The following is a 479,493-nucleotide window of genomic DNA, read 5'->3' on the forward strand; positions in this document are numbered from 1 at the left end:
TTCGACGACCAATCCACCTGTCATGAAATTTGCTATTCAATACTGATTCAACCTCATGCGAGCTATGTGCCGGACATCCATCATGCTGGAAGTACATCGCCATTCTGTCATGCAGTGAAAATCTTGTAGTAACATCGGTAGAACATTATCTAGGAAATCAGCATACATTGCACCATTTACAGTGCCATTGATAAAATGGGGGCCAATTATCCTTCCTCCTATAATGCTGCACCATGCATTAACCCGCCAAGGTCGCTGATGTTGCACTTGTCGCAGCCATCGTGGATTTTCCGTTGCCCAATAGTCCATATTATGCCGGTTTACGTTATCGCTGTTGGTGAATGACGCTTCGTCACTAAATAGAACGCGTGCAAAAAATCTGTCACCGTCCCGTAATTTCTTTTGTGCCCAGTGGCAGAACTGTACACGAAGTTCAAAGTCGTCGCCCTGCAATTCCTGGTGCACAGAAATATGGTACAGGTGCAATCGATTTTGATGTAGCATTCTCAACACCGACGTTTTTGAGATTCCCGATTCTCGCGCAATTTGTCTGCTACTGACGTGCGGATTAGCTGCGACAGCAGCTAAAACACATACTTGGGCATCATCATTTGTTGCAGGTCGTGGTTGACATTTCACATGTGGCTGAACACTTTCTGTTTCCTTAAATAACGTAACTATCCGGCGAACGGTCTGTAAACTTGGAAGATGTAGTCCAGGATACCGAGCAGCATACATAGCACATGCCCGTTGGGCATTTTGATCACAACAGCCAAACATCAACACGATATTGGTCTTTTCCACAATTGGTAAACGCTCCATTTTATCACTGGTAATGTATCACGAAGCAAATACCGTCCGCACTGGCAGAATATGACGTGATACCTCGGACTTATACATTTGTGGTTATTACAGCGCCATCTATCACATAGCGAAAAACGTGGTCCAACTGAAACATTCATATTTCTTTACATACTACACGAATATGCAATAAAAAATGGGGGTTCCTATTTTGAAAAAAACGCAGTTGATATCCGTTTGACCTATGGCAGTGCCATCTAGCGGGCCAACCATAGCGCCATCTGGTTTCCCCCTTCAATCTAGACAACTTTCGTTCTTTGTAGTTTTTTCGTTTGACGCTTATTTCGTGAGATATTTGGCCCGGTCACGATCAATGGACCACCCAGTATATATTCGCTAGCAAACAAATATCAATCTTTTGAAATGTGGGTTCACTTCTCAGCACTTTACGACATAAAACTGATCAAGAACATATGTTATGAAATTTCCTTTGACCATTAATTAACTTTATTATTGTTAGTTGCTTAATTCTGATACTGTACTCTCACTTTCTTATTACAGCTGGCAACTCATAAACTCATTTTCACCATCTGGTAGTAGCCTACCCAAATTTATGTAATGTGATGTGACATGAGTTGACAGCTGTTTCATGATGGACAGTGTGGCCACACTCTGACATGGCGGTGCCGTGTCAGTGTGAATACACCCTGACATGGTGGTGCCATGATGACCCACATGAATTGGCCTTAATAGAACTTGTATCTTCTGAAAGGGAAACAAAGGAAACAGTTGATCGATGAAAGAAGTGAACACAAAAATACTGAGAAAAAATCAGGAATAGTGAAACAATAGTCATTTAGAAATGAAATAAATAGGAAGTGCAGGGGAGCTAAGACGGAATGGCTACATGAAAAATGTGAAGAAATCGGAAAAAAATGATAGTTAGATGGACTGACTTAGGATACAGAAAAGTCAAAACAACTTTCGCTGAAATTAACAGTAAGGGTGGTAACATTAAGAGTGTAGTGGGAATTTCGCTGTTAATTGCAGAGGAAAGAGCAGATACGTGCAAAGAGGGGGAGGACTTGTCTGATGACATGATGGAAGAAGAAACAAGAGTCAACAGCTAGGAGATAGGAGATCCAGTATTAGAATCAGAATTTACAAGCGCTTTGGACGACTTAAGATCAAATAAAGTAGAAGGGATTGATATCATTCCCCCAATCATTGGGGGAAATGGCAATAAAATGACTATTGACGTTGGTGTGCAGACTGCATGAGACTGGCACTGTATCATCAGATTTTCGGAAAATAATCATCAATACAATTCCAAAAATAGCAAGAACCACAAGTGCAGCAATTATCGCACAGTCAGTGTAAAAGCTCATGCTTCCAAGTTGCTGACAAGAATAATGTACAGAAAATTGGAGAACAAAAGATAGGCTCTGTTACATGAGGATCAGTTTGGTTTTAGGAAAGGTAAAGTCAGCAGGGAGGCAGTTGATAACAGAAGCAAGACTGAAGAAAAATCAGATACTTTTATGAAATTTGTCGACCTGGAAAAAGTGTTCAACATTCTCAAATAATTAAAGATGTTCGGAATGCCAAGGAAAATAGCGGGAAGCTGCAGGGAAATATGGATAATATACAACATGCACAAGAATCAAGAGGGAACAATAAGACTGGACAAACAAGAATGAAATGCTAAGGTTAAAAAGGGTGTAGGACAGGGATGTAGTCTCACGCACTTACTGCTGAATCTATACATCGAAGAAGTAATGAAAGAGATGAAATAAAGTTTCAAGAGTGGGATTAAAATTCAGTGTGAAAGGGTATCAATGATGAGATTCACTGATGACTCTGCTTGCAGTGGTGCCTAATAGTTACTGCTAGTGTAGTTGCTCTTCCAAACAGCATCCCATACAACCTGTCCAGTTGCATCTTTACCTATGGTTACTCATACTTTAGATACTAGGGCCTTGCACAGTTCTCTTCAAAAAGAACAGCTCAGTGTAGTCATAAGGTCGAGTGGCACGTATCTGCTTTTGTGCCCTGCCGCTAATTCCTATAATAACCTGCAGCTGTGATCCTGCAGTCATACTGTCTATGCATTGGCTAGAACTGCGAGTTAATAAAACACATAGAAATGAAAAATAAATGTTAAACGAATAATTTAATAACAAGGGTTCTATTCAAACATCTGCAACTGATGTAGATGACAGAGAATTATGTTGAATAATATTTTCCAAGAAAGGGCATGTCAAATAAATAGGAAGTGGTCCTACAATATTCAGTTAAAAATAGGCTACAAACACCCTTATCAAATGCAAAAAAGTTACATTAAGAGCATTAGGAGACTGGTAGCAATATCCACAAACTAAATAATCTTCAGAGATAAGTGAAGACTAAATCCATTTCTTAATCACAGTAGACGTAATATTCACCAGCTCAAAACAGCTCAGAGTTCATCATGATGACTTACAAATTAACACATATGACATGAGTAGAAACTCATACACTATCTACCCTCAGTTCCGAAATACAAGTGGAAAAAGTTACTCACACTCTGAAGCACATTCAGACTTGACGAAATATAAATTCCTTGAGAAACTGAAATATGGTAGTTGCTGTTCACCACCCAGAGTCAGTTACCTAGATGGTAGAACACCACTCATTACCACAGGTAGATCTGCCTCCTTCAGGTACAAATGTAAAAGTGTCCTGAATCGCTCCCTTGAGCTCTTCACTCTAAAAGTCCCAGTCTCCACTTGACTCCCCTAGTGTTCTTCAACCGTCTGCTTTTCCATTGGCTGAAGGCCATCCCCACCAAAAATATACCAAGTTTTTGTATACCCATCTTTTTGACTGCAGATCTGGGGGACCATGACCATTCATTATTTTAAGAAAATGAAACACTACAGTCATCCTTACAATGTTATTTATTGTGTAGCTACCAGTTTTGGCGGAACAGGACAGAATGGAACAGGATGTCGAGGTCAAGGTTTCTTGGCAGGAAATTTATACATAGCTGTTGTTGGGGTTATCGTTGTTGTTGTCTGCTAACATCAGAAAATGATCTGTTTTTGCCACACTTAAGTACTTCATAGTACTGGATTTTTTGTATTTGCACCTTCTTACTGTTTGTTTTATTATTTTATTTATTTTTCATGAGACACTGCTAATGTTATATGACAACTTGGATATTTTTTACATTGAGTATTCGTCCACAAGAAAGGGCAGATGTCTGAAAACGAAAAATGATTTATACTGTTGATATTTGAACCACATTAAACAATATAAATATAATGATGTTAACTAAGAACCCAGAGTGATTCACCAGGTGCAAAATACAGGGCTATTTAAAAAGAGGAAACAGATTTCAAATAATTATTGCTTCTAAACTACAAAATATAGAAACACAATTCCAATTTTCCTGGAAAGAGAAAAGTTCAACACTGCATTCAATGTGAGCACCACATTTTACATGATAAATATCAAACAGTGGCTCATTTGCTGCCATACGTAAAGTGGCTGGTCTCTCGTTATCGACTTCACAACTTCAACTATGTGATGGCTCAGACTTTCAAGAGTGTCAGGTAAAGCAGAGATAGAAATGCGGTCGTTTAGGTAGCTCCACAGATAAAAGTCACAAGGTGTGAGGTCTGGAGACCTGAGAGACCATCATCAATGAAGTTCATCTTCTGCTCACCCTCTTCCAATCTGACCTCCTGGAATGACGTTATTTGGTTAACATCATATGTGCTTAGAGAAATGAAGTGGGGCACCATCATGCATGAAGATGAAGTTACCTGAATTATCTTCAGATTGAGGAAATAGCCAGTTCTGAAGCATGTCTAGATAGGTTAATCCTGTCACAATTTTTGCTATGATGAAGAAAGCAACAGCAGCTATGATTGAAATGTTTACTCTGACTTTCCAAATTTTAAACTGTTGACTGTCCAGGAACATTGGAATTAGCTGATAATTTCAGCAGGTTCTGCGTAAATTCTTAAAAGAAAACTCGTAAGCAAGTTTCATTTGCTCACTCGTTTTCGTTAAAAAAATTTACCCAAGACCTGTAGAAATTACCTACTATCGTCCAATTTTCAGGGCTAACTCAATTATTTTCATTAGAGAACGCATATTTTATTATAAAGTACATAGAAAATTAACAGAAATGGATATTTTTGTTATTACAATCACTTTTTAAAAAATTATCTTTTTTATAAGAAAGTTGATGTAAGAAAATAAATAAAAACTGTTTTTATATGTTCTATTCCTTACCCAATATTTTTCTAATTCCTTCTTCTTGAGCAACCATAAGATTGGTATGAACTGCTGATTTTTTATGTTTTTTAACGCCTTCTTGACTACACTTCTACGACATTCACATGTTACTTTTACAGAATTCTTTTCCTTTTTCCATTATTTTCAAACACTGCAATATCCATCTGTTCGATATTTATCTTCATAAAATTGATTAACAGTCTTTTTATCCAGTCAGTAACCACACTGCTTTACCTCCTTAATACTGTCCATTTATAGCATATAAAACGTAATGGGAAAAATAATATTTTTAAAAATTTCGCAGAGTAAATTCCAAATCATGAAATTCTTTTTCATTATTTTTAAGTTTCTTCATTCCTTTACATCTCAATTTAATATTCTCTTCTTCAAAAAATTTAAAACCCCAATTACTAATTATTTTTAAGTATCTATTAGGAAAAATGATTTTAAAATGATTATCAGCTTTCGAATATGTGTTTTCTCTGTATCTGATATGAAAATATTCACCAGCAGTACTATTATATAAAATATTTACTTGTACACCACTAATCTTTTTAAACAAATAACTATTGGTAATGCTGTTGATATTTTCCAGAAATGTTTACATTTACATAGAAAAAATGCTATTAGATTTTTTACAATGTGTAAAGCAAGTGGTTAAGCAGTCTCAGACTCTATAATGTCTGTATGGTAAAGTATCTATTTTATTTTCCAAAACACATCCTTTATCACCACGTGGACTTAATGCTTTCTTGTTTACCTCAACTGTGTAGATTTCATTTTTTTTCATTTCGAATCAACTTCATCATTCTGTATTGTTCTGTATTAAGCTTATTCTGTTTTTAACAACACATTTTTCACTCCTTTAGGTTTTTCTCTTCTTTGCAATCAACTTTATAAGCATACATTTTTTATCTCAAACCACATAACCTTCCATTATTTTTCCTAAAACTGTCATGTTTATTTTTGAAATACCATAAATATTATCTGTTGGATAATCACTTGCATGAAAGAAGTCAATCATCGATTTCATGTCTTCATATGAATCTTCAGTTTGCATATTGTATATATAACTGTTTGTATATTGATAACACAACTCATTATTTTCTCAATATTTCGGATTCATTATTTTAGAGCGAAAATTAATTCTTTAGACAAATCAAGTACACTCATGGCAACATAGATGGGTTCTTTAAATGTGATTTTTGTCTCATTCACATGGACAGCAGCCATATTTTCATTAAATAAAGTTCTTTGTTTAACATTTGCTTTAGATATTAATTTATCACATTTATCCCCATCAGAAACTAATTTTATATCCACCTTATTTATTACATTTTGCAACGTTTTTACAAACACAGCATTATTCATCAATTTGTAGAAATGTATTTGAAATTCATTCTTCGATTTCATCCTCATTTCTCTATTTAAGTCTATATACATTTTCAATAAGTCAGACTGTTAAAATTTTAAGACCATGTATCTTTGTTATTTTGATTCCTAATGATAGATATTCTTTAAGATTTCCTTAGTGAACTACATAATTATTTGTGTTACGGAAAGTAGTCATTAACTTACTTTCTTAAGTTCGTGGTATAATTTTATTTTCAGGAGTGAGAGGTAAATCTTAATGTAAATCATTTAATTGTTTTCGATATTCTAGATCCATCCTTGTTCAGATTTATCTGAAATTTCACTTATTTTTGTACAATCAAAATAATCTGGTTCATCCTACACAAATCAAGTATATGGCTACATATTGACTCATAGTGTAACAATAAAAATTGTTTGCAGTTAAAAATGCAAGACGATTTGATTTCTTTTTTATATCATAGTCTTTCATATATCTATAGTTTTCTTTGACATATCTTTTACAACACAGCGATATACCATCTCTTATCACTTTTCCAACCTTAAGGACACGTCATAATCATGTAATAATGCTAGTGGTTGTTTAGCTATTTTTAAGATTGCATCCCAAAACAGTACTGGTGCAGTAAAGTACCAATATGGCTCTAAATCGTAACTATTTATGCAAACTTTTCTCAAATACTCAGATGCATCTGCCAATAACAAAACATCAGTTTATTGTACAGATCATAATATTCACCCATATTTTTTATATTAAATTTTTCGCAAACTATTTTTGCATATTTATAATCTTCATCACTTATTTCACAGACATTTAGTTTACTGCAAAATTCTTCGGTAACTGATAACTGTGGCTCTTCAAATATCTTCCAAGAATCCATTTCATCTTATAGATAAACACCATTTCCGATCATTAAAGTGAATAACTCTTCTGAGAAAAAATTTCTAATGATTTTCTTTTGATCTCTCTTCAGGCTTGATGAAAGTTTGTCCAGTGAAGAAGCCATAAATGTAAACGTGTCGATAAACCTCATCTTGATATTTTATGTCTTCTTACAAAAACTGATGTATCTATCATCTTTATTAGGTATTAAATCTACCTCTTTTTTATCATAACCAAGTTCTTTTACAAACAGATGTGAATTGCACCCTGAGAGATTACATAAATAAATTGGTTCAAAACTTTAATGTGTTAGTTGTAGATTACAGTTATTGCATAAAGGATTTATAAATTTTCCACTGAAATGATCGTGATGAGGAACCCTTTTATTTTTCTGTGAATAATGAAATTAACACAGTGTACAAACGTTTGATCTTGCATATATTGATTGTCCTCCAGGTATTAACAGTTTCATTTCTACTATTTCAGAATAAATTCTTCCAATATCTGGTACTTCGTTTTTCATATATTCAGTAATTATTATGGCAATTTGGTCATCTGTATACAACAGGAGCTTTATAATCTCCATTAATGTACTTGATATAATAACAGAATCCTCTTAGTAGATGCTTCTGATATCTCATTGTTTATTAATATTCTGGATTTGATTGACAGTTATCCCTTTCCATAGTAAATTTTCAAAAGCAGTATTAATAAGAAATGGAACTTTATGTGCATGTCGATAATTTTTGAAATGTGCATATGGACCTTTCTCTGGCATTTCTGCTTTTAATTTTTTGTTAGCTAAACAGTTTGATGCGTCATTATGAAATTTTTCTTTACTATAGAAATGGAGTAAACACAAAATAAACAACTACTGTTTCATGTTTAATAATTTGACTCAAAACAAGAGTAGACAAATTTTTAACATAATAATACTGTGAATTATTTCCACTCTTAAATAAATGAGACTTAAATGTTTCTCTTTCTTACATTTTGTAACTTTTAATGGATACAATTAACATTTTTCATCAAACGAGTAAACATTAATAGATATACAAATTTTACTCTCAGTTTTTGGAATACTATCAAGTACTACTGGAAACTCGAAATTTTCAATTTCCTGATGAAAATCATCACCAATATTTTTATATTTACTAACTCTTTCCGCATTTTATCTACAGGATATAATGCAAATTTTATAGACCACAGAAAGCATTTTTGACATTACTGTTTTATCAATATATGCTTCTTTGTTTTTATTTTATCTGGTAATTCGACATAAGATCAGCCTCTTAGTGGAACATATCTGTTAATTCCTAGTTGTAAAGCAATAATTCTATTTAATGTTCATCCTGATAAATGAAGTTGAAAATTAGCTATTCTTGACAAAATACATATCCTACACATTTAAATTAACTGTCTTTCAGTTGTGATCCTATAGTTTAGTGTCTGGAACTGAAATTCCTAAATATATTTACTTGTCCAAATTTGATACTTAAAAATGTTTGAAAGTTAGTTTAAGTCCATGGTGTGTTCTCAAATTATCTTTTACAATTTCATAATTTTCGATTTTATCAGAGTTAAGAAATGATATGGTTGAACTGAGTTTATTTTATTTTCAAAATTTATAGGTTGTAATCTGTTGGCAAATGCTTTAGCAACTACATAATCATTAATAGTGTTTCTGTTTTTTGGTTTCTTAAATTCATTGGTTGAAAATGGAAATATTTTTTTAATGGTTGTCTTCTTCAGTTTCGAAAATTTCATCATCAAAATGAGGTAACTGTTTCCAAAGAGTTCCACCTTGCATTAGTTGAAATACACTGAAGTCTGCGAGTTGCTGTCTCTTAACAAAAATAATTATATCAGATTTAATTAATTTACTATAAGCCCTTAAATTATTTCTTTTATAATAGTATCAAAGTTGAAGAACGATTAATTTGCCATATTAACCTTTTATTTAATAAAAATACAATTTATTCAATTTAAAAAAAATAAAGATTTCAAAATTCTACTGGAAAGAGTTCTCGTTTAATAGGTATTTAGTAATAGGTACACAATGATTGTCCTTTCAGATTCTTTATACTTTTTATAACTTTTTTGACATTAATAATTATGGTTACATTTATGTGGTGGATTTCTGTAAAAACGATTAAAATCTTTAATTTCTTGACAAAGTTTACATTTCTTTGTAGATGTATCAATTTCTTGATCTTCATATTATTCATCGATAGTATATTTTCGAATTTTCTTTGACAGGAATTCGTTGTGAATGATTTTTATAATAATATTTAAAAATATTTTTGCCACATACACAAGGGAATTGTTTTTCATTGTACACTTTTACATGATGTCCATTTACACATTGTCTACGCATTGCTCTATAACCATCTTTTGTTTATTTAATTGAAATAATTTTAGCAATAACTTCTCAGTGGAACAATATTTACACAATTTGGATTGCATGCAGATGCTGTCGGACAACAGCTTTTGCTGTTGTTTCAGAGCTTCCATTAGTACGAAAAAATTTCATAGATTTATATAAAATTTCTAATTCTTGTAATGTATATTTATTATTTATTACTATATTTATTACCTTAGGGACTAATTCTAACTATTTATTTTTGTGAATCTCTTCTGTTCATAACAAGTTTCATCTTTGAAAAAATACAAAAACCCATTAACTTACCTGAATGGTGGATTTAATCCTGTAGGTTATCCTAGAAATTGTTTAATTATAACACCTCATGAATTATTTTTAAGAGCATATTCTTTTAATACTACATAGAAAAATTTTAAAAATTATGGTTTATCTCATAATAGTTAATGACTTTGGATAGTCAGGGTTGAATTCTAACGTCTGTAAATTTTTCATCTGCATCATATCATCAGCAAATAAAATAGCATTACTATTCGTTCTTTGATGCTTTCATCTATTTCTTGCACATCTTGCAGTAAGAAAGTTAGGCAATTAGATCTTAATTGTGCATTCACATTACTAGCTATCATAACCCATTTCCTACAAAAAATACATAAAATTCCATTCACAATTAAGAAGTAATAGAAGTTATTAATCTCACATATTGCTCCAACTGATTCATTTGTACTACCCAGTGGTACAACTGGTTTATATATAGTCAGTTGCATTGCTATTGCTTTACAAACTTCGAATACAATTGATTTCATCTTGAAATAATTGTATTTGAGGAAACAATAATAATATGGAAACAGTACTGATGCGTACACACCTGAAGGATCTAAACCTAATGAGTGGCCAATTTCATGAAGTAAAACTTCAAATAAATTTAGTTGATTTTTTGATGTATTTTTGTCAACGTCTATGTACCACAACCCTTCATCATTCGTATGCATCTCTACTAGCTCATTTTCGTATTTGGAAAAATGTATATCGATCCTTTGGACATGAACATACATTTCGTTTCCATGTAATTGTAGGTTATTTGAAATTAAAACACCAGGGTGATTGTTATCAAGATGAAATGCAGAATCAGTGTATTTTTGCCAAAAAGTGAAATGCTTTTTCTGTTATTTCTGATACTTTTTGTTGTTCCTTTATTCAGCCCTTTTATATTATTTTTATTCCATTTATACATACTAGTTCTATAAATACTAAATGACTCAATTACACCACATCTAGGCTTAGTTACAAATTTTATAGTTTGTTCAGCTACCTCACCAGTTGTTTAGGGATCTTATGTGTATTGGAAATATTGTTAAAGCTTCTGTGAATACACCATCACGCACTTGAGTAAGTTTTGTCATTGTGCATGTTTGAGTAACTAAAATCACATAAAAATTTTTGAGCTTGATTCTTTTTAGCAGACACTAATGTTGCAAACAACAGTAGTAGAAGAATATTCATTTATATAATTTAAAATACTATAATATTAATCTAAACCCAAGCATCAACGATATTTATTAATGAACCTCCATCTGCATCTAGTTTGTATATAATTTTTACTGATATAAGCAGAAAATCAAATCAAAAAGTTTTTTTTATAAAATGCACTCAGTCATTGCCCTCATCAACAACAAGATTAAATAAAATATTAAGTAAGTGTTATTAATTATCACCAAAATTGCCAGTTAAGATGATCAAACGACATCAGACAACTTTAAAGGCGTCTTGCAGACGTCCTTAAAAGCTTACAAAAAATCTTCAGTATATATTAATGAAGCTGGATTACATTCTTTCATTTTAAATTTAAAAAAGCAAACAAATTTAAGTGAAGGGTTTATCACTGTGTTTTAACTTTTTTAAGAAAAACAGGTGAATATAAAATTAACATCAAATAACACATTTAGAAAATTTAAATAAAATTAAAGATGATCACAGTGATTATTTAACTGGACATCTGATATTTATTTAGAAATAATACAAGAAACCGAGGTGTATTTCTTTATTCCCTCATGTCGTTTGTCAAACAGCTAATGAAAATTTAAAATCAGCACTCATACTTTTAAAATTGTTCGATGACGACTATAAATGTAATTAATATGTGATTAGAACACAACGAAAAAAATTACGAAAACAGTTTCATAGAATCGAATATAACCATCCAAATTTTGAAGAATCATTAAGACTTTATTATAATCCTAAATCAGTAAATTTATACCAAAGAATGAGAGGAGCCTTAAGAATTATTTGTTGGCACAATGATTACACTAAAGATCAGTTGATTAATGATATAATCACTCTTCATCAAAAAATAATTCCTAGTCGACATTGATACATTCCAAGTGATTTTTTAAAAACTTTTCTACACAATGAACAATTCATCAACACATTCTAAATGACAAAGATGATTACAGTTTGTTTTCAGAAAGTGATGACTTTCGTTGTTTAAATATGTAGAGTATTCACAACATTCAGAAAGCATCAGTATTTCATTAGGATTAAAAATTTTTTGTTTGTAGGATTTTGATGATTTTTGATTTTCTAAAATATATGCCCAACGAACTTTAACTACTAATATAAAATCTTCTGACAATAGATGATCACTTGATATTCTGCCCCAATCTAACTTATTTCTAAATTTTCTCATAAAATCTTCAGATAAATTCTGAAAGATTGATATATATAGTCCCAGATAAATTTGTCTCCTAATTCTCTCACAATTTCTGTAAACATCTTTTTCAACCTGCTATTTCTTCCCAATCTAATTTGTCTTGAAATTCTCTCATAAAATCTTCTGATAATTTCTGATGACTTGATGTATTATTCTAATCTAATTGATGTTGAAGTTCTGTTATAAAATCTTCAGCTATTTTATGACTTCTTAGAATATATATTTGCAATCTAATCTATCGTGAAATCCTCTCATAAATATTTGAGATATATGTTAATATTTTGAAATTAAATGTTTCAATCCAGATTCACAAAGTTGATTTTCCTTTTCAATACAATGAACAACTATATCTCCATATGTTTCGTTTGTTAAATAAACTCATATAATTATATAATATTTCAATTTTTACACAGAAGATGAATCATTTGAAAATGTTCGAAATGTTTAGTTTTTTATTCATTCACTACATATATAATATTATGGTTTTTAACAAGATCGATAAGTGGTTTTTTCAATTTCGAATAACCTCTAAGTCCTAATTGTTTTGCTGTGGTTATTTATCTTTTACTTTTAGTTAATTTAGGCTCACCATTTATTAGAAATAATTTTTGTTACATGTGTAAAAATGACAATCCAAAAATCTGTAAAAACCCATTTTGGAGTTGTTTGCTTATCAAAGGTAAACATAGTCTTTGTAAACAAAGACGATTAAGAAAATTTGGAGATGAAGACTCTTTAAAATTTAAACTATTTCAGGTGGGTAAATCGTCAAAAACCTGAAAATCATCCTAGATAAGGAATAAAATTTATTAAATATTTTAAAAAGGGCTATAAGTGACAATCCTGAAAATATTGAAAATATAAAAGAAGATTTAATTACATTACTGAGAAATTACCTTGAATATACTTTATTTATCAAAATTTTCGGGTGGCTAAAAGTTTAACCCCCTGTGAAACTGAGGCTCTTCAGGGGGTCAAAAGTTTGACAATGTTGACCTTGTTACACTTTAGACTTTCATAATCATAAAAGAAATTACAAGCATGAACAGGCTATCTGAGCAAGAGACATTACACTCTCTGGATAAATAAATAATTTAGACCCTATGATGGTAGGACGTGAAAGAACTATAAAAATCAAATATGATAATGGTAGAAAAAACATCATGAAATATATGAAAATGTAAAGGGGAGAATTTTGTTCCCCTTAGTAATTTACATGAACATACTATCATTTTCAGTAACCAGAATTGTATCGGCATTACAAAAATAAAAATCTAGTATCTTTTTTATTTTACAATGGAGGCTATTCCAAATACATCTAATTCACAATCGTCTATGCTGAATATTTTTGTATGTGTTCAAAAGAATGATTTTTTATCAAGTATATTTTTACTATGGTTTAAATGTATTTGGAATCCTTTAGTCGAACAGAAAAATGTATTAATTATGAATAAAATTTTATATTTTATTAGCCACATGATTTCCGATGCTCAGATTTAACACTTGACAATTATTTTAGAATCAAAAGAACGTTATTACGGACTAGTAATTATGTCTATTACTTAATTTTATCATTATAATGAAATTTTAAAATTAATTCATTCTGGCATTACAGGGTCTACAACTATACTCCCTGGAAATTTCAAACAAAAGAACAAGTGTTAATTAATAATGATATTTTAAGTTTTGTTCCATATGATTTAACTAATAATTTAGAGCCTACGACGACATATTTTGGAAAAACAGATAATATGGGTCCTATGACAGCACAGTGGTGGATACAGAAAATCCTCAGGAAGGGTGCGCTAAAGATATTTTAAGCTGCCTTCACTTTTTCTGTAACAAAAATTAATGAATTCACATAAAAGTTTGGAAAGTTTTATTTAAACTGATTATACACATATACAAGGCAATCCCAACTTAGATATAAAAAAGTTACACTAGATATGCTGCGACGTTTCTCATAGGAAATATGTTAACTACCTATGTGTCAGACAGAAACGTATAAAATACGATGACACGGACGCATATGCTACATAGGAAAGTACAACTACATGATAACTCGATTCACTCTAGTCGAGTGACGAAAGAAACGAACAAATGGCGAGTAGGCTGACAGGCGGGGGTGGCATGGCTGGCAATACAGGCGGACCATCATGATGGGGCGCACGCCACCCCTATGTATCCACCACTGTGACAGGAGAAACTGAAAAAATTAATATATATAATCAAATTGTCTTAAATCTTGGAATAATTATAATCTCCACTATATTGAAATACTAGTAAATATATATTTAAATTGAATGGTAATGAAAAATCAACAACATTTATAAATGAACCATATTATAAAATTATAATTTATTATAAATTATTTTCTTTTAATGGCAACTCTGCAAGTGCATCCAATTCAGAATCATCTATGTTCAATATTTTTGAATTTGTCCAGAAGAAAGATTATCAGTTAAATTTTGGTAACAGATTTAAGGATACTTGGTTTCATTTATTTGAAGAGAAAAATGTATTAATTAAAACGACATTTTAATTTTAATTAATTATGGAATTTCAGTGTCTATGACTATAGAACCTGTAAAGTTGAAAAAAATTAAGGCAACTTTATTGTAATATTATAAAAATTACAATCTATAATATACAAAAATAAAATATAACTAATCTTTACCTCTAAAATATTAATATATTCGAAATGATATCATTAACTTATAACCTAATGAACTTTTCCAAAAAACATAGTTTTCACTAATTTTTAAGAATTAAAATGTGCTTAAGCAGACGAATAAAAATTGCCAATGAAATTAAAAACTATTACATGACTTTAGAAAAAATTCTGTTTGACTATCTAAAATATACAGCATCTGCTGAAAAAAGTAAATCTAAACAACTTGCAATCGAATTTGAAAATAAACTAAAAATTGAAGAAGAAGAAAGTGAAGGAATGGAAAATAAAAATAAGCAGCTAGAACAAATCAATATGAATATGACTTCATTGACAAGGTTAAACAAGAAACAAAAATTAGGTAAATTTATAAAGCTTTCTCAAAAAGATATTCTTTAATTCATATCTTTACTGTAGGGAAAACAGCTACTTTGTCTACTAGAAACTCTAATTTTAGTTCTTCACACAACAAACAAGATAAATTTGGTATATGTTATATGATTAAGTATATCATGTAAATAAAACATGAAAATTAAATCCAAGGAGTTCTTGAGAATTTTAGAGATAAGAAGAATAACGAAATTTTTGTTTTATATTGCACACATTTACTTGAGAATGTTAAATTAACGATTAAAAATATAAATGAGCCTTTTGATCATATGAACGATCTGACTAGAAATCAATTAACAGAAATACATGTGATGGATCCAATAACACCAAACTAAATAGAATTATATGATGAAAATGTTATAACTAAGGAATTAGAAGAGAAAGTAAACGAAGTTTTAGATGGTTGTATTTGTAAAAATAATTTAAGTCTAACAAGAAAGCTTTTAATAGATAGAGTTGGTACTGATGATGTTAGTAATACAAAAATATGGTGTTGTTTTAAAGAATAAAAACAATGGAAAGGTACTAAAGAACCAATAACACATAATGAAATTAAAATTAAATATTAATTATTTCTCAGTAAGAGCATATTGCCAATTATCTTTTCATATTTAAACTTTATGTATTTTTATATACACCTAATAAGGAAATCTCACTAAATCTGTCATTTGATTAAATCAAATCTGATTAAATAAAATTTAAAATTCTCAAATACTTCCAACATTAAATAATTTTTGCTAACCTCTGTTTTAATATCTAAGTATACTCTATCTTCTTTAATGAAACATTTGTTGACTGTTGCTGTTGTTGTGGTCATCAGTCCAAAAGCTGGTTTGATGCATCTCTCCATGCTACTCTATCCTGTGCAAGCCTCTACATGTCCTAGTAACTACTCCAACCTACATCTCTAAATTTGCATACTGTATTAATCTCTTGGCCTCCCTCTTCGATTTTGACCCCACGTTCTTCCCTCTAGAACTAAATTTATGATTCCTTGATGCCTCAGAATGTGTCCTACGAAATATTGACCAATTGGAAATTTTATAGCAAATTCAATTCAGGAATCAGTTACTGAAAGATAATTAAAGATAAAATATTTTAACTCTAAATTAATCTGTTAACACTGTACCTGCTTCAGGTGAGTTACTGATGTTTGATGAACGTCTTTCGAATCAAATGATGAGAATGGAACAATAGTTTAAATCTTAGTAAATTTGGAAATAAAATTTGGAAATTAAAAAATTGATCAGTTTGTACAACAAATTTCTCTTCAGCGTTCTATTGTAGCACCACATTTCAGAAGCTTCTGTTCTCTTCTTGTCTAAACTGTTTGTCATTCAGTTTCACTTCCATACATGCCTACACTCCATATGAACACTTCCAGAAGGGTCTTCCTAAGAATTTCTCTGCTTCAGAAGCAGTATTCTTGCCATAGCCAGTCTACATTTTATATTCTCTCTGTTTCGTCCATCATCTGTTATTTTGTTTCCTAAGTTGCAAAATGTATACACTATTTTAAATGTTTCATTTCCTAATCTAATTCACCACTATCGCCTGATTTAATTCAACAACATATAAAAAATTAGCTAAATTAATATTAAATCAATATCAAACAGTTTTAAATTATCATTAACACACTCCATTTATATATAAAAATTTTCATTAATTGATGCATGTGTCTTCCTAGACCTGGTGGATTACCACATCTAACTTTTATAAAATGACATTACTTTTATTTGCCCAGCTATTACCTGAATTATCAATTCCTAACTATTTAACATTACTTTATCACATTCTGTTCTGAATGCTTTTTCAACAATATATAATCTGGAAAATTTGTTTTTTTTGATATTCTTGTTCATAAAATTTCCTTTTACTTTTCCATCATTTAAATCTCTTAATTTCTATGTGGTTGTATTAGAATTAATAACAGTTACAATTTCAAATATTTCTCTTGACCAGTTGGGTGTGTATCCTTTTTCAAACAATCCTTTATGTTGACTGATTCTAACTTAATCTACTTTTTTTGACAGTAGCATTAGCTACAAGAGTAGTCAGTTTATAATTCTTGTCATTAATTTCTAACTGTTTCATTTTTATTGTTGAATGTTTTGTAACATTTTATTCATTACCTATATTTTTAACTAATTCGACTTCAGATGAAGCAGACTTGGGACTGTGTGTACTCCATTTGTAAATTCCTTGTAAGTCAAATTTTTCCACATATTTTCTTGCAATGTTCTATTAAATCTTTTAAAAACAGATATTTTTCATTCAGTAAAAGTTGAATAATGATCAATACTATATTTTTTCATCAGTTTTTCAAAGCCTTTATTATAGAATTTCTTACCATTATCAGTTTGTAATCTTTTTGGTTATCTACTTTCAAAACTTTTTTAAATGCATCAGTTACATTCTTACGTGCTTTACCTTTAACTGGTATAGAGAAAGCAAATTTTGAAAATTGTCGATTACAGTTAACAATGTTTATGTCTTTTATTTATTTTTGAAATTTCTCTCAAATTACCTAAATCCATTTCGACTAGATCAGATTGCCATAAATCATCTATACCAATTGAAACTACATTTCTACATTTAAAATTTTTTCTCATCTGTTTATGTAATTCATTAATAATTTCTGCATGAATATTAGGTTGTAGTCCTTTGTCTACATAATTTTTTTAATGAATGTACCTTTTTTACTCTCACAGATTGTACAAACTCTTTGAATTCTTTGTCTTACATTTTTAGTTGTTTCTGTGTGCGGATTGAGTGTTTCAGTATTTTTTTTTGCATTTCAAACAGTAGGTGTGGTTTTCCATTTATACAGATAAAATTTACTAATATTTAAATTATTGTTCCATTCTCATCATTTGATTCTAAAAGATTTTCACCAAACATAAGTAATTCACCCAAAGCAGGTACGGTGTTAACAGACTAATTTAGTGTTAAAATATTTTATCTTTCATTTTCTTTCAGTAATTGATCCTGAATTGACTTGGCTATAAAACTTCCAATTGGTCAATATTTCGTCTTTTTATCTCTGTGTTAAAATCAGTTTTATATTGTAATCAAATGTGTATTTCAACATTTTATCGCTCCTAACAAAATGAAATTTCATTTTTTCTTTGTGACACATTCTTTTCTGAAGATTACTTAACTGACTTTGATACAGCGTTAAATCTGCCTTTGAGAAGTAATTTGAAAAAGGTTTCTCTACTTCCATTTTTGTTAATTGACAATTTTCATTAATGTATTAGGTTGAGTGATCTTTTCATTAAAATGTGATGTAGTGATTTATTTACCGGGCTGTATTAGAATACTTGTGTATTCAGATTTTTTAACATATTCATTTTCTAAATATTGTTTGGTAACTGCATCATAACCACTTATAGTATCTTTTAAGTCTAATAATCTCCTAACTTTAAAAAAACAATATATCCTTTAGTATTTTTAACAATGTCTCATAATTCATTAGGGAATTGATTAATTACACTTTCTATTTTTGGATCAGTTTTTGCTACTAATTCATTATCTACAATTTTTAAAGGTTATTTTTTCAAAATTCATACTACCTTTAGGCTGATGTAGTTTATTTTCAAAAATGTCAATTTATTGAATTTAAAATGCCATTAAAGTTATGATTATCTGGCAACAGTTCTAAAACAAATAAACATAAAGACTGCAACTAAATTCGTTTAAATTCTGTATTCCTTCAACATTATAATATTAGCATTTTTTCCCAAATAACATACTAACTGTTTTGGAGCATTTCCTCCAAACGCGTTAGAAACAAATTTCATATTTTCCGATTTATAATAATATATTCAGTGACACCAGCAATCAGATGTATCTACATAGCTATTCTACATTCAGTAAGTTTTAAATTATAAAGTAATTCGTCAGTCATGAATACACCTCGAAAGTATGTAATTTTTAATAATTTAACTAATTCTTCTTTATCAAAATTAGATGAAGGATTATTATATTTTGTATTATTTCTCCATTTTGTTACTTTTTCATTCAAACACAAGCTTTCTTTTCCATTGCAAAATTGTCCTTTTTGTTCTTCTCTCCTTCCTCAGCTTTCTTTTTATTTATTACTGCATTTGCAATGGCTGCAAAACCCCCAGCTAGTGAACCAGTAATTGCTAGATATGGTAATGCAGTCAATAGCAATTGTAAAAATCCACCATCATGTTATGTTAGTCCACAACCTTCTTTCTTTGTTGATAGATATATGATAATGCTTTTTACAATGGGAATGCATAATGTAATAAGTAAATTTCTACCAGTTTGTTTGTCTCCCTTTCTTTTTTGAGATTCAGATTAAAAATTACCTATAACATTTAATTATACATAATCTAATTTAATTTTCATTGAGTTGGGTTTATTTTACCATTAGCTATCAAAGTATAATCAATACTAAAGTTATTCATTTGTATGGGTAAAAGATTATTAGTATTTTTTCAAACCCAATCTATTTTCATCGAGTTCAGTACCCATCACTAATTTCCGTTTCCTGTACATTATTTCTCTAACTGCAGTTGTCGTCAATTTTTCAAAAAGTGAAGGTACTTCAAATTACTTTCTTTCTTTTGCAATTAATTGACGTTCTTTACATGATTCGTGTTTTTTCCAAATCTTTATTATCTATAGAGGCAATATCATGTCTTTTACATGCTACATCTATTGAATTCATTCCTTTAACACTTCTAGATAATCTTTCTTCTAATCTTATTCCAGGACAACAGTAATTATAACATACAATTATAAGATACATTTCAAATCTTAATTTGTTAAGCAATCCTTTTCCATATATTCCAGTTTTCCAAAATGTCTGAAGGACATTATTCGCAAACCTAATCAAATACAGAATTCCTTTTGGATAACTAAAGATTAAATCATTAAATTTATTTGTTCACATTTAAGTTATTCCAACTTTTTATTATGATAATTTTTATTTCTAGCTAATTCTTCTCTATGAATTACTGTTAATCTATAGATGAAATATCTGAATCATTCATCCATATATATTTACTACTGGTTTTTCTGAATATTTGTGTCTTAGACCTTGACCTGTTTTTTCATCTGAACTTGAAACTGTATCAACTATGTTTTCTCAACTTTGGGAAATAGTTATAAACAGTTCATTTTATCAAACTATTATATTTTTTACCTCTACTTGATTTGATTTTATTTGCATTATTGTTAAAAAATTATGCTCCTGAATGGTATAATATATCAGCATAATAAGATAAATCAAAACCATCAAATTTCTTACCCATATCATCTATAGCAATATGTTTTTTAGTTAAAAGATTCATATAGTTTATTTTTCATTGGTAATCTACTAACATAATGAAACTAATGAACAGGCCTTAGTCCAAAAGTTGTATCGTCACAATTGTTGATATATTTTAACATTTTTTACTTACATCTATTCTTTTAGAACAAACATTGCTCTTTTTTCAACATCACTCTCCTTTATATTTTTAACTGCATCCTGAGTTCAAGCTGTCTTTTCTCTTCCTTCTTCATATTTATTCAGTGCATCTCATATTTCTGATTCACTTAATGTATACTCACACTTACCAATATAATCTTCAGACCAATTGTGTGGATGTCTAATTGGTGATTAATCTTCAAAACCGTATGTACGATTTCGATAGGGAATCCTTTGCTTTTCAACTTCTCTATTTTCTTCTATAGTTTTTAATACATTATCAGCTAATTCTTCAATTCCTAGTTTTACTTGTTCAATTGTGTCAATAACAGGTTGATCTATTTATATTTTTCATATTCTGTTCTTGGTTGTTTTTTCCATTTTCAAACCCTTCTTTTACTTGTTCTTTTATTCTTCTATTTCGTCTGGCTTTTGTAACGACCTCTGGGTCGTATTTTGTATCCATTTATTAAAGATGAAAAAACATTAATCAATTATTTTTAAACATTTAACATTTATGTTTAATGTTCTTGTTTAATATGTATGTTTAATGCTCTTGTTTAACATTTATGTTATGTTGAATGTTCTTGCACCAACAAGAGCTGGCTTTAGCCATGGCTTGTTTAATGTTCATGTTGTGTTTAAAACCCTTGTTCAACATTTATGAAACGTATTTTATACATATATATATATATATATATATATATATATATATATATATATATATATATATATATACTAAATGGTATCTGTTCTTTCAGATATGTCTAAAAGAACAGATGCCATCGGTGCCCATGCAGCTCGTTAGAATGAAATTACAACGAAATGAACACCCTTAGCTGCTTACAGGCGTTGACATATGTCAACAGGGACAGATGAAAATGAGTGCCCCGACCGGGACTCGAACCTAGAATCTCCTACTTACATGGCAGACGCTGTATCCATCTGAGTCACCAAGGACACAGAGGATAGCGCGACTGCAGGGATTTATCTCTGGCACACCTCCAGTCCTGGTCAGGCACACATTTTCATCTGTCCTTGTTGACGTATGTCAACGCTTGTAAGCAGCTAAAGGTGTTCATTTCATTGTAATTTTATTTTATTTCTGGCTTGCCTTTATTTGGTTTCCTAGTCATGACTATCGTAAAATTCCAAACTGATCATTCCAGCATTTAGTACATATTTCTTTAAAATCGCCAAACTCTTTTAAATGTCCAGTAACAAATACATGATAAATGTGATTTAAATTTGTGTCACCCTCTCTGAAAATATTTAAAAAATTAACGTTCTCTCTGGTTAATTGTTCTGGTAAATATGAAATAGAGGCAAAGTGGCTTCTTAGCCCCGTAGATGATTAATCACATCTGCCGTTGCCTTATTTGTAAGTTTTTACACAAAAGTTTGTCTTATTTAAAAAGCTTTAAGAGTTTTCAGATAAAAAAACTTGGAGGCATTACTTTTCACCACACTTCTTATCTTGTTCATCCAAAGTGGGTTGTTGTTCCCAGTGAATAAATGATATCTATTTGTCAAGAGTGGTTCTACTTGTGGTTATCTTATTTCCTCCCTCAAAACGTATCTTCTCATGAAAAGTGGGATAGAAACGTTTATGAGAGGCAATAACCTACTGCAAGATCATCTTATATTTGGATAATCCCCAACACCCCCATGTGTAGTCATGTTTGATTCAAGAGAGCATTTTCATTGGTCCAAATTCAAGTCAGGGCCCCTTTCTAACTCCAAATCCTGATCGACCAGTAACAACATGCAGGAAAGTGAAGTCTTGCAGTAGTTGTGATCCATGTGCTTCTTTGTCTCTGCTGTTGTTGCGAGGCAGCAGTTTGTGCTGCCTGAATTCACTGTTAAGCCATTATATGTTTTCTGGGTTGAATCTGCAGGTTGTAGTAGACAATGTACATCATGATGCATTTAAGATCTAGGTACCAGGGAACATGGAACAGAATATTCTTGAGTTACAGAGTTTGGAAAGCACAGCACAGCACAGCACAGCGCCCAGTCTAGAAACGACATGGTACCAACAGGGCGAGTACGCCAACAGAATCCCTATCAGCTGCCTAGCGCCTGGGAAGAACATGCAGATGTTTTTCAGAGTTTGAACAACGTGTGATACCTTATCACAGTCACACAAAGCCAAACGCCCAGTCTAGAAACGACACGGCACCAACAGGGCGAGTACGCTGAAAACTGCACAACCGGCGGCCATTGTCCAAGAGAGAGTGGCGGCAAGCCCACTGTGTTTGACTAACTGCTCTTCAAACACAGTTAGAGTATATTGATGCTTATTCATGGTAAAATACAACAGTGCCACCTGCATTTACGTTTAAGCATGCATTTCTCGTGGTGTTCCCATATTTTAATCCAACATGACTATTGCATGGGGGAGATTTTCATCATGATTTAATTTCATTTAATGATGTACGTTGATCAATGCATGAAATGGCTAAGTGACATACTAGCCACTAGAAGACAGCAATGAGAGCAGATAAGGAGTATGCATCCTGTGTTGATAGAGGTTCTGTGTTGTGGTGCATAAGTGAATGTATGTGGTTTTGATGCCACAGAGTTTGAGTCATGTAAGGAGGGGGTTGAGGTAGCTAGTTGCTGGGAATGAACTGTGTCTGAGACAAAAAGGATTCGTTTTTATTAACAGAGGACCATGGTTGCTGAACCTAAAATATTGATGTGAATTAGGAGTTTAATGGTTTTTGAATTCAGTGGTGAAGTTTTATTTCTCGTTGGAGCATTTTGATTAGTTTGTTGGTGGGGTAGAATCAATATGGTGGAAAAACTAAAGTTAGTTATCAATGTCGAAAAGATGAAGTTAGAAGAAATCATTGATCGTAACAAATGAAGACCAACATCAGATGTAAAGGTAAAAGAGGAAATAATAGCCTGAACTACACCAAGGAATTACTCAAACAGGCAATAGTGATAATGAGTAAGCTAGCACCTTGGTTTAGAAGAGAATAAAACGTATGATGGCATGTCCTATGTGCTATTATTGGTAATAAATCTGGTTGTAAACTTATATCGAAAGTTTTTATGCGATCTTTATTATGTAGCAAGGAAAAATTGAGGTATGAGTAGAGATTGTGTATATGAATTCCTAAGGACCAAACTGCTAAGGTGATCGGCCCCTATATAGTCCGCAGAAGGCCCACAACGCGTGCGCGAGAAGGTGCCGTAAGTGCCCTCTAGCGCAAGTAAACGTACCATGCCGTCAGTGGTGGAAACAGCCGAAATCGAGATATCGCTATCAAAAATTAAAAATTATTACGACAATCGAAACACAGACCGTTTTTTTTTTAATGTCTGATAACTCCGGGCCCCAAGTCTTACTTAAAAAGTAACCCTTGTCTCTATTAATAAGATTTCAGATAAATGAATCTCTATGGCATCTTTTAAAACACAGCCCCAATAGCGAGATGCAGGGGCAACCACTTGCGTTTCGTCATACAGCATTCTATATCCTTCGGTGAGACAGTGCTCTGTCACTGAAGATTTCTCAGGATGAAGCAACCGCGTGTTCCGCTGGTGCTCAACACATCGGTCCTGAATGGTCCGGATTGTCTGACCAATATAAGCCTTCTCACAGTGGCAAGGGATCTTGTTCACACCGGGCTTCCTCAAACCCAAGTCATCCTTAACAGAGCCAAGAAGAGTTCTAATCTTAGCTGGCGGACGAAAAATACTTTTTATATTATATCTTTTTAGAATTCTACCTATCTTGGAGGAAATGTGCCCAGCAAAAGGTAGAAAAGCCACCGATTTGCAGGTACCTTCTGGTGGCACGACGGATATATTTATCTATATAGCCATTCTGCTTGAACACAACCTTGAGATGGTCCAATTCTTGTGTCAAGCTTTCTCCATCTGAAATGGCATAAGCTCTTCTCGCCAATGTCTGCAGGACCCCCGTATGCTGGAACGATGGATGAAAGTTAGAAGCTTGCAGGTAACGGTCAGTGTGCATAGGCTTTCGATAAACACTGCGTCCCAGTGTCCCATCATCCTTTCTGTACACCAGAACATCCAGATACGGAAGCTTTCCATCATTTTCCACCTCCATGGTAAACTTGATGATAGAATACAGGGAATTAAAATGATCGAGGAGGCAGTCAAGAGCTTCATGGGAGAGAAGCTCTTGACTGTTTTGGCCGAATGGGTCAACGTTGAATTTGGCACAGCTGTAAGCGTGCCTAAACAGTCATGACACTTGGTTTGCAGCATGTTCCTCGGACCTCACGTAAGAGCGACGCATAATAGTTACTACAAAACAGTGACAACAATGAAAATGTGTATCAAAATAGCACATTTAGGTTGAAAATTATCCTTTCTTGATGTGTAGTGTGCCTTAGGTTGCATTACGCACATTTTGTCTCAACTTCCGATGAAAATGTCAATTATCCAAAAAGATGTGGTATAGTAAAGATCAGTCACAGTAAATTTAGTTTTAGATGACCTCTCTTCAAGGGAAGTTAATAATAGGTGTATTGTTTAAGTTGTGTGATATTTCTTAAACTTGACTTGAAAAGTTCAAAGTTTAACATTTTACGTATATATCTGCGTATTTTTACACAAAAATTGAAGCTTTTAAACTTGAGCAAGAACATGTAGGTGGTGGACAAAAAAAAAGAACAAGCTAGAATTACAAAAAGAATCAAAGTGAAAATAAATATTATTTTTCTCTTCCTAGTGGTTACAGAAGCCTGCAGTGCCACAACTGAGTATGTTTCTGTAGTGAAAGGTGATAACAGCAACCGAGTAAGCAAAAAAGAAAACAGTAACAAAATCTCTATAAATGTTATTAGGCCTATGAATATCGCAGACTATTCAAATGATGTGCAGATTATCAGGCAGATGTTAGTGATGAAACTAAAAAGTCTTAGACAAAATCCATGTCAGACAGTGGGCCAATTCTACATAGATGCTAGCAGGAAAATAAATACTACCCTTGTGAGAAAAGCTCCAGGGCTGGTTTTTAAAAAAATAGAAAACTGCACTTACTGAGTAATAATCCTAGCTCCTATCAAAGTAGTCCCCTTGGCTATCTACATGCCTTGGGTAACTTAGAAGGGAAATTTTCAGCTGTGATGCTCGTAAGCTCATATGTCACAGCCTGGTGGATGTCTGAGATATTTTCATGAGGATTCCCTTTTAGTCGCCTTTTAACTGCCAAAACAAGAAAAAATCGCCAGGCCAGAGGATGGGCAGAAATGGCGGATGTGGGATGGTAATAACAGAATGTCTGGCTATGTACTCATTAACAGTGAAAGCAGTATGGGGTCTTGCATTGTCACATAGTAAGAACCAGTCCTGAGAATTGTTTGGCACAAACATTTCAAGATTTCGATGTAAAGAGTTTTGTTGACTGTTTGGCTTGTAGGAACATACCCATGGTGAACTAATCCTTTACTATCAAAGCATGCAATCAACATTGTCTTTGTTCTCGAAGGCTGTCGTTCGACTTGTTCGAGGCTGGTGATCCAAAGCTCCACCATTCAGTACTCTGATACTTCGTGTGTGGATCATACTGGTAGCACCAACTTTCATCCCAAGCAATAATCTACGACAGGAGTGTGGAATCACGTCTGGCTCCATCCAATAGTTCTGCAGAAATTCATCTTCTTTCCTCTTTCTGTTTGTCCATTAGCGTGTGAGGGACGAGTTTTGCATTAAGTTTGTTTCCCTAAATCTATGCGTAAAATCTTATAATACACATCACGATTCAAATTAAGTTCTTCTGATATCACACACATAATGGTCTTCTTGCTATTGCACGCTCCAACTTTGCGCTGGTATGTGTTGTAACGAGTGACTAGCTCTGGGATCGTCTTGTGCTGAATCTCTGCCTTCACGAAACCTTTTGTGCCACTCGGAAACACAATTTCTTTAAAGTGCCTCACCTACATATGTTCGCTTAATCGCTGTGAGCGTTTCACAAGGGGTTTTACTGAGCTTAACGCGGAACTGAATGTTGTCTCTCCCCACAATCAGCATCCATTGCCTCACTGTAACTAATGTGCCAATAAACCAAACAGGGTGTTGCTAAGCATAGTCCCACCAACTAGTGAGTTTCCACGGAAACGTGGCCATGGTCATTTCAAAGATGCACACATACCAGGTAACATATAAATAACGTTTGTTCCTTTGTAGTATTGCAATCTCAGAAATTAAAAAATGCCCATCCTGAAAATTTTCTGACAAAGGGAGCATTACGAAAAGTTAGCAGTGACAAGACAAACGACTTGTAGTTAAAGTGGCACTGTAAATCGATTCGACAGTCCCTCGAAGCAGTCGATTTCTTTCATCAGTCCACTCGGCGGTCTTGAGCGAAAATATTCTTTTCACAAGCGCATTGTGTGTGACAGTGGAGAACAAATACTTGCATAATCTTAGCAGTTGGCATTTACATACAGGATTTTCCTTTCCTTAAGAAAGTAAATCTATCTTTCTTCCATAGAGTGTTTATACTTCCACTCTTCCAAGTAAGGCTTAGTTTCTAAAACTTCTTCAGATACATATATTCGTGAAAAGAATTGTTACCTAAGATCTTCAGATTATTTTTAGTTAGGTATATAATACGGGTTTCAAATAGCGTCATCCAATGAAATACTTCATATAAATTAAAATAAATAGCCCATTTCTCTAAGCAGTCAAATGCTATGGTATGGAAAACAATTCCCTGTTCATCAAATTACGAAATCAAATTAATTATGTCTTGGTGAGGGTTCTCATAGTTTAATTTGTTCATATTCATCTTGGTTTGCATGACAATAAGTAGTATCCAAATGCCAATTTTTGACCAAAGAGCATATTGATTAAAAATTCCAGGACATGAACTCAGATTTTAGTTTTGCCATATCCCCCAACCAAAACATTTTCTATACCCACAAGATGAAATTCTCATTTAAAATTTAAAAATCCAATAAATTTTATTCTTTATAAATAAGAACTGTCAAACCATGTATGTCTATACTCACAAAACAATATTCTGAATTATTTAACTCATAACACTCTAATAAAACTTTCTCTTCATAAATTAGCTCTGTGTAACCTTGCATTTCTATAACAACAATTGAAATTTAAATTGAAAGTCTCAAAAGGTACATTTCAACCATAAATGCTTTAATTTTTCTTCTATATAAATAAAAGCAAAACAAAATGGAAACCAAAGCTGAGCAATTTCAAAACTTAGAAAACTACAGTAAAGAAAAATATGGATTGAGTCATAGAGATTACGAAAATTATTGTATATAAAATTATTATTCAAATGTAAAACGACAAGATCAGATGGAATTTATGGATTATTTCAGTAAGAAAAATAAAAGAAAGAAACAACAATGAGAGAAATAAAATATAAAATGACTTCAATCAATTTGTAAACCATAAAATTTGAAGAATTATTCCAAACTTAATAAAGAAAAATTAATCAATGGTATTGTAAATCCTGTAGACAATATAAAAAAACGATAACAACAGTGAATTGAATAAAAAAACTTTACAAGATCCTCATAAAATCTTTAAAACAAAAAAATTATTCTAAACTTAATAAAAGACAATTAGTCGCTCTAATCTAAGGATCTGCAGGTAAAAATAATAATAACGATAATGATTGGGCATGGAACTTTACTGTATGGTTAAATGGTGATGGCGTCCACATGGGTAAAATATTCCGGAGGTAAAATAGTCCCCCATTCGGATCTCCGGGCGGGGACTACTCAAGAGGACGTCGTTATCAGGAGAAAGAAAACTGGCTTTCTACGGATTGGAGCGTGGAATTTCAGATCCCTTAATTGGGCAGGTAGGTTAGAAAATTTAAAAAGGGAAATGGATAGGTCAAAGATAGATATAGTGGGAATTAGTGAAGTTTGCTGGCAGGAGGAACAAGACTTTTGCTCAGGTGAATACAGGGTTATAAATACAAAATCAAATAGGTGTAATGCAGGAGTAGGTTTATTATGAATAAAAAAATAGGAGTGCCATTAAGATACTACCAACAGTGTAGTGAACGCATTATTGTGGCCAAGATAGACACAAAGCCCACACCTACTACAGTAGTACAAGATTATATGCCAACTCGCTCTGCAGATGATGAAGAAATTGATAAAATGTATGATGAGATAAAAGAAATTATTCAAGTGGTGAAGGGAGACGAAAATTTAATAGTCATGGGTGACTGGAATTCGAGAGTAGGAAAAGGGAGAGAAGGAAACATAGTGGGTGAATATGGATTGGGGGAGAGAAATGAAAGAGGAAGCCGTCTGGTAGAATTTTGCACAGAGCGTAACTTAATCATAGCTAACACTTGGTTCAAGAATCATAAAAGAAGGTTGTATACATGGAAGAATCCTGGAGATACTAGAAGGTATCAGACAGATTATATAATGGTAAGACAGAGATTTAGGAACCAGGTTTTAAAATATAAGACTTTCCAGGGGCAGATGTGGACTCTGACCACAATCTATTGGTTATGAACTGTAGATTAAAACTGAAGTAACTGCAAAAAGGTGGGAATTTAAAGAGATGGGACCTGGATAAACTGACTAAATCAGAGGTTGTAGAGAGTTTCAGGGAGAGCATAAGGGAACAATTGATAGGAATGGGGAAAAGAAATACAGTAGAAGAAGAATGGGTAGCTCTGAGGGATGAAGTAGTGAAGGCAGCAGAGGATCAAGTAGGTAAAAAGACGAGTGGTAGTAGAAATCCTTGGGTAACAGAAGAAATATTGAATTTAATTGATGAAAGAAGAAAATATAAAAACGCAGTAAATGAAGCAGGCAAAAGGGAATACAAACATCTCAAAAATGAGATCGACAGGAAGTGCAAATGGCTAAACAGGTATGGCTAGAGGACAAATGTAAGGATGTAAAGGCTTATCTCACTAGGGGTAAGATAGATACTGCCTACAGGAAAATTAAAGAGACCTTTGGAGAAAAGAGACCCACTTGTATGAATATCAAGAGCTCAGATGGAAACCCAGTTCTAAGCAAAGAAGGGAAAGCAGAAAGGTGGGAGGAGTATATAGAGGGACTATACAAGGGTGATGTACTTGAGGACAATATTATGGAAATGGAAGGGGTTGTAGATGAAAATGAAATGGGAGATGCGACACTGTGTGAAACGTTTGACAGAGCACTGAAAGACCTGATTAGATTAGATTAGATTAGATTAATGCTTGTTCCATAGATCATGAATACGACACTTCGTAATGATGTGGAAAGTGTCAGTTTAATAAAAGATGTACGTACAAGATATTACATTACACAAAATATTGCATGACACTAATGTTTAAGTTGTTGTTGTATTTTTTCCCTTAATTTATATCTAAAAATTCAGCCAGTGAGTAGAAGGAGTTGTCATCTAGAAATTCTTTTAATTTATTTTTAATTGTTAGTTGGCTATCTGTCAGTCTTTTTATGCTGTTTGGTAGGTGAGCAAAGACTTTTTTGGCAGCATAATTTACCCCTTTCTGTGCCAAACTCAGATTTAACCCTGCATAGTGAAGATCATCCATTCTCCTGGTGTTATAGCTATGCACACTGCTATTACTTTTGAACTGCGTTGGATTATTAACAACAAATTTCATAAGTGAATATATATACTGTGAGGTTACTGTGTGGATCCCTAGATCCTTAAATAGATGTCTGCAGGATGACTGTGGGTGGGCTCCAGCAATTATTCTGATTACACATTTTTGAGCAATGAATACTTTTCTACTCAACGATGAATTACCCCAGAATATGATGCCATACGAAAGCAGTGAATGAAAGTAGGCATTTTAAGCTAATTTACTGAGATTCTTATCACCAAAATTAGCAATAACCCTAATAGCATACGTAGCTGAACTCAGATGTTTCAGCAGACCACCAATGTGTTGCTTCCAGTTTAACCTCTCATCAATGGACACACCTAAAAATTTTGAAAATTCTACCTTAGCTACAGACTTCTGTTCAAAGTCTATATTTATTACTGGAGTTGTGCCATTTACTGTACGGAACTGTATATACTGTGTTTTATCAAAATTTAAAGAGAGTCCATTTGCTGAGAACCACTTATTAATTTTGTGAAAAACATCATTTACAATTACATCACTTAGTTCTTGGTCTTTGGATGTTGTTACCATACTTGATAGACCACCAGTTTGAGGAATCAGCTGTTGTTTTCACATTATATGAACCACTTATTTCAACTTTCTGCAGTCTTCCAGTCAAGTACAAATTAAACCATTTGTCCACTGCCCCCCTCAAACCATAACGATTTAGCTTATCTAAAAGAATTCCATGATTTACAGAATCAAAGGCCTTTGAGAGATCACAAAAAATACCAATGGGTGATGTCCGGTTATTCAGAGCATTTAATATTTGATTAGTGAAAGCGTATATAGCGTTTTCTGTTGAAAAGCCTTTGTGAAAACCAAACTGACATTTTGTTAGTACTTTATTTTTACAAATATTGGAGGCTACTCTTGAATACATTACTTTCTCAAAAATTTTTGATAGAGCTTTCAGAAGAGAGATTGGGCTGTAGTTGTTGGCATCCGACGTATCCCCCTTTTTATGCAATGGTTTTACAATGGCATATTTCAGTCTATCGGGGAAAACACCCTACTCCAAAGAGCTATTACATACGTGGCTGAGAATCCTACTTATCTGTGGGGAACAAGCTTTAAGTACCTTGCTGGAAATGCCATCAATTCGGTAAGAGCTTTTACTTTTCAGTGAGTTTATTATTTTACTGATTTCAGAGGGAGAGGTTGGTGGAATTACAGTTGTTTCAAACTACACAGGTATGGCCTCTTCTATTAGTAGCCTTGCCTCTTCTAGTGAAGATCTAGATCTCATTTTCTCCACAACATTTAAAAAATGATTACTGAAAATATTTTCAATTTCTGATTGTTTGTTAGTACACTTGTCATTCAGTTTTATGGCACTAAAGTCTTCCTGTGCTCTTGGTTACCCTGTTTCCCTTTCAACAATATTCCAAATTGCTTTAACTTTTTTATCAGAGTTACTGATAACACAGGCCTCTGGACTTTTAATACGTTTTCTTAGTACCGCACAATAGTTTTTATAAAATGGAACAATATCAAGGTTAGTACTCCCCCTTGCTGTTAGATACAGTTCTCTTTTGCAGTTGCAAGATATTCTTATTCCTTTAGTTAGCCAAGGTTTTTTACATGTTTTCTTGGAATTATGTTTAACTATTTTCTTGGGAAAACAATTTTCAAATATCCTTAAAAATGTATCATGAAATAAGTTATATTTCAAGTTTGCATTGGGTTCCTTATACACTTCATCCCAGTCTAGCTGCTGTAGGCTTTCCCTAAAGTTTGCAATACTTATATTGTTAATTGAATGCACTGCTTTGAAAGTCTGATTTGATATACTGCATGGAGGTATGTCATGTACTGTAACTAGCTGTGCACCATGATCTGAAAGACCATTCTCAACAGGATAAACATTTATGTCCTTAAACGTATCTTGGTCTATAAAAAAGTTATCTATCAATGTACTGCTGTTCTTTGTTATCCGAGTAGGAAAATCAATGATGGATCTCAAATTGAAAGAACTGAGTAATACTACAAGGTCATTCTTCCTATTACACTCTTTCAGGGAATCAACATTGAAATCCCCACAAATGATAATTTGCTTCCCCCTGTCTGACAGATAGCACAACAAAGCGTCCAAGTTTTCTAGAACTAGCTGGATATTCCCTGAGCGGGACCTATATACTGTTATAATTACGAAAGTGCCATCATTTAGTTTAAGTTCAGTGGCACATGCTTCCATATGTTGCTCTACACAACATTTTTTAGTTTCTAAATTTTTTACACTGTAGAAGCTTTTGACATATGTGGCAACTCCTCCTTTCATCATATTATCTCAGCTTACATGTGCAGCTAATTTGTACCCATTGATGCTAACCTTTTGCATATTAGTGACAATGTGATGCTCAGACAGGCATAGTACATCTATTACATTCTCAGTTTCTATGTCTTCTAAACAAAGCAGAAGCTCATCAATATTATTCTTCAGTCCCCCAATATTTTGATGAAATATTCTAACATTATTTTTCACATTACTTTTGTGAGAATCTTGAACTTGTTAACTTCTTTAGTACTTGCCTGGCTGAATTTCCCACTGGACACTGATCTTACACTAAAAAAGAGTTTTCACCATGAGATGTAGTTCTCCCCCCCCCCCTTTAAATTTCCTGCTATCAGCCCAGCCAGTTTACCCTTCCCTTTCTTGTTGAGTTGTAGGCCATGTCTAGTATAGTCCCACCTACAGAGTGAATCAACAGGAACCACACCAATGTGTGACCCTGAATCAGATCCAAGTAGCCATTCCAACTCCAAATTAACTCTCCTGACAGAAGAGCTCAAATGAGGTCGGTCAGGTGCTCCAGAACTGACACAAACCCAGCACTGGTATGACTCGATGTTGATGCAATCTTTGCCAGCTCACACTGTGTGCTGTACCCCGGATCTCTGTCAGTACTGTTGCCCAGCCCACCCACAATAACCACGGTATCTTCCTTAGTAAAGCCTCTACATAGTGAACCTAAATCCTCTGCAACCTGCTCCAGTCCAGCACTAGGTCTGAAAAAACTTGTGACCTGGTATTCTGACCCTAATTCATCCTGCAGAAGTTGGCCCATACCCCTAGCATGCGAACTACCTAGTAACAAGACTTTCTTTCCCTTTGCAGTCTTCCCTACATTCTTATTCAATTTCCTGAGTCGAAACAAGGCCCCAGGAGTAGACAACATTCCATTGAAACTACTGACGGCCTTGGGGGAGCCAGTCCTGACAAAACTCTACCATCTGGTGACCAAGATGTATGAGAGAGGCGAAATACCCTCAGACTTCAAGAAGAATATAATAATTCCAATCCCAAAGAAAGCAGGTGTTGACAGATGCGAAAATTACCGAACTATCAGTTTAATAAGTCACAGCTGCAAAATACTGACGCGAATTCTTTACAGACGAAAGGAAAAACTGGTAGAAGCAGACCTCGGCGAAGATCAGTTTGGATTACGCAGGAATGTTGGAACACATGAGGCAATACTGACCCTACAACTTATCTTAGAAAATATATTAAGGAAAGGCAAACCTAAATTTCTAGCATTTGTAGACTTAGAGAAAGCTTTTGACAATGTTGACTCGAATACTCTCTTTCAAATTCTAAAGGTGGCAGGGGTAAAATACAGGGAGCAAACGGCTATTTACAATTTGTACAGAAACCAGATGGCAGTTATAAGAGTCGAGGGGCATGAAAGGGAAGCAGCGTTTGGGAAGGGAGTGAGACAGGGTTGTAGCCTGTCCCCGATGTTATTCAATCTGTATATTGAGCAAGCAGTAAAGGAAGCAAAAGAAAAATTCGGAGTAGGAGTTAAAATCCATGGAGAGGAAGTAAAAACTTTGAGGTTCGCTGATGACATTGTAATTCTGTCAGAGACAGCAAAGGACTTCGAAGAGCAGCTGAACGGAAAGGACAGTGTCTTGAAAGAAGGGTATAAGATGAACATCAACAAAAGCAAAATGAGGATAATAGAATGTAGTCGAATTAAGTCGGGTGATGCTGAGGGAATTAGATTAGGAAATGAGACACTCAAAGTAGTAAAGGAGTTTTGCTATTTGGGGAGCAAAATAACTGATGATGGTGGAAGTAGAGAGGATATAAAATGTAGACTGGCAATGGCAAGGAAAGTGCTTCTGAAGAAGAGAAATTTGTTAACATCGAGTATAGTGTCAGGAAGTCGTTTCTGAAAGTATTTGAATGGAGTGTAGCCATGGATGGAAGTGAAACATGGACGATAAATAGTTTGAACAAGAAGAGAAAAGAAGCTTTCGAAATGTGGTGCTACAGAAGAATTCTGAAGATTAGATGGGTAGATCACATAAATAATAAGGAGGTGTTGAATAGAATTGGGGAGAAGAGAAGTTTGTGGCACAACTTGACAAGAAGAAGGCACCGGTTGGTAGGACATGTTCTGAGGCATCAGGGGATCACAAATTTAGCATTGGAGGGCAGCGTGGAGGGTAAAAATCGTAGAGGGAGACCAAGAGATGAATACACTAAGCAGATTCAGAAGGATGTAGGTTGCAATAATTACTGGGAGATGAAAAAGCTTGCACAGGATAGAGTAGCATGGAGAGCTGCATCAAACCTGTCTCAGGACTGAAGACAACAACAACAACAACAACAACAACAACAACATGATGAAGATTTCTTGAATCACCCAAATGAATTTATAGAAAAGCTACTACTATTAAATCAAGAATAATAACTTATGGAATTAATAATTATTATTATACTGTTGTGTGACAAAAATTTATTTAACCAAATAACAGAAGAAACAATATGAAAATTAAAGAATATTTCAATACAAAGAAGAGCAGTTAAAGTTAACATGAAATTTTATCCTAATTTTAAAATACCAAATTAATTCAATAATTTAATTTTAAAAAAACTAATCTTTTTTTAAACAACTGATTTAGAAGGTTATTATTAAAAAGTCAATGAATAAATTGTTAACTGACATGGAAGAAATAAAAGGAAAAATTATGGTTGGTCTTTATTTTTTATAGAGCATTTAGAATTAAGTGTCAATAGATCTACATCTACATTGAAACTCCGCAAGCCACCCAACGGTGTGTGGCGGATGTACAATTTATGGTTCTTCTTATACTTATTTACCCAAAGTAATTAAAGGAAAAAAACTGTAATTAATGTTAAAAATGCAGATCAAAAATTGTTCCATTATTCAATAAAATCAGCTTTATATACAGCAGATGATCATGTAGCATCAGTTAATAATCATAAAAATAGTGGATGTGAATTAGATGAAATTATTGAGAAAGAGAAAATTAGTTTTCCTGTTCAGTTATCAGATATTCGGTATTTGGAAAAGAAATAAAATATTTCATTTAATGTTTATACATATGAGAGCAATGAGAAGGAAACAGAATTATTGAGTATCCTCTTTGCCATACAAAAAAGAAGAAAAACATGTTAATCTTCTTTTAATTTCAAAAGAAAATAATTCTCATTAAAATGGTACTCAAATTTATATCTATGATTAGTGTTTATGTTATTATTATTCAGAGGAAACATTAGGCAATTATGAAAACGATTGCAAAGGCCATAAAGAAGTAAAAATAGATATGCCTGAAAAAAGTCAAATTATTATCATTCATCGCCTGGCAACTAAATCCGAATAAATTTAATGTTAAGAAATACCAAAAACTGTTACTGATTTCATTCAGATATTATGTTAAATATTGTAATGGAGGTTATAAAAACCCTGTTACGAGTAGTGCTAAAGACAAAGCAAAAAATTCATTGAAATATTAAAAGGCGAAACTAGAGAAATCGCTAAAACATATGGGCAAAATATTCCAATGATAATGACAAATGGAGATAAATAAACTTTTCAAATTCAGAAACTTGTTATATTTGTGAAAAGAAATTTACTAAAGAAGAAAAGAAAGTATGAGATCATTGCCATTTAACAGGATAATATCAAGGACCTGTACATGAAGATTGTGATCTCATTTATAAAAATACTACATTTTTTCCAGTGTATATTAATGATGTATCGAATTACGATGTCCATTTGTTTATCAAATAATTAGCAATACATAATAAAGAATTGACACTATTCCAATTAACAAACAAAATTTTGTTTAGAAAGAATGTTGAAGATAGATTAACATTAAGATTTTTAAATACATTTAAATATATGGCCTCAAATATTGATAAATTATTTTCTAATCTTACAAAAGAACAATTTAGAGAAACAGCAAAGTAGTTTGAAGGTGAACATTTAGATTTTTTAATTAAAAAATGAGTTTATCCATATGAATATATGGATTGTTAAGAAAAAGTACTAGAAACTAAATTAACTTAAATAGAATGTTTTTATTCGAGACTGAATAAAGATAATATTTCTGATAAATAATATATAATCAAGGAAAAACAGAAAAAATTAAATATTTAAAAGTTAGATGAGTATCCAAGATTATATAATGAATGTGATGTTTTAATTTTAGCAGACATTTTTGAAAATCTTAGAGATACATGTATTAAAACTAATAAACTCGAATCATTGTGGTACTTTACAGCTCCAGGTTTATCTTGGAATTCTATGTTACAATGACAGATGTTGAATTAGATTTAATAAACGAATCTGATAGGATTTTATTTCTTAAAAGAGCAATTAGAGGTATAATTTCTCAATCTATGAAAAGGTACTCTAAAATAAATAATAAACATACGAAAATTTTTATGCCAGCAAAACAATCAAACTATATTGCATATTTAGACACAAATAATTATATGGTTGGGCAAATTCTGAGCTTTTATCATTTAAAGATTTCAGTTGGATAGAACAAAAATGTTTTAATTTGGAAAAAATACTTAAAATATCAGATGATATTAAATACAGTTATATTTTAAAAGAAGAAGTAAAATACACAAAAAACACATGACTTACATAAAGATTTACCATTAGCACCAGAAGGAGGAAATAAATTATTAACAACACTTAATAATACAGAAAAATGTTTTACATTATAGAAACCTTATATTATGTTTAAGATAGATATGAGAAAAAAGTATCCATCGATTCTGAAAAAGATTTTTAAAAGTTAATGAACAATTCAGTATTTTCGAAAACGATGGAAATTATTAGAATAAGACATAATGTTAAAATAATAACAAATCCAAGAACATATACAAATAATAATTAGAAAACCTGTTACAAACATACTACAGTGCTTTTGTATAATCTAGTAGCAGACATATTAAAAAATTAAAACATTATTCAGTAAACTAATTTATATTGGAGTGAGAATTCTAGATATTTCGAAAATAAGCGTGTATGTTTTTCATCATAACTTTAGGAAACCAAAATACAGTGAATATATTGGTTATATGATATGGCTACTGATTCTTTTATTTATGGTGTAAAACCTAAAGACTTCTATAAAGATACGAAATCTATGATAAACGAATTTGAGACTAGTGATGTTTCAAAAGACAATGGTCATGGAATTCAACAAGTAAAGAAGAAAGCTTTAGGAAAAATTTAATATGAAAATTGTGCAAAAATTATGTTACAACACATTAGTGTTAGATCGAAAATGTATGCATATACAATTGGTGATAAATAAGACAAAATTATAAAAACTGCACAACTGATAAAATGGAACAAAATAGAAAAATCAATCTGATTACTTTATTTAAACAGGAATTGTCATGTAGTTGAATCTAATAAAATTGTTTTAAATTCTGATGATAATAAATGTATTATGTTACATGATGGAATTAACAATTACCATATGGTCATTATTAATTCAATCAAAATAAAACACAATGGGAACAATTTCTTACAGGAATTAAACAATTTCATAAAACATTAATTATACAAAAAGTTACTTTTTTTCAAAATGTTGTAATGCTGGTGCTTTTGAAAATTACTTTTTACAACCAAATTTCCCGCAAAAACATTCAATGATTTGATAAACTATTTCTATATGTTATTGAAAATTTATAGCTATTTTTTTCGTTTTTTGATTGGTCACTGTTCTGAATATATTTAGAAGAAATTCTAATCTCTTATCAGATTTTTCACAAATAAATGCTTCTTAGGCCAGTTATTACAAGTTCTATTAAATGTTCATATTTACTTTCCCTTAATTCAATTTGTTTCTTTGTTATACAATCAATACAACCTGATCTTGAAGGCATAATCCGTTATGTTATTTCTATTTCACTATGTATTTTGTTTCCACACTGTACAAATCATTTTATTTTCACTTTCCATTTAGAAAAGAAATTCATTGAAATTAATGAATAAAGATTTATTAAACTTTATTAGATATAAATGGTTCTGCTTGTTGATTTAAAAATTACAAACTTATGTATAAAGATAAAAATATTTTAATATTTATTGATGAAAATAATAATCTATTGTTTAAAGCAAAATATATGCCAAAGACAAAAAAGTAGACAAAGTGTTCATGTATTTTGATGATAATGATGCATACATGAGAAAAATTGAAATCTCCAATTTGGAGGTGTTTAAAGGATATAAAAAAATAAGCAATTTTCACCAATGGAGGAGGTCTTTATTCTTTAATTTTAAAATCTAAAATAAATGGAAAAACGTTTTAAAATGGGTTACTCATGATGTTTTACCTTCAAGAAGAAAATACAGAGAATGTAAATTAATGATTAATAAAAACAACTCAGTAAAGGTCAAATAAATTACTGAATCAAATTAAGGATAATTATATAATAATTTCAGATGAAATATGTGATGGAACTGTAGAAATTTTACGAGAAGAACAATGAACAAATAAATAATTTATTACTACATATTGTTCCTCAAACAAGTGATCTAAATTTAAGGCAAACTTTTGTATTGTAGTGTTACTTGATTGTAATTATAAATATTATGCTATTTGAGGACAATTTAAAGATATACAAAATCAAATAGATATTCATAGAAATCGTTAAGAATTTTTAGAAATGAATTATGTACCAAATTCAGTATATTTATAGCAATGAACGAAAGAAAGTTTATGAGTTATCTGTCGCTGAAATTATTTCAATACTTTGAATAATTATTCACGAAAACAACTGTATAATATAACTAATATACCGATGGTTTCTTAAAATATAAAACTAAATTTCCAAGTAATATTCATAAATATTTTATGTACATAGAATACATAATATGGATCAAAATCACCTGATACCATTAATTCGTATTTAAAATTTCCTAATATTTCTGACATTAAGTCATTTTTGTTAACCTTTATTTGAATATCAAAATATACACTATCTTAAAACGTCCTGGCAGATTAGAAGTGTGTGCCAGACCGAGAATTGAATTTGGGACCATTGCCTTTTACAGGCAAGTGCTCTACCATCTAAGCCACCCAAGCACGACTCAAACCCTGTTTCTCACAGCTTTACATCTGCCAGTACCTTGTCTCCACTCCTGGAGGAAAGGATATTGCAGAGACATGGCTTAGCCACAACCTGGGGGATATTTCCAGAATGAGATTTTCACACTGCAGCGGAGTGTGCGCTGATATGAAACTTCCTGGCAGATTAAAAGTGTGTGCCAGACCACCATGAGTCATGCATGGGTAGCTCAGATTGTGGAGCACCTGACTGCAAAAAGCAAAGGTCCTGAGTTCAAGTCTCAGTCCCACACACAGCTGTAATCTGCCAGGAAATTTCATATCAGCTCACACTCCACTGCAGACTGAAAATCTCTTTCTATATGCTATCTTCTTTGATGAAACAAAAGTATAATGCAAATTATATTCAGTACCAAACATGATTAAATATTCAATAACTAACTCCATTTATATATAAAAAATTTTATTAACATTTTAAAAAATTACTTTAGTTTTATTTACCCAACTATTGCACAAATTATCAAATCCTAACCACTTAACATATACTTTATTACCTTTCTTATGTAAAACTTTTTCAACAGGATAAAAATGTGGAAAATTTCTTTTCAGTATTTCTTGTTCATAAAAATTTCCTTTTATTTAATCACCATTTAATCTTTCAAATTATATGTCATTGGATTAGAAAGAATAACATCTTCAATTTCAAAAATTTGTGTTGACCAGTTGGCAGTATATCGTTTTTCAAAAATTCCTTTCAATTTGCTTATTGTTACTTTTTTCATCAATATTGTGCTTAATATTAGTACCAAACGAAATTGGTTTGCAGACAATTTAAAATAATTTTTTTCATTTTCTTTGTTCACAACTCTCAGGGTCATTTCTATTGTGGAATGTTTCGTGTTATAATATTCATCAATTATTTTAGAAACTAAGTGAGCCCATTTATATTTTCCTTGAAGAGAAATTTTTTTCCACATCTTTTCTTTTATGTTCTATTAAATCGTTTAACAACAGATGCTTTTAAATCTTTAGAAGTTGAATAATGATTAATATTATATACGTTCATCAATTCTTTAAAATCCTTATTATAAAATGCTTTATCACTATCTGTTTGTAATTTTTTTGGTTACGTAACTCAAATATTTTTCGAAAGAATCAACTATTTTCTCATCCATTTAATCGTTAACTGGACTAGCCCAAGTAATTTGTGAAAAAACATCTATAACAGCTAATAAATATTTATGCCCTTTACTTACTTTTGAATTTCGCTTCAGATTACATGAATCCATTTAGACTTAACCAGCTTGCCATAAACAATCAATTCCGAAAAAATTACATTTTTTCTTTTAAATTTTTTTCTCATTGGTTTATGTAATTCATTTGTAATTTGACGAAGGTTTCTCAGGTCTCCAGCCAGTGGTAGTGTTGATATCTCGCGATGTTTCGGGAAGTGTCATACTACCCATCTTTGGGCAAAGTGTTAAAATTCACGGAGATCAGGCTATTTATATGAGCTCTCATCCTCCTCCACTAGACCTCAGGTGGCTGCGGTGGACCAGAGGCCATGGTGGGGATGGGGGTCGTTCCCAGCTTCCGCATTCGGTTCTCAGTGTAAACATTGTAACTGCATCCACAGTGGAGGACATTGATGGGCGCGCTCCCAACGGATTGCTGCTGTCGCAGGGTTCCATGCTGCACTGAGTTGGTATCCCTTATCTCTGTTGACCAGATTGTCGTGAATCCTTATTTCTATGGATTCTTTGACAACGCTTTCCCAGAAACCAGATGCTCGGCACAGTACCTTCGTGTTTTCAAAGTTGAAGGTGTGTTCTGCTATGGCTGATTCTTCTGCGTGACCTAGTCGCACACATCTGATATGTTCTTTGCAGCGTATAGATATACAGCGCTGTGTTTGCCCAATGTATTGTTTTCCACATTCGCATGGTATGCTGTATAGTCCCGGTGTGTTAAGCTTGAGCACGTCTTTGGCAAAACCTTGGTGGTGGTCGGAGAACGGTTTTGATATTGTATTTGCCCAGAAGTCGTGCAATTTTGGCCGAGGTGGACCCACGTATGGAAGGAACGCGAGTCATTTGTCTTCTTCTTCTTCATCATCATCATCTTCTTCTGGGGTTCTCACTGCTTCCTTCTTCCTTTTAAGTGACCTGTTGATCTGTGTTTCACTGTAGCCATTTTGTTGGAAGACTTCCCTCAGGTGTTGCAGCTCAGATAGTAGGCTGTTTTTGTCGCAGACGGCGCACGCCCTATGTAACAGGGTGGTCAGTACTGTTTGTCTTTGTGCTGGATGGTGGTAGCTTGTTGCATGAAGGTATAGGTCTGTGTGTGTCTACTTCCTATGTACTGCATGGCCTAGTGAACCATCTGCCATTCTCTTAAGTAAAATATCAAGGAAGGGGAGGCATCCATTTTCCTCCATTTCCATTGTAAATTTGATGTTCGGATGGATGCTGTTGAGGTGTTTCAGAAATTCATCAGGCGCCTGTTTGCCATGTCTCCACATTGAAAGGGTACAGTACCGCCTGACATTGAAAATAGGTACAACATTCTTCGTTATTCTTGTTTGAACAACATATTTTTTCTAATAATAAATCAATTTCAATTAATACAGCGAAGCCGGATACCAGTGTGGGAAAGAATGACAATTTATTTATTTAATTGATCACATGTGCACTCCCACAAAATAAATCCCTACATTCAGTTTGGTGAGATCTGTGAAATGAATGAATGTATGGTCATCTGCTAACCGCAGATAGTGAATGTGAATATATGATCATCTTTGAGACGGTACTTGGGTCACCTTTGGTGGAACCAGAGAGATGAAATCTACCTGAGCTTTGAGCGCCTGAAATGTGGCTGACCAATACGGTAGCAAGGTGTTCCCCCACTTCAGTAGAGGTGCGAGAGGACCTGAAGAACGGCCATGTTTCAGCACTCTGCCGCTGGATCTAGTGTTGGTAAGACCTGTCTTAGGCGTGCTCCATAAGGACAAAAGAGTGGAGACATGGTATGCATGTGAAATACTTAAGAGTAGTTTAGAATAATAATTTCTCTATTTTGGGAACTTTTGTGGGGAGAATTAAATGTCAGGCAGGTAATATTAAGGGGATCATAGTAATCTTCGGAAGTGACCAACAGTCACAATGAAACCACGTGTAGCAATAAGTTGTAATACTTCTGAGTGCTTAAGTTAAGCTGAATTACTAGCGTGTGTACTATAAGTTGGAAATATTTAAGAAATGGCGTGTGCAGGACTTGAAATTAGAGACGAGTACTTCCACGCCGTGAGTACTGTGTGAGTCTCAATCTGTGTATGAGACAAAGGATAAAGAGGAGTACTCGTCCGTGGTATCAGTTGAGGACTCGCCTGTGTGATGAATATGTTCTTAATATTACTTTGCGTGTTATGTTTCCGTGTGACGCTTGATTCAAACTATAACACTCTGAGAGAGAAGCAAGGTGAGTCAGCCGTCTATCCAGCAACGCCACTTGGCTTGCATTGGACAGGAAGACGTGCATATATCCTCCACAGTTCGTAGTAGGAAAGAAAAGTTACGAAGTGGGGCAGTGTCGTGTGAAACTGGGATGAATACTAATTGAAGTGGGAAAGCTGAAAGTGATAATGTTGTGACTATTCCTTGTGTTGTATTCCATGTTGCAGTGTGGTGTATGTCATGAAATTTAAATACGTGTGGTTTGCATGGGAGAGAGGCATGTTCCTTTTTGTACCACTCAGTCTGGAGGAAATTTTCGTAACGATGGGTGTGAGAGTCGAAGTGTCAGATATAGCAAAAGATCCACCATCCTATCCAGAAAGTGCACTGTAGCGTTAAATAATTACGAGACCATAAGATAGAGAATCACCTATGTAAAGCCATGCCCACTGGGTGGAATTTCTCATGTTTTATTGTTGTAGGTTATAGAATTTGCGTGTTTAGGTTATAGAATTTATCGGAATAAATAAGATAGTGAAAAGAAAAAGATTGGTGGCCTTTTCCTTCGAATTGTATGTCCAGAATTTATAATGTGTGCGCCATTAATATTCAGTGTGATGGCCACGTGTTCATAAAACCGTTAAATAAAAAAAAAAGAAAATGTGGTATTGCCAGTACGTAGTGAACAGTCAGAGTAGTGTAAATTACTAATAGTCAGAAGTGCGTTTCCGTTGCGTAATATTCATACAGGAGAAGAATTTGTAACTTAATTGTGAGTACTAGAGTTCATGTTACTCGACAAATAAGAATGAATCCACTCGCTTGGCAGACAACTCATCTTGCAGGCCTGACTGCTTGATGCCACAGTATGAGCAAGGCATGTGGGTGCCTCTCAACATGACAAAAGTGTCGTCGACATAGCGGAAGAAGTGCTTTGGTTTCTGTCTGGCAGTTTGAAGGGCCACCTCCTCGAAATGTTCCATATAGAGGTTTGCAATCGCAGGAGCCAATATGGAACCCGTGGCCACACCATTGGTCTGCTCGAAGAATTCCCCATTCCACTGAAAGTATGTGGTTGTTAGTGCGTGTTTGAAGAGGCTGACTGTTTATGGTTCAACGTGCTGGGCTAAAAGTGCCAAGGACTCTTGAAGGGGCACTTTTGTGAAAAGCAATGTCACATCGTAGCTCACGAGTAGGTCCTCTCTTTGTAGTCCCATGTCCCTGAGTATTTTTACGAATTCGGCTGAGTTTCTCACATGATGGCTGCAGTGTCCCACAAGGGGTTTGAGCAGTGTCTCTAGGTATTTAGCAATTTCATAGCTGTGAGAGTTGATGGAGTCCACAATCGGTCTCAGAGGTACCCCTTCCTTATGAATCTTGGGGAGTCCATAGAGGCTTGGTATCGCTGGCGCTCAGGGGTACAGCCGCTTCTTCATTAGCTCAAGTAAGTCAGATTTCTTAAGCAGAGCTATCGTCTTTCTACTCATCGTCGGGGTTGGAGCCTTCTTCAGCCTCTTGTAAGCCTTGTCTTGTAGCAGCAGGTTTATTTTCTGCCGGTACTCGGCAGTTCTTAATAGCACTGTAGCGTTCCCTTTGCCCGCTGGTAGGATCGTTATATCAGGGTCATCTCTAAGGGACTGGTTCTCTGCTCGTTCTTCCACAGATATGTTATTTTCCCGTCTAACTTCCTCTGCTTCCTCCTTTGGAAGCCCTCATACTGCTTCTTCCTCGCCGCTGATAACGTCTCGTTTCGGGATCGTTCTGGGGATGGGGGCGAAATTCAGTCCTTTTCTGAAGACTGCGATTGTGGCAGCGTCCAGTTCTTTTCCAGTCAAATTGTGCCAGTGTGCTGAGAAGTTCCGCTTTCATGGTGCATTCTTTCTTCAACCGTTTGAAATGGCAGACTATTACCTTCCCGTAGAGGTGTCATAAATGTGACTGTAGACTTATCCAGCGTAAACTATTGATGATGGTTTCTCGGCTCTCCAGCCGTGTGGTAGCATTGATATCTTGGAGAGCGTTATCAAAGAATCCATAGAAATAAGAATTCACGACAATCTGGTCAACAGAGATGAGGATACTAACTCAGCGCACCTGTGATAGTGACAATCTGTCGGGAGCGCGCCCGTCAACGTCCTCCGCCGCGGACGCAGACAGAATGCTTACACTGAGAAACGAACGCGGCCGCCAGGGACGAGCGACATCGCCACCACCGCGCGCACGCCGCTGGTCCACCGCAGCCACCCAAGGTCTAGTGGAGGGGCGTGACCGCGCATATAAATAGCCCGATCTCCACGAATCTCGACACTTCACCAGAAGATGGGTAGTATGGCACTTCCCAAAACGTCGCGAGGTATCAATGCTGCCACCCAGCTGGAGACCTGAGACACCTTCATCTATAATTTACTCTGGAAAAGCATATGTAATTTGTTCACGAATACTTAATCCATCACCTACAATATATTTTTAATAAATTTACTCCCTTTACTTTTACATACTGCACAAAGACATACCATTCCTTGTCTTCTATTTTTAGTTCTTAAAGTATGAGGATTATGTGTTTCAATAACCTTTTTTCACTTCAAGCAGTAAATGTGACTATCATTCTACATTTAATATATAAAATAAGAAATAGATAAATTATTACACAGAATATAATTAGCTTTACATCAACTGGGACAGTTTTAACAGAATCTTTTAAGCTTGCAGTTAGAAAATTTGAATTGTGCACTACTTTGATTGACTGGATGCTATGAGCTATGTTGTCAAGTTTATCAAAAACACTCATCAAAAGATAAGAAACATTAATGGTTAAAACTCTGTTTATATTTCAGCAACAACAACAACCTTTTTTAAGAATAAAACTATATTTATTGAAATAGTACATTTTTTGTTCGCCTCCAGTCATAAAGAATGTTCAATGATTTGCTTACTATGTACTTTTTTGTTAAGATTACTTAAATCCATTTTACTGGCGTAATTATTCAACTGCATTAAAATACTTGTATATTCAGGGTTTGTAACAAGATTTGATTACTCATTCTGTAACAAATCTTTGTTCACCACATCTTTTACATCTATTAGACCATTTACATTCGCAATTCTACTGCCTTCAAAACCAATATAACTTCTAGTTATTGCAAAAATGACATGTAATTTTGTATGAAATTGTTCAATACATAAATTATTTTTGAGTCTACTGACGATTCAATTTTTTTATTTTTGATTGAAAATCTTCAACTTAAGAAATTAATCAATTATTAATTTTTTGATCTCAAGACTGTAAATCTTTTATTTTTCTAAATCGTTATTGAATTAAGCATGTAACGTATTTCCAGAAATATGCATTTACTAAATTTAAAATATCATTTAACTTATAATTCGTACATAATAGCTTTAAAATAAATAGACACGAATACCCACAAATTACTCCACCAAAGTTCAGTATTCTCTTGATATTATAGTATAGATTATTTTTTTAAAATAGTTTACTACTTGTTAGGTACATTTCCTCCATATGAATCGAAAACAAATGTCAGATTTGTTTGGTTTAAAACAACAAATACAATGAGTAATAAAACGATTTTTTGGTTCATCAGGTAAATTATCAGTCATGAAAATACCACGAGATTCTTTAATTTTTAATTGTTTAACTAATTCTTCTATGTCAAAATTAAATACAGAAAACTAAATTTTTTTATTATTTGTTTGAATTTTGTCCAAGCCAGTTTCTTTTCCTTTCCATTATTAAATTATGTCTTTTTCCTACCAATTATTTATCAGCTTTATTCTTATTTATAACTGCATTTGCTTTATTCTTATTTTATAACTGCATTTTCAGTTGCTGCAGAACTGCCAGCAAGTGAACCAATAGCAATTAAATATGGTAAAGCTCCCAATAGTAATGGTAAAAATCCACCTTGTTTTTTTCTGTTTCACAAGATGTTCAATAATGTTTTTCACAAAGTGGGAAAGATCATTTAACCAGGAAATTTCCACTAGTTTTTTTCTCTACCTTTCTTTTTTTGGTTAGCAGTTAAAAATGGTTCAAAGTTATGTAATTGTTCATTACTAAGTTTAAGATTTATTGATTTTGGTTTTATTTTGCCACTTGGTAAAAAAGTATAGTTAACTGGAAAGTTATTCATTTATATAAATTAAAAAATTACTGAAGAATATTTTATAATGCCCAATTTCCAGTACCCAATTCTAACTGTCATTTTCCACACAATATACCTCTAATAGTAGCTGAAGCTATTTTTTCTCCTGCTGAAGCATCAGAAGCATGCATTCTTTCTTTTGCAAAAAACTGAAGTTTATCAGCTTCATGTCTCTTTTCTAAGTCTTTATAATCTCTATAAGCAATATAATGTCACTTATACGCTTCATCAAATGGATTAATTCCATGATATGCTCTAGCTAATCTTCCTCCTAATTTGGTCCCTGGAATGCAAAATTGATAGCCTGGAAAATGCATTGCAAATGGCAATTTATTAATTAAATTATATTTTTCACTTTTCCGAAATGTGTGTGATAATTTTGTCAAACCACTAATAATATAAGGAATCTGTTTGCATCATTAATAATAAAATCATTAAATTCATTAGTTAATATTTGAGTTAGTCAAAATTTTCCATTATGATAATTTTTATTTCCAACTAATTCTTCACCATGGCTTACTACCAATCTATCAATTAATTGACGAACGTTAATCTCACAAATATATTCGAGTGGTTTTTATGAATATTTTATTACCAAATCCTCACCAACTTTTTGAAATGAATTATTAAGATTTCTTTATGAAAAAATAGGAAAATAATCTTCAAAAATTGTTCTTATCAAATCATTGTATTTACTTCCCATACTTGACTTAATTTTATTTTCAATATTTTTAAGACAATCGAATTCTGTACCTAAAACAACCATAGTTTTTTGTTTTTTAATTAGACGATTTATTAAACTTTCTGCTCCATCATATTCTTTTTCATCGGATTTTAATTTATCACCATTGAATTCTACTGGTTATTTCCCAACATATTTAAAAGCACCAACAGATCTTAATACAAAAACATGATCTACCCTATGATTGATAAATTCTAACATTTTTCACTTATATTAATTTTTTAACGTCTTTGTCTTTTAATTTTGTAGTTTCTTTTTCATAATTCTGTAACAAATTATTTACTTCTGATTCACGTAATGTATAATCTCTTTTATTGCTATCATATTGTCTAATTAATGGAATATCATTAGAGTGTTCTGTATATCATTGAATATGTCTGAATTAAGTAAAAACAATATTTTTCTTTATGTCTTCATTTAGTAAAATATTCTCTTACTATATCTTGTTTTTCAACAATGAAGTTATCAAAAGCTACAACTTCACATTCATCCAACACAATAATTTCATCATTACTTTCAATAAAAGTAGTAATTTTTCCATTATTTTTATCTTCAATTTTTTCGCATCTTTCTATAAATTCTTAACATTTTAGTTGATCTAAGCTTTTGGAATAAATATACAAATAAATAATTTTTTCAAATTTACTCATACTGGAGCTAGAATATAATTATCAATCATTAATGTTGTTTTTCCACAACCACTTGGTCATATCATTGCACATCAAATAGAATTTGCTAAAAGTTTACCACGATTTTCTTCTAAGGAATTCTTATTTTTGGTCCAGATCTGTAATTTATTTATATAATTTTTATTAATATAAATGAGTAGATTAATTCAGCTGAATGATAATTTCACCTTTTCTGAAAGACGGATTAACTATCCCAATGAGAGAAACCCATAAAATCGTTTCACCAGTTTGTTTTTATTCAACTTTTTATGTCTAAATATTACATCAAAAAATAATAAATAATATACTAACGAAGAAATGATAGAAATTCCAGTTAGTCAATATAGTTTGAAAATTTAATTCAGTGGGGAAACCTAATATAAGCTTTAAAGGAATTAAATTTTAGATAGCGTTCTATTGGAAGTGATATGAACTTATTTATGGATAAAGAAGATAGTACTGGACAAGTTTTAGCATTCATTAATCAAATTATTGAAACAAATGAAATGACTTGGTAAAGATGTTCCTGAAATTATTCCATTCAAGTTAATTAATTTTAATCTAGCTAATAGAATTTTGTTAAACATAACGATCATTTTCTAAAAGAAATTAACATTATTTCTACATTCAAATCATCCGATTAATATTCCAGTTTTTTATACTATTCAGAATTTAGAAATAACAATAACTAATGAAGATGATATTTTGATTGGTTCAATAATGCTTATGCAACACTAATTTTGAAAATGAATTAATTAATTCTTGCCTTAATAAATCGTGAACAATATGGAGTTATCAATTTTACTCATGTCCTGTTGATGAGAAAACAAAAGATTATTTAATCTTCCTAAGAAGGAAACAGAAATTAATATCAATACTGGTAATGGTTGGATTCACCCTAGTTGCTCACAACTTTAAATGACATTTGATGTTATTCATACAGATGGAACAGATTTTTCAGCATATGATGGTAAATCGAATATTTAACTAATTGACAATTATGTATTTAAATTATTCTGATGTTATTAGAATTAAAACAGGAAACAAAATTTTATCTAGAATAGAACATCCATTTATATCTTCAGCAGTGCTTATTTGATTAACTGTATCCCTTTCAAATGAATTTAATGAAGGATATATTCTTAACAATGGTAAAATTAGAACCAAACAAAATTAAGTATTTCATCCATTACAATTATTTGGTGGAGTTTTAAAGATTATAGAGAAATAATGTTGGAGGCATTTATCTGTATTTTTACTTGGAACTCAAGAAAAGATCAGGAAGATTCTATTCTTTGATGGACTACTGATAAAGATTATAGTACACTTCAAAAAGAAGTAAAATTATTGTAAAACTATGGAAATACGTGTTCCTGATGTTAAATTGAACCAGAATAACTATAACAAGAAATACTGAAAAATCCAAAATCTCCAATTTCTTTCTTTGAACTATAAACAACTGAACTTGCTGGATTAAATGGAAAAACAAATTTTGACCAACATATTACTAATTATTATAATTCTACCTAATTTGGATTGCCATACTTTATTATCATTGTTTTCCAAACTAATCAGTTAAATGATTCTTCTTTATTCGATTATGTTAAACTACAAAATATGTAAGTAAAGAATGGAAGAAGTGAAATTTTTCCTCAAGAAATATGGAATCTTCCTACGCTGAATAACTTATGAAAGCTTATGATGCTTTTTGAGATTTGAGATTAAGTAACGATGTAATTGTAAGTCCATTAAATTTTACTCTAAATTATTCTATCTATGTCATAAATATTTTTAGAAGAATGAATGTTGTAACTACTAAGAACAGCACAATGAAATGATGTGCATAGATTGATGAAAATCTACATAATGATAGAACTGCATATTTATTATTTATGGTAAAAAGAATATGACTTACGATTCACAACTTAGAATGCTTACAGAAAATTTTTAATTACTTCAATGAATACAAAAATTAGGAAATAAAAGAAGTTTTAACTTCATGTTTTCATTTCCTTTGAAATATTTTAGGAAAAATAGAGAAGATAATAACTGGAAAATTTAGATTTCCAAAAATTAAAACCTTTAAAGGGAAAATTTCATTCTCCTTAAACAATTTTATTTTTGAAAATTTAAATTTTTTTCTATATGAATGAAACAAAAACAAAACGAATAAAATTAATAGCTTAACAGTTATGGTAATGGTTGTGCAGAAGTGTTCGCCAAATTATCAAAACTGAAAGAACATAGATTTTCAATGTTTCAAATGTTGAAATTTTGTCAACTAAATATGGTGAACAAGTTTTATTACTTTTAGATGATAAATTTAAAATTACTCTTCCAGATCATTCTACTAAAATCTTTTCACATGATAATGAAAAATTAGAAAAAATTATTGGATTGAATTTTATATATTGAGGTAAAAAACAAAAGAAAAATCATTCAATTAATGTTATTGAAATTGAACAAATTTTAGAGTTTTTACTTTTTTAAATTTAGTTTTCAGAATATTAAATTTTAAATAAATAATTTATTTTTTAGTTAAATGAAAATTTTGTTTTCCAGGTATAGATAAATTTTTGATTGGGGATGTGACAAATTTATAACCTTGGTTTATATTCTGGAATTTTTAATAAAAGTGCTCTTTGGTCCAGAATCAGCATTTGGATAGTACTCCAATAAAACTGGCAGACTTCCTTTCATTCAGATGACTTTGAGTGTGTCGATTAAAACATTTCTTATTTCAACATCCAGATTTTATTCTTCTCCACACATTTTATATTTTTTCGAACAGAGGCAAGATTGACAGCAGAAACAGTAAATCTCACTGATTGGACTATTGAAAAAATCTGAAATTGCTTTTGCTGGCCTATGTTCATCATCAAAAAAAAATTTAATAGAATCCAAAGCTTAAGCATTCTCTCAACTGTGTGGATTAGCAACAGCAATCTTGTTTTTGAATGTGATAGAAGAGTTTGATGATTGACATCATGTGTAAGTAGATCTCTTTCAGATTTTCTGTCCTTACTATGTATATGGAGAAATGACTAATATTTTCACGAAAATTATTTCATTGTCGACAGTTAAGACCCCAGTAGCGCTCGACATAGTATTGTGAAGAACATGTACAAGGCATCCAGTTCTTTCTACATTTTTTCCTAGTTCTTCTTTAATCTGGTGAAACACAATCCACTGGCCTTGTCCATGGAGCCCTTTGAAGTTGGTTTTGGTACTGTCGCCACAAAAAGCGATTAATTCATCTAATGGAATTTACCATTGTCTTAAATTGTCTAGAGAAACCCAGACAAACTTTGCAGTTTTGATGTTTCATTACTCAGTGAATCGAACATCAAGAGCTTCTATTGGATTCCATCAGTTTCAGTAAAGTGTTACAAAACTAAAGAAAACATCTTTTCAGCGTTGATTCAACACGTAGGCGCCCATGCCATAAAATGAAACTTCTTGCAACTGTTTTATGCATTCAGAGATGGAGTCAGGTGAGAGAATATGTTTAACAATCGCTGCAGCTTTGGTCCTGGCTGTAGACTGTTTTGCTGCGACTTTGGAGTCAGGATATATTGCAGAATTCAGTTTTACGGTACAGTCACGAGAACTGAAGGACTGATGGTCTTGACAACTTTATAAACAGTTTTTAGTTCTGTAGCAGCAACGAGTTGTTCTATAATCATCAATGTAGGAACCTAGAAATAGCCTTTGATGGTGAGGCTACCGCAAATCTGTTTGTACGATTCTTTGTAGAAATCTGATGCATCACATCTGCCTCACCTCCACGAGTTACTGAAATGAAACAGCTACAAATCTCACATAACCTTCCTGATCCGTTTGTGCGATCTTGACAAAAGACCACTCTTTTGTGTAATCATCCGAAAAGTGACGCTTTCTTTTTCTGTCCTTAGGCATTTTCATAAGCTATGATAAGGTAAGTTTATTTAGACGCTAAATGGTCGACCGTAACACTTTAGTCAACGAATTACACGTTACTTCATGCCCCATATACCTATAGCAAACACTTAAAATATTACTTACACTCGTTGTTCATACTACATTTAGAAAGAATCGTCTTATCATATCACTATTTAAATGGAAACTGCCTTATTCTTTCACATGGCGCTGCTTAAATAGAACCAGCCTCATACTACTGTAAACTCTGGTATTTTCTCGAATGATGGCGCTGGATCTAGAAGGTGCTTGCATCATTGATACAGCGTACACAACATGCAAAGCCATCTGCGAGACGACCTTGTCAACATGAACTTGCTGACATAAATAAAACCGAGGCTGCATTTACACGTTGCGCTAACAGGTGGCGTTATTTCAGTACGAGGTGCATTCAAGTTCTAAGGCCTCCGATTTATTTTCTCCGGACTGGAAAGAGATAGAAACATGCGCATTGTTTTAAAATGAGGCCGCGTTCATTGTCAATACGTCCCAGAGATGGCAGCACTGTACGGCAGATGGAATTTTCCCGCCAGCGGCGAGAATGAGAACTGTTTTAAATACTAAAAATGGCGACGATTTCCTTACTTGAACAGCGTGCAATCATTCGTTTTCTGAATTTGCGTGGTGTGAAACCAATTGAAATGCATCGACAGTTGAAGGAGACATGTGGTGATGGAGTTATGGATGTGTCGAAAGTGCGTTCGTGGGTGCGACAGTTTAATTAAGGCAGAACATCGTGTGACAACAAACCAAAACAACCTCGGGCTTGCACAAGCCGGTCTGATGACATGATCGAGAAAGTGGAGAGAATTGTTTTGGGGGATCGCTGAATGACTGTTGAACAGATCGCCTCCAGAGTTGACATTTCTGTGGGTTCTGTGCACACAATCCTGCATGACGACCTGAAAATGCGAAAAGTGTCATCCAGGTGGGTGCCATGAATGCTGACGCACGACCACATGGCTGCCCGTGTGGCATGTTGCCAAGTAATGTTGACGCGCAACGGCAGCATGAATGGGACTTTCTTTTCGTCGGTTGTGGCAATGGATGAAACGTGGATGCGATTTTTCAATCCAGAAACAAAGCGCCAGTCAGCTCAATGGTAGCACACAGATTCATCGCCACCAAAAACATTTCGGGTAACCGCCAGTGCTGAAAAAATGATGGTGTCCATGTTCGGGGACAGCGAGGGCGTAATCCTTACCCATTGCGTTCCAAAGGGCACTACGGTAACAGGTGCATCCAACGAAAATGTTTTGAAGAACAAATTCCTTCCTGCACTGCAACAAAAACGTCTGGGAAGGGCTGCGCATGTGCTGTTTCACTAAGACAACGCACCCGCACATCGAGCTAACGTTACGCAACAGTTTCTTCGTGATAACAACTTTGAAGTGATTCCTCAAGCTCTCTACTCACCTGACCTGGCTCCTAGTGACTTTTGGCTTTTTCCAACAATGAAAGACACTGTCCGTGGCCGCACACTCACCAGCCGTGCTGCTATTGCCTCAGCGATTTTCCAGTGGTCAAAACAGACTCCTAAATAAGCCTTCGCCGCTGCCATGGAATCATGGCGTCAGCGTTGTGAAAAATGTGTACGTCTGCAGGGCGATTACGTCGAGAAGTAACGCCAGTTTCATCGATTTCGGGTGAGTAGTTAATTAGAAAAAGAATCGGAGGCCTTAGAACGTGAATGCACCTCGTAATTCAGCCAAGCTCATAACAATACTTCGCAAAATCTGGTCAAAATAGGGTCTTGTCAGGAAGTTGGAACAAGTTGGTCCATATCAGTGACAGTCCTGATATATCAGAATGGATAGCTACCGTATGTCTGATACTAATACGATTTTCTGGAAGGAAATGTCATTCTAAGTTTTAGAGGGTGGTTTAAAGAAATTCTCCAGCTGGCCAAATACTTGCATTGTAGAATCGTGTTATAAAAAGAACGTAAGTTACATGTAGACACGTTTAAAGCAGACTGTAGTTTTCATAAGAACACTCAAATGAATAAAATCACTTGTTGTGAACGACAAATAACACGTTCTGCTTATAGGAGCTCTTTCATAACGAGCATGCAATTCGAAGAAAATCCTAAGATCATTAAACTTAGTGAAAAGCACGGCATTAGGCTATGTCTGGTAATACTAGATTATTAACTCCCTTAAAATACACATAAAGTATTTAACTGCTGCAGGTATTTCAGACAAGACAAACTGTAATTTAATTATCTAGGCTTATACACAGTAAAAAAGGAAAAATACATAAAATGTTTCTAGTTATGCTTGCACTGAGGCATGTTCCTTTCTTTGTATCTTCCATTTGCTGTGCGAAAAATTATAGCCCCAGACAAGGCATATATGAGGGGGTACACAAACAAAATGGGATAACATTGCCATGGGAACACCTTGTATAGAACACATTTCTGCCGCTAGGTCTATATACTGCAACTAATTGCCAGCTCAGTGTCACCTGTGTTGTCAACATGAATTGTTCTGTTCATCTGAAGTGATTGCTTTTGCTACCGCTGTTTTGTTCTTGTTTCGTTTTTTTATGATGGCAAGTTTAAGTGAACGACATCCAGCGACGAAATTTCGTTTTCTATTCGGTAAAAAAGCTCCTGAAGCTTTTTCAATGTTGAAAACAGCTTACCACGATGATGCTAAGGGAAAAACTCAAATGAACGAGTGATTTGCTCAATTTAAAAATGGCGCCATATCGATTGATGTCTGACCTCGTTCTGGACGTCCATCAACTGCCTGAATCGACGAAAATATTGAAAACTGTCAATCAAACATTTTATTTGGACGTTTTAAGAAGATTGCACAACAGTATTCGTCAAAAAAGACCTGATTTGTGGCAGATAGATAACTGGTTCTTCCGCCACGCCAACGCACCTGCACACACAGCCATCTCTGTTAGACCGTTTCTGGCTAAATTGGCATGGTTCCACTGCCCCACGCACCTTACTCGCCTGACCTGGCTCCGTGCGACTTTTTCTTACTTCCACACATGAAAAGGGGCATGAAAGGACGTCAACTTGTCAACACTGAAAAAGTCAAGAAAAAAACCAGGGAGGTGCTGTGAGTCATTTCGAAAGATGACTACAAAAAATGTTTTGAACAGTGAAAGCACCAGTGGGACAAATATTTTAGTTTTAATGGGGAGTATTTTGAAGGGAATAAGTTTGTTTTGCAAACAATCTGAAAATTTTTCAAAAAGAATCTCTGATTTGGCATGTCTATATATCTGAAACTAATAAATACACACAATGAATTTTGTTTGTTGATGAACAGAAATTCAGGAAGATTTTTTTCATATATTCTCATAACTGTTCAATATGCCCCCTTGAGATGCGCGGCATATGTCAGTTAGGTATTCAAATTGCTCCCACACTGCAGCAAACATGACTTGAGTTACAGCATCCACTGCTGCCATTTGTGATGTGTGAGTTCATTCATTGTTGTTGGAAACAAAGGCACATAAACAGAATCTTTTATAAACCCCCGCAAGAAATAATCACATACACTCTGGTCCGGTGACCTTGGAGGCCAGTAATATATGGCTGTATCATTTAGTCCAGTGTGATTGGTCCATCATTCAGTAATCCTTTGATTTAAAAATTACCGCACTTCAAGATGCCAGTGTGGTGGTGCCACATTCTGAATGTAAATGAACTTGTTCGAATCACTCTCCAAGTGTGGGAAAAGAAAGTTCTCATGCCTATCATGATATGTGTTTCCTCTAACAGTGTTCTCAGCAAAGAAAAATGGACCACACACCATTTCCTGCGAAATTGCACAAAACACATTAAATTTTGGATAGTTCCTCTCATGTTGTACAAGTTCATGTGGTTTCCCATATTCTCACATTATGATGGTTCACCTTCCCACTTAAATGAAATGTTGCCTCGTCACTTTGGATACCCCCTCACATTCACCATTATGTAAAGACTCAAAAGGTAACGTAGATGTACCTATTTACTTCCGTTTATGACAGCTGTTTTATCAGTAACTAAACAGCTTTTTCTGTGCCTTTTGAGCTCGCCGCCATATTGCCATTCTGAAGTGCTGGCTTCTTTGATAACAATGAAACTGTATATGGTATTGCCAGCAGTATAAAACTTGGCAAACTGCAACACGAAGCAAAGCCTTGACGAGTGATGTCACAGTCGCCATGCTAAAGTGGGAAAGGTGTCAAATTGTTCTGCTACATAGAAAAAATACAATTATCATTTATGTACACTATATGACGCTGTATGTGTTTAGTTTATAGTTTGAGTTAGCTATTGCTTTGTACCATTTAAACCTTCCTGCAAGATCATTTTCGCAGTTATTCTACTGTGTTGACATATGTAATTTCCCTACTGGCGCTAAGGCGACTGACAAATTATACTTTTCAAACATCTTTCCTCTGTGCAACAGATTTTTTCTTTCACTTTTCACATTTATTTCCTGAGTAACGAAAATATAGTGACACATAATGACCAAAATATTGACATGGAAAATTTTTTTATTGTAGTTACCTCATCAGATATGCGGCGAACTTTCACACAATACCACATTTGATGCAAAGTGCATTTCTCTCTAGACCTAATGAAAAAAGTTCTGTACACATAATTAGGCAACGAAACTGCTAAGCCATTGTTTTGTTGTTAATTTCAGCTGCTTTTTAACAGGGGAAAAAATTTAATGTTAATACAAATCACTTTACGGGTTGATATGTTAACAATCTACAGGCAAGAACTTCAGGAGAGGAATGAGGTGGTCAAATTAGTAACAGGTAAACATCAAATTTTAATTTTTGTTTATTCTGTTGCTTCATTCAATATGCGAGGCTTGTTTTTTAAGTAAGGTACGTTTTGTTGTAGACACTAGTAGTTCGCGCGCATACCGCAACGAGTACGTGCGTCGTGTACTGGCATGGCTCGGGAACAACTGTGCTCAGTTTCAGCTCTGTAGCTAACATGTACGGTTTTTTCGCGTGTGAGGTTCGCTCAGTGACACTTTTTTTGTCAGTAAGGAACCTGTCTGCTGCAGAAATTCGTCGACAGATTTGCGAAATGTACGGTGATACCGTTATGAGTGAAAGCAAAGTGCGTAAGTGGGTACGAGAATTCAAAGATGGCCGTGACAACGTACATGATGAGGACCATTCCAGACGCCCTTCTTTGATTACAGGCGAATTGGTGGCTTCAGTTGAAGCGAGGATTCGTGAGAACAGGCCCTTCACAATAACAGGTCTCTCATACGAATTTCCTGACGTGTCGAAATCAGTGCTTTACAACATTGTTTCTGAACACCTAAAGTTTAGGAAACTGTGCTCCCGTTGGGTCCCGAAACTCCTAACACAGGACCACAAAAACCAAAGATTTGAGTGTGCGATGAAGTTCTTGACTCGTTATCATGAAGAAAGTGATGTCCTCTTGATTCAGATTGTAACTGGAGACGAAACATGGGTTTCGCATATCACGCCCGAATCGAAGCAACAGAGCATGGAATGGAGACACACACACTCGCCTGTAAAGTTGAAGGCCAAACAGACACTGTCCCAGCGCTAAATCATGGCATCGGTGTTTTGGGATAGGCATGGTGTTTTCTTGATCGACTTCATGCAACGAGGAACAACTATCAATGCAGAAGCATACTGCCAAACCCTGAGAATAGCTATGCAGAGCGATTCAAAACAAAAGACGTGGCATGCTGTCAGAGGGAATTGTCCTTCTCCATGACGATGCAAGAGCTCACACTGCAGGTCAGACCCGCGATTTATTGGACAGTTTTGGCTGGGAAATTTTAGACCACACACCCTACAGTTCTGATCTTGCGCCGAGCGATTACCATCTGTTCCTCCACCTCAAACAACACCTCAGTGTCAACCATTACAATGATGGCGACGACATGAAAACGGCAGTGAACTCTTGGTTATCAGAGCAGGTGGCAAGTTTTTATGAAGAGGGTATTTTAAAATTGGTTGAGAGGTATGATACATGTTTGAACAAACTTGGCAACTATGTCGAAAAATAGAATGAGGTATGTACTTTCTGAAAATTTACTTTTTTGAAATAACATATGTTGTTTACTTATTTTCAGATGGACCTTACTTAAAAAACACGCCTCGTATATTCACATGTCATAACTGCTCTGGAAATGTCCCTGATGTGAAGGATTCATTTATTATATTTGTTAAGGGGCCTTGTATAATCCCTATGCTTTGTTTCAATACAAACACTGGTACTTCATGTAAGCCTACTGACTTTTTATTTTTTAGTTTTTGAACAGTTTTATTAACGTCATTCTCTGTGGTTGGAAGTAACATCATTGTATTTAGTGTAACATTATTTACAGGTGTAATATTTGTTTTGGGGAGTGTTTGTTGTAACTTCTCTGCAAGACGCTGTTGAGGAACAAGTTCCATTCAGGTACAGTCAGCGCACTAATGCTCACATCCCAGCGGAGTCAAAAATTGTGTACACCTTGAACCAATCAGTGCAATGATTGCACCAATGAATACGTCCAACGTTTATGCTAAGGAAAATGAATCTCATAGGAATGCCCATTTCGCTGATGTTGAGTTCGATAACGATGCTTATTAGGGCGAGTTTAATTATATTATTATTTTTAATTATATTATCTACATCTACATCTACATTTATACTCCGCAAGCCACCCAACGGTGTGTGGCGGAGGGCACTTTACGTGCCACTGTCATTACCTCCCTTTCCTGTTCCAGTCGCGTATGGTTCGTGGGAAGAACGACTGTCTGAAAGCCTCCGTGCGCTCTCTAATCTCTCTAATTTTACATTCGTGATCTCCTCGGGAGGTATAAGTAGGGGGAAGCAATATATTCGATACCTCATCCAGAAACGCACCCTCTCGAAACCTGGCGAGCAAGCTACACCACGATGCAGAGCGCCTCTCTTGCAGAGTCTGCCACTTGAGTTTATTAAACATCTCCGTAACGCTATCACGGTTACCAAATAACCCTGTGACGAAACGCGCCGCTCTTCTTTGGATCTTCTCTATCTCCTCCGTCAAACCGATCTGGTACTACTCTTCGACTGGGGTTAGCGAATTTCCTTGCATAAAATCTGTGTGCATTGAACACGTCCAGGTTTATCTGGTTCTGAACATAGATTAGTGCATAGGCTCGCGATTAGAGATGTTTTGTTTCGTAATTCTCAAATTTTTTGGGTAAAAATTTTAAGAGATGAAGACTTTGATATTCATAATTGAAATAGGGTTGCCAACTTTGACTGGAACCAAAACCGAAAAACTAAAAATGTATGTTTATTATTCACAACACATTACACAATACATTTATTATAGCTGCTACAACATTAAGCATGCATTTGTTTAAAATGATACTCACTATTAATACTGCAAATCTTGCCATTTCTGCAAGCCTCTAGTTTCTTGCTAGTTATATTTTGAAGTTATACTTCCTTTCTGACTTCATAGCTTAAACAATTTCTTTCCTGTTGTCAGATTTGACAAATTTAGCAAATTCAGGACATTTAATAAGGTAGTTAAAATTCGCAAATAGTTTGTGGCTTTCACTATTTCTGCTTTCAACCTGTTTCTTTCATTGCTTCATATATTTAGCATCACACAGAAAATCTGCTCTACAAACACATTGGATGGTGGCACTGCTAGCACATGTTGAATAACTTTCAGCATCTCTCAAAAAATGCCACCCATTTGTTTGAAATGTTTGACTCCTGAGAGTCCTTAATGAATGGCAAGACATCAATCAGTGCGCATATTTCAGAGAATAGTTTGTCACCATTTATATCAATGTTGAAATAATGTATAAGTTTCATTATGTCTTCCATTTTAAGGGACTCTTCAAGATTTAACTGAGAGCTAAGCTTCAAAATTGAATTTTCACTAAAGTCAAACCATTTTTCTAGATATTCCAGAATCCTAGTATAGATTTGTTGAGCTTCTTTGACAAATTTTCCTTGTTCATATTGTGGACTTTTTTCAGCTCTTGTAATACCTTGAATTCGGAAAAAATATTTCTTTGTCTGTTAATAGTTTCTGTACACAACTCCGGCAATACAAAATATGTTTCAGTTATCTGTACATAAGCACTTTTGAAGTGTTTTATGAGTCTATTAAATGAATACATAGCATTGTGGACAAAATAAATGTAAATCTGTGGGATGTTACCTCATTGTCCACTTCAGTGTCGTTTCCACAAGCTACAAATGTCCAAATAAGTTTGGCAGCATAGTCTTCACCCTGGCTTAGAAAATAGGACTTAAACAATGGCCAGTTCTGGAGCACTTTATCTACAGCACAAAAAAAGTCAAAAAGGGTGTAGGAACATGCTGGAGCAGTGTCAAGTACTCTGACTGCAGGAACTCAAAAAAGTTCTTCAGCTCACTCATCTTCTTCGCACATGAAGAAAACTCATTAAATACCTCAACCACTAACGATTCGACATCGTGTGACAGTAGTTTTAGTTCATATTTCCCAGTTTTGTAGAGGACATGCATATGACAATGTCCTGCAATAAGATGTGGTGCTTCGAACATTTTTTCCACCCCATGAAAACAAATGGTTCTTTTCTGTAAATAACAGAACAGTTGCGATCCTGAAACACTGGCCTTAATTTGCTCTCTTTAAGCTCCCTAGCTATAGAAGTTGATGTTTCGTCAGCGTCTTCATAAAAATATATGTCAATTGAAGTCATTCCCATTTCTTGATCGAAATGGTAGATATCAAATGGAAATAATTTCATGTTTCCTTTATTTGAAGAATCACACGCAAACGAAAATCGATTTGTATCAACGTTTTTCACCGTTTGTTGCAGAGAATGTGGAGCCAATACTTTCTCTCGTATAGCTTCACTTTAGTCCGTCCACAGTGAATTCTGGATGATAGTTTCGGATCTTGAACCAAAAAGTGAGATATGTGAGCATTTCCACAATCTTGTCAAAGGTAACTGTGATTACGTTTCACTCCATGATACGTTAATATCACTTCTGTTACTGACACTTCCTCTTCCCATTGGCTAGAAATACCTTTGAACAGTGGAGTTTCTTAACACATCCCACATTTTATCGCTATGAGTCTTGGAACGTCATTATGCGTTACCACTTCCACTGTAAAACTTAAACGGCATGTTTTCAAGTATCTGGTATGTTCATCTTGTTTGGAAAGCCATCCCGAAAAGTCCATTTCTTGTAGCCATTTGTCACTGAAAGGACACTCATGACGCTGTTTTTTTTAGACTTGTGCACGTGAGAAGCTCACTATAAAACGATGTTATATATGTACATTGTGTCACTCAGTCACTACAATACCGCTCTTAAACAGTTCAATTTTAGACTAGACACACGCTGTTTATGGTTCACGTAAAACAGCCACGACAAAATACTTCACTACATCAATCAGCTGCATGCAACAATGGGTACACTTGGCATGTTCATTTGTTCAACAGAGGTATTCCTTTTAAAATTAGTAGATCTTTATTGCAAGTACAGATAATGAAATAAAAATGCGACATTGTCATGTCTTGTTTTGTTTTGTTTGTTGTTTTCTGCTGCTATATAACTGTGCAGAAGAACAAATAGACAAACTGAAATTGTAGCTCTGCTTTATTGCCCATGTGGAAGTGACATGCCGGTGTCATTTGAAAATACTTGCTATTACTGGCATGTCTTTCCTACTTCATATTTACTGAAGCAGTCTTCAAATGCCTTGACGATAATGGACGAGACTGTGTAATAAAACAAAACCTCTTTGACACAGTATGTCGAACAAATGAATACATCAACTTATAATAAAATACATTGAAATTCGTTGCCAAAAATCCACAATGCTCCCAACTTGTGGCTCAATCTAATACAAAATATTGAAACCAAAGAATGATCAAACGGAAAAATTTGATTCCATTTTCATTATTTGGCTTCTGTAAAAAAATTCTTTTTAATGAAATTAGTCAATATGAATTTAATCTAATTTAAGGAAGCCCGGAAACCGGACTTTTGATATCCCGTCAGGATGTTGGACCGGACACCACAGTTTTATTTAAAAACCACTCTTCCAAATCTCAAACCAACCAGTTGGCAACCCTGGATTGAAAACGAGTATTGTGTACATCATATTATCAGCAATATTGTTTTTGATAATTTTAGTACAAAATGCTGACACGTTTGCCAATGATGACTGTGCAGCTCATAATTTAAATGTAGTACTTAACGATGCTGCATGTGGAATGCAAGTAATCAGATCGTTTTATGACACAGTAGAAACGTCGTATCTTTTCTTCAGTCATGGTATTAAAAGATAAGAACTTTTGATATCTTATTGTACCTTAAAAACGGTAAGCTCAACACGTCGGTGTTTAAGGTAGCAACCTGTAAAACCCTTCGTTATGCTTATGTCGTACTTAAGGCTCTGTCAAAATTAATATTCATATAAGGAAAGGTGAAGAAGGAGAACAATTCGCTGTTTTGAAAAACAAATCAGAGGAATTTTAATTTATTTTTCAGATAGTGCTGCAGTCGAAGATTATATATTGTACTAATTTAGCACCTCAAATTATGCAATCGGAAAATACAAAGCTTCAGAAAGCCTGTTTTCTCGTTCAGAATGCAGCTAATAATTTATGTTGCTATCGAAATACACTCCTGGAAATGGAAAAAAGAACACATTGACACCGGTGTGTCAGACCCACCATACTTGCTCCGGACACTGCGAGAGGGCTGTACAAGCAATGATCACTCGCACGGCACAGAGGACACACCAGGAACCGCGGTGTTGGCCGTCGAATGGTGTTAGCTGCGCAGCATTTGTGCACCGCCGCCGTCAGTGTCAGCCAGTTTGCCGTGGCATACGGAGCTCCATCGCAGTCTTTAACACTGGTAGCATGCCGCGACAGCGTGGACGTGAACCGTATGTGCAGTTGACGGACTTTGAGCGAGGGCGTATAGTGGGCATGCGGGAGGCTGGGTGGACGTACCGCTGAATTGCTCAACACGTGGGGCGTGAGGTCTCCACAGTACATCGATGTTGTCGCCAGTGGTCGGCGGAAGGTGCACGTGCCCGTCGACCTGGGACCGGACCGCAGCGACGCACGGATGCACGCCAAGACCGTAGGATCCTACGCAGTGCCGTAGGGGACCGCACCGCCACTTCCCAGCAAATTAGGGACACTGTTGCTCCTGGGGAGGACCATTCGCAACCGTCTCCATGAAGCTGGGCTACGGTCCCGCACACCGTTAGGCCGTCTTCCGCTCACGCCCCAACATCGTGCAGCCCGCCTCCAGTGGTGTCGCGACAGGCGTGAATGGAGGGACGAATGGAGACGTGTCGTCTTCAGCGATGAGAGTCGCTTCTGCCTTGGTGCCAATGTTGGTCGTATGCGTGTTTGGCGCCGTGCAGGTGAGTGCCACAATCAGGACTGCATACGACCGAGGCACACAGGGCCAACACCCGGCATCATGGTGTGGGGAGCGATCTCGTACATTGGCCATACACCACTGGTGATCGTCGAGGGGACACTGAATAGTGCACGGTACATCCAAACCGTCATCGAACCCATCGTTCTACCATTCCTAGACTGGCAAGGGAACTTGCTGTTCCAACAGGACAATGCACGTCCGCATGTATCCCGTGCCACCCAACGTGCTCTAGAAGGTGTAAGTCAACTACCCTGGCCATCAAGATCTCCGGATCTGTCCCCCATTGAGCATGTTTGGGACTGGATGAAGCGTCGTCTCACGCGATCTGCACGTCCAGCACGAACGCTGGTCCAACTGAGGCGCCAGGTGGAAATGGCATGGCAAGCCGTTCCACAGGACTACATCCAGCATCTCTACGATCGTCTCCATGCGAGAATAGCAGCCTGCATTGCTGCGAAAGGTGGATATACACTGTACTAGTGCCGACATTGTGCATGCTCTGTTGCCTGTGTCTATGTGCCTGTGGTTCTGTCAGTGTGATCATGTGATGCATCTGACCCCAGGAATGTGTCAATAAAGTTTCCCCTTCCTGGGACAATGAATTCACGGTGTTCTTATTTCAATTTACAGGAGTGTAACTTTGAATACGCCATGCATTACTGAAGCTATGTCATCAGCTATATCTCTGGCAAGGAAATTGGGGCACTTCGCCACATTTTGAAAATAAAAGAATTCGAAAGTGTTAAACATCTTGATGAATTCTGTCATGACGAACGGCTAATAGACCGAAGTATGTATTTAGGAACCACTGGTTTAACGGCTGTTTGGACATTATTGCAGCCCAGTTAAAAAGCAGATTTGAGAACATGCGTACTATATCCGCAAACTAAGTTGACATTCGGCGCGGTGGCTGCTGGGAGCGATCCTTAAGCAATTACCCATATGCGGTCGCGCCCATCAGACACTGCGCCGAGTGTTAACTGGCGCGTTGTTTGCACGTGTGATAATGGTAACATTTTCTTCAAATCTATCTTCTCAAAATTTCTAAAAGAAATTCACAATGCAGCAGCAATTCTTCAAAATGGGTATGGAGAAGGAATTATTCAGTGTTTTCTTTGACCAGGTAACAGGCTTCAAAAATGCTCTGAAAAATGAAATAGCCTTATTAACCTCTGTAGTTAACAAAACTATCAGTAATAGAAAATTCTATCGTAGCGTCTAGCGTTCCAATTTTGTACATAGCATTTTACCTGTTTTTAACTGTTCCTGTTTCTTCTATTGAACGCTTCATTTTCGAAGCTCAAACTTAAAAAGAACTATATGCGGAATTCTCCAACCCAAGACAGATTTGGTGAACTCAGCCTTCTCGGTCTCGAATGTGAAAGCTATAGATCCATTGATGTCAGTGAAATCACCAATACCTTCGCATAACAGAAGGCACGTCGCATGGCCTAGTTACACTAGAGTTCATTGTAAGTACAGTGCGGTTTTGTAAATACTAGTACATCAAACGACAGAAGTACATGCCATTCGTTATTACCAATCAGTAGAATGTATTTAATTTTTAATAACATTAACCGAGAGTAATAATTTTATTTCGAAATTATAAAGCATATTGTACTACATTTGTACTTCTATCTGCTGTAATTACAGTTATGTTAGTTATTAATAGGTAATACATTATTTTCATTTTAGGGGGGTCTGGATTTAATTTTTGCAGGCGGCTCCGTATCGCGTTCGTTACGCCTCCGGTTGACCCTCGTAATCCATAGACCTAAACGTGTTACTGTATCGTACATAATGTTATTCGATGGTCCACCCCAGGAATTCAATATCTGACAAAACTTTTCATCAGTAACGTACGATTTTAAAACTGTTTTTAGGATATGTTTTGTAAACTGAATTCTATTTCCCAGATTTAGAGCAAATGAAGTAACCATTGTTTGAGTCGGTTAAACAATTGCTCCCTTCTGTGCCCTGGGCTCCAAATTAATCGTAAGTTTCTTATAAGCGCGGGAAAACTTGAGGCAAAAATTCTCCAGACGCTGTGATGGAATTTTGCGCCGTGCACGAATGGGTTGTTTTATGTAAACTATAAACTGGGACATGAATTTATTTCTTTCCCTTATGCAGTAAAGTGCGCCGAATGCTCGTCTTCGCAGCAGTCTTACTCGGAAAAGTTTCCATACAGCGAGGCTTAAAATTTTAATTCTTTGCTAATCCAACACGTTTGAGAAATTTATTTGCTTACTTTTTTATTATTCCGTAATGACTTTCTTACCTTATTCTGCAGAATGAAACTTGGTATCTAACACAGACCGCAGTTTACAAGCCAGATGCCTTGGTCGCTACACCAACGGCGCTCTTGTTGGACAGAGCGTACCTTATAGGTACATAGTTGGAAGTCGAAAAAGTTTCTTTCCTCGATCTCTAAGAAAATATGCTTTTGTGGACCCCATGTATGCTGTTGAAAACTGCTCAGTTTTCAATTTATCAATCGACCCTTGCATGTCATGAGCTTCAGGGGTAATTGTTTGAAAAATGGGAAGCTTGAGGCAACATATCATGGAGTGTGTCATTTTAGGTTGTAGGCAAGTGACTTGCCAAATACGAGCTGATTCGATTAGCTGTGTCCGAGGCCTTCACTAAGTGTTTGTCATCAAAATTTAATGATAAACCATATGCCTTGAACAATTTGTTGATGTTTTCAAATATTTCGTTAGCTGCCTTTTCAGCATGGTACTTCTGTCATCTGCACATAAATTTGAATATTCGGACAAAGCAAGTGGTAGATCATTTATGTAAATAGGAATCAAGAGCTGACCCAAAACAGAACGTCTGTGGTACACCATACCTCCAACACTGAGAAGGCCTACATTGTGTGATACATTATGCAGCTGGTGCAATCTGCTTTCTCTCATGCAGATCTGATGACAACCATGATTCTGTGTGTCTATTATTGCACAATATTTTGAATTTTGCATGAGCATATAATGGTTCACACAGTCAGAAAAACTCAGCAAAATCAGACAGTATTCCCCAACAGTAATAATTTCCAGTTTATTGATTTTAGTGTATCATCTGCAGGGTAAGCATATCCCGTTTAGTCATTTTTCAAATGGAAACTGTTTGCTACTCAGTGCGCTGTTCTGTACTTAGTAGTAGTGAAGTGCATTGTACAGTATCTTCTCGAAAACACTTAGATGGTTTTGTAATTCTTTACTAATGTTTTGTCTCCTTTTTTGTGAGTGCCGTATCAACAGTGTATTTTAATCTGTCTGGGATAATACCACTGTGAAAAGATTCATTACACAACTAACTTAATGGCACTCTTGTTGGAGTGGCCAGTGATAGTGGTTATGTGTGCATGCAGTATGGTTTCTTTTGAGTGTGTTTTCTCTTATGAAGAAGGCTTTGGCCGAAAGCTGATTGTGTAACAGACTTTAGTCATGCCTCTCTGTGACTCATCTTTATGGTGACTAGCAATCTTTTCTGTTCATAATATTGTTGATATTCCTACCTGGACTTCCCACTGTCTGTAAAGGAATGCTTTTCTTAAAAACTGTAGTCAAACTACTTAGTAAGTTTTTACAATTAACTTACTTGTATTACCACGTTTTGTCTTGTTATGTCTACTTTTTATCAGTTCATTGTCTATCACATAAATATTTCTTATCTTTCTCGATTCATTTTCCCAGTCAGTTCCACACACAACCTATGTGCAATTAAGTTTCACAAGTTTGTACCTTAATCCAAAAAGTTCTGTTGTGTGTTAACAATTTAACTAATCTTTCACTAACACAGCTTTCCTTTCAGCACTAAAGGAATGTTAAATTAACTGTTTTTTGAAAAGCCTGACATGTTAAACCACCCATGCAATTCACTTCTGATGACATTACAAATTTTTTGAGGTTGTTAAATAACAGATTAAGTCGTCAGTGTCAGTATTAAGAATATTTACATGCACTGCTGAAAATAATATTAGCAATTAGCTGTAATGAGAGTACAGAAAGTGTGTTTCAAATGTGTAAACTAACCATTATTACAACAATATACCTGTGACTTATGCTTTCCTACCATATCTCTGGAATATATGGCTCTGAAGTATGCCATCAGATCGCACTGTGTAAATTCAACAACATTCCTTTGAGGCAGCTGCCTGACATCATCAAGTGGTTGCTGCTAGCTACTGCCAGTGCGTAGTAACTGACAGTATCCACACCGTGATGGTCTTCTTATGGAGGCCCTATCCAAAAGTCACACATGTGTGAAAGAGTTGCTTGCAGACGGTTGATTGGTAGCATGTCCAGTGCCTCTTAATGAGAAACAAGCTGTAGCCTTCTGCTCATGCAAAGTCTTGCAAGGTTTGCAGGAGAGCTTCTGTGAAGTTTAGAAGGTAGGAGATGAGGCACTGGTGGAAGTAACTGTGAGCATGGGTCATAAGTTGTGTTTGGGTAGCTCAGTTGGTAGAGCATTGCCTGCGAAAGGCAAAAGCCCCGAGTTGAGTCTCAGTCCGGCACAACAGTTTTCATCTGGCAGGAAGTTTCATATCAGCACACACTTTGCTGCAGAGTGAAAATTTCATTCTGGAAAGCTCTGTCTATGGTCCATCGAGATGCAAACTGAAGTTTACTGCCGTAGGGCTGGCCTAGTTGCAGGTGGTGGCACCTATAACTTCGATGCCCTATAGTGTCATTGGATGAAGTTTTCAGGTATGGGTTCCTAACTTGATTTGTTCCTCAAGACATCCTCTACCACACATCAAAGTTCATTGCACCACTTCTAGGATGCCTTGTATCCTAAGTTTTAAACCAGAATTTTATGTGCCCATTCGATAGAGTGGTCCTAAATTAGTCTAGTACAATGTTCAGTTTACCAGTATGTATTAACAGGGACAATAAAATGTGAAAAATAACTAGTATCCCAGCAGTGACAGAGCAGTACTGCTGCATGATAGACATCAAAGGAGGCAAGTGTGGTACTGTCGCTGTTTGAGTACTGACTATTCTTCACTGTATTTAGTTCAAAGTACTCTGTCAAATAATAAGGAACTAACTAGTTGATGAGTGTTTTTTTGCAATAGACTGCATGATAAATGTGTATGTTTTGATTTCTGTGCAATAAACAAAGTTCCATTCCTTTTTTATACTGAGCATCATGTCAATAATTAAGATTACTCCTGAAAAAATTTATTTAAATGTTGAATTATCAAGTGATAAAAATTTAATGAAATTAATGTAAAGGTGCTGAAATATTGAAAGGTTTAATAAACTTTTAGAATGGCAAGACTTTTTGTAAAGTAATATTTATTCATAGTCACAAATTCCTGACTGCATCTGTAAAGTTAGCGCATGTGAAATGCAGTTCCTTTTGGAAACAGGCATTCATTATTTTTTCTGACTTACAATATATATTTGAGCAGTTATGTGCCCCTGTCAGAATTTCAAATCTTTGGCATGTTTACATTTGTGGAAAATTTCACTGTTGGTTCACTAGTTATTAGCACGCATTTGTGTGACAAAATAAGAGAAATAAAGTTAGGCACACTTGAATAAGTATATAATGTCAAATTTCACAAATAGTGTATGCAAGTATTACAGTATCAGTGTAAGTGTGAACTTCAAGACACACAAACTTGGTAGCCAGTTACAAATTCTTGTGTGATGTGGTTGATAGGCAAATGTCACAGGAGGGATATACAAACAAAATTTGCTCAAAAGCAGTAAAAGTGTATTCCTGAGGAGGAAAATGCCCAAAATTGTAAATACAGATAAGCTACAGATGAAGTCTTTCCAGCAAAGCAAACTGGCAACCTACCTGTAATGAGAACTAACTTGGTCATTTGACTATGTTACCTTGTTTCCGGTCAAGGTAGTAAGCTTTGTTACATCGCAGTGTGACCAGAGAAAGTCGTATAGGGAAATATCAACTTTTCAAAAATTTCACACATTTTGTCATTCAGAACGGGACTTCTAGGTTAACAGAGAAACTCTCAGAAGGCTGTTCCTTGTATAGGGTTTGATTTTAAAAGATGCCATATGAACAAATCATCATGTGTAGACATACGAAAAGAAGCATCAGAATTAAAGCAGCCAGTGGTTTATTTGGACGTGCCATGGAGTCATATACACTACACTGTAAATGTCCACCTCTGTAGCTGAGTTGTCAGTGTGGTTGATTGTCATCCAGGTGATCTGGGTTTGATTCCTGGTACTGCCAGGAATTTTTCCTCAGTGGGAGGACTGGTATGGGGTGCACTCAGGCTCATGAGTCCAAATGAGGAGCTACGTGGCCGACTAGTAGTGGTCCCGAGGTCAATAAGCCTAACAACTGGGGGAGCAGTGTGCTGCCCACATGCCCCTCCATACGTCATCTGATGATGCCAATGGCAGAGGATGACATGGTGTTCGATCAGCACTGACTGGCTTGTCTAGGCCCAGAATGCAGAACTTTACCTTTTGCACTGTAAATAATTCTATTTCTACATTTCGTCTGAATTGCTTTTACGTCTTCCTTTAATCCAACCTGGTGGGATCCCAAACACTTGAGCAATAATCATGCCAGTTTCCAGTACAGCAGCACATAGTTTTATATCAGTCACCACAGAGGACGTTGATAACAGAAAAAAAAATGGCTCAAATGGCTCTGAGTACTATGGGACTTAACTTCTAAGGTCATCAGTCCCCTAGAACTTAGAACTACTTAAACCTAACTAACCTAAGGACATCACACACATCCATGCCCGAGGCAGGATTCAAACCTGTGACTGTAGCGGTCATGCGGTTCCAGACTGTAGCGCCTAAAACTGCTCGGCCACCCCGGCCGGCTTGATAACAGAAACTACTTCCTTCATCTGCCAAATAGTTCACAAATGAACATTCATCTGCCAAGTGCAGATTTGTCCATCTTACATACAAGAGTCACCTGCACCATTTCACAGCTGCTTGGGACTATGCGCTGGGCAAGAGATTCACAATAAATGCACGCTAATTAAGGGACCAATACCAAAGAGTACCCTACATAAAACTGAATTGGAATTCCGTCCAGACATGGTGACTTATTTGCTTTCAACTCTCTCATTTGTTTCTCCGAGCCGGGGATGCCTATTCCTGTGTCCTCCAAGTGGAAGTCTGTGCAGTGGTAAAACAATGGTGTATCTGAATGATTCTCCTCAGTGAATGAATTTATTAATGAGAAATTTGAAACTTCAGCTTCCACTCTGCTGTCTTCTAGTGTTACATCAGACTGATTGAGTGACTGAACAAAGCCTTACATAGGACCAGAATTTTCTTGGGTTCTTGGCAAGATCCTCCCATGAGATACGATGGTGGAAGTTGCAGTATGCTTCGTGCATCTATCTTTTTAGATGCACAGATTTCAACAATTGGGCCTTTCCACATTCCTTTTTTAACCAAGAGTCCACGAACATCTGTTAGCTCAGCATTTTCTGAATTTTGTTATTAAACCAAGATGGCACAAACTTCTCCAAAGTGCAGTTTACAATCAATCAGCATAAACATTACCTGTAATTCCTCTGTATCTATCATATTGGAACTAAATTATGTCAATTCATTGTCTAAGTAGTACGTTATCAACAGCTTATCTGCTTTTTCCAGCATAAAAACTCTCCTAGCCTTCTTCATGAATTTATTAACTTTAGTAACCATCATCACTATGACACTGACACTGGTAACTGAGGAAAACTTCACAAGCCAAGATCACTAAGAAAGCATTTTATTGGACAACCAGTTTCAATAGAGTTATGCTGTCATCATGAGATATTATGCTTTTGAATTCAAAAGCATAAGACCCGATTATGACAGTATAGCTCTGTTAAAATGGGTCATCCATAAAATGCTTTTTTAGTGATCCTGGCATATGAAGTTTCTTCAGTTACCATAAATTACAGATCTCCCTCAGACTGACCATTTCAAGAATATATACAGATACTGACACCGACAATAAGGTCAGTCATGTTTGTAGGTAAAATGTCTAAAATGGTTCCATTGCATGTGCATTGTCAAACTAGCTGCTCAAGACAGTTTTCAAAAAATGTATTCAGAACTGCATCATAAGGTTGTCTGTCCATACCTCCTGCAATGAATCCATAGATGTTGCAATCTATGCCCGGTAGGTGAGTCACTTCCAACTAATATTGTATGAGCAGGGTACTTCCGCACTACTGAGTGTAGACTATCTTTAAATCATTCTACAACTGTTAGGTGGAATCAGGTGGCCGGTAAAAACATCTAATGATTAACTTGGGTTCACCTAATCCAGTTAGCTGCATCCAGGTAACTTTGCACTCAGACTCAATTTCAGGCTCAACAGATGCAATATTTTTGTCAATTGCAATGAACACTTCCCCTCTGATGGCGTCTAACCTGTCTTTTTGATATACATTCCATGCCTAATTAAATATTTTGGGGCTTTCTACTTTGAGTTTCATACAGCTCTCAGTTCTGAGTAGAATTTGAGTGTGACAGCTTTCCTGGATGACACTATTTTAGGGACTTCATTACGAATGCTTTGGCAGTTTACTTTTAAAATTTTAACACTCAAAGTGTGTTTACTTTGAATGTGATCTGATTTTGCTCTTTGTATAGAAGTACAATACTGCAAATTGTAAGTTCCACTTGCAGCCCATGAGCAGGGCCAGCAGTGTTCACCACTTCTACTGACTGCACTTGTGAACTGAGGATGACCTCAGAACACAAGTGACAGGCATCAGTGGTGCTGACGTGATCCACAAACTGAAGATGACTGCACCCCATACCCCTGATGGTCACACCCTTCCCCCCTTTTCCATGGTAAACCTAGTGAGCACTGGACTTCTTTACAGCTGTGGATGGCAATTCCCTATGGGGCTCCCATAACATGCCTAATGCTGGAGCTCCTGATCAGCAAATGCCCCTCCCCATGCGCTTGCTCAGATTCTGCTGTAGGAGCAGCAACTACTTATTCACTCGTATGATGAACAGGTGAGGCCAGATGGCCAGTTCCCACATTCACTCTCTGCTTTGAGCGACACAAACACATTACAGCCTACCACTTAATATACGGTAAGTGTGATTCCCTTGTGTTGGGTATGCTGAGAGGTGCCCCATGTGATGCAACTGTTTGCCTGTCACTACTACATCTTGAGGCTACAGCCTGCAGATGGCAGACAGTGATCAACAGTGCCTTCAGCTGTTCATGAACTACAGCCAGCTCTCCCTGTGCCTGTACACACATGTACACTCCCCATCCACCCTACTACTAAAATTCGAAAGAAAATAATAGGTAAAAAATAGATAAAAACAGGCATTGTCATCCTTTAGACAAGGATTTGCTACCAAGCATGTTAAAAGACACGAACACAAGCTATTAGAAAACACTGAGCCTGCTACTGACACTAGTTCACTGCACACTGGCAGAAAAGCAAATGTGAGAGTGGGTGCTTACACTATTATATTTAAAATTATGTGGCAGTGGTGCTGCAGGTGGCACTATAAGCTACACTATAAAAACTACAAGCTACGAAGGATGAAACCAATAAACAAAAAAGACTGGACGAGCGTCAATAGTACTTGCGCTCTGAGGATTCTCTACAAATTTGAGTATGTATATGTACTTACAGGTTTTGATCTGTCACTTTGTGAGTATCAAAAAATGTGACATAAATGGCAGTATTTTTTGATTGCACTGATGTAGAAGCTTATAGTATCCTTCTAGGATCCACCAATAAGCAGCACAAACATGTATTGCAGGCTGCCACCTCTCCAGGGCACTGGCAACACCACTGCAGAGATGCAAGGTAAACAGTATGGCCAAAAACATAGAAGCACATCATGTTTCCTGTCAACCGCATCTCTTGCAGCTGCTGTGGTAAAACATGGTGTCAGCTTTGCTGCTAGAGGCATGGGAGGCACCACAATTAGCACTGCATTTGCAGGCACCAATTCTCTTCTGCAGATCACGTGCTCATTGATTGTCGCAGAAATATTCTTCCATTGGGCAGTTATAAAGCATGCTGCCCGGTCCACCAGATCCACTTTGCACTGGGAGTCTCTCCATACCATAGCACTGACTGCAGTCATCAGGCCCTCAATCAGAGCTTCTGTTGTCCAGTGCTGTTGTAAGCTTCTGTTGTCCAGTGCTGTTGTAGGCTAAGAGTAGTATCCAAGTTTTCATTCCACATCCTGCCCAAGTTCACCGTATCGACTGCCAATGTCTTCGCTCCAAGCTGCGTCCCGAGGCTCGGTCTGTGCCTCACTCGTGTTCTCCACACAGGTCACGGACACCTGCACTCCAAGTCGTGTCCAAGTTGTAGCTTCACCTCTAATCTGAGTTCTCCACACTGGGCCCGATATCGGCCACACTTGTGGCTCATCTGTGCACAACTCACTATCACTCCCTTCTCTGCTGGCTGCATCAAAGGTCCATCTGAGGGACCTGTCTCTCTACAGCAGCCATATTGGACTCCAACTGACCACAAGCTTCCACCTCACTGGGTCTGTCCTCAAGCCCTACTGCTGTCCTGACATTGCTGCGGTAAGAAGTCTCCTAGGCCAACATCAGTGACTACTGGTGGGTTGGAACCAAGTAGTGTGTATTCAACTCAAAGTTATTGTCTTGCTCTATTCATTCTAATTTTGAATAAAGTTTATTTATTTTGTGGTGCCTGAGGTACATTATTTGGCGTGACTCTTGGCCATGACAGAAAAAGCTTAAAATTCTTACACCACCTTAGTATTTGACATCAATTTGTACTTGATATAGCTAGCAGTTCCTAAGAAAAAATGGTCTTAACAAAAAGACAGGTAGACAACAATGTTGTCCTATAAGGGGGACATTTTTATTGTAGAATCCTTAAAATGAGCCCTGCTGTCTGTCAGACAAGGAGCTGCACTAACAAAGTTGTTAGACATACAAACACGAGCTACTAGAAAACACTGAGTCCATTGCTGACACTAGTTTGTAGTGTTGTCGGACAAGCAGATATGAGTACAGGTGCTTTTGTTGTTATGTTCAAAACTATGCAACCATGGTGCTGCAGGTGGCACTAAGCTACACTACAAAAACTGATAAAGAAAGTCTGCAAAGTGACACTGTGTGTAGAGAGTTGTCACACAACAATGCCTGGCAATATTTCATTGCTGTGTCCTATGAGTATAAAAGGAAAATTTTGGACTATTGTCTACAAATGGACTGAAAAATTTTAAAATGTGAAGAGATAAGGAAAGCTGAACTTTGGCATTAATTAAGGAGCATCTTTATTCCATTGACAAAATTTTGCAAGAAAATGGTTCCTTTTCTATTGGTGCCATACCACCTAGACCTAAATCCTACTAAACTGGTCTGTAATCTTGCAACGAATAAGATCTATAGTCCAAATATATGTAGCATCTTTCTTCCTAACCAAAAACAGAAACAGCTGATGCTTAATAGTCGTGTGTCACCAAATGCAAGCCTTTTCACCAAACCAGTGAAGGCCATGAATTCTACACACATGCAGTGCTCTCACTCACACGTGTGGAGTTATGTTGCCTAGATGTGTACTTGACCCCCCCCCCCCTCCTGCCCTCCACTATCATGCCATGCTGTCTAGAGGGAAGAGGGAGAAGGTGTGAACGTTCCATATTTAGATGGCAATGCGACCATGCAAGAACCACTGAAAGTCTTGCATGCGGCTTGGATTCATTACACAAATCATTAAAAAAATCAGTATTATTTAATTATTTTTGGCACACTAATGACATAATAAAATTTATATCTGGTACAAACTGCCAACATACACACAAATGCATACAGTTTCACAGATTTTTGTCACTTAAGTTGCTACGTAATCGTGACTTAGTTTCAAAATTGAAAAAGGTCTTTCACACACATATGTTGATTGAAACATTGTACCATGCTTGCAACCTCATTATAGAGATGTAGAAACTCTTCCCCAGGGAAACTACCTAGAATTTCTGGGTAGTTTTAACAAAAAAGAATTTGTTTTTTTTTTTTTAATGGGAATTGCAGTGCAGATTAAATAGTTCTGTCTCTAGATGTGCAGGAGTGTTTTCAACTGAATCAGCAAATGGTCTTGAAAACAGCTCAAAACAGGTGTAAGATTGGGAGTGTTCTCAAAAAGTTCATAAAATTATTCCAGTAATTCTTGGAACACCACAATAAAGCCTTCAAAATTCACATTTTCTTTAACAGAAGTGAACTTATACAAAATGACTTTTTTTATTATTTTTTAGTAGAAGTTGCCCCATCTATAATGTGATTTCCTTTTTAAATGCATCCCCACCAAATCAGAATTTAGTTGTTCCTTGCCTTGCAATGTCTTGCTGTGGGTAGTGCGCAGTCAAGTCCACTTAAAGTGAGAGGTCTGTAATCCATTCTGTATGTTCTAATTTTTGTTCCTGCTTTCCTTTTTCCTTCAGAAATTTAACAAAAGGAGGTCTTACATCAAAAAATCGTTCCAGCACACCCCTTGGCTTAAACAGCATTATTTGCAGAGGTTCCACAAAAAATTGTTGAATAATAGCACATGCAACTTCAGAAAATTTACTATTCGTACCACCAATTTCATCATGCTTGTTAATTTAGCACAGAGTGCTTCTTGGTGTACAGAACAAAGAATCCTGTACAAATTGTTTGTTGACTGTTGTAATTTTTTGCTCTTTCACCATTAACTAAATGTTTAGATTCTTTCTACATCATGTTGTAATGTTGCTCCATAGAAAATTTGCAGTACCCGTTGACTATGTGATTGCATGAGAGATATTGAGAATTCTCATGTTTCTGTTCTGTGATTCCCATTCATTTTTAAAGACATAAATCACTAGACTGCATCTTTTTGTGCAAAAAACCACTGGAAATATAAAATTCCTTTATACTGTGAATAATTAGTGAAGGATAACCAGCACTGACACTACAATGTTAAGTAACTGAAGAAAGCTGTGCCAACCACAAAATATCACACTAAATGCCAGCAAAAACAGTGCTGCATCACACTGTAACGAGTAGTTCTGAGGAGGATTGAAAAAAGCCAAGACAGGCCATGCCTCTGACCACATACCTGTTGCACTTTGTGCATCTGGGAAATTTTGCATGCCGTGGCCGATCCTGGATTAAACACTACTTCTGCAATTTGAGCATCAATTTCATTGCTTTTATATTCATGAATCTTTTCAGTTAGCTCATAAGACTGAGTGGACCTCCTTCCAGATCTTTCCAGCCGAGAAAAATGTTAAGTAATCACCAGGAATCAAACTTGGGACCTGGGTATTACTAGCCAAATACTCTATGTCTACTTGACCATGCGGAGAGTTTGCTATTGTTGCTGTGACATATAACTTTTACTGTTATGACATTGGATGACTAGAAAGACCAAGTATCATACCCAAGAAAGTGTGTGATGACTGTTGGAGGAGAGAGATGCTTTAACAGTTGAAGAAACAGAAAATATAATAAAATCAGTTGGCATGGATTTGGATGAAGAGTCGGCATTATCATCTGCAACTCAAACAGCAGATGGTGAAAGAACAGACACAGCCATGGAAAATAATATCATCAGCAGGGAAGATAGTTTTACAGATACTGCAAGTGAAGTATCGTTAGCAGCCACAGTGAGATATACTGTATGTAATGCTTTTATTCTTGTTCTAAATAGGCACTTCATATAGTCATGTATTAAGATGTGTATTGTCTGACAGAATTCCCCTTTTAACAGTACTGGAGTGTATGATGTTACCACCTCCCTAGCCAGGTAATCAGTTTGCCTTGCCAAGTAATATAATAAACCCACATTTATTGTATGGCGAAAAATGCAACAGATATACATGCATAGAAAGTGGTGAAACTGCAGGAGGAGGAAGTCAGGTACTTTGCATATTTGCCAACTAGATGACTCTGCTTAAGTTTCTTCAGAGAAATAAGTATGTTAACTGTTCTCTCTCTATACATATTTCAATTCTAAATTGTGCCACAGTATGTAGTGTACAGGTGTCTTTGGCTGCATTTGGCAGTTCAGTGCCTTGAACACCTACATGCCATAATGCCAAAAGTTGTAGGTGAAGGAAGGTGTTCTGGTGGTTCTAAACCTATTTCACTGCTGGGTACTGGACTCGCATTCAGGAGGATGAGGTTCAATCCCGCGTCCGGCCATCCTGATTTAGGTTTTCCATGATTTCCCTAAATTGCTCCAGGCAAATGCCGGGACGCTTCCTTTGAAAGGGCACGGCTGACTTCCTTCTCTAATCCGATGAGACCTATGACCTAGCTGTCTGGTCTCCTCCCCCAAACAAGCCAACCCAACCCTCTACTGTGTGCATGTGCTGGATGGTTTGCACTAAGGGAATCTGAGCAACTGAAGAATTTTTTGGCTTCAATACATCTCACGTGATTCAGTGCCCTCAGGATTGTATATACCTCTGCATCATAGATAGTGAAATAATTTGTTTTGTTTTAGGATGCAAAAACAACGAGGGTCATATGTGCCCATGTCAAAACCGTAGAACACGAAAACAAAAAAAGGAGTTAAAAATGACTACATGTTAAGCCAAATCAACGGAAGCAGGGACTTGGAGAAAGGTCCATAAAATATGCCTTAGGGGAATGGAGGTCCTGAACTAAAGATTAAATGTCCTTCGCCATATTGCTATGGCGCATAAAAAGTAAAACATGGTCGACAGCCCTTGCGTCATTTTCTAAAACGAATGGTAACTCAGACAGCAAACATAAATGAGAATGTAAGTGCTTAAAAAAGGGCATTCCATTAGGAAGTGGTGAACCATCAAAGGTTGAGGGCAATGAGCACAAAGTGGTGTGGGACCACCACTTAACAAACGGTGATGGCTCAGAAGACAGTGCCTAACATGTAACAGCTAAAATGAGCTCCTCGCAGTGAGAGGTCCAAGAGGAGGTCGTCCAAGCCACTGGGAGAGAGTTAATTCCCTGGAGCTTGTTCCCATGAAGGGAAGACCAGTGGTGATGCTGACAGACGGTAACACAGAGATCATTGGAGGGAATGGAAGAACTAGCAGGCCGAGGTACAAGGACTGCAGCCTTGACAGCATCGTCAGCGGCCTCATTTCCTGTCAGACAGATGTGACCAGGAACCCACATAAACATCACAGTAGCTCCATCAAGAGTGAGCAAGTGAAAGCTTTCCTGAACCTGTTGTACTAAGGGAATGGATTGTGTACAGCACACAGAGGTTCTGAAGGGCAGTGAGAGAATCTGGGCATATGACACAACTGAAAAGCCTGCGTCACTAGATGTACTGCGTGGCCTTTAGTACGTGAAACCATGAGAAACCGTAGTGCAGCTGGAAGGGTCTTTGACTCGAGAGCCTCATTCCATTTACGTTTAGTGGACGTTGACTGTGAAGATGATGATTTGCTCAGAGGGGGGTGCACCCGCTTTAGGCGATTGTTCACACCTCAGGTCTCACGCCTCCCAAACACCTGGCAGAGGGAACAATCAGCAATTTGGGAAGATAGCAGCTCAGGCAATCATCCAATCACCCCTCCCTGGGCCTGGCCTGTACTGGGGTGTACATGTAAACCCTACCTGTCAACCTGGGGCTGGGAATTAAGCATTACCCACTGACCTGTTGCATGTCAGACGTGTGGGACAGCCTTCAGGAGCATACAGGCAGGAAGAAGAAAAAGAGGAACATAAAACACCAAAGTGGAGGAAGGATAGGAGAAGGGGAATGAAGAAAGAAAAAAGAAGTGAAAAAAAGTGGAGAGACTGTTCTGATTTCGGCTACCGAAAATACAGAACACATTCCCAAAAATATCCCAGACATGTTCCCCAAGTAAGGGGGGGAAAAGTAGCATGAAAAGGAAAAGATGCTGCAAAGGCTGGGGCCCCGTGGTAGCCAAGCACGAACCCGCCAAAGAGCGGCAGGCCCCCTGGGGGGAATTAATTTGATAAGTGGATCATGAGAACAAGATCAGAGCACAAATCACAGCAGCACAGAAGTGGGGTGTTATCAAGACGTTAGCGGACAGAGCTAGAAATATTTGTGAACCTGAGTTGCTTGACGCTAATGAAGAACAGATGTTCATCCGCCGAAATAAAACGTGCATTGAGACAGCCATGCAGAAACCGTAGTGACATACACGCTACTGAAAAATCTAAGGTTTTCCTGCCGTTTGTTAAAATGTAACAGAAAGAATAGGGAGGATCTTGACGAAGCGGAATGTTACCATAATTTACAAGCCCACAAGGAAGATACAGGAATACCTTAAGCCTGCCAAGGATGCTTGCAAACCATTGGAAAAAGCTGGAGTGTATAGGATCCCATGTAGCTGAGGAGGTGTTTATGTGGGTACCACTAAAAGAACTGTTTCAAAACATTTGGAAGAGCACAAGGGCAATTGTAGAAGAGGAGAAACGGAACGATCAGCTGTTGCGGAGCATGCTTTCCAACCAGGTAACCACCATATTTGTTTTGAGGAGACGCAAGTACTAGCGGCCACAAGTAGATATTACAAAAAGCTCTACAGGGAGGCAATCAAAATTGCCAAACACAATAATAATTTCAGTCAAAATGAGAAGGGTGTGAAATTAAACGGTATATGGATGCCGGTGTTGAAGATGTGTACCACCCGTCCACCACTGGGTGATGGCAACGGCAAACGACAGCAGCGGACACTGGCCAATTGCACTGACGTTCTCAATACACGTGACGTCACGCCTCGCGTGGGAGTGCGCGGACACGGAATTTAGCGGCAGTCAGTAGCGAGCCAGTGGGTGTGTTGGACCTTCCATCGAGCTACAGACCCCCTTGAAAATGTCCCCCGCAGACAGGGACGAAACGTTGGGAATTGACACAGAATTCATCAACCGACCACGGCATAATAGCCCGGATAATTATAATGGACATGACATATCCGGCCGTGAAAGTCTACATTTTAGTATAAATCACAGCAGCCAAAATTGTCTCCCTGTTTAAATGCAGTAGTCATATAGCTGCAATGGTGGTTTAAAATGCTTTAGAATAATGCTTTAAAAACATAATGTTGAATGCTGTTTTTCTTCAGTTTCAGAGCCTTGTTGGCAACCGGTGCAGAAGCTGGCTCTCACCCTAATGATGGATTGACATTTGGTCCACACAAAGTTTCACAAGGACTGCTTCCACATGTATAGCAAATGGAATCACTGCTTGGAGGTGACTTACAAATACTATTTGCATTGGTGGTTGCTCAACTAAGTAGAAAAGAGATGACTGAGAATCAGAAAAGTACCTGTAAACCTGATGCAACCTCGAGGAGATTCCACCAGATGGACAATTAGGGCTTACCAACCACCTTTAGTACGCTTGATGGGACCTAGGGGAGTGTTCATCAGCTCACTCGCAGATAGGCACAAACCACTCAGCCACCCCTGCCTGCAGCATTAGGCCAGAATAGTACGGTATTTTATGGTACAGCCTAGCTGCCTGACTGCCTCACATCAGCTGTTTGCATACCCCTGCCTACTACTGCCAGCAGGCTGGCACTCAAGCAGGAACACAGTGTATCCTATAGGCGTCTGCTATCAGCTCTCATCTCCTCTTGGAGCACAGTGTTTAAGATATTAACATATATAGATAATGCACCAAGCTGTAAATCTGGAATTGTGGATGATACTGGAATGAATTTTTCACTCTGCAACGGAGTGTGTGCTGATATGAAACTTCCAGGCAGATTAAAACTGTGTGCTGGACCGAGACTCAAACTGGAGACCTTTGCCTTTCGTGGGCAAGTGCTCTACTGACTGAGATACTCAAGCAAGACTCAAGACCTGACCCATAGCTTTAATTCTGCCAGTACCTTGTCTCACCTTCCAAGCTTCACAGAAGCTCTCCTGTGGACCTTGCAGAACTAGCACTCCTAGAAGAAAGGACATCGTGGAGACATGCCTTAGCCACAGCCCAGGGAACATTTTCAGAATGACATGATAAACATCTTATGGATCTTCAGTCCATTATATTTGCAAACCATGTGAGTATGCCAAGACTTTGCAGTCTCTTTCTCACCCATAGTGGTATAAATGTGTGTCATGAATGTTAGCAGTTGAAATGCATCTTTTTCTTTGTTCTCAATTTCAAGCCTGTTTATAACAGCTACTCAAACCTCTTTAAGATCAGTTTAACTGAGATGTTATTGCTGCAGAATGGGAGGAGGTTCAAAATACGATCACAAGAGAGTGTAAATACAAGAAGCCTTGCAGTGGTCTCGTTATTATGGATATCATAATCATCATCACATTGATGGTGACAAAGATGCTAAGGCTTCCAAGTCAGACATAGTTCTGCTCAAAATGGTGAAAAAGACCTACTGCAGCTTTGTGTCTGTAATACCACTGAGGCAAGAAAGGTTATATTAAGATGTGTCCCAGAAGCCTCACTATTAGAGTTGTGTGTGATTTTTCTTCAGGTTGTGTCGTAAGCTTCAGAAGATTGAAAGAGACATGTACTTGGTATTGACTGCATAAGGAAAGTTACTGTATAATGGCCTCCTATAAGCTCAGCTTATCAGTAGTGGAATATTATCTCCTTAACTCACAGTGGAAATGAAATGACTAAGGAGGTAAAAGCAGTATATAAAATTCCACCTCAGCTGCACATCTTTTATTGTAACACAACTCCTGCTTCCTCCTCTCTCTCTCTGTATCCACTGAACACTACTAGTTTCAGATACACAGATCCATTTTCAATTAGTGCCTGAAGAAAATACAGCTACCTCATTTGTTTACTTTTTTCTGTATCATCCATTTATTTAAAAACAACACCAGCATACTTGCTTTTAAATCAAATGCAGTAACAACTCATGTACTGCCAAATACAGTGAAAAAGTAAACCATTAAAAGGAGCTGGCATGCAATAATAATTACGAACAGTCCATTGTTAATTTTGGCAAACATAATGACATATTTGTGGATGATTACCCAAGGTATAAGATTATATCTACACTCATTTTACAGTAAACACTCAAAAACTGGTATCAACGATAAAAGTGTAATTAACCATTGGAAAGATTAAAATTAATCAAAAAAGATATGCACACTTGCAATCAATGGTTCTTGGATGTATAGGATAAGCAAAGAAACATGCTATAGTTTTGTGATGTATGTTAACTACCGGGGCAGATGGATTATACACATGGCGATCATAACTGAATGTCAGACAGTATCTTGCATCTAAAAAGTTTGGTAGCATGACTCCAAACTAAACTAATATCACAGAGGTATACATGAACTGTCAGAATAAGTGCAAAGTGCAGTCAAAGCTGCATTACCATGTCCACCAAAGAAGTGCAAAGCAGTGGTGATCATTAGACAGATTAACTTTTTAACGTATTATTGCAGTTATAACAAAATAGTGAAGAGAATTTGGACTAAGGAACATCTGGATTTGGAAACGCACATCAAATGATGGTACATTATGTGTCTGTCCTTGCAGTTCTTGAGGGTAACACATTGACATCCAGCTAGGAAAGCATAATCCACTGGAGATTTTACAAAAAGGAACTAAGATGTTCTCTTACCAGGAGTCAGGGAACTATCCCACGAACCAAATCCAGCTGAATGAAGCAAGAATTTCTTTTAGGCTTCTCCTTAATGCCATGACATGGTTTAATGTCCTTTATCATGAATAGGTGTCATGGCACAATCATCGGACATAGAGAATGGTAAGTTATAAAGTTCTTCAGTGTTTGCACTATAGTGCCATCTGGCTCTCTCTGTGATAACTCTTAGCTGTTGGTGGCAGTCACTTCTGTAAGATATTCTGCCACTGTCTGGTTATGTCTTACTGGGTTGGTCTCGAGACTTCCATTGCACATGAAATCTTGAACCCGATGTCTCCTGCTTCACCCTGAAATCCTGATGATGGGCCCCATAATAACATTGACTTTGTGGAGTGACTGATGGTGTGCATGAAATAAAACTACAATATCTTCTTGCTGTCCTTAATGATTCAGCATAGTTTTCCTTATCTGCCGAAAGTTTGTTATGTCTTCTGCAGGAACTGACAGGTATGTTAACAGTCGTGGTGATACCACAACAGGGAACGTGCTGCCTTTAAAGACATCCTAAAGAGTTTGGAATACATACTTTAGCAACATGGTGGAACATATTTGTAAAACAATCTACCCATTCCATCATGTTGTCACAATGTTGGCTACATAGCATCCAGTTAACCTTGTTTGATATTCATTTTGGCAGCTATGTATTCTGATTGGAGAATGGTGACTGGAGTGCTAATCGTCTACCAATTTCCACTGAGCAGTGTCAGTGAGGACTAGAAAGCATATTCAGATGGCTCAAATGGCTCTGAGCACTATGGGACTTAACATCTGAAGTCATCAGTCCACTAGACTTAGAAGTACTTAAACCTAACTAACCTAAGGACAACACACAATGAAACATGGGGTATTAAGACATCCATACCAATGAATCAGGAGAAAAAAAATAATACATGGTAATTCCAGTTGTTAACCATTGGTATCCTCTTTTACCAGTGTAACTTCAAAGGTTAAGAGATTGATGATAATGAATGACACTACATCATTTCTCAGATGTGTGCAATACCCCATCTTCAGGAGATATATTGTTTCTGATAAGGTAAGACTATCAACAGTGCAAATCCTGAACAAGTGGGTATTCAGAGGGAGAGACAAGTGGTATGTATCACTGATGAACAGTGGCATACCACCCTCAGCCTTTTCCACTCTGAGGTTGCTCTTACCTGCGCTAAGAGTCTGTTTGCCCATATGAATCCTGTATGCACTGAACTATGGAAGCCATCTCACTGGTTGGTTAGTTTCTTCTTTTTCTATCATTCTGTCTTTGACAAAATAACTGCCCAATTATCTGATGGTTTGGATTCATTTTATGGAATTTTTGTTGTTTGTAGTCTTCTCCTTCTGTAAGAAGGTCAGTAGTGTAGCAGCAAGGGGGGAAGGGGTGGGGAGCCGACTGTGGCAACTTATTTTCAGCTGTTTCTTCATTTTGTGTTGTGTGTTGTTTTACACATTTTTCTTTGGCGTTTATGGTAATGAGACCAAAAATCAAGTGCATTTGCAGCCCTGCCCACTTACAAATGAATACACAACTACATGAAACAAACTTATCAGACAGAACACACTGAGATACAGAAAATATGAATGAACACAATAAGAAAGAGCTGTATTATGTCACCAGGTTTTAAAGAAAAAGAAAGAAAGAGAAGAGAAGAGAAGAGAAGAGAAGAGGAGAGGGGGAGAGAGAGAGAGAGAGAGAGAGAGAGAGAGAGAGAGAGAGAGAGAGAGAGAGAATAACAATGCATACATGGTCCATGTGCCTAAAACCTTACTGCCAGGAAAGCGTTTGCACATTACACAATACAGTGAAATGGGCATTATTTTCATCAGCAGAAAAAATTCTTCAAGGGCATGAGAATGGCTTGTCAGTGCATCAGGGTACAGTTGTGGAGGCTACCCAATAAATACTTCTCTAATGATTAAAGTGCAAAAGAAATCTAGGAGTGCACATATGAATATAAGAGAAGGTATTTTATCAAAGTATGACACAATTAAGAACATATTTATAATACTCTGTTTATCTTGCAGTTAAAAATAACTATCACTGGTGTTTTGTAACTAAATTTTATTTTTTGTTGGCAATCAATTGCAAGAGACAACTTATAGTTTTTTTCTTATTTACTAGACAAACAGCACTGAACTAGTAACTGAAAAAGAATGGCTACAAATGTTAACAACATAATTATAATAATCTTCTTCCCTGAATAACAACACATGAAATACTTTTGAATAGTTGAAAATGTAACACAGAAACAATTTAATATTGTACACATTTGTTTCTATCTTGGTTCAGTTCAAGCCCAGTTTTTACTCATTTGCTGCACAGCATACAAAATACATAGGTTCTGTTAAATGAAATCATCAGTGTAATTAATTAAAAACAGTAATGTTTTGTATAAATTTTTATTAGGTGTAAAAAAAATAATTTTGTACTGAACAACACATCACATACATTCATAACACAGAAATTTACCTCTCTGAAGTATCATCAGCTATAACATGATGTACCTTAATGTACTGATGAACAAAATCCTTCAAGAGATCATCATCTGCAAAAGAATAGTAAATTTATTATATCATTGCTGCTAATTTATCATGCACAAATATTTCAAGTCACAAATCTGAATACAGCAGAGAGTAATGTTACAAATAATGAATCTGACTAAAAGTGACACCAAAATATTCATGGTTAAGAATATGGCAGATTCACAAGTGGATGCTTCAGGAGCCCAAAGGGAAAAGTGGATCTAAAATATCTCTGGATGAGATCCACAAGTCATCAACTCTCATACCATATCGTATCTCAACACTAGTTCTCAGTTCCTGGAAATTTTATCTGTCCTGTCTTTCATTATTTGTTCAGAATACTTTATTTTCAGCAAAACATTTTATGTCTGAGGAAAACAGAACTTTTAACAATGCTGTAGGTATTACTGCAGCTCCCACCTGCCTGATTATTGAGGGCTCCAAAGGTGCAATAAATCTTTTTTGAAGTATGTACTTCATTTTATAAAACATCTATATTGCTGTAACTAGTGTGTGCACTGCTGCATAGTTCGTGCATGAAGTTTGTGCTTGATACAGCCAGTAAAGGCCATCTGGCCTGCTAGTATGACAGCAGGTGCGTGTGCTGCCTGCTGACTGCACCCCCTGTTAGAACTAATGACTATACAGGATAGAGTGCAAGACTCCACCAGCCACTTGTGTGTTGTCTGTTGTATGTATTTCCTCTCTTATGTTTTTATGCTTTTCTATATAATAAAGTTAGTGTTCTTGGATTTGAATGGATATTTTTAGATTATGATGTAATTCAATTACACACACATCACTAATAACAAATGATGGATGATCATGTTTTTCACACAATGATGTAGAAAGCAAATAAAAACTGAATGTCCTAATGTGTCAACAGCAACTGAAAGACCAAACTGCACTTGTCTCTATCCCAGGCCCAAATGAGACAGGCAAGTGACAGTAAAAGCACATCAGAGGAAAATCCAATATGGGATATAACCTGTATACAGAATGAACCAGCCAAGACAGGCCATCCCAGATATTTCCAGAACAAGTAAATATATCAAGGTGTTGTTTTAGCTAAGTTATAGCAGACAATATGCCAAATTTTCTTTCAAATGCAAGCAAATTTTCTTGTTTGTTGCTACCAGAACTGTGACATTAACTTTTTTTTTAAATGCAATGATATCCTTGAAAGAAGAATTAAATGACACAATGTGTGTGGAATTTGATCAGATAGTAACAATGTAAATCAATGCCCCACTGTCAGGAGAAGAGGTCCTGCTAACGTCTGTCGTACTGTACCAAATATAAGCAAACACGTAGCTCAGGTACAGTTACACGTCTGTTATTGAAAATATCATATCAAATGCTCAAAATGTTAAACTTGAAACCGACAGATGTGGCAAAGACAGACAGATCAGATGGTACTACACACTGAATTTCATCTGGACTTAGCACAAGCCTGTATTGGATGGTATTCTCTGCTTCAGAAGTTGTTGGTGTTCCCTTGTAGACTGCTTGCTTTGTTTCCCCACAGAGGTGTCAAGTAACATGAGCACACAGGGTATTTTGTTCCCTGAACAACAACGATCAATGGAAAGTCCTATCTTCCAGCACCACTTCCTCACTACATGTGTACCTTATTTACTGCATATCACAGGCACAGAAATTACGAGAGATGCATAGACAGTGCCACTGCTTACTCAAAGAACAAAAAAAGGTTGCCTTGCCTGAATTAACGAGTCACACTACACAAACAGGCAAATCTCGTCATACACGATAGTTACGTTCCACAGAATCGTCACGTATCGAATTCGTGTAAATTGAGTCATTTTATATGTAAGATGTGAGGTTAGGGTTTCATTCGCTCACATATTAAGTACAAAGTAGCAATGTTTTTTAGCATTTTTACCAAAAATAACTGTCATCACTTTTCTGAAACACATTTTAATGCAACATTTCTACACTTAAAAATTTAACTCTGAAACACACAATAATACATTAACATCACTTTGATTACATTCATTTACATCCTAAATAGTCTTTGGGTCATATATATTGGAAGAATCTGATGGTGCTATAGTCAGTTCAGTTTTTGTGATGGATCTGATTACATGCAAATCCTCTGTTGCTGAAAGACTCTTGCTTGATGCTTGACATTCACTTGAAGTGCCACACTGTTTGGCAAAGAAATGTTTAATTTCAGCTCTGTAGTCTTCTTTGCCAGTTGATTATACAACTCTTTGTAACCTTTACAAGAATGTGCAACTTCTCCCTTCACTATTGTACTCGTTACTTCTTCAGGATCGTGTTCATCAAAAGTTTTTATTGCAGCAGCAATCATTCTTGAAAGCCTGTATCATTTCCTTCATTGTTAATTTTCTAACAGGCTGAAACTGCATAACTTTGGTTTCATCTTTATTACTGTTCTCACTGAAAACTGCCAATTCTTTGTTGCTCAGATCCTCAGAGTAAGAGTTTAGGGGGTCACATACATTCTCTTCATCAAGAACAGTGGATCCAATTTGCCATGCCATGTCTGCAGTTTCACTTGTTACAACTGTGATATCACTGATCATTTCATTTGGCTTCAGCTTGAATAACAGCTCCAGAGAGAGACATAAACTGTTGGTTGAGTTGCTCAACTCAATAGCTTAGCATTTCTTCCATTCTTCCGATTGTCTCTGAGTGAGATTTGGTCACTCTACTCACACATAAGTTAGTTGGAACGAGCAGTTTTTTGAATTGATTCCACATTGTCACAAACAGTTCTCGCAGTGGGTTCATTATGTCCCAAAGTGAGCTGAGTGTCAACAATGTGCTCACATTTTTAATGGCAATCCAACACTTCTGTCTTTGTTTCTGATGGATATGACATTTGTACATGCTACTTTCCTTGACAGGCACACTTTCTTTGCTTCTACCCGTCATTTTAAACACAGATGCTGTCAAGTGCAACTGCTCTACTGACCTGAACTAACAATTCATGTCTCAGCAGACACAACAGAGGACGCACAACGAGAGGCGCTAACACCACATTACTGTGCCAGTGTACTGTTAACAGATTGCAGCACTGGATTTGAAACTAAAATGACATATATGTGAAAATGTGGATAATGAATCTGTGTACAACAGGGTCTATCTGTATACACACACGCCAATGGCAGGTTATGAGTATGTCAAAAGCCACATCAAGTGGCATATTATGCTTGCTAATAGGGTGAAATTTAGACAAGTGGTGATCTTTGCATGGGAAGTGTTGGCATATCTGACAGCCCCTCTTTTCAATAAACATTACAGCAATGTACTATCCAAACAAGTGTATTCAATCATTTGCTTATAGTACCTCGCAAGTCACCTGTATTTTCAGCAAGATGTTGGGCCACACAATGATTCTTAAGTTGCACTTACATAGCCTACAAAATGCTTCAGTGATATAAGGGTGTTTTGTGTTGCTTCTCAGGTCAGTTCACCTCATTTTTGTTGAGCACATCCATGCCATATAAAAAGGCGTGTACACCTTTCACCCAGCTCTAGCCAATATCCACAAGTTTTGAGCAGTGGATGAGTGCTCATGGATCAGGGTTGTTCCTCAATGGTAGCTAATGAAGTCAATGGCATGAAGTGTGTCTACTATTTACAGGCATCAGTTTACAACTGTAAAGTGATATACAAAGAACTTCCATGGGAAGTAACCAAAGTTTCTCATACTATTGTTGCTTTCCCCTTATGTGACATTTATTTTAGAATGTTACAAAAATAAACAACTCCACTTTGTGTGAGTGAACAAAGAAATATGAATTTCCTGTGGAGCTGGAATTCATTCCCACCTACAGTCTCATTCGTGCACTCAGTGACTATCATCTCTTCTCACACCCATTGCTGGTTCTGGAGTGTCAATTGCCTGTGTGCCACATATTTTGCTGTTCCTACCAATGATTATACTCCGTTCATCATAAGAATAAACATGATACAAACAAACAGAAATGCGATGATTGGTCAGAAGCCGTAGCACACGTACAATGGTGGTGTTATGCTCTCAGAAGAAGGCCCTACTTATGTATTAGATATATTATTACTTAGTTACATTTGATGAAACTGTAAGATATTCTAATGTATTAACAGCCATCAATGTTTTTCTTAATCATGCCTTAGCTATGTAGTCTTTATATCAAAAATTGTCTACAGTCATAGTCACTGTATTGTCATGTTCTCATTGTCGCGCTGTTAACACACAGTATGAAAATGGCTGAGGCTGTTTCCTGTTTTGTAGTGAAACACGCATGGGGAACACTGTTAAAAAGTGCTGACAAATAGATTGTTCTAATGTTTTTCATAAATTTAAAGAAAAAATCGGTTTTGACTTTTCCAAAGGACTGTACTTGATGCATATTAGATACAGTCTCTTTTTTCGTTCAGTTTGAAATACCTACATCTCATAATTATAAAATTCATCATGATTTTTTATGGATGATGTGCATCATCTTGTTTCTAATTACATACTGCACGTGAAATTCCTGTTTTCATTCCAAATATAAATTCTTAATCATTGATATTTTATGAAAGATTATTAATAATGGTTGCTTAAATTAAGAAAATGTATCAATTTAATTTTTAGGGCAAAAATGAAAAACCAAATACTCTTTATTTGGACTATGTCCATTGTTTTATACCACAGGTGTAGTCTCACATGAACCAGAATAGTAAGTAATTTCAGAAACAATCATTTTCACAGCATCAAGCACACCATACAAATGTTGCATTTTTACATTTGCCACTGTACCATTACAATATGAACCCAACAGAACTGACCTGTAGTCAGGTTAAGGGATTTCTCACAAGAAATAACAAGACTGTTAAGCTGCCAGACATACTGGAAATAATGCACGCAGCTTTTTCACATGTCACTGCTGAATGCTAGCGGGACACAGAGTGGCACGTCATGAAAGAGGAGGAGAAAATGTGGTGCCTGGGTGACTTCGTGGATTCTGTTGTTGATCATCTTGTTATCAATGTAGCAGATGATAGTTCCAGAAATGAAATAAGTTTCTCGGAGTCAGATAAGGAAGGAGCTAAGAGAGTACCAGACGACTGACTATAATTATACCTCCAGTGGCTTCAGTATTCAACAGTGCGGTGAAATTCCTGAAGTTTGCTTTTACATCACATAGTTTGCTCAGAAAATTACCCTGTGTTTAAGTTAGGAATTTCCATCACTCTTTTTTGTAAGTAGAATAATATGTTAGGTGAGGATGAGAGCATTTAATGCTTTTCGTCTGGCCACCTAATAATTGTGCAGTAGTGTTGGGGTTTTGCTGAATATTATTTCATTCTCTTTAAAAATTAAATGACACTCGAAGCTATATTGTTTCTTTGCTCATCTTTTTTTACGTCTGGACTGCAACTGCTCACATTGTTGTAGGTTAGTTGGGCCAGCTGGCTACCCAATGCTGTCCAAGTTCAATGCGCCGGTAAAGCTATTGTCCCGCATTATCACTCAATCTATGTGCATGTAACACAGCATATAACATATCCTTATGATCGTACTCGACTGTACTGGACACAGATTGGCTTCTGCTCCATGTGAAACAAAATCCAATGAGCTTCAAGCAAATGCGGACGAATACATGGTGTAATGTTTACATCAGGTTTATTCTTATGATAAACAGAGTACACAAACTACGAGTTCATATACATTCCATTACATGCCCAATCCCACTGAAATTAGAACAACATCCTTTTCACTACAATATTTATCTATCAGAGGCAACAATATTTTTGATATCTTTGTATGACATGCAATGAATACAAAATCCTTTTTTGTTCAAAACAGAACAGTACAAAATATTTGTACACAACACTGTCAAAAGGTTAAATGTATGCATGTGTTCCACAGATCTAAAAATTTCCCTCTTTGTTTTCTTATTCACCAATTACTCATTTACATTTGTTAATTCCAAGTTTTCATAGTTCCCACTCTATGACCAGCAGTGCTAGATCATTAATACGCTTGAGTCCCCGGCATTCTGAAATGTGTTTCTGTTGTCCGAGTTCAGTGAAACTGCTGTTAACTAATGCATTGCTTACTGGTAGGGTGAGTATAATTGTCAATGCATTAATCAGGTTAGGAAACAATGACATCAAATTATTCTTACTCTCATAATGGATCTGACCCATGTACAATTCCATTACACAAATCTCTGTGTTATTTCATGGTCATCATCACCGTCATTAAAAATGTTACTTCCTTTTTAACTTGAAGGAAAGGATCTAAATTCAAGAATGATTTCAAAATTTCTTCTTCAGCCAAATCTCAATATTTAAAATGAAACTGCAGTATGGTATGATATGTTCAGAGATTTTAAAGACTTTTTTGATCTAAATTTCATGCAATATCAGCAGTTGCTTGATACACATGTATTTTGAACTGTTCTATAGTGTTTATAATAGATATAAATATAACAAGGAAAGTTCTATACACTGATGAGCCGAAACATTATGAAGCTGGTCTGATAACTTGTTTGTCTGTCTTTGGAATGAAATACATCAATGATTCTGTGTATCAGGGATCTGACAGTTTGTTGGTAGGTTTGTGGCATTAGATGTTTATACACAGGTCATGTAATTCGTATAAATAACGAGCTGCTGATTTGCGTACACGGTGGTGATTCCTGATAGCGGCCCAGCACAGTTCTGACTCCTAGACATGGACAATTATACTGCTGAAAGGTGATACTGCCATCGGGGAAGACATCAAGCATGAAGTGATGCCAATGGTTCGCACCTCTCGCTGTGTCTTCATTTATTACCACAGGTCCCATGCAAGTGCAGGAGAATGTCTCCCATACTGCTCCCACCAGCCTGCGTTCATGGTACTTTCTGCACATTTCGAACCATCGTTCACCTTGATGACAGCATTTGTGGAGATGACCTGTGACCTACAGTAGCAAAAATGTGATTCACCCAAAAAGCAGACATGTTTCCATTGATCGATGGTCAAATACTGATAGTCCAATGCCCACTGCTGCTGTAGCTGATGATGTCATTGGGTCAACATGTGATGGTCTGCTGCGGAGTTCTATGTTCGACAATGATGATGAATGGTGTGCTCCAAAACACTTGTGCAAGCACCAGTGTTGTACTCTTTCAGCAGAGATACCACAGGTCACCATCTATCCTACTTTATATAGCAGACAAGCAACAATGTGTTCTATGAAGAGTCCAAACCCCACATTCAGTGAAGAGTTGTGGACATCCAACCATCTAGCACCTAGTGGTAGTTTCACTGTCATCCTACCTCTTTCCACAGGTGCTCATGACAATACCACAGGTGCTCATGACAATAGTATACGAACATTTGACCAGATTCACCATTTTCAAGAAACTTGTTCACAGGCTCTGCATAATAATAATCTGCCCTTTATCAAAGACACATATCTCAATGGATTTCCCCATCTGCAGCCCATATCTTTGCTAGGGTGACCCCCCTCCATGTCTGCTCCAATTAAATACTTTTGTTACCCCATCATGTGCCCACAATGCCATCAGGCAGCATCCAATGTCACAGTGGGCAGTGGTCATAACGTTTCAGCTTATCAGTGTACATTAGGTGTATAGAAGGCCACTCACCAAATAGCAGAAATGCTGAGTTGTGAACAGGTACACACAAGAGAACGAGAACTTTGCTACTTTTTGAAAGACATCCTTTAAAGAGCTAGAGCACAAATATGTATGCGCATTCCCCTCCTCCAGCTTCAGAGGCAGATAGAGGGGGAAGCAGTAAGAGGGATTGATGACAGGCAGTTAGCAATTCAGAGACAGGCAGTAGGTGTGCAGGGTAGGAACACAGGAGGGAGGGGCAGGAGGTGCACAGGCCAGGGGTGCTACATATGGGCATGATAAAAATGTTGTGTGTGACATGGTTTGGGAGGATATGACAGGACCGAGAATGGGGAAACTGTTTGGTGGGGGTGTGGACAGTGGTTTAGCAGAGATTGAGACCAGAAGTATTGTAGAAACAATGAATGTGTTGCAAGACTAACTTCCATCTACATAGTTTAAAAAAACTGGAGCTGGAGGAAGGGCACAGGTTGTACAGCAGCCACTGAACTCTAGCATGTTGTGCTCAGTAGTTTGTTGTGTCACTGGATGGTTCAAATAGCTCTGAGCACTATGGGACTTAACATCTGTGGTCATCAGTCCCCTAGAACTTAGAACTACTTAAACCTAACTAACCTAAGGACATCACACACATCCATGTCCGAGGCAGGATTCGAACCTGCGACCGTAGCAGTCGCGCGGTTCCGGACTGCGCGCCCAGAACCGCTAGACCACCGCAGCTGGCAACACTGGATGGGCAACACTGTTCTTAGCCACTGTTTGGCAGTGGCCATTAATTCTGGTGGACAGGTGGTCGGTGATAATTCACAGAAATTGCAAAAGTGCTGGTATATGACATAGCTGCTTTCTTGTGTGGCCCTCACTCTCATGGGATAAGATAGCTCATGACAGGACTTGTGTAGGATGTACTGGGTGGGTGGATTGATCAAGTCTTGCATCTGGGTCTTCAACAGTAATATGAACCCTATGGTAAGGGAATGCGGGTGGTATAGGGGATGGATCAGAATGTTGTGTAGGTTAGATGGGTGACAGAATATTACTGTAGGAGGGATGGGAAGGATCATGGGTAGGATGTCCCTTACTTCTGGGCATGATGATACATAGTCAAACCTGGGCAAAGGACATGGTTCAGCTGCTGCAGTCCAGGGTCGTATTAGATGACTGGAAGATGGGGGGAGGGGGAGGGGCACTCCTTTGCAGCTCATTCTTGGTGTGGCACATAATTTCTGAATATGGATTAGGTTTGGGGCTAGTGCCTGTCTGTGACAAGGGAACTCATCACTAGAAGATGCACTAATCATGAGTGGCCAGACTTTATGGGAGTGATTTTTTGGTGTGGAAGGGCTGACAACTGTCAGAATCTGAGTACTGGTTTTGATTAGTGGGCTTAACACAGACAGAGGTATGGCTGGAGCCATCAGAGAAGTGGAGGTCATTGTTAAGGAAGGTGACACATTGGGTTGAAGAGTAGGTGGGAGAGAAGGTATTCAAGTTGTGAGGGAATGAGGATAGCATGTCTAGGTCCCGAGTCCAAATAATGAAGGTACCATCAATGAATCTGAACCAGAGATGGGATCTGGGGTTTTAGAAGATTGGAAAGATTTCCTGTAGATGGCCCACAAACAGGTTGGCTTAGGTAGGTGCCCATGGCTTTGCTGTGAATTTTAGTTCTGTGTGATAATGTAATTGATATGGTGCATAAGGAATGAATTCCTCTCAAAGGAGAAGTAGTTGTGTATGTCGATGTGACTGGTATGGTGTATAAGGAATGAGTTAGTGGGCTTGGTGTCAGAATGACACTGGGAGAGGTAATGTTCAATAGCAACAAGGCCACAGACATGAGGGATGCTGGTGTTAAGGGAGGTGACATGAACAGTGATTCAGATGGTACTGGAGTGTGGATGGTTGAGAGTCAGTTGCGTGTATCTTTGATATGAGTGGATAGGCTGTAAGCAACAGTTTGGAGCTGCTGGTCAGTAAGAGTGGAGATTCTTTTGGTGGGAACACAATAACCAGCTACTGTAGGGTGTCCAAGATTGTTGGGTTTGTACCACCCTCCTATGTCAATCTGTTCATGGGACATCTAGAGGATACCTTTCTAGCCTCCCAAACCTCCTTGTCTGGTTCAGGTTCATTAATGGTATCATGTTTATCTGGATCCAGGGCCCAGACAGTATCTTTTTTCTTCCACAGCCTCAACACCTTCTCTCCTATTCTTTTCAACTGGTCCTCCTCAGCCCAATGTACCACATTCCTGGACATTAACTGTAACCTCTCTGATGGCTCCATCCATACCTCTGACCATATTAAGCTCACTAACCACCAACAGAACTTGAATTTTGACAACTTTCATCTCTTCCACATCAAAAACTCACTCCCATATAGGCTGGTCACTCATGGACTGTGTACCTGCCATGATGAGAATTCCCTTGCCCAGTATGCCGAAGGTCTCACATAGGCCTTCACAGACTGACACTAACCCCACCCTCTCCCAAACCTAATCCACAAACAGTTTTCCTGCACCATATCCTCACACAGCCGTAATCCTCCCACCATCCCCAAGCATTAGCTGCAAAGGAGTGTTCCGCTCACCACCCAGCACCACCTCAAACTGCAGCAACTGAACCATGTCTTTTGTCAAGGCTTTGATTATCTATTGTCATGCCCAGAAATGAAGGGCATCCTACCCATGATCCTTCCTATCCCTCCTAAAGCAGTACTCTATCACCCAGCCAACCTGCACATCATCTTGGTCCATTGCTATGCCACTCCCAACTACTTGCCACAGGCATCATATCCCTATCTGCAGGACCTGCCAGGTCCACCCAACTAGTACATTCTACTCCAGTTTTGTCACAGGAGTATCCTACACCATTAGGGCCAAAGCCACCTGTGAAAGCAGCAATGTCATGTACCAGTTTTGTTGCGATTTCTGCCAAGTATTTTATTTTGGCATGACCATCAACCATCAGTCCACATGAATGAATGGCCTCTGCCAAACTGTGGCCAAGACATGCTTCACAAGCACTGCCACCTGGATCCTTCTATCCAGCACCGTTTACATTTCTATTATGCTTATTCTTCTTTGTACAACTGGAAATACAGTCTCCATATTTAGGTTTGTAGCTGAGCCATTTCTTACGTAATTATAAAAATGCCTCTTCAGATCTGGCTCTAGTTAGGAATTTAACAAGCTCACTCAAAATATTAAGCTTTTCATTTATGCAGAAGTGTAAAATTTTAAAAAAAATTACTTACAACACTAATTAAGCAATGTGGCTCTGTATAACGACTGAGCAAACTAACTTACAAGATGATATCTAATATAACAAACACTGAGCTGCAATGCTGCTGGAGTGAGCTTTGCCTACAGTATTTACTTCATAACATTTGAAGAAAATAAAGTACGGACAGCTTCATTTCTGGATTAGGGAAGTACCATGCCACGAAATAACTTTATTTGAATGTTCATATTGTTTCCTCAATAATTTAGCCAGAACTGAGCTAGTGTTTGACATGCTATCAACAACATATTAAATGCAAATGAGAAACAGGTATGGGAAATGGGGCGGCACGGAGGAGGGGACGGAAGATGAGATGACAGGAGAGGAGTAGACATACGAGTTGAACCGGCAATGAGTTACTTATATAATAAAAATATAATAAAAAAAATTTGACCTGGAAATACAGCTGATTTTTCATTTTGGTTTTTCATCATACTACTTATATTTACCTTAAAGTATGTTTTAAACAGTTTTCAGTTCAATTTTAGTTGACAGCATATAAATAAATGAATGAATAAAAACTCTATGTTAGGAAGATTAACACTACTACAAGACAAAATACACCTACCTACAGTCGTGTGTTCCTCCATGTATTTATGAGCCAGATTTCGGGCTATGAGCTTGAAGAGGTTTCTTGAAGTTATCTGATTTTGTTCATAGTAGGGCATTAAATTTTTCACTATCTTTTGTGCAACTTCAGCTTTCTCACGCATTTTTTTGACATCCTTATGAGCAGAATGATGTTCACCTTTTCTGTAAGGACTGCATGATGGCTTTCCTTTAGTTACAGTGCACCCTAATGTGCTACCCTTAGAACTTAGTTTTACTTCAGTTTTCATTTTGTTGTAGGTATCTTTTAAGCATTCCTGGTATGGTGATGGCACAGTTTCTTTGGTCTCAGTTTCACTCTTACCAGTTACATTTGCTGTATCTCTGATCTTGGTGTAAAGATCAGTGTTTCTCCAATTCAAAATTTTCTCATCTTTTACAGAAGCAATAACCTGAGTTTGAGAATGCAAGATAGGAACTACTACATTTTTTTCAGCTTCATTATGTACATTTTGCCTTACAATGGAACTCAGGTTGGCAGGTGAAGTTCTTCCTGTTTGTACAGCACAGACTTTAATTTCATTCCATTTGGTTTCAGGAATCAAATTCTTTTCAGATAAAACGTCTGATATTCTCTGCTTGTTACTCGATGTTAATCCATTCTCTTCGCTTATGTCAGGTGTTATCTTTCTCATGCCAGTATCGAAACTGATCTGCGGAATTTGATTATCTTCTTGAGTATTAATTTTGGTATCACTTTGAGGAGAGGGCACTGATGATTTTGTATCAGTCTCATTGCCTGAACTACATCCATCATCATTAGGCAATGAAACAGTGTTTGCTTCTAAGTTTTGCGAAATGTCACTACCTACTACTGCTTCATCTGTTGAGATTTTAGTCTCATCCTGCAGGGTACAAACAATTTTATTTTCTAAAGGTTTATCACTGTCAGAACTAAGAGAACCACTGTTTGTTGAGTCACATTTGAGTTCAGTATTACAGAGCTCCTTTCCTGTTTCACTGCCCATATCTGACACAGAAGTTTCATCCTTTATTATGGTCTTAATCTGTTCATTTTCTGCATTTCCTCCACTGCAAAGAGGCAGAATTATGTTCTCCTTACTGTCTGCACTAAAAGCTGATCCAATGGAGTCATTTTTTGTAGTGTTTAAAGTGTCCTTACTATCTTGCTCTTTCACAACTGGACTGTTTGAGTGAGATCTATGTTGGTCAGATGAAGGTACATACTTTTTGTCAGCTGCATCTAAAGATTCTTCTGAATCTTTCCCTGGTGATTCAAAGGACAGTGATCCTTCATTAGAAAAGACTGTACGTTCAGAATCAGGGTAGCTTGAGTCTCTGTCCTTGCATTTACTTCCAGATCCAGAGAACGATATACTAATGTCTGAATCTGCAACAGTATTTGAACTGTTACTCCCATGAGAGTATTCTTTTGGCATGTCTTTTTGTATAGTTAACTTTGAAAAATCTTGAAAATATGATTTTATACTTGGCTGTTGGCGAGATTTGTCATCTCTTGCAGTAGAACTTGAAGTTTTATAGTTTGCAGTATGTGCAATACGTTTTGCATTTTTATAAGCAGATAATAATTTTGATGCTTGAACAAATGATGCAAGTGCTGTTGTTGGGCTGGTGTCTGGGTCAAATGTATTCTGTCCATCCTGTCTTTTGGGAGTATGTTTGTTGCCAGCAAAGGCCTTAACAGTTTTATGTAGTGACAGTGCAGCGGTTTCCTTTTTTATCTGAGATATCTGAAATGGAAAAATATTTTATTAACTCACACAAAAAGTAATAACCCCCGTCAAAACTGTTCATCTGTATGCATAAAATATATCAATGATGTCAGCAGATAAAACATAAAAATATTCCAAAGATATACTTAATTTAACAATTATATCACTTGAGTAGTGTGGTTCAAGGAATTAGTCCTAAGTACAGACATTTATCTTGTACCATATACTGCTTGGAAAATATTATTTCCAATAATATAGGAAAAAGTTAAACAGGACATACAGTAACAACAATAGTTTTATGGATACAATTACACCTCGTATTTAGTGTAAGTATTCATGCAGCAATAATTTGCGGTGTTTAACATTATAGCTGAAACAATAATACAGCTGCTGAACTGTCTTGAAGTTGAAAGATGCAGTCAAGTAGGTACCAAGATCTGGAGCTAAAACAATAGTAAATACGAAAGAGGTGTGTCTACAATCAGAGCCATTTAAAAAAATTTTAACTGTAAACATACAAAGGAACCTATTGAATATCTCACAAAAATTAATTTAGTTCAAGGGCTGGTTTTTATAGTAAAATCTATTAATATTCTTCACCCCAAAATACATCGCTCCTGTAGAGACGTTAAAGATAAAACTAGGCTGCATAGAAGTATACAAGCAAATATTCTATCCACACTCCATACAAAATGAAATGGGAAGAATCTCTAATACAGGGTACAATAAAAATCATCCTCAGTCATGCACTTTACAGCAGTTTGCAGAGTATAAAACTTATATATTTAATTTAAAAGTGACTGGTAGGCTGTGGATAATAACACAGAAGCCTGCAGAGAGGGACTAGTTCTTAACTACTATCACTCTGAACTAGCTTTGGCATCAAAATGTGACAGAACATAGATCAAATAAGTATGTTACACAGATCAAAAGAACACACTGGTTTGAATACCAAGGTGAGTCATGTTGGTGCTGTCTAAGTGCTTAAAAGAAATTAATTTGACATTACTATCATGGAGCATTCAATTCTGTGAAATAATAAGTGGCACAGAATTAACATCCTGAAAGATGCTGAATGCAACAGTGAAAAAAAAGTGTCCCAAAATTAAACAGCTCATGTTGACACCCAAAAAGGTGAGTCTATAAAACACCATACAGTTACTAAATACCACAAAACTGAAGGCACTGTAGTATTGGGCAGATGGTACACACTGTTGACCAACAATGTGAGGAAAGGAATGTGAGAGAGTACTGTGTCCACACCATCCAGAGGAATCAGTCTTAGTGGAACATGCAGCTTGCTGCAAACAAGTGCTATGTTCATTTGTGGCCTGGGAAATGAATGCTGGCCATTAAATGGGGTGGACAGACAGTGGTATGCAGCACAGGAGAAGAGCAGAAAGAGTATTACTTCATGAGCAGAATCATGTGCTAGTTTTGTTACCTAGAGTACGAGTTAAACCATTCATTGAGTTGTGACAGTAATGATAATTTTGTATTTTCCTGTTAATGATAAAAGGTGTAATGTCTGGTGTAGAAACTTCACAGTGAAGGAAGACATCAAACCATCACTTTACAATATATTCATGCCAAAATTCATACCTGTCTGTGGTACCTGATGGGGTCTGAGGAGGTTTAGTATGTTTCAAAAAATTAGATATTGTGAAAAAGGTTAACTACCAGTGATATTACTATACTTTCTATGTAAATTATCAGCAACTCTAAAATTAAAGGAAACTTTTTTAATTTATCTGACATGTAAGTCACCGTAAAATGGGGGCAGAGAAACTAAATGTTATCTACATTTTGACAATATTTTCATGTTGTTGTTGTCTTCAGTCCTGAGACTGGTTTGATGCAGCTCTCCATACTACTCTATCCTGTGCAAGCTTCTTCATCTCCCAGTACTTACTGCAACCTACATCCTTCTGAATCTGCTTAGTGTATTGATCTCTTGGTCTCCCTCTACGATTTTTACCTTCCACGCTGCCCTCCAATGCTAAATTTGTGATCCCTTGATGCCTCAGAACATGTCCTACCAACCGGTCCCTTCTTCTTGTCAAGTTGTGCCACAAACTCCTCTTCTCCCCAATCCTATTCAATACCTCCTCATTAGTTATGTGATCTACCCATCTAATCTTCAGTATTCTTCTGTAGCACCACATTTCGAAAGCTTCTATTCTCTTCTTGTCCAAACTATTAATTATCCATGTTTCACTTCCATACATGGCTACACTCCATACAAGTACTTTCAGAGACGACTTCCTGACACTTAAATCTATACTCGATGTTAACAAATTTCTCTTCTTCAGAAACACTTTCCTTGCCATTGCCAGTCTACATTTTATATCCTCTCTACTTCGACCATCATCAGTTATTTTACTCCCTAAATAGCAAAACTCCTTTACTACTTTAAGTGTCTCATTTCTTAATCTAATTCCCTCAGCATCACCAGACTTAATTTGACTACATTCTATTATCCTCGTTTTGCTTTTGTTGATGTTCATCTTATATCCTCCTTTCAAGATGCTGTCCATTCCATTCAGCTGCTCTTCCAAGTCCTTTGCTGTCTCTGACAGAATTACAATGTCATCGGCGAACCTCAACGTTTTTATTTCTTCTCCATGGTCTTTAATACCTACTCTGAATTTTTCTTTTGTTTCCTTTACTGCTTGCTCAATATACAGATTGAATAACATCGGGGAGAGACTACAAACCTGTCTCACTCCCTTCCCAACCACTGCTTCCCTTTCATGCCCCTCGACTCTTATAACTGCCATCTGGTTTCTGTACAAATTGTAAATAGCCTTTCGCTCCCTGTATTTTACCCCTGCCACCTTTAGAATTTGAAAGAGAATATTCCAGTCAACATTGTCAAAAGCTTTCTCTAAGTCTACAAATGCTAGAAATGTAGGTTTGCCTTTTCTTAATCTAGCTTCTAAGATAAGCCGTTGGGTCAGTATTGCCTCACGTGTTCCAACATTTCTACGGAATCCAAACTGATCTTCCCCAAGGTCGGCTTCTACCAGTTTTTCCATTCGTCTGTAAAGAATTCACGTTAGTATTTTGCAGCCGTGACTTATTAAACTGAAAGTTTGGTAATTTTCACATCTGTCAACATCTGCTTTCTTTGGGATTGGAATTATTATGTTCTTCTTGAAGTCTGACGGTATTTCGCCTGTCTCATACATTTTGCTCACCAGATGGTAGAGTTTTGTCAGGACTAGCTCTCCCAAGGCTGTAAGTAGTTCTAATGGAATGTTGTCTACTCCCAGGGCCCTGTTTCGACTTAGGTCTTTCAGTGCTCCGTCAAACTCTTCACACAGCATCATATCTCGCATTTCATCTTCAACTACATCCTCTTCCATTTCCATAATATTGCCATCAAGTACATCGTCGTTGTACAGACCCTCTATATACTCCTTCCACCTTTCTGCTTTCCCTTCTTTGCTTAGAAAGTGGGTTTCCATCTGAGCTCTTTATATTCATACAAGAGGTTCCCTTTTCTCCAAAGCTCTCTTTAATTTTCCTGTAGGCAGTATCTATCTTACCCCTAGTGAGATAAGCCTCTACATCCTTACATTTGTCCTCTAGCCATCCCCACTTAACCATTTTGCACTTCCTGTCGATCTCATTTTTGAGACGTTTGTATTCCTTTTTGCCTGCTTCATTTATTGCATTTTTATATTTTCTCCTTTCATCAATTAAATTCAATATTTCTTCTGTTACCCAAGGATTTCTACTAGACCTTATCTTTTTACCTACTTGATCCTCTGCTGCCTTCACTACTTCATCCCTCAGAGCTACCCATTCTTCTTCTACTGTATTTCTTTCCCCCATTCCTGTCAATTGTTCCCTTATGCTCTCCCTGAAACTCTGTACAACCTCTGGTTCTTTCAGTTTATCCAGGTCCCATCTTAAATTCCCACCTTTTTGCAGTTTCTTCAGCTTTAATCTACAGTTCATAACCAATAGATTGTGGTCAGAGTCCACATCTGCTCCTGGAAATGTCTTACAATTTAAAACCTGGTTAATAAATCTCTGTCTTACCATTATATAATCAATCTGACACCTTCTAGTATCTCCAGGATTCTTCCAGGTATATAACCTTCTTCTATGATTCTTGAACGAAGTGTTAGCTATGATTAAGTTATGCTCTGTGCAAAATTCTACCAGACGGCTTCCTCTTTCATTTCTCTCCCCCAATCCATATTCACCCACTATGTTTCCTTCTCTACCTTTTTCTGCTCTCGAATTCCAGTCACCCATGACTATTAAATTTTCGTCTCCCTTCACTACCTAAATAACTTCTTTTATCTCATCACACATTTCATCAATTTCTTCATCATCTGCAGAACTAGTTGGCATATAAACTTGTACTACTGTATTAGGCATGGGCTTCGTGTCTATCTTGGCCACAATAATGCGTTCACTATGCTGTTTGTAGTAGCTTACCCGCACTCCTATTTTTTTATTCATTATTAAACCTATCCTGCATTACCCCTATTTGATTTTGTATCTATAACCCTATATTCACCTGACCAAAAGTCTTGTTCCTCCTGCCACCGAACTTCACTAATTCCCACTATATCTAACTTCAACCTATCCATTTCCCTTTTTAAATTTTCTAACCTACCTGCCCAATTAAGAGATCTGACATTTCACGCTCCGATCCATAGAACGCCAGTTTGCTTTCTCCTGATAACGACGTCCTCTTGAGTAGTCCCCGCCCGGAGATCCGAATGGGGGACTATTTTACCTCTGGAATATTTTACCCAAGAGGACGCCATCATTTAACCATACAGTAAAGCTGCATGTCCTCGGGAAAAATTACGGCTGTAGTTTCCCCTTGCTTTCAGCCGTTCGCAGTACCAGCACAGCAAGGCCGTTTTGGTTAGTGTTGCAAGGCCAGATCAGTCAATCATCCAGACTGTTGCCCCTGCAATTACTGAAAAGGCTGCTGCCCCTTTTCAGGAACCACACATTTGTCTAGCGTCTCAACAGATACCCCTCCGTTATGGTTGCACCTACGGTATGGCCATCTGTATCGCTGAGGCACGCAAGCCTCCCCACCAACGGCAAGGTCCATGGTTCATGGGGGTAGGAATATTTTCATAATGAAAATATATATGTGTCTTCAGGACACATTAAATGTCTTAGTTTCATCAACTGAGGAATTTCAAATGTGTAGTCTCATCCGCTCAACTGTAGATACAAAATTGTCCTGAGATTTGTTTAGCATTGGATGAATCTACCAATTCTTCTGCCAGTTGGTAGCAGTCTCATAATTGCAGAATAATTCTGTGCTTTATTCAATAAAGTACACTACAAATAATCTGATAATGTTGCATTTTTACTAGAGAGTGATGATAATTATGGTTTGAGCGAAACGATTCTCACCTCTTGGAATACATATAGTGCAGGATGTAAGGTTAGTTATATTGTGACATAACGATATGCAGTGCGGTAGTGGCTGCAAAAAGTTGCGAAGGCAGTAAATTAACTGGCAAATAATAGATTTATTTTGGATAATGAAAACAAATCAAAAGCATTATGGCTGGTCATCAAAATTGAAACAGGTGCCATAGATAGAGGCCATGATCCTCAAGATAGAGGATAAAACTATTATAAATCCTGCTCAAATTTCTGAATTATTAAATGAATTCTTTACAAATGCAAACAAATCAAACATCAATGTAGAAGATTACCCAGATTACGGTAAATTTCTTCAACAGTGAGCAATTTGAAGATGAACTTTTCAGTAAATTTACCAAAACTACTGTAAAAGATATAGAAAATGTGATACTATCACTAAAAAGTAAAACATCCACAGGATGGGATGGGATACGAATGAAAGTGTCAAAAACAGTCCCTAAAATAATTGCACAGCAACTATCTACAATAGTTAACCAGTCCCTTAAAAAAGGTTATTTCCCAGACACACGTAAGTACACACTAGTACGCTCAAAAAATCAGTATCGATTTCAAAAAGATAAAACCACAATATCTGCTATAAACCAGTTTGTAGATAAAATTAGCTGCTCTCTAGGCAACTCACTGCATGCCATAGGAATTTTTTTGTGACCTATCAAAGGCCTTTGATAGTGTGAACCACTCCTTGCTACACTGTAAACTGGAAAATTATGGAATTAGGAGCATGGTATTAGAATGGATTAAGTCCTATGTAACCAACCAAAGACAATAAGTGATTATATCATCAAAGAGAGGACCATATAGATCAAAATGGAAAACTATTTCACATGGAGTACCCCAAGGTTCTGTCTTAGGTACTTTTTTTTTTTTTTTTTTTTTTACGTAAATGATCTACCACTTAATATTGAGTGTCATTCAATTTTATCTGCAGATGGCACATCTGTAATCATTGAAAGTAACAGTACTGACCATTACCCAAATTGTATTAAATACACTAGCAAAATTAGATACCTGGTTTGATTTAAATGGGTTACAATTAAACATGGAAAAACACTCAGTTAAAGCAGTTTAAAACAAAACAAGCAAAATTAAATGATATTCAGGTCAGTCACAGAAACCAGGATTTTCGGAAGCTGTTGTTGTTGTTGTTGTTGTTGTTGTGGTCTTCAGTCCTGAGACTGGTTTGATGCAGCTCTCCATGTTACTCTATCCTGTGCAAGCTTCTTCATCTCCCAGTACCTACTGCAACCTACATCCTTCCGAATCTGCTTAGTGTATTCATCTCTTGGTCTCCCTCTATGATTTTTACCCTCCACGCTGCCCTCCAATGCTAAATTTATGATCCCTTGATGCCTCAAAACATGTCCTACCAACCGATCCCTTCTTCTAGCCAAGTTGTGCCACAAACTTCTCTTCTCCCCAATCCTATTCAATACCTCCTCATTAGTTACGTGATCTACCCACCTTATCTTCAGCATTCTTCTGTAGCACCACATTTCGAAAGCTTCTATTCTCTTCTAGTCCAAACTATTTATCGTCCATGTTTCACTTCCATACATGGCTACACTCCATACAAATACTTTCAAAAACCCTTTCCTGACACTTAAATCTATACTCGATGTTAACAAATTTCTCTTCTTCAGAAACGATTTCTTGCCATTGCCAGTCTACATTTTACATCCTCTCTACTTCGACCATCATCAGTTATTTTACTCCCTAAATAGCAAAACTCCTTTACTACTTTAAGTGTCTCATTTCCTAATCTAATCCCCTCAGCATCACCCGATTTAATTTGACTACATTCCATTATCCTCGTTTTGCTTTTGTTGATGTTCATCTTATATCCTCCTTTCAAGACACTGTCCATTCCGTTCAACTGCTCTTCCAAGTCCTTCGCTGTCTCTGACAGAATTACAATGTCATCGGCAAACCTCAAAGTTTTTACTTCTTCTCCATGAATTTTAATACCTACTCCGAATTTTTCTTTTGTTTCCTTTACTGCTTGCTCAATATACAGATTGAATAACATCGGGGAGAGACTACAACCCTGTCTCACTCCTTTCCCAACCACTGCTTCCCTTTCATGCCCCTCGACTCTTATAACTGCCATCTGGTTTCTGTACAAATTGTAAATAGCCTTTCGCTCCCTGTATTTTACCCCTGCCACCTTTAGAATTTGAAAGAGAGTATTCCAGTCAACATTGTCAAAAGCTTTCTCTAAGTCTACAAATGCTAGAAACTTAGGTTTGCCATTTCTTAATCTTTCTTCTAAGATAAGTCGTAAGGTTAGTATTGCCTCACGTGTTCCAACATTTCTACGGAATCCAAACTGATCTTCCCCGAGGTCCACTTCTACCAGTTTTTCCATTCGTCTGTAAAGAATTCGCGTTAGTATTTTGCAGCTGTGACTTATTAAACTTATAGTTCGGTAATTTTCACATCTGTCAACACCTGCTTTCTTTGGGATTGGAATTATTATATTCTTCTTGAAGTCTGTGGGTATTTCGCCTGTTTCATGCATCTTGCTCACCAGATGGTAGAGTTTTGTCATGACTGGCTCTCCAAAGGCCATCAGTAGTTCTAATGGAATGTTGTCTACTCCCGGAGCCTTGTTTCGACTCTGGTCTTTCAGTCCTCTGTCAAACTCTTCACACAGTATCTTATCTCCCATTTCATCTTCATCTACAGCCTCTTCCATTTCCATAATATTGTCTTCAAGTACATCGCCCTTGTATAAACCCTCTATATACTCCTTCCACCTTTCTACCTTCCCTTCTTTGCTTAGAACTGGGTTGCCATCTGAGCTCTTGATATTCATACAAGTGGTTCTCTTCTCTCCAAAGGTCTCTCTAATTTTCCTGTAGGCAATATCTATCTTACCCCTAGTGAGACAAGCCTCTACATCCTTACATTTGTCCTCTAGCCATCCCTGCTTAGCCATTTTGCACTTCCTGTCGCTCTCATTTTTGAGACGTTTGTATTCCTTTTTGCCTGCTTCATTTACTGCATTTTTATATTTTCTCCTTTCATCAATTAAATTCAATATTTCTTCTGTTACCCAAGGATTTCTATTAGCCCTTGTCTTTTTACCTACTTGATCCTCTGCTGCCTTCACTACTTCATCCCTCAGAGCTACCCACTCTTCTTCTACTGTATTTCTTTCCCCCATTCCCGTCAATTGTTCCCTTATGCTCTCCCTGAAACTCTCTACAACCTCTGGTTCTTTCAGTTTATCCAGGTCCCATATCCTTAAATTCTCACCTTTTTCCAGTTTCTTCAGTTTCAATCTGCAGTTCATAACCAACAGACTGTGGTCAGAATCCACATCTGCCCCTGGAAATGTTTTGCAATTTAAAACCTGGTTAATAAATCTCTGTCTTACCATTATATAATCTATCTGATACCTTTTAGTATCTCCAGGATTCTTCCAGGTATACAACCTTCTTTTATGATTCTTGAACCAAGTATTAGCTATGATTAAGTTATGCTCTGCGCAAAATTCTACCAGGCGGCTTCCTCTTTCATTTCTTAGCCCCAATCCATATTCACCTACTATGTTTCCTTCTCTCCCTTTTCCTACTGACGAATTCCAGTCACCCATGACTATTAAATTTTCGTCTCCCTTCACTACCTGAATAATTTCTTTTATCTCGTCATACATTTCATCAATTTCTTCATCATCTGCAGAGCTAGTTGGCATATAAACTTGTACTACTGTAGTAGGCATGGGCTTTGTGTCTATCTTGGCCACAATAATGCATTCACTATGCTGTTTGTAGTAGCTAACCCGCACTCCTATTTTTTTTTATTCATTATTAAACCTACTCCTGCATTACCCCTATCTGATTTTGTATTTATAACCCTGTAATCACCTGACCAAAAGTCTTGTTCCTCCTGCCACTAAACTTCACTAATTCCCACTATATCTAACTTTAACCTATCCATTTCCCTTTTTAAATTTTCTAACCTACCTGCCCGATTAAGGGATCTGACATTTCACGCTCCGATCCGTAGAACGCCAGTTTGCTTTCTCCTGATAACGACGTCCTCTTGAGTAGTCCCCGCCCGGAGATCTGAATGGGGGACTATTTTACCTCCGGAATATTTTACCCAAGAGGACGCCATCATCATTTAATCATACAGTAAAGCTGCATGTCCTCGGGAGAAATTACGGCTGTAGTTTCCCCTTGCTTTCAGCCGTTCGCAGTACCAGCACAGCAAGGCCGTTTTGGTTAATGTTACAAGGCCAGATCAGTCAATCATCCAGACTTTTGCCCCTGCAACTACTGAAAAGGCTGCTGCCCCTCTTCAGGAACCACACGTTTGTCTGGCCTCTCAACAGATACCCCTCCGTTGTGGTTGCACCTACGGTACGGCCATCTGTATCGCTGAGGCACGCAAGCCTCCCCACTAACGGCAAGGTCCATGGTTCATGGGGGGGGGGGGGGGGGGGGGGGGTTCAGGAAGCTAGTTGTGTGAAATTCCTAGGAATGCAACTGGATAAAAATCTATTATGGGGCTTACAGGAATACAACTTGACAAAAATCTATCATGGGGCTCACATAGACAGAACCTTGCAAATAAATTAAATAGTTCAGCATTTGCAATGAGGATATTGTACAATGCTACCAGTATGGGCATAAGAAAAGTAGTATACCACAGCTACCTTGAGTCAGTAATAAGGTATGGAATTGTATTTTGGGGTAACTCAAACCATGTGTGCCAATTATTGAAACCTCAGAAAAGCATCATTAGAAATATGCACAATTTAGGGCATAGAAAATAGTGTTGCCCACTCCTAAACAATCTGGGTATATTAATTGTTTCCTCACTATACGTATGTGAGTTGATTATCTTTGTACACAGTAACTGTGATTTATTTGTAGCAAATCATTTTCAACATGATTATAACACCAGAAATCAAAATAATTTTATGCTGCCCACCCACCGTTTAAAACTTTATGCTCAAACTCCACATTATATAGGTATGAAAATTTGTAACAAAGTGGAAGGGAGAGAACTGCTCAGCATAAATTTTGATACACTGAAAAAATCTTATATGAGAAACTAGTGCAGAAATGTTGCTATTCAGTAGAAGAATTCACGAATGACAACATGAACATTTGAGCAGGAGAGAGCAAGTACTTAGGACTGTTAATTTATTAAAGTTTGTTATTTTTAAAGAAAAATTATTAATTGCTTAATTAATTATCCAGTGCAGTATATTACGAGGGTCACTCCAAAAGAAATGCACACTATTTGTTTTAAAATCCATCTTTTATTCTACATGTTTGAAAGTTTCTTCAGTGTCGTCACATATGCATCAGAATTTATGGTGGTTCCACTTGGCATGATATCGACAAGCAAGAGTCCTTCGGATTCGAAAAACACCGTAGCCGTAACTTTTCCAGCAGAAGATGTGGTTTTGAAATTTTTTTCCTTGGGTGAATTTGCATGATGCCACTCCACTGACTGCCTCTTCGTCTCTGGTGAAAAATGATGGAGCCATGTTTCATCACCTGTCACAATTCTTCCAAGAAATTCATCTCCACCATTCTCGCACTTCCAAAAGTTTGCTGCATACCGTTTTTCTTTTTTCTTCGTGAACCACTGTCAACATCCTGGGAACCCACCTGGCACAAACCTTTTTTAACGCCAACAATTTCAGTATTCTGCAAACACTTCCTTCCCCTATCCCAACGTAGCGTGACAATTCATTCAGTGTGATGCGTCTGTCAGCAGTCACCAATTCATTATCTCTCTGCACATTGTCTGGAGTATGTGCAGTACGAGGCCTGCCACTGTGTGGACAATCCTCAATATTGCCGTGCCCGCTTTCATCACGTAACCTGCTTGCCCACTGACTAACTGCACTGTGATCGACAGCAGCATCTCCATACACCTTTTCCAACCTCTTGTGGATGTTTCCCACTGTCTCGTTTTCACAGCACAGGAACTCTATGACAGCACGTTGCTTCTGATGAACGTCAAGTGTAGTAGCCATCTTGAAGACATGCTGTGACGGTGCCACTCACGGGAACAGGTTGAACTAAGTTTGAAAACAAGTGGGAAGGATGTATCTACACACTGTAAAACTTTCACACATGCAGAATGAAAACTGTACTTTTACAAAAATAGTGTGCATTTCTTTTGGAGTGACCCTCGTATATTATTCATATTATAAGGAAAATTGTAAACCAGTTTTTGTGTTTTGATGAGTGTCAAGTACATTAAGTCAATGGCTTGAAATTGTATGTTACGAGACAAGAAACTTCTATTCTATTCTATGCTCTTGCCACGTATATCACTTGCATTAAAAATCACATGGCAGATGTCACAGTACGAATAGTTTGCTTTGTTAAATACTGGAATGTGAAAGTTCATGTTATTAAGTGCTTCATGTTATTAAGTCAGCAAATTTATGACTTAACACATTGATCGATATCAGTGATAACCATACCCAATTGTGACTCCTCTAACCTGATGACAAAATTTCTTGCTGACCTGGAATACCTTAACTAAATAAAATCTGTTTGACTACTGCAGCCTTGAGGAAAGAACAATGAGGAAATAAGGTAGGGAGCTAACAATGGGATATGTGACAGAGGACTTTAAACACCACGCTGTCTTTAGATTGAGCTGATCCATTCCAGCATCAAAAGAAAAAACACGGTGAGTCTGCAAACAAATGCTTACAGTGTCTCAAAAACTCACCAAGATTAGTGGTGGTTAGAATTTTGCAAATTATATATGCACTAAACCTATATAATGATTGTTGGCACTTTTCACTGTGCAACAGTATAGCTCAAACTATAAAAACTGGCTAGTAGAGCTAATATCATTGATAAAGTTAAATGTGTAGAAAGTGTGTTATTAGATGATTCAGTGAAAGAGGAGGTCATAGAAACTAAAAATACTGAAGGTAGTGGAGATGCAGATTTTGATTCAAATGTTCCAATGTTAACTACACTTTATGAATGTTCAAGAATCTGAAAAGAATGACTCGCATTGTGGTTTATTGTTAAAGCTTGTCCAGTGAATTAATTCCAATATTCATGGAATAAATTTGAGTATTCAAAATATAGATGCTAGAATGAATTCTAATAGTCAAGACATGGATGCTAGGATCAGCAAAGAAATAACACATATTCAGTGCAGCATAACTGAGTTATTAATGTGCAGATATGATGAACTAAAATTTGAATTAGAATCGCATTGCAAAAATGTTAAAACTGAAATCACGAGTGTAAAAAGGGAATTAGCTGAACACAGCAGTCAGCTAATGAAACAGCTAATCTCACCACTCAACAAAATGCCAAAATTGCTAAAGTGAAACATGACTTTGTAACAAAATATAACAAAAAATTTTAAATTGTTTATGGGTGTTCAGGCACCATATGTAGCATTCAAAACTAAATTTAACAGCATTAATGATACTACCAGATGTCGCGACAACAGTGTGGATGGGTTTGACCATGAAACATTAAAACAGGAAATTAACAGGTTTTTGAAGAAAAGAAATCATGATTTTATAGTACCAGCATTATACCAGGGAGTTAACAGTAACTCCAATTGCAGAAACTTCAAGCATTCCACCAAGAAAATGGAACACATCCAGTCGATTTCATGGAATTATTTTGTAATGCTTTCCCAAATACATATTCTGAGGGAGGAACAGTAGAAATATGTTTAAATTATTTGGGAGATGGTGTATATACAGCAGACCCTTGTGTAACTGAATTTCAAGGGACCAAAAAATAAAAAATCTGGTTTAATGAAGTATGAATTAATGACTTTTTTGTAAAAATATACCACTGTTGAGTTCACTTTTTATTTTGGTGTGGGTATCAATGAATGAGGGTGATCTATATTCAAGACATTTAAGAACAAATGAAAATAACTACACCGTATATGTACAACAGTATTTCTGGCATTTGTTTAATTGATGAATTGCATGTACATATTGTCTAATCCTTGTCATCATTTTTTCCAAACAATACAATTACACACCCATTGTGAAATAATATTGTAGAAATTGAATCAAATAATACTGTACAAATTGAACAGTGCATTGTGTAATATGATAATCAGAAGAAACACGTCAATGTACTATTCTATAAGATACCAAGTGTTAATCAGAACACACATTGTCATCCGTTACACATTTTAGTTCTATACAATACTTTGGAAAAAAAATTAATTGTTGTTTGTCACACTGTTGGTCATAATATTTTGGCATTCTCTGAAGGTACCAAGTCCAGAGCAGCCTCAAATGCCTCAGAGACATCAGAAGTGGCAGCAAATCTCTCAAGAACAGCAACTGCTGCTGCAACTTCAGTGCTAGGTAATGGTGTAATATCTTCATGTGCCTCCTCAGAAGATGAGAGTACAGCATCATCACACTCTTCTGTAGCATCCCATTCTTCCATATTCATGACACAAAAAGGCACCAATCGAGTGTAAGCCTGTAGAAGACCAGCATCACGATTCAAATTTGTATCTGCATTATGAGTAAGTTCAGATGTTGGATCATTGATTTCTTTTTCAGTTTCAGTGGCATTCTCTCTTGCTGTTCAAGCCTTCTTAAACTGGGTAATTATGGTGTCTGTTGTAACTTCATCCCAAGCAGCAGGTATTTTGTGAATAATTTGCAGTTCATTCCAATGTGGAACTGTTTCATGTGTTTTGACTTCACTAATGGCAGACTTAACAAGACGGTGTCTGTAATTACACTTCATTGAGGTGATTATTTCTTGATCCAATGGCTGCAGATGGCTCATAGTGTTAGCTGGTAAGAAGACAACTTCTATGATTGGAAGTTCCAGGTCATCGAACTGATGTGCCAAGCAGTGGTCCAAATTTGACAAAATATTTCTCTTTCTTGGCATCCAGTTGTTGTTGAATTCCCTTTTCCTGGGCATTCCATGAGCCTTTTCTTGAAGCATGGGGCCGGACAATGGAATTTGCCGTGAACACATGTGTTGGAACCACTGAAACAGCAAATCCTATACTAATTCATGTCTGACTGGCCTTATATGATTGCTGCTGCCACTAAATGAACAGCTTGTGAAACTTGTCTCTGTTTTCTTTCTTGAACTTATTGATGAGAGAGTAGACTTTGGATTCTGAAAAAGTTCTGCAACCTGTGTTTTAGTCTTCTCTCCACTGTCAACCATATGTAGAATTTGCTTCTTCTGTCATAGAGCCAGATCAGTAAGAGCTTATTTCTGTTTCGGGGACACATTGTCAGTGATGAGGAGTGAAAGGAAATAAAAATATTCCCTGTTCACAAACAAATAGAGACAGAGAGCTCTCTGGATTGTCATGTGTTGTGCACTGTGTGAGGTCTGCTGACCAACCCCTCTCTTCCCCCGCTGTCGTGTCTTTATGTCGTGGCAGTGACACGTGTGCAGCAAGCAAGGAATCGGCCATTGTTGCGAAATTACAATACAGTAGAGTACGAAGAACAATATGTGAAATGCATAACAGATAATACTTTAGTGCACAGCACTCCGTATGTGCATACTTATTTGACTCAAATGAAGAATGAGATATGGAATATGTAATGTGGGAACCAAATTTTAGTTTGTAGTATGAATTATCCAAAATTCGGTTTAAGCAGCAGTTTTTTTGTTGTAATTCTTCAGAGACTGAAGAGCTGGTAGGAGCTAGCCGAATTTTTGGTTTATCCAATATCAAAATAATGAGAGTCTACTGGGTATGGGGAAATAATGCCTCCGAAACATGTAACACTTTATAGGAAACTGAGAAGGCATTTTTGTGTAAATACTGGTCTCAAAGCATCCACCAGAAAACTAGACTTGAATTAATATCACCACTGATACACAATCAAAATAAAGGCATAATGAGTAGCTATTCTCAATATAACTGGGACAAAAATACACATCTAGATGATCCAGTAAAGATCAAGATTTAATTAAATTGAAGCGACCTATGAAAATTTGTGCCAGACCGGGACTAGAACTCAAATCACAATAAGTGGGAAATCCAGGGTCGAGTCCCAGTCCGGCATGAATTTTCATATGCGACTTTAGGTAGTACATGTAAAACTATTACAGTACAAAGTATTGTTGACACTCAATTCCAAGGATATCATTAATGACGAGCGCCATATGCAGGAAAGAAACCAAAATAATCAATGCCATCAAAATTTGGGCACACAGCAGCAACAACAACACTACAATAATAATAATAATAATAATAATAATAATAATAATAGTCAGCAGAGTAATTAGAACTCATGGGGAGATGTAAATCAAAGGCAGGTAGCTAATCAGTATGTGAATGAACAACAGCGACAATATGAAGAACATTATCGGCTATAGTGTTACAAACAAAGACGTGGCAGACAACATGAAAGCTGAAATCACAATAAATGGATGCAAGTGCATCAATTACCCAGAAAACTTAGTTTCAAATAAGACCCAACTCGAAGCAACACTGCCACAGTATGTGTCAGAACATTTAATTTCAAATAAGACCCAGTTCGAAACAACATTGCCTTGGAATGTGTCAGAACTTGTATCAATGCTATCTCATACAACAATGACGACAACATGAAAGAAGATTTATTGGGGGGAACATGAAGTAATTGTAGATGATGTCTTAATGTCTATTATGCCAGTTCCAATCTGTGTATTAAACTTAGAATGTATTTGAGAGAGAGTGATGATCAACTGATAGAAGTTTCACAGAAGTCGTACAACATGACGAGCATTCCAGTAAATAATGTGTGAATTATTAGTGTGGTTGGAAATAAAGAAAACCCATATGTGAGCAGAGAAGACACTTCGCAGAGGATCTGAACACAGCATATTGATAATTCTTGATTGATTGGCACTGACGGACTTACAGAATATAAATGCAGGTTAGATTTTGGAAGTAGTTGGTTGATTATTCAAGACAGAAGAGATGAGATCATAGTGTATTTTAAAGGGGCGTCGTAAGGATGGTGATGACACACTGAGTGTAAATTTAAAACATATTGATGTGTGAGAAAATTAAGTTGCTGCTCAAGTCAATGGGATAATTATGCTGATTAGCAGGCCAGCGCAGTTGAAGAAACTGAGAATATAACTATGATTCTATGTAAAATCCAGGGGAAAATTCAAGAATTATCTGATTTAGCAGGAGGAAAAGCACAAGGATCACTGAAGTACTGAAATATATTAGGTTGGTGCACAAGTTCGTAGCATTTTTCTGTAAGCTTAATAAATAAAATAGATACACATAACAGAAACTTTATGCTCCACCAGATGCATAAAGTTTTTTAAAAATTGGAACCCCCATATTTTAATTACATATTCGTGTAATACGTAAAGAAATATGAATGTTTCAGTTGGACCACTTTTTCGCTTTGTGATAGATGGCGCTGTAATAGTCACAAACGTGGTATCACGTAACATTCTGCCAGTGCGGACGGTATTTGCTTCGTGATACATTACCCGTGTTAAGATGGACAGTTTACCAATTGCAGAAAAGGTTGATATCGTGTTGATGTATGGCTATTGTGATCAAAATGCCCAACAGGCGTGTGCTATGTATGTTGCTCGGTATCCTGGACGACATCATCTAAGTGTCTGGACCGTTCGCCGGATAGTTATGTTATTTAAGGAAACAGTAAGTGTTCAGCCACATGTGAAACATCAACCACGACCTGCAACAAATGATGATGCCCAAGTAGGTGTTTTAGCTGCTGTTGAGGCAATTCCGCACCTCACTAGCAGACAAATTGCGCAAGAATCGGCAATCTCAAAAACGTCGGTGTTGAGAATGCTACATCAACATCAATTGCACCTGTACCATATTTCTATGCACCAGGAATTGCAAAGCAACGACTTTGAACGTCGTGTACAGTTCTGCCACTGGGCACAAGAGAAATTACGGGACAATGACAGATTTTTTGCACACGTTCTATTTAGTGACGAAGCGTCATTCACCAACAGCGATAACGTAAACCGGCATAATATGCACTATTGGGCAATGGAAAATCCACGATGGCTGCGACAAGTGGAACATCAGCAACCTTGGCGGGTTAATGTATGGGGCGACATTATGGGAGGAAGGATATTTGGCCACCAATTTATTGATGGCAATCTCAATGGTGCAATGTATGCTGATTTCCTACGTAATGTTCTACCGATGTTACTACAAGATGTTTCACTGCATGACAGAATCGAGATGTACTTCCAACATGATGAATGTCCAGCACATAGCTTGTGTGCTGTTGAAGCGGTATTGAATAGCATATTTCATGACAGGTGGATTGGTCATCGAACCACCATACCATGGCCCGCATGTTCACCAGATCTGACGTCCCTGGATTTCTTTCTGTGGGGAAAGCTGAAGGATATTTACTATCGTGATCCACCGACAACACCTGACAACATGCATCAGCCCATTGTCAATGCGCACATATTGCCAAATGCATTGAGGTTGACGGACATCACTTTGAGCATTTATTGTGTTAATGTGGTATTTACAGGTAATCACGCTGTAACAGCATGCATTCTCAGAAATGGTAAGTTCACAAAGGTACATGTATCACATTTGAACAACCGAAATAAAAATGTTCAAATGTACCTACGTTCTGTATTTTAATTTAAAAAACCTACCTGTTACCAACTGTCTGTCTAAAATTGTGAGCCATGTGTTTGTGACTATTACAGCGCCATCTTTCACAAAGCGAAAAAAGTGGTCCAACTAAAACATTCATATTTCTTTACGTACTACACGAATATGTAATAAAAAATGGGGGTTCCTATTTAAAAAAAACGCAGTTGATAACCGTTTGACCTATGGCAGCGCCATCTAGCGGGCCAACCATAGCGCCATCTGGTTTCCCCCTTCAAGCTAGACAAGCTAGTTTTTTCGTTTGACACTTATTTCGTGAGATATTTGGCCCGGTCATGATCAATGGCCCACCCTGTATATGTGTGTGTGTACAATCAATTCGCTTGATAGGTTAGGCCTTCTATAATCTTTGATCGTTCAACTACATGTTTTGCCATTATTTTCAGTTTGCAAATGACATTTTATTAAATCGAACTGTTTTTGTTGAGACTATATTTATTAACAGTCATTAGTACCACGTTTGCATGAACTTCATCCTGTCTGTTGATTTGTTAGTCAATTTTATATCGCTAATCCCAGCTATGTAGCGGGATCGAACTTATTTCATTTATGTGCTTACTTTCCTCTTCCCCCAAAATCTCTTCATCTTCTCACTGTCATTTTTCTTACAGTCTTCTATCCATGTTCTCTTAAATGTAACATGGTTTAGCTTTAAACTGAAGCTCATCAGTAACAAATTTTAATGCAGCTCTGTCCTGTAGAATTTTGTTTGTAATGGCTATTTCCTGAAGTTCTTTTTCAATCTCATATATCCAGTTGTTTTTAACTTTCTATGAGGTGACAAGATGGAGAATCCTCCTGGTCAGCCTGTTATTGTTCAGTCTAAGAATGTGGCCATAAATTTTTAAATGTCAGTTCCAGGAAGTGTCAAAGATTTTCTCCAAATTTTTAAATAACTGATTGGACTTCTGTCTCATTCAGATTCATCCAACACAAACTGGGCCACTCTTAGTACACTCCTTTAATATTTTTCTATGTCTTCAGTTAATGATCTATCTCTAATCATTACAGTCTCTGATACATATACTGATTTGGGTTTGAGTACTGTGATTTAATTCTATAACCTTTTTGTCATTTAATAAGTAATTTTTTTTTTTTTTTTGGCTTCATGATTTAATCCAGAGAACTGGACGGTTTCTTGTAGGTATTTAAATTTGTATACTTGAGACATTTTGCCAAACTGTGTGAACATGGGTTGTTCATCTAGGTATTCAGGTGAATCTTCCATGTATTGGGTTTTTCATACAAAATTCTCAGTCCACTTTTAGCTGCTATTCTTTGAAAAGATTGCTAGATCATCTGCATAAGCTGAATATTAGAAATGAATTTTAGTTTAATGTAGTCTGGCAGCAGTTATTCCTTTTACTTCTCTTTTCCATGTCCTAATTATATTTTCTAGTACAAGACTGGACAGTAAGGAGAATAGCCATTCTCCCTGTTGGATCCTTATTTTTATATTAAAAGGTTCTGACATATCACCATGAAATTTAGCTTTGGAGCTGGTATCAGATAATGTTTGTTTAATCTACTATCTTTTCTTTCCATCTACTTTAAATTCTTTATACATCTGTCAACTGAATCATATGCTTTTATGGAGTCTACAAAGGTGATCACTGTTCATCTGCCCTTTTGGTTTTTTATGACCATCTTGAGATTGAGAATTTGTTTCACACACTATTTATTTATATTAATAATACTACTTCGTTCCTATAGATTAATAAGAATGCTTTGTGGGTTGCAACATCTTTAAATTCATTGCTAGTTGCTTTACTCTACACTAACTTGATCCTCATTAGTACTTAAAATTTTTTGGATTATTCATTGTATATATCACTGCTTATTATGTGTACATTGATTATACAATGGCAATTTCGTTTTCTACCCTGTTCTTTTATTTTTAAGGATCTTTGTCTCTAGTCAAATTGCTCTTTATTTCTGGGGATATGTAAGGTTTGTCACATTGTGACATACCAATAAGCAGTGCAGCAGCAGTTGCAAGTAGTATTGTTAATGTCACACGCAGCTGTGGCTAGCGAGCTCAGTGTCATATAAGAGGTATATGTGCTTGTATGCTCGTCATGTGTATCAGTTCCATTGAAAATCATATAGCAAAGATCACCATATAAATAGTGTATTTTGTTAAATATTGGAATGTGAAAGTTTGTGTTATTAAGTGCTCCATGTTAATAACTCAGTCAATTTATGAATTAACACATTGGCCACTATAAGCCATAATCATACTCGACTGTGATTGGTACCCACCCTCTAACCTAACAACGAGGTTCCTTTCCGACCTGGAATATATTAACTAAAAAATATATTTATCTACCGCAATCATGAGGATAAAACTATGAAATATGAGATGGGCAGCTTGCAAGGAGGTACAGTTCAAAGGTGCAGAAGCCTGGGGAAATTTTTAATGTGTTTCCACTTCTGTTTCCTTATGACGTGGAAGTATATGTCAAAAGTTTAGGTAATCTGTACTGTTTGAATGGCTTGAAGCCCTAGAAGGTTTTATTAAATCACACAGGCACTTGTAAAGGAATTTGTACAGCACTTTGCTTTGTTGCTACAATCTTACACAGGTACCTTATTTCATATTATAATAAGAGGGCTCTCAGTTCATAGGCTAGTAGCCATACTAAATCTTCATGGACACACGCGGACTTCAGCTTCCATTCTCTCAAATATGAATCCAGTTTCTTAGCACTGTGCCCTGTCACTAAGTCATGCAAGTACTTAGGAGTAACAATGCGTAGAGATATGAAATGGAATGACCACATAGGTTCAGTTGTATGATAAAGCAAATTACAGGCCTTGAATTAATTGTAGGATGCTAAGAAACTGCAATTTTTCTGCAAAAGAGACTGCCTATAAAACACTTCTATAGCCCATATTTGAATGCTGCTCAAATATATGGGACCCATACCAGGTCAAACTTAATTGGAACATTCAGTACACATGGTGGTGGTGTGAATGGGCACATGCTTTCCCACCAGTGACAGTTAAAAATTTTCAGTGCCATAAACTCTAAGGACGATGCTGTATACGTCACAAAGATCTGCTTATAGAACTAAAAAAACTGACTTTCAGGACAGAAAACATTAATAATCTTCACACTGAGGGTTTTTTCACATAGTGGTGTAATGCACTGGGTGTGCAGCTGTGATATTCACTGTGTAAAGGAAAGAAAATCCACCATACAGCTACTAAATGAACTGCCCCAAAAGGTTTGTACCCAATGAATGTCTGTAAACATGTGAGGCCTCTGAGTCAAGGGAAGAAGGAAATGAAAGAATAAGCCTAATGAAATTAAAATACAACTTTACTGTGAAGTAAAAGTTGACACTAACCAAACTGAAAGAAGTCTGCTTGAAACAGCACATTTGTGGAATGGAAATCAGTACTGCGTTGTTCCACCCCATGCACTGCAATACACCTGTAACCTCCTTGGCATGCAGCCCACAACGTGAGTGGGACATTTCTGCTCAAGCACGTCACAACTGTTGATGGTGGTCCTCCCGAGGACGTCTAGTGTATGAGGAGGGTTCCTGTGACAATGCACTACAAGTTTCAACTAGTTCCAAGCACGCTGAAATTGGATTCACATCAGGCAGTCCATTCCATTCAGCTGAACCCTTCCTTCTGGAGGAAGGTGTTTATGAGGTGGGCACAGTGTGCTTGTGTATTATTGTCTTGAAAGATGACCACTATGAGGCAGACCTTCTTTGTTTTGTGTGTCACTGCAGCAGTTGAACATTTAGATCACTGTAGTGTACACTAATTTGGCAGGCAACTTCCTGCACTAGTAACCCTTCTTGCCAGGTGAGATGAGATTAGAGTTTAATATCCCGTTGACAGCAAGGTCTTTACAGATGGAGCTGAAGCTCAGATTACGGAAGGATGAGGAAGGAAATCGGCCGTGCCCTTTTCAAAGGAACCTTATCGGCATTTGCCTTAAGTTATTTAGGGAAGTCATGGAAATCCTATATCTGGATGGTGGACAGGGATTTGAATTGTCACCCTCCAGAATGCGAGTCTAGTGTGCTAAGCACTGTGCAACCTTGTTCAGCCTTTTCTTGCCATGAAGTCACAATTTTCAGATGGCGGAAGCTTGAAATGACCCTTCAGTGTATTATGACAGACTGAAAAGTAACAGTTTGCTCTGTCGACAACTGAAAATACAGCAGGCTCTACTGAACTGCACTGAGAATGCAGATTTACTTTTATCTTCATATAGAAAGGTGGCCATACATAGTGATTTCATCTGGCCAAAAGAGTAAGCCTAATGGGAGAGGTATACAGCCAAATGAACACTAACTATGCAAGTCATGAGGATGATGCTACATATGTTATGAGCAGTTTATGTTTACATTTCAGATCATTTTTTAATCATTACAGCTCAGTTTTGAATACACATAATTTATTTGGTATGGTACAGGTAGTATACATCAGGTCAAGAAATGTCCCATTAATCCATCACCAAAAATAGTACTGACGCATTGCCTGTTGTTTGTAGCCTTAAAGAAATTTCAGTGCTTCAGAATTGTCTCTGTCCCACTTATTCATAATGCTTCCTTTACTTTGTCTTCTGAGGTTCGCGCTATTTATTAACTCTGCAACTGCCTTTAGGGAAACTAGTTTCCATGTTCACATCTAGTTTACTGGTTTTAGTTTACATTGCCGGCTGGTAGAGAAATCCAGCATATTATTTCAATTGTTATAGTGCAGGAATCAGTTGTGCAAAATCAATGAAATTTTCAAGAAATATTAAACAATAATCCTTTATTACATTTAAAACATATACTGGTACCTGTCACCTAATTTTTTCCTGCAAAATCTGGCGCACACCTCTTCCATGGCTGCTACCTAGCAACAGAACTTCCCTCTGTCTGCAATTTTAAACTTTTTCTCTGCAATGGGCAATTTTTCCTGGCTCACATCAGCTTGATAAGATTATAGTGACAATTATATGGCAGTAGTTTAATAACTTAGTATCCATATCAGTTTGTGATTCCATCTTTCACAAGACCAGTTTGTAGAGCTCTCAAATGGCTCCGAGCACTATGGTGTCCCAGTTTGTAGACTTGTGGGTATCAACAAGAAACAGCAATGTGACTACGATTTATGAAGGGTTTTTGGGGATTCCATTTGCTCAATAATAAAGTGATTTTTTGCAAGCATAATAGGGGTTTTGTTCGTTTTCCCTGAGTGAATGCTAGCATTTTGATCACATTACCAAATCAGGGGGTGGTATAGCCGTAACAAGGGTTAGATGGATTAAACATAAGCTTAATCTTTGGGATACAGCTCCTGTCTGCTGAACTTCTGTGAAAGAGAATAAGGCAATTTCCTTTGCACACCAGAATTTTCAGACTACGAGCCTCATCACTCATTTTCTGCTACTCTGACCTTGCTTTCATCTTGTTTTATGTATGTTTTATCAAAATAACAAGTGCAGGATGTTTCACAGGCTTTGATCTTTTGTGCACATGTATGCAGCCACAATGTGACTTCTCCCCATAAGTTAATTATGCCCATTGATCATGTTAAGATTTATAACATTGTCAATTGGCTGGCATTAAAATACCACCTTTGATTCATGTCCAAATATAAGTTCTCTGCAGTGAAGTGTTTGATTTTTGAATACAAATGAAATATTGTGCAACAGAATTATTTTTTTTTTCTTCTGGTAAACCTTCCGGGATGTAAGGTCGTGGTCCATGAAACTCTTCAGCTCCTAACGTTTCATCCAGAGCTGCGCTGGACATCTTCAGAGAGGTGTTTCTCCTCCGGTGAGTCTTGCCGACTGACGGGTCGGACGTCTGAGAGCGACTTATGTATCGTAGAAAGTGGGCGTGACCAGAGTTACACGTGATATGCAGAGATAACCTTTGTCAGAGGTAAAACTTAACTATCGATCGTAATCTCGTCACGGATAAAACTGTCTAGCAATTCTGTAGTGCTACTGTCCAAATATCACTAAGTTTCATGGTCTCTTCTTTCCGGTTAAAATTATCCCTATGTTTATATATTTCAATTGCTTCTCTACAAAGCCGTCGTCGTAGATAAAATTTTTGTTTCGGAAAACTTCACTTGATGATTTCCTGGCTGAAAAGCGTGTTCTGCTACAGCAAATTTTTAGCAAATTCATTTAACTTTTTCTTCTTCCTTACAATGGCATCACTTCCCTCGTGATTTGAAAGTAGTACATCTGCTGGGTTTAACAGACTGGTTCACTTTGCTGGATATTCACAGTATAGTTTTCGTGGCAGTCCCACACTACATGTTTCAGCTGCTCTCACCAAGCAATTGACAGTGGTGGGACAGGCACTAGGTAGAGGTTCATTGTCTGCTTCCAACTCACTTTTGAATAAATTACACACACAGAACACTTCAGTTCTAGCCTGTTTGTACAACAGGGTGTATACATGGAGAAGGAAAATACACTTTCTCCCGGGTGAAAACACACTTTTTCCGTTTTAAGTGACAGTATACTTTTCCTCAGCACTGTAAAACTTTCAGTCCTTAGAATGTTTATGGTTTTCTACATAGACGTAGAATTTGCCGGCACTTCGGAAAATAAAACCCAGGGGGGAAAAACTCGTTTTGGAAAGATCTTTGATGTGCAGCAACATGTACGCTGCATATTTTTGTGTTATGGAGGTATAAATTCGAATTCCACCAAACAGTGCATGTTACTTCCCGAAGCAATGAAATCGAGATTGCGATGCGCTTTTGTAAGTCAGTCATGGCTCATGTCACGTGATCTCGCCACCTGATGACAGCATAGTACACGTGATGTAGTCAACCAATAGCAAGATCACTCTTAAGTAGCGCGAACACTCAAAAAAGAAAAGTTAATGGTTTAAATTAACACACATAGTGTTGCTTCAAAAGAAACAAAGCTTTCATAAATAATATTAGTCTTGAAGATTAATAAACTGCAAGAGAAGCTAAGCTTCCATATATAATGCTGATCTTTTTGCGTGTGTTACACTTTAAGATACATCACACAAATGTGCCAGTAAAATTTTTAATAACGACGTAAATGTCTGATCATCTGGGCTCGAAATTCTTCTAGATAGTTGTCCTCAAAGAGTTGATTTTTAATTGAGAGTCAAACGGTCTGTGATTTAAGAAATTCATCGTACATTCTCGCATATAGTTCATCTTGTGTAAAAGGAAATTTACTTTGAAAGTAACAGTTTTCAAGCCACCATTCGCAATATTTTCCCGTGACCTGTTAGAAACAGGTTCGTTTCAGCAGTTGCCAGAGAGCGCCAGATAACAGACGTCACTGCGCCTGCGCAGCTACGACGACGCAGGAAGCCCGCATCTTCGTACGTGTAAAACGTTAAAAGATCTTGCATTATGTCATAAAAGAAACAAGACATCAAAGGATACTTCAAGAGCATCGGAATTTCGTGAACCATACTCTAATGCATAATTCGGCTTAAAGTGCACAATCGTTGTGTCCAGATTCGGATGTAAATTTTCTTGAGTAGCAGTACGGTATTATCTTATGTTTGGTTCTTTATTATGGCATAAGGCCATACGAGCTAGAAGATGGAAAACGTGCACTTGAAATGCAGGGAACAGTTGAAACCAGCCAACAGTGTGAAATTAAACACTTCGTTTCAAATAAATTGACTGCCTCTGCACAAAAGATTAATAAAAGCCAAATCTCTTTAGCAAACCGACAAAAATAACTTCATTGTTCTGCAAGGCGATTAATGCTTGACTGTCAGAAAGGTGCAAATAAAACCTGAAACCAACAACATATTTTAGCCTTCCGTAATTATGCGAACGTATTTTAATTCATTTGGTAGCTCCCGGCCACAGAAATCCGTTTTGTTTTCATTTAATGTGAGAGCAATAAACGAAGAGGAAACAGCAAAATCACTAAACGTAAACACAGGTCACGTGGAGACTACCCACCTCCCCACTACAACTCAGACTGCTCTGTGCATCAGCCCCAGATCTACGATATTTCCGAACCTGGGAGATTTAGATAGTGGCGCCCAGCCACACATCTGTAGCCGGAAGCGGGAGAAGGTACTACTCATACGCGATTCAGCTGCGTATGCGCAAGAGCCCGCCCGCAACTGCTCAAATGAATCTCACGTAAACAGCTGTCATGTCACACTCATCGGAGGCAATTTGTTGTTAGGAAGCACTGCATATTCTTCCAAAGCCTTTGACACACATTGGTTGGCAGACGCTTGTATGAGTGTTTTATTGTTGTATATGGCGTATTTCCTTTGCGACTTAATTTTATTTTTTTATTTTTTTTCCTTCCTCGTTCATGTTTTGTTGCTGCAGTATTATTCTGCAGAAGCGGGATACAGTAGTATCCTTCGTTAGAGTATTGGTTCTTACCAGTCAAAATCACAAAAATTTAACTGGCTACTAAAACAATGAAAAGTTCCCGGAATTCTAAAAAATTCTCGGGTTTTTCCCGGATGTCCCGGGTCGTATACACCCTGTACAACATTCGCAACTCCTCTTTTGTGTCATCCATAAGGAGTACTACGAGTACAATTTAGCCACCTGTATAGATGCCTAATAGTGAGAATAACCACTGAACATTCAAAGCACACTCAATTGAGGGGTCCAGTGGAAAAGGGGCACATGCCACCCGAGTATGTTGTGTCAGGAAATGGGAATTAAGGAAATACGATTTCGTGTAGTAATGCGAACTCCTGCTGTAATACCAAACGTTGTTACAGTAATTAGATGGTGTTTTGCAAATACTATTAAATATTACGCCACATTGTTACAATTTAAAGTACAGAAAATGAAATCCTTGACATGTAGACACATTACATAGCATGTCATTAATAGTCAAACTCTTCATCAATGTTTTCCTGTTCCATTATATCGTCATTACCATCACTTATCAATGACTGATAAAAACTTGAATATATTGGAGGCACAAATTGCAGCAAGCTTTGAAGTCCTTGAACCTTGCAGCCTTAATATGACATCCATTTGGATACTTAGGAGCTAACAGGCAGTCTGCAAGCTTCGTAAATTGTCCACGACACTTCTGTAAACTAACTCGCGCAGGTTTCTCAGTTTGGTTGTGTGAATATTTGATATATACAGAATGTTCACCACTCATTAATCTAAACACCAATGTGTTTCTGATGTCTGTAGGCTCCTTGTCAATAGTAATGTTATGTTTGACGATGCTGTTCATTATAGACGACAAAGACATGAAGTCATCTTTCTTCATTTCAACTACAATAAATGGGTTCTTTTTCTTGCTCTTTCTTATAAGTTCAACCCATTTTGATGGACTGTACACAGCCTGTGTCTTTCTTTTCAGCTTCTCAATAACTTCAAAATCCCTGTCACATGGCAGGAACACATGACAAGGGAGGAGAAATTTGTACTCAACATCAAAACATTTTTTATCTAGGACGTATAACCACAGACCTAGGATAATCTAGTTTTCAGTTTGTTCAACACATGAATCAGAATAAATGACGAGCCTTTGATGACGTTCTTCCTTCACTGTGTCTAAAACCCTTAAAACGCAGCCAACTACTTCATCGGCCCCTCTAGATGCAACATTCTTGGACCAGACACACTTCACTGCCTTCTCATCACAAGAATACTGAATACAGAAATTATATGTCCAAACTTGGCTCTTATAAAAAACAGTTTCTGTTACAATATATGGTGTTGACAATGCTTCTTGTAAGTCCATGCATAAAACGAGTACATCACTACCATCCTGTTTTGACTCATGAGTCACTTTTCAGAGCACTGTATGCAGCTTCAGTTTTCTCAAGGTGTAGTTTGATGTCTGTGGATTCAGTGTTACTACATGCCTTAGCAGAATCACAAATACGACATGTATCACTGAACAGCAATTTAAAACCAATATTATACCCCATATTGAAAATGATTTCATACACATGTTGTTTCACTGAAACTTCACCTGTATTTTTAAGATCCTCACAGTACAAACAATACATTCCAGCAGTCGAGTGAACAGAGTTTTTGTTAGGCTTGTTCAGATTCTGCATTTTACTGTAATGTGATGTGTACCTTAGAAACATTTTGATGTGATTTCTAACCTTATTTTTCTCTCGTTATCAATGGCAGGAGGTCTGTTAGAATGCTTGCATCCTCTATCCTGTCAAGGCATTTGTACAGATACACATGTTGTAGATTCATGACTCTCAGTGTCACATTCTTCATTGCTACGGACAGTCCTCAAACGTTTAACAGAAATGGCATGAACAGCTTAAAATGCAGTCCTACACACTTCAACCTCAGTAACTGGAGTGTCACAAATAAAATACCTGGAAGGAACCTTCCTCTGTCTTACTGTTGGAACCTTTCTCTTCTTTGGACACACATTTTTGCACTTATTAAGTTGCACTAATCCAGTTCTTCATACAGTGTTGAGTATTTGCAGAAACTAGTTTTGCAGCATGGATCACTGGCACTACGAAACACATTCTCAGGCACAATCTCATTTTTTTGGGATTTATATTATTGTTCATTGTTTCTTCGCCTTTTCCTTGCATAATTCTTTTTTTTTTTTTTTTACGTACTGTTGCATTTTCTTCATGGGTAACATTAATAGCAACACCTATTGCCGCCATCTTGGAAACATATGAACAACATTTGAGAAACACTTTCTGATTGGCTTTCAGAAACCAAATCAACCAATGACACAAATCAACTCCTGAGACATAGAGATACAATCAATATGTCAGGAATGTGTCAGTCCTGAATAACAGCAAATGTAATATGCTCTCTTTAAAGGAATGGGCACATGCCACTGTGCTAGAAGTTCCCACCTACAATACTAGATGGCATCGGCTGTCTTCCTGTACCAAAATCACTGCACAGGTGGCATGTATCCCTTTTCCACTGGGCCCCTCAATTATGGTCATAACAGATGTAAGTGGTAGAATGGTGCTATAGGCTGCAGCATCACTTTGCAGCCTGTCTCTTTCTGGATCTCCCCACCAATCTCCTTAATAGATTTCATGGACTTTCAAATAATAAATGATGAATGGTGATGTGGTGATGGCCCTCAACTACGTACCCTCAGACTCAAAGTTGAAATATTAAAGTTTTGGCTGGTTTCGTTGTCTAGGGGCTGGGATACGTAGTCGCCATATTACAAGACAAATACTGCTGAGTCTACAGTATATGGCAGCAATGACCGTAACATTCTACCATGCCAACCCCAATCAGCCTCGCTAGAATCACACTCCTCCTCCATATACCAATTTGTACGAACTTCATTACACAAACTATCCTCATCCACACTATTTACTTCAGCCCTCTCTGAATTTTCTGTTAGTTCTTCCACACATTTTGCAGAGTCACTGCCCACAGGATGCACAACTTTACTGTTTGTCCCTTCCAAAATATCAACACTTGCAGCTTCAACAAAATTACAGATCAATTCACTGTTAAACACTTTATCTTCCTGAAATAATACATCAATGTCTAAGCCATCACCACCATAAATATTCATCACAGCAACCTTATCTGCTGATACAACATTTAAATCACTACAAAATTTCGCATCAGAAACCTTACTTTTCTCCGTTGACAAATTAACTTTACATGACTCATAGACAACTTTATCCTCCGCTGCTGCATTACAGAGATTGCTGCTACCTTGTTGTACAATTTTGGGGCTTCCAGACTTGCTACCTTCCGCTGTGATCGGACAAAAATCAGAACACACTGCCACTTCTACACACTTTTCATACAGTTAAACCCCCCCCCCCCCCTCCCCCCCGATCCTATTTTACATACATTCTCACATTCACACTCTGACAAACATTTTAGATCCAGAAATTCATCAATATGTTTCGTTTCACCTTCATTCATGACTAGAAACGCGGATATTTCTTCCTCTGAAGTATCAATACCAGGAGCTTTTACATCATTACATAAATTACCATTACTCTGTTCCTTTAAACAGAAATCATCTACCTCTGCAGATACATTTTTAACTTCAACTGCTGGCAAGACCAATGCTAAGCCTCCCTTAGTAACATTGACGCTTTCTGCCGAAACACAATCACTCTCACTTGCAGCTGGCAAGACCAAAGCTACTCCGCCTTCACTAACATCGATGATTTTTGCCGACTCACAAATACTTGCTACTACAACACCTTCCTTACTGCAATTGCTACTATTTGCTAATACCTCTTCAGAACTCTCCACACAATTTGCTTTCACAAAATTCATCTCCTTTTTAACTTCTTTTTGAACCACTGAATCTTTCCATTCATCACCATTCACACACTCATTCGTTACACATTCATAGCTCACATCGTTCCCCGCAAATTTATTCCCATTACTTTTACGTAAATCTCTCACAAATCTACGCTTCCACCATTCGTGCTTTTATTGAAAGAGCAACCTATATAGCCTTCCTCTTTAACATACCCCATATTACATATTTGTTGCCTTTCTCCAATCCTATCAACATTTCTACCATTACCATTATCTCCAGTCCTTTTCATTGCCTGTTCAGATCGCCATCCCCAGACCCGAGACATGGCGAACATCAGTGTCCCGACTGGTCGTTACACGATTGCACTTCACGCGAATTTCTCCCGTCAAATCTGCGTTCTTTGCTCAAATCCCGTTCATAGAAGTTATCACTCCTGTTCGTTCTCTGGCCATTCTGCTCATTTAACCTACTATCTCCCTTTGAATTCCTTTGATTTCTCTCATGATTATTATTTTGGTGATGATTATTTGGATTCCCATTTTGATAACTACCACCCGGTTTGCTCTGAGGTTTGAACTTCAAAACCCTCTCTAATTTTTCCACAAACTCTAGAAATTTGTCCACAGAATCACATGGACTATGGACAAGATCCCATTGCAAATTTTCAGGTAGTCGCCTTTTTAACGTGGTGATTTCCGTCAAAACCCCCAACGGATTTTCACATGCATAAGCTCGACAAATTCACGCTTGAAAAAACCCCCCCATCGTCCCATTACCGTACCTGTAAATCGGCCTGTTTAAGAATTCATTTTTGATCTGCGTCTGTTTTGCCTTGCTCCAAAATTTATTCAAAAAACACTTTTAGAACTCTTTGTACGATTCGCACGAACTACATTTAACATTTGCCCAAGACTGTGGGTCTCACTCCACATGCCGTTTAACGTATTTTATTTTTGCTTCATCTGACATGCCGTGAACAAAAGCGTCCCTACACGCACCCAAGAAATTTACTGGGTTATATCTTCTGTCATCTACGTAACATTTCACAGATCTGGTATTTGCCCAAAGGATATTTATAACCGACGTGGCCTGTTGGAAGGCTAACGAATTTAAATCATTTTTTATCTGTTGCATTTGATAAGGGAATCTATTTTACCTTTAACTGTGCTCACTTCTTTCTCCCCCGCATCTACACAATTGGAAATGTCACTAATTGCTAAATTTATATCACTTTTATGAGCATCTTGCACTTTTATACGGTCACTTACCTTGCACCTCAAGTTCCGTCTGTATCTTTTCCACTTTCCCCCCCCAAGATCTATTTCCAATGATTCGATTTTAGATTTTACTGTTACAACTTCATGTGTAATTTTCCCCATATCCACTCGGACACATTTTAATTCATCAATTGCTTTTTCAAGGTTACCCATAATTTTTTCAACGTCCTCTTCCACAGCGGAACCTATTTCAGTTCGCATCGTACCCATATCAGTCCAAATTGTATCCGTAACTGTTTGAATTGTACTGATATTACTTGCCATTGTGTTCATATTATTTCCCAATCCCTGGATCATTTGCATTAGCTGAGACATCATATCTCCCCACATTCATTCCCCTTGCCTGAATTCCTAGTAGTTACACTTTCACGCCTGGATTTTGGACTAACCAGCTCACTTCCGTTTCCAGAATTACACATACTAGGTGACTGTTTTATATCCGCAAGGTCTGTAAGTGGAGCTTGAACTTCAGAAACAAACACTATCTCTCTATTTGCGCAGGCACTTATCTGATCTGAGATGGTTCCCTCTGCCATGGTGATGCTGTCGGTTGTAGTGGAAGTCGACATTGAAGACCGCCCTGGAGTACTCGAAGAAGCTGCCGTCATACTGCCGTTGGTCTGCGTCTGCGACTTGAGAAGTCGCCTGATGTAGCTGCTGTTGGTTACAGCATGTTCCAACCGTATCCAATACAGCTGTCCATTAAACACGCTAACCGCTACTGTTCCCTGCACTCAACTTATTTAGACTGTAAGTGCCCACGCAAATTACCTTTGACATGATAGATTAGGACCTCTAATGGCAGCATGTGTTAATTGTCAAAATTACTGCGTAATTTCACTATCTATTACTGTGTAATTTCACTATCTCCAGAAACCTACTTGCGGAATAAAACTGATCTCTCAGTGTGTTTTGTGAGAGGTACACTCTACAGAATTCTCTACTGGTTTCGCAAAGGTTTTTACACTTCGCATAGTACGGCTGAATAACAGAGAGCAAAGGAATTACCACTTTGCAGGACCTAAATACCAGACAAGCCCTCAATTGGAGGCTTTCTAATAAACTGATGAAATGAGATGTTCCTCATCTACGTACCCTCAGACTCAACGTTGCTATATTAAAGTTTTGGCTGGTTTCATTGTCTAGGGGCTGGGATACATAGTTGCCACATTGAAAGACAAATACTGCTGAGTCTACAGTATACAATATGAATATACACATGAATCGAATGGTCGAAGGTTCCTATCACTCGGCAATTGCGAATGTGATGTAGAAATTTATAAGTAAAAGATTGCAATAAATAAAATCTGTAGGTACTATCATAACGACTTTAAATGATGAGTACGATAGTGGAAGTACTTTTAAGAATGTGGTATATTTCTGCAAAACACTTATGGGGTGGCGAACGTCCAGCAATTAAATAAAATGTAAGTTGAATAACAGGGAAACAATAGATTACTACTGCACGTAATTAGTTATGGACGACAACATAGCTCATGAGATATTCACTTCTAAACACATACTATGTCTTCACTGTAGAAACCTTGGAAATCTAACAAGTTCACAAGTCCGCACTCCGAAGTATTTCTATCTCACGCGACCATGTGCAAACCACTCCACACTCCAAGTCTCTCCGCTGACTCTGCGTCCGTCGTGCCGTCGTGTCCAGCACTTCCCGTGTCCTGTGCCGTACTCTCCAGAACTCCCCCGTGTCCTCTCCAGAAACAATGCTCCTCCCCAACCTCCATACATTTAAGGGGGATAGGCCGTCAAACGGACCGACTTGGAGCAGGAGAGGCACCCCAGGACATTTTAATTTCCACTGTCTATACTTTTACAAGTAAATTCATAAAACTTTGTCAGCATGACCAGGAAGAATTCAGGATTCCCATTCGTACCAGCGGAAATTCAAAAACATAACAAAATAATTTTTTTTACATGAGAAATTTCATCATTTTTTCACTTACTATTGGCTGCATTTGCTATAGGTACACTTTTCTTCGTAAGTAAGAGAGACTGTTCGATGAATTTTGCATAGGATACAAACCATACTCACAGTGTCTGAAACTCTAGAATCTATTTAATTTATGAAAAAATGAATGAGCTGTTACGTTTTAAACTTTATGTTCAGAAAAAAATCAAATTTTGTAATTAATTATCTCAATTTTTACCACAGTTTTTAATAGATTTGGAAAATTCTAGAGTTTCATACACCTGTAAGTATGGTTTGTATGCTGTGCAAAATTCATCAAAGAATCTCTCTTACTTGTGAAAAAAGATGTACCTATGGCAACAAATGCAGCCAACAGTAAGTGAAAAAATGATGAAATTTCATATCTAAAAAAAAATTATTTTATGTTTTTGCACTTCCACTGCTATGAGTGTGAATCCTGAATCCTTCCTGGTCATGCTGACAAAGTTTTATGAATTTATTTGTAAGAGTATAGACAGTAGAAAATAAAATGTCCTGTGGTGCCTCTCCTGCTCCAAGTCGGCCCGTTTGACGTCCTAACCCCCCTTAAAAAACTTGCAATTAAATAAACATTCCTACGGCTGGACCATAAACATGCTCTAACACACATTATTAAATACATAAACAAATTAAATAAATGTATATCGAAGGAATAGCAACAAAAGGTAGGCCAGTAGCCTAATGTCTCTGTGCTTTCTAAAACACAGTAAATATTTAGCCAATTTCTTCATGAATAATATATACTGGATATAAACAAAGACATAGATGAATAAATATCTTTACAAGCATGCTGCTATCGTTTCTTCATTTAACTGTGGAGAACTTATGGCCTGACGCGATCGATAGTAAGGGGCCAGTTTGATCTCTAATAACTCATGTACTATTTAAGTTGCATGCCTGTAATTTATACCAATTTAGGTTTACAGTAATAGCTTTCTAAAGACACATAGATCAACGAAATCAGATGAACCATTTAGATTTTGGGAATTCGTTGCTGGGTGGTACTTGTATAACTTATCGTCAGATATTAAACTTTAAAGTAATGAATATATTGAAAATCTGATTACACCATCAGAATCGTTGTGCAAATAGTGGTAATGTACATGTTTCTTTTTGAGGTATCATGATTCATCTGGCTACTATTAATTTCTATATGAACTGTGAAATGTCTGCCATTAAGGTTTCACAAAGTCCACCATCTGTGGCACTCCCAGTGTGTCTCCTTCATTGACACAGCATCACAATGGAATTCCCAGCCACGCGGCTGGACCACGCACTGGGGCTACCCCACTCATCCGTCTAATGTTCGGCACGACATGTTTGCTGCTGGGCCCCAGCTGGCTGAGCAGCCCATGTGGCTAAGACAACTTCGAATTTAGAATATCTTCAGGGTGCCACAACTCACCCGTTACTTTACAATGTACAGGACTAATTTGCATAAATTCACATTTATAGCGTAACATAATGCCAAAAGACTGGATGACAAATATAACCACAGGATGAGTTACTTGAATGTATAATTCATTACAAGGCTAAAGGCAAAAGATAATCCTTGAAATGACAGCAAACATTCTCAGCCGATGATGAATCATGGTAGCAGAAGGACTTCCTTAAGAAACTGAAACTTGCTTCTGTGAATGGGACAACTTTCAAGCATTGACCATTGTGGTGGAAACTTCGAGTACTGATTAGCCCAAAAGTGTAGTCGAAGAGGAGTTGCAACCAACTACGAGAGGACTTCAAAAATAAATTATACATGCTTTTCCACCCTAAGACCAATGCGCAACAAGAGTGGTGCATTATTAGAAGAGTGTACATGTTCTGCGTTCCCTACAGAGACAGTGCTGTAACAGTAAGGTTAACTAGTGCATCACAGTGTGCGAATAAAATGGTGCAGCAATTAGAAACATCCTTCAAATCTGAAGTATGCAGGACGATATGATTATTCTGAGAAATATGTCAAAATAGCACACAGATTTTGGTGGTACATGGACCAAATGCAATGTTGCATCTAGCCTTAGTGAAATGATTCCAACAATTTGTCAAAGGCCACACAGACTTCGGTGGTGTTGATAAGGAAAGAAGGCCATCAACACTGACCACAGCCAAAAGTGTCCAGGCAATCGGGTAACTGATTTGCAGCAATCACGGATTTTCCAGTGATGAGGACATTTGCAAAGTACTTCTCGAATGGCTCTGTGATCTAGGAGCAGATTTCTTCCAAATGTCCAGTTCCTTGATGATATATATCCACTCCTGCATCACAGAGCCATTCATTGAGCACTCTGTGAATGTCATCATCATTGGAAAACTGGTGATTGCCTGGACTATGCTGAAAAACGGAGTTGTATCTGTGTGACTTTGAAGTGTAGTGCAGCATTAAATAAGAGTTACTTGGTATGCCAAGTAATGTGTAACTTACTTTTTGAAGTCACCTGTCTATTGCAGTCAAAGAACTTTTGTCAATGATCATTTATTATTCACACTATAATATGCCCTAGTTCAGTTGCCAAAATTCAGCAGCTAAAACTCCCTGTGTTAAGGTAACTCTCTCTTGTTAACTGCAAATATACTTCTCCCCATATTGTCAGCAGCTGGAGATGCTCAGAGAGAGTGGGGGTGGATAGAATGAAACTGCAGTTGTGAGCTTATTACCAGCATGAGTATAAACAACTATTCGTAGTTAAAAAAAAATTTCAAATATGGTATCCATGTATAAAAGAACAATCAAACATATAATACTTATTAAAAAGCTACTTAATTCTGTTTTTAGAATCTCTCATAAAATTTTAGCAAAAATAATTTTTGACCTACCATTTTTGATACTGAATGGCGATAAAGACTAGCAACAGTGCAATTGGAAAAAATATCATATTCCATATCTATTGCACAAGTTTCAATATCCGATCTTGTAAGTTCAACCTCAGGAGGATCTACAATTTTGCATGTCGAATGATTTTTGGATAATGCTTCAGTCAAAAGATCCAGATAAGCTTCACGAGCCTGAAACACAATAAAACACGAGCATATGAGAGAAATGAAATACTACCTGCTTTACACTCAGATTCGTTATTCCTGAAATTAAATCATTGTGTGTGTTACTGAAAACAACAAATGATACAAAAAGGTAATATGTGGAACCTGGAAATTCTGTCCAAGCCATGGGGCTCATGTTTTACAGTTGCCTGCCTTGCTAATGCTGTATGGACTTTGCACAGAGGTGTTAAAAAGCATGAATGGGTGTCTTACACAAAGAAGCAAATCACTCTTATTTACATTTCGCTGAATAATTAGACCCATTTTAATATGCAAATTTTTAGTTTGCCTCTCTGTCCCAACTGCTGAAATTCAAGGTTGGCTGCTGAAGAATAACAAAAATTAGCATGCTCAGTACCTCCTTCCATATAAAAGGGGGGGGGGGGTAGTTTATATGGAGTTAGGGGTACCTTAGGATCAGGTAAATTGTGGATTCTTAAGTTTTGCTTTCCCATATGCATTCCTGCTACAGAGCTTGATGTCAGTATGTCCAGTATGCATTATAAAATCCCTCAGGAAAACAGTGTCCAGGTCTGGAAAGAAGTCTAATGGCATTTAGTACATCTGCTGTGGGAGCCTCGTCTGAGGTAGATGAGGCCCTGCCTGGTGCTACTGATAGTACAGGGTGCAGCCATCTTCAGGTTGTGGCTCATGTCGGCACCAATGATGTCTGTTGCTCGGGCTCCACGGCCAACCTCATATCCTACAGGTGGCTGGTGGAAATAGTGATGACTGCTTACAATTTGCAGTATCATACCCAGAACTGATTTGTGTCCTTTGGTTTGAAGCTGAGTGGAGGATCTTAACCACAAACTCCGTCAGTTCAGTGATGGTCCTAGCTGCAGATTTGTGGACCTTTGTTCTGTGGTGGAGAATCTTAGTATTCCCTTTGATATTTCAGGGGTACACTATACAGAGGAAGCAGCTACTCATGTAGCAAAATACATGAGTGCAATTTTTTAAGCTAGGTGACAGTTGGAGGTCCTCTGTTGAACACACGCCAGTCACTATGGGGAGAGCATTGATCGCATACAAAGTAAAGAAACTTTGAGTAATGGCATTTTAACAATACATCACCAAATATTTGTAACGAAGTCTTTGAATTTACGTCCCTCCTGGAAAGTTATCACACTAGAACTATACTCAGAAAAAAAAGAGTTGAAACACACAGTAGAAAGCTCCGAAATATTTAACAAGACATGGAACATCCACACAGATTTGACATCATAGGATGGGTTGTGGTCATTCCAGTTGATGTAATACTACGTCTATCGAGACTGAAACTGTGTCTGACTGCAAAGTCAGGTGAACTTAAATTAATATATGGACTTTTCATCAGTCACACAATTGTACTGCAGTTGTTCAAAGAATGTTTATGTGCAGTATATATATACATATATATATTGTGTGTGTGTGTGTGTGTGTGTGTGTGTGTGTGTGTGTGTGTATGGGAGGCGGGGAGGGGGTGTGCACCACAGCTCTGAAACCACTGAACTGATTTCAACAATACATGCTACTTATTGTTAGGAGAGAAGTACTGTTAGCGTAAGAACAACATCCCTCTGGAGAAGAGTGAGGAGGAAATGTACGGGAAAGGGGGGGGGGGGAGGGGGGAGAAGCAGCAATGGACAGAGGGGGAGAGACGAGATGCACAGAGAGAAGGGTAGGCGGAGATGGACAGAAATTTGGGGCCAGATATGGACAGAAGATGGGGGGAGGGGGGGGGGGGGAGGGGGAGATGTATGAAATATATTTGTCAGATGCTTGGGGAAAAAGCTGGTCTATATATGGGCTGTCCCTCCTACGAATTGCCAGGTACGATTTCTCTAGTGTCTTGGCAGATATTTGTAATTTAATTTGGGCTAAATCCAAACAAATACTGCTCATCACATCTTTCATTGAATGCTCAGTGTCAGTGGAAAGTGCCTGTTTGTTTCCCGTAACAAAAAGTATGTTTTTTAAAGTGGAAATGTGCCCATTTAACAGAGGAGTCCCAAAAATGTCTAGAGCAGTACTGGTTTTATCGATGTATATTAACAGGGACAGTACAACACAGAGAATAGCTAGTACTCCAAGAGCGACAGAGCAGCGCTGCTGCATGGCAGTAGTAGTCAGTGCCAGCCAGGGCCGCGCTGCTCCTCCTAAACCACTGAATGGACTTCATCCAAATACACACATTAATGTAGGGGGTGTCATACACAATGTGATCAAAAGTCTCTGGACACCTGACTGAAAATTACTTACAAGTTCGTGGCGCCCTCCATAAGTAATGCTGGAATTCAATATTAGCCTTGATGACAGCTTCCACTCTTGCAGGCATACGTTCAGTCAGGTGCTGGAAGGTTTCTTGGGGACTGGCAGCTGGTTCTTCATGGAATGCTGCAGTGAAGAGAGGTATCAATGTCGGTCGGTGAAGCCTGACATGAAGTCGGCGTTCCAAAACATCCCAAAGGTGTTTTATAGGATTCAGGTCAGGACTCCAGTCCATTACAGGGATGTTATTGTCGTGTAACCACTCCACCACAGGCTGTGCATTATGAACAGGTGCTCGATCATGTTGAAAGATGCAATCGCCATCCCCGAATTGCTCTTCAACAGTGGGAAGCAAAAAGGTGCTTAAAACATCAATGTAGGCCTGTGCTGTGATAGTGCCATGCAAAACAAAAGTTTGTGCAAGTCCCCTCCATGAAAAACATGACTATACCATAACACCACCGCCTCCGTATTTTGCTGTTGGCACTACACATGCTGGCAGATGACATCACCGGGCATTTGCCATACCCACACCCTGCCATCGGATTGCCATAGTGTGTAACGTGATTCGTCACTCCACACAATATTTTTCCACTGTTTAACTGCCTAATGTTTATACTCCTTACACCAAGTGAGGCGACGTGTGGCATTTACTGGCGTGATGTGTGGCTTATGAGCAGCCACTCGACCATGAAATCCAAGTTTTCTCACCTCCCACCTAACTGTCATAGTACTTGCAGTGGATGATGATGCAGTTTGTAATCTCTGTGTGATAGTCTAGATAGATGTCTGCCTATTACACATTATGGCCCTCTTCAACTGTTGGCAGTCTCTGTCAGTCAACAAACGAGGTCAGCCTGTACACTTTTGTGCTGTACATGTCCCTTCACGTTTCAACTTCACTATCACATCGGAAACAGTGGAACTAGGGATGTTTAGGAGTGTGGAAATCTCGTGTACAGACGTATGACACAAGTAACACCCAAGCACCTGACCACGTTCAAAGTCCTTGAGTTCTGCGGAGCACCCCATTCTGCACTCTCACAATGTCTAATGAGTACTGAGGTCACTGATATGGAGTACCTGGCAGTAGGTGGCAGCACAATGCACTCTGTTGCCTTTGATAAGAACAAATTGTGGAGATAATGGGGTTCCATGCACTGTCCAACTGGTAACCATTATCACAGTTCATCAGCTTCTCTGCCAGGTGTATTTCTGTGCATTCTTTAATAGTGGAGTCCCAAAAACACATTGCTGTGGTCAGAATCATATTTCTGTCGTACTGCATTGAATGTCCAGAGGAAATTCAATGTTAAGTAATAGTGGACTTGCTTGGTTGCAAAAAGCAAATGCAACACTGATGTTCATGGAGCTTTCTTTCACAGCGGGTGTGGTCTGTACTGTGTAAGCCATGTAACATTGACAAGGTGTTTTGTAGATTCCAGCCTTCTGCAATAACAAGCCGACCTTCACTGGTCCCAAAAGGTCTGCCCTGCAATCTTAGATGGTGGATGGAAAATCACTTTCACCTGAAATTTACAGAGGAGTCTAGATATTTTAAATGAAGTGTTACCCACAAAATGAAGAGAAGCTAAAGATTTTGCAAGGGTTTTCTCATCTTTATCCACTTCTCCATTTTTCGTTTTAACTGACAATGGCCTGTTAATCTGCTGGATATAATATCTATTTTTTCTGAACACTGTCTTTAGGTGGGTGAGCTCTTTTGACAAACTATATAGATCTGAGACAGTTTGAGCTCTGTGTACAAGTGTTTTCAGCATGCTTATAGTTTGTGATGGGTAATGACAACTTGATGCCTGCAAATGCAGGTCAGTATGAGTGGCCATACAATATACTTAATGCCCTAGAGAGCCATCACTCTTTTGTTGAACAGAGACATCCAAGAAAGGCACACAACTATCTTTCTTTATTTCGTTAGTGAACTGAATGTTGTAAATTGGTTGAAATGGTGAAGAAATTCCATGAATTTATTTTCTCCACGAGGCCAACCTATGAAAGTATTTTCCACATACTTCCAAAACATGGTTGGTTTAAGGACAGGTGATTCAAGCTTGTTCTCCTCGAAATCCTCCATATGAAGGTTGGCCACCAAGGGAGACAGAGGGCTGCCCATGGTGATGCCATCAGTCTGTTCAAAATATTCTTGGTTGAACATAAAATAGGTTGAGGATACAGCAAGCCGAAAAAAAGCAGTGATGTCCACCTGAAACTTTCTGCCAACTAGTGTGAAAGAACCTGTGGAGGGACCTTTGTAAAAAGTGATACCACATCAAAGCTAACCATACGGTCAGAACTGCTTAGATGTAGAGCCCCTAGTCTATTGGTAAAGTCAAATGGGTTACAGATGTGATGTGAGCATTTGCCCACCAAAGGTCTCAGCAAAGAAGTAAAACATGTAGCTAAATCGTATGTAGGAGCTCCAATGTTGCTCATTACTGGATGTAATGGAACACTTCCCTTATTAATGTTTGGAAGGCCATACAGTCTTCGAGATACACAACCATGCGGTCTTAACATCTTGGTGATCTCTTGAGGTACGGAGGAGGAATTCAGTAGTGCAGGAGTTTTCCACTGCACACATACTGTATGGTCATTATCAATCCTCCTACAGGTAGAGTCACTTAGCAGACCACACATTTTTTTCATGAAACACACTATGAGATAACAAAACAGTTGCATTACATTTGTCAGACTTCGGTACCACTATATCACATCTGTAACTCAGCTGACTTTCGTAATGTGGCCTCATGAAGATAAATTGATGGAGTTTCTTCACCACATCAACTCCATTTGCAACAACATTCAGTTCACTAAGGAAATAGAGAAAGACGGTTATCTGCCTTTCTTGGATGTCTTTGTTTGACAAAAGAATGATGGCTCTCTTGGGCATTCAGTATATTTTAAGGCCACTCATACTAATCCTCCGTAAATTTCAGATGAAAGTCATTTTCCGTATGCCATCTAAGATTGCAGACTTTTGGGATCAGTGAAGGACAACTTGTTATTGCAGAAGGTCGGAATTTACAAAATATCTTGTCAATGTGGCATGGCTTAAGTAGGATAGACCACACCCACTGTGAAAGAATGCTGCACTGAACATTAATGTTGCATTTGTCTTTTGCAACCAGGCAAGTCCACTATTGCCGAACATTGTATTTCCACTGAACATTCCATGGAGTATGACAGAACTACGATTCTGACCACAGTCTCTATTATTAAATAATCCAGGGAAATTAGTCTGGCAAAGAAGCTGATGAATTGTGGTAGTGGCTACCTGTTGGACAGTGCATGGAACCCCACGATTTGTCCTAATTAAAGATGACAGAGTGCACCAATGGCCACAGTGAACAGCAGTGCAGAGGATAGCAGAGTTTCGTATTTCCATCAGTGATGGAACTACTGCCTGGAAGTGTGGTCCATGTGTCAACTTGATTTTGGTGCATTTGTGGAATACTCACAGATTGAGTATGTCTTAGTTAGTCTTCGATGACTCACTTGAAGATGATTGGCAGCTGCCCGGTTGAAATACCAAACGATGAAATAAATGATGACTGGCTGCAATCCCGACATTTGTTTGAACATTCGCCAGGAAAATTTTAAGATTCACAATGCAGATAAATATAAAATCTTATTCTACATCACTCACAGCAAAACAACAGAGACACAGTCATAGATGTGTGGGATATGTGTTACGTATGTGTAGGCAGGTGAAGCGGTTGCTAGAAGGCTACAGCTGTTTCGGCCACAGATTTGCTAATCGGGCCAACAACCACCATGTCAACCACCAGCCGATGTTACAACGTGAATGTGGTATGGAGGGATGGGAGTTAGCACATTGCAGTCCCACACATTGATGGTTCAACAGACCTGCTGTCACTACCATTTGGCCAAGCATCTCCTAAATTGGCATCATGAGGCTGAGTGCACCCCAATCGTGTCCTCCCGCCAAGGAAAAATCCCTGGCAGTACCAGGAGTTGAAGTCAGGTCCTCTGCATGGCAGTCAGCCATGATGACCACTCAGCTATGGAGGCAGACAGTATGGATACAGGGACTGGTGATAATGTCATTTCACAGCAACTATAGTTTCCCAAGCTGATAATCCATCAAGAAGGAGAGGAAAGAACAGATAAGCATTGTTAGGATCCTACATAGACAATGAATGGAAATAATTTAGTTCCAGTACATTGCATATAGATGATGATGATGATGATGATGATGATGAGTTTGTGGGACTCTCAACTGCACGGTCATCAGCGCCCGTACGAAGTCCCAATTCTCACACAGTCCAATCTAGCCCCTGTCATGAATGATGATGATGATGAAATGATGAGGACAACACAAACACCCAGTCCCCGGAGGAACCCCGTGATCCATAGGCAGCAATGTTGCATTTAGAGAAATATGTGCAAAGTTTAAATTGAACGAGAAATGCACTGTAGAGAAGTATGTGCCATGTTAAGTGGTTTATGGGTGGAAAAGACCCACCATGGTATAATTACAAAAAATGGAAAATGCTGAGAAAACAGAGGTTGTTGCACTTTTGGTTAAAAAAGAAACAAAAATACTGACAGGTAAAATTTAGTACAAACTTTTGCATCTATAGAAGATGGATGTGTGAAGCATACGTTAACTGTCAGTGAAAGTTTTTTTTTTTTTTTTTAATTTTTATTTACACATCTAGTTCTGTACGATCTGAGGAGCGTGAGGATGGTGATGAAACAAGTCAGTGCATGCAATTAACATGAATCCTATCCTATGTAGATGACAAACTGCTGATCAGATATTAGCATAATCAACAATATAACACAGAAATTAGATAAATTTTTTTCCACAAACTTCTCGACAGAAACTGCACAGAAACCCTACAGTTTAGACTTGAAATTGTGTAGATTACTGCAAAGATTTTTAATATTTGTGATAGCTCATGGAAAATGAATCCAGCAGAATATTGCACACCTTATTGCAATACAAATAAAGGAGGTGCGATCCAAATGTAGATGGATTTCTGTCTTTTATTAACTGAGTGAAAGCTGCTAATTTGGGGGAATGAGCTCATGCCGTTAACAAAAAATTACATAAAAAGGAGTTAAATATTGAGTGGCCAGTGTCAGAATTCCAAGACTCCTGAACAGGAGTCAAGAAGAGGTTTGCAAATTTACAGCACATATTGCTCAAACTGCCCATTTATGAGCCAAAAATATCCTTTTCAATGGGAAGTCTTACCACAGAATATGACGTCCTATGTCATAAGTGAATGAAACTAGGCAAAATAGACTAATTATCCTGTTCTAATGTTAACTATAGCAGCATTCAATTGTACAACAAGATCCAGAATATGGGCTTTGATGACTGTTTACTATTTATCTGAATACCTTTGAATCTGAATTGTTCTGATTCACTAATAATGGGCCCATTCTGTGCAATAAGAATGGCAGTTTTAGTTGAACTGTGAGTTAGGAACCATAAAAACTGTTCCTCACTGTGATTTAGCATCGATTTACTTTCTACAAGCCATAAACTGTAAATAATACCGCATATATGACAGTGGTTTGACCTATTCTTGAATATTGCTCGAGTGTTTGGGATCCATACCAGGTTGAATTGAAGGAGAGCATCGAAGCAAATCAGGTGGGCTGCTAGATTTGTTACTTGTATTTCGGACAACACGTAAGTGTTACGGAGATGCTTCAGGAACTCAAATGGGAATTTCTGGAGGGAAGGTGAAGTTCTTTTTGAAGAATGCTATTCGGAAAATTTAGATAACCAGCATTTGAAGCCGACTGTCGACTGATTCTACTGCCACCAATATACATTGCACCTAAGGAGTACGAAGATAAGACACAAAAAATTAGGACTCATACAGATGCATATAAACAGTCTTTTTCCCCTCGCTCTAATTGTGACTGGAACGGAAATGGAATCGTATTTGTCATATCAGAAGGCTTTGTGTGTGTTCCAACATTCTTTTCATTGCATAGTCATTTATAAAATAAATACTGAGGTCACTAAACATAACTAAGAATTCTCTCTAGCTTGAAAATAAATGTCCTGAAATCTGAGTTAGGGGAGCTATAGACAACTACAATTAAAAGTGTAGTTTCACCAAACTCAACTGCCACTGCGTAACGTTCAATGACCTGTTCAGTGCATTTCTTTGACACACCAGTAGGTTCAAATGAAATGTCAGATTAAAAGTTCTTGGGTTTTCAGCTATGTAGCGTGATTAAAATTGCATGAGCTAGCCAAGCACGCCTTGGCCATTGTCAAGTAGTATGACTGCCAGTGGGCTGCTGATACTCCCTTTTTATATACGCTAGCTGCTGACTGTGATGTCACTAAAGCTCGTGGTTGGTTGGTTTAAGGAGGGGGGGGAAGGGACCTAGGTTATTGTTCCGAAGCTCGTGGCGTCACCATATATGGACATATGTTGACTCGGCATTCAGTTTGCCCACTTAAATTATGGTATTGCTCACTTAATCTATGCTATTGCTGGATCCCACACCATGCTTACCCTGCAGGTTACTGTCTCTATTTAGAGTGTTATCAGTGATTTTTATTTCAATAGCGACTTTAATTACACAATGCCAGAAGCTGTTAGTGTGAACTACGATGGACGTTTTGTCATATTTTATCTTGTGTCCATTTTCTAAAGCATGCTCAGCTGAAGCAGATTTCTTGGCATAGTACAGACAACTAAACCTCTCGTGCTCTTTCATGTACTGTTCCACAGTGTGTACTACTTGCACGACATGAGACTGGCCACACTTGCAAGGTATCTTATAGACCTGTGGTGTTCTGAGACCTGCTACGTCTATAACTGGTCTCGGTTTGACGGATTTTTGTCAGAGTCCTGAAGATAGATTTGAACTTGTGTTTTTTCAGCGCTCAGCTTAGGACAAGAGGTTCTGACAGAAGTGAAGCTGTGCTTGGATAGCTCAGTCGGTAAAACACTTGCCCAAGAAAGGCTAAGGTCCTGCGTTTGAGTCCCTGTCCAGTACACAGCTTTTCATCTGCCAGGAAGTTTCAAGTCAGTGCACACTCCACTGCATACTGGAAGTTATCTGCAGTTCTTTTAGCCACATAACAACATTCACTGCACAAGACATTCCAGATAGATAGGTCATTAAATGCCATTATACAGATGTCAACAAAATTTCTCAATTAGAGAAAGATAGTTTGAAAAGACAACATCAACAATTAAAATTCACTCACACTATTTTCTGTAACTAAAGTCCAAATCCAATGGTAACTGTCATCCCACAAATCCCTTTACTGTCAGTTGACGCATACCAGCAGTCAGTGTAAGGTTGAAGGAAGAATGGAAATAGCAAAGTCGAGCACAAAAATTAGCATTAGACTGTGAAGTATACATTACTAATAGCTCTAGAAGACATAACAATAATACAGTCACAACTCCAGAAGATAGGTAGGTAGGTAGGTAAGTTGGTTGGTTGATTTGGGGGAGGGGACCAAACAACAAGGTCATCAGTCCTGTTGGACTAGGGAAGTATGGGGAAGGAAGTGGGCCTTGCCCTTTCAAAGGAAATATCTCAGCATGTGCCTAAAGAGATTTAGGGGAATCACGGAAAGCCTAAATCAGGAGGGCCAGGCACAGGTTTGAACTGTTGTCCTCCTGAATGTGAGTCTAGACTACAGAAGAATACCATTCTCTCTGTCTGACAAAGTATCACTACTTCTATACTATAAAAATGCAAGAAAGGAATATATAAATATGGGGAGTTGTCTCCTGAAGCCTTCTTTGTGAAACTGTTGTATTTAGTAACACATGCCTTCTCAAGAGTGAGGAATATGATTTTGGAGCATAGCATTGTATGGCAGTGAAACATGGGCTGTGGTTCAACTGGAACAGAATAGAATCGAAGCATTTGAGATGTGGTGCTACAGACAAATGTTGAAAATTAGTTGGACTGATAAGATAAGGAATGATGAGGTTCTGTGCAGAATCAGTGGGGACAGGAATACATGGAAAACACTGACAAGAACAAGGGACAAGATGAGAGGATCTCTGTTAGGATGTCAGGGAATAACTTCGATGGTACTAGAGGGAGCTGTAGAGGTTAAAAACTGTAGAGGAAGATGGATACTGGAATTGAGGACATACATTGCAGATGTTACTCTGAGATGAAGAAAGTGGCAGGCCACATCAAACCAGTCAGAAGACTGATCACTAAAAAAAGTGTATGATGTTGTCTGTGCAGGAAAGCAGCTTGTATTTTTTTCTCCAGCAGAGAATGGCTACTGAGGACTAAGCAATAACTCCAGAATCTACGCAGGAGATTAGTCAGTAGTCTAATGGACTTTAAGAGGGCAACACATTACGCCATCCAATGTCTTTCCTATGCAGTAAATGAGGGCAATACTACAGTAATATCAAAGGTGGGAGGTCATTATATTACTCATCACCCAGTGCCAATGATGTAATACTGGGCAGTTTTTTCTAGAAATTCTTTTGGAATGCTGTTATAGGAAAAACAGTGATCTTGATAATGTAATAACTCATTTCAATACACACTATCTTCATCACATTTAAAATGTTAATTTTTATTTTCAAGTGACCAGTTTTAATCTTCTAAGACATAATCTTCAGATCCTACATTCCTTTTATCAAGTAATGTAAGATCTAAAGATGACCTCTTAGAAGACTGAAACCAGTCATCTGAAAACAAAAATCAATGACTTAAATGCATTCACAACAGTGTGTATTCAATTAAGTTTTTCTAAAGCTTTGTGTTTTTCACCCCTTTCTAGTTGCTTTTCTTTCCAGGGTGAAGATGGTAGACTTGCCATTTTGGACACATTAGTTAATTTTTCCACAACAGTTTTTAGGAATTACATGAAAGGATTGGTGAAAGAAATTGCTAACTCTGTATATAAGAAGACTTAGTCTCTTATCTGTTGTTTCTCCGAATGTGTGATATACTTTTAACAAGTTGTTATATGTGCATGACTAGAAAACACTTTCTTACTACATAAATTGTTTTGCCCTTTTTTATATATATTCTCGTCCTTGAATTTGCCACACTTATATAACTGGAATATATCAAGATATACTGTTAATAGAAGTTTCATACTGTTAATAGTTTGAGTTTACATACAATGTTCGCTTCTAAATTTTCAGGTGACTGATTCACTGGTGCATATGATAATGTGAAAACTGATGGTTTAACAGCCTTTTAGACATTTATGGTTGCAGTTTAAGTCATCTATTCCGTGATCTTTTTCGTTCCCTTAGTGAAAGCTAGGCTCAGAACTGAATAATTTCAAGAACTGAGTGCAAATAACTATATCATAAATGTGCCATTACTTTCCCACATTTACCACAGACCGTCCAAAGCTTGCAATATATGAGGCATGCCCATTCTGCTGTAATTTTAAGTATCCATATGACTGGACATACAGTGTAATATTTTACAGCCATAGAGGCTAGGCTTGACATGTTCTGGCAATATTACAGTCATAGAGGCCAGGCTTGATATGTTCTGCCTACACAGGTAAATAAAAAGTAGGCATAAGTGAGGTTGTTTTTCAAGCCATTAGCATCTTCAGTGTATTTTTTTGCATAAGTTACATCACTTCCTTCCCATTCGCTGCATGTCTCCAAGAGACACCCCTTCTCAATCTCAGGGAGCTATGAAGCTCTGACACAATGGTGTAATCAGCAGGAATTTTTACTTTTGCATCTGTAAGGCATGCACAGAAGTTGGTGGTACCATTTCACAATTTGAGAAATTCCAGCTACCTGTCTGGAAAACCATGCTCCTAAACTTGACATTCTACCACTGCTTGCCAAGTAGCCTGTGATGTCTATCATTTAATATGAAGCTTCTGAAATGCTATATATGTGGCAGCAAGAAATACCGAGTGGAAAGTTGATTCCAACACTCATCACAGTTCACACTAAGCAAAGTCAAATAATAGCTCAGAGGCAAGTTGAAGCTTTCTGTAAAGAATCAGGCCTTGCTATTGAAATGCCTGTCACATTAGGGTTTACTGTGACACAGCTACATGGTTGAGTGGCAACATCATAAACCATAATGTTTCTATGTCAATTACAGTTGCAACTACAAGTCAAGACTAAGAAATACCTTTAACCTGATCAGCATGAATATTTACTCTGCAGTGGAATGTGCATTATTTTGAACTTCGCTGACAGATAAAAACTATGCCCTAGACTGTGACTTGAACATGGACCCTTGCTTTTTGCAGGCACCCATCATACCAACAGAGAAATATAGGCATGGTTCTTAATCTGCCTTCACAGCTTTCCATCTGTCAGTAACTCACTCATACTTTACAAACTTGACAGAAGCTCCTCTCCAGAGGAAAAAAGTTTCTGTGGGGCTTGGAAAGTGTCAGGGATGTACCTGCAGAAGGGAAGCTGTGAAGGTGAGTCATGCTTGGGTTACTCCATTGGTAAGGGAATTGCCCACAAAAGGCAAGGATCCAGGTTTGAGTCTTGTTGTGGCTCAGACTTTCACCAGTTTTGATATTTACGATCATCTCCCACATAAAATAGTATAAACTCAGTCATGTTACCATAGAACACAATAATGAAATGAAATGCAGATTTATAAATTACAATAAGCAATACATTCATGATCTTCACATACATTAACGTTTAACAAGTTTCTTGTAGCAGTCATTTTCAACAGCAGCTATCCAACGTGTATCAATTAAAACATGTCTTTTTGCATGCTGCAGCTGGAGCTATTTAATAACCCGTGTGTGTTTCATCTTTATTAACAAGCCACTATCAACGGGTGATCTATAATGTTATGTTTTATTGGTTTACAAATTTTGATTTTATATTTAAAACAGTTCACATATGAATTTTAACGTAAAATGTGGTGGTATTTAATGTTAAAAGTTTGTGTCATTTCTTTGATGACTATATTGCTTTCACTCATATGCATTAGGTTGAAAGCCACACCTTTTCCTGTATTTTGCATGTTAATAACATGCTTCAATTGAAATTTCTGGGTTTCACTAAATTCTTTGCACATACTGTGGTTGACAATATAGACTCATAGTAACTGGCATCACTTTAACAGTAAATACACCTTCCTGCATTGCTTTTGGTGTTTGGTGCATCATGTATTTTGTGTAAGTAGTGCCAACATTCTTGTTTCTTGTGTGTGTGTGTGTGTGTGTGTGTGTGTGTGTGTGTGTGTGTGTGTGTTTATATGAAAGATGATGTGTCTCCAAATTTCGCATCAGTTGCACAAGAGTGGTGCTAGTAGCACCTGGCTGCAAATCAGGTTTGCTTTAAATAAACAATGTAATGGTCAGGAGCGTTAGTCACCTTTGAAATTGGACATACTGAATTGATGTTATTGAAGAATGCTTTTAAGATGATGAAGACGCATTATCAACAGAGCACTGAGTTTGAATGAAGTTGTGTAATAGGGCTATGAGAAGCTGGATGTTCATTCGATGATATTGCAGAAAGACTTGGCAGAAATGTAGCAATTGTACACAATTGATGACAGCGGTGGTCACAGGAAGGTACGGCTGCAAGACCACCGGACTCCAGATGGCCACAGGGTACTAGCTGGGGTGGTGCATCATACTGCATCTGCAGCAGCAATTCAAGAAGCACATGGCACCACAGTGACACAATGAACCGTTACAAATCAGTTGACAGCTCCAAGCCAAATGCCCTGTAGCGTGCATTTCACTGACCCCAAACCACCGCTGTTTACCACTTCAGTGGTGTCAGTTGAGAGATCATTGGAGGGTGGAATGGAGGTCTGTTGTGTTTTCTGATGAAAGCCGGATCTGCCTTGGTGCCAATTATCGTTGTGTGTTGGTTAGGAGGATGCCATGTGAGTGCCTCCAAGCAAACTGTCAGCAGCCTAGACAAACTGGACCTACACCTGGAGTTATGGTCTGGGGTGTGATTTTGTATGACAGTAGGAGCACTCTCGTGGTTATACCACTCATCCTGACTACAAATTTGTATGTCAGTCTGGTGATTAAACCTATTGTGCTGCCATTCATGAACAGCATTCCAGGGGGTGTTTTCCAACAGGATAATACTCACTCACATACCGCTATTGTAACCCAACATGCTCTACATACTGTCATCATGTGGCCTTGGCCTGCTCGATCACCAGATTAGTCTCCAAGCGAGCACATAGGGGACATCGCTGGAGAAAAACTCCAGCATTATCCAAACAGTATTATGTAGCCTTGTATTGACTGACCAAGTGCGGCAGGCATGGAACACCATCCCACAAATTGACATCCAGCACACCCGTTTGACACACGCATGCACATATACATGCTTGCATTCAATAGTCTGGCAGATACACTGGTTATTAATGTACCATTATTTCACATTTGCAATTGCTTTTCTCGCAATGACATTAATCTGCGCTCTCACAATGTTAACCATTTAAATATGTTACCTAGACAAATTTAGCCCTGAAATTTGGTTACTGTGCATTAATTATATTTTGGTGTTAAGATTTTTTTTTTTTTTTGTAAAGTTAGCAAGGTGGCTTTCTTATTTATTCCACTGATCTTCACATTTTTCTCTTTTGTAGTTGGGCTGCAATTCATTTACCTTAAAGGCTCTGCAACTGTTGAATAGCTTTTTGTATGTTTCCATGTTACTTGTATCAAATGTTCTACCAATTTGCCCCACATATCTCCCATTACATGTACTGCAATGTAATTGGTATATTACCACTTTTGAGTAGATATTTGTGTACTTTGTTAGTTTTTGGATGTACTTTTGGATGGGATTCACTTCTGGATTGAAGCATCTGCATAGAACATTTATGTTTTATCTTTTGAAAATGTTGATTATTTTACGTGTATTTTGTTTCCATGTCCTTGTGGACCAACTTGAGTCTTCTTTCGTGTTATCATATGTGTTTTGTGTTTTTTATCATTGTGCGTGCTTGCTTGGTGGAGTCTTGTTGTATTGTTGTTTGTGAATGAGTGTTAACTGGTTTTATTTTATTTTTAAATTGATTGTTTAATTGTAATGCTAGATTATTGTAGTATCCACTGTTTATTGTTGTTTGTTTGGCAGTGTCTAGTTATTTTTGTTAGTATTCTGTGTTAAGCAGTATTGTGTTGATTGTAAGTAGTACACTCCTGGAAATTGAAATAAGAACACCGTGAATTCATTGTCCCAGGAAGGGGAAACTTTATTGACACATTCCTGGGGTCACATACATCACATGATCACACTGACAGAACCACAGGCACATAGACATAGGCAACAGAGCATGCACAATGTCGGCACTAGTACAGTGTATATCCACCTTTCGCAGCAATGCAGGCTGCTATTCTCCCATGGAGACGATCGTAGAGATGCTGGATGTAGTCCTGTGGAACGGCTTGCCATGCCATTTCCACCTGGCGCCTCAGTTGGACCAGCGTTCGTGCTGGACGTGCAGACCGCGTGAGACGACACTTCATCCAGTCCCAAACATGCTCAATGGGGGACAGATCCGGAGATCTTGCTGGCCAGGGTAGTTGACTTACACCTTCTAGAGCACGTTGGGTGGCACGGGATACATGCGGACGTGCATTGTCCTGTTGGAACAGCAAGTTCCCTTGCCGATCTAGGAATGGTAGAACGATGGGTTTGATGACGGTTTGGATGTACCGTGCACTATTCAGTGTCCCCTCAACGATCACCAGTGGTGTACGGCCAGTGTAGGAGATCGCTCCCCACACCATGATGGCGGGTGTTGGCCCTGTGTGCCTCGGTCGTATGCAGTCCTGATTGTGGCGCTCACCTGCACGCCGTCAAACACGCATACGACCATCATTGGCACCAAGGCAGAAGCGACTCTCATCGCTGAAGACGACACGTCTCCATTCGTCCCTCCATTCACGCCTGTCGCGACACCACTGGAGGCGGGCTGCACGATGTTGGGGCGTGAGCGGACGACGGCCTAACGGTGTGCGAGACCGTAGCCCAGCTTCATGGAGACGGTTGCGAATGGTCCTCGCCGATACCCCAGGAGCAACAGTGTCCCTAATTTGCTGGGAAGTGGCGGTGCGGTCCCCTACAGCACTGCGTAGGATCCTACGGTCTTGGCGTGCAACCGTGCGTCGCTGCGGTCCGGTCCCAGGTCGACGGGCACGTGCACCTTCCGCCGACCACTGGCGACAACATCGATGTACTGTGGAGACCTCACGCCCCACGTGTTGAGCAATTCGGCGGTACGTCCACCCGGCCTCCCGCATGCCCACTATACGCCCTCGCTCAAAGTCCGTCAACTGCACATACGGTTCACGTCCACGCTGTCGCGGCATGCTACCAGTGTTAAAGACTGCGATGGAGCTCCGTATGCCACGGCAAACTGGCTGACACTGACGGCGACGGTGCACAAATGCTGCACAGCTAGCGCCATTCGACGGCCAACACCGCGGTTCCTGGTGTGTCCGCTGTGCTGTGCGTGTGATCATTGCTTGTACAGCCCTCTCGCAGTGTCCGGAGCAAGTATGGTGGGTCTGACACACCGGTGTCAATGTGTTCTTTTTTCCATTTCCAGGAGTGTATATACTATATTTACCCGAGTATAAGATGACCCTGATAATAAGATTCTTTCCCCAAGAAGCTTCTTGAGAAAAATTTATTTTTAACATATTCTGACTAATCAAAATTGCAAACTGACAAATATTCACCTAAAAAGTTAACAGTGTACCTATTCTAAATTTATGCCATTTATTAATTGTATGCATTTTGATAATATAAGGAGAAATAAAATAGCTGAAAAAGAAATTGTTGACACTACTTTGCACACCATTTTCTTGTCTACATTTTTTTATTACTAAGCCAGTCATCTTTGGTATCATTATTTTTAATCACCACCACCACCAAATCATTATATAGCCAGCTGTGAAATTTATATCTTCATTGTCACAAGTATTTGGCTGTTTCTTTCAAATAAGAAGCAATTTCTGATGATGTGATTACCGTGGGACCTGAGAACACAGCTGTTTTTATTCCAGTACATATCAGATTTTGTTTCTATAGTGATGTGAGAATGTTACAGTATCTCTTGCTTCCAAACATATCGTCTGCTCGCTGCTCTCTCATAGGCTGCATACAACCAGCAACTGACACACCACCTTTCATTCCCATCATATGTCACAGTGAAGGTCAACAACAATGCAACATGAAAACCGTAAGTATGCCACTGGTCCCATCTAGACTTTTACCGTCTCCCGCAGAAATGAATACTCTTGTTCAGTATTTTTCTAATTTTTAAGTCAGTTCAATTCTGACTACAAATGGATTCAGTCAAACTGCAGTTTAAATATAAAAAATGTCCATAAAAAGCTGAAGTACACAGTATAAATTCCCATAGTTGGCAACACAACATAGCTTGCTGCCTCCTCACTAAACCCCCCCTCACACTCATCTAGTTCTCAGCTAAGCTGGTATCACTGTTCCCCCTCCAACCCATCTGTAGTGCTGTGCTTGGGCAACTGTGAAACACAGACTGCAATATCTTCTTCAGTGCAAGTCATATTTATCAACAACAACTAATTCATAAATAAAATATTGCAATCACGATTCAGTCCAATCCTCAAACTTGCACTCATCCCCATATACTGATGTCTGTTGGCACTATCTCCATTATGGATCTTGCTGCTGCAATTTTTATCTTGTGACAGCAGCTACAGTCACTTTAATATGATTTATTTAGTTTTTAGACACTTCATTCTAGTTTAATTTTCCTTCTCATTTTATCTGAATGTCAGCCTCATGTTATAAAACTGATTAACAGCTGGTAACATTTTTACCCAGTATTCTAATATGTGAATAGTGACCGAATTTATCATTTGCAGCCCCCCTAGTAAAACAATATTTCTGCTTTTGAATGTCACCTTTACTTAAAAAGCAGCATAATGCTTGTACGGGGTATCCATACATGTATGAGAACTTTTATTGCAAATACAACAACAGTTTGTAAGATGTTAGAATTATGTGTGTTATTCTTTCTGTGTTGCACAAAATTGCCAAATTTTAAGCAAAGAAATTGATTGTTGTAGTGCCTAGCTCATAGTTTCTAGCATACCCCTCACACTAGCACCACACGAGTCGAATGTCACGTAATTGTTCAAGCAATGTCAGTACTGTATTGAGTGCTTAGGCGTATTGGAAGATGATGTGCTGTTGGAAGGCAAATATCATTTGCCCAGTCCTGCCTTTCAAAATTCTTTAGAAAAAAAAATCTGCATGTGACCTCAACAACCATAGCTAGCTTCATCTGTAAATGTAAAATGAGCTCTACATAATCTATTAAACAATGAAAAATGGTAATCTCAAGCAGCAACAGTTTAATCTGCAGACATACGACGCTCCTGTATTTTTTGAGTGATGCATCGGGAAAAACATCATCTTACACTTGGGTGAATACAGTTTTGGAGTGCTGTTTGTTTTTGAGAATGTAAGTGGTTTGACGTTTGATGTATGATTGTGTCAGTTGTAGGTTTACAGGAAACTGCAAAATTGTGCTGTTTGTTTTAATTTTTATTACACCTAATAAGTTTATTATAATATCCCGTTTTTTCCTATTGTGAATCTGATCTTTTTGTCTGTTGTGTTTATGCCTGCATATAGCCTGTCAGTATTTGTTGATGCTGCATCTATAAGGTGTAATATCATCCATGTATCTGACCCTGGTGTACTGTTTCTATTTGCAATAATGTTTTTAAAAGCAAGCAGTTCCATTTGGTTTGTGAAAATATTTCTTAATACACCTGAAATTGGAGAGCCCATTGGTATATTATCTTCCTTTTAGTAGGTTCTGTACTGAACAAAAGGTAGTTTTGTTCTGTTATTAGTTTTAGTAACATGACTGTTTCATTAATGCATTCATCTGGAAGTTGGCTGTTAGCTTCCAGGTTTTGTTGTATTTTGAAGTTTTCAGATAGAAATTTCTAACATAAATCCTGGAAGTGTAGCTTGTATATAATAGGTAGTACTGGAATGTTTTATTTGTTTGTTTTTGGCTTGCACCGGAGGGTATGTACAATGGGATTGTTTTGTCCTAATTTTTTTCCTTTATCATCTAGTTTGTGGTCTGTATGTTCCAAGGTATTTTTTACCTTCGTCCAGAACCTGTTTGTTGGGTCAAATTTCAGTTTGTTAATATCATTTTGTGAAAAGAGTTCTCGCGTTTTGTCAATGTGTTGTTTTTTGTCCATAAGGACAATTGCATTGTCTTTTCTGCTTTTGGAATAACAATATTTTTGTTTTGGAGTTTGAGTTTTCTGAGGGCTGTAGGTTCTGTGTTCATATTGTTTTTGTCATTCCCAAGTCTGTTATAATTTTGAGGATATCATTATTTTTTTTATTAGTTCTCTAGTTAGCCCAATATTCACATTGTTGTCCTTTTTACCTTATTGTGCTGTAACAGCTTTCGATTCTACAGTAAGCTTTTCTGTATAAGTTTAATCCATTTTTGTGTTAAATTTATACATTAGTCTTTTCATAATATTTCACTTCCTTTACTGTTAAGTTATGGGTCTGTGGGATCTGTCAGTCTGGAGTAAAATTGCTGATCATGCATTGGCTGTTTGTATTTTGTGTTTCTGTATGGTGTTTGTTGTATCATAGACTGTGATATCTCTCGTAATACTCCAAAGGCCAAAAACTTTCAATCTGAGTGAAAGCAGTGCAACCATCAAGAAGTGAGATAAAATTCAACTGTAAGTAACCTTGCATTTTATAATCAGGTTTACATGTGAACTGTTTTAAATAAAATCAGATATAATGTAACATTCCAGAACAGCTTCTGATGATCCCTGTTAACCCTTTCCAATACAGTTTTTCTACTCACTGCATTCTCCCTAACTCTTATTTATTTTAGGTGGATAATGATATGAGGGATTATGGGTTATTGTGCTGCCATTTTTGGTGGTGGTGGTGGTGGTGGTGGTGGTTAGTGTGTAACGTCCCATCGACAACGAGGTCATTAGAGACGGAGCGCAAGCTCGGGTTAGGGAAGGAGTGGGAAGGAAATCGGCCGTGCCCTTTCAAAGGAACCATCCCGGCATTTGCCTGAAACGATTTAGGGAAATCACGGAAAACCTAAATCAGGATGGCCAGAGACGGGATTGAACCGTCGTCCTCCCAAACGCGAGTCCAGTGTGCTAACCACTGCGCCACCTCGCTCGGTGCTGCCATTTAAAAAAAAAAAAAGTAAAATGCAATATGAGGTCACTTGACAACTTTATTTTCTTTTATGCTAGTTTTTGAAAGCACATACGGTATTTTTGTTTTGGTTGTTTATAATTTTTTTTTGCATGGTACTTCTTCAAACATCCCCCCAGGTGAATTCCAGGCTTCCTCTTGTATGTTTGCAGTAGAAAACTGTTTCTCTTCTTCCTCCTTTCTTCTTGCATATGCTGCAAACCATGCAACCCTTTGTTGTTCTTTTCTTTCATTTTGCATTATAAAATGTAACCTTGCATTCAGTCTTTTCTCAGTGTCAGTGATGACAGACTTCTACTCTTCTTTGAGTCTGTATTTCTAACCTGGCTGACTAGCTGTCTGATTAGATTCTTTTATAGCAAAGATTAGCTTGCAGCTGTTCTTCACATTCATTTCTGTCCATTGTGTATAGAATATAACTGTTCACTGCAGTAACTTCAGTCAGCCAGAAGAATAATTTTTTTCCAAATTTTGTATGATCATCTTGTAAAACCACAGCAACCACAGTACTGATAAGCTCTGTTCAACTCAATTCACTCCTCCCATAAACTTAGTGTATTCTTAAATAACAGTGGGTTTCAGGAACTACACAGCTTGTTCCTCCCTATAAACAATGATCAATTGGGTTTGAGGACTAAAGAATGTGCACAGCATTGTCACTAACCTCTTGTCATGGAATGAACAATACGCAATTTTCATCTCATTTTGATAGTCACATAACTCATTTTCAGCAAATTTCATCTTCCAGAATGAGATTTTCACCCTGCAGCGGAGTGTGCGGTGATATGAAACTTCCTGGCAGATTAAAACTGTGTGCCGGACCGAGACTCGAACTCGGGATCTTTGCCTTTCGCGGGCAAGTGCTCTACCAACTGAGCTACCCAAGCACGACTCACGCCCCGTCCTCACAGCTTTACTTCCGCCAGTACTTCGCCTCCTACCTTCCAAACTTTACATTAGCTCTCCTGTGAACCTTACAGAACTAGCACTCCTGAAAGAAAGGATATTGCGGAGACATGGCTTAGCCACAGCCTGGGGGATGTTTCCAGAATGAGATTTTCACTCTGCAGCGGAGTGTGCACTGATATGAAACTTCCTGGCAGATTAAAACTGTGTGCCGGACTGAGACTCGAACTCGGGATCTTTGCCTTTCGCGGGCAAGTGCTCTACCAACTGATCCCAAGTTCGAGTCTCAGTCCAGCACACAGTTTTAATCTGCTAGGAAGTTTCATATCAGTGCACACTCTGCAGCAGAGTGAAAATCTCATTCTGCAAACATCCCCCAGGCTGTGGCTAAACCATGTCTCTGCAATATCCTTTCTTTCAGGAGTGTTAGTTCTGCAAGGTTCACAGGAGAGCTTCTGTAAAGTTTGGAAGGTAGGAGGCGAGGTACTGGCGGAAGTAAAGCAGTGAGGACGGGGCACGGATCGTGCTTGGGTAGCTCAGTTGGTAGAGCACTTGCCCGCGAAAGGCAAAGATCCCGAGTTCGAATCTCGGTCCGGCACACAGTTTTAATCTGCCAGGAAGTTTCAAGTTTCATCTTCTTGAAATTACATGAAAAATCCCGCCGAGAAAGCATAACTGTACCTATTAGATGAAATTTTATTTTGTGCAATTCCCCCCCAAGTTAAGGGCTTGTGTAGAATCTGTCAGTAAAGATGTGATAGCCTGAACAATCTTCCAAAGCTAGCAACTGCTGCGCCAAGTGGACCACTATTTGGGATGCACAAGGTAAACCAGGATGAATTAGTGTAGTTGTCTTTCCATAATATGGAATGTGAGAAAAAACACAACCATTTTCTGAATCACACAGACAGAAAACTCGTAAACCCCATTCTCTAGGTGTCTTTGGATTGTAGCTCTTGAATTCTTCCTGTGAATGCTTCTGTGCTCTCTTCTATAACCACATTCTGCAAGTCACCCAATGTGGCGCTGAATGAAATAAGACTTGCACTTGGCAACTGAACCCGAATGGGACATCCCGGCCAACAATGCCATATGATCATTTCACTTTTTCTTTTTGGTACATAAAGTTCTTTGCATTTACTGTTGATGTACTCACTAATGTTCTTCACCTTGCTCCCTCTCATATGTTGACACCCTTGAATTGTGACAGGTGGAACTATATGCAGCATCCAAAATATTTGAAAAATGGAAATGAGAAAAAAACATCTTTCAAAAACAGAGTTCATTCTAGCCAGTTTTCTGCAAAATAATCAACTTATTCTGTCTTCAAACCCTAGGCCATGTTCAATATTACACCAACAAAAGCCTTCAATTCTTGTAATGAAACATCCCTCCACGAGTGCCACACTGAGTATTTTGTAAGTGGAGTGACTTTCTGTATTTTTTCTTTAGCATACATTTTTCTAGCATTCACAGTTCCACTAATAAAGTTGTCAGTGAAGAATGGACAAAAATTTTCAGGTTCAAATTCTGGCCCAACATCACAAGGAATGGTGAAACTTGGTTGTGTGATAGAAAAAGGAAACTTCGTGGGCTCACTGTCACCATTGCGATAAACTTTCCAGGTATTTGCTACAGGTCCTCTCTCTTGTCCACTTTCCATTCAATCAGTGGATTCCAGTTCCCTACAACCTACGTCACAGCACACGGAAGTTTCCTCCCTGTCACTTTCCTCACTAAATTCTCCTTCATCCGAGAAGTCTTTGAGAAAAGACATGGCCGTATCATCACTTGCACATTTTCTACCAACCATCATCCTACTAGAAACATGTGAATGCGACATGCTTTGAGTTGTTAGATCTTCGTATTAAGCTCTGCCATGAACCTAGCGAATCCCAACAATAGTTTGGCAGTGGAGCAGAAAGGGTTAACAAAGACAAAACACATCTGGGTGATTAAATACATTCAGTTACAGCATGCAAAATGCTTTTTTACTGACCAAAAACAAATTGTGTTTCAGACTTACCGATATTGTGAGGCCAGAAACCTTTGAAGACGTGTAATCCGAGGCTCGAACTCTCACACGTTCTGGTTTTACCTCATCGTCAGTAGAAGATGATTTTGAAGGCTTCCTCAGAGATAATTGCTCTTTAATAAATTTCAGTTCATCATTCTTTCTTTTACTAGTATTATCATCACTGTCATCATCATTTCGATAGTCATCCAGGTATCTAAATGGCAGAACAGATGTACAGCAATAAGTCTCTCCGATGCACTAAGATAGACGAGATCACGTTATTTGCAAAAAGAAAACTGACAATCTTATTAGCGCCAATAAAAAATTCCAGACAGGTTTTTAGAAACAACTTATAGAACCAAGTGCAAGAAGGGAAGGAAAATAAACAAACGAAATAACAACAATATTCTTATATCCATGGAAACAATAGAATCTAAGAAACTGAGTAAATAAGGTCATTGATACAATACACACAATATTATTCATCTATTGTGATGACTAAAAATCTGTGACTGAAACCCTGATATCCTGGGCACTGTGTTATTACCACATTACGCATGGAGTAGCTCCTAATTGTTGAGTTTGGAAGAAATATGGTAAGAGAAACAGCACTGCTATTAAAATTTCAATTCATCCTGGAGGTTTGGTGAAAAGATGTAACTAGTTAAGGTGACTTCATGGGTAAGTAGGAGATCCCAATTCAAATAATCTGTACTGTATACTGAAATAATGTGATTAGAGCATACATGTTGCCTTTATCAACACGACTAGCAAACACAGCAATGCTTCGCTGTTGCTAAATAGGTTGTTGTTGTTGTTGTTGTTGTTGTTGTTGTCATGGTCCTCAGTCCTGAGACTGGTTTGATACAGCTCTCCATGCTACTCTATCCTGTGCAAGTTTCTTCATCTCCCAGTACCTACTGCAACCTACATCCTTCTGAATCTGTTTAGTGTATTCATCTCTTGGTCTCCCTCTACGATTTTTACCCTCCACGCTGCCCTACAACACTAAATTGGTGGTCCCTTGATGCCTCAGAACATGCCCTACCAACCGATCCCTTCTTCTAGTCAAGTTGTGCCACAAACTCCTCTTCTCCCCAATCCTATTCAATACCTCCTCATTAGTTATGTGATCTACCCATCTAATCTTCAGAATTCTTCTGTAGCACCACATTTCGAAAGCTTCTATTCTCTTCTTGTCCAAACTGGTTATCGTCCATGTTTCACTTCCATTCGTGGCTACACTCCATACAAATACTTTCAGAAACGGCTTCCTGACACTTAAATCTATACTCGATGTTAACAAATTTCTCTTCTTCAGAAATGATTTCCTTGCCATTGCCAGTCTACATTTTATATCCTCTCTGCTACGACCATCATCAGTTATTTTGCTCCCCAAATAGCAAAACTCCTTTACTACTTCCCAATCTACTTCCCTCAGCATCATCTCAGTTAACTTGACTACATTCCATTATCCTCGTTTTGCTTTTGTTGATGTTCATCTTATATCCTCCTTTCAAGACACTGTCCACTCCGTTCAACTGCTCTTCCAAGTCTTTGTTGTCTCTGACAGGATTACAATGTCATCGGCGAACCTCAAAGTTTTTATTTCTTCTCCATGGATTTTAATACCTACTCCAAATTTTTATTTGTTTTCTTTACCGCTTGTTCAGTATACAGACTGAATAACATCGGAGAGAGGCTGCAACCGTGTCTCACTCCCTTCCCTACCACTGCTTCTCTTTTATGTCTCTCGACTCTTACAATTGCCATCTGGTTTCTGTACAGAGAGAGTATTACAATAAACAACATTGTCAAAAGCTTTCTCTAAGTCAACAAATGCTAGAAACATAGGTTTGCCTTTTGCCTTTTCTTAATCTAGCTTCTAAGATAAGCCGTAGGGTCAGTATCGCCTCACGTGTTCCAACATTTCTATGGAATCCAAACTGATCTTCCCCAAGGTGGGCTTCTACCAGTTTTTCCATTCGTCTGTAAAGAATTCGCGTTAGTATTTTGCAGCTGTCACTTATTAAACTGAAAGTTTGGTAATTTTCACATCTGTCAACATCTGCTTTCTTTGGGATTGGAATTATTTTGTTCTTCTTGAAGTCTGACGCTATTTCGCCTGTCTCATATATCTTGCTCACCAGATGGTAGAGTTTTGTCAGGACTAGCTCTCCCAATGCTGTCAGTAGTTCTAATGGAATGTTGTCTACTCCCGGGGCCTTGTTTCGACTTAGGTCTTTAAGTGTTCTGTCAAACTCTTCACGCAGTATCATATCTCCCATTTCATCTTCATCCACATCCTCTTCCATTTCCATAATATTGCCATCAAGTACATCGTCGTCGTATAGACCCTCTACATACTCCTTCCACTTTTCTGCTTTCCCTTCTTTGCTTAGAAACTGGGTTTCCATCTGAGCTCTTGATATTCATACAAGTGGTTCCCTTTCCTCCAAAGGTCTCTTTAATTTTCCTGTAGGCAGTATCTATATTACCCCTAGTGAGATAAGCCTCTACATCCTTACATTTGTCCTCTAGCCATCCCTGCTTAACCATTTTGCACTTCCTGTCGAACGCATTTGTGAGACGTTTGTATTCCTTTTTGCCTGCTTTATTTACTGCATTTTTATATTTTCTCCTTTCATCAATTAAATTCAATATTTCTTCTGTCACCCAAGGATTTCTACTAGCCCTTGTCTTTTTACCTACTTGAACCTCTGCTGCCTTCACTACTTCATCCCTCAAAGCTATCCATTCTTCTTCTACTCTATTTCTGTCCCCCATTCTTGTCAATTTTTCCCTTATGCTCTCCCCGAAACACTGTACAACCTCTGGTTTAGTCAGTTTATCCAGGTCCCATCTCCTTAAATTCCCACCTTTTTGCAGTTTATTCAGTTTTAATCTACAGTTCATAACCAATAGATTGTGGTCAGAGTCCACATCCGCCCCTGGAAATGTCTTAGAACTTAAAACCTGGTTCCTAAATCTCTGTCTTACCATTATATAATCTATCTGAAACCTGTCAGTATCTCCAGCTTTCTTCCATGTATACAACCTTCTTTTATGATTCTTGAACCAAGTGTTAGTTATGATTAAGTTATGCTCTGTGCAAAATTCTACCAGGTGGCTTCCTCTCTCATTTCTTAGCCCCAATCCATAGTCACCTACTATGTTTCCTTCTCTTCCTTTTCCTACTATCGAATTCCAGTCACCCATGACTATCAAATTTTCATCTCCCTACACTATCTGAATAATTTCTTTTATCTTGTCATACATTTCTTCAATTTCTTCGTCATCTGCAGAGCTAGTTGGCATATAAACTTGTACTACTGTAGTAGGCATGGGCTTTGTGTCTATCTTGGCCACAATAATGCGTTCACTATGCTGTTTGTAGTAGCTTACCCGCACTCCTATTTTTTTATTCATTATTAAACCTACTACAGCATTACCCCTATTTGATTTTGTATCTATAACCCTGTATTCACCTGACCAAAAGTCTTGTTCCTCCTGGCACCGAACTTCACTAATTCCCACTATATCTAACTCTAACCTATCCATTTCCCTTTTTAAATTTTCTAACCTACCTGCCCGATTAAGGGATCTGACATTCCACGCGTCGATCCGTAGACACGTTTTCTTTCTCCTGATAACGACGTCCTCCTGAGCAGTCCTCGCCCAGAGATCCAAATGGGGGACTATTTTACCTCCGGAATATTTTACCCAAGATGACGCCATCACCATTTAACCATACAGTAAAGCTGCATGCCATCAGGAAAAATTACGGCCGTAGTTTCCCCTTGTTTTCAGCCGTTCGCAATACCAGCACAGCAAGGCCATTTTGGTTAGTGTTACAAGGCTAGATCAGTCAATAATCCAGACTGTTGCCCCTCTTCAGGAACCACACATTTGTCTGGCCTCTCAACAGATACCACTCCATTGTGGTTGCACCTACGGTACGGCTATCTGTATCACTGAGGCTCGCAAGCCTCCCCACCCAGAGCAAGGTCTATGGTTCATTGGGGGGGGGGGGGGGGGGGGGGGGGGGGAGGGGGGCTAAATAGGTATGGTATATTCATCTTCCTCCACACTCTGTCAATCTCTCTCTCTCCCCCCCCCCCCCCCCCCCCCCCCCCCTCTATGTCAATCTCCTCCTCTCCCTTTTTCTGTCCCTCACCTCTTCCCACCTTTCTCTCCTCTCTCCTCTTTTCCACTCCCTATGTCCACCCCCCCCCCCTAACCCCACCCCCCTCTCTCTAACTATGAGCCTTGTTTATTGGTGTTTCAAAGGAAACCTTGATTAAAAATTGAGGTCGCTTAAAATTAATGGGTAAATTGGTTGAGATCATTGGCGCTGCTGGATCTGAGGATGGTAGCTTCAATGACACTATTTTGCATTGTTTAATCTGTGAATGGATAGGATTAGAATGTTTCAGACGACTGATTTCATAATAGTATTCTAATCATAAGCTGATAAGCCATAAATAAAACTTTCTTGTTTTCTGTTAAAATCAACTACAAGGAATAAAACAAAACAGCACATTCTTGTGCACATTTAAAAAAAATTATATATAAGGAGAAAGAATTTATATAGGAGAAATAATATGTCTCATGGTTTAAGTCTCCTGATATCATCACACTGTTAGAGAGAAAACTAAACACATTTTCACAAGACTTTTTTTCCTCACAGTCAGTTTTAATACAAAACCTCTACAGCATTGTTTAACAGAAATATGTAGCTTATACCTAAAGGTTTATTGGAGTGTTGTGCCAAAATTTGAAGTAAATTGATCAAGAACTTTTTTAGATTTTTGGTGATATTGTCAAACTACGACTTTTATAGTAGTATAGAATAGATACATGAGTCACTCCATCACATACATTTGTAGAATACCTGAAACAGACAATAATTGTGCCTCTGCCAACGAAACATAATGTAGAAGACATAAAAATATAGACCACTTCGCTGCTGTCGTCATTCTCAGAAACAATGCAATCAATTATGAAAAATATACTAAGGAATTCTATCACCAAATAAATAGCCCAATAAAACAACAGTTTGGAAATTTATATGGCTGACAAGTGTTTGATTTGACATCCGGTACTGAACAGCCGAGGTCCCACAACCATCTCTGAAAAGATGGACATAGGCATCATATCTAACAGATAGGGTATAGGAGTACATATAACACAGTCGTCAAATAAGGATAAACTTTCAGTGAAACACTTTTCAGAACCGCAATACATTCATATAGGAATTCTTCAGGGTAGTATATTCGAACCAGCACTGTTCCTTATATACGTCAATGACCTGTCCAATAGTCGCAGTCATAGGGAGGGAAAAAAAAAGCTCTCTTTCCTCAGGAAAGCAATATTGTAATCACTCAGAAAGCAAGAAAACTTCCAAAGAAAGCAAAAGAAACCATCAAGGAAGTCCACAATTGGTCAATATACAATAAATTAAAATTGCATGTATAGAAAACAAATGACCTGAATTTCAGTTTGAAGAGGGAAAATGACACTCTTAAATTAAACGTCGATCAGATTGTGCGAAAAACACAAAGTTTTTAGGAAAAAATGTTGATTTTCAATTGAAGTGATGTGAACATACAGAACTAGCAGACACAATGTCATTATACAGGTCATTACAGTCTCCTATCATCAGTGTGTAACAGCTGGTGCCTTTTAGTTACATGCTTTTCGTATGTACACTCAGTTCTTAGTTATGGATTATTTATTTATTTATTTTCTTTTTTTTCTTCTTTCGTTTCACCCTCTTTGGGGTACGCTGGATCAATCATTTCTTTGTGCGTTGTTCTTTTCTTAGGGCCCAGTATTTCTTCATTCCTTCTGATCTTCTTCTCCTCTCTTCTTCCGAGATGAAGGATTTGGACTTTTGTGTGGATTTGTCTTGGAACCTTATGTTTTCATCTTTAGTAATTAACTTAGCAGTTCGATCAATAAGTGAATTTTCTGAAATATTTAATTCCACTAGGTCTTTCTCAGTTTCTTTAAACCAGTTGGGCTTTGTTTTTCAGTTATGGAAGAAGTCAAAGATTTGTTTAGTTAATCTGTTGGAATTCATTCTGCGAAGATGACAATAAAAATTTATTCTCCTTTTTCGCATAGAATCTGAAAGTTTTTCAATTTCCTTGTAGAGAGTTTCATTTTTGATGTATATAATCTTATTGTCTTGAAATGTTTGCCCAATGATTTTTCTTAAAATTTTTCTTTCCTTTACCTCAAGTTTCTCCATTTGGCCTTTGAAATTCATGTTAAGTGTTTCTGCTGCATACAGTGCTTCTGGCTTAATCACTGTCTTGTAATGTGTAATTTTGGACCCCCTTGAATGGGATTTTTTGTTGTATGTATTTTTTGTTAGTTGGAAGGCCAATTCAAGTTTATTTTTTCTGGATTCCATTGCTTTGCTTTCCCCAGCATTCCAACTAATCCATTCTCCAAGATATTTGAATTCTTTTACTATTTCAATCATCTGTTCGTGAACTTTGAGGTATTTACACGAGTGCTTGATGTTTGTCAATATCTTAGTTTTTTCAAAGGAGATGTGAAGACCAATTTTAGCTGCTTGTTTCTTTAGTTCAAGGATTTGCACCCATGCTTCTTCCATTGTTTCAGCAAACAGGGCCATATCATCCGCAAAAGCAATGCAATTTAAGGTTCTTCTTTTTGCAACCCAGCCTTATACCACTCTTAATATTTGTGTTCCATTCTCTGACTACTTTCTCAAGCGCACAATTGAACAGCAATGGTGAGAGCCCATTGCCCTGTCGCACTCCCATTTTTATTTCAAAGGGTTCCGATAGCTCGCCCATAAATTTAACTTTCGAAAATGTATTTGTAAGGGTCGCTTTTATAATATTAGTCGTTTTCTTATCCAAACCCATTTCTTCCAGGACCGATAACAGAGATTCTCTATCAATCGAATCATATGCTTTTTTGAAATCAATGAAGGAGATTACGTATGTCTTTGCCCTTGATTTTTGGTATGCCATAATGTTATTTATTTTATTTATTTATTTATTTTTATGAGGGGGGGGGGGGGGGGGAGGATGGGAGACAGAGGCCAAATTATGAACACAGTTATCAAACTACAGAAAAGCGAAAGAATAATAACCAAAAATAGGAATCTGGCTCATTGTAAAGATCTGTATGAACTATTCGGATCTGAACTACATCACACCACTACATTTACTAATCAGTTATGCACATAAAGAACCTACATAATTACTGCACAAACAGCTCTATCGATGACCATACAACAAGATCCAGTTTGAAGTTATATTTTTAAAGGAAGAATACACAAGAAACTTGAAACAGCATTTTCTACCAGGAAATAAAATTGCACAATAAATTGCCCTAATGAGATTAAAGACATTACTGAAACAAAATTATCTGGAAAGGAAAGTAGAAAATATTCATTTAGTGATACATTCTCAACATTGAAGGATTATTTAGATAAGCAGTGTGTGAGTTTGGTGAAAATTGTGACACAAATAAATACTAATGAAATACCTTTGTCATTTAACAACACACTTTCATTCTATTGAGTGGTAGCTCATTCTGTAAGATATCTCACTTGGGCTGTTTCTTCGTCAAAGTTATGTTGGGGAGACAATTACTTTAGATTAGTGGCTTCTCTAAAGGCTCCTTGAATTCTGTGTGAAGTGCATTTATCTTTAATATGAAATTGATGCTGATGTACTCCAACATAACTGGCAGACACAGAGTTTCAGCAATTTAACAGACATGTTGGGTACTTATTTCCCAGTTAATCAGTGCTGTAACAGGTCCAGCATTTCACTCATAGGTTGTATCACCAGCTCGGGTGCAACCTCAAAACTCATGTACAGCACGTACGTTTCTAGCTGGTTGCAGCATTACCAATGTGGAACAAGTGGCAGCAATCGACAGTCGGGTTCGCGGTAGTGCTAGATTATGCGCACCCATTACTCACCCAGCCATGGCTGCGGAGAGTTCTTTTCCATAGAGACACTGCATATTTTGTGGTCTTTCACTTAACTTGTAGGAAGTGATGCACCAACATCAACTGACAGGTGAATACTCATAATAGCACAAACAGAACCTAGGTACAGCCAAATGAAAATCTACAAAACATTAACTGCCAAGATTTGTTTGCTACTCTGCTTTTACTATACAATAATTCACATTCTTTCAGCCATCAAATCTTACTTTTGAATCTCACGAGTAACATGGTAACAACTGCTTTCATAAACTATATTGATTACATCCTCCCCTCACGAACCATGGACCTTGCCATTGGTGGGGAGGCTTGCGTGCCTCAGCAATACAAATGGCCGTACCGTAGGTGCAACCACAACGAAGGGGTATCTGTTGAGAGGCCAGACAAATGTGTGGTTCCTGAAGAGGGGCAGCAGCCTTTTCAGTAGTAGCAGGGGCAACAGTCTGGATGATTGACTGATCTGGCCTTGTAACACTAACCAAAATGGCCTTGCTGTGCTGGTACTGCGAACGGCTGAAAGCAAGGGGAAACTACAGCTGTAATTTTTCCCGAGGGCATGCAGCTTTACTGTATGATTAAATGGTGATGGCGTCCTCTTGGGTAAAACATTCCAGAGGTAAAATAGTCCCCCATTTGGATCTCTGGGCAAGGACTACTCAGGAGGAGGTCGTTATCAGGAGAAAGAAAACGTGTTCCATGGATCAAAGTGTAGAATGTCTGATCCCTTAATCGGGCAGGTAGGTTAGAAAATTTAAAAAGGGAAATGGATAGGTTAAAGTTAGATATAGTGGGAATTAGTGAAGTTCGGTGCCAGGAGGAACAAGACTTTTGGTCAGGTGAATACAGGGTTATAGATACAAAATCAAATAGGGGTAATGCTGGAGTAGGTTTAATAATGAATAAAAAATAGGAGTGCGGGTAAGCTACTACAAACAGCATAGTGAACGCATTATTGTGGCTAAGATAGACACAAAGCCCATGCCTACTACAACAGTACAAGTTTATATGCCAACTAGCTCTGCAGATGACGAAGAAATTGAAGAAATGTATGACGCGATAAAAGATAGTGAAGGGAGATGAAAATTTAATAGTCATGGGTGACTGGAATTAGATAGTAGGAAAAGGAAGAGAAAGAAACGTAGTAGGTGGATATGGATTGGGGGAAAGAAATGAAAGAGGAAGCCGCCTGGTAGAATTTTGCACAGAGCATAACTTAATCATAGCTAACACTTGGTTCAAGAATCATAAAAGAAGGTTGTATACATGGAAGAAGCCTGGAGATACTAGAAGGTATCAGATAGATTATATAATGGTAAGACAGAGATTTAGGAACCAGGTTTTAAGTTCTAAGACATTTCCAGGGGCAGATGTGGACTCTGACCACAATCTATTGGTTATGAACTGTAGATTAAAACTGAATAAACTGCAGAAAGGTGGGAATTTAAAGAGATGGGACGTGGATAAACCGACTAAACCAGAGGTTGTACAGAGTTTCAGGAAGAGCATAAGGGAAAAATTGACAAGAATGGGGGAAAGAAATACAGTAGAAGAAGAATTGATAGCTTTGAGGGATGAAGTAGTGAAGGCAGCAGAGGATCAAGTAGGTAAAAAGACGAGGGCTAGTAGAAATCCTTGGGTGACAGAAGAAATATTGAATTTAATTGATGAAAGGAGAAAATATAAAAATGCAATAAATAAAGCAGGCAAAAAGGAATACAAACGTCTCAAAAATGAGATTGACAGAAAGTGCAAAATGGCTAAGCAGGGATGGCTAGAGGACAAATGTGAGGATGTAAAGGCTTATCTCACTAGGGGTATGATATATAATGCCTACAGGAAAATTAAAGAGACCTTAGGAGAAAAGGGAACCACTAGTATGAATATAAAGAGCTCAGATGGAAACCCAGTTCTAAGCAAAGAAGGGAAAGCAGAATCGCGGAAGGAGTATAAAGAGGGTCTATACAACGACGATGCACTTGAGGGCAACATTATGGAAATGGAAGAGGATGTGGATGAAGATGAAACGGGAGATACGATACTGCGTGAAGAGTTTGACAGAGCACTGAAAGACCTAAGTCAAAACAAGGCCCCGGGAGTAGACAACACTCCATTAGAACTACTGACAGCCTTGGGAGAGCCAGTCCTGACAAAACTCTACCATCTGGTGAGCAAGATATATGAGACAGGTGAAACACCATCAGGCTTCAAGAAGAATATAATAATTCCAATCCCAAAGAAAGCAGGGGTTGACAGATGTGAAAATCACCAAACTATCAGTTTAATAAGTGACAGCTGCAAAATACTAACATGAATTCTTTACAGATGAATGGAAAAACTGGTAGAAGCAGACCTCGGGGAAGATCAGTTTGGATTCCGTAGTAATATTGCAACACGTGAGGCAATACTGACCTTACGACTCACCTTAGAAGAAAGATTAAGGAAAGGCAAATCTATGTTTCTAGCATTTGTAGACTTAGAGAAAGCTTTTGACAGTGTTGACTGGAATACTCTCTTTCAAATTCTGAAGGTACAAGGGGTAAAATGCAGGGAGCGAAAGGCTATTTACAATTTGTGCAGAAACCAGATGGCAGTTATAAGAGTCGAGGGACATGAAAGGGAAGCAGTGATTGGGAAGGGAGTGAGACAGGGTTGTAGCCATCCCCGTTGTTATTCAATCTGTATATTGAACAAGCGGTAAAGAAAACAAATAAAAATTTGGACTAGGTATTAAAATCCATGGAGAAGAAATAAAAACTTTGATGTTCGCCGATGACATTGTAATTCTGTCAGAGACAGCAAATGGCTTAGCAGAGCAGTTGAACGAAATGAATAGTGTCTTGAAAGGAGGATATAAGATGAACATCAACAAAAGCAAAACGATGATAATGGAATGTAGTCGAATTAAGTCGGGTGATGCTGAGGGAATTAGATTAGGAAATGAGACACTTAAAGTAGTAAAGGAATTTTGCTATTTGGGGAGCAAAATAACTGATGATGGTCGAAGCAGAGAGGCTATAAATGTAGACTGGCAATGGCAAGAAAAGTGTTTCTGAAGAAGAGAAATTTGTTAACATCGAGTATAGATTTAAGTTTCAGGAAGTCGTTTCTGAAAGTATTTGTTTGGAGCGTAGCCATGTATGGAAGTGAAACATGGACGATAAGTAGTTTGGACAAGAAGAGAATAGAAGCTTTCGAAATGTGGTGCTACAGAAGAATTCTGAAGATTAGACGGGTAGATCACATAACTAATGAGGAGGTATTGAATAGGATTGGGGAGAAGAGGAGTTTGTGGCACAACTTGACTAGAAGAAGGGATCGGTTGGTAGGACATGTTTTGAGGCATCAAGGGATCACCAATTTAGTATTGGAGGGCAGCGTGGAGGGTAAAAATCGTAGAGGAAGACCAAGAGATGAATACACTAAGCAGATTCAGAAGGATGTAGGTTGCAGTAGGTACTGGGAGATGAAGAAGTTTGCACGGGATAAGGTAGCATGGAGAGCTGCATCAAACCAGTCTCAGGACTGAAGACCACAACAACAACAACAACATTGATTACATCCAGGTATTGAGATTATGGCCTTTGTAGCTGATCTACTTGAAAAGTCTCAGGATGATTCTGTATGGAACTCATGTATTGTAACATGTCTCACTAAATTTTATGCATCCAAGAGACTTATTCTTAGTTACCCATAAAGAGCAGAGCTCCATCCCAGTGTACCTACCACTTCAGAAAATGCTGTCAGGTATACAGGGTGAGTCACTGACTATTGCCCCCAAGAATAACTCTGAAACTATGACAGGAGTTGAAAAGTTTGTGGGACAAAAGTTGCATGAGACAACGGGGGCCATAATATGTCGTCGTTTTTTTGTTGCTATGTGGGCTTGCATCAGAGATATGATGGTCATCTTTGTTTTTTTATGGGATGCTATAGTTTGGTACTTATTTTCTGATAGCAGCTATCGAGATGAATCCAACAATGTGTAAGGTCTTTGAAGGTTATTCAAGGTCACAAAGGTGGCATGAACATCAATTTACAGAAAGTGTTTGAAGTGATGACCATTGGTATCAATGCAGTGCTGCAATCTTCTTATCATGGATTGAGTGGTATTCCTAATCACTTTGGCACTTTTTGAAGCACGTGCTCTGACAATTCTCTCTCGTGTATCATGCAAATAGTAAATATTCGCCAAATACGGCGTATCCATCTAATGTACCATTGACATGTAAACACCGTTTGATGGTTTCACAATGCAACACTAATAGGAACAGTAAGACTAGTATCGTCGAATCAAGAGAATGTGAATGATGTGTTCCTTCGAAGAACAAGTCGATACACTTCTCATTTGTGGAGAATGGCAATGAAATTCAATAAGAGCTAGAGGCTTATACACTGAAAGATATCCTCAACGTACTTGCCCTACACATTGTACATTTAAATATGTGTATGATAAATTGAGCACAACTGGATCTTTAATGCATCGGAAACATATCCCGCAAAGGAACGTTACTAATGAGGAAACAGAAATTGGTACTCTCCACTGTGGTTCAAGATCCTTATGTCAGTTGATGTCAAATAGCAAGGGAATCTGGCATGAGCCAGAGTAGTGTTTTCGTGTTCGTGTTCTGCTTCACCAAAAATATCATCCTTACCATATCAGTCTGCACCACAAACTAACTTGCATGGATTGTATGCGTCACATTGAATTCTGCCAATGGGCTCAACTTCAGATTCAGAGGGTTGGCACATTTATTAATTTCATTTTATTTACTGATGAGACTACATTCACGAACCGTGGAAATGTTAACTTGCATAACATGCATTATTGGGCAACTGAAAATCTGTGTTCGCTGCGGCAAGTTGCACACCAAAAATGTATGGCATAGGAGTCAGGAGGACAGAATTATACACCCCTATTTCATTGAAGGAAATCTTCATGGTAGGAAGTACACCACATTCCTGGAAGAAACATAAGCTCTGTTATTGGAAGAAATACTTTTAGGAACAAGGAACAGAATGTGGTATCGACATGATGGGTGTCCGGCACATGTTTTGCTGATGGTGAGAAATGAGTTGCAGAGACAATTTCCAAATCAGTGGATTGGATGCAGAGGAGATATGTCGTGACCAGCACATTTGCCAAACTTGATGCCTCTGGATTTTTTCTGATTGGGATTCGTAAAAGACATTGTTTATAAATATGTTGCAACTACATCTGAAGATATGCGAGAGAGAATTGTCGAGCATGTGCTTCAATAAGTGCCGATGTGATAAGGAATACCACTCAATCCATGATAGGAAGATTGCAGCACTTCATTGATAACAATGATCATCACTCTGAACATCATCTGTAAACGGACATTCATGCCACTTTCGTGACCTTAATTGACCTTCAAAGACCTTACTGTTACAAATCACTGGATTCGTCTCGATAGCTGCTATCAGAAAGTAAGTACCAAACTATAGTATCCCATTTAAAAAAAAAGTTGACCTTCATATCTTTGAAGTGAACCCCACGTAGCAACAAAAAACCAATGTCATATTTGGCCCCCGTTGTCCCATGCAACTTTTTTTGTCTCACAAACTTTTCACCTCCTATCATACTTTCGGAGTTATTCTTGGTGGCAATAGTTAGTGACTTACTCCGTATACAAAACATATTATCCAGTGCTGTTAACTTTTGGCATCACTCAGGGAGGATGAGGTCAGAGGTGGAAAGCATAAATAGTATCATGAGTGTTTGTTATTAACTGTAGGGACTGCTACCAGGTGGATAACAAATGATTTTCCAGAATGAATTTTCATTCTGCAGCAGTGTGTGTACCTTTTTGAAACTTCCCAGCAGATTAAAACTGTGTGCCACATGAGGAGTCAAACCTGAGACCATGGGCTTTCATGGGCAAGTGCTGTTGTTGTTGTTGTGGTCTTCAGTCCTGAGACCAGTTTGATGCAGCTCTCCATGCTACTCTACCCTGTGCAAGCTTCTTCATCTCCCAGTACCTGCTGCAACCTGCATCCTTCTGTATCTGTTTAGTGTATTCATCTCTTGGTCTCCCTCTACGATTTTTACCCTCCATGCTGTCCTCCAATTGGTGATCCCCTGATGCCTCAGAATATGTCATACCAACTGATCCCTTCTTCTAGTCAAGTTGTGCCACAACCTTCTCTTCTCCCCAATCCTATTCAGTACCTCCTCATTAGTTATATGATCTACCCATCTAATCTTCAGCATTCTTCTGTAGCACCACATTTCGAAAGCTTCTATTCTCTTCTTGTCCAAACTAGTTATCGTCCATGTTTCACTTCCATACATGGCTACGCTTCAAACAAATACTTCCAGAAATGACTTTCTGACACTTAAATCTATACTCGATGTTAACAAATTTCTCTTCTTCAGAAACGCTTTCCTTGCCATTGCACGTCAACATTTATAGCCTCTCTGCTACGACCATCATCAGTTATTTTGCAACCCAAATAGCAAAACTCATTTACTACTTTAAGTGTCTCATTTCCTAATCTAACTCCCTCAGCATTATCCGACTTAATTCGACTACCTTCCATTATCCTCGTTTTGCTTTTGTTGATGTTCATCTTATATCCTCCTTTCAAGACACTATCCATTCCGTTCAACTGCTCTTCCAAGTCCTTTGCTGTCTCTGACAGAATTACAATGTCATCGGCGAACCTCAAAGTTTTTATTTCTTCTCCATGGACTTTAATACCCACTCCGAATTTTTCTTTTGTTTCCTTCACTGCTTGCTCAATATACAGATTGAAGAACATCGGGAATAGGCTACAACCCTGTCTCACTCCCTTCCCAATCACTGCTTCCCTTTCATGTCCCTCGACTCTTATAACTGCCATCTGGTTTCTGTACAAATTGTAAATTGCGTTTCGCTCCCTGTATTTTACCCCTTGTACCTTCAGAATTTGAAAGAGAGTATTCCTGTCAACATTGTCAAAAGCTTTCTCTAAGTCTACAAATGCTAGAAACGTAGGTTTGCCTTTCCTTAATCTAGCTTCTAAGATAAGTCGTAGGGTCAGTATTGCCTTACGTGTTCCAATATTTCTACGGAATCCAAACTGATCTTCCCCGAGGTCGGCTTCTACCAGTTTTACCATTCGTCTGTAAAGAATTCGCGTTAGTATTTTGCGTCTGTGACTTATTAAACTGATTGTTCAGTAATTTTCACACTTGTCAGCACCTGCTTTCTTTGGGATTTGAATTATTATATTCTTCTTGAAGTCTGAGGGTATTTCACCTGTCTCATACATCTTGCTCACCATATGGTAGAGTTTTGTCAGGACTGGCAAGTGCTATGCTGACTGAACTATCCAAGCATGACTCATTACCACCCTCATAGCTTCACTTCTGCCATCACCTCTCTCCTGCATTCTCAACCTCACAGAACTTCTTCTGTATACCTTGCTAGACAAGCTCCCCTGAAAGGAAGAAAGGAGAGAGCTACTGGTGGAAGTGAAGTCATGTTAACTAATGTAGTCGCGATTTCTTAAGTGTCAAATTTTTGCACCAACTGTGTCAGCCTTTAGTGTGCCTATGTTGGGCAATTTGTTGAATTCATGCATACTTGATGTGTTTTATTGCAACATGTAAAATAACTGTGGTTTTCTCTCTGTTGTTTTAAAGTATCAGAAGTAACTTAGCATAAGGCATGGACACACTGGTGAATTGTAAAAGTAGCTGTCTGAAATGTTTTACCCTAGGCAGCTATGATAGAGCCAGTGTCACTTTCCTATGCAGCTGGATAAAGGCAGTATCAGGTGTAAACTCAGCAAACTATTGCATTTATTGGGCACTTGTATGTTATTTACTTTAATTACTAAGGATTCTGATTTTCTTGTGAAATGACAAGCAGAGCAAATCTTTTGACTTCAAAATATTATGTAATTGGATGTCACTCAAAGTTCAGCTCAAATAACTGAATTTTTTCTTAGTTCTGATTACAATTTTGGACTTAAAGTGTGCAGTTCTTTCATAAAGTAAGTTTTAGTTACTGTTTACATTGTCTGTTTTAAGGGCCAAAGCCCATTGCATTTTCTTAAAATTTTGAAACTTAGTATGTTTCAGTTTATTACTAATGATACTATAGAACTGTTTGTCAAGTACCAATGTATGCAAACTGACTTGGCTGTCTGTTAAATAAATGTTATATAGGAGGGCTCAGTGGCTTACAATCAAGGATCCTTGTATCTAAGTTTAACCTCCTCCAATGTCACATAATCCCATCCCTAATATCAAACCTACCAAATGGTAGAAATAAGCATGGTTATTACTGGGCAAAAGCACACACTGGTACTGAGCAGTTATTGTTTATAGGCTGAGTAGTTACAGTCTTGCACCCTTTCTTCATATTAGTCATTATAGTTTTCCTTGTGCTTGCAGAATCCTGTTGACTATTGACACGAGAACTGTCCTGGAACTGAAGTATTTAGGGGATGACTGTTTACAGTGTGAATTAAGAATTCAAGGCAAATCTGAAGAGTGCAGAGTGGCTGCATTGTGTCGGCGGCTGCAGGGTGCCTTGGACAGGCTGGTGAACATCACATCACATCACATCACATCACAGGCAGTCTGGGAGGTGAGTACTGCATGTGCTGCAGGTTATTCCTTACTTGGTGTTATTCAGGAAGGAGCTGCTTTGTTGGATGGTATCTCCCCCTCTCGCACTCAGGCAATGAGGTTGCACACACTGGTAGATCAGACTGCCAATAGAGTTAAGGATATACATGCAGTTAACAAGAAGCCTAAGTTCATACCTGATATATCAGAGTTAAAGGACAAAATTCTTTTGGTGCAATGACATGTGTCCCTTCTTAAATGGCAGGATAGAGAGAAAGAGGGGAGACTCAAGAACTAGGGTGTATGGAGGAGCCTAGTAAGTGAACAGATGTATGTTATCAGTTTAGTAAGCTTCAAAACCCCATTTTTCCTGTTATCCAAAGCATCCACATTTTGTCAGTTAGTGATATCAACCACATAACAAAGGTGTTACGGTTAACTTTAAGGCTTCAAAACCAGGCCAAGGCCTTGCAGATACTGCACAAAGTGGTATGTCAAGTTATTTACCCTCTTGTCGAGGGGCATTTAAGTAAGTTAATAGTTGAAGTTTTGCAAAGTGGTGGTTCCCTCAGTGCGCTCTATGAGAGGAGTCTGTTTTGTGCTTGGGAATACGTAGACATAAGGATCTAATTAATGAATACCTTTACATGGAGCAAGTTTCTCATGAGACACTAGCTGAAATGAAGTAAAATGTCATGTGGCTAGGGCCTCCCATCGGGTAGACCGGTCGCCTAGTGCAAGAGTCTTTTGAGTTGACACCACTTCAGCAACTTGCGCATTGATGGGGATATGATGATGATGACGATGACACAACACCCAGTCCCTGAGCGGAGAACCTCCGACCAGCCGGGAATCGAACCTGGGCCCCTTAGAATGGCATTTCTAGCTGATTACATTAAACGTGTGTGAGTGGCCAGGGTTGCATTGTGGGTAGATTTGCAGAAAGCGAGGTGAGTGCTGCATCTGACGCAGGCTATTCCTTACTTGGTGTTATTCAGGAAGGAGCTGCTTTTTTGGATGGGGATGCGACCATAAGATCATTCATGTGTAATGTTTACAGGTAATCTGCATTCATTTTCCTATCTAGACAAAATGGCAACCAGTGTTAAAATTGTCGGACACAAGGACGAGAAACAGAGTGGTCGTGCGACACACACTGGTTTGAATTATAAAAGGAACTTGCTGAGTCAAGTGCAAAAGGGGACATGCGGCATGGGTTTTTCTGTGTGGGAGTGGGCAGCTTTTGGCTAGAGATTGCAAAGAACCATTAGAGTGACTTCTGAACAGTTGACTCCAGACCTTGACATAGAAGCAGCATTCCAGTAGATCCCACACAGCTGCTGTGAGGTATAGCCTGATTTATCAAAATGGTGAATTTCTTCAGAACATTTGTGCCTAACTTCGTCCAGTAAGTGGCTTCTCTGAATCAACTCCGAAGGCAAGGGAAAAGGTTTAGGTGAAATGACTCCCAGCAATCTGCATTCAGTTCCCTAAAACATGTGATCAGCAATGGCCTGGTGTTAGAAACTCCCAACTTCAATCTGCCGTTTGTGATATAAGTGTGATATAAGTGACTTATTAGTGGTTTCTTCATTCACCTCTGCCTTTCTTGTGTTGTGACCTTACCCGTGTTTACATTCCGCGCTGACCAGTTGCAGCTGTAGCGGCGCATCGAAAGCTAAGTACTAATTAATTGTTTGTGTATAGTAGTTTATTTAGGAACTTTAGTAGTCTTCAACCGGTGTTCTTGGTGTTTTCCGGTGAAATAACTTCAGAAGAAATTTTTGCGATCTGCTTTCAGTTTCGTTACTGTCATTAGACGTTTGATTTTCTTTCTGTGTTAGTATTTTGTTATATTCTCATTTGTTGTTGATTAATACTGTCAATAATAGTAGTTACTTTCCTTGTAGAGCAAGTTTGTGATTATTGTAGTCAATTTTTAACATCTTCTTATTGTAGTAGCGGAACTTAGATAAAGTTGTTTTCTTGTTTCAATAACTGTAAAATTTTACCATGAGTGAGAAGTGTGGGCTTTGCTGTAGGTTCGTGAGTAGTGGATTGCGGTGTGAGACTTGTTCGAAGTATTTTCACTGGGGGGAATGCAGTGGGGACGCCAGTGGGCATTCTGGTGAGATCCTCTCCTGGAACTGCAGGTTATGTAGCAAGAGTAAGTTGATAGAGGAGCAGGAGCGTAAGATCTGTGCCCTTCAGGTGCAGTTGAAAAACTGCACAGGAGGAGCTAGATAGGATGAGGAGGGAGAAGGGGCTCGAAACAGCATATCCAGACACTCTGGGATGATGATGGCATTGAAACAGAGGATGACACGCGTAAAGCTTTTTCCAAAGCTGTTTCACAGAGGAAGACCGCACTGCAATTCCTTCTCTAAATCCTCGCACAAACGAAAAAATGGCTGACATCGAAATAAGTGTCCAAGGAATAGAAAAGCAACTGGAATCACTCAATAGAGGAAAGTCCACTCGACCTGACGGGATACCAATTAGATTCTACACAGAGTACGCGAAAGAACTTGCCCCCCTTCTAACAGCCGTGTACCGCAAGTCTCTAGAGGAACGGAGGGTTCCAAATGATTGGAAAAGAGCACAGGTAGTCCCAGTCTTCAAGAAGGGTCGTCGAGCAGTTGCGCAAAACTATAGACCTATGTCTCTGACGTGGATCTGTTGTAGAATTTTAGAACATGTCTTTTGCTCGAGTATCATGCCTACGGAATATCAGACCAGCTGTGTGGCTGGATTGAAGAGTTTTTAGCAAACAGAACACAGCATGTTGTTATCAATGGAGAGACGTCTACAGACGTTAAAGTAACCTCTGGCGTACCACAGGGGAGTGTTATGGGACCATTGCTTTTCACAATATATATAAATGACCTAGTAGATAGTGTCAGAAGTTCCATGCAGCTTTTCGCGGATGATGCTGTAGTATACAGAGAAGTTGCAGCATTAGAAAATTGTAGCGAAATGCAGGAAGATCTGCACGGATAGGCACTTGGTGCAGGGAGTGGCAACTGTCCCTTAACATAGACAAATGTAACGTATTGCGAATACATAGAAAGAAGGATCCTTTATTGTATGATTATATGATAGCGGAACAAACACTGGTAGCAGTTACTTCTGTAAAATATCTGGGAGTATGCGTGCGGAACGATTTGAAGTGGAATGATCATATAAAATTAATTGTTGGTAAGGCGGGTACCAGGTTGAGATTCATTGGGAGAGTGCTTAGAAAATGTAGTCCATCAACAAAGGAGGTGGCTTACAAAACTCTCGTTCGACCTATACTTGAGTATTGCTCATCAGTGTGGGATTCGTACCAGATCGGTTTGACGGAGGAGATAGAGAAGATCCAAAGAAGAGCGGCGCGTTTCGTCACAGGGTTATTTGGTAACCGTGATAGTGTTACGGAGATGTTTAATAAACTCAAGTGGCAGACTCTGCAAGAGAGGCGCTCTGCATCGCGGTGTAGCTTGCTTGCCAGGTTTCGAGAGGGTGCGTTTCTGGATGAGGTATCGAATATATTGCTTCCCCCTACTTATACCTCCCGAGGAGATCACGAATGTAAAATTAGAGAGATTAGAGTGCACACGGAGGCTTTCAGACAGTCGTTCTTCCCGCGAAGCATACGCGACTGGAACAGGAAAGGGAGGTAATGACAGTGGCACGTAAAATGCCCTCCGCCACACAACTTTGGGTGGCTTGCGGAGTATAAATGTAGATGTAGATGAAGGGGGTTGGGGAATGGGAGCTGGCTGTTGGCAAGAGATCTGCTAGGAGAAGGAGATTTTCAGATAGTTTTACTATTGCTGTTTGTAATAGATATGACCAACTGTCAGAGTCTAGTGGAGAGGAATCTCTAGTAGCTGTACATGTAGAAAGTGTGCAGCAGACCTCAGCAGTTACGGTGGCTAGGACAGTTGCAAAGTCTAAGAGAAAGAAGACGGTTCTGCTGTTAGGTAGTTCTCATGGTAGAGGTGTAGGCCAGCAGTTGCAGGAAGTTTTGGGGAGTGAGTACCAGGTCACCAGCATTGTGAAGCCTAATGCAGGATTGGCTCAGGTGACTTTTAACATAGGGGGGTTATGTAGGGATTTTAGACTTTTAACATAGGGGGGTTATGTAGGGATTTTACAAAAGAGGATCAGGTAGTGATTGTGGGTGGGGCTGGTAATAGTATTGATAGGGATGGGGAGTATGACATAGATGGTGACCTGGAAAAGATAGCCACTCAGACTGGAAACACGAATGTGCATTTCGTGGAACTGTTTCAGCGTCACGATCGGCCTCATCTTAATACAGCCATCAGGCGTAATAACAAGAGACTTGGGGGTGCGCTAATGACAGAAGGCATGAGTCACATTTCAGTGGTGTCGGTGGAGTCTATCAGCAGGACGGGTTTCACTAGACATGGCCTGCACCTCAACAGGTATGGAAAGGGGAGGTTGGCAAAGCTTATAGGTGACAGCATAGGTGGGGGTGGTGGGATCACTCATGGGAAAATTCCGGTAGTTGTGGGTGTTAGAGCTGTACCTTTTTTTAGATTGAAGTCAGCTGACAGGAAAGTCTCTCTAACAAAGAAACCACTTTCGACAAAGCTTAGGTATCCGATTAATGAGGGAATTAATATATTTCATCAAAACATACAAGGCATTAGAGATAAAGTTAGTGAACTGCTTATAGATGTTGACTCTGAAATTATTGGTATATCTGAACACTTCTTAAATAAGGAGATAATTCAAAGGCTTCCTTTACCAGGATACAGGTTGGCTGGCAGCTTTTCTAGGAGCTCTTTGCGGTGTGGGGGGGTAGCCATGTATGTGAAAAACGGTATCCCATTTGAGTCAATTGATGTTTCAAAGTACTGCACTGAAAAGGTGTTTGAATGTTGTGCAGGTGTGGTTAAATTTAGTGGAGCTAAACTTCTTACTGTTGTTATTTATAGATCCCCAGACTCAAATTTCACAACATTTTTGCTAAAGCTAGAGGAGGTTCTTGGTTCACTTTATAGGAAATACAAAAAGTTAGTTATATGTGGTGACTTCAATATAAATTGTGTAAGTGATTGTGCAAGGAAAAGGATGCTGGTAGACCTCCTTAATTCATATAATCTTATCCAAACCATATTCTTTCCAACGAGAGTGCAAGGGAACAGTAGAACAACCATAGACAATATTTTTGTTCATTCGTCATTACTAGAAGGGCAAACTGTTAGCAAAATGGTGAATGGCCTTTCGGATCATGATGCACAAATTTTAAGTCTAAAAGATTTTTGTGCTGCAACACATGTTAAATATAGTTACCAACTTTTTAGGAAAGCTGATCCAGTTGCTGTAAAGACTTTTGTAAATCTTATCAAGGAACAAGAGTGGCAAGATGTTTATAGTGCTGATACAGTAGACAATAAATATAATGCTTTCCTCAAGACTTTTCTCGTGCTCTTTGAAAGTTGCTTTCCGTTAGAACGTTCAAAACAGGGTACTAGCACAAACAGGCAGCCTGGGTGGCTGACTAAAGGTATAAGAATATCTTGTAGAACAAAGTGGCAATTATATCAAAACGTTAGAAACAGTCACAATCTAAATGCAATAGCCCATTACAAACAGTATTGTAAGGTGCTTAAAAAAGTTATTAGGAAGGCAAAAAGTATGTGGTATGCAGATAGAATAGCTAAGTCTCAGGATAAAATTAAAACCATATGGTCAGTCGAAAAAGAAGTGGCTGGTCTGTAGAGTCAGGTCAAGGACATAGAATCAGTGCGTAGTGGGAACGTCCATGTTACTGATAAGTCGCATATATGTACAGTATTTAATAATCACTTTCTGAATATAGCAGGTGAACTAAATAGAAACCTAGTCCCAACAGGGAATCATATAGCGCTCGTAGAAAAAAGTGTTCCGAGATTGTTACCTGAAATGCTCCTCCATGATACTGAGAAGAGGGAGGTTGAGTTAATAATTAAATCACTAAAGACCAAGAACTCTCATGGATATGTCGGGGAATCTAGCAGAATACTGAAGTATTGTTCCATGTATGTTAGCCCAGTACTTAGCCATATCTGTAACTTTTCCTTTAGGAGTGGTCGGTTTCCTGACTGATTAAAGTACTCGGTAGTGAAGCCACTTTATAAAAAGGGAGACAGGGATAATGTTGATAATTATAGACCTATTTCTAAGCCATCGGTGTTTGCTAAAGTTATCGAGAGGGTTGTATATACAAGGTTACTGCAGCATTTAAATTCACATAATTTGCTGTCAAATGTACAGTTTGGTTTTAGAAATGGCTTAACAACTGAAAATGCTATAGTCTCTTTTCTCTGTGAGGTTTTGGACGGATTAAATAAAAGGTTGTGAATGTTAGGTGTTTTCTTTGATTTAACGAAGGCTTTTGACTGTGTTGACCACAAAATATTACTGCAGAAGTTGGAACATTACGGAGTAAGGGGAGTAGCTTACAATTGGTTCGCCTATTATTTTAAGAACAGAAAGCAGAAGGTAATTCTCCACAATATTGAGAGTGGTAATGATGTTCAGTCCCAATGGGGCACTGTTAAATGGGGCGTTCCCCAAAGATCGGTGCTGGGGCCACTGCTGTTTCTTATTTATATAAATGATATGCCTTCTAGTATTACAGGTGATTCAAAAATATTTCTGTTTGCTGATGACACCAGCTTGGTAGTGAAGGATCTTGTGTGTAATATTGAAACATTATCAAATAATGTAGTTCATGAAATAAGTTTGTGGCTTGTGGGAAATAATTTGATGCTAAATCACAGTAAGACTCAGTTTTTACAGTTTCTAACTCACAATTCAACAAGAACTGATATTTTAATCAGACAGAATGGGCATGTTATAAGCGAGACGGAACAGTTCAAGTTCCTAGGCATACGGGTAAATAGTAAGCTGTTGTGGAAAGCCCATGTTCAGGATCTTGTTCAGAAACTAAATGCCGCTTTATTTACCATTAGAACAGTATCTGAAATAAGTGACATTTCAACACAAAAAGTAGTCTACTTCGCATATTTTCATATGCTTATGTCATATGGTATTATTTCTTGGTGTAATTCTTCTGATTCAAAAATGGTATTTTTGGCTCAAAAACGGGCTGTTCGAGCTATGTGTGGTGTAAGTTCGAAAACCTCTTGTCGACCCCTATTCAATAGTCTGAGAATTTTGACATTGCCCTCACAGTATATATTTTCTTTAATGTCATTTGTTGTTAGCAATATTAGCTTATTCCCAAGAGTTAGCAGCTTTCACTCAGTTAATACTAGGCAGAAATCAAATCTGCATGTGGAATGCACTTCCTTGACTCTTGTGCAGAAAGGAGTGCAGTATTCTGCTGCATCCATTTTCAATAAGCTACCACAAGAACTCAAAAATCTTAGCAGTAGCCCAAAAGCTTTTAAGTCTAAACTGAAGAGTCTCCTCCTGGCTCACTCCTTCTACTTTGTCGAGGAGCTCCTGGAAGAGCTAAAAAATTAAGCAAATTCCAGTGTTACATTCTTGATTTTCTTTATTTAAACTAACGACGTGTCACCTGAATATGTTTCTTATATTTCATTTTATCTGTTTCTACAATCTACAACTGAATATGTTTCTTATATTTCATGTTATCTGTTTCTACAATCGTGTTGTAAATTCATGTATTGGCTCGTTCCATGACCATGGAGACTTCTCCTTAATGTGGTCCCATGGAACAATAAATAAATAAATCAATAAATCCAGACTGATTGTTCTAATTCAGGCATCACGGCAATCTTGCTGCAAGACCAACAACATCACTGCCGGCTATTAGCACACGCATTTAGGGCACGTCGGGATCCAGAGGGTCACTACTCTGTGTGCAAACTCGAGGCCCTGGCAGTGCTACTCATCTTGGAGAAATTTAGATTCTATCTGTAACATAGGAGGTTTAAGTTGGAAACTGACAATTAAGCCTTAAATTTGGTTGTGGCCTGGCCATGCAAGATGGTAAAGGGTGGCAAGGTGGCCCATGCATATATCAGTGTTTCAGTTTGATGTTGGTCACATTAAGGGATCACAGAATCAGGTCACTGACACGGTTAGTCAAATGTTTAAGGACGAAGAGGAGGAGGTAATGGGTGAACAGGGAGTACCAACATCTGCCAGTGGGACAGAGATATCGGGAACTCGAGTGGCCGCTGCTGTCGTAAATGAGATCCTTTCCCTATTTTGTGACTTTGACAAAGAACAGGGAAAGGATAACGAGTTAGGCAGTATCAGGAATGAGTTAGAGGAAGGACGTTTGTTGGACGAGTATTCTTTATAAAAGGGGCCATTTTGTTACCACGTGAGATAAAACGGTAAATTGAAGATCTGCCTCCCTCGAAGTCTGGTTCTGACTGTCTTCACCTATTTCCAGCAATCATTGTGTGTGTGTGGGGAGGGGGGGGGGGAGGGGGGATGGAGAGGGGGCAGCATCTGGACATCCATAAAATGAAAATGAAAAACAAGGAGCATCTGACCTGAAAGGGAATGGGGACCAATATACAATTACGGGTAGGTAAATGCTGAGAATGCAAGCAGAGAACCTGATATACCAAAATGGGTTCTTGCATTCCATTATGGAGTTTAAGCTAATGAAAAAATTATTTATCAATTACCTGGGTCCCCTTCCATGCACCAAAGGCGAAAATAGGTTTGTATTCATAGTGGTGACTGCTTTTACAACATTTGTGTGACTCAGCATTTGTTAACTATCTTCGCCAGTTTGGGCCACCCGGGGTGGTAGTGACCAATAACACTCCCATGATTACTTCACAGGGGTTTTGGACTGTCTGTTTCAACCACAAGATTAGGCATGGAACTACAACACCTTATGACACCCCCTGCCCCTGTTTGCAAAGAACATAAATAGGAATTTGAAATTCATGCTTATTATCTACCAATCCAGGCACCAGAAAAGATGGTTCCTTGCATTGGTTAAGTTTGGCATTCAATATAGTGTGCCATGAAGTCCACAAAGCTACTCTGGCCAACTGATGCTCTTATTTGAGGTTGAGTCCCCTTTCAGCGGTCTTTGCTCATTCAACAATCTTGTTTACTTCAGAAATTTGAGGGGGAAATGGAAGGCTGCAAGGAGGAATATGATTCTCATGCCCCATAGGCAAGCCCAAAGTTACAACAGGGGAAGACTTGCAACATCAGTGGCAGTAGGCGATATGGTCTACATCAAAAATGCCTGGGCTCAGAGTAAGGTCGCATAAGGGTTCACCGGAAAAATGCTTCTGCACTTTGTGGGGCTATGCAAGGTCCTCCAGGTCCTACCCCTGAAGAATTTCCTAACAGAGGATCTGCAAACACATAGGAAGATCGGAGCTCACCTAAGCCAGATTATTAGCAGGGGCTGTGGGTACAGGCAAATGTGAGAAAGGCCTCTTGACCTTCTTCCAATCTTCACTTTGAGGGGGGGGGGGGGGGGGTTATACATCCATATTGTTTCTTTCCTGGGTAGGTATTGCTCACGCAAAGATTTTACACCTGCTGATAGCATGTGCACCCTTTACCTGGTGAAAGGTCTTAAGGCCATGCACAGGCAGAAATATGGCCAGTGGCCAGTGTTTGGCTGTTGAGCATAGGGCAGGTCACTGGTGGCCGAGAGTGATGTCACTGCCTGAAATGGTTACGTGCCAGCCATGACTTCTGAGGAGATTGGTCAGCAGGGAGTCGGTCTTGTAACTGCCTCTACTGGAAGAGGGACTTCACGGTATAGCATGTTGTTGTTGGCCCAACGGGTTGTGGTGTGGGACATTAGCCCATCTGTGTCGAAGGCTGCTCCCTTAACCTCATTTCTGCCTTCTAACAATAAGGACCTGCCGGACATTTTGTTTGCACTAAGTTTCCCCAGATTACCTCCATTCATAATTTGGCAAGGTGATTAGGGTGTTATATGGCATGTCAGTGACAAACTATACACACTTATTTGTGCTTTTAAATTGAAGTATGGGAGTGTACTTCATGTTTACTAAATCCATGGCTGCCAGCTGGCCCTCTCTGAGCACTGATCTACAAATTTGTTCACTCACTCTTTTAGTAGTAAGGTATTAATTAATGTACTCACAATTTACATACGTGTCGAATTTTTGCACTGACTGTTTCAAGCCTTTTGTGTGCCTGTGTTGGGTGATCTATTGAATTTATGCATAATTGATTTGCTTTATTGTAACATTTAAATTAATTGTGGTTTTCTCTCTGTTGTTTTAAAGTGTCTTAAAGTAATTTGGCACTGGTGAATTGTACAAGTAGATGTCTGAATGTTTTATCCCCACCAGGTACGACAGAGCTAATGAGCCAATGTCATTTTCCTGAATCAGTTCCACTGAAACATTATCTGTATGGTTACATTAAGGCAGTGTGAGGTGTAAATCCAGCAAATTAGCAGGTTTAATGTTATTGCTATTTCTTTGGGCACGTATAATTTATCAATTTTTATGACTAACAATTCTGATTTTCTGATGGACTGGCAAGCTGAGTCGAGTTTTTGACTTCAAAATATTGTGTAATTGGATGCCACTCAAAGTTCAGCTTAAATAATTGAATTTTTGCTTAGTTCTGACTACAGTTTTGGAGTTAAGGTGTGCACTTCTTTTATAAACCAAATTTTAGTGACTGTTTACATTGTCTGTTTTAAGGACAAAGACCTATTATATTTTCTTAAAATTTTCAAATGTAGTCTGCACAAAGTTTCAAAGTTTAATACTAATGATCCTATGTAGCTGTTCGTCAGTACGAATGTATGCACACTGACTTGGTTGTTTGTTGAATAAATGTGACATAGAAGGGCTCAGTGGATTCTCAATCAGGGATCTTTGTATCCAAGTTCAACTTGCTCCAAGGTCAAATAATCCTGTTCCTAATATATAGTGTGTTTACTTGCATTTCACATTAAGCATCTCTCAATAGCGTGGTATCATTACTTTATTTCACAAGTATTAATAACCAGCAGAATAATAAACAACTGCCAAATGAAAAGGCAGACGAAGCTCTACGGTGGTCTTATGACTTCTCCTAACTTGGATGGCAGGCGAAGTTGTTCAGCTGTAAGTTCATAGCTAGTACAGCAGCCTTGCAGGATAGACATGTTGTCTGCTGTGTTCAGTGTCAGTTAAGACTTTATTAGCAATTTATGGTTATGTGGACACGTAATTGAGAAAAGTGTGATAGTAATTACAGAAATACGCAGTTTATTACTGTTTTAAAGAATGAAAATTATTTATGACTGTGAAGTGGAATGTAATTGTGCAGTTTTTTGTGTTCTGCTGATAAAAAGCAAGTGGCATCCTGTGTAGACAAAATATTTGAAAATTTAACTATTCACATAAAGTCACTTCTTCACTAAGATAACGGATTCATGACCTGTGTGCTGTTTTCTGTGCAGGGAATAACAACTATAGAAGATTTCAGGTTGGGGAACTTTAATTAGAACTCATGCAGTCCACTCAGGGTGGTGAAAGCAAACAAGTGCCTCGTGTATACTGTATATTCGAAAGTTAAGTTCACTGCACCAAGACACTATTCGAGAAGAGTCTATTATGTCCTGATACTGGGTGTCATCATCTCCTTTCTCTTTCATTTTTCCGAAGAACATCATCATTAAAAGATGACAGGATGCACTCTCCTAGCAGTCACCTTCACAAAAATAGTTACAGTTAGTTACTTATTTGCAACCTTTTGCTTTTATATGGAATAAATTAGTTTTACAATTAGAGAACATCTTCACAACAGAAAATATGGCAAAATCCTGATCATTCATGTGATTTCTTCAAGAGGGGGGAGGGGGGGGGGAGCACACAGTGATTTTTAGTGATCTGAAGGAGTTGTGAAGTAGGTAGTTTGGGTTTGAATTAGTTATATCACCCATTAAGTTCTTTACTTCACTGGAGAGGTGGTCAAAGATATGGCTGAATACCTCAATCCTTTCCATGCTGCACTAACTAAGTATAGTGTAAATCATTTCTCCTTCTGGTGTTATATTTATGCACATTACTTTTGTGTTCAAACTGTGACTGACTGTTGAGAACAACTTCATAAGAGAGTATGTGTATAATGACACTGTGGTCAGTATGCTCAACTGCTTAAAGAGCTGCCTACAAGAGGTTCTAGAATGGACACCACACATTATCCTCATTTCATGCTTCTATGAAACACTTCCCTTCTTTGATATGAGATCCCCAGAATATGATACAATAAGACATTAGTAAATGAAAATTGGAAAAGCCAGTCAACTTTTTGGCATTTTCATCTCAAAATTTTGACATTCTCCATAATGTAAAAGTTGCAGCATTTATGTGTTTAAGAAGATTTGCAATAGTGACTTCCAGTTAGAGTACCATGTTTCACTTATTTACTTACCCTTACGCATTATTTCTAGTGTTGTGGTCAGGCCTTGTGCAGTACTGAATTGCATGTATTGTGTTTCAGCTGAATTCAATGACAGTTCATTTGCAGAAAGAAATTGTCAGGAAAAACACGCTTAACATGATGCTGCTTTACATAAATTAAATGTCAATAAACCAGTTATTAATTTTGTACTTTCAATAGTATAACATTTCTTTCTCGAAAACAATTTTGTGATTTGAATAGCCTAATGCTTTCAGTTGATGGTATTTTTTTATTTTTAATAGCTGTTATACACAATGCATTACAAGTGACGTAGTTGTTTCCCTGTACTAATTCCATCACAGCTTCATCAAAAAGCTGTGATTTTGTAAATTGTTTCCCTCCTTTAATGCACCTTCTAGCAAATTTTCTATCCTCAAAAGTATTACCTTTTCTGTCCACGGCGCCCTCCTTCATATAGGTCATCATCGTAGGAGTTATAGTCATGACTGACTCTTGTTTTATGGAAAATATCATTCAAAAATTGCTGCACTGACATTTCTACAGACTTCTTATTTCTGCACACATCACATCTTTTATTGCATTGTGGTTCACTGTCGCCAAAATATCTCGAAAAATTACTGTGTCGGCACCTGCAACAATGTGTACGACATGAGAATTACAGGAAAAACTAAAAATTTTGACTTAGCTATAATTGATTAAAAAATTACTCTTGGAGCTACACCAAAATTAATAATGAAATTGGTATCAGTAAAGCATTTCAATTTTTTTTTTCGACTTTTATCACAACTCGTATCAGCACTTCAAAAAATTTTCTATCTCATTCTCTTTTTGACGTATTTAACTATTTACTAATAGTAGCAAACATGGTAATACAAATACAAACCACACATGTGGATTAAGCAACTTCTTCTGTATTTGGTACAAAGAAAATTTAAAAATCAGTTGTGACTATTTGGAGCTGACTTAACACTATCAATATTACGCAGTAAATTATCTATTTGCCATGGACATAAAATTCCCATAAATGGATGTGCTTAAGATCATAAACTTGTAACTGCTTGAATATATAGCTGACAGTGTCACTCAGTATTCTTTTAAACTGCTTCACAGGCAATACAGAGTCAGACCATTTTACTAAACTGGGAGACCTGTGGTACCTCATACCACTATGTCAAGCACACATGACCACGGAGTTCACAATGCAAGTAACAACTGCCGAGTAATAGTCTGTTGATGGCAGTGAGGATGAAGTCTGCACACCTGAGTCTGGTCTGTAACAACTGCCAAGAAGGAATACACGAAGTACAACTAAGTGGGAACCAACACATAGTCCAGTTTGTGACAGATTTTTATGAACAAGCAAAACAACAGAATACTTTGTAAATGAATTTAAAGTCCAATAGTTACTATTAGACTAGTGATGACACAATACTACAAGTTTCATGCCAATAGACAAAATGCAGCTGTTTTGCTGAGCTGCCAGCTTTATAAGAATGTAGTGAGCTAGAGGCTCTACCCATAAAAGTTGCTTATGCCCTGCTCCAGTAAGAGTCATAAAAGCAAAGCAACTCAACCATTAATAAAGTATGGAATCCATATTAATGAACTACCTGGCATGATTTCTAATGTTTTCACTTCTACACTGCTGTCTAGAGGACACACAGTGCGATATAATTACAGAAGTGAAGGACGCCATCTTATGAGAAAGTGTTTCATATTATACCCACCTGTTTTCACAACTGGTTCAAGGGATGTTGCTAGGAATGCAGATGAAAACAAACTCTTCAAGTGAAGCCCTACATATGTATCACTGGAGACAGACGTGGTAACTGTACTGCTCAGGGGAGCCAACAAACATCTTGGAGAATGTGTAAAGTTATGCGAAGGTAGGAAGGAAGCAAAATTAGATTTTACATCCTGTTGACATCAAGATAATTATAGATGGACACAAATTTGGATTGTTTCAAGGATGGAGATGGAAATCAGCCACACCCTTTCAAAGGCACCATCCTGGCATTTGCCTGGAGCGATTGAGAGAAACCACAGAAAACCTAAATCTCATGGCCAGATGTGGATTTGAATTATTTTCCTGCCGAATGTGAGTCCAGTGTGCTAAGCACTGTGGTACCTTGCTTGGTAAGTTGCACGAGAAGTATATGCATGAACAATGTTCTGTGAGAGAGAATGGACTGGATGTAGTTCTGGTTACATTCGACACTGTTCAACGGTTCTCTCAACAAACACTGGAAGTGTATTGTCATTGTAGATTATAGTTCACCACACAACGATGCCGTAAATGGTCCTGTATCTTGCTGGCTGATACACACTGGTATTTGCCACTCTCCACACACTAACTACTATCACTGACTATGATTACCAGTTGAAGGAGATGGAATGCCTCATCTACTCTGATAGCTAGTCTTCCTCTTTTGAGAAAATGAAACGCATTCCTGTGTCAATCCACTGTGCTCATTGCTTTATTGGAATTTGTCCACCAAGGATTCTGCACAGTACAGATGTTTACTCTAGTGAGCTAGTGCAGCTGTTTACTCTAGTGACCTCTACTGGCATTATGTTTATGAGCAGAGTGCTTCACCCTTCAAACACAACCTATCGTCTCCAATTTCATAATGGAGCAGCAAGTATTTAATGTATTCTGTTTCCTAAACACTACTTGATGGAAATACAAAAATATGAATTACTTGTTTTGCATGACATGTCCATTGTCATCGCATAGTTCATTTATTTATATGTCTTAATGACTCTTTTTCATATTCTGTAATACTCCTTGCAACAGCATCATCAGCATTAGAACAGTTCTTGGTTGAAAGATACAATTTTCCCTTCATCCTGCAAATTACCTTCATTTTCAGATAAATCCATTTTCTGAAAATATGCATCCACACTTCATAACCCATTTTACTGTATGAGGCAAAGTCTACCACTATCATTTATCCCCCTTTATGGTTCCGTATATGCACAGTGTGTGTGATGAACAACTGTTAATATTGTAAGTGGTAATATGCAATATGTGGCCTGATTCTTTTTCAACTATACCATTTTCAGAATGTCAAGAGCAAACATCTCAGTGGTGCACAACTTCTCCCTAGTAGCCCATGCCATGGATATGGATAAGAATCTCTATGGTGGCCTCATATTTACTACACGAATGTGCGATGAAAAGTGCTGATGACCTATGGGTCCTCTCTGTTGATTCTACCTGGTTAGTGTCCCAGACTGACCAACAATACTTAAGAATTAGTTGAACAAGTATTTTGTAGGTTACTTTAGCTTCTGACAATATCCAATCCATAAATTTTACATATTGTGAACAGTAACAACCCTATAACATTCCTTTGGTGTATTCCAAGAGCTGCTTTCACATCTCTTAAGAACATTTTGCTGAATTCTGTCTGATAGGAAGCCTGAAATCAAAAACAAGTTGGTTTGATATTCCATGTATCACTATGTATTACTTTGTGGATCTCATGATCCCATGGATGAAACGGAGTGTGTGTGTGTGTGTGTGTGTGTGTGTGTGTGTGTGTGTGTGTGTGTGCGCGCGCGCGCACGCATCCGCGAATTAGTGTTGCTTGTTATAGATAATAATTCCCAGATAGTATGAAGAACAGAAAGTTGGTTGAAACCAGAAGTGAATAGCAAAAATCCTAAATACAGATTGGAATATTTACTGTAAGGAGAGGCCAATGATGGCGGAATATTTGTTGCAGTACAGAATTTCATATCTAGTGAGGTTATTTCGGATTCTGAATGTGAAATAATCTAGGTTATGTTAGGCATCTAAAAAGGGTCAAAAATGGTTATCGAATGCTTTTATAGACCACCTGCATCAGAAGCTGTACCGGCAGAGCACTTCAGAGAGAACTTGCAGAATTCTGTGTTAAGTTTCCTGATCACGCTATTGTAATACTGGGATATTTCAACTTGCCCTCTACAGAATGGGTGAGTTATTCAATTAAAACTGGTGCCACAGACAGATGTTAATATGCCGTTATTCTGCATGTCTTGTACAAAAGTTACTTCGAGCTCCAATTGAGAACCAAGTTGTGGAGGTAACTTCTTAGATCACCTAGCAACAGACAGACTGGAACTTTTCAAATTAGTTAACATAGATAATGCTGTGACAGCATCAATCTCTCTGAGAGTTGTAGGGGCTGTAAAGGTAGGAGAGTATTCTTGCTTAGCAAGAGAGACAGGGTACAAATTGCAGAGTAAGTGAGTAGTCAACATCATCAAATAGTCTACATCTAAATCTACATCCACATGGTTACTCCGCAATTCACACTCAAGTGCCTGGCAGACGGTTCATCGAACCATTTTCATACTAGTTCTCTACCATTCCACTCTCGAATGGCACGTGGAAAAAGGAACACCTAAATCTTTCCGTTCGAGCTCTGATTTCTCTTATTTTGTTGTGATGATCATTTCTCCCTACATAGGTGGGTGTCAACAAAATATTTTTCGCATTCAGAAGAGAAAGTTGGTGATTGAAATTTCTTAAATAGATCTTGCCGCAAAGAAAACCGCCTTTGTTTCAGTAACTGCCATCCCAACTCGTGTATATCATATCAGTGACACTCTCACCCCTACTGCACGATAACACGAAATGAGCTGCCCTTCTTTGCACTTTTTCGATGTCCTCCGTCAATCCTACCTGGTAAGGGTCCCATACCGCACAGCAATATTCCAGCAGAGGATGGACAAGGGTGATGTAGGCTCTCTCTTTAGTGGGTTTGTTGCATCTTCTAAGTGTTCAGCCAACAAAGCGCAGTCTTTGGTTCGCCTTCCCCCATAATATTATCTGTGTGACTTTTTTAGCTGTTGAACTTCCATTTTTTTGTCACGATCTTCTTGAATGACTATATGTCACAACCACTCAACACACACTTCACCTGTGTTGTTACTTAGCAGATGATTTTTTTTTTTTTTTTTTGTGCATTCCCTGTGTGCAGTACATATCTTGACATGTTGCCTCTTGAAACACCAAATATATCAGCTACCTTGGTTATGGGAGCACCCATCCACAATTTGCCCATATTCAAGTTCACATAGTTGCAACATAAAGCACTCACAACTGCACAGAACACTGTTCTGATCACAACTGACACTTGCAGCATACTGAGGACATAGCACAGCTGCTGTTCATGGTCAAATACAACAGCACAACCTACAGATTTGGCTAACCCCTGCATTTCTCACAGAATTTCCATATTTTTGTCCAGCCCCTAAATTACATAAAACTAAGAGGTGCTTAACACCAAGGACTATAATTACTACAAGGTCTAATGATATTACAATACATATTGGAAAATCTTAAGCAAAATCTTCACAACACTGAACAAGTGATACATTAGAATCTATGAAACAGAGTTATGTTCACTGGCAATTTTATTTTTGTAACTTGGTTATGGTTTTTGGTTGCCTAAAGCACAATATTTTGAAGCAAAAGTTGAAATAGTATGAAACGGTCAACACCACAAATTCATGTATTTCATCTTAACTATGTGATAAGAAGCAGTGTGTATGAGCTCATGTAAATCATGTGGCAGTTTTTTTTTATCAGTCTACTGACTGGTTTGATGCGGCCCGCCACGAATTCCTTTCCTGTGCTAACCTCTTCATCTCAGAGTAGCACTTGCAACCTATGTCCTCAATTATTTGCTTGACGTATTCCAATCTCTGTCTTCCTCTACAGTTTTTGCCCTCTACAGCTCCCTCTAGTACCATGGAAGTCATTCCCTCATGTCTTAGCAGATGTCCTATCATCCTGTCCCTTCTCCTTATCAGTGTTTTCCACATATTCCTTTCCTCTCTGGTTCTGCGTAGAACCTCCTCATTCCTTACCTTATCAGTCCACCTAATTTTCAACATTTGTCTATAGCACCACATCTCAAATGCTTCGATTCTCTTCTGTTACGGTTTTCCCACAGTGCATGTTTCACTACCATACAATGCTGTACTCCAGACGTACATCCTCAGAAATTTCTTCCTCAAATTAAGGCTGGTATTTGATATTAGTAGACTTCTCTTGGCCAGAAATGCCTTTTTTGCCATAGCGAGTCTGCTTTTGATGTCCTCTTTACTCCGTCCGTCATTGGTTATTTTACTGCCTAGGTAGCAGAATTCCTTAACTTCATTGACTTCGTGACCATCAATCCTGATGTTAAGTTTCTCGCTGTTCTCATTTCTACTACTTCTCATTACATTCGTCTTTCTCCGATTTACTCTCAAACCATACTGTGTACTCATTAGACTGTTCATTCCGTTCAGCAGATCATTTAATTCTTCTTCACTTTCACTCAGGATAGCAATGTCATCAGCGAATCGAATCATTGATATCCTTTCACCTTGTATTTTAATTCCACTCCTGAACCTTTCTTTTATTTCCATCATTGTTTCCTCGATGTACAGATTGAAGAGTAGGGGCGAAAGGCTACAGCCTTGTCTTACACCCTTCTTAATACGAGCACTTTGTTCTTGATCGTCCACTCTTATTATTCCCTCTTGGTTGTTGTACATATTGTATATGACCTGTCTCTCCCTATAGCTTACCCCTACTTTTTTCAGAATCTCGAACAGCTTGCACCATTTTATATTGTCGAACGCTTTTTCCAGGTCAACAAATCCTATGAAAGTGTCTTGATTTTTCTTTAGCCTTGCTTCCATTATTAGCCGTAACGTCAGAATTGCCTCTCTCGTCCCTTTACTTTTCCTGAAGCCAAACTGATCGTCACCTAGCGCATTCTCAATTTTCTTTTCCATTCTTCTGTATATTATTCTTGTAAGCAGCTTCGATGCACGAGCTGTTAAACTGATTTTGCGATAATTCTCACACTTGTCAGCTCTTGCCGTCTTCGGAATTGTGTGGATGACGCTTTTCCGAAAGTCAGATGGTATGTCGCCAGACTCATATATTCTACACACCAACGTGAATAGTCGTTTTGTTGCCACTTCCCCCAAAGATTTTAGAAATTCTGATGGAATGTTATCTATCCCTTCTGCCTTATTTGACCGTAAGTCCTCCAAAGCTCTTTTAAATTCCGATTCTAATATTGGATCCCGTATCTCTTCTAAATCGACTCCTGTTTCTTTTTCTATCACATCAGACAAATCTTCACCCTCATAGAGACTTTCAATGTATTCTTTCCACCTATCTGCTCTCTCCTCTGCATTTAACAGTGGAATTCCCATTGCACTCTTAATGTTACCACCGTTGCTTTTTTTAATGTCACAAAAGGTTGTTTTGACTTTCCTGTATGCTGAGTCTGTCCTTCCAACAATCATATCTTTTTCGATGTCTTCACATTTTTCCTGCAGCCATCTCGTCTTAGCTTCCCTGCACTTCCTATTTATTTCATTCCTCAGCGACTTGTATTTCTGTATTCCTGATTTTCCCGGAACATGTTTGTACTTCCTCCTTTCATCAATCAACTGAAGTATTTCTTCTGTTACCCATGGTTTCTTCGCAGCTACCTTCTTTGTATCTATGTTTTCCTTCCCAACTTCTGTGATGGCACTTTTTAGAGATGTCCATTCCTCTTCAACTGTACTGCCTACTGCGCTATTCCTTATTGCTGTATCTATAGCGTTAGAGAACTTCAAACGTATCTCGCCATTCCTTAGTACTTCCGTATCCCATTTCTTTGCGTGTTGATTCTTCCTGACTAATGTCTTGAACTTCAGCCTACTCTTCATCACTACTATATTGTGATCTGAGTCTATATCTGCTCCTGGGTACGCCTTACAATCTAGTATCTGATTTCGGAATCTCTGTCTGACCATGATGTAATCTAATTGAAATCTTCCCGTATCTCCCGGCCTTTTCCAAGTACGAGGGCAGTTCAATAAGTAATGCAACACATTTTTTTTTCTCGGACAATTTTGGTTGAAAAAACCGGAAATTTCTTGTGGAATATTTTCAAACATTCCTGCTTCGTCTCGTATAGTTTCATTGACTTCCGACTGGTGGCAGCGCTGTACGGAGCTGTTAAAATGGCGTCTGTAACGGATGTGCGTTGCAAACAATGGGCAGTGATCGAGTTTCTTTTGGCGGAAAACCAGGGCATCTCAGAAATTCATAGGCGCTTGCAGAATGTCTACGGTGATCTGGCAGTGGACAAAAGCACGGTGAGTCGTTGGGCAAAGCATGTGTCATCATCGCCGCAGGGTCAAGCAAGACTGTCTGATCTCCCGCGTGCGGGCCGGCCGTGCACAGCTGTGACTCCTGCAATGGCGGAGCGTGCGAACACACTCGTTCGAGATGATCGATGGATCACCATCAAATAACTCAGTGCTCAACTTGACATCTCTGTTGGTAGTGCTGTCACAATTGTTCACCAGTTGGGATATTCAAAGGTTTGTTCCCGCTGGGTCCCTCGTTGTCTAACCGAACACCATAAAGAGCAAAGGAGAACCATCTGTGCGGAATTGCTTGCTCGTCATGTGGCTGAGGGTGACAATTTCTTGTCAAAGATTGTTACAGGCAATGAAACATGGGTTCATTACTTTGAACCTGAAACAAAACGGCAATCAATGGAGAGGCGCCACACCCACTCCCCTACCAAGAAAAAGTTTAAAGCCATACCCTCAAGCCGGCAAAGTCATGGTTACAGTCTTCTGGGACGCTGAAGGGGTTATTCTGTTCGATGTCCTTCCCCATGGTCAAACGATCAACTCTGAAGTGTATTGTGCTACTCTTCAGAAATTGAAGAAACGACTTCAGCGTGTTCGTAGGCACAAAAATCTGAGCGAACTTCTCCTTCTTCATGACAACGCAAGACCTCACACAAGTCTTGGCACCCGAGAGGAGCTCACAAAACTTCAGTGGACTGTTCTTCCTCATGCACCCTACAGCCCCGATCTCGCACCGTTGGATTTCCTTATGTTTGGCCCAATGAAGGACGCAATCCGTGGGAGGCACTACGCAGATGATGAAGAAGTTATTGATGCAGTACGACGTTGGCTCCGACATCGACCAGTGGAATGGTACTGTGCAGGCATACAGGCCCTCATTTCAAGGTGGCATAAGGCCGTAGCATTGAATGGAGATTACGTTGAAAAATAGTGTTGTGCAGCTAAAAGATTGGGGAATAACCTGGTGTATTTCAATGCTGAATAAAACAACCCCTGTTTCAGAAAAAAAAGTGTTGCATTACTTATTGAACTGCCCTCGTATACCTCCTCCTCTTGTGATTCTTGAACAGGGTATTCGCTATTACTAGCTGAAACTTGTTACAGAACTAAATTAGTCTTTCTTCTCTTTCATTCCTCGTCACAAGCCCATATTCTCCTGTAACCTTTTCTTCTACTCCTTCCCCTACAACTGCATTCCAGTCGCCCATGACTATTAGATTTTCGTCCCCCTTTACATACTGCATTACCCTTTCAATATCCTCATACACTTTCTCTATCTGTTCATCTTCAGCTTGCTATGTCGGCATGTATACCTGAACTATCGTTGTCGGTCTGCTGTCGATTCTGATTAGAACAACCCGGTCACTGAACTGTTCACAGTAACACACCCTCTGCCCTACCTTCCTATTCATAACGAATCCTACACCTGTTATACCATTTTCTGCTGCTGTTGATATTACCCGATACTCATCTGACCAGAAATCCTTGTCTTCCTTCCACTTCACTTCACTGACCCCTACTATATCTCGAGTGAGCCTTTGCATTTTCCTTTTCAGATTTTCTAGTTTCCCTACCACGTTCAAGCTTCTGACATTCCATGCCCCGACTCGTAGAACATTATCCTTTCGTTGATTATTCAGTCTTTTTCTCATGGTAACCTCCCCCTTGGCAGTCCCCTCCCAGAGATCCGAATGGGGGACTATTCCGGAATCTTTTGCCAATGGAGAGATCATCATGACACTTCTTCAATTACAGGCCACATGTCCTGTGGATACACATTACGTGTCTTTAATGCAGTGGTTTCCATTGCCTTCTGCATCCTCATGTCGTTGATCATTGCTGATTCTTCCACCTTTAGGGGCAATTTCCCACCCCTAGGACAAGAGAGTGCCCTGAACCTCTATTCGCTCCTCCGCCCTCTTTGACAAGGCCGTTGGCAGAATGAGGCTGACTTCTTATGCCGGAAGTCTTCGGCCGCCAATGCTGATTATTTATCAAAATTTAGGCAGTGGTGGGAATCGAACCCAGGACCGAAGACTTTTTGATTATGAATCAAAGACGCTACCCCTAGACCATGGGTCTAGTGATATGGGTCTGTAATTCAGTGGGTTACTCCTATTTCCTTTCTTGAATATTGGTGTGACCTGTGCTTCTTTCCAGTCTTTAGGAACAGACCTTTGATGAAGTGAGCGGTTGTATATGATTGCTAAGAAAGGTGCTATTGTGTCTGCATACTCTGAAAGGAACCTGACTGTTGTACCATCTGGACCGGAAAACTTGCCTTTCTTATGTGATTTGAGTTGTTTCGCAACACCTAAGATATCTACTTTTATGTCACTCATGCTAACAACTGTTTTGGTTTTGAGTTTGGGAATATTTACTTTGTCTTCTTTCATGAAGGAATTACAGAAAATTGTATTTAGTAACTCCACTTTAGTGACACCATCATCGGTAACATTTCCATCGCTATCGTGCAGTGATGGTATTGACTGTTTTTTTGCCACTGGTGCACTTTACATATGACCAGAATCTCTTTGGATTTTATACCATATTTTGAGACAATGTTTCATTGTGGAAACTATTAAAAGCATCTCGCATTGATGTCCACATTAAATTTTGAGTTTCCGTGAAACTTAGCCAGTCTTGGGGATTTTGCGTTCTTCTGAGTTTGTCATGCTTTTTTCGTTGCTTCTGCAACAGTGTTCTGACATGTTTTGTGTACCATGGCGGATCAATCCCATCTCTTATTAACTTATGCAGTATGAATCTATATGTTGCTGTTGATACTGTATCTTTGAAATTGAGCCAAATCTGGTCTACACTTACATAATTAGCTTGGAAGAATGGAGACTCTCTCTTAGGAAGGCATCAAGCAAATTTTTATCTTCTCATTTAAATAGATATATTTTGCGTTTATTTTTAGTGGTTTTAAGCCTTGCTACAATGACCTTGTGTTCACTAATCCCTGTATCTGTCATAACGTTCTCTATTAGATCAGGATTATTTGTGGCTAAGGGGTCAGGAGTGTTTTCTCAACCATTTACAATTTGTGTGGGCTTGTGAACTAATTGTTCAAAGTAATTCTCTCAGAAAAAGCATTTAGTACAATTTTGGAAGATGTTTTCTGTCTTCCACCAGATTTGAATATGTATTTTTGCCAACAAATCAAGGGTAGATTGAAGTCTCCACCAATTATAACTGTATGAGTGGGGTACTTATTTGTAATGAGATACAAGTTTTCTTTGAACCGGTTTAGCTGTTATACCATCTGAGTTGGGGGTCGGTAGAAGGAGCCAGTTATTATTTTGGAATGGCTGTTGAGTATAACCTCTGCCCATAGTAATTCGCAGGAACTATCTATTTCAACTTCATTACAAGATAAACTACTACCAACAGACACAAACACACCACCACCTACTTTATTTAATCTATCCTTTCTGAACACGGTTTGCGCCTCTGTAAAAATTTTGGCAGAACTTATGGTTTCACCCAGCTTTCTGTTCCTACAACGATTTTAGCTTCAGTGCTTTCTATCAGCACTTGAAGCTCTGGTACTTTTCCAACACAGCTACAACAATTTACAACTACAATACTGACTGTTGCTTGGTCGATTCTTGTCGTTTCTTTGCCCTGTACCCTTTGAGACTGGAGTCCTTTTTGATCTTTCCCAAAACTGTCTAACCAGTTCTTAAGACAAAGATGTGGAGCACAAATGGATAACATTCAAAAGCATCATTCAGTATGAATGTCAGAAAGTCGCTATGTAAACAAAGAGTTTCATCACAGATTTAAGAGAAGTCAAAACCTAGCTGAACGAAGCAACAATGAGCATAAAGAGAGAGCAATGAGAAAAGCATTCAGTGATTTTGAAAGTAAAATTTTGCCAACTGGTCTGACTAATAAGCCGTAGAGGTTTTGATCTTACACGGAATCAGTAAGCAGAACCAAAACCATCTATTCAGTCACTTAACGACCATACTGATATGAAAATGGAAGGTGATAGACAGAAAGCTGAAATATTGAATTCAGTCTTCCAAAACCATTTCACCATCGAAGATCATAATATAGTTCCTCTAATTAATCATCACACAAATGTCAGAATGGCAGATACTGAGATAAGTGATCAAGGAATAGAAAACCAGCTATAATCACTTAGTAATGGAAAGACATCTGGACCAGATGAGATACCTGTAACATTCTACAGAGTGTTTGCAAAAGAACTAATTCCCCTTCTAGTAGCAGTTTATTGTGTGTTGGTGGAGCAAAAAGGGTACCTAGTGACTGGATAAAAGCATAGCTCATTTCCATTTTCAAGAAGGGTCATAGGTCAAAAGCACATAATTATAGAGCTGTTTTTTTTGGAGAATGAAAATCTCCTCCATGAAAATCAACACAGATTCCACAAACAGAGATCCTGCAAAACTCAACTCACTATGTTCTTCCATGAGATCCACAGCACTACAGTCATTGGATACAGTGTTCTTTGACTTCAGGAAAGTATTTGATACTGTCATTCAGCGAAGAAAAAAAATGAGCTTACCAAGTATAGGACCAGATTTACAATTGGATTCAAGAATTCCTTGCAGCTAGAACTTAATACATCACTCTTAACAGAACAAAATCAACACATGTACAGGTAATTTCAGGAGTACCCTAAGGAAGTATGATCAGATTGTTACTGTTTAAAATACATATAAATGATCTAGTGGCTAATGTAGGAAGCTCCACAAGGCTGTTTGCACATGATGCCGTTGTTTATAACAAGGTGCAACATCAGAAGACCTCAAGCACATTGCATGAAGCTCTGACAGAACTGATGAATGGTGCAGGAACTCTCAGTTGACCCTGATCATAAATAAATGTAACACATTGTGCATACATAGGAGAATAAATCCACTACTCTATTGGTGATAAACTGCCAGAAGCAGTAACTACCGTAAAATATCTGGGAGTAACCATCCGAAGCTACCTTAAGTGTAATGACCACATAAAACAAATAGTGGGAAATGCCAATGTCAGATAGAATCTTAAGGAAATGTAATTCACCCATGAAAGAAGTGGCTTACAAAACACTTGTATGGCCAATTCCTAAGTATTACTGATCAAATGCTTTCTTCAGGTAATTTTCAACAATGGATTTGTTTCAGGAAACTCGTGACACTTGGCTCCATTAGAACAAGTTATTCATTTGCTGCTGGTTTTGATCAATGATTTTGATCAATGACCATCATCTGGCACCTGAATCAACATTAAAAAGTAGAAACAGAAATGACAACGAAACCTCAGTGTACAAGATGTCAAAGATACGAAATACAAATGTACCTTATGAAATGTTGACTATTTAAAGTCACATGTCCATCATAATGAACCATAAGATCACATTAACTGTCAAATTCATAAACAGTAACACAGAACAACAGTAATTTTCCCACATCAGCAGCCTCCATCATCCACACACAACAGGAAAGTGGACATGGCATGAGTAACATCACGATGTGCTATCTGTTTAATAGGCATTACATGTCAATAATGCAAATAATGAAAACTGTGACAAAAATCTTTGAAATACGATTAAAACAAAAGTGCGAAATTACAGAACAGTTTAGAGAAAGAATCCACATATGAGCAGTCTGTGATACACAAAACTAAATGCTTCAGTGTGAAAGGATTTTGCATATGTCAGACTGGAAGAAAACTTAAAATGAAATTTAAACGGCATTCCTATCTGAGTAATACATCATCTCTACGGGCACATTTAAAAACTCATGAACATTTTCTGAGTAATATGAATGATCAAATGGAAATGTTACACAAATCTAAACAACGAGTAGGGACGAACAATCTAAGAGAGACTGAAATATTTATTAACATGGTCACACACGAAGTACGATCTTAAATGAGCTGACTGATTTGAAAAATAAGAATTATTTAAATAACTTTGTTGAAGTTGTAGAAATGCTATGACACTTACTGTTCTTGTCAATGGCTTTTAAGTACATCATACTGTGTAGTATATGAATGATGAATGATTAGGCCCTTTTAGGTGATAACTGGGTGTGATACATAACATAAAAAGTTTTTACCCCCACCCCAAATGCTTGGATACATTGACTGGTCTTTCATTGTGACTGTGTTTATAATTGTTTTTTCCATAAGATCTAGTTCCTTTCTATTTAGCATATCCATTATAGAGCTATTTGCTCCTGATCACCAGACCCAACCCCCTCCTCCCCAAAAAATCGATTCTCGCACCTCACTCTTAAACATTTTAACCCTTCACACCCCCTTACAATAAAGTGTGTTCATGTCTCAGCTTTCCCACTTCAATTTGCTTAAACTGTAGATGGTATATGTTTTAAGGTAATTCTACTTGTCATTTCCTTTGTTTTTTATATTAGTCGTAAGGCATATTACGCCCTTTGGGTCCCCTCCTGAAACAGTGAAGAAGGTATACAATAGTGGTACCAGAAGTAGTACCCTCTGCCACACATCCTCGGTGGCTTGTGGAGTATATATGTAGATGTATGATATGTATTCCATATTGATTTACACTTTATTTTGGCCATCAGTCATGGTGTGCTGGTGGATTTTTCATTAAAGTTGCATGTATGTAGTACTTTGGTTTAACTGTATGTGGCAGGACAATTACTACTACACAATGTGGCCCAGTTTCCCAACTGTCGTCATTATGCAAGTGGACAACATGGAGTGTGATCAACAAGGACAACACTGGACAACAAATCTGTAAACATTGCAGACACTCGCAGGCAAATGGAGTTTGTGTGTGGAGAGTGTGCACTGTCACTGAAAGTGCCCTTGCAACTCGACAATGCTTGTCCTCACAACAGTCGGAAAACCAAGGCTGCCATATTTGAAATGGTGTCCCATGCATTACCACCACCGTAGTAGCCTGAACTGAACCCTTTAACTTCTGTAGGCCTCCTCTAACCACGTTTTTGGAGTCTGTTGCGCCCACCGTAGTACAGCTGTTCACAGTTCCTGTAAGTCTGTGAGATGAAGTCCGTGTAGAGTTTTCCTTCATAGCCCTGAAATGGTGGCTTTCAAGAAGGGGCCAGTTGAGGAGCATACAGTAAGTGTGGCAGTACCTGGAACCTGATTTCAGAAATGGCAGCTGTGGTTTTCCTACCTGCAAGTGTTGTCCTTCAGGAGCACTTTTTCACGATGGAGCACACACTCCACACACACCGTCACCAACCGCCTATGAATATCTGCAGTTTTTACACCCTTCTTCTAGAGAAACCAAGTTTTCCAGTGCTGTCCTTGATGATCAGATTCCATGCTGTTCACTCAAGTAATGACAGTAGTTGTGAAAATGGGTTGTACTGTGCAAGGATTAAACTTTTAGTGATTGTCCTGCCACCTACTATTAGACCAAAGTACTATATACTGCAACTGTAATGATGAGTCAAATAGCACACCCTGAATGATGAGAAAAAATAAAGTGTAAATCAATGTGGAATGCCCCTTGTAGATGTACGTGGAAATGGAATGCCCTTGGTGGAAACGTATAATGAAAAGAAAAAATGCAACAGCTTACAATGTAATTGAGTTGTTGATTAGTCAGTAGGCACATAAACAAGACTGCAAATGTTGCTAAATGACACACACACACACACACACACACACACACACACACAAAGAGAGCTACATTCTCTGTTGACTACAGGGCACCTATATTACAGTTCAATCGAGCTGAGGCATGGAGAGGATAAGGGTAGTAAGGCAGTGGAAGGAGGAAGGATTGGAGGGAAGGGTTGATAACTGCTGGGAGAGAGACACTGAGTGCATGGTATGGCACAGGTGGGGAGGGGGTGGGGGGGCAGCACAATGGTGTGAAGGAGTAGATTAGGAGGGGTTGACAGAACACAGGAAAAGGGAGACTGTGGAGTAGAGGGTGTGAGTGTAGAATGAGAGATGTGGAGGGCATGGGGAAGTGAGTAGGGGTGTAGGTGGCTTTAGGAAAGATATCAGCAGAGATTGAGCAAGAAGAGCATGATATATTGATGAATAGCCAACAAGGATTCAGAAAATAATGTTTTTGTGGAACACAACTTGCTCTTTATTCTCATGAAGTAATGGATGCTGTCAGAAGGGGGAGTCAAATTGATTTCATGTCTTTAACTGTCCAGAAGACTTTTGATACCATACCTCACAAGCAACTACTAATCAAATTGTGTGCCTCCGGAGTATCACCTCAGTTATGTGACTAGATAAACGATTTCCTGTCAGGTTACAGTTTATACTAACTGACAAAAAGTCATCGAGTAAAACAGAAGCAATATCTGGCATTCCCCTAGCCCTCTTGGATGTGTGATGTCAGCCATATGAATACTAAAAGGAGTCTGTTAAATTTCTGTTGCACAATAAATCATACAAATTTAAATGCTGTGAATTCAACTACTTAGTAATTACAATTATGAGTAACTTAAATTGGAACAATCACATAGATTATGTCGAGGGGAAAGTGAATCAAAAACTGTGATTTGTTGGCAAAACACTTCCAAAATGCAATAGCTCTACTAAAGAGACTGCATACACTTTGCTTGCATGACCTTTGCTAGAGTACTGCTGTGCAGTATGGGATCCTTAGCATACAGGATTCACGGAGGACATCGAGAAAGTTCAAAGGAGGACAGCTTATTTTGCCATTGATATGATATGTGAGTTGGGGTGGCAATTGTTAAAACAAACGTGTTTTTCATTGCAGTTGAATCTTCTCATGCAGTATCAAGTGCCAACTTTCTCCTCCAAATGCGAAAATATTTTGTTGGAACCCACCTACATAGGGTGAAATGATTGTTATAATAATAAAATAAGAGAAATTGCAACTTGCACAGAAATAGTTAAATGTTAAATTTCCCTGTGTACTGTTCAAGAGTGGACAGGTAAAGAAATAGCTTGAAGGTATTTCAATGAATCCTCTGCCAGGCACTTAACTGTGAATTGTAGAGTGATCATGTAGATGTCGATGTAGAGGGATTGCAAGATCGAAGAATGCATTGTAAGGACAATTCCCATTTACATAGCTCAGAAAAGATAGTGCGAGAAAGCAGACAAGAAATATGTAAGAAAAGTGGACAAACGAGAGAGAGAGAGAGAGAGAGAGAGAGAGAGAGAGAGAGAGAGAGAGAACTGATGTGAACACAAGACAACAATAAAGGATGGATGATAGATGGTACCAACTTCTCGCCTGCATTTTTCCCATGTCACTCACTTTGAAGCTGATGCATTTTTAAAGTGACTCGTATGTCCTCCAGAACCTGAGTACTGAAGCTACGATATCTGCTATCAGTAATATACAACATTTCACTTTTAAACTCTATGAGGCTCGTGGCAACAAAAAACAGATGGCACTGCCAGCATATAAATTCACAACCCAGATTTGGGGAATTGGTTTGGCTGTCTAAGCTGTTTGTGCAACATACACTCCTGGAAATGGAAAAAAGAACACATTGACACCGGTGTGTCAGACCCACCATACTTGCTCCGGACACTGCGAGAGGGCTGTACAAGCAATGATCACACGCACGGCACAGCGGACACACCAGGAACCGCGGTGTTGGCCGTCGAATGGCGCTAGCTGCGCAGCATTTGTGCACCGCCGCCGTCAGTGTCAGCCAGTTTGCCGTGGCATACGGAGCTCCATCGCAGTCTTTAACACTGGTAGCATGCCGCGACAGCGTGGACGTGAACCGTATGAGCAGTTGACGGACTTTGAGTGAGGGCGTATAGTGGGCATGCGGGAGGCCGGGTGGACGTACCGCCGAATTGCTCAACACGTGGGGCGTGAGGTCTCCACAGTACATCAATGTTGTCGCCAGTGGTCGGCGGAAGGTGCACGTGCCCGTCGACCTGGGACCGGACCGCAGCGACACACGATTGCACGCCAAGACCGTAGGATCCTACGCAGTGCCGTAGGGGACCGCACCGCCACTTCCCAGCAAATTAGGGACACTGTTGCTCCTGGGGTATCGGCGAGGACCATTCGCAACCGTCTCCATGAAGCTGGGCTACGGTCCCGCACACCGTTAGGCCGTCTTCCGCTCACGCCCCAACATCGTGCAGCCCGCCTCCAGTGGTGTCGCGACAGGCGTGAATGGAGGGACGAATGGAGACGTGTCGTCTTCAGCGATGAGAGTCGCTTCTGCCTTGGTGCCAATGATGGTCGTATGCGTGTTTGGCGGCGTGCAGGTGAGCGCCACAATCAGGACTGCATACGACCGAGGCACACAGGGCCAACACCCGACATCATGGTGTGGGGAGCGATCTCCTACACTGGCCGTACACCACTGGTGATCGTCGAGGGGACACTGAATAGTGCACGGTACATCCAAACCGTCATCGAACCCATCGTTCTACCATTCCTAGACCGGCAAGGGAACTTGCTGTTCCAACAGGACAATGCACGTCCGCATGTATCCCGTGCCACCCAACGTGCTCTAGAAGGTGTAAGTCAACTACCCTGGCCAGCAAGATCTCCGGATCTGTCCCCCATTGAGCATGTTTGGGACTGGATGAAGCATCGTCTCATGCGGTCTGCACGTCCAGCACGAACGCTGGTCCAACTGAGGCGCCAGGTGGAAATGGCATGGCAAGCCGTTCCACAGGACTACATCCAGCATCTCTACGATCGTCTCCATGGGAGAATAGCAGCCTGCATTGCTGCGAAAGGTGGATATACACTGTACTAGTGCCAACATTGTGCATGCTCTGTTGCCTGTGTCTATGTGCCTGTGGTTCTGTCAGTGTGATCATGTGATGTATCTGACCCCAGGAATGTGTCAATAAAGTTTCCCCTTCCTGGGACAATGAATTCACGGTGTTCTTATTTCAATTTCCAGGAGTGTATTTAGCTACGTAAGTGCTATGGACACTGACAGCATTAATACCCCCCCCCCCCCCCCTTTTCACCACATCCGCAACTGTTGTTCTGTAATTTTAATTACATGTAACTGTACTGAGGACATTCCTTCAGGTTTCTAAGGAAAACAAGAAATTTATTTACAAACATAAAAAGGAATTATATTTATTTTTTGAACTGAAACTTTACCGGAAACCACAATTTTTTGGCAGAATTCTCCGCTGTGGAACCTGTGAACCTAACACATTCATGGTCAATGTTGTTCTATCCTATACCAGGAGCAGTGATGTACGAAAACAAAATGCAACCATTTACATAACATGGAAAACAGAAAATTCAAACACCTATAATGATGGAGTATATCAGCAGATGCCATTTGGCACAATGCTTGGAACAAATTTTTCAGTTTAACATAACTTCACTTGAATGTCATTTTTTCTGTCACTGTACCCAATGAGTTACTCAGTTGGGTTTACAATCCTGGGAAGACCTTGGCCTAAAACAGTTATAAGAATTGAACAATGGATCTGTGCTTCAAAAACCAATATGGCTAACACATTGTAGTAGTGAATAAGTCTGCTGATTGTACATATTAAACAATACCTACATAGAATTTTGCACTCCTGTAAGACTTACCGTACTTTCTCACAGTACTCCACTATTTTTTCAAATTCTTCATAAGCATTTGTAGCACTTTTCATTTTGTTAGTATTTGCAGCAGTCTGAATTTCACGCCTCAAAAGAAAGTCTATGCTTCTTTTATCTTCTGAGCTGTAATAAATTCGACACCATGCTGTTTTCCCATCACGACCAGCTCTGCCTGATTCCTGGTAGTAAGATGCTATATTCTGTGGAACATTCCAATGGGCCACAAACCTGAAACAATTCAGTTTATAGTGGGATAGTGCATGTACAGTTACACATGTTTTAAATTCCTCTAAATGAAGCAATGAAACTGCATATTGAGGATAAAAATAACACTGCCCGAGATACCTATGTGGTCAGCATCACTGTACAACAATATTTTGTATTATCATATATCTCGCGAAAAGATCATGAAGATAAAATCAGAGTGATTTGAGTCAACACAGAGGCTTTACCAACAATTATTCTTCCAATGAACCATTTGTGACCGGAACAGGAACAGGCGGGGGTGACACTGTTGCACAAAATAGCCAGTCGTGGATGAAAATAGCAACAACTTAGGTTGCTGAAATATCACATTGTTTCAGCAATGCCATACAGCTAAATACACTGGAACATTTCAAATCATCATCAAAGTGAAGAAGGTAGACAAGCTTTGAAGTAGGAGAGAGCCTCCTTCTGGCCTGCTTTGCCTTTCTGCCAAGATGCAGAGACAACCCAATCATACCAGTTTTTGTGAAGATCGTTCATCATATCAGATGTCCAGTGGCCAACTACACCACCTTTCCTAGTCAGGGTATGGATCTGCAACTCATGCTTCACTTGCAGATAGCATCAACACTCTTCCCTGAGTCACGAGTGTGGACAGATCCAGTAAGCTGGTCTCAAACCAACAAAGCAGAGCAGTTGGCAATGTGCACAAAAGCCACAAAATATGAACACCTTGTAACCAAACCAATGCAAGAAGAACTGCAGAGAACTATAATCAAGTGTAGAGAGAAAACAGTTGACAGTTAAACCTTATTTTTATTTAGAAAGGGAGTAACTTTTACACTAATGCCGATGATGCTACCAATGACCGATTTTATGAGTGTGGTAGAACATGTTGCTCTTGCTCTTTCACAGCACTCAATGGAAGAAATATGATGTGAATCCAGTCATGCATTCACAATGGCCATTGCAATAAGGCCAAATGTCTCCATGGAGGAGAGAAACATAGTTAAATTACTCCGAAGAGACTCAGAGACAATCATCTTCGCAATAGGCAAAGGAAATCCTATAGTCCTCCCACTGCTTTAAGTACGCAAGCAGAAAATGTACAGTGTACTAGAGGATGATTACTATAGAAGGGCAGATGATGATCCAGTCAACTGCATTAAGAGGACCACCACTGTACTTCCCCTGAACACTTTTCAAGAAAAGACTGAAAAAGACTTTGTACAAAAACGGTTGCACTTCCAAGACTTTATGGAATACCGTAAGTCTATAAAAAAGGGATTCTACTCCATTCCATCATAAGCAACACTGGCACACCCATGTAAAAGCGAGTAAAAAAAACTTAACAGCGATGTTTAGTTCCTTTGTTGGCAAGGCCCAGCACCACATACATAGTTTAGTGCATTTTGTCCAGTAGCTTCATTTCATCTATCTAGGCCATGAAGACCTCACAGTGAGCACTGATGTTGTTTCTCTTTTTACTAGGATACCTCTATGAGACATTATTGAACTCACATGAGAGAAGGTCAGGCAATCACTAACGAAACTCTTCAAATTCATTCACAAATCAACCTACTTCCTGTTTGACGGAAGTTACTATGAACTCACTGACGAAGTGGCAGCAGGCTGCTCCTATCATCAGTGCAGCCAACATGTTTATGGAGGCACTTGAACAAACTGCTCTTGAATTAGCAGTCCACAAACCATTGTGGTTTCTTTCTCAGTATTTAGATGATATGTTTGTGTTCAGGTTACTTGGAAGGCAGTACCTGTAAGACTTTTTGCAATGTCTGAATTTGTTTTAAAACAGGTTAACACATTCAGTGATTCCATTTTAAAGGAATCTGTAGAGATCTGGCCACATGATGAGCTGATAAATAAAGGCTACAGTTCCCAACTAAGTGAGGCCTGCGATACACCCTTCAGTTTGCTCAAAGCACAACAACGGTCTGTGGAAAGGTCGATTCTCCCCACACTAACTGAGATCACACCATGTGTCACCCACATCAGCAACATCCTGATGCACACTGTCTTGGCAGAAAGACTGATGGGTGCAACTTGTGTTCCTGTCAGGTAGTTCCCTCTCCACCAAAGCCATGCCCAGCCTTCACCAGGTGACTACTTTTGGTTTGTGGCTACTGCTTTACATTTATTATTTCAAAATGGCTGGGTATCCTGGCATACTATGTCTCGATCAGGTGACAAGACCAAAACGGAAGGATTTCAGATGTTTATTGCTGAGAATATTTCATTATAATTTTTACTGCTTCTCACCAGCAAATCAAGTGGAAGCTGCCACTGTCACACAGTACTGTGTATGTCGTGTGGATGGCTTTTAAGATTAATCAGTGCTTCCTGTTGCCTGCAGTGTGGTGTTGATGTCACATGGTGGGGCAGCTCCACAAACTCAACCAGCCTACCAGCTTGCTTAAGTGACAAGCAGTATGGTGAGAGTCTGTAGCTCTCTGCACAGTTCATGTTGGACAGCCACTTTGCTTGCTCAGCAGCTTCCATGATTTTTCACTCACAAGTGGCGAATCAGATAGAACATAAACACTACACTTGTCTGCATGTTCTGCCACTGCCAACTGCATATGGTAATCGGTCCATATATATTGCTTGTGCTCCACAATACTGTGATACGTCCCATCCTGCCAATATAGATCTGTCCACCATAATGAGATTTTCACTCTGCAGCGGAGTGTGCGCTGATATGAAACTTCCTGGCAGATTAAAACTGTGTGCCGGACCGAGACTCAAACTCAGGACCTTTGCCTTTCGTGAGCAAGTGCTCAACCATCTGAGCTACCCAAGCATGACTCACACCCCGTCCTCACAGCTTTACTTCTGCCAGTATCTCGTCTCCTACCTTCCAAACTTTACAGAAGCTCTCCTGAGAACTTTGCAGGACTTTAAAAAAAAGTATATATTGGAGACATGGCTTAGGGACAGCCTGGGAGATGTTTCCAGAATGAGATTTTTATGCTGCAGCAGAGTGTGCGCTGATATGAAACTTCCTGGTAGATTAAAACTGTGTGCCAGACTGAGACTCGAACTCGGGACCTTTGCCTTTCGCAGGGAAGTGCTTGGGTAGCTCAGATGGTACAGCACTTGCCTGCGGAAGGCAAAGGTCCCAAGTTCGAGTCTCGGTCCAGCACACAGTTTTAATCTGCCAGGGAGTTTTACATCAGTCCACAATTACTGTTAAGCATGTGCACAGTCCATCCATAAAGTTCTGAGACTGATTTTGTTCCTGGTGTATAAGGGATGCAAGCACAGTAACCAGAGTGTCAGGTTGAACTAAGAGCCTCAACAACACATGTGCATTCAACCAATCAGTTGTAAGCAGGCAGTGTTAAGCTGCAATGCAATGCGTCAATGGCACTGTGTCACAAATCGCAATGGAGCAATGCATTGAATGTCTCTAAATCACATACTCATGACATTCTCCAGAATGGTTGAAGAAGAGAAAAATGTGTGCAAAGTTTGTCCCACACACAATGACTCCCGAACAAAAATGATGCACATATGCCTGTTGGTACCCCATTGAAATAAAAAACACAGTCACTTCTTTTAGGGAAAGAAAGCATCAAGTGATGAGACTTGATGTTATCAATATGAACCTAGCACAAAAGACAAAATGCAGAATTGGTGTTGCACCTAAACTAAAGAAAGTGCGAATGTGATGCGGAAGTTGAACAACATCCCAAAAAGGAACTTTTCTTACAGTTTCACTTGGTTGTAGGAATGTTCTGGGTGTTGCCTCTCGTTAGGGGAGACTATGTAGACCATATGAAACATAAAAACCATCATTGTAAATTTTCTCTATTTCTTACTAGTGAACCCGGCAATGCTTTACAATTACTGAATATGTATTGGAATTGAAACTCCATCCTAATCTCCTTCCCCACCTCTCTCTGTACATCTACATCTACATCTACATCTACATCTACATACATACTACAGAAACCACCATGCTGTATGTGGCAGACAGTACCGTGTACCACTACTAGTCATGTCCTTTCCTGTTCCACTCGTGAATAAAGTGAGGGAAAAAATGACTGTCTATATGTCTCAGTACAAGCCCTAATTTCTTGTATCTTACCTTCCTTGTCCGTAGACGAAATGTATGCTTGTAGCATCATTTTGCAGTCAGCTTCAAATTCCAACACTCTAAATTTTCTCAATAGTGTTCCTTGAAAAGAACTTTGCCTTCCCTCCAGGGATTCCCATTTGAGTTCCCAAAGCATCTACATAGCACTGCATGTTGTTCAGACCTACTGATAACAAATCTAGTAGCCCACCTCTGAATTGCTTCAATGTCTTCATTTAATCTTACCCGTTGCAGATCCCAAACACTTCAGCAGTGCTTGAGAATAGGTCACACTAGCATCGTACATGCGGTCTCCTTTGCAAATGAATGACACTTTTCCAAAATCCTACCAATAAACTGAAGTTGATGATTTGCCTTTACTAACACAATCCTCACATGCTCCTTCCATTTCACATCGCTTTGCAACATTACATCAGATATTTAAACAACATGGCTGTGTCAAGCACGATGCTACTAATGCTGTATCCACACATTATGGGCTTGTTTTACCTATTCATCCACATTAACTTACATTTTTCTGCATTTAGAGCTATCTGTCATTCATTACATGAAATACAAAATTTGACTAAGTCATCTTGTATCTTCCTACAATCATTCAATGACGACACCTTCCCATAAACCACAGCATCATCAGTGAACAGCAGCAGACTGCTGCTTATCCTGTCCACCAGATCATTTACATATGTACATAATGACAGTGATCCTATCACACTTCCCCAGTGCACTCCCGACGATACCCTTGTCTCTGATGAACACTCGCCATTAAGGACAACATACTGGTTTCTGTCACTTAAGAAGTCTCTGAGTGACTCTCATATCTGGGAACCTATTCTGTATTCTTGTGCCTTCATTAACAGTTGGCAGTGTGGTATCGTGTCAAAATCTAGAAATATAGAATCTGCATGTTGTCTTTCACCCAAGGTTTGACGGATCTTGTGAGGAAAAGGCAAATCATGCTGATTTGTGGACAGAAGCTTTTCCTCTCAAAGAAATTTACTGTATTCAAACTGTGAGTTTCTCACAAGGAATGCTTTCTAAAACCTTGCTGATTTGTGGACATAAACTTCTCAGTCTTGAGAAAGTTTAAGATATTCGAGCTGGGAATATGTTCAAGGATTCTGCAGCAAACCAGTGTCAAAGATATTGGTCTGTAATTTTGCAGGTCTGTTCTTTTACCCTTCTTATAAATGGGAGTCATCCACACTGTTTTCCAGTCACTTGGGACTTTGCAATGGGCGAGAGATTCTTGATAAATGTGACCTAAGTAAGGGGCCAATGCCTTAGAGTACCATTTGTTAAACTTTATTGGAGTTCCATCTGTACCTAGTGACTCTTTCAGTTGTTTCTCTACGAATGCTTATTACTGTGTCGTTCATATGGGACTCTGTACGATTGTCAAATGACAGTATGTTTGTATATTTCTTTTCCATGAATGATTTCTTGAATGTGAAATTTGAAACTTTGGCTTTTGTTTTGCCATCTTCTACTGCCACAATACACTGGTCAATGAGCGACTAGGTGGAAGCGTTAGAACTGCTTAGCGATTTTACATAAGATGAAAATTTTCTCAGATTCTCAGGCAGATCTTTTCCTAATGTATGGCAGTGGTAATTGTTGTATGCTTCGTGCATAGACCTTTTCACAGACGCTTGGATCTCTACTAACATTTGGCTGTCTTCATTTTCACATTCTCCTTTGAACCAAGACTGCAATGGCCTTTGCTTTCTCAGCAATTTCCGAATTTTGTTGTTAAACCATGGCGGGTCTTTTCCATCCTTAATCCACTTACGTTGCACATACTTCTCCAGGGCACAATTTACAGTCTGTTTAAACTTTGCCCGTAATTCCTCCATGTCCATCATACTAGAACTAAATTGTGTCAGTTCATTGTCTAAGTGAGATGCTAACAGCTTCTAACCTGCTCTTTCTTGAAGAAACACACTCCTCCACCCTCCTCTCTCTGTACATCCCCTCCCCCTCCCCCCTCTCCCTCTCTCTAACCATTTGCTCCTCCTCCTCATCCTCCTCCTCCTCCTCCTCCTCCTCCTCCTCCTCCTCCCTGTCCATCACCTCTATCTCCTCTCTCTGACCTGAGCCTTATTTATTGTTATTGCAAATGCAGATTCCGCAATAGTATTCTAATAATAACCCAATGAGCCACAAATACAACTTTCCTGGCTTCCGTGAAACCAGTGTGAGGAAGAGAAAAAAAACAGCACATTGTTGATATACATTTTTACTTAAAACTAAATATAATGAGAAAGAATACATATAGAAGAATCAATTTGCCCTGCTATCAATGTTAAACTTGACTGTGAGAAAGGAGACAAACTGCACAGTTTCACAGCAGCACACAGCACAGCATTTTCTTTCTCACACACAGTTTTAACAGAAAACATTACATTCTTGTTTAAAAAATATATATCACCTATGATGTCCAAATGTGCTTTAGAGTATTAGGTAAAAATGTGACAAATTGGACAAGAAATTCAACAATGCTGCCCCTCTATATATTACAAATATACTTATATATTATACGTATATTTTTAAAAAAATATATACAGTATAGTCTGTGTCAGACCAAATGTTCATTAGAATATTGTGTAAAAATTTGAAGTAAATCAGTCAAGTACTTTTCAAGCTATTTGGAAACAACATTTCCTCTTCCTATATTAAATATATATCATATACATTACAAATAAACATAGCCTATGTCTGTCTGAAGGTTCATTAAAATATCATTTAAAAATATGAAGTAAACTGGTCAAGTACTTTTTGAGATTTTTGGTAACAATGTTAAATGATGACTTGTCTTTAAACAGTAGTGTAAAGTAATCCAGTCTCGAAACTTTTTGGACTGATGGGGTATGCTCCTGGCACTTAAAGCTTGTCCACAGCACCTTTATTTATTTATTTATCCATCTTTAAGCATTTACATACAATCGATGTAGTCATGAGTAACATACAATTTATATATTAAGAAATATAACTATTGTGAGGTATCACACAAAGCTAAAGTATACATTTTAAAATAACATACATAATAAAGGAATACATTTGATACATAAAGATATTCCACATAACTAAAGTGTGCATTTTAAAGAATGTGCATAATAAAAGAATACATTTCATACATAAGGATTTCTCCACATGTTTAACAGTTAATTGTGGAACTATAGAGACAAAAAAAAGCTTAGGAAGAGGTACAGAGTTGCAAGTTGTTTCATAAGTCAGGTCTATTTTTGAAGAGTTTTGAAATTCTTTAACACTGTAAAAAGCTTTGTCTTTCAGCTATTTTTTAGTCTTACTTTTAAATATATTAAGAGAGACACAATGTGCCTGCACAGGTAATGTGTTGAAAAGCCTTATTCCCATGTATTCATAACTGTCTTGTGTTTTCTAGAGTCGAGTTGTTGGTATGCCTATCTTAAATGTTTGACGAGTGTTATGATTATGAACGGACTGCCTAAGGTTGTAACTGTTAAAGTTTTCAGTTTTCTTTTATGTACAAAAGGCAGCTGTATATAAAAAGAGAAGGGACTGTCATTATCTGTAATTCTTTGAAGTATAACCTACATGATATGTTATTTTTGGTAATCCCAGAGATGCTCCTGATGGCTTTCTTCTGCCAAATAAAAATTTTCCTGGACCATGGAGAATTACCCGATAGAAGAATACCATAGCTAATATGGCAGTGAAAGAATGCATAATAGGAATTAATCAGCAGGCTTTCAGAAACACAGGTGCGTCATTTTTCAGTAGATATATAACTTGCGAAAGCTTTCGAGATATGTTGTCTATGTGACTCTGCCAGGTTAATTTCGTATCTAAGTATATGCCAAGAAGTTTGGTAGAATTGTACTCAATATCAGCACTGGATAAGCTGAAGGGTATATTTACAGTCTTTTCATAGTTAATAGCTAGCTCATTGGCTTCGAACCACATATTGGATAATCTGAGAAAATCTTTACTTTGCTCCTTCAGTTTATTTATGTCCTTCCCTGAATTGATGAAAGTTGTGTCATCTGCGTAAAGCACAGATTTGCATGGCATATTGCTGGGCGGGTCATTTATAAATATTATAAACAGTAATGGCCCAAGCACTGATCCTTGAGGAACACCTCTAGTGACATTCAGTAACTGTGACTTTTGACCATTGTAGCTTACAGTTTGCTTTCTGTTACTGAGATATGCTTTAATGAGGGAGAGTTCCAGATCCCTAATGCCATAGTTTTTCCAGCAGTATTGTGTGGTTTACAGAATCAAATGCTTTGCTCAAGTCCACTAGTGTGGCTTCAGCAAATAATTTGGATTCAAAAGAAGATTGCATAATAGAAAGAACATTTTCAACAGCATTAATTGTTGATAACTGGGCCCTAAAACCATACTGAGGCTTAGTCAGTATATTGTTTTTTGACAAACGCATGTCAATTTGCTTTTGTATACAATATTCAATTATTTTTGAAAAAATAGGCATCAGAGAAATTCGATGATAATTATTAGTGCAGGATTTATCACCCTTTTTGTGTAATGGAATTGCTACTGTCTTCTTCAGAAATTCTGGAAAAATACCACTGTCAAATATCCAGTTTATGAGCGTGCAGAGAGGGAATGATATCAACTCTATTATTTTTTTAATCACAAAATTTGAGAGGCCATAAATATCTTCTGAACTGGAGTCACTTACCTTTGCCACTGATTTAATTACATCACTTATTTCCACATGTCCCCAATTACAGGTTGGCACGGTATCAGCAAAGTTTTGTAAAAACTGGTTTATATAAGTAGATTGTGAATTTGATTTTGAACTCTTCTTATGAGGAGATGAGGAATTAGGGTTTGCTGCATTGATAAAAAAGAGGTTAAATTCATCTGGGGTGACAACATCAGTTGTAACTTTTACACTATGGCTACCTGTACCTAATTCTGCTTTAATGACACTCCACGCAGCCTTACACTTATTATTGGAGTTTTTGATGAAGTTAACATTTGCTCTACATTTTGCTAATCGGATTTGTGATCTATAGTGTCTCTTGAGGCTAACATACGTTGCATTGTCAACACTACCATTTTTTACCTTATCATAGCATATCAAAACCATTAATCTTAGCTTCTGTAAATATGGTGTGAACCACCTGTGTGGAGCAGTTCAACCATGTTTTTTTGCCATAGTTTTGTTTCATTTGGTAACCACTGGACAGGAGGTATTGAAAATTTCAGATAGAGTACTAACAAACCTGCTACAAGCCTCCTCAACATTGTTGGAAGCATATATTATATTATTCCAGTTTAGTGCCTTCAGCTTATCCCTGAAGCTATTTATGCTTTTATCATTTAAGAACCTAACATACCGGGTTGGTTCACAATCCCCCATTGTTTCATTAATTGTTACTTTTACCCATATACCTTTGTGATCTGTCAGATGGTTGACATTAAGGAGTCCCAATTCAAAATCATCTTTATGTATATTTGTGATAAAATTGTCGAGACAAGAAAGTTGTCTTGTGGGACTATAATTTGCACAGAAGAGATTATGGGATCTTAGCATGTTAAGCAAATTAGTATTTGTGTGTGTGTGTGTGTGTGTGTGTGTGTGTGTGTGTGTGTGTGTGTGGTTTTTTTGGTTTTTTTTCCCCTTACACCAAAATTTAAATCACCTAAAATTACTGTATTGTGTTTGGTATATTTTTCTGTGCGGTGAATAAGTTTATCTAAACACTCTACAAATTGATCGGCATCACTATCAGGAGAATGGTATATTGAAATAACTGTGAGTTTTAATGTTGGTAGTAGCATGAGAGCCGCTTCAAGAATGCCTTTAACACATATGTCCCTAACATCAAGCACAGTATATCTTAACCATAGGTTGGCACTTATATATATTGAGGAACCCCCATAACCTTCATTGGGTCAGCAGTAACTTGTAATTAAATTAAAACATGGTGATACATACAGTTTATCTCTTCTCCTCTTAACCAGTGTTCATTAATACATAATACTGTTCTATTGTTTCCATTCAATACAACACCAAGTTCATCAGCTTTATATTTCAGAGGTCTAATGTTTATGTGCACGAATAATATTGATTTTTCACAGCGCAAGAGGGAAGATGCGTGGTGTCTTGTAAGTCTATTGCTGGTAGCCAGGCCCCAATTTGACAACGTTCGGATACATCTAGTTTTCTGGGCTCAGAGTGAATGGTTTGAAGATTATTTTAATCCTGCTGGAACATATTTGTTAATATTTTGCCAGACAGACTAGCAGGCTTTACAGGTTTCCCTGGTCCAGCAGTATTACTGTAAAGGTGGCCATTTCTTTACTCACAGTTTTGGTAATCAGTTTCGAGATTAATCTTCTTCCTTGGTTGCTGAGGTGGAATCCTTGTCTTTTATAGCACTCCCTGTCAAACTCGCTAGCTTTAATGATTGTGCTATTTTTGAATTTCAAACACAGGTGATATAGCCGTTTGTTTACTTCCAATACCTCGCGATTTACGCAGGATTGTTTTGCAAGATCATATCTAAATGGAACATCGACAACAAACACTTTTTTCGATGTGATACTTGGTAATGTGCTTCTTAAGCCTTTTATTAAGTTCACACTGTTGTTTTTCGCTATGTAATTTGTTCCAGGCATAATTACGATGACATCAGCTTCAGTAGCCTTTTTGTTAGTGTTTTGCAAGACATCCTTGGCTTCTGCTGAAGTATACACATACTCCAGACAATCGTGATTTACGTTTTCATTAAGGCAACTTGAAACATTACAACCTTGGCTATCACTCAATAAGGTAATTTTACAGGTTTTATGTAAAAAACCTTGACCATCACACTGTTTCACTCCTGTTTGAATTTCTTTTTGATATTTATTAGCACTATTATGTTTCACTGCATATGTTACCTGTTCGCTACTTTGTTCATGAAACTTGCTAACATTCACACTGCAGCTACTTATGCTGTTTTTGGCATTATGCTGTTTGGCTGCGAATATTTCTTGTTCATCACTTCATTCACAAAACTTACTTATGTTCCCTATACAGGTTTTTATTTGGACTAAGTCAGTCTCTTATTTTGTTGTTGCTGTAGTTGATGGATTTGATACCCTCTCAACAACTTGCCTAGCTTGTAACTAATGCTTAATACGTGTGGTAGGTGGGCAATTTGTCATGGTGCTTCTTCCTGGGTGCTCTGATACTGTTCCTTATTGCCATTATTCTTTATGGTACTCTCAACATAGTCATTTGCCCTGAAATGGTTCACTGGGTGCAATTTCCTCACTCCAGGCTGTATGTATTGCTGATTTGGTGTACTCTCATTGTTAGTGCATGAATCACTGAGTTGTACTTTTTGGGTGGTGAGGAAACTTGGCATTCAGGGTTATGACTATGCATGTTGGTTTATCAATTGAAGACATAAAGTCTGAAAGTAAGTCTGTAATCATATTTAACATTACAGGTCTGTCTTGATCACACAAACTATTACACTTCAACTATTACTAGTTTCGGCTACTGAAACCTACATATCTGTTTCAAACAAAAACAATGGTGTAATCAACTAAGTTCAATTTGCTGCAGCCACACATACCACAAAATATTCGGATGCTTCTGGTATTTACACAAATAACTAAGGCCAGCAGGGGGCACTATAGCTAGGGTACATGAGTAACCATATCGCAAATTTAATAGTTAAAATGCAGTATGTATAGTCATTAATTAAAATTACTTCACTTGGCAAAATGAGCATTTGAAAATAAAATATGTTCTGACATACAATACGTGGAATTAGATCCATACTTAAAATATGTTATATGTATGCTCTCTAAAATGAATCTTGAAATTCCTTCCCACCTGGCGGATATAAAACTTGTCACTGTCTTGGCAGTTGATCTTATAGACCAGATTCTGCTGTTGTTTCCAGCTTTATAGAATAGCCTAGAACCAATTGTACCTTTTGTTTGAAATCCAATACTGACTTTCGTTCTTCTGAAAGCTTGTGCAATTCTGTTGAAAAATGCACCACTGTATGACATAGAACAAACTTTTGGTTTTATTGTCTCCTTCTTGTCATGAATTTCTGACTTTAGTTTATAATAAAGATTCATTACATCATGGTCTTTATGCTCATTTTGAGTATAAGGAGCATGATGTAATGACTGATGTAGCAACATCACTGTTTAGCAGTGTGACCACACACAAATAGGAAAAGATAATGGTTTAAATTAATGTACATAGTGTAGCTACAAGAAAAGCTAAGCTTTCCAATATAATACTGGTCTTGAAGATTAATAAGTTACAACAAAAGTTAAACTTTCACCTATAACATGCTGCCAGAGAGCACCAGAAAACAGGCGTTACTGCGCTTGGGCAGGTACGATGATGTAGGAAACCCATATGTTCGTACACATATAGCACTGAGAGATCCTACATGACGTCATAACAGAAATGTGATATCAGAGGATACTCCAAGAGCATAGGAATTTTGTAAACCATGCTAAAATGCATAATTTGGCTTGAATGACACATTCATGTGTTCAGATTCACAATGAAGCAGGCCCCAACCTGATATTAAGCTTTTCAGTGTGCTTTTTGGGATGCAAATTTTCTTGGAGTACCAGTACTGTAATGTCTCATGTTTGATTCTTTATTATGGCTTAATGCCAGATGAAAACGTGCACTATAAATTCAGTGAACAGTTGGAACCAGCCAATAGTGTGGAATGAAACACTTCGTTTCATATAAATTGATTGCATCAGCAGAAAACATCAATAAAAGCCAAATCAGCAGAAAAGATTAATAAAGGCCACATTTATTTAGAAAACAGACAAAAGTAACTTCATTGTTGTGCAAGGTGATTAATGCTTGACTGCCCAATACGTGGAAATAGAGTAAAATTAGAAAATTGAAACTAATGACAGCCTTCCATAATTATATGAATGTATTTTAATTCAGTTGGTAGCTGCTGGCCACAGAAATCCGTTTCGTTTTAATCTGACGTGTGAACTGTAAATGAAGAGGAAATAGGACATCGGGAAACATCAAAATCACTAAGTGTAAACACGGGTCACTATCCCCTCCCCACTAAAACCCAGCCTGCTCTGCGCATGCGCGAATCTGGTAGCTTGGGCGTACCAGAAGAATTTTTCTGTGTAGCACGACTGCTTCTTGCTACAGCTGCAACCACACTTCAAGTAGCCAGAAGCGGGAAAAGGCACTGGTCATATGCAGCAACTCAACAGCACATGTGCACGAGCCTGCTGGCAACTGCTCAAAACGAACTTAATGTAAACAGTTGTGATCTCATGCTCATCGGAAACAGTTTGCTATTATGAAGTGCCCCATAGTCATTGTCCTAAAGCCTTTGACACTTTTTGCTGTTTATCAGTTCTTACCAGTCAAAGTTACAAAAATTTAACCAAAGACTAAAACAATGAAAAATTCCCAGAATTCTAGAAAATTCCTGGTTTTTTTCTGGTTTTCTCCTGGATGAAAACATTCCTGGGTTTTTCCCAGATTTCCCCGTTTTCTCAGAGTGTATACACTCTGTATTACCAATGAGACAATGGGCACACACATCTCTAGCCTGTCTGACTCGTGCCACAAAATTGACATGCACAGCTCAAAAGGTGCCATCAGAGGATCGCTTTGAAAATGGAATGGTGTGCTGAGGTTGTCAGCAATGAAAGCGGATTCTACCTGCACACAAGTGAGGGTCGTTTGGGCATATGACTGAGACCTTGTGAGTGCTGTCTTGTAGAATGCATTCGTCCAAGACACACTGGCCCACAAACAGGCCTTATGATCTGGAAGGCAGTAAGCTACAACCTTCATTCATCTTTGGTGTTTCTGGAATGGACATTAACCAGGGGTCCTTCTAAATGTTATACCTGTTCTTTTGCCATTCTTGCAACAGGGAGGTGATGTTTTGTTCCAACAGGATAATGCTCGCTGACACACTGCCTGTGAAACTCAATGCGCTCTGGAAGAAGTGCAGCAACTTCCATGGTCAGCACAATCTAAGGACTTGTCTCTAATTGAGCACGTGTGTGATGCGATGGGATGAAAAGTGATTTGTGTGACTCATGAATCAACAACTCTTACAGAACTATGTGAACAGGTTGAGCAGGGGTGGCATAACATAGTCCAGGACAGTATTCACCCTGTGCGAGTGACTGCATGTCAGATTCAGTACCTGCATTGCTGCCCATGGAGGCTACACCACATACAAATATTGGTGTTTCAGCACGAGTCAATACCTGGTACCTCACAGCTTGTGTTATCGATCTTTAAATTTAATCATTTCATGCACTCCACACGCATTGTTGCCACAATGTATCTTGAGTGAATTGGAAACCTCTAAAAGGGTGTACTAATTTCTTTTTTCTGGCAGTATATATGATTTGTTCAGTACACTTAATCATCAGTAGTGGCAAAACATGTATATCTTTTGCCCAATTTCTCCCTTTTCTCTGCTTCCTCAATGCACAGTTTGAACAACAAGGGGGATAGGCTACAACCTTGCCACACTTCATTCTCATTAGTCTAAAACTATAATCTGATTTTTACTACTACTAAGTTTTTATTTTATTTTATTTTTTACAAGGCTGATCCTTAATGGTTCTCGAAGTAATGCAGACATACTGTTTTCACTATTTCCCTACAGTATCAAATATTCTGATGCCTTATAACACTAAAAGCAATATGAAATAATTTCACATATCTATTTAAGTACTGTGCCACCAGTTGCCCTAGTTCATTTCCTATTCCCAGAAATACTTATTGTGTATGCTACATTGCATTTCTGTAGTGTAATTTTTGTCTAGGCCTGCTTTATATAACCTGATGTATATCTTTATCTTTCACATTCTTTAATATATTAATTGCTTCATATTTGAACACAAATAATCCTACTGAAGATACTGTATATTAAACAACCCAAAGTACATACATACAAAAGGGTTTAAAATTCTAGATACTTAAGAATGACAGAATTAAGAAAACACACTAACCTCACTGTGGCCTTGTCCACGCCCATTCCAAAACTAACTGTGGCACTTATAACAGACACTCTTCCAGCCATCCAGTCTTCTTGAACTTGAACTCTATCTGCTGCCTTCAGACCTGTTACAGTGACATTAAACACTCTGTAATACTTGTTATCAGCACTTGAGAACTAAGCACCACGAAATTCCACACATAAACATTCTGAATGTACAGAAATCTGAAGCTTACAGTAATGCCACGAGTAAATACTAATTTGAAATTTCGCATGGGGAATTTATGATTGTACTATAGTTTCAATACAAAATTTCCATCAATATCACATAAATACAGTAACATTTACAAACAACGACCAAAATTACAACAGACAGATTCCACGAGAAGGCGGGGGGAAGGGGAGGTGGAGGTGGAGGGGGTTGGGGATGACACGGAGAGGTTCGGTGGGGGGGGGGGGGGGAGGGTTGCAGGAGAGACAGGGATGTAAGTGAGGGCAAGCGGCACGGCTGAGGGTGGGGGGGGGGGAGGTGTGGCAAAAGGGGGAGGTTGAGTGTGTAGGGAGGGAAGTGCGATGATGGGGAGATGGCTGTTCCATGAAACCTACTGTGGTGTCGACACATTCCCTGGGTTGGCCCATAGACTCCAGAGCAGAAATATGGTAGGCAGCATGCACTGGCAAAATGGAAGTTGACTGGGTGAGGGCATCATGCGGTGACACCACTGAAGAAGCTCTCCGAGTTGGAAAAGGAGAAGACCATTTCTCTTTGTTCGATTTCTTAGAGCCTTTACGGTAGACAGACAAAGATCCAGATATTTGTTGGCTGGAAAGACCTATAAAGTCTATGTGGAAGTGCTCCTCTTACCCTTTCTGGCCCACTGGTTGTATAGCAGGTGACTTTGCCACTGGGGGAAAGATTTGGTGGCTTGTTGTGCAGCTGCAGGAGAAGGAGAGGTGGATGCTACCATTATACTGGGCAATTTCACTACGGCAAGTCTGTGAGCCAGGTGCTTCATGGAGCAAGACGTACAAGAACGGAGTTTAAGCAGTTGCTGGGCTAGAGAATCACAGTTGGTCTCCAGAAACAAAGTACCATTATGTAAGCAAGAGCAGGACTTTACATAGCCTGCAATTGAATCAACAGATTTCTGAATAATAACTGGATTAACTGTATTAAAAGACTGACCTCCTTCAAGGTGAGACACCACGAGGAACCAAGGTGCATCTCGGAGAGTCACTGAATTGTTAGCCTCATGCCATTTACATTTATTATGCGTAGACTGAGATGAAGACTGGCTCATTGCAAAAAAAAAATCCCCCATGATTGCCAGTCTCTCTGATGGTGTTCACCTTCCCCTCAGGGGGAGGGGGTGGGGGTGGGGTGGGGTTCATGGCCTTGGGTGATTGTTCACACATCAGGTCACAACTCCCCAACTCCAGACAGGGCGACTAATAGGGAATTGGGAAGGTAACAGCTCAGGCAGTCACCCCTACATGGGCCTGGACTGTGCCATGGTGTACGTGCGAACCCTAATGTCAACCCGGGGCTGGGAACTATGCATTACCCAACCCCCGTTATGCATCAAACATGTGGGCTGGTCTTCAGGAGTACACAGGGAGGAACAAGAAATAAAGAGAGACCTCAAACACTGAAGCAGAGAAAGGGGAAAGAGACGGAAAATGAAGACCAAAGGTAAAAACAGGAGGAGCTTTGTTCCTATGCCGGGCTACAGAAACTTCAGAACACATTCCCAAAAATACGTAAGAGATGTTGCAGCGGGAGAGGGGAGTGCGGTGGGAGAGGGGGCGCTACTGTGAGATATGGAAGACAGGAAATAAGATACTGGCCGAAGTAAAGCTGTGCACCCAGTTCCTGGGTCGTGTTTGGATAGCAGTTGCCCACAGAATGCAAAGGTCCAGAGTTCGAGTCTCAGTCTGGCACACAGTTCTTATCTACCCCACAGTTTCATATTGGTGTGCATTCTGGGGTAATGCAGTGTCTTGTACACATAGATTTTTTTAATCATCATTCTCTGTCTGACAACTTTCATCCCATGGAAGTATGATTGATACTACTTATGGCCTGTAACATCAACTGTAAGTCACCTTTACATTATTGCTATATTATTCACTAAATGCTGTACTAAAAATAACACACACACACACACACACACACACACACACACACACACGAGAGAGAGAGAGAGAGAGAGAGAGAGAGACTTTAAAATTAAGAAACAAACCTGCGTGGTAAGCCAGTGTCCGTATACCTCTTTTTGTGAGTACTGAAGCAACAGTTTCAGTTGCATCACGTGTTCTGCAGTAAATAATACCACATCCATTAGCAGCCTGCAAAACAAAAACAGATTAAACTAGCGGAAAAAATTTCTCCCTTTTCCATCTCACTCACTCAATGTTACAATTTTTAAAGTATGTAGTCCTAACAACTTGTGTGTGCATTCCTATGAGTACACATTCCTTTTGTGTGATTAACTATAACGAAATGAAGTCTGGTATGAATATATGTTTCACTGAAATGAATTCTTGTGAAACCTTGAATTTGGATGAAACAAAATTTTTGTAAAAAGAATTACAGTGACACAGCACGTTCATTCATAGATGAGGAAGTTCTGTAGCTGAAACAGAAGAAACTACTTCATGTTTTAACCTACTGGTAACGTTTGTGACCACAAGTAACACAGATTTTATGCTATGCATGAGAAACAATCACATATGTTTCAGATATGTATGTTTCATATTGGTGTCTGCATATTATTGTTTCCTAAAAACAGCACTTTCATAAGCTATAATGAGTTGTGACAACGATTTTCTTTTCAACACTATTGTACAGTTTGGTGTAAGAACAGAGTTATTAAAAATTACGGTGCAACAGTAAGCTAATCTTGTTGCTGAAGTAACACACAACCAATGACGATAAGCAGTGTTAAGACAACTTAAATTATTTGTGTCTGTAAGTCTCATGTCTCTAACATCCAATGTCAGAAGTGGTATTGCAACTACTGAATAAACCACAACCATGAAACAAGAGACAGTTTCTGCTATTCATGTGAAGAATCTACAAAAAATCAACAATGGAAACTAGTTATGAATTAAGTGCAACACAACGCACTGTTGTCATATTCTATGATGCCACCTATCCTGCATGTCATACAGCTGCAGCTCACCTAGAAGTTGAGACCAGCAAAGTAAAAAAGTGTGTGACTTTCTGAACTGACATTTGAAATTTTTTTACACGAGGACTGATTCAAAGATAGGTTTGTCTTCAGTGGCAAGGCAACATTAATTCAGTGGGAATGTCAAGTACCACAATATCAGGACCTGCAACACAGAAAACCTGCATGAAACAGTGGAGCATGAGAGAGATTTATCACAGGAGGATGTGGTTGTGCAGCAAACTCACAGGAAGTGTGAAGGCCCTTCTTTTTTAAACAGCATTGTGACACTGGCTTTACCTACCTGAATGTGTTAGAATGCCTTTATGCCACAACTAGAGGAAAATATTTTTCATTTTGTTTGTATCAACTGGATAGCACTCCTTCCCATTTACACCAGAATGTTCATGAAGACAGGAACTATATTGTAACAGAATGCTGTGAATGGTGACAAGGGATGAGTACCTCAACATCTGTTGAGTCATTTAGGGAACTCAATGCAGAATCTATAATATGTGAATGAACACCAAAAAACTGGACAAGTGTGAGCATGACTCTTGCTCTGAGAGTTCTGTACAAGCTTAATTATCTATATAAATAGTTAATCTATAGGTTTTGATGAGTGAGTTTGTGAGTATCAATATATGCAACATATACAGCTGTTAATTTTGACTCCATTAACTAAGAATCTTAAATTTGTTACTCCCACAAGGGATCACAGACCTTAGTATTTGACATAAATTTCAATTTGATACCTCTCCTTTCCTGAGAAAAGGGGGCCGTAACAGCCGGACTGACAGGAGGACAAGAAAGTGATGCCATAAGGGATTAATTTTTACCAATTGAGATATAGAACCCTCAAAACAAAAATAAATGTTTCTAGTGGTGCCTATGCAAACATCATGGAGAGATTTTAAAATAATAAACAATGCACCTACGAACACAGTCATTTATCTCCACGTGGTGTTGTGAATGGTGTATGTCATTCCATAAATAATAAATTGCTTTACCTTTTTACTATCATTTTAAAATAATCCTGATTACTAATTTTTTTTATCTGAAATGCAAATATGTCTATAAATTACCTTAATAGATGGTGCACTGTCAGTATACAGGCAGCCCATCACAAAATCCTTTAAATTTTCATATGGATCATCTTTTATTTGACTTTTGAAGACGACATCATAGAATAAATTCTCTCTAAAACATGGAGTTTTGAAAGTTGCAACTGGTTCATGGAGTTTGAGTTGCTTGAAAATGTCTTCAACTACCTGTGACAAAGATACATTGAAAGCAGTAGTAAGTTATGCAATAATTTATAGCACAACAGAAAAAAGAAAAGAAAGAAAAATGATTGTCATACTATACACCAAAAACATACAATGACATAGTGTACTTTACTTTGGACATTACTGTACTTAAAGGCAGCTAATTGAAGATAACTCACTAAAGTCAAGAACACAGCACTGATTGTCAATCGATCAGCCCCCATTTGACACGAGTTTCTGTCACAGCAGTGACACAACGTGTAAGGGGAGACACCTCAGTGATCCACTGTTTTACTTCTGTAGGAAAATAGGATCTGATATCAGTCTCTTAAATTTCTTAGGCACCCACATGCCCTGTTTGTGGTATCAACTGATACCACGCAGAGTGGATCATTCCATTATATCAAGTTTGCAGTAGTGGCTCTGTAGGTTACCACGAGAGGCAGTCACGTGCGACCGCTTCCACAGATTGCCAGTTGCCTAAGGGACACACCCCCTTGGATTAGTGCTGTCAGCACCACACATCACACCAATAAGAAGCCGCTGCAAGGAGCCTCCTGTCTTAAGCGTTCAGACTGTGGTGATCAGCTCGAGTGTTTTGGCTACAGCGTTCCAGTCTCCAGAGCCGTCAGTCTTCGGCCTGTGCCCGAACTCAGCTTAGTTGATATAGAGTAGCAAGTACAAGTGTAATAGACTCAGACCTCTGCTTGTTTCAGTCACTGATGAAAGTTCAAGTAGGACTTCTTGTTAGTAACAATACCTATACATACCTCAGGCATCTGTATTTATCTGTATTTATATCAGGACAGTCAATGGAATCATTGTAACAAGATAAGAATGCAAGTGAATGTGGTTTTCAGTCTACATTTTCAGCCATAGAACCCAATACCATCCAAACAAGAAACAACGTTGTTACCCAAACGCTATCCTACAACTGCCTGTTGTGAACTACAGTGCCTGACAAAACTGAAACATCCCAAATGTGGTTTTCAATCTACATTTTCTGCCATAGAACCCAATACCATCCAAACAAGAAACAACATTGTTACCCAAACGCTATCCTACAACTGCCTATTGTGAACTACAGTGCCTGACAAAACTGAAACATCCCAAATGGAAAGAGGAAATGAAATGAAACGAAACTTCATGGGCTGAGAGGATATGTGATGTTAGCTAAGAGATTACAAAACTGATTCAGATTGACAAAGAATGCGGCAGTATGAGCCTACTTATCAGTATGATGTTGACATGGATCCATGCACTGATTTGATTGGGAAGAGTGTCATAAAGCTGGTGTATCCTCTCCTGGAGCAAGGGGGCCTACATCTGGTCATTGATATCCCAGATACTGGCAACAAGGATGGAACTGACTCCCGGGATGATCCCACACATGTTCTATCAAGGCACAGATCTGGGATCTTGCTGGCCACGGGAGTACCTCAACATCGTGCAGACAGTTCACAGAGACGTGTTTCATTTCGACAAGCATTGTTCTTTTGAGAAATGGCACCATGATACTGCCATAAGAGAGGTAACACGTGGACGCAAGATGTCCGTGATGTATTGCTGTGCTGTCAGAGTTCTCTTCGTCACTAACAGTCGTGACCTGAAGTCAGGTCCAATGGTTCCCCACACTATGATGCCAGGTTTTGACTGTTCCAAGATGGCTGCCGAGTAAGTGACGCCAGAAACCATTTCCAGAAAGTTAAGTGATTTAGACAGGAATATAATTTAGTTTAACGCTGACAACAAATTAAATATGTGCATTAGTGTATCGTTTAGTCTTGCCGTTAAAGGTTTGACTTTTATTTGCGTATTTTTTCAGAAAACACGAAAAGATCGTAACTTCGCGAAGTCGTGCTTAGGCTTAAATTTTGTAAACGTGTTTGTTTCTTGTTTCAAGGTAATTTAACTAGTTTCTCGGTAACAAATAAGTAAACTACCGTAAATAGCGTATAACTTCATTGTTTTAATACAGATTTCAGAAAAACAGCGTAACTTTTTATCAGAAACTTGCCTATATACATTTGTTTATAGGCCTAATTCTCGTAACGTTTTTGGAGAATCAAAGTTAAAGTATCTCGTTTAATTGTCCTTTTTTTCATTCCATCGAGTGAAATATATAATAAATAGCGTATACCTTCATTGTTTTAATACAGATCTCAGAAAAACAGCGGAATTTTAAATCAGAAACTTGCTTATATACATTTGTGAATAGGCTTAATTCTTGTAACGTCTTTTTTGATTTTCGGTAATTTAATTGATTTATTCTAGCTAAGGTATTATTTTTGCCATGAGTGAGAAGTGCCTGACTTGCCGTAGAATTGTTAGTTCCGGGGTTTGGTGTGATGGATGCAGTAGCTTTTTTCACTGGGGGGACTGCAGTGGTGTGGGTGTTGGGAAAGTGGATCAGGCTCATCAGTGGTTATGTAGGATTTGCAGCAGAGATAGGAAGATAGTGGAACAGGAGGGGAAAATTGCTGCCCTTCAGGCTGAGCTAGATCAGGCTGAGCTAGATCAGGCTAGGGAAGATCTGGACAGGTTAAGAAGGGAGAAGGGCAAAGAGAGGTGGGAAGTGGCAACAGGTAGCAGAAGGAACAGGCCTAGAACTAAGTCTGACAGTTTTGTGGTGAATGTCAAAAATAAGTTTGACCTGTTGCTTCAGTTAGAAACTGATGAGCCTCAAGCAGAGGTAGGTGTAGACAGGACACAACAAACTTTCAATAGGAAATTGAAAAAGAATGTAGGAAAGTCATCGAAAAGGAAGAAAGTTTTGTTGTTAGGCAGTTCTCATGCCAGAGGTGTAGGCAAACTTCTGCAGGAGGAATTAGGACCAGAATACCAGGTCACAAATTTTTTCAAACCAAGTGCTAGTCTGGATCAGGTGACAGAGGATTTAAGTTCACTCTGTAAAGGATTTACCAGGGAAGACACCGTGGTTATTGTGGGAGGGCCAGGGAACAGCATCGACAGAGATCCTGGGTACAGTATAGAGTGTGACCTGGTAAAGATTGCGTCGGCATCGAGACACACCAATGTTGAATTTGTATCTGTCCTGAGACGCCATGACCGGCCTCATTTGAACTCTTCTGTTGGGAGAGTTAATTTGGAGTTGGAACGGCTGCTTGTGTCGGGTGCGGGGGCTCATATTGGTGTGGTTCCTGTTGATTATCTCAGTAGGTGGGACTATACCAGGCATGGCCTACATCTCAACAGGAAAGGGAAGGGGAAACTGGCTGGGGTAATAGCAGGAAATTTAAGGGGGGGAGGCACTGCCATGAATGGTAAAATACCAGTGGTTACAGGTGTTGGAGCAGCACCTTTTATAGGATAGGTAAGACAGAAAGATGTCAAGTTCTACGAGAGGTCAGGATTGAAACAAATCTTCAGTTTAGGAAAGAAATTCAACAGCACAATTCTAGCACATTGGATCACCAATCACAGCTATCAATTACAAATTTTCACCAATCACCAGAAATTTTATCTCCACCAAGTTGTATCTCAGTCCTAGGTAATTGCATTGATGAACTAAAGTCACCCAACCCAATTGACATAATCTGCCTCTCTGAACACCATGTGACCACTGGTATAGGAACTAGGCCTAAGCACAATGAGAAACTCAGACAGGAGAGTACTGCAAATGTTAGAATAAGGAAAGGTTCTCATAAAAGTATAATTAAAAATAATGTAAGTATATTTCATCAAAATATTGGGAGTTTAAAGAATAAAGTAGATGAGCTTCTTGTTTGTTTGGAAGATTTAGAAGCTGAGAATGAAATAGATATACTATGCCTGTCTGAGCATCACATTGTTACTGATATGGATAAGGTAAATGTAAGTGGTTATAAGCTCTCTGCGCATGTAATGAGAGAAAATATGGAGAAAGGAGGAGTTGCCATATATGTCAAAAGTTATCATTGTGCAAAAAGTATAGAAACAAAAAAGTTTTGTGTAGAGAAACATATAGAAGCATGTGCCTGTGAGCTTAAATTAAATAAAGGCACATTTATAATTGTAACTGTATATAGGTCCCCATCAGGAAATTTTCATCTATTTCTGAAAAATTTGGACTCCTTGTTGTGCTATCTGTCAGACAGGGGGAAGCAAATTATTATTTGTGGGGACTTCAATGTAGATTCTCTGAAAGAGGGTAATAGGAAAAATGACCTTGAAGTATTACTCGGTTCTTTCAATTTGACACCCGTTATTGATTTTCCTACTCGGGTGGTAAAGGATAGCAGCTCACTGATAGATAACTTCTTTATAGACCAAGATAAGTTTAACCAGATAAATGCTCAGCCTGTTGAGAATGGTCTTTCTGATCATGGTGCACAGCTAGTTACAATATATGACATAGCTCCATTCAGCAATACTAAACAGTCCTCCAAAGTAGTACGTTCAGTCAACAATTTAACAATTGCAAATTTCAGGGAAAGCCTACAGCAGTTAGACTGGAATGAGGTGTACCGTGAACCTGATGCCAATTTAAAATATAATTTATTTCATGACATTTTTGTAAATGCATTTGAAAATTGCTTCCCCAAGAAAATAGTTAAATATACTCGTAAGAAACCTTGTAACAAACCATGGCTTACTAAGGGTATAAAAATATCTTGTAACTGGAAAAGGGAAATGTATCTGACAGCAAGAAAGAGTAGTCACCCAGAAACTATCAAAAATTATAAAAACTACTGTGTTATATTAAGAAAAGTTATTAAAAAATCCAGGAGTATGTGTATCATGTCTGAAATCAGCAACTCTGATAATAAAATTAAAACAATTTGGAATATTATTAAAAGAGAAACAGGTCAACCAAGAGCAGAGGAAGACAGTATTACCATCAAATTGAATGAAAACTTTACAAACAAAAAGTCAGAAGTTGAAAATATTTTTAATAATCATTTTCTAAATGTTGTGGATATAGTAGGATCCAGGTGTTCATTAGAAGATGCTAGGCTGTTAATGGAAGAGGCCATACCTATGCAATTTGATACAATTGAAATCTCACCCACTTCTCCCTCTGAAATTAGGAAAATAATAAACTTGCTTAAAAGCAAAAACTCACATGGAATTGATGGCATTTCCAGCAAAATACTAAAAGCTTGTTCTCAACAGATAAGTAAGATTCTCAGCCACCTGTGTAATAGCTCTCTGGAACAGGGCATTTTCCCTGATAGACTGAAATATGCTATTGTTATACCTTTGCATAAAAAGGGGGATAGATCTGATGTCAACAATTACCGTCCGATCTCCCTTCTAACAGCTTTATCCAAAATTTTTGAGAAAGTAATGTATTCAAGAGTAGCTTCACATATCTGTAAAAATGAAGTACTAACAAAATGTCAGTTTGGTTTCCAGAAAGGTTTTTCAACAGAAAATGCCATATATGCTTTCACCAGTCAAATTTTGAATGATCTGAATAACCGAACACCACCCATTGGGATTTTTTGTGATCTCTCAAAGGCTTTTGATTGTGTAAATCATGAAATTCTGCTAGAGAAGCTCAAGTATTGTGGCATGAGTGGGACAGTGCACAAATGGTTTAATTCGTACCTAACTGGAAGAGTGCAGAAAGTTGAAATAAGTAGTTCTCGTAACATGCAAAGATCAGCACATTCCTCAAACTGGGGAACTATCAAGAATGGGGTTCCACAAGGGTCAGTCTTGGGTCATTTGTTGTTCTTATTATATATTAATGACTTGCCATTCTATATTCATGAAGAGGCAAAGTTAGTTCTCTTCGCTGCTGATACAAGTATAGTAATCACACCTGAGAAACAAGAATTAACTGATGAAATTGTCAATACTGTCTTTCAGAAAATTACTAAGTGGTTCCTTGTAAACGGACTCTCACTGAATTTTGATAAGACACAGTACATACAGTTCCGTACAGTGAATGGTATGATGCCATTAATAAATAGAGACCTTAATCAGAAGCATATAGCTAAGGTAGAATATTCCAAATTTTTAGGTGTGTCCATTGATGAGAGATTAAATTGGAAGAAACACATTGATGATCTGCTGAAACGTTTGAGTTCAGCTACTTATGCAATAAGGGTCATTGCAAATTTTGGTGATAAACATCTTAGTAAATTAGCTTACTACGCCTATTTCCACTCATTGCTTTCATATGGCATCATATTTTGGGGTAATTCATCACTGAGGAATAAAGTATTTATTGCACAAAAGCGTGTAATCAGAATAATAGCTGGAGTCCACCCAAGATCATCCTGCAGACATTTATTTAAGGATCTAGGGATATTCACAGTAGCTTCTCAGTATATATACTCTCTTATGAAATTTGTTATTAACAACCAAACCCAATTCAAAAGTAATAGCAGTGTGCATAACTACAATACTAGGAGAAAGGACGATCTTCACTATTCAAGATTAAATCTAACTTTGGCACAGAAAGGGGTGAATTATACTGGCACTAAAGTCTTTGGTCACTTACCAAATAGTATCAAAAGTCTGACAGATAACCAACAAGTATTTAAGAAGAAATTAAAAGAATTTCTGAATGACAACTCCTTCTACTCCATAGAGGAATTTTTAGATATAAATTAAGAAAAAAAATATTAAAAAAAAATAAAATAAAAAATAAATAAAAACAAAAAAACACAAAAAAATAAAGTTGTTATATTAACTTAAGTATGTTGTTAAATTAACCTAATTATGTCATGTTTTGGAAAATTCGACTCGTTCCACATCATTACGAAATATCGTATTCATGATCCATGGAACTAGTATTAATCTAATCTAATCTAATCTACACTGCTGTGCCTCTCTGGACCTCCCTGCGGGTTGCCACCATACTCATCGCCGACATTCATCAGCAGTCAATGCTTTCTGATCACGGCATCACTCCAAGCACAGCCATTTGTGTTGTGGTATATTTGTTACTATGGCTGCTGCTTATCTTCAACCAATAGTGTGGAATGACATAGAGTGTAGCGGGGAGTCTGTTACCTGTTATCAGATGACAGGCAAAGATGTAAGGGGATTACAATGTGCACAGTCCCCAATAGGGCAATCCAACCTTGTGGTGGTCAGACATGGTTGACTGGAACCTTGATGAGTATGTTTCTCCCAGTGTTCATGCTGTTCAACATTGGGGCACTGGCACATCTGGTTGCCCCAGAAATTTGGATTTTGCATATTATGATGAACTGGCCAAACGAAAACCCACTAAAAGGCTTCTTTCACTCAAGATCAGGCACTGATAATGCTGTCTCACAAAAGTATGTGGCATCTCCATGTCCTTCACAGTGATCACTCAACATCTGATGCTGTTCACACCCTTACACAGGGTGTTGCAAAAAGGTATGGCCAAACTTTCAGGAAACATTCTTCACACACAAAGAAAGAAAATGTGTTATGTGGACATGTTTCCGGGAACGCTTACTTTCCATGTTAGAGCTCATTTTATTACTTCTCTTCAAATCACATTAATCATGGAATGGAAACACACAGCAACAGAACGTACCAGCGTGACTTCTAACACTTTGTTACAGGAGATGTTCAAAATGTCCTCCGTTAGCGAGGATACATGCATCCACCCTCCGCCGTATGGAATCCCTGATGTGCTGGTGCAGCCCTGAAGAATGGCGTATTGTAGCACAGCCGTCCACAATACGAGCACGAAGAGTCTCTACATTTGGTACCGGGGTTGCGTAGACAAGAGCTTTCAAATGCCCCCATAAATGAAAGTCAAGAGGGTTGAGGTCAGGAGAGCGTGAAGGCCATGGAATTGGTCCGCCTCTACCAATCCATAGGTCACCGAATCCGTTGTTGAGAAGCATACGAACACTTCGACTGAAATGTGCAGGAGCTTCATCATGTTGTGTCATACTTGTAAAGGCACATGTTCTAGCAGCACAGGTAGAGTATCCCGTATGAAATCATGATAACGTGCTCCATTGAGCGTAGGTGGAAGAACATGGGGCCCAATCAAGACATCACCAACAATGCCTGCCCAAACGTTCACAGAAAATCTGTGTTGATGACGTGATTGCACAATTGCGTGCGGATTCTCGTCAGCCCACACATGTTGATTGTGAAAATTTACAATTTGATCACATTGGAATGAAGCCTCATCCGTAAAGAGAACATTTGCACTGAAATGAGGATTGACACATTGTTGAATGAACCATTCGCAGAAGTGCACCCGTGGAGGCCAATCAGCTGCTGATAGTGCCTGCACACGCTGTACATGGTACGGAAACATCTGGTTCTCCTGTAGCACTCTCCATACAGTGACGTGGTCAACGTTACCTTGTACAACAGCAACTTCTCTGATGCTGACATTAGGGTTATCGTCAACTGCACGAAGAATTGCCTCGTCCATTGCAGGTGTCCTCGTTGTTCTAGGTCTTCCCCAGTCGCGAGTCATAGGCTGGAATGTTCTGTGCTTCCTAAGACGCCGATCAATTACTTCGAACGTCTTCCTGTCGGGACACCTTCGTTCTGGAAATCTGTCTCGATACAAACGTACCGCGCCATGGCTATTGCCCTGTGCTAATCCATACATCAAATGGGCATCTGCCAACTCCGCATTTGTAAACATTGCACTGACTGCAAAACCACGTTCGTGATGAACAATAACCTGTTGATGCTACGTACTGATGTGCTTGATGCTAGTACTGTAGAGCAATGAGTTGCATGTCAACACAAGCACCGAAGTCAACATTGCCTTCCTTCAATTGGGCAAACTGGCAGTGAATCGAGGAAGTACAGTACATACTGACGAAACTAAAATGACCTCTAACATGGAAATTAAGCGTTTCCGGACACATGTCCACACAACATCTTTTCTTTATTTGTGTGTGAGGAATGTTTCCTGAAAGTTTGGCCGTACCTTTTTGTAACACCCTGTATACCCTGCCAGGCCTGATAACTATGTTAAAACATGACCAACGCTAATTTCCTCTGGTGGCTGTTCTGCCACATATAATTGCAACTCTAATCATTTATATATATGCTGATGGTGTGTATCTGTAAAAAGTTGGAGACTACATGGGGTTAATTGTCTGTAGAACACAAAAAGCACTGCAGTTAATGAGAAATTTCACTCTACAGTCACTGCTCATCTGCTGTCACCAACATCTTCTGTAATTTTAGTTTAAATATAGTGAAGAGAGACTCTGCTCACACTTATCAGAGTACAAACTACAAAATTTCAGTGCAAATTAAACACACTATACAATTTATATTAAAAATATAGGTCCTGGAGCATAAAAGAACTGATACTCCATTGCATCTGAAATCAATGTGGGTCCAATTATATATAAGGCTTAAGACTTACTCCCATCAAAAGTCATCACATTTTATTTTCCGCACCAACTGCAATCAAGTAGTTCAACTGACTTCACACAGCTTCATTGATTATGGGAAGGTTAGGGATAAATGGTTTCAGTTAACAAGGCAAAGGCAGGCAAGTGAGTGTGTTAAACTTTACTTTGTAACCCAAGTAGTACCACTAACAGCTTCTAAAAATGGGTACTCATTCCGTCCACTGGCCACTCACAAGTTAATTCCATAACCCCTGAAACAAAGCAGATTACATCCAAAACCCACAAACTAGTACAACAGTTGTGTTCACCCATTAACGGTCTACCTATTATCTCACCCTATTAAACAAAATTTTTGTAAAAATCTAGTTATCTGTATCTGCACAACATTAGGTTACGGCATCAATATATTTCGTGAAATTTAATACCTTAAGCACTTTTATAGTTAAGACACATTAGGTGAAGTAACAACCAAAGTTTTTATCCAGGTATTGTTGCAAGAAGTCCTGCTGGTTCTTCCAAATTGAGCATGATAAAGCTCCCAGGTGTAACCGTGGTACATTATAAGGGTTACCAAGAAAATAAATATACAAAGCATGGAAACATATTTCTGAGTTATACATTTTTGTATTAACTTCATGTGTAGTTGGAATATACCTTTAGTTAACAGTAGATAACAAGTTAGAACTCTGTGTCTGTCCCAGATTTTAACTCAGACCCCCTGCAATGTCCTACAAATTACATCATCCAAGCACACCTCATGGACGGACTGAGAACTTCAATTTGTCACTGGGAAGAGCTCGTGGTGAGCTGAAGTTGTGAGATGGGCTGCAAGTCATGCTTCAATGGCATAATTGGTTGCCAACTTCCCACAAAAGGAAGTAAAGTAGAACCTCGCTAATCTGTTCCCTATGGGAGCAGAGGCATGGTTGGAATGCAATAAAGGTTGGATTGTCAAAGGAACACTTTTATTGACCCGTAACATTAAATACAGTGCTGTGGAACCTTAATTTTAAACTGGAAATACTGTCTGAAATATTGCTCCATGGCAAACCAGTACCAAAGTGAAACGAAAACGTCAACACACTAAAAACTTACATGAAGGTGTAATGCACAGCAATGCCTCTATTGTAAAATACGTCTGTATTTTATGGTAAGATGATGTTTCTTTGAGTGAAAGCATAGCAACTGTGCATGCCTTATTATAGTACAGTACTGACACATAGCTGACTGATTTTGTGCAGAAAAAGTTCTTGTACGAAGCATTTTGTAGTTGAAGTCAGACTCGTGAATGTTGTAAATCAGGGATCAGCTGGAGCTCTTTAATTAAGTTTTAAAATTTCTCAACAAATTCACTGGCAGCTGTTTCACCAGCAGACAGTTTCTCACTGGAATTAATTACATTTTGAATGCCATGTCATTTTTTCACTCCCTGTAAATTTTTCATTTTCATTGTCTCCATTAAGTTTTTTGTACAAAAACAGTGCCTTTTGTTTTATTACTGATCCAGATGATGGAATTCTTTTTCTTCACTTCTGCTCAAACCACATCAATACATCATGTTTAGACTTTCACTTTTAGTGTTCTCCAAAGTCTTGCATATTTCCAGTTCTTTTTCGTCATCAATCATCATTGTGTGACTTACAAGAATTTTCCTAATTTTTCTCCAGTCTGTAACAGTTGTTACGCCAATCGTATCTCGCTTGTAATGGTTAGGAGAGACTTGCCTCTGTCTAACCTTACAAGCACTTTCAGTTGATCTACTACAGACAGCATCACATGTTTATATTTAGTTGGTGCTATAGTTTAGTTTTACACATATTAATATGTAGGAACAGTCACTAATTTATAAAACATGTGCATGCACAATAACACTTATTGATCAAGTTAGAAACATGTTATTTCATACTAAAACTGACTGAATTAAAACACATACCATCCGTCAACTGCCTGCTGATTCATACTGCAGATGAGGAATCAATGACAAGACCAAACAAACACCAGAAATGAGACGGTTGGACTAAGTGGGGAGACAGACCATCTAAGGTTGGATTAGTGAGGTTCCACTGTACATGTATTTGAATCTCAGTTTTGTGTACAATTCCAGTTTGTCACATACAATTATTGTAGCAAATATTCTGACCAGAGTAAAAGAATTAATCCTCATGTCATTTGTTACTTTTGCACACTCTTCAATGATATCTGCACATTTTGTGAGCCTGTGTACCAGATTTTTTCCTTCCATCACTGCAAAATTATCAGTCTCTTCTTTTAGTCACTTGTGGCTCTCAAACAACATGTCACATGCTAAATTCCTTCCATGCAGGTATTCCTTCCCCCCAGGGGAAAAAAAACTGTATTACTTGAGATGCACATGTAGCTTAACAAATGGCACCTCTTTACTTCATTTTGACATGAGGGCTACAAAATATTTTTCTTGAACTAAGATGAACAAATGAGACAGCTTCCTTACTTCTTTGTGGAAACCTTTCTATGCATGTATTATGGTTCAACAATTTATACAATTTTACTAACTTAATAATAGATTTATCTGCCTCTAAAAGTGAGTTAGTCTTCGTGCCTGACTTCCATACATGAAGAACCCAGGTATAATTACTGGTAGTGCAAAACAATTTCAGGAGTACTTGAAATTGCTCCACTAAATATCTCAAGCACAGCTGAAGAGCTATTTAAGCAGCACTTATGGAAAACTAAAATTAATGGCCGGACAAGTGGTGTGTCTAGTACATTTTTTTTTAAATAATGCAGTCATGTGCTGCATTAGGGAAAATGGAAAAATTACAGTCTGCTGGCATCTACTGATTTCCTGAGATTGAGTATGGAGTTATTTTTATTTTATTTATTTTTTATTAGCAAAATTCCTTAATATGTGTTCTATATTGACCAAACTTCCCGACTTTTAGCAAGATGTTATAACCATTTATATAATTTCGAAGTATATATAGCACAATCTTCTTACCTTTTTACTTGCTGTTGCAGTAAGTGCAATCCATGGTATGTCTGGATATCTAGTACGCAACTGTCCAAGTTTAACATAGTCTGGACGAAAATCATGACCCCATTCACTCACACAGTGGGCCTCATCAACAACAATGTAAGACACCTTTTTCTTTTTAGAAAGATCCTCCATCAAATTCTGAAAAATTACACATTCATATACATCAAATAATTATGAAAGGAAGATAAGCAAAACTGTTGCTATGCTCTGAAGAGAATCATCAAACCAAGTCAGTTATATATGTCAGGTTTGAATTCCGTCCAAGTAATAAATCTGAGTGTCATCTTAAAAATTATAGCAGCATCATAGATATTACAAGCAATTATTTGCTTTTCAAATAATTTAAACTGAAAAGCTGTGTTTTTCAATCATGAAAGCTACAGACAGTGCTTAGATCAATAATTTTGCTACTAAATGAAATTCAGTTTACTTCTCAGCTAAAGAGCAATTAAAAATTGTTTTAAATAATTGACTGTGGAAGTGACACAATATGTGGCTGCTAGCTCAAAAGATGCACTTGCAAATTAAATCCGCAACATACAATAGCTAGCAACAAAAATGGCTACAAACATGAAACTGTGAATACAGTGATAAAATATTTAATCAACTGAACAGGGGGGATGATTTTAATTACAAAGAATTTTTAAGAACTGGATGCCTTTATTGGTAATATTCCATAGTAGATAGCGAGAACACTACAGAAACATGGAATCAATGCAAGCTTCTCCACAAAAAATAATTACAGTAAATAAAAAGAGACAAATTTTGGATATATGGAGTGTATACTGTCACAGCCCATCTGCACAAAATAAGAGTCATGCATGAAGTACTGAAACACTACCAACCTACATAAACCAAAAAGTGTAGCCAGATGTAACTATGAATAAAAACATGAACAATGAACACATAAGGGTAATAAAAGACTTTAGAAAGACATCACCCTTCTGTAACACCACCCCCTCACTTGCAGCTGACACAGTTTATTTATTTTTATTTTGGATCCTCTTCTTGTACAAACATACATTATTTTTCTGAGCAGAGAACAATTAAAATATCATGTAATTTATATAATCAAATTCAGAATCCAAACAAAGTAGTAGAAGCTGATTTTAAAATTCTGTTGAGGTTATATTTGTAAAATAAGCTAAGCACATGCTTAATTTATGTAGATGTTAGGCGTGTGAGGAAAAATAATGAGACTGGCAGCACTTTTTGTGATCTGCGATGCTGTGTTGTCCTACTTGCATAGACTGGGTTTGTTAATCCCTTCCGGAAGCTCAGTTTGAGTTTCAGCTCTGTACAGCCACCAGTGAAGATGTTTTTAGTTGTGTGTTACGAAAATGAAATAATGGAATTCAGAACAATATGCAATCAAGCTTTGTCTAAAATTTGGGGAATCCATGAGTGTTGCCTTTGCAAAGTTAGAACAGGTCCATGGGGGACATTCCTTACCAAGAGCACAAGCTTTTTGCTCAGATTCAGTATTATGTTGTTTTCCAGTGTTCAAAAAACTTTTATATTTATGTTAATTACTTCATTTGCAATTTTAACTGCTTGTTTTTAACACTTGAGATTTATCCTGTTGCTTTAAGATTTCTTGTTTCCAGGCCTGCAGCCCTGAAATAATTGCCTTTTTGAAACTCGTAGTTCGGCTATGTGCCGTTTTGGTTTAAAGGTGTTATTAAATTACAATAAATTAAAATTTTGAGTGAACCTGACTGACACCTTATTTGGCCCTTTCCACAATACGAATCACCTGCTCTGCCCAGCAGGTTTAGTGGGCGTTTCAGCAATATTTTTAAGCATTCTTCATTACTAGATGAGCATTCTGATAGTAAAGGGTAAATGGCCTTTCAGACCATCATGCACAAATTTTAACACTACAAGGTTTTTGTACTCAAACAAATGTTATATGTGATTAGAAACTATGTAGTAAAGCTAATCCAATGGCAATAAAGAGTTTTTTAAACCTCGTTAAGGAACAAGAATGGGAGGATGTTTATAGTGCCGATAACATAGATGACAAATATAATGCTTTCCTTAACACATTTCTCATTCTCTTTGAGAGTTGCTTTCCATTAGAACATTCTAAACAGGGTACTAGCAGTAAATGGCAGCCAGGTTGGCTGACTAGTGAGATAAGGATATCATGTAGAACAAAGAGGGAATCACACTGAAATGATAGATGTGGTCACAATCAAGCTACAGTAGCCCATTACAAACAGTACCTATTGTAAGGTGCTTAAAAAGGTTATTAGGAAGGCAAAGAGTATGTGATATGCAAATAGGATAGCTAATTTACAGGATAAAATTAAAAACATATAGTCAACTGTGAAGCAAATGTCTGTTCAGCAGCACAAGGTCGACAATATAAAGTCAGTTCATAATAAAAATATTTCTGTTACTAGTAAGTCAGATATATGTGAAGTATTTAACAATTATTTTCTGAGCATTCCCAGTGAATCAAATAAAAACTTACTTTCTACAGGGAATCATGTAATTGTCTTGGAAAGTGCTTTTCTGAGATTGATGTCTGAAATACTCTTCTGTGATATTGACAAGGGAAAAATTGAGTCAATAATTAAATCACTGAAGACTAAGGACTATCAGGATTTGAAGGAGTGCCTAGCAGAATATTGAAGTACTATGCTACATATGTTAGCCCTGCACTTAGTCATATTAGTAATTTTTAAGAGTGGTGAGTTTCCTGAACAATTGAAGTACTCAGTAGTAAAGCCGCTTTATTAGGATAATAATGTAGACACTTTTAGGCCTATTTCTATGTCATCAGTGTTTGCTACAGTTATTGAAAAGGCTGGGTATGTAAGGATAATTGATCATTTTGTATCACATAATATGCTATCAAATGTGCTGTTCAGCTTTAGAAGTGGTTTAACAACTGAAAATGCAATGTCCTCTTTTCTCTGTGAGGTATTGGATGGATTAAACAAAAAGTTCTGAACACTAGGCATCTTTTTTGATTTAACTAAGGGCTTTGATTGAGCTAACCACAAAAGATTGCTCCAGAAGTTGGACCATTATGGAATACGGGAGTTGCTCACAACTGGTTCACTTCTTACTTTAAGAACAGACAGCAAAAGGTCATTATTCACAGTGTGGAGAATGTCTGTCATGTGGGGTCTGAGTGCGGAACAGTCAAATGAGTGGAGGGGGGGAGGGGGTGCCTGCCCCGGCCACTCATGTTCCTTATTTATATAAATCATATGCCCTCTAATATTACAGTTAATTCTAAAATATTTCTGTTTGCTGGTGACACTAGCTTGGTAGTAAAGGATGTTGTGTGCAACATTGGCTCTGTTTCAGATAGTGCAGTTCATGACGATAAGTTCATGGCTTGTAGAAAATAAACTAATGCTAATCACAGTAAGACTCAGTTTTTACAGTTTATAATAAACAATTCAACAAAACCCATCATTTTGATTTCACAGAATGGGCATATGATTAGTGAAACTGAATAGTTCAAAACTGCTGTGGAAAGCCCACATCCAGGATCTTGTTAAAAGACTTAATGCTGCCATTTTTGCTATTCAAACAGTATCTGGAGTAAGTGGGCCAAACATATCATTTTAGAATGGGAAGGGTTACCCTAAAATATAATACCATACAATGTAGGATATATACGTAGTTTTAATGTGAAACTGACTTACAAGCCATATATGTCATTAAACAAGATTTAGGAGCCGTATGACCCAAGAAAAGGCCTTCACATGAACCTTGAGGTTTCAGCTTTTCACAGCGTATAAGGACAGTAAGAACTAAACAGAGCATTTTTTCTATTGCTTGTTTGTCAATATGTTTCAACATTTTAGAGTTACAGGTCTTCAAATCAAGGAATTTTACTAACAAAATTTCATTTGATGTGTAAATACTGATAATACACAAGGAAATAAAGCCAGTGTCATTCCTGGAATGTCAGTTATGACAATCATGAGGAACTCACCAGTTTCCCTCCCCACATCTCATTACGACGCAGCCTGCTTCCAATGAAAGAAATGATGTAGCTGAAAAGATACAGAGCAAAGATATGTTTTGTGATGAGAAGAAACTCAGTCATGGTGTTGGTGATGGTCACGAAGCATCAACCAGAAGAATGCCAAGTTTATCAAACGTTGACATTTACAACAAATTACAGCCATTTTGGCATAGGGAAGCACTGCTTACAATGAACATGTGACTCTGGTATTCGCCAAGGAACTAGTGAACATTTGATGCTACATCCAGAATATCATTCAGCATATTCTGTTGCTTTTTCTCATCTGTCATGCAAATAATTTTTCCTACAGCCCAATACTTGTGCACAAACTTCTCAGATTACCCAGCATATTGTCCAGTGTGAAGAAAACTTCATTTGAGTGGGACCGTTTCTTCAGGACGTTCATACTTCATTTTTGACCAGTATAATAATAATAATAATAATAATAATAATAATAATAATAATAATAATAAATCCCGTGGAGACCCAGGAAAAGACTAGGCCTTCGGTACGTTCTGCCAGTCGTACAAGGCGACGAAAAGAACAAACCACTAATAGGGCTAACCCCCCTTTTAGTGTGATTAGTTGGTTCAGGACAGAACTAATGAAGCCTCGGACAAGCACTGTCATGGTGGGGGACGACGCTTGAACCTTATGCCCGTCAACAATGGTAACGACACTGCTAGCCACACGGAAAATGATTTAAATCCAAATAGAGGTGTTTTGCAGGATGTGCTTCCTGCCACCACTCTAGAATGAAAACAAACGCAGAGGATGATATGGTCAGATGAAGTTAACTGACACCTCATGTTCTGTTATTACCAAGCAACAAACTTAGGAACCAGCACAACTGGATACAGATCACAAGTATACGCAAAATTTATTACCAGATACCCAGAATTAAAATTTTTAACAGAACAACGACTACCTGATCAGATCCGTGTAATAATAAAAAATAACAGGATACCCCAGTCAGAATTAGAAAACATCAAACAACAATTACAACAAATACTGGAACAAAATAATGTGCAATCAGAAGAAGAAGAAAATACAGTAATGGACTCAAACATCCAAGAGCGAACACACAAGGAACACCACGCATCAATTAAACAATCAGAGGAAAATGAAATCTTAAGACAGCCACCAGAACAAGCACAAATAGAACATGAAGTGACACACATGTTAGATATAGAAGAAAAATTTCAGCTAACATATATAGAATACAAAGACACAAATACAGACATTAGACCATTCTTGCATAGACCACCAAATAGCCGACAAGTCGAAACAACAATAACAACCATCAACACAATCATACACAACAAAATAAATGAAAATACAACTATGGAAGAGTTACAACTACTGGTTTATATAGGAGCACTCACCACACTAAATATACACATTAGGCAGAGATCAGAACAAACCACGACACAGAAGAAACCCACAAAACCAGCATGGCAACACCGGCTACATATCAGAATAGAAAAACTGAGAAAAGACATCGGACAGCTAACACAATTTATAAGAAATGAAATATCAGACAAAAACGAAAAAGGTTAGGTAAAATCTCACAACAAGAAGCGATAGAGCAGTTAGATGAAAAGAAGCAGAAATTACAAGCATTTTCCAAACGACTTAGAAGATACAAAGAAAGTGAAAATAGAAGGAAACAAAACCAAACATTCAACACAAACCAAAAGAAATTATATCAGACAATAGATAACACACACATTAAAATAGACAACCCACCAAACATAACAGACATGGAACACTTCTGGAGCAACATATGGTCAAACCCGGTACAACGTAACAGTGGATACAAGCAGAAACAGAGACATACAAGATGATACCACAAATGCCTGAAGTGATAATTTTGCAACATGAAGTCACCTGAGCAATTAATCCTACGCACAATTGGAAAGCCCCTGGAAAAGATAAAATAGCAAATTTCTGGCTAAAGAAGTTCACCTCAACACATTCACATCTAACTAAATTATTTAACAGTTACATTGCAGACCCATACACATTCCCTGATACACTTACACATGGAATAACTTATCTGAAACCTAAAGATCAAGCAGACACAGCAAACCCAGCAAAATATCGCCCCATAACATGCCTACCAACAATATACAAAATATTAACTTCAGTCATTACACAGAAATTAATGACACATACAACACAGAACAAAATTATAAATGAAGAACAAAAAGGCTGTTGCAAAGGAGCATAAGGATGTAAAGAGCAACTGATAATAGATGCAGAGGTGACATATCAAGCTAAAACTAAACAAAGGTCGCTACACTACGCATACATTGATTACCGAAAAGCTTTTGATAGTGTACCCCACTCATGGTTACTACAAATATTGGAAATATACAAAGTAGACCCTAAATTGATACAGTTCCTAAACATAGTAATGAAAAATTGGAAAACCACACTTAATATCCAAACAAATTCAAATAATATCACATCACAGCCAATACAGATTAAGTGTGGAATATACCAAGGAGACTCATTAAGTCCTTTCTGGTTCTGCCTTGCTCTGAACCCACTATCCAACATGCTAAATAATACAAATTACGGATACAACATTACTGGAACATACCAACACAAAATCACACATTTGCTATACATGGATGATCTAAAACTACTGGCAGCAACAAATCAACAGCTCAACCAATTACTAAAGATAACAGAAGTATTCAGCAATGATATAAATATGGCTTTTGGAACAGACAAATGTAAGAAAAATAGCATAGTCGAAGGAAAACACACTAAACAAGAAGATTACATATTGGATAACCACAGCGACTGCATAGAAGCGATGGAAAAAACAGATGCCTATAAATATCTAGGATACAGACAAAAAATAGGAATAGATAATACAAATATTAAAGAAGAACTGAAAGAAAAATATAGACAAAGACTAACAAAAATACTGAAAACAGAACTGACAGCAAGAAACAAGACAAAAGCTATAAATACCTATGCTATACCAATATTGACCTACTCATTTGGAGTAGTGAAATGGAGTAACACAGACCTAGAAGCATTCAATACACTTACACGATCACAATGCCACAAATATAGAATACATCACATACATTCAGCAACAGAAAGATTCACATTAAGCAGAAAGGAAGGAGGAAGGGGATTTATCGACATAAAAAACCTACATTATGGACAGGTAGACAATTTAAGAAAATTCTTTATAGAACGAGCAGAAACTAGCAAAATACACAAAGCAATCACTCATATAAATACATCAGCTACACCATTGCAGTTTCATAACCACTTCTACAACCCTTTAGATCACATAACATCAACAGATACGAAGAAAGTAAATTGGAAAAAGAAAACACTACATGGCAAGCACCCATATCATCTAACACGGCCACACATCGATCAAGACGCATCCAACACATGGCTAAGAAAAGGCAATATATACAGTGAGACGGAAGGATTCATGACTGCAATACAGGATCAAACAATAAACACCAGATATTACAGCAAGCATATTATTAAAGATCCCAATACCACAACAGATAAATGCAGACTTTGCAAACAACAAATAGAAACAGTAGATCACATCACAAGTGGATGTACAATACTAGCAAATACAGAATACCCCAGAAGACATGACAATGTAGCAAAAATAATACATCAACAGCTTGCCTTACAACATAAACTTATAAAACAACATGTTCCCACATACAAGTATGCACCACAAAATGTACTGGAGAACGATGAATACAAATTATACTGGAACAGAACCATTATAACAGATAAAACAACACCACATAACAAACCTGACATCATACTCACCAATAAAAAGAAGAAATTAACACAACTAATCGAAATATACAAACTCAATACAACAAACATATAGAAGAAAACAGGAGAAAAAATTGAAAAATACATCCAACTGGCTGAGGAAGTCAAGGACATGTGGCATCAGGATAAAGTTGACACCATACCAATTATATTATCAACTACAGGAGTCATACCACACAGTATCCACCAGTACATAAATGCAATACAGCTACACCCAAACGTATATATAACTACAGAAATCTGTAATTATTGATACATGTTCAATTACCCAAAAGTTCCTAAATGCAATGTAACATATACCGTACAGTTAAAAGGAAGTCACGCTTGATCAAAGTCCGCGTCACTTTCCATCTTTAACCAGACATAATGTCTGAGACAGGAAAGAATAATAATAATAATAATAATAATAATAATAATGTGATTATATCAAGTTTTATTCTCAAATTATTAGCAAGAGGAATAGCCTGGGTGACAGCCTATTGTTAGGAACTGTCCAAGAAGTAAGATGGAGTGATTTACGAAATACGTAGAAACAGAAATTACAAGTCAGATGGCTGGGCCAGATATCAACCCTCAGTGTTCATTATAAAAACAATACACCCTAAGTTCCATTAATTTTAGTCACAGTTTCACGTAACTTTGATATTTCTATAGAGTACAGCAGTGGTATGCCGAGAGAAAGTATTTAACTTGAAACTGAAAATATGCAGTTTGTGGCAAACTACACTCAAATATTGTTGAAGCCTGCTAAAAATATGTGTATAGGCAGTTTCTCTGTCTTTTGTTTGCTGAATGAATGCAGCTGTTAAACAAGTCAACGTTGTCTACTGAAAACGCTTCTAAGCAACCAGATACACTGCAGCATTTGTGTAAGAGCATCTGAGTTATTAAAAAAGTGGCCAAGTTAAGTTCATGAAGTAACGCTACATGTGGCCTAGATGAGACACTTTCAGATGAAAATTATCCTTTGAACCCAAAAAGACTTGCTACAAACATCACTAATGACATACAAGAATGAAAGAATGCAAAGTGTATCAAAGGTATTGACTGATGATTCTGTTCTTAAAGGCAGCCACATTCAGCTTCCTTGGGTCCTGGATGTGTATCTTCCATGAGAGTTTCTGATTTATCTCCAATTCCAGGAATTTGTTATCTTCCACTTTCTATAACATCTAACACCTCCCAAAGACTGTCACCCCTTAAAAATTATGTATGTTTTCATGCAACTGAGAGTTAGCCTTTTGGCTACAAATCTTGCTCCTGCAATAAAAATTCCTGTAAATTTAGCAAATAGAACAGCTTTCATCACTTTTAATGATGTATGGGCTCTAACATCGAAATCTAACAGCCTCCCTAAATCCCATGTAAACACTATACTTTAAAAAATCACTAAGTACCGCATCGCTTACTGCAACTTGCCATATAAAACTAGATATTTTTTATTACTTTTTGGAGAAACGTATCAGCTATAACGTCCAATGTTCATTTTTGTTTGGCACATATTTAGGGATTGCTAACAACAATGTAACATTTATTTTCAAACTCTTCTTTTCTGTAGATTGCTGCTTTCAAACCAGTATGTGTGTTAAACAGTCTACACAAGCATCACTTTAAAGATGTCACCAAACAAAAGGAAAGTATTTCATACTGAAGAAAAGTCACACATAATATGGTGAATAGACATGGGGTAACAAAGTCAGCATTGCAAAGGATTTGGGTGTCTCACAGTCAAAGATTTCTGCAATTTGGAAGGACAGAAAGTTTCTTTTTGAAAACAGTTCTTTGAAAATCAAATGGGCAAGATCATCGGAGCACAAAGATACTGAGGAAGCTTTACTTACATAGCTTATGCAGCAAAACTCAAATAACGTGCTGATTAATGGATCTATTCTTCAAGCTGATTAATGGACCTATTCTACAAGGAAAAGCCAATGAATTTGCGCATATGTTGGGAAATTCAAACTTCAATTGTTCTTCATCTTGAATATAATGTTTCTCAGTTTGCCAAAATATTATTTTCCAGAAAAATTTGTGGCAAAGATGCTGGTGTACCTGATGGCATACCAGATGAGTGGCTATCTAAGAAGTGGCCTGTTTTGTGTGAAAGTTAGAAGTCAGATGTTATGTTCAATGCAGATGAAACTGGTTTGTTTTATAACATGATCGCAGATAAGACATTGAGATAAGAACAGTGTTCAGGTGGGAAAATGTCTAAGAAATGAATCACAATTATGGTTGCTGCAAATATGACAGGATCATGTAAAGAAAAGCTCTTGGTGATCCAAAAACCAGAAAAGCCTAGAAGACATTTTAAAAACATTCACCCCCTACATGTATTTCAAGAAAGCAAGGCAAAATCTTGGATGGTGTCTGATATTTCTGAAAAGTGGCTGTGTAACTGGGACTCTCAGCCGCACTCAAAGAAATGAAAAATTATTCTCCTGATCATCTGAACTGCTCATCCAGTAGTGTTTTTACCTCCAAATATCACTTCACTTCTACTGTGGATCAGGGAATTATAAAATCCTTGGAAATTCAGTACATGAAACTTCAAGTGATGAACATGTTACAAAAAAATCAAAGAGGGTAAAGAAATAGTTTTGAACTTTCTTGATGCAATTTTAAGGACATCGGAAGAGTGGGAAAATGTCACTCAAAATGTCACTCAAAGCTAATTGCTTTAAACATGCAGAATTCATAAATATCTCTTCACCAACAGCAGCAACAGCTCATAATGGAAATGAGGAGGACATTCCTCTGACAGAATTAGTTTAAGAACTTTGTCCATCATTGTCAACTTGTGAAACAGAGGACCTCACCCACGTAGACAACAATCTTACCATGTATGTTTCAGTGAATGAAGAAAAAACTGTAGCCAACACCCAAAGCCAACATGTGATTGATGAACATGAAAACCAACAAGAAGAATAGTTTATTGCACCATCATTTAATGAAGCCCTCAGTGCAGCAAAAACATGACAAAAATTTTTTATTTTCAAAGAAGAGTTTAATACAAATGACAATAACAAGGCATTAAAACAAATGCAGTGTCAAATTAAAAATGCCTCTCATCTTACATGCAAAAAGCAAACAAGGAGCATATCCCCTCACGTCATATCATTCTCTTGAAACAATCACCTGGGCTAAGGCCATGTGCCGATTTCAGAGCTACCGTTGAATCCCCAGACTGTTGTTGATTCCTTCCCTTTACCCTGCCAAGAAGATCTGATTGACAAACTTGAACAAGTCTTCTTTTTTTTTCCTTTGAAAAACTGACTTTAGGAAGTATATCTGCAACTGTCTTTGGATGAGGCATCCAAGAAGATTTTTGCAGTCAATGTCCATCTGGGTCTGTTTCAATTTCAGCGGTTACTGTTCGGTAGTGCATCAGCTCCAGCAATTTTTTGGAGATATTTAGAGCAGCATACTTCACTGTTGCCAACCTGTGCTAATTATATATTCCAGCTGAACAATTGCAGAATATGGAAGCATTGTTGAAAGTGTTACAATTCCAAGTGTTCCTTTTTAAAACAGCAATAAAGTATCAGGATCAGTTTATTAATGCACATCATTCAAATTTGTGTGCCACTCAAGACATGCCTGCTTACCTCCCCCCCCCCCCTCCCCCCCCCTTACATACACAAATCTAACAGAACTGCAAGGTGTGATTCACTCACTCACTCACTCACTCACTCGCGCATGCACACATGCACACGGAGCCCCTGCAGAACTGATCAATACACCCAGCATTTCTACAACATATTGTTGTGCAGGATAGCCTGCACATCAGGGGCTGTAATATTTTATTTGGCTGCTGAAGTGTTGGCTGCCCTGCAAATCAGAATGATAACACAGGCTGATATTACTCCAACACAACACACCTGTTGTGCAGGGCAACCAACATGTCTGGGACTGGGAAACTGTTTGTTGTTCTGACATGTAGGCTGCCCTAGAAAGCAGGTCAATTTAGCAGGCCAATATTATCCCCATATAACACATCTGTTGTGCAGGGCAGCTGACATATCATGGGCTGAAAAACTGGTTTTTGCTCATATCTCCACTCTTATGGGAGCTAGGAGGTCTTAACTCATGGCCAATGAATGTTTGGCTAAAAGATCTTGGAAATTTAGTCTCTTAACGTGACTGGAAGCTCATTGAGATTTTATTAATCCATATTGTTGTGAGACGTTGCATTTTTAAATTGTGTAACTTTTCTGCAATTCCAAAATGCTGTGATGTGTTTAGTAGTACACTATTGTCTACATAATCAAATGCCGACATCAAGAAAAGTAATCTATCCAATGGCTGTAAGAGATTTTTTTTAAATGCTTAATGCAAGGAGTAAACTGCCCTGACACCTAATGAGTCCTTCCTGAAACTAAACTGCATCTCCACTGATAGGTTATGAGTGCTGAAGTAAGTGGCAACTCTAGTGTACATTGCCTCTACTAAAAATTTTCAGGACACTGGTGATAGTGATAACCTGTAGTTGTCAATTTTATAATTTCTCCTCTACTGTAGAACTGTTTTACCACTAAATGTTCAAGTTCTTCTGGATTAGAAACTGCCTGAAATGATGGTCAATAATTACAGTGCTAACGTAGCTTCACAGACTTTTACTACTGAACTTACCATTCATGTATTACATCTTATGTATGCCTGTATTTTGCACATATTGATATGTAAAATTTCATTATGTCTTGTATTTTGATAAGTTCTACAACAGGACTTTAATAAAATGGACACTAAATAAATAAATAAGTCATGGACATAAACGTCCTTCACTAGCAAAGAATGGAATAAATGGTTAAATTACTGTAGTTGCCTTCAAAAGACTTGTGTCCAATGAATCTCTTATAAAGCTATGTTTTTCATTCGTTGACAGCTCACATAAGCGCATATTTTTGGTCAGAAGAGGGGGGAATATATCAGATACTTGTAGGTATTTTCATTTGCTATGATTATTTCTTTATATGAAAACATCTAATCACTATTTTCCATACACATATATGAACACTGAAGTCCCTGATGGGCGAGGTGCCCCAAAACAATCCTATCAAAATCAATTTACATATGTAATTGTTTTTCACAATATTTATATCCCACATACAAGTTAATCAAATGTTTATATCTGACCAGTACCCAAATATATATAAAAACTTTTGTTCTCCACAAAAGCCTAAGGAAAGAGTAAGTTACTTAAAATAAATAATGAAATGTAATACCTTAAAATTCTCTGTCCTCGCCTGCTCTGGTGTCACATAAAGAAGTTGAGTTTTGGGATGTTCACTCAACAGGTCTTTCATGACTGCCTTTACTTCCGAAGTACGCATATTTGAATTTATGGCACTTGCTTGAATTCCTTTTTGTCGAAGATGGTCAACTTGATCCTGAATAAGGAAAAATTCAAGTTGAATAGTACTTACAGAAGGTCTTATTTTACAAAATGTATGTTAATTATAATATTAAGCACAAACTGACAATGTACTTTTCTTAAGAGGTAAAGGAAAATAATGTACGTTCTCTGACACATCAAACTAGAAATGCAGCTCCTGAAAGAGACAATAGGTGGGAATATTTTAGAAATCTTTAAAAGAATGATTTCATACAACATTGCTGCATTACTTAATGAATTATATTACTCACTTATTAACAGTAACTGAATTTTTCGTCAATGCTTTTCAGAACACGGCAACAATATTAAGTAGGAAACACTTTGCTAATGTTCTGCAAAATGTTATTTATTTGGTCATGAATTAGCTTTTGGCTTCTTAGGCCACCATAAGGCGATAACTTCAGACACAGATGTGATGTCGTGCAACTTACACAGATATTACTTATACAGAAGACACAAAACTTATGATATATTGGGTGCTTCCAAAGGAAAGTATTACATTTTTGTATGTCACACAGAATAGTTCGATTTAACTACAAGTGAAAAATATTTTTTTACGTGAATACCATTTCATTTAAGAACAGATGAAAAATAATTTAAAATTGAAATCTACTATTCGTGTAACTGAAACTTAATTTAAAAGAGTGGAAAAATGAAACAGTTTGATTCCTAGTTTCTAATTTCTCTCATGTTGCAATACACTAATTGCCACAGCCGCCTGACTTGACTAACATACAGTTTTCCACAGTACTTGCACGTGATTTTACACAACACTGTTCCAACAGTTACAATTTGGCTTACCCACTGAATAAAATTTTCGACATGCTGTTGATATCATAAAACACAAATCTTTAGATGCGGGACTAGCTTTTCGGTAGATTATCTGAAATTACGCCAACATATGGCTGGCGCACTAGTTTTCGTAACTACTGGCTTGTTCCTGTTGGGCAGCATACAAGAGTGCAATAGCAGTTGTCTCGTCAAATGTCTCAGCATTTCAAATCGTTGAGAAACAAGAAAGGACTGAAAGTTCACATTTACCTTCAGCATATTGCATTACACATCAAGTTTTTGTTGTACTCAACCATTAAGTACAGTCATTTGAAAAGATAGCTGACAATACTACTTAGTTTTGGAATTTGAGTACTTATTTTTTAAGATTTAACTTGTACTAGGTATGAGAACCATTGTTGTTACAAATTAAATGAGGAAATTACTATATTTCCACAAATCTAATGTAATGCACATCCAAATTTAAAAGTTAAAATCACAAAAAGAAAGAGTTTGTTGGCATATCGCTAGTATGCTAAATTTATTTTACACAATTTATGCATACATGAACTATCCAAACAAAAACAATTTTTAAGTGACTCATTGTTAAGTGACACAGTCATTCAAAAGAATGCCCAACTCGATTACCTACATTACATGCAAATGAACATACTGTAAATTCCAGGTGTTACTCATCATTATTCAGTAATATCATCAATGTTACTGGTATCCTTGGATGAGTCTACATCAGATTCATTTTCTCTTTTCCCCATCATACCACAGCACATCAGACTCGCTGCCATCCAGAGTATCCGAAATACAGCATTTCTTCCATGCTTTTATGATCATCGGTGCTTCGACACTTTTCCAGGCAGCTGAAACACCGTGTGCAGTAATGTGGGGTGCTGCATGCTTTATTTTCCCTGTCGGTGTCTGTTCATGGTTTCATTAGTGGAAGAATATTTCATAACCGTTGAACCGTTTAGTTATACTAAAACCCAGGAGTTGAAACAAAGAAGGCATTCCTCCAGGAATAATAACAAGGTCACTGGCTAGGGTGTGGATTTTCTTTTTTATCTCATCAGTGAGATGGCCACAAAATGCATCGCGACAAAGCATTGATGGTAGTTTGAGAAGCACATAAGGACAGAGTTCCCATACATTTCAGAGCCAATCAAGCATTATGATTTCAGCCATCCATGCCTTCTCTTGATTTCAAACAATTTCATTTTTTGGATCCTTGGGGCTCGTTTTCCATTTGAAGATTAAGAAACGGGGAAGTTTGTACCCACCTGCTATGATTCCCACCATTACAGTTATGCACTGTTTTTTACACCCTGATGTTTTTATGGTAACTTATTTTGTCTCCTCCTCAGTCAATCATGTAATTATGTGGCATATCAAAATAACTGGTGTCTTATCAGTGATACCTATTCGACCCATCAAAAAATGCTTCTTTCTGATGTGTGATGGCATATTGCTAAAATTCATAAAGTTTTTTCTCAAAAGCCAGTGGAAGCTTTGGCATAGTGTTGTACGGCGTTACAGAGGTAAGCCGCCTGTTCCATAATGTGGTAAACCCATCCACAGCAAGTCTTAAACCCTTGCCACGGTTTATAAAGAACTGCAGCCACCTTTTTGCTTTGTTTCTTATGGCAGCACTAGTCAAAGGTTGCCCATTCTTCCTCCTTTCACGGACAAATTAAAAACATCTTACTTCAACATCACGAGGCCTTCCTTTGCAAGGGTCAGTGAACTTCTTTCTAGTTGTGGCAGGTGCAAATATGCCAATTTCTGATTCTTCAATAAGCAGACATTACTCTCAGCTACACTGAACCCTTGTCCCGGCCTCCTCTCACCACACTTTTCACCATAAAGAATTACTTTACACTTGAAAGTAGTATCATACGATGTTCTTCTCTACTTCCCTTCCATTTTGTGACTATCTGATACAGACATACTATGCAATAATAAGCAACAATATTATAACGAAGTTGAGAATAACAAAAATACACTGTGATATAAGAAACAATACCTAAATTTCAATTATATTGCCAGTGACTGACAGATTCAATTTTTTACTACACTGCAATGCACTATTGAATTTTATGTGCACACCAGTTTTGAATACTGCATATGGTAAGACAAGTGCACATCAGTTTCATGTAAATAGAGTAATTTACAGAAGTTGAGACAAAAACAAAATGTAAAATAACAATCAACTCACCTTTATAAGAGCAAGAAGTGGAGAAAATACCACTGCAACCTTGTGCTTGTAGATAACAGCAGGCAACTGGAAACACAAGGACTTTCCAGATCCTGTTGGCATTGAAACATACACATCTTGTTTCCCTGAAATAAAAAGAGTTGCTGATGAATGAACATGGTTATTTACAAAAAAAAAAGGACAAAAAACCAGTATCACAACTATACATACCCATAAAGTTACAGTACTAACAAAAACAGAAACTGAGTGAACTACACAAGATTGAGATTGAACTATTAGAAACATGAAGAGGTTCCTTTCAGAATACTTGATTTACTAAATTAATATTTTAGGCTGCAATTTTTTTTGTGAAAATCTGAAAGCATTATTCACAAGATCATTAACACTTCAAATTGATGTGGTGGAATCATACCACACAAGTTAGGAGGATGGAACTTATTTCTGTAAACTTTCACAGTAATAACTATTTCCTCCTATACTACTACTTCCCCCTTTTCTTCTTGACTTCATGGATTAAGGCTCCCTCTCTGTTTCATTTTCACAAATTATTTTTCCTTCTATTTTTTTGGTCTTCCTATGTTCCTTCTTCCATTTGGTTTGTAATTTAAAACCAATTTCAGAAGCATTGTGTTGCCTCTCATTTACGTGCATTCATGCCACATGTTGTGGTACATATTTATTCTATTTTCCGTTGCTTCCTCTTTCAGCTTTTGAGAGACAGTTTCAATTCTTGTATCATCTAATGTAGACTAGCTGCTTGCCCTTCACATTTCTTAATTCGGCATTCTACTCGATGTTCCTTCTGTTATATCCAGCACTCTGTAACATGCAGAAATACTGGAAGACCCCTTGTTTTATGAAACTTTGTACTTGTGTCCTGTCGGGTCTTCTTCTTTAGCTTCCAGTGGATGTACATCCAAACTTCACTAGTTTCATGTCCATATCTATTATTATCACAGTCAATCTGACATCCCAGGAAGTTGAACGATGACACATTCCAGAACAGAACTCCTGCATGCACCCTATCAAGAAATTATCAGTCCAGTCACAAATTTCACTTGATACCTCATACAGTCATACTTTTGATAATAAGCCCAGGTATGGGTCCGAGTCCAATGTTTTTTTGGAAACAAGAGAAATATTGCATCTACCTGACTGACTTCAGCCATGGCTTTCAGTATGTAAGACGAAGAATGCACGAGTTTTTGAAATCTGTGCTTGTTGGCATGGGGGAGGCCATTCTGCTCAAGATACCTCATTGTGTTTGAACTCAGAGTACATTCATAGTTTCTACAACAAATGGATGTCAAGGATATTACGCAGCAGGTTTGTGGACCATTTCTGCTACCCTTCTTGTATACAGGTGTGACCTGTGCTTGCCTCCAGCTACTGGGCATGGCTTTTAGTTCGAGGGTTAACAGAGGAGCTAACTCAGGTGCAAATTGGATACAGAATCTGATGGCCCTGGGACTTTCCTGAACTTTAACGATTTCAGCTGCCACTAACACTAATATCTATTTCACTCATCTTTTCAGTGGTATAAGAATTAAATTGGGACAATACTCCTGGGTTTTCCTTTGTAAAGGAACATTTGAAAACAGAGTTAAACATGACTGCTTTTGTTTTGCTATCCACATCATCAGTTCCTCTGTCATTCATGAGTCTGGACACTAACTTTAGTGCCACTAAAGGCCTTTACGCAAGACCAGAATTTCTTTGGGTTTTGTTAAAGGTCATTCGACAGTATGCTGCCATGGTAATCACTGAAGGCTTCATGCATTGCTCTCTTGACAGCCAAATGTGTTCCATTCGCATCTCTCTATACTCCTCTGCTTTGTTTTCTTTATTTTCAGTTATCTGTATGATCATTATTTTAAATTCTTAAATTTATTGCATGTTTGAGTGTTTACTACACACAGTCTTAAGTTTTAATATCTGTGCATGGTAGTGTTTTGGTGTCTTTGGTATGCATAGGGACTGAGACTGCAGCATCCAGATGTAAGCTCAGTTGGTGACCCTTGACTCACAGCACCAGACAGTGCTGGCTTTGGTCAGCTTGAGGCTGTAACCAATGGGCATCACTATGGGGAGGCCAGGCATGGGATACAAGGGTCATCCAGTGTGTCCCTCAATCTGTCCACTACTGTGACCACCCCTGTTACAGCCCGCACTGTTGACCACTCACCAGTGGTTGAGTGGGAGGTCATACCAAGGTGTGGCAGGCAGTGAAAGACTTTCCGGGGGAGGGGCGACAGGGTGGGAGCTAGTCAGAGGGCTTCCCCAGTTAGTCTCATAAACAGGTTTCAGGTGCTGTCTATGGCTGACAAAGATCCTGAGCCAGATGCAGTCACTCACCCTGTTCCAGAAGAAGCCTATTGGCCCACCCATTGTAGGAATTCACAGAGGGTGGGATTACTGGTAGTTGTGAGTTCCAATGCCCCTTTGCAGCCCTTAGGGATATGGTTGTCAAGTAGAGGAAGGAATCGAGTGTGCATACTGGGACGAGTCATTCCAGATGTGGAATGGGTATTTCCAGAAGCCATGAAGAGTACAGACAGTGGCTCATGTTGGTATTAACAATGTGGGTTGCTTTGGATTGGAAAGGAGTCTCTCTCTCTGGTTTTGGGCAGCTAGCTGAATCTTCACCAAGATTGCTAGTCTTACTTATGAGGTGTGGGTGTAGCTCACCACTTGTAGCACAACTGGATATGGTCCTTCAGTATGGAGCCCAGTGAAGGGCCTGAATCACTGGCTCACACAGTTCTGCAACCATGTAGGCTGTAGATTACTCGACTTGCGCTATAGGGTGGTGGGTTCCTGGGTTCCGCTTAATAGGTCAGAGGCCCACTACACACATGAAGTGACTACATGGGTAGTGGAGGTTGTGTAGAGAGGACTGGGTGGTTTTTTAGGTTAGAGGGTCTTGGGAAACAACAGAAAGGGTTACAGTCTCAAAAGGTGCATGTCAAACACATTTTGATGCAAAAATCATAGGGATTTTAGTAGTAAGCTGTCGAAGATGTGTAGGTAAAGAACCAGAGCTCCAGGTGCTAACAGAAGGCACTGAAGGTCAGATCGATATAGGTACTGAAAGCTAGCTAAAATCGATAATACAGAGTGACAATTACTGAACAGTATGAAATAAAATCATCATTACTTCTGAACGGTTTGTATTGGGACGTTCAAACTGCATGGTTGGCCACAGAGCATGATGGGAATTAGTATGTGAATATGGTTTGGTTTAGTAACAAAGACCACTTTCATTTGCATGAGTTCGTCAGTAAGCAAAATGGACGCATTTGGGGGACTGAGAATTCACGTTTTGCGATCTAGAAGTATCTTCACCCTCAACAGGTACTTCTGTGGTTTGCAATGTCCAGTCACAGAATAATCGGTGTGATATTCCTTGATGGCACAGTGACTATCGAAAGGTACGTGAAGGTTTTGGAAGACGATTTCATTCCCCATTATCTAAAGTGACCCTGATTTCGAGAAGATTTGGTTCATGCAAGACGGAGCTCGACCCCATCGAAGCAGGAGTGTGTTTGATGTCCTGGAGGAGCAGTTTGCAGACCGCATTCTGGGTCTGGGGTATCCAGAGGCTACTGGCATGGGCCTCGATTGGCCGCCATATTCTCCGGATCTTAACACATGCGACTCCTTTTTGTAGGGCTATACTAGAAACAATGTGTACAGCAGTAACCCCAAATCCATTGCTGAGCTGGAAACAACCATTCAAGAGGTCATCGACAGCATTGATGTTCCCACAATTCAGCGGGTCTCGTGCAGAATTTCGCCATTCGTCTGGGTCATCGCCAGTGATGGCAGGCACATAGAACATGTCATGACCTAAATCCGACTATCTGTAGTGATGTTTACATGTTGAATAAAGTGTGTACACGCTATAGTTTGTGACTAATTTACGTTTTTTTTATATAGTTTAATAATTGTCACCCTGTAAGTGAAGGCGAAATTCTTCCACAGTACCGCTACCTGACGGTGTTCAGAAAGGATATTTTAAATACAGTTGGTGGTGGCGTGTTTGTTGCTGTTAGAAGTAGCTTATCTTGTATCAAAACTGAAGTAGATAGTTCCTGTGAGTTAGTATGGGTAGAGGTTATACGTAAGAACCGGGAGAAAGTATTAGGTGGTTCCTTTTGCCGACCTTCCGCCTCAGGTGATACAGTTGCTGAACAGTTCAAAGGAAAATTGAGTCTCATTTCAAATTGGTACCCACTCACACAGTTATAAGCCTACATGGTGATGACTGCAAACTACCCTCGATACATAAGCGAAATTGCCAATTAGTTCAGGAGCCCACCCGAAGCGCAAATGGTTGCGAAAATACAATCGACCTCTTGGCAACAAATAACCCAGAGCAAATAAAGTGCATTATGACAGTAGCAAGACATTGTCCATTCGTTTCGAAGTAACTAATAGTGTAGACCAGACGTGGCTTAAATTCAAAGAAATATTATCAACAGCAGTAGACAGATTTGCACTAAATAAATTAACAACTGACAGACTTGATCTCTCATGATGCACAAAGCAGGTCAGAAGCAACGAAAAAAAGCATCCCAAATTTAAAAGAACGCAAAACCAGCAAGATTGGCCAAGTTTTTCAAAAGGTCGAAATTTAGCGCGAAACCAATCGAGGTGTCTGCATCCACATAGATACTCTGCCAATCACACGTAAGTGCATGGCAGAGGGTTCATTGAACCATCTTTACAATAATTCTCTGTTATTCCATTCTCGGCCAGAGCGCAGAAAATAACGAACACCTACATCTTTCTGTGCGAGCTCTGTGACTTCCCTTATTTTGTTAGGCAGCCTCCCTATGTAGGTCGGCGTCAACAAAATATTTTCGCATTCGGAGGAGAAAGTTGATGATTGAAATTTCTCAAAAAGATTTGGCCGCATCGAAAACCACCTTCGTTTTAATGATGTCCACCCCAAATCCTGGCCGGCCGTTGTGACCGAGCGGTTCTAGGCGCTTCAGTCTGGAACGGCGAGACCGCTACGGTCGCAGGTTCGAAACCTGCCTCGGGCATGGATGTGTGTGCTGTCCTTAGGTTAGTTAGGTTGAAGTAGTTCTAAGTTCTAGGGGACTGATGATCTCAGATGTTAAGTCCCACAGTGCTCAGATCCATTTGAACCTAAATCCTGTATCATGTCAGTGGCACTCTCTCACCTAATTCGAGATAATACAAAACTTGCTGTTCTTCTGAGAACTTCCTCGATGTATTCCGTTAATCCTATCTGATAAGGATCCCACATCGCGCAGCAGCACTCAGAGAGGACGGACAATCGTAGTGTAGGCAGCCTCTTTAGTAAATGCTACATTTTCTAAGCGTCCTGCCAATAAAACGCATTCTTTGGTTACATTTTATATGTGTTCTTTCCAATTTGTTTTAACTGTAATTCCTAGGTATTTGGTAGATATTACGGCCTTTAGATTTGAATTATTTAGAGTGTAACCAAAGTTTAACGAGTTCTGTTTAGCATTCACGTGGATGACCTCACACATTTCGTTATTTAGAGTCAATTGCCAATTTCTGCAACATACAGATATCTTTTCTAAATAGTTTTTCAGTTGGTTTTGATCTTCTGGTGACTTTAGTAAACGATAATCGACAGCGTCAACTGCGAACAACCTAAGGCGGCTGCTCTCCTAAAGCGTTTATACAGGCAGGAAACAGCAGAGGTCGTGTAACACTCGGGGAACGCCAGAAACCACTTTTGTTTTACTTGATGTCTTTCCGTCAGTTAAGACGGATCTCTCTGATATGAAATCATGAAACCAGTGACATAACTGAGATCATATTCCATAAGCACGCAATTTCACTACAAGCCGTTTGTGTGGTACAGTGATAAAAAAGCCTTCTGGAAATCTAGAAATACGGAATCAATTTGAGATCCCTTGTCAGTAGCACTCAACACTTCGTGTGAGTAAAGAGCTAGTTTTGTTTCACAAGAACGATGCTCTCTAAACTCCTTGTTGACTGTGTGTCAATAGACCGTTCTCCTCGAGATAATTCATGATGTTCGAACACAGGATATGTTCCAAAAATTCTGCTGCATATCGACGTTAATGATATGGGCCTGTAATTTAGTGGATTACATCTACCTCCTTTCTTGAATACTAGTGTGACCCATACAACTTTCCAGTCTTTGGGTACGATCTTTCGTCGAGCGAGCGGTTGTATATGGTAAGTATGGAGCTACTGCATCAGCGTACTCGGAACGAAGCGTATTGGTATACAGTCTGGACCGGAAGACTTGCTTTTATTAAGTGATTTAAGTTGCTTCACTATTCCGAGGATACTACTTCTGAGTTATTCATGTCGATGCGAATTCTGGAATATTTACTTCATCTTCTTTCAAATGGTTCAAATGGCTCTAAGCACTATGGGACTAAACATCTGAGGTCATCAGTCCCCTAGACTTAGAACTACTTAAACCTAACTACCCTAAGGACATCACACACATCCATGCCCAAGGCAGGAACCGAACCTCCGACCGTTGCAGCAGCGCGTTTCCAGAATGAAGCGCCTAGAATTGCTCGGCCACAGCGGCCGGCTCATCTTATTTAGTGAAGGAATTTCGGAAGGCTGTGTTTAGTAACTCTGCTTTGGCAGCACTGTCGTCGATAGAATTTGCATTGCTATCGCGCAGAGAAGGCATTGATTGTGTCTTGCCACTAGTATACTTTCCATACGACCAGAATCTCTTTGGATTTTCTGCCAGGTTTCGAGATAAAGTTTCGTTGTGGAAACTACTGTAATCATCTCGCATTGAAGACCGCGCTAAATTTTGAGCTTCTGTAAAGCATCGCCAATCTTGAAGGTTTTTGCGTTCGTTTAAATTTGGCATGCTTTTTCCGTTGTTTCTGCAACAGTGGTCTGACCCGTTTTGTGTACCAAGGGGGATCAGCTCCTTCGTTTGTTAATTTATTTTGTATAAATCTCTCAATTGCTGTCGATAATATTTCTTTGAATTCAAGCTACGTCTGATCTACACTCACATTGTTAATATGGAAGAAGCGGAGATTGTCTCTGACGAAGGCGTCAAGTGAATTTTTATCTGGTTTTTGGATTGGTATATTTTTAGGTTATTTTTGGAGGATTTGGGGGTTAAAATATTCAGTCTCGCTACGACAACCCAGTGTTCACTCATCGCTGTATCCGTTTTGATGCTCGTTATTAGCTCAGGATTATTTGTTGCTAAGAGCTCAAGTGTGTTTTACAACCGTTTAATATTCGCGTGAGCTCATGAACTAATTGCTCAAAATAATTTTCAGAGAATACGTCTAGCACAATTTCTGATGATGTTTTATGTGTTCTTCCGGATTTAAACATGTATTTCCGCCAAAATATGGAGGGTAAATTATTGTCACCACCAACTAATTGTTTGAGTCGGGTACGTGTTTGAAATAAAACTCAAGTAATCTTTGCACCTTTCAGCAACTGTATCATCTGAGTTGGAAGGTCGATAAAAGGATCCAATTATTATTTTGTTCCTGTTGCCAAGACTGACCTCTGCCCATACTAACTCGCACGACCTACCTAGTTCCATTTCGCGACAAGATAAACAACTTCCAGCACCAACGAACACGCTACCGCCAACTACGTTTAGCCTATCCTTCCGGAACAGTTAGGTTTTTCGCAAAACTTTCGGTTGAACTTAAATGCAGCTTTAAGTGCCTATAACAATTTGAGCATCGGTGCTTTCTATTACCACTTGGAGCTCTGGTACTTTCCCAACACAGCTACGACAATTTACAACTGTTATATCGATGGTTCCTATATCTACGTTCTTCCTGTATTCGGCTTGCACCCTTTGAGACTGAAGCCCATTTTGTGTTTTCCCCGAGACCCTCGACCCTAAAAAACCGCCCAGTCCGCACCACACAGCCTCTGCTGCCCGTGTAGCCGCCTCCTGCGTGTAGTGTACGTCCTTTTAATGGTTTCCACAAAGACGCCCTGTCTCGAAAGCTGCTCAGTTCCGACTTGGGATCGGGTTTTTTAGCATCTGTTGTAAGACGATCACCGTCTCGGTATTTGTCTGGAAAACCCACGTGATTCGTAGGTAATGCCATACGTGGATTTATAAAGCAAGTATAGGTTTTAATATGGATACTTGTGTGCACCTGTAGAACCAAGATCGCTTGTGACAGTAACATACAGTAGTAGTTGTGATCGGTTTTTTTTTAACATATGAGATGATTACAGCTCTCTTTCTAAGACACAGTGGTATCACTCACAAGAAAAAACTTATGAGACATGTCCACCCATCGCTGATTTTCTCTCAGTATTATTTTGTATCGTAGGTAATCACTTACTGACGAAGTATTATACTTAGTAGTAGGGGGTGTGTGATAGGTTCGTCTTGAGCATCAGGCATATAAAGTATGTGTTTGTGTTCCGACATATGCAAAGTAAATGACTATGTCCAATCATAAAGAAGGTGTGGATTTGGCGTCTAGTACTGTGATAGCAAAGGGAAGAGTATGTCACGTCATATGAATGGTACTGATATTTCTATTTCCAGAGCCATAGCCATCAACAGGGTGTATTTCCGAGACTTTGCTCATTGTCGAATGTCGTTCAACTGAGACCGTGCTCGTAACATTTAGTTGTAAGTACAGGGATGAAATATACATGTGACCGATTTCTTAGGATGATTGATTCTAGCTGTGCGTGCTCGGCCTGCAGTACCAGTGACCTGTGCGGGGGTGATTCATGTTTCCCTTTAACAGTAGAAGCTGTCAGAATGGAGAGGCCTGATGGAGTGTAGGAATGTAGATGAATTAAGGTGTTGTCCTCTAGACTACCGAATAGAGAACTAATACTTAGTATGTGTAGGATAGCTTTTGTGATCGCGTGGAAATTTGAGAATGAACATGGAGGTGCGTTTGCACTGGACCATTATTCCCTCCCATGTAAATTGTTTGGTTGACTGCTTCTGCACATTTTGCGCCTTTATTTAGTTGAGAGAAGATCGATTGTGAGGTGCGTATCTAGCATGTGGAAGCCAAATTTGCCGGTTCTCTAGACATGAGAAACACCTTAGTTGGCCTTGTAAATTATAGGTATGATTTCGAATTCACAGATGGAAGTATCATTTTTTGTCTGTCTGTTTCTAGTTACTCAGTGGTCTAGAGCATTTACCACCTAGCTACAGTTTCGGGGTTGTATAGAAATAATTCCTAGTCTATATCTTCAGAATTATTTTGCATGAGCAATCGGTAGGATACTGCTGTGTGCGAACCATGTGAAATTAGATATGTTCTTTTAATCCCAGATTCTGGAGCTGGGTGTAGAAATGTGAGCAAGCAGGCAGGTCCAGACCACGAACAGGCACAACAGTTCTGAGAGTGTCTTCGATCCACTGACAGCTTTGTGATGTAAAAGGGATGATTTTGTATGGCAGAGGATATGAATTGTATGATTACTACATCGACATGGCACGTGGTGATATAGTGCTGGGTTGGAGATCGGTTTCATGCTCTAATATTCAAGCTCCTGTCCTCAGTAGCAGAGTACTGTAATTGAGTAAGAGTCTTTCCGTGTTTGACGATATGTATGGCACTTTGGGAGGTTTAGTTGTTGGTGCAATACGGCGATCAGTATAAAATAGTTTATTGCCACTGATGTCACGTCTGTAGACAGAAAGAAAAGGCGGACGGTGCTCCCCTAGGACTGAGGAGCATCGTGACATATAGCCGGTGTGAGTGTAGGCATATCATAATTTTTTTGGATGCTGTACACATATAAAAGATAACTGCACTGTTTGTGTAAAATGTGTATATATTGCATTGTAAAGTTACTGTGGCTTATGTTGTATAAAATGTGTATGTACTGGGTTGTAAGGTTACTGTGGTTTATGTTGTGGCATGACTAGAGAGGATGACTGTGTGTCCTATTGTGAGGGACATATAGATTCAGCACATCGACATCAATTGGTGTCAGACTGTAGCAGCAATCATAATATTTAATTGTAGTTACACTGGTAAATATGTTCCTGGCCTCCAACATCCTTGTGAGTCTCGTTTGTATTTAAGAGCGGCTTACAGGTCTGTGGGCTGTATAATTGTTCCAAAATAAAGAAAGTACACTCCTTCCTTACTCTCTCCAGCAGCCCAGCGCAGGTTGAGTCATTTTCGCGCCATTTTCCCCCGCCCCAGACCACCATCTTGGATTATGTCACAGGATGGATGACAGCACCCTCTGGTAGCAGTGTTGTGTACTAGGTCAGCTGGAGTCTAGATCTCATGGTGGAGACATTGCATGCAAAATAAAAACGTATGTCCAGCAGAGGCAGAGTCGTTTTGCCACCATTTCCCCCCACCATCTTGGATTACGTCATGAGACGGACGACAGCACTCTCTGGTGGTGGTACTGTGTACTAGGTCCAGACCCCATGATGAACACACTGCCACCACTTTGGATAACGGTACTTGCATCATCAGCTGACGTCATGGCTGCCATCTCGGATTACGTCATGGAATGGACGACTGCGACCTCTGGTGGTGGTACTGTGTACTAGGTCAGTTGGAGTGCGGACCTCCTGGTGAACACACTGTATGGTGGTGCTGTCTCTAATTGTTTAAATAAAGACTGGTGCATGATTTCAGCAGATGACGATTAGCAAGCATGTCTGCAGAGTCTTTTAGATGGATTATTACTTTGACAGTTTACAAGTTGTTTGGCTCTCTGGACGTAAATGTATTGCATTATTTATGAGTGTTTTGCATGTCTGTAGGCTGCACAATGAGTTATTTTGACAGCTTAGAATTAGTAGGCACGTGTGTAGAGCATTATACATGATTATTTAGGAGTAGTTTGCAGGTCTGTATGCTTTGTGGCATGTCACAGCATGTGTTCTGTGCCATTGTGATAAATATACTCCATTCCTAGATAAAGTGTTCCAAAATAAATAAAGTACACTCCTTCCTCTCCCCACCAGCCAAGTGCAGAAATATACTCCATCCCTAAATAAAGTGTTCCAAAATAAATAAAGTACACTCCTTCCTCTTCCCACCAGCCCAGTGCAGGCTGAGTCCTTTTCCCACCAAGCGCTAAGAAGAGGTGGTACTCAGGTGACTTAGGCTAGTGGAGGTAGCCCAATTGACCTATCTTCCTGCCAAAATTCAAACTTCCCACCAAAATCCACCATCTTGGATGACGCCCTGGCCGCCACGTTGGATGATGTCATGCGCTGTTGCCAAGTCTACACGCCGCCGTCTTGGATACATCTGCAAACAATGCAGAGTGGGGCAGAACCCCCTTGCCCCAATACTTTCGCCATCTCATAAAGTCATCAGGGGATCAAAATCAATTGCAAAATGGTTTACGCAAGATATCTACATGGTGCGAAAAATGGTAATTGACACTAAATAATGAAAAGTGTGTAGCCATTAATATGAATACTAAGAGAAATCCGCTAAATTTCAGTTACAAGATAAATCACGCAAATATAAAGACTGTAGATTTAATTAAGTACTTAGGGATTACAATTACGAATAACTTAAACTGGAACGATCACACACACAACCTTGTAGAGAAAGCAAACCAAAGAGTGCGATTTATGGGTAGAACACTTAGCAGGTGCAAGACGCTACTTACGAGATTTCTTACACCACCTTTGTCAGCCCTCTTCTGCAGTATTGTTGTGTGGTGTGTGATCCGCATCAGAAAGGACTGACGGAGGACATCAAAAAAGTTCAAGGAATGGCAGCTCGTTTAGTATTATCGCGAAATAGGGGGGGGGAGTCACGGATATGATAAGCGAGTTAGGGTGGTAATCGTTAAAACAAAGGTGTTTTTCGTCACGGAGAAATATTTTCATCGAAAATATTTTTGTGTCACCCATCTACATAGGAAGAAATGATCATTGTAATAAAGTAGAGAAATCAGAGCTCCAACACAAGTGTTCGTTTCTCTCGCGCGCTGTTTGAAAGTGGAAGGGCAGAGAAGCAGCGTGAAAGTGGTTCAATGAACCCTCTGCCAGGCATCTAACTGTGAATTTCGTAGTAGTCATGTAGATGTGTAGGTGCCGATAATGCAGTAGTCTCTGTTTCCTTAGGATTTTCGTTACAGTAACTGTATACCGTGGAGAGTCCCTACCATCATGGACTGGATCACGGGGTCCCGGGTTCGAATCCCGGCCGGATTGGGGATTTTTCTCTGCACAGGGACTGGGTGTTTTTGTTGTTCTCATCATTTCATCATCATCGTCATCATTATCATTTGTGGGCGTGACTAAATTGTATTGTGAAAAAAAACTTGGATGTAAAATTGGGACATTGTATGGGCACTGATGACCACGTAGTTGAGCGCCACACAAACCAATCATCATCATCATCGACTGTTATACTGGGTACATATCTTTCAAGTGCACGGTGAACTACTCTTTAAAACTTGAACCATAGTTCCTCTACATGCTCCTGTCCTGAGTTAAAAGTTTCAAATTTCTCAGTGAGATACGACACTGCTGCTTCTTTGTCTAGTTTACTGAACACACAGCTCTTTCTATTTGTTTTAGTTGCCCTTTGTACTTTGGTATTCATTGTTGCTGTAACTGCCACATGGTCAACGATACCAGTTTCGATGTGGGCATCCTCAGAGTGGTCAGGTCTATTTATTGCCATTAGATCAAATATAATTCCACCCTGACTAGTGCTCCGGACTAAGCAGTTCTCAGGGAAGACATTTAGTAATGTATTGTAGGATACCTTGTCACACTCATCACTAATAAAGCTGGAACTATACCAACTGATTGTTGGATGTTACAGTATGATTAGGGAACTTTTGTACAAGCCGAGGTTTTCCCTAAAGTTTTTGGCTACGTCAGGAGGGCAAGTTTGGTAGTCGATAGAAGGATCAGATGTAACTTTATGCCTACCCTTAATACTGAGAATTCCCAAACTATCTCGCATGCACCTTTAATTTCTACATCGGTGGATTTGAATTGCTGGACTACTGCGACAAATGCTCACCTCCATTTCCCATTAGTCTATTCTTTCAGTATATGTTTAAATTTTCCCCAAAAATTTCACTACTGTCACTACCAGCTTTCTGTACCTAGTATTATGTGAGCTACACTTCCTTTTAGGAGTGCTTTAGTCTCTGATACTTCGTTGCGAATGCTTCACCAGTTAACCCAGGCTCGTCCAAACTGTGTCCCTGGGGCGCTAGCGCCCGCGATCGCCCGCGGCCAGCGCCCCGGGCGAATTCGTATGTTGTCGCAGTGGCCGAGCCGTGTCGCCTAACTGGCCGTGCAGACCGCCCGCCGAGCCAGGCTATGCCGCTGTACGCAAATATTGCAATAGATAAAAATTTATTTTGCGACCACACATCGCTGTACTTTTCAGCGGAACTGGGGGAAAACGCATCTAAAACCAATCGTTTTTGTTAGTTTTTTATTTGAGTTTCAATGAATGAAACAATTAATTGTTAAAGTGATAAAAGTGTTTTAAAAACAGGATTGTACAAAATTAATTGTATGTTCTTTTTTGGCGTGGTACGAGCAGGAAACAGGTGGGCAAAGTCTGTGCGCAAGTTACAAATGATCGCTGAGAATTGGGAAAACAGGGAAACTCTTTGGTGCTGGGAATCTTATCAAGGATTGCCTGGTCGACTCGGCGGCTTGTATTTGTCCGCCAGACCTCACGGAAAAATTTGAAAAAATAACTCCTTCGCCTCAAACTGTCGCTCACAGGGTCGAAGATATGGTCTCAGGTATGGAGGAGCTATTAATGGAGAGAGCGGCAAACTTCATTTCACTTTCTGTCGCTCTAGACGAGTCCGCGGACTTTGCGGACATATCTCAGCTCATCATATTCATTCGATGTGGGTCAGAAAACAACTAAGATGTTCTTCGATATTATTGTCTAAAGCTTTGCGAAGTAATTCTGCCACACGAACACTAGTCGTTACCTAAATGGTAAATGGTTTGCTTGTTTTACCACTCATCGGCCTCTTTTACAGAGGTGCGCTTCCTCTGTGCGTTGGATCTGACTGCGGGACAGTCCAGCGCTCGCCTGTGGAGCGCGTTTCTTTAGCTCCTACATTGACAGTTCTGGGTTTCCTACAGGTCTCGTTCTCTGGATAGGATGCAGATTCGTCGACTCTAAAAATCCCTTGTGTGCACCCCACCCACAGTCAGCTGCCTGATTACCTGTGTGTCGCACGCCTGACCCATGTAGGGGGACCATACAGTTCTCAGCCTTGCGGCGCAAGTCTAAAAAGTCACACCTAGCTTGTCTAAGAACTCTCAAAGTCTATGATTCAAGCCTTCGTCTTGACTCAGAATCTGGGGCCATGATCTGTTCTGGGGGCAATGATGCAGATTGTGAGCTTCACTGAAACTCCATGAGCAAGGGTGGTATTCTCAACATTCTCTGTCAGTCGTAGGAACGATACCAAATCTGACCTTTGAGCCCAGACGATATCTACATCTACATCCATACTCCGCAAGCCACCTGATGGTGTGTGGCGGAGGGTACCTTGAGTACCTCTATCGGTTCTCCCTTCTATTCCAGTCTCGTATTGTTCGTGGAAAGAAAGATTGTCGGTATGCATCTGTGTGGGCTCTAATCTCTCTGATTTTATCCGCAAGGTCTCTTCGAGAAATATACATAGGTGGGAGCAATATACTGCTTGACTCCTCGGTGAAGGTATGTTCTCGAAACTTCAACAAAAGCCCGTAACGAGCAACTGAGCGTCTCTCCTGCAGAGTCTTCCACTGGAGTTTATCTATCATCTCCGTAACGCTTTCACGATTACCAAGTGATCCTGTATCACGATTACTAAATGATCCTGTAAGCGCTGCTCTCCGTTGGACCTTCTCTATCTCTTCCATCAACCCTATCTGGTACATATCCCACACTGCTGAGCAGTATTCAAGCAGTGGACGAACAAGTGTACTGTACATCTACATCTACATCATTACTCTGTAATTCACATTTAAATGCTTGGCAGAGGCTTCATCGAACCACAATCATACTATCTCCCTACCATTCCACTCCCGAACAGCGCGCGGGAAAAACGAACACCTAAACCTTTCTGTTCGAACTCTGATTTCTCTTATTTTATTTTGATGATCATTCCTATCTAGGTAGGTTGGGCTCAACAAAATATTTTCGCATTCGGAAGAGAAAGTTGGTGACTGAAATTTCGTAAATAGATCTCGCCGCGACGAAAAACGTCTTTGCTTTAATGGCTTCCATCCCAACTCGCGTATCATATCTGCCACACTCTCTCCCCTATTACGTGAAAATACAAAACGAGCTGCCCTTTTTTGCACCCTTTCGATGTCCTCCGTCAATCCCACCTGGTAAGGATCCCACACCGCGCAGCAATATTCTAACAGAGGACGAACGAGTGTAGTGTAAGCTGTCTCTTTAGTGGACTTGTTGCCTCTTCTAAGTGTCCTGCCAATGAAACGCAACCTTTGGCTCGCCTTCCCAACAAAATTGTCTATGTGGTCTTTCCAACTGAAGTCGTACGTAATTTTAACACCCAGGTACTTAGTTGAATTGACAGTCTTGAGAATTGTACTATTTATCGAGTTATCGAATTACAACGAATTTCTTTTGGAACTCATGTGGATCACCTCACACTTTTCGTTATTTGGCGTCAACTGCCACCTGCCACACCATACAGCAATATTTTCTAAATCGCTTTGCAACTGATACTGGTCTTCGGATGACCTTACTAGACGGTAAATTTCAGCATCATCTGCGAACAACCTACGAGAACTGTTCAGATTGTCACCCAGGTCATTTATATAGATCAGGAACAGCAGAGGTCCCAGGACGCTTCCCTGGGGAACACCTGATATCACTTCAGTTTTACTCGATGATTTGCCGTCTATTACTACGAACTGCGACCTTCCTGACAGGAAATCACGAATCCAGTCGCACAACTGAGACGATACCCCATAGGCCCGCAGCTTGATTAGAAGTCGCTTGTGAGGAACGGTGTCAAAAGCTTTCCGGAAATCTAGAAATACGGAATCAACTTGAGATCCCCTGTCGATAGCGCCCATTACTTCGTGCGAATAAAGAACTAGCTGCGTTTGTTTTCGGATTGCATTTCCTTAGGATTCTTCCAATGAATCTCAGTCTGGCATCTGCCTTACCGACGATCAACTTTATATGATCATTCCATTTTAAATCACTCCTAATGCGTACTCCCAGATAATTTATGGAATTAACTGCTTCCAGTTGCTGACCTGCTATATTGTAGCTAAATGATAAGGGATCCTTCTTTCTATGTATTCGCAGTACATTACACTTGTCTAGATTGAGATTCAATTGCCATTCGTTCGTTCCAACATGGGTCACAGTCTGCAGTTGGTTGCGCTTTTTCCCTCGCTAGTTGCCGGAATGGTCTCTTCAACATGCTGAATGTAGCTCCTATGTTTGCACATTGAAAGTGCACCCCTTGAGTGCGAGGTCGCACGAGGCCAATGGTGTTTACGGCGTTCGACGCCCCACATATTGATTACGATGCAACCACAATATTGGCTGCTAATGAAACTGTAGGCGGGACTGGAGGTATCCAATGGTGAGCACAGCATGAGCGCACAAAGCGTAGTTGAACTGCTTAGTCGACGAGTTCTCAACCCAGTGCTACAGCACTGGTGGTGTTGATACAAAGCAGAGCAATGGCAACAATAAACAAAGCAAACATTGCATTGTATCTACATCAGTTGCAGAAGTTGACGTTTCGTCAGAACGGAACCCAAGGAGTTTCGCAGATTGAGAAAGAAATGGCAGATGAAACATTAAGGTTTCTGCAAGATAAGTCAGTGAAATGTGTGTTGTCGTGTGCGCTCGACTGCACGAACAATGTACATGTCGAGTACAATTATGACAATATGTACTTAAAAAGTGAAAGCGATAATGAAACAGGTGTCGAGGCGTGTAGCAAATCAGGGAGCCACAAATCCTGTCTCCAGTGAAACATAAAGAACAATCGTTGTCCAAGGACCGGGTACTGAACATAATTACGTATGTGGAACATCATTCACAGCATAGTAAAAAAGCAACTAGGAACAGATTTCGAATAAGTCGGCAGCACCATGACCATGCAGTGCATAAGAAAATCAACGGAGAACAACGTGCACTTGTTACAAAAACTAGTGTTTGCGCTTTTCAAGGATGCCCAATACAATTTACAGGATATGCATGATAGTGATTTACTACGTCATGCACATCAAATTGCGCGTGACATGGAGTACAGTGATTGCAATGGAAGCAGTGGATGATGTGGACGGTTGCGTAACTTCAAACAGTGCTACATCATTGGAAGACGTAAGATAACGAAATTTCAAACAAAGCGTCAACTTGACGACGCACGGCAAACTGCGGAATGGACCCGAAAATTTGTAAATGAGATAAACAATTTTCAGTAAGAAATTTGTTTTCAACCCCGACCAATCAGAATTTGAAGAGGAAATGCGTATGAAAGGGACTATGGAAATTAGAAATACTAAGACAGTTCTATCAACTGCGAGAAGTTGTAGGGGCTCTGCCCTCTACGATTCTTTACGTCACAGCAAGCAAGAGTGGGAAAATGGGCGTAAGATTACTACGGTAGGAGCACTGCTTTTGGCCAATAGGTGTCAAAATAATTTGCTTTTGCTTTATTTCGGGTCTGCTTGTAAAAATCATACTCCTTTAAAGCAAACTATCTCTCCTGAAAAGCGTGTGATATTGCAGTTCATACCACCTGGAAGCACTTGACAACTTCAGTCTCTGGATGTTTGTTTTTCGCCCGTGTCTCTACGGTAACGGCCGCTATCCCGTCGGCCGCATGTTCCGCCACCGCGTTTCCTACAGCTGCCACGAACGATTACGGCGCTGCCAATGAGAGGGAGGCATCCCCTCTTCAGAGATCATGCACATACAGTCGCGCGCCATCCGCAGTAGAGTGCAGACGTACTACTGCCGCCGCCCCACCGTGATGAGCTCGTGGATGGGACCTGGCGCGCTTCTGGCAAAGAAAGGGGTGGCGGATCGCCGCTCGGTTCAGCCGGCTTCAACCGCCCTCGGGACTATGGCCACTCCCGCGAAAACAGCGCACCAAGCCGTGGACATAGAAGTGTGCGCTACAGTGCCAACACCTCCCGTTGCTGTCGACACTACTGGGACAGGGGGCGCTCCGAAAATTTGCCTGGCGGAAGAGTCCGTTGAATGTGACCATGGCGCAGTTACAAGGCGCCAAGCAGAGAAAGGAGAGGAACAAACGACAAGATCGAGCAGTCCCGCCGCAGTGCGCCGCCAACATTCCACGCGCCAAGAGGCGCAAACAAAACGTTACCGTCGCCAAGCGAGGCTTGACTACTCTCATAGGCTGGCAAGCAAGTTGTACGCAATCTCCGGAGGCGAAGGGCCGCCTCGAGTCGCAACTTAGTGACTGGAGGAGCCTTCGGTGTTCTCGATTAGGTGGCAGGCGACGCTACCGCGCCACTACTCAAAGAAGTGGGCCCCTTCCCCGACACTACTGCCTACCAACCCCGGGCCGAGGCTTCTCGCCGATCGTCTTCCAAGTGAAAGGCAACTATTCCGAGTTCCTGCACCAGTTATCGCTGTGGACAATGCAAGAGCTCACTGCGAAGTCTGCAGGAAAGGACCTAGCGGACATAAACTTGAGGGACTACGAGGACTACCACAGTGTATGCAAAGGGGCATCAGACAGCGAGCTGCCCTTCTACACATGCGCCACTGTCCTTGACAAGGTGATGAAGGCCGTGTTCCACAGCTACCCATGGACCATTAAGCCGGATCACCTTCAGAAGCAATTGGAACGTCTCGGGTTTGGGAATCGCACAGTGACACGTATGATGCCCCTGAACACCAGAAAAGATGGGCCGCTCCTACTAGCTGTGGCCATGGACAACTCTGTAATCTGGGGTTTGTCCAGCCTCACGCTGGTTATGAAGATGGCAATCACCATCAGAAACCTGAAGTTGTGCGGGGCGCCACAGTGCTTCAGATGTCAGGTCGTTGGGCATGTGGCACACCACTGCTCGATGCCTGACATCTGCTGGCAATCATAACAACCAGTGCAATCTAAACCGAGAAGATACGCCGACTTGCGCAAACTGTTGTGAGCTGCACGTGGCGAGCTAACGTGTCTGCGGATATTTCAAAGCCGTGATGGCTCGCCAACACGGCATACCATACAGGGCGTCACAAGCCCAGCCAGGGGCCAGACGCCAACAGCGGAACGAGGCGCGCCGTCCGCCATCCGCGCCCAGACACGACCCTCGGCGCGAGCAGAGCGAGCGGCGCATTCTGAGCCGAGAAACAAAGGGTGTGGTAGATCGCTGTCCGCTCGACCTCGCACAATCGGTGGCCACATCAGGCTCCCCAACTGCAACGATCCGGCACATGGAAGAGGGTCAACAGCTTGGTTAGATCTGGTTAAAATGGCTCTGAGCACTATGGGACTTAACATCTGACGTCATCAGTCCCCTAGAACTTAGAACTACTTAAGTCTAACTAACGTAAGGACATCACACACACACCCATGCCCGAGGCAGGATTCGAATCTGCGACTGTAGCGGTAGCGCGGCTCCTGACTGAAGCGCCTAGAACCGCTCGGCCACAACGATATGGCAAATAGGCGCACCCACGTACGGCAAATAGGCGCACGAAGAGTGGCGCCAAGAAGGCGCTAGGGCGCGTTTTGAAGACGAACAACGGCCTTCCGTCGATGGCTGTCGCGCAGATTTTGGACGTGGAAGAGCCGCAGACCCCCTTTCCCACCTCCACCAAGAGCGGAGAAGCTGCTGCCGGACTACCTGTGGCCGAAACCAGCAATCGCGCGCCGAGCGACCACAAAAAACGGGAGCGCAACAGCCGCAGCGGAGGCGGACAACAACCTCCAATTCCTGGTGGGACTCATCCCAGGAGCCCAAAAATCGAATAAACAAGCCGGAAACGCGGCTTCGGGGCGCACCTGCCGGAAGCATCCTGCTGATGCTATCCTGGAAATAACCACAAACCGTCCCGCGGCCGGCACCTCCAGCAGCGCGCCAAGGGTGCGCACGCAGCAAGCAACACACGTCGTGGAAGGGGACCAAGACGCCGCCTGCGACGGACGAAGACGAGTTTATAAGGTCCACTAGGAGGCACACTGCCAGTACAGTCATGCTAGCAGCAGCTGCAGCAAGCAGGGAATCACCGCCAACAACTTCAACAGCCTCCCTGATGCAACACAGGAGGCATCTGACGCGCAACACCAGAACAGGGCGCCCCCTGCCCCACAAGTTGCCATCTGATGGGTGCGGGTGGGGGGGGGGGGGAGGGAGGGAGGGGGGCGGGAGGCACCTTTATGGATTTCGAAACGAAAGTCAAGCAGGTGCTGAAGGGCACCTTCACGATGCAAACGACACACGCCGAGGCCCACGAGGTCGTGGCGTGTATGTCACGAAGGTAGGCCTGAACTCGCTCGCTAAGCTTAGCAGACAAAATGCGTTTCTAAACCTGTTAACTCGCAGTTGGATGCGTATGTACTAACAAGAAGGTGGTTTTTCGAAAACTGGCATTCAGTATGGATCCTGCCTACCCCCAGGAGCAGCTAGAAGGAAAGGGCTATGTCATCCGCACCACACTGTGGATAAAGTCACCCAAGGACAACAGCGACACGCCTGCCACCTGGTTGACAACTACACAGGCAACTATTTCAGGAGAAGAGGATGAGCAGCGCAGAAGTCACTGTGAAGAAACTACAGCTCAGATGAGGGCCTCCACAGTGCTTCAAATGGTAAGGAATTGAAAACATCGCAAAATACTGCCAGATGCCTCCACGCTGCGTTAATTGCTAGGGAGATCATCTCAGCAGAGAGTGTCCATTCCCAAAATGGACCCTCTGACCAGCTGCAACTGCAGAGACATGCGTGTAGCCAACTACAGAGGATGCAAGGTTTTTAAGAGAGCAGCAACCGGGGGGGGGGGGGGGGGGGGAGCTATCTGCACCCTCGAGGCTTGTGCAAGTGGGCAGGAGCTTCGCAGTGGCTGCTTCTACACCCGCAGCACTGACTACAATGAGGCCAGCCCAGAGACCATCCGCCGACTCCCGACTCCCCCGCCCCGCCCCCTCGGACGTCTAGGGGCGCAGACGGCGGACAGAGCATCAGCAGCAGATACCAGGCCAGCCAGAGCAGGAAACCATCGTGGAAGACAGGGAGGGTGACCTACCAGCAGCACCGCGACACCTGTTGAGCTAGCCCTGCCCAGCACACCCTGCCTCCACTGATGCACACGCCGGACACGTCAGCTGCACCCAACAAAGCTGCAGAGCTGCGCTAGATGTTGCGAGAGTTTAAGCAGTTCATCCTGCGGCTTCCGCAGATGATTGTATCTGCCCTGATTGCGGCCAACCACGCCACAACCAGACGAGCAGCTCCAGCCCCACATCATAGCTGGTGAGTTTCACAAGTTTCTGCGTTATGAGGCTATGGACTCCTGCCTCGTCACTGAAAAACTTGGCTGAAACCAGGAGGACATTTGCGGGCACTGAACTTCCAGTGCTACCGCAACGACCTAAAGATGGCGGACAGCATAACAGCAGTATATGAGAAGGCATCACTATACCACCATCCCTTCCTGCTTTCGGAGTTGACCACAGTAGAGACTACTGGTGTTATGGTCAACACCTCAGCGGGACAGGTGAAGTTTGTGGCTATATATCGTCAGCCAGGACGCCTCTGCAACCACGCGACTTCCAAACGCTGTTGTCGATGCAAGGCAACTTGTTCATCGGCGGCAACTTCAGTGCCAAGCATCCAGAGCGGAACTCCTTCGTGACAACAACGAGCGGGAGGGGGCTACTGCGATTGGCCCAAAAACATCACACGATGGTGCTGGACCCTTTCGACCTCACACACTATTCCAAGCGTGGCCGCCCCGACGTCCTAGATTTCGCACACATTAAGGGTGCCGCACACACCATCGTGACTACAAATGTGGCATTATCGGTGGATCGCCTCCCAGAAATCTTAAATATTGCTACTGAGAGAGTCGCATCACCGGAGAGTTGCAAGCGGTACCGCAACGTCGACTGGAACCACTTCCAGGACGACCTGGAAGAGAGAGGCGCCGCCACACCTGACCCAGAGGCCGAGGGCGACGACACGACGCTTGCCGCATTTACGCGCCAGACACACGAAGCAACCGCAGCAGCTACGCTGAGAGAGCGAAGATGACAGCAGGAACACTCGAAGTAGCTCCCACCAGACATCCTCCAGGCCATCTGGGAGAAGAACGGCCTGTTTCGAGAGTGGCAGGTCACATGACAGTCGGAAAAAAAAGGCAACGATCAATAGAATCCGTCGCGAAATCAAGTACGCGATCGCAAATCATCAAAACCACTACTATGCCGGTATAATTGCCACTCTGAATAGAAGACGTTTCCCTGCGTCCTGGTGCACAGAGAGGTGGACTATGTGGCCGAGGAACTCACGAAAGTAGAGGTCGTACAGCAAATAGTGCGCCTGCAGACAAGGTAGGTAGGCGGGATGAGCTGCTAAAGATGATGCCGCTGAACGCTGTTCGGCAGCTTTCAAAAGTTGTGAACTCAGTGCTTAGGACCTGCACCTTCCCAACTGCATGGAAACATGCGCAAGCTGTGGCGGTCTCCGAGGCTGGAAAAGGCCTCCGGCTGGCGCAAAACCAGTGGCTGATCAGCCTGTTGCCTGCAGGCTCGAAGATATTTGAGATTTGAGAGGCTATATATCAAGAGGCTGTGGCTACACGTCAGGGAGGAAGTCCTGCTCCCTGGCGAAAAATTGGCTTCAGGAGGGGCCACTCTGCAATGCAGCAGCTTCTTCGACTGCTGGCGCAGACGATGGGGCCCTGGAACGTCGCGAGTATCTTGAAGCGGTACTCCTGGACGTTTCCAAGGCCTTCAACAGCGTGTGGCATGAGCGTCTTGTGTACGAGGGGCGTTCAGAAAGTAAGCTCCGATCGGTCGCGAAATGGAAACGACTATGAAAATCCGATAAAGCTTTGCACAGATGTGTTGGGTAGTGTCTCTAGTATAACCCCAGTTAGCATCACGTCGCTCTTCTCATTTCTGAGCTCGCAGTGAGTGCGTAAATATGTCTAGAAAATAGTGTCTGCCGCCAAGTACGAGGGCCTGGTGAGAAATTTCGCCTGAAGCTATGCAGCTAACATTACATAACTGTCGTGCTGTTTCTTCTTCAAGACAATTCTCAGCCGCATTCTGCAGGGGCAATGAAGATGCCCCTGCATCGTTTTCAAATGGAAATGTGAGATTACCCACAATACAGTCCGCAATTGTCTCCCCCTGAGTTTCATCTCTGGTCACATGAACCGCTGTCTTTGAAGACAACATTTTGACACAGACAACGAGGTGTAGGCCAGTGTGGAGAATTGGCGGAAAGCACTGGCGGCTGCCTTCTATGATGAGGCTATTGAAAAGTTGGTACAACGCTATGACAAAAGTCTAAGTCAGAACGGCGACTACGTAGAGAAGTAGCTGAAAGCTGTAGCTAATCGTTACAAGTAAAACATTTCTGATGTTCACTGTGGTTTCAATCTGGCAAACAATCGGAGCTTACTTTCTGAACAGGCGTCGTATAAGCTGTTTACACAGGGGCCACCGGTGTCATACGCCCGCCTGCTACAATCCTACCTGCGTTGGCACACATCTCATGTGTGCGCTAACGATGGTTATGTCGACAGCACATCTCACCGCAGAGAGTACCACATGGGTACATTTTCGGCAACATGATTTACTCACTTTACACTGCCGACGTCCCAGAGAGGCAGAGGGTGCACATAGCACTCTATGTACGCCGACGACATCTACATCTACATTTATACTCCACAAGCCACCCAACGGTGTGTGGCGGAAGGCACTTTACGTGCCACTGTCATTACCTACCTTTCCGGTTCCAGTCACGTATGGTTCACGTGAAGAACGACTGCCGGAAAGCCTCCGTGCGCGCTCGAATCTCTCTAATTTTACATTCGTGACCTCCTCGGGAGGTATAAGTAGGGGGAAGCAATATATTCGATACCTCACCCAGAAACGCACCCTCTCGAAACCTGGACAGCAAGCTACACCGCGATGCAGAGCGCCTCTCTTGCAGAGTCTGCCACTTGAGTTTGCCAAACATCTCCGTAACGCTGTCACGCTTACCAAATAACCCTATGACGAAACGCGCCGCACTTCTTTGGATCTTCTCTATCTCCTCTGTCAACCCGACCTGGTACGGATCCCACACTGATGAGCAATACTCAAGTATAGGTCGAACGAGTGTTTTGTAAGCCACCTCCTTTGTTGATGGACTACATTTTCTAAGCACTCTCCCAATGAATCTCAACCTGGTACCCGCCTTACCAACAATTAATTTTATATGATCATTCCACTTCAAATCGTTCCGCACGCATACTCCCAGATATTTTACAGAAGTAACTGCTACCAGTGTTTGTTCCGCTATCATATAATCATACAATAAAGGATCCTTCTTTCTATGTATTCGCAATACATTACATTTGTCTATGTTAAGGGTCAGTTGTCACTCCCTGCACCAAGTGCCTATCCGCTGCAGATCTTCCTGCATTTCGCTGCAATTTTCTAATGCTGCAACTTCTCTGTATACTACAGCATCATCCGCGAAAATCCGCATGGAACTTACGACACTATCTACTAGGTCATTTATACATATTGTGAAAAGCAATGGTCCCATAACACTCCTCTGTGGCACGCCAGAGGTTACTTTAACGTCTGTAGACGTCTCTCCATTGAGAACAACATGCTATGTTCCGTTTGCTAAAAACTCTTCAATCCAGCCACACAGCTGGTCTGATATTCCGTAGGCTCTTACTTTGTTTATCAGGCGACAGCGCGGAACTGTATAGAACGCCTTCCGGAAGTCAAGGAAAATGGCATCTACCTGGGAGACTGTATCTAATATTTCCTGGGTCTCATGAACAAATAAAGCGAGTTGGGTCTCATACGATCGCTGTTTCCGGAATCCATGTTGATTCCTACAGAGTAGATTCTGGGTTTCCAGAAATGACATGATACGCGAGCAAAAAAGCATGTTCTAAAATTCTACAACAGATCGATGTCAGAGATATAGGTCTATAGTTTTGCGCATCTGCTCGACGACCCTTCTTGAAGACTGGGACTACCTGCGCTCTTTTCCAATCATTTGGAAGCTTCCGTTCTTGCGGTACACAGCTGTTAGAAGTGTTGTACGGATACAGCAGCAACGAAATGGCGGTTCAAGATTAAAGTGGCCAAAATCCGGGTGGTTATATTCACCCACAAGAAGATTCCTGTCGACCTGTAGCCAGTCAGCATCATGAAAGGCCCTGCTGCATGGACGAACACCAGACGCTACCTAGGCGTCACATTGGACTGGTGCCTAACGTGGAAGGCACATATCAGGGAATTAAGGGGTAAAGCGCTGGGCGCAATGCGCTTATTACACCACTTACTGAACACAGCGACGACTCTGCGACCACACTGCGGCACCACTCTGTACCTAACACTAATCAGGCCAGTGTTGGAGTACACTGCTGTAGCGCGGTGAAACGCGGCCGACTCGTCGATCAAAAGTCTGCGGACGGTCGAGAAGAAGGCGCTTAGGCTAACGCTACACCTCCCACGAGACTTCAGCACCAGATAACTCCACAGGTTGGCAGGAGTCCCGAAACTAAAGCATCCATTCCGGCAAGCAGCGCAAGATTTTACGCGGCCGCGAGGCAATCGGAGAACGCCCTCATCCATGACTTTGGCAACCAGGTTCACTGGCGCCCGACCCCAAGATAGTCTGACCTGTTGTTGGCGTTACCACACGCTGCAGCACGAGAAGAGAAAATCCCACAACTGCTTCGCAACCCAGAAGGCGATCCACAACGAAATGAACAAGTCCATCAACCCAAGGACAAAGTATGAAAGGCGTCGTTCGCTCATCCTACAACTCACCGGGACTTGAAGTTCCACGAAATGGTGATAGGAGCGGCGTATATGTGCTGCAGCAGTGGCCACAGCAGACAGAGCCTTTACAAATCAGAGAAGCCGGCGCACCCTCGCCAGGAAACGCACCATGCACGAGCAGACGGGCAGTCCTCCACACGAGCTGGAAGTGCTGGGCGACACACAACAGCAGAGGAGGAGCAGGCGCGACGCCGAAGCAACGCAAAACCACCGACCGCAATGCGTCGGCGCCACTCAGTTTCACCGATGCCTCGAGTGTAGGAGACATCGGCAGCCTGCTCGTAGCGCTTAGGTCAATGTTCCATCATTATGGAGCGCATGACGCAGCAGATGGCCGCTGCCATGCAGTTGGTTGCGCAAGCAACTAAAGGCCGGTTCCCACTAGAGCGCGGCAGCGCGGCGTGCGGCAACGGCAGCGGCAAGCGTTTTCCGCTTTGACGCGGCGGATCGCGGAATTGGCGTTCCCACCTGGAAGCGGCAGCCGCTAGCGATAGCCAATGACGGACAGCCACTGAGGTACGGGCTGGGACCCACCGAAACGACCGGTGTGTTTGAATAACGATATCTTACACCTACATGAAGGAAAGACGAAGTTGGGTGAAGACATACCAATTTTTCATTTTCTGTACAATGAACTCTTTCACATATTTCATTATTCGTGTTTTCTCATTTCAACATAAACATATTTCATGACTACCGTTCATGATTGTTCACTATCTCCTAACACGTTGAAACAATGTACGACAAAAGAGATTATTCAGATAGTTAAGCGAGACAAAAATTTAAAATGTGATACGGTAGCAGGTACAGGAAAACAGTAAGAACACAAAGGCTTGGGGAGAAGGGATGAAAGTGGAAGCCACCAGATAGAATTTCGCACAGAGCATAATGTAATCATCGCCAGCACCTTGCTTAAGAATCATGAAAGAATAATACGTATTTGGAACAAAGTTTTCGAAACCAGATTTTAAATTATAAGACATTTCCTGGTGCAGACGCAAACCTACAATAATTTATTGGTTACGAGCTGCGGTTTACAACTAAAGAAACAGTAAACGGTGGCAAATTACGGAAATGGAACTTGAATAAGTCAAGACCCACAGTTATTCGATAATCTTAAAGTTACCATAATGCAACGACTGACTGAAACAGAGGGAGGAATCCGCTAGAATACGAATGGATATCTTTGAGAGAAGAAGTGGTCAGTGCAGCAGAGTATGTGAACGGGAAGAAGGTACAGTAGAAATCGTTAGATAAAACGTGATATATTAAATTTGATACGAGGGAAAAATATAAAAATGCAGCAAATAAAGTAGGCCATAGGAAATAGAAATGTCTAAACATGACGCTGACAGAAAGTCCAAAATTGCAACGCGATTTTGCACTTGGAAAACATAAGAGAATGAAAATGAGAAAGAACAAAGTAAACTTTGCTGAAAGGAGAAATAACTGTCAAGAACTCATTTGGCAAGTCAGAACTAAGCAAATAAGAGAAGGCTAGAAAGTGGAAGGAATATGTAGAGAGGAGAGGGGGAGGGGTTGTACAAACTAACATAAGCACGATGTTAGATTCCTGTGAGATGTCTGAACATGCAAGGCAATACTGATCCTACCACTTAGCTAAGTAGACACACTGAAGAACTGCGAAACTGTGTTTATAGCATTTGCATGTTAAGAGAAAGGTTTTGACAATCTTAATTAAAACATTCCTTGAACCTCTGGAGATGTCATCGATAAAACACAGGGCCACAAGATTATCTACAACTTGTACAGAAACCAAATTGCATTCCTGAAACTTGAGTGACTTGAAAGGGAAGCAGTAATTGAGAAGGCAGAAGTAGAGAGGATATAAAATGAAGACTGTGAATAGCAACAAAAGCGTTCCGAAAAAGAAAATTTGTTCACATCGAATATAAATTCTAATGACTGGGTACTATTTTACAAAGGTATTTGTGTAGAGTGCGGTATTTGTGTGGACTGCAGCCTTGAATGTAAGTGAAACGTGGGCGATGAACAGTTCTGTCAAGAAGACAATGGACGCTTTCAAAACGTGGTGATCAATAAGAATGCTGAAGATTAGATAAGAGGATCATGTAACTAAAGAAGAGGTACGGAATTAAATAGAGGAGGAAGAGGGGTAAGTTGACAGGACATATGAGGCATCAAAGATTGAGGACAAAAGGGGTTGGGTGATAGAATTATGATAATAATCATCTGTTGAAATGCTATTCGACTATTTTATCTATTAATGTAAGCAGTGAATTTACTCTTCCATGCACTACTGCACAAAACATTTAAACCAAAACTGAAATCAGCTGAACACCAAATCTTTCAACCACTGTCTGACAACTACTGCATTCACTTTCAACTTTCTATAACTATCACTGGCTAGCCACACACACATACAGATATAAGGAGAACAAAAATAAACAAACATTAGTTTTCAGCATATAATTCTTTAGGTTGGCAACATGTACATAAACAAACCAAACAGGAAGGGACATGAGGTGAACACACTGTAGTTACGACTTCAAATCAGTGTACGCAAATTCCACGCAATGCGTTTTTACCTCTGCACACTCATTCAAATTTCGTGCCGCTTCCGCTGCCGCGTGCCGCGCTCCAGGTGCGCGCCGCCAATCACAGAACGCGCTGAGCGTGACGTCAGGTACGGACTCCCGGGCCACACGAACTTTCGCCGAACCGCTGGCGCGGACGCGGCGGCAGCTATGAGATACTTATCATCCGATTCCAAGGAAACTATTCGGTAGAAAAATTTGATTCTTGGGCATGTTACAGCCTGATATCTTCTCTCGATAAAGGACCGAATTTCTTTTCGTTATTCGTCGTGGTTACTTGCTGAATCGCATTTACGTAAACCTTTACACGAAATTTTAATGAGTGTGCAGAGGTAAAAACGCATTGCGTGGACTTTGCGTACAGTTCATTTTAGGTAATACGTTATTGCGTATGAAATTTAGTCAACATATCGAAATTGTTTTTAAAGCTGAGAGCAGATCGATAGCTATCACCGTTCTCGAGATATTGTCTGATATGTCGGCGGACGGGCTATGCCGTGACCCCGCGCGGGTTGCTCGGCGACGCGACCGGTACTTCGTCCTGCTCGTCGTAAACCATGTGGTTGTATCAACCGCAAATTTCGTAAACGGTTCAAGAAATCGAAATGTTTTTTTTTTTTTTTTTGCAAACGATAACTTGTGGAAAGTCATGTATTTTGTCGCATGATAAATATCCTAAATCTGTTTATCTACCAAGATATGAAAGTAACTACAGTTTTTCAGAAGGGATAGATAAATTTTTTTAAATGGCATTAATAGCATGTCGAATGAGAAGTTAAACCGAAACTAATTTGCTGGTATGTCATAAGATGTAATTTACTAAATATATAGAGCTATTGATTATTTCCTTTCTTTTTTCTTTATCCAGTGTACTTTACTGATTCAAGACGCGTTTCGCCTTTTACTTTAAGGCATCTTCGGTGGAATCTAGAATGACTCAGTTTTGTTTTGATCTGTGATACTTGGAGATTATAAAACAGTTCACATCTTTTTTTACGTGAATGACTGATTACTTACAGTGAATTGAGTTTTTGGCGGACATATACGTTTCCCCTCCACCTGCTCACATGCTGGAGGTTGAACTAAAACTTAGATTATGGAACATAAGCACATTTTCATGTTCGCTCTTTTTTCTTCTGTCACTAGCAGTAGACCTTTTACCGAAAACTCTGATTTAAAGTCGTAACTACAGTGTGTTCACCTCATGTCCCTTCCTGTCTGGTTTGTTTATGTACATGTTGCCAACCTGCAGATTTATATGCTGAAAACTTACGTTTGTTTATTTTTGTTCTCCTTATATCTGTATGTGTGTGTGGCTAGCCAGTGATAGTTATAGAAAGATGAAAGTGAATCCAGTAGTTGTCAGACAGTGGTTGAAAGATTTGGTGTTCAGCTGATTTCAGCTTTGGTTTAAATGTTTTAAGGAGTGCATGGAAGAGTAAATTCACTGCTTACATTAATAGATAAAATAGTAGAATAGTATTTCAACAGATGATTATTATCAGAATACTATCACCCAACCCCTTTGTCCTCACTCTTTGACGCCCCACAATACGCCCTGTCAGCTAACCCCTATTGTCGTCAAAGTTGTACCGTAATTTCCTATTCCTCCTCTATTTAATTCCGTACCTCTTCTTTAGTCACACGATCCTCGTATCTAAAGTTCAGCATTCTTATGAATCACCACGTTTTGAAAGCGTCCATTGTCTTCTTGACAGAAGTGTTCATCGTCCACGTTTCACTTACATACAAGGCTGCACTCCACACAAATACCTTTGTAAAATAGTATCCAACCATTAGCATTTATATTCGGTGTGAACAAATTTTCTTTTTCAGAACGCTTTTCTTGCTATTGACAGTCTTCAGTCAGGTTTGCGTCTGCACCAGGAAATGCCTTACAATTTAAAATTTGGTTTCGAAAACTGTTCCAAATATATATTATTCTTTCGTGATTCTTAAGCAAGGTGCTGGCGATGATTACATTATGCTCTGTGGGAAATTCTATCAGGTGGCTTCCACTTTCATCCCCTCCACCTAGCCTTTGTGTTCTTACTGTTTTCGTGTACCTGCTACCGTATCACATTTAAAATTTTGTCTCGCTTAACTATCTGAATAATCTCTCTTGTTGTACATTGTTTCACTGTGTTAGGGGATAGTGAACAATCGTGAACGGTAGTCATGAAATCTGTTTATGGTGAAATGAGAAAACATGAATAATGAAGTATGTGAAAGAGCACATTGTACAGAAAATGAAAAATTGGTATGTCTTCACCCAACTTCGTCTTTCCTTCATGTAGGTGTAAGATATAGTTTTTCAAACGCACCGCGCGTTTCAGTGGGTCCTGCCCTGTACCTCAGTGGTTGCCCGTCATTGGCTACCGCTAACGTCTGCCGCTTCCAGATGGGAACGCCAATTCCGCGAGCCGCCGCGTTGACGGGCAGCCACTGAGGTACAGGGCAGGACCCACTGAAACGCGCGGTGCGTTTGAAAACTATATCTTTGAAAAACTATATCTTACACCTACATGAAGGAAAGACGAAGTTGGGTGAAGACATACCAAATTTTCATTTTCTGTACAATGTACTCTTTCACATATTCCATTATGCATGTTTTCTCATTTCACCATAAACAGATTTCATGACTACTGTTCATCATTGTTCACTATCTAGCACATTGCTTAAGAATCATGAAAGAATAATACATATTTGGAACAAAGTTTTCGAAACCAGATTTTAAATTATAAGACATTTCCCGGTGCAGACGCAAACCTACAATACTTTATTAGTTACGAGCTGCAGTTTACAACTAAAGAGACAGTAAACGGTAGCAAATTAAGGAAATGGAACTTGAATAAGTCAAGACCCACAGTTTTTCGATAATCTTAAAGTTAGCGTAATGCAACGACTGATTGAAACAGAGGAAGGAATCCGCTAGAATACGAATGGATATCTTTGAGAGAAGAAGTGGTGAATGCAGCAGAGTATGAGAATGGGAAGAAGGTACAGTAGAAATCGTTAGATAAAACGTGATATATTAAATCTGACAAGAGGGAAAAATATAAAAATGCAGCAAATAAAGTAGGCCATTGGAAATAGAAATGTCTAAATTTGACGTTGACAGAAAGTCCAAAATTGCAACGTGATTTTGCACTTGGAAAACATAAGGGAATGAAAATGAGAAAGAACAAAGAAAACTTTGCTCAAAGGAGAAGCAACTGTCAAGAACTCATTTGGCAAGCCAGAACTAAGCAAATACGAGAAGGATAGATAGTGGAAGGAATATGTAGACAGGAGAGGGGGAGGGGTTGTACAAACTAACATAAGTACAATGCTAGATTCCTGTGAGATGTCTGAACACGCAAGGCAATACTGATCCTACCATTTAACTAAATAGACACACTGAAGAACAGCGAAACTGTGTTTATAGCATTTGCATGTTTAGAGAAAGGTTTTGACAATCTTAATTAAAACATTCTTTGAAGCTCTGAAGATGTCATCGATAAAACACTGGGACACAAGATTATCTACAACTTGTACAGAAACAAAACTGCATTTCTAAGACTTCAATGACTTGAAAGGGAAGTAGTAATTGAGAAGGCAGAAGTAGAGAGGATATAAAATGAAGACTGAATAGCAAGAAAAGCGTTCTGAAAAAGAAAATTTGTTCACATGGAATATAAATTGTAATGATTGGGTACTATTTTACGAAGGTATTTGTGTGGAGTGCAGCCTTGCAAGTCAAACGTGGGCGATGAACAGTTCTGTCGAGAAGACAATGGACGCTTTCAAAACGTGGTGATCAATAAGAATGCTGAAGATTAGATATGAGGATCGTGTAACTAAAGAAGAGGTACGGAATTAAATAGAGTAGGAAGAGGAAATTACGGCACAACTTTGACTACAAGAGGGGTAAGTTGACAGGACATATTATGAGGCGTCAAAGAGTGAGGACAAAGGGGTTGGGCGATAGTATTCTGATAATAATCATTTGTTCAAATGCTATTCTACTATTTTATCTGTTAATGTAAGCAGTGAATTTAGTCTTCCATGCACTCCTCCACAAAACATTTAAACCAAAACTGAAATCAGCTGAACACCAAACCTTTCAACCACTGTCTGACAACTACTGCATTCACTTTCAACTTTCTATAACTATCACTGGCTAGCCCCACACATATACAGATATAAGGAGAACAGAAATAAACAAACAATTTCAGCATATAATTCTTTAGGTTGGCAACATGTACATAAACAAACCAAACAGGAAGGGGCATGAGGTGAACACACTGTAGTTACGACTTCAAATCAGTGTTTTCGGTAAAATGTCTACAGCTAGTGACAGAAGAAAAAAGAGCGATCGTGAAAATGTGCTTATGTTCCATAATCTAAGTTTTAGTTCAACCTCCAGCATGTGACCAGGTGAGGGGAAACGTATACGTCCGCCAAAAACTCGATTCACTGTAAGTAATCAGTTATGCATTTAAAACAAAACTGAATCATTCTAGATTCCACCGAAAATGCCTTAAAGTAAAAGGCGAAACGCATCTTGAACCAATAAAGTACACTCGATAAAGAAAAAAAACAACGTTTGTTACTTACCAAAGGAAATAATCAATAGCTGTAGATACTTAGCAAATTACATCTTATGACATACCAGCAAATTAGTTTCTGTTTAACTTCTCATTCCACACGCTATTAAATGCTGTTTAAAAAAAATCATCTATCCCTTCTGAAAAACTGTAGTTTCTTTCATATCTCGGAGGATAAACAGATTTTGGAGATTTATCATGCGACGAAATACATGACTTTTTACAAGTTATCGTTTGCAAAAAAACGCTTTTAGATTTCTTGAACCGTTTACGAAATTTGCAGTTGATACAGCCTCATGGTTTACAACGAGCAGGACGAAGTACCGGTCGCGTCGCCGAGCAACCCGCGCGGGGTCACGGCATAGCCCGTCCGCCGACATATCAGACAATATCTCGAGAACGGTGATAGCTATCGATCTGCTCTCAGCTTTAAAAGCAATTTCGATATGTTGACTAAATTTCATACGCAATAATGTATTACCTAAAATGAACTGTACGCAAAGTCCACGCAATGCGTTTTTACCTCTGCACACTCATTAAAATTTCGTGTAAAGGTTTACGTAAATGCGATACAGCAAGTAACCACGACGAATATCGAAAAGAAATTCGGCCCTTTATCGAGAGAAGATATCCGGCTGTAACATGCCCAAGAATCAAATTTTTCTACCGAATAGTTTCCTTGGAATCGGATGATAAGTGTTTCATAGCTGCCGCCGCGCCCGCGCCAGCGGTTCGGCGAAAGTTCTTGTGGCCCGGGGTTGCGTACCTGACGTCACGCTCAGCGCGTTCTGTGATTGGCGGCGCGCACCTGGGGCGCGTCACGCGGCAGCGGAAGCGGTTCGACATGGTCAAACCGCGACGCAGAGCCCGCCGCGCCGTACCGCTGACGCCGTTTCCATGGCAACCACGCCGCTGACGCGCGGTTTTGACGCGCGGCAGCCCTAGTGGGAACCGGGCAGTAGCACCACCTCTCAGCGCGCACTGGTGCGCGAGCAGCGCGTCCGGTCGGCCCACCAACCTCCAATACGCCACTCGCAAGAAATCAGAGAAAAAGGACATCCGTGTTCCGACCTCCACCCGACCTCTGAAGATGCAGCTACCCCAGTGAAGAAACCCACAGTGCAATGACCCCATTTTGTGTGTTTGCTAGGTGAATAACATTTACAGACTTTCATAGCGACCAGGGTTCGATGTCTTCTGAATAGATATTGTACTTAAGAGTAACAGATTTATAAATCCTTTGTATCTGAATATACACTGAAGAGCCAAAGAAACTGATATAGGCATGCATATTCAAATACACAGGTACGTAAAGAGGCAAAACATGGTTCTGCGTTCGGCAACACCTATATAAGACAACAAGTGCCTGGCGCAATTGTTAGATCGATTACTGCTACTACAATGGCAGGATATTAAGGTTTAAGTGAGTTTGAATGTGGTGTTATAGTCGGTGCACGAGCGATGAGACACATCATCTCCGAGGTAGTGATGAAGTGAGGATTTTCCCGTACGATCATTTCGTGAGTATATCAGGAATCCGATAAAACATCAAATTTACGACATCGCTGCAGACAGAAAAAGCTAGTGCAAGACCGGGATCAACGACGAGTGAAGAGAATCATTCAAAGTGACACAAGTGCAACCCTCACGCAAATTGCGGCAGATTTCAAAGCTGAGCCATCAACAAGTGTCAGCGTGCAAACCATTCAACGATCATCATCGATATAGGCTTTCGGAGCCGGAGGCCCACTCGTGTACTTTTGATGACTGCACGACGGATTTATGGACAGCCCTGCAGGATTCATGGTCTCAATTCCCTCCAGCACTACTTCAGACATTACTTGAATCCATGCCACCTCGTTTTGCGGCACTTCTGAGTGCTCACGGGGCCCTACGCGATATTAGGTAGGTGTACCAGTTTCTCTGGCTCTTCAGTGTTGTATTTCTACGTTCAAATCTACTGTTAGCGACTGACGCTGCTACTTAAGCAGCAAAGTTATTTAGCATTTTTACTAATCTATATGAGATGTAGAATATATTAATATCTGAATTCTCAGTTCATGAACAGCATCTTTTCCTCGTTCTGTATCCACTAAAAAACCGCACAGCATCCGAAAGAAGACTTAACAGCCTATAAAACACATCCCACTATCTGCAGCTACACCTTGAAGGATAGCCAGTTTCACGATAAGCTCTGCAACAGATTGTTTTACATATGGTTGCATCCCACCACAATCCGTCAGTTCTCATCACCCCGTTACACCAATATGATTGATTCTATATGCATTCTCTGCAAGTGGATAGCAAGCTGAACTTCTGCACGGTTGTAACTCCAAGAAGTTCGCCTTCGATGTTGATGGTGCAAACCTTCGTGACCACTGTGGCATACCATTTTTCATTTGGTGTTCACGGTGCAAGTTAATGGTTTGTTTTGACCATTTCTTGAATGTTGACAATGTCCATTATGTGAAGTGTGATACATATATCCCATAAATGGTTGATCACTGCACCTCCCAAACACTCATTTTCTGTAGTGTCACCCTCCTGACGCTAATGATGAGTCATTAACATCTAAAATTTTTCCTGTCATGGTGGTTGTGTGGGAGTATTTGGAGCATACGGGCACTGAAAGCCGAGGTTATAAGCGCTGTTAACATAATAAAAGAAACGAATGTGGATAAAATATCTAAAACTACTCCCATACAGTGAGAAGGAAACCTTTAAAATTACACTCGTTCAGTCACTCCTACCTCTGTAATGTAGACCCTGGCAATCACTATCTCACAGGACTTAATACAATGCAGAAGGGTGCTATACACGGGATTACAACAGAAATAAAACCAAGACGTAAAATAAAATGCAGGGAAATGTGTCTGGGTGACTTACAAAAAACGTGGGTGAGCCAGTCACCCTGACAACACATTAAGACCATCTCCATAAAATCTGCGGATACAAGTTGTACAGATCGCAAAACCTTAAAACTCTGACCACATTCATTTCATTGTCACTTAGGGCAGGTCTGACGGCAAATCTGGCCCTGCCCTCTGGTCCAAAAATAAAGCACAGTCTAGTAAAATGTGGTACACACTGATATGCCCACCAGAAGCACCACACAATGGAGGATTGTCACACCATAGCAAGAAGCCATGCGTCAGAGGAGAACCTCGTCCCATCTGTGTGGCTGGAAGGAGGTATACCACAGCCGTGTGGTGGGCTTTACTAGAGACAGCTTATCAGTCACTTCCAGCCAGCCACTCGTCTTCCCATCGACACACAACCCTGTACCTCAACAGTGATGTGATAGCATACAGGGGGATAGCACTGAGGATCACTACACACCTCCTTGGCTGCTACATCTGCCCTTTCGTTCTGCAATACCCATGTGTCGTGGTACCCAGCAGAAAGACACATTCTTCCCCACCTGTTGTATTTGAAGAATGGTATCCTGAATGTTCTGGACTACTTTATCAGGTACAAGCATTGATCGCATACAGTTCTCGTCGAAGACAGAAAAGTTTTGAGGCAGTCAGACCTAGAGGACACGATCAGCAAAAACAACAGAGTAACCAATGAAGTCCCCTCTTTCCACCCATCCATGAAGACAGTTGTAGAGTTGTGATACTCAGTGAAAATATCATAAAATAATGTATTAAAAACACATGCAGGACTGCAATCTCTCCTGCACTGCATCAAATCTGACTCTAGGCCTCTGCAGTAACCAGGGTGGGTTTAAATGTTCAAATGTGTGTGAATTCGTAAGGGACCAAACTGTTGAGGTAAATGGTCCCTATACTTACACACTACTTAAACTAACTTGTGCTAAGAACAACACACACACATGCCCGAGGAAGGACTCGAACCTCCAGCGGGAGGGGCCGCGCAATCCGTGACATGGCCCTCAAACCGCGTGGCAGTGGGTTTAAAATCCTGGATTTGAGGTTTCACGTGCACCACGCCAAGTGAGTCCAGTACTTGCCAAATCTGGATCCAAAATGGGCTTGTTGCTGGTGGATGATTGGAGAACAGACATTCCAGAGATGGACGAGTAACGGTATGGTGCACAGGTGAAGTATGAGCTGTGAGGAACTTATGTGCCTGAAACACCCCGAGGAACTGCCACCATATGGTGAGTGGCGGTTTCCTAGCCTCAGCAAAGAGATTGGGTATAGGACTGGTCCTGTAAGCACCTGCGGCCAGCCTAATCCCTCATGATGGGTAGTGTCATTAATATTCAGGTAGGAAGGCTTCACTGACTCATAGACTGTGCGCCCACAGTCTAGCTGGGAACACATGAAAGCGTTATAAAACTGGAGAAGATAGCCCTGTCTGTTCGCCAAGACCAGTGTTGGTTAGACCATCAGTGACAGAGTACCTCAAGCTCCTGCAAGCTAATAAGCTGAGTACACCATTCGTTTGTTACATATTGTTAAGAGCTTCAAACAGGAGCGACTTCAGTAATGGATAGGAACCGTGATTGCTGTGTACAGATGTGAGCTGAGTTGGTGACCCTTCGCTCACAGCTCCACGCGGTGTTGGCTTCCATCACACAGCTTGAGGCTGCTGCCAAGGGGCATCACTGTGGTGGTTCGGACGCAGGGGGGATACAAGGGACGTCGAGCATGTCCCACGTGTCCCCCAATCGGTCCACTACTGTGGCCACCCCGGGTACTGCCTGCACTGAGGTTGACCCCCGACCCGTAGTTGAGTGGGAGATCATTCCAAAGCCTGGCAGACATCATAAGACTTTCTGAGGGGCCGATCGTAAGGCCTCTCCAGTTCGTTTGACGGAAAGTTTTCGGGCGTTATCTGTGGCTAACGAAGTCTCTAAGCTGGATGCAATCGTCCACCCTATTCCAGAGGACGCTTCTCGGCCCGCAAGGTCTGGGCATTCACAGAGGGTGGTTTTGCTGGTAGTTGGGAGCTCCAGCGTTAGGCGCTTAATGGGGTCCCTTAGGAACATGGTTGCCAATAAGGGGAAGGAAGCCAGTGTGCACTCCTTGTGCATACCGGAGGGAGTCATTCTGGATGTGAAAAGGGTGCTTCCAGATGACATGAAGAGTACAGGGTGCAGCCAATTGCAGGTGGTGGCTCATGTCAATATCAATGACGTGTATAACTTTGGATTGGAGGAGATTCTCTCTGGTTTCGGGTGGCTAGCAGAAATGGTGGAGACTGCCAGTCTTGCTTGCGAAATTAAGGCGGAGCTCACCATCTGCATCATCGTCGATACAACCGACTGTGGTCCTTTGGTGCAGAACCGAGTGGAAGGTCTGACTCAGAGGTTCAGGCAGTTCTGCGACCGTGTAGGCTGCAGATTCCTTGACTTGCGCCATCGAGTGGTGGGTTTCTGTGTTCCGCTTAATAGGTCAGAAGTCCATTACACACAGGAAGCTGCTACACGGGTAGCGGAGGCAGTATAGAAGGGACTGGGCGGTTTTTTTACATTAGAGGGTCTCGGGAAACCACAGAAAGGCCGTCGCTCTAAAAGGGGGCAGAAAAAAACAGTAAGGTAGTTGCAGAAACGATCAGTAATGCTGTTGTAAAATGTCGTAGCTGTGTTGGGAAAGAACCAGAGCTCCAACTCTAAGAGAAAGCACTAAAGCTCAAATAGTTATAGGTACTGAAAGTTGGCTAAAGCTGAAAGTAAGTTCAGCCGAAATTTTTTCAAACGACCTAACAGTATTCAGAAAGGATAGATTACGTACAGCCGGTGGTGGAGTATTTATTGCTGTCAGATGTAGTTTACCTTGTAATGAAACTGAAGTACATAGTTCCTGCGAAATAGTGTGGGTAGATGTTATACTTGATAATTGGACTAAACTATTAATTGGATCGTTTTACCGACCCCCGACTAAGAAGATATAGTTGCTGAACAGTTCAAATAAAACTTGAGTCTCATTTCAAATAGGTACTTCATTCATACAATTATAGTCGGTGGTGACTTCAGTCGACCCTCGATATGCTGGAAAAATGTATAAGCTTAAACCCGGCGGCAGGCACACAACGTCATCCAAAATTGTATTGAATGCTTTCGCAGAAAATTATTTTGGACAATTACTTTATGAGCCCACTCGAAGCGTAAATGGTTGCGGAAGTATGCTTGACCTCTTCGCAACAAATAATCCTGGACAAATAGGGAGTATCATGACGAATACAGCAATTAGCGACCACAAGGCAGTAACACTCACAACCATCAAAAAGAAACGCAAAGTTTATCTATTCAAATGAGCAGATAAAATGCTCTTAACGCCTTTTTAAAAGACAGTCTCCACTCATTCCGATCTGATCATGTAAGCGTAGAGGTGTGGAATGATTTCAAAGAGATAGTTTCGCTGGAAATTGAGAGATACATATCACATAAATTAATAACTGACGGTACTGTTGCAGAAGCAACGAAAAAAGCACACCAAATTTATAAGAACGCAAAATCCCCAAGATTGGCCAAGTTTTGCAAAAGTTCGAAACATAGCGCGTGCTTCAATACGAGATGCTTTTAATAATTTCCACAACGAAACTCTTGTCTCGGAATCTGGCAGAAAACCCGAAGAGATTCTAGTCATACACAAAGCACACCAGTGGCAAGACGCAATCAAGACCTCCACTGCGCGATACCAACGGTGAAGTTACTGATGACAGTGCCACTAAAGCAGAGTTATTAAACACGGTTTTCCGAAACTCCTTCACCAAAGAAGACGAAGTAAGCATTACTGAATTCCAATAAAGAACAACTGCCAAGAAGAGAAACATAAAAGTTGGTATCCTCGGTGTACAAAAGCAGTTTAAATCACTTAATAAAGGCAAGGTCTGCGGTCCAGATTGTATACCAGTCAGGTTCCTTTCAGAGTACGCTGATACAATGACTCCATATGTACCGATTACATACAACCGCTCGGTCATAGAAAGATCAGTAGCTAACACTGGAAAATTACTCACGTCACATCAATGCCCAAAAAGGGAAATAAGAATAATCCGCTGAATTACAGGCCTGTATCACTAACGTCGATTTGCAGTAGGGTTTTGAAACATATACTGTGTTCGAACATTATGAATTACCTCGAAGGAAACGATTTATTGACACACAGCACGGATTCAGACAATATCGTTCTTGTGAAACACAACTAGTTCTTTGTACTCAAAGTAATGAGTGCTATCGAAAGGGGATGTCAAATTGACATCCCCTCTAGATTTCCAGAAGGCTTTCGACACCGTTCCTCAAAGTGTCTTCTACCCAAACTGTGTGCCTATGAAATATCGCCTCAGTTGTGCCACTGGATTCGTGATTTCCTGTCAGAACGGTCACAATTCGTAGTAATAGACGGAAAGTCATCGAGTAAAATGTTCCCCAAGGAAGTGCTATAGGCCCTCTATTGTTCCCGACGTAGGAGACAATCTGAGTAGCCCTCTTAGATTATTTGCAGATGAAGCTGTCATTTACAGTCTTGTAAAGTCATCAGATGACGAAAACGAATTGCAAAATGATTTAGGTAAGATATCTGTGTGGTGCGAAAAGTGGCAATTGACCCTGAATAAGGAAAAGTGTGAAGTTATTCACATGAGTACTAAAAGAAATCCGCTAAATTTCGATTACCCGATAAGTCACACAAATCTGAAGGCTGCAAATTCAACTAAATACTTAGGGATTATACTTACAAATAATCTAAATTGGAACTATCACATAGATAATGTTGTGGGTGGAGCAAACCAAAGACTGCGATTCATTGGCAGAACACTTCGAAGGTGCAACAGGTCTACTAAAGAGGCTGCTTACACCACGCTTGTCCGCCCTGTTCCGGTATATTTTTGTGCGATGTGGGATCCGCATCAGGTGGGACTGACGGATGACATCGAGAAAGTTTAAAGAAGGGCAGCTCGTTTTGTACTATCGCGAGGTAGGGGAGATATAGCCACATACATGATACGTGAATTGCAGTGGCAATCACTAAAACATGGCGTTTTTCGTTGCTACGGGATCTTCTCATGAAATTTCAATCACCAGTTTTCTCCCCAGTTTTCGAAAACATTCTGTTGGCCCTCCTACATAGGGAGAAATGATCATCATGATAAAATAAGAGAAATCAGGGACCGCACAGAAAAATTTAAGTGCTCGTGGGTTTTCCCGCGCGCCCTTCGAGAGTGGAAAGGTAGAGTGACAGCTTGGAGGTGGTTCATTAAACCATCTGCCAGGCACTTTATGGCGAATAGCAGAATAATCACGTAAACGTAGAAGTAGATAAGGCACTTTATGATATTCAGTGTCTTCTGGGGACAGCGTATCAACAACTCGGGACCTAAAAAACCGCATAGACAGGAAAGACCGTTTGAAGATGGGGAGGTGACTCCATTGATGCAGTTAAAATTTTGGAGCACTTCACGATTTTGCATATCATGCTTCTGCAGGGGCCATGCTGTCATAATTGTTAACACAACACTTCCAACTGAGCCTTACTAAAGACTGAACTTGCGACCTTGCACTCAAGGGATTCCTTATGACATAAAATGGCACTGCAGTGTTCATCTTCGGCAGGCTAGTGTGAAGTTGCCACAGATCCAGCTACAAGAAAAATAATCCTTGCAGTTTGCGCGATTATTTACATGTGTAAGCTTGCTTACGAATTTTCCTTTGTGTGAGGCAGCGTTTGTCAGACAGGTCCGATTCGAAATTTTAGATCCTAATATTCTGCTGTTCCTGTCGTTTTCACACATTCTTACTCTGATTGTGTGAATACTCTTGTGTATCCTGATGTATCGTGTATTTTCAACATTTGTGAGTGCCGCGAAAAACTTGCGTGTTATAGTCGATTGTAAACTTAACTTGTGCATTTTAGATAATTTGGCTACTGTATCCTCGTTCAAAACCAATCATTCCCCTATTTCATTACATACTTACGAAAAAAGGTATATTACTGAGAATTTTCACGATTGCCAATGTATACTTCGAGAAATTTCCCAAGTTGCTAGCATTGTGTATAAGGTATTCGGTAGTAAATCAGCGGTTGCGACACACAGTTGATCTAAATAACTAACATACAGGGTGAAGCGAAATTCGCGCACACGGGCTTCGCAGCGCGACTCCTCACATACCAGAGTTAAAAACAAGGTCTCTCACAAAATTTCGTCTGGCGAGAACATCCGGCAGAAAAAGGACGTTAAAGAGTGGCACTCTGGCAGCACTGTAACCACATGTAGGGTAAATACCTCTGTCAGCACTTATTAGTCGTGCTGTACAGTTGGTGCAGTGGATAGTGTTTTGGGTTTGCATGCAGGAGGTCGATGGTTCGATCCTGGGTTGGGGCATATGTTTTTTATTTGGTAAACGTAGTTCATCTGGCATCTTAATCGTCAACAGCGATTGCAGCGGGTCCTCTAGAACACATTTGCACTCACATACTACCATTGTGGAAATGGGAGATTGGTCAGCTTTGAAAGAAGCTTTTTCCATGTCTTGAGCGTGAATTTATTCGCACCACTTCATTTACTAGATGCGAAACTTGTTTTCTCTCTACCCTACTCCATTGCCCCTATAGATAAGTATGAACTATTGTTCTTGCCTCGTACGCCGCGCGGTCTTGAGCGTCTTGTCACGGTCCGCGCGGCTCCCCCCGTCGGAGGTTAGAGTCCTCCCTCGGGTGTGTGTGTGTGTGTGTGTGTGTGTGTGTGTGTGTGTGTGTGTCGTCGTCGTTAGTTAGATTAAATAGTGTGTAAGCTTAGGGAGCCCGCCCGGTTGGCCGTGCAGTCTAACGCACGGCTTTCCGGTGCGGGAAGGAGCGCCTGGTCCCCGGCACGAATCCGCCCGGCGGATTTGTGTCGAGGTAGGTCCGGTGAACCGGCCAGTCTGTGGATGGTTTTTAGGCGGTTTTCCATCTGCCTCGGCGAATGCGGGCTGGTTCCCCTTATTCCGCCTCCGTTACACTATGTCGGCGACTGCTGCGCAAACAAGTTCTCCACGTACGCGTACACCACCATTACTCTACCACGCAAACATAGGGGTTACACTCGTCTGGTGTGAGACGTTCCCTTGGGGGTCCACCGGGGGCCGAACTGCACGATAACCCTGGGTTCGGTGTGGGGCGGTGGAGGGGTGAAGTAGACTGCGGTAGTCGTCGTGGGGTTGTGGACCACTGCGGCTGCGGCGGGGACGGAGCCTCTCCGTCGTTTCTAGGCCCCCGGTTAACATACAATACAATACAATACAATACAATACAAGCTTAGGGACCGATGACCTCAGCAGTGTTTGGTCCCATAAGACCTTACCACAAATTTCCAAATTTCTTGCCTCGTTCAGGTCCATTACGTTTCTTTAGGGCTTTACGCTACCAGTAAAACTAACAACGTGCTTTGCGAATAATGTCCAAACTCTATTACTATTTGCATGTGTTATCACCATGGTCCTATTAATTATGCCTTTCAACATCGAGTCTGGCAACCGCATGCTGTTTAGTATGTATCTCACTGCATTATTATTATTATTATTATTCTGTCGATGGGATTGTGGAAACTTCACGTCTATTACCGTTAGGGAAACCGTGTAATTCGAAACACAACATTTCACATTTAGCGGTGTCAGGATGAATCATGCAGAAAAATATCTGTCAGAGAGGTTTTGCGCGTTAGGTGGAACAGCGCGCAGGACTGACGGCGTGTTTATACTGTATGTGCTGTCCACTAGACAGGTACTAGCTTCGAGCAGAGTAACGCGCCCGTGGCAGACTCCAATGTACATGCGTACACGTATCGAATTTTCTCATTGTAAACCTCTAAACCAGTGTGGCAGACATGTCATACACAAATGATGAATATGTGGATATGCTTCTGGTCCTTCGTCCATCTGATAACCGGGCTACTGAATATGCTGCTAGATATCCTCGTCGACGCCATCCAGATAAAAATGTGTTTCAGCGTCTGGAGCTGCGCCTTCGGGAGTCAGGTTCTCTCCTTCCACCATCGCGTGCCAGATGTCGTCCAGGGACTCGCCGTACTCAAGCTACTGAGGAAGCTCTTCTGGAGGTCATACATGAAGAACATCAGTGAAGTACAAGGCATCTACGTGTCTCGCAAAGCATGGTCGTTAACGTGCTCCACGAGCATTGGCTGGGCTGCATCCCTATCATTATGCTTTCACTCTACACCTGCATCCTGCAGATCGTCTTTAGCGGATGCATTTCTGTGAATGGTTCCAACAACAGGAAGCCAACGATGACTTCGTGAACACTGTAATATGGTCGGATGAGGCAGCATTCACCGGTGAGGGTGTCTTGAATATGCACAATGCCCACCATTGGTGTGTGGTTAACCCGCACGTCACCAGCGACCATGGATATCAAATTCGCCTTGGTATCAACGTCTGGGCCGGAATATTGTGCGACAGGTGTTTGGTCTCCTACATGTTGCCTGGCCGGTTGACTGCACGAAGGTATCATGCACTCCTCTCAATCTATCTGCCTGATGCTATGGAAGATGTTCCACTATACGTTCGGCAGAGGATATAGTTACAACATCATGATGCACCTCCACACTCTGGAATTAATGTGCGACAGTATTTGGACAGAAAATTTCCGGGGAAATGGTTCGGTCCTGGAAGTCCAGATGTGTGGCCGCCGCGTTCACCTGACCTAAATCCCTTGATTTTCTTCCAGTGGAGAAACCCGAAGAAGCACGTGTACACTACTACGCCGACGAATGTGGAAGAATTGGTAGCGCGTGTTCGTGCTGCTCTTGTTACTGTGGACGCAGCGTTGCTGCAAAGGATCCAGAGCTGTAGGATCCGGCGAGTTGCGCAATGTTTGGACGTGCAGGGAGGAGCATCTGTTGTTTTTAGGACAATTGTTCAAATGGCTCTGAGCACTATGGGACTTAACATCTGAGGTCATCAGACCCCTAGACTTAGAACTACTCAAACCTAACTAACCTAAGGACATCACACACATCCATGCCCGAGGCAGAATTCGAACCTGCGACCGGCGGTCATTTATATGGACATTATCATTATTGTCACTGGTTGCTAATATGCGACATCTGAACGCTCATATTACATGTAGTATAAATGACAAGCAGATGTGTTATTGTACTGTGCTGTAACCTTTAGCATCTCGAAATTGATATTGTTTTTGTAGTTATTCTGTCCTATGACTAGTCATTTGTTTCAACTATTTCTTACTTGTCTAACCACTTATGTTCAGCGTTACAAAATGTTGTAAATTTAGGTTACATGTGACCTAAGAATATACAGTATGAAATGTCAGAGTGAAATTAGTCAATAAAAAAAATAAAAATTCCCTCCAACCCAGGATCGAAGCCTCTATTTCCTGCATGTTAACCTAAAACTCTATGCACTGCACCAACTGTACAGCTTTTAATATGTGCTGATAGAGGTAGTTTTTTAACGTCCTTTTACTGCCGGATGTACTCGCCGGACGAAATTTTGTGAGAGATACTTTTTATCGCTGGCTTTTGAGGAGCCGCGCTGTGAAGCCCGAGTGCCCGAATTTCGCTTCACCCTGTATACTGTCACATTAGTTTCCTTTTTAAACAGGAGTATATATTGCCTATATTTACCGTAAATTAACGCTTGGTGGTGACCATAACCTGAAAACCTGTTTCGGAGAAACCTTTTGTAGGTACCCGGTTTTTACGTTGTAACAGAAATCTTGTTTTTGGGTTCAGTTCTAAAACATTAATGGTAATACAAAACTGTAAATCAAATTAATAGAAAATCAAAAACTTCGTTTGAAGTTATTCGTTTACTGTCCTGTAAAATTTGCACCAGGCGCAATGCAGCGCCAACAGGTATGATGTTCTCGGACGCAGGATGAGCTAGTTATTGTTCGTAGGGCTATAGAGAGCCATTTATCAGTGTTACCAAATGTACCTCAAGTAGCCTACTATCATTTGCTGTCGATACTGCCTGTTCTGTGGGAAATACAAAATCTGTCACTGCTCGTCAACTTCACTACGAGTGTCTTGGCAGTGGGAGGCGTAAACGCCCTATACAGGGGAGACAGGGACCAAGGAAAACCCAGGATAGTATACACATCCCGCTAACCAACAAGTTCATGGTGCTGTCATCCACTAATATCGAAAGTGAGCCAGCGAGACTCACTTCACCTTTTGCAAAACCTGCTGCGTCCAGTGTCAAGGGGACGCAAACACAAGATGTTAGGGGCTATGAATTGTCGGCAGTTGAAGCGGACAGCAAATAATGATAGCCCTTAGGAAAATGTCAGCAAGGGATGGGAAGGAACATCAGCTGCACTCACTAGGTACCTTTTGAGTAGGAGGTAGCAAGTTCAGTCTGTAGTAAAGCTCATTAGAAAGTCTTATGTTAGCAATTATTAGAGGAAGAAATATTAGCTGCTAATTATTCATCACATGCATCATGAGGGCAACAGAAAATCAGTGTCTACGAGGTGCTGAGCTCAACGTTATATGACATGTATGTATTACATTGCACAAAATGGACATCGTCAACAGTCACAAAACAAACAAAAGAGGCTGAATTTGTCCAGTGGTTCCAGGTGGTACGAATTGCAACGTCACACATTTTTTTCAGGATGGATAGTTTGCTCTAAAGAAGCATGATTTTTACAAGTATGCCAAGGAATCAAGCAAAAGCAAGTTATTTTGACAGCTATGCACCTCAAACTTCTCGCAGCACAGTAAATAACTTCGATGTTAGTTGATCTTGCTACAACTCTCTTAGTATCTCTAATTTCCATGGTCCCTTTCATAAGCATATCCTCTTCAAATTCTGACTGGTCGGGGTTGAAAAATGCCTTACTGTACGATAGAGTAAGTTTGTTTATCTCATCTACAAATTTTCTGGTCGATTTTCCGCAGTTTGCCGCGAGTCTTCAGGTTCACGCATTGTTTGAAATTTCTTTATGTTACTTCTTCCAATTCTGTAGCACTGTTTGAAGTTACGCAACCGTCCACATCATCCACTGCTTCCCTTGGAATCACATATCCTGTAAACTGTATTGGGCATCCTTTGGTGGGCCCAAACATAGTGCGAATCCAACAAACGCAATAAAGATGACACTATCGTCTCACTGCTGGAATTTGTAATTTGTAACTCACAGTGCCTACTTGAGCTAGGAACCTTCGCAATTTTACCAAAGTGAGATGAAGAACTATTTTCTTTCCTTAATACTACTATAAATATGTACACACTTGACTACTGTAATGGAAGTTCTTTGCAACTGGACAGTCGATATTCCAGTCAGGGTAATACAATTTTCAGCAGAAAATCGGTTGCATTATGGCCCAATCCAGTACGGCTGGCAATGGTTGAATTGCAAAATTCAAAAAAATGTTGGAGTGCGGGTAGAAACTTGGGGAGCAACCTCTGGTAATGTGTTTGATTATCTTCACCCACTCAGCTTGTCACTCAACAATTCATACTCTATAGTAGACTAACAGACAATTGAAAATGCATTCCGTGTTTGAATATCTCTTCACTGGACAAATGTCACAGGCCGCAACAGGTTGTTAAAAATACCTATGATGTCCACCATTAAATCAACAACATATTTCCCGGTACGTCGCCCTCCATGCTTATAGCCCTATTCTTAAATCATTAACAAATTTTCCTTTCCTGAATCCATGCCCCAAGTAAACTATTTACAATGAATGTCGGTCCACGTATAGCTTTTAGGATCTGAAACATCTTCATTGTCTCCTTTTTTAAATGGCTGTAACTCTCGCAATTTTCCGGTTCCACATTTTGCCCTAGCATAAGCGAGTCATTAAGACTAGGTGGCTATGGAGCAGCATACCACAAGATCTCTGAGTAAAATCTAGCTCGCGTCCGCAGTAAAGTACTCCAGATGCATCCTGTGTAACGCTAAATGAACTAGAGCGTCTCTTCAGCCAGACCTTAGTTGGACTTCCTGACTACAAGCATGCAGACTAACTTACGCAACCAAACATTAGCAAAGCGCACTCCTCAGGACCAAATGACTAAACAACTGGGACCTTCAGTCCTTGTTTGTGAACTAAATATTGAAGGAATTAGCCGAGATGAAAGTCATTACTTGTCAAAATTTCTTTTAAGTAATAATATTGGCGTGGTTCTAATCCAGGAAAACCAAGCATCAAACGAAGAAGATCTATGTAAAAAAGGAAGGATATATGGCTATTAGCTTATCGGCACAACCTATCACAACGTTTATGGTGTTGGCACTTACGTCAGAGTTAACACTGATCATGCACACTTAAACTCCGAAAATACAGCTGATGAAATTCGTAAAGATTCAATAAAGCTTGAAGAGTTCACTATCCAAAACTCCACAAACCACCTAGTGTAGAATTGACACCAGATGTTCTGCCAATTACTGTATATCCATAAATATTTGCTGGTGATTTCATAAGCCACTATGAGCAGTGGAAGTATGCACAGAACGACTGTAGTACTGTACATGTCAACTTGACTGAAAATAACTTTTATCTGGTTTTTTACGATAAAGATTTGGACACATCCAGATTGGCTGCGTGGCAGAAAAGCTATAACCCAGACCTTAGTTTTGTCTCCCTTGATCGTATAGGCCAACCAATTCCTACATCAAGGAAAGTCTTGTCAGACTTGCCACATAGACCTGTTATCCTCAATACGTACTGGCTCACAGAAAGGGAAACTGGCAGGGTTTCTCGAACCAGCTGAATATATATATTTGCTTCATTCCACCAGAATCGCGAAGCTACAGTCGTTTTGTTGGAGCTCTTCTTGCATCTGCTGAGACAAACATACCTCGTGGATATAGGAGAGAATATTTCCCAGTGTGGGACGAGAGATATATGAAGAATTTAGCAGAAGTGGAGAAAGCGACAATGCAGATAAATTTCTTCACAGTCTTGATAATGCAAGGAAAGTGCGCTGGTCTGAGACGGCAGAAAACGTTAATTTCAAACATTCAAGTAGAAAGGCTTGATCCTCGCTCTGTAAATTGGGTAGCTACTTTAATAAATCTGATCAGAAACCTGGTGTTTTGGCCAGTCATATTGGTAACGGTATCGTAAAAGCGTCCAGATTGTCCAGGGATAAACAGCATACCTCCAGGACCAGAAAAGAGCTAACAAATCGAAAAGCTGTCTCCAAGCAATTCAAAATTCTCTTCTCCATTCACCATAGGTGAAACAGAAATAGCTTTAGCAGAGGTGAAAAGTGTTAGGCTCTGGGGTTTGAAATAGACACCCATAACTTTAATCCTATCTTGGGGAAAATGCCAAACACTGGCTCACTCGCTTCTTCTTCATTATTTTGAAGACTCTCCCCAAGGTATTGAAAAATACAAAAACTGCGGCAATCTTAAAACCTAACACATCACTAGATATCCCCCACAAATTTCGGCCAGTTTCCCTGCTTAGTTGCACCAATAAGGTCTTTGAGAGTCTTATTTACAATAGAATTAGTGTGTGTCTATTTTAGAACATATTCCAATAGAACACGCGGCACTTAGGCCTCACCGAAATTGCAACGCCCAGATACTAGCTCTGACAGGTTTTACAGAGGCTGGTTTCCAGAAGAAACTAGAAACATCTGTGGTCTTTAACGACCTTGAAGTAGCTTACAAAGCCGTCTGAAGGGAATGGATGATTTACAAATGACTGAAAATAAATAAATGCCGAACAATAGCATCTCCTATTAATAACATGATAAGTAATCGATATTTTCAGGTTTGCTTGCGTGAAAATAGCTCAATACGGAAACTAAATAACAGCCTGCCACAGGGCTCAGTTCTCACACCTCTTCAGTTCAGTCTTTATATTTCTGACCTTGCAAAAACATCTTCAAGGAAATTCTGCTATGCAAACGATATCAATCAAAAGAGCTTCGTCAGTCAGAGGGAATACTAACAGAGAACTTAGCAGCCCTTAACTCATATTTCAAAAAATAGAGACTGAATCCCAGTACCAGTAAGAGCGTGGTTTTTGCGATTCACCTTAACAACAAACAAGCTAACACTGAGCTCAACGTGCAATTTGATGACAGTAGTCTCCGTCACAACAAGTACCCCAAGATTATCGGCACCACACTTTGACCACACTCTATCCTATAAAAAAGACATCCGGATAACACATCAGCCAAGACAAAAACTCGTAACATCAGCATTCAGAGGCTGTGTGGCACAATCTGGGGGGACTTCAATGGTGGCTTTGCGTACATTGGCTCTTGCAACCTTTTTTTCAGCCACAGAGCACTGTACGTCAGTGTGGTGTAATACTTGTCATACCAGCCTCATCGACGTGCAGTTCAACAACACAATGTGCATGATTACTGGTACAATCAGACCAGCTCTTGTCTACTGGCTTCCCCTGCTGAGCAATATTTACCCATCGTAGATTCGCACAACTGAGATTACCATAATATACAATAAAATCAGGAACTACCAATTCATCATGATATACCTGTCTTACGAATATATAGGCTTCGTTTGAGACACCCGCCACTATTGTACACTGAACAACTAGCATCAAAGTAAGAGATCTCTGGAACAAGAATTGTCAACACGTCATAAATTACGTAGAACGGGAAAGGCTCAAGAACCATAACTGCGATACTGTGAGTATCGAACTGAACGGGAAACTATGGGTCAAATTAAATACAGTGGGCACTGGATGTCATCGGTGCTCTGATTCAGTCTGTAAATGGGGTATTGTGGAGTCTATAAGTTGTGAAGGTGGTGCACTGAAATAATCTATCAGACATACAAAAAAAGGAGTGCATCCTATGATCCTATAAGGGAATGCGGAATGATTTTATGAATACCAACACCACAGCAGTGGAATGAATTAGAAGCCCAGATATTAATCTTCAGTTGATTTATTTTTGTTTTATGCAATGACTTTCATTACATATTATAAATGTACAGCATGTGTGTGCCATAAAAATGATGATGATCTGGATAAATGTTGCCAAGAAATTGAGCTCTCTCTTTCTTCATCTAAAAGGCGACTGGAGTTAACTTTCCCACCATTAGAAGGAAATACAACACCATTGTTATGAAACTTAACAAGTATTTCATTTCAGAGACAACTGTTGTTATTGTCTGTAGCAGCAACATCATTTGGAAGAAGTGTCTGAAGAAGCTGCCATGTTGACTCCTAGTCATGCTCTATTTATCTTTCCTTGAACTGAAGTAACTACATATTATTTGACTGCTTCAGACAGCAGTTTCTATGACTGTCACCATTTGCTGAATTGTAACTGGCAATGTAGGTAATGTTCCCAGCGCACTTTTTAAGATTAATAATGTTTACCTTGTGTACTCTCTTTAACCAGCAGTAATTCTCTGGGATTAGCAAACATTCTAATTTTTCCGCTGATTTTTACAAATCAGTCTTCATAAGCTGGGCAGTTCTTCATTCCACAGTTTTTACTACGTACTTGATGACCTCTTAAAAGGTACTGACGTAGTTTGCATGTATTGGACAGCTTTGTCAGTCTGTGGACTCTGTAATCAACACTGCTAGCTTTTCTGGTCTACAGTCCAAACATGGATTCTCTCTGTGGCTAACCTTTTCTCTAGCATTATGTAAATAATCATCTATGCTACTCCATTCTGATATGTATGTATATTGTTGTTGTTGTTGTTGTTGTTGTTGTTGTTGTTGTGGTCTTCAGTCCTGAGACTGGTTTGATGCAGCTCTCCATGCTACTCTATCCTGTGCAAGCTTCTTCATCTCCCAGTACCTACTGCAACCTACATCCTTCTGAATCTGCTTAGTGTATTGATCTCTTGGTCTCCCTCTACGATTTTTACCCTCCACGCTGCCCTCCAATGCTAGATTTGTGATCCCTTGATGCCTCAAAACATGTCCTACCAACCGATCCCTTCTTCTAGTCAAGTTGTGCCACAAACTTCTCTTCTCCCCAATCCTATTCAATACCTCCTCATTAGTTACGTCATCCACCCACCTTATCTTCAGCATTCTTCTGTAGCACCACATTTCGAAAGCTTCTATTCTCTTCTTGTCCAAACTGGTTATCGTCCATGTTTCACTTCCATACATGGCTACACTCCATACAAATACTTTCAGAAACGACTTCCTGACACTTAAATCTATACTCAATGTTAACAAATTTCTCTTCTTCAGAAACGATTTCCTTGCCATTGCCAGTCTACATTTTATATCCTCTCTACTTCGACCATCATCAGTTATTTTACTCCCTAAATAGCAAAACTCCTTTACTACTTTAAGTGTCATTTCGTAATCTAATCCCCTCAGCATCACCCGATTTAATTTGACTACATTCCATTATCCTCGTTTTGCTTTTGTTCATGTTCATCTTATATCCTCCTTTCAAGACACTGTCCATTCCGTTCAACTGCTCTTCCAAGTCCTTTGCTGTCTCTGACAGAATTACAATGTCATCGGCGAACCTCAAAGTTTTTACTTCTTCTCCATGAATTTTAATACCTACTCCGAAATTTTCTTTTGTTTCCTTTACTGCTTGCTCAATATACAGATTGAATAACATCGGGGAGAGGCTATAACCCTGTCTCACTCCTTTCCCAACCACTGCTTCCCTTCCATGCCCCTCGACTCTTATAACTGCCATCTGGTTTCTGTACAAATTGTAAATGGCCTTTCGCTCCCTGTATTTTACCCCTGCCACCTTCAGAATTTGAAAGAGAGTATTCCAGTTAACGTTGTCAAAAGCTTTCTCTAAGTCTACAAATGCTAGAAACGTAGGTTTGCCTTTTCTTAATCTTTCTTCTAAGATAATTCGTAAGGTTAGTATTGCCTCACGTGTTCCAACATTTCTACGGAATCCAAACTGATCTTCCCCGAGGTCCGCTTCTACCAGTTTTTCCATTCGCCTGTAAAGAATTCGCGTTAGTATTTTGCAGCTGTGACTTATTAAACTGATAGTTCGGTAATTTTCACATCTGTCAACACCTGCTTTCTTTGGGATTGGAATTATTATATTCTTCTTGAAGTCTGTGGGTATTTCGCCTGTCTCATACATCTTGCTCACCAGATGGTAGAGTTTTGTCATGACTGGCTCTCCCAAGGCCATCAGTAGTTCTAATGGAATGTTGTCTACTCCCGGGGCCTTGTTTCGACTCAGGTCTTTCAGTGCTCTGTCAAACTCTTCACGCAGTATCTTATCTCCCATTTCATCTTCATCTACATCCTCTTCCATTTCCATAATATTGTCCTCAAGTACATCGCCCTTGTATAAACCCTCTATATACTCCTTTAACCTTTCTGCCTTCCCTTCTTTGCTTAGAACTGGGTTGCCATCTGAGCTCTTGATATTCATACAAGTGGTTCTCTTCTCTCCAAAGGTCTCTTTAATTTTCCTGTAGGCAGTATCTATCTTACGCCTAGTGAGACAAGCCTCTACATCCTTACATTTGTCCTCTAGCCATCCCTGCTTAGCCATTTTGCACTTCCTGTCGATCTCATTTTTGAGACGTTTGTATTCCTTTTTGCCTGCTTCATTTACTGCATTTTTATATTTTCTCCTTTCATCAATTAAATTCAATATTTCTTCTGTTACCCAAGGATTTCTATTAGCCCTCGTCTTTTTACCTACTTGATCCTCTGCTGCCTTCACTACTTCATCCCTCAGAGCTACCCATTCTTCTTCTACTGTATTTCTTTCCCCCATTCCTGTCAATTGTTCCCTTATGCTCTCCCTGAAACTCTGTACAACCTCTGGTTCTTTCAGTTTATCCAGGTCCCATCTCCTTAAATTCCCGCCTTTTTGCAGTTTCTTCAGTTTCAATCTGCAGTTCATAACCAATAGATTGTGGTCAGAATCCACATCTGCCCCTGGAAATGTCCTACAATTTAAAACTTGGTTCATAAATCTCTGTCTTACCATTATGTAATCTATCTGCTACCTTTTAGTATCTCCAGGATTCTTCCAGGTATACAACCTTCTTTCATGATTCTTGAACCAAGTGTTAGCTATGATTAAGTTATGCTCTGCGCAAAATTCTACCAGGCGGCTTCCTCTTTCATTTCTTCCCCCCAATCCATATTCACCTACTATGTTTCCTTCTCTCCCTTTTCCTACTGACGAATTCCAGTCACCCATGACTATTAAATTTTCGTCTCCCTTCACTACCTGAATAATTTCTTTTATCTCGTCATACATTTCATCAATTTCTTCATCATCTGCAGAGCTAGTTGGAATATAAACTTGTACTACTGTAGTAGGCATGGGCTTTGTGTCTATCTTGGCCACAATAATGCGTTCACTATGCTGTTTGTAGTAGCTAACCCGTACTCCTATTTTTTTTATTCATTCTTAAACCTACTCCTGCATTACCCCTATTTGATTTTGTATTTATAACCCTGTAATCACCTGACCAAAAGTCTTGTTCCTCCTGCCACCGAACTTCACTAATTCCCACTATATCTAACTTTAACCTATCCATTTCCTTTTTTAAATTTTCTAACCTTCCTGCCCGATTAAGGGATCTGACATTCCACGCTCCGGTCCGTAGAATGCCAGTTTTCTTTCTCCTGATAAAGACGCCCTCTTGAGTAGTCCCCGCCCGGAGATCCGAATGGGGGACTATTTTACCTCCGGAATATTTTACCCAAGAGGACGCCATCATTTAACCATACAGTAAAGCTGCATGTCCTCGGGAGAAATTACGGCTGTAGTTTCCCCTTGCTTTCAGCCGTTCGCAGTACCAGCACAGCAAGGCCGTTTTGGTTAATGTTACAAGGCCAGATCAGTCAATCATCCAGACTGTTGCCCCTGCAACTACTGAAAAGGCTGCTGCCCCTCCTCAGGAACCACACGTTTGTCTGGCCTCTCAACAGATACCCCTCCGTTGTGGTTGCACCTACGGTACGGCCATCCGTATCGCTGAGGCACGCAAGCCTCCCCACCAACGGCAAGGTCCATGGTTCATGGGGGCGGGGGGGTTTGTATATTGACTACCTTTATTCACAAATAGGTTTAGTTATGATATTGCATATTGAATTAACAGACCACATTCGATCATCTTAAAGCTATAGCGGACCATAATGTACAATTAGCTTGAATTTATCCAAGTAAGATCTAACCGTATGTGCAAACTAGGCATAAACAGGCACCATCGTGCAACTACAGACTGCCACCTGTTACTTCAAGGTAATGTACATTCATCACAAAATGCACCACTCATGTACTAATTCTCTACTGAGCACTATGATCATTGCCATAGTATCAATCTCCCTGCTATCACTGTAACTTTTATTAGAAAGTTAAGTACCATATTATTTCTCACATGAGGTTGCTGTATGCTTAGAATATCAACTCTCACCCACTCAACCTATCTGCTAAGTTCCACATCACCAGCCATTTTATTGTAGCATTAACTTTCGAAAGTCACGTGCAATTAATATGGATTTAAGAAAGTATTAATTTATTTGCATTTATGGTGTTACAAAAGCAAACATATAATTCACAATTTAAAAACAAATAATTTATAAAGTAGAATAAAGTAAAAGATGCTCCAGTACTATGCTAATTTTCTCAAGCCATTGCAGCACTGCACTTGGGTGATTTTTCAAGTTTGATAGGTCTCTTCCCAGTCCTTTATACACTCCTGGAAATGGAAAAAAGAACACATTGACACCGGTGTGTCAGACCCACCATACTTGGTCCGGACACTGCGAGAGGGCTGTACAAGCAATGATCACACGCACGGCACAGCGGACACACCAGGAACCGCGGTGTTGGCCGTCGAATGGCGCTAGCTGCGCAGCATTTGTGCACCGCCGCCGTCAGTGTCAGCCAGTTTGCCGTGGCATACGGAGCTCCATCGCAGTCTTTAACACTGGTAGCATGCCGCGACAGCGTGGACGTGAACCGTATGTGCAGTTGACGGACTTTGAGCGAGGGCGTATAGTGGGCATGCGGGAGGCCGGGTGGACGTACCGCCGAATTGCTCAACACGTGGGGCGTGAGGTCTCCACAGTACATCGATGTTGTCGCCAGTGGTCGGCGGAAGGTGCACGTGCCCGTCGACCTGGGACCGGACCGCAGCGGCGCACGGATGCACGCCAAGACCGTAGGATCCTACGCAGTGCCGTAGGGGACCGCACCGCCACTTCCCAGCAAATTAGGGACACTGTTGCTCCTGGGGTATCGGCGAGGACCATTCGCAACCGTCTCCATGAAGCTGGGCTACGGTCCCGCACACCGTTAGGCCGTCTTCCGCTCACGCCCCAACATCGTGCAGGCCGCCTCCAGTGGTGTCGCGACAGGCGTGAATGGAGGGACGAATGGAGACGTGTCGTCTTCAGCGATGAGAGTCTCTTCTGCCTTGGTGCCAATGATGGTCGTATGCGTGTTTGGCGCCGCGCAGGTGAGCGCCACAATCAGGACTGCATACGACCGAGGCACACAGGGCCAACACCCGCCATCATGGTGTGGGGAGCGATCTCCTACACTGGCCGTACACCACTGGTGATCGTCGAGGGGACACTGAATAGTGCACGGTACATCCAAACCGTCATCGAACCCATCGTTCTACCATTCCTAGACCGGCAAGGGAACTTGCTGTTCCAACAGGACAATGCACGTCCGCATGTATCCCGTGCCACCCAATGTGCTCTAGAAGGTGTAAGTCAACTACCCTGGCCAGCAAGATCTCCGGATCTGTCCCCCATTGAGCATGTTTGGGACTGGATGAAGCGTCGTCTCACGCGGTCTGCACGTCCAGCACGAACGCTGGTCCAACTGAGGCGCCAGGTGGAAATGGCATGGCAAGCCGTTCCACAGGACTACATCCAGCATCTCTACGATCGTCTCCATAGGAGAATAGCAGCCTGCATTGCTGCGAAAGGTGGATATACACTGTACTAGTGCCGACATTGTGCATGCTCTGTTGCCTGTGTCTATGTGCCTGTGGTTCTGTCAGCGTGATCATGTGATGTATCTGACCCCAGGAATGTGTCAAAGTTTCACCTTCCTGGTACAATGAATTCACGGTGTTCCTATTTCAATTTCCAGGAGTGTATATATTTGCATTCAAAAATTATTCCATGGATTACACCTGCCTACTGCTACATAGAAAGAACAGCCACACTGTCATCAGCTTCCTGCATCCCACTTCCATTCTCACTCGATTACATGTCACCCACAGTCTTCTAGTGATGTTTAAGCCTTCCATCTATCAGGTTTGTCAATCACAAGAGTATGATTCATAGGTTTAAACGTGTTCCAGTTCATCTTCCTTTCCTATCTTGCGTCAAAATTCTTCGAATGTCTGTCCACAAGGTTGTCAGTGCACTCACTAAAATGAATACAACCGACTGTGATTAAATTGTACGAAATATTAGAAAGAGATAATGACAATCTTACTTAAAATTGCGCTCTCACTCTCCAAATCTCTCTCACTTTCACCCAAATAACCAACACTATCGTACATTCTTTAAAATAATGTAAATTTCATCAAATTTTCTAAAATGTTCTATTAAGATACAGCTAATATGAAAAGGCTGACAAAATAAGTTTTTGAAAACAGGCGCAATTCGCACTTTGTATTTTTATTGATCAGTTTCACTCTTCAAATGAACAAGAGAATCATTAGAATATACATTAAAAGGTACAAATTAAGTTAATGTGGAAAACTTACATTGACGTTATGTAAAGTAGACATTCTACTTCCATATGGTGACTTAACCTTTAAAGTTGACTGACAGCATTAAAGATTACAAGAGCTGTATTATAGTACTTAATTTTCGTTTAAAGTACAGTAGTAAATGATGACATTAACAGCATCAAAGATGAAACTTACTATACAACAGTACTTGTAACGTCCATCTTATAGTCTATCCAAAGATAATTTACAACTACTGAAAACGAAATTTATATTCTAATTGCCTCTTTTATGGACGTGTGTCTAGAAATCTCATTTCTGCACATATCATCTTATCTTTTAAAATACACAAAGTGTAACTTGTGGCTGTTTTCAGAAACTTAGTTTTGACAGTCGCTCCCCTTGCTGGCAATGCCTGCTCTTGGATGATAAAATATTTAAAAAGGGATATTCAGCAGGCTAGTCACTTACAGAAGACCTATGGATGACTCAGCAACCCTGAGAACAATAAATTAAAAATTCTTCCCCCTAATATTTTAGGTAGCAAGTTGAATATTTCACATAATCTTAAAAGTTGTTCCACATTCCTCTCATTGTCAGATAAAACAGAGAGCAACTCTGCCAGTATATTAGCTGCTGCCCTCTTGTCTGAATATAAAACACAGTTCACTGAACTGTGGTGCACTGTGATCTGTATGCCCCAAGCACTACATATTGGTGGGTCCTCTTGCTGGAGCAAAACGCCATATGTTATACAGCTGCGTCCTATGCAAGGTCGAGTGAGAACGACCTCATCTCGTCTATGTGGAGGGTTGGAGCTATACACCATGGCCACACTATTGACGGCGCTAGCCGCATCTTATTGTCTGTCAATCAGCCACCCATCTTGCCATCTATGCGTAACTCTGTGCCTCAACAGCGAAGTGATAACAGGTATGGGGATGGCACACTGAACCATCCGAATATCATTAAATGCCTCCTTGGCTGCTACATCTGCTCATTTATTTCCCATGTGCTCTGTTTCCCAGGAAAATGACACCATCTCGCCAAGCCTTTGCTTGCAGAAGGGCATCCTGGATTTTCTGGACTACTTTATCTACTGGGTATAAGCGTTTGAGAGATTGTAGGGGACCCACAGAGTCTCAGCAGATGGGGAATTTAACAGTTTCAACGCATCTCATCTACTCCAATGGCCTCAAGATTTCATATAATTCTGCACTGCATATGATGAATTCTTAGGTAACTGACTCGGTCTTGAGGATACAGTCCGAGAAAACCACAGAGCATGCAAGGGAGTCCCAGTGCTTAGATTACTTTATGAGTACAGCAAACTAATATATATTTATGCTGTTGAAATTAAATTCCGTAAAACATTGTATTAAAAACATATGCAGAAGCGAGGTTTCTCGTGTACCCCACTCAGTCTAAAATTACTCTTGGCCTCTTCAAAAACCACCATGGCAGTCGAATCCAACCTTGGGATTGGGTTGGTATCTCTTCTCCCCACACGAAGTGACTATTTCATACTTCGCGCACAACCCAAATAGCCCCGCTACTCTTGTAACATTATGGTATGCTGGTGAATTTGGAACAGCGAGGATCTTGTATGATTCTTGAAGTTTTCCCTGTGCACTGAATATTCAATGAGGTTTCGGGACTGCAGCCAGATCATGTTGATTTTTCGCCTCAATAATTCGACTGGCAACCGGCCAGCCATCTTCAGCTGAGTGTCCGCCACTGGAGACCGCTAGTTCACGGCGTCGTCTTTATAGCAAAATTTGACGCGGAAACGCATGTGCATTGGCGGCCGTCACCGGAGCATCCTCTATCGAAATCCGCGCCCTCTGCAAATACTGTTCCATCTGTGCGCGCAAGTGCAAGCGTAAAGATGAAACTACATGTCTGCCCTCAGTCGGCATGCGCGCTCGCGTCGCTAAAAACAAATGCCAGATGTCGCTACAAGTGTCTTTATAAGTAATATGCTTCCTCTCAGAAGAAATTAAAGACAGAACCGGGTCCCCAAGCTTTGTACAGTCGAAGCCCGCCGTCACGATTTATAAGATTTTGTGCAAGACGTATTTCCACAGATTTTTTAATTACTGAATCCCAAAAGGATCTCGCCGGGTCCAAGATTTTTGTGGCAGAATAATCCATTGTTTGTCCCGTGCTAATATAATGCTCAGCTACAGTCGACTTACTGGGCAGTGAAAGGAGAATGTGGCGCTCATGTTCAACGCACATTTCGTGTACTGTGCTTACCGTCTGACCTATATACGCCTTGTCAGACTGGCAAGGAATTTTTTAAATCATGGCCTTCCGCAGACCCAGATCGTCTTTTACCGAACCGAGAAGGACAGTAATCTTCGCCAGTGGCCGGAAGATTACTTTAACTTGATATTTCCTTAGGATTCTGCATACTTTAGACGAAAGGTTGCCTACGTATGGAAGGAACGCCCTGGACTTGAACAGCTCCTTATCTCCATCAGGTTGCCCTCCATGAGGTGGGTGCAAGCAACGACTGTGGTTATACTGGGTTAGATAGAGCAGCAATCAGTCGTAGAATTAAGTTGCTTTACTATGACATTTATTGTCACAACGCAGATCAGATTTCGACCTGTGTCAGGTCATTATCAATGCAGTGCGGAATTGAAGCAGTTGTTTGTGTTCAAGTGAATGCTTACACAGTTCTTGATGCTGTGGGTGGTCACGTTTCTTCCTCGTTAGCGTTGTACTAATCTGATGTGAAGAGTAACCATTATCTTTGGACACCGAGTGTAGATGTTGTAGCTCCTTTGTAAAGCTTTCTCCATCAGAACCCAGTGCGCCAGTGTTCTAACGACGCCAGTTGTTTGTGAAGGGTGTTGGCAGCTAGACGCTGGAAGATGGTCAGTATGTGTGAGCTTACGGTAGACAGAATGCCCTAATGACCCATCCATTCTCCTAGTAAAGACGACGTCCAAAAACGGTAAGCAACCACCCTCCTCTGTTTCCATCGTAAATTGGACGTTCTTGTGGATTGAATTCAGGTGTTGCAAGAAGCAGGACAGTTCTTCATCAGGGGAGCACTCTACAAAAAAGTCATCTACATATCGTCAAAAGACTCTCAGTCTAAGTTCTGCCGAATCAAGTGCCCTTTCCTCAAAGTCTCCCATAAGAATGTTTGCAACCCGAAAAGAGAGAGGACTGCCCAAGGCATAACCGTGAATCTGTTCATAATATTCATTGTTAAATAAAAAGTAGGTCGAAGAAGGGACATGATGAAAAAGTGCTGTTATATCGGCTGGTCTTACCAGCGGATAAGTTGAACACCACCGTGCTGTTGCCACGGGTTTATGAACAAAAGATTTACAACTTGCTGAGTGAACCAATATATTGGAAGACTCATAGAGACTCCTCGTGCAAGAAGTGTCCAAAAGATTAAGACCTCATAGTTCTGTGCCACCCAGGTTATATGGTCTACCGAAGATTCAAAAGAAAAAGGTTCCGTTACGGCCGATCGTCAGATTTGGCGCATCCGTTTCCGCGCCAATTTTTTGCTATAAAGCCGACGCCGTGAACTAGCAGTCTCCAGTTGCGGACATTCACCTGAACATGGCTGGATGGTTCGCAGCCGAAATATTGTAGAAAGAAGTCAACATGATCCGGCTCCAATCCTGAAACCTCTTAGAATAGCGAGGATTTATACGCATGATGCACCATGAGAAGCTGCCACTAGATGGTAAGCAGCAACTCCTCAGCTTCAGCACAGACTGGGTGTTGGGCTGATGCTATAAGCGACTGTAGCTAGCCTGCTCCCCCTCATAGAGGATAACGTGAAAAATCTAGAGGTAAGAAGATCTTGCTGATCCATACACTATGCACCCTTAATCTACTCAGAATCTTACTGCAGCCTTATAAAACTGGAGCAACAGATGCGCCCTGTCTGCTTACCAAGACCTGCAGCTGGAGCACTTTTAAGACATTCGGTGCCTTCAATACCCTTACCTTTAGTCTTTTTACGCGTGGCCCACTATAGTGATCGGAATCTAAAAAGGCCATGAGCGACTCCAGAACCTGAGGAGACTGGCCAAGGGAATCAGCAGCGAGCCGCCAGAAAGTAAACAGGTGGACAACAATGAGAGAAAGGGAGACAGTATAATGGAATAACAAATCTTACGAGTAAACCAAGATCGAAAACCTAAGGTGGCGAATACAGAATCAAAACAACGATGTGTAGCGAAGTCAATAAAATAGCGCAGCGAAAGAATGACTGACTGAGCGGCTGCACTGCTTGCTTTAAATGGCAGCCGCAGACGCTGATAGGCCGCCAGGACTCGCGCGTCTCCATAGTCAGTGCTGCAGCGGCGACAGCAGGGCTCACAGATTGCCACCACAAGTGGGCGACAACGCAGTCCATGCCTTCTGGCGGGCTATCAAACTCACCAGGCCAGGATATCAGATCCCGTCCCCCCTGATGTGGGCGCGGATGCTGAAGCGAGGACTCCAGTTCATTGCACACGTCTACGAGTGATGCCAGTTGTACCCTTGCATGTGGCGGAGGCGTTGCTGGTCCGAGTGAGCCCCTGACGGCAGTGTAGTCAGCAGGAGTAGACAGATTCAATTGGTATGATAGCACCCAGACTCCTAGAAGTGTCAACCGCACATAGGTGGCAACCACTGTAGCTGGCATCCATTAGGGTTTTGCCCCATACGAGTGTGCTCAAACGGCTGAAGCCAGCAGTTAGCACTCAGTGTGCTGGGTCTTGACTTCCTTTGGCAGAGAGGCAGGAGATGGAGGAGATTACATGGCTGCTGCACATAGAGGAGCATAGACAGGAGTGATCCTGGGGTTGCTCAGACACTTCAAGGGGCAGCAGTGATGGTGAAAGTGCCCACCTGTTTTAACATTTTTAGCTCACACATCTGCACCACATGCTCTGCTTCACCACTGGAAGACAGATGAAATGGTAGACGAAAGATTTGCTTAATGCTATTGGAGGTGCAGAACTGTTTGAACATAGCCATGAAGCAGGGCCTAGTATCCAATGCAATGGTGCAAGAAAGCCCTTCAATGGCTACAATCTGGATGGAATGTGCCGTCAGCAGTGGTGGACAATATGCTGACCACATATTGGTAGTTAGAATAAGCATCCATGACACTGAGCCACGTAGAGCCCAGAAAAGGGCCAGCGAAGTCCACACGAAAGGGGGCCAGGGGGTAAGAGATTGTGGCGGAGCAGCCTGGTACTGTGCACAAGCAGAACAGCAGTGCACCATGGCCTCCACCTCTTTGATCAGTCCTGGGCAGTAAGTATGTTGCTTTGCAAGGCCTTTCACCCCTGGCATATCCCAGTGTCCATAATGGAGGAGTTGCAGAACGTGCAGGCAAAGGGTGATAGGATGACGACACAGTGATAATCTACTTCTGTGCCAAGCAGGAGAACATCAGAGACAACTGAAAAATGGTGGGACAGGCGAGCTTAGGCCCAGAGCTCTGGATAGGCGGACTTTGAAAAAGAAGTGGGCTACACATGGAGCACTACAGTGCATGACCCAGCATAAGATAGGGTAATGGTGCATCTGTGTGTGGGCCAGCAATGCGAGTAGCTATAATGGCGAAACCTGTGCAAGGGCTGTCGTTGTTCCACATCAGTGTGGAAACAGGAGAATTCTTGTTGGTCAAAAGCTGGGTTGTGTCCTGAGGGGAGACAAGAGTGAGCATACACATGTGCACGTTGTGCCATAGACTTTTATTTAATGATAAAATTGTAGGATCTGAGGAAACGTGCCAAAATCTGGAGTCTTTGTGTTATCTGCTCCAGAAGCCGAGAGTTAGGCCCAAAGAGTGGTACCAGTGGTTTCTGGTCTGTAATGAGGATAAACTTTGCCCTGAGTAGATAAACATGGAACTTCTTAATGTTAAAGATGATCGCTAAAGATTCTTTTTCCATCTGTGTGTGGTTTTTTTGTGTGGGTGTCAGCACCTTTGGCACACAAGCAATCGGTTGCTCAGTACAGTCATTGTTCCTACACGAAAGCACAGCATCATTGCCACAGGGAGAAGCATCATCAGCCAAAATCTATGGACATGATGGCATGATGGAGACGTTGGCATTAGGCACGGTTCTGAGCACAGCAGACGTTTCAGCTTTGTGAACCCGCTCACAGTCAGCTATCCATCTGTACTGAATACCCTTCTTTCACAACGAGTTGAGTGGACCCATAATGTGGACCGCTTGTGAAAGGAGCTTAGAATAATATTTCATCTTTCCCAAATAAGCTTGCAGCTCGTCTAAGTTTTGGGGTGCGGTGTAGAAATTCAACGGCAGAAATGCTGCGACGAATAGGATGGATCCCTTGTTTGTTGACGAAGTCGACGAGGTACTGGTTCTGAAAAAAGTGACATTTGTGTAAGCGGCACTTGAGTGCTGCATCACTCAGTGTAGTAAACAGGATACAGAGGTTGCACACGTGGTCCTGATGCGTATTTCCCGTGACAGTTAAGTCGTCAAGATAGGTAATAAATGTATAAGCCAAAGGCTGGCTCTAAAATATTGCAATTCCCCATCCAGTGGTATCTGCAAATATGCGTTGGCAAGGTCTGTCTCAGAAAAAGTTTCATGAGGACGCCCTCTGGATGCCAAGTGGGGTAGGTTTTCACTAGTCCCTAAGCACTGACTGTCTATTTAAAATCTCCACATAACTGGAGAGAGCCATTGGGTTTCTTTATCACTACCAGCAGTGTGGCCTAAGCACTGATTTCAACACGTTCAATTAATTATCCCAGCTTTGTGGAGGCAATCGAGTTCTTTCTTAATAGCTGCCCGTAGGAAACAGGATTAGGACGTGGCTGAATGAAATGGGGCACTGTGTCCGAATGTACGGAGGTACGAGCCTAAAAATCTGTGGCACATTCCAAGCCATTTTTGAATAGAAGTGCAAAGCCAGTACACAGATCGTCGAGCTCCTGGAAGAGGACCACGTCTGAGACGACATGAACTTCGTCAGTGATGGAGAATCAAAACAGCGGTTATGCATCCAGATCTAAAATATTGCCAGCTTGGTGACTATCGACAAAAACAACAAGGTTATCAGCCATATGATATTTTTGCACGCAGCGTTGATTGTGTACTGACCGCTGAGGGGAATCATACTGTCACGATACACAACCAACATATGGACAAGAATATATTAGCAGGTTAATCAAAGAAAGGGTAGCTGCTATGTCAACCTGGAAACGGACATCTTGGTTTGCAATCATGAGACTGATAAACTACTTAGTGGTGGAATGATTGCCTCGAGAAATAATTGACTTAAGTTCACGTACCGTCCTTCGACGCCTGTGGGCAGTGGCATCCGACTGACCCGACAGCTGAACGACAGACAGTCTGGAAATGGCAGTCTTTCGCACAATGGGCGCAGTGTGCCCAGCAGTCCGGACAGTCCTTACGCGGATGTACCGTTAAGCAGTCAGGACATGATGGGAGTGACCATTGGGAGGCATCATCAGAGACCCGAAAGGTGGAGAAGTACTGTTTCAACAGCTACAAATTCGTGTCACAATCCTCTTTGGCATCGTTAAATGTCGGAAACGCGGGTGAGCTGCTCTCCGCCTGGTAAATGAATTCAGCCTGGATGGGTTGGGAACCCTGAACCCGCAAGTGACAGGAGCCGAATTTCCTAGCAGAGCAATTCAGTATGTTGTTGGAACTGCTGTAGCAATTGCTGCTTCAGGTTCAGTTGTTGCTGTTGCACGAGTTGGACGAGCTGGACGAGCTTTATGTCCATGGGACGCTATTAACCTTTTACCTCGTCGCCAGTTATAGTTACGAGAATCGAAAAAGACCGGGAACGACTCGAGAGCCTGAGGAGGCTGGCCGACTGGCAGAGAGCGTCAACAGCATGCCGCTGGAGATTAAACATTTGGATAACAACGAGAGAAAGGCAAACAATGGAGACGGTACGGCGGAACAGCAAGTCCCACGAGTAAACCAATATCGAAAACCTAAGACGTGGTGAATACAGAACCAAAGCAACGATGTGTAGCGAGATTAATACAACAGCGCAGTGAAATGACGATCGACCGACCGATTGACTGAGCGGCTGCGCTGCTGGCTTTAAAGGTCAGCTACGGGCGCTGATAGGCTGGCGTCCGGGCGTGTCCCCGTAGCCAGGGCTGCAGCGGCGACAGCAGCGCTCGCCGATTATAGTAGTGCAGCCTAGCGGGCGGCATCGAGATGCATGCCTTCCGGTGGGCTTTCAACCTCGTCGAGCCGGGATGCCACAGTAAAATTTAAAACCTGTCTTTGCAGCCCACCCCCGCAAAATCTTAACTGTGAGTTGTAACTGACACACTGCTGTGGCAGGGTTGGAGTAAGATCAAAAGACTGCAAAATCGTCCACAAATAAGGAGCATTTTATAGAACCCCTTGACGCGAATGTTATAATGTTTATGGCTAATACTCCCTTGGCGAATACTATTATTCTGCTGAAGGTTATCAGACAACACTTTACCAACTCAGTACCTGAAAAAGAGTTTTGATGAGAAGGATCAAGTGGAAACAAGTAGGCGGCCACAAAAGCGTAATTGATGGAATTGTTCTCTGGAATATTGTGCCTTCAAGTAGGGTTGAATGCCTTACCGGTGTCAAAAAATATCCCTAGACAATGCTGTCTACGTAGGGAAACCTGCTGTATAGCCACCTCTAGCAGGGAAGGCTGTCGACAGTTTATAGATACTCCCTGCACCCGTACAGAGTGTGGCCAAGTAACTCCCTGGTCTCTAATATACAGACCAGAAGACAGTTAACCATTCGCTCCGTGATCTTTCCTACATTGATCCCAGTGGGACACATCTGGCCCTTCCCCGTTTTGCAGAGACAAACAAATATTGTATACCTCCACGAGTGGGGAAATAGTCATGTCCACCGAAGTGCTTCAAGCTGTGCAGCATGAAAAGTGGAACAACGGTTAGCATCACTAGCTGGCATGCGTTGGGTCCCCAATTCAAATCCTATCACTAGAAAACATTTATTATTTAGTATCTATCATTTCTAAATGGCTCTCGAAATATCTTATGTTCATAATGTTCATATATTGGGCAACATTCGATGTTTGTATATATACCAGCACTCTCTGTAAATGATGCAGTCCTGTCCTGCCTGTATGTTGGTGTCTTTAGTAAACGTTCTTTCTGTGGTAAGTGTTGTACTTCACTGACAACCATGCTTTTGGATTTTCGTATATCACAAGTATGTAGGCTTCCGCTGCCGGTGTCATGGCTCTGAGCACCATGGGACTTAACAGCTGAGGTCATCAGTCCCCTAGAACTAAGACTACTTAAACCTAACTAACCTAATGACATCACACACATCCATGCCCGAGGCAGGATTCGAACCTGCGACCGTGGCAGTCGCGCAGTTCCTGACTGAAACGTCTAGAACCGCTCGGCCACCACGGCCGGTGCCGGTGTCATGATGATTAAAATTCTTCCGGGTGTTTTACAGCGTCACTGTACAAAATACTTTAATTATAAACTTAAAACCAATGTTACGACTGTATTACAACGGACTTCCTCAGGGCAAGACCGGTTTTGGTGGAGATAACGTGGCTCTATTTATTGCAGATTGCCAATACGTCATATTTTTGACAAACATTATTGGCTCTAGAATACAACACGCTAGTCATGACGGAAGAGCGAGGATAAGAAAGACTCTCTTCATAGGTTAGCCCGCTTGTCAGTGATTGGCGACAGTCTGCAAATCAGCGTGTGGTTTCTGGTGTGCGCGGAAATGCACTGGCAGTTCCCCTGTGACTGTTTGTTTAGGCCACGGTTGTTCAACGTACCTCTCTATGGAGTAGTGCAATTCCGATCTTTGCTCCGGCTCCGTCGGAGCTCTGCGAGCCGGAGATCTGAGCACTCTACTGTTCGCTCGACAGTGACAGCCAAGTGGCGCTGCACAAAGCTAGCTTATTCTCCTTTTGTGGAACAGTCTGGTCTTGTAAATAGAAGACAGCATTTGAAATTGTTTAGTCACAAGTAAATCAATACTCTGGTGAGCACCACAATTCTTCTTAATCACGCTGAACATTTAATGAAGATGCTTATTACAGTATTCTTATGTCAAACAGATTTTCGAATTCAATAAAACTTTGCCAGTAAATAAAGAAGCACTAAGTGAGTGTAAATACATGCTAAATACAAAAGTTAATGATAGCAAACTCGAAGGCAAAACTAGGAAACTGAACAACAAAGTATACGAAATTAATCCACCCCAGTTTTCTATTCCTGCTTTCTACATTTAATTACTATTCTTTGCGTAAGGGTTTCAATGTTGGGAATGATTTATTCAGCACAGCTCATTCTCGAAACAAATTTCTAATGTGGAGCTGTGTTTTACACAGTTTCATTAGGGAAAAAAACTGCTCACTACTGTATGTACAATTGTTTGTAAGAGTCATGTGACGTCTTTCTGTTCTGATATCTTTCAATTCTGAATCGCACTGAAGACCTATAATTTCCATTTGGAATGACTGTATCGAGTCCACAGAGTACGGTGTAGCAAAAATTCCTCAAGCTGTTTGCAAGTGCGAAATATCAGTGATTCTTGTTTCAAATTCAGTACGCAATTTCCTTAAAATATATGTATACTCTCCAAAATCTGAAACAATGGCAACACTTGTTAATGCTGACAGTTTCGGAAAGGAAGAGAGGTTTCTAGCCTCCAGCTGTCTTTCTCAGAGCGACAGTTTCACCTCGAATGCCTTATTTTTGTCACTTCCACTGAAGTACACGCACAAGTCTCGAAGGCGTCCTGTCGCATTAGTTGAAAATGTTAAATCACGAATCCATCTATCATCTGACACTTCAGAAACACTTGCTCCCTTTATTTACACGAATAACGGTATTTCTTGGCGCAGTTCCATGAAGTGGCCCAGCACTTTAGCACGACTGAGCCAGCGAACCACAAAATAATAACGTAAATCTCCATATTCACAAAAGAAATTGTACAAAAACCCTTTGAACATGCTATGACTGAATTCTTTTGTTCGAATATAATTAGTGATTTTCACAGCCAAGCTCATTACATTATTCAGTTTTACGCTTTTGGAACACAAATTATGTTGACCAATAAGGCAATGTATAGGGATAACTAGAAGTTCACGATTCTTAATTTTTCTCTGGACGCGCCTTACTAAGCCACTGATTTCGCCATTCATAGCTGGGGCACCGTCTTTTGCTACGGAAGTTAGTAATTCCCAGGCTAGAGACCGGTTTATACGCATCATACAAACCTTAAAATATGCATGAGAAGTGTCGAAATATGCAAGATCAAATAATTAAAAAAAGATGGTAGTTACTACGTGCATTATATCTCTAAGTAGAAACTGTGCATACCAACAACGAGGAAGAGCGCCGGCCGCGTAAAAAATCAGTACATTTAGAACACTAATATTTTCTGAATACTTCCTGCTAGAGGTTAAGAAGGGAGCCTTTCTGGGATTATTTTCTAAAAATTTGCAAAATGGAGACGTATGCCATGTTTCAAGTATTGTTCCTTCTTTGCTATTGTTGTCGGTAACAAAGCGGACGAGATGCGAGTGAGTCGCAGTGAGACAGTCGAAATGTACAGGACCAACTTCGAGATAAATCGCACACAGAGGGGCACGCTCAAAAACTCCGTAGTATTTTATTTTAGAAACGACATAAATCATTAACTTTCGGAACAGCATTAACTTTTAATTAGTACTATTGGACCAAAGCATCATTTGCAATTTATTTTACATTTTTCTACTATTATAAACATAAAAGACCAAGTACTGTTCCATATGTTTGGTAGTAAGATTGTGTCTTCGATCACTCAAAACATTTTTATAAGCAGAAAAGGACTGTTCTCCATCAACTGAAGTAACTGGGCAGTATCTGAATTTGGGTGCTAGGTTGTCATTTATTGTTTCTGGTAAAAGCTCACACGTCCCATTAATAAAACTATCAATTTGCCACAAGGGCCCAAAGCCTGAGTTATTGTTTAAAATGTTTTCAAACTTTTCTTTAAGTTTTCTTGGGAATACCTCCCGCAGTGAGGAGTTCACTAGAATGATTTGATTCATTAACTGAATAGATTCATTCAACGCCAAACACTGAGTTTCAAGCTTTTTAATACTTGTAGGTATATGGGAAAAATGAGTGCTGATCACACCAACGTCTTTTTTAATACCGGAATCATTAAAAGCTTCCTTGCACTGGCATGCCAAAGCGTCTACACTATCGAAGTCGTTTACTTCCCTCTAATGACCTCAAAATTTTCCATAGTAAAACAACACAGCTTCGACCTACGTACCCCAACGAGTTACTACTGGTTCGGGGGGTAAAGGCGCATTTGATAGTTTTCCTTTGTAGGTCTCGATGCGAGCAGGAGCCTTTAGAAATACTTTCTTTGTGGATGAAATCAGTTTGTTTACCTTCACAAACGTCGAGCGTACTCCTTCAGCAAGGCGATGTACTCTATGAGCAACGCACGTCACATAAATCAAATTGGGACAAAATACTCGGAGGGCTTTTCCTACTTTGATCATATAGGGAGCAGCATCTGAAATAAACACAGACACCCTTACGTCTGCAGAAGATACTGGAAATATTTTTCTAGTGCCCTCATTCACAAACCCGACGATCGCAGAATCATTTACTGTTTGAAGTTCTTTGCAGGCCGCTAAATAGGAAGACGAAGGCTCATCTTTTACAGCACAAACAATTAAATGTGCAATGTACCGGCCACAAGTGTCTGTAGTTTCTTCAACTGAAATCCAGATAATGTTGTTCTCAAGTTCATTGCGTATTTATTATAGAAAAATCAAATGATGATGTTCTTGAGTTCATTGCGTATTTCTTATAGAACATTATGTAAATTGTCGGTATGTAATTTTTATGTAATGTTGATTCATCTGGTATAATTTGATTTAAGTAATATTCGCAAGGAAGCCTTTAAGGATAGGGTCTCTATTTTTGTGAAGAGGGAAATTGCTTGCAATGAATGTTTCACATAGATCCATACTAAACAGACTTTTTTGGTTACCTTTGGACAAATCCCTGCTACTGCAGCTTGCTGTTATCAGAAGTTGTGGTCCTTTCTTCTGCATTCCTGCGATATGAAGAGTTGTCTTGACATGCTGGTCTATTTGAAACTTTTTTTTTTTTTTTGCACGAAACGTTTTTCTCGCAAACTCGACAGTATAAAACAATTCCGTCACATGTAAATGTTCCAGGACGGTCAGCTATCCACGAAACGACGTTTATTTTTTCGGGCGGCATGGCGATCGACACGTTACACACTACACTTCGTAAACACGTTCAACTGTGTACAAGTGTACAGTAAATAGAAAGCTAAACTGAAACAATGGACGTGCGGCTAAAAGCTTGCATAGTTTAATTGAATTGTTGCCGACGCGTACGGTGTGACAGCGGTGGGGATTAACCGGGGGCGCGGGCGCAGGAGCACAGACTGTCTGCCTCTTCCTCTTCCGTTATGATTTCGCTAGGCAGTGGCCAGTCGGTTAGCTATTGCACGCAATTCTAGGTCGCGGTCAATCTGTGATACAGCTCTGTACTCACAACGTAGTTCATATGCTACTTCAGTATCTAGTTTGTTGGTTGCATCCTTGGTGGAATCTATCATGTTGTGGATCCTGTAGCTGTTGCGGAAAATAGGTTTGAAACCAAGCCTAACCATTCACTGACGCCCTTCACATATGGTAAGCGCAATAGCGGAAGTTTCTCTTCCTTGACCTCTTTTCATGTTTTATTTCGGTTGGTTGGCGTGAAAAGTGTGGTGTAGCTTCCTCAATTCTTCTTTGTTTTAGTGTCACTTATCTGGTATGCACGGGCAGTCGGCGTGTGCGGAACTGAATACTTCTGAGCTGGGTGATGGCGGCTTTCCGTAAGGACGTACCGATTTGTACGAGTTGTTATCGGTTTCGTGGGTGAATTGCATATTCTTATGCAGGCTGTTTAAATGCTAAGCAAGCTTCCCAACTCCGCCTCCTCGTGTGGCCAAATAACGAATGTGTCGTCTACATACTGTAGCCAGCAATGGGGGCGTAACGGTGCAAAAGCTAGGGCCGGATAGGAGGGGAGCCCATTGCCACTCCATCTATTTGCTCGAAGTCCGCCAACTTAGGTGAGCGGTAACGTGTTTGCCTACCACGCAGCGGGCCCGGATTCGATTCCCGGTCGGATTGGAGATTTTCTCCGCTCTTGGACTAGGTTTTGTGTTGTCCTCATACTCATTTCATCATTGCCGACACGCAACTCGCCTGAAATAAGACTGGCAACTTAGCAGCCGAACTTCCCCGGATGGGGTCCCCCGGTCATCAATGCCACACGATCATTTCATTTTTTACTTGCTCGTGATATTTTCCCCGCCAGGTGAAGTATGTTGATGATAGGCATAAGCGCACCAAACCACATATACCAAGTGGTATCTGCTCCTGTAGGATGCGAATGATGTCGTCTGTAGGTATGTTGGTAAGAGATACTTGATATAGGAACTAACCACGAGCAATGGCTCCTGACCGCCAGTTATGCCTATCCAACAGGCCGCGAACGATCGAGAGGCATAAGCTTAACCGGGCATGGGCGCGACAGCCTAAGCAAACAGCCGCGAGGGAACTGTCAGTGCATTTCCGCGCACATCAGGAAGAAAACGTGCCCACCAGAAGCAAAATGTTGATTTGCAGACTGTCGCCAACCACTGACAAGTCGGCTACCTAATGGATAGCTTCTTTCCTATCCTCCCCCTTCCGTCATTACTAGCCCATTGCATTCTAGAGCCAATAAAGTTTCAAAAATATGACGCATTGGCACCGATCGTTTGCAATAAACAAAGCTATCTCCTTCACCAAAATCAGTCTTGCCCGGATGAAGGCCGTTGTAATACGCTCGAAACATTGGTTTTAAGTTTATAATTAAAGTATTTTGTACAATGACGCGATACGACACTCAGAACAATTTTAATTATCAAGCTATGTATCGTTCCCAAGTTCTGTATATTCAGGAAACCATTGGATTCCAACACAGCAGTAAGTCACGTGTACATCAAGTATCCATTAGTGTTTTCTGGAGATGCTGGTCAGGACACGAGGAAATGGCTGAAAAGATTCAGCTGAGTCATCAAGGACAACAGGGGGAATGACATGTTGTATTTGGAAAATGTGTACATTTACTTGGACGCACAACCCAGCAGCGATCCAAGAACAATGAAGAGAAGTTCGATAGCTAGGACAAATTCTGGATCTAACCGAAGAACACATTTGGTGACAGTCAGCAGCAAGTCTGCTTAGCGGAAGAACAATCAAACAACTGGACCCAGTCATGGGGAAATGACGCAGCCTTACATGTATGTTTTGACCCCATGTCACATTGTGAATCCGAGTATGAAAGAAGCAGACAACACCTCAAACTTGATGAAAGGAGTCGTGCAAGACATGTACCAACCTCCTCTGGTAAAGTGTGTCAAAACAATGGAAGAATTCATCAAATGGCACAAACACATCGAAGAAAGAATAGGACGAAAGAGGTGCGACCGACTCCCGAATGTGTTCCCTACAGCATTTGTGAAAGACCACCACGACTTCCTCTCTCTCAAACGCTAGATAGTAGGGTAACAGATAAAGCAGTTGATGACAGCCGGTAATGTCGGCTCCAGTACACAATAGATAGCAGCTGTGAATGTCGAACCCCGTACATCAAAAGGTAATACAGAATGTTGAAGAGTTGCGTTTACCTTTACCACCAATCACCGCAACCAGTCCAATGCGCCATGAAGAATGGTCTCTGCGAACTCTGACTTACGTAGCATCCATCAAACGACAACCCAACTCCCGACCAACGTATGTACAATCAACTCCTCTGCCAAGTACAATGTCCCATTTGGAGGCTGGAAGACAACACGCCGAGTGCTAGTTTTCGTTACTGCGGCAGCACATCAGAGAACATCGCTTTCGTCTGAGTTTGACACAGTTCCTCATAAGAAATGGCTTATTTTAAATTTCCTGTGTGCTCTTTAGTTTAAACTCGTTAATTTCGTGCGTCCCTCCCGGGGGACACCGCCTTATCGAAGGCACCTCCAGTACCGGGCTGGAGGGTTTGCGTGTTTTGCCGAAGTCGAAAGCGGGGCCGGCAGTAGGGTAGCTACTGGCAGGGTCACCCAAGCTCGAAAGGTCTCGACTGATGAGTCAAACAAAGTGTGTCCCACAACACAGGATAGGGAGGGCTCTAGAGCCGCGGTGAAGCCAGCTTCCCTAAGCGAGACAACCCAGACAGAAAAATCAGGCAGGTCGCGGTACCTAGAGGTGGCAGCATCACCACCCGACTTACCCTGCGCAGCGCTCGAAACGCAGGAAAGGATTCATAAAATTACTGGAAAACTCACAAACAGCATCGGATACAGGACTGGATCAACTGGTGACAACCCGAAAAAAAAGGACAAACGATTTGCCATTACCGATAATATGTTTTTAGCAACACGGAGTGTTCGAGGACTGACCAACAAAGAGAGCGAGTTAAATCAGGTACTCAAAGAGAGGAAACTAAGGACTGCAATAGTAAAAGAAAATGAGAAAAAATTAGAAGAAACAAATGGTTTGTCTGACCACTGGATGGCTTACAGTGAGGTCCCACAAAAAAAAGGGGGCAGTGCTGAAGTAGCAATTTTAGTCTGTGTACGGCTCAGAAGAGGAAAAGAAGGATGAGAATGACACTTTGAATGGTGTTCTTCAGAAAGAAGTGAACAAAATTAATAAGACAGGTCATTTTGTCATGCATGGTCATTTTAATGCTGGAGTTGGAAACCTACCTAGTACCTATATAAGGAATAGTAGGACTATTTGGAGAAAAGATTCTCAATAATAATGGTTAGGAACTATATCAGTTTGGCTCTTTGTAAAAATTTTAACATTACTAACGCTATACAGAAAGAAAGATATTCGGAAGTCTACACAGAGTGAACGAGGATGAAGGTCTGTGATTGATTACATTCTTATTAATGATAAAACGAAGAATCTTATGCAAGATAAACGTGCTGATGCCCGCGCCCGGGTTCGATTCCCGGCGGGGTCAGGGATTTTCTCTGCCTCGTGATGACTGGGTGTTGTGTGATGTCCTTAGGTTAGTAAGGTTTAAGTAGTTCTAAGTTCTAGGGGACTGATGACCATAGATGTTAAGTCCCACAGTGCTCAGAGCCTTTTTTGAAACGTGCTGATGAAGGAAGCGACCACTTCCTTTTAGGCCGTAAGATCAGACTACTATCAAAATGGAATAAAACAAAGAAATTCCAAAACAAGCCACAACATGAGTTGTTCACAGCACATGTCCTGTCGGAATATACACCGACAGAAAAAAGGCAACACTATGAAGGACTTGTGCGACATAAACGAAAATCGGTAGGCGTGTTTTTACATCTGAAAGATGAAGTCTATCCAAATTTCACGCCAAGTTTGCTTTAAACACACGCTGTGGTCGTGAGCATTACTTACCTTTGAGATTGGACGTTGTGAGTTGATGTTACTCAACAATGCGTTTAAGGCGAAAAAGACGCCATTATCAACATCTCACCGAGTTTGAACGAGGTCGTGTAATATGGCTACGAGAAGCTGGATTTTCCTTGTGTGATATTGTAGAAGACTTGGGAGGAATGTAGACATCTACATCTACATACATACTCCGCAAGCCACCTGACGGTGTGTGGCGGAGGGTACCTTGAGTACCTCTATCGGTTCTCCCTTCTATTCCAGTCTCGTATTGTTCGTGGAAAGAAGGATTGTCGGTATGCTTCTGTGTGGGCTCTAATCTCTCTGATGTTATCCTCATGGTCTCTTCGCGAGATATACGTAGGAGGGAGCAATATACTGCTTGACTCTTCGGTGAAGGTATGTTCTCGAAACTTTAACAAAAGCCCGTACCGAGCTACTGAGCGTCTCTCCTGCAAAGTCTTCCACGGGAGTTTATCTATCATCTCCGTAACGCTTTCGCGATTACTAAATGATCCTGTAACGAAACGCGCTGCTCTCCGTTGGATCTTCTCTATCTCTTCTATCAACCCTATCTGGTACGGATCCCACGCTGCTGAGCAGTATTCAAGCAGTGGGCGAACAAGCGTACTGTAACCTACTTCCTTTGTTTTCGGATTGCATTTCCTTAGGATTCTTCCAATGAATCTCAGTCTGGCATCTGCTTTACCGATGATCAACTTTATATGATCATTCCATTTTAAATCACTCCTAATGCGTACTCCCAGATAATTTATGGAATTAACTGCTTCCAGTTGCTGACCTGCTATTTTGTAGCTAAATGATAAGGGATCTATCTTTCTATGTATTCGTAGCACATTACACTTGCCTACATTAAGATTCAATTGCCATTCCCTGCACCATTCGTCAATTCGCAGCAGATCCTCCTACATTTCAGTACAATTTTCCATTGTTACAACTTCTCGATACACCACAGCATCATCTGCAAAAAGCCTCAGTGAACTTCCGATGTCATCCACAAGGTCATTTATGTATATTGTGAATAGCAAAGGTCCTATGACACTCCCCTGCGGCACACCTGAAATCACTCTTACTTCGGAAGACTTCTCTCCATTGAGAATGACCTGCTGCGTTCTGTTATCTAGGAACTCTTCAATCCAATCACACAATTGGTCTGATAGTCCATATGCTCTTACTTTGTTCATTAAACGACTGTGGGGAACTGTATCGAACGCCTTGCGGAAGTCAAGAAACACGGCATCTACCTGTGAACCCGTGTCTATGGCCCTCTGAGCCTCGTGGACGAATAGCGTGAGCTGGGTTTCACACGACCGTCTTTTTCGAAACCCATGCTGATTCCTACAGAGTAGATTTCTAGTCTCCAGAAACGTCATTATACACGAACATAATACGTGTTCCAAAATTCTACAACTGATCGACGTCAGAGATATAGGTCTATAGTTCTGCACATCTGTTCGACGTCCCTTCTTGAAAACGGGGATGACCTGTGCCTTTTCCAATCCTTTGGAACGCTACGTTCTTCTAGAGACCTACGGTACACCGCTGCAAGAAGGGGGGCTAGTTCTTCGCGTACTCTGTGTAAAATCGAACTGGTATCCCATCAGGTCCAGCGGTCTTTCCTCTTTTGAGCGATTTTAATTGTTTCTCTATCCCTCTGTCGTCTATTTCGATATTTTTTGTCATCTGTGCGACAATCTAGAGAAGGAACTACAGTGCAGTCTTCCTCGGTGAAACAGCTTTGGAAAACGACATTTAGTATTTCGGCCATTAGTCTGTCATCCTCTGTTTCAGTACCATTTTGGTCACAGAGTGTCTGGACATTTTGTTTTGATCCACCTACCGCTTTGACATAAGATCAAAATTTCGTAGGATTTTCTGCCAAGTCAGTACATAGAACTTTACTTTCGAATTCATTGAACGCCTCTCGCATAGCCCTCCTCACACTACATTTTACTTCGCGTCATTTTTGTTTGTCTGCAAGGCTTTGGCTATGTTTATGTTTGCTGTGAAGCATGTTGGGTTGCAATAGTGGTATGTGGGCGAGCGTTATTCTGTTGGAAAACACCCCCAGGTATGCTGTGCATGAACGGTAGCACAAGAAGTCGGATCACCCAATTACATGACTGCTGGCAGCGGTGGCCATGATAATGTACGGTCGCAAGAATTGCAGGCTCTGTACGTGCTAGACACAGTGGACCTATATCTGGAGTTATAGTCTGGGGTGCGACTTCGTATGACAGCAGAAGCATTCTATTGGTTATCCCATGCACCGTGACAGCAAATTTGCACGTCCGGGTGATCCGACTTCTTGTGCTACCGTTCATGCACAGCATACTTGGGGGTGTTTTCCAACAGAATAACGCTCGCCCACATACCACTATTGCAACCCAACATGCTCTACAGTGTGACGAAATGTCGCCTTGGCCTGCACGATCACAAGACATGTCGCCAATCGACCGCATAGGGGACGTCATTGGACGATAACTCCAGTGTCATCCACAAACAGCGTTAACCATCCCTGTATTGACTGACCAAGTGCAACAGATACGGAACTCTATCCCACAAACTGATACAAACTGTACAACACAATCCATGATCGTTTGCATGCTTGCATTCAACATTCTGGCAGTTACATCGGTTATTGATGTACTATCATTTCACATTTGCAATGGCTTTTCTCGCGCTTCCACACACCTATGATCTTACAATGTTAGGTACTTAAATATGATACCTAGACAAATGTCCAAAAAAAGCTTCTTTCATTAACAGCCAATAAAGGCATCGATATAAAGTGGTACAATATTAAGACCTGCATCATAGATGCAGCCTCAGAAGCACTTGGTAAAAGGAAGAAAACAGACGGGAGAAAACAACTCACAGTTTGGAACACAGATTATAGAAGCCATCACAGAAAGAAACAAATAGCTTACATGATGTTTCTAGAGACAATAACCATCAGAGCTGGGGAACAAACAAAATAAAAGGAACGCTGCGGAACATAGTAGTAAAGTACGCCAGTAGTAGTGGGTCTCGTTAATAAGAGCCTTAGAACACGACGTGCATGGTAGACAGCAATGTGCATACGAAATCATGAAATCCCTAAACAAGGAAGGTAAAGAGACTGCCTCACTGAACGTAATACCCAATGAACAATGGATAAATCATTATACAAACCTACAATGTTCACAGAAAACTGGAAATGACATAGGAGAAATAGATTCAGTTATTATGGAGGAGCTACACGAGGCTTTGAAAAGTATGAGGAACAGAAAAGTAACTGGACTAGATGGAATAAATGCAGAACTAATTCAATATGGAGGATTATCACTAGACAAGATACTTTAATAATTAAAAATAGGAAGTTGGACGAACTGCAAGATTCCAGACCCTTGGTATACAGCAGAAATAATCTCTCTTTTCGAGAGAGGGAAACGTAGTGACTGTAAAAACTATCGTAGTATCAGTCTTCTAAACACTGGCTACAAACTAAATACAAAGATAATCAATAACCTCATGAAGAATATCACAGAAGCTATTATTACTGAAGAACAGAATGAATTTGGAGCAGGCCGTTCTTACACAGATAATGTGTTTGTAACCAAGAACATTACACAGAAACACAGAATCCGCTAAATTTCGGTTACACGATAAATCACACAAATCTAAAGGCTGTAAATCAATTAATACTTAGGGATTACAATTATTAATAACTTAAATTGGAACGATCACACGGGTAATGTGTGAGGAAGACAAACCAAAGGCTGCGGTTTATTGGCAGAAAACTTAGAAAATGTAACAGATCTACAAAAGAGACTGCTACCACTATGCATGTCCGCCCTCTTCTGGATCTGGTTTTTTTCTCCATTACAGATTTGCAGGAGTCCAAAAGTTGGTGCACAATGGCTAACACTCGCCAATTCCTTGCCAATTATTCCTCAATCATTCTAGAACCTATTGGCAATTTGATAGTGGCTTCTCACTGCATGGTAGCAGAACATAATTCTTCATTGATGGCACTGAGGCGGCCCATCCTGGACTGGTTTGGCTGGTCCTACCCACATACATTTGGATATGAGTAGTGGTTGCTTGTGAGAATTAGTTATTCAAACTTATCCTTGACCACCTGCAATGCTTAAGATCGTAGCTGGTATGTACACTCATGCTTATAAATTAAGGATAATGATGATACATGGTGAAACAACGCTCTGGTGGGAGGTTTGAGGGTTTAAATCACCTCGGAGTATGACCATGCAGTGCATTTGACCTGCGATCGTTGCACGGTGGCGCTGGCAGCAGTCCACATACGCAGAGGTATGTCGGTGCATGTCAGAGTATGGTGCAGTGAGTAAGTTTTCAGACGTTCTAATGGTGACTGTGTGTTGAAAAGGGCTCAAAGAATACACATTGATGACGCTATGAGGGGTAGAATACTAGAGCGACTGGAGGCTGGTCAAACACAGCATGTCTTAGCACGGGCCCTCCGTGTGCCACAAAGTGTGATCTCAAGATTATGGCAACAATTCCAGCAGACAGGAAACATGTCCAGGTGTTACAGTATGGGACGTCCACAGTGTGCAACACCACAAGAAGACATATCTCACCGTCAGCGCCCGCAGACGGCCACGGAGTACTGCAGGTAGCCTTGCTCGGGACCTTGCCGCAGCCACTGGAACAGTTGTCTCCAGACACACAGTCTAAAGACGACTGAACAGACATGATTTATTCGCCCAGAGATCTGCAAGGTGCATTCCACTGACCCCTGGTCACAGGAGAGCCTGTAAAGCCTCGTGCCAAGAACACAGTACATGGTCATTGGAACAGTGGTCCCAGGGCATGTTCACGGATGCGTCCAGGTATAGTCTGAACAGTGATTCTCGCCGGGTTTTCATCTGGTGTGAACCAGGAACCAGATACCAACCCCTTAATGTCCTTGAAAGGGACCTGTATGGTGGCCGTGGTTTTATGGTGTGGGGTGGGATTATGATTGGTGCACGTACACGTCTTTGACAGAGGAACTGTAACAGGTGAGGTGTATCAGGATGTCATTTTGCACCAGTATGTCCGCCTTTTCAGGGGTGTAGTGATTCCCACCTTCCTCCTGATGGATGATATCGAACGGCCCCACCGAGCTGCCATCGTGGAGGTGTACCTTGAAACAGAAAATATCAGGCGAGTGGATTGGCTCGCCTGTTCTCCAGACCTAAACCCCATCGAGCACGTATGGGATGCTCTCGGTCGACGTATCGCTGCAAGTCTTCAAACCCCTATGACAAATGGTTCAAATGGCTCTGAGCACTATGGGACTCAACTGCTGAGGTCATTAGTCCCCTAGAACTTAGAACTAGTTAAACCTAACTAACCTAAGGACATCACAAACATCCATGCCCGAGGCAGGATTCGAACCTGCGACCGTAGCGGTCTTGCGGTTCCAGACTGCAGCGCCTTTAACCGCACGGCCACTTCGGCCGGCAAACCCCTATGACACTTCAGGAATTGCGACAGGCACTGGTGCAAGAATGGGAGGCTATACCCCAGCAGCTGCTCGACCACCTGATCCAGAGTATGCCAACCCGTTGTGCGGCCAGTGTACATGTGCATGGTGATCATATCCCATATTGATGTCGGGGTACATGCGCAGGAAATCCCACGAATAACCTCTTCCAGGGCACTCCCTTATCGTAGTCATCTTTCAGTGCTGGGCGGTAGAGTTTTCGTGTACCAGTGATGCTGAGAGCTATGCCGGAGGAAGCATAACTACTGGCACAGTCACCCCAGACAAGATTCAGGGGGATTGATGATGAATGTCCCACAACTTAAGGAATGAATGACTGCCTTTTTCCCAGGGAAAAACACCAGCGATGGCTGAGTACAGATACAGTAACACTGGATTTCCCCAGCTGCGGAATGGCCAGCGCCACCAGACCTCTTCTACCATAAACTTTTAGCATACTTCAGAGGCCATTGCTAGCCGTGGTGGCGGAATGTTGTGTGTTTCAGGGAATGGGCGCCTTGCCTTCACCACCTGGACTGTGAGGAATCTGCACATCTCTGTAAAAAAGAACCTCAACCTCAATGCTGATGAGATGAATGGTAATTGAAGTAGAACAATCTCCAGCAGGCAAACGCTGGGGTATCTGTCATCACCTCTTTGCTCAAGCGTATGGAGCTATGTCAGGGTCGACGTTTGTTTCTGTAGCGGCTCGTGGGATCCCTATGGACCAGCCTACTTTCAAATCTCCTCCTGACAGGATGGTACCGCCTGGAAGCTTGGGCCAATAGAACTGGATTTAGGTTTTCATCAGAGAAGACTACATGCCAGTTTTAACTGCACTCATCGAAATTTTAACCAACCAGAGCTTACAATGAGGGACAATATTTTACATTTTAAGGACACTGTGCACTTTTTTGGCCTATGACTTGACTCAAAATTAACCTGGCTCCCACACCTGAAAGACTAGCGGACAAAGGACTCCAAATCGTTCAGTATTTTGAAATACTTCAGCGAAAAGGAGTAGGGAGCTGACATCTCCTGCGTTCTGCAGCTGTACAGGGCATTTGTCAGATCATGGTTAAATTATGGCAGACTGGTTTATGAATCAGCCCATATTTCCTACCTAAAGATGTTAGACATGGTCCACCATGGTGGTATTCGGATATCAACTGGAGACTGGAGCCTATTGGACCAGACCAGATTCTCTCTCTCTCTCTCTCTCTCTCTCTCTCTCTCTCTCTCTCTCTGTGTGTGTGTGTGTGTGTGTGTGTGTGTGTGTGTGTGTGTGTGTGTGTGTGTGTGTGTGTGTGTAGAGGCTGGTGAACAACCACTCTGGAGTGGGCGGTACCTCCGTCTGGCTCGACCGGACTTGAAAATATCAACGTTGCCTCAGTCACTGGTATTTAGTGGAGCAGTCCACCCCGACTTTGAGTGGCTGTTCAGGAATCGGCCAAGCCATTCGGGATGCAAGCTACTGACTGTTTCAAGGATGTGTATATATCATACCTCCAAATATACAGCCAGGGATGGAACAAACTGCCACTTTGCGTTTTCACGAGCCCATAGTGATTTTAGGCGTGACACAGTACTAGAAATCCTGTACTCCAGACTGTGTTTTTGCAACTCTGTTTTCTTCAATTTTAACTACATACCACAGTTTTATCGTTGTTTATACAGATGGATGCCGGCAAGAGAATGTCTTCAATTGTTGTTTTCCCTGATACGATTTTCATAGTGCAACTTCCAGAACAATTCACAGATTATAACGTGGAGGTGTATGGCATTATGACGACACTGAAGCGGATTCACTGCTGTCACAGTACAAGATTTCTTTTCTGTTGCCGGCCGGTGTGGCCGAGTGGTTCTAGGCGATTCAGTCTGGAACCGCGCGACCGATACGGTCGCGCGGTTCGAATCCTGCCTCTGGCATGGATATGTGTGATGTCCTTAGGTTAGTTAGGTTTAAGTAGTTCTAAGTTCTAGGGGACTGATAACCTCAGATGTCAAGTCCCATAGTTCAGCCATTTGAACCATCTCTTCTGTTCTTATCTGCTCAGTGTGCTACAAGTGGTCCACTGAATACGACTACATCCTGTAGACCGGTTGATTCACCTCATCCACTGCTTCTTACAGCAGCTCCAACACCTTGGCAAGGTGGTGATCTTTCGCCCGGTACACCTGGACACATCAGGATACAGGGAAACGACAAAGCCCACAAAGCAACCAAAGAAATATTTTGACATGGTGCTGTACGTCGATGTGCCATCCCATAGCACGCCGTCATGTCATTATCTGACAGACGAATCGTGCTTCAGCGGGAAACTGAATGGTTGGCGGCAGTGGAAAACAAACTGCAACCACTCTTGTCAACACACAGGAATGGCGGACCTTATTCCAACCCCACCAATGGAAAAGAAGTGCTGCTCAGCAGACTGTGCAGAGAACATAGCAGTTCAACACACAGTTTCGTCCTCTAGCAGGAGGGTCAACCAATCTGTGAAATTGGTGGTGTACCACTTTCGTTCCTGAAATTTTGTGAACTGTCGGACCTCATCCCTCAAATGTTGAGGAGGGAGGCGGACTTCAATTCATTATAAACTACTCCGCATGTGGGTACAGCATTCACCCCCCCCCCCCCCCCCCCAAGAATGACAAGCTGACGAGTGCCCTGTATCCAAAGTCAAGATGATGACCATCATCATCCTCATCATAATCATCATCCATGAATAACGTTATGACTGCATTCTGTTAAAACGACCAATTTGGAGGTCCGTGTTCTGTTATTGATGATAATTGTTGCAAAACGTGCTTCCATTGGCTGGACGCATTTTCCGTTTGCGAGTTTCAGCACACTCGCTTTTGTATCACAGAACATATTTTTCTTTAGCAGGCAACGATAAGCATCTGAGATTACAAAAAAAGTTCTGAATAGACTAGCCCAGATACTTGTCTTATTAGGCGCTGCCGACCGCAGCGCCGCATTCTGCCTGTTTACCTATATCTGTATTTGAATACGCATGCATATACCGGTCTCTTTGGCGCTTCAGTGTATTTAAGTGATCAACATTGCAAGATCACAGGTTAATCCAAACGCAAGATAAGCAAGCGAAAATGTGACATGATTCTACATTAATAACTGGTGTTACCGCCAGAATGCTGAATACAGGCATGCACACGTGCATGCGTGTTGTGCAGGTTGTGGATGTCAGTTTGTGGATTGGAGTTCCCTTCCTGTTGCACTTACTCCGTCAGTACAGGGGAACTTGACGGCGTTTGTGGGTGACGCTAGACTTGTCCCATGATGCCCCGTATGTGCTCTATTGGAGAGAGATCTGGTGATCGAGGTGGTCAAGCAAACATGCCGACACACTATAGAGCATGTTGGGTTACATCCGCAGCTCGTGATCTAGTGGCTATCGTTGCTACCTCTGGATCACGGAGTCCCGGGTTCGATTCCTGTGCGGGTTGAAGAGTTTCTCTGCACGGGGACAGGATCATTATCCTCATCATTCGTCACAGTGGCTAGATTGGACAGTGAAAAAATGGGAATTTGTACGAGCGCTGATGACCGCGCAGTTGAGCGCCCCACGAACCAAACATCACTTTGGGTTGGAACAGCAGTATGTGGGTGAGCTTTATACTGCTGGAAAACATTTCCTGGAATGCTGCTAATGAATGGCAGCATAACATGTCGAATCAACAGACTGATACACAAATTTGCGGTCAGGGTGCATGGGATAAACATGAGAGTGCTCCTGTTATACGAAATTGCACCCCAGGACCACAACTCCAGGTGTAGGTCCACTGTGCCAAGCACGCAGACAGATTGGGTGCAGGTCGTCAACTGGCCTCCTCCTAACCAACATTCGGCCTTCACTGGCACCGAGAACCATCTTTCATCAGAAAACACAACAGACTTCCACCCTACCCTCCAGTGATCTCTTGCTTGACACCATTTAAGCCACGAATGATCGTTGTTCGGGGTCAGTGATGCTATAGGGCGTCTGGCTCGGAGCTGTTCTTGATGTTATCGATTTGTAACTGTCTGTTGTGACCGTGGTACCAATTCCTGCTCAAATTGCTAATGCAAATGCAGTACGATGGGCTAGAGCCATATAACTGAACACGGTAGTCTACCCTCTCGGTAATGCCACGTGGCTCTCCAGAGCCCGGTCTTTTTGTGACCGTACATTCTGGCGACCACCGCTGCCACCAGTGGCCACATTCCTGCCAAGTCTTTCTGCAGCATCGCAGAAGGATATCCGACTTCTTGTAGCCCTCTTACAAGGTCCTTATCAGACTCAGTGAGCTTGCGATAACTGCATCTTTATTGCTTTAAGGGGAGCCGGAGGTGCCTATGCTGGCCATGTTAAAATCACTAAGTTTGAGGAACATTTATGAATAAACTACCAAATGGAAAAATTTGAATTTTTTTTACATGTAGAGTGGTTTAGTATTGCAGTTATGACAGAGGGATTTTGGAGTATCTTTTCTCGTTTCCTTCCAATTATTTTTTTTATTAATAACCCAAATTTTTTTTACAAATAATTGCTTTATAATTAAACTGAAATGAAACTACTGAACATATTGCCAAATGGCTGTGTTAAAATGTAAGTTTGACCACTAGGGGTGCTGTATAAAAATTTCATCTCTCTAGCTTGACTGTATTTTGAGAAAACGTTCCTTAAATTCGAAAAATTCTAATTTACGGGAAATGGCTATCAAAGTTTCTTAATACATTCCTGCACTATAGGATGGATTATCAGGGTCTTCGTCTTCATCCTCCAAAAGCTTCCTATTCTGTTTTCTTTCCTGGCCTGTTGTTCCATCGTACGTCATATGCCTTTCTCTTCTTTCTGCTCCTCTTATCCTTTCTCTGTCAATATTTCTTAGTGCTCGTACAGTGTTCACCCCGGCTGTAAATCCTAATGCCTTCAGAACTTCACACTTCACACTGTTCCCTTGGTTGTAAGTTGCTATTGCATCATAAATGCCAAAGTGCAGTGTTTTTATGCTTACAAACACCCTTTTAGGAATCCCTTTCCAAATCAAATCGTTTACGCTCTCATTAGCATTCTGCGTTTTTCCGTGTAGACATTTGTGTAACAATTCTGGCTGTGCTAAGTCATGAAAAATTGGTTTTATTGCATATATTTCTTAGCGCTCGTACAGTGTCACTAACATATTCACGAAATCTGTCACTTCCACCAGTCAGCTTCTTGCTAGAAGATGTCACAGGGCTATGGGCGGCCATGTGTTGCTTAGCAGAAGAACGCACTGTTTCAGTAATTGTAGTATCGCAACTTGGTATTAGTGTTAATTTTCCTTTCCCTGCGTTCTTCCTCTTCTTATATACACGGTTACTAAAACGTGGCATCGTATACAGAACAACGCTTTACACAAGAAGTATAATACTACCAACAACAGGCGCAACACTGAACTAATTCGAAACGGTAAACAGCAAAGAGACGACGCTCCGCGCTCTTAGCGCTTCATTTGTCACAGAAAACAATGTAGCCAACCCTTGCACACTCGCTGTATGCGTAACATACGGCGCTGTACGCGTAACAGGCCGAGAAAATCCCAAGCAGTTCGCCAGGAAGTCACGAGACGGTGTTAGATGCATTCAGCGGCCGCCCATTTCCTCGCAGGCGTGGGGGAAAATGGTAATAACTCCACTTCTAGGACGAGTAGAACAATAATTCAAAGTTTACATTAAAGAGGAATGTTCCAATTAATTTTCGGTAGCAAAAAAAAGAAATCGTAATTTTTTGGATATGACCACCTCCGGCTCCCCTTAAAGGTATTCCTGACCAACATCGATGCACCACATTCCAATCTCGAAGGTAACTAACACTCACGAGTGGTAAATTGCATATTTAAAGCAAACCTGATTTGTATCCTCGTACTGGCACTACAAGTGCCAGTCTTATTCTGTGACCTGGTGTTCTCATGAGGTCTTGTCTCCAGTCTTCACAACATTTTTGAATTTTTTCATTCATGTTGTAAATATTTAATTCTGTTATGGTATCTTCATTTCTAACTATGTCTCTTCTTATGCAGCCCTATGTCTTCCTTAGGAACCTCATCTTTGCTGTGTGATTTTTTTTTCTTCTTTTGTGGTAACCCAGTTTTCATTTCTGTAGCATAAGACCGGAACCGCGATCACTTTATACAATTTAGTGATGGTTTCATTTTCTACTTCATGGCCAGTGTTCTGACTAATTGTACGTATCTTGGAATTTGTGTGTTGTGTTTTCAGTATCAGAGTCAAAATGAAAACTTACAGCTCAGCCTGAATAAGGGATTCAAATGACTTATTCTAAAACTGAATTAGCCAAAACAATTTTTATTGTGACTAGATTTTTTTTTTTACTCGGAATGCCATTATTTCCGTTTTCATTACTAGAAATTTTCTATTTGTTGTTCTTGATACCTCGTTCATCTGGTGTACTGATCTTCGGAGGTCATCTTCATTCTTTTGAAAAATGTCATCTGCAAACAGAAGTATATTCAGATACTCTTCACTCGTCATCTTAATGCCTTTGTTTACTTTAAGTTTTCAGTTACGATGTATGAAATCAATATAAATATTAAAAACGGCGGGTGATAGCCCACATCCTTGTCCAACACCCTGATTAATAATTATTTTTCCTGATCGACTCCTACCTGTGTTTATTACAATGCGTGTATTTTTGTAAAGACTGTTTGCTACCTCTATTACATAATAAGAATATCCACATTCAGGTATAATCTCCCATAGATTCAGATTGCCTCTTAAACCGTTCATGTTGATCAGGAACAACAGAGGGCTTATAACACGTCCTTGGGGAACGCCAGATATTACTTCTGTTTTACGCAATGGCTTTCCATCAGCAATTACAAACTGTGACCACTCTGACACAAAATCACGAATCCAGCCATACAACTCAGACAACAGTACATAGGCACGTAATTTAATTAGAAGTTGGTTGTGGGGAACGGCGTCAAAGTAACTTCCGGAAATCTAAAAATATGGAGTCAATTTTACGTCCCCTGTCGATAGCGTTCATTACTTCGTGAGTATAGAGAGCAAGTTGTGTTTCGCAAGAACATTTTCTAAGTCCGTGTTGCCTATATGTCAATGAATCGTTTCCTTGGAGGTGATTCATGATTTTAGAGCACAGTACATGTTTGAAAATCTTACCACAAACCGACGATAACAATACGGATCTGTAATTCAATGGATTATTCATATTTCCTTTCCTGGGTGTTGGTGCGACTCGTGCATCTTTCCAATCTTTGGGTACATATCTTTCTACAGGCGAGCGGTTGTATATAATTTGTAAGTATGGAGCTATTCTATCAGCATTGTCTGAAAGGAACCTGACTAGTATACTATCTGGGTCGGAAGCCTGCCTTTATTTAGTGTTTTAAGCAGTTCTTGATTCGAATTCTAGGCGCTCCAGTCTGGAACCGCGCGACCGCTACGGTCGCAGGTTCGAATCCTGCCTCGGCCATGGATGTGTGTGATGTCCTTAGGTTAGTTAGGTTTAAGTAGTTCTAAGCTCTAGGGGACTGATAACCTCAGATGTTATGTCCCATAATTCTCACAGCCATTTGATTCGAATTGTGGAGTATTTACTTCGTCTTCTTTTGTGAAGGAATTTCGGACAACCATGTTCAGTAACTCTGTTTCAGTGGAGCTGTCATCAATAAAATCACCATTGTTACCGAGCAATGAAGGTATTGATTGAGTCTTGGTACTGGTGTCCTTTACATACGACTAAATCTACTAGGGTTTTCTGCCAGATTACGACACAGAGTTTCGTTTTGGAAACTATGAAAAGCATCTCACATTGAAGTTAGCGCTAAATTTTGAGTTTCTGTAAAACTTTGCGAATCTTGAAGGTTTTGCGTTCTTTTGAATTTGACATTTCTGACCTGTTTTGTGTACCATGCGGGACCAGCACCGTCCCGTATTAAATTATTTGGTATATATTTCTTAACTGCTGTCGAGACTATTTCTCTGAATTTAAACCACGTCTGGTCTACGCTTTCATAGTCAGATTGCCAGAGTGGAGACTGTCTCTTAGGAAAGTGCCAAGTGATTTTTTATCTGCTGTTTTAAACAGATGTATTTTGCTTTTATTTTTGGTGGGTTTTGTCAGTCTAGCTAGAACAACGTAGTGGTCACTAATCCCTGTATCTGTCATGATGCTCCTTGTTTGGTCAGGATTATTTCCTGCTGAGAGGTCAAGGATGTTTTTGTAACCATATACACTTCGGGTGGGCTCCTGAACTAGTTGCGCAAAATAATTTCCCGAGATGGCATTTAGTATGATTTCGGACCATGACGTTTCATGACTACCATCGACTTTAAATATGTATTTTCGCCAACTTTCTTGTTGTTGTTGTTGTTGTTGTTGTTGTTGTTACAGAAGTTAACTCGCATAAAAATACACAATGATTGCTAGTTTCAGAGAAATTAAATCGCAATGTGCAGAAAGTGGAACAACCAGAAAAAATAATGAAACGCTACTTTGGGCTGTATCGTACCTTTTGTCACCTGTCGCGTGTCACAAAAGAAGTCAAGGACTATTACCCTGCATCAAGAAGAGAGAAGCGCAATGATATCGTCCATATCCTCTGAAGCCCTACTACAGCCCTAAGGGGCAGATGGATATTGGGGACTTCTCGTTCATAGAAACTTACGGCTCGTTCAATGATCAGGAAGCATCAATGAGAGAGGCTACCTTGATGATCACGGAGAAGATGACGTGACAATATGACCCAAACGTGAGGATCCTCGCCGGCCGGAATGGCCAAGCTGTTCTAGGCGCTACAGTTTGGAACCGCGCGACCTTAGGTTAGTTAGGTTTAAGTAGTTCTAAGTTCTAGGGGACTGATGACCACAGCAGTTAAGTCCCATAGTGCTCAGAGCCATTTGAACCATTTTTTGAGGATCCTCCAGCAGTGTCATACAGAGGACCATTGACAAGATCTAGATCTAGGATGCTGTGGCAGGGGACCAAACAGTGAGGTCATCAGTCCCATCGGGTTAGAGAAGGATGGGAAACGAAGCTGGCCGGCATTTGCCTGAAGCGATTTAGGGAAATCACGGAAAACCTAAATCAGGATGGCCGGACACAGATCTGAACTGCCGTCCTCCCGAATGAGAGTCCAGTGTGCTAACCACTGCGCCACGTCTCTCAGTGCTTCTTGCTGCAGTAAGTACAGAGATCATACAATGATCATTTGGCTCACATGAATTTCAACTGCAACTGCATGCAGGTCAGTGACCAGAGACAGAGCAGAGTAGTAGTGTGTGTTACTGGTTAACATAGGTACCCCTCCTCTGTCCTTCCCCCATTCAATCCTCCTTGTGGTGAATGGTATAGCACAAGGCATAAGGCAAAGGGCATAAGTAAGTTTAAAATGTGTTTCTACTTTCTTGCAAACACAATCACATGAGACTTCCCTGTGACAGGAGTTTCAATTCCTCCATGTGTGTTCTCAACCCACAGACACTCCACTGTAATATGGGGGCAATTTTATAAGTGAGGCCTTTCTTACACACTGTCTCTCCGCCAGGGTGGGAATTCCACGATGGTTGGAGGTTTAGCTGAGGGGCTACATGTTTGCCTGAAGCATACTTTATATGCCATTGTTTCTGTAGCATAATAATTGAACCATCAGACAGATTATTATCTGTGTGGTATGGTGGTTTATGATCAGTTTCCTTCTATGGTTGCCATTCCCTTTTGATTTGTCAGTCGGAGGAGATTTTTAACGAATGTTCGTAGCAGTGGAAGTGATTGCCTGTTTACTGGAATCTGCCTGTTGAGGTGTTGTAAGCTCTGTTGGAAACCATGGTCTTTTAGTCTTTTTCTGATTTTCTGTTGGGAGCTATAGTTTTTGTGGTAACAGTGCCTTAGCAATTGCACTTACAAATATAGGTATTAATACTGGCACTATTAACCTCCATTTGCGAGACCCACCGTCTTTCTGAATTGTCTTTTTGAGAGCTGAATCAAACGAAGTAGTGAAAGTAGAGATTGCATTGTTTTATAGGTCTTTTTCGTCCCACTACATGGAATCCGCTTCCTTTCTTCGACATAGACAGTGCAGTCTCTACTCCAGACACAGAGATCCCCAGCACAATTGCCACACCCTAAAGGAGATGAACAAATGGCCCCATCGTGGGCAGCCTTACCATATTTGCTCCAAGTGGTCCTAGTTGCTGGCATTTAAAACACAGGTTGGTGTGAAGCTCTGTTTCCATGGGATATTCGCCGAGGCACTTATTTGCCTGGAGGTTAGTTGTTTACTGAGAACTAGACGTTTCAGCCAACAGTGTCTTATTTCTCAACAGCTTTTACTGAACGAGGTGGCGCAGTGGTTAGCACACTGAACGCGGATTCGGAAGGACGACGGTTCAATCCCGTGTCCCGTCATCCCGATTTAGGTTTTCCATGATTTCCTTAGATCATTTCAGGCAAATGCCGGGATGGTTCCTTTGAAAGGGCACGGCCGATTTCCTTCCCCGTCCTTCTCTAATCAGAGCTTGTGCTCCGCCTCTAATGACCTCGTTGTCGATGGGACATTAAACACTACTCTCCTCCTCCTCAACAGCTTTGTAGAATTTGTTGTGTCAACAATGTCCTCTACAAGCTTCTGAAAGTATTCTTTAAGCTGCCTCTTTTCTTTGAACTAGCAAGAATCCATTTTTACTAGCCACATGTGTTCTGCTCTTACAAAATTAAACTTTTTATAATTCTTTTTTAGGAGGATTGGTTACATCTGCTCTCACGTTGAGTTGGGTGTTGATACACACCAGCAGCACATCGATCCTGCTGCAAGTTGATTTATCGAAGTTCGATATTTCGATCTTGGTCCCAAGAGTAGCTAAGGAAATTAGGATCCACCCAGCCAGGAACCCACATGCTTGCATAATCCTTACACAACAGAGGTGTGGCAGGTTCCTCAGAGGTTTCTTTATAGCAACTCAACAACCATTCGCCTCACTCACGCCTTGGTATTTAGGGGTTGTTTACAGAGGTACTAACTAGTGAGAATGAAGAATCTATGAAGGAGATGAAAAATGGAAAGGCAATGGGAATTGATAAGATTCCTGCGGAACTGTTAAAGGCATGCGGCTTTTCGCGGATGATGCTGCAGTATACAGAGAAGTTGCAGCATTAGAAAATTGTAGCGAAATGCAGGAAGATCTGCAGCGGATAGGCACTTGGTGCAGGGAGTGGCAACTGACCCTTAACATAGACAAATGTAATGTACTGCGAATACATAGAAAGAAGGATGCTTTATTCTATGATTATATGATTGCGGAACAAACACTGGTAACAGCTACTTCTGTAAAATATCTGGGTGTATGCGTAAGGAACGGTTTGAAGTGGAATGATCATATAAAATTAATTGCTGGTAAGGCGAGTGCCAAGTTGAGACTCATTGGGAGAGTCCTTAGAAAATGTAGTCCATCAACAAAGGATGTGGCTTACAAAACACTCATTCGACCTATACTTGAGTATTGCTCATCAGTGTGGGATCCGTGCCAGGTCGGGTTGACAGAGGAGATAGAGAAGATCCAAAGAAGTGCGGCGCGTTTCGTCATAGGGTTATTTGGTAAGCGTGACAGCGTTACGGAGATGTTTAGCAAACTCAAGGGGCAGACTCTGCAAGAGAGGCGCTCTGCATCGCGGTGTAGCTTGTTGTCCAGGTTTCGAGAGGGTGCGTTTCTGGGTGAGGTATCGAATATATTGCTTCCCCTATTCATACCTCACGAGGAGATTCAAATGGTTCAAATGGCTCTGAGCACTATGGGACTGAACATCTATGGTCATCAGTCCCCTAGAACTTAGAACTACTTAAACCTAACTAACCTAAGGACATCACACAACACCCAGCCATCACGAGGCAGAGAAAATCTCTGACCCCGCCGGGAATCGAACCCGGGAACCCGGGCGTGGGAAGCGAGAACGCTACCGCACGACCACGAGATGCGGGCTGCCTCCCGAGGAGATCACGAATGTAAAATTAGAGAGATTCGAGCGCGCACGGAGGCTTCCGGCAGTCGTTCTTCCCGCGAACCATACGCGACTGGAACAGGAAAGGGAGGTAACGACAGTGGCACGTAAAGTGCCCTCCGCCACACACCGTTGGGTGGCTTGCGGAGTATAAATGTAGATGTAGATGTAAGAAGGGAAAAGGGAGTTGACTGAATTGTTTAATCAAATATACATGACAGGAAAATGGCCAAAGGACTTTACAGAAAGTATATTAATACCTATAGAAAAGAAAAAGAACAGCCAAAAGTGAGAGGAACATAGAACAGTGAGCCTGATATCGCATGCAGCCAAAGTCTTGCTGAGGACTGAACAGAAGGCTACATGGAAAGCTGAATTGCGTAATAGGAGATGAACAATTTGGTTTCAGGCGAGGAGTGCGAACTAGAGATGCCATTGGGTTACTGAGAGTGATAGGGGAGAGGTATATGGAGAAGAAAAGGGAGGTGTATGTTGCGTTCATTGACCTGGAAAAGGGTTTTGACTGTGTCAGATGGGACAGACTGATAGAAATCCTCAGGAAACATGGAGTTGACTGGAGGGATAGAAGGCTAAGTAGAAATTTGTATTTGAACCAGAGAGCAAGAGTAAGAATAGGAGGTGTGATGAGTGAAGAAATAGGACTGGAAAGAGGTGTAAGACATGGTTGTTGTTTATCACCAACACTGTTCAATATACATCTGGAGGAAATTATTAGTGAAAGTTTTGATGGAAGGAGAGGAGCTTGTATAGGGGGTCTCGGAGAGTGGAGTGTGTAAGATTTGCAGATGACATGGTTGTGATAGCAGAGAGTGCAAGACAGATGGAACAAATGTTAGATGATATAAACACAAAATTAGAAGAATATGGAATGAAGATTAACAAGAAGAAACCGAAAAGCATGGTAAGTACAAAGTCCCAAGCGAATGGAAAAAGGCGCAGGTGACTCATGTTTGCTGCAGATTCCTTGAACATATTCTCAGTTCGAATACAATAAAATTACTTGACAGAGGTAAGCTTTTGTCCAAAAATCAGTACCGATTTAGAAAGCAGAACTCAGCTTGCCCTTTTCTCCCATGACATCCTGTAAACCATGGACGAAGCGCCAACAGGCAGTTTCAATATTCATCGATTTCCGAAAAGCGTTTGACACAGTGCGCCACCGCAGGCTGTTCACGAAGGTACGAACATACGGAGTTGGGTCACAGATATGTGAATGGCTCAAAGACTTCTTAAGTAACAGAAGCCAGTATGTTGCCCTCAATGGTGAGTGTTCATCAGTAATAAGGTCATCATCAGGTGTGCCCCACGGAAGTGTGACAGGACCACTATTATTCTCCACATACAGAGTAACTGTAATTAAACTTTCGCTACTTGAGCCAGTGTACACAGAAAACAATTTACCGTATGGGTACCCAACTTTATGCGCTGTAAGATTTTTGTTGTTAGTAGTGTTAGTATCATGACTTGCCCTTAAGCGCCGCTACCGGTACGGTGTCTTACAAGGGGAGGCCGCCAATTGTGAAATTCAGATTCAATTCATACTGCGCATAATAAAAGCTCATGGCCAGAGGTGTAATGTGGCAAAGGACCAAGATGCACTTCTCAGCCGTTGTCGAGAAAATCGACAGTTACAAGAAACCGTTGCGGTGAAATACTCTCAACGGTTAATAATTATTGACAGCGTCGTGGCGCAGCGGTAAGCGCTCGGGTTCGTAATCCGAAGGTCGCCAGATCGAATCTCGCGCCATGCATTTTTTTTTAGTATTTGTTTTTTGTTATTCAAATGTGTCTACACACACACACACACACACACACACACACACACACACACACACACACACATATATATATATATATATATATATATATATATATATATATATATATATATAAAATTCCCGGCAATCAGTTGCAACAATTATGCATATAATAAGTTGTTGAAAGTCGTTTGTCGTGGAAAAACTGGCGACTTCGAACATCATTATGTTTTCCGCAAACAAAGTTGTATTTCACAAATGTTATTAATTGTCTTCATAATGTTAACCACGTATAGTTAACGGAAGACGTAGAAACGATATTCCGAAACGAATACGTATAGCGTAAGTCAAACGTTCGAATTAGAATAGAAACCCCACGAACACAAATTTGCTGTGGCAGGTATGAAATATAAGCTCCGTTACTCGCTCGTTACACTTGAAGGACAGATGTTGAATTGTCCGAAACGAGCCGCCGCATAAAAGCGTAGTTGACTGCTAACTTCGAAAGAAGGTAGATGCGGTCCCTAGCGCAACTTATAACATCGTCGAAAATCAGTGCGGACGTGAGAGCTTTGGTACACCCTGTTAAACAAACGGAAAAATGGAGGCGGTACAATTGGAGAGCGATCCGCCTTCACCAAAATGCATAAGCAATTCATTAATAGTTTATATATATATATATATATATATATATATATATATATATATATATTTGAATTACAAAAAACTAATAATAAAAAAAATGTTGCACGGCGCGAGATTCGATCCGGCGACCCTCCGATTACAAACCCGAGCGCTTACCGCTGCGCCACGACGCTGTATAAAATTATTAACCGTAGAGGACATTTCACCGCAACTGTTTATTTTAACTGTCGATTTTCTCGACAACGGCTGAGAAGTGCATCTTGGTGCTTTGCCACAGTACACCTCTGGCCATGAGCTTTTATTATGCGCAGTATGAATCGAATCTGAATTTCACAATTGGCGGCCTCCCCTTGTTAGGGTTGAAACACAGTCATCAGTTTGCATTATAGTTGCAGACAATCAACATGGGTCTGGACAAGGCGAGCAGGTTTTTACTCGTCAATACGATGCTGCTCTTCTCGAGTATCGACTCATTAAAGGAATACTGAGAGGTCCTCTTTCCGTTTTGAGGTTGAACATGATTCTGAAGTTCAGATTAACTGGCGATTTGGAAACCGCTCTTGGGAGAGGCCGACGGCCAACTGCACCACAAATTGCTGAAGTTACTGTTGCCATGGCTGAGATTGCTGGACGCAATGCGCGATCTTCAAGCAGTGCACGAGCTGTGTCACGACAGCTGAACATTCCTTGGTCCGCCGTTGTTTCAGGTAACACTAGAGCAATCTCTAGTGTGGATCCCGACTGTCGTGGATGCAAATGGTCGTCACACTGAGCAACGTTTGTAACCTGGAACGTAAACATGGTATGCAATTAACATTTGTAACCCTGTCATGTGGAAATTAAAATGTGTTTCTTTCAATGGTTTATTCGTTATTTCTCTTCTGCAGGTCCTTAAAAATGTTTCCACAAAGTTGTATTGGCTTACGATCACTCGTTTTCCATGGGAGTCTACCCTGTACATTAACGATCTATGACTGTGTGCTGACTGATGATGCTGTCTTGTACAGAAGGATATCGTCATTGAGTGACCATAGGAGAATACAAGATGACTTACAAGGAACCCCTTGTGTGCGAGGTAGCAAGTTCAATCTTTAGCAATGCTCACTTGAAAGTGTTAACAGTTATGACAGGAAAAATATAAGCAGCTAATGACTCGCCATGTGCATCAGGTGGGCGACAGAAAATGGGTGTCCGGGAAGAGCAGAGATCGACCTACTACGAAATGGATGTACTACACTTCACAAAATGGTCATCGTCGACATTCAAGAAATGATCGAAATAATCGATTAACTTTCACCATGAACACCGAATCAAAAATGGCGCGCCACGGCGATCACAAAGGTTGGCACCATCAAGATCTAAGGCGGACTCCTTGGGAGTTACAAACAGTGCAGGACGTTCAGCTAGGTATCCACTCTAAAAGAATGCATATAGAATCATATTCGTGTGGAGGGGTGATAAGAACTGACGGAATGTGATGGCATGCAACCGAATGCGAAACACTGTCGTGGAGCTTATCGTGAAACTGGCTATCCTTTAAGGCGTGGATGCAGATAATGCGATAGTTTTATTGGCACGGAAAAAACGAACATCCAGAGGCTGAATTTTTCCAGTACTTCCGGGTGAACTACAATGTCACATTTCAGGAGGGATAGTTCTCTCTAAAGATATATGCTTTTTATACACAGACCAAGAATCGATCAAAACCAAGTTATTTTGACCAGCCAATGTTCAAAAGCACTGCTCATACCATAGTTGTAATTCTCTTACGTCCATTTTCCTACTCTTGCGTGCTGTGACGTAAATATTCCCTATTTTGCTTGCAAAATCACACACACGAGAGAGAATCGTAGGGGGCAGAGTACCTCCAACTTCTCGCAGCACAATAACTTTCCAGTCAATTTACCATCCAGATTAACATTGGGCATAATTGTAGACGAGTGCGTTAAGATATTGATGTAGTTGATCTTGATACAACTCTCTTCGTACCTCTAATTTCCAGGTTTCTTCTCACATGTATTTCCTCTTTAAATCCCAAACGGTCGGAGTTGAAAATAAATTCCTTACTGAACGATGGGATCAGTTTGTTTATCTCATCTACAGATTTTCGGGTCGATTTGACAGTTGCTGTGCGTCGTCAAGTTGATGTTTTGTCTGAAATTTCGTTATCTCTCAACTTCCAATTCTGTAGCACTGTTTGAAGTTATGCAACCGTCCACATCATCCACTGCTTCCCCTGAAATCACTGTAATCTAGGTCGCGCGAAATTTGATGCACAGCGTATTGTGTAACTATCATGCACATCCTGTAAAGTTTTATCGAGCATCCTTGAAGCGTGCAAACACCACTTTTTGTAACAAGTGCGCCTTGTCCTCCCCCAAATGTCCGTAGTTTTTCTTATCCAATAAACGGTCATATTGCTGCGGAATTATTCGAAATCTGTTAACTTTTTTTTTTTTTTTTGCTACGATGTGAGTGATCTTCCATGTACGTAATTATTGTCCTTTACTACGTTTCACCGGTGACGTGATTTGTGACTTCCTATCCGACAAGAATGATGAATGACATCGCTCAACATCTGTTTTAGTGTCATTTTCTCTTGTTAAGCATGTATCGTTGTCATTGTACTCTCCAAGAACATTATCTGCACAGTCGGGCATATACGACCCACTTATCTTGCAGAAACGCTAATATTTCATCTGCCACTTCTTTCTCACTCTGCGAAATTCCTTGGGTCCCTTTCTAACGTAATGTCAACTTCGGCAACTCTTGTTGCAAATATAACGCAATGTGTGCTTTATTTATTGTTGCCATTGCTCTGCTTTGTATGAACACCACTAGCACTGTAACACTGTAGACTAAGTAGTTCAACTGCGCTCGGTAGCTTCACGCCGTGCTCACCACTGGATATACCTCCAGTCCCGCCCCCTGTTGCCATTAGCAGCCAATGTTGTGGTTGAATGGTAAACAATATTGAGAAGCGTCGAATGCTGTAAACATCACTGTTCTTTTGCGTCCTCGCACTCATAGGTTTTCCTCTCAGACAAAATTTCTTGTTGGTGTGATGAATGGAAGCTAGCTCCAAATGTAGAAAAATTTAAGTTCATGCAGACGAGTAGGAGAAACAGCCGTGTAATATTCGAATACAGCATTAGAAATGTGCTGCTTGACAGTCACGTCTATTTAATATCTAGTGCTAACGTTGCAAAGCGATATGAAATGGAAGAGCATCGAAGGACGGTAGTAGGAAAGGCGAATGACTTTCGCTTATTGGGAGAATTCTAAAAACGTGTGGTTGGTTTATCTACGAGGGAGACTGCGTCCAGAACACTACTGCGACCCATTCTTGAGTGCTGCTATCATGTTTGGGATCCCAACCAGATAGATTAAAGAAAGATATCGAAGCAATGCAGAAGCTAAATCTACCCCTCCTACCCTGTTCCACTCGCAAATAGTGAGTGGGAAGAATGACTGACGGTAAGCCTCTGTATTGGTTCTAATTTCTCGAATTACCACCTCGTGGTCAATACGCGAAATGTATGTAAGGGGAAGTAATACGTTGTCTGACTACTCCTGAAAAGTGCTGACCCGAAATTTCAGTAATAAATCTATCCGTGTCGCGCAACATCTCTCTTGTAAAGTCTGCCAGTGAAGCTTGTTTAGCATCTCCGTAACGCTCTCTCGCCAGCTAAACGATCCGGTGACGAAACGCGCCTTATGTCACTTCTTTCATGGATGAGTTACATTTCCTTAAGATTCTTCCGATGAATCTCAGTCATGTGTCTGCTCTGCCCACTATCTGTTTTGTATGGTCATTCTGCTTAAGGTCGCTCTGGACAGTTACGCCTAGATATTTTACGGCAGACGCTGTCTCCAGCTGTTTGTCATCAACATTGTAGCTGTACAGTAGTGGATTTCTTTTTCTATGTGTGCGCAATATGTTACATTTATTTACGTACAGGGTCAACTGCCAGAGTCTGCACCATTCATCAATTCTCTGCAGGTCGTTCTGCAAATTCTTACCATCTTCTAGTGTTGCTACTTTGGTATAAACAACTGCATCATCTGCGAACAGTCCTAAAGAGCATCCGACGCTTTTTACTAGATTATATATATATATATATATATATATATATATATAATTATATATATTCATTTATTTATTGTGAGCAGCAACAGTCCTATCACACTTTCCTGTGGTACTCCGGATGTTACCTTTACATCTGTCGATTTAGTTCCGTTAAGAGCGACGTGTTGAGTTCTATCTGCAATAAAGTCTTGAATCGAATCGCAAGTCTGCTCCGATACTACGTAAGCTCGTATTTTTTTCATTAAATGGCAATGCGGGACGGTGTAAAATGCGTTACTGAAATCAAGGAACACGGCATCAGCCTGAGCGCCGTTGTCCACTGCGCTGTGGATCTCATGGAAGAACAGAGCGAGCTGAGCTACGCACGGTCTCTGTTTGAGTAATCCATGTTAATATTTATAGAGGAGCTGTTCATTTTCCAAGAACATCATAATTCTTGAGCCTAAAACATGTTCCATTATTCTACAACAGATTGACGCCAACGATATAGGTCTATAATTGTGTGGATCTGTCTTACGGCCTTTCTTAAAAACGGGAATGACCTGCGCTTTTTTCCAGTCGTTAGGTACCTTTCGTTGGTCAAACGATCTACAATAAATTACTGATAGAAGGGGAGCAAGGTCTTTCGCATAATCTTTATAGAATTTACAGGATCTCATCTGGTCCTGAAGCCTTTCCACTACTAAGAGATTGCAGCTGCTTTTCAATTCCGCGATTGGCTGTCTCAATATCTGTCATTTCGACGTCCACACGACGATTGAAAGGATGGGCAGTGTTACGACCTTCGGCGGTGAAAGAAGTTCGGAAGACCGAATTCAGTATTTCGGCCTTCTCTCTGTTATATTCCGTTTCGGTGCCGGTGTGGTCGCTGAGAGAATGAATAGATGATTTTGACCCACTTACTGATTTTACATACGACATAAATCTCTTAGGGTTTTTACTCATGTCAGTTGACAACGTCTTACTTTCGAAAACATTGAACACTTCTCTCATTGCTCTCCTTACGCTAATTTTCGCTTCGTTTAGCTTTTGTTTGTCAGCTAGCTTTTTACTTCTCTTGAATGTGAGGTAAAGTGCTCTTTGTTTACGTAGCGCTTTTCCAACACGGCTATTAAACTATCGTGGATCTCTCCCATCCCTTAAAACCTTACTCAGAACAGACTTGTCTAGGGCATATTGAACGATGCATTTGAATTTTTTCCAGTTGTTCTTCACATCTTCGTCCTCCACATCTTCGTCCTTCTCACCGAATATTTGAAGCTGACTGCTGAGAAATTCTGAAATTGGTATCCTGTCACCCTTGCTGAGCAAATATATCTTCCTACTTTTCTTAACATTCCTTGTAGGACCCGTCGTCATAGATGCTGTCACAGCCTTATGATCATCGATACCTTCCTCTACGTTAACTTAAAGTTCAGGTCTGTTTGTTGCCAGAAGGTCTAAGGCGTTACCCTCACGAGTTGGTTCTCTAACTATCTGTTCAACGTAATTTTCGCACAAGACATGCAGAACAATGCCACAGATTCCCTGTCTCTGGCATCAGTTTTAATGGCATAACACTCCCAACCTATACCTGGCAAGTTGAAGTCACCTCCTATTACAACGGCATGATCAAGAAAATTACTAATCATATTCTGTAAGCTCTGTCTGAAGTGCTGTAGAACTACAGATCCTGACCCAGGTGGTCTATAAAAGCATCCGATCACCATTTTTGACTTATTTGATACTCAATTTCACCCAGATTAATTCACATTCGGAATCCGTGACAACCTCGATAGATTTTATCAAATTTTTTACTGCAATAAACACCCCGCCACCATTGGCGACTAACCTATCCTTATGATAAACATTCCAGTCTGAACTTTGGATTTCATTGTAAGTGATGTCTAGCTTCAATCAGCTTTCTGTCCCTAATACTATCTAGCATTATAACCTTCAATAAGCGATACTAATTATGGGACCTTTCATTTGATGCTCACCACTGACGACAGCATTCATCGTACGTCAGAATGGAAAGACAGTTCAGGCACTGATACCTCACGTGACTAGATGCAAGTGGTTCAGTCAAAGTACAAATATCGTGTAGAACATATGACGTTTGTCACAAACTGGAAAAGTATGCATTGAAGACGTTATAAAACTGACTCATAGTGCGAGATGATGTGCTATATCCAGTCTCATAAAAATGTCTGTTCGAGCTCTTATGAACCACAATTCAGAGTACTGTAGTGGAAATTACTAACATCGTGGGTCAAAAAATTCAAAGTGGCAGCTGGGAAGTATTTGATGAAATTACACTTGAAGTCTACATGGTTTTTTGTTACTTGCTGGTGTGTATGAATCGTATAGTGAATCACGACAAGATGACAGGTCTGATCAAAGAACAAATGACAATTAACTGTCATAAGAGATCTGAGGGGGAAAATTGGTGGAAATACTTTTGAAACCGTACGATCACAGCAAAGGTGTAACGTAGGTAATCATATAGAACCTAAAATTAAAATTATTGTAACTGCTAATAATTTTAGTTTATACCAATCAAATCATTGACACGAAATTGCATGTGTGTAGCTGTTTTGAGGGAAGCAATGGGGTTAATTACGCATAATGGTTTTATATGAATTAGGATATATTGATGCTCGCCACATAGAGGAGGCACTGAGTGGCAGACAGGTACTTTTAAAAGTAGACTCTTTGATATTATTCAGCTTCTGGACAAAATCCGTTATCATCCCCCCCCCCCCCCCCCGCCACGAGCTTGCACCCCCTCCCGCACACGCACGTACGCGCGCGGGGCTCTTTTCGTCTCCGGCTCCGGGCACTGTGGCCACACTGTAGTAACAACACTGGTAAATCATTTATAAAAATCAAGAATAACGTAGACTCTAACAAAGTCTTCAGATAGTCCATGGCGAATTTTCCTGTATCCTAAGAAAGGAAATTAAATGAAATATTTCTACCATCTTTTGCCTGGCAGCATATGAATTAAACCATCTGTAGGTACCTTCTTTATATTTGTATAATTTCTTGAGCAGCAGATCATGATAGAACACAGAAGAGGCTTTAGATGGCTCTGGAAGCGGCCCACAGTTTAATTCTTCTTGATCTCTAGCTTTAATGATTTACCACATAGTGAGCTGAAGTGTCTGCATTGTTGTCAGGAGCTCTTCTCTCAGCTGCAGCATGAAAGTTACTTCCAGTTGGTAACTGATGAATATACACGTTTTCTAGTTCAAAATCCTATACTTTCGCTCAGTCACAGAACACATCTTGGAGTAAGTACAGTGCATTCGACATAGCAAGGGTCATAACCAGATACTGTGAAATTATAAAAACCTTCTTATGGTCCCTGTTTGGTGAGAAAGTTTGGAACCAAGACACCATGAAAATTCTGTAACTTGGAGATTTTTGCTTCGCAACTTCTAAACTTTTAGTGTTAAATTTGTGATTTTAACTTCACAAAATGATTCGTTCGACCTCCTGCAGGAACTGGGCGAGGCTACAAGCCATTAGGATAACAGACAGGGATTACTACGTCTGTAGTGTGCGACGTACACGAATTTGTGTTGGACGGTAAGTATGGTCGGATAGTCGAAGGTGTACGGCGACCTTTCGCGATAAATGGGAATGCGAAATCATGACTGGTGTATTTTTCGGATACATCCGAAGGGACACCGCACACGCACACGCACACACACACACACACACACACACACACACACACACACACACACACACACAAAGTTTGCAGTTCACTTGTTGCAAATCCAATGGTACTCAACACTTGTTTTGCAAAGTTAAGGGGCATCTTATACGAAGTGTAATAATAACAGTAATCTGATTAAAATGTAATCAATATAACAAGAATAGTTTGCTGTGAGAAGAGTTTTAATTTAAAATTTTGCGTCTGCCTGCAGAAATCCGTTGGAAAAGTTCCTAAGTTTGAAATACGTTGCAGCTGATGTTTCATGAAGAGCTACATCTATATACATACTCAGCAAAACGACACTGTGCTGTGTAGCGACGGGTATCTGGTACCACTACGTGTGTTTTCGTTCCTGTTCCACTCGCCTCGCAAATAAAGCTAGGGAAAACCGGCTGTTTGCCTGCCTCTGTACGAGCAATGATTTATCTTCGTCGTCCTAGTGCGAAATGTACGATGACGGTTGTAGAATCGTTCTGAAGCCAGCTTCAAAGGTTGGTTCTCTAAATTTTCTCAATACTGTTTTGCGAGAAGGTCGTCGTGTTCTCTCCAAGGATTCCCATTTGAGTTCACGAAGCATCTCTAGCATATGTGTGTTGATCGAATCTACCATGTGCTGCCACCAAACACAGCTGATACATCACACGTCAACTGCATTTTAAGTCCACTAAAAACACTACGCCCACCAATAAGCTGCTGCTTATTTAATTGTCCAGTAAGGTCAATGTAAATTGCTTTCAATGACCTGTACACAGCAACATACCGCTTAAGGCGACGACAATAATAACGGCGACGAGGCATTGCAGCGGTACGTTAACACAAGTGTTACACACTAGTGTTGGAAACGTGCTTTTTTCCTTCTTTATTGGTCGCGCCTATAAGGCGGTGATTGGACTTAGGCGCAGCTACGCGGGCGACGCTCTAGTTTTACAAGCGTCACCGCGCGCTAAATTAATTTCCGGTCGTTGTAGCGGCAGCCACCGGCCGAGAGGGGACGCAGCAGAGGAGCAGCAGCCGCAGCAGCAGCAGCACTTGTGTGATAAACTGTAAATTAATTTAGTATTTGTTTTTCGTTGACGTAATTCTGCAAAGAAGTGAACAGTACTGCGTATTTTACTGTGTAGACTAGTGGTTAGAAAATTAATCGTAGTTTTTGTTTTTGCGTAAGTCTTGTGAATATCCTTGTGTAGGACGGCTTCCTAGTGTAAATACTTCGTGTAGAGAAATTTATTTCTGTTTAATAGCTTGCGGTCTCAGTGAGAAATCTGCACACCAACATTTAGTGTTACTTTATTCTTTTTTGGTATATTTTCAAACTCAGTAGCGCCATTTGAGACCTCATATCTATTTTATAAACAGTACGACATGGCTAGGAACTGTGCTTGTTGTGAGCGGACACAAGGATAGTTGGCTGCTGTCGTACATAGCTGGAAGCTGCGTTGGCTACCGTCGACAAGCTTCTAGGTAATGCTCGAGGTTGCGGTGACGTCGGGGCGCCAGTGACAAGACCTGCGACACCTTTGGTGTCACTGGAATCCCCTGGTGGCCCTGACGTCACTGCGGCTTCCGATACGCCACATCTGACTGGTCCGTCCTCACTCCAGAGTGGGTGGCAGACAGTAATGGGTTCGCGTGTCACTCGGTGGAAGGCGAAAGAGGGAGCAGGCCATGCGGCTGTCTCCTAACGTCTTAGCAACAGGTACGAGGTGCTTCCCAGTGTTGATGATAACTCTGAGGCAGCATGGGATGCCTCTCCTGCTGGGCCAGCGGTCTATTTTCCTGCACAGTCTGGACAAGTACAGAGGGTGGGTATGCTAGTCATTGGGAGCCACTCAGGGAGATAGCAAGCAAGGAGAGAAAGAATTCCAGTGTGCATTCAGTATGTTTGCCGGGAGGTCTCATCCGTGATGTGGAGGAGGCCATGCTAACGGCTATCTGTGTGCAGCCACCTGCATGTAGTGGTACATGTCAGCACGAATGACGCCTGTCGCTTGGGTTCTGAGGCCATCCTCGGCTCCTTTCGGCGGCTGGCTGATATGGTGAAGGCAACTAGCAACGCACACGGGGTGCAAGCTAAGCTGTCTATTTACAGCATCGTACCCATGGTGGATCGCGGTCCTCTGGTTTGGAGCAGAGTGGAAGGTCTAAACCAGAGGCTCAGACGGCTGTGCGACGGTATCGGATGCAAATTTCTCGACCTATGCTATCGCGTGCAGAATTGTAGGGGTCCCTTAATAGGTCAGGCGTGCACTACACGCAGGAAGCGGCTAATAGGGCAGCGGAGTGCGTGTAGCGTGCACATGGGCTTTTTTAGGTTAGAGGACCCATCTCTTGGGAGCAAACACGATTTGCCGGTTAAATCAGCCACAGCGATCTCAGAGAATCTTGGTCCTCGCAGATCAGAGATAGAAAAGATTAATATGATTTTAGTAAACTGCAGGTGCACAATGTCATTTGCCGTTCTTGCAACAGGAAGGTGATGTCTTTTTCCACCGGGATAACGCTCGCCCACACACTGACCATGAAAATCAACGTGCTCTGCAAGACGTGCAGCAACTTCCCTAGCCAGCACTATCTAAGGACTTGTCTCCAATCGAGCACGTGCGGGATATGATGGATCGAGAAGTGACTCGGGCGGCATGTTACCAACAACTCTTACAGAACTACATGACAAGTCGAGCAGGCATGAAATAATGTATCCTATGACAGTCTTCACCGTCAGTACTGTTAACTGGATGCCAGAGTCAGCGCATGCAGTGCCGCCCATGGAGCCTACACCACGTCCTAATATGGTGTTTCAGCATGGGTCGATACCTGGTATCTCAGAACCGCTTGTGCTATTGATCTGTAAATGTAATGATTTCATGTACTTCATATGAACCCATGAACTGTTACAACAATCAATCTTGAGTGAATTGGAAACCTCTAAAAGGGTGTACTAATTTTAATTCCAGCAGTGTATTCTCCTCAGTTTCAGATGCATTTAGCAACACCTCTAACTGCTCGTCAGGAAAAAATTGTTTCACGATGATAACCTCACGCACATTACTACATTAGATATATGAACTGTGTTCATACCAAACTATGTAGCATCACTAATCACCATAATGCTTTCATAATTTGAACACAGTAATCAACCTACAGTGTTGCCTAACTTCACACATTTCAACAACATGCAAGCAAAGACCTGCATTCTTGTACGTTGCCGGCCGGAGTGGCCGAGCGCTTCTAGGCGCTACAATCTGGAACCGCGCGACTGCTACGGTCGCAGGTTCGAATCCAGCCTCGGGCATGGATGTGTGTGATGTCCTTAGGTTAGTTAGGTTTAAGTAGTTCTAAGTTCTAGTGGGCTGATGACCTCAGAAGTTAAGTCCCATAATGCTCAGAGCCATTTTTCTTGTACGTCAAGAACAATACACATCTATCTCAGACACAGATAAATAAAATTATACTACTGATATTTGTACACACTGTGAATTTTCAAACACCCAGGTCATACAGGCCCAAGGAACAAAAGTATAATATATTAAGCTATAAAAAGAGGAAGCAAACCTATTTGTTCCTTAAGCTATGTAGAATGTAACGAAAAACAAAGTCACCAAGTTTCAAACACTACTGTTTAAAAAATAGAAATAATATTCCCTTACAAACTCCTTCCTGGATCATACAGACCAAAAGGTAACAACAGGCTTAACAAAGAATTGCAGGAAACACTGTTATTTAACTGTTTCTATAGCATTTAGAAATACATGAGTTACTGACTTTGATATAGGTCTGCCACGTTCTACAAGTATTCGTGTAAAGTGTTTCACTATATTTCCATACAAATTATAAGAAATGGATGTACGTATATATGTAGGTACACTGAGGTGACAAAAGTCATGTGATAGCGATATGCACATAGACAGATGGCAGTAGTACCGCGTACACAAGATATAAAACGACAGTCCGCTGGCGAACTGTCATATGTAGTAAGGTCGTTCTTGTGAAAAGGTGATTATGGCCCCACGACGGGAACTAACAGACTTCAAACGCGGAATGGTTGTTGCAGCAAGACGCTTGGGGCACTCCATTTCGGAAATCATTAGGGAATTCAATATTCTGAAGTCCACAGTGTCAAATGAGTGCCAAGAATGCCAAATTTCAGGAAGTAGCTCTCACCACGGACAACGCAGTGGCCGACGGCCTTCACTTAACGACAGAGAGGAGCGGTGTCTACGCAGAGTTGTCAATGCTAACACACAAGCAAAATTGATTGAAATAACTGTAGGAATCATCGTGGGACGTATGACGAACATATCCGTCAGGACAGTGTGGCGAAATTTGACGTTAATGGATTATGACAGTAGACCGACGTGAGTGTATTTGCTAACAGCAGGACATCGCCTGCTGCTTCTCTCCTGGTGACCACATCAGTTGAACTCTAGACGACTGTAAAACCGTCACCTGGTCAGTTGAGTCCCAATTTAAGTTGGTAAGGGCTGATGGTAGGGTGCGAGTGTGGCGCAGATCCCATGAAGGCATGGGCCCAAGTTGCCAACAAGGCACTGAAGGCTGGTAGTGGCTCCATAATCATGTGTGCCGTGTTTACATGTAATGGACTGGGTCCTCTGGACCAGCTGAACGAACCAGAACCAACTTCAGCCATTCATGGACTTAATGTTCCCAAACAACAATGGATTTTTTATAGAAGATAATACGCCATGTTACCGGGCCACAATTGTTCGCAATTGGTTTGAAGAACATTTTAGAGAATTCGAGCGAATGATTCATCTACTACACGAACCCGTGATAAACAACCAGCTCTTCTTTGAATCTTTTCCATTAATTCCATCTGAAGAAGGTGCCAGACTGATCAGAAGTAATCAAGAATCAGTTTACTGAAGGCTTTGTACTATACCTTCAACGTATTTCTGTTGGTATCTTCCTTCGCTAAACCTACTTTTACGTGGCCATTACGGCTTAAATTGCTTATGATGCACATTCGTAGCTACTTTAATGTCGTGACTGTTTACAATGACTGATCACTGAAGCTGTAACATTTATGTGCAATAGATTTTTAAAAATTCTGAGACTTTATTGCCATTAGATCCTCTGTAGGTCTTCCTGAACATTGTTATTATTTTCTGGTTTTTACAGCACTTTGAAACTTCCAACGCTACTCAGTAGGTAATAGCTCTATAAAACTCCTTTTGGGTATGTCCGAAGTTACTTTCACATTCAACAATTCCTCCTTATTGCTTCAGACTCTTCATTCACAAAGCTGCTCCAACATTCTACCAGTTTATGAATATGAAGATGGTATCTTCATACACATAAGGCTTACCGGCCAATGATCTTCTTCAGTGTGGATGCACACTCACTGCCCCAACTCTTACGGGAATCGGTAGATTGACTGCCGCGAGTAATGAGTATAGTGGACAGGGGCAGTACAAATGTAGTGTGTGGACAGGAAGTTTGTTCACAACAGGGCATTGCACAAGTGTATCAGATGTGTTCTGGTAAAACTGTTGCACCAACCTTTGTACTATTGTTACTACTGTATCCTCAGTGTGGATACAGTAAACCAAAAATTCACATGGTCACTACTTCCAGAATCCATGCTGATTTCTACATAGCAGATTTTCAGCTTCACAAAGATCATAATTATACAAAGATCATAATTAGCACACACAAAATGATTTCTAACTTTTACAACAGATTAACATCAATGATATAGTTCTATAGCTAGGATCTAGTTTAACAGTACTTCATGAAACAGGGAATAATCTACACCTGTTTCCAATCGCTTGTAACACTTTGATGCTGCAGTAGTCAACAATATACTGCTGTTACAATGGAAAGAAGCTCCTTCACATAATTTACATAGAATAAAACAGGTATCCCATTAGATTCAAATGGCTAGCAACTTTTGAATTACTTTATATTACATTGAATTCCACGTTTCTCAATCCCTGTATCTCCCTTTTCAGGAAGGGAGGAAGATTTGGGTTTAATGTTGCATTGATGAGCATATCATCAGTGGTAGAGAAGTAGCTAAAATGTCCTTTTCAAAGGTTCCATCCTGCCATTCACTCTGACCAATTTAGGGGAATTATGGGAAGCATATTATCAGTATATCTGGACAGAGATTTCAGACCCACTTCCCTCAAGCGTGAGTCCAGTGAGAAGAATACTGTGCCAGCTTGCTGGGTTTGGCAATTTAATGCTTGCACAACAATTGAGAGGAGGATCTACAGGGTGTTAGATGTGGAACCACCTCTCTAAAACAAAAACTGTTAGATAAGTCGAAATTTGAAGCCAAGTAGCATGACACAGGAAAGGTGAAAAACCTGTGAAACTTATCAACATGGTGGGTATTTTGGAAGCTGGGATCCTGGATGCAACTTTTAATTTTTAAACGGAAGTGGATCATGATATATTAAACAGATACAGTATTACATTAGTATCTTTAATCTTAGCATAACTGTTTTCATTGTGAAGTTATCAGTAACGTTTCTTCTTTACAGATATTGAGAATGCTGATGGTGTTAACACAAGCTGAATGCATTAACATCCTCTTATCAGGAGAGAAGAGCACTTGTGTTATCGCAGATAATTCCAACGGACCTCATGCGGACACACAAGCCATTACCCACAGTACAGCGGTGAAACTTCTCGCAAAATTCTGTGAAACTGGCTCTGTCACAGACAAATTGAAAGCCGGGCGACTGAAAATGGCTACGCATGAAGCAATACCAACTGCTATTCTCCATCATTCAGCATTCAGTAGGAGCCCAGCGTGCAGTACTCACCACTTCTCATAGGGAACTGGTGTCAACAGTACATCACTAATGAGAATTGTGGCCATATACACTGATCAGCCAGAACATTATGACCCTCTACGTAATTGCCTGCATGTCGACCTTTGGCATGGATAACAGCAGCGACGCGTCGTGTCATGGAAGGAATGAGCCCTTGGTAAGTCACTGGAGGGAGTTGGCGCCACATCTATACACACAAGTTACCTAATTCCCGCAAATTCTGGGGAGAGGGGCGATGAGCTCTGACGCCACGTTCAATCACATCCCAGATGTGTTCGATCAGGTTCAGATCTGGTGAGTTGGAGGTTGTGACATGGCACATTATCTTGTTGAGAAATGCCACTGCATATATATTTCATTCTGCAGCGTGTCCTGTAGTATTATTTGGAAATCTGTGGCTTTTATTATAATATCAAAATTGCACTTGTTTCCATTATGTAAATTCCTAACATGTAGAACTCTGTTAATACTTTTACACTCCTAAATTTCTATCGAATTAATATTCTAGATACATAGAAAATATTTACGCTTCAGAATGGGTTTAGCTATGACACAGGAGACCTCACAATCTACACCATCTTCACACCTAATGTCCCTCAGGACAATCAGTTTTTGCAGGAAGGAAAATCAATTTAATCCTATAGTTCCAGTACAAGATTTGATTTCATTTATCCTTGTTCTGCTGAAGTATCGTAACAAATAACTGTACACTTCGTTCTGTACTTTTCACTTTGCAGAAGAGTTTAACGGAAGCACTCAAATTTATTCTGCTTGCAATAGTTTTCTTGTTAAACTACTGGGCGATATTGTGTGTGAGAAAGAGAGTGACTGTGTGTGTGTGTGTGTGTGTGTGTGTGTGTGTGTGTGTGTCCGTCTTACCCACCTCTGTAACTGAACAGTCAGTGAGATTGATCGTCATGTCGAGGACCTATGGAGGAAATACCTGGACGGTTGTACGACAGTAATGTGCAGACCACCAGCCACTCCATCACTCCATAACACGTCCAAATGATGCTGTTGACAGAATATGGTGTGACATCATCCTGCATCATGTGGACTTCAGGCCCTGTTCACGGAGGTAGTTATATATGTCTTACAGAATAAATTAAGTTAAGCCCGTCTCACACGAAGTAAAATTCGCTGCCATCTTGCTTGCTGGCTCATGCGACGACTCCCTTGAGAGCTATGTCGCTTGCTGGCCAGCTGCCCTGCAGGGAGCTGTGTGCGTTTCCCGTGATAGGTCCGGTGCTATTTTTCTTGTGAGGCCTAGTCGGATTCACTGCATGCTACCTGCGCTGGCCAATCAAGAGTCCTATTTGGCGACTGACGTCACAGCCTACGGGACGGCAACTGAGACAACGCCAGTTAATCCTAGAGACCAAACAGAACGTCACGCGTCCGTCGGCCGACCTACGATCTTTCTCAAACGATTACAAAGAAATTGTTCCATAAAACAATTGACTCTCGCACATCTTATAGCTTCATGGTGAACTATCATTTTGTTAATGGTCATGTTTATTGTGATATTGTAGAATTAAGTAAATTACTGCAAGAATTTCGAAAAGTTTACAGTGAAAAATAGCGGTTATTATAATTTGCGTTTGGTGCATGTCAGCTCGTACGTTGTTGCGTATCAAATGTAGCTAACATATTGAATTTTTCTTTATATTTTTGAGGACACTGCTATCTACTGCCAGTCTAGAGAAAATGGATCGTACATATATAAATCGCTTCGTTCCGAACTCGCGCGTCAGCGAAACAACCAGAATAAAATGTTCACAAAATTTCTCGTATCTCGTAAACGGTTTCAGATATCGAAACAAGATTTTGCAAATGTCAGTACGCAAAAAGAGTTTTTCGTCATATGAGTAACATACAAAACTTCCATAGGTTGGCGCCGTCGGTAGCTGTTGAAACGAGAATTACTGTGGATTTGGAACAACGTATATGAGAAAGTTTCACTTTATTTTTATACCGATAATGGGCATTTTCATAAACTGTTGACATGTCTTTCCATTAGTTGCTCTTTTATGATTCTGTCGCAATTTCAAATGCATTATAATGTTAGTGACCTGGATATTTACAAACTCTGCTGCGTTTTGAAGAAAGAAGCAGATTTGAACGAGGTAGCAAGGGAACTTAACGTATTTCAACTTGCCACTCATAACGCCTCCCTGAAGAAAAATAAAGGTGATAAGTCTAGGGAAAATAAATAGCAACTTCTGTCGAAATTTCGGCTAAATCCTACACCCCAGTGTTCAAATGGCTCTGAGCACTATGGGACTTAACGTCTGAGGTCATCAGTCCCCTAGAACTTAGAACTACTTACACCTAACTAACCTAAGGACACCACACACTTCCATGCCCGAGTCAGGATTCGAACCTGCGACCGTAGCGGGCGCGCGGTTCCAGACTGAAGCGCCTAGAAACGCTTGGCCACACCGGCCGGCTATACCCCAGTGTATTTTTAATAACTAATTATATGGATTGAAACTGGGCAACGGATTTTATTTCTATATTTCAGTAATGTAAGAAATATGAAAAAAATTAACAGTACATAGCATGCCATTTTTTCTTTCCTATACCTATACAGAGTGTACTTTTCACCACAATAATCTTGCAGTCCGACAAAGATTTTGGTAATCTGTTTAGACCTTGAGAGGTAGCTGACTAGATTTTGCAGATTTCAGTGTCTTCATATGTCTCAGATCATTGAGATATAGAAATGAAATTCTTTGGCCAGTGTCAATCCACATAATTCGTTATTAAAAACACACTGGGGTACGGAATGCCATTAAAATTTCAACAGAAGTTGCGATTTATTTTCGCAAGATTTCTTGTCACCTTTAATTTTCTTCAGAGGGACGTTATGAGTGGCGAGTTGTGAGTAATACGTTAAGTTCCATTGTTACCACGTTCAAATCTGCTTCTTTCGCCAAAACGCGGCATGTAACATTCATGTCACTAACATTCTGATTCAGTTGACATTGCGGACAGGGTGGAAAGACATTTCAATAGTATATGAAAATGCCCATTATCGGTATAAATTAAAACTTCCTCGCGTATGTTGTTCCAAAACCACAGTAGTTCTTGTTGCAGCAGCTGTTCACGGCGCTTAAATATTACATTTCATTGAAATAATCTCTAGTCGCTTGAATATCGCGGTGAATATGGGAGTTTCGCATATTCGTCACATGACGTAATACCCCCCTCTTTGCGTACTAACATTTGCAAAATTTTTGTCCGATATCTGAAACCGTTTACGAGACATGACGAATTTTTGAACTATTTCATTCCGGATTTTTCGCTGTCGCGCGAGTTCGGAACGAAGCGCTTTATATACGATCCATTTTCTCGAGATTGGTAACAGATAGCAATATCCTTCAAAGTTAAGAAAAAATTCAAAATGTTAGCTACAACTGATACGGAGCAACATATGAGCTAATACGCACCAAACGCAAATTCATAGCAACCTCTAGTTTTCACTGTAAACGTTCCGAAATTCTTGCAGCAGTTTACTTAATCCCACAATATCACAATGAATATGACTAGTAACAAAATGATAATCAGTTCATCATAAAGCTGATGAAGACGTGCGAGAATCAAATTTTTTACCGAATTATTTCTTTACAGTCGTTTGAGAAAGACTGCAGTTCGGCCGGCTCACGCGCCCTGCCGTTCAAGGTTTCAAGCCAATTCCGCGCAATCATACACAGTGTCAGAGATTCAGCGTGCGAGACGCCAGTCACCCCCGCCTGCTTGCCGGGAGCCATGCGCGCCATCTAGCAGACATGCTGAGAACCTTACTCCGTGTGAGCCGGGCTTTAGTCTTCACTTACCCATAGGGTAGATGAAGTCTTTCGTAATTATAAGAATTTTTTTAGTAACAGAGAATTTTTTACTGTTGTGTTTCTAATGTAACGCCACTGAAAATGAGATACTGCTGAGTACTAACCAAATATGATCTGGTACTGTCTTCTGCTACTTAATTAATTGTGCAGATACTTTTCTAAATTACAGCAATGAGGGAGTGTACCACAATGTGATGTTAACATCACAAGTATCAGACATCTGAATGACATAACATATGGTTCACCACTTGATACCCTATTTCCAGACTGAGTACTTCTGAGGTTGGCATTCAATCATCCCAGAACACCATCATACTACACTGCATGGTGCAAAAAGAAATATGTTCTTTCAGGTGTAAGTTAATGTAACAGTGAACCGTATTTTAACAATAAAAGTATTAGTACAGCACTTCTGTGAGAAAGCTATAGTATATAAGATCTCCGGAAATGTCTCTCACCTACTTTAATTATTAAGAATTTAGTTCAAAATAGAAAATGCTGTTCAACTGGACTCTAGCATAACTACATCCAAATCTAGTTAGTAATTTCCTTACTTCATTAAGCATTAATTTTTATCTAGCCCAACCTTATTACAACAAACTTCTATTAATTTATAAAAGGTATCATCAGCAACTGATGCTCTGGGTTCTGTCTGAATGCCACTATGTTAATGTCCTGTATCATAATGGGACACACCTGTTGGGAAACCTTTATTATACATTTTGGATAAATTTCTTTCACACTTTTGTGTGTGCAAAAAATTATTCTGAAAGTTGCCCCCGTCTCACTCAATGTCAAAAACTTTTCCTTTATATCCACATGCACTGTTGACAAAATTCTGTGATGAAATATGAGAGTCAATATGCGAAGTGCCTTGGAGAAGCCCTTTTAAGTTTCCAATGAGATTATTTTTGATACATAATTTTCTTTTGGTGCTTCCATCATCCCCCTCCCCTCACAGTATTATCATCATTGTTATCATTATTGATTGTATTAGAAATAATAATACGTAAGATATTAATCAAGAATACAACCATGAGCAACTTCTTACTCAACACTATCCATTTTAATCTACTGTTGAACTTCAGAATTAAAAAAGAAAATTATCATGGCAGTGATCTCCTACAGGTATAACTTAATATCTTGAGTCCCATAGTGCTCAGAGCCATATAACTTAATATCTAACAATGTTATACCACACTACTCGTTCATCTTAATGTGTTAACAAGGATCTGTGTGTTGAAATAAGAGAATTTTTCAAATCATCTACTCATGGAACTGAAGCTCACAGTTTCTTCAAAATACAATGAAGCGCCGAAGAAACTGGTACACGCATGCGTATTCAAATATTGAGAGATATAAGCAGGCAGAATACAGGGCTGCGGTCGGCAGCACATATATAAGACAATAAGCGGCTGCCGCAGTTGTTAGATCGGTTACTGCTGCTAAAATGGCAGGTTATCAAGATTTAAGTGGATTTGAACGTGGTTTTATATAGTTAGTGCACGAGCGATGGGACACAGCATCTCCGAGGTAGCGATGAAGGGGAGTTTTCACGTACGGCCTTTTCACGAGGGTGCCGCGAATATCAGGAATACGGTAAAACATGGAATCTCCGACATCGCTGTGGCCGGAGAAAGATCCTGCAAGAACGGGACCAACGATGACTGAGGATAATCGTTCAACGTGACAGAAGTGCAATCATTCCGCAAATTGCTGCAGAATTCAATGCTGGGCCATCAACAAGTGTCACCGTGCGAACCATTCAACAAAACATCATCGACATGGGCTTTCGGAGCCGAAGGCCCACTCTGTACCCTTGATAACTGCATGACACAAAGCTTTACACCTCGTCTGGGCCCGTCACCACCGACAGTGGACTGTCGATGACTGCAAACGTGTTGCCTGGCCGGATGAGTCTCGTTTGAAATAGTATCTAGCGCTTGGACGTGTACGGGTATGGAGACAACCTCACGAATCTACTGACCCTGGATATCAGCAGGGGGCTGTTCAAGCTGGCGGAGGCTCTGTAATGGTGCAGGGCGTGTGCAGTTGGAGTGATATGGGATCCCTGATACATCTAGATATGACTCTGGAAGGTGATACGTACGTAAGCATCCTGTCTGACCACCTGCATCCATTCATGTCTATTGTGCATTCCGACGGACTTGTCAAGTTCCAGCAGGACAATGAGACACTCCACACGTCCAGAATTGCTACAGAGTGGGTCCAGGAACACTCCTCTGAGTTTAAACACTTCCGCTGGCCACCAGACTCACCACACATGAACATTATTGAGCGTATCTGGGATGCCTTGCAACGTGCTGTTCGGAAGAGCTCTCCACCCCCTCGTACGCCTAGGGATTTATGGACAGCCCTGCCGTTTTCATGGTGTCAGTTCCCTTCAGCACTACTTCAGACATTAGTCGAGTCCATGCCACGTCGTGTTGCGGCACTTCTGCGTGCTCGCGGGGTCCCTACACGATATTAGGCCGGTGTACCAGTTTCTTTGGCTCTTCAGTGTATTTTACTTACACAAATTTCGGTGGCTAAAAACGTCAAGAAAGATAGAAGGACCATTGTAGTAAGATTCTAAAAATTTTATTTTTGTGAGGGTCCGAAGCCTCAATGTGTTTTCAGAATGAAAACATGGTCCAAGTACGCTGCATTCTTTTTATTATCTGCGCAATCAGCCAATTTCAAACTTGAGTCATTTTCACGTACATATCTTAGGCTTCCAGCTTCATTTTACATTGTAATACATCGCTGGTACATGTGGACAGGAATATGTCTTACTTCCGTGCGTATATGGTTCGAAAAGTTTCTTCAGACACACAATTTCTACATGCATTACGCTAGCATATGCAGAAAGAAGAGTAAATATTTTTTCCTTATTTATTTATTTTCAGTCCACTATGTGTGAATAATTATAAGGATAATCTCTCTGTTACACGACAGTGTCTTCATGGCAGACATATAAAATACACTACTGACCATTAAAATTGCTACACCAAGAAGAAACGCAGATGATACACGTGTATTCATTGAACAAATATATTATACTATAACTGACATTTGATTACATTTTCACGCAGTTTCGGTGCATAGATCCTGAGAAATCAGTACCCAGAAAAACCACCTCTGACCGTAATTACGGCCTTGATACGTCTGGGCATTGAGTCAAACAGAGCATGGATGGCGTGTAAAAGTACAGCTGCCCATGCAGCTTCAACACGATACCACAGTTCAACAAGAGTAGTGACTGGCGTATTGTGACGAGCCAGTTGCTTGGCGACCATTGACCAGACGTTTTCAATTGGTGAGAGATCTGGAGAATGTGCTGGCCAGGGCAGCAGCCGAACATTTTCTGTATCCAGAAAGGTCCGTACAGGACCTGCAACATGCGGTCGTGCATTATCCTGCTAAAATGTAGGGTTTCGCAGGGATCGAATGAAGGATAGAGCCACGGGTCGTAACACGTCTGAAATGTAACGTCCACAGTTCAAAGCGCCGTCAATGCGAACAACAGGTGACCGAGACGTGTATCCAATGGCACTCCATACCATCACGCCGGATGATACGCCAGAATAGCGATGACAAATACACGCTTCCAATGTGCGTTCACCGCGATGGCGCCAAACACGGATGCGACCATCATGATGTTGTAAACAGAACCTGGATTCATTCGAAAAAATAACGTTTTGCCATTCGTGCACCAAGGTTCGTCGATGAGTACACCATCGCAGGCGCTGCTGTCTGTGATGCAGCGTCAAGGGTAACCGCAGCCATGGTCTTCGAGCTGATAGTCCATGCTGCTGCAAACGACGTCGAACTGTTCGTGCAGATGGTTGTTGTCTTGCAAACGTCCCCATCTGTTGACTCGGGAATCGAGACGTGGCTGCACGATCCGTTACAGCCATGCGGTTAAGATGCCTGTCATCTCGACTGCTAGTGATACGAGGCCGTTGGGATCCAGCACAGCGTTCCGTATTACCCTCCTGAACCCACCGATTCCATATTCTGCTAACAGTCATTGGATCTCGAGAAACGCGAGCAGCAATGTCTTGCGATACGATAAACCGCAACCGCGATAGGCTACAAGCCGACCATTATCAAAGTCGGAAATGTGATGGTAAGCATTTCTCCTCCTCACACGAGGCATCACAACAACGTTTCACCAGGCAACGCCGGTCAACAGCTGTTTGAGAAATCGGTTGGAAACTTTCCTCATATCAGCACGTCGTAGGTGTCGCCACCGGCGCCAACCTTGTGTGAATGCTCTGAAAAGCTAATCATTTGCATATCACAGCATCTTCTTCATGTCGGTTAAATTTCGCGTCTGTAGGACGTCATCCTCGTGGTGTAGCGGTTTGAATGGGCAGTAGTGTATAATAGCTGCGTAACATCCATCTTACTGGGATTTCTTCATGCAATACACGTCAGAAATTAACGGCAAATTTCAACACGCTGAACGCGGAGAGCTGATTTCAATGGGCTTTCTGCTGAGGCGGCAAACCGCGCGCCGGTGACCACTTGACAGGTGTTGAGACAGAACAGCGCCTGCGCGCCAGCAACCCATCCGACGGCCGCGCAGTACTTACCACCTAGAGGACAGGCGTTACCGTCAAAAAAATTCGCCCGGCAACAGCCGCCGAGCTGGGTAAGTGAACAAAATGTACGTACAGCACTTGACGGTTGTTGAGTGGGAGTATAAACAGACGTGGTATGGTAAAAGAACAATCTGCACGGGACGACCAGTTACAGAAAGCCAGCCGGCCGCTGTGACCGAGCGGTTCTAGACGGTTCAGTCCGGAACTGCGCAGCTGCTACGGTCTCAGGTTCGAATCCTGCCTCGGGCATGGTTGTGTGTTATGTCCTTAGGTTAGTTCGGTATAAGTAGCTCTAAGTCTGATGACCTCAGATGTTAAGTCCCATAATGCTTAGAGCCATTTGAACAGAAAGCCACAGTTGTGTAGATGGGGACTAGTTTCACAGTGATTATTTTCAAAAAGTTTTGTAATCCAAAGTAGTGAAAGCGATGAGAGGAGAAGTCAGTGATTCAAAGAGTGCGTTATATGTACTACATAAAAGTCGCTGTGAAATGCGACTGCCATGACCCGAAAGTGAGAATTCGTCCGATGATTCAGTAAGCGATCAAAGTACCGTACGTGAGTCGATCCTCGATGCAACCATCCAAGAATTGTGCATTTTACGAGTGTCCATCGCGCCAAAGTAACTAATGAAAATCTGCAAAAGTTAACAGCGTCGAACGAAAGGTAATGAGTATACATAGTTTCGAAAGACTTGCGAGAACCCTGCGTTTCGCAGACAATTGGTGCTTTAAATCGTCTCTCTACCGCTCAATTCACTATCGATGAACTGAACAAAAATTTAAAAAAACAATTATGATCCTGCAGAAATACGATATATCGACGATAATATCATTCAGTGGGCGAATTATATTCAGACACTATTTGAAACAACCTCTCTTACCCAAGTATGGCATCAAAATGTGTAAATTTTGCTCAGGTAATCGATACTGCTACAGTTTTCTTCGAATTCCGACTGAAAGTATTTGATAAAGAAAATACCACACCAACATATGTTGTGATGAATATGTGTCAAGAAGTATTGAATAAAAGCCGTGCGTTATGTGCCGACAGTTGCAGTATCAGTGTAGATCTGGCATGCAAACTCATAACAAAGAATACGCATTTGATGGGTACTCCTCCACTAAATCACATACGAATTCCCAAAGAAATAGTTACGACCAAACTCCGAAATGTAAAGGCAAAAGAGACGCTTTGATTCTTTCCGCCAAATATTCAAGCGAAATGGAAAATGTGACAACAAAAAGGAGGGGTTTATCGAAAACGAAAAATTATGACTGAATATAATATAGGAAAACTGCTGTTGACCTTTCTGATCAGAAGAGTGCGTAAAGCAGTTTATTGAGAAAGACAATAAATACAATGGTCTCTAAAGTTAGCATTAGATGTTTTTGAGCACCGCAGTTGTGAATGCGTTGTGTGTGTTCCAAGATATGAGGGCATAGAAAAAGGAAGTCACAACATTTCGGCAACAGTTGGCAGATACATGGCATTCTCATGAAGGAACTTCAGTCAGTGACAAGAAGAAGCAAACACCAGTTGGAAACAAATGAGCGAAAGGTGCATAAAGTGCTCTGAATGTTAGAAAAAAAAAACACAAAAACATTCTGGAGCAAAGCAGCTAGAAAAGTGGATAAACAGGTAATTACCTTTTCTAATGTGTACAAATCTAAACCCCTTTTTGTAATTACTGTTTTAATAAGCTTCATTAAAATTACATTTGTTTTTTTTTCTAACGTTGATTCTGCCTTTCCCACGTAGTTATGCCGTCCAAACGATAAGTGCACTATCAGTCTCCACGGACTGACTTGTCCAAAACAAAAAGTACACTGCGGACTGACAGCACACAAACGGAGAGCCCACCGTCAGTCCCGCGGGACTGATGTCGTGCTTAACGTGTAAACGCATAGTTTGTCATTTATACCAGCACATCAACTGAACACATACAGTATCCAGTCCGTCCTCAAAGTCTTAATCATGTTGGGCCTTAATGACGAAAGATGAGATTAATAAGAAGTACGAAATATTTAGCTCTGTAGAGGAACATTTAGAGGAGCTGTTATTCAGGTTTAAAAGGATAGTTGACTATGCACTAGAAAAATACGTATCTAGTAGCACAATTCATGATGGGACAAACCCTGTATGGTGTACGGTAATTGTAAAGAAACTTGTACAGAAAGGGAGACTACTGGATAATAAGTGTAAAACGAAGCCTACGACTATAGCTTGAGGGATGCTAAATGAAAAGCGTTTAGTTGTCGAGAGGGCAATGTGTGAAGCCTTCAGTGACTACCACAGCAGAATATTATCGGAAGGTTTCTCACAAAGGCCAAATAAATTCTGGTCATGTGTAAAGGTTGTTGGTGGTAACAAAGTTAGTGGCCAGACACTCATGGGCGAGATAGGAACTGAAATTGTGAGTAGTAAAGCAAAGAGAGAAATGCCGAACACCATCTTCAAATGTTCCTTTACAAAGGAAAATCCATTGTGTGTGTGCGTGTGTGTGTGTGTGTGTGTGTGGGGGGGGGGGGGGGGGGGGAGGGCGTGCCTGTTTTGGAAACAAAGTAAAGCAAAGAGAGAAATGCCGAACACCATCTTCAAATGTTCCTTTACAAAGGAAAATCCATTGTGTGTGTGTGTGTGTGTGTGTGTGTGTGTGTGTGTGTGTGTGTGTGTGTGCGCGGGGGGGGGGGGGGGGGCGGCGTGCCTGTTTTGGAAACAACGGAGTTCCCTAAAATCAAACAACGCTCCAGGGCTCGATAAAATCCTCATCGGATTCTGTACCAAAATTGCAGCTGCATTGTCCCTCTTAACCACAATCTACACTAGATCGCTTGAACTAACAAACGTGCCCAGTAGCTGGAACAAAGCACAAGTCATACGAGAAGGGTAGCAGAAGTTATTTACGGAACTATCGTATAGTATCAAATGGTTCAAATGGCTCTGAGCACTATGGGACTTAACATCTTAGGTCATCAGTCCCCTAGAACTTAGAACTACTTAAACCTAACCAACCTAAGGACATCACACACATCCATGCCCGAGGCAGGGTTCGAACCTGCGACCGTAGCAGTCCCGCGGTTCCGGATTGCAGCGCCTAGAACCGCATGGCCACTGCGGCCGGCCATATAGTATCCTTGACAACCATTTACGTATAACCTTAGAATGTACTATGAGCTCAAAGGTAATGAGATATCTCGAACAGTGACAGTGACCTCCTCCTGCTCGACCCAGGGGTAAACCAGTTTGAATCTCGTTGATGGAAAAAATTTTCACTGTCAGTATTTGGTGGTGTGAAGTTCCTATCAAAAGATTTTGTGCCAATGTTCCGGTTTCAATGCCAAACCTGTCTGCAGTGTTTCATGACGTGAGAGCATGTGACACTGTTGATGGTGATCCGTACACCGGATGGGGGACGTTAAGCTTGGCGGCCCCCTAGGTGCTATTCGCGAGGCATAGGCTATGTGGCTGGCACCACGTTTCACTCTCTCCTCCTCTCCTCTCATCATCATCATCCCATCATCATCATCATCATCATCCAGCACACGAGCGCGTGCGCACACACACACACACACACACACACACACACACACACACACATTTTACAAAGTGACAGGCTATAAAATTCGCAGCATAGCCATGAACAACAATATTGCAGAAATCACAACCAAGTTTTCAGAGATATATTTGATGTTCCCTCTCATGAAGCCAGCTCACTTGGTGGTTCCACATTTTCTACAGCTATACCTATACCTACACCTACACATACATACATACTCCGTAAGCCACCATATGGTGCATGGTGGAGCATATCCTGTACCACTACTAGTCATTTCTTTCCCTGTTCCACTTACAAATAGAGCGAGGGAAAATGACTCATCTATATCCCTCCGTATGAACCATAGTTTCACGTACCTGAGCTTCACGGTCCTTACATGAAATTTATTTTGATGGCAGTAAAATTTTTCTGCAGTCAGCTTCAAATGTCGGTTCTCTAAATTTTGTCAATAGCGCTCCTGGATAAGAAAGTCGCCTTCCTCCAGCGATTCACATTTGTGTTTGTGAAGCATCTCCGTAACACTTGCGTGCTTTTCAAACCTACTAGTAATACATCTGGCAGCCCGCTTCAATTGCATCAATGTCTTCCTTTTATTTTACCTGGTGCGGATCCCTAACATTACAACAGTACTCAGCCACAGGTCTCACTAGTGTCCTTTATGCAGTCTCCTTTACAGATGAACCACTCTATCCTAAAATACTCATAATAATCCAATGTTGACCTTTCAGCTTGCCTACTACAATCATTATGTGCTCACTGCATTTCCTATTGCTTTGTAATGTTACGCCTAGATATTTACTCTATGTGACTGTGTCAAGCAGCACACTACCAAAGCTTCATTCGAACATTCTTGTTTTTCGAATTCATCTGCAGTAACTTACATTTTTCCACATTTAGAGCTAGCTGCCATTCGTCACACCATCTAGAAATTTTGTCAAAGTCATCTTGTATTCTCCTAGAGCCACTCAACAATGACACCTTCCATTACACCACAGCATCATCACAGCCAATTGTCACAGACTACTGCTTACCATGCCTGGCACATCATTTATCTATACGGAAAACAACAGCAGTACTATCACTCTCTCCTGAGGCACTCTAAATAATACCCTGTCTCCGATGAGCACTCACCATTGAGGACAACACACTGGGTTCTGTTACTTAAGCGGTCTTTGACCCACTCGTATATGGAATCTATTCTATCTCCTTGTACCTTTGTTAACAGTCAGCATCGTGGCACTGTGTTGAATGCTTTATGGAAATTTAGGAATATGGTACCTGCCTGTTGCCCTTCATCAATAGTCCGCAGGATATTGTGTTTTGAATGTGCAGTGTTTCTAAAACTGTGCTAATTTGTGGACAGAAGCTGTTTACCCTTCAAGGAAATTTATTACATTCAAACTGAGAATATGTTCACAGCAAACTGATGTTCAGGATACTGGTCTGTAATTTTGTGGGTCTGTTCATTCTGGTAAACTTTCAACACATCTCTACATCTACATACTTTACAAACTACTGAGAAGTACATGGCATTCCAATTACATATGGAATGCAGGAAAAATGATTTTGTAAGTAATTTCCCAAGATAGTTTAGCTCTCTCTTCAAGAGCTCCTCCCCCCAACAGATGAACAACAGACCTTACAGAGGTGGGATGGCTTGGCTTGCATGCCTCAATGATAAAGACAACAGTACTGTACATCCAAGCACAATGGAGCTCTATCAGTGGCAAGAGCAGACTAACCTATGGTCCCTGAAGTTGGGCAGCAGCCTTTTCAGTAGATGTACAGAAAGAAGTCTGGATGACAGACTGATCCAACCTTGCAACATTAGCCAACATGTCCTTGCTGTGCTGGTACTGTGAATGGCTAAAAGCAAGGGCAACTACAGCTATGGTCTTTACCGAGAGCCTGAAGCTCACTATATGACTCAATGATTATGGCATCCTCTTGTGTAAAATATTCGAGAATAATAGTACCCCATTTGGATCTCTGGATGGGGAATTATTCAGGAGGATGCCATAACCAAGAAAAATAAAACCATCATTCTACAGAGTGGAGTGTGGAATGTTAGTTCCTTTAATTGGATAGGGATGTTAGAGAATTTGAAAAGGGAAATGGATTGGTTGAAGTTAGATACAGTGGAAATTACGGAAGCGCATTGGCAAGATGAACAGGACTTCTGGTCAGGTGATTACGAGGTTACAAATAAAAAATAAAAAACGGGTAAGCAGGAGTAGACCTACTAATGAGTAACAAAACAGGAGTGAGGGTAAGCTGCTATGAACAGCATAGTGAATGCAGTATCATAGTTAAGATAAACTGGAAGCCAAAACCCACCACATTATTTGAGTGTGGGCAAATTAAAAGTGGCCCAGAAAATATTTACAGTAAGGCTGCCACAGGACTGACTCTCATTAATGAACATCACAGAAGATGCTTGGAATGGTCATTCCTGACACTGATACAGCAATCTTCTCATTTTAGCAAACTATTACATATGCATAGCACCTTCTTTTCCTGAGGGCTAGCAGCAATAGTGTTTTCAGTGTTCTGCTGCAGCTCTTCCAGTATGTGAGGATTATTTGATCACACCTTACACTGCAGTTTGACCCACAGGTAAAAATCCCAAAACAAAAGATGATCTAGGTGGCCAGGAAATTGCACTGCCTCTGCTGATTATCCTCTCCTCACCGAACACCTCAAGCACTCATGAAAAGGTTGTCGAAACAGTGTGTGCTGTCGCTCCATCTTGCTGAAAATATCCATAGTCATTTCTCTTCTGTGAGTTGATCCACATATGGATTAAACAGTTTCAGGACATACTAGTTGAGGGCAACAGTTTGATGAAATAATTGCATTATGATGAGGACACCAGACATCGCACACCAAACACCAGTCTTGAGATTATGCAACACCTCTTCAAAGCAGTGATGGAGACTTTCTGATGCATGTTCTGCAAGTTCACATACCCTGACAGGCTGAACCAGGCCTAATCTGAAGAAATGAAAAACTGAGGACCCGAAAGCCCCAATTTCCCTTCACCCAGAAACCACCTGCAGAACTCGAACATACTAAAGTTCGTCTGGGTGCTTTAACTCAAACACAACAGTGCGTTTTTAAAAGTACATATGCAGGTCCTTTTTGACAATATTTCAATGTAAAAGTTTCTCAATTCCCATTTGCACAGACAAATGGCATTGGGATTTCATTAAATTTTTTTCCCGACTTTCCTCCGCTTGAGCAATGTTTCCTGATATTCGAACTCTTTTCAGACACACATGGTTTTTATTCATTACAGAGCCCTTTTTGTGCCATTTTGGCACCAAGTTTTGCCAAAACATTTCCCATCAAACTCTCGCACAAAAAGTTCTGCACTAGTTTTCTATAAATTGTGCTTCTAATAATGTTTGACAATGAATACAAGCTGTGTCATCATGACCACCACTTTGTGTTGCATTGAAATGGTCACTAGACACATCTGCTCCTCTCATTTACTCAAATGTAATGACATCGCAAAGCACTCGGGACAGAGCATACAGGACATGCACATGTGCAAGCACATGACAGTAACCAATTTATTGAATCAAGATCATGGTTCCCATGATTTTCTGTGAATGGTAGTTCTCCTGTTCATCAACAAGGACCGGTTCCACATCAGTCTTATAAATATTTTCTGCATCACTTTTATTTTGCGCACCCAGTACAAGTTTTTATGTCAATTAGCTCTGCAGGTGAAGAACAGGGAAGACTGGATGATTAGATAAAAGAAATTATTCAGATACTTAATGGAGACGAATATTTAATTTGACGAGGGACTGGAATCCTATAGCAGGAAAAGGAAAGATGGAAAAAGGTAGGAGAATGTGGACTGTGTGAACAGAATGAATGAGAAACGCACCTCGCAGAATTTTGCAAAGAGCATAATTTAACCATTGCAAACATTTGGTTTATGAATTAAAGTTGCTTACACGGAAGAGAACTGGAGACACAACAGTGTTTTAGAAAGCTTACATAGTGGTACGACAATGGTTTTGAAACCACATTTTAAACTGTAAGACATTTTCAGGAGCAGATGTGGACTCTGACCATAATTTACTGTTTATAAACTGCAGCTTAAAACTGAAGAAATTGTAAAAAGATAGGAAATTAATGTTGTGGAATCTACGCAAACTGAATGAGCCAGAGGTTGTTGAGAGTTTTAGAGAAGCATTTTGCAATGTTTGACTGAAATGGGGGGAAAGGAAGCGAATAGAAGACAAATGGGTGGTTGTGAGAGATGAAATAGTGGAGGCAGCAGACGACAAAGCAGGAAAAATTCAAGGCCTAGGAGAAATACTTGCATAACACAGAAGATATTGAACTTAATTAATCACAGGATACAATATAAAATGGATCAAATGAAGCAGATGAAAGGGAATACAGATAAGTCAAAAAATGAGTTTAACACAGAATGCAGACTGGTTCTGGAGGAAAGGCTAGAGGTAAAATGCAAGGCTCTAGAAGCATACATGACTAGCAGGAAGACAGAAGCCACGTACAGGAAAATTAAGGACACCTTTGGACAAAAGACAAGTAGCTGTATCAATCTCAACAACTCAGATGGCAAGCCAGTGCTAAGCAAAGGAAGGAAAGCTGAGAGGTGGAAGGAATATATAGAAGGTTTATACAAGGGAAATGAGCTTGAAGGCAGTGTTATAGAAATAGAAAAGAAAGTAAATGAATATAAGACAGAAATATAATACTGCAAGAATTTCACACAGCACTGAAAAACCTAATTGGTAACAAGGTTCCTGAAGCGAATGACATTCCCTCAAAACTATTGAGTTCCTTGGGAAAGCCAGCCCTCAAAAAACTATTTCACCTGGCCTGCAGGATATATGAGACAGTCCTCAGACTTAAAAAAGAATGTAATAATTCCAGTTTCAAAGAAGGCACGTGCTTACTTGTGAGAATACTACAGAATCATCAGTTTAATAAGTCATGATTACGAAACACTGACAAATTTTCTACAGGAGAATGGACAAAACTGATAGAAGCTGGCCTTTGGGGAAAATGTAGAAACATGAGGCAATATTGACTTTTTTTACACCCTATGACTTTTCTTATAAGTTAGGTTGAAGAAAGGCCATCCTACATTTATAGCATTTGTAGATTTAGAGAAAGCTGCAATGTGACTGTGCTAAAATCTTTGAAATTTTGAAGGTAGCTGGTATTAAATACAGGAATTGAAAGGTTATTTACAACTTTTACAGAAACCAGACTGCAGTTATAAGAATCAAATGACATGAAAGGGAAGCAGTGGCTGAGAAGAGATGAGATATGATTGACACCTATCACCAATATTATTCAACTGGTACACTGGAATGACAGTAAATGAAACCAAGGAGATAGCTGGAAGGTAATTACAGTTCAGGGAAAAGAAATAGATGTTTTGACAGAATTATATCATTGACAAACATCAGAGATGGCAAAAGGCCTGGAAAAGCAGTTGAATGGAATGCATACTGTCTTGGAAAGAGATTATAAGATGAACATAAATAAAAGTAAAAGAAAAGGGTAATGGAATTTAGTCAAATTAAATCAGCCTATGCAGAGAGAAATAGATTAGGAAATGAAACATTAAAAGTTATAGATGTGTTTTGTTATTTGAGCAACAAAACAACTGATTTTGGACAAAGCAAAGCAGACAGGCAGCAGCAAGAAAATTATTAATTTATTACATCTATTATACATTTACACATTAGGAGGTATTTTCTGAAGGTACTTGCCTCAAGTGTAGCCTTGTATGGAGGTGAAACATGGACAATAAGCAGTTCAGACAAAATGAGGACAGAAGCTTTTGAAATGTGGTGTTACAGAAGAATTCTGAAAATTGGATAGGCAGAATAACTAACAAATGAGGAGGTATTTTACCGAATGAGGGAAAGCAGAAATTTATGGCACAACTTGACTAAAAGAAGGGACTGGTTGATAGGACACACCCAGCAGCATCTAGGACCAGGCAATTTGGAAATGGAGGGAAGTGTGTGTGTGTGGGGGGGGGGGGGGGGGGGGGGGGGGGCAAAAATTCTAGAGGGAGATAGAGGATGAACATATTTAGCAAGTTCAAATTATATATGTCACAGTAGTTATGAAGAGATAAAAAGACTTTATTAGAATAAACCATCATGGAAAACTGCATCAGACAAGTTTTTGAACTGAAGGCCATAACACCAACTTCTAGAGCCCACCAATTCGGGTTTTTCATTGTTTCTGTGATATTATCCAAGAGTCAAACAAACCTATGACCACTGAGGGTCCAATGTCACATATTTGTCTAATGGTTCTCTTTTTTTGTGTGATAAAATGAAATGGGCATGTGGCATTGTTGGTTGGGAGGCCTCATTCGGGGAAGTTCGGCCGCTGAGTGCAAGTATTATTTCAGTCGATGCCACATTCAGCGATTCGCATGCTGGTGATGAGGATGAACTGATGATGAGGACAACGCAACACCCAGTCCACAAGCGGAGAAAATGTCAAACCCGGTCGGGAATCAAATTCAGGCCCATTGCGTGGGAGGCAAGCATGTTAAGCAGGCAGACATTTTTGTGTGATAATCACTCATAACTGGGAAATGTTCTTATTATGCTATACTTCATGGCAACAACAAATGAAATATAAGAGTTCTTGCTGAATGTAAATACTTCTAGATTAAAGGAGATCACTCGTTGAAAAGTAGAACCATTGAGTCATCAAAAGACACATGCAAAAGAAAGAAAACCTGCTAGCTTTCGGAGCTATTCTTTGACGAGACAGAGTAAAAAATATGAAAACAAGGGTAACATGAGTCATGCTTGGGTAGCTCAGTTGGTAGAGCACTTGCCCACGAGAGGCAAAGGTTCCAAGTTCAAGTCTCGGTCTGGCACACAGTTTTAATTTGCCAGGAAGTTTCATATATCAGCACACTCTGCTGCAGAGTGAAAATATCATTCTGGAGAGTAAAAAATACACCACACAAATGCCTCATGCCTCTACATGGTGTTGATACCATGTGTGTGTGTGTGTGTGTGTGTGTGTGTGTGTGTGTGTGTGTGTGTGTGTGTGCGCGCACGGCCGGTGCGGTGGGGGGGGGGGGGGGGGCGGGGGGTTTGCACTAGTGTTCTATACGGGGTGTTCTTTAGAAACCACACTTTCTTAAAATTCTTCCAGTAAACCAAAGTCAACCATTCACCTTCCATACTACTGCCCTTACATGCTTGTTTCACTTCAAATCCCTTTGTAATGTTATGCTTCCATATTTAATTGATGTGACTGTTTGAAAAAGGCATATTTGTGCCATCAGCTGTACGATTGCATGTTTATTCTCTACTGGTTTTGATTATTGCAATCATCTTCACAAGAGAAAAACACAGTCCATCATTTTTGTCATGTATGAGCCAACCAAATGTAGAAAATATATAATTGTCATAATAGCCCACCTTAACACGGTCCACATAAACACACTGTGCCTTGGCACAATTACAGTAGTGCATACTTGGTGATAACTCCACACCTGATAAAAATTATTATTAAATGTGGAGTTACCACCAAGTGTGCAATACTGCAATTGCGCCAAGACACAGCATGTTTATATTAGATGTGTTAAGACACACTATTATGACAATTATAAATGTTCTACATTGAGCTGTCTTTATATATGGTGAAATGTGTGTTTTATCCATTGATGTACACTGTGTTTCTCCTGCGAAGATGATTATTATGATTGAAACCGAGAATAAACATGAAGCTGTACAGCTTAGTCAACAACGACACCTTATTGTATACTACAACATTATCAGCAAACTGCCGCAGATCTCTGCTCACCCTGTCCATCGTATCATTTTGTACACGCAGAATAAGAGTGGTCCCATCACACTTCCTTGGGGTACTCTTGATGTTACCCTTGTCTCTGATGAGCACTCACCATCAAGGACAACATACAGGGTTCTAAGGAAAACATACTGGGTTCTATTACTTAAGAAGTCTTTGAGCCACTTGCATACTTTTGAACCTATTATGTACACTCGTACCTTTGTTAACAGTCTGCAGTGAGACACCATGTCTAATGCATTCTGGTAATCTAGGAATATGGAATACACCTGTTGCCCTTCATCCATAGTTCACACGATATCAAGCAGAGTTTTGTACAAGCCATGCTTTCTAAACCAGAGCTGATTTGTGGACAGAAGCTCTTCTGTCTCAAAGAAATTTATTATATTAAAACTGACAATATGTTCAAAGCAAGTGTATGAAGCATATCTGAATCATAAAGTGCCTATGTTAAAAACATATTTATATAAATGAGTTACATGCAACCTATGTAACAACTGTCAAGCTTGGGAGTAGTTTTATGATGATTACACTTATTCAGTTGAATAATTACTGTTATGACACAACTTTAGTGCCTATAGTATTGGTATAGTCCACATCAATCAAGCGTGCTAAGAAAAATTCTTACCTTTATAGTCTCTGATGTTACTGAGTGTAACACATGTTACACTTCAGGACTAAGTATGAAACCTGCATAATTTTTTTTTTTTTTTTTTTTTTTTGTTCAAAAAAATTCCTGGCCCCAGATTCAGGCGGATAAAGATGATGCCTTGATCATCATTTCATAGATGTGATTATTGGGAAAAATTTTAAACTGCCGTATCCCTGGAACAGTTCTAGATATTTTGTTAGCTTTTTCTTTATTTGAAAAATAATTACTTTATGATTACAATGACATCCTTGATTTGGACATACATATCAAAGTTCTTTTGCCGTAGCCTTTTGCTGTTTTCTTTTCCCCAAGAAATAACATTTTTATTTCAAGAATGCCAATGCTAATATTTTTTTCTGTTGATTAGTAGCATATAGTACTACATTCCCTGAAAAGTAGATTTCCACTTCTAAGTTGAACAGGTTATATAAACAACTGAAAATTTTGCCACACGTTAAAAGAGCTTCCATTACCAAATTATCACATATCGGACTCATGAAACAAAAACCTAGTCTTATCTGCAAAGAATTTTATATCTTCTGATACCTGGGTAAGAGACACATTTTTCGAACATATTAAGTGATTATAAAATACGCATGAAAGTTGCAAAACTTACAGGCTCCAAAGCACGCAACTTCTCTGCACTCTGCTTCAAACTAAAATCAGCTATTCAATGAACTAAAAATGTGTTCCATGGCATCATTATCTTCCCTTGAAATTTAGTGATGCCTTCATGTTGAACCAATGCAAACTGGAGCACACACACTCTTCAAAACACTGTAAACTGGAAATGTGAACTCATGGTGGTGTTTCTGCCTTGCAACTGGAAACTTATATCCAGCAGCTAGTCCATGTGACAGCATGAAGTTAACGACGACTTCATTTAACTCATAATTGATGTCTATAATCTTTGCAATCCACCAATCTCAATCGTACAAACATGGCACAAACATTCTTCTTCTCTGGTTGTGAATCTGAATATTCTCCTGCTGTTTCTGAGGTGTAGGCCAGACGAAGACATTTCTTCTTTCTTGCTCTTTAAAGTGCATGCAATGTGAAGTTTATCAATCACTTTGAGTCCAGAAATAAGTTTCCTGAATTCCTTTTACAGGGGTAGTTTGGCTGGACCATTCTTCTCTTTTCTGCTGGCAGAATTCAATTTCTCATTCTGACAAACAATGAGGGCTATAGATATGTACAATTTCATTGCTCTCATAAAATCATCAGCATTCAGAGTTGCTGGAAAGATAACATTTTGCTGCATGGTGCTTCAACAGCCCTCCATCATTATCAAACAGCCCCTTCCTGTGACCAATAGCACTGCATACCCACTCCACTGGTGCAAGTAACTTAGTCAGTTCAAACAGTTAGTAACGATTTTTGAAGTGACTAGAAGCACCATTGGCGATGATGATGATCTTTTCTGTTTGTGACTGCAAGTGAAGAATTTTGTGCATTGCCAGTAATTCGTGTGCTGTGTCATGCCCTGTGTCATCACTCATAACTGCAACACTTGTGATCTTATTCCAAAAAGATGTCACTCCTGTAAAAATTGAAATTTGGTCATCAATCATACCCTTGTACTTCTTGTAGGAAAATCACAGACCAGTTCTCACCAAAATCACAGTCAAGTACTAAACATGGTTCTTCAGCCTGTACATGTCCTTTCACTTCTGCACTGTGTTGTTGTGTTACTGCTTTCACTGTCCATTTCTGAAGTCCATCAACAAAACTGTCAATGGCAACAGTTTTCTTGATTAGTTTATTTTCCTCCCATGTTGCATATGTAACTTATGACAAGTCATCTGCTACGTCTTCTACACTCCTGGAAATTGAAATAAGAACACCGTGAATTCATTGTCCCAGGAAGGGGAAACTTTATTGACACATTCCTGGGGTCAGATACATCGCATGATCACACTGACAGAACCACAGGCACATAGACACAGGCAACAGAGCATGCACAATGTCGGCACTAGTACAGTGTATATCCACCTTTCACAGCAATGCAGGCTGCTATTCTCCCATGGAGACGATCGTAGAGATGCTGGATGTAGTCCTGTGGAACGGCTTGCCATGCCATTTCCACCTGGCGCCTCAGTTGGACCAGCGTTCGTGCTGGACGTGCAGACCGCGTGAGACGACGCTTCATCCAGTCCCAAACATGCTCAATGGGGGACAGATCCGGAGATCTTGCTGGCCAGGGTAGTTGACTTACACCTTCTAGAGCACGTTGGGTGGCACGGGATACATGCGGACGTGCATTGTCCTGTTGGAACAGCAAGTTCCCTTGCCGGTCTAGGAATGGCAGAACGGTGGGTTCGATGACGGTTTGGATGTACCGTGCACTATTCAGTGTCCCCTCGACGATCACCAGTGGTGTACGGCCAGTGTAGGAGATCGCTACCCACACCATGATGCCGGGTGTTGGCCCTGTGTGCCTCGGTCGTATGCAGTCCTGATTGTGGCGCTCACCGGCACGGCGCCAAACACGCATACGACCATCATTGGCACCAAGGCAGAAGCGACTCTCATCGCTGAAGACGACACGTCTCCATTCGTCTCTCCATTCACGCCTGTCGCGTCACCACTGGAGGCGGGCTGCACGATGTTGGGGCGTGAGCGGAAGACGGCCTAACGGTGTGCGGGACCGTAGCCCAGCTTCATGGAGACGGTTTGCGAATGGTCCTCGCCGATACCCCAGGAGCAACAGTGTCCCTAATTTGCTGGGAAGTGGCGGTGCGGTCCCCTACGGCACTGCGTAGGATCCTACGGTCTTGGCGTGCATCCGTGCGTCGCTGCGGTCCGGTCCCAGGTCGACGGGCACGTGCACCTTCCGCCGACCACTGGCGACAACATCGATGTACTGTGGAGACCTCATGCCCCACGTGTTGAGCAATTCCACCCGGCCTCCCGCATGCCCACTATACGCCCTCGCTCAAAGTCCGTCAACTGCACATACGGTTCACGTCCACGCTGTCGCGGCATGCTACCAGTGTTAAAGATTGCGATGGAGCTCCGTATGCCACGGCAAACTGGCTGACACTGACGGCGGCGGTGCACAAATGCTGCGCAGCTAGCGCCATTCGACGGCCAACACCGCGGTTCCTGGTGTGTCCGCTGTGCCGTGCGTGTGATCATTGCTTGTACAGCCCTCTCGCAGTGTCCGGAGCAAGTATGGTGGGTCTGACACGCCGGTGTCAATGTGTTCTTTTTTCCATTTCCAGGAGTGTAGATCAAGTGACAGTAAAGAGAGTCCTCCCTTTCCAGGGCAGCCACCACATTCACGAAACAAACAAGTCTCCTGCTTTACATAAAAGAGTATTAACGACTTCACATGTCCAACCAGTGAGTCATACATCACGTGTTCACATAAGTTCTTAGAGGTTACCACACAAAGTTAAAAAGTTGCAAAATAAACACATGAGCAGATATCTCTACGTGGGTGTGGAACCATTCACTTAGATTATTGTGCATAAAATTTTGATCTTCCTATGTGTAATGTTGTGTTTTCCTTCCTGTATTTGATAAAAGTTTCTTTCATACTGTGAGTTGTTTACTTTTTCACTTTCACTACTTTTTGTCCTTCAGCTGTTATTGTTATAGCCTTTCTTGTTGGCACTCTGGTGAGAACAAACCCTTTTACCTACGACTGTGCTATTTGAACATGTGCTTCTTGCACAGGATGACCATAAAAGCCATCTTTTCTTCCAGACACTCCTTTTAAAGAACTCACATGTCTTGATTTGCTCACCATGTATTTTGATGGTGATGGAAAACCATTTTCTTTGAAAATGAATCTGGTGTAATAATTAACATGTCCACATTTTCATTGTAGGATGCTCACATTTCAACATCTGAATTGACATTAATGAGAAATTCCTGGCGAGTTGGGCAAGCTTCCTTTCATTCATTTTCTTCTGAAGATGGAATTTATACTTAGAGTGTGGTCAGTTTTGCTTTGGTGTACTGCCTCACAGCTTCAGTAATTTCTCTGCGCTTTCTTGATGCATAGAGCATGACTTCACTGACAATGGCTTCTTAGCAGGACAAACAACTACCTCTGTACTGGACCGATTCACAAAATGTAATTCTTCTTGTATACATGCAAAATTTGCATCATCTGCACCATGAGAGACATCACCTTGTTCAGTTACTGACATCACTGATATTCTGCCAAAACCATTAGAAGATGGAAGGCCATCACTGGAAATATCTTGACATTGAAACAGAGTCTTGAAATGAGCACAACTATTCCCAACCTGAAGACAGCCTGTTTTTCTACTAGTTTTGTGCATTACTCTTTCATGGATATGCAAATAGTTAGCACAATTCACTCTTCTGTGGCCCCAGTCAAACAGTTCTTTCCACCAAACACCCTACAACTCTATCAATCAGCAGAATCCTCATCAAAACTTAGACACAGTATTCCCTGGATGGTCACAGATTTCGTACAAGGCTCTGAAATAAAGAAATTAGCTATGAACAACTTCAGTACAGAAAATGGCACTGAACAACTGCAACAAAGAAATTGCCAAGAAACAACTGCAACAGAGAAACTATAGTAATGAACAAGAAATTAGCCAAAGACTGTTTATGAAAATTATTCATCTTAAAAGCGGAAGTTCAACTTTTCAGGTACTGTAGTACTGTATGTACTAATCAACAGTAAAAATATGACATTAAAAAAAAATCCTTAAAAAAATAAAAAACAACCATGAGATGGCTTCAGCAAAAGAAGTTTGACATATATGTCCAAACTGAGGATATCATTGTACTCATGAAGTAATTATCTTTCCAATAAGAGAAAAGCTAATACAATATTTAGAACTGTTACTGAGATACAGCATTTTAAAATTCTTCCCAAGATCACGAGCAAAATGGTACTCAGTGTCAGCCTCAGTGGCTTTTATCTCGAGGCAGGATTTTTTTTTGGACAAAACAAAATAATAATAATAACAGCTTCTTGCTTAGTCCTGAATTGTAACATATGCTAAATTCAATAACATCTGAGACTTAGAAGGTAACCTCCCTGCCTGCATTGATTAGGCCTATAGTATTTTTGTCAGCATTTTCTTTTTGCCTTCTACTAAGTACTTACACTTATCTTTATGAGAAACAATCCTACCCCATGGCCTCTTAGTCAACAATATCACAGCATCTTTCTTGACATGCATTTTAAATATCTCTTTCATGAGACATAAGTCAGCAGCTTTTATCCCTCTCACAATAAAAAAGACCCTGAGCTCTATAAGAACTTATCACAGTTACCTTCTGTAAAGATTTGTACTTCATACCCAACACCAAAATTTTAAAGGTAAGGTTCCACTGTGCGCAAAGAAAAATCTTTGCATCAGGAAGCTAAACCTACCACTCTGAGTCTCGCAGCCAATGACGACTTACAATTTTGTTTTTACAAACTGATTTGTTAATTATTCAGTTATCTAACTCTTCCTTCCTTGTACTTCATGCCTCACTGGTGTCTGTAAATCTTCTGTGTGAGAGGCTATATGTTTGCTCTATCGAATGACAGTCTACTTTAACATGAGGCAGTTTTAGTGTTACCTGTGTTAACTATTCTGTCAATATACTACAGTTACCTTGTCTAATAACACTTGAAATATCTTGTGATAACATTTGCCTACAAGTAACGTAGTGCAATCTTCACTTTTGATATTTCAAAATCTCTTCCAAAGTAACATATGTTTATAGCAGTATTCATAATGTCTGCAAGTACAATCAATGTCAGTCAGTCATTCCATGAATCATTTTGCACTATAGATTGCAATGATATGGAATGAGTCATTTTACCTTCACACTGCAAATTAATTTGTACATTTGGTTTTATTCTGGACATCAAGTTTTTAATATATATAACAAAAAGAAAAAAGATAGATGTGATTTAGTAATTCCTACCCACCACCTTTCACACATTACAGTAATATAAATTCTTTTACAGAACAGAATTAGTTGTCGAGGGGAAACGTGCTCAGTCTATTTTCAAATATACTCTGCTGTCTGACAGACATTTTATATCAATGGGTAAGCGATCAAAAATCTTTGTTGCAGCATTGTGCAGCCCTTCTTGTGCTAAAGACAACTTTAATGCAGAGTAACAAATGTCTTTGTATATCTGGTATTGTAGTTATGTGTATCACTGTTCATGTAGTGGGCAATTCAAAACAAACTTCATGAGTGAATAAATATAATATGAAGCAATAGTCAGAATGCCTAATTCCTTAAACATGTGTCTACAAGATAACAGTGGGTGTACACCACATATTATTCTTGTGGCAAAGTTTTGCACAATGAAGACTTCCTTTCTTAAACATGAGTTGGTACCCTACAACATTATTTCATATTACATTACTAACTGAAAACATGTAAAATATGTCAACTTACTGACATGACTCTCTCCAAGATTTGCAATGATTCTAAGTGCAAATGTGGCTGAACTAAGTTGTATTAGGAGTTTCAAAATGTGCTTTTTTCAATTTAAATTCTCATGAATACCAATACCTAAGAATTTTGAAGTTTCCACCATAGTTATTATTTCCAGATCATGCGTTACACTTATCATTGGTGTAGTTCTCTAGATGTGCAGAATTGAATATGTTGGGTCTTTTTAAAACTGAGGGTGAGACCATTCACAGAAAACCAGTCAGTGTTACTTTTAAGAACTTTGTTTACCATTTCTTCTGTTTCTGTACACATGCTCGAATTGATTACAATACTAGCGTCATCCTCAAAAAGACCTAATTTGTATATTAGATGGAATATCATTTACATTACTGAGGAACACTAATAGGCCTAAGAATGTCTTTAGCATATACGGTGGATGATCGCTAGTTATTAAAATGGCACAGGAAACATTACTTTAGTCACATAAGCAGTTGACAATATATGCAGCCACCTAGTGCAACTGTTAGATGTCTTACAAATTATCCTGGAAGACACTAATGTCCTTTTTATTTTCTTCTCAGCCTCTCCCCCTCTGTATTACTGGAAACTATCATTATACTCAATTTCTTGCAGTATAAAAAATCTTTCACTTATGTTCAGCTAGTTACGATTGAAGTTCCCTTCCTTTCCACCAACACCCTACCAATAAATCAGTGTACGCTGATATATAGTACACACTATCAATGCTGAATGTTCAGAAGCAACAATTTGAACAATTAAAATCAATATTAGGCTGACTGCATATTATTTAGACTCTTATCAGAAATACATCTACAGGGACACTTGTAAGTACTTCTTGCCCATTAAGGAAGCTACTGAAAAGAAATACAGAAGCACACAAATGGTAAATTAAACTGTTTAGCAACAAAAAACCTAAATACAAAGATTCTAAGAAACTAATTTATTTTCATTTCCAAAATTGATATAATCTGAAAACAATCAGATTATATCAATTTTGAAAATGAAAATAAATAGATAGTTATATGCTTCTGGCATTTTATGAATACTAGAACAGATATCAGTATAAGCAACATCTCACTGCTGTAAATAAAGCACACTCATTGGCGGGAAAAAAAGGCTGCTGTAAATGTTGGAACTGCTGGTTTAAGTGTGTTCCAATTACACTGTGGATGCTCCTTCATATTCCTTGAAGCAATTCTTGTGTTTCTAGAAATGGTAGCCGTAGGAAAATTGGAAATTTTAGGTCGGTTTGTTTCATCACCACCAGCACTGCATTTGGGTGTCAATTTCAGCTCTTAGCACTATAAATAATTAAAACATTGATTATAAAATTTACCACGGACGTCTCCATTACTTATGTTACTGACGTCGTAAACATATCGGGAAACTTTATTGGGTTGGAAATAGTAAAACAAAAGCCATCTTTTTCAGATTCTAACACACGCACATAATTATCTACTGAATTTCGTTCTTACGTTTTATTTTCCACTGCTTTGCTACAGAAATGTATGTAATATGCAACCACGCAATGTGTAAAGAGGCACCTTCGGAGTAGGTGACGATGCTGATACAATAGGATCAAATAAAATGTGAATCAAGCAAGTATGCCTGCACTGCATTACGAAGAACTGTAAGGTAGCGCTGTGCATTCAATGCGTCTCAGTAATGTACAAACTAAGAAAAACGGGGACAAACAATATACAAAAATACCTTATTTTCACTACTAATGCAAGTTTTAAATACTACTTAGTCTGAAGAACGAACTCAAATAGGGTGCCTGCCATTGCTGCGTATTTGAATAACCTAACTTTCTTATTTAATAATCTTTTCCATTCGGGCACCTTAAACTGACAGTTCTTGTTTTTCCTTAGCCTCCAAAATTTATGCGAATACTGTCTACGAGTCAAGGCTTGCCGAATACGAGAACTGAGTTTCTTGTTACGGACAATATGTTTAACGTTGCTAAAGTTGTTTCCGACGCAATTTCAAAACAACATTACAAAATGCAGTCGCTTGAGCGATCAAACACAATTAGCTAAAGATTTTTTTAATATACTTACTTTCGAGGATCTTTAGCGTTGCATCTTGTTGCAGCTTACTCTTAAAAGAATTGAAACCAAACTTTTTCAGTTGCTTCAATAAACCGGCGTTGCTCAGGTCAGCAGCTTCCCCAGCAAACATTTTACGCTGGATTATAGCCTTCCACGAAATTTAATATACGGACCAAATAACGTTCACCGCATCTTCACTTCTTGAAAAGTAATCTGTGTGTATAAATTACTGTGTCATTTGATGACCACAACAAAACAGACGTTTTTCCTACATGTTTTGATTCAACATCCTATCATCACAACACAGACGATATACAACTATTGCAGACTCTGTCTCTGTTTCCCGGAAATCGCAGGTGGGACAGAGATGATAGGCAACTAAGTATTGATGACAGGCAGGAGTGCCATAAGTGCTGGTAAGGCATTACGATGTTTGCAATTAAAAGACATTTGTGCTGCTTGCTGAAATTTTGTTTCACTGGTTGCAGTTAATGTGCCTTCGTCTATCCAAATAAACTGGTCTACCACATATTAATTTATACAACAGTTTTTCCGAAATTTGCCTGATTTTCCGTACGAGACCACGTGTGAAGTTTGGCAAGCAACCGTGCAAACGAAAGACAGTAAGACTAGAGTGATGATGGAAGAAACACAAATTTTCCACACTTATTATAACAAACCTATCCGTACGCATATCATGTAGGTCTATCTCAGTATATTGTGCGTGCTTGAAAGTTACTACAGTTTCAACAGTATGTCTATGTTTGTCATGAGTACAACCTGATCTAAAAACAGTTTAGTTCCGAAAAAAAACATAAGTGAAATTTTATACGAGGAAACTTCAAATGCCCCACTGCAACTATGTACCTACTTCTAGAAAGACATTCGTTATGTAACTAATTTAGTATGATACTAGCTTCAAAGGCCAGAGGAAGGCAAGGACATACTGGAACTCAAAATGGTTCAAATTGCTCTAAGCACTATGGGACTTACCATCTGAGGTCATCAGTCCCCATACTGGCACTATCCGAGCTCCGTTTACACTTAGTCTGAAAACATGTTTTTGTTGGCAACATTATTTCCGACAAAGTCCGCAACTATGTTTGCTTTCATGTCCCCGCCTACACTTACGACTCACATTTCTATTTGTGTATTCGATTCATCTCCAACACTGTCCGGCACCGGTAGCTGAGTGGTCAGCGTGACGGAATGTCAATCCTAAGGTCCCAAGTTCGATTCCCGGCTGGGTCGGAGATTTTCTCCGCTTAGGGACTGGGTGTTGTGTTGTCCTAATCATCATTTCATCCCGATCAACGCGCAGGTCGCCGAAGTGGCGTGAAATCGAAAGACCTGCACCAGGCGAACGTTCTACCCGACGGGGTGCCTTAGCCAGACGACGTTTCATTTTATATTTGCAACACTGGAGCTGGCAGCAAACATCTCACGTTGTGCATTCGCATTGTGTATTACGATGTGTTCAGAGAAGAAAATGAATTACTAATATGTGATCCTGCGTTATTAATACTCGACAACTAAAGCAGACAAAGACTGGTTGTCGTGTTAGATACACTACAGCAGACGTAGCGGGAAACATGCAGTATGCGAACTGGATTTGGAATAAGGCACTACTTTTCGTAATTTCACAAGGATGTTACCACCCAATTTTAAAATTCTAACGAGTTTGATAGAGGCATTTGTTTCAAAGAAAGTCTCAAATTTCAGAAAAGCAGTTCCTGTGAAGCAGGAACTTGCTGTTAGTCTTGGGTTTTTTTGGCAAGAAGAGATTCCTGCAAAGCTTTGCATATTTGTTGTATATTTCAAAGCCATCTATATCTCAAATAATTCTTGCAGTTTGTGAAGCACTGGTTAAAGTATCACGCAAAAGCAACCCATTTGCTGAAATAACACTAATGTATGTTTTATTGTGTATTGAATACCTGTAATAAATTAATACATCCAACTAAATCCTCTATATCGTAATCGATACTAACAAATGGACTTTAGTAAGTATATGATGGAACAGCAGAATATGCAACTGTAGTCCGTTTCGTGCCTTATCGAAGGTCACTAGGCAACCTTTCTATATAAATTTAGTTCCACCGCACTCATTAACTGATACAGTTCGTCTGTAGTGGGTTAGCAGGAATCTGCGTCTTTTCTGCTCCGCTGCAGCTGGTATTAAACAGTCCAGTAATTTTCTGGATGCAGCTCTGTTTTAACTTGGAATCTTTATAGTTTGAACTTCATAAATTCCTAATGCACTCCATCTGCCTCATAGAGTGTGATAACATCAATGTCTGTTAGCTTTACAGGACAACAGATATTTGAACTGTGAGACAACAGAGTTATTACACTCTGCTACAAGAACTCATTATGTTATATCTTAGTCATAACTTAAATAAACACTAGGACCATACAGTGGCATTTAGAGGTTGCAGGACAGAAACGAGGTTTCCTTTGATCCGTACACTGCCATGGATCACCGTTTTTGTATCTGCAATATGCTGCAAACATCGATAGACCAGAAATAGGCACAAAAAATTTTGCAAAAATTCCTGCAAAACATGTTTAAAGCTCAGTATAAACACGACTTAGATACAGAGCACACGTTAAGAGTGATTTAAGGTAAAACTAAATATACACTGCTGGACAGAGATTTGATCACCTTTCCTCATGTAGGCGAGTTTTAAAATACAGATTTTTTCTACCTTTCTTAAAGAATTCCGTTCTTGTAAATTATAGGCATCCTCTAACAAACCTGTTTCAACACAATATGCAAGTTACGACCAGAAAAATGTTTTAGATATTTCTGCAGTTTGAAGCTACCTGTGACACACTGATTACTTACCTTCAAAAGAATTTCCACACTTACTTTCTATGTATTACTTTTAGGAGTCCTTATCTTGTTGACAAGAAGCTTAATTTGTCTTGAAAGCTTATACATTTTGATGTACTGATGAGTTTATAAGACTTCCACAATACATGGGTTGGGTTGATTTGGGGGAGGAAACCAAACAGTGAGGTCATCAATCCCATCGTATTAGGGAAGAATGGGGAAGGAAGTCGGCCACGCCCTTTCAAAGGAACCGTCCCAGCATTTGCCTGAAGCAATTTAGGAAAATCACAGAAAACCTAAATCAGGATGGCCAGACACGGGGCTGAATCTTCATCGTCCCGAATGCGAGTCAAGTGTGCTAACCACTGCGCCATCTCTCTCAGTCACAATACATTTTATAATTTGCGCTAACCTGTACTCATCCAAGCCTGTACACCAAAAGGAGACAGAAACTCACCCAAAAACTGTAGGCTTATTGTGCTACTGCTAGTAATATTAAAGGTATTAAACCCACAGTGAGAAACCAATTAAATGAATTTTTAAATTAATGAATCTCCTACAAAGGTCAGTATACATTTCCATTGGACTAACTACAATTAAGGTCATTCTAGATGTATTATTTGCTTAACATGGTTTTAAAAACGTACAACACACCCTTGCCACTGTCGTGAACCATAGCACCACATCACATAATATCCTAAAGTGGAGTAATGTAACTAATGAGGCAACTAAAAGGTTGTGTTAGTCGAGACCTCTTTCTCATAGCTTCTGATGTTTCTTTCTTTTCCACTGACGTTAGAGTCGACATACTAATGCAGTAAGATATCTACCGATCATGGTGCAGACCTTAAGGAACTGGTGCAGAATTAATCTGCATCTTATCAGTATGTCCAAACAGCATCTAACCTATCATTACAGAACAGGTACACAGACTAATATCGATGTGAACAATCCTAATCAGCGTGCTCCACTGAAGATAGCCTTGTAGAGGAAATACGTCGAAATTAAAGTAAGTAATCAATTTTCTAAAACTTATACTAAGACATTTAGTTTTATTTTCACAGGTGATGTTATCCTCCATGTTGAGCAGCATCCAGAAGAAGGTGATTTGCCCCCATTGGGTGAGAGTCTTGGCTTCGTTGGGTTGTTGATGATTGAAAACATAGCTGCAATTTTGATGGACTGAGACACACCTGAGTTTAGAGAAATATACATTTTTTAAAGTTCTTGATAAATATGCTATAGTTCCAGAGCTCTCTGTACAAAATTTGAAGATTTTTGTAAAATTTCGAGAAAAAAACATTATGACCACAATTCTGAATAACTGTGAAGTTGGCATCCAAATTTCGAGAAACACACTTTTTTCTGAGTTCTTAATAGATATGCTTTTGTTCTAAAATTCTCTGTACAAAATTTGATTTGGTCTTCAGAATTTCACGAAAAAAATGTGATCACAAAACTGAATTGCTGAGTAACTGTTACTAGACATGGGAAAACTCGTTCATCTTTGGGAAACAGCTCACTGGTGGTCGTTAGTTTTTGGGAACCATTCATTCTTTGAGTTAGCTCCCCCCTCCATGAACTCAAATATTTTCAAAATGTCACCAGAATGAAAACTGTGATCGTAGGTTGGAGTTGGGAGTTGTGCAAAATAGGCTGTGGACGAATTGAGTTTTAGGAAAAGTAATGTGCATATTGCAATTTGGTAGTCGCTCTGTGCTATATGATTGATTTGAGAAAACTCAGACTTATTGTCTGAATGACTGCAAGTTCCACAAATACAATAAGTGAAAATGGGCTGTGCAGATTAGTATTGAAATTACGCCAATGGCGGATCAGTGCCACATCGGAGTGAAGAAAAATAAAACTCGTAATGCAATGAAAAATGGAATTCTCACATGACCTGGTTAACTGATAGCAAAACAGCGCTTAAGCGACTCAAAATACGTTGGTATAATGCATGATGGCGCCGACTGGTTTGATTTCCTGGGAATGCTCACAGTGCTTGTACACAGTGTTGATCTGCTGGTTCTCATCCCAGTGTCCGCTTGCATACCGGTAGCAGTGCCAAGGCTCTGTAATTCACGAATCATTAATTTTGTATAGTGGCTTAATCTCTTGAAGTGATGCACATCTTAGGTGCTTACAAAATTAAAATGCATAGAGAAGTACATTTACAACAGGTAAATGTTAGATTTAGTTCCTTACAATAGGTAACAACATAAGGTTAGAGCATACAACTATCCATCATTTATCGTACTCTGTCAAAGGGAAAGACTTGGACATCGTTTATAGCATAGTAATAATTCGACTTTGTGCAAATTCAGACAAAGCTGAAAATTCGCTCTCTGTTTGAATACCAAGTTCCTTATCTACAAAGGTTAAAAGTTGTTGAGTTCACACAAATACTGCATGTCCATAAATTTTGTTTTCTCATACATTTTAAATCGGTGGTCAATAATGGGAAGTGCACAGACATACAGTACCAATTACATTTTGTTGTTGGTGTGCGGTGGCTTAGTTCAGATATGACTATTGGACATGGCACACAATGTTCACGTGATATAGTGTTCACAGGGAAGTTGGTGATGGAAATAAATTTTGAGTTTCTGTGCATAGGAATCCAGCGACACTCTCTTGGCAGCACACCCTCTTGAAGGAAGTGTCATCAGTTCATTTCTGAGGTAACTGTACACCTTACATTCAGTAGGAATGCTGCTTACTTGTCCTGATGTTCATTTAACAGCCCACCAGGAATTGCGATTACACACAATGCACTCATTCTCTATTCCAACACATGACTGGTCACTGTTTATCAGACATACACCACTAGTCTGTTTTTCATTATAACAGAACTCCAGTTATCTCCATACATAAGTTCTTATTAACTATGGGCTTTTATCTTTACACTTTTTTTCTGTCCATGTCATTTTATCTGTTAATATTATTCTGATTACTAGTACATCTTTTTACAAAGTTCTTCTAACAAATTTTCAGCCTTTTGAAATATGGTTTAAAATCTGGTTTACTATTCACATAGCATGAAGTTAGTATTTCATCTACACTCCTGGAAATTGAAATAAGAACACCGTGAATTCATTGTCCCAGGAAGGGGAAACTTTATTGACACATTCCTGGGGTCAGATACATCACATGATCACACTGACAGAACCACAGGCACATAGACACAGGCAACAGAGCATGCACAATGTCGGCACTAGTACAGTGTATATCCACCTTTCGCAGCAATGCAGGCTGCTATTCTCCCATGGAGACGATCGTAGAGATGCTGGATGTAGTCCTGTGGAACGGCTTGCCATGCCATTTCCACCTGGCGCCTCAGTTGGACCAGCATTCGTGCTGGACGTGCAGACCGCGTGAGACGACGCTTCATCCAGTCCCAAACATGCTCAATGGGGGACAGATCCGGAGATCTTGCTGGCCAGGGTAGTTGACTTATACCTTCTAGAGCACGTTGGGTGGCACGGGATACATGCGGACGTGCATTGTCCTGTTGGAACAGCAAGTTCCCTTGCCGGTCTAGGAATGGTAGAACGATGGGTTCGATGACGGTTTGGATGTACCGTGCACTATTCAGTGTCCCCTCGACGATCACCAGTGGTGTACGGCCAGTGTAGGAGATCGCTCCCCACACCATGATGCCGGGTGTTGGCCCTGTGTGCCTCGGTCGTATGCAGTCCTGATTGTGGCGCTCACCTGCACGGCGCCAAACACGCATACGACCATCATTGGCACCAAGGCAGAAGCGACGCTCATCGCTGAAGACGACACGTCTCCATTCGTCCCTCCATTCACGCCTGTCGCGACACCACTGGAGGCGGGCTGCACGATGTTGGGGCGTGAGAGGAAGACGGCCTAACGGTGTGCGGGACCGTAGCCCAGCTTCATGGAGACGGTTGCGAATGGTCCTCGCCGATACCCCAGGAGCAACAGTGTCCCTAATTTGCTGGGAAGTGGCGGTGCGGTCCCCTACGGCACTGCGTAGGATCCTACGGTCTTGGCGTGCATCCGTGCGTCGCTGCGGTCCGGTCTCAGGTCGACGGGCACGTGCACCTTCCGCCGACCACTGGCGACAACATCGATGTACTGTGGAGACCTCACGCCCCACGTGTTGAGCAATTCGGCGGTACGTCCACCCGGCCTCCCGCATGCCCACTATACGCCCTCGCTCAAAGTCCGTCAACTGCTCATACGGTTCACGTCCACGCTGTCGCGGCATGCTACCAGTGTTAAAGACTGCGATGGAGCTCCGTATGCCACGGCAAACTGGCTGACACTGACGGCGGCGGTGCACAAATGCTGCGCAGCTAGCGCCATTCGACGGCCAACACCGCGGTTGCTGGTGTGTCCGCTGTGCCGTGCGTGTGATCATTGCTTGTACAGCCCTCTCGCAGTGTCCGGAGCAAGTATGGTGGGTCTGACACACCGGTGTCAATGTGTTCTTTTTTCCATTTCCAGGAGTGTAATTACATACACATAAAAGTCAGGATAGAGAAACGTCACTACAACACATCATTAAATAAAGTACGAGTGCAAAATAACTTAGTAGCTACTACTAGGAATGATACAATTACAAAACAAACAAATGCTCATCAAAAAGGAGCAGAAGAAAGAAACCTCTAATTACAAGTTTTGCATCAGCTGTACACTACCATTCATACTGCACAGCTGTCTTTTGGGTAAATGCACTATTTGTGTTTACATTGTATGTAGACTAATACATAATGTACATGTGTGTAATCATGTTGTGTTTAGATGATACATGGCACACAGTGCAGTGTATTTGCATAAATGTTACATTTCTTGTCAGATCGTCATTCTCTGACACTTTTCTATTTGCACAGTTTTTTATTATCATCTTTTACTTTCTTCATAATTACCTGGCACAAATTCAACGTGTTAAGTGTATAAAGCATTCAGCTATGTATAAGTGTGATGCCGTATGGTCCCTCATAAATACGTGCCCACTTGCTGTTATATCGTTTGAGCTGTTAAGATTTGCGGAGAGTTCTGGGCAAAACATAATTTCCTGCTTCATAAATATGCGTGTTTCTGAGATTCTTGTGATATTGTGATTTTCTAAGAAGCCCTTGACAAGTGAGTGTGATAAACACGGGTCTTACCTTTGCATCATAGGGTTCTGCTTGCCTTAGAAATTTCAGAAGAGGATCTACACACTTGTAGCTTTCTCTGACATTCAACACGAAGTCCGCAGGTGTGCATTGTGTGTCATAAATAAGAAGATGGTTCACTATCTGCACAAACAGATCAAGATAACACACCCAATGTGCGTGCTGGTTATAGGTATAAGTGTGTATGAACCTGTTCAATTCACTAAACTCATGTTTTCAAGGATTTGCTTGAGAATTAAACTATGATATTAAAATTATTTGTACGCCATTATTTTGCAAAAATTGGCTGCATTTCTAACCATCGAAGGAAGATACATTGTCTGTGAACAAGTTGGGTTTTTCTACTGAGGGAATATAATCATTTGAGACTCTTTTGACTATTGTGCACCCATTGGAGATTTTGCAGAATATAGCTTTACATACTTGAAAAAAATATTATGTATTGCAGTAATATATTTCATACTTCCACAGGTGGTCGAGTGTAAAACAGCAATGTCAAGAGCTGCAGTTTCAAGTGATTTACTTGGAAAAATAGAGTGCAGTTCAGTCTTAATAGTTTTGTTGATGGATTTTGCTTTTTGGGAGATGACACAAGTGGTTAGTGCTTGATGTACTTTCCGTCGCCTATTGGGAAAGTAGCTAAATAGATCATGTTTCCCTCCATGCTTTGAGGTGCCGTAGTGTCCCCAGGCATGATGTACATAATAAATACGTTTATCTACACATTCAGACAGAATGCGTATACACCAAGTGTTTTTATTAGGATGTCTCCTGTAGAAAAATACGTCATTGTGTATGGCGTAATATCGTTTCAAACTGCCTATCTTACTCTGTTTTAACTGGTCCTCACCTTGTGCCAACACAGTTCTGCTTCTTGTAGTCCTTTCATGTTTCTGCACAAGTCGGTGTAGTATTGTCTGTAGTGTTTGTCTTTCATGAGTAAAATACAATAACCTGTTACTTGTTGTAGTGTTTCTGTATTTTCTGTAAGACCTTGTGGCAGTCTAGATAATGCCTTAGCTACGAAGTTTTGTTTCATGCTATATGAATAACTTCAAATGAATATTCATGTAAAGACAATGGCCAATGCAGTAGGCATGGTGTAATAATTTGCATGACATGAAAAAAAACGAAGCTTTATAGTAAGTGAAGTTTTTGAATGCCCACAAAGTAGCTAGTGTTTCTAATTCTGTCGCTGAATAGGAACACTCCCATTCCTTGAGTGTCGTACTTGCAAAGCTGATCACTTTTACTTCGTACTTATCCTGTTATTGACAAATTTGAAACAGACATGTGCCCAAAGCTGTTCAAAAAAATGTTCAAATGTGGGTGAATTCCTAAGGGATCAAACTGCTGAGGTCATCGGCCCATAGACTTACACACCACTTAAATTAACTTATGCTAAGAACAACAAACACAGTCATGCCACCGCGCGGGATTAGCCGAGCGGTCTAAGGCGCTGCAGTCATGGACTGTGCGGCTGGTCCCGGCGCAGGTTCAAGTCCTCCCTCGGGCATGGGTGTGTGTGTTTGTCCTTAGGGTAATTTAAGTTAAGTAGTGTGTAAGTTTAGGGACTGATGACCTTAGCAGTTAAGTCCCATAAGATTCCACACACATTTGAACATTTTTTTGAACACCCATGGTCAAGGAAGGACTCGAACCCCTGGCAGGAGGGCTCAAACCTGTGTTTGAGGCATCTGTGGCGACATAAAAATCTTTGATCATATCAGGGTGACACAAGATATCGAACTAACTGATGTTTCTTTTATCGTGGTAAAATCAGTGGTGCAGTTCTGCGTCCAAAGCTATAAAGCGTTCTCCTTAAGTAAACTTAGTAATGCTGTACTATTTAATAATTTATGTGGAATGAAATATCGGAAAAATTAGTGTAATCCAAGCTTTTAACTGCTTCTTGGTGTTTGGATATGAAAAATTTATAATTACACTGATTTTTATTGGGATCTGGTGGGATTCCATATGAAGATATTATGTGTCCTAACCATTTGATCTCCTCTTTCGCAAACTTAGATTTTTGCAAATTTGTCATTCCACCTGCTTGTGAAAACTTTTCTAATGTTCTTTCTAGAAAGTGTAGGTGTTCTTCCGAATTATCTGTTGATATGAGAATGTAAGCAACATACAGTGTTACACTTTCTAACACTTTTGGATCCAGTATTGTGTCTAAGGTCGTGATGATTACTCCAAAACTAACATTAAGTCTGAAACGTAGCACACAAAACTGGAAACTACTACTGCCAAAAAGAAAGGCGATATACTTTCTAGATTCTGGTGTTAATTTAAACTGCCAGTATGAACTCCTTAAAACAATACTTGTAATGTATTTGTTAATGTATTTGACACCATGGAATTTTTGTAACTACTCATCAAAATTTTCACGTCTTGTACGTAGAAGTACAGTTATTTTATTTACGGCTAATGCATCTAACATGAGACTAATAGTTCCATTAGATTTGGTTACCACTAACAGGGGACTATGGTAAAGTGATACAGATGGCTCAATTATGTTACATTCTAGCATCTGCTTGGTTTCATCTCTCACTGCTGCTCACTTTGACCAGAGGATCATATATGTGTTGTGCCAAAATACATCATGGGGATTAACTTCCATGCGGTAAAAATCTGTTTTCATAACACCTGGTTATCATGTAAATACCTGTAGATAGTGCAGTAACAGATTATATAATTTATCTTGTTGATCCTTTGTAATTGCTGTACATTCAATCACTTTGTCACCTAGGAGTTTCTTTGAATCTGATATTTCACCCTTTGTTATGGGGAGGCTCATGTTATGACTGTCATCATTGCCTAAGAATTGTATATGATAGCTCTGGCAGTATTTGCTACGATTTAACTTTTGTTTGTCCATAATTACTTCAATCTCTCCGCCATTGTACGGTAAGAAACATTTTCCTGATGAGAAATCAGTTATTGCGTCTTTCTCTTTGAGAAAATTTACGCCTATCAGGCAGTCAGTAACTAAATGATCAATTACTAGAAACTGGCATTGTATTGCTCCATTACCCCACTCAGTTGTCACAAAGACACAAAAATCTGGATTCTAACTCATGTGACTTAACGCCAATTGCGCTCATGATTTGGCATTACTGGACAGGAAAAGTGGCATAGGGCCTAGTTCGCTCATCCCCTTATACAAATTATATGATACAGCATATTTTGCTGCCGCCTTATCTATAACAATTGTGGTTGGAACAACAACCATGATAGGTTGTGTTGTGGCCTTTATCACTTTGCTCCTTGGGCCACGTTATTTCGTGTTTTCTTCCAAAACTTGTCGCGGGGACCCATGTCTTCATTGTACCTTACCAAGCATATAGGAGCTGTCTGGTTACTACCTTATCTGTTATAGTTCTTGGAACTAACAACTAACGTGTGACAAAGAATAGCCACTGATATGATCCCCAGTCATCACCTGGGAGTAAGATGAGACCGAATTCACTTTGAAGGGCCGCCATTTGACGATTTATGTTCATTTGTCACTTCTGTTATATTCAAATGAGGACACTGTGTCCCCCATTCACACTGAACCAAACGAATTTGAGTGTTATTTTGTGAATAGCTTTGGTGGCTACTATTATTATTAAATGCAGGCAGGTTCCCAGGACAGTTATTACAGTAGTTCGGTGGGTACCACAGCTATTGTCAGTTTCTGTAATTATTATTACTGCTATTTTCATTGTTGCGGCGGTTATCATAATCACGGTTTCCATTGTCATTCCGGTTCCCATTCTAGTTTTTTCGGCTGTACTGTCGCGACTGTATCGCGTGAACCCTATTATTATTGTTATGTCGCTAGCTAAAAGCGTCTTCCTAGATTAAATCCGGTATGTCGAGCACAGACAAAGCATTCTCCGTCTGTATCGGGAATTTGAATAAGTTTTTCGCCGATTTCAACCGGTAATTTTGCTTTTAGTATCCGCAATAGATCGCGTTTTGAGACAGGATCGTCCCAGTAGTGCGACGTATTGAGGTAGTTTTCAAAGTGGCGTCTTAAGCTGCCTTGATGCGGATTAAACAATTCTGGCTCAAAAACGTGTTTCATGAGTCACTTTTGTACCAAGTTTGACTAAAATTTGTTCAGGAAAGAGCGTTAAAACTGTTCGTAGTCAATACACTTTCCTGTTTATCGTTTACCCATATTGCGGCTTCACCCTGTATTACCCAATCGCGTAACTGATCCCTCTTCAATCAGTCCAAGTTCTGGGAAAAGCTGCTTTGAATGATTTTATGAATACGACAGCGTGAACGGTCTTTATCGCTGGTATATACGATGTTTTAATAAACTCTCGTCAAGTAACACAGTCGACAAGTTAGATACTGCCCCCGGAATATACAGCACGTCATAAGTACGAAACAGAGCGCCATACAGGTTTTCATTACTTCAGTTTCGTGCTGACTGCACCTGACTAGAGTTTTCAGGTGTGTGTGCTACTGTGGTTGAGGTTTGTGTCACACCTTTCTGTAGTTGTTTTAACCCCTTCTGTAAACTGAAGAACTTCGAAGATACATTTTGTTGCCAAACTGTCAGATCTTTCTCAAAGATTTCCTTAAGATGTTTCAGTTCATCAATCTGTTTAGGATTTGCAACCTCATTGTTTGCGAGGTCTTTGCTCACCAACTGTCGCATCGTTAGTGGTAGCTCTTCGCTAATACACTTATGGATGTATCTGCTTCTTTTGTCAATCCATTCAAAATAATTACGACTAAAGATATTCATCTGATCATCAAACTGTAGCTTTAGGCTATTTGCCTGCTCTGTGGTGAAATGCTCTACTTTAGTATGAAGTGTTTGTGCTGTTTCACTGAGCATAGTGTTTTCTGAAGTGTGTTACTCTACATTCATAGTAAATTTTGACGAACTTTTGATAATTTTGTTATGTTGTTCACTATCGTATCTTACTAGTAATTCAAATTTTTCTTTTATTCCGATATTTGTCCTACGTCTAGTAAAATGGTACTAAACTGTGTCTGTAAATTGGCTACACCCGATGAAAAATCTGAAATCTAAATGGTGATATTTTGTGTTGCCTGATCGAATTTTGTGGTCATTTCAGCTGATACCATTGTAGAAATTTCATTTTTGAAAGCGATCACATCAGTTTTAGTGGTCACATTTAGACCTCGGACTTTTATGTGCCAAAAACTTAAATTATGTACCTAAAATAGGTTCTATCACTTACAAAAATAAGTTAAAAAATCAGAAAATAGGTGACCAAAATCTGACATTTTACTATCTAGAAAGATAAACAGATTGACAAAAATCCACATTATATAATTGTCCATGTCCATAATTACGGTCACTGTAAATAACTAACGCTTTCTGCAGATTTGCCGTTGAGAAACTGCATCTCTAATCTGTTAATAGCATCTTATATGACGAAAATAAGCGTTCCACTTCAACAGATGTCACCGGAGCGTATTTAAATGACGGTATTAGACGCAATGGGACCGCACACTCATGTTTTGTTGATTTACCTGATGTCAGGCACTCTGCAGAGGGTGATTTTTTCTTTTGTAGCACTGTCTTTAGTTTCTCTCTAACTTTCATACCAATAGAACCTGGGACCAAGATAATTTTTTCTGTCATCTCTTCAGTCAATCGCAGTTGCGTGTAGCTTGCTTTCCCTGATCACTCCTGAGCTTTAATAATGGGGGACCAAAAATGCATAATGAGATTTTCTATATACAGTGTCGTTGGAAACTGTTGTGCCCTTTAGAAGATCTTTAGCTGAAGTAATGCTCACTGCCTCGTTCTGCAATTTAAGAACAATATTCTTAACGTCTTCCAAATGCTCGCTGTAATACTTCACGGCCTCTAGCTACGTTTCCCAGCGAGTATGTTTGGGTTCTGGTGGAAGTGGTACGTTGGGAAGTCCCTCTTGAAATAAATGGATTCTTGCAAGTGCTTTAATAGAAACCTTTTTGCTGGTTGAAACTAGCCTATTTACGTGTGGAAATGTCAGCCGTATCGTCTCAGCTACACGATTCATGATATGGGCAAGACATGTGATATGGAGCAAGGTTGGGTAAAATACTTTTAACAATTTCACAGCAGCAATCATGTATGCGGCTGCATCTGTGTAGATTACTTTATTTTCATCTATACTGTTGGGGAAAAGTAATTTGAGGGGTTTATTAACAAAGTGAGCAATTATTTCCTGGTTAGTCTTTTTTAGCTGCAGATCAGATGAAGTACAGAGCGAGTGTCAGGATCTAACTTTCCAACAATCAAATTAGCCACATATTGACCTCGTCTGTCAGTTGTCACATCGACAGTGATCCACATGCACGAATCGCCTATATATTCCCCTATCCTGATCAATGTATTTTCATATAAAGTATCTAAATAGTTCTTTCTCAGTGTGGTTTCTGATGGAATGTTGCAGAGACAGTATTTCTCTAGAAAACTTTTGAACTGGCTATTTTCAACTGCATTGAATGTTATGTTTGTTGCAACAATAGATCGACACAGGTCAAGATTAAATTCGTTTTTGTTTGTTGCACTTGGTTTAGTTACAAAGGTATGTTTCAAGTTTGATTTATTTTTTAAATTTGCCTGGTGTTTAATCTCTGCAACAAGCTGACTTGAAGAATTTACGTACGAGATCTGCTTGGCAAAATTAACCTACATTAAGGATTTAGAAACAATATTTTTGCATTCACACGTGTCTGGTCTAAGTTAACTCGGGGAAAAACAGTGGCATCTATGTTCTCTGAGTGTGCGTAGCCAGTGACGGATACAGAAAAACCTCAAGGAGGGGACGCTAAAGATACCTTGAGCTACTTTTACCATAATAAAAAATAATCAAGTCACGTGCACGGTATAAGAAAATTTTATTTGAACTGATTATAAACATATACAAGACAATGTCGTCCGTATTTTTATTGTAATGCTGTGTATCGTAGGTTCTCTGCACAAGAAAACAGTAGAATATTCGAGACTTTTCTCGAACAAATGCCAGACAGAATAACGTATCGAGATCACTAAAATGGCCATGACTTTTCTCGTAGGTAAATGTTAGCTATCTATTCGCCAGACAGAAACGTATAAAATACGATGACACGGACGCGCGTGCTACATAGGAAATTACAACTACTCGATAACTTGATTCAGTCTAGTCGACTGACAAAGAAACGAACGAATAGTAGCGTGCGGGCTGACTGGCGGGGACGGCGCGGGAGGCAATTCGGACGGCCCCGCAAGTATCCGCCATTGGGCGTAGCAGATAAAGGTTAACATTTTACTTACGTCTTTGTTGCACACATTGCAGTGAATAGCTCTTCCGTCTGTAGAGAAAACAGGAAATTCTTGTAACCACTGACGAATCAGAGATGGCTGGGAGCTCGCTATTTTCGGCATGCTTGACTTTCGACAAATCCACTGTCGCTGTGAAATATTTCAACACATTCAAGCGGCACACTGATCGACTGAATGAAGATAACGCAAGTGTTTTGAACAGGATGTTCCGACAGGGCAGTAAGACGCCGGAGGCAGATCACAAGGCTCCTCCGTGCCCTGCTGACCATATGACGGTTCACAACGAGCGACAAATGCTGTCGTCGTCTAACTCACGATTGGCATTTACTCATGCAAACAAACCACTTATCATTCAATTACTGTTTTCTAAGTAGCCAGGAAGACCAGAAGGGTTGTTTTAGTCACACAAATTTTATTTGACTAGATTTTTAAAAATTAGAAACAGGTTCTTTCATGAAATTAGACACTTTTAGGATTTTTAAAAATGAGGTACAGTCAGATTCTAACATTAAGTTAGGTATTTAGGTACCATAAAATTACAATTTTCTAAAAAAGATTTGTGTAATTCTTAGCTAGGAAGACCACGAGAGAATGTTAGTCACAAAACATTTTATTTAATTGGATTTTTAACATTTGAGTACAATCAGGTACTAACCTGAAATTAGGTATTGTAGGTGCTATAAAACTAGTGTTTTCGATCATAAATTGGCGTAATTCGTGTATGTACAACTTTAGTGCGTTTATTGAATGAGGAACAAAATAGGTTTTTGCCTAAAATCCGAGGTCTAGTCATATTAGTTTTAAGAGTGGACATTAGGGTGGTCAATTCATCAAGAGCGGATAATCAGATCTAAAAGCGGCATCCCATCTGTAAATAGCTTTTCAAAAAAATTCTAGTTTGTGTTCATTAGACGCTCGTGTTGTTGGGAATAAAAGGTTGGCTGAAGTTCGAACCATTGCGTTCGTTTATTACTAGTTCATTATTAGTGGCTGGTGGTATGTATATCTTGTTGAAACGTGTTACCTTAAGCTTGCAAATTGCTTTCACTTACGACAGCGTTAATAGCGTTCATATTTATGTTCATTTCGACCTCATTACATTTTCCATCTTCACTTTCAAGGGAAGCTCGTAGTCTTGAAAAGTACAATCTCTTGGATTCCAGTTCATTTACAGAAAATTATATTTATTTATGTAGGCACTATTATCATGAAATAACTGGTAGTAAACTGTCATCTGTCAAACTAAAATTAATAGCTTACTTTTAAAATTTGTGGATGTGTGTGTTGTTTTCAATACTTTGATGACATAGCACACATCATTGCTTTGAAGATCTCTACAATCGAAAATGGTACCCAGTTTTTGATCAGTCACTAGCTGTAAAGTGCCCCAAGGCACATGCATGGGATGAATCATCACATACTTGAGAAAGAGAACTTCTGAGGAAGCACAGGCAGCCCTTGACAGATCAGAGTGAAACAAATATCAAAATCAACAAATCAGTGAATTAAATATTGATGTACTTAAAAGATAAATTTTACACACAAATGTATTTGAACATAAGATAAAAGAAAAATCTACTACTAGTTCAACGCTGGTAATTCTACACATATTTCGGTTGTTAAACTTACTATGAGAAAGAGCAGCACAAAGCTGTCCATGAAACTAACACTGAATGCCTTTTCTGTCGCAATGGTGTAAAATATGACTGCGTTTAGAGGTTCATGTGTTTTGATTAAGAACATTTTGGAAAATATCTTACAGGCATAATATACATAAGACGATTATACTGGTAGTTTTTGAATTACCCGCAAAGTCTCTTAAAGAACCATTTCATGGAGTATCTTTCCATGCTGAAAAGATCCATCATGCAAATTGGATGGCCAAAATCATTTATATATTGAAAACGTTTATGTTCCTTGATGAATTTCAATTGTTACTACAAGAACAGACTGGAGTTTGCTCTGTTCGTATTTTGCTTACTGCTATGTATGTCCATGCCGCTGCAGGAGCCAAAGCTCTGTATTAAAATTTCTGAATCTTTCAAACCTCTATACATATATATGGTTGCCAATAGTCATATCCCATGTATGACTTTAGAAAACCTGAAATATCATTTGTGGTTCCTGGCCCTCATGCAGTCGCTTAAATCTTGTGAATAAAAAACTAAAACAGTCACTACAGTGAATCTACCTAATGGTTTTCTGCTGTGTAGTTGCTCTTCTAAACAGCTTCCCGTATGAGAAAACCAACTGTGAATTTACCTGAAGTTGCTCGCACCCTGGGTTGAGCTATGCACAGCTCTGTTTAAAAAGAATAGCTAGATGCAGTCATTGGGTTGAACCACATACTACTATTTTCATGCCCCACAGCTAATTGGCTGCAAATAATAATCATCCTGCAGTCAAATAGTCTTTGCATGGGCTAGAATTGCGAATTAATAAAATGCAAAGAAATATAAGCTACAAGATAAATTACTTATGTAATAAAAAGAGTTCTATTCTAAGGTGTGTAATTGAAGCAGAAGACAGAGAATTACGTTGAATAACGTATATTCACGAAAGGACATCTCAAAGAAACGGAAAGTTGACCTACAATATCTATTGAAAATACAGACAGTAAATACGCTTATCAAATGCAGTAAAGTTATGTTGAGAGCGTCACAAGAATAGTAATAGAATCCCGAAACTAAATAGTCGTCAAAGATACGGGAAAACTATGTCCATCTCATGAAAGCAACACACGAAATATTCGCCAGTTCAAAATATTTCAACAGACTGATTCACGAATTAACGAACAATACAAAGAATAGCAACTCATATTCTTTCTTTTCTCAGTTCCATAATTCGAGCGGAAAAAGCTAGAGTACTATACTGGAGTACACTCAAGCTTCTCGAAATATATATCCCTTCAGAAGTTAAAGTATGATATGGTCGTTCACCACCCAGACTCATATCACCTACTTGATGAAATACCACATGATATCACAGGCAGGTCTGCCTCCTTCAAGAACTAGCCACTAACTGTGTAGAACAGCTCCTTTGAGCTCTTCACCAGAAAAGTGTCAATCTCCACTTGTCTTCAGTGGTGTCCCACCACTGTCTAATTATCATTGACTGAAGGCCATCCTCACCAAGATATACATCATTCTTAAGCTCCACAGACATGATTTGATTCAACCTAACCACTTCCCACTCTAAACTAATATATTATAAAAATATTCTATATATCATAAAAATATTCTATCACACACAGTTTATTCACAATCATTACAAATAAAGGTTTGGTCATAAGTAAATAAAGCAGTATTCTTTTACAAGTGCACTTATGTTTATTGACAACAGATTGTCAGTATATCAGGGTGATCCATCTGAAGTTTTGGATGAGATTATCTCGAAAACTATACATCGGGTAAAAATAGTGGGTAAGAGAAGTTCGTAAGCTCAAAAGGGAACATCAAATGATACTACACGTGACCCCCAGTCCTCACCCCCTTTGGGTGGGGCTGGGGGCAACTTTTAAATCTTAAATGGAAACCCCCATTTTTTATTGCAGATACGGATTCTCCATAAAAAAGTAATCAAGTTTAGTCTGAAACATTTTTCAAACCACTGAAAAATGGTGCTGAAATCGAGAAAAACGTAAAATTGGGGAAGAACTCTGACTTATTTAGACTGATCCGAGAACGTCGCATCAAATCGATACAAAATGTGCACCAATTCCTTCATTACGACAAATTAAGTTTTTTTTCTTTTTTTTGTAAAATGCATCTTACCCGCCTCAGTTTTTCGTAGAATGAGGCGGAATGGTATTAAAATCTCGTTAGGGAACGCTTCACAATTGCATTACTCATCCGACTGTGGCGCTACCGTGGCCAAACTGCGAACTATGGCTCAGTATAATGGTCGGTGCAATGCGATCAGATGTCACTTAACTTTCAGATTGTGAATTGTAAACATCAACGGACGAAAGTAAATTATTCTTTAACGAAACATTGCTCACTATCCTCCTACAGAGATTGTTGAAATGATGTTAATTTTAGGTGAATGCCATAACAATTATGCTGCAGCTGCGCAGCTGTATGCGGATCGTTTCCCAAACAGACGACATCCAAGTGAACACATTATTCGAAATTGCACTCAATGAGCTCGAAATGGATACTGCACTGCCCACCTCGTCATCGCGAATACAATGAAAATGCTGCCGTACCCTTATCGTTCTCGCCTGTGTTCAACTGGATCCTGAAATTAGTAGCCGTGCAATTCAGAGACAAACTGAAATACCGAAATCAAGTGTTTTGACGATTTTGAAAGCATATAAATATCATGTGTATTGTATCACACTGACACAGGCATTAACGCCGAAAGATATGCAAATATAAGTGCATTTCTACCAGTGGGCCTTGGAAATGATAATAGATGTCAATGGTTTTTTTTAGATACGTTATGTTCACTGATGAAGCCACATTCAAAAACAATGACGAATTAAATCGCCATGATTGTCATTATTGGTCCCCAGTCATTCCACGCTGGCACAGACCCATTGACAATCAACACAAACGATCGTTAACTACGTCCATGTCGTTGTTCCTGGGTAATTCTGAACATAGGATACAGTACATTTAAAAAAATGTTTTAGCCAAAACTTGATTACTTTTTTATGAATAATACAAATCTGTAATAAAAACTGGTGGTTTCCATTTAAGATTTAAAAGTTGCCCCCCACCTCACCCAAAGGTGTGGGCCCTGGAGGTCACGTGTGGTATCATTTGATGTCCCCCTTTGAGCTTACAAACTTGGTAGCCCTGCGCCTTCTATACGGACGTCTGAGTCACAGCTGTCGTACAAGATAAGTAATTTAAGTAGTAATAAACTGTTTTTAACACCTTAAACTAATTTATTACGTTAATTATAGTGCTCTTCAAGCGTACCATTAAAGGTTTTTGTCTTACTCGCGTATCTTCACAGTAATCACGTAAAGTTCGTTTTGTTTACATATCGCGGCCAGGCCGAACTTTTGAGCTTTCAGATTAAACTTCATACCGCAATTTTAAGTGCATTTACTGATAGTTTAGTGTGCTAAATACGTTTGCTGCCCCTTTATATCTGTAGAGTATTGTCATCTCTTAAGTAATTTCCAGTAATAAACTTCTGAATCACTGTTTACATTGTCGCGAGTAGGCATAATTTTTCGTACACGTATTTTCATTGTTTTCCAGTAACTTAATTGTCTTTCTGTCACTAAAATCGATTTGTAACGTGAGTGTAAAGTGCCTGACATGCCGTAGAATCGTTAGCTCCGGGGTCTGGTGTGATGGATGTAGTAACTTTTTCATTGGGGCGATTGTAGTTGCGTGGGAATTGGGAAAATGAGCGAGACTCATCAGTGGCTCTGTAGACTATGCAGTAGAGATAGAAAGATTGTGGAACAGGAGGGGAAAATTGCTGCCCTTCAGGCTGAGTTAGATGAGGCTAGGCGAGAACTGGGCAGGTTAAGGGGGAGAAGGATAAACAGGGGTGGGAAGTGGCAACAGGCATAAGGAACAGGCCAAGAAAGTCTTCTGACAGCTTTGTTATTAATGTACAAAATAGGTTTTACCTGTTGCCTCAGTCAGAAACTGATGACCCTCTCACAGAAGCATATGTAGACAGGGCTCAACAAGCTTTCAGCAGCAAATTGATGCAGGGAAGTCTGCAAAGAAAAAGAAAGTCTTATTGCTAGGTAGTTCGCATCCTAGGGGTTGGGCCAACTTCTGCAGGATGAATTAGGGTCAGAATACCAGGTCAATGGTTCAAATGGCTCTGAGCACTATGGGACTTAACATCTGAGGTCATCGGTCCCCTAGAACTTAGAACTACTTAAACCTAACAAACCTAAGGACATCACACAGATCCATGCCCATTCGAACCTGCGACTGGAGCGGTCGCGCGGTTCCAGACTGAAGCGCCTAGAACCGCTCGGCCACACCGGCCGGCAATACCAGGTCACAAGTTTTTTCAAACCTAGTGCTGGACTGGGGCAGGTTACAGAGGATTTAGGTTCACTATGTAGAGGCTTTAATAAGGAAGATACCGTGGTTATTGTGGGTGGGCCGGGCAACAGTATTGACAGAGATCCGGGGTACAGCATAGAATGTGACCTGGCAAAGATTGCATCAACATTGAGTCATACCAGTGTTGGGTTTGTGTCGGTTCTGGAGCGCCACGACTGACCTCATTTGAGCTCTTCTGTCAGGAGAGTTAATTTGGAGTTGGAACGGCTACTTGGATCTGGTGCCGGGTCACACATTGGTGTGGTTCCTGTTGATTCACTCTGTAGGTGGGACTATACTAGACATGGCCTACACCTCAACAAGAAAGGGCAGGGTAAACTGGCTGGGCTGATAGCAGGAAATTTAAACGGGTGAGGAACTACATCTCATGGTGGAAACTCTTTTTTACTGTAGGATCAGTGTCCAGTGGGAAACTCAGCCAGGCAAGTACTAAAGATGTTAAAAATGTTCAAGATACTCACAAAAGTAAAGTGAAAAATAATGTTAGTATATTTCATCAAAATATTGGGGGATTGAAGCATAAAATTGATGAGCTGCTGCTTTGTTTAGAAGATATAGAAACTGAGAATGTAATAGATGCACATTGTCACTGATATGCAAAAGGTCAGCATCAATGGGTACAAATTAGCTGCACATGTAAGAAGAGATAGTATGATGAGAGGAGGAGTTGCCATATATGTCAAAAGCTTCCACAGTGTAAAAAATTTAGAAACTAAAAAATTTTGTGTAGAGCAACGTATGGAAGCATGTGCCACTGAACTAAAACTAAATGATGGCACTTTCATAATTTTAACAGTGTATAGGTCCCCCTCAGGGAATTTCCAGCTATTTCTAGAAAACTTGGATGCTTTGTATTGCTATCTGTCAGACAGGGGGAAGCAACTTATCATTTGTGGGGATTTCAATGTTGATTCCCTGGAAGAGTGTAATAGGAAGAATGACCTTGTAGTATTACTCAGTTCTTTCAGTTTGAGCTCCGCCATTGATTTTCCTACTCGGATAACAAAGAACAGCAGGCCATTGATAGATAACTTTTGTATAGACCAAGATCAGTTTAAGGACATAAATGCTTATCCTGTTGAGAATGGTCTTTCAGATCATGGTGCACAGATAGTTACAGTACATGACATAGCTCCATGCAGTATATCAAATCAGAATTTCAAAGCAGTGCATTCAATTAACAATATAAATATTGCAAACTTTAGGGAAAGCCTACAGCAGCTAGACTGGGATGAAGTGTATGAGGAACCCGATGCAAACTTGAAATATAACTTATTTCACGATACATTTTAAGGGTATTTGAAAATTGTTTTCCCAAGAAAATAGTTAAACATAATTCCAAGAAAACATATAAAAAACCTTGGCTAACTAAACGAATAAGAATATGTTGCAACTGTAAAAGAGAACTGTATCTAACAGCAAGAGGGAGTACTGCCCCCAAAATTGTTCAATATTATAAAAACTATTGTGCGGTACTAAGAAAAGTTATTAAAAAGTCCAGAAGCATGTGTATCATGTCTGAGATCAGTAACTCTGATAATAAAATTAAAGCAATTTGGAATATTATTGAAAGGGAAACAGGGCAACCAAGAGCAAAGGAAGACTTTAGTGCCATAAAACTGAATGACAAGTGTACTAACAAACAATCAGAAATTGAAAATATTTTCAATAATCATATTTTAAATGTGGTGGAGACAATAGGATCTAGGTCTTCACTAGAAGAGGCAAGGCTATTAATAGAAGAGGCCATACCTGTGCAGTTTGAAACAACTGTATTTCCACCAACCTCTCCCTCTGAAATCAGTAAAATAATAAACTCACTGAAAAGTAAAAGCTCTTACGGAATTGATGGCATTTCCAGCAAGGTACTTAAAGCTTGTCCCCCACAGATAAGTAGTATTCTCTGCCACGTATGTAATACATCTACATCTACATTGATACTCCGCAAGCCACCCAACGGTGTGTGGCGGAGGGCACTTTACGTGCCACTGTCATTACCTCCCTTTCCTGTTCCAGTCGCGTATGGTTCGCGGGAAGAACAACTGTCTGAAAGCCTCCCTGCGCGCTCTAATCTCTCTAATTTTACATTCGTGATCTCCTCGGGAGGTATAAGTAGGGGGAAGCAATATATTCGATACCTCATCCAGAAACGCACCCTCTCGAAACCTGGACAGCAAGCTACACCGCGATGCAGAGCGCCTCCCTTGCAGAGTCTGCCACTTGAGTTTATTAAACATCTCCGTAACGCTATCACGCTTACCAAATAACCCTATGACGAAACGCGCCGCTCTTCTTTGGATCTTCTCTATCTCCTCCGTCAGACCGATCTGGTACGGATCCCACACTGATGAGCAATACTCAAGTATAGGTCGAACGAGTGTTTTGTAAGCCACCTCCTTTGTTGATGGACTACATTTTCTAAGCACTCTCCCAATGAATCTCAACCTGGTACCCGCTTACCAACAATTAATTTTATATGATCATTCCACTTCAAATCGTTCCGCACGCATACTCCCAGATATTTTACAGAAGTAACTGCTACCAGTGTTTGTTCCGCTATCATATAATCATACAATAAAGGATCCTTCTTTCTATGTATTCGCAATACATTACATTTGTCTATGTTAAGGGTCAGTTGCCACTCCCTGCACCAAGTGCCTATCCGCTGCAGATCTTCCTGCATTTCGCTACAATTTTCTAATGCTGCAACTTCTCTGTATACTACAGCATCATCCGCGAAAAGCCGCATGGAACTTCCGACACTATCTACTAGGTCATTTATACATATTGTGAAAAGCAATGCCCGCATCTCGTGGTCGTGCGGTAGCGTTCTCGCTTCCCACGCCCAGGTTCCCGGGTTCGATTCCCGGCGGGGTCAGGGATTTTCTCTGCCTCGTGATGGCTGGGTGTTGTGTGCTGTCCTTAGGTTAGTTAGGTTTAAGTAGTTCTAAGTTCTAGGGGACTGATGACCATAGATGTTAAGTCCCATAGTGCTCAGAGCCATTTGAACCATTTTTTTGAAAAGCAATGGTCCCATAACACTCCTCTGTGGCACGCCAGAGGTTACTTTAACGTCTGTAGACGTCTCTCCATTGATAACAACATGCTGTGTTCTGTTTGCTAAAAACTCTTCAATCCAGCCACACAGCTGGTCTGATATTCCGTAGGCTCTTACTTTGTTTATCAGGCGACAGTGCGGAACTGTATCGAACGCCTTCCGGAAGTCAAGAAAAATAGCATCTACCTGGGAGCCTGTATCTAATATTTTCTGGGTCTCATGAACAAATAAGGCGAGTTGGGTCTCACACGATCGCTGTTTCCGGAATCCATGTTGATTCCTACATAGTAGATTCTGGGTTTCCAGAAATGACATGATACGCGAGCAAAAAACATATTCTAAAATTCTACAAGAGATCGACGTAAGAGATATAGGTCTATAGTTTTGCGCATCTGCTCGACGACCCTTCTTGAAGACTGGGACTATCTGTGCTCTTTTCCAATCATTTGGAACCCTCCGTTTCTCTGGAGACTTGCGGTACACGGCTGTTAGAAGGGGGGCAAGTTCTTTCGCGTACTCTGTGTAGAATCGAATTGGTATCCCGTCAGGTCCAGTGGACTTTCCTCTATTGAGTGATTCCAGTTGCTTTTCTATTCCTTGGACACTTATTTCGATGTCAGCCATTTTTTCGTTTGTGCGAGGATTTAGAGAAGGAACTGCAGTGCGGTCTTCCTCTGTGAAACAGCTTTGGAAAAAGGTGTTTAGTATTTCACCTTTACGCGTGTCATCCTCTGTTTCAATGCCATCATCATCCCGTAGTGTCTGGATATGCTGTTTCGAGACACTTACTGATTTAACGTAAGACCAGAACTTCCTAGGATTTTCTGTCAAGTCGGTACATAGAATTTCACTTTCGAATTCAATGAACGCTTCACGCATAGCCTTCCTTACGCTAACTTTGACATCGTTTAGCTTCTGTTTGTCTGAGAGGTTTTGGCTGCGTTTAAACTTGGAGTGGAGCTCTCTTTGCTTTCGCAGTAGTTTCCTAACTTTGTTGTTGTACCACGGTGGGTTTTTCCCGTCCCTCACAGTTTTACTCGGCACGTACCTGTCTAAAACGCATTTTACGATTGCCTTGAACTTTTTCCATAAACACTCAACATTGTCAGTGTCGGAACAGAAATTTTCGTTTTGATCTGTTAGGTAGTCTGAAATCTGCCTTCTATTACTCTTGCTAAACAGATAAACCTTCCTCCCTTTTTTTATATTCCTATTAACTTCCATATTCAGGGATGCTGCAACGGCCTTATGATCACTGATTCCCTGTTCTGTACATACAGAGTCGAAAAGTTCGGGTCTGTTTGTTATCAGTAGGTCCAAGATGTTATCTCCACGAGTCGGTTCTCTGTTTAATTGCTCGAGGTAATTTTCGGATAGTGCACTCAGTATAATGTCACTCGATGCTCTGTCCCTACCACCCGTCCTAAACATCTGAGTGTCCCAGTCTATATCTGGTAAATTCAAATCTCCACCTAAGACTATAACATGCTGAGAAAATTTATGTGAAATGTATTCCAAATTTTCTCTCAGTTGTTCTGCCACTAATGCTGCTGAGTCGGGAGGTCGGTAAAAGGAGCCAATTATTAACCTAGTTCGGTTGTTTAGTGTAACCTCCACCCATAATAATTCACAGGAACTATCCACTTCTACTTCACTACAGGATAAACTACTACTAACAGCGACGAACACTCCACAACCGGTTGCATGCAATCTATCCTTTCTAAACACCGTCTGTACCTTTGTAAAAATTTCGGCAGAATTTATCTCTGGCTTAAGCCAGCTTTCTGTACCTATAACGATTTCAGCTTCGGTGCTTTCTATCAGCGCTTGAAGTTCCGGTACTTTACCAATGCAGCTTCGACAGTTGACAATTACAATACCGATTGCTGCTTGGTCCCCGCATGTCCTGACTTTGCCCCGCACCCGTTGAGGCTGTTGCCCTTTCTGTACTTGCCCAAGGCCATCTAACCTAAAAAACCGCCCAGCCCACGCCACACAACCCCTGCTACCCGTGTAGCCGCATGTTGCGTGTAGTGGACTCCTGCTCTTTGGAGCAGGGTGTTTTCCCCTATAGACTGAAATATGCCACTGTAAAACCATTGCATAAAAAGGGGGATATGTCGGATGTCAACAACTATCGCCCACTCTTTTCTGACAGCTCTATCAAAAATTTTTGAGAAAGTAATGTATTCAAGAGTAGCCTCCGATATTTGTAAAAATAAAGTACTAACAAAATGTCAGTTTGGTTTTCAGAAAGGCTTTTCAACAGAAAATGCTATATATGCTTTCACTGATCAAATATTAAATGCTCTGAATAACCGGACATCACCCATTGGTATTTTTTGTGATCTCTTTGATTGTGTAAATCATGGAATTCTTTTAGATAACCTAAATCATTATGGTTTGAGGGGGGCAGTGCACAAATGGTTTAATTCATACTTAACTGAAAGAATTCAGAAAGTTGAAATAAGTGGTTCATGTAATGTTAAAACAACAGCTGATTCCACAAACTGGGGGGCTATCAAGTACGGGGTCCCACAGGATTCGGTCTTAGGTCCCTTACTGTTCTTGATATACATTAATGACTTACCATTCCACATTGATGAAGATGCAAAGTTAGTTCTTTTTGCTGATGTTACAAGTATAGTAATAACATCCAAAAACCAAGAACTAAGTGATGTAATTGTAAATGATGTTTTTCACAAAATTATTAAGTGGTTCTCAGCAAACGGACTCTCTTTAAATTTTGATAAAACACAGTATATACAGTTCTGTACAGTAAATGGCACAACTCCAGTAATAAATATAGACTTTGAACAGAAGTCTGTAGCTAAGGTAGAATTTTCAAAATTTTTAAGTGTGTCCATTGATGAGAGGTTAAACTGGAAGCAACACATTGGTGGTCTGCTGAAACATCTGAGTTCAGCTACGTATGCTATTAGGGTTATTGCAAATTTTGGTGATAAGAATCTCAGTAAATTAGCTTAAAATGCCTACTTTCATTCACTGCTTTCGTATGGCATCATATTCTGGCGTAATTCATCGTTAAGTAGAAAAGTATTCATTGCTCAAAAACGTGTAATTAGAATAATTGCTGGAGCCCACCCACGGTCATCCTGCAGACATCTATTAAAGGATCTAGGGATCCTCACAGTAACCTCACAGTATATATATATATATATATATATATATATATATATATATATACTTATGAAATTTGTTGTTAATAATCCAACCCAGTTCAAAAGTAATAGCAGCGTGCATAACTATAACACCAGGAGAAAGGATTATCTTCACTATGCAGGGTTAAATCTGACTTTGGCATAGAAAGGGGTAAATTATGCTGCCACAAAAGTCTTTGCTCACCTACCAAACACCATCAAAAGCCTGACAGATAGCCAACCAACATTTAAAAATAAATTAAAAGAATTTCTAGATGACAACTCCTTCTACTCATTGGCTGAATTTTAGATATAAATTAAGGGAGGGAAAAAATACAACTTAAACATTAGTGTCATGCAATATTTTGTGTAATGTAATATCTTGTACAGACATCTTTTATTAACCTGACATGTTCCACATCATTATGAAGTGTCGTATTCATTATCTATGGAACAAGTATTAATCTAATCTAATCTGTCTTACCCACTATATTTACCTGATGTATAGTTTTCGAGATAATCTTTATCCGAAACTTCAGATGGACCACCTTGTAGATTCCCTAATAGCCATATTTCAGCTTGTCTGAAACTCCACCATTTTTCCTGCATCTCTTGCACAAAGGCCATATGAGCAACAGCTGTCAAAATTCCCCGTACTGGGATTTACCTGCATTCATTCATGCTGCCCATCTTTGTATCTGACTTGCCTAGCCGGACGACCTGTGATGCACCCTCAGTTCTGGGGCCGAACAGCTAATCCTCAGTCGCACAAGGAAATTCACTTCCCCTCATACCAACTCCATGAGGCTAAACTGATCACCTAAATATGTGTAATGTTACAATCGTGAAACAGAACCTACAAATGAAGATACATTAAGATTCAAGTAGGAATCGACCAGCTCTCAAAAATTAAAACTAATCGGACTGAACTACACGTTTCTAATAAAATAAAAGTATATTTAAACAATCTGATCTAAGTGACAAGTTCCGTGAGACAGATTCTTCACAGTGGCCTGTAAATGAAGAAATCTACGTTCTACACCTAGTTACTAAAGTAATCTTTGTTACCTGTCAGATTGAGACAGGCATCAAATTCATGTAACACTGTACTAAATAATTTTTTTAAAAAAAGAAAGAAAAACAAGGAACAGAAGCTATTTATACTTGAGATTGTCTCTGAGAATCCGCACAAGGTTCCAGACTGTCAAAGAATAAATTGTTTAAAAAATGTGATTTTCTCATCATGTTTGCCTCAGACATTTAGTAAATATTAAGTTTATTGGTTGCACTATTAAAGTTAATGTAACCATACAATATTAATAATTAACATATGCAGGTTGAAGATACGAATGAACATTTGGATTTGAACATGCTCACTAAGCAGATGCACTAACCACTACGCCACAGTGGTAACAGTGCCTTTTCACAACTGCTCGGAGTAACCTAGCATGCCTCCCTCCTCAGTTCAAGCTCCCATTTACACCTCAACCTATTTGATGTTCCCTCAAAATAGAACTGCATTGCAGAGGCTCTCCAACTATACTAGAATAGTACCTCAGCATTGAACAATGCTGTTCGAATTTAGGGGGGATACCAAGTGGTCTGAGGTGTGAATAGGAATTTGGATTGAGGAGGGAGGTGCGCAATGGTAGTCCATGCAGTTGTGCAAAGCCACTGCTGCAAGGGTGGTGTAGTAGCTAGCCCATCTGCCTAGTGAGATGGAGACCCATATTTGAATCCCAGACTTGGTACAAATTTTTATTTGTCGCTTCAGTCTGCATATATACCTAATAGAGGTTTGAGACTTGAGAAGGTCTCTGGAACCATATAGTTTAAGTTGGAAGAGTTTTCTGATAACAAAGCTACTTCCAAACAATGTATGTTGTGGTAAAAACTAAATATGATTTTCTGTCATTCTACGATCTTTCAAATGCAGAGGCATCCCTTTGCCTTTTCTTACTGAGTCGAAATAATGGGCAACTGATTTATGTGGGCAAAGAAACCAAACTATGGGATAGGTAGCACAAGAAAACAACCAAACTTGAAAAGTGCCTCCCTAAGTGTCATGTTTTATTTTTGGAAGAAATACGAAAATCGCATTTTTTATGTACGCTTTCTTTCCTTACAACAAAAAAATGATTAAAAGTTCCACAGCTGATCAAAATGACAAAGAGATGAGTAGATTTCTTTGTTTGCTGCCTGAAAAAATGTTTATATTACACACAACTTAATTTTGGGTAATGTATATAATTATAAGAAAGTGGAAATGGAACTTAGAACAAATGACTACCCAAAAAATATCGAGACCGAGACGGGAACTAGACTGGCCATGACTATTACGGGAATGGGACTAGCCAAGATCAAAGTGAGCAGTGAACAACCATTCCTCCATGCCCTCAGTCCTTCTGTTCACTTTAGTGAATCGTTCCTTTCGAACCATTCATTCTTGAACCCATCTCTAGTGTTATACATTACAGTGCACATAATTTTAAGTTCTCACAACCACTTGCAAATCTGAAAGTATAAATATATCAATCAGTTTTTGGAACACAGGCGAAATGGATTGAAGAGAATGCCTCTATCATCGATCACTTTAAATAATTCCAAGCCGAAAAGACATTTCAATTCCAGCAGATTGTACATTTTTAAGGTGTTATCGTTCATAAATATCAGTTATACCAGAACAATGACTGCATAAGAACCCTGACTGAACGAGTACAACCATACTGTTCAAACAAGGTGAGTATATTGTTGTGTATACTCCATCCATCCTTATAACAACACTATCTTTACCACAGTATTTTATTGCCTTTTTGACATCTTGCTCATTTCGGTGTTTCACCATTTTCAAAGGATCTACAGTAAAATGGGTATATATGAGAAATATGTGATAACGTCGAAAATAGTAATTAACCACAACAAGTGAATGAAACTTAACGCTTACCCTAAAGTACGGGGTGTTCAATAAGTTTCTCCGCAGTGCCGTATGTTTATTAGCCACGCGTGCCGTATGGCGCAGTGAAATGCAAGTTATTAATTTATTGAATATTCATTTTTACTGAGATAAACGAAACAGTGGAATGTTGGGAGAGTCCACTTGAAGGGAAGTAACCCAGGCAGGCGAACAATCATACGGCACGTGTGACTAACAATCATACAGCACTGCAGAGAGACTTTTTGTACACCCTGTATAACACAGTATTTTATGGATAACAAACTGCAGAATACATCATTCTACATAGTGGTATTCAACCTGTTCACCACGACGCCCTGGTGCCCCACGAATGACCGCCTGGGGTACTGTGCATTTTTTTTTTTTTTTCTGTTTGTAGTTAGTGACAAAGAAGACAGCTGTGGGAAATTTCATTTCTGGTGTTAACCCATATGGCCTCAGAGGAATTTCACTTCAGATATTGACCAGCCTGCATAAGCAGTCATAATCTTGAAGCCGAACTATGAAGCATCACACTTAGCACCAGCAGTGGTTGTAGTGTTTTCAACCAGTTTTAATCATGTTGTGACTTTTTCATAAAGTTGATAAAGGCGCCAAACTATAGAAAAGTTTTTAAATTGTCAAGCAGTAGTAGAAAGCCAGAAATTTCTGATGACAATAAGGAAAATGGTAATGAAGATGGGAAACACTAATATAGAAAATACTGTAGCTACTTAGATTGTAGTTTCACGTGAGCTGTTGTGAACGATGAAGAGTGTTGACAGTACGTTTTGTGTTTGGTAGTACTTTCTGTTGAATGTATACTACCTACAAAACTAAAGCGTCGCTTAGAAAATGTTCATAAGAATGACATGGTCAAACCACGAGAATATTTGTCTAGAAAATTGAATCAAAAGGAAAGAACAAAAATCATCATTTTTCTAAGCAGGCATAAATCTTGAATAAAGTACTTCTAATGTCTTACAATATAGCTTACTGAGTGGCAAAATGTAAGAAAGCGTATACAATTGCACATGGACTAATTCTGCTGTGTGCTACTGACATGGTGGCATTACTCTTGGAGAGTCCTTGGCAAAACAGCTTTTGCCCATTCCTTTGTCAGACACTTAAATTAGTCATCGAATTCAAGATTTAGGAGAAGATCTTTGTGAACAAATTATAGCAATGTTAGAGGGAAGGATTTTGGTTTACAGCTTGATGAGGCATTTGATAGCCACAGAGATAGTCATTTAATTTGCTGTGTGTGATCTGGTGATGAAAAAAGTAACAAATGCAGGTGCGACAGGCAAAGATCTGTTCGAAATAGTGGACAACTTTATGACAAAAAATCATAGTAACTGGACTCACTGTCTTGGTGTGTGTACTGATGGTGCGCAATCCATGTTGGGACATTACAGTGGTCTACAAGCAATTATCTGCGGCATAGCTCTTGATGATATGTGGACCCACTGCATCATTCACAGAGAAGGACTTGCTTCACAACATTTGAGTGTTGATCTGAATCAAGTACTGCAAACTCATCCTCAGAAATCAAGATCTTTTACTCAAGTGTGTCACGATATGGGCACTGAACAAACACCTCTCTTTTTTTAGCAGCACTCATTGGTCTGCAAGGGGCAATGTACACTGACGTGACAACAGTCATGGGATAGCGATATGCACATATACAGATGGCGGTGGTATCGTGCACACAAGGTATAAAAGGGCAGTGCATTGGCGGAGCTGTCATTTGTACACAGGTGATTCATGTGAATAGGTTTCCGACGTGATTATGGTGGCATGACGGAAGTTAACAGACTTTGAATGGGAAATGGTAGTTGAACCTGGACGCATGGGACATTCCATTTCGGAAATCGTTAGGGAATTCAATATTCCACGACAAACCGTCTCAAGAATGAGCCGAGAATACCAAATTTCAGGTATTACCTCTCACCACGGACAACGCAGTGGCCGACGGGCTTCACTTGACGACCGAGAGCAGCGGTGTTTGTGTAGAGTTATCAGTGCTAGCAGACAAGCAACAGTGCATGAAACAGCCACAGAAATCAATCTGGAACGTACGACTAACGTATCCGTAAGGACAGTGCGGCGAAATTTGGCGTTAATAGGCTACGGCAGCAGACGACCGACGCGACTGCCTTTACCAACAGCATTGCATCGCCTGCACCACCTCTCCTCGTCTCGTGGCAAAATCAATTGGATCCTAGACGACTGGTATACCGTGGTCTGGGCAGATAGAGTCCCGATTTCAGTCGGCAAGAGCTAATGGTAGGATTCGTGTGTGGCGCATACGACACGAAGCCATGAACCCAAGTTGTCAACGAGACACTGTGCAAGCTGGTGGTGGCTCCGTAATGGTGTGGGCTGTGTTTAAATGGGATGACTGATTCCTCTAGTCTAACTGAACCGATCGTGGTCTGGAAATGGTTAAGGTAAAGGCGCCAAATTTCGTCCCCCAGTCTGTTTTTGGCCTCTGAATACCATATCTTTAAATCAATTATACCCAAAAAATTATACAACACCATGAGCTTACACAGGGTATTTAGCTCAAAATATATCAGAAACGATTTGTTATCTTTACCGAAAAAAACTTCGAAAACAATGTGGTATTACCAAACTTGAGAAAGTGGTCCTATTTTCGTCCCCTGCTAACACGTCTTGTAAAAGAGGTATTAACAGTTTAAAAACAAGGTAATAATAATAAAGACATATTACAATATTTATTTATATTAGATACAGGTTACAAACGTTCATTTTTGGCACAAAAACTATTGATTAGCAACTGTACGATTGTTTTTTACCCTTCCATACAAGAGTCGCAAATAATTTTTTTTGTTCTTTGCTCTTCAGCACATTTCGTTTTGCCACACGGAACATTGAGTGCAACGTACCCATCTTCCCCCCATGATTGTCTTGAGAAAAGCGTTTTATGTGAGTGGGGCACTCCGCATCACCTTCATTATTCTCGCTTCCACCTTTTTTTTTAATCTCATTTTGTTCGTTTTCGTTCGTTGTATCTGCTCGGGGCGGACGTCGCAAGACACCCGTTTCAGTTCGTCGTTGATCCATTAACTCAAGGTTTTTTATTACAGAGGGCAGCTAACCCTCTGACCGAACACGCTGAGTTACCGTGCTGGCCTCTTGAATCTTGGTATGGGACATCACAATCGTCATCAAAGTCACTGGATATTTCCAGTTTTGTTTTCTTTTTTAATGGTAGCGTTACCGTTTCTGGCAGTGTCTTCGGAATTAGATCTAACCGTTTTCTCACATTGCAACTGGTTTTCTCTTGAGATTGTTAGAGTTTCATCTTGTACGGTGAGTTTGTTATAAGAGAAGCACTGCCTCGTCGCTTAGATGAAGATGAATGGCTAACAGGCACCCCTGCGATATCTCTTAGGCTAACTGCTGTTAACTGCGGCATCTATGTGATGCTTGAAGGTTGAGCGGCTGTAAAGACCGGCTGTATAGCTGTGCTTGTTGAGGTTTTTTTTTTTTTTTCACGTTGGTCAGGAGATGAGGAGGCGTCAGCAATCACCGAAAAGTCTTCTGGGACAAACACATTTGGGTTTTAAGGCAGAGTCCCAGTTTTCTAAAACGATTCAAGGCAGTTTTTACAACCGCTGCCTTTTCATAGGCTTCACTGAATAGCTGTGCAATCTGCAGGTTACCAACAATCCCGTCAGGATGGTTAGACAGCCAATTTTCTATTGCCTCCGCATAAAATGTTTTAAAAGGAAACATGAACGACACATCGAGGGCTGCAGTTTTGAATTGGAGTGAGGAGGCAAGCAGACTATGGCAACACCATTATCACAAGCAATGTCAATAACATTCACATTGCGAGAATGTGAATAGTCTCCGTCCAATATCAACACAACAGGATCTTCCTTTGATGGTTTTACAATTGAAATGAAATGTCGAAACCATTTTTCGAAAAGATCACTTGTGATCCACCCAGACCCATTCGCTTCTCCTATTGACCCAGGTGGAGCTCCATCGACGAGTTCGTTCTTTATCAGCTTTCTTTGAAAAATCTTAAAGAGGAGGCACAAATGTACCTGATGCTGACATGCACGAAACAACCGTCACTAGTGCACTTCTCTCTGCAGACGACAGTTTGTGCATAGACTTCTTCCCTTTCACAGCAACAATCTTTCTTACTTTGTGTTGTACCACTGTGACGTCGGTTTCATCTAGGTTTGTGAGGTAACGGACGAGTTGTGGCGCCCTGGAAATATACAGGGTGATTCAAAAAGAATACCACAACTTTAGGAATTTAAAACTCTGCAACGACAAAAGGCAGAGCTAAGCACTATCTGTCGGCGAATTAAGGGAGCTATAAAGTTTCATTTAGCTGTACATTTGTTCGCTTGAGGCGCTGTTGACTAGGCGTCAGTTGATGCTAAGATGGCGGTGCTACTGTAACTGGACTACAGTATCTGGAGATGTTAGAGAATTGGCTGTTCCCTCAGCTCGAACAAGAAGCACAACAATTCATAGTTCAGCAGGATGGAGCGCCACCACATTGGCACTTATCTGTCCGTAACTACCTGAACGTCAACTACCCGAGGCGATGGATCGGCCGCCAGGCAGCCCGTGACAGAGCACTTCATCACTGGCCTCCAAGAAGCCCTGATCTTACCCCCTGCGATTTTTTCTTATGGGGGTATGTTAAGGATATGATGTTTCGGCCACCTCTCCCAGCCACCATTGATGATTTGAAACGATAAATAACAGCAGCTATCCTAACTGTTACGCCTGATATGCTACAGAGAGTGTGGAACGAGTTGGAGTATCGGGTTGATATTGCTCGTGTGTCTGGAGGGGACCATATTGAACATCTCTGAACTTGTTTTTGAGTGAAAAAAAACCTTTTTAGATACTCTTTGTAATGATGTATAACAGAAGGTTATATTATGTTTCTTTCATTAAATACACATTTTTAAAGTTGTTGTATTCTTTTTGAATCACCCTGTATGTTCAGAGTTGGGGCGGTCGCTCGGCCAGCCGGGGCCCGCCAGCAAACACGTGGTGCCATACGTTAGCCGGACCAGAGGGGTAGCCCCAGCACATGGTCCAGCCGCGTGGCTGGGAATTCAGCTGTGGCGAGGACGTTGCTTTGTGTCGATGTAGGAGATGTCTACGCCGGGAGTGCCAAAGATGGCGGACTTTGTGAAACCTTAATGGCAGACATTTCACAGTTAGTATAGAAATTAATAGTAGCCAGATGAATCATGATACCTCAAAAAGAAACATGCACATTACTATTATTTGCACGCCGATTCTGATGGTGTTATCAGATTTTCAATATCTGTGTTAGTTGAAAGTTTAGTATATGAATGTAAATTATACAAGTAACACCCGGCAACGAATTTCCAAAATATAAACGCTTCATCCGATTTTGTCAATCGCTATGTCTTTAGAAAGCTATTAATGTAAACCTAAATTAGTATGAATTACAGGCATGTAACTTGAATAGTACATGAGATATTGGAGGTCAAAGTGGCTGATTACTATCGATCGCCTCAGGCCATAAGTACTCCACAGTTACACGAAAAAGCGGTAGCAGCATGCTTATGAATATATTTATTCATCTATGTCTTTGTTTACATCCGATATATACTATTCATGAAGAAATTGGTTAAATATTTACTGTGTTTTTAGAAAGCACAGAGACATTAGGCTACTGGCCTACCTTTTGTTCTATTCCTTCGATATATGTTTATATAATTTGCTTGTGTATCTAACAATGTGTGTTAGAGCGTGTTTATGATTCAGCCGTAGGAATATTTATTTAATTTCGTTCTGGAAACATCCCCAAGGCTGTGGCTAAGCCATGTCTCCGCAATATCCTTTCTCTCAGGAGCGCTAGTTCTACAAGGTTCGCAGGAGAGCTTCTGTAAAGTTTGGAAGGTTGGAGACGAGGTACTGGCAGACGTAAAGCTGTGAGGACGGGGTGTGAGTCGGGCTTGGGTAGCTCAGTTGGCAGAGCACTTGCCCGCGAAAGGCAAAGATACCGAGTTCGAGTCTCGGTCCGGCACACAATTTTAATCTGCTAGGAAGTTTCAATATGAAAGTATTATGCCCAGAGGAAGGATACAGATTGACAGTGGTCCTTATGTGGAACATAAGTTCTAAGGTGTGTACACTAAAATACACGATTTGATAAAATTATCAACATAAGGCGCCACACTATCATCGATTCAGATGCAACATTTTCAAGTAAGATAACATTCCATCAAACGTAGCTGTATGGTAGATGACGAAGTGTAAGTAGGCGCCTAATATGTTAGAAACTTTGAAGTGCAATCTGCTTTGTGAAAAAGGTGACCTTTCCAGAGTCTTGATGAAACTGTGAGAACTGAGAACACAGACATCGTAGGGAGTGATTTGACAGACAGTTCTACGACTTTTACTTGTTGGCTAGTTTGCTGTTGTCATTATGTATTATGGTTAGAATGATTAATCCATTACAGCAGTGTTCGAATGTGTGTGAATCCTTAAGGGACCAAACTGCTGAGGTCACTGGTCCCTAGACCTAACACACTACTTAAACTGACTTACGCTAAGAATAACACACACACCCATACCTGAGGGAGGACTCGAAACTCTGGCGCGGGGGAGGGATGGGGGGGGGGGGGCGTGCAAACAGTGACAAGACGCCTCAAACTTCGCGGCCACTCTATTATGTGATGGTTGTTAATTATTAGCCTACATTAATGACATATATAGAGAATGAGTTATGAACAGTTTCAATGAACTATTATAATTATTTTTATATTGCTGGGGCAGAAGTGCACCTATGCACATAACCAAACTGGGTGCTGTTGTTACAGTTTGAGGAAGAGTGACAATTACATATATAATTTTAGCTTGTGCAATGATCTCTAGCTACTGTATGTAGCGTGGGAGGGAGGAGGAAGTAACTGGAGACATAACACTTTCACTGCGTTCTTCCTTTTTTGTACAGTCCTCTCCTTAAAAGAGTCAATTTTATTATCAGAATAAAAATACCTATCCACAGATATGAAAGAACTAGCAGAGCGGCAGATGGTGCTGCTTCAAAAGTAACATGATGAGTGTGGTATTCTGCCCTCTCGTCTAATAAAGGGTGCCTAGGAAGCTGTGTTCTCGGATAGCTAGATAACATTCAAGCAAATCTTATTAATGCAGTTTATTACAGTAAATTAAATTGACAATACTTAACTCTGCCTTTTTACAAAGAGGTGTCACAAGCAGTTGGTGACATGAAAATAATCAATGTCCTTCAATATATAAAATTTTCCATGCAAACATTTACACTTCTGGCCATTAAAATTGCTACACCACGAGGATGACGCGCTACAGACGCGAAATTTAACCGACAGGAAGAAGATGCTGTATTATGCAAATGATTAGCTTTTCAGAGCATTCACACAAGGTTGGCGCCGGTGGTGACACCTACAACGTACTGACATGAGGAAAGTTTCCAACCGATTTCTCATACACAAACAGCAGTTGACCGGCGCTGCCTGGTGAAACGTTGTTGTGATGCCTCGTGTAAGGAGGAGAAATGCGTACCATCACGTTTCTGACTTTGATAAAGGTCGGATTGTAGCCTATCGCTATTGCGGTTTATCGTATCGCGACATTGCTGCTCGCGTTTCTCGAGATCCAATGACTGTTAGCAGAATATGGAACCGGTGGGCTCAGGAGGGTAATACGGAACGCCGTGCTGGATCCCAACGGCCTCGTATCACTAGCAGTCGAGATGACAGGCATCTTATCCGCATGGCTGTAACGGATCCTGCAGCCACGTCTCGATCCCTGAGTCAACAGATGGGGACGATTGCATGACAACCACCATCTGCACAAACAGTTTGACGACGTTTGCAGCAGCACGGACTATCGATTCGGAGACCATGGCTGCGGTTACCCTTGACACTGCTTCACAGACAGCAGCGCCTGCGATGGTGTACTCACCGACGAACCTTGGTGCACGAATGGCAAAACGTTATTTTTTCGAATGAATCCAGGTTCTGTTTACAACATCATGATGCTCGCATCCATGTTTGGCGACATCGCGGTGAACGCACATTGGAAGTGTGTATTCGTCATCGCCATAGGCATACTGGCGTATCACCCAGCGTGATGGTATGGGGTGCCATTTGTTACACGTCTCGGTCACCTCTTGTTCGCATTGACGGCACTTTGAACAGTGGACGTTACATTTCAGATGTGCAACGAGCCGTGGCTCTACCCTTCATTAGATCCCTGCGAAACCCTACATTTCAGCAGGATAATGCAAGACCGCATGTTGCAGGTCCTGTACGGGCCTTTCTGGATACAGAAACTGTTCGACTGCTGCCCTGGCCAGCACATTCTCCAGATCTCTCACCAACTGAAAACGTCTGGTCAATGGTGGCCGAGTAACTGGCTCGTCACAATACGCCAGTCACTACTCTTGATGAACTGTGGTATCATGTTGAAGCTGCATGGGCAGCTGTACCTGTACACGCCATCCAAGCTCTGTTTGACTCAATGCCCAGGCGTATTAAGGCCGTTATTACGGCCAGAGGTGGTTGTTCTGGGTACTGATTTCTCAGGATCTATGCACCCAAATTGTGTGAAAATGTAATCACATGTCAGTTCTAGTATAATATATTTGTCCAATGAATACCTGTTTATCATCTGCATTTTTTATTGGTGTAGCAATTTTAATGGCCAGTAGTGTAATATAGATCACAAGTCACGGCTAAATCGTTTGGATCACAGCTCGTCTTCTAATGCGGCTCTTCTAGTGCGGACGAGGTTAGCTTGAGCGGCGCTTACATTCTCTTCGTATAGTTGCCGCTCCTGTCGTGGTGTCGTCCTAGTCAACAATCTGTTGACTGACGTCGTCTCAAAGCCTTCTACGCTGCAACGTGCCGGCGCTTGATGTTACGCTGCTGGAACAATGAGAAGCAGAGAATGGAGGTAGAACTGTATCAGTTAAAAATGGCATTGTGTTCAAAATAAGATTTGTCAAAGAAATTAAATCAAAAGGTTTTAGAAAAAAGTAAATCAGACCATATACATTTATTTATTTTATTTTCATTTAATTACAACAGAGATCTGAAATAATTAAGAAAACTCTCTCTTGTGTAGGTGGTACATTGTCATACACATGCTTTTACTAATGCTGCTGGCTGTCTAGTTATCCAAATCAATGAAGTCTCCAATGGAAAGAAAGAAATCACATTACATTAACAATTATTCCAGAAATCATGAATACGAAATTTCGTAATAATGTTGAATGTGTCAGTTTAGCGTGAGTTTTCTTTAAACGATATATATATATATATATATATATATATATATATATATATATATATATATATATTAATGTGCGGTTTTCAATACACCCAATAAATGACATCTAGTTCTCTGTGGATGAGGTCTAATACCGTGAGTACGGTTGAGGAAGCAAAGGAATAGTACAACTGTTGTACACATGCCATGATTTTTGTTCGTAGTCATCGAGATACAATAGTATGCAACAAACAATGTTGTTTACATAAACGTTATGTACCTATCTGATATGTTTGTTTACCTATTTGCCAACGGTTCAAATGGCTCTGAGCACTATGGGACTTAACTGCTCTGGTCATCAGTCCCCTAGAACTTAGAACTACTTAAACCTAACTAACCTAAGGACATCACACACATCCATGCCCGAGGCAGGATTCGAACCTGCGACCGTAGCGGTCGCGCGGTTCCGGACTGTAGCGTCTAGAACCGCATGGCCACTCCGGCCGGCTATTTGCCAATGGACGCCGCATTTGGTGCACATGTGTTGTTCCCTGCAGTGGTGTGATGTCTGCAGCGAATGGCAAGCATTGCTACGATACATAACATGCTGTTCCTGCACGTCAGTTCCTTCGTGACATTGAAGTGTGCACATCGCTAGTATGGCTTCACGAGCGGAGATATCTATAGAAAAATGTGCTGCAATTGTAGCACATAGCCAAGCAGGTTTATCTATTCGGCAAATTGAGAAACAGTGTAGTGTCTCTATAGGGAGAGTGAAATACACCCTTCATCGCCAGAAGACAACAATTAGCAATGAAGACATACTACGAGCAGGACGACCTAGTGAACAACTAAAAGTGATGACAAATATATCAGAATTATCAGTAAGAGAAATAGATTCAAAACAGCGCCCCAAATTCGTGCAGAATTGATAGAAATGAACACGACAACAATATCTGTTGTAACATAAAAAGGAGACTGACTGAAGCCAGCTTGAAAGGATATGTCACAGCAAGAAAACCCCTTGTAAGGCCCATAAGTAAACAGAAGAGACTTGAAGGGGCCAGAAAACATCGTAATTGGACATCGAAAGAGTGGACGAACGTGTTATTCACTGATGAATCGAAGTTCGAGGTTCCTGGAACCAGAAGGAGAATATTTGTTCGCCTATTTGTAGGGGAAAGGATAGCCCAGCAGTGTGTTCTACCTACTGTTCAACACGGTGGAGGTTCTGTTATGGTTCGGGGATGTTTTGCCGGAGATGGAGTTGGCGACATTGTGAAAATACGAGGGGTGGAACTTAAATAGTGGCAACTATTTATTCACAACCGATACAAAAGAGTTACATGTTTGCACCTGCTACTGTCCTTCAAAGTAGTTACCAGCGTTGTGTAGAACCCGTTGTCAGCCATGTGGAAGGCGTAGTATACCGTTAGTAGAGCCTGTTCTGTTGATGGTGCGAATGGAGCGTCTACTGCCTGTCGAATCTCTGGAACAGTTCTGAAGCGAATGCCACGAAGTGGTTCCTTCATCTTCGGAATCAAATCAAAGTCACGAGGACTTCAGTCCGGGGAGTATGGTGGATGGTACAGTACTTCCCAGTCCCATCGACCGAACAGAGCAGCCACAGCTTGCGCTGTATGCGCCTGCGCATTGTCGTGCAAAATGATGGGTAGGTTGCACAGAAAGTGTCGCCGCTTCTTTCCCAAAGCTGGTTGCAGGTGATGCTGCAAAAACGAACAGTAATACTGTGCATTGACGGTCTGCCGTGGAGGAACGTAAGGCGTTAGGATAAAGTCGTACACGAGAACCACTGTAACTTTCACCATACTGGGGTGTGATGTACTTTCGACTTTCGGGGCGACCCATAATTACGCCATTCGTTGGATTGGCGTTTCAGTTTTGGCTCGTACGATGTGGCCCATGTTTCATCCAGTGTTATGATACAGTGTAAGAGAGCCTCCCCTTCGCGCTCATAGAGTTACAAGTGCTTCTGTAAAGCACCCATTTCTGCATTTCCGTCAAGTCATGGGGAACCTATCGTGATGCAGTCTTTCGCATGCCCAGGCGTTCCTTCAGGATGCGAAGCACAGTCGTATGCGCTAATCCGGTTTCGTGGGCGAGCTCACGAATCGTATGGCGTCGATCACTGCACTTTTTCTTCAGAGACGCTAGGACGACCTGCTTGACACATGTCTGCCACAGTTTGCCGACCTTCGTTGAAGGTTTTTACCCAACGTGTCACTGTTCTGTACGGCAATGCCGATTCCCCGCGCTCCTCTTGAAGACATTGATAACACTGTCGTGCTGTACGACAGCTGGCACATTCAATCTTGATCCAACTCCGTTGTTCCTGTGTCGAATTTATAGTGACATCGTTACGTTAGACCTCTGGCTTACAGATGACTGTGTTTCCTTCGATTGTGCGCATGCCGGTGACGTAGGACGGGAGAGTCCATTTGCTCGGAGATAAGGTAGGTATGTCAACAACGTGTGCTATCAACGACAATAGCAGATTCCATTGCATAGTGTCTCCACAGTAGTGTAGCCACTATTTTAGTTCCAACCTACGTTGAAGGATGTATGGATCAAGAGCAGTACCACCGCACACTTCAGTATCGTGCAATATGAAGTGGATTGCGCGTAATAGGGAAACGGTTGATGATGTTTGGTTTGTGGGGCGCTCTCAACTGCGCGGTCATCAGCGCCCTTATAAAGTCCCAATGATTTCACAGTCCAATTTGTTACGCAGTCCAATAATAGGGGAAGGGTTCACCTCGCAACAGGATAATGACCCAAAACATCAGGCGGCATATTGTACGATCTAAAGTGCATCACAGAAAAGACAGAAAGTACTGAATGATGTGGTATGGTTGTCCCAAAGCCCTGATTTCCACTGTCTACACTTTTACAAGTAAATTCATAAAACTTTGTCAGCATGACCAGGAAGAATTCAGGATTCACACTCGTACCAGCGGAAATTCCAAAACATAACAAAATAATTTTTTTTTACATGAGAAATTTCATCATTTTTTCATTTACTATTGGGTGCATTTGTTGCTATAGGTACACTTTTCTTCATAAGTAAGAGAGACTGTTCGATGAATTTTGCACAGCATACAAGCCATACTTACAGGTGTCTGAAAGTCTTGAATCTATTTAATTTATGAAAAAATGAATGAGCTGTTACGTTTTAAACTTTATGTTGAGAAAAAAATCATATTTTGAAGTTAATTATCTCAATTTTTACCACAGTTTTTAATAGATTTGGAAAATTCTAGAGTTTCATACACCTGTAAGTATGGTTTGTATGCTGTGCAAAATTCAGCAAAGAATCTCTCTTACTTGTGAAGAAAAATGTACCTATAGGAACAAATGTAGCCAACAGTAAGTGAAAAAATGATGAAATTTCATATCTAAAAAAAATTATTTTATGTTTTTGCACTTCCACTGCTATGAGTGTGAATCCTGAATCCTTCCTGGTCATGCTGACAAAGTTTTATGAATTTATTTGTAAAAGTATACACAGTAGAAAATAAAATGTCCTGTGGTGCCTCTCCTGCTCCAAGTCGACCCGTTAATTGGTGAAACAAAGTTACTTCTGACAGAAAGAATTACATGTGACATTTCTGAACGTCAGAGGTAAACTATCGCTAAGTGAAATTCCATTAAGTTTACAAGAAAGCACAAAGAAGCTGCTGTGGCTCAGACTTTGATACCTGTAAAGTAAGTCAAATACGCAATTATGAACAGCTACATCTTTTATATCCTTTCCCACTAGTCTTTATGTGCACTTGTCTTTATTGTGCACTTCGTCTTTATTATCAGCTCTTACCACTGGATTCTGCTCGTACGTAAAATACAGTCACGTTGCTGAATTTCTTTGCTGTGAGCCACAGACATACGATAGTTTACCTCTAAGAAGATGCAACTTGAACAAGCCACATGTGATAAAATACTCAAAAGAGTCATTTTTGCACTTACGATAGTTTACTTCTGACGTCGAGAGTTTGTGTGACAGCTGAAGAGAAATTCACAAACACTGGTTGCCAGTCATCCCCTATACATATTACGATTATGTATATTCAATAACTGAAGGTTTCTGTTAGCTGAATGCAAGTACCAATGATCTTATAGCAAAGAACTTTTCTTTCATGATAAATGTGGACAATCTTATGAGGATAATACTAATAATTAAGAAACACAACATCTACATTCCGCATCTGAGGAAGTATCTAAAAGGTAGTAAGTTCTTGTTATATTGCTGCACTGTTTACAAATGGATCATTTCCAATGGATGATAGGGTGGAACAATATTTTCTGCAATTGTCATAATGTGCCTGCATGACGCCGAGACTAGTGTACTGTCAAACGTTTTGATACACGAAAAATCAAAATGTCGTTGTCTAGTACTGAAAAAAAGCTATTAATACGACTTGCGGCGGGTCGGTCCTTCTTGTGGATTTCTAAAAATGAAACTGCTCGCCAAAAATGCTCAGTAGTTGAATACTGAAACATGCCATGTGGATACTATGGAGGCCAATATTTCACACGCGATTATCTGTCCAAGAGATTTAGTCAAACACTCTGAAATTTCGCCAAGCAGTCCTCAACAACAACTATCGACTTAGGTCACCAATAAGTCAAACACTAAGTAATTCTTCATCTTACACATTATTTTTACTGGCATTAGTAACATGACCACCCGCGTTCAAAGCTAGCGAGCAACTTCCTTCTTCCAGAGTCACTCCCAGTATATCTATCAGGTAACGAGCGGGAACTGTCTCAATTCTGATTGGCTGACCATACTGACTGCAAACCAGAACACTCGCTCGTGATCATATGCGCGCCAAAACTCGTCTGCATCAATCATTATATACAGACGCATTTGCGTCATTCTGACATACAAATATTATAGTAATGTTTAATAAACGAAAACGAAAAGATAGTAATTCTGTAAATATTTTTTAGATACAGATTTTACTCCAGCTGACTTTGTAGCTGTTCTGTTACAGCAAGCAGTCACACCTAGACATACGTCATCAGCAAAGTGGGTAAATCCCCTAGGATCATTTTCCCACGACAGGCTTATGTAACTCTTGCAAGTTACGTAAAACGGTATATAATGCAATATTGAAATTTGATTAATGTCCCACATACACACTATCATTTACTCACAGGCTCACATAACACATAATAAAATAAATATTGATTTTAATAGTTCTTTCTGAAGTTATTCTAGATTTCATACTACAAAAATTGTAAGGTATTTGAAATATTTAAATTAATTTTCAAATAAATAATTCTATACCCTGATACTTCAGGTGGGCATTTCAATTGACAACTAAAAACAAGTTATAAATGTTTCCAGGTGAATTTCCTTTCTGAAGTGTAGTTTTTTTAACTTTAAAGTAAATTTTTCTGTCTCCGAAAATATGACCACTAGAAAGCCGAAATTTTCACACCACCTTTCTATTAATAACAAAGTGCTGTATACAAATTTTGAAAGCGATTACACAAAAACTACTATCCTTTATTTAGATTCTTATAGGTGATGAATGTACGCGTTCGGTAAGAGACATTGAATAACTTTCCCACGGCAGGCAGTGACAGATGCACGTGTGTCTCCCGGGTAGGCCGCTAGATGTCAGTCCCCGAAGTTACATACAGCAAGCTATCCTGAAACAAACGTTCGCTCGGAAGAATTTGCGATGCTACAAGGTCACGCCAATATTCAAGAAAGGTAGTAGGAGTAATCCACTAAATTACAAGCCCATATCATTAACGTCGATGTACAACAAGATTCTGGAACATATTATGTTGTGTTCCAACATTATGAATTACCTCGAAGAAAACGGTTTATTGACAAGCAGTTAACACGGATTTAGAAAACATCGTTCTTGTGAAACACAAATAGCTCTTTACTCGCATGAAGTGTTGAGTGCTATCGATAACGGATTTCAGATTGATTCCTACTTCTGGATTTCTGGAAGGCTTTTGACACTGGACCACAAAAGCGGCTTGTAGTTAAATTTCGTGCCTATGAAATATCGTCTCAGACTGGAATCGTGGTTTCCTGTCGGAGAGGTCACAGTTCGTAGTAATAGACGGAAAGCCTTCGAGTAAGACAGAAGTGATTTCTGGCGTTACCCAAGGTAGTGTTAAAGGCCCTTTGCTGTTTCTTATCAATACAAACGATTTGGGAGACAATCTCAGCAGCTGTCTTAGGTGGTTTGCAGATGACGCTATGGTTTATCTACTTATAAAGTCATCAGAAGATCAAAACAAATCGCAAAACGATTTAGAAAAGATATCTGTATGGTGCGAAAATTGGCAGTTGACCCTAAATAACGGAAGTGTGTGGTCATCCGCATGGGCGCTAAAAGGAATCCGTTAAACTTCGGTTACATTATAAATCAGTCAACTCTAAAGGGCATTCATTCAACTAACGACCTAGAAATTACAATTACGAACAACTTACATTGGAAGGAACACAAAGAAAATGTTGTGGGGAAGGCAAACCAAAGACTGTGTTTTATTCGCAGGACACTTAGGAAATGTAACAGATCTACTAAGGCGACGGCTACACTACGTTGTCCGTCCTCTTTTAGAATAATGTTACGCAGTGCGGGATCCTTACCAGATAGGATTGACGGAGTACATCGATAAAGTTCAGAGAAGGGTAGCAAGTTTTGTATTATCGCGAAATAAGGGAGAGAGTGTCACTGAAATGATACAGGATTACGGACGGACATCATTAAAACAAAGGCGTTTTTCGTTGCATAGGAAACTTCTCACGAAATTTCAGTTACCAGCTTTCTCCTCCGAAAGAGAAAATATTTTGTTGACGCCGACGTACGTAGGGAGTTTACAAGGTCTTTGGTAGGGAGAAACGATCACCATGATAAAATAAGGGAAATAAGAGCTCGTACGGAAAGATATAGGTGTTCGTTCTTTGCGCGCGCTATACGGGATTGGAATAATAGAGAATTGTGAAGGTGGTTCGCTAAACCCTCTGCCAGACACCTGAATGTGATTTGCAGAGTATCAATGTAGATGTAGTATGATTCTTACCTGTTATTCCTCTTAGTCGTTATTTCCACTCTGGTAGTGTGTCTCTATGGATTTCGCTAACAATCATAACAACGCTGATCGTTAGTACATCCAATATACTACATAAACATACAGCAACTGGCATTCACCCATTCGGGTTTATTCACCTCAGCTCGTATAGCCCAGACCCCTTTTGTCTGCGGGTAAGTACTTTATTTATATGTAGATGCGACAGAAATTCCCCAGGCAGAGACAAGTACACTATGTACATATTAAAAAATCAACTCATAATTCGTTGAGAAATCAACTTGGAATTGTTGAAAAATATTAAAAAACCAACAGGGATGTGTTTGAAAATCATATGACTAATCGATAGACCGACGTGCGCTGGATGCTAGGCACTTTGTGAAACAAGGTTGTTTTCATCAAGAATATGAATTTGGCTCCCCCTGAAATTCCCACCCCCCCCCCTTCCCCCGCCTGACAGAAACGACGGTTTGCCCCCCCTCCCCCTTGATCCGGGCCTGTCTTCTGTATAAGACTGTTGACAAATCACCCTTCCTCTGTCTGGGTGATGAGCTTGGAGAATTTACTATGTAAATAATAGTTAAATGACCCACACATCTCCTTCTTTAACATTACTGACATTCCGTTTTCTAATCGCTCCTCACAGTCCACTTGATCACAGAGTTTACCTTGTGTAATGTTATCGCAAAGCACTTCTGTAATGGAGGTAAACAGATTTAAGTTCTTCTTGCTGAGGAGCATATCATTTTCGGTGCCATCTATGAGTCAGTGTTGGCAACAAGGTTGTCCATGTTCTCCAGTAATAACCACAAAGCATTCGTCAGTTGGTCTCATCCTCCCCTGTAATAGCTGATGGATGCTGAGAACCTTGGAGGAATCCATGTTGACATTTTACACTACCACAGCAGACTCATCGGTGCAGCTGTCATGCTTCCTTTTATATTCTAAGGAAGCAAGTGGGAGGCATTGTGGCCAGTTACCACCGCACAGCAGCTGTTCTGTACGTTATTCGTTAAATGATACTACATGGGAGTTATTAGCGCAGAGTACAGTGGAGCACATGGTAAATACTGTTTGTTAGTGTCTAATACGCTTAAAAAGTTATGTACAGGAACAAAATGCACAATCCATTCTGTTATCAGCTATAAGATTCTATTGTTGTATAAAATGGTACACATCCATTCACTTGCTAAACTACTACTTATGTACACAGGAATATAGGGGGAAAACAAAACTAGCTGGAATGCACTGTGTCCACAAACCTTGAGTTGTGTTATTACTAGTGGAGAGTGATTTGATAGATACTCTTTCTTTTGATTCTGAATTCTGTGGTATTCTCTCCCAATACACGTGAGATGCAAGTAAAGTTTTGGAAGTACTTAACTGAGGCTAGGAGTGTGAGGCGGCACGAGATGCCTGCACAAATGTGCTGGTGGTGTGGCTGCCTGTTTGTGAAATACCACATAGCGATTCGGCACTGTTGCTTCCACGTAATAAGTCGCGCATAAGTTCAAAATTAAGGTGGGCCTTATGAAAGCTGTAGCAAGCAAAACTAAACATGGAGTTGTTTTCTGTGTTTACTATATATGTAGAATTAAATAAAGATTTTGTACAAGAACATTTTTGGCTCTGAGCACTATGGGACTTAACATCTATGGTCATCAGTCCCCTAGAACTTAGAACTACTTAAACCTAAGCTAAGGACATCACACAACACCCTACAAGAACATTTGTTTTCATATTCTGTACCCTGAGAAAACCCTTAAACGTTCTCCTATTTACGATGATCTATATGTATCGGATGTGAGCACTGAGGTGACCTTGAAAAGTAGCTGAAACTAGATAGTTGAAAGGATAGTATTCCCTCATTTAGTACTTATACCAATCCTGTCATACTATACATATACTCCACTTTGCACTGTGAAAACTGGAATCCAGTATGAAGACGTTGAGCTTTCTCTGTCTCATTCACCAGTCAGTGTGAGGTGCTAGGCCAACATTTATACGCTTAGATCCACTTGCTCTCAGATTGTATGTATTGGTGAATAACAGTATTCTGCAAGCATTTAGCTGATACCTACGTTCCGGTAGCTGCTATGGCTGTGGTATGACATTGTCAAATGACATAGGTCCAAAAGGTCGCGAAGACATCCTGTGGGCAGTGATGGTTGCTGTTGTGCCTGTGCTAGTTAACTGCTGCTGCTATGGTTCAGGCAAGAACGTCTTAATGTGCTTGTCTGTAGCAGTAATAATAACAGAATCCTAGGTATAGCGAAATACAAACATAATAATAATATTTTTTTTTTTACTTTATATGTCATGTTACATAGGACCAAACTGAGAATCAAGTCTCAATTGTCATGGAACGAGTCAGTACATGAAATTATAACAGTAGAGTAATGATAAATAAAATGAAACACATATGAATTTTTTGCAGACGACAAGCCATAAGTTTAAATAATCATTATCAACAATTACACAGGAATTACCTTAATTTTTTAGTTTTTCCAGTAGTTCCTCGACAGAGTAGATGGAGTGAGCCATGGGGAAACCCTCCAGTTTGAAAATGAAAGTGTGTGGATTAGTGATGAGATTTTTGAATGCCTGTGGCAGCTTATTGAGAATGGATTCTGGAGAATACTGCACGTCTTTCTGCACACAAGTCAAGGAAGTGCATTCCAAATGAAGATTGGACTTCTGTCTAGCATTAACCGAGTAGTGAAAGATGCTAACTCTTGGGAATAAGCTGATATTGTTACCAACAACCGACAGTAAAGAAAATATGTATTGAGAGGTCAATGTCAGAATTCCTAAACTGCTGAACAGGGGTCGACAAGAGGTTCGCGAACTTACACCACATATTGCTCGAATCGCCCGTTTCTCAGTCAAAATTCCCTTTCTGAATCAGAAGAATTACCCAAAAAATTAATACCATACGTCATAAGCGAATGAAAATAAGCAAAGAAGTGTACTTTTCATGTTAAACTATTACTTATATCAGATGCTGTTCTAGTGGTAAATAAAGCAGCATTTAATTTTTAAACAAGATCCTAAACATGGGCTTTCCACGACAGCTTTCTATCTGTCTGAACGCACAGGAATTTGAACTGCTCAGTCTCGCTAATCATACACCCATTCTGTGTGACCAAGATGTCAGATTTTTGTAAACTGTGTGTTATAAGCATTAAAAACTCTGGTTAACGGTGACTTTTAGCGTCAATGTATTTTCTACAAGCTATGAATTTATGCCTTGAACTGCATTATTTAATATTGTACCAGTATTGCCGGAATATCATACTATTTACGCGATCGTTCTCGATATCAGCCACATAAGAGTATGACACCGATCGCTTGCACACTATAATTCCAAAGATAAAGAGTGGAAATCATATCTCTAGAAACCCTAAACTTGATCGACGTCAAAATGTAAGACGTGCTGCAAACCAGGGAGTAAGTAGAAACTTATCTTGTCTGTGAAGATCTTTACGTGAAACCCCGAAAATAGAGGAAACTGGCGGTTCCGTTCGTATTTTTTTAAACGAATACCGATGTCAACGATATATCAGATTCCAAATCATCCTTGCACTTTACAAAGTCAACTAAGATGTTTCTCGTGTCTATAGAAGCAGCATATGTCGCCTGCATCCGTTTTTCACCATCTGGGTGCACACAGCACACATCACAATCAATGTTCTCTCAACCAAATAAAGGCGGGAAATGTGTGGAATTGCAGTAAAAGCAGTCAACCAGTCAATTTACATGGGAGGGAATAATTGTCCAGCGCAAACATGCCCATATTGAGTCTTCTCAAATTCCGTGCAGAATACTCCAAACACGTACGATCACGAAGGCTGCCCAATACATACTGACAATTAGTGGTGGGGAGCTCGTGAATGAGTCGTTCAAATGAACGCTTCACTCCAGTGAAGTGTGAACTAACCACTCAATTTCAATGAACTGGTACTTCAAACTCTCCACAGATAGCACACTCCACAATTTTTTTTTAGTTCGTTCACTCACTCTCTTCCCCTCTCCCTCTCCCACTACATTGGCGCTACGTCACTCATTCTCCCTTCACTTCAGTCCTCCCTCTACTGCCTGTCGACGAATCGCGCGGTGAAATACACTTACAACAACAGTTGCACTTTGCTTTCCCATCACCTAAATCGGCGAAGAAACCCCAAATTTCACTACTTCTACGCGATCGCGAGTTGCTAGCCATTGTATAAGCGTGAACAGACACAAAAATTGCTTTCCGAATAAAATAAAGAGGGATTTTACCTGAAATCGTACCAATGACTACAGGTGAATTTAGAGGGTTATTATTCTCAACAAAAATAAAATCTACAGGAAAACTTCTGAATAATTACTTAACGTAGGTATATAAACTTTGTGACAGTGGTAAACATACTCATTCTATTTTGGATTAAATTTTAAAAGGAACATAAAATTGGACTTAATTTCGTTAGTAGCCCTAGTTTTCAGTCCATAAACACAACAAATAAGGTTTCACTTGGCAGATGAAGACTCTTTTTGGCGCTTCATGAAAAAATGTCGAGCAAGGTTAAACGTAATACCTTCTTTATATGTGACAGGCTTCTCTATTTATCTTTCCTTTGTCCCCTTCGACCATGCTGTATTTAAGTTACCTCAGACGCTGTAAAACGCAAAACGTTACGTAGACGTTACTTCATAGTTCGGCCATCTGTTGGTAAAATTATGAAGTATTACGAAGCTTTATTGTACGAGCGAGGCGAAGCGAGCGTAGCCGCGGCTGAGCGGCGAACTGGACAACTTCGCCAGGCTTCCGTACTTCATGAATGAACTACTTCATTTGAACGCTTCACGGCAAAGAGTGAAATGAATGAAGTACTTCACGGGAATGAACGAGTTAGACCCATCTCTACTGACAATGAGTATTGGTTCGCTATTCAGCTGCCTAGAGGGCGAAACGAGTAGGTCAGCGGCACGCCTGTCCAATTTGGGCGGCCCAATACGACGGCTCCCGCCGTAAGCCCGAAAACGTTCCGGCCACAGGCTACCTCCACCGAGCGCTTCCCACACGCCCGCTAGAATCGTCCTGCAGAACCAGCCACATATTTATCGCTGTAATTACAATTAAATATTGCGATTTTAGCCTCAATCTGATGACATTCGACAATGAGCAAAGTATTGGATATACCCCTCCTGACAGCTGTGGTTCTGGAAATATCAAAATCTATATCCTCCTTATGACTGGGCAAAATTCTCCACTTAAAAAAAATCTTTAATCTCCTTTACGGCTATCGCAATTTTCCGTGTCAAATCCTCACGACATGACATAGTGATTTTCTTTGCACATGTCGGAACACTGACCACAGTAAATTCACACCCCAGCACACACTTTATAAGCCTGATGATCACAGCGAACCTATCACACGTCCCTTACTAAGTACAATACTTCACCAATAACTGAAGGGTGGTGAACCAAACAATACTGAGCGAAAATCCGCGAACGATGGACATGTCTCATTTGTTTTTCTTGTGAGTGGTATTAGCGCGTCTTAGGAAGATAGACGTAAACGTCTTAAGCGACCAGCTATTAAAAACACGATCACAACTGCTGCATAAAAAGCGGTCTTCGTTCTGCAGGTGTACGCAAGTTTCGCTAGCGATATCCGTATTAATACCATACAAGCTTTATAAATTGAGAGATGGTATTGCTTCTGAATGAAGTGGTATTCCACACAAATACCGCGACATTGAGTATAGACAGTGATCGCTGGGGTACTTATTAACACATCGAAAGGGAGGGTGCACGTCGACAGAGATGTAAACTGGTACTAAAATAACGAAGCTTAGAAAGTGATTCGGCTAAGGAACGTGGTATTAAGCCGATATTTGCAACTCCCTCATACCGCTACTAGATATTTCTCACGCTAACAAACATTATTTGTAATCGGAATGGGATTTTCACTCTGCAGTGGAGTGTGCGCTGAAATAAAACTTCCTGGCAGATTAAAACTGTGTGCCGGACCGAGACTCGAACTCGGGACCTTTGCCTTTCGCGGGCAAAAATGCAACGCTAGATTGAGTTGTAAGAAATGTGCAAAATCCTATGACCAACACACTGTCTTTTCAAATCTATAGTGTTACGCTTTCTGGTAGATATGCTGTCTGTGATTTGGAATCAGGTCTCTCCATTGAGTCACATACTTGCGTTGGATCTTATAGAAATGTCTTTTTAATGTGTACAGCCACTGTTGAATCGTATTTGTGCTCTCTCATATCTCGAAGCGAGTCACCTTTTTCGAACGTACCTGCTAAGGACTCTATATAGCAAAACTCCTACGTGGTTTTAGACAGTCCCTCTGCATCTTGTAACTGTTCCTCAGCCTCAACCCCCCCCCCCCCCCCCCCCCAATCCCTACAGCTTTGTACATGTGATCGTCGTAATTGAAGTCAGAACTGAGCAGAGGTCAGAGAGCGCGATATCTACCGACTTCTGCAATCTGTGGAGAAACGGGTTGATCTGAGTTAATGCAACAGGCCCGTGTTCTGACCACACGGTGGAAATGGGAAAATGTTGTCATAGCTCCACCAACTGTGTGGGCAGTGTGTGAAAGAGATCTGCGTCCCTCAGGGTGCATTCATGTCTGTCATCCAGACTTTCTCTCTATCATTGTTAGCCGGCCGGAGTGGCCGTGCGGTTCTAGGCGCTACAGTCTGGAACCGAGCGACCGCTACGGTCGCAGGTTCGAATCCTGCCTCGGGCATGGATGTGTGTGACGTCCTTAGGTTAGTTAGGTTTAATTAGTTCTAAGTTCTAGGCGACTGATAACCTCAGAAGTTAAGTCGCGTAGTGCTCAGAGCCATTTGAGCCGTATCATCGTTATTTTGTACCACCCAACAGAGAAACACTACAAACTATAAAATCTTCGCTAATGTCATCTGATAGAGGACTCGATACGATTTTTACTGCATCTCTCTCTTCCGATATATCGGGATACAAGTACCTTCTGTGTGCTGGCATCAAACATATGTGACAGTCCCTTTGAATATACATGTAATGGTCCACTGGAGCAGGTGACCCACGATCGAAGTCGCTTCCACAGACCAGTGCAAAGTTTCATTGCCTGTACTGTAGGAGGACCAAATCTCACAGACTATCAGTCGCAAGAGAGGGTCCCTGTGTTGTTGTTTGACACATTTTCTTTCTGCTGTAACACGTTCAAGCAGCGTATGACACAGCTGTGTCACAGCATTGGTTTTTTTTTCACCATAACTTCAATGTCTGTGTCAGGTTCCATACTAACATTAACACATTTCGATCCATTCGTTCTCACAGAAAACTGGACATTGCATGGTGTAAATTATGCTGTTGACCCTCCCACAACACGCAGAAGATGATTGAAGCAAAAGACAGAGGTGGTGTTTCTTATCGAAAAAAAAATAAATTATGCTCAATACATCACAACATACGGAAACTGAAACAGTTTTGTGGCATTGTGGTGCGTTTCCAAACAGCTGTCCGAAGGAGATTGATCACCTTCACATTTAAACTCATGTTGCACAGTGACAGGGTAGCAGATAAAAAAATGGCTCTGAGCACTATGGGACTTAACATCTATGGTCATGAGTCCCCTAGAACTTAGAACTACTTAAACCTAACTAACCTAAGGACAGCACACAACACCCAGCCATCACGAGGCAGAGAAAATCCCTGACCCCGCCGGGAATCGAACCCGGGAACCCGGGCGTGGGAAGCGAGAACGCTACCGCACGACCACGAGATGCGGGCGGGTAGCAGATAGCTCAGTGGTCCATTTTGATTGATTCCTCATATTACAGTCATGTGCGTGATCACTGTTTTAGTACTATCCCTGGAAGGTGTTGCCCCTCCACCAAGACTCTTTCTAGATCTCAAACAAGTAATGTCAGTCGATCATTATGTGGTAATCAAGATTGTATCAGTGGACAGATGGGGTGGGGGTGGGGGGGGGGGGGGGGAGGGGACCCCATCAGCATATTGTAATAAGTATCACAGTTGATAGTGCGATCAATTTTACCAATGTTACCAGTCTTTTCCGCAATTTCTACACGACCAAAGACACAGCAGCATGCTTCCCAATTCCTGTATCATTGCTAAACCACCACTCCACAACTTTGCGAGTATCGTATACTAGGTCTAGGTTGCGAATGGAGATTGGTGACTGTGCAGTGCTCCCATTCATTGTAGTTTTTGAACACACACACACACACACAGCGCGAGTATCATATACTAGGTTGCGATTAGAGATTGATGACTGTGCAGTACGCCAATTCATTGTAATTTTTGAACACACACACACACACACACACACACACACACACACACACACACAATAGTGGTGACCATTGATCTTGACCGGGCCAAATATCTCACGAAATAAGCGTCAAACGAAAAAACTACAAAGAAAGAAACTTGTCTAGCTTGAAGGGGAAATCAGATGGCGCAATGGTTGGCCCGCTAGATGGCACAGCCATAGTTCAAACGGATATCAACTGTTTTTTTAAATAGGAACCCCCATTTTTATTACATATTTGTGTAGTTCGTAAAGAAATATGAATGTTTTAGTTGGAACACTTTTTTCTCTTTGTAATAGATGGCGCTGTAATAGTCACAAACATATGGCTCACAATTTTAGACGAACAGTTGGTAACAGGTAGGTTTTTTAAATTATAATACAGAACGTAGGTATGTGGGAACATTTTATTTCGGTTGTTCCAATATGATACATGTACCTTTGTGAACTTATCATTTCTGAGAATGCATGCTGTTACAGCGTGGTTACCTGTAAATACCACATTAATTCAATAAATGCTCAAAATAATGTCCGTCAACCTCAATGCATGTGGCAATACGTATAACGACATTCCTCTCAACAGCGAGTAGTTCCCCTTCCGTAATGTTCGCACATGCATTGACAATGCGCTGACGCATGTTGTCAGGCGTTGTTGGAGGATCACGATAGCAAATATCCTTCAACTTTCCCCACAGAAAGAAATCCGGGGACGTCAGATCCGGTGAACGTGCGGGCCATGGTATGGTGGCTTCAGCGACCAATCCACCTGTCATGAAATATGCCATTCTATACCGCTTCAACCGCACGCGAGCTAAGTTGGATGTACATCGCTACTCTGTCATGCAGTGAAACATCTTGTAGTAACATCGGTAGAACATTACGTAGGAAATCAGCACACATTGCGCCATTCAGATTGCCATCGACAGAATGGGGGCCAATTATCCTTCCTCCCATAATGCCGCAGCATACATTAAACCGCCAACGTCGCTGATGTTCCGTTTGTCGCAGCCATTGTGGATTTTCCGTTGCCCAGTAGTGCATATTATGCCGGTTTACGTTACCGCTGTTGGTGAATGACCCTTCGTCGCTCAATAGAACGAGTACAAAAAATCTGTCATCATCCCGTTATTTCACTTGTGCCCAGTGGCAGAACTGTACAGGACGTTCAAAGTCGTCGCCATGCAATTGCCGATGCATAGAAATATAGTACGGGTGCAATCGATGTTGATGTAGCATTCTCAACACCGTCGTTTTTGAGATTCCCGATGCAAGCGCAATTTGTCTATTACCGATGTGCGGATTAGCCGTGACAGCAGCTAAAACACCTACTTGGGCATCATCATTTGTTGCAGGTCGTGGTTGACGTTTCACAGGTGGCTGAACACTTCCTGTTTCCTTAAATACCGTAACTATCCGGCGAACGGTCCGGACACTTGGATGATGTCTTCCAGGATACCGAAAAGGATACATAGCACATTCCCGTTGGGCATTTTGATCACAATAGCCATACATCAACACGATATCGACCTTTCCCGCAATTGGTAAACGGTGCATTTTAACATGGGTAATGTATCACGAGGCAGATACCATCCGCATTGGCGGAATGACCACGTACTTATACGTTTATAACTACTACAGCGCCATCTATTACAAAGCGAAAAAAGTGGTACAACTAAAAAATTCATATTTCTTTACATACTACACGAATATGTAATAAAAATGATGGTTCCTATTTTAAAAAACGCAGTTGATATCCGTTTGACCTATGGCAGCGCCATCTAGTGGGCCAACCATAGCGCCATCTGGTTTCCCCCTTCAAGCTAGACGAGTTTCGTTCTTTGTAGTTTTTTCGTTCGATGCTTATTTCGAGATATTTGGCCCGGTCACTATATATATATATATATATATATATATATATATATATATATATATATATATATATATATATATAACAAATTGTACCAGACAGAGTCCTATACCGATCTACATATTTCTACCACTTCGATCATAGTGCGTAATTTTCGATTACGATTGCCCACACTTCCCTATACAGATGGGAGTCACAGAGCATTTCACATTCCTAGGATAAAGTTAGAGAGTGGAAGATCACCTCACATTCTCTTCAATCATCCCTCCTGGCAACAGTCACCGACTCAATTTGCAGCTGACCAGAAGCAGATAACTACATTCTACGTCTTGTGACGGAGCAGAGCGAGCCGTTTACATAACTGCTGTTCAGCGAAGATGGTTCTGCAACAATCCTACTAATGGCATCCATCCAAATGCACAAAATTTCTCCAGATCCACACATGCCGAGGAGGTTAGCACCTCTTATCGGTGTATAATAGATATGAAAATGTGTTGTGATGACATAAGAGACAGTTACAGGGTGTTTCAAAAATGACCGGTATATTTGAAACGGCAATAAAAACTAAACGAGCAGCGATAGAAATACACCGTTTGTTGCAATATGCTTAGGACAACAGTACATTTTCAGGCAGACAAACTTTCGAAATTACAGTAGTTACAATTTTCAACAACAGATGGCGCTGCGGTCTGGGAAACTCTGTAGTACGATATTTTCCACATATCCACCATGCGTAGCAATAATATGGCGTAGTCTCTGAATGAAATTACCCGAAACCTTTGACAACGTGTCTGGCGGAATGGCTTCACATGCAGATGAGATGTACTGCTTCAGCTGTTCAATTGTTTCTGGATTCTGGCGGTACACCTGGTCTTTCAAGTGTCCCCACAGAAAGAAGTCACAGGGGTTCATGTCTGGCGAATAGGGAGGCCAATCCACGCCGCCTCCTGTATGTTTCAGATAGCCCAAAGCAATCACACGATCATCGAAATATTCATTCAGGAAATTAAAGACGTCGGCCGTGCGATGTGGCCGGGCACCATCTTGCATAAACCACGAGGTGTTCGCAGTGTCGTCTAAGGTAGTTTGTACCGCCACAAATTCACGAAGAATGTCCAGATAGCGTGATGCAGTAATCGTTTCGGATCTGAAAAATGGGCCAATGATTCCTTTGGAAGAAATGGCGGCCCAGACCAGTACTTTTTGAGGATGCAGGGACGATGGAACTGCAACATGGGGCTTTTCGGTTCCCCATATGCGCCAGTTCTGTTTATTGACGAAGCTGTCCAGGTAAAAATAAGCTTCGTCAGTAAACCAAATGCTGCCCACATGCATATCGCCGTCATCAATCCTGTGCACTATATCGTTAGCGAATGTCTCTCGTGCAGCAATGGTAGCGGCGCTGAGGGGTTGCCGCGTTTGAATTTTGTATGGATAGAGGTGTAAACTCTGGCGCATGAGACGATACGTGGACGTTGGCGTCATTTGGACCGCAGCTGCAACACGGTGAACGGAAACCCGAGGCCGCTGTTGGATCACCTGCTGTACTAGCTGCGCGTTGCCCTCTGTGGTTGCCGTACGCGGTCGCCCTACCTTTCCAGCACGTTCATCCGTCACGTTCCCAGTCCGTTGAAATTTTTCAAACAGATCCTTTATTGTATCGCTTTTCGGTCCTTTGGTTACATTAAACCTCCGTTGAAAACTTCGTCTTGTTGCAACAACACTGTGTTCTAGGCGGTGGAATTCCAACACCAGAAAAATCCTCTCTTCTAAGGAATAAACCATGTTGTCTACAGCACACTTGCACGTTGTGAACAGCACACCCTTACAGCAGAAAGACGACGTACAGAATGGCGCACCCACAGACTGCGTTGTCTTCTATATCTTTCACATCACTTGCAGCGCCATCTGTTGTTGAAAATTGTAACTACTGCAATTTCGAAAGTTTGTCCGCCTGAAAATGTACTGTTGTCCCAAGCATATTGCAACAAACGGTGTATTTCTATCGCTGCTCGTTTAGTTTTTATTGCCGTTTCAAATATACCGGTCATTTTTTAAACACCCTGTAAGAAGAAACATGTGGTTTTGTGGATGATGGAGCTCCAGACGATCGAAGTTTGAAGCATTTTACGTAAATCAACTACAATATCAATTCTAACGTATTGTTCTAGTGTCTGAAGTCAGTACCAAGAAGATACTGGTAAGAGTGAAGTGATCGTAGAATATAAACACTTGCACTTCAAATACAGGACATAAATGTCCTACATCTGACATACATTCACGCTGCAAATTTTCTATCCCACTCACTACGGTGACAAACTTTAAGAAGATAAAACTACTTCCTTCTACACCAAAGAAACAAAAAAACATAGTGTTTGTAACTCATGCACAATATAGCTTTCCAGAGGTGTATAGCGCCCACTGTTCACATCCAGTCCTGGTTGGTAAATTATACTATGCTCGTATCAGTCCTATAAAATGATCGTCATCAATTGAGAATGCCTCTTAGAAGGAAACAGACAAACGCATAGCAACAGTGTTCGACGTGAAATTATACTTCATGTTGCCACTAACTCCGTAAACAGGACAGCTGTCAAGCAGATGTGTACAGGGGGATTGAGTACCCCACAAACATCTGTCACTAACTTAGAATCACCGTAGTTATGAAACTGAAGAATCGATTTTATGTCCCAAGATGTGGCAGGGGAATGGAGTACTTTGCATAAATCTTCGTTCATCTAGAGGAGGGCGCCAAAACAGGTTTTCCATCACTGAACGTAGGTCATTATCACACGTGACTTGGACGTCCTCTAGTGACTGTGGTATTGTGAGGTTTGCTGTTAACTCTCGCAGGTAGATAGTGCACTAAGTCACACACAGAAACATAATTATGTATGAGTCGAACATCGGTTACACTACACCGCTTGATACACCCCAAGAGAACAACGGAAAAAATTATTTATATGCGTGATAAATAGCCTGCAACAACGTCTCCCTCTCTCTAGACTACATCATCAATCTACCATTAAATCACACCTCGTTACTGCCCCATTTCAACCGATCATTCCATCCACTTTCTGTCATGTTTTATCGCAGCTGCAAGTCAATTTAGAGGCATATTCTAACAGTCTGCGTGGTGTCTGATTGTTCTAAGTCGTGTCTCCCTACTTCTTTCGCGCAACGACGGTCTGATCTTGTTTTTTAGGGAATTGACTAATTTGAACCTGGGACCTGTTGCTGGTAAGGATACGCCAGACCACACATGACATGTAGAGTTCAGAAGAATTCAGTGAGACTATCGATGATACAATCAAATACTTAATGATTTCAGCGTCAACTCCACTGCACCCCATGTAAAAGAATCTTAATACTAACCAAATTTAGTGGAAGGGGTTCAAGGCTTTCCTATTTTTAGTTAGCTGGTAAAATAACGTCGAAAAAGCAGTTAAGTTTACCACTGGAATTTTTATTCTACTCACAAAACATTGTTTATAAATTGCACTATTGATAAAAGGAAATGTTTTAATACAGGATGATAAAAACCAACTACCTTCAACAAAAATGTGAACGAATATTCCCTGAATGGGTTTCCGAGTTCTATAATGGATTGAAGGATGACCTATGCCATATCACATCTATAATCTAGGTTTAAATTAAGTTGCATAAAAGAGAAAACTATCAAAAATGGTCTACAGTGACCCTCAGTTATCTTTAATTACTTATTTAACTTGTCGTAAATTACAGTGGCTGATGTGGCTCCTCAATGATTATATAACAGAAAAATCATCGCGTTTCAGATTTTAACTTCAAGTAGCAAATGTGAATACCATGAGCTTTAATTGACGATCGACACTAGTATTACGCAAAAAGGGGTTGTAACAGATGAGACTTCTGCAGTTCTGAGTGAAGCCTTATGCGCTCTTATGCGGCATCGCGTGCTTTCATTATCTTGTCGGTGGTTAGGCAGCCCCAGGGGGCGGCGGGCGGCGCCAGCTCCACACACCTCGCTGTCTCGGTAGCAACTCTTACTAACTTCTCTTTACTACAATTTACTGAAGTTGTCTTAAGAAAAAGGTATCTGGCTGTGTTTTCAACTGACCAATCAGGGTCTCAATGTTAACCTTAAGCTCCGCCTACAAAAATTCTGTCTATCCAATGAGAAACGTTATACTTTTCGAGGTGGGGGAATGTTTTTAATGTTTGCAACGTAACAGAGACGCGTATATTCTCACGCTAAAACTTACAGTTGGTGTGGCCCTTTTAGAGCTAAAGAGCATTGGATTACCACTTGAGGGACTGCAATATACAACTAAAGAATGCATTGTGTGTTTGACCCCGTGTAGGACTGTTTAGATGTTTGAAACCCTAACAGGCTGGTGCCGGCAGAGGTTCGAGTCCTCCCTCGGGCATGAGTGTGTGTGTTTGTCCTTAGGATAATTTAGGTTAAGTAGTGTGTAAGCTTAGGGACTGATGACCTTAGCAGTTAAGTCCCATAAGATTTCACACATATTTGAACATTTGAACAAACCCTAACAAACAGTATGTACAATGCGGTTCTCGGTACTCTCCACCAATCACAACCTTACAGTGTCGGCTAACAAATACATTACAAACAGTTGCTGTATTGTTTTTTAATAACATTCTACTGTATGTGTATTGAGGTATAGTGATACATGCAAGTTGACTGCTGCCTTCAATGCTTTCGAAGTAAAACGAGAACCATCTGCCCCTAAAATTCTAAATTGACTTGCATCTGCGTTAAAGGATGACAGAAAGTGGATGGAGTGATTGGATGAGATGGGATTGTAACGAGGCATGATTTAATGGTAGACTGATGATATACTAGAGAGAGGGAGATGTTGCTGCAGGCCATTTATCGCGCACATAAACCATTTTTTTCTGCTATTTTCTTGGGGTGGATCAGTTGTGTGGTGTAACCTACGTTCGACTCATATATAATTATGTGTTCGGTGTGTGGCTTAGAGCGCTATCTACATGTGATCGTTAACAGCAAACCTCCCCATACCACAGTCATCAAAGGACTTCCAACTCATGTGTGATGATGAAATATGTCTATCGATGGAAAACCTGTTTCAGCGCCCTCATCGAGATGAACAAAGATTTATGCGACGTACTCCACTTCCCTGCCGCATCATGGGGCATAAAAAGCGAATCTTCAGTTTCATAACTACAGTGATTCTAAGTTAATGGCAAGTGTTCCAGGTACGGCAATCCCCATGTATACCTCTGCTTGACAGTTGCCCTGTTATTGAGTTAGTGGCAGCATGATGTGTAATTTCACATGTCAAACATTGCTGCTATGAGTTTGCCTGTTTCCTTGCAAGAGCCACTCTCTCTGGAAAGCTATACTGAGCATGTATCATAAAGACTCTTATGTCTTTTTTCTGTGGTGTAGAAGGAAGTAGTTCTATCTTCTTAATGTTTGTTACCATAGTGAGTGGGATAGAAGAGTTGCAGGGTGAATGTATGTCATATGTTGGACATTTATGTCCTGCATTAAGTCCATATATTTATATTCTACGGTCATTTCTCTCTTACCAGTACTCTCTTCATACTGATCCCTTACACTAGAACAATACTTTAGAATTGATATCGTAGTTGATTTACGTAAAATTCTTCAAACTCTGTCCGTCTGGAGCTCCATCATGCATAAAACCACACCTTTCTTCCTAACAGTCTGTTATATCATCACAACACACTTTGTTACCTACTATACACCGATAAGAGGTGCTAACCTCTTCGATACGCGCGCATGTGGAGATACACTACTGGTCATTAAAACTGCTACACCAAGAAGATGATAAACAGGTATTCATTGGACAAATATATTATACTAGAACTGACATGTGATTACATTTTCACGCAATTTGGGTGCATAGATCCTAAGAAATCACAACCCAGAACAACCACCTGTGGCCGAAATAACGGCCTTGATACGCCTGGGCATTGAGTCAAACAGAGCTTGGATGGCGTGTACAGGTACAGCTGCCCATGCAGCTTCAACACGATTCCACACTTCATCAAGAGTAGTGACTGGCGTATTGTGACGAACCAGTTACTCGGCCACCATTGACCAGACGTTTTCAGTTGGTGAGAGATCTGGAAAATGTGCTGACCAGGGCACCAGTCGAATATTTTCTGTATCCAGAAAGGCCCGTACAGGACCTGCAACTTGCAGTCGTGCATTATCCTGCTGAAATGTAGGGTTTTGCAGGGATCGAATGAAGGGTAGAGCCACGGGTCGTAACACATCTGAAATGTAACGTCCACTGTTCAAAGTGCCGTCAATGCGAACAAGAGGTGACCGAGACGTGTAACCAATGGCACCCCATACCATCACGCCCTGTGGTACGCCAGTATGGCGATGACGAATACACGCTTCCATTGTGCGTTCACCGCGATGTAGCCAAACACGGATGCGACCATCATGATGCTGTAAAAAGAACCTGGATTCATCCGAAAAAATTACATTTTGCCATTCGTGCATCCAGGTCCGTCGTTGAGTGCGCCATCGAAGGCGCTCCTGTCTGTGATGCAGCGTCAAGGGTAACTGCAGCCATCGTCTCCGAGATGATATTCCATGCTGCTGCAAAAGTCGTCGAACTGTTCGTGCAGATGGTTGTTGTCTTGCAAACGTCCCCATCTGTTGACTCAGGGATCGAGACGTGGCTGCACGATCCGTTACAGCCATGTGGATAAGATGCCTGCAATCTCGACTGCTAGTGATAAGAGGCCCTTGGGATCCAGCACGGCGTTCCGTATTACCTTTCTGAACCCACCGATTCCATATTCTGCTAACAGTCATTGGATTTCGACCAACGCGAGCAGCAATGTCACGATACGATAAACCGCAATCGCGATGGGCTACAATCCGACCTTTATCAAAGTCGGAAACGTGATGGTACGCATTTCTTCCCCTTACACGAGGCATCACAACAACGTTTCACCAGGCAACGCCGGTCAACTGCTTTTTGTGTATGAGAAATCGGTTGAAAACATTGCTATTGTCAGCACGTTGTAAATGTCGCCACCGGCGCTAACGTTGTGTGAATGCTCTGAAAAGCTAATCATTTGCATATCACAGCATCTTCTTCCTGTCGGTTAAATTTCGCGTCTGTAGCACGTCATCTTCGTGGTGTAACAATTTTAATGGCAAGTAGTGTATTTTGTGCATTTGGATGGCTGCCATGAGTAAGATTGTCGCGGAACAGTCTTTGCTGAACAGTAGTTACGGACTCGGCTCGCTCTGCTCCTGCACGGGACGTGAAATATAGTGATCTGCTATTGGTCAGCTGCAAATAAAATCGGTGACAGTGTTGCCGGGAGGGTTGGTAAAAGACAATGTGAGGCGATCTTCCAGCCTCTAACTTTATCTAAGAATGCGAGAATGCTCTGTGACTCCCACCTTCTTAGGCTATCGTGATCGTAAATTATGCACAATGATGGAAGTGCTAGAAAAATGTAGATCGGTATAGGACGCTGTCTGATGTACTTTGGTGTGCGCATGTGTCGTACAATAGTGGAGGGGTGGTTTAGCAAAGATACAAAAATTGGGAAGCATGATACAGTGCCATTAGTTGGCATTGAGATTACGGAAAAACTGGTAACACTGCCCAAATTGATCGCATTATCAACTGTGATTTTTATTACAGTACATTGACGATGTCTCCCCCCCCCCCCCCAAATCTGTCCACTGGTATAGTGTTGATTACCACATAATGATTCACTTACATCACTTCTTTAAGGTGGAGAAAGAGTCTTAGTGGAGGGGCAACACCTACGAGGAATGGTTGGTAAAGCACACAAGACTCGCAAAGTGCACCTTTAACAGCTTTAGAAATGAAATGAATGGGTCGTGTGGCACTGTAGGCCGGGAAGTCCCTTCGAGGGAAGTTCGGCCGCTATGTGCAATTCTTATTTGGGGGACTTACGCGTTAGAGATGGTGAGAGGATGATGAGGAGAACGCAAAACCCAATCCACAAGCAGAGAAAATCTCCAGCGCAGTCGGGAATCGAACCCTGGCAGGCTGCATGGTAGGCAAGCACGTCACCTCTCAGCTAAGCAGGCAGACACGGCATTAGAATAAACCAACCACTGATGTAATGACAGTTAGTCCTGAATGAAACTCACTCTGCAGGGGAGTGTGTGCTGATGTGAAACCTCCTGGCAGATTATAACTGTGTACCAGACCGAGATTCGAACTCCGAACCTTCGCCTTTCGCAGGCATCTGCTCTACCATCTGAGCTACCCAAGTACGACTCACGACCCGTCCTCACCCTAGGCTGCGGCTGAGCCATGTCTCCACAATATTCATTCTTCCGGGATTGCTCGTTCGCGGAAGAGATACTTTCGAGTTTGGAAGGTAGGAGAGGCGGTACTGGCGGAATTAAAGCTTTGAGGAGAGGTAGTGAGTCGCGCTTGCGTAGCGCAGATGATAGAGCACTTGTCCGCAAAAGGCAATGGTCCCGAGTTCGAGTCTAGGTCCGGCACACAGTTTTAATCTGCCAGAAAGTTTCATAGGTAGTTCTGCTGAAACGTTTCCTTCAAGGCCAATCCACACTTACCATCATGTCACATCGTGACAAATCCCATCAAAACATTACGCAGTGCGTTTCAAATGGCGACATCCACACTGGCCGTCATGTAGCATCAAGTCGAGTCATGGCGCCGTCACTGTTGGTCAGGAAGAAAATTTGATCAGCTGCTGTCACCATTCATTGTTGATCATATGACTCCCAAGCTCATTTCCTCCTGAAACGCAGCCACGTGCACATCCCCATATTTCGCTTCATTGTGGTTGACATTAGTTGTTATTCTAAGTCTTCGTTGTTCGTTATTTTTGTTATGTGTTATAAACTATTTCGTTTGGTTATTTCTTTTGTTGAAACTTGAATTCTATACTGAATGACGAAAGATTAACTGAAGCAATGAAGCAGCCATCCGAATTGTATGACATGAGTATGCTAAACCACTTGCCCTCTGCTACATCTATAAAGTGGATTCTTCTATGTACCAGAACCGTATTTAATACTTTACAATGAAATGGACTGCAATATTGCTGCAACTAGAAGTGAGAAAAATACTATGGGTACAAAAAGAAATGTTATTAAACAGAATTAACTCGCACGCTGTCAGGCATTTGTAATGATTGATACAGAAATGACCAACAATTTCAGACATTGCAACAGAGGCAAAAATTTTTTTGAGAAATACACGTCAAGTAATGTATTAGAGTCGTTTCTTTAAATACTGTATATGTTTGTGGCAGGCTCACTTAATGTTAAGTAACTCTCTGGATCGTGCGTGAAACAGTTTAGCAAGCATCAGTGGTCAATATTGATATGACGTCACTAGCTAACCCCAGTACAAATAAGTCACTTGAATGATTAAAACCCATATTTAAGATCTAAATAAAACCTGTAAATTTTGGAGGGAAAGATATTGAGGGAGATATGAATAGTAACCAGAATCAGACGACACTGCCTGACCATCTGTGAGCGTCTGACGCTGAGTCACCAAAAACTACGTTTCGTAAACCACATCAAATACTGACGAATCGATTCCACAGACCGAACGTGAGGAGAGGGGCTAGTGTAATTGGTTAATACAAACCATAAAAAAATGCACGGAAGTATGTTTTTTAACACAAACCTACGTTTTTTTAAATGGAACCCCGTTAGTTTTGTTAGCACATCTGAACATATAAACAAATACGTAATCAATGCCGTTTGTTGCATTGTAAAATGTTAATTACATCCGGAGATATTGTAACCTAAAGTTGACGCTTGAGTACCACTCCTCCGCTGTTCGATCGTGTGTATCGGAGAGCACCGAATTACGTAGGGATCCAAAGGGAACGGTGATGGACCCTAGGTACAGAAGAGACTGGAACAGCTTATTACGTCCACATGTTAACACCTTTTTATTGGTCTTTTTCACTGACGCACATGTACATTACCATGAGGGGTGAGGTACACGTTCGACGGGCGTTTCATAGGATGTGGAGGACGCATAAATTGGCCAGCCCGTTCTCCTGATCTTACACCTCTGGACTTCTTTCGGTGGGGTACGTTAAAGGAGAATGTGTACCGTGATGTGCGTACAACCCCAGAGGATATGAAACAACGTATTGTGGCAGCCTGAGGCGACATTACACCAGATGTACTGCGGCGTGTACGACATTCATTACGCCAGAGATTGCAATTGTGTGCAGCAAATGATGGCCACCACATTGAACATCTATTGGCCTGACATGTTGGGACACACTCTATCCCACTCCGTAATTGAAAACGGAAACCACGTGTATATATATATATATATATATATATATATATATATATATATATATATATATATACGTGTGTGTATTTATATATATATACTCTACAATATTGTGTATATGCTTTCATGTCTAAAAACAAAATTGAGAATCATCTTGCGAAGAGAGCAATTCCTGTGAAAAAACAGTTGAGGACAACCATGTGAATTGAGTCCACATTACTTTAACTGACATGATGTGATGGACAATGTTAATACACCATGAGATGATGGTGCCATGACGTGAACTGGTCTTTTTTTGCTCAAGAAGGAAACTTTATGTATTGTTGAGCCATGGCTCCAATGATATCCAATACATCACTGATAATTCTTTATGCTGTTGTACTATATACATTAACTCTGTTACCAATAACTATATTAAATGTGCAAGTTGCATATGCCATTAATATCATTAGAAGTCTGTTTATCAGTGAGACAGCATTTTTCTGATCACCAGCAAATTCCAATTTCTCGTTGACTTGACCTAATAACCACCACACTGTTTCTTTTGAATTTTGAAACCTCCCTTCAGATATCTTGTTTCCATAATTTTCAAAAGGATTTCCCCTTTCCGCAAGTACATCAGTACGGCTGCAGTGACTAGTTACATGGTCAAGATACAACATTTTTCATCTTCAGCGCCATCTAAAACAACAAAACACGCCGCTGTCTTAATACAGTATGTGTTTACTTTATTCTAACCGTAATCAATTCAAGATTACGAGCTTCTGACCTCAGTAGACTTTAACCATGATCAACTTCCTCATTTAACTTTAACTGAGAATGGTACAGTCGAATTTGGCGTTGACCTCAATTTAAAGGTTGACTTAACAAGGGTTAAATTTTAATTGACGTGTTGTGTAGTCGGCCCTAAGTGATCTAATAGGCCCGATGGAGTGCAATAGGGTGCCAGAGTGTTCTTCAAATCAGTAACTTAATGCAGTCAGCCATGCAATCATTGGTGTTCTCATCTTCGAAGATGGGAGTGTCCACAGCACACCCATTATGAAGAAATAGAAGAAAGGGCTATGCTTAATCACTGATAATGTTGATATAAACATACTGGTACCTATTCAGAGTAAAAAGAATGAGGGGCCCAGGAGATTTTTATTTATACACTGTAAGAACATTATGTTCCACCATCTAGATACTGTGTTGGACAGTACTTTACATTAATGTTCAATTAACACTCATAGAGACAATAACAAAATCACATAAATTATACTTTAAATGACAATTTATATACACATTGTACTTTGAAGCATAATTATAGCATGAAGGACAATAGTTCTACTGTTTATATGTGCAGTTTGGAGCAGCACCTTTTTTAGGATAGGTAAGACAGAAAGATGTCAAGTTCTACGAGAGGTCAGGATTGAAACAAATCTTCAGTTTAGGAAAGAAATTAAACAGCACAATTCTAGCGCATTGGATCACCAATCACAGGTATCAATTATAAATTTTCACCAATCACCAGAAATTTTATCTCCACCAAGTTGTATCTCAGTCCTAGGTAATTCCATTGATGAATTAAAGTCACCCAACCCAGTTGACACAATCTGCCTCTCTGAACACCATGTGACCACTGGTATAGGAACTAGGCCTAAGCACAATGAGAAACTCAGACAGGAAAGTACTGCAAATGTTAGAATAAGGAAAGGTTCTCATAAAAGTATAATTAAAAATAATGTAAGTATATTTCATCAAAATATTGGGAGTTTAAAGAATAAAGTAGATGAGCTTCTTGTTTGTTTGGAAGATTTAGAAGCTGAGAATGAAATAGATATACTATGCCTGTCTGAGCATCACATTGTTACTGATATGGATAAGGTAAATGTAAGTGGTTATAAGCTCTCTGCACATGTAATGAGAGAAAATATGGAGAAAGGAGGAGTTGCCATATATGTCAAAAGTTATCATTGTGCAAAAAGTATAGAAACAAAAAAGTTTTGTGTAGAGAAACATATAGAAGCATGTGCCTGTGAGCTTAAATTAAATAAAGGCACATTTATAATTGTAACTGTATATAGGTCCCCATCAGGAAATTTTCATCTATTTCTGAAAAATTTGGACTCCTTGTGGTGCTATCTGTCAGACAGGGGGAAGCAAATTATTATTTGTGGGGACTTCAATGTAGATTCTCTGAAAGAGGGTAATAGGAAAAATGACCTTGAAGTATTACTCGGTTCTTTCAATTTGACACCCGTTATTGATTTTCCTACTCGGGTGGTAAAGGATAGCAGCTCACTGATAGATAACTTCTTTATAGACCAAGATAAGTTTAACCAGATAAATGCTCAGCCTGTTGAGAATGGTCTTTCTGATCATGGTGCACAGCTAGTTACAATATATGACATAGCTCCATTCAGCAATACTAAACAGTCCTCCAAAGTAGTACGTTCAGTCAACAATTTAACAATTGCAAATTTCAGGGAAAGCCTACAGCAGTTAGACTGGGATGAGGTGTACCGTGAACCTGATGCCAATTTAAAATATAATTTATTTCATGACATTTTTGTAAATGCATTTGAAAACTGCTTCCCCAAGAAAATAGTTAAATATACTCGTAAGAAACCTTGTAACAAACCATGGCTTACTAAGGGTATAAAAATATCTTGTAACCGGAAAAGGGAAATGTATCTGACAGCAAGAAAGAGTAGTGACCCAGAAACTATCAAAAATTATAAAAACTACTGTGTTATATTAAGAAAAGTTATTAAAAAATCCAGGAGTATGTGTATCATGTCTGAAATCAGCAACTCTGATAATAAAATTAAAACAATTTGGAATATTATTAAAAGAGAAACAGGTCAACCAAGAGCAGAGGAAGACAGTATTACCATCAAATTGAATGAAAACTTTACGAACAAAAAGTCAGAAGTTGAAAATATTTTTAATAATCATTTTCTAAATGTTGTGGATATAGTAGGATCCAGGTGTTCATTAGAAGATGCTAGGCTGTTAATGAAAGAGGCCATACCTATGCAATTTGATACAATTGAAATCTCACCCACTTCTCCCTCTGAAATTAGGAAAATAATAAACTTGCTTAAAAGCAAAAACACACATGGAATTGATGGCATTTCCAGCAAAATACTAAAAGCTTGTTCTCAACAGGTAAGTAAGATTCTCAGCCACCTGTGTAATAGCTCTCTGGAACAGGGCATTTTCCCTGATAGACTGAAATATGCTATTGTTATACCGTTGCATAAAAAGGGGGATAGATCTGATGTCAACAATTACCGTCCAATCTCCATTCTAACAGCTTTATCCAAAATTTTTGAGAAAGTAATGTATTCAAGAGTAGCTTCACATATCTGTAAAAATGAAATACTAACAAAATGTCAGTTTGGTTTCCAGAAAGGTTTTTCAACAGAAAATGCCATATATGCTTTCACCAGTCAAATTTTGAATGATCTGAATAACCGAACACCTCCCATTGGGATTTTTTGTGATCTCTCAAAGGCTTTTGATTGTGTAAATCATGAAATTCTGCTAGACAAGCTCAAGTATTGTGGCATGAGTGGGACAGTGCACAAATGGTTTAATTCATACCTAACTGGAAGAGTGCAGAAAGTTGAAATAAGTAGTTCTCGTAACATGCAAAGATCAGCACATTCCTCAAACTGGGGAACAATCAAGAATGGGGTTCCACAAGGGTCAGTCTTGGGTCCTTTGTTGTTCTTATTATATATTAATGACTTGCCATTCTATATTCATGAAGAGGCAAAGTTAGTTCTCTTTGCTGATGATACAAGTATAGTAATCACACCTGAGAAACAAGAATTAACTGATGAAATTGTCAATACTGTCTTTCAGAAAATTACTAAGTGGTTCCTTGTAAACGGACTCTCACTGAATTTTGATAAGACACAGTACATACAGTTCCGTACAGTGAATGGTATGACGCCATTAATAAATGTAGATCTTAATCAGAAGCATATAGCTAAGGTAGAATATTCCAAATTTTTAGGTATGTCCATTGATGAGAGACTAAATTGGAAGAAACACATTGATGATCTGCTGAAACGTTTGAGTTCAGCTACTTATGCAATAAGGGTCATTGCAAATTTTGGTGATAAACATCTAAGTAAATTAGCTTACTACGCATATTTTCACTCATTGCTTTCATATGGCATCATATTTTGGGGTAATTCATCACTGAGGAATAAAGTATTTATTGCACAGAAGCGTGTAATCAGAATAATAGCTGGAGTCCACCCAAGATCATCCTGCAGACATTTATTTAAGGATCTTGGGGTATTCACAGTAGCTTCTCAGTATATATACTCTCTTATGAAATTTGTTATTAACAACCAAACCCAATTCAAAAGTAATAGCAGTGTGCATAACTACAATACTAGGAGAAAGGACGATCTTCACTATTCAAGATTAAATCTAACTTTGGCACAGAAAGGGGTGAATTATACTGGCACTAAAGTCTTTGGTCACTTACCAAATAGTATCAAAAGTCTGACAGATAACCAACAAGTATTTAAGAAGAAATTAAAAGAATTTCTGAATGACAACTCCTTCTACTCCATAGAGGAATTTTTAGATATAAATTAAGAAAAAAAAATATTAAAAAAATAAAAACAATAAAAAAATAAAAATAAAAAAACACAAAAAAGTAGTTATATTAACTTAAGTATGTTGTTAAATTAACCTAATTATGTCATGTATTGGAAAATTCGACTCGTTCCACATCATTACGAAATATCGTATTCATGATCCATGGAACTAGTATTAATCTAATCTAATCTAATCTAATCTAATCTAGTTTATTACCACTTAACCTTAGAGATGGAAAACTGAAGAAAACAAAGGAGGTAAATGAACAGAACAGAGAAAATGTAGGCATCATTATGAGTAAGGTACCACTGCAGCTTCCAGGAACTGTAATCTTGGAATACTCATTAAGTATACACCCCATGTCTAGTTGCCGACATTCTACTACTACTCTACATCTACACGCTCCAGTAAGTGTTTCTCAGGCTCTGAAATGTTATTCCCCTTGCTACTATTCCAGCACAACTGCAATTATTAACTAACGAACATTACATTACATTATAAAGTTACACATTGGCACTGATACTGTCTTACAACTATTGTTATTACCACTATGGCACAAATCTAATGTTAATAATTACCTAAAGTATTTGACCCAGGCAAGATGTAGGACCAGCACTTCCTTTTTCTATCGTTTAGAAAGTGTTGTACTTGGGATCGTTCATGAGCTTCTGGACTCCAGACTGAAAGCTCCACACATATAATGATGTCTCTGATTACTCACACTGTCTTTAGGGTCTTACTCCCTGTGTTGCACACACTGCATCCTGGGAAATACACAGTGCATGGTGATTCCCTTTTGTGCATGATCCCTTAATCGGGCAGGTAGGTTAGAAAATTTAAAAAGGGAAGTGGATAGATTAAAGTTAGATATAGTGGGAATTAGTGAAGTTAGGTGGCAGGAGGAACAAGACTTTTGATCACGTGAATACAGGGTAATAAATACAAAATCAAATAGGGGTAATGCAGGAGTAGGTTTAATAATGAATAAAAAAAAATAGGAGTGCGGATAAGCTACTACAAACAGCATAGTGAACGCATTATTGTGGCCAAGATAGACACAAAGCCCATGCCTACTACAGTAGTACAAGTTTATATGCCAACTAGCTCTGCAGATGATGAAGAAATTGATGAAATGTATGATGAGATAAAAGAAATTATTCAGGTAGTGAAGGGAGATGAAAATTTAATAGTCATGGGTGACTGGAATTCGAGAGTAGGAGAAGGGAGAGAAGGAAACATAGTAGGTGAATATGTATTGAAGCTAAGAAATGAAAGAGGAAGCTGTCTGGTAGAATTTTACACAGAGCATAACTTAATCTTAGCTAACACTTGGTTCAAGAATCATAAAAGAAGGTTGTATACGTCTAAGAATCCTGGAGATACTAGAAGGTATCAGATAGATTATATAATGGTAAGACAGAGATTTAGGAACCAGGTTTTAAATTGTAAGACATTTCCAGGGGCAGATGTGGACTCTGACCACAATCTATTGGTTATGAACTGTAGATTAAAACTGAAGAAACTACAAAAAGGTGGTAAATTAAGAAGATGGGACCTGAATAAACTGAAAGAACCAGAGATTGTACAAAGTTTCAGGGAGAGCATAAGGGAACAATTGTCACGAATGGGGGAGAGAAATACAATAGAAGAAGAATGGGTAGCTTTGAGGGATAAAGTAGTGAAGGCAGCAGAGGATCAAGTAGGGAAAAGAACGAGGACTAAGGGAAATCCTTGGGTAACAGAAGAAATATTGAATTTAATTGATGAAAGGAGAAAATATAAAAATGCAGTAAATGAAGCAGGCAAAAAGGAATACAAACGTCTCAAAAATGAGGTCGACAGGAAGTGCAAAATGGCTAAGCAGGGATGGCTAGAGGACAAATGTAAGGCTGTAGAGGGTCATCTCACTAGGGGTAAGATAGATACTGCCTACAGGAAAATTAAAGAGACCTTTGGAGAAAAGAGAACCACTTGTATGATTATCAAGAGCTCAGGTGGAAATCCAGTTCTAAGCAAAGAAGGGAAAGCAGAGAGGTGGAAGGAGTATATAGAGGGTCTGTACAAGGTCGATGTACTTGAGGACAATATTATGGAAATGGAAGAGGATGTAGATGAAGACGAAATGGGAGATACGATACAGCGTGAAGAGTTTGACAGAGCACTGAAAGACCTGAGTCAAAACAAGGCCCCGGGAGTAGACAACATTCCATTAGAACTACTGACAGCCTTGGGAGAGCCATTGCTGACAAAACTCTACCATCTGGTGAGCAAGATGTATGAGACAGGTGAATTACCCTTAGACTTCAAGAAGAATACAATAATTCCAATCCCAAAGAAAGCAGGTGTTGACAGATGTGAAAATTACCGGACTATCAGTTTAATAAGTCACAGCTGCAAAATACTAACGCGAATTTTTTACAGACGAATGGAAAAATTGGTAGAAGCCGACCTTGGGTGAAGATCATTTTGGATTCCGTAGAAATATTGGAACATGTGAGGCAATACTGACCCTACGACTTATCTTAGAAGAAAGATTAAGGAAAGGCAAACCTACGTTTCTAGCATTTGTAGACTTAGAGAAAGCTTTTGACAATGTTGACTGGAATATTCTCTTTCAAATTCTAAAGGTAGCAGGAGTAAAATACAGGGAGCGTAAGGCTATTTACAATTTGTACAGAAACCAGATGGCAGTTATAAGAGTCGAGGGACATGAAAGGGTAGCAGTGGTTGGGAAGGGAGTGAGACAGGGCTGTAGCCTCTCCCTGATGTTATTCAATCTGTATATTGAGCAAGCAGTAAAGGAAACAAAAGAAAAATTCGGAGTAGACATTAAAATTCATGGAGAAGAAATAAAAACTTTGAGGTTCGCCAACGACATTGTAATTCTGTCAGAGACAGCAAAGGACTTGGAAGAGCAGTTGAACAGAATGGACAGTGTCTTGAAAGGAGGATATAAGATGAACATCAACAAAAGCAAAACGAGGATAATGGAATGTAGTCAAATTAAGTTGGGTGATGCTGAAGGAATTAGATTAGAAAATGAGACACTTAAAGTAGTAAAGGAGTTTTGCTATTTGGGGAGCAAAATAACTAATGATGGTCGAAGTAGAGAGGATATAAAATGTAGACTGGCAATGGCAAGGAAAGCGTTTCTGAAGAAGAGAAAATTGTTAACATCGAGTATAGATTTAAGTGTCAGGAAGTCGTTTCTGAAAGTATTTGTTAGGAGTGTAGCCATGTATGGAAGTAAAACATGGACAATAAATAATTTGGACAAGAAGAGAATAGAAGCTTTCGAAATGTGGTGGTACAGAAGAATGCTGAAGATTAGATGGGTAGATGACATAACTAATGAGGAAGTATTGAATGGAATTGGGGAGAAGAGGAGTTTGTGGCACAACTTGACAAGAAGAAGGGACCGGTTGGTAGGACATGTTCTGAGGCATCAAGGGATCACAAATTTAGCATTGGAGGGCAGCATGGGGGGTAAAAATCATAGAGGGAGACCAAGAGATGAATACACTAAGCAGATTCAGAAGGATGTAGGTTGCAGTAAGTACTGGGAGATGAAGAAGCTTGCACAGGATAGAATAGCATGGAGAGCTGCATCAAACCAGTCTCAGGTCTGAAGACCACAACAAAAAACAACAAGGTAACGTGAGTGTGAAACCACGAGTAGGAAACACTGCAGGGTGGATGTATCGGTTGAAATAGCCTAAGTTACGTTTTACTGTTCTTCTTTTGTTCTTGTGGTCCGGCTGCTGTGTACGATAGCTGTGAACAAAATTATTCTTACCGAATTTGTCTTCTAGCAGGGTCATGCTGCAAGAGAGTGTCTCACTATTAACAGCTACTGAATGACAAACTCATCTCTAATGATGATACACGGTATTGTTTGAACTGCTTACATAAATTATGAAGACAGAGCCAATTATCAATAAGTCGTAACTTCAAATAAATCATTCAACATGTCTAACCACACCAAACTCAAAGTAAGGTTACAGGTTACTTATAAATGGTGGAAAAATCGATTTTTTAATGACTTTATTAAATTCTATAGTCTTTCCTGGTTACCTTGATATATACATTATAGGGTTTCAAATGAAATGACTTATATATAGCATATTTTAAAGTTACGGGAGTAACGGTCATCTATGACGCCACATCCCTTTTATTTCTGTTGCAGAAACCAGTACTGTTTCTAAAAGAACTGTGCACTTTCTGTTTCCAGCGATTATACATATGATGCATTGTACACGATGGTGACAGTGCAGGTTTCTAGCGTCTGTAAATAATTATCTTTGGTAGTATTTACTTTTGTGTTGATGAAGCAGTTTGTTCACACGTTACTGGATGTTTGTTGCCCAAGTGCTACACATATTTGTGGAAGTACAAAAAAAATGTTCAAATGTGTGTGAAAGCTTATGGGACTTAACTGCTAAGGTCATCAGTCCCTAAGCCTACACACTACTTAACCTAAATTATCTTAAGGACAAACACACACACACCCATGCCTGAGGGAGGACTCGAACCTCCACCGGTACCAGCCGCACAGTCCACGACTGCAGCGCCTTTGACTGCTTGGTTAATCGCACGTGGCTTGGGAGTACATATCCTTTAGTGTGCAATAAGTACGAACTATGCCATGCATCAAGAAATTCAATAAAAGGAAATTCCGTGGTAACCAGTTCACACCCTAAATTGCTCCAGGCAAATGCCGGGATGGTTCCTTTCAAAGGGCACGGCCGACTTCCTTCCCCGTCATTCCCTAATCCGATGAGACTGATGACCTCGCTGTCTGGTCTCCTTCCCCGAAACAACCAACCAACCAGTTCGCAAACAAAGCATGCCACACTGTTGAAAGTAACCTGTGCATCAGTTCTTCAGGGAAGAAATGCCCACATGGCACACCTCCTGGTGATTCAAATTTTTGTGTTAACAATGATGCTGTTTGTAATGGATTTGTTGTTGTTGGTGTGGACATCTTATCTTCTTTTATAAAGGAAGTGGCGAAATGTAAACAATGTGATGATGTAGGCTGTCTGGAAATAACTTAACAACAAAGTAGCAGGAAGGGTTTAGCGTCAATATTAGTTGTTATGTGTAGATACTGCGATAAATCTACCTCTAAAATGACTTCGAACATTGTGTGTAATTCATATGACGGTAAGTTGGAGTTAGTGTATGCAATGCGTGCAATAGGGAAAGGAAGAAAAAGGCTGCTCAAACGTTTGGTGGTTTGATTGACCTTTCTCATCCTCCCAGTAGGTTTAGCAAGTACATAAAAATACTTTTAGGCGCCTTTGCGGTTGTTTCTAAAGCATCTATGAAATGTGCAGTAGAAGAAACTGTAAATATTAGTGGAACCAGGGACATTGCTGTTGCACTTGATGGGACATTGCAACGTCGATGACATCGTTCCTTGAATGGTGTTGTAAGTGCTACTTTTGTGGAGAATGGAAAAGTTGTTGATGCTGAGTGCTTACCTAAGTACTGCCACACCTGCCATGGTAACACTGAAGGACATATTGAACATCAGTGTACTAAGAATTATGATCGTTACAGTGGAGGCATGGAGTGTGATGGAGCTCTACAGATATTTCAGAGGTCGGTGCCTGTTTATAACGTTGGATGTACGAAGTACCTAGGTGATGGGGACTCTAAAGTTTTCAATAACATTAATCAGTTCAATGTTTATGGTGATACCTTGGTAACAAAACTGGAGTGTTGTGACATGTGAGAAAGAGGATGGGTGCTGCATTGAGGAAGCTACGAAGATAAGTGAATGGAAAGTTGCTATCTGATGGAAAATCTCTGTGTGGCCGAGGCAGATTTACAGAAACTGAAACAGACCTTCTTCACAGTTATTATGGACTGGACATTAGACGAAATGCGCCTCTGAATGATGTTACAGCAATGAGAAAAGCTGTATGGGCCACCTACTTTCATAAGTTATCGACAGATGACCACCCTGTTCACAGACTTTGCCCTAAAGGAGCAGATTCTTGGTGTGGTTACCAAAAAGCAAAAGAAAGTGGTCAAATATATCATCATAAGCATTCTCTTCCTGAGCCTGTTATGAATGAGATAAAATCAATTTTTAGAGACCTGAGTGACACTGTTTTACTTTGTAAATGTCTTCATGGGGGCACTCAGAATACAAATGAAAGTTTCAACCACTGCACATGGGAAAGATTACCCAAGAGTTTTTTGTAGGACTATCTACATTAAAAGTTTGTGTACTAGATGCAGTGATATGCTTCAATGATCAAGTGATAGAAGGTTGGAGGTCCTGAGAAATTTAGGCATAAAATGTGGCTCTAATGTGGAAAGATCAATTGCTTGCATGAAGCTGAAAGATTCGCTATTCAATTTACCAAGGAAGCAAGAAGTCTTAAAAGGAATGCCAAGATGAAGCTTGAAAATGAAGAAATGCTGCAAGATGAAGACTATGCTCCAGGAAAGTTCTGAGGCACGATTTAATTGGACTATCATCTTGATTGGCAATTTTTTGCAAGTTGTATTTTTCAGAATTCAGGTACAAGTGTTTCCTAAAGTTTACAAAGCAGTGCTCTATTTTTTTCTCTAACTTACAGTGGTCCATACCCATGTAGTACACCTAAGCTTTATTGTAGAATCAACTAATTTATAGGAAAAATAACATTTTTATTAGGAAAAAAGTTATAAAAATGAAAATGTAAGATTTGATAATTTTTATTCTTGTAATATACATAATAGGTGGAATAAAAAATTTGGTTTCCTTCAAATGTATAACATTGGATTAAGTGGTACCTCAATCTGAGGAAGCATTTTGGAAAAAAAATTGCATCAATTTCTTTGTAATTTTTCAAATAACCCTAAGCAGGTTCAAAAATATTCAAAATACTTCTAATTTGTTTAGAAAGTGTGCTGCATTATCTGATATCAACAAAAAATCTGTAAAACATATACATTATAAACAGTGACTGACAGAAATAGGTGTTGATTTTTACATAATACTGAGTCAGAAAAGTACCCTGTATCCTTAAGACCTAAGATTTACTATCTTCGTTTGTCTTGAGCGTTTACATTGTAGCATGTCTGCCCTCTCTGGAGTATTCATGACACTTTCATGTGGTGTTACCAAGGCATAAACGTCCATGACCACGAAGTGCTACTGCACTTGCCATGCTGCACCTTCTGCCTGCTGTGTTATGTCGCTGCATACACACCACAGTTTGGGGTGTGCACAGTAGATTTTTCACACTACATAAAGTGTTTATAAAAGATACAACCATCTTTCGCCAGCATGACCATCTTCAGTGGAATATAGGTCATTCTCACGAATAACCCACATGGTTCAAATGGCTCTGAGCACTATGGGACTTAACATCTACGGTCATCAGTCCGAATAACCCATATTACACTTTAGGTGACATATTACTTTAACGGGAATGAGGTGGAGAGAGGCAGGTGGAAGTAGTAGAGGCAGTCATTTAGTTGACGAATATGGAAAAGAGCCCAGATTCTTGTGATCTAAACTGCCTGGAAAATTATCACTAAAATGACCAGAAAAACCGATAAAATGATTTTAAAATGATATAAAAAATATGAAGTGAATTATAAAAAGAACTAGAGTAAATAAAAATTTCATGAAAGTTAGAACTAAAATTGCAAACCGAATAATTAATTTTAAATTACTGTGTTTTTCTTTAAGAAATCTCATTCTTTGAAGCTATAAGAAAGTTGTTGTACAACCATCTTAGAGCTGTTGCAGTGTATGACAGTCAGCATGTATAGGTTCTTGAAAGTGAGTGGATGCCTGTTGTTGGACAGTACACCCCTATAGTTAAAAACATCTTGCAACATTTTCTGAAACAACCAGAGTGTGCACTTCTATAATTTCCTTTAGCTTCGGAAACGAATCTAAAAAATGAATACATGAATATTGATATTTCACAAATGGATACTATGCTTTGTACAATATTAATACAAAACATACACCTTTTTCGGTACCTATATCTGGTAAAGGTTAATAACAGTAAGTGATGCAGCAGAAATGACAGGCAGATGAACCTTCAATTTATGTTCAACATGCACAAATACATTCTTGAGCATTTTCTTTGGTTTTCCTAGAGGCACATGCATTGCTCATTCTTGCCAACACTCAAAGAATGAACTGTTGTGTCGAAGTGGACGTTAATCACAAACATGTAAGAAATGAAGTAAATTCTTAAAAACGAAATCGTCCTTGAAACATGTAATACAATAAGTTTCCTATATGATGAAAAACTTACAATTAAAATTACATTTCTATAGCCATAATATCTGGAATTTTAGTACTTGTGAACAATGTATAGCTTGTAAGGAAAGGAAGACCACATATCAACAAACTCCAGGCATTACTAATAAGCTATAATAAAATGAAAGGAATCTACCAATGAACAGAGTGATGAAAGTACTAAATATATATTATTCCATTAAGAGGGATGTCCCTGGTGATAGTTCCATCTTGGAAATAATGCCTTCCAAAAGCATACAAAATCAGCATCCTACTTCCTGTATCATTAGCTGCATGCATCTTCATAAACTGCAAATGGCTGTTGGCCTTACAAAACAGCTGCAAAACAAAACACGCCTAAAAAAGCTTACTTATTCAAAATTTATGATTAACAACTGCCATACAATAACTTTATGATGAAACATATTTCATTACATTTATTTTCAGTGTCTGAAGGCGTGTTTATCTGTACTGTGTGGATGCTGATTGGTACTCGTTAACAGAAGTAGGAACTTGTCATCACTAAAACTACTACTAACCTATCTCATCTGTTCCTTGAGCAACTGTTGTACAACAGCCTTCATTTAATTGATTTCATTATCACTACATCTACATCTACATTTATACTCCGCAAGCCACCCAACGGTGTGTGGCGGAGGGCACTTCACGTGCCACTGTCATTACCTCCCTTTTGTGTTCCAGTCGCGTATGGTTCGCGGGAAGAACGACTGTCTGAAAGCCTCCCTGCGCGCTCGAACCTCTCTCATTTAACATTCGTGATCTCCTCGGGAGGTATAAGTAGGGGGAAGCAATATATTCGATACCGCATCCAGAAACGCACCATCTCGAAACCTGGCGAGCAAGCTACACCGCGATGCAGAGCGCCTCTCTTGCAGAGTCTGCCACTTGAGTTTGCTAAACATCTCCGTAACGCTATCACGATTACCAAATAACCCTATGACGAAACGCGCCGCTCTTCCCTGTATCTTCTCTATTTCCTCCGTCAACCCGATCTGGTACGGATCCCACACTGATGAGCAACACTCAAGTATAGGTCGAATGAGTGTTTTGTAAGCCACATCCTTTGTTGATGGACTACATTTTCTAAGCACTCTCCCAATGAATCTCAACCTGGTACCCGCCTTACCAACAATTAATTTTATGTGATCATTCCACTTCAAATCGTTCCGCACGCATACTCCCAGATATTTTACAGAAGTAACTGCTACCAGTATTTGTTCCGCTATCATATAATCATACAATAAAGGATCCTTCTTTCTATGTATTCGCAATGCATTACATTTGTCTATCTATGTTAAGGGTCAGTTGCCACTCCCTGCAACAAGTGCCTATCTGCTGCAGATCTTCCTGCATTTCGCTACAATTTTCTAATGTTGCCACTTCTCTGTATACTACAGCATCATCTGTGAAAAGCCGCATGGAACTTCCGACACTATCTACTAGGTCATATATATATATATATATATATATATATATATATATATATATATATATATATATATATATATAGTGAAAAGCAATGGTCCCATAACACTCCCCTGTGGCACGCCAGAAGTTACCTTTATGTCTGTAGACGTCTCTCCATTGAGAACAACATGCTGTGTTCTGTTTGCTAAAGACTCTTCAATCCAGCCACACAGCTGGTCTGATATTCCGTAGGCGCTTACTTTGTTTATCAGGCGACAGTGTGGAACTGTATCGAACGTCTTCCGGAAGTCAAGGAAAATAGCATCTACCTGCGAGCCTGTATCTAATATTTTCTGGGTCTCATGAACAAATAAAGCGAGTTGGGTCTCACACGATCGCTGTTTCCGGAATCCGTGTTGATTCCTACAGAGTAGATTCTGGGTTTCCAGAAATGACATGATACGCGAGCAAAAAACATATTCTAAAATTCTACAAGAGATCGACGTAAGAGATATAGGTCTATAGTTTTGCGCATCTGCTCGACGACCCTTCTTGAAGACTGGGACTATCTGTGCTCTTTTCCAATCACTTGGAACCCTCCGTTCCTCTAGAGACTTGCGGTACAAGGCTGTTAGAAGGGGGGCAAGTTCTTTCGCGTACTCTGTGTAGAATCGAATTGGTATCCCATCAGGTCCAGTGGACTTTCCTCTGTTGAGTGATTCCAGTTGCTTTTCTATTCCTTGGACACTTATTTAGATGTCAGCCATTTTTTCGTTTGTGCAAGGATTTAGAGAAGGAACTGCAGTGCGGTCTTCGTCTGTGAAACAGCTTTGGAAAAAGGTGTTTAGTATTTCAGCTTTACACGTGTCATCCTCTGTTTCAATGCCATCATCATCCCGGAGTGTGTGGATATGCTGTTTCGAGCCACTTACTGATTTAACGAAAGACCAGAACTTCCTAGGATTTTCTGTCAAGTCGGTACATAAAATTTTACTTTCGAAATCACTGAACGCTTCATGCATAGCCCTCCTTACACTAACTTTGACATCGTTTAGCTTCTGTTTGTGTGATATAAGCACCATATTTGAGCAAGAGCGCCTCGATAATGTGCTTTCATGAAACCTAACTGATTGGTACAATTTGAGAATGTTGTCTGCAGTACATGAAGTTATCTCTAAATTTTTCCATAGTGAACACTGAGTTGTAAATGAGCATACGTACGTGAATGTGGTTTGCCTGTAGTTCTGTGCACTGTGAGGTGTTAAAGTATAGTGAATAGAATGAAAAAATGAACGATGTTCATAAGATTTTGTACCTCCTAAACGAATGAAAAACGAAAATAAAAGTGAGAGAACAGAAAAGTATACTACTTACAATGCAATATCACAGAGAAAAGGGTGAGTGAAACTCAAATATCTCTATTAAAAATCTCAGTAACTGTACTGATGGAAAAGATACAGACCAAACCAGTACCTCTGCTGGTTTCCAGTGCTTTTGTGTACAGCAATCAGTCTAAAATCATGCAGGAAAAAAGGTATGAGATTTTATTCAATTAATGGCAACTTGCAAAAATTATAATTCAATGATAATGTTGTTCACATAAAGACTAATTCGCAATGACTGTCATGTCAGGGTGTATTCACGCTATCCACCATATCACTTCACATCGAGTAAACTCAAATTATGTGAACGCAAATCGCATGGCTGTCCTCAACACTTTTCAATCTATAACAGATATCAAGATACAACAAAGAATAATAGGAAAGAACGAATAACAAAGACATAGAGCAACAAGTGAAATCAAACATGAGAAGCAAGATCTACAGAAAACATGATGAATTGAAGTGCATATGGAGGAAGAGAACATGGCTGGCCATCAGGAGAAATTGAGCTTGGTGTCACATGATCATGAATGGATGGTGACATCAGCCATCAAAACTTTGTTCTCGAGAATCCGTGATGGTGTTCAGACATGGCGTGACAACCAGTGTTAGTGCCACAATTTGCGGTGTATTGTGGGATGATTTGGCGTGCCACGATGTGATGGCCAGTGTGAACTGGCCTTAACCTTCCCACATATGAAATATGACCCCACATATGTGTTGGTAAATACAGTTTGATACTGTCATAAAAATTTTTGTCATAGAGTGCTGATCGATTCCTGTCAAATAAATTAATTCTTGCGTTCCAGAATTTTTCATTTTTATGTTCAATCTGTCAATCCATCAACATCAGATAATTAAAAGCAATACAAGCACCACTGGACAAGGCATGACTGCAGGCCAGTTCATACTGGCTGTCATGGCACCATCAGTGCACGGCATCGTCATTTCAAGGTGTACTCAGACTATCTGTCATGTCGCGATACGTCAGATCAATTGAAGTCACGTAATCTCAACTTGCATGTCTGTCCTGAGTTGTGTTTTCGAGGGAATTCCGGTTTTTGCAAGACGATTTTCAACTGTTTGTAAGTGGGAAGAGCGCACACACAATATGGTAGCTTATGCATGAGGATGCTGGAGTGGAAAAGAAAAAAAAATGGGTGGGTCTGAAAATGTCATTAC

The 479,493-nt window shown here is 39.9% G+C and overlaps 1 protein-coding gene across 1 annotated transcript; it reads right to left on the bottom strand.

Annotated features, from left to right (window-relative positions):
* Positions 1 to 86,237: 86,237 nt before the first annotated feature.
* Positions 86,238 to 395,626, bottom strand: LOC124554911 (ATP-dependent DNA helicase Q5-like). Its single transcript, XM_047128599.1, has 13 exons — positions 395,287 to 395,626; positions 256,514 to 256,638; positions 253,346 to 253,510; positions 240,251 to 240,427; positions 227,798 to 227,983; positions 225,783 to 225,888; positions 223,553 to 223,664; positions 208,210 to 208,449; positions 188,963 to 189,166; positions 159,592 to 159,796; positions 135,949 to 136,137; positions 97,838 to 99,590; positions 86,238 to 86,397 (listed from the first exon to the last, which is right to left on the bottom strand). Exons 1-13 carry the CDS (start codon positions 395,405 to 395,407, stop codon positions 86,318 to 86,320), a joined length of 3,663 nt encoding a protein of 1,220 aa, XP_046984555.1. The 5' UTR covers positions 395,408 to 395,626; the 3' UTR covers positions 86,238 to 86,317.
* Between the last annotated feature and the right edge of the window lie 83,867 nt (positions 395,627 to 479,493).

Source organism: Schistocerca americana, chromosome X, assembly GCF_021461395.2.
Source record: "Schistocerca americana isolate TAMUIC-IGC-003095 chromosome X, iqSchAmer2.1, whole genome shotgun sequence".
In the NCBI taxonomy this organism is placed as follows: domain Eukaryota; kingdom Metazoa; phylum Arthropoda; class Insecta; order Orthoptera; family Acrididae; genus Schistocerca; species Schistocerca americana.

Excerpts from the sequence above, each read along its gene's own strand:
- LOC124554911 (XM_047128599.1), bottom strand. The coding sequence starts at position 395,407 with ATGTTTGCTGGGGAAGCTGCTGACCTGAGCAACGCCGGTTTATTGAAG. Across the intron at positions 225,889-227,797 it reads ACAGTGCACCATCTATTAAG|GCTGCTAATGGATGTGGTAT; the intron begins GTAATTTATAGA and ends TTTGTTTTGCAG. Across the intron at positions 136,138-159,591 it reads TTTCTGGCCTCACAATATCG|GCTCGTGAAGCTTATCTGGA; the intron begins GTAAGTCTGAAA and ends ATTGTGTTTCAG.